This window comes from Anopheles moucheti, chromosome 2 (assembly GCF_943734755.1).
Source record: "Anopheles moucheti chromosome 2, idAnoMoucSN_F20_07, whole genome shotgun sequence".
Lineage (NCBI taxonomy): Eukaryota > Metazoa > Arthropoda > Insecta > Diptera > Culicidae > Anopheles > Anopheles moucheti.
Genome location: NC_069140.1, coordinates 55573452 through 56066178, shown reverse-complemented (window position 1 = coordinate 56066178; position 492727 = coordinate 55573452). Strand labels below are relative to the sequence as shown.

Genomic DNA, 492727 nt, shown 5'->3' with positions numbered 1-492727 from the left:
CTGCAATTAGCTTCGTGTGCTGGTTAGTTACACCCGGTAGCATCTGTGAAGCATAGAGGTAGAAAGAATAGGAAAATTAAATTTAATTTAAATTGATTAAGACACATTAAGAAACTTCCGTTAATTCGATGAACGATCTTATTTTTTTGTTAATTCTAATGTTATTTCCCACTTTTCAAATGGATACAGCAAAACGAATGATTATCATACTTTTCATTTTCCTTCAAGTTCAATTTGTAAATATTTGGAAAATTTTGTAAAGAATCAATTAAAAGTTTGCATCTTTCTATCATCAACAATTTGAAATTTATATCTCGGTCAATTGGTTTCTTGCATTTATTTTGGTCGATTCGATTGCTTCTTTCAAAAACAAATCTCTGAAGCAGCACCAATCAGATCGTCAAAAGGAAATTCGTTTGCACAAAAAAATCGCCCAACTACTATCACAATACCAGAAATGGTAAAGAAAATAAACGAACGGAAGTTAAAAAAAAGAAGTTCGCTTTTTGTATCAATTATTCGATTCTATCTTAAACCGTTTCCGTAGGGCTAACAGAAGAATTGAAAAGAAACTTTGTCCAGAATCCAAAACAGTTGACGGATGGTACGGTAGAAAGTCCCGTCGACATTGATTGAAGCAGAAACGGAAGAAAGTGCGAAGAAAAACTTAAAATTAAACCTTTTGCTGAAGGAAAGAAAAAAAAACAGTTCTTGCCAATGCCCTCGAGCTCCTTTTACATTCTCTTGGTTGGGAGTCGTTCCAGAAAGAAAAGCAATGCACCGGTGGGAAATGAACAGCTTTTAATGGCAAAAACACGCAAGTTCAGTGGCAAAGTTTTCCCAATGTCTCGTTTTCAAAATGAGCAAAAATGTACGTCTATTAAGGCAAGATGCTAGCAGCACCTGTTCAAGTGGAACCCAAATTAAATTGATTTATGTTTCTCATCAAACACGCTTATGTCACAAAATATCTCGTCCCGACGCTTTTCTCCTTTTAATTATACTTGGCAGACAACAGCTGAGAACCGAGACCAGTTCTCTAAGGCTTGCAGGCAAAGGCAAAGGCATCCCAATGGGTCGTCAATGTTTTGTCATTTTTCTGCTGCGTTTGAAGTGTCGTGCAAAGTACGGTTTGTTTTGCGAACGGTAGCGCGACCGAAGCCCATTATTAGAAATGATCCCTTTTTGGCGGTAATCCTTCATTCATCTCCATTCACAGACACTTATAGGAAGTCGACCATCGCAAAGCGTCTTTCCAGCAAGTGAAAACATTTTCATTCAACCGGGTAAAACATCATCAAACGTCGTTTTCCATTTTCCAGAAGCAAAAAAAGAAAATGGCAGCGAAACGCTGTGAACAAATTGAATTGAATTGGAGCTCGTTACGTCCGTAGTTTGCATCGTAGATTGCTTTATCCATCGTGTCTAGGCACGGCAAGGACACTTTCGGTCGAGCCACGGTACGCATTTCCGGCCTAAATTTCAATTGAAAGACGGGTGTTAAGTATTCACGCAAGCTTCTATTCCATTGCTCTCCGTGCGCTTGGAGCAGAAACTTTCTAAAAGAAAATGGCACAAAAAGTGCTTCTACGAACGGTAAAACTTTTAGTGCCGAACGAAGAACGCTGTGACTAAAATACATGTAAAGTTGGAAGAGGTTGCTCCAAAATAAGTTACTATATGCGCATCCAACGGAACTAAGGTCTAAAGCGCGCCTTTCGTCACTAATTTTTCTCTCTGTCATTACTCTGTCATTACTTAAGTAATGCATTATTGAAGTAATTTAAATGAATCGTTTATGTCGATTGAAATTAACTTTCTTTTATTATATTTTTTATATTTTATTTTCTTTTAGTATAAGTACGACCAACTCCAACTTCCATGAGTAAGTAATGAATATTGCGAAAAATTAGATTTATTCCACACACATTTTTAAAAGTGGAGTCGATAGTACACGTACAAAAATGGAACGATTTAAATCTTATTTTATCAATACATTTAATGGTTCACCTAATGACTTTTCATCGTATCATGTCGGTAAGCTGTATATAAAACATTCCAACTCAAACATGTGCTTTAGAAAATGAAATTTAATGTGATTCTTACATAAGCAGGTTGATACAACCGACCGCTCAATTCTTATGGGCTATCAAAACCCAAGAGTAATTAAAAGCTGTCCACTTTTAATGTCTTTACTACGGTTCGCGCCAGCAGTAAAGGTCCTATGGGAAAAAGGGATGATTTGAAAACTCGTAAACTGTAAGTAAAACATGGCTAAATAAAAGTGAAACATAATAGCAAGTTTGCTCGAGTTGGGCAAAGACGTCCGGGGACGCAAACAGATTGAGTGAGGTTTAGCGTGGAAATGGTATCTGCACCGAATCGAGGCACCGAAAGCTGGCAGGTGAGGCAAACACGCTGTGAAGACGCGTTGTATGGTTTGAATATTTGATGAAGCTTAAAGCCGCCTTCAACCCATTCGGGAGCTTCGCGCTTTGATCTTAGGTTATGTACCGGAAACCAACGCTGAAGTGTTTGAAATAGCTGCAAATTGTTCAAGCGAAATGTTTTACTGCAAACAGTTATGGTTTTACATTATTTGTTTTTAGTAATACATTTAACATTCAATGTGAAATTAAATTCGTTACACTAGCCAACTTTTGCCTACACTACAACAATATTGCAATGAGGATGTTTCACTATTCCTAAACTAAACAGATTTCTTCAACTATTTTCAAAACAGTATAAAGTCATCCTTTGTATATTTCCGTGTATAAATACAGTAATAGTAAGTAGCAAGTATTGATTGTTATTTTTCTTCCCTATGTCGATTCTAACGATTACTCAGCAATGGTCAATTATGAGCTGGTTTGTGTACGGTCGATGCATTTATTAGCGGAAGCAAATTGGTCGAATGATACTGTATTCCAGTACATTCTAAGGTAATGGCGTTTTTTGTTCCATTGACTGATGGTATGTGGTTCATGAATTATACGTTCAAAACTGGAAAAAAAGAATTCCAGTTAGAGTGTACTCGTCTGCATCTAATCGATTTTGTTACTTCTTAGAAGGCAATTTTCCATCGCATATAATAATATCTTTGATAGGTTAGGTTATGACATGTTCTGTTTTCTGGGAATTAAGACAAAAAATATGGAACGGTCCAGTGGTGTATTTGGTCACGACAGAACCGGTCCAAAATCCCATCCGGACCAATCCCCCGTAGGCAGGACTGATTGGTCGAAGAAAGCCAAAAGTGACAGGCCTAGATCTGTTGCAGTTGTTGTATTGGTAAGAACGAAGAAAAAAGGATGGTATTACTCGGGAAGTAAATCTATCACCTGTAATAGGTAGATTACAGAATAGTAGATACAAAATGGTATAACCGGAATAGTAACAGGTGCAGTGGAGGATCAATCCCCTTGGAGGCCCAGGGCGGAATTTTTCAAGGGGGGCCCATAATTTTGCTACGGCATTATCGGTATTAGGGAGATGTACTTTAAACATGATGTAACAACACCAGCAAAGTCTCGGAAAGAAAGCTCCCTTGCGTACATCTCAGAGTTCTGTTGCGAAGCCCTGTAAACGGGCTTAGTAAGCTACTCTATATATAAACGTTTGTATGCGCTAAGGAGAACCATAACGCCACTACTTGGACCACATTTTCTACGATTTACGTACATTTACGATTCTTGATTATTCCAACTACGATTTTTCGCCCAAGGTACAGTTTTCAATCGGTTTACTTCTACGGTAACAATCAGAGAAATTTCTTAGAAACTTGTTTCGCTCATGTTGAAGATTTAGGCGATGAACAACACAATTGTTTTCAGATTTGCGAAACCAGGAAAGCATGTTTTTTAAGAGGTGACACCTGCAGTGTGGAATAAATTTGTCCATCACTATTGCATTGCATACTATCAAACCCGTGAGAGCGATCGCTAGTGTAAGGAAGATGGATGAAACGGAAAGCATCCTTTATTTCGCTCAAACTTTCCGTCGGCTGGTACGAAATTCCATACAAAACCAGCTGTTTTCAGCTTTCCGATACCAGGAGAGCATACCACAGAAGAGGTAGCACCTAGTACAGCAATTTTGCTCGAAAACCACCGAAAAAAACTGTTTCAAAAACTACCAGTTTTCGAATGTTTAGTACCAGGAGAGCATCCACGGAAGAGGTAGCTCCTGGTACTGCGCCGTAAGGTATGCAATGTTTATACACTAACCTTGCAACCAACTTGCAATGCAAGTTTGGTGCAAGCAAGAAACTTGCAGCAAGATGGCGCCCAACTTCGTACTTGCATGCAAGCTTGCATGCAAGTTCTTGCACGCAAATTCTTGCATGCAAACTTGCATACAAGAACTTGCATGCAAACTTGCATGCAAACTTGCATACAAGAACTTGCATGCAAACTTGCATGCAAACTTGCATGCAAACTTGCATACAAACTTGCATACAAACTTGCATACAAACTTGCATGCAAGTTTGCATGCAATAATTTGCTTGCAAGAACTTGCATGCAAGTTTGCATGCAAGCTTGCATGCAAGTTTGTTGCATGCAAGTACGAAGTTGCTGGGCTATATCTTGCTGCAAGTTTCTTGCTTGCACCAAACTTGCATTGCAAGTTGGTTGCAAGGTTAGTGTATAAACATTGCATACCTTACGGCGCATTGCGTTGCAAGTTGGTTGCAAAGTTAGTGTATAAACATTGCATACCTTACGGCGCAGTACCAGGAGCTACCTCTTCCGTGCATGCTCTCCTGGTACTTTAAATTCGGAAACTGGTAGTTTTCGAAGAAAATTTTTCACGACCAACGGGAAAGTTAGTGTTTAAACATTGCATACCTTTCGGCGGTTTTCGACCAAAATTGCTGTACTAGGTGCTACCTCTTCCGTGGATGCTCTCCTGGTATTATACATTCGGAAACAGGTAGTTTTCGAAGAAATTTTTCTCGACCAACGGGAAAATTAGTGTCCTGGTCCTGGTGCAATTTCGTTTATACTTTAAAGTCACAAAGTCGATATTCTTCTCTGCATTTAATTTATCACATAGAAACAAATGTTTTATATAACCAAGGAAGATATTTTTTGATCAATTTTCTACCTTGTAAATTAATTTTTTTTGCTATAAATTAACTTTGTTGTAAAATTTTCAAAAATCGCACAATCGGCACAAATTTTTTGGGGCCCTCAACACGGCGAGGCCCTAGGCGACCGCCTACTCCGCCTACCGTTTGATCCGCCGCTGAACAGGTGGGCTGAAAATCGTTTGGCCTATGACAGTAAAACATTTTTTTTGGCTAAATTATTTTATTTAATTTAACATACATCCCTTCTTCAAGGGTGATACACCAATTATAGCGGTCTTTCAATTTTTCGATACCTTTTTTGTAGTAGTATTTGCCCCTTGCCTCCATAAAGGCCTTTGTTACGGCGATCATCTCTTCATTCCACGAAAATTTCTTCCCAGCGTGCATCCTTTTGAGATCTGAGAAATGGAAATTGTCACTGGGAGCTATATCTGGGGAATACGGTGGGTGGCGAAGCATTTCGTGGCCTAATTCATGAATTTTTGTTATTGTTTTCGCTGATTTGTGGCACGGTGCGTTGTCTTGATGAAACAAAACTATTTTTTCTTCAAATGTGGCCCTTTTTTGGGGATTCGTCCTTCAAACGCTTCAATAAATTGATATAGTATTCGCTGTTAATGGTATTTCCTTTCTCAAGACAGTCGATGAAGATTATTCCTTGTGAATACCAAAAACCTGACGCCTTGCCAACTGATTGTTGCGTTTTCCCCCGCTTTGGGGCAGGTTCATTGCGTCCAGTCCACCCAGATAACTGTCTATTGGACTTTGGAGTGTTATAGTGGAGAAAAGACTCATCCATGGTAACATATTGACGCAAAAACTCGGACTTATTTCGCTTAAACATCTCCAAACACTGCACCGAATCATCAACTTGTTGTTGTTTTCGGTCAAATATGAGCTCGCGCGGCAGTCATTTTGCACAGGGCTATCTCATATCCAAATACTCGTGAACGATATGTCCAACACGTTCCTAAGACATCTCGATCAACTTCACATTATGCTTTTAATAATTTTGTGAATTTTTTTAATGTTTTCTTCTGGGACCTTTATCGGCCGTTCACTGTGTTCACCGTCATCAGTGCTCATTTCACCACGTTTAAATTTAGCATACCAATATTTTATGGTTGATTTTGGTGGAACAGTGTCCAAAGACTCTTCATCAAGCTAATTTTTGGCTTTAACTGTATTTTTCCCCTTCAAAAACCAATATTTTATCATCACGCGAAATTCCTTCTTTTCCATGATTGCTCAAAACACAAAAGCTGTGTCACACAAAATGCTTTAGCCTAAGACTAAGTTGTTGTCCAAGTGCTGTCAAATTTGCACAGAACTCGTTTGAAGATTGGTACCAACGAAATATGATATGGATAAAAATCTTCTAGCGCGATATATGTATTAGGCCAAACAATTATCAGCCCACCTTTTAGATAATATATTACATTGGAAGGTTAAATAACACATTGCTTTACATAAACTGCATTTTTAATGATTTTATGGTATTAGTGTATTTATTTGATGAAACAGAACTTTAAAGTAAGTTGAATTGAAAATCAAACAAAAATTAGATGTGAATAATACTGTATTTGATACTGACTTTATAAACTTCTTCCACAAAGAAAAACTATTTTCCCATCTATTGTATTCTGATTTTGATGGAATGTGCATGGAGATTGCGATGGAGTGCGCTATAAAATGCATTATATTTGAAGTGCAAGGCGGTACGGAATAGGTATTACGTCCTATTTGGCTGAGCCGAAGCCGAGACTGGTTTTGCAGTGTATGTAAGCACTTGAGAGGAACAATCTTTCAGTGTGCAGTAGATTTTACCGCCGGGACATTTCTCCACAGTCGAATGCCGTAATGCTAGTTGAACAAATTCTAGGCCGAGAGATCTGCAACCAATCCTTAACCCACTTTTACCACCAATTAATTGGGCATCCGTATTATGACTGGAACCGTTCCAGACGATTCCATAAGGTCCTAATTGGATTTCAGTTTTCACAGCATTCAACTACAATGTTGACTGATGTTGATTTATTGTAAAATATTATATCAGAGGAGAGGGAGGATTAGATCTTTGTGTGCGAAAGTAGACCTATCGCCGATGCCGCCTGTTTGCTGCACCCATCGGTCGATTTTACGTAAATATTTATCGTTGATATAAATCATTCTTAATTGGTACTCCCTTTTTGTCTAACAGCATAGCACTTAAACGATCCCTTTTGAACGATGTGCCTTGACAATATTTCATTAGCGGAAAATTGAGTTAGATTCCGAAACATCCTGTGGCATCTGTTCCTTTAGAGTACTATTGTTTGTGATGTTCTCCGTCTCCAGCGCTGCCTGATAACTTGTCGGAAATGATTTTCTTGCACGAATATTAGTATGCAAACGTGGTTCGTCATATTTTCAAACATCAATCATGCTTAATCCTGCCGACCGGCTCTATTATGCTACGGAAAAATGAAAACATTTCTTTCGAACTACACTGAAATCATTATAGCAATACGGGCGTCTGTCGCTTGTTGCTAGTTCTTTGCATTAACGCTCATGGGCCGTCCTTGCAAAGAATGAAAGTATAAGGAAAGAAATCTTGAATATAAAAATTAAATTTAATGAATACAAAATTGCAGAGACCCTTTAATTTCTCTTTTGTCCCATAACCATATCTGGATCATTTCCTCTTACGAGGGTTTCTATAATGTTTCTTTTTTGCAATTTCTCCAATGGTCACAAGGAAGCGACTCGAATTCTTTTTATCCAACTGCCTTTCAGCTGAGCTATATCAGCTAATACGTGGCCTGGCAACACCCCCCAAATGGTGTTTAGCATTCGTAGAATGTTATCGTAATGCAGTACAATAAATAGACGAAAGATTGTTCAAAAACGCCCACGACGTCACTGCGGTATGAGTAATATTCGAAACGTCAACTCAAGCATAACCTTTATCAGGTTCAAATCCAGCATTTTTCTGTTCATTTAGCTGGCGTGTTGAAAGCGAATATCGTAAAGCAACCTCCGTTAGTTTATTTTCCCAAATTTTAGAGACAGATTTTCTGTGCAAAGTAGGGACAATTTGTATCTGTCGGTTGGAAAATATGTGAATCTTGTCACATCACATACCACATTTGTTGTGCTAGTGCTGTGATTCCTTTTTTTTTTTGCCAGTACCGTCGCGTACTCCGGCAGGCATCTTTCGACACTGTGTCACTGTTCATCACGACCGTCGGCCGCACTAGAACGAGTGGTAGTGGTGCGGTGTGTATGTGTGTGCTTAATTCTTTTATTTATGTATCCTGTCACTTTCAGCCTTCACGAAACGAACGAAAGCAAACCGGAATTGCCTGCAAAATCTGCAGCATCCGAGACGTGTCGAGAATATGTTGTGTGAAAATGGATGCTGTTTGAAAGGAAAAGAGGATCAAACATGGTGGTGTCCCTCTTCTTTCATGGGAAGCTTCACCTCCGGAAGCTTGAAGGTGACGGGAAAGTTTCGAGCGAATAGAATTTGTAATTCTACTCAAATTTTCAAATGAATAAAAATGCATCCCAAGTGTAGTGTGGCCCGTCTACATTGCAGCTGCAAGCTCACACGATCTCAACCAAGGCACGAACACGGCCTTCTGGTGGTAACTAATTGAAATCTATTATTAATGGTCACTCATTTTTTTTCGCAACTTGCAATAGAATTTCGTAATGGAGTCAGGTGCAACCATACGGGAAGAATTGCATGTCGCCGACCAGAACCTTAAGCGACGGGGGCGCAACATTTATCACACAACGGCTGGGAAAAGGAAGCATAATTTATCACCCATCAAACACTCACACCGCTCACCGTTCGTGGTTGTGGAGGATCAAGAGCAAATGCTGATGGCTTGCCACGAACGTCAACGTGGCAGGGTTACGATGTCGATCGTGGAATGAAAATAGAATCGAACATTTGAAACTGGAACAACAGCAGCAGATTATAGTTTCCACATGCTTACGGTACGGTACGGTATACTCTCGTCCATCCATCGTTTATTTATGGTTCCAAAGAACCGCGCCGGATGGTTGGGTTGGTAGAACAGAGCCGGCGTTCCAGTTAGATCGATTCGTAAATGCAACGGTTCGAAGTGCACGCTCTAAAACGGGATGATGAATATTTTATCATGAGAAGATACGATCATTGCGTGTTGACCTTCGGCTTATAATTCTTAATGACGAGTGTTGCTGGAATCCTGACCGGAACTATTAACAACAAAAAAAAACAATCCGATGTTCAGTACTGGATAAAGCAGTCACGGAAGGAACCACAGTGACAGGATGTAGTTTAGTTACTACACTACAAAACAATACGCCCCCCATCGTACAGATCTTTACCATTCAAGTATGGAAGGAATTCCTGAAGTAAATGGGACAATGTTCCTCAACAGGACAAAGGGTCGTTATTGAACATTGGATAACTGTTTTCGTTGTAGTGCATTCTTTATACGGCAGATGAGGTGAAACATTAGTCGTAAAACTTCTCAGATAATTTCAAATGCAATGTGGAGTAAGCCTAAACTGTCCCGGGATCGTCGGTGTTTTGAATGTTCATTTCGTAAGCCGTATGTTTGATTGTGATTTATAGTGCATAGTTTATGGGGTTTAGTCTGTTATCTTGGGTGCGGTACCATTCCCGGATTCGTTCGAAATTTCCTTGCGAAAATTTGTAAACTCCAGGAATAATTTGTGGTATTGCATTGTAGTGCCAACCTCTAACCTCCAGGGAGTTCCAAACCGGGCTTCGGATGATAGCTTTCAGAGCATGGGAGTATCTGGAAAGTTATTTTCATTGCTTTATGAACACAAGTGCGATACGCATACCACCGTCCAAAGTTACTGGATGAAATATGCTTGGGAGGATAGCTTGGAACCAGTATCTAACATTTTTGGGACGGCGTTTTGTTAACCCAAGATGCCGACAATATTCACAAAGATTCAGGTTGACTTCAGGAAGGACTTCGGTTTTTGCAAGTGCGTTGTGATGATTTCGTTTCAATATATATACCCTAAACAGTACAGTAACTATGCATGTGATTAGATTCATGCAACATCTGCAACCGATTTTAGACAATTAACAATTAATAGCGTCACCGTTCGCAGACATCTATTGGCTACACGTGCGGTATAAAACCCTATCGTCATATGGTCTCCATGTTTGTTACTATTTTACGGAGCTAGTGTTGGGGGACGCTGGGGGAAAAACATGGTTGTCCTCCCGTTCTCTACACTCCCTCCCTCTACATCGTTACGGTCAAAAGCGAAATAGCAAAACATTATCATGCAAACGGCGAGAAGACCAATTGGTACAAGATAAATAGAGAGCATTCCAAGCCAGATTGGCCATGTGTTGGAATGGTTATTCGAGAGCATTGACTAGGGGGCGTCACACTTGCCACACGTGCGAATATTACTTTGATGGGCTTTCAACGGCAACTATTACCGTACCGTGTTGTAGCGCTCTCCAAAACCGGAATGCAATTTTCGGCGGAATGCAATTCGAGCTGGTGCATAAGTTGGCGGTGGATTATTGCACCGACCGTAATTTACGCCAGCCGGTGCAAACCGTAGTCCTCAGCCGGAACACACTGCGGTCGGCTGTGGAACGGAGAGAGAGAGAGTCTGCCGCAGAGGCAACGATATCACTTTCCACAAACTGCTGGCAACAGGCTCGAAGCAGTAAAAGTGCACTCGCGACACCGGCACTAGCTTTTTTCGGTGGTTTAAATTGTGGAGGTGTTTTACTACGCACATAAATAGGACGATCTCTTGGCAGCAGCACGGTTCGGGGTTTACATTACACATTCTGAGCACCCTGGCTGTCCCACCATTGCCTAGAATGAGCTTCTTAGATAATAAATGTATGTTCTTTGTGCCAAGTTCATTTCACCTTAGACAGCCAGTGTAAAATCGGATGTGAGTGCATGTTGTAAAACTAGACTCAGCTTTAACAAAGCTATTGCATAAGCTTTCAATTTCAACAGCAAGGCGTTACCACCATTCGGAAGCCACACACCGACGATGCGAGCCCTCGTATCATATTACGACTGTGTTCACTACACGCTTCCTGCAATGGTGGGACATTCAGTTTTCGACATCACCATGGTCGCCATGCCAACAGCAATGCCCAGCCCAGTGCTAAATGATTATAGGTGTTGTGAAATTGGGTAGAAACCAGTTAACATGTCGTGTTAAACATGCGTTGATAGAGAAAAACGAAACGATTCTGTTTTAATTGCACGAAGCGAAGTGGAAATTTTATAAACTGCAGTCGCTTGTTTTCCGGGAATATTGGCGAACCGGGCAGTGGAGATGTGACATTTTTGGGTTCTCTTTATTAAACGGCACAGCTTCTGGCTGTTTTTGCAACATTTGCTTTTTTGAGGAGCGCCAATGAGTGACGAATGGAAGGAACATTGTGGGGGAATCGCGAAGGGAAATGAATCGTGAGATAAACAATAGCATTAACGAGCTCGCCTGTAACAACAATGAGAATTGCATGCATTTGCAATGTATTATAGAAGCTTAGCGCAGTAGCCATGGCGTGCTTCCTTTGTCGGCGCTGAAGATGATGTCGGTCGTTGAGTGAGAAGTAGCTATCATTGCAATTTTCCCAACCCGTTAACGTTCAAACCACCCACAGATTTGTTCGCCGCACGTGTAGGACCGCCTAGTTGTCGCCGTCACTATCAAACCCTTACGATCTGTAGTATAAAGGAGTACATCGGTGACGTGTACCTTAATGGCAATGTTACTATAGTAATTCTTCTTAAAGCTCTATAGTATATACATTACGGCTCGTCGAGCCTTTTCTAGACGCCTTTCATTGCGCACTTGCTCTCAATGATGTAGAACACACAAAACGCGTGAGTGAACGGGGCAAGAGGAAGAGTGTGTCTGTAATTATGTAACTTCTGCCTCATTACTTAGCATCTCTCGAGCGATAATGTTAGCATCAAAGGGCCAAGCTTTGGCAGCGGTTCCATGAGTGATTGTAAGGGATGAAAAGCAACATGACAACCATCGCTTCTGGTTTATACTGCAAAGCGTGTAGTGCACTGTGGGCGCTTGAGAGACATAAATATTGCACGAAATGTTCTTGACAGATGCTGTGGACAAATTATTTAACATAAATTGAGTACATAAAGTATTGCATTTTCCTAAATTTTGCTTATATACTTCAATATATTTGATTGCAATAAGGTCGTTGGGAATATAACAGAATTGGTCTGTAAAATGGTGGTAGATACATAACATAACATTAACAAATAATTATGTAAATGTTTAGACTTATGTTTCGCCAATGGATAGATAACTATAACTAAAATTATAAAATTTTGCAGAACAGTACGCGATTGGGTGTAGAATCTTAGTTCGCTAATTTGAAGTTATCAGTGACTCAAAGTTTCAAACATGATAAGGGTAAAATTGTGTCCACCGTGCTAAACCAGCAAACGCCCTTGGTTTTCCATGACCGGGTCCACACGGCTAGCGACGTTTATGCACACTACAAATTAACACGACAGATGAGGTGTCAAGCGAACCCATTCCCCAAACCAACCGTCCGTCACGCGTCATGCTCGGGCCGGAAATCCATCGGATCATCTACACACTGCACACAATTCCAAGCGACTTACCAGCAGCACGTAGTTTACTTTCAGCGTTGGCGCACTTCTGGCCGCCGCGGTGAAGATGAAGCGAAAAATAAATTCATCCCCAACGAGAAGGGGAAAGCGAACCCATCACGTCATCACGCAAGCCTGTGCGCCATCAACGCCATTCTGAGCAGGCGTTTAATTATCGTTTATTAATATGATGAAGAAAGTGGTAGTAGCTGCCGGTTGCCACGACAACACGAGAAGACGTGCTCGGATCGTAATAACTAGAAACCATCCGTCAAAAAGATCGTGATGGAGGGTCAACGCTTACGCGGTTGAAAGATTACGCTGCAGTAATCAAAATGTGTGATGAAAAACAAAAAAAAAAACCCTACACGTGATAAGTTTACGATTAGTTTTGCTTTATGTGACGCCTGCAGCGATTTCGTATGGCAGTTAAATGGCAGATTTAAGCAAACAAATCCCTCACAATCCATACTGTACCACATAGGATAGACTAATACATAGGATAGCCAGGCAATTGTTATCAGCGATGGATTTTGTTGGTAGAGACTTGATAGGTTGTGTATCGTAAAAATGGTGGTAGTAAAAATAATTTCCGATTAATGCTAGGTACTGAAATAGCACTCATATTAAACCAATGAAAGGTTCTGTTGACGGCAAAGATAACATTTATCTTTATCTTAAGATACGATAATTCAATCCCTTTTCGATTTTGGGACACATTTTTTGCACAATTAATAACAGAGCTGTGATAAAACTAAGCATAAACAAGTCTATTAATGATTTTACACTATTCCCCTTTAATTTCGCAGCACAATTTCAGTAACTCATTCCATTTGATTAATAATGGTCTAACGCCACCACTTAATTGTGTTTCCTTCCTTATTTTAACAAAAAAATATGAACGATTGAACAGAGTTTAAGCGTAATTTCCATGAGTAAAACAAATTATCCAGCGTCACGCAAAGGTTTTGTTCGGCGCCGTAATGTAGAACAGCATACACAACACAGTAATGGAGGAAATTGTTCGTTTGCTTACTAAAAGATCACTAAACACTCACAACCACACACAAATTGTCGTCCAAAAACCGGAACCCAGATAGCGCAGATGACGGTTTAAGCTTTTTGAAAATCAAATAACCACAAAGCATCGAGCGAAGGTAAAGCGACACTCGCTAGTTTATGTGCCCAAACAACCGAACAGACGAAACAGTTCTGCTGCATAAGATATGTCATCGGTGGAAGAAACTGTTTAACATGCAGACTGCAACCGAATGCAAAGTTACGGCACACCGGGGCAATATTTGCATTCGAGGGCGGTGACGGTACCGGTAATGTGGAACAAGAAGCCAAAGGGATGGTAATTTACACCAGTTGCAATAGTAGCGTTAGATGAGGCCTTCGTAAATGGCTGGATGGATAGGAAACTTCAAATACGAACAGGTTTTTTTCTCATTAGACGTACTATCTTTAATGTGTACCCTTTAGAACAACTATTGTTTGGTGTAGTGGACATGATAAGAACATACTGTTTTGCTGTTGTTATATGGCATTGTTTCTAAGGGTAACGATGGGGTGTGGTACGCTTGTATGCTTATCTAGTAGGTTATTTCTGTTGCATTTATGTAAAACTCCTCACAAACCACTTGGGACGTTACTAATTCATTTTATAGTTCTACTTTACCTAAACACACTGAACACAAAAGTCAAGCAAAAAAGTCAATAAGCAAGCTTATATCCTATTGTAGAAACACTAAGACTTTAAATTTATTTATTTATTTATTTACGGAAAATAATTTGTCTGCCCATAAGGCTTAACAAAAGCAATCTTATAGTCTAATCTTAAATCTAATAACGCGTCAGAGGAGGAGGAGGAAACAAACTAAACATAGAGATCTCACAGGCGTATATAATAGTAGATCTAATCCAGCAGCAATACAGCGCCCTTAGACAGAGAGGGTCACGAATATCAGTTGAAAGCCGACAAAAAAGTCCCAGAGCTTTGCGAGCTTTAGCCACTACACTGTCTATATGTACCTTAAAAGACAATGATTCATCAAGCCATACGCCGAGGTCTTTTACAAGAGACACTCGTTGTATGGTAGAGTTGAGAAGTGAATAGTTTGTGATTGTTTTACACCATGAACAGAAAGAGTCGAGGTAGGATTGAAGCAGACATACATCATTTGTCGATGACACAGGAAGAAACATTTTGATATCGTCGGCATACAGCAAGTGTCGGTTAGGTAAGGTAAAGCATTAATCCAAGTCATTTATAAATAGGATGAATAAAAGAGGATTAAGGACGATTCCTTGGGGCCAGACAAACACCAGACAGACCAGTAAATTCACAGGACAGAGAGCTACCAATGCGAACACTATATTTACGATCAGATAGAAAGGATGAGATCCATCTTAGCAAAGGATCTTCAAACCCAAGTTTGGTTAGTTTTGACGTTAACAGTTTGTGTGGTATGCTATCGAAAATGTATATAAATTCTGTCAACTTACCTACCAGCAACAAGGTGTGTAAAATGGAAGGATATAAAACACATAAGATTGGACGTAGTTGAACGTTTTGGCATGAAACCATTGATGATGTTGATGTTGGGTTATAATTGACGAAACTCAAGGAGTAGACAAAAGACTCGAGTACTTTAGCACACGCACTTTGGATTGAAATTCCTCTGTGGTTAGATAAGTCAGATCGATTGCCTTTTTTAAATATTGGTATAATAAATGCTGTCATCCACAGTTTAGGAAAATAACCTTGGGTGAGCGATTTGTTGAAAAGTACTGCTAGGATAGGAGAGAACACGGAACAAAAAGTTAACCTTAGCTAGTTAGTTACTCTTGCTTCATGTAATTGCAATTCTCTAAAGCAAAACCAATCCTGGGATACGATGGCAGTTCCCAAATCTTAAACCAGGTGCACGATATTGACTCTGACATATCTCTGAGGACTCTGAGGGATGTGCGCCTTGTAGAATAAGATAAGTTCCCGTCGAAAGCGTCGAAGGATGGTTACCCTCGAGTCGATACAGTTCTCTCATACCAAGTGTTTTGTGAAAAACCGGTTGAATATGCTCGGAAAAAGGAAATAGTTGTTAGCTTGTTTGAAGGAATAGCTTTCGGTTCCTGCCGAATGGGTACTGGAGGAAGGGCACCATTGCTTCACTGCACAAGGCTCCTTCGTTTCGTTTCGGCACAGTCTCGTGGTAGGGAAACGAAAAAGCAAATTGACATTACCAACTAGCTGACAAGCTGGGACATAAGTTCAGCTGCAAGACAACGCCCCAAACGAACCTTCTCCTCCCTTCCCAGAATGCCGTTTGGGAACGGAGACGCCTGCTGCTGGTTGCTGCCATGGTCATGTTGAAAGACTTTTATTTTTCTACCTCACTGATTTCGGAACTAGATGCAGTGTCGGCAACATCTGCACGGCCACCAACTCTCTGGAGGTGCCCCCCCCCCCTCTCCCCCACACAGCTTCACGTCTGTGTCAATCATTATGCAATGGTTGGGATGGCGCTTCCGGTTTTCGGTTCGGTTCGGTTCGGTACGGTTTTGTGGCTTCGGTCAAGTAGATGTGTTTCTTCACCCTTTCCTGCTGCGATGCGAACCGTTCGATGGAAGAAGTCCGATAAGAGAAGCACTTAACGCTGGGCAGGTTTGATTGGCGGTGTACGAAAAGTCAACGACAGCCACGTCAGAGAGAATGCGCTTTCGATGTGATCTCTTTTGGCATTTTCAATTTCACGATGGTTGCGCACATGGTAATAGATTATTTTTCTTGTATCAGCAAAACGGCTTCCATTTCGGTAAATGTTTGATTGACGGTTCTGATTTAGCGCAAAAGCCGATTCGTTTACTGCCTAAAGCAAATACCGTTCATGTTTGTTATTCAGCTTTAAAAGCAAACATTGTGACTAACTCTGTGGCGTTAGCTGAGAGATAAAGTTGTAACGTTGACGCAAAGAACTTCTAGTTTAAAAATCGGAAGCGGCAACAAATACTCCATATCAGCCCACATAAAACAATAACGTACCGAAACTGGAGCTTCACCCAGCGCGGCCCAGAAGAACAATTGGGCAGCGGATTGTCTACTGAAGCTCAACCGATGCCCCCATTAACCAGTGACCGATGAAGACAGCACTTGGACCTTCGTTAACTAAAACCACCCAGCGCACGGTTGAATGTGGAACAGCTCTCATTCATCAAACGAAAAAAAAAACACAAGCGGACTAAACCCGAGGGTATTGCAGCCAAAATGCAAATTCAATGTCAACATCGTTTCGTTCCGTTCGGTTGCCGATTATGGTCATTCGTAGAGTGAAATTAAAGATACATAAAGCGTTGGGAAAAGCACTCCATCAACATCGGATGTTGGACGCTGGCTGACATGGAGATCGGGGGGGGGATCGTGCTGTGATGGGCGCTAATGAAATGCCACTTTTTCGTTTACAGTTCAACCATCGAGGTGAAAAGAAATTAAAATAGCTCAAAACCGGATCTTTCGCGGATTACATTACCCATTCGGAAGGTCAAACCGTACAGGCGGAGGTGTAATAAGTGAAGATCACATCAGCAGCACCATTATAGGCTTTGGCCTGTTTATTGCAACATGGATGGAAGCTAATTGTCAGTTTTGTGACCGCACAAGGGTGAGAATTTTCTCCGCAAGAGAAAATGAGATGGGAAAGCGGAGAAACGGTCTTCACGCAAATGGCAATGATGGAATTTTTGTAACTCTAGAGCATAATGTCTCAAATTAGTATTTGAGGATGTTGTGATTTGATGCAATTTTTAAACTAAATTGATTGAAATTTTCTATAAACTCCTTTTCTGTTTGCTTTCATTTTCTGTTTTTGCTTTTTCCTGTACAAAACCCTGTTCGTTTCCTTGTTTTTTTCTTATTGTTATTTATCAAGAGAGTTATAAATCATTGACTGAAAAATTGCTAACAGAAAGATTGGTTTGAAACTAAAGTTAACAAACTACCAATAAGTTTATCAAAGATGATGCATCGAAAGACAAAATTTTCCAGTCACAGCAAGCTTACCGCAAAATGTGTGAATGGTAAAGTTAGGAACAATGTTTTTCCTTTGTACTCTGCGAAATTCCGTGACGTGCATCCTGCACACAATGCACTGCGAGTGTATTTACGACGGGAAGGGAATGAATAATAGATTGCAATTTGTGCGAGCGCGGTACGGTCAAAGATTAAAGCGGAGAAGTAACATCGTCAGGACATGATGATGAAGAAAAAAACGCAACCGAAACAAGTTACTCTCTAAACAACTACAGAATAAAAAAAAAATGCTTTTTGAGAGTTACCTTTTCGTGTGTGGTCCACATGCAACATGGCACTCGTACCACAGCTTGCAAGCGTCTGGCGTTGATGAATCATAATGTACTTTTGTTTTTTAAAATCGACTATTTTTCATTTAAGATATAGTAAGTGACGCAACGTGACAGATTATGTGGACTAACGATATGTTAGACGTCACACACACCCCGTTGCAACAATACATTAAGAGATAAGAGAGCCCAGACGATGGATGATTCAAATCTCTTGACTATTTCGTACAGTTCTGAATGTTTTCTAACGACTACGGTTCGACAAATTTCTTTTTAACGAGCAATGCTATGGGATGTTTGCATTAGCCTTGACCATTAATGGCTGTAATGATGCATGCTGCTTTTAAGTACATGCGAATGTCTCATCAATTTGAATCAATAGCATTATTGTACTACAAAATAAAGCTAATAGGGTATTTCTGCGCAGTTAAGGGATTTACAAAGCACAATCATATACCCATCAATGGGGGGAACGGGCGGAGACGAAATGACTTTCAGCGTGCAGTTACAAATATAACACAACAGCAGCCCACCCACACACACGTCATGCAGCAAGGTCAGCCAGAAATTGTGCGACATTTCATTCATTCGGTAATAGCTCCCAGTATCCTAATCGTAATGTACCATTCAGCTTAAATTACATTCCGTTCTGCTGCGAACGCACAAATGGCTTCGCACAAATCCGTCCAATCCGTGCCAATAACGAGGCGGCAGCGGCAAATGTCCGAGTGATTGTAGCCCACGGAATTAAGTGCCGGGCGTTATCGCATTAAGCTACAATTTTGGGACAGGACGAGGAAACGGGTTCGATTCGCGACAATCAAACCCGTACCCAGGGGGGGGTGGGCATAATGTTTCATTTAGCAGTGATGATGATAGATAATGACGACACGATAACAATACAGAACTGATACATCGGGTGGCGCTTGCGCCTTGTCGAGACATTTTTTGATCGAGTGGCACTGTTTCGACCCTGCAGAATTACGTGCAACGCTCTGGCTGGACAGGTGATACGGCTCTCCTAATTAAAAATAATAACCATTAAAGTTGATGTCGGTGGGGGTGAGGTTTGGTTTATTTTTAAATTGGCCACGCGCAAGATAAAAATTCATGTACAATGAAACGACTCGGACACAGTACGGAGCTTGTGAGCTTTTCGAACATTGTTATCAAAATGATCTACAAGCCAACATGGAGGGATCAAGGTCAAAAATAAGAATTACCGCTTAAAGGGGTCACAATCATTTGCAAAAACGCTTAGGCACCGGTATGTCATGATTTCATCTAGCGAAGTGCTTAATTTTGAGATGAAATGTACCGATAGCCCATTCTAGCAATAAATCTGACGTCTCACTAATTACACACCACAATTGTGGGTCGAGTGGCGCTTAAAACGTTTCTGATTTAATTAGGCGACGACGAACTCCAGCTCTGCGGTTTAATTCTCGTGCCTGTGAACAAAAGGTAAGAGGAATGGGGCAGATTGTGTCAATTCATAGTTGTGGTTAAGGTTTAATGAGCTCCGAAACTGCAACTAATTGACTGCATCCAAACTAATTCTATGGCTAGCGGGTAACTTCTACATTCATGGGCAATTGTTCGTTTTAGCACCATAAAAAAGATGTGAACCTTATCAGTCGAGGTAAACTCAAATTGTAATGCTTGACATCTTATGTTACCCCTGGAAATAAACAAACAACTGCACCAAAGAGTGGCGATCTCAAGCAAAGATAAAATTTCACCTCTCATGCAGATTTCTAGTACATCCGCTTTCTCATGTTACAATTCCAAGTGACTGCACGAACCCAAGTCAGCAGCTAAATTTGTCATCGTCCGTTTTCAACGTCGCAACGTTGCTCTGTGCCTAAAAATAGTGACACAATAGGACACGCCATATCCGCGCTGTCCCGCGATCGTCTTAATCAATTTTAGCATCCCCGACTATGATAACCAGCAGTAGATTGTTGTTAAGCGGCACATGGAAGTTGAATAAACTAGATTACGAATGCACATACCACGGTGAAGGCGAAGATCTACCCAATGGGCAACAATGTACGTCAGCAGGCCCCTGAAAGCTATCTGCGTATTATCACCAGTCCCCGTGCCCCTGGGTTGGTGCGTTGCTTCTTGTATCTTGTACGTTCTCAACAACCACGGGTCAACGGGACATGCCACTATACGCAGGTGTTCATTTTCCGTCACGTTTTAGACATTGTAATTGAGCTGAATTTCAGCGTTCTTACTTATTAAACTGCTCCATTCCACAATTAACAGGAGGCTTTCAACTTCACAACGAATGTATATCCGTACAGCAGAAGCCAACGCTGCGAGAAGGATTTAATTATGAAGTAATACAAAGAAACAGTATTTTTCCTGGTTGGAAAACATAATTAATTATTCAATGGCGTTCTAATGCCTTAAATGCTTGCAAGAAAATATTCAACGATCCTTACCATGCCCTTATCGTTTGTTTTACATGTTCTTCCGTTCGAATGACAGAATGTTCTGTGAATCGTATTAATGATAACCAATCAGTTAAAAAACGGGCCAGTACAATGTGTGGCCGTTAATGATTTTTCATCACCCAGGAAACCGCATCATGTAGGTCGAGCATCGGCAAATCTGGTAATTTATTTTCGCGTTGTTTTCCCACAATGCACGGACTCGTTCAAGTTTGTTGGGATTTATTGGACCGAGAATTGTTGGAGGCGCGGACGACACCGACCAATGAACGATTCGGAATGTGGAAATTCGATTCCGTGCACAATCGACGGGGATTTTCTCCGATGGCTTATGATGCTTCTGTCAGCCGCCAACCCCGGAAAGCCGCATTGCAATCGTACACCTTGCGCTAAATGGTTTATGGAGAAGGTGAGAGTAAACGGCAATCCCTCGGACATTGCAACCGGCACACGTACACCGGCAGGATTTACGGCCAAATTTAAACCGTATCGGTTGAAGTTTGATCTTTCGCAGATCCTGCAAACGTGCCATTCGTTCATATCTATCTTCCCTCATTTACTCCTCCTGTGCTATCGTTCTTCTCGCAACTAGTGAAACTAAATTTAGGTCACACGAATGTACCGTTGCCGAGTGTTCCATTCCTTCCTTCCGACAGGGACATGATTTCGATTCGGTTTTTTTTCTCTATTTGTTGGTTTGTGTAACCCGAGCAGAGCAAACAGTCAATCCGTACGACTACATTCCGCTTGAAGGTGATATAGCATTTATTTACGATGTAGTTTTTACATCTTCCGTAACGTGAGCATTTCATCGATCGTTCGATAATAACATTGAGGTGCATGCCGATTCTCGGTTTATAATCAAATTTACACTTCATTAAACTGCTCAACGTCCTGGCCGATTGCGATACACGTCTTTAGTGATGCAGAATGTTACATTTTGATTATAAAACTAAAAAATAAACCTGCCTATATTTCGTTAAGCTTCTCTAAAATATAACAATAGTAATTCTTCCATGAAAGTTATCTTGGTTAAAAACCAGGTTTTCACAAATAGTATTGATCGTGTATAGTAGTATCAATAGTAGTATCGTGTTTTCACTTTACGTTGACCATATACCAATGCAAACCCTTGTGATGGTGTTATGTCCGGGTGGTGAGATTAAATCATTCCGAAACGGAAAATGGAATCAATTTCACTCGCGTGACCCCTTGATACTGGATGTTTCGTTGCAACTCCAAGGAACGCTGCTCGTAATAATGGTACGAAACAAATCAATTGGTTGTGATGTTATCGCGTTTGATTTTAAATGGGATTGCTCGTGAAACGATTTGCAGCAATAAGCGTGAAGCTGCATTCGCCATCGACTCCAAACAATAACAATTACTAATAGAAACAAATTGTTTACAAAACTCAACACTCACTCAAAATAGTGTAAACACAATAAGCCAATCAACATTATTCAAGATAATGGTAACGTAGATCCAAAACTTTTCCAAGCCCATTTAATCATAACGTCTTAAATTTAACTGACGGGTGCCAACGATAGGCTCCAGATTAAAATACATTTTAAAGCTATTTAAACTACAAGCTTAATTGATTGTTGTCGCCCAATTATTCATGTCAATTTGTTTAACCGGCTTTCGCGTTAAAATGCTTTTGTAGGGGATTTAACGATGAGAGACAAGTTCATTATTTGAGCTTTGCTAAATAACTAGCTCTATGAATGATACTGATACTTTATTTGTTGATGATGATAAATGTGATAAATCTATCTTAAGAGCCATAGGGTAAGTTTATCAATAGTGGTAGTGGAGAAATAAAATACCAACCGTGCCACTAACTAATCACAAAAAGATATTTCTAGTAATATGAGATGTTTCTTGATCTTTAACGAATTGTCTAAAACACAAACGGCCTAATTATGTGTTAAAATGGTTTAATTATTCAATATTTTCAAACAGGTTGCAACATGATGTAGAATTTCTTCAGATTTCATTAGGAAAGCCATCTTTTTTATTAAGGCTATAAATGACAGGAAAATTATTAAAATCACGTGAAGTCTTCAAGAATAGGCTAGATTTTAATATGCAGAATTAATATTTGCTTTAATATATTAGATAATGTAGATTTTTGCAAAAATGCGGTTGTTGAGTGTAATTTCACAACGTTTTGTTGATTTTGTTCATAGAACTTATAGAAATATAGAAATGAAAAACAGGAATGTTCCTATAGTCAGGTCGTAGTAGAAAAATGATGTAATGGTAGTAGGCTACTTGGATTACAAAACAAACCAGTGAACTTGTGAAGCTTTACGGGAAGAAACAGTCTACCATTTCCTGCCCTTTTGAGGGATAAATCGACCTCCTTAGATGGGAAAAACTGCTTACGCTAATATGGAAGATGGAAAACGAATCTGGATTATTACCTCATTGCTCAGGGAAAAGTGTTTCTGATAAAGTGATGAACAAAAAATAGCATCACCATTGCTGGAACACCACAATAGGAACCATACCATCATTATAGGTACAATAGAAAATTTCCAAAAAATATATTTGTTTTTCCATTAAATTTACTATATTTAATGGTTGATATCGTGTTTATTTTAAAAACGAGAAAGTATTTTCTAATATATTTCGTTCCTTCTAAACACGTCCAGCATAGTTTAAATAGTTTGCGCCAATGTTGGTACATTTGCCCTACATATTTATCTTCTCTTCTTTATCGGCACAATAAGCTCGTGAGGGATAGGCTTGCCATTTCTGACTTTCTTTGACATTATTTACCCGTACTCGTAGCCGGATAGTCAGTCCTACGTACGGAAAATTGGTCCAGATGGAATTTTGAACCGGTCATGTCTTGTGAACATCGGCGCCGTTATCAATGCACCACCGGGCCCCATATTTCCCACTCAATGTTAAACCTTGGACTCGGGAATCAAATTTAGTAAGTACATTTGACATGCCTAAAAAGTGTTTCAAAATTTTAATCAGAGATATAAAATAATCATCACAATCAAATTAGCATCATTAAACCATAACATAATACCATTATAAAATAGCCAAAAACACTTGCCAAAATTCACACAATTTATCATTTATCGCATAACAGTAAGGAGTGTTATGATTGAAGGATAGAATGATTAAACGAAGGATATTCTAAACTTTGCCAAGAGAGAAAAATGGAGTTTTGTGAGAATGATTAATCAAACACAAAACCCTGAAGAAAAGAAAAAAACCGTTGCTAGCATGTCGCATGCTCACAGGCATGCAATTAATCCTGGCGAAAGCGTACATCTGCGGCAGTTTGTCGCCTTGATCAATCCTCAATACCGGCGTGGCAAGCACGGCACTAGCATGAAATCGCTTCTTGCCCGCGCCAATTAATGGTGGAACGCATTGCGGTGTTTTACGGGGTTTTTGGTTCGTCGACGTGTACGCCACCATGGCGGAGTGTTAATCGTACCGAGGCGGCCTTGCCCTTGCTGGTCCCGCGTACCGCTTGCGAGAAATAACCCTCACATCAAATTCGTACACGGCCAGATGCCCAATAGGGCGCGAGGATGCGTACTAATAAAGAATAGCTGGTGGTGGTGGGCAATTAAACAAAAACAAACTTTAATATATGGTAAACTTACCTTTGCATACCCCAAGCATACCATAACTAAACCGGGGGCGCAGCATTCTGACGGTTAAGTGAAGCGTCTGTTTTGCACGGTGTTTTTGATGTTGTGTGTACGTTTGTAGCTGTTTTACTGTCGGGACACTTTCCACACCGTCACGCACGAGGTTGAACAATATTTATATTTAAACATTACGCTTCATGTTTACACTTGCATCTGGTGAGACCTCGGACGCCGGTTCACTGTTTTCACTGATCCGCTGGAAGTGACCGCGCTGGCAACACTTTTACGCACAATCGCCCACAAAGTTGCTGTAGAGAAGCGGAGTTTAGTGGTAAAATTGCCGTATATTTTCCGCCTGCATACAATTGCCGTAACAACTTCAATATAGTCCCTTCTTCCTTCCTTTTTCCCCCTTCCAAAATGTTGGAATTCCCGTATCCCGTAGCAAACTGGAATTTCGTCTCGGTTGCGAAAGGCGAACTAGGCGGCATTACCACGTATTCCGTCCCTTTCGCCGTGCGGCAGCACAGTTTCAAGCAGGTTCCACACGCTCGTTTATTCAATCAAAGCAACATAACCCGAGTCAAGACGACGAATGACTACGACGGCGGTTACGTTGCTTCGATGAAAGTGGCTATGGAAACGAAGATTGCGTTGCTGCTGGTAGCGGCTCGCGGGCTACTCAAAATCAAACCAAGTAACGCAGTGACACCAAATAAACAACCACCGAACAACCACGGTCGGAAGGCATTGTTGGCTAGAACAGGACGGACAGAAAGGAATCACAACAACAACAACAACAAAAAATCACACGCGCACACCACTGTCCGTCTATTGCTCGGCAGCAGAGCCGCGACGAACGAATTGATTCACAGAGTAATCTTCAATTCATCAATGTTTTCGCACAAAATATTCACCTCGCTCCGTAACCAATGCCGAAGTCGATAGGCAATCGATAGCTGCAACCGTAGCAAATCTACCGCACGTCACGTTGACGCAGTCGGCTCACAGCTGGAAATGAATAGTCAATCCGCTGCTTCCCACCACGTTATACGATTCAAGATTTTTCGCACTGGTATCGCGTTTGCGTTGGAAAAATCGACCGCTCGCAGCTCGCAGCGGAAACTCTCGGGATTCAGCAGGCGAACTATGCGTCCGCTGCCACAGTCACGCATGTACTAATGGTCGAAGCTTTTGTCCGGTAGACTCAACCAGCAGCACAGCTTAGTAATAGCTCTTTCATGTGTTTGTGCTCCGGCGGGAGAGTGAGAATACAGCGCTCGTGCTCGATGACGTTGCCAGACCGACGCAAGCCCGACAGAGTACGCAGGCCCCCACCCCAGCCCGCCAGTGTCGTCGAAGTGACCCCTTCCGCCGGACCGGTATGAGAGGCTGACACTGTTGTGTTTCCCGTGCTGCTGTGAGGCAACACTGTTTAACGTCTGATGACGCTTGCGGGCAAACAAACGCACAACATAAACGATGACGTCGCGGACAAGGCCCGTGCCTTGGCGAAATTGTTTGTGGCGCCGAATTTTTTTCCAACACACCAACGATTCTTCGACTAACTCGTGTCGCAAGTGTGCCATTACACATTAATTTAAGTCCCTGCATGAAACGTTCCAACTGATTGGTAGGATCTTGGCAATATTATGATACGAAGCTAACAACGGTTTGTTTTCAAAGAGCTTGAAGTAATCAATCTATATCACAAACCGATATGCAAATTTTTGGGAATGTAATGATAACGCTTTAAAAGCCGCTTGTTGGTGTGATAAAATGTTGGAAATTCCCAGCGTTGGACCCTTATGCAATCGGCAAAGTGCGGAACACATGCACAATTATCAAAACTGCAAAAACCAACAGCTGCTGCCACCAGCACACGGAAACCGGTAGTGTTTATGAAACTGCATACATTTTATTAGTGTGTTTTGGATCCGAAACAACTTCAGCGGTTATCGTTGCTATTGCAAATGTTTTCGTTTACAAATGGTTCAGAAGAAATGAGGATTATTTTTGGGATAATTTTCCAATAAAAGACAAACAAAAGCCATCAATAGCTCAGAGATGGTATGGTCCGAATTCCATTAGATATTTGAAGATTTCTAATCCTCCCCCTCCCCATTGCTTGAAGTTGGCACATGGTCAAGCATGCGCGGAAACACTTTCATTCATAACACCTGTACAGTGGAGGCAAAAACATGCCCCAGGAATGAATATGTTGGCGATATCATTCCTGCTGGGAAGAGCAGGAACCGAGTCGTTTCGACAAAGGAGTGGTGCGCTGCACTGGTGTTGGTCCGAGCATTGTTTGGTGATGAATGAAATGACCAATCCGCTACGGGCGAATGGACGTGAGGTCTGTAGTGCTGCAAATGAAGGACTGTGGCTCGCGGGCCAGCTGTTTTGTCAAATTGGCCCGGGAGGTGAGTTTTCCGGGGCGATTCATTTTCACGCACTTGGGGAGATGTGTTGAACAGGTTCACGATGGCCATTGTGTTGGCTCGCTTATCGAATCGAATCGCTAGTGACGCCAGGGTTGGTTCCCTTTCTCGCGATTCTCGCACATAAACGCCAACACTAAAAGAGCACGACAAGGGGCGTGCGCACGATGAACAGAACGCAGCAGAAAATACGTCACCAAAGCACGGTTTTTTCGCACGATTGTTGTGATTTCTCTCGCTTGTCACACCTTTTATCGAACGACGACGACACACCGATGAAGTAACCTGCCGAGTTCCGGGTACCCGCGGATGCTGCCGGATTGTAAATGGTGCTAGCAGCCCCACACCTGCTACGATTTCCACGAATCGTGCGCGAACCGCGAAAGCCCGTGTCGCACATCTGGCACTGGCTACTGCTACCGTCTTTTTGACACTTGCTCACCAGCACACAGGCGCCTTCGCAGCGCAAAGTACACCCGACAGGCGACCGCTGCTTACGATAAGACGGCTCCGAATCGCGGGGAGACTGTGGTTTCTTTTTTAAGTCGCCAGCATGCTGCCCCGTTCGCCGCCATTGCGTACGTCGCACTCGTTCCGTTTCGCTCACGCACACGGCTGTGTATGCTTATTTTTAAACAGCTCTGCTGCGGGTGCTGCACTGTTTACATCATGCTCGGACAGGCTCTCGCTCTCGCTGTTGCACGACCACACGGTGGATTTCGCAGTTCCTCATCTGCGGTCTTAATCGCCGCTCCTATCCTTTCCATCTCGGATGCGGGCACGAAACTCTCACCGACAATGCCGTAATCATGCCACAGTGTCAGACACACCGGTAGCAGTTATAATGGTAGCTGCCCAAACAACGTCTAGTCAGCTGTGTTGTACATTAAGTATTCATATTAACTGGAATCTTATCGTTGTTCATGTTGTTGCAGTTTTTTTTTATGAACTTAACAATGTAATTAAAGTTTTAAAATGCTGTACACACAAGTAGCTACGAAGCTTTAAAATGCAACACGTGATTGATGGAGTTGCCCAGTACCTCAATAGATGATGCTTCGTTAAATCTAGTTAGTATTTACTTTTCATTTACGGTGACTTACTAGTTATGAGAATATTCACTTTAAAGAATTATTTCTCGTTCTGGTTACTTTATATCTACTTTATCGTACGTTTACAATATCTCGCGTAGCACTGTTGCTGCACGTGCGCAAAGCGGAACCACTTGCCGTCTCTTTAACCTTATGCCATGGGCGAGAAAATCACGAAGGCAAAAATGATTTTTCTTGGCGGATTTTCCTCGCCTGCTTCGCTCCGAGCTGGTAGTGGTAGTGGCAGATAATGCACGTTCTACTCGCACATTCGACCTCGTCCGTCTGACCGTTGGTCCATTTGGAAGTGTTAGTAAGATCGGAATGGTTGTTTTTTTCACTCCTTGACCATGCACTTTTATGTTGGTTCTCTCTATGCGTAAGTTTCTCTTTCTCTCTCGCTCTCTCTCTGCTTATGCTTTTCCAAATATTGAACGTTTCAGATTGATGGTGGGAGAATTAAGCGCAGCTAATAACGGTGAGATTGATCTTCTCGCGTTCGGTAGTCGGCAATTCCAATCAAAACATAAACAAATTTAAACACTTGTTCAAATGGCCTCGCCTAGCATTAGACGCTCGTTGCGAGCACACACGGTGTAGCGCAATGCATGGTAAATATGTGTAGTATTGCAACCCCCGTCAACGCCACAACGCATCGTCTGATAGCGTGTCGGGAGGCATGATAACAGACGTTGGGTTCGATTGTTTTTTGGTTGCATCTATTTGCCTGTTTGGATGATTCTTGCCACTTCAATGTGTGTGTGTGTTTTATCTGGAATGACCTCGCGCTAGGGTGCCACTGAATGAAGTTGTTGGGGGGTCACGTGAGTCAGCACACAGTCGAACTGTCTAGCGAATCGACTTAACACACAACGGAACAGACGGAACAGAAAACGATTGTCAGCGAACCAGCTGTTGGCATGTAGTTGCGATACAACTTATTCGAAAACATGTTTGGAGAAGTTAATAATCGTATTTAAGTACGAGTTTCCTTGCTATCTTACCTTATTACCTACTACAAGGTAACAGTTTTTGTTCGCGCTTTTTCGCAGTATTATCATGTTTAAACTTTAGGTAAAATGTAAGCAAAACGAATTATTCATTTAAATTTCACAATAAAGTTTGTTTCTGACGACATTACCCGACGATTAGTTTTTCTGAAGATGGAACTTATCCGGTAACTAGAGTTTTTGTTAAATATTGTTGAGTTATTGGCTCCAATGTTTGTTGATTTAAAAACCCAACGTTATTAATTTTGAAATACGAAACCAATATGTGTGAGAGTTAAAAAATACTTAAGATGAAAACACACAAAGTTCGGCAACGGGATCCTCATGGTAGAAGTTACAGAACTGTTATAAAAATAAATCAAACATATTTTTTGTGCATTGATTTTGACGCCTTAAAGCCAGTTGATGAATTTTAACGAATGAATGACATGTGCCTAAAAATGTACCAAACCCCGTAGAATAAATCAACTCTGTCGAACTATGCACCACATAATTCTTATCTATCTCTTTAATTCTTCGTATTTTGGTTTAAGGATCATTTGATTTTCTGTGTATTCAATTCTACAATGTACATAGTGTGATAAAAGGTTTAACATGGTCCACCAAAATATTTATTATTTATTCTAAAACAAGCATCCAATGTAAAGTTGTTATCAGAATTTAAGGAAAATGAAGGTAAAAATTTACTTTGTTAGTTCAATTTTAAAACGATAAATATCGCTTGTTCTCAAAAAGCGGAAAGCAACGAAACGAATGGCAGAAATGGCCAACACCAAGGAATGTACGCATAACGAGTCATCCAAACTATTGGCAACGGACTTCTGGCTAGTCAAAATATGTTTCCACTCCTTCAACTTTGTGCTTTCTCACACTTTATCTTCTGTTTGCTTTACTTCGAATGGTAAATATACATGAAATAATCACCGTTGCTTCGTTGTTGTGGTCGAAACTGAGATAATGTTGTAATCACTCACGCAGTAACTGTCTGTCTGTCTAACAGTAACTGTCTGTCTGTCTGGCTGTGCGTTTAATGCTAAAACATGTGTTTGAACAAGTTTGCTGCCTGTGCTTATTGTTACAACAAATGAAAAATTCTTATCTTAAAGATGACGCTACGAGGAACTGCAAAACGGCACGTAGAGCCGTAAAAGGTTACTGTGGTGGCTGGGACGGTCAAGCACTGCCGGTGAAATGTGCGTTGAAACGTGCTGTTTGGCTGACCGGAAAGTTCGCTGAAAAAGTTTCATTGGCTGACCAGAATTGGGCAGCAAGTTTTTTTTCTCTCCCCCGTGTTCTTGCCCCGGCTTGTACCGCCTTGCAACAATATTGCTGGTTTTGCTTCAAAGCTTCTTGAGAACATGCCACAGACATATTTCGGCTGCTATTTCACCCCGAGGAAACATCGGTTGTTGACACCAAAAATGCGGGAACGAAAGATTCGCATTTTGAGCAGTGCACTCCACAATCATCAACGATGGGAAACAGCTCCGCTATGATTTACGAGGCATTACTACGCGATGTATTCAACCAACTGTGCTGTTCGAGCATAACCGCCCCAAAAATCCAGGGGGTCAGGAGTGGGGCGATAAAGTTGGCCCGAACCAGTGGAACAGACAGACCCCCATTGGGAAGGGGGCATCAAACTTTATCGCTAGATGAAATCTTAATTGAATAACGAATGCAATCGTGAATTTGTTTACTATGGCCGACGCGCACGAATGAGTCAGTGAGTGGAGCAGGAAGAGCAGGAATGGATACGAAACCACCACCATCGGTCAAGAATCGTTTTTTCAATGGTGTTTTTTACTTCCAACTCACTCATGCCAACTCAAAGATAATTTTTTATAGAACACCCTTGCCAGTGAGCGCCATTAGAGAATCGAACAGGAAGGGCCAGTTAGAAAAAATCTTCAACCATAAACCAATGAAAATGTGCTGTACTACGCATGTTTTCCTGTCTCAGATTCTATTAATGACATGCCGATAACATCGCCCACACGAACAACATCAGTTACTTACCAAGATCAGATGCAATTAACGATAGAACGACTGGACATGGACTCAGTTTTCTCGCATGATGTTGCGACTATGAGTAGCTTGGTAACGAGCAGTAGAGTGCCACATAATTTACCAAAAGTGTGCATGATGCATAGCCCATTCCTCCGTAATTTGTCTTTTTGAGTTTAATGTACTTTATGAAGCAATAAAAAATAAAAATAAAGCACCCATCTGTATGGCTGCTAGCCCGGTATCGATAAGCCATACCTGTTATGCAACCAGCTTGATAAGCATCAAGACACTGCGCCGAGCAAAAGCAGCACAAACGAAAGTTCCAGCTGTGTAATCATGCTTCGTTGAAAAAAAAACCAACAACAACGCCTCATTCAAGGCTAAATCGAACGCGGCACTCAACCGGCAAGTGTGTCATTGAGTGTTGTGTTTTTTTTTTGTTTCTTCCAGCCCTGTGTTTTTGGCTTCCTTCCTGAGGAACTGTTATCAGCTTGTAGTAGCTAATAATCGATGATTCCAATAAGGTATAGAGCAAAACAAATGCCGGGAACAAACGCTTGTCTTGCTTGTCCGGGGACGGGTGGACGCACACGAAGAAACCGACTTAGCACGATAAGCAATCCGTTTATGGTAGCCTCATCGGCGAGAAACGTGAACGACACGTGTAGAGATGTAACAATCTAACCAATATCCCTTGCACCACCACTCGGAATTGGTCGATTCGATCAGCGTTTCAACCATGTGGAGCATGAATTACAAAGTACAGTTGTTCCTGCTTTTAGCTACACAACTAAATAAGCTCTGCTTGCGTTCGACTTTCGAACATGCATAATTGAAGTCAACTCGCTGAAGAGCTCTTCAACAATAATCCCCCGAGAAGTGTGTTCTTCAAAACGAACGGTAGCCAACAATGAATTATACGCTACGAGTGGAGCTTTAGCTGATTGCACTCGCACACTTTATCAACCGGTCTATCGGCGTGCCTATTCACGACAAAAGGGATCTATTTACTGATGCACTTTGTGGTAGACTTTTGCTCTTGGTTGATAATATTGCTTTTATGCTCGTCTTTTGTATCAACTACCTCTTATGTCTTGCGCAATACAATTGCTACTGTAAATACAAGCTTTAATTAATTCTAAAAGGATTTTAATGTTCTAAACCCTAGGACTGCTAGGACCTTTTCTTTGTTTCTTTGTGATCAGCAAAGGGACTGATTTAAACAATTATAAATATGTTTTTCCTTTTCTATTTCTCATAATTTCTCCACACCCCTAAGCTATCAGGCTAGGAGCACATTCACATTAGTTTACAAATGTTTTATTTTACGTTTCTGCACACATGAATACACGCGTTACGAAATCTTTTTTTCACGATTACATGATTATAAACGACGGTAAACGGGTGTATCGATGTAAATACGATACAGTAATACTCCACCACTTTCACGTACGATTAAAACTAACGGACGAAGATAATGTGAAACAATATACTTCCCCAATTGCATGTGCACGGGACGCATCAATTCAACGTTTAATGGAAAACTGTTCAAGATTACTGTTGCTAGCATTGGTATCTCTTAATGTTTATCAAATCCTTTCCGCGCGGTTGTACTGTCATAGCATATCTGCTTACGATATAACACATCTTAGCGGGGGCTTCTTTTTCCTAACACAAACACACAAAAGCAAACAAGTCCAATAGCGTACGTATAGAAGCACATAAAAACTAAAAAAAATAAACAGAATTCGTCCTTAATTCTGATTAAACCCTTTCGGGAGAAGTAAAACAACCGTCTTCACTGTCTGGGGAAGCAGGCTAACGTATGAGGTAGAGTAGCACCGGACAAATCGGAGCCAATGGTAGAGGCTATGCGTTTTGGAAATGGAGCGACAACATTTCCTACTTTCCACCGATCGAGGCCACCTTCTCCATTGCCTTCAGTACCGTCTCGTCGTTCGCCAGGAACCGGATGCCACCAACCATCTTCATCGACTCGTCAAAGTCGATGATGAACGGAATACTGTTCGGCAGGTTGAACTTCATGATATCTGCGTCTGAAATATCTTTGATTGATAAGTATTGTGATACGAAATGTTGGACATATTGGTAATGGTAATGGTAATGGTAAATGATCGTTGCGGAGTTAATAAAGATCATGTTTCAATTATTTCACAACAGTGCGTAGGTGCATGTTTGTGTATGTGTGTATCCATACGAAAAGGAAGAGAAAGACAAAGGTTGGAAAAGAGAATATTAGTTCCATTTTAACCATCACCAACATCCATTAAGCGTTCATTCTTAAGAATTGTAAATATATCGGACAAAGTGCTCGGTTACATATCTTATAAGCTCTCTTGAACATAATACGGTGCCGTAAGTCTAGCACCGTAATTCACCGGCCAAGTGTTCTAAGATATGTATGGAGCAAATAATTTGCAGTTAGAATATTACGATTTACCTTGAATGTGCTTTACCAACCCACGCAAGCTGGTACCATGCGCCACCACCAGCACACGCTTGCCAGCACGGACCTCCGGTATGATGGAGTCGGTCCACTCGGGCACGACCCGCTCCATGGTGGTTTCGAGTGTTTCGGTCAATGGGAAATCTTTCTCGTTGATGTGCCGCAACCGGGGATTGCTCTTGATGGCGTGATAATATGGGTTGGTCGGTTCGATGGCCGGTGGCGGCACGTCGAAGCTTCGGCGCCACACCTGCACCTGCTCCTCGCCGTAGATGTCGGCCATCTGGCGCTTGTTGAAACCGGTCAGCGCACCGTAGTGTCGTTCGTTCAGGCGCCACAGCTGCCGAACCGGAATATCGCTCAGATTCAGCTCCTTTAGGATGATGTCGAGCGTTTGGTTGGCGCGGCGCAGGCAGGAAGTGAACACGACATCGTAACACATGTTTTCTCGCTTCAGTGCGGCTGCCGACACTTCCAGGGCGTCCCATTCACCTGCAAAAAAGCAAGAACCGGAAACGGTGCGTTAGTGATTCGGTTATCTTTGCAAGGCCATTCATCGGTGCGTCTTCGCGTGGGCCGTCTGTGCTCATTGCATTGCTGCTTCCCCCTTGGCGCGATAAGCTTTCCACGAGTGGTGAGCCTGTGTGGACGGATGGACCCATTTCCACTATCGCTAGTGTCACCTTTGGCCAGTTTGGCTTCAGTTCCAAGTGGTGGTAAGAAAAGCATCACACACTGCCGTTGGAAATGTGACGAATCTTTTGCTGCTGTTCGATGCTTACAGTCACACACATATCAATACGATTCCCTCAACTGTTTCGATGTGCACATGGCAACGACACGGAGTGTAAAGCTTTTTCCGGCATCAGGTTTCCGAACTTCGGTCCGATAATGACCGCCAAAACATGGCGATCAAAATAACTGAGCGTTAAAAACAAAACAAAAAAAAACTTGTACACTCGATCCGATTGTTGTCGTCGTCGAGAATCGTCACATTGCAAAATGTTGATATCGTGGGCTTTCACCTAAAAATAGAACGTCCAACGTGATTGAACGGAATCGAATGCGACGCGTCGGGCACGCCACATTGTAGGGTGGTTTGAAAATGCAGCACCAAAATGCAATGAACACAAACTGCTGTTCAAGCATCCTACCCCAGTAGTGCGATTTTTGTTTTACCTTCCTCGCTGAGGCCCACGTCGTGCCAGCCGCAGAAAAGGTTCATCTTATTCCATTCGCTTTCGCCATGGCGAACGAAGGTAACACTGTACGTTGCTTTGTGCATGTTGCGTCTCCGCGGGATGGAACTCTTTCGCTGCACGCCGTTCCCTCGCCAAACACTTGTTGACTGTTCTCTTCCTCCTGGGTCGCTCTGGGTCGTTGTTTTGCCTTCGTTTTTTTGTCTGATTCTGGCAACAAAGCTAGAACTTTGCTACTTTGGAGTAGTCTCAACGTCGCACTGAATTCACTGCACTGTATTGCTGTCGCGTTGTGTTGGTTTGAATGGCTCGGTTTCAAACGATACCGTGGTACATATTTGTTTCACCTACGGAAGAACGGAAATGAATTAGATGGAAGCGCGTTAGAGAGGTACATAAAGTGAAGACAAGTTAGAAGAAACTACCACCACACAACACAACCAGCACGCGGTTACAGTACCAAACGCCCTTGCGCGATTGATTGGGTTTGAAGCAAGCCACGGTCCACAGTACCACGTGCCGTTTACAGAAAGGGCTCGGAGCGAACTGACGGTGTCTTCGGATGGCGATCTGATCGTGTGCTCGGTCGCGGTCGATCACGGGTGCGTCGTATGCCTTGGATATACCGATGCAGCTAGCTATGCATGTGTGCTGACCCGCACCGTACAACGACGACGACGACGATGATGATGATGATGATGACGACGATGACGACGACAGTGACGTTTGCACATACGGTTGCTATAGCGCATCATCGTCGTACCGGATCGGGGCATTTCGAATACGGACCGGAGTCGCGTCCTTGAGAGTGCCACCGAAGAACGCGGCATCGATGGTTCAAGCACCGTGTCGGACCCGTCCACTGTGAGCGAGCAAGCGAGAAAACACCAATGGTTTAACAGCCGAAACGACCATTCCTTCCCCTGATAAGACACAGCCCACAGCCTTCATCCGTGTGGCGTGGAACGGCGACTCGCACTCACACCCTTGTCCGCGTACACGTTCTTTACATCTGCCCGGGATTGTTTGCACACTGACGGTGGTTTGCTCCAGAAGCAGAATACGAGACCTCAACAGTGGAGTGCGCTTTGTCGAAGGGACCATCAGCAGCGTCCAAATGCATCTACCACTGATTGTTACCATCAGCCACAACTACCCTGGAGGAGGTTGCCACCATGTTGGAATCGGCGAAATAGAGCAGAATGTGAACGCGAATGTAGACATTCAAACGATTTTTATAAGCTTAAATGCAAGAGGCACCAGCACCAAATATTAACTTTATGGGGAAAATAACCCATGGACATAGAGACAAAAGAAAACAGGTATTAATATAGGCCATACCTTTGCGTAATATTTAAATACTTTAATCAATCGTTGTGTGAATCTTCAATAATTAGAATATTGGAAGCAACTAAACATTCCTCGACATTCCATTTTGCTTCTACCATATAAAAATGCTCGGCCTGCTATGAAGTCAGGAAGTTTCATACCTCTCTCGTTTATTCTGCTCCGTTTCCGTACGTTTTTTCGTTTATATTTTCTTCTCGAGGTAAGATCTCGATAAGAACCTTGCTGGACGAATGGTATGCGACAAAACAAAGGCAAAAAGGTAGAACAATAACCGGGTGGAAAAGAAAATACGAGAAAACGAGACACAATCCACTAAACCGAGGGCGCCGCGTATACGCTCAGACGAAACACACACAAAAAACCGGCTCTGTAAGCCTGTAAACCCCTTCAGACCCTTGCCCAGACCCAATTACTCAAGAATTCCATTCATCCTCCAACATTCGTTCGCTGCGTGACGGTTTCATCTTTGCGCTGATGAATGAAATACGGCACCGTACGAAAACGTGGTCCACATTCTCTGCATCGGTAATTTGTTTATCGCGGGTCTTCTGCGTTGGGTTCCACGGTGTGCTTTTTCCCTCTAGAAACGGGTGTACATACACCTACGGTCCCAATGCACGGGGATCGTGTGTGTTCCCGTAAGTTTTGCGTTGCGCAATTACGATGCGTTGTGGACGTTGATTTCCATTTGCCTCCAATCGGTGGTACCGTTCCAGATGTGATTGGATCCGAAGTTTATTTCTGATTCCCTAGAAGATTGCTTCAAGAGTTTTTGATAACATGCCAAATCCATGCAGCTAGAAACAAAAAAAACCATGTTGATTGGCCAGTTTTGTCAAGGTTGGAACGCTCAAATGCGTCACACCCTACTTGCTACACATGTTTCGAATGGACATCGGAGAACAAGGCGTGATTATTTATTGCGTTCAAAGGTAAGTGCATATCATATGAGTCAAACATGACGCTAGTTGAATTGTTAAGCTCACTGCATTTCGAACCCTTCACAAGGTATCACAAGCCTTGTCTACGTGATGTACTGCGTGTGCGCAAAATATTAACGGAGCAACGAGTCATCTGTTACTTCGCCGTATTTTACCGTTCATCGGTAAATTCTTATTTTTTCAATTCTTATTTAAAGCCCTACCGCCCTGCGGACCGTCGCGGTGTGGGAAAACTAGCCGAAACAACAACCCGGCAGATTTTTACATTGGCATGAAACGTATGTGATTAAGCAGTTTGCCATGAGTCGTAGGTTCAAAGAACTCTGGGCATAGCTAACCTGCCGCAAGGTTAGAGCACCGCGGAGTTTTCAATAGAAACTGTAAACTCGTCCTGGGGGTGGAAGATTAAAAACATATCCACCAGCGACTGAACGTGGATCCACGTTATCCACTCAAGGTCATTTGACGATCATCATGTTACAACGAAATGAAACCAAGCGAGGACGGAAGTTGTCGCACTTCTACGCACACTGCTGCTACTTGTGGTATTAACAGTTTCTAACATTGTTTTGATAAAACTTTCGTAAGGGAAACCAAAGTTAGGCTTCAAAGAACGTGGCCACCATCTGACACGCATGGAATGCAACGTGCACAGTTGCACAATAGTGGCCGTAGCACCGCGGTATGATTCTTTCTTCACGCGTTGGACTTACCCTCTCGGGAACACTTTCGCCGCTAGACGCACGATGGCACTGAAGCTGATAAAAGTACAACCACCTCCGGACAGGTACTGCGGGACAGCAAGATCACGACACAGTAAAAGAACCGATATTTCCTCCCGTACACCGCGGTCCACCCATAACAAAACACAGCTAATCAAGCGAATGTAAATAAACACAATGTTCAATTACAAAGCATCATTGTGTTGGTGACAGCGCACAACGGCAGTGCTGCCAGCACTCGCCGCGGAACAGTGGTTGTTCAGCTGCCATTATTACATTACATTAGCTGCAAATTAAAATTAAAAAGTATTTTTTTGGGGAAATTATTTATAACATACTATTCCGCAACGCAGGACATGGCCACTAATACATCTAACAGTATTTATTGCTAACGAACTGGTGGCTAACGAAATCAGTGCTATTCGAGAGATTCTGAAACATTATGCCGCTTCCGTTGGATAATTTAATAGGTTTAGAAAATTGATCACATTTTAATACGTTCAGGGTAACATTTTCATGCTTTGCTTTCCATTTTGTGTTCAGCAGGCAATGAAGTTTAAGCACTTGCCTACCAGTACTTTAGTCTAACATCATAACGGTCTGAACATCATCATTATTAGTGTTACGTTTACTCAGTACTCGTCATCACACCGGCTGCAGAAATATGTACAAGCAGCACACGAACTTGTTACGATTCGCAAGATTCCATGCTTTTATTTATACTGAGACCAAATTTTACATGTTGATTTGCATCACAAGGGACGCACAGTAAATCGGTAGGGCTGGGACATATTCTTGCGAACCGGCCATGTTTACGGTGTATCACTAGAACGTTCCATCGCTATGCGTTTAGTTGCCTCCCTTGTACTCACGAACGTGAGCAATGACCCAGATCGGGTAGGCAATAACACCGCCGAAGATGGCCAGGCCATGGGCGGCTTTTTCCTACGGAAGAACGAAAGTGAAGGAAAACAACACATTACGTAATGCAAATGTTAGGAATCATCCACGGAAGCGTACAACATTCCCTCGCATGTTTGCTCGACCGACAGCACGCTGAGAGAGCGGAAACATAATCACGCGGATCATCGCAACACCGGAAAATCTTTGCACGCTGATCCCGTTTTGCTAAGAACCACTTACCGCGAGGGATACGCGAACCTGGGGCAGAGTGCTCGTGACGGAGAAGTACGTCCTGCGCTGCAAGGCCTGGGCGGCGACGCTGGCCAATCGCGGTACGGTAGCGTTAGCAATCATTTTCGCAAAACTGGGCTGTAAACTCGTAGATTCGAAGACTGAAAGTGTGCCGGAAAATGTACAAAATGAATCAAAATGCAGGATAACTGACCGATGTTTTCTTACCAGCACGGAAAAAAATGATTGATTCGCAACCCGGTTAATCGAGCAACCCGGAAGAATCGGGCGAATTTTCCGATGTTTTGACAGTTGGTACACCTTAACTTATACATCTTGGTGAAATGTAATTTTTCGTCAATTTGAATGTAGCCAAACCGTTCATAAAATAAATTGTGGAAGATTAGATTTACTAATGCACTGTTTTTTAGAGATCGGAAAGCATGATTGTTTTGTACTATCGCTTCCTGACCCCTGCAAAATGCAAGCTGCGAATTGAAACAACGTGGTTTTGGATCGATTTCAAAAAGCGTTTTTATTTCTTTTCAAAAGAAATTATTTAATGTACGTACATAAACTGTTGCCCTTCGTCCTATTCGTCTGGCTTGATTTTCTTCCTTGACGTGTATGTTTAAGAAAAAATCTGGATTCGATTTTAGTTGTTGGTTCTTTCGGGTTTTACTATATATACCTAGTCGCTTTTACTTACACCTTAACAGCTCAACCACACGGTTCGAGCGAGCGTGCTTTGAGCTCCTATTTGTTGTTCCATCTAAATGGCTGCCAATTTTCCTATAATGATGTTTGCAATCGATTTTAGCGTGTGAGTGAGGATTGTATCATTTCTATTAGGTTTTGAAATTTCTTACTAGTCAACAATCAAAGAACGAAAACAGTCGAACAAATACTATCTGCGCAAAGGTTTGCTTGCTTCGTGTGAAAATGTGTATGTTGTTGTTAGTATACTGAGCTCGTTTCGGCCGGTCTATATGTTTGGTTCTTCATGTTTCCGCTTTTATACAACATTTTTCGTCGATTTGTCAAAGATTGCACACTTTGAGGAAAATGAAATACAAATATTGTTAGCGCTACCGATGCTGCGTTTCGGTTACATCTCGCAATGTGCTCTTATTTCACTAAATTGTACCGGGTTTACGAGTCCTGTTGGCTTATTCATCGATCATGTGTGAATATTTAAATGCTCCCGCGTGCTCCCTATCCCACCATGCACTGGAGATTTTTGTTTTCGTATTTTTGTGGACTGATTTCGTTCGAGTCAATCACGTGAAGTACATCTTTTGTACAACCCAATAGCCAGTGTAGTAAACGTTAGTGTGCCGGTAGTGTGGTGAGAGCGCACGGTAATGGATCGTATAGACCTAGGTAACAGACTGTCTTTGCTGCTGACTGCTTCCTGAGTTTGCATTGATTTGATAAAACAAGGATATTCGATTACGTTCGTATAGTAACGACGTTAGCTTTAGACTTCTGTTTATCATTGTTACCTCCGGAGGTTTCATTTAATTTTTGTTAAGTGTAACATGGCAGTGATGGAAAAACAATGCGAACAATGCTGCTCCGGTCACCACTATAGTCAAAGGTATATCACAAACTGGATCCTTCGCTCCTGTACTCGGTAGTACATGTCGTTCGTTGTCCTCCTGCGAAGATGCGTATCTTCTACCGTAGAAGCACAAATTCAAACATATTGTTCATAACTTTATATTCGCAACAAGATTCACCCGTTCGATTCCATTTCGTGTGCGTTTTGTTGGTGCACTTTTGAACTGCGAGTGCTCCAATTTGATTGTTCTTAACATTTTGACTTCCGATCCAATCCTCTTAGCTGTTATGTTTGCATGTTTACTTATTTGTTTTAACGTACTCACTCCAAGAGACAGAACTCAGGCCATACTAAATGTTTTCCAATGGAAACATTCATACCAGCTTGCATGTAGGTAATGTAAAAAGAAACAATCATATAACAGGTCTCGTGATGGGTACCTCTGTGTAGATCCTAGCACGATGTAATGTAACGTTTGAAGCCAAAGACATTGCATTATATTGTACCGCTCGCTCTCTCAGTGGTATCTCATTATCTTTCGCATCTTTTGGAAAGAACGTTGTTGCCGTTTTAACTTACACATCTCGCACGAATGTATGTTTTAATGGTAAGATTGGAAAACTCTGTCCACCTTCGTCCATCATTTCGATAGATAGTAAGAGAATTTTAACAAAGCTGAACTAGATTTCATTGACCTGCGGCGGAAGAGGGATTGTTTGTGGTTGTTTCGTGTTCTGCCTCTACGTTTGCTTAGCGTCGTATGTTTCGGCCCATGAGCCTCTGGGGTATTAGGGGACAGAAGTGTGCAATATCCGCGAAGTTGAATTGAGATAAAGGTACAAAATTGTGAAATACGTGGCGAATAGAGCTTATGGTTTGTCTATTTTTGTTGATATTTTTTCGATTTCATGTTTGTTCTGAGGCTCGATAGACTATTCCTTTTTCTTGCGGGACCGTTTGTAACTATACTATTAAGGATGAAAAATTGATTTGTTTTTTTTTTTGTCTTTCGGTAAGCTTTTCAACATCATTTGCATCTCACTAACTCTGTACAGTGTCTCCGTTTCTCTCACAATCGCATTAACAGGTGCATTAGCAAAATTACCTAACAGAAGAAAACACACTGCATAATGTGCGCAACGTAGCAAAGATCGCAGTTAAATTGTGCATTTTCTATTTAGCATTTAGGCTACCTCCTTCTGCCTAATTACAATGAAAGGAACGAGCAATGTAAAGCTTCGTGTTTCAATTACCAATAATAACTATTGAGATCAAATGTTCTATCGGACTGAATTAAACTACGTCTTGGCAAAGCTAAATAACTAGAGATCACTGAAGAAAACATAATTACACCTAACCTGTAGCGTACAGAGTGCGTAATATTCGTCAACCGTGCTTATAGTAGCCCTAAGCAGATTGCCTCGTCCCGTTATGCCCTCTCTAGAAGCACATTTTGTACCTTACTAAATCGCATCGTAAGATACAAGATTTTGACCCTCTGCTTTCGTTTGGCTGTTTAATGTATGTATTTGCGTGATCATCGGTTTAATCGCTTCTATCTGCTGGATTTGTTTTAATTACTTGCCTATTATGTATTGTAAAGTACGTAACTCCGTGTACTGGCCAGAATATACGACATCATTTCAATAGTAAATCGCTATCTACCTTCTGCTTCTATTGCATAAACAGTATTATAGATTCGTGATCTTGAACAAATAATTCACATATTTTCTACTAGAGAGAATTTCGCATCCTATTTCAACATGCACTTAATGGGTTTGTTAAATAAATTTAAACAAACACAATTGTGTGATTAGAATTCCGGCAGCTTTTAGATCTTATCAAACGGCCAGGAAGAAATTCAGGGATCTTCGTCTCTTTCGCAATTTCTTCATACAGGAGCGATTGATTGGATGCTCCTTCATGCCAGTCAAGGTAACAGAAAGTGGATGTGCTTTTTGTTGTGTTTCCTAGACTACAGTCTTCTTTCGGTTGCGATCCACTCAGTTTACCTGAGAGGGAAGCTAAAGAAACTTTATATATCTATGAGTTATGATCTCTTATTTATCAATTATTTGTTCTAGACTAGCGTGTGTTTGGTTGTGTTGACTAGCATAAATCTGTTCCTATCCCATAGTAGATATAGTGTGTGTGTGTGTGTTCAATGCATTCAGCTACAATTTACCGGACGCCTTCCCTACCACATTACATTACGGACCACCGTAACGGTGTATGTACGTTTAGGCTTTCTAGGTTGCAATCCAAATTCAATCGTATCTTACTAATAGTAATAATACATCATCACACTACAGTTCCGTGAAGTGTAACATGAAAATGAACGTACTACGTTGAATCGAGTCGTTAAACGGGTATGAAAGAAAAATTAACGTTGCTTCTAGATTAACGATTGCACCGTAAACGTAAACGGTTCCGGAAAGCTGCCGTTTGCCTTCCGGTGTATGACACAAGTGCTAATCCAAACTGAGTATTTTATCGCTCGACAGAAAATGGAAACCTGGTGCAACATTTGGTCTAGAGCGAATAAATTCGAGAAAAGGAACGAATATTTACATTCAACCGGCGCCGGAAATGGTCCAACCTAAACGTGAACGAACGTGACCTACAAAAGTATATTCTACATGGTTCCCACAAATGTTAAAATGAGTCAATGATGTCGAACGCGTTCGCAATGCTATTCACCTGCTCAACCACCTTCCACTTGTACTTGAGCGCCTTCTCCGTGAACGGATCGTCCGTCTGGATGTCAAGGTTTTCGATCGTGTTCGGCAGCACAAGCCGGAACGCATGCAGAAACATTCGCGGCGGTGATGTGTCGATTTTCAGACTGTACGTGTAATCCCCCACGATCACGTGACCGATCTGCGAGCAGTGCAGTCGCAATTGATGCCGTCGACCAGTGATTGGCCGTAAAAGCACTTTGGTAACGGGCTTTCCATTGTAGTAGCCTCTATCTAGCACCAGCACCTTCGTTATACTGCGACGCGGATTTTGGCATAGTTCATCCTCGAGGATGGTGCACATTTTTTTGCTTGTATCCTTGAACCGCACATCCTCGCCTGTAATATGTTACAACCAATTGTATAAAAGGGACGGAAATAAACAAGTTTCGTATTGTACCTTACCTATCGCTATATCAATCACTTCTTCGTCAAAATCAGTATGCCCGCGGAGTAAAGCTAAATAGTACTTTCTGGCCCGCTGCTCCTCGAATACCTGGCAAACCTCTTTGCACGCGTTTTTGTTCAGCGGAATGCACAGTATTCCACTGGTGGCAAAGTCCAACCGATGGGCGAAGTAGAAATCGTGTGTTAAGTTATCCTGTACGTACTCGGGAAACTGTTTCCGCATGATCGTTTGGACAGTTTTCTGAAAGAAGCAGGAGTTACACTTATCATTCTTGAACATCATCCGCACCAGCAGCCAAACAAATCACCTTTTTAGTGTCATTTGAATTGATCAGTAGATCATGCTTTTTGTTAATCACCAAAAAGTTGCCGCTAGTGTACAGCACGTCAACCGTTTCGTCCTTCTTCTTGTAATTGTTACCCTCACACAGGGACAGAATAAAGTTTACGAACCGATCGCATAAGACTAGGAAAGCTTTAATGATTTTCTCCACCAAGCCAGTGGAAAAGAACTGAACAATACGATCTACGATTTCATCTATCATTCTGAGATGTGTATATCTCCCGTTCAGTGCTCCCGATTAGCGTAGGGAATAATCAGCACAAAGCTATCGTGAATCTGGATGCTTGACTGCTGCTTCTGGATGAAGGGAAACGTCCAGTGCACCAAGGATCCTAGGCGTAGATGAGTTGGAATGAGTGAGATCGATGAGTTTGTGTCTAATGCAAGAAAGCTTCTATCTGCTCGTTATTAATTCAAGCAGCATCTCAGCGCTTGGAGCCTTGAAGGACCACATTCGAAATGTAAGCGCGATTGGCTCCTGCTGGTCGGGGATACCGTATGACACGCACTGCCGTAAATATTACGGTCCGCTTATCCAAGGAATGATTTGCAGTTGCACCACGGTATGATTTTGGCTGGGCAGTGGTAGCAATAGTACGAGCCTTGTTTTGTCCGTATTTTTTCTACTCCATTTGTGATTTTTTTTTCGGAGTCTTATTTTGCAACAACAGTGTGGCTGTTGTGACGGTGAGTTTGCTCTCGCGCAGAATAAGATTCCTTTGGTGCTGTCTACTTTCTGTAATTTTGATTCACTAAACCGACGCACGACACACCAGTGCTGCAAGAGAAGTTAGTAAATTGCAACAAATCTCCAAAATTGTTGCAAATTTCGGGACCTTGCAGCACTCCAATTCGTCTAATTGTTTTTTTTTGCTTGATTTTGGTTTCTTTGCTTTGCTTGTCAAAGCTGTCAAGCTGCCAAGATGTTTTTTATTGGAATCCTGTGGAAAAACGTTACTTGGGACTATATGCTTCGAACGTCGAGTTTCGCGCATCGAAGAAATCGGCCATGCTCGATTATCCGGCCAAAATATGCAGGGAAGAAGGCAAGTTTTGGAATGACATTCTGGTTTGTTGTGTTTTGTTGCGTGTTGCGTTTGAAGGTGTTGCGGCGTTCGAAAAAATAGGTAGTTTAGCATTGCGATATTCCCCTTTTCTCCAAAAGTGGATTATTCTTATGAGTACTAGAATTGTTATGAAACGTTTTTTCGGAATTTGATTCGCGAGGAAAAGTACAATACAAACGGTTGTGATCAGTTCAATTGTGCTGGTTTGGTATTTTCAGTAGTAAAAAGTGTGGTTGTTAACGATTATCGTAAATTTCCTGGTCACACTTGATCAGCCTTACTAACTCTTTCTTTACTATATGGAATACACTGTGTAAATAGAACACTATAACTAGTTCTTTAGTCAAAATCGACCGGTGTTTTTATTAATCAACTCGTCACACTAAAATTACAAAAACCGCGTGCTTGCGTACCTGATTCGCGGGAGTTTGTGCACTGTAGTTCGCAAAATACATTGAATGCAAATTGCAATGAAAAGCAATTGTGCGGAAAATGATATTTTCTTTCCATTGGCAGCACCCATTGTGCAGTGTTTGATGAGCATTAGAGAGTGTGTGCAAAGTGTACGAGCGTCGTCACGATAAGGACGTGGGTGCGTGCGCTGTTGCAAAGTTGATGATGTTTAGTACCTTCAGCTGGCAAAGGGTGGGCTGAAAAAAGTGTTACACGTACAACGAAAGTGTAATCCGCAACCGATTCTAATCAATGATTTGTTTTGTTGTGCAATGGCTAGAAGTGATAGCAAGAGTGTAGCGCTTACCTTGAACGCAGTTTGGCATTAATAGGTAACTGTTGTTGAACGACAAAGCTGTGGACGGTGGCAGAGGTAGAATAAGTGGTCCACGGAGAACATAACTCTTCCCGGGAAGAAGATTCTCAGAAGCATGTTTTCCGGTAGCAGTTATCGAACGTGTCCCAGCGCTCCGGTGTTGCACCTTCGACATGAACCCGTGCGGTCGAATGTTACCGTAGCGAAACAACAGTACCGGATGCCGAAGATCGAGATTGGTGAACTGAGTGGTGCAAAGGGTGCCTCAATGTTGGCCAACAGCGGAAGTTAATGCATAGGTATGTATATGTCACCTGGTGGGGAAGTGCCAGCCTTGTACTGACGATTGAATGATACACATTAGATTTCGTTTGTGACCTTCGGCTCACGATGTCGAACGGCCAGAAATTCGGGTCAGGGACAACAGCAAGCGCTGGGAAACAAATGCGGGAATAGAAAAGTGTTAAAACAAGTACCGTACTCTTCACACACGATGCGTATTGGCAAATTTATGGTAATGTTTCGTCCAATGAAACCATGGCGACCACCAAGACCCTGTGGTTTTCGTTGCTATAGAGAATTGCTTTGCGAAATAGATCAATTAATTTACCATTATTTGCTATTTTATGTGATTTACTGCCCCGCTTTGGGACTCTGATCTTCCACGCATTGGAGGTGGACGTAGATATAGTATTTGATGCAGAAAATGTATACTATCTTTCCAATGTCTTATCATGGAACACGTAATAGGATATCGTTCTCATTTCATTGTATGTAATCAGAGGATGATGCAGCATAATTTATTGTTCGTGTAATTCGTTATTCATTTACTGAGATCTGAGAGTTTGTCCACCAGGGTAATAAATATGTATTTTTATAAAGTATTGAAATTGGATTATTATATCATCTTTTTGGGTAAAACAAAAAACTGAACAGGTGTTATTTTAACCTTTACTCAAGATGATGAAATTCTATGATGAAATAGTATAGAATCTGTCAACGAGATAAAAATGCGTGAGCGTTGTGAACGTGAGGGAATGTGTTTCTTCCTAACATTTTAATTTTCCCCCTCAGTGCGGGACATAGTTTCACATACCAAAGAAAAAACTCTCGGTGCCGGCGTTACCCTAGCGGCAAGGGATTGGGGACACTACCAGATCCTGCCGGATGCCAGAACGATTATCGATTTTGTCATCAGGTTTAATGTGCCGGATAATACCAGCAGCTACGAAACCTGGAAGAGTTGAGGTATTTCATGAACCGCAAACCCTCATTGGAAATGGAAAAAATACTTGCAAAGCGAATCAAAAGTGCTGACAAAATGGTAGTCGCTGGTGAAAATCCGTCGCCATCTCAATTTCATCATCGTGGCACCGCATCATGGTGACGCAAATCTTTTGCCAGAGTAATGGGAAAATGGAACATTTGTTTGGGTCGCAACAGATCGATTTTGGCTGTTCAAACAATAACACATGCAAACTCAATTCGGGCGCTGAACTCTACAGCAATTCCTTAGACGAATGCAATTTGAAAGGTGTTACAAACTGAAGGTAAACCCCAACATTGCACACCGGTCTCGGCGGGATCGTTCTACACGAGCCGGTGTTTCCTTATTGCCCGGTGGGTAAATACATTGTAGCTTAACTCGTTTTACTAGATTTGTGTCACTTCATACGGGGCAATAAAAAACATCGCCCGTGATGTCATCTGTTGGTATGTGGGCACAAGAGAGAGAAAAGGCACGCAGAAATAAACGTAAAGCTGCAAATGGATACATTAAATATGTTTATTGGTTTTGTGCTTGACAACTATTATCGTCCCGGCTGCTATTGTTCAGAAGTATTTCACCATTTTCTAAATCATTTGGGTATGATGGGTAGTTGGAGTGTTCAAGTACAAAGATTATGATACCTTGTACGATCTATTCCTTCTTTCTTTTTTGCTGCTACTACTAACTTTTCGTTCAACCTTACGAAAAGGGGCGCAAGTCATCCTGTACGATAGCCGTCACGCAAAGCGTGCGAGAGTACATTTTCCAGCGAAGTAGAATTGTTTGCCAGCCGTCCGGGCAGGCCATGAATGAACATTGTGATGTTGCCTAAAGAGAAAGAGCATCGCGTAGCCGGAGAGCCTGTGGCATGCTGCGATAGGTTGCTGTGTGTTTATACTACGGTTGCTACAACTGACTTTTAGTATTTTTCTGCTCACGTTGCGTAAACACGTTCGGGCCCATCGGCACGCTACGCTCCTGCTTTGGGTGAGTAATCGTACGCTGGAAAGCTCTCCCTGGTTGTCCAACGCACCGCCGGCGTAGGAAAGCCAGTTGTTTGTTGACATCGCGCGGGCTAGCATCGTTACTACGTGTCTGCGTAAATAATCCGACCGGTGTTTGTTCTTCAGCACGGACGGACTGTGCCTGGGAGTGGTGCAATTTATGTTGTGGTGATTGGGATTAGTGTTGCCGTTTTTTGTTTGTGGAACAGAACTATCTGCTGATGGCAGCAGGCTCTTCTTTGCATAGGTAATCTAGTGAGCATGTAATATAACGAAAAAAATGTCCTACTTGTTTGTGTCTTTTGGGGGGCGTAATCGCGTTACGCCATTATGAATGAACCGTAGTGAAATTAGGCTTGCAGCGTAATGATTGCGTAAATTCTTTAACGAAAAAGTATTTAAATGTTAGGCACATTCCAAATTGTTATTTGGTGTTTTTTCTACAATTTGAACCGAAAGTTGACTTAAATTTAATTCTCGAATAGTATGTTGCGCTTGACAACAGTTCGTTATACAAATGTTACTATAGTAGTTGTGAGGTGCGTCAAACTATAGTGCGGACGGGTAACACAGTCTAGTCGGAAGTGTGAGGATTTACCAACACGCACGGTCTGATTGCCAAGCTGGACTGAACTAAAAATCCCATGAGTAATACAAGTAACGGATATCGTCAACCATTTAGTCCGGTCAATTCAAGGCCGACCAGAAGAAGTTATTCTGGAAAGCCTCACACCCGAGAGTCATTCAACAAACAAACGGAAAGTATCACATTTAGTGTGATTTTGCAGTTCTTTATGGATGAAACATGATAGCGGCCCACGATGCAAATAAGTGTGTTGTTTTGCAAACACAGTGTGGTTAAGCGGTGTTCCCATTCAACAACAGGGAGCATGATGATGATGATATTGCAAAAAAAAGTGTAAATCCAGGCATCAGAAGAGTTCCCTTACGGCTTGGCCTTTAAAGTGTGATTTACTTTATATTGTAACAGTTTTATTGAGGAATTAAAAATGCCCTGTGGAATGTGTCTAAATATACCAAGATGAATATATCTCAGTGATTAGAATATCAATCAACGATCGATACATTGCCCAAAGCGAAAAGCAGAGAAGGGAAATAAACTTATTCATAATTGGTCACTAATTCATAATTACGTTTATATTCTGTAAACTATCCAATACTGTTACAGCTTGCACGCAGGGTATTTGTTATGTTTTGAACATAGGAGCAGTAGTGTCAATAACTTAACTGTCGAAATGAACGATTTTATAGGAAAATAAATTAAAAATAGGGCAACCCAGAACCCAGCTATTGCTAAAACTTTCTCAATTATTGTTCGTAATGAGGTATGTTGCTGAGGCTCTTGAACCGTCGTCCTCATATCTCTATGTTGATGCAACACGTGTTCGCCCTGCGGAGATTTGTTTATTTTCTTTTTGACTTAACGACTGACACTAAGGTCACAATCCTGTCATATAATGTTCCTGACTAGAATTATATTCCACACGTTGTCAGGATAGTTGGTTGGTGCTCTTTCCACTATTCATGACCTCTCTATGTTATAGTGTGCTAGAGTCCAAGAGTTACACTAAACGTCGATGCGTGTTGTGTGCTGTAAGGTTGTAACGCAAAAAGAATAGGGAAAGAAGGTTCAATCCAATTATTTGTTTATTTTTTTGTATATCGCAAATTTTATCCCGAAAAAAATCATTTCAATTAAAAGACACTCCTCTATTTCGGTTGCTACTGACTAAGCTATTAACTTCCGACAAATTGGTCAACAATTGGTCAGACCATTGATTTCGAGTGCCGTGTCGTGTCTGACGCGCATCTGACTTGCCATGGTTGATAAGATTTAGCGAGTGCCGACTGCCGTAATGCTGGACTGCAGCACGGGAATATGGTAACGAAAATGCGGAGGGGTAGTAAGCCTTCGAACGACACATATGAGCGTTATCAGGACGCTGATAGATGGAATGCGAAACTGAAGGCTGAACATTCGATCGAACATGCATCGGACATGGTAAACTATGTTCTGACGCACACACTAAAAAAAGCCGGGCGCAAATGGGTGCGGGCAACAATTTCGTAAGCTGCAAGTATTTGGAAGGTGCTAAAAAGTGCTTGGAAGAAGAATGTGTGCATTAGAAGGCGATGCTTGATCTTAATCTTAATATGCTGTTCTATGACACTATATTTTTGGAGTTACATGGACCGGGGTGACACATGTTGTGAAATTATGTGACATTCATTGCAATTTCTCTGTATTGCATAATAATATTGAATAATTTCATCCTTTTTTAAAATTTAGTAACAAAGTGTTATTTGGTTAAGTGTTAAGTGTTATATGATCACTAGCGTATTTGGTAGCAGAATAAAGACTTATCAGAAGGCGCGGTCTGGTGATATATTGGTAGTGGCGCCGTTCTTCATGTGACAGAACCGAGGAAAAATCCTATCCGGACCAAACCCTCGTAGCAAGGACTCGATATGACCTGGCAGTTGTAACGAAATAAAAAAGACATAAGATCTTTCTTAACCTAACACCTTGAATTGATCGCTGAATGATCGATAGACATTTGTGTACGAGTGACTCCGTTCGGTGGCTACCCTCGAATGATGAATGTTCATGCATTGGGTAAAGTCGAAGGATAACTTCTTCACCTGTTGTGCCATTCTGGGCCATGGTAAAATGTCATTCATAGACCAACGATCCAGTGCTAACATTGGAGTATTTCAAGAAGGCATATAATGTGATATTTAAAGTTTGTAACTGTTGTAATATAAGAAAAACGTTTTTGCCATTTAATGCTAACTCGCTAGAGTTCATTTACCTTCAAAATGAAAATAGAACAAGTTTCAAACGGGTTTAGATATCAGACACGAACGCGAGCAGTGTGCATAAAACAGTTTATGTTTCTACTTTATTACAAGATCTATGTGATCTGACCGTTCTTACGAAAATAAAAAATAAATAAATAAAATACTGCCCATAAACTCCAAAACGCTAAGTCGATGAAAAGAAGCAACTCCCAACGCTGCCAATTACCATACCAAGAAAGTCCCAGATTTCCTCAGGTTCGGTTGAAGAAAACAAGTTTTGGACCACGGCTCAACGTCGTAAGCATTTCTTCCAGTTCTGTTGGAAAAAGTGACGCAATTTCAATGCCCGAAAGCGCAGCCAAGAGCGAGTTCTTCTGCTTGCTATTTCCATTCCGCTTTGACTGATACTGTTTTTTTGAAGGTCAACACGTCGATCGTGCATTTGCTGCTGCATGTCGTTCATTCGCTTTCGATTCAATCGCACATCGTATTGTCCTTCACAGTGTGAAGGAGTTGCTTCCGATCGGTGTTCGATGCTAATGCTATGTAAATGAAGGGAAGAAAACGTAACAAACCGGTATACCGGACCCAGCAGGACACGACAATGGGGCAAACGAAAGTGGCACTGGCCCATCCAACCAGTCCGTCGAAAGTGTAGCCGGCTTTACTGAGATCGTCTGTTGGCATCAGTTAGCGAAAGCCGGTCCGACACGCATTTGCACGAAGGTGGTTTGGAGGGTTAGTTTGCTCTGTTCGCAAATGGAACTTGGCCTAGCCTTCAAATGGGGCCACAGTATCACTTGAAGAAATCAAACATAGAAATGAATTCAGGCTAGTGTGCTTGTGTCAAATGATAAGACTGTGAGGGTGATGTGATTAGACGTGGGTGGTCACTGTGTCAGCTGTCCTCCTTCAGCTTTTCTGGAGCATGCTAAATATGCGTATGCGTGAGGGTTGTTAGTAAAGTGTCGCTAATGTTGGAAGTGAATAAATGATCGCTTAATTAGCAAAGGACAACATATTCAAATCTACCGTGTTGATGTGTTACACGGTCAGACTAATGAACTGTATGCATGTATTCTCATTTTACTATATTTAATACGTTTTGTATCCAATATGTTGTTTTTATTTTGAATAGTTTTCTGCCCTCGCTGGTAGTTTCAATTTATGATAAAATGAATCTCCTACTTAGCATGTTCATTTACCCGCACTCGCAGTAGTGATTATGGCGCCTGGTAGACGGATACAAATAGGGTTCGTTTTTTCCTCCCCCGTTTATGGAAGGAACTATTTCTCCCCACTTGTTTCTATGTTTCGCATGTGCAGGCCACATGTGCAATACATCATCTGCTGTAGCCTCCCTGAAAACGGATGATTTTTTTTCCTGCGCTATGACGACAATTCACACCTCACTATGAATGGAGCACGCTAAAATCCCGGTTTGTTTCCATATCCAGCTAGATATATCACTGCTAGTCTCAGGCTGGCCCAGTAACACGAGCAAGATCAAGCATTTTGTCTATTGCCGACTATTCTGCTTTTTTATTAAGAAGTTTCAAGAACTCCCTGTTGACGGTAAGGACCGATGGTATCCTCGGAAAGAAGTGTGGTGGCGTAGAAGTTTCTCGACTAACCGATTGCACCACTTGTGCTAAATTCGGGTGATTCACGACGATATGAATAATCGGTGCAAATTGTCTATTTATCAACTTCAAGTTAGCGGTGGTGATTTTGAAGGAAAAGAAGAGATGAAAACACCGCTTCACGATTGCTTAGCGGGTTTCGTTCCCACTTTTAACTAGCAGTTCTCACAACACTTGCCGCCATGTACCGATGCTTCATCAGTCTATCTCCGTTTTGGATGGCTAAGAATTCGTTACTATTTCGTCTGTGATGTGGAGCGAAACTAAACATATTTTGTTAGCTATGGACCGAGTTCATGTTTCAGAGTTGTGTGTGTGATTAATGAAACGATTTGTTAATGAAAAGACTCATGTTCGATCGTCTTGAAAGGTGCTTTGACACAAAAGCTAGGAGGTAACTTTGGCCACTACTGTCATTCTTACAGAAGCCTGATCTGATCTGGTTGAAATGCTAAAAAGGTCATTCCGTCGTACAGTTTTCCCCTGATATGTTATTATATGTGGAACTGGAGTAGTGATGGGAAATGATCCCAAAGTTGGGATCGGATCGTGTAAATTTACACGATACCGGGATCGGATGGGATCGAGTGATCTCTGATCTCTGGTTGGGGGGGGGGGGGGGGGGGGGGTGTTGAAGCACTTTTTCAAATGAGAGATCACTATTTCCATGCATTGGTGATCCGGGATCGCTAGAGATCACAATCCCCATACAAGGGATCACTATTTCAATGCAACGGTGATCCCGGATCGCTACGGATCAACAGCGCTATTCAACAGTAATTCCGGATCATTTGATCCCATATTATAGCATTGGATCAGATTTTTCAAGCCTGGATCGGATCGGATCAACCGATCCTCTTCCAACTTCTCATCACTGAACTGGAGCTTATCCTTATCCAAATTTTGCGGGTGAATCCATCGGTCCCTTAGGTTTCAGCTATCTCTTGTACAAATGGTGGAATAATTCTATCTTGAAGAAATGTGAAGTATAGTCTGTGCGAAATGTAAGTGGATCGAAGATCGAGTAGGACAATGTACCTGTTTGCCTGAGGCTCTCATCGTGATAGTACCTAGAGATGTGCGCACTGAATAAGAGTGAGTGAGTTGAAACCTTCGAGGGAGTCAATGAGTATAACTCCGCACGATGAGTTTTTATGACTCCTTTTACCACTCTTTTGGGTTTATACTCACGCTCACTCTTTGTGCTCACGAGTGAGTAAAAATATTTTATCACTCTCGTTTTGTTATAATCACTCTGTAGGAGTGAGTAAAATAATATTATTATTTTCAGTCTAAAACGAATAACAAAACTGAGTGATATGCTAGTCAGCACAGAGAGTGAGAGTGAGTGTAAACGCAAAAGATTGGTAAAACAATTATGCAGTTTAATATTTTTCAAATGAATCTCTAAAGAGTGAGTTAAGGTTTCAAATTCTTAAACCCACTCTTTGAGCCTGTTTCAACTCACTGAAAAGAATGATTATTTTCGTATCTTATAGGATCCACATGGGGAGTAGAGTATCAGTAGACAGATTTGACGATTGTGATTTGACTATGTGCTGCATAACCCCCTACGATCCAGAAGACTCGAAATACTCGAAAATACGACATACAACAGATATTGCACCCCCCAGTACGTGAGGTAGGCCTCTACGGACGGAGGGCGTTAATGAATACGCCATTTTCGAGCGCTCGGGTGGTACGGAATATTTTTGGGCCGTATGTGTGGGCAGGGTATGTAGAGAATGAACCACGAGCCACGGTGGCCAATGCCGGAAGAATGCCGGTTTCATATTCTATCAGAAAGGTGCTCATCAGCGACGCATGCCTGGATCAAGTGGAATAAGAGTAATAAGAAGAACTTGGCGGTATTCAACACCTTAAAATATCGAATTTATTTCCCCTCCTCTATGTAGAATAGATACACACTCAATGGAACAATATTTATATGTTTTACCTAAATTTCTTGATCAGCTTAGTGACTATTGCTTCGTTATCTGATTATCGAGCTGCGTAATCGATTTTGCTTTGCAGGAGATCCCATCACTGCTCATTATCGAAGATTTACAAGATATTCAACTGATTTTAACATGGACTTTAATGTTAACCTATTGAAGATGACTGAATATTTTGTCCAGTGTCATATGACCAATAAATTGACATGCTGCAATTCCAGATTTGGTCTACACTAGATGTTAGTACTTTTCTAGCACGGTTGTATGCACGCTATGCTAAGATGTACAAGAATGCTTGCTAGCACGCGTTATTATGTAGTTATTTCAACCAACTTGAATTGTTTGTTTACACAACAATGGTGCAGCAGCTGCACCGATCATTAGGAACCATTTTGCTGACAAACGTCAAATGGTTTAGGTTTCGGGTTGCTATGATCTTTTTCCGCCTGTTTGCTAACTTGTAATTGTATTCCAATTGTTGTGATGTGGTGACAGTCACTGTCCACTATTACACCTTGTCAGCTGTTTGTTCGGACCTGTCCTCTGAGCCCTTTTGTAGGTCTGTAGGTAGTGCGTGCTAAAGGTGTTTTTGTTTGTTTTGCAACGAAAAAGCATTACCTTGCATATTGATTGTCTCGTCAGGCGGAAGTGCAGCGTTACTGAATGCCAATTGGCGGTGTTTTAAAATGAAACTCGTAAGCAAAGCTGTGTCGTTTCGCTTTGTGCGAATTGCTAACAACGTCGCTCTCTGTTGACAAACATTTAATTTCGATGCTCACTGGCAAGGGCGGAACTGCCACCATCTCATCGTGGGTACGCAAATAATGCGCGACACGTGAGTAACGGTCAGCTGCATAATACTGCATATCATTGCATTTAAATCGTGTCGATAGTTGCGGTGTGGAGAATATATTGGTGGGTGGTGGAGAAGGCGAAAAATAAGTATGTGGAATTATTATCTTTCGGAATTGGTTCTCGGTCGTACGTCACACGCACTGCATTGCCCGCGGAAGGAATGTGGAGCTCGAGGGCGGCTCGTGATGGAACGCATTCCACGCAGCGAACCACGCGCAAACCCTTGGGTGCCTGTTGGTCCATTGAAAAAGGAATGCACCAAGTTTTGAAGGAAAAATTGGGACAGCGCTGGGGAGTTTTTTTCCATTTTTTGTACTTTGTACAAATTTGGGAAATTCCAACAGTCGAACCACCATTCCCAGCCCTTTTTTACGAAAGTCTTCCCGGAACACGGTACGGGCGGGCAGCTCAGCGGGTGGTTGGTTGGGCTTGAATCAATCGATTGGTGATGACTTCTTAATCATTTCGCTCTTACGCGATTGAGCATTTTAATGGATTCAATTAAGAGCTCAGAAACCCTCCAGTGGAGTCACGCGACGACAGGCTATGACGGCACGATGCTGATGGGGAAGAGATAGCGATAATATCGGTCATTTGAGCTCTATAAAGGGTGAGCGCCCGTTGGTGTATTGAACTTTTGTTTTATTTTTTTTAATGTGTGGCTCTGCCGATCGCGAAGTTATAATCATTTGTGTCGGACGATGCTTTTCTAGATTCAAAACCCATGTTGGTCCGCGCAACTTCCAGCTAGTGCGATTAATTGATACCATATTAAAGTGCTGTCCACACACACACAAACCACACGTTTTCATGCCTCTAATCGCTCGCATAGTTGTCAATCTGTTTTTTTTCGTTTGTTCGTCGCAGCAATTAAATGCGTCTCGCAGGCTCAAAGGCCGAGCACACATTGAATCGTTTCTTTTATCGTTTGACGGATGGCGCGGGTGGTGGATTCTTTGATCGATTCGGCCGAATTGACCGTGACAGATGGTTCTCAAGCGTAACGGTACGCTTTGGTGACATCAAGAAACAGTATTATGCTCGGTTGTGAAATCGAATCGATCCATCTCGGTAAGGCAAGACAAGCAGTAGGCATTGCCATTTTGGGCCATCATCCTTTATGACCCTCGTTAAACGATCTACGAAAAAAGTAATAGCAAAGTTTATACCTAAAGGGGAGAGCTTTAAGTATTAATAAATTATGTAATAGTTTTAAAATTGCTCTCTAATGTTAGACTACAGTAAAAGTTTGACATCAATTAATGCTTAAGTTTTTGAGGCGAGCTTTTTAAACGATGATCACAATAGAATGTGGCAGTAAGATGATAAATTCTGGTTTCCCTCGGTTCCACGGCAGTTCCACGACAATGCCGACCAATGCCTGTTCTCTGTTCGACGAACAATTCTCCAGGAAACTCTGTGTTCCGGCGAAACAGTTCTGCCCGATGATTAATTGCTTAGCGATCTTTTTAAGTAACTGGGGCTTTAAAATTATCAACACCGATAGTGTCACATCAGCTCTTTCCAAGCTCAGGCTCTCTTTCTCACCTCACCTGGACTCACCTCATGTTGTGTTCGTTCCTACCGCGGCATCTCACTCCAATGTGCGATAGCTAAGGTTTTTGAGGATACCCTTCACTCTTTTCTCCTCAACACCTACAGAGCATTTATTATTTCCTTACAACATGGATTCCTTCCTAACCGTTCTTCCGCCTCCTACCTTATGTCAATCACTTCCTTTATCTCCTCCAATTTCAGCATATCAAGCATATCAAGTAGACGCCGTCTATACTGATTTTGTATCGGCCTTCGATCACGTTCCACCATCCTTGTTCCTGGACAAACTTCTCCAGTTTGGTATTAGCCACCTTTTTGTGACGTGGTTGCGTTCTTTCTTGTGTGATCGTTCATACCGTGTCAAATACAAGAACCAATTATTAGAACCCCAAGAACCAAGCAAGGCAGTGTCCTCAGTCCTCTGTTGTTTGTTATTTTTATTAATATTAGTATTGTGCTACCCAAAGATTGTTTCCTGTGCCATGTAGATGATTTAAAAATCTTTCTTCCCGTGTATTGTCCCGTATGGATTGCGATTCTCTGCAAAGTACTCTTGATCGGTTTTCCATGTGGTGTGCTCGTAATTCCCTTACCCTATGTCTCGATTAGTGTATTGTTATCTCGTTTACCTGCTCTCAATCTACCATAACCCATTCTTATGTCCTCGACCTGCAGCCTATCAATGGTGTCTCAGTCTTTAAATACTCTGTAAAAGAATTAAATTACATTACATTTCATTGAAACTCGTAGACATGGGTATTAGAAGGTCTCCAGATCTGTAGATAGTTGGACTGCGGGAAATTTCCAGTAGTGGACGCAGATGCGAGAAAATTATGGAAGTGTATAGATCAAACCCTTACAGTAAGAATGGACAGTCCCTCTTTGTGCCACATAACCTTTGCTGGTTTTATTCGCCATTTATAACAGACTTGTAGTGGGTCAAGAAGTATGAGCCGAGCTTCATAAAGTTTATGTAGACTTTCAGATGATTCCAAGAAAGTAAGTGTACAGCATTACTCAGGAGCAACTATTCTGCAAATATCATAGTATAACGTTGGACGGTGGTCTGCATTATTGGTGGATATTAACTAAACCAAGGGTGAATATTCATATATTGAGCGAACGACGTTGTAGTACACGTACTTTCAGTAAAATTGATCAATAAAGTCCTTTAATATAAGGAGTACGTATCTTAGTAATTCATTGCAACGAATCTCCTCTCCCGCTTTCTGGTAGGTCAAAGGTCTAGTAGCTTTGTGTACAAGTTCCGCGCAGAGATCGGTTAACTTTGGAAACCCTCGCGCTGGATTCCTTTGCCTTTTAGGCCAATATAGACGTCAGGCTTTTTCTGGACTAATCAGAATTAGTTCCTGCCGGTCGTATACTGGCTATTGGCAGTCTTAAAAACAACAGATTAACGTGATCGGACGTTTTCCCTGGATTTTCTGAAGGATTAGTTCCTATCGGTGGACCTTGTCGCTCTGAATAGTTTCTTGTTTGTGAAGGCGCTCGAATTGACCGGTTCTGATGAATAGCCTTTTTTTTCGCTGCAAGTTCAGGAGAAATAGCTAATCATGGAGTGTCGATCGAATTGCTGATTGTCAGCCCAGAATTGACTCGAAGCCGTTGAGGTTTAGAGTACAAGTCAGATTTATTAACAATTTTTCCTGCTTATATACTAACAATGTGATTAGTACGCTTCCAATGTATTCCAATATTCGGCTTGTGCTGCAGTTTATTACAGTTCTACTATAGCCAGCATTCGCGTCATCAAGAATTAAGAATTATAAAATTTCTAAAACAATTAAGACAAAATATTAAATGCACAGGGTAGGAGGGCACTAACTACAATCTTATAATACATCTATTGTTTAACGAGTTTTACTGATTCCTGTTTTTTCCATTTCTCTTCAACAGATAAAACATCATCATTATGCTTGCTGCGAGACTGCCTAGCTGCTAATCTTCAACTGCCCTGCAACTGGAAAAGGACAAACCGTCTGCCTCATTGGCTCATCCCGCATGATCCGCTGTTAGTGTTCGCATTGATCGATCTGGCCATCGGCCTTAGTGGCCTACGAAGTGTTCTACCGAGCGCAAGCTGCTTAGCTGCAGTGGATGATCACCCAGCCCAGGAAGCAGCTGCGAATGTTGAATACGCTGCTTTATTCTTTGATGCGAACAGTAAACGAAAGAAGTTCATTCGCTGTGTGAGAATATTTGGCCAATGGCACAAAATCGACTGTCCGCAGTCATTCGGTGTTTAAATCGCCGATTCATTCTGTTTGCTTTGGAGTAGTTAGTTTTTCGGATTTCCTTTTCCACAACGGTTTCTAACGGTGGTTTTTGTTTTAAGTTAATTTTTCGACGCGAACCTCTTCTCTGGTTTTGTTCATGATTTGTTACGCAAAACATAAAAGCCGGTAGGACATTGTGTGTTCGAGCGTTTTGACACATTTAATCTATGTGTGATACTACCTATTATGCGGGTTTTTGTGGAGCCGAATTATTTTCATCGTTTTGCTGCTTAGTTTCTTGAATTATTGGCACGTATTTAATTGCCACAATGGACGAGAAGGAAGTTAACTTCTTGCCGAAACCGAAAATGCCGAAGGTGGGATGCTTCCGGGCGATCTGTGGTAAGTTTGCGTAATATAGTTGCCTAATTTGGAAAGTGGGCCAACGTCGTTCATACTGTGTCCATTGTGTGTGCGTTTTTGTTCAGTTTACATGTCGATTATCATTCTCATTTCGCATCCTCTCATCCAACCACTCGGCGCACGAAAGCTACTGACTAGCGGACAACGGGTCTCGTTTTTTCTGAAGAGAGGGAACAGGAAGTGATGGGAAATATAGAAACACAGAAAATCTATGAAAATCCATTTTCGCAACCGTAAAGTGTTAAAAAGAGTGTGCGGCTAAGCCAATAATAACGACATTACTTAGTGAATCTCTACCGATAAAATGGAAACAGAACGTACACGCATCCGCGACAAAGGTTAGCACGGTTTAATGTACTCAAATGAAATATAATTTAATGGTTTTATTAGAGCTTAACAGCAATACTTACTGCAGTGTGTGGCGCATGATGCGGAATATTGCGTAGAATACTAACATAAGACGAATACTAATCGAAATTACCACGGGGAATGTAACATTTGAATTTGAAGTATTTAAACTATTGGGTGCATGCATAATTTACTTCAGTAAGGTTCACACATTTCACTCACTCTACAGCCTTTATTTTAACATATTATTTTTCACAATTACACTTCTAGGTAGTATCACCGATTCGATACTTGTCGATCGCGTGACTGGGAATGTTGTGTGTCATTATTGTTGCTTGGGTTGTATTTTGATTGACTTGATCGTATCTGGTACCTTGTTGAAGAATACATAATAATCTCCATCCTCCTTTCCATCCTCACAGATCGCATTCCGGCCCGGTTGGTGCTGTACTTTCTGTCCTGGTCCGGATTTCTGGTCTCGTTCGTAATGCGAAACGATATCAACTTTGCCCTGGTGGCTATGGTACAGGATCCCAGCACGAACTCCACCGGCAACGATCACTGCAACACCGGGGCGGATGCCGTACCCTCACTGGAAGAGGGTGGCGAATACAACTACACGCTGTCGATGGCCAACGCCACCACAACCGTACTGCTGGATGGGCTTGCCTCGATCGATGACATCAAGTTCGACTGGGATTCAACCGTGCAGGCAGTCATCAAATCGTCCTTCTACTGGTGCTACGTACTGTCGCAGGTGGTTGGCGGTGTGGCCACCCAGTACTTTGGCACTAAGAACGTGTTCGGGTGGTCCCAATTCCTGACGGCCGCTTGCAGTTTGCTCATACCGCATGCAGCGGACTTGCATTACGGTGCCGTGATACTGCTGCGATCGGTGCAAGGCTTCGCCAGTGGGCTCACCTGGCCGGCCATGTACGCCATCGTCGGCTACTGGATACCACCGGTCGAGCGAAGCCGATTCATGAGCAGCTTCCAGGGCTTCAGCATCGGCATTGGGTTGACGTATCCGCTGTGCGGTTTCATCATTGCCCATTTTGGCTGGCGTCAGGTGTTCTACACGACCGGTACGATCGGCATGGTTTGGTGCGTGTTCTGGTATCTGCTCGCCTACAACACACCCCAGGAGCATCCGCGCATCACACCGGAGGAGCTGGAGTACATCGAGCTAAACGTGAGCGAGGACATTAAGAATGGGCAGGGGATGCGTGTACCGTGGCGACGCATCTTCACCTCGATGCCGGTGTGGGCGATCGGACTAACCACATTCGGGCGCATTTGGGTGCACTACACGTTCATCATGTCCGGGCCAGAGTACATGCAGAAGATCTTCTGCTTCGACATACAGCAGAACGGACTGTTGTCCGGTGCGCCATTCCTCTGCTCCTATCTGTCATCCGTGCTGTTCTGTTATATCGCGGATCTGCTGATGGATCACAAGACGCTGACACTCACCAACGTCCGCAAGCTGTTTACCGCTTTGTCACAGATCGTGCCGGGCGTGCTGGTGCTGCTGGTCGGCTACCTCGGCTACCAGATCGTAACGGTGCTGATACTGTGGTTTGTCGCCGTAACCTTCATCACGGCGTCGTATGCTGGCGCAATGGCAAACATCGTCGACATTGCCCCGAACTTGGCAGGACCAGTGTTGGCATTTGCGCAAACTATCCACATGACCGCTTCCTTCCTGCAGCCGCTCGTTACCGGCTTCATGGTGACTGATTCGGTAGGTCCAGTTCAGTCGTCAAGATGGCAAACAGTCATTAAACACGCTCTCGCATGATTCGTTTCGTTTCTCTACAGCAAAACATTAATCAGTGGTTGCACGTGTTTGGTGTATCGTCGGTGGTGGCGATCAGTACGTACCTTATCTACCAGGTGTTTGGAACGGCGGAGATACAATCTTGGAACTATCCCGTTCCCGATCCGGAAATAACGTCCTCGGATGATTCAGCCGTGATTGCCAATCAACCAATGATAAAGGTTGAACCAGGCCTCAAGTTTGACGACGACGACGACGATGACGATTGAAATGAAGGAACGGACACGCCTGTTCGATACAACACTGTATTGTGTATCTTCTGTTTTTGCACTCGTGACAACAATTAATGTTAAAGAAAATTAATGCTAAGGTGAGTAGTGAGGGGAAGTTGAAACAAAAATTCCACTTAAAATTTAATTAAAACAAATCCAGAGCGGGAGTGATGTAGTACGCTAGAAGAGGACAACATATGTGATTAATTCGATACGGAAACGAAGGAAAGGATAAAGAACGAAGGAAAGAAGGCGATTATTAAGCGATGAGTGTAAAATGAAACAGGAAATCAGGGAAAACTTAGAATGGAAACAAGTGTGTGTGTGAGAGAGAGCAAGAGCAGAGAGTGAAAGTTTGAGTCGTGTTATTGAATGGTGTGAATCACAATGTGCTACTCACAAATCCGATAAAGACTTATGTCGTCATATTGCGATCGATTACTTAGACAAAATTAATTACATTCAAGTAAAACGCAGTTTTAACGTTCGTATATTCGCATAAAAAATGGAAAGGCGTACGTACGGCGCGATCCGGTGGCGTATTGGTCCGGTCTTCACACGACAGGACCGAGGAAAAAATGCATCCGGACTAAAACCCCCGTAGCAAGGACTGACCATCCGGTTACGTGGTACAATTAAGTCGATACGGCATGGCCGGTGTAACAAAACAAAAAAAAAGGAACGAAGGGCACGCACACACGCATACCGACATTTGTGCAAAGTTTTCTCTCTTTACATTGCCAGTAGTAGAGCAGATCAGTTTATTTTGGAATACTTTTAGTTAACACTTAACAATAGCCATTCTTTTGCAAGCGGAGATCTATTGAAGGCTCTTTTTGTTGCAGTTGTTGTTTACTTTAGTCAGTTTTTATGAGCTTATGAGTTATAGTACGTGTTCTTTATATCTTTTCGCTTTTTTGCTTTTGTTTTCTTAGTTGTAGTACTTTGTTCAGTAAACAGACAGCATTATAATTATTTTTAGGTGTAGTAGGATGAGTGTACATTTACAGTAGATGATAGAAAGAAGCAACAATCGGTACGAGTACGAGCGTTAACCACTCTAAATTTGTTATCACACCATTGTGGTCGGCCATTCGTAGTCTTATTGTGGCAATTTTGCACCGACAATAAGCAGCATGCAATTCCATAATGTCGAATGCCCGAGAAATGGGGAACTATGTAGAAGCACAGCGGCATTCGCGTATGTATATTCCACACCGACCCATTACTGTTCTCTGTCCCCCTGTTATGGGAACTCTGTTAAACTATACGTGCCTATATAACAAACAAACGAGAAATTATCCCCCGTTTTAGTAGTGTGGTGAGGGATATTTTTCATCGTAGTAGAATAAGGGTGAAAAAGGTGGGAAACTTAAACCCGTTGCATTAATCTTTCCGTACTATAAAACGTAAGACTAAACTTTAAAATGAGCCAAGTTGGGGAAGTTTAGAAAACAAAGAAAACATCTTCTCATTATGGTTGATCACATTCTCAAGAACCACACGCGATACGGTGCTGCACGCGTTATTCGAGTAGAAATGAAAAAAAGATGAATAACCACACGTAAAGTTACGGCGCTTTACGGCGAGAATATGGTTTAAACAGCACACTAACCGAACCAGTTGGTACCAATTTGTGATCTCAGTCAAAAGTTTCAAACCAACATCTATCAGTCGCAAAGTAATAATAATAAAAGAAATGAAAAACATTAACATCCTTCGGATTGTTACCTTAATACCTTAGACCTTATGAATAATAGCAATAGCTATATTTAGAGTTATTGAATCATCATGCAGCAGATTGGGTACATAAAGTATGGCTAATCGTCGGTTGAAGTCGAAGCCGATTAAATGAAACACAAACATGTGAAATAAGGCATGAAAATATACAGAGAAGAGAGTTACAGATGGCAAATATAACGAATCCTTGTAAAAACATAGAGCACAGACATATTTGCATATATTGATGTTTGACATAAAGATTAGTTGGATACTAAATGACGATGACAAACGAAATAAAGAACGCGGTAGGACCTTTCGAGTAGTGATGTGCCATACGAGTTACTTAAGACCCGGCCCCGACTCGATTGTAAACGAAATAACCCACCCACTCCGGTGGGTGTATTTCGGTCAACTTTGGACTAACTCCATGATTTTTGGCGAGTGAGGGGAACCTTCGAATTTCATACGATGCCGCCTGCGTGGTTGCAAGCACCATCCCGTTAGTTAGGACATCCGCTGCCACGACGAAAAGGCAGCGAGGGGAGGTCCAGCACCAGACATACGGAAGCGGCAGCGAGAAGAGACCATGGAGCGCTGGCAACGCCAGTGGACAGCCGGCGCAGAGCAGCAGAGTTCGCCAGGTTTGAAGACAAGGAGGCTGATCCCGAACATCAGTTCATGGGTTGGCCGCAAGCACGGGGAAATAGATTTCTATCTTACCCAAGTCCTAACGGGACACGGGTTCCTGCGGAGCTACTTCGTCAATAAAGGTATCCTGGAGGGCTCGCCTAACTGTCCGGAGTGTGAGCATGACGTGGAAGATGTCGACCACGTGATGTTCCATTGTCCACGGTTCGCCCGAGCACAACATGAGATGCAGCAACAGCCGCTTGACGATGGACAACCTTGCCACGGAAATGTGTGCCAGCCGCAGTACATGGGAAGCAGTCCGGACGGCCGCAAGGACAATCTTCAAAAGCCTCCAAGTGAGGTGGAATGAGGAGAGTCCGCCGACGGCCAGAAGACGACGGCAGCAGCGACGAAGGAACGCGGATCAACGGAGGCAGCAATAGCGGCTCCCCGCCACCAACAACACCAGGACAACGGAAAACAGAAGCAGCAGCGGTAGCGACGAGTAACCAGAGCAGCAGCAGGAGCTAGGACCCACCCGAGAGTGGCGGCCACGGACGGGTGGATTCGGAACAACAGCAGCAGCAGCAGACGGAAGACACGAAGCGGCAGCAGCAGCGAGGACAACCAGGAAGGACGACGCAGCAGTGCGCAACAGCAAGGGTGCTACGCACACACGACCCCGCATGGAGTACTACGCACATCAGCGCATCGGCAGGGTTCGGATCAGGTCGAGGAGTGGTTTAGTGCGGTCGCATCGGTTGCTTGACTCGCTTCACGGGTCAAGCTTCATGATGAATCCCACATAACCCATCTCGAGGGGCGGTGTCTAGCCGCGATATGCCCCGCTAGGTGGGTACCTTTTGAAGGTTTCCTCCCCGTTAACAAAAAAAAAAAAAAAAAAAAGGGGAACCTTCGAAAATACCGTATAAATGAAAAAAACTACCGAACATTCAAATCGTGCTTGAATCCAACGTAGAATTCCCTGAAGTTTACTAATAATCTATTTTGAGCAAGTCAATTTTGTTCAAAACCCTACTCCCCAGCCCAGCCCGTAGCTTCTCCAAGACAAAACATCACAACCTCTAACGGAATCACAAAAAATGTTTCATTTTAAGTAAAGTGATTTACTTAATTCACGGAGGTCATTTAATTACCTACGGGTCGACCGGAACCCACTCGGATCGCTTACGGTTAAATCCAACCCGTGCTTTACTACTTTCGAGTGTTCGGTAGTGTAAATAGTGTCCTTTATATTTTTTCATCCCTTAAAATCCCTGCCAAATGAGGCAATGACACCATCTCTAGGAATTCGTATTTTCGTAGTCGCACGAATAATGAGTGTCCGGTACATTCCAGAGTCGACTCCGGATTAACACGAACGGAACGGAACGAAGTTTAATGAAACGAGCATATTAAGCTACAATGAAATACAAGGTTCCACCGTGAAATACAAATGTCCAGTTGACCGTTTGACTGCAGAGGGTGCCACATCGAGCGTTTACAACCGATCGAGCCGTGCACATACCAACTAAGAGGATCAACGACCAGGAGAAATGGCACTCTAAAAAGCTAACCCGGCGAACGAGGACGTGATTTTTTAGCTCCTCTTTAATAGCCAAATCGTAGGCAATCGATTCGGCAAATAAAGTGTGCTAAAATAAATCCTGTTTGTGTGTTTTATTATGTTTGTGTATTAGTGTATTAATGAATTTGAAATAATGCTGTTGCTTGTTTGAAAATTATAAAATGGCCGAAAGAAATTTCGCGGTCAAATTTCGCCAGGGGCCTCTTGTGGTAACCTTCAGGGCTTCCTCTACAGCGGAAAGGTATCCCGCTAACTTTCCCGTTGGTCGTGAAAAATTTCTTCGAAAACCGCCGAAAGGTATGCAATTTTTAAACACTAACTTTCCCGTTGGTCGTGAAAAATTTCTTCGAAAACTACCAGTTTCCGAATGTATAGTACCAGGAGAGCATCCACGGAAGAGGTAGCACCTGGTAATTTTGCCCGCCTAAAGGTATGCAATGTTTATACACTAACTTTTCATACAAACCAGCTGTTTTCAGATTTCCGATACCAGGAGAGCATGTTTTTCAAGAGGTAACACCTGGTACCAGCCGAGCAAGCACAAATCACGCGCTTCCCGGTAGTTGCAATCCCAAGTTGTTGCTTGTAAGATGTTGCATGCAAGATGTTGCGCAACATATGTCGCGCAACAAATGTTGCGCAACAAATGTTGCATGCCAGATGCTGTGCAACATATGTTGCGCAACATATGTTGTGCAACATGTGTTGTGCAACAACTGGTACTCGGCTGGTACCAGGTGTCACTTCTTGAAAAACATGCTCTCCTGGTATCGGAAATCTGAAAACAGCTGGATTGTATGGAAAGTTAGTGTTTAAACATTGCATACCTTTAGGCGGGCAAAATTACCAGGTGCTACCTCTTCCGTGGATGCTCTCCTGGTACTATACATTCGGAAACTGGTAGTTTTCAAAGAAATTTTTCTTGGTCAACGGGAAAGTTAGTGTATAAACATTGCATACCTTTCGGCGGTTTTCGAGCAAAATTGCTGTACTAGGTGTTACCTCTTCCGTGGATGCTCCCCTGGTACTATACATTCGGAAATCCTGGTGCAATTTCGTTTATACTTTAAAGTCACAAAGTCGATATTCTTCTCTGCATTTCATTTATCACATAGAAAGAAATGTTTTATATAACAAAGGAAGATATTTTTGATCAATTGTTTACCTTTTAAATATTTTTTTTGCTATAAATGAACACTGCTGTTAAATTTCCAAAAATCGCACAATCGGAACAAATTTTTTGGGGCCCCCAACACGGCGAGGCCCGAGGCGACCGCCTACTCCGCCTACCGTTTGATCCGCCGCTGCGGTGATGATCTGAACAATTCCAGTCTAACAACGATGCAAATGTTACCGAGATTATAACCAGCGGCGGATCAAACGGTAGGCGGAGTAGGCGGTCGCCTAGGGCCTCGCCGTGTTGGGGGCCCCAAACAACTTGTGCCGATTGTGCGATTTTTGGAAATTTAGAGGCAGAGTTAATTTATAGCACAAAATCTAATTTAAAAGGTAAACAATTGAACGAAAATATCCTTAGATTTTATATATCCTTGGTTAGATAATTTGTTTTTATTTGATTAGCTATATCGGCCCGGTTACACGGCTACGCAAGAGAATTATGCAGTGTATTCAAATTCCTTCTTCTTTATTGGCACGGCATCTTCAGGATGTTTAAGCCTACCATTTCTATATTTTTTTATTTTATTTACCCGTGGGATAGTCAGTGCTGGGTACGGAGATTTGGTGATCCAAATGAAATTTTTCCGTGGTCCTGTCTTGTGCAGACCGACTGCGCTACCAATACACCATCTGACCGCCCCGTGAACCCTTATATGCCCTTTTACTTTAACCTATTCATGTATTCTCTTTCTTGAACGGGATTTTTTCATCTGTTCGTAAATGATCCTACCGTAAAATGCTAGAATAGAAACCATTATTGTTTTTCCTTCCGCAATATTCGTCAGCTATTGGCATTGCGATACTCGTGGTGTGGTATTGTTTTCTCTCCCCGATTGAACCGTGAAAATGTCCTGCCTGCGTGTTTCGGAACAGTATTGTGGTGGAGTATTGTGTTTAGAATTCCGATTGCCACAATTTTTGCAAGCTTGAAAGCCGGTAATGATGTTATAACCGACACAATCTGTCAGTGTACTACGAAATAGCTTGCATTGTCATAGAATATGAATAAAATCATATTGCAATAATTAGAACTTTCTTTTCCGTTCGATATTTGATACTTCATGGTTCTTGGAATACCATTTCTGTCTTTCTTGATTATTACTTATTCGAAGCTGCATTGTAGATTCAGCTTATGTCCACCCACTTTCCAAATACTTCATCATATCCCCGTGTAGAATACTGTTTAAACTACATTGTTGTAATCTCGGTAACATTTGCATCGTTGTTAGACTGAAATTGATTTAAAATTTCCAATTCAAAATCCATACGGTTGAAGATCATCGCCGCGAAATCGTTGATCTAAATTAAAAAGAACATGAAAAAAGATACTTGAAGAAATCAATGCACACAATTGTTTTCAGATTTCCGATACCAGGAGAGCATGGTTTCCCAGAGGTAACATCTGCAGCTTGGGACAAATTTGCCCATCACAATTGCTATTACATACTATCAAACACGTGAGAACGATCGCTAATAAGTAATATCAATAAAACGGAAAGCATCCTTCATCTCGCTCAAACTTTCCGTCGGTTGGTACGAAATTCCATACAAAACCAGCTGTTTTCCGATTTCCGATACCAGGATAGCATCCACGGAAGAGGTAGCACCTTGTACAGCAATTTTGGTCGAAAACCGCCGAAAGGTATGCAATATTTAAAGACTAACTTTCCCGTTGGTCGAGTCAAATTTTGCAGCAATTTTGCCCAAAAACCGCCTAAAGGTATGCAATGATTAAACACTAATTTTCCCGTTGGTCGTGAAAAAATTCTTGGAAAACTACCAGTTTTTGAATGTATAATACCAGGAGAGCATCCGCGGAAGAGGTAGCTCCTGGTACTGCGCCGAAAGGTATGCAATCAACTTGCAATGCAATGCGCCGTAAGGTATGCAATCAACTTGCAATGCAATGCGCCGTAAGGTATGCAATGTTTATACACTAACTTTTCATACAAACCAGCTGTTTTCAGATTTCCGATACCAGGAGAGCATGTTGCTCAAGAGGTAACATCTTCCACCCCCCTTCCCCCTTCCCCTCAAAAATGGCGGCCAAGATGGTGGCCAAGATGGCGGACAAGATGGCGGACAAGATGGCAGACAATATGGCGGCCAAAATGGCGGACAAGATGGCGGGCAAGATGGCGGACAAGATGGCGGACACAAGATGGCGCACAAGACGGCGGACAAGATGGCGGCCAAGATGGCGGACAAGATGGCGTACAAGATGGCGACCAAGATGACGGCCAAGATGGCGGACAAGATGGCGGACAAGATGGCGGCCACAAGATGGCAGACAAGATGGCGGCCAAGATGACGGACAAGATGGCGGCCAAGATGGTGGCCAAGATGGCGGACACAAGATGGCGGCCAAGATGGCGGACAAGATGGCGGACACAAGATGGCGGCCAAGATGGCGGACAAGATGGCGGACAAGATGGCGGACAAGATGGCGGACACAAAATGGCGGACAACATGGCGGCCAAGATGGTGGCCAAAATGGCGGACAAGATGGCGGCCAAGATGGTGGCCAAGATGGCGGACACAAAATGGCGGACAAGATGGCGGAAAAGATGGCGAACAAGATGGAGGACAAGATGGCGGACACAAGATGGCGAACAAGATGGCGAACAAGATGGTGGCCAAAATGGCGAACAAGATGGCAGAAACAAGATGGCGGACAAGATGGCGGACAAGATAGCGGCCAAGATGGCGGCCAAGATGGTGGCCAAGATGGCGGACACAAAATGGCAGACAAGATGGCGGACAAGATGGAGAACAAGATGGCGGACACAAGATGGCGGACAAGATGGCGGACACAAGATGGCGGACAAGATGGCGGACAAGATGGAGGACAAGATGGCGGCCAAGATGGCGGACAAGATGGCGGACAAGATGGCGGACAAGATGGCAAACAAGATGGCGGACAAGATGGCGGACACAAGATGGCGGACAAGATGGGGGACAAGATGGCGGACAAGATGGCGGACAAGATGGCGAACAAGATGGCGGACAAGATGGCGGACAAGATGGCGGACAAGATGGCGGACAAGATGGTGGACAAGATGGCGGACAAGATGGCGGACACAAGACGGCGGACAAGATGACGGACAAGATGGCGGACAAGATGGCGGACACAAAATGGCGGACAAGATGGCGGACAAGATGGTGGACAAGATGGCGGACACAAGATGGCGGACAAGATGGCGGACAAGATGACGGACAAGATGGCGGACACAAGATGGCGGACAATATGGTGGCCAAGATGGCGGACAAGATGGCGGACACAAAATGGCGGACAAGATGGCGGACAAGATGGCGAACAAGATGGCGGACAAGATGGCGGATAAGATGGCGGACAAGATGGCGGACACAAGATGGCGGCCAAGATGGCGGACAAGATGGCGGACACAAAATGGCGGACAACATGGCGGCCAAGATGGTGGCCAAAATGGCGGACAAGATGGCGGCCAAGATGGTGGCCAAGATGGCGGACACAAAATGGCGGACAAGATGGCGGAAAAGATGGCGAACAAGATGGAGGACAAGATGGCGGACACAAGATGGCGAACAAGATGGCGAACAAGATGGTGGCCAAAATGGCGAACAAGATGGCAGAAACAAGATGGCGGACAAGATGGCGGACAAGATGGCGGCCAAGATGGCGGCCAAGATGGTGGCCAAGATGGCGGACAAGATGGCGGACAAGATGGCGGACAAGATGGCGGACACAAAATGGCAGATAAGATGGCGGACAAGATGGAGAACAAGATGGCGGACAAGATGGCGGACACAAGATGGCGGACAAGATGGCGGACACAAGATGGCGGACAAGATGGCGGACAAGATGGAGGACACAAGACGGCGGACAAGATGACGGACAAGATGGCGGACAAGATGACGGACAAGATGGCGGACAAGATGGCGGACAAGATGGCGGACAAGATGGCGGACAAGATGGCGGACACAAGATGGCGGACAATATGGTGGCCAAGATGGCGGACAAGATGGCGGACAAGATGGCGGACAAGATGGCGGACAAGATGGCGGACAAGATGGCGGACAAGATGGTGGACAAGATGGCGGACAAGATGGCGGACACAAGACGGCGGACAAGATGACGGAAAAGATGGCGGACAAGATGGCGGACACAAAATGGCGGACAAGATGGCGGACAAGATGGCGGACAAGATGACGGACAAGATGGCGGACACAAGATGGCGGACAATATGGTGGCCAAGATGGCGGACAAGATGGCGGACACAAAATGGCGGCCAAGATGGTGGACAAGATGGCGAAAAAGATGGCGGACAAGATGGCGGATAAGATGGCGGACACAAGATGGCGGACAAGATGGCGGACACAAGATGGCGGACAAGATGGCGGACAAGATGGCGGACACAAAATGGCGGACAAGATGGCGGCCAAGATGGCGGACAAGATGGCGGCCAAGATGGCGGACAAGATGGCGGCCAAGATGGCGGACAAGATGGCGGCCAAGATGGTGGCCAAGATGGCGGACACAAAATGGCGGACAAGATGGCGGAAAAGATGGCGAACAAGATGGAGGACAAGATGGCGGACACAAGATGGAGAACAAGATGGCGGACAAGATGGCGGACACAAGATGGCGGACAAGATGGCGGACACAAGATGGCGGACAAGATGGCGGACAAGATGGAGGACAAGATGGCGGCCAAGATGGCGGACAAGATGGCGGACACAAAATGGCGGACAAGATGGCGGACAAGATGGCAAAAAAGATGGCGGACAAGATGGCGGACACAAGATGGCGGACCAGATGGGGGACAAGATGGCGGACAAGATGGCGGACAAGATGGCGGACAAGATGGCGGACAAGATGGCGGACAAGATGGCGGACAAGATGGCGGACAAGATGGTGGACAAGATGGCGGACAAGATGGCGGACACAAGACGGCGGACAAGATGACGGACAAGATGGCGGACAAGATGGCGGACACAAAATGGCGGACAAGATGGCGGACAAGATGGCGGACAAGATGACGGACAAGATGGTGGCCAAGATGGCGGACAATATGGTGGCCAAGATGGCGGACAAGATGGCGGACACAAAATGGCGTCCAAGATGGTGGACAAGATGGCGAAAAAGATGGCGGACAAGATGGCGGATAAGATGGCGGACACAAGATGGCGGACAAGATGGCGGACAAGATGGCGGCCAAGATGGCGGACACAAAATGGCGGACAAGATGGCGGCCAAGATGGCGGACAAGATGGCGGACAAGATGGCGGACAAGATGGCGGCCAAGATGGCGGACAAGATGGCGGCCAAGATGGTGGCCAAGATGGCGGACACAAAATGGCGGACAAGATGGCGGAAAAGATGGCGAACAAGATGGAGGACAAGATGGCGGACACAAGATGGCGAACAAGATGGCGAACAAGATGGTGGCCAAAATGGCGAACAAGATGGCAGAAACAAGATGGCGGACAAGATGGCGGACAAGATGGCGGCCAAGATGGCGGCCAAGATGGTGGCCAAGATGGCGGACACAAAATGGCAGACAAGATGGCGGACAAGATGGAGAACAAGATGGCGGACAAGATGGCGGACACAAGATGGCGGACAAGATGGCGGACACAAGATGGCGGACAAGATGGCGGACAAGATGGAGGACAAGATGGCGCACAAGATGGCGCACAAGACGGCGGACAAGATGGCGGCCAAGATGGCGTACAAGATGGCGACCAAGATGACGGCCAAGATGGCGGACAAGATGGCGGCCAAGATGGCGGCCAAGATGGCGGCCACAAGATGGCAGACAAGATGGCGGCCAAGATGACGGACAAGATGGCGGCCAAGATGGTGGCCGAGATGGCGGACACAAGATGGCGGCCAAGATGGCGGACAAGACGGCGGACAAGATGACGGACAAGATGGCGGACAAGATGGCGGACACAAAATGGCGGACAAGATGGCGGACAAGATGGTGGACAAGATGGCGGACACAAGATGGCGGACAAGATGGCGGCCAAGATGGTGGCCAAGATGGCGGACACAAAATGGCGGACAAGATGGCGGAAAAGATGGCGAACAAGATGGAGGACAAGATGGCGGACACAAGATGGCGAACAGGATGGCGAACAAGATGGTGGCCAAAATGGCGAACAAGATGGCAGAAACAAGATGGCGGACAAGATGGCGGACAAGATGGCAAACAAGATGGCGGCCAAGATGGTGGCCAAGATGGCGGACACAAAATGGCAGACAAGATGGCGGACAAGATGGAGAACAAGATGGCGGACAAGATGGCGGACACAAGATGGCGGACAAGATGGCGGACACAAGATGGCGGACAAGATGGCGGACAAGATGGCGGACAAGATGGAGGACAAGATGGCGGCCAAGATGGCGGACAAGATGGCGGCCAAGATGGCGGACACAAAATGGCGGACAAGATGGCGGACAAGATGGCAAACAAGATGGCGGACAAGATGGCGGACACAAGATGGCGGACAAGATGGGGGACAAGATGGCGGACAAGATGGCGGACAAGATGGCGGACACAAGACGGCGGACAAGATGACGGACAAGATGGCGGACAAGATGGCGGACACAAAATGGCGGACAAGATGGCGGACAAGATGGTGGACAAGATGGCGGACACAAGATGGCGGACAAGATGGCGGACAAGATGACGGACAAGATGGCGGACAATATGGTGGCCAAGATGGCGGACAAGATGGCGGACACAAAATGGCGGACAAGATGGCGGACAAGATGGCGAACAAGATGGCGGACAAGATGGCGGATAAGATGGCGGACACAAGATGGCGGACAAGATGGCGGACAAGATGGCGGACAAGATGGCGGACAAGATGGGGGACACAAAATGGCGGACAAGATGGCGGCCAAGATGGCGGACAAGATGGCGGCCAAGATGGCGGACAAGATGGCGGACACAAAATGGCGGACAACATGGCGGCCAAGATGGTGGCCAAAATGGCGGACAAGATGGCGGCCAAGATGGTGGCCAAGATGGCGGACACAAAATGGCGGACAAGATGGCGGAAAAGATGGCGAACAAGATGGAGGACAAGATGGCGGACACAAGATGGCGAACAAGATGGCGAACAAGATGGTGGCCAAAATGGCGAACAAGATGGCAGAAACAAGATGGCGGACAAGATGGCGGCCAAGATGGCGGCCAAGATGGTGGCCAAGATGGCGGACACAAAATGGCAGACAAGATGGCGGACAAGATGGAGAACAAGATAGCGGACAAGATGGCGGACACAAGATGGCGGACAAGATGGCGGACACAAGATGGCGGACAAGATGGCGGACAAGATGGCGGACAAGATGGCGGCCAAGATGGCGGACAAGATGGCGGACACAAAATGGCGGACAACATGGCGGCCAAGATGGCGGACACAAAATGGCGGACAAGATGGCGGACAAGATGGCAAACAAGATGGCGGACAAGATGGCGGACACAAGATGGCGGACAAGATGGGGGACAAGATGGCGGACAAGATGGCGGACAAGATGGCGGACAAGATGGCGGACAAGATGGCGGACAAGATGGCGGACAAGATGGCGGACAAGATGGTGGACAAGATGGCGGACAAGATGGCGGACACAAGACGGCGGACAAGATGACGGACAAGATGGCGGACAAGATGGCGGACACAAAATGGCGGACAAGATGGCGGGCAAGATGGTGGAAAAGATGGCGGACACAAGATGGCGGACAAGATGGCGGACAAGATGACGGACAAGATGGCGGACACAAGATGGCGGACAATATGGTGGCCAAGATGGCGGACACAAAATGGCGGACAAGATGGCGGACAAGATGGCGGACAAGATGGCGAACAAGATGGCGGACAAGATGGCGGATAAGATGGCGGACAAGATGGCGGACACAAGATGGCGGACAAGATGGCGGACACAAAATGGCGGACAAGATGGCGGCCAAGATGGCGGACAAGATGGCGGACAAGATGGCGGACAAGATGGCGGACACAAGATGACGGACAAGATGGTGGACACAAGATGGCGGACAATATGGCGGACAAGATGGCGGCCAAGATGGCGGACACAAAATGGCGGACAAGATGGCGGACAAGATGGCGAACAAGATGGCGGACACAAGATGGCGGACAAGATGGCGGACACAAGATGGCGGACAAGATGGCGAACAAGATGGCAGAAACAAGATAGCGGACAAGATGGCGGACAAGATGGCGAACAAGATGGCGGACAAGATGGCGGATAAGATGGCGGACACAAGATGGCGGACAAGATGGCGGACACAAGATGGCGGACAAGATGGCGGACACAAAATGGCGGACAAGATGGCGGCCAAGATGGCGGCCAAGATGGTGGCCAAGATGGCGGACAAGATGGCGCACAAGATGGTGGACAAGATGGTGGACAAGATGGCGGACAAGATGGCGGACAAGATGGCGGATACAAGATGGCGGACACAAGATGGTGGACAAGATGGCGGACACAAGATGGCGGACAATATGGCGGACAAGATGGCGGACAAGATGGCGGACACAAAATGGCGAACAAGATGGCGGACAAGATGGCGGACACAAGATGGCGGACACAAGATGGTGGACAAGATGGCGGACACAAGATGGCGGACAATATGGCGGACAAGATGGCGGACACAAAATGGCGAACAAGATGGCGGACAAGATGGCGGACACAAGATGGCGGACACAAGATGGCGGCCAAGATGGCGGACACAAAATGGCGGACAAGATGGCGGACAAGATGGCAGACAAGATGGCGGCCAAGATGGCGGCCAAGATGGCGGACAAGATGGCGGACAAGATGGCGGACACAAGATGACGGACAAGATGGTGGACACAAGATGGCGGACAATATGGCGGACAAGATGGCGGCCAAGATGGCGGACAAGATGGCGGACACAAGATGGCGGACAATATGGCGGACAAGATGGCGGACAAGATGGCGGACACAAAATGGCGAACAAGATGGCGAACAAGATGGTGGCCAAAATGGCGAACAAGATGGCAGAAACAAGATGGCGGACAAGATGGCGGACAAGATGGCGGCCAAGATGGCGGCCAAGATGGTGGCCAAGATGGCGGACACAAAATGGCAGACAAGATGGCGGACAAGATGGAGAACAAGATGGCGGACAAGATGGCGGACACAAGATGGCGGACAAGATGGCGGACACAAGATGGCGGACAAGATGGCGGACAAGATGGAGGACAAGATGGCGCACAAGATGGCGCACAAGACGGCGGACAAGATGGCGGCCAAGATGGCGTACAAGATGGCGACCAAGATGACGGCCAAGATGGCGGACAAGATGGCGGCCAAGATGGCGGCCAAGATGGCGGCCACAAGATGGCAGACAAGATGGCGGCCAAGATGACGGACAAGATGGCGGCCAAGATGGTGGCCGAGATGGCGGACACAAGATGGCGGCCAAGATGGCGGACAAGATGGCGGACACAAGATGGCGGCCAAGATGGCGGACAAGATGGCGGACAAGATGGCGGACACAAAATGGCGGACAACATGGCGGCCAAGATGGCGGCCAAAATGGCGGACAAGATGGCGGCCAAGATGGTGGCCAAGATGGCGGACACAAAATGGCGGACAAGATGGCGGAAAAGATGGCGAACAAGATGGAGGACAAGATGGCGGACACAAGATGGCGAACAGGATGGCGAACAAGATGGTGGCCAAAATGGCGAACAAGATGGCAGAAACAAGATGGCGGACAAGATGGCGGACAAGATGGCAAACAAGATGGCGGCCAAGATGGTGGCCAAGATGGCGGACACAAAATGGCAGACAAGATGGCGGACAAGATGGAGAACAAGATGGCGGACAAGATGGCGGACACAAGATGGCGGACAAGATGGCGGACACAAGATGGCGGACAAGATGGCGGACAAGATGGCGGACAAGATGGAGGACAAGATGGCGGCCAAGATGGCGGACAAGATGGCGGCCAAGATGGCGGACACAAAATGGCGGACAAGATGGCGGACAAGATGGCAAACAAGATGGCGGACAAGATGGCGGACACAAGATGGCGGACAAGATGGGGGACAAGATGGCGGACAAGATGGCGGACAAGATGGCGGACACAAGACGGCGGACAAGATGACGGACAAGATGGCGGACAAGATGGCGGACACAAAATGGCGGACAAGATGGCGGACAAGATGGTGGACAAGATGGCGGACACAAGATGGCGGACAAGATGGCGGACAAGATGACGGACAAGATGGCGGACAATATGGTGGCCAAGATGGCGGACAAGATGGCGGACACAAAATGGCGGACAAGATGGCGGACAAGATGGCGAACAAGATGGCGGACAAGATGGCGGATAAGATGGCGGACACAAGATGGCGGACAAGATGGCGGACAAGATGGCGGACAAGATGGCGGACAAGATGGGGGACACAAAATGGCGGACAAGATGGCGGCCAAGATGGCGGACAAGATGGCGGCCAAGATGGCGGACAAGATGGCGGACACAAAATGGCGGACAACATGGCGGCCAAGATGGTGGCCAAAATGGCGGACAAGATGGCGGCCAAGATGGTGGCCAAGATGGCGGACACAAAATGGCGGACAAGATGGCGGAAAAGATGGCGAACAAGATGGAGGACAAGATGGCGGACACAAGATGGCGAACAAGATGGCGAACAAGATGGTGGCCAAAATGGCGAACAAGATGGCAGAAACAAGATGGCGGACAAGATGGCGGCCAAGATGGCGGCCAAGATGGTGGCCAAGATGGCGGACACAAAATGGCAGACAAGATGGCGGACAAGATGGAGAACAAGATAGCGGACAAGATGGCGGACACAAGATGGCGGACAAGATGGCGGACACAAGATGGCGGACAAGATGGCGGACAAGATGGCGGACAAGATGGCGGCCAAGATGGCGGACAAGATGGCGGACACAAAATGGCGGACAACATGGCGGCCAAGATGGCGGACACAAAATGGCGGACAAGATGGCGGACAAGATGGCAAACAAGATGGCGGACAAGATGGCGGACACAAGATGGCGGACAAGATGGGGGACAAGATGGCGGACAAGATGGCGGACAAGATGGCGGACAAGATGGCGGACAAGATGGCGGACAAGATGGCGGACAAGATGGCGGACAAGATGGTGGACAAGATGGCGGACAAGATGGCGGACACAAGACGGCGGACAAGATGACGGACAAGATGGCGGACAAGATGGCGGACACAAAATGGCGGACAAGATGGCGGGCAAGATGGTGGAAAAGATGGCGGACACAAGATGGCGGACAAGATGGCGGACAAGATGACGGACAAGATGGCGGACACAAGATGGCGGACAATATGGTGGCCAAGATGGCGGACACAAAATGGCGGACAAGATGGCGGACAAGATGGCGGACAAGATGGCGAACAAGATGGCGGACAAGATGGCGGATAAGATGGCGGACAAGATGGCGGACACAAGATGGCGGACAAGATGGCGGACACAAAATGGCGGACAAGATGGCGGACAAGATGGCGGACAAGATGGCGGACAAGATGGCGGACAAGATGGCGGACACAAGATGACGGACAAGATGGTGGACACAAGATGGCGGACAATATGGCGGACAAGATGGCGGCCAAGATGGCGGACACAAAATGGCGGACAAGATGGCGGACAAGATGGCGAACAAGATGGCGGACACAAGATGGCGGACAAGATGGCGGACACAAGATGGCGGACAAGATGGCGAACAAGATGGCAGAAACAAGATAGCGGACAAGATGGCGGACAAGATGGCGAACAAGATGGCGGACAAGATGGCGGATAAGATGGCGGACACAAGATGGCGGACAAGATGGCGGACACAAGATGGCGGACAAGATGGCGGACACAAAATGGCGGACAAGATGGCGGCCAAGATGGCGGCCAAGATGGTGGCCAAGATGGCGGACAAGATGGCGCACAAGATGGTGGACAAGATGGTGGACAAGATGGCGGACAAGATGGCGGACAAGATGGCGGATACAAGATGGCGGACACAAGATGGTGGACAAGATGGCGGACACAAGATGGCGGACAATATGGCGGACAAGATGGCGGACAAGATGGCGGACACAAAATGGCGAACAAGATGGCGGACAAGATGGCGGACACAAGATGGCGGACACAAGATGGTGGACAAGATGGCGGACACAAGATGGCGGACAATATGGCGGACAAGATGGCGGACACAAAATGGCGAACAAGATGGCGGACAAGATGGCGGACACAAGATGGCGGACACAAGATGGCGGCCAAGATGGCGGACACAAAATGGCGGACAAGATGGCGGACAAGATGGCAGACAAGATGGCGGCCAAGATGGCGGCCAAGATGGCGGACAAGATGGCGGACAAGATGGCGGACACAAGATGACGGACAAGATGGTGGACACAAGATGGCGGACAATATGGCGGACAAGATGGCGGCCAAGATGGCGGACAAGATGGCGGACACAAGATGGCGGACAATATGGCGGACAAGATGGCGGACAAGATGGCGGACACAAAATGGCGAACAAGATGGCGGACAAGATGGCGGACACAAGATGGCGGACACAAGATGGCGGCCAAGATGGCGGACACAAAATGGCGGACAAGATGGCGGACAAGATGGCGGACAAGATGGCAGTTAAGATGGCGGCCAAGATGGCGGCCAAGATGGCGGACACAAAATGGCGAACAAGATGGTGGCCAAGATGGCGGACAAGATGGCGCACAAGATGGTGGACAAGATGGTGGACAAGATGGCGGACAAGATGGCGGACAAGATGGCGGATACAAGATGGCGGACACAAGATGGTGGACAAGATGGCGGACACAAGATGGCGGACAATATGGCGGACAAGATGGCGGACAAGATGGCGGACACAAAATGGCGAACAAGATGGCGGACAAGATGGCGGACACAAGATGGCGGACACAAGATGGCGGCCAAGATGGCGGACACAAAATGGCGGACAAGATGGCGGACAAGATGGCGGACAAGATGGCAGACAAGATGGCGGCCAAGATGGCGGCCAAGATGGCGGACAAGATGGCGGACAAGATGGCGGACAAGATGGCGGACAAGATGGCGGACAAGATGGCGGACACAAGATGACGGACAAGATGGTGGACACAAGATGGCGGACAATATGGCGGACAAGATGGCGGCCAAGATGGCGGACACAAAATGGCGGACAAGATGGCGGACAAGATGGCGAACAAGATGGCGGACACAAGATGGCGGACAAGATGGCGGACACAAGATGGCGGACAAGATGGCGAACAAGATGGCAGAAACAAGATAGCGGACAAGATGGCGGACAAGATGGCGAACAAGATGGCGGACAAGATGGCGGATAAGATGGCGGACACAAGATGGCGGACAAGATGGCGGACACAAGATGGCGGACAAGATGGCGGACACAAAATGGCGGACAAGATGGCGGCCAAGATGGCGGCCAAGATGGTGGCCAAGATGGCGGACAAGATGGTGGCCAAGATGGCGGACAAGATGGCGGACAAGATGGCGGATACAAGATGGCGGATACAAGATGGCGGACACAAGATGGTGGACAAGATGGCGGACACAAGATGGCGGACAAGATGGCGGACAAGATGGCGGACACAAAATGGCGAACAAGATGGCGGACAAGATGGCGGACACAAGATGGCGGACACAAGATGGCGGACAAGATGGCGGACACAAGATGGCGGACAAGATGGCGGCAAGATGGCGGCCAAGATGGCGGACACAAAATGGCGGACAAGATGGCGGACAAGATGGCGGACAAGATGGCGGCCAAGATGGCGGCCAAGATGGCGGACAAGATGGCGGACAAGATGGCGGACAAGATGGCGGCCAAGATGGCGGCCAAGATGGTGGCCAAGATGGTGGCCAAGATGGCGGACAAGATGGCGGACAAGATGGCGGACAAGATGGCGGACAAGATGGCGGACAAGATGGCGGATACAAGATGGCGGATACAAGATGGCGGACACAAGATGGTGGACAAGATGGCGAACAAGATGGCGGACAAGATCGCGGACAAGATGGCGGCCAAGATGGTGGCCAAGATGGTGGCCAAGATGGCGGCCAAGATGGCGGACAAGATGGCGGCCAAGATGGCGGCCAAGATGGTGGCCAAGATGGCGGACACAAGATGACGGACAAGATGGCGGATACAAGATGACGGACAATATGGCGGACAAGGTGGCGGCCAAGATGGCGGACACAAAATGGCGGACAAGATGGCGGACAAGATGGCGGACAAGATGGCGGACAAGATGGCGGACAAGATGACGGACAAGATGGCGGACAAGATGGCGGACAAGATGGTTGACAAGATGACGGACAAGATGGCGGACAAGATGGCGGACAAGATGGTTGACAAGATGGCGGACACAAGATGGCGGACAATATGGCGGCCAAGATGGTGGACAAGATGGCGGACAAGATGGCGGACACAAGATGGCGGACAAGATGGCGGACAAGATGGCGGACAAGATGGTTGACAAGATGACGGACAAGATGGCGGACAAGATGGCGGACAAGATGGTTGACAAGATGGCGGACAATATGGCGGACAAGATGGCGGACAAGATGGCGAACAAGATGGCGGACAAGATCGCGGACAAGATGGCGGACACAAGATGACGGACAAGATGGCGGACACAAGATGGCGGACAAGATGGCGGACAAGATGGCGGCCAAGATGGCGGACAAGGTGGCGGACAAGATGGTGGACAAGATGGCGGACAAGATGGCGGCCAAGATAGCGAACAAGATGGCGGACAAGATGGCGGATTGCGGGGTGGTGACCCGTGAGAGCTGGGTGGTGACCCATGTTAGGTGGGTTGTGACCTGTGGGAGGTGGGTGGTGACACGTGGGTGGTGGGTGGTGACCCGTGGGAGGTGGATGGTGACCCGTGGGAGGTGAGTGGTGACCCGTGGGAGGTGGGTGGTGACCCGTGGGAGGTGGGTGGTGACTCGTGAGAGGTGGTTGGTGACCCGTGGGAGGTGGTTGGTGACCCGTGGGAGGTGGTTGGTGACCCGTTTGAGGTGGTTGGTGTCACGTGGGAGGTGGGTGGTGACTCGTGGAGGTGGTTGGTGACCCGTGGGAGGTGGGTGGTGACACTTGGGAGGTGACACGTGAGAGATGGGTGGGTGACCCGTGGGAGGTGGTTGGTGACACGTGGGAGGTGGGTGGTGACTCGTGGGAGGTGGGTGGTGACCCTTGGGAGGTGCGTGGTGATCCGTGGGAGGTGGGTTGTGATCCGTGGGATGGCGGACAAGATGGCGGACAAGATGGCGGACAAGATGGCGGCCAAGATGGCGGACAAGATGGCGGGCATGATGGCGGACAAGATGGCGGACAAGATGGCGAACAAGATGGCGCACAAGATGGCGGATGATTGGGGGGTGGTGGCTCGTGGGAGGTGGGTGGTGATCTGTGGGAGGTAAGTGGTGTCCCATGAGAGGTAAGTGGTGACACGTGGGTGGTGGGAGGTGTCAAGTGAGGGTCACGAGGTGAAGGTGACACGAGGGGTAGGTGACAGGTAGGGGAGGTGACACGAGGGGGGGAAATGACGGCTCATCGACGGCTAATGGACGGCTAATAGACGGCCAATAGACGGCTAATCGATGGCTAAAAGGCATGGAATTGGCATGGAATTGCATAAGAAGTTGCGCGCCATCTTCCGCCATCTTGCTCGGCAGGTACCAGGTGTCACCTCTTGAAAAACATGCTCTCCTGGTATCGGAAATCTGAAAACAGCTGGTTTTGTATGGAATTTCGTACCAGTCAATGGAAAGTTTGAGCGAGAGAGATAAGGGATACTTTCCATTTCGTCCATCTCACTTGCACTTGGGATTTGCAACTATCATCGGGAAGCGCCGAGAAGTGAGCGATTAAGGGAGAAGGGGGAAGAGGGGGAAAGAAGATGTAACCACTTGAAAAACATGCTCTCCTGGTATCGTAAATCTGAAAACAATTATTTGCGCGGCTATGTTATAGTGGTTTTCACAGTTGACCAGTTGATTTGGTCATTGGAAAAATTTGTCAGTATTTTGTCAACTCTCGTGGCTCTGTACCTAATGGATCAAAGAATGCTATAAAACATAATCTGCTTTGGAACACTGTGCTTTACTAGATTAGCGATCAGACTTGTAAAGAGTCGGTCTAGGTTTATGCTCCTCGCGTACGTCCTTCGATGCCAAATGTTGGACCTTGACACTCTCGGGAGCAGTGCTCTCCTTATAAATGTGACTGACGCACTAAATCCCTTATCAAATATTTCCTTCAATGTTCCTTCCCGACCCCTGCGATCTCGTGACCCGTTGTTGATTCCGATGACCTAGTGGAAGGCATTGCCTTACTCGGTGGGGACTTCAACGAGGGAAAAGAGATGAATATATTCGTATTTGAAGCGCCTGGCAAGCGCCTGGGAAAATGAGAAAACGCTCACTTCGGTGAGTTAAGTGTAGCAGTAGCCATCGCAGTAGCTCATGACACAAACCTAAACATTCCGCTCACATCCATTCACAGACGTCAGCACTATTCGATCAGTCTAGATCGTTGATTCATCTTAAGGACGTGTTGTACAACAACGCTCAACAGTGCATAATTTCACGCAAAGCAATGTTCACGGTAAAGTGAGTTAGCAAACTGGTTTAAAAAAACCACAAACCACATAAGCTTCTTTTTGTTTTGTTTCTTTCAAAACTTACCACTACCAGAAGAATGTCCCCAAAGCAGTACGACACCACCGTATAGGTAAGATACTAAATGATTTTTGTATTTTGTTCCATGTTTGTTGTTGTTGTTTTTGCAGTTGTGTTACACGCTCGATTTTTTTTGCGCTCATCATGCATCTCTCTTGCTGCAGTTTTAAAAATGATTTTGCGTTTAATCCATTTATGCCAACGCGTGTTTTTTTTCTTTTGGCGTTTAAATTCTCTTCAGCGCAATCTTCATCCCGCCCTGCGCCTGCATGCCACTTTTGCTTCGTTAATGATGAGATATGTATGTATAATTAAAAATATTGCTCTAACAATGGAGTGAGACAGTAATTGTAATTATATTCGCAACTATATATTCGGTAACTGATGCTCGTAACTAGTTCCATTGGCGTACCAATTTTTGTTTCGCTCTCGCACATCGCCATCTACTGCTGCACTTAATACACATATGTTTTGCCACTCTAGACACTTTCCTAGCATGTTGAGCTTCGCCGTGAGCTTTATTATTTAAATGTTCTTGCTTTTGGCTTTAAAAGACCATTTCCGACATCCGGTCGTATCGGTAGGCATTCGGGGTAGTTGTTAGGTTTCGTTGGGTCTTTTAAAAACATCGCAACCAAATGCAACAGAAATGAAAAATACATCCCAGCGATGATGTTCCAAATGTGTTTGATGTACAAATTTTCTTGAAAATCAAACATTATAGCAGAGAGTTTGTTTAAATACGACGTGCCTCCATGACGGCGTGGAGTAAAATGAGAAGAACCCGAATCTAGCCACAACGTAAGAAGCTGCACCGAAGCCTTCTAGCTGGAACTTGCATCTCTCGCTGTTGCCTGTTACCTTCACCTTATCCGCGCTCTAGGAGTATTGGAAGAAGTTCATGGAAAAATGACTATGGGGGAATTTATGCTACATCATCTAGTTGTTTGCCTTGCCCCCCCACAACTGTTGTTGTGCTGATAAGTGTTACTACACGTTTGCGATTAGTTTACTTCCGTTTCCGTTTCCCATTCCATTGTACACGATACACACACACACACACACGCTATCAGTTGCTACAAGTTTCCTTCTTTCGAAGAAAGTTTTCATAAAATCTCTAATGTTAACTCTATCTCCCGTATAATTCCTTTTTTTGTGTTGTTCTTGTTCCGTTTGCAATCGGTCGGCACTGTTTGTGCATTGACTTTTCTTCCGTTTCTGGTCTGTTGCGCATTCCGCCAGTCAGCTGTACCTTCATCTAAATATTGTTACTATTACGCTTTCATTTCTAAATCACTAAACTATCCAATTTGTCTATTACTTGACATACCAGCTCTTGCTTGTAATAAAAGTGCAACGAAATTGAAAATAAAAACACAATTTTGTTTAAATAAATTGTACGCATCCATATACATTTCGGTTCCAGAATTGTTGTTCCCACAGATCCATAACAGAGAATCTGGCTCCGTTTTTTCGTATTCTTAAAAATCGAACTTATTAAACTTCATTCTTTTCCCGACCTTTGCTTTTACCTTATTAAAACACAGTTTGACACAAAAGGTGCGACTGAATAACGTCCCCCCATTTGAAAAAAAAAAATGTTTAGAAAACGTTCCTGCCTTCATTTCCACAGACTTTTTCCGGCTGATTTCCGTGTGATTCATGCGGCGAAGTAATGTCGCACGCTACCTGGCGCCTTACTTGCACATCTCTCGCAGAACCACCGACGGACAATCAACTGTTCCTGTTTAACAACGTGCCGTTTTGTCTTGTCGTAGTTCTCTGTTGTTTCTTTGCTAAGGTTGTAGTGTACGTTTTCTGCTTCCTTTCCTACCTGCATATTATATTATAATATCATTTTGTTTACGTTTTTAATCATCTGTTACAATATAGTTCATAAGTATTTCTATTCCATTTATGTATGTATATATCTATATGTATGTATATATTTATAAGTATTAGTAAGCGTCATTGATTTGTTTCATCCAAATTCTCCTCCCACATATAATAGTGTAGCGATTTCACAATGCAGTGGTACTGACCTGGGCACCCCTTGGCACGTGCGGTTATAACCGGGTAACGTGTTCCATTTCAAACGTCACAACGCTTCCTTCGCCTCGGAAAAAACGGCATTTGACGGAGACAGGACAAAGGGGTTTTCCTTCTTCCGCGTTTTGGCATCGACGTAATCATTTCAATAGTAAGGTTTATGGTGAATTGGCTACTTGCTTTCAATTATATTTTTGGCACTAACATTATGTTTGGAATGTACTTTTGTTCTACTTACTGTTATGCTTGTTTAGTATAGTTGAATATTTAAATGTCTGTATAAGTAGTTTCATAACTTCTGTGTTGTGGTTGCTGTTGATTTTTTTTGTTCGTTTAGATTCAATGCAAGTTGGCTATATTGGGAGATATTTTTCATTTTCCTAATGATAAATATTAATTGTAGTTAGGTTATGTTTTAGTGATCGTGTGACCGTGCTTTAGCTACACACCTTTCCGCACCTTTTTTTTTGTTTAGAGTGATGCATAAAAAAACTAAACTGTACCCACCACATCGTCTTTTAGTACACCTACTCCCGTGGGGCGAGTTTCACCATTCCGGATTATGATTCGCTTACAAAGTGTCGTATTTGTAAGAGCACATCTCGTCTACCACACACACACACACCCAACGGCGCACAATTGTTCTTTACTGACTACTGATGTTAAAGATTGTGTTTCATATAAAAAGCTTTTAATCCATCCAACCGACCACCGGTTTTTTTTCTCCCGACGAGACACGGACGACGGGTTCGAACTATCGAGCGGAGGAGGAACGAAGTGAACAATACAAAGTTTAAACAATGATTTAAGACTAGAAAGATGTTACAGATCAAGTGCATTTTGATCGACAAGTGCAATGCGAACGACCGTTTGTGAGTGTGTGAGTGTGTATTTTTTGTTACTTTACTTCCGATTTATCGATTCTGTTCCGCTTTATAAAATATTCCACCAATGTTGCCTAGTCGATCATGAACCAGGCTCGGCCGGTGGAAAGGTACGTTTGTTGTTTGTTTTTTTTTGTTTAATGCCTTGGTTAAATGTTGTTTAGCGTTTAGAATAAAAACGTCCAAGCGTGATTGTTTCTTTATGTATTGACACGGTTTTTGCTTCCAGTGCAATCCCTTTTTCATATCATATCATATCGCACAACCCATAGAGGAGGACATTAGCATTTGTAAGGACGACGCAACCGGAGGCGCCCCGAACAAGACGGCGCACGGTGCGCTTACTTTATTTTTTCTTGGCGTATGAAAACGATATAGGAAAAAGACTTCATCGCTACGCTGGTTATCAGTTTGGGTTTGCAGGGGCACCATTTACCACTAACACAGTACTAGTTTGTTGTACACATCATCTAGACGCTATCGATTTAAAAAAAAAACCCAAGGGCGCAAGAGTTTGGTTGAAAACGTAATACAGAACAAGGTATGTAAACGTTGGAACTAACCTTCCCCACCCACAATAAATACACATCAGAAACACACAAAACGCGACTTCGATTACGACTAATTAATTTAACAGGTAAGGCGCTAGACGCGGGAAAACTATTATCAAAATAGATCTCCCTCTGCTTCATTGCGGATTGCTGCTGCTGTGCGTGTATAAAAACTAGCTTATGGGTCCCGTATGGTTTAAAAAAACGTAGGATTTGCTAACATATCACGATTACGACGACGACGACAACGACGACCAGAGCCACCAGACCGCAGGGGCATAATGTGTGTGGTTGTCTTAGGGTTGCAATAACAAATTCTACTATCTACTGTTTCTCTCTTTGTGTGTGTGTGTGTTTTGAGTTAATTTGACAAACGTTTTCCATTCATTGCTAAATTTTTTTTACACTGGTTGCGTTTGTTCGAAGCAAACGGGTCAAATGTTCACCCGGCGCATGCATATTTTCCATTGGCAGGGACAGAGACTAATTACGTACATTTGAATTCGGTTCGGTGATGAAACGTGAAACGTCCAATTGTGCAACGGTGCAAACACTTGAACCGAATGTTCCGATACGCGCACACATCTAATGATTCGATTGTTCTAAACATGCTAAACTCGGTTTATGTGTATTACCACCCTCGCCAAACTAGTATATTGTTGCTCTCATGCAGCGACAGCTAAGAAATTTTGCACTCACTGGTACCTACAAGGGTAAAACACGTTACACTATATTCGCCCCGGGTAAAATCGTACGAGGAAACTAACATCAACTATCGCTCACGGCCTGGCCAATGTGTAACACGTTGCTCGATGCTTCGATCATCCCATAGTGACATCTGGGTGCACAATTGTGCAGTACAGCCTCAGTGTAGTTTCACGTTTTGTAAATTCGATCAACGAACTAAACCACACTATCTCCGACAGGCGCTACATTCATACGTTTGCCCTCTATCTCAGAAAGTTTATATAAAACACGCACACACACACATGCACACCAATTTTCATTAGTTCAACTTGCATTATCCCGTGTGGCCCATCGTAAACAGTATCGAGAAAAGAAAACATGTAAGGAACACTACCCGTAGCTTGGGTTTAACAAAATACAATTCTCTTGCAATGATTCACGATCTTCATCTCAAAAACATGCTATATAATGATCGTACCGTAGGAACAAAGCGTTCGAACTAGTGTTGAAGCGCGCGTCAGGATGGGGAAAAAGGTATAAGACTTACTGTACCGCTGTATTAGGAATGTCTAATAGTACTGTTGATAGATTTAGGACTAGATTTTAATGTGCTAATAGGGTAAAGAATTGCTTGCTTAAATTGCTCCAAAGGTTAACCAATCGACAGGATCAGTACAACCGATGTCTCTTACATTTTTGCTAATTGATGATTAATTCCGTTTCGCCATTGCGTATTGTTGGCGTGTGTCCTCTTGTCTCTCAAAACGACCCCTTTTTTTTTGGTTATGTAGAAAAACAATTTCTACGCAAACTCCAGACCCCGGACTCCAAACTCCATACCGTCGTCATCGGTATAGCTGTCGACCACCAGCAGCGAACGTCGCCGGGCACGGCAGTCCATGAGTGCCGTCTGTGCCGGTGGGGAAGCGTTTTGTTACACGATCACCTCCATCCGATTGCCTTTGCGCGTTACGCGCGTCTGATTGTACGGATTGTCTACCAGTCCACCACACTTGAAGGTGAATATGACCGTCTGTCCACCGAAATTGGCCTCGAAACTAAAACAATACCGAAAGTCATCGTATGATCGCACTAAACAAAAGGTATGCACAGAAAAATACTTACTCGGTACTGATGGTCACTTCCGGCGATTTGGCAGTGGCATTCTGGATCACCAGGAACAATTTCGTGACTATCTCAATTGAGTGTGCAGTTTGAAACACAAAGTCGCCCTTCTTTTTACCTATTTCCGACTGAACATGGAAAAGAGAAAGTTGTTGAGTTAGCTATTTAATATGGGATAATAATTTGTTCATAGAATATTATTCTATTGTATTTTTGGTTGTACGTGTATTATGGCGTTTACTTTCTGAGGCAAAAACGAACTATCAAACAGACTAAAAGTTTCACAAGCATACTTATTATCTGATCTTCCATTAAGAGCGGATTGTGTGTAAAACACATTTTACTAGACTCGAAATGTCCCGGGAAAGTGGCTTTAAACAGGTCTTTTTTCGCTTTTCTACTACAAACAATACTACTCTAACATGTTATTTCTTTTACAAACACAACAAAGCAAAATCACTGGATTTGACAACACAATACACACAAAAATGAGTCGACAGTGGAAGCGCACATTAACTAGTGTGCTAAGGAAACAACCTAATCGCAATGTAGATGTTCAGGGCACTACAGGCAGCAACTATCCTAACACGGGCAGAGCGTCTGCTAGCTGACTTACCTGAAACAAGCATCCGGTGGGTGATTCCGATCGATCGGACATGTTCGACGAGCAATAGTTATCCTACGGGAAGAGGAGAGCCATATGGTTTTGGTGCAAGGAAAGAAAAGTGATAACGATGATCATGAATGTGGAAGGACGCCAAACAAAATGAAAAACATGTACATGAACATCGGAGTACGAGAGCTACACTCTCGCTTCGCTTTGGCCTGAAAATCACAACTCACAACCAACAATCAAACCGATCAAATGGTGCATTGGGGTGTTTTTGTTTCGTTTTTTGTTCTGTCTTTTTTGTTGTGGAAAATGTGCCGTAATTAAGCGTTCAAGTTGGATCCCTGGCAAGTTATCAAGCAAACTGTTTTGCATGATGATCATGAAACTTACTGCGCGAATGTGTATAACGGCGATGTCGTCAAAGTACGGGCTGAGGGACATGCGGTATATTTCCGACGCCGGAATACGGTACTTAATTTGCATCGTTTTCTGATCCAGCAGCAACATTGAGTTCGTTGAGATGACCAACAATATCGGAATGAACTGTACGTGCGGGATAGGAAAGAAATATATCATTTAGAAACGGGATTTGCTTTCTTCACAAACTGTTCACGCACCTTGCCACTGGTTCGTGCAATCTTATTGATGATGTCCGCAAAAACCACGTACTGATCGTTGTGCTCACAGCTCACCCGTTTCCATTGAATATTCTGCCGCAGTCGAATGTAATCGCCATGGAATGGATGGGCTACACTGCGTGGATAGGACACTTTGCGATCTTTGAATATGATGCTTGCGGTAACCTTTTCACGCATACGATTTCGAGCCGGCTGGTCAAACGATTTGCGATATTTGTAGCATCGCCAACGGTGAAAGATGGTGCGCAGCAACTGGGAGGTCTCCGTTAGGAAGGTTGGAGCTGACGGCCACTCGTGGCAGATTGGACTCATATTATCGTGTGGCAGGCGTAGCAACAGTGTCAGCAGGAATTCTCGCGTCTATGGAAAAATACGAAAAAAAGCTTTTTACAATACTCAGTTAAAGCGGAAAACGTATGCACTTACTTTAAGCAAGACAAAGAATCTTCCAATCACTTGTACCGCCCACAATGCCTGCTTTCGAAACTCTACCAAGCGTATTTTCTCTCGTTCCTAAACGGAAAATAGCAAACGGAAAGTATTGACGTGCCTACATCCCACAAGGAAATCTCTGATCTACTCACCCTCCAGGTACGCCAGTAGCTTGCAATGATTAGTTGACTATGGCGAAGCGTCACAAACCGTTTCCGTTTTGTATAGCAACGGTACGTTTTCTGAATCAGCACAGCCAACTCGTTGAGCCGTACCTTGCGAAACTCGTCCAGCTCGTACACGGTACGAGGACTGCGGATGAAAACCTTCTTACGCCCAATAGTAAACTCGGCACCGGGCAGCGGTACACTGCGTATGATCAGCGCCACGCCGTCTACAATCGTTCCAGTGAAGTGCGGCCAAGTGTACTGACACAGTAGCTTGTACCGTGCCAGGAATCGTGCGTGCACCATGTTGAAACAATGTCCGTTACGCCATAGATTTATCAACGGCATTAGACTGCATTGCGAAGAAAGGAGGACTTAGTTTGGGAACGCGCATTCGATGTATTACAAACACTTACCAAAGATAGCGCACTTGGTGCTGCACCAGCCCCAGCTCAAACATTTTCGCCTGTTTCAGCTCGTTAGGTTTGATGCAAAAAATGTAATGATTCGAACGCTGTTCAAGCAACTTTAGCAGCGTTTGAAGCGAGGTTCGTAGGTTGTTGCTTAAGCTCGATGGTTTACGATTCGAGTGACGCTTCGGGTTACCCTCCGGAAAGAGACAGGATGCGATTAGCAGATCGCTCTGAAACAGGCAGCTGCTGATGTGCCGCGGCAACAGGTCAAGGTTTTTCTCGATGAACCCGTTCGTTGTGTAGACGACGGGACCTTCAAAATGGCGTACTCTGAAGAAAGGAAAACGGATAAAGCGCATAATTTTTACGTACGGTTTTTGCTGGAAGGATACGCTCAATATTCCCTTCGAAAGTTCACTTACTGGAAACAATTGGAAGGCAGTGATGCATCGCGTGCTAGAAAGTTGGTGTGACCGGCACAGCACTGATGGAGACGTGTGAGCAAAAGCCCGTCGTTGACGACCTGTGGCTCATCGAGAAGGTGCAGAATACCGAAACAAGGCTTATCGATCAGTTCGCAGATCGGTGCGTTATCAAAATAGTCGATCCGTATCCAGTCCAACCCTTCATTGACGTACAAATCCTGCTGGTGTTTCAACACGCTCTTGATGAAATGCTGAAACATAAGAAAATGGTAAACATCGCTTAATGACCGTCTCTACTGAAGTGATTCTTCGTAAACACAAACCTGTTGCAGTCTTTCGTTGCAGTAGTTGATAGCAAACTGATCGAAAGTGTTCTTCTCAAGCGCTTCGAAACCGTAAAAATCCAACAGACCGATAGTTTTCCCTCGACTACCGACCGTACCACCCGTTTTGAGCTTCAGTGCATCGTTCACCCGTGTTACGATCCATGTGAAAAGCCGCCCGTACAGCGTGCGGCACAGTGTAAACTTGATGCGCGATGCATAGCTGGCATCGATTTCGGTTCCATCCGGTTCTAGCTGTGCCCAGTTATCGCCCAGCCGGGTTAAGCAATTGAAAAGCATTTGATTATCCAACTGTAGCAGTTGCGCAATCTCGTCCAATTCTGAAAATAATGAGACATCAACGACACATTTTTAACTCGAAATATCTCGATCATTGACCACTTACCATACTCGTTGGAGATTTCACAACCTTCGCTGCCGTCGATGTTGGTGGTTGGAATGAACGTTAAGTTGCCAAGCTTGAGAACTACGGCCAAAATGGTGAATATCGAAAAGATCTCATCTTGTCCAAAACCCAATATCTCAAGTGAACGCTTTAGAAGGATGAAAGGAAAAAAACGTATTAAAATAGCTGCAAATGATTTGGTTTGGAACTGTCCTCCCTTACCTTAGTGAAGGTAAAGTTCGTCCTATCGTCCTCATTGGCGAAGCTGTTTTTCAGCAATTCATACTTATCGATGTTTCGTTGCAATTTAAGTGATTCTATTAGAGAACAATATCGTTTCAAGTCATTAATTACTCTTCTGCTGCCATTCGCAGCACTTCAGGTACTTACTGAGCAGTTGAATGTCGGCACCGGAGAGCAATTGGTAGAAAATGTGGAAGTTCCGTTCGCCTGAAGCGTGTGTAGTGACACGAGACTGCAATAGAAAAGTATATGCAAGGATTTATAAAAAAATATTGGACAGTGAGGGGGTTTTTTGCTCGTAGATTACCTTTTCCAACATGTCTTATATGAGCGCAAGCATGACGGAAGGTTAAAGATAGAGTTAAATCTTCGAATGTTATCAGAAACAACATCTGGTGTACTTACATATTGTTAAATGTCCTCCCACTGGATCACCTTTGTAATCGAACTCAATGTCGAAGAATTTACCCTAAAAGTAGGATAAATCAATTATCAAACCATTATCCCCGTCCAATGTGGCCCTTGGAACTTACAAAGCGACTCGAGTTGGTATTCTTCACCGTGACCGCATTGCCCATTGCCTCTAGGAAGATTTCCGCTTGTGCTACACGTTCACGCATCTTTTGCAACTCTAGGTCGCGGATGTACACCTCCTTTGAGATGGATTTCAATATCTGACGACGATGGAAAGTCGATGGAGAGGTCGTTCCGTGATCGTGCGTAAGCGCGATCGACGAAGACGACTTATGAATCGATCGTGTACTGTTGTTGCTGTTCTGATGGCAGCAGCGCATCAGATTGCTGCGCTTTTGCAACGATGGCGATGGCGATGCTCCGCACATACGGTTCAAATCCGCGTGACTACTGGTGCAGTTGTGCTTGGGACACGAGCTTACGGTAGACGACTTGAGCGTCGATTTCGTTGGAAATTCGTTACCCTCCGTCGATCGGCTTATAGATTGGTTCGAGTGCTTCAAACACTTTGGCATGCTGGCCACGGGCATGAAGCCATAGTTAACCATCGCTGGAATGTTTTCCGTGCTTTTGTGGTGTGAAATAAGGTCAAACTCGACCGTTTTTTCATGTGAGCATTTTTGTTGCTGTGAAAGGAGAAAAAGCTGTGGGTAAATATCGGATTTTTGTTTTCATTTTGCACTATTTTTGCACACTAGTCGTAGGAGATACATACTCTCGATGAGTTGTACTTCATGATGCTATCCAGTCGACCACCGGACGGTGCGGCACTTTCAAACGATGACCCAACGCGACTGATTGTAGAATGTTTCGGTGTCGATTGTCTCGAATTTGGATTTGAACCCCGTAGCGAAAATATTGGCGCACGGCTGCGTCGCATTTCGGAAAGTTGGGTCAGAAAGTGTACTATCATGTGCGAGGATTCGGTTTTGCCCGACCCACATTCGCCCGCCATTATGATGCACTGGTCTTCGTTGTAGTTCAGCAGAAACTGGTGGGCCGAATTTGCCAAAGCAAATCTGTTACAAGAGACCATAGAGATTATGCGCTGAGCTAGCCAAGGGTGGTTTGAGGTGAATTATTTATGCACTTACATATGCGGTGGTAGCTGGAAAAGGCTTTTCGTGGCGTACTTGCGAACCTGATCCGGGTTGTATATTTGCAGTGGTTTGTATGGGTTCAGGGCAACCAGAAACGTTCCTATGTAGGTCTGCAACAAGGATTACAGGATTAAATGGCACGATCTGTTCCGACCATATAGTGGGCGCATTGCTTACATAGATCAAATCCCGTTTGTAGCGCTGGTGAAGGTTATTGATGAAGCTCTCCTCGGAGAGATTCTCCAGCAGGACCGAATCCCAGCTGCCAATTTCCTGCTCCATGTTGGGCATTTTCCCCGTATCCGTTTTAACGCTTTTCCGCATTAGGTACAATTCCTTGTGAAAATTGAAGCTGGACTGAAAAACAACCGACGACAAGGCCACTAAACTGGACCACTAATCGTTACCGAGAGGATGCATCGGTCTCTATCTTTCACGGGCAACATCCATCGTAGCAAGCCAAGGGCGCCGATTACATGATGCACATTAATTCGTTTTCCATGCCCCTTTTTTCGTAACACGAGCTGTCATAGGCGTTGCTGGTGTTGCCTTTTTCTTTGAAGCAAAGAACAACCAATACAGCTTCCTCCTTTGGGGAATGGTTTCACTTATTTTAAATTACACTTCTACCAGCGATTCAACAAGACGTATTTCACAATCACATTTTCCCACGCTTATTGCACTGGCTTTTGTTATCCACGAGTAACACTTTTAAGGAAAACAGCTCTTACAATACAGCTTCCATTGATGGCATCACACTTTTCGTTTGATTATTTCACTAGCAAACCCACAGGAAACCCGTAAACAATAACAGAATACACACGGATACACATTAAACAGTAAGTTGGCAACTTTGGCGAAGGCAATTTTACATTCTGCACGGAACCCGCAGAATGGTGAACGAAAACGAGCAAGTTGGAAAACCCTCACACGGTCCAACTTTTTTTCTTCACTTCTACTTCTCCATGCATTCGAAATTTTCCTCCCCACACTATTGACACTTTTCCGATTCAGATAACGTGCAGTACTAGATCGTTGATAAGGCGACTGGGAAGAGCAGGATTCGAAAATTTGCATGTTTGCATTGGTCAACTTGAGGTGAATTCAACTGATGTACAGGTGCAGCAGTGATAATGATGACTATCTTTTACCAATTTTTAACAAAACTCATTTTAAAAACTAAATTTTGCGCCTTTTTCGCACAAAATTAAATTCAGTGGAAGAAGTACAGCTTGTATCTATGTACCTTGGGCGTGGCAAACGTCATAACAAACCGTGCTCACTTTCGTCGCACCAAAGGGGAAAAACACGCATAAAACGTTGAGCAATGTTGTCCAGCATGAATTCGGTAGGAAACTATCGCTTTTATAGTGTAATTGTATGAAATTGGCTCATACCGATCGTTTATTTTAGGTTTCCAGATTCGTATTAACCAGACGATGCGTACATACAACAGCATTCGCCGCGAAATCACAGTCGGGCCGCTACAAGATTTCGCCAAAAGGCGACCGTCCTCTTACGTATGAAATGGCAAATCCACCACACCAAATAGCGCATCGGAAAGCATGGAACTCCTGGAATACATGTAAGACGCGTTGGGAATAGTTATGTTTTCATCAATTACTAGCATTTCGTTAATGGTTATTATACCTCCTTGCAGCCAATCTCGAGGGTGAGTTACGTCCTTCCCAAACCATGCTGGAAGACGATTTCATTCGCCGGTTCATGGCCGGTACTTGGCACGGTATGGTACTGTCGGAAGTGATCATCAAACGGCAACATAATCACGTTCGCATAGCAGCGATCATCAGCCGGTCGATTCCGGCAAGAAAAATGTACTTTCTAATCGGATACTGCGAGGAGCTGCTGGCATACTGGTTACAATGTCCAGTTACCCTCGAGCTGCAAACCACTGAGGATAAAAAAGATGTCATCTTTAAGTACATTTAGTTCACCGCTTGGTACGGGCGAACGTTTGCAATAGGAGCTAGTTTGTATATAGAAGAAACAAAAAACATAAATAACCTTGCAAAATGAACAACCGCACAACAATACGTATTTTTTCATTTACTCATTTATTATTCTTCCTTTGTCGTTCTTCGTTTCATTTCCTCCAGGGGAGTTTATGTTTTCGTTTGGGTCGTTCGTCCACTTTCACCCTCTTTTGTTTTTTGCTTTATTTACTCCGCCATTTGTCCTTGTGTGTGTTTTTGCCAGATATTCATGATCATACGAGGCAATTACACTGTAAATTTAACTTATTGCAATGGTCATTACAAATCGAATACAGTGCATTGATCGCCCTTTGCAGTGTCCGAGTGTTTCTGCACCGGACGAACGTGCGTGTGAGATGTGTGATCTATTTAAAATGAGTTAAAACATAAATCATTATTATGAGGGAAGGGTGTTGCGTTTTGACCATTTGAGAACAGAAAAGGATAAACTTCTTGAGCTATAGAAAAACTCAAAACCAATTCAAATTTTGAAGATCCTACCTTCTCAGAAGCATATTACATGTACACCCCAATTCAGTAAAAATTGTTCTGCTTTTGATGAGCGACAGGAAAAAGAAAATGATTGTATGATGTGTTACTAATGCAATATCCTTTCCATTACGCCGATTGTTACTTTTCGTTTAGCTGTCACGGTTTGGTGTGCATAATCTATACATACGATTGCACTGTTTGCTGAATAAAACCGCACACAATCCCGTTGTGTTGCGATCGTATGAAGGTGTGCGCTTATATTTCATTTGTTCCTTAGAGGCATCGAAAAAGTTGTTCGCAATGTGAGGCATCCCCTTTTCTGTGCTTTTGCATCGTACCTCTTTATGTATAGCCACTTTGTTAGAATGATCTTTCGCGCTGCACAACGGTCAATTGCGTGCAGAATGTCATGCGCAATGGCGCCATGAAGCAGCACGGTAGCATGTAGTCGTTGACCAATCTAAATGGTCGTACAAAATATTCTCCGACACAGTCGCGTTTGTATTTGACTCAGTGAGTGTGGATGTATTAATAATCGTAATCTAAAATCCGGATCAATGAATTATCATCTTTCTAGGAGTACGTTTATCAGCACGACAGTTTTATCCGTTTGCTCAATGATCGGTTCGTAATCGGCTTGCGATGTTCGGTTTATTATGATTTTGCGTATCCTGTACAAATGCGATTGAATATACAGGTACGATATAAACTTCCTTTCGCACTCGTAGTTGCCAAAACGTTCCTAACAGACGCACTATCCGTTTCTTCTGATCAACATATGCTCAGATATGATGTAATGACGCTTATAGGAATTTTGACCACTGTTCACCCCTACTACATTTACGTTGAGCATCTTAACTGATTGCCTCTTCGAATGTTTTACTGTAACAGGTATTTCACGGTAAGATCGCTAGTCACTGTGCCGGAGTTCAAGTAGCTGCTTACTAATTTGACGAGCAAATTTTCGCAACGATCGCCATCACTGTTACGCATATCGTTTTGTAAGATGCACCATTTAAAAATTGTCATTCACGAGCTGTTTTGAAAATGTGTGTAGGCTTAGTGACTCTGGTTGTCTTTTTGTTTGGCTGACAAAGACATTGGGGATTTCTATACTTATACATTTTGTTAGGAGTGTATCGATTTGCATGGATCCTTCCACTGTCACACACGAATTACCATTCCATGTTTTCTAACTGCTTTTGCTTTTGTACTCTTATTGTTGTTAAGTGGCGTTCTTCATAACACTATTCGTCGATACATACTCAAATTATGTCCGGTTAACAGCACACATCGCGTTTTGTTGGCAAATTGAAATCGGGATGCGTGTTTTCCAGTGTTGATAAAATTCTCCACCAATCAGCTTAGTTGTCGTTGATTGATTTACTGTTTCATACACACATTTGAAACGCTTTTTTTCGACAGAAAACGTACTTCTGGGTATGAGGTGGGCACAAATTTTGCATTCCGTTTGCATGATGTTTATCTGTCCTCTTCAAGGATTTGCACATTTGCTAATTTTTTGTTTTCGTTTTTATTTGTGTTAGTTTTATTACTTCTATAATCCAGCCTTAAAACGATACGGATACACCTTCCTTTAATTTCTATTGCCTCCAAAGTTTCTCTTCCTATATAGTATCCGTAACAACCTTCCATTCTGCGCGGTCACTTGTCTCCAGTTTTCTTCCCATTTACATATGGTCGCATGTTTTTTTTCGGTTTTAATGTTCTTTGTTTCACTGTTCATATTAGCAGAGCCACAAACTTTGCTAAAGGCGTACACAAGTTCTATAACGGTTCATTTTCCTTTTCAGATTATTTTTCATACGTGATTTCAAGAACGGAAGTGTTATTGCATAAACTACTTAAACACACAAATTCAGGACACAGAAAAAAAAAACCTACATAATAGTAGCACAATCTCTTTGTTCGTGTAAAATAGAATTAACATGATACAAAATCACCAGATGAAAAAGTGTAACGAAAAATGCATTATGACTCATTTCGAAACCTATCTGCGGTTCGGGTCGGAGTTTGTTGTGAGTGTGTGTAGTATCTTAAAGTAAACAAAAGATAAAGCTTTTTCCCAATTAGAACTTACAATCTTGGCTAACCAAATAAAAAATAATCCTTCATCGAATAACTACCAAAAAGCAAAGCTTTGAAAAGCAATCAAACAAAAATGTTCTCTCGTTTACATTTTGCCCATGTTTAGTTGTACAATACAGAAGTTCGTTTTGGTTCTTGTCTCGGCTTTAAGCGGTAAAATTGACTAAAGCAGGAAGGGGGAACATATTGTACAATTAGCAAAAATATACACACTTAATGGATGGGAAATGGAATTAAAAATAAATGAAACAAAGCAACTATAGATCATCAAGAGGATCGACTTGTTTTTAGCTAAAACTAGCAAATAGTTGATAGGATAAAAACAAAAGGCAAACGGAAAAGGAAGAGACAGCGCCAATGCCGTGACGTAAAACCGTCCGGAAATGCTGCTATCCCATTGACATGCCATGCGCGGTGCGCTTCATTTCGGTTAAAGCTGAGATTCGAACCGTTTCGTGAAAGTGTTTCCCATTTACTCCTTTTCTTAATTACGTCATTCTGTACAATAGGACTTTGATTTTTCATTGTGTTCACTGTCTTGTCACCATGAATGCACTTTTTCACAGGCCCCCAACGAAGGCCCTTCTTGTATAGGATCTGGTAGCTATGCTATGTGTACAAACGTTTTCCATGATTTCAGTGACACAGATGCTAATGCATTTTTGTTTTGATCTTGTGGGTAAGGTTTTAGCAGCAACAGTTTTGTTGTAGATGTTGTTTTCTGGTTCATGTGTTGTCCCTTGCATTTTGGTTTTATGCTGTTCAGTGTCCTTTTTTACTTGACCTTGGTTGCCTATTGCGTGCAATTTTATTACTTTACTTGCATGCTTTCATTAATCTTTACTGTTCTGTTATTGCGGCATTGCGGTGTTACGTTGAATTTGCGTTTTCGTTTGTTTTCATCTACCCGACCGATTGTTGTATGTCATTTTTTTCCGATCGATGTCGCTATTTCAGAAAACGAATCATTGCTCAATCTGGAGTTCGTGTGTGTGTGCGTGTGCATGCATGAGTGGCTGCTTATTATACAATTATTTAATGTCATTCTCCTCAATGGCCTCGGCAATTGCTTGGCCGGCGATCTTAAGACAGCGCGTTACACTGGGCAGCGATTACAAGGTGATGATCAATGTCTCCGCATTTCTCCGATGTGTACAACGATGATTTCGATGTGGGAAACACTGTCCTGGTGCTGGTATCTGCTGCTACTGACAAGTGCAGTTTCCCATTCCTCCGCACTGCCAGGGTGATGATGCTCTAGTAATGTGCCATTTACATGCTTTTAGTCTGGCGTGGTGCTGTGTTGCTTAAATGTCCGCCCGCTAACAATGACGATGTTTACGTACAAGAGAGTACCAAGATGTTTTTTTCAGCTGGTGATTGAATTTGGTGGTGGTGGTGGTGGTGGTATGTTCGCGGCGGAGGTCATATTATGCAGTCAGTTTTGCACGGTGTCAATCTGCCTACTGGCTATTACATTGCTAGCAGGTGTTTATTGCTACCTTCGACCGATCAGCCCATTCGGTTGGGCACCCGTCGTTGGCATATGGATTAACTCGAGCTCGACTAGCAGCGGGAAGTGATCGGACGGTATGTGCGGATGGGGGCAACCGACCACCTTGTTCTCCCGCAACCAGTCGGACGAGATTGGACCGAGCAGCCCGAGCGGCACCATGCCCTGCTTCGAGTAGAATATGTAATCGATAATACCTTTAAATTCGAATGTATAATTTGTATATGGCATTATATCTTCACTGTACGCTGACGCTAGTTTAAAGGAATGAGTAAATTCATTTGGTGTATCACAATTTGATATACGCTGCAGGCAGGATTTGTAGCCCAGCTCCTTGAAATCTTGATGGTCCATTGATACACGCCCGGCACTTAGAAATTCAATCACACCCGAGTCTGGAAGCGAGTTAAAGTCACCACACAGCACCAGTTGCACGTTATTTACATCGAACTTGTGTCCCGGCCGGAAGCTCAGCCCTGCTTCGTCCAATATTGTCTTGAGCTCGTTGCTCAGCATCATCGTTTGGATGAGCTTCACGTCGCAGAACTCCGGATCCCAGTGGATGTGCGCCGTGCACACCAGGATCGGCTGCGAAATCTGGGCCGCCTCCGGGGAAACACTCTCCCATGCACTTTCCTTCACCTTTAGTAGTGCCGCTAGTCCGATGTTGTCCTTCGGCATCACGCGATTGAGCATGTTGTCCGAACCTTCGGCGTTAGCCATTGCCAACTGATTGAATTCGACCAGATGCTCCTTGATTAGCGTAAACCTGTAAAACGGAAATCATAATTAATATTTTTGTTGACGATGGAACCAGTAACAAACAAACGGTTCCGGATTTGTTTCACATTTTTGCACTCACTTTGCAGAACGGAAAAAGATCGCGCATCCATCGACGTACTTTCGGTCCGCTTCCGACATTGTTTTAGCGCGTGATTTGGGTGAAAAGATGCCTTCGTAGCCATCGTTCTTAAGCTCCGGCTTGAAGAAGTTAAAGAATTGGTCGGTTTCCACCTCTTGCAGACTGATGATGTCCGCCGCGTAATGTCGTATTTCGTCAAGAATGGCCTAAAATCGGGTACGTACCGGACCCCCAACCGGAAGGTTCAGACAAACACAAATTAACAATATTGCCTCTGAGCGGTTGCCGCCGCCATTGTGTCACCTCGTGGCACATTACCTTTTTCCTGTATTCCCAGCTTAGTGCCCAGCTGGGACAGTAGCCGTACATCTGTCTCGTCGCGTACTTATCGCACAACACGTTGTAGCACATGACCGTGAATATACCTGTGACAATAGAGCAAAGGGGGGTTATTTACATGCTGTGGTGCACACATTTACTAATAACATCACTTACATGCACCACGGTTGCGATTGGGTCTCGCTAGTGGGATCCAGGGTCGCTGTGGTGGCGGAGCAACCGTAACTGAAATGATAGAATGCACACACAAAAAAAAAAACGACATTAAAATCTTTACTCCACTAGACCGTATCCCTCGTTAGTGTATAATTCAGAACAAACAGTGGTATATTTTAGCAACTATGTTCCTTGGTTCCATGTCAACAGGGACAGAATCGTCACTAACGTTTCGATAGGCACGGAAGTTTAACGCTCCGACGGCTAGCAGCCACCGTACAAAGTATATTGTGATTGATACCGAGAAACGCACCTGGACTACTAGACTTATCCATATTCGTTCGCACACGAATGTAGCCGCCACGAACAGGCGAATTATGATCGCAACGTGCTAACGTGTAAATATGAAATAAATGAACGATTTGTTTCGCTACGTGCTAATTGGACGATTGATCGTCCCCGGTGTGCGATCGTGTCGAGCATTTGCCGGCTGTTGCCGATGTCCCGAAACATTAATCGTATCGATTAATTTTGATCGCAATCTTCGCATTTTTCTTGTGTGCGGAAAAGTGAGAACGCGTGAAAACGCAACCGAAAACTGCATGGGGACAATGGAGTCGCATTTCGAAGCATGGAGTAGCAATTTGGCCAGGGCGTGTACAAACAAAACCGCTTTCCGGGGACTGTGTGTGCAAGAATTCTTCGCCTTTCGGTACCAGCACACCTTCGAAAAACGAGGAAATCGGGCGGAAAATAAGTTGTTAAAATAATAGGCACATGGGTGGTGGGCGTTGGGAGGCAATCGGCATTAAGGTTTTATATGCCTCTTCACGCCCTTCTGCATATCTTATACACCAAAGGTGCGAAAGGGAAAATAAGCGGGGAATGGTGTAAACTACCACAAGCGAACTTTCCCGATGAGAATCGTTTCCCGGAAACGAAACAATAACTTCATGGTACTTTTGAGATGTGGTGGGCAGCTAAATAATCTTTCCCCGGGAATGGAAACTGCGTAGGGTGTTATGGCGGGATTGGCGGGTTCTATGCGAAATACGCGATGATGGGTTAGAGACGGCAGGGTACGAGAACCGTTGCCGTCTATCCGTTTCGATGACATTTCTTTGTCTTCTTCAGCGTGGCTGGTAAAGAACGGCACAGCGCACCCTTTTGCCCGAAGAATGGCGTGTGACACAAGCAGCCAACAACCCGTCAACCCACGATTAGCTCCAGTAACACACTTTTCTATGTCAAGGGTGGTGATTTGTGTTCATAGCACATTTCGCTCATTTTTGCTACTCCGTATCCGGCCCAAACTATGCACCGAATAATATAAAAATGTGCTATTTGCAAGGTATTGTAGAAAAGATCACATTACCAATCGTTTTCAGTGTCTAATTCGATTGGGACAAAATATATCATCGAAGAGATCATTGGAAATGGAGGAAACAATTTAAAGATGATCTATGTATACAGATTATTAAAAGAATTCCTTATCGCGCACACTGTCCATGGATGCAATAAAATTCACCCACTATTGCTTGTCAACAGCCTGTTTATGCAAATGCAACATCTGGTAGCGAATATGTTTACCACATTTTATAGTTACAAAACATTGTAAATCCACATCGTTTAAAGTTGCCATCGTGAAGTGCAAATTGCCATTTTCTTGTCCCAGCAGCTACGGGCGAAAGATAATTTATCGATAGGATTTTGTTAAGGAGTTTAAAGGCCCTTGCCCATTTCACAATGACTGTGTAAATGCGTTTGCTTCGGGCATCGTGTGCGGTGCTGCAATTGATGGCTTCTGATTTTATCAGCTTCATGGCTGCATGGTGCTGTGATTTTCTGTACGGAAAGCCTTCCAGCTAAGGATATAAATCTTACTACCTAACTACACACACCCAAGATAGGGCGATCGCTCAAGATCCCCAAGCAAAGGCACGGCAGGTGTGATAAAAAAGAAGTCCAGAAGTCTGTTGTTTTAGCTACAGTGTGTGATAGCCACGATTCGGTTAACCGTGGGGCGCGATAGTAGCGTTTGAATTGGTGGGGAGAACGAAAAAACGAAACGCATGCAAACACGTAGTACACACTTTACTCGATCCATTCGCTAGGAAGGTAAGCAACGCGATAGTTTTGTTACAAATCTGTGCGGACTATAATGGAAGAAGCGATTGGCGGCTTCTCCGTACGGCCCCCACCGTATCGTATAATACAATGGGCACTACCCCCGTAAAGATCTTTCCGCTGGCAGAAATCGAACCTTGGGGTCAAGCAATTAGCTCTTGAAGCTTGCCGCCGGTAGCTGAGGAGAACCACCCAACATTCATCCCGCCAGAACTGGGTCAAACCACACTAATAACCCTTAGCCCAATAAATCAACTGAAAGATGCATCTAGATAGGCGACAAAACGGAAATAGTAGCGTGTAGAAATGGGTTAAGTTTGCTTTACGTTTGCTGAAAATCTGAACAAGCACCAGGAAGCACACTCCGTGTGGCAGCCACAATAACCACAAGGAATCGGCAACCGTGTGTTGGCGGTACCAGCATCTTTCAGAAGCGGGCAATTGAACACAAAAAAAACATCAACAACAAATTGCCAAGATTAGCCTCAGTGCGAACAAGTTGCCACAGTGGGCCACAGTGGGCCACGTGGAGTAAGTATTGGATAATGCCGTTACATAGCTCCGTGTCGCGGTTTTGTGCAAACAGCGCTATGACACAGCGAAAGGTTAGTGAATTGCTTTTCGCCAAGATAAGCTGCGGCAGTGCCCCGTGGGACGACGAATCCGGCAACGACCGGAAAGTTTAAGAGTGTCATTTGTCGCTCGGGATCATGTTTGTTCCGTCCGTCCGTCCTGCGTGACAAGTAGCTTGTTTTCTTGTTTTTTTATTTCACCTTCTTTCCAAGCTTTGTTTGTTTACAAAACGGGCTGAAAACTGTAAGACTTACATCAAAGTAAACTCTGCCAGCTTTTCCTTTTCATGAGCGCAAAAAAGCTTTGCGGTTGGTTGAGTGGATGGTGGAAATGAAATACAAAAAGAAAACGAAACGATATTAGACTTTAATTGGAAAGCAGAGTGCCCTGCATTAGAGTTGGAAGCCTGTCCTCTAGATACTCTGTTGCCCTAGCCCTAGCTGGTTTGGCACACCCCTGCTGGCAAGCCTGCCGTGGTAGGTACTCCATCACGCTCTGGTCGTGGGGGCACACCGCACCTACGAGAAAGCTTGCAAAACCCAGAAGCCTGACGGATAACATCATTGCGCTTGTTGGTAATTAACGTGATGCTTCTGCTTAGCGAACCAATCAGATAAATAAATAAATCTGCTTTGGGGAGTGAGCTGGGGCAATTGAAACAAAAATTGTTCATAAAACCAACCAACAGCATTCGATGGCACAGCGCACTATCCTCGCCCGTCCGCAGTAACCCTTCCAACAAGAATATGGAGAAGAAACGAGGTGTGACCATGCGGTGTGCTCTTGTTACATGTTGAAATGAACCCCCACCTAAAGAGGTGAATTGCAATACATGCAACATTTGATATGACTAAGGGCGTGCAGTAATGAGTCGAACCGTACCTAATAAAAGCCGAGCATCCTTTTTTGTTGCTGCGATCGTACAACGCTTTAAGCACGGAAGAAGCAGACCAGGAACGCAACAAAAAATCCAGCGACTAAAGAAAGACTTAGGCGTGAAACAGATAGCGGTTGCCATTGCTGTCGCTAGGTAGCAAATGTTCGGTTCCGGGGACAAGACAACCTAGGCTGCGGAATTTTTATAGGAGTGGTCGAATGCAAAGGCAAATGTAAGGGTGTAATGTAACTTCATGTTTCTAAATACTTGCAATTTGCACTGCACTGCTTAAACAACAATCAACCAGAATGATAGTTTCGAACTGGAAATGCGAATGATCATGTATTGTGTCGCCAGTAACAAAGTAACAGTAACATTACGAAAAAACATGTTATATCAAATTAATTCTATAGTAAATATAATTGATGATAATATTGATTCCAGTTCCTCATAAAATAGTTACAATGTTAACTAAAAGCTGTTAAAAAAAGACATACACAGGAAATCCTTTTTGTTTCCATTAACTTCAACGCGATCACTCCTCTGAAAAGGGCAATTGGAGATGCTTTACAAGACGAGGCAAGCAATTGGACACTTTCCCTTCCGTGGCGAGTATTACGATCCACTTGTCGGGTTGATGCGATTTTTTAAATGTACATACACACACATTAACTGGCTTTTTAATTTTTTTTTCAATGCGTACCAAGGGTATGTAAATAATCGGATCTTTTCAACGTCAACGATACTACTAGAATGGTTTATAGCTTAATTTATGGTGGACATGAAATGAATCACTGCTGTGAGCCATACTGTTCTTCCCACCAGCCATCGTTGAGTGCATTCGCGTATTGCCCATTATTCGCACCTTTAAGTGCACGATTTCACGCCCGATGGTGATGCATTCCCGATCCTGCTGCTGGGTGGCATTCCTGGTCAAATAGAGTGTGCCTGGGTAATGTGGTTTGGATTGTCTGTGCTGATCGCGTTCCAGGCGATGCAGCTGCACTTCGAAGGATGGGTTCAACTGATTCTACAATTCCAACGGGCAATGACGGCTAAAGAGCCGAAGCAACTAGACGGTGCGCGTGGGATGAACGTACGATGTTTAATTCTCTTAAGTGTCGTTGGATATAGTTTGTTCACTTTTTTTATGGAAAGTTATTGTAATAGTAACATACTTTATTTTCCTGTCCCGCGCGGGTTATTTTCATGTCGAAGAGTGGGAAAATATAACCGACCGTTACGTTGAGGCATTAGAACTGAAACACTGCTTTTATGGTACCACAAAGTTGTGATTGTTTATTGCCAACAAGCGGTGTTGTCACTCCTGACTTATAGAACTAACTTATAGGACTATGAGAAGAGAATATAAACATGGATATCGCGACATGAATATACAATTTAAACATTTACAGTCCCAATCGAAAGAGTTGTATTTTTCGAATAAACCTATAACAGTATTTGGATCATTATCACTACACGGACGACTGGTTGGATTAGTTTTTAAAGTCCTAGCTTAGGCATCTTAAAGTACGATCAAGTATATTGAAATTGACCTTGGTTCCAGAGAACCAATATCTCCTACATTATTTAAGTGATTTTAGACCAAAAGTTAAATACCGAGAGCGGTAGCTGGCCAATTAAAATACATTCTACTTCTATGACCTGTAAGATATGTTATTCTGCAAACTTATCGTTTTCCTTCCATTCTTGGACAATTCCTACGCCATGCTTTGAGGTCATCTGCCTCCAGCATAATTAAAACCTTTAGCATTCTATTAATTTTGAAGGCTCATAGGCATCAGAATGTTCAGACTTTCCCCAGTATAACTGCCTTCTTAATTTTTCTTCCTAATGTCTGCTCAATGTTTGTTTGAAAAACGGAAAAATATCATTTTCCTCAGTATATCATGTTTCTAAATATATTCTAATAAATTTTTCTAATACTGTTTCTCAAAACTTTAAAAACAAAACGGAAACGTTGTGAAATAAAGGTATGAGTGATCAAAAAGCTGACAACATGAACGTCAAAATATGAAATACGTTTCATTTTCTATCTCTAGCATGGTCATGCATGTTCATTTAGCATACAATCTTAGCCTCTTCAGCATCACTACTGCTCGCCGCCGTTGCACCGAGAGTAAAATCTGCTTGGGAAAATCTACACCTTTCCCAAGCCCACAACAACAAACGGCGGCGCGCACTCGCCGGATTTGCTCGAAAACTGCACCGGAGTGAAAATAAGGCCAGCGAAAATGATCCGCAAAATCGCGTATCCGATTATTCGTTTATTTATTTATGTACTTGCTTGTTGATCGCTCATTTTACCATTTTCCAACTGGCTGATTGGCTCGGTGAAAGCCAGAAAGGCGAAAGGAGAAAATACAAAAAAAGACAAAAGCCGTGCTAACACGTTACACATTTTGATTTTAGCACGATGATTATGATGCGAAGGTGTCACTCGGCGAAGTTTTGCCAAGTGCCAACCACAGGTCACTCTCTTTCCCCTTTTTTTAGTATCTCGTTTACTTAGACTGGAAAGCAGGACACCGCCAAGGCTACCTAGAGGAAACTGGACCGTTGTATTTAGTTGTGGAGATGACAAATGCATCGTCCGAGGCAAAGATCTAAACAAAAATCTCGACACATCTGCGCAGACATTAAATGCGGCTGTGATGATGCTGCTCTAGGCGCAACCTCTACAATTCTAACGTCAACATCAGCTTCGCCAACAAGCTGAGACAGGTGGTATAAGGCTTGCAGCAGTAGAGATTGATCGATGGAAAGAGCGGAGTAGCAAAAGCAAAAAAAAAATACACCAAGCTGACAAGGCACAATGGCGTCAAATTGGCAAAAGGCTTGGCGAAGTAAATGAATTCATAAAGGAAGAAAATTTCATTATGCCGCACTCCATTATGCCTTCTCTCGCTGAACCAACCCTTCAGGGGCCAATTCAGGTGTAAACTGCGATCGCAACATGGAGCGAACAAAACTTAGCCCTCAAATAGCGAATAGACCTGCCGACTGGTGATGCTTAGCAACATCGCAGAAAATTATGATGTTTGCATATTCTTTTAATCTTCATCTCTATGCTCCGCTACGCGCCCACAACCACACGCCACGATGAGAGGGCTCACTCGCGCGCTCTGTTGTCGTCGTGTTTCTAAAGCAGCACAAGTGAAATCAATCTAAACCGTAGAAAGCGCGGCCAGATGGCAGCGGTACCGGATGTGTTGCTGTGGTCCCAGATGTGTTTGTGCCCTCCGAGAGTGGCATTAATAAGGAAAGGAAGATATGCTCACCTCGAGGCCACGGTTGACCTCCGCACCCGTAGCACCGAGTTTCTCAGTGCAGCCCCAGCTTAACTTTTCTTCAAGTATGTCGCGCCGCTCCTGGCTAAACATCATCATCGCGCGCCATCAGCGAGAAGTAATGAGAAATTTTCCCTTTTCTTTTGGCCTTTGCAGAACAATTTAGAGGGCTACACGATTGTACACGACAAACATGCCTCATGCGTTATTGGTTGATACAAATATTGGCCACTGCTCGATCGATCTAGTTAAATCATATGCCCATTTGGTTTAGTGCGATTGTCTTGTGTAATACTTTGCTTTGAATGGCACCCGTCTACAGTTATTTATGCAGAAAAGGAATTAAGCAGTGGTTTGCTAATTGGTCGGAATTTAAATCAGCTTCCAAACTCTTTTTTGCTAAAAGTGGTACACATCCCGCAAGAGATACAAGGTTAAATTCAACTGATCATTGATTATGTTACTGCTGCAAATTGGCAACCATGTGCACATTTACGGAGCTACTAACAGGCAGTTTCTGCTTGAAACTTCGGATCACTAGATTATCTGTGGGTGATCAATCCATCTTTGTGGTAGTAGCTTTTAGTACAAATTTGGATCGGTTGTTTAAGGTTCGCAGCGCTGCAACTTAGTAAATTTCGCGCGTAAATTGCCGTTGTGGAATCACGACTAACAAGCACAGTCTCCAGTTCAAACAAGCTCTCGATCCAGTGCCGATCAGTGCTAGTTAAAAGGTTTTACCCTTCGCTATTTACAACAAAGAGCACCAGCGATAGAATTAAAACATATCCAAGCAACCGGACGACGCTACTGGAATCGATTTACACGTTTTTAGATGCATTATGGCAGTTGCGTCGCGTTCTCGAAGGTTACTTCGACCGGTTGCTTAATAGCAACGCGAACTGCAGTGATTCGAAGCGGCATGACAGCAATGAGCTTGTTTGTTTTCTGTCAAATTCTTCAAATACAGAGGGGATTGAAAATTGCTTATTCTAACGGTCAATAAACACCTCGCACTTAGTACAGTGTATGATGGAATATACAAACAAACTTCGGACACATCACTTGTTAGAGCGAGATCAGGCTTCGATCCATCGATCAAACGTATCCATCGTGTTCCTTTATTAGCCGCCCCAAGATTAATTGAATCTGACAGGATGTTGTTTTTTTTGTGTTGCATTTTTGCTTGTTTATTTTGGCAGATTGTAAGAACGCGATAAGTTTATGGTGTACAAATGCTTCACAATTTACCTCCAGTCGCATTTCTGCACCATTCCCGTGTGTGGAGGAGATATAATATATTTAATTCAATGTCGCATCACCTGTGCCTTACCGCGAAGTTAACTAACAGCTATGACAGGCCGATCAATCGCTGAATTAGCAGGGCGCACAGGTGAGAAACGATTGCTAATACTTGCATATTGCACATTTACGCTATCTCGGCGGCATGCGATGATGATGGTTTAATATAGGGGAAAAACTGAAACTTAATATAGGGGAAAGCTGGGTTTGAACAACAATCGTGATATTTGTTTAAATATGTACACATTGCTAGTTGATCGTTGATCGACAAAAGACGCAGATCACGAAACGATAGAATTAACGAGTGCAACTGTATAAATTGTGTTAGGAAATATTCCACGGTTTGCGGGCACATTCATTTATTTTGATCGTGAATGATGTTTCGTCTAGCGGTACAACTTCAAGAGGGCCATTTCTGCCTTTCCTTGACTTTATTTTCCCATATCCGGATATTCATTCCTGCGTACGAGGGATTGATCCGGAAGGGATTTTGGAACGGTCCTGTCGTGTGAAGTCCGGAGTCGCACCAATACATCCCTCCGCCCCATGTTCCGAAGAAACATTATGCATTATTTGGGACAATTGTGAACATGAAAATCGCAACAAAATTATGTTTACAGGAAATTGAAACATTGAAACATCACAAAATAACACAAGTGAATGTTGTATGGCACTACTTTTCTTAGGAACCTACTGTCGACACTTAATTAACGGACGAGATAAGAAATATAAAAAAGCAATCAAAATCGTACAATGTTGCACGATTAATTATACCACCAATCTTAAGGTCTGTGCCTCTGTAAGGTGTCGGCTTTCGGCTTATGAAAATCCTATTTTAAGAACGGTCCCAAAATGACACTGTTGACACCTCAACGATAGCATCTTTTGCAAAATTGGAAATAAATGGAAATTCAACAGACGTTTACACTGGTTCACTGTCAATAATGGTGAACCTAAGCAGTAGTTTCATTCTAGACCGAGAAAAGCTTTTATTGCGCCGCTGAATTTAACAGATGTTTCGACCCTTATCTGTTTTTGTATTTGATCGAGTATCTCATAAATCTTTCCACCAACTAGATTTACATGTGCCATTCGCGTCGCTTGCTGGTGCGGCTTCATGATCTGTCCATCGCAGACCAGCAGCTGAATAAAAAACCGAATTAAAGCTTTATCCACCTCACGAAGTTGAATAAAACACGTAAGAACTTCTATAAAAAAGATAGTTTAAAGAAAGGATGGCTGTGAACCTTTGGCCAAAGCCATCAAACCTCAAAGCTGTCGAATGGATCACGACATCATTAGATTCGAATGTATCTTTCGACCATAAGGGATAAAAGTTTATTCGACCTTACGTTACCCAGCCTTAGCCATTGTACCGCGCCCTGTTTCACTGTTTTGTAGCACCCGTTAAGTTTTTATGCCAGGCTCTTTTTAAATTTGCCGAAATAGATTCTTTGATACTTATTTCTTTGCCTTCGCGTTCATCACTCAAAGCAAGATTAGATCGTAAATCGTAAAGTTCTGACAGGAGAACAACCAGATTTTAGACGTAGACGCGCTTGGAGCCACAGTTTAGGGCTCGTCGTTACACTAGAACCCAAGCGAAAAAGTTCTACCGAAGACATTTCAATTGGAATTCATAGAAAACAAATTAGCCCTGCGGCATTTTTGTTGTCGGGGGACGTTTTTCTGACTAATTCCTGCTTAACAATCGTTCAATGTTAAATCGATGTCCGTTATTATGACCTAATGTTGGCAAAACACCGAAAGGCTTTATAGGACCGTACGACGAGTTTGTTTCCGGAGGCCCTCTCAGCATCGCATCGTTTCTTACTGCGCTATATTCTTCCTTTCATTTGTCCCTTTCCTGTTTCCATCCATTATCGTTTATCTCGTGCGACTTCTTCGTCTCGTTGTTTCGGTAATTAATTTAAAGCTTGTAGGATTAGTTTTATGCCTCCATGAGGTCTCGTTTAAATTTCTCTCAAACTGGCACTGAGATCTGCGTGTAAGTGTTTATGGCTATATTTCTAAGACATTCGCAATGTCCGGCCGTTGAACTGTGACCACATTCTGTATTCCGCTGGATGCAGGATTATTTTGAAACGTATACGATTCTGCCCGAGAGCGATTCCCCGGAGATCCTGTTTGACGCATAGGAATGAGATCGGAAAGCACTCGCCAAATGTTACGAACTGGAGGGTATAAATAAGCGAATAAAAACAGTGCGCGTTGGACAATTTCAAACAGCGCAAAGAGCTGCTTAAATATGGATGACCGCCGTTCGTTCTGCTGACAAGCGTCCGTCAACGAGTTCACGATTCCATTTCGGCAACGTTTTTGTCTCGTATCTGCTTTCCTTCTTTTTCGGAGAAAAATGTTAGGATTAGTGTCACCTTTTGACATTTTTTTTTTCACAAAACAACACCGCGGCACAGTTGCTAAGGCTTCAACTATGCACAGCTTTTAGTCAGACAGCAGAAAAGCAACGCATGAACAAACATGCATAAATGGCTGTTTATTTTAACTGATAATGCCTGATATGATCAGTGCAATTGTAGTGATACTCTCTGAGAAATAGATTTCAAATTCTTCCTCCAAACGATCGTAGAAACATAACACCGCATGTGCTACTAACAAACACAAGCCTAAATCAATCAACGTGAGGTCTACATACAATTTCACTCTTGTATCTGTGAATGATTAAAAGGCGTTTGTTTCGCAAACCACAAAAAACAACAGAACGTGACATGAATCAAAATTAATAAGCTCCATGTTTGTCATTCACACACAAGTACATAATGCCGGCCACCCAATAGTGCATAATATTGCAATACTACCCCCAATAAATCAATCGCATCATAAAAAGTGTACCAATCAAAGGGTAGCGTGAGAGAAAATAAAAACAAATGGGCCGAATGTGAAGAAGAAAAGGATCAATATTTTATGCAAATAAACTTTTTTTTAAACAGAAAAAAAATAACAGAAAAAATTGTGCAATCATTCTTACATAGTACACAACTACCCTGGGGACTCGGGATTGATTGATGGCGGCAAAACTTGATGGCAAGTTTTCTAGCTCTCGTTTGCGAGGTGAATAATGACGTGCAGCATGCAATTGATGATTCAACTAATCGTCGGCACCGGGCTCATCACCGAACGTTGGCGCGGCGTTCGCGGGGCTTCGAGCAGTCAACATTGGCAACAAGACATGTTACACACCAAACGACGACGATGTTAAGTATCGAACTGGGGGAATGATGAACCCGCCGAACACCTATCTCCATTTCGGAGCTTGCGGGCATGATTGCGAGCGATTACAGTAATTGAGAGTCAATTACGCTGATGATGCTTACCCTCGGTTGAAGTTTTCTGAGTGAATTAAACACACAACACGCATGCGAACTGACGACGCCGTACCTGCCCGCGTGAGATCGAGACGTTTTTATTACACGAACCCAAAATGCAGATCATTTTTATTTTGGCAATTTATTTTGTTCTTGTTTTTCTTTGTTTGTTTCTGTTGCAAAAATCAATTTTTGGACAAATTAACCCTACATTATGAGGTAAATGGCAATCCGGTCGATTTTACAGCGTTCTCTTTAATAAGCGTGCTTGTTATTAATTTAATTGCAAGCGTTAACTTGTTTTTTCAAGTAACCGTCTCTTTTACTTGATGAAGTTTAGGCCTTGCTATATCTACATCATTCAATTAATAATTTAAAGAAACACTTGAACGCAAACCTGCACAGGAAGTAACGTTATTGCAAATCAAACGCTATCAGAATAGTAATAAAACATATTATGTATTATTTGTCACAGTACCAACAATGTAACAAAACAAATGCACTAAACTTGCACTGTTTGCTGCTTTGCTCGGTTTGCCTTTACGAATGATTTGATCCGTCTACATTTTTATTACACTTTATTACATCCATCACAGGCGGTGAAGAGATTATTTTTTATTGTCCATTGTTTAGCCGTGTATGTAAATGCAGCGGGCGCGATCCCAAAAACAGAAACATATCGTTGAGCCCATAAACAATTGATGTGGAACGAAACAGTATCCGACTGCGCCATCCACAACCGATGCGTTCGGAAACGAAGCGGATTTAATTTATGATCAAGGCGTGCCCTCTTACCATAGAAAGACTCGACTGCGTTCCGATTACGCATACAGTGACATGTTTCATCTCTCCTCTTCTGTGTTCTGGCCGAATGCGAAAAAAACACGACTAAGGGGGAACGCGATCGGGAGCACCCTGGACAAGCACACAGTTTGACCTGACGGCGTTCGTCGCCTATCGCACCGTTGACATCTCTTCGATCCACATAAAAACCACATCCAATTCGATGCGTTATTCATCATCATCATTTGCTATCGAGCCTTTTCATCGCAAGCTGTTTATAGGTTAGGTAAGGTTTGGTTTGGTGCGGGATAAGAAAAAAAAAGGCTTCGCCATAGCGAAATTCTAGAAAGGTTATTTGAAGTCGATCAAATGGCAACGCAACACCGCGTTTTCGTTCTACCAACGAGCATCACAGCGAGAAGGGAGGAGATCGTTATTCCTTGATAACGCTAGAAGCGCAAAAAGGCGGTTCAAACATTGTTGCGCTCTCTGCTCGGGGTATTTTCTCAGCAAACATTCTTCGCTTCATTCCGATCATTCGTCATTTTCGTGTTTGTTTTTTTGTTCTCTACGGTGCAGAAAGGCAGGCACGCAGCAGCGAATAGTATGTTTTAATTGATACTACAATTATTCTTCAGCTTGTCAGAACACGGGTTCCTAAACAGCTTCTGCACAATGTCGCCCCTTATCAGATACGAAAGGCAACATTTTGTTTACACTGAAGAGAGACATAATGCTAAAGCCATGTAAAATGGAATTGAAGGATAAGGGTATGCAATTCAACAGATAACATCAAGAGAAATTCAAAAGAGCTAGTTTTTGTAAGTTTGTCTCCCGTTTTATGCACAGTGAGCAGTGAATCGAAGAGGAACACACAGTGATGCAATAAAACAAACCATGCTGATAAAGATATTTTACGACACCCCCTCTTACCCCATGCACTACTAATGGACATTCTTAGTGGCGCAAAATGATCATAAAAATAATGATGACAGTTTTGATATGTCACCTTGCTATTGGAAAAGGGCAGAGAGGGAGATGTGTAAGTGTACGCGTACGTACCCCGACGTATAGCAGTTCACCTTTCTCGCATCCATATCGTATGTCACATAGCGGCTACGGTTCGCTGCAACATTAATTGAATGATCCCCATTCCAGCCACCCGCTCCAGCGGTTATACGCGCGCACAGGCAGCCGAATGGAAATGCTGCATCTAATGGAACACAGTATGCATATACTCGATCGCGTAACTACAAAACGGTGACATTTAGCTACGGTCAGCAGAAATGAAACACCTGTGAAAAGATTTTGCGGTATGCTTCCAGCTGCAGCCGCGTACCACCACCACGGCGTACGCAGGACAAACGCCAAGGACAAACAACTTTCACGCACTGTTCTTCAATATCCCCATATCCCGCATGGGCCGTGTGGGTTGCCGCACACCTTCATGGAAGGTATCACACCTCTCACACCTCTCGTAGTGCAAAAACGCAAAGGGATCTGCCGACATGGGGGACACAAAAGGCTGCACTCGGTACCGTTAGGAATGTGCAATTATGTGACGTTGCGTTCCGTGAGAATGCTGCTTTGCGAATGAATCGATCAAATGAAGGTTACCAAAGTAGGGTGAAACCAGGGTGAGACATGGCGCTGTTTTATGGAAGAAATCAATTAAACATTAATGCTTTTATTTACAACGTCCCTATGGAATTGACTGCAAATGGCATTTAAATGTATGTAAATATTCGTACCATTGGTTTTACAGGTTATATTTTGCGAAAGTCGCAATTGTTTTCTTTTCTTAAAAATCATTTTAAATAATATCGCGATTTTGTGATTTTGTGAATATTTTCAAAAAAAAATCTCTTTATAACATAGTTAAGCTCATTATCATTCTTTAATTCATAGTTAACGAAAAACATAGTTTATCACTACATGAACACAGTCGAGGCAAGATACAATTGAAAATGAATCTAAGCAGGCTTAATAATTGGATAAACAACCAGAAAATATCGCCTTCGCGCAATACCGTGTGTAATTGTGTGAACTTAGCAGGAAGGAAACAAAAAAAAAACATCTTACAAACATGCAAGTCACCGATGTAACGTATCCGTGTGTGACTCTTTAACGTACATTCTACAACCCACACATAACGCATTAGGAGTGAACAACAAAAAAAAACAGCAAGCGCATCAATTCAGAACATTTCAATGTCACAATGGGAACAATTGAATCTTTAACCTCATCGAATCAGTGCGGTACAACATACACATGGTTGTTAAAAATAACCACACAAGAAAACAATAATCAGTGAGCAGCAACCTGCAGCAGAACAGCAAAAACTATTATTGTCTACAAAACAAAAAACCAACATCATCAAAAACAGCAAAAAAGAACACTCCACATATGCTTAAGAAGCTCAATGAAAAGGGCCCAAGTGAGCTGTCGCCTGTCGGAGTCGTTGTGGGGGAGAAACTGTGAAACTCACGCGCGCACAATCGTTCAATTGAATGTTGTGAAAGAAATAATAAACCCCGAGCAGTGCGGGCCGTTTTATGACCGAATATATGCCTCAACAAACGTAAGTTTGAATGAGATGATGTTGAGACAGATTTCATCTTGAAAACCCACATCGTCTATCGATGACCACCACACACGTGACAGCAAAGGATCTGACAGCGTATTCAAAGAATGAGAATGGTTTTTATTTTCGCAAAGGCTCAAGCTGGTCTGGGTATGGAGGGATCGATTGCAGTAATTTGTATCGAGTTCAAAAAAAACAACTCCAAACCATCCTCCTACTCTATCACTCATGCATATAAAACAGATAAAACTTTACGACTCATCAGTCAGTGTCAGTTTTGGGGCCTTTCAAGCATCATTCAATGCTTAATGTGTCCTGACGTGGGATTAATATTTTTCAATCAATGAATAACGCTGTTTGTTCGCGTTGAGCCCGCGTGATGCATTTGAATTTTGGAAGATTTTTTTTGTTTATTTCTGTGCGTTAAAAGTAGATGCGAGAAGCAACACTTAAATCACATCGATCAACTGCAAGACATAAGTGTGCACGGCCAACTAAAAACGTTTGTAATTGATTGAATACTTTGCAAGGTACACACACACATACACAAGATGCATCACTTGTGCGGTTCTACAGACACACACACATGGATGCTGAGAGTTCAACGCACTTTCCAGCTGATCTTGCCGATTTGACAGATCAAGTAATGGCGGCGAGTTAATATAAAACGTCGGGTTTATTGGTAAAGATAACATCCGAATCGGTTCGCATACGGACGATCGTAACCGTATGGACGATCGCTTGCCTAGCAAAGTCACTTACGCCATTAACGCTACTTGCTATGACATAAAAACATAAGCCGATCAATTATAAACATTACGCATCCTGCATGGTCATAGAAGAGAAAAACAAAGCCGATTTTAATTGATACTGAACGCACTTTAAATAAAAATTTTATTTCATCGTAAAAGTTGGTAATATGCAATAATTATCATCTGTTGCATTAATCATTAATTCATAATAAAGTAAAAAAAATATGTCACATAAATTTAAGGGAAAAATTGCTCATCTGTTTTAAACAATTATAAACAAGTTGTTTTTCGATTCACTTTACAGCAACTGGAGCGTCAACTTTCTCCAAATCGAAGCCTAATTCATTTGTCCGATACGACAACATCCCAATCTGAATGGATAACATGATTAATGACTGGACGATCATTTCTATACCCGTGATTAGCCAAAATTTAAACGGCATTAAATGCTTCGGCAAGCTCATTTTGCACATTTGCCTACGTGGAAGTGGAACGAAACACATTTTTCATTTGATCACCAGTCGAACTTAGGGAAGATCGAGAATCGAAATTCCGTTCCTTTTAAAGGGTGCTTTCCAGGCGACACCAAAACGCTTGTAATAGCTTCGATTTGTCTGTGATTAGCTCGTAAACGGGTATGTCTGACGGGGGGTCAGGCAAAGGAGCAAAAAATATGAGAATGAATTTAACAAAAAAATATACATACACATAAATCTATGTCCCAACATGGCTAAATTGTGCGCGATCGCGATTTGTCAGCTCGACGGTCGCGATTACGTTCCACGTACGGCGGGCAGAAGGTGATAGCGCCTAGTGACAGCCAACGCCACCTAGCGGTCTAGCGCTTTTGCTGCAAATTAACACATTCTTCTGCGTGTGACCTGCCCCCGGAAAAGAAGCAGCAGAAAGGTACCGCGTTGTGGGAAAGGATGGTAGGAGCTGGCCCAAAAGGATCGCGGTTAATATGTACGAATCGTGAAACAATAAATCATTACAATTAGCCCCCGCTGAGCGATACTCCCAAATACGCAACCAGTTTAGGTTGCGGGGCAAGGGAAAGTCTCAGTTGGGATCGTCGTTCGAAGAAAAACCGCGAATCAACGCTGAAGGATAGGAAAAGAGGAGCAACAAATTTTACAAATAAAAAAAAACCCGGAGATACAAAAGGAGGAAATACACACAAAACACTCCCAAAATGAACGCCGAGCATATCAAATGATCTTCGTAAGCCTGTTTGACAGCAATAAATGGTTTCGTGTTTCATGCCAGGCCTTCGTTCAATCTTCAATGGAGCAAACCATGATGCATAAAAGGACGATGATGAATTTGTGAACATAGTTTAAAGGGTTTCAAAAAAGAGGCTCGATATATTGTTTAAAGCGGTTGAAGAAGATTATTAAAATACACTTCATTGCTTATATTCGTTACAAAACATTATAGGATGCTATAGATAGGCAAACATGATAATACTTTATTACTTTATTATTACAGCAAAGCATTGTAGCAGAGCTTTTATTATATTTTTGGGTAAAAATCCAGACAATGCGACAAGGTATCAATCAAACGAATCGATTAGAATTCTGTCGAACGCTCGAAGGGAACTGCTTTCGAAATTACCAACAAGAACAACATACAACAAGTCCCTTAGCAATGTGCGAGAACATGTTGTTTATTGTTTGTTTCTGCACCTTTTTTAGCAGTTACTATTGCCAGCACATATTTTACAATCATTATCCAACCATTCCATCATTTTATCGATAACATATGAAAACATATCCACCGATCGATACCAGCAGACCAGTCCAATCAAGAATGAGGCTTAATGTAGCCGTCGTAGATGGTTTTCTGTAAGAGAAGCGTTGATGAATTATGCATGAGGATATGAAGCTAAGTTAAGAAACGACATAACAACAACAAGAAGTTTCACTAGCAGCAAATAGTTTTGCCATATAAGTAAACTTATTCTCCGATTATCGCACTTTATACAACTATCACTTTTCCTTACATTTGTAGTAAATCAATCTTGTAATGACTGCCGATGTCTAGCAGGCAAGTCCAACCATTTCCGCTTCTTTGAAGCCTTGTAATAGCAGCGCACTAATCGCGTCCAAGGCAATGAACGGCAAAGAGCGAAAGTGCTTCGTGTACATGACAGTAACACTGTGCACACCAAGGCGAGCTGTAGCCCCGTTTCTTGACAAGAAAATGAGCGCCATTGTTCTTAGGGGTACACTCAAATTAAATCGTCGTACTCGTTTGTTACCTTCGGGTTCGACAATTTCATTGCACACCCGCAACATTGCCACCCTTTTCCACCGGGCGGCCCCCCCCCGTCTCGGGCCACAAAAAAAGGAAGTATTAAAAGCAGGAAGAGTGGAAACAACTTTCGTTGTTTCGGAACATGACAGTGAAAGAAATAACCGGCGGGCACACATTTTTCAGACATTTCGAGCAACAGCCGCTCTACATCACTCACATCTTCATCGCTAAACAAACCAAAGAACACACATAAAAAGGAAAGCCAAGATACTCATACACACACACACAAACAAAATTACAATAGCCAATACTCATCTAGTTCTCCACCCCAGATACATAATTTGGTTCGCAAATGTTTGCCGCCTCCGTCATCCATAAGACACAGAGAGTGGGGGACTGATCTCGCCCGTCTGCGAGAAGTTCCCAACGATCATCCCCGTGCAGCAGCAGCAGCACACCCTCGCGATCGGGCATTTTGTCTGTCTTTTCCGACAAAAAAGCGTGCTAGTTGTTTTCGCTAAAGTCCAAATCCAACAACGCCCCACCCGGGTGCCAAGGCGTTGGGAGATTGCTGAACGAAAATGAACGGAAATTGTGCGGGAAATTCGAACCAATTTCCCTCGAACGAGCACGCTGGAACGAATGCTAACAAGGGGTGGAAGGAAGGGTGGAATCTCCGCGGGGCGAGTGTAAATAGTGTTTGTTTTTACTTTTCATGCCCGTTTTACTTTCGTGCTCCCTTCACTTTAAGTACGTATTGATCCCCGGCAAAAGGGATGCAATTTCACTCTTTACCTCTTCTTCTGCGTAATTTTTTTTTCTCACCATTTTTCCGAAAAGTCGGGCAACGAAAACGAAAAGAATTCCCCCACCCACTACTTGCTTTTCTTTTCGCGAAAAAAGGAGAAAAGTGTCTCGAAGCGGGGAAACAAAAAATCGACCACAATGAATGAAAGATCATCAAGACCGAAAAAAAAACAAGATTCACCACTGTCGCACGTTTTGGCGATCTTGCGCTCTGTCTGTTATTTCGCGTTTTAACTTGTGCCGCCATTGAGCGAAATGCCAAACAGAAACCGTTCCTTCTCTCGTACACGAAAGTACAATGTGAACGATTTTTGTTTGTTGTTTTCAATTTCATGCCATTTTACGCGGTTCGATTTTCCATCATCCGCAGCATAGCATTTTTTTAGGTCCTCCCCGTCAGTAGATCGAAACGTGAAATTGTCAATTGTGTGCCACAAGCAAACATGTTGCTTGCTTTTTCAATGCCGTTCTGGATCGTGCACGTCAAACGGGGTGTCTTTACGATCGGCGCGGATGTTTTTGTGTTGTTGTTGTCCATTTTCCTCTCTGCCACACAAGAATACCTTGGTGGAGGCAGGCGAAGGTGTCGGAATTGCGGAATTGTGCCCTGCAGGCGCGACATTCGGGCGATTGAAACCGACGTTTCGGAAAGTGATGAGTTGTTGAAATTCGCAAAAGGAAAGAAACACGAGCAGAAAAGATCTTTCAGACGAAGACGAATCGTGCACATAATACGAAATTTTATGCTCCTGAAGGTGAGAGAGAGAGAGGGGAAGGCATAGCGTGGACGGGGGAAACCATTTTTCAACACCTTGTTTAGAATTCTGGGAACAAGAGTATTATGGGCCGAAAACTGAAACTTCTTCTAAGAAGACCACTCCATTGCCACCGCAACCTACCATTTTGGGGATGGTTTAATTTTTCTCTTCGGTTTCCTATTTCAAGCCATCAACGATAAGAAAGGGAATGCCGACATGTTCGTTGTTTGATACCCGTAAGAAGCGAGCGACAAATATTATTCGCCACAGCATGGGCAGAAGATTTTCAATCAAACTGATTACTGAAAACCATCGCTCGCTTTATAGCAGAGGAGTAAGGGCTTGGATTTACCGAGGGATCACGATCTTTCTTCCAGTTGATGTACAAGATCATCTTCAGACGATGGCTAAAGCAGGTACTTGAGAGCATACAACACGTCAATTGGCACTTTGTTGCTCGCCAAATTAGTCGTTGTTGATGCTTTACCCTTCGGTCTTCTTACCACCCAGCAGTGTTTGCATATAATTGGCTACGCTTTCATATGCTGCCGTGAGTGACAAGAAAGATGGCTATCTAGTTCTAACCACATTCTTTTGCCAGCGACTCAACTACGTAAGCAGCGGCAAGCGCATCAAGTGCGCAGCACGGTACTTTAGCGGTCGTTTTACCTAAGGGCACGGGGAGGCCAGTATCGTATGTGAAGATCCTATCTGAAAAGCAGGCATTCATGTAAACATCTTAATAAAATCTCATAAACTCACTACGCATGCGCAGCTAAACGCGGTCCAAGCAGTCCACTATTCAATGAAGAGCGGTGATGAACGTACCAAATGTTCGTCCGTTTTACCAGCCGTGAAACGGTGGTGCAATTCATCAATTCGTTTGGCCGGCCTGTGGTTCGTAATTGCCAGGACTAGTCCACAATTAAAGACGGTGGAAAAATGCTTGCACGATGATGCGTTTCGTAATTTTACTTTCCATATTTATTCGTCTCTTGCGGAGTTGCTGTAGCTCGTTCCGTTGCCTAGCGACAGACGGGAGGCCTTTTCACTTGCGCTACAAATAATCCCGGACGCAATCTCGCGAAGCATCGCATTCGCGAAGCATTCTAATGTCTTTTCCTTTGTTTTTCAAATAAAACCGCACGAAAGAACCATTCTATGTGCGGGTTCTTCTTCCAGCCCTTGAGTGTTTGTGATTTATGGCGGCATGGTTCCATTTTCTTAACATTTTATTGTATATATCTTTCGACGACCGTCGTCGGGGAAGTGGAATGTTCGTTTTATTATTGTTGTCTTCTTCTCCCGCGGGTGAATCTTTCGGGTCGTTATTTTTTATCTCCAAACCTTAGAAAAATGCTTTTGACAACAGCAGATGAACTAAGACACAAAAGTAATGTCCTCCAGCCACAGACCGAAGGACATTGGAATTTAAATTCCGACAATTTGCATAATGTTTTGAGCAGAGTATAGCGTCTCACTTCGCTGGTTGTGCTTGCGAGATGAGATGGTTGGTACAGTAATACTCGTTATTTGCAGATCAGAGATTTCTTATCCGAAAAATGAACGTGTCATACCCTCACGTACGTCTATCGTAATGCCGAGAACGTTTTTACCAGCAATATCGAATCTCATGTCAAATTCTGGTAGAACATTTTGTGTGAATCACTGCATGGTCACTGAGGATTGGCTCCGATGGGATTTTGGAGCTGTCCTGTCCTGTCACACACAAAGTATTACACAAAATAATTTGAATGACATTAAACCTTATAGAAAAAAATCAATATGTAAATTATAACTAACATATGCACAGCTAAAAAAAACATCATGCCACGCCATTTTCGCCAAGATCACAAATAATCAAGATAATCCTTTTAGTGACGCAAAATAGATAATTATAACGATAAACTGGCCACAACATTCGACCAGCACCAACACGAAGTTATGTGGTATTAAAAACAAATTAACATAGTTGCTTCTAGTTATCGTTGAGCCCTGCCCTGCCCTGCCCAACCGCCCTTTAGCTAGACCATTCTAATTTCAGTTACCATGCGGCTACGAAATAGACAAGCAAGTTTAAAGAGCAAAAAGGCTGCCGTCCTTTCTACGCCCCAGTTATGTTTGGTAGGAAGCGATAGCGCAGAAAAGATGCAAAGGTACCCCCGATATGATAAATCATTTCTGTATCAAAGCGCTTCTAATTGAAAATTCACGACGCAAAACTGTGTGTGCCTGTTGATTGATTATCCTGGGGATTCCCCGCAGCACGGTCCTCAGCAAACCAAAAGGAGGATTCAGGAAATAGAATCGCACTCCCGCCCTAAATGGGGGTATACTTGGAGATGACCTGCCAAAAAAAAACGAAAACTAAACTATAAAAGAGATGTCAAAATGGACCCCAGTGATCATCAATTACTCTTCACTAGCGTACTTTCTTTGCATTTTCCGTTCCCTACAAGTAGAGATTAATGATCCACACCCAGAAGTCGTGAAATTGCAAATAGATGTGTAGACACGATGATCACTTCCAACGATTTCAGGAAGCAATGTATGTGTATTTTTTGTATCTCCTTTTAAAGGGTCAAACTTAAGTTGTTAGGATTAGGTGGATTCAACGCAACGTATTGCATAGATGCCATTTTCGGAGATCGAACCAAAATGTGATTTGGTGTATTTCTGTGTCATTCATTGTGTGCCACTGGTGTCATAGGTTTACAGGAATGCTGATTTAAAGCGCACTCATTCAAGTAGTGCAATAGTTTTGCAAGTCCGTGCAGGTATACAGTAGTGGTTAACCATGGAACTGGAACGTCGAAAAATTAATTGTGCACACCCACTTAGAAAATCTAACTTGGTCCAGGAGAAAAATTGTCAAATTTCCTGAAATTCGCCACTTCTACAGTTGGATGTGTATTAGAACGGTTTCGGGAGTGTCACAGTACTACTAGAAAGGTTCAACAAAATCATCGATCAGAAACAGTGGATCGTAAGCCGAACGGGAAGGTGTTGAAGACGCTAAAAGCTTACCCGGGACGTTCCGAAGGGGATGTTGCAAAAATAAATACGGTGCCAGCATAAGTAGCGTCAAAAGAATCCGGTTAAGAGCAGGCTACCGCTCTTTAATGCATCAAACAACCCAACAGAACCCCGAAGCAAAATTTAATCGCAAAAACACGCGCCCAAAAATTGAATGACCAGATTTTGACGAGGTACACGGGTTGCATTCTCATGGATGACGAAACGTACATGAAAATGGATTTCAGACAGGTTACTGGCCAAAAATTGTATGTTGCCACAGCTCGGGGTGATATCCCCGATAAATATTAGTTCGTTTTTGCCGACAAATTTGCTCACAAATTGATGATATGGCAAGCCATTTGCAGCTGTGGCCTCAAGACACGGGTTTTCATAACCAATAAATATATGAATTCAACAGTTTACGAAGAGCAGTGTCTGGAACAGTGTGTTTTCCCTTTCATCAAGGCTCAAAATAAGCCAATAAAGTTCTGGCCAGATTTGGCAAGCTGTCACTACAGCCGGGATGTAGTACAATGGTGCACCAATAACAACGTGAACGTCATCGACAAGCATTTGAACCCACCGAACTGTCCAGAATTCCGGCCGATAGAACAATATTGGGCGATATTGAAAAGAAAATTGAAAAAGACAGGCAAAACCACCAAAACAGCCTCCCAATCGGAAGTTGCTAAATCGGTTGTGCTAAAGTCCGTGATTTCATCCGTACATCAAAATTATAAATTTTTGTTCGTTTTAGTAAAAAAAAAAAAACAATTAAAAAACCTTTCATTTGATATGGAAATTATACTTCTATTCCATATTACCATTCTTTAATGGGGTCCTTTTACAGCTTGTGATGTGTGACCGAATTCTAAATGAATAAGAGAATTTAGCACTTTATACGAATTTTATGGACAACTGAAACTAGAGGTTTTCTAAGGGAAAGAATCATAACAAAGAAGGCATGCTTCTTACATTATAAAAGTATTATTATTCCTTCGCAAAGTTACATTACTATCGACAGCATCTAGTCTACAAGTCCGACAGGAAAAATGTACACAAATATTACAAACTGCTTTATGACCAAGAAGAGCATAAGTGGATCTTTATATGTTTCGATCTCCGGGGCCGCACGAGTTTCATTTTATGATGTTTGAATCAGTGCTTGTAGCCATTATCCAAGCGGAAAGGAAGAGACCGAGGGTAATCTGATGTGCTTACCGCTATTCATAAGCAGTTACATACCATGGCATCAAAGATCAGAGTTTTTATGCGAGAGTCAGCAGCATAACTGGACGGAATGAAAACAATAACGACTGACAACTGAGACAGCCTACCGGACGGAAATAAGCCTACAATTTCTTCAGTAATATACAATTGTCACCGAAGCTTGGCATGTGGAATTACGTCCACGGATGTTGTAACAAATAACATCATGATACGTAACATTAAAACGTGTCCGGTGTAACTTGGTATGATAACTTCCTACCCGTAGCAGATATCTATTTTAAACCGATAGAAGAATTTGTTTATTTGTTGTACTGTACCAATCACTAAAGATCACGACAAATGAAAGCGAATCCATTTTTTTTTCAATAAAAATTGTATGTACACAAATTAGAATTATGTACATTTTTGTTCACGAAGAACAATGTGGCCGATGATTTAATATTAAATATAAAATGAAACCCACTATTTTTGATCTAAAATCATAAACATTGTAGGTGCTGTATTAATGTACTGCTATGCATTGATGCCGAAAACCTTAGTTGCATTGTAATATGCAAATCTTCTCTATTCCATCGGGTATTCGTCGGCGTTAACAGAGCAATTAATTTTTGTTACTTACAAATTGTAGTTAAGGTTCATCCCTTATAATTGTGAAATGGCAATATAAATACCTGCAATAAAAAAGAAGAAAAACAAGATTAATGACGTTAACTTTGCATAATATATAACTTTATTTGAAAAATTCAAATCAATAAATCTATTCTGACGATAGTACATTTCATTCGTATTAAAAAAAATGCAAACCAAATTTACGATCCGTTCATCTCAATTTGTCAACGTTCGTCTTTCGTCGCAAGGTTTCCTTTAACCATTAACACCATGACATGTCAATCACACCCAGGCGGGTAATATCGAAAACAAAAGAACATATGAATCACCCAAACGAGTGCGTTTTACCGTCAGAACAATCGCCACCGGCCAAGTGCGAACTAATTTTCAGTCCGTCCATAAATTAGATAAGTAAATTCACGACAAATCTCAGCAGCTTCTGGGCGCACTTTTTGTTTCTTCTGTTGAGCCTGTTTTGTTCGCCGGTGGTTAGCGGTTATGCTTCCCTAATAAACACTGTATGAATCAGCGCAAACTGCTAAACTGTGTGCCCGCGCCCATTGTTACCGGTGAGCAAAACGGGGAAACCACAATCCACTCCCGGTGAGCAACCTTAAATCCTTCTTTATGCGCCGCTGTCGCCGGTTTGTCGGAAATCTATTAGCAAAGCGCCTAAAAGCCATCAAATTAGCACATTTCGCACGCACGGCAAACATCACTAAACCCCCAAAGCTACACCCGAACAATCCGAGAACTTTTTCTTAAATGTGTTAATGTGAGGAATATGAAGAATTTCGTATTGTTTCCCTATGTACCCCCAATTATTGCAACGTAAAAACCAAGCACTAATTTTTGGAAATGGCTATTCTTTTGAGACTGTTCAATACATGTACGAGTTAAATAAACAATTAACACCTACCATCGCTAGAGCATTCTCATTTCTCCACCAAACTTTGGAACCAAATAAATATAAGGTACTTCTCTTTCCTCGAACCGAAATTATGCCTTTAAAGAGACTTCATCATTAAAATATACCAGTTATATATTTTCTTTTCTTTTCCTATATGCCATGGGCGTATTGTTCTAGGTCCTCTCAGTCGTGTTTCCATTTTGCGTGCTCATTTGCTCATTCCTCCTCCTTGCTACTACCATTGTTAGCTTTATCGACATGGAATTATTTTTTGGCGCTTCAAAAACCCGAGCGCGATCGGTAGTACGGCGCTGTCCGCTATATGCAAACGGAATACAAATTACCGAATTAGCTAGCACCCCGGGCGCCACGGTCATGGACGAGAAAACGACAATACTATCTGCACTTGAAGTCATGTTCCACCCGAAGGCATTGAAGTTACCGATTAAAACCACTACAAATTCTCCTACGGACTGTGGTAGCAGATATAATAGAAATTTAAGCTGGTTATAATACAGACAAAAGCGAGCATTGTGCCAACACGGGCAAAAGAGCAACGAATTCAGCGTATGCAAAGTTGATACAGTATTTCGCATAGTTCACACAAACCGGCCGCGTCTGATGCCTTTTTGTCAATAAGCTTAAAAACATTCGTTGCAACAGGTTTTGCACAGGTTGTAAAATGTCGTTCACATCGTTTTAGGCCCACCAAGGTTTGACCTTGCCACGATAACGATATGCAAATAACGATGGTTGCATAGTTGGGATGACACTAACTATACATACTATGCAAATGCAAAGAATAATTATTAATTTGTTCAGACTTTTTTTTTTAAATTCAAATTGTTGACTCATCGACGCACCTCATTTATAGTGTTCGCTAAACATTTGTGTAACAAGCAGCAATTTAAGCCCTCGACAATATTTAACCATTGACTACTGAGACCCACTGTTACTGTGCTATCTAAAATGTCGAATGCAATAACTAATAATAATTTATTAATAATTAAGCTTATTATACGATCACAAACATATATATATATTTGGCAAAGTTATGAAAAATTGTACGTAATGTTCATCAACGTATAAGTAAATGATAGAAATAAAAATATATATCGCTATATGTTCTCTGTCCGCTTAATGCACCACATGAGCATCATATCACATCAGCTATATGGGATTGAAATTGTATAGATAAACAGACAGAAGTTTGAAAAATCTTTAGCTCCTCTCTATCATACTGCTTTGAGGTACTCTACTGGCGCCTATATCACCAGCCCCACGCTATCGCTGATCTGCGTAAGTGGACAGCTCCCTTTCTCACATATCATTCTACAGAGACTAGTCGGAACTGCTGCTCGCCTCCTGGAAAAAGATATCAAAGCTGACGCCTTTATAAAAAGAACTGAGGATGTTGACAAACCACCGGATGCCCTGCATAAAAAACAAACAAGAAATGGGATACGGCAATTGGATCAACAAAGCCCTAAAATAGATTGGTCGATGATGAATCAAACAACAAAAGGTATCAGACCTGTTATCGGAAGCCAATACTTCGCCAATCTTGCTGGAAGAAAGACATCAAAGTCATCATCAAATATACACGGATGGATCTGTCTCCAATATTGGTGCAGGATGCGGCATAATCTCGACAAACGACAGATCAAGCCCTATCAAGCTCCCGGACCATACCATCATTTTCTGGGCAGAAGCGATCGCCACCGATCGCGCAACTTCCACCAAACCTAACGTTATTTGTACCGATAGCGCTAGTGTCTTGGCCGCCCTAGAAGGGGACAAATCAAAGAACCCGTACATTCAAATTCTGGAAAATGTGGGGTTAACTACTCAAATCACCTTTTGCTGGATACCAGGCCATTGCGGGATTAAAGGAAATACAACAGCAGACTGCGCAACCAATGAAGGTAGAGAACTAACTTCGGGACTCTCTCCAGGCCGGATTTGAACACATGGGCAAAAAATATCACTACTGACGCACTGCCACCGATTAATGAAAACAGATCCTGCTAGATGTAAATACTGTGGGGAAATCGTACCAGACAGGCATATCCATGCTGACTGCATAGGATACGTCAAAGAAAGGAAAAACAATAATTTAGATTGTAATTTTGATAGTACTAGCTAATCGGCCCGGTTACAGGGCTATGCAACAGAATTCCGTTGTGTGCGTGAACTCAAAAATGTTCAAAAAGAGGTTTTCATCCCAATTGGTGGACGTTGATTTTATTTCATTCAGTTTAATAATTTGTCAAATTTCACATCTTTGGGGGGGGGGGGGGAATCTGTTTGAATATCTTGTGAAGAATCCTGCTAGAAAACGCGTCAATACTCAAGGACAACTATTAAAAACATTCTCAAATGGCGCGTCTGTGGACGTCGATACGTGCAAAAAACTTCCATTTGATAGAATCATAGTATACATGGAAAAATAAATTGTTGGCGAGGAGATCATAGAAGGCGTTGAAAGATAGCAGTTTAAAGAAGAGCTGTGAAATCAAAACGCTCCACTCAAAAAAATGATCCATGGGTGTTGGAAATAATGTTACCATGGAAACGTTATGCGTCGCCTCCAACTAAAATTTGAATTTAGTAGTATATTAGCAAACCAGGATACAAACGGAATCAACATTTTAAATTTTATTAAGAAAATTAAATTATGGAATGAATTGTAAAGAGCAAAGGAAATTGGGGAACTGAGGGAATGTATATGTATTTCACATTAGATGTAAAGCAAAGAGGCGAATGTCAGCCAATTGGTGGCACAAAGCCTCTATAAAATGATTTAAAAAAAGAAAAAATATCACATCAGCATCAGCAAATAAAATAGTCCATATAGATTATCATCTCCAGAATCAAGATGCAAGCTCACTGGACACTGAGAAAATACATCGTCTGCCATCTACCCTATCCGGTCAAATGACAGACTTCTCTCGGCTTAACCAGAATACACGACAAATCTAGGCGAAACAGTCAGTAGGGTAATTAGGTAACTTGTGTTTGTTGTGCCCCCCCCTGTCCAGTTGTTAACCTTTTATTCAATTTGACGCGCATCATTGACGCGGAAGCGATGGAGGAAGCCGTACGAATCAAGGTTAGGAAAAATGCAATAGCTCGGATACGATATCGCTTGTAGTTGCATCTGGGCGGTCCGTTAGGCTCACGAGATTCTCGGTCGGGAACCAACCACATTTTTACTTGTCCTGTGACCTTGTCTCAGTGAACAAAACAAGAAACCTAATCTGTTGTATTTGGGTGATTGGTTGCTACAAGTCAAGGGAGAAGAGAAACACATTTACATCACGATCAATTTACTACGCAACGTGTTTCCTCTTGACGATATCCCAAATGTCTCCCAAAACTTTTCAATGTTTTGACAACCGACTAATGCCGTCAAGTGACCTACCCATATCCATCATAGGCTTCGGTTCCTCTCTCCGGGAAACGACCTGGAAACTAGTTCAATTTGAATGTTGATCTGAGCACAATTCACACTGCCACAGAGCGGATATTATCTCAACTTTGATGGATGAATGGTAAAATGGCCATATCTGGCTGTACCAAGATGGAAAAGGTAGCCAGGCCATACATGGCCGATGGTTTTAAGCTTACCAACAACAACACACATATGACGCACGGGAAGTGGACAACGGCATGGGGGCACAATCAAAACGCCACACAACAATACGCAATATGTGTCATTTCTGACTTGACGAGTCCCACTGACAGCTTCTTTTCATACAGGTTTTCCATTTCGCTGGAATCTACTGATAATCGTTTCCTTTGGAATTTCCTGCTCACGCTGTTATGCGCATACGCACGGATGTTTTGTCGGAGGTTTATAGGTCTGTGACACAAATGTGATCGAAATATGATCAGTGATACACAATTGTTAAGTGTTACCATAACGAAAAGCATTTACCATTCCTACGGTAGACTGTTTGGAAGATAAGCATGAGAGTGAAAAATCCCTTACAGTTTGAACTTTAAAGTCTAATTTTACCCAGCCAGGAACGCCTGTTTAACGCCCACAGTCTGAAGAATTTTTGAAACATTCTCTTCACGCTTCACAATTTATCAGCAATTTAGCAGTAACGAAAAAAAAAACAAACCATCACAAATACTTTCCTCTGTACTCCTGCTAAAGTTATACAAATTCACCGTTTCATCGTTTGATCTGAAGCGCTGAGGTGACATGGGTAACGAATCATACGAAACGACGCGCTAAAAATAAAACAAAAATGTATTCTACCGCACGATGAAATTACAAAGATGCAGTTGTCCGAAATATGGCTGCACAAAGTGGAACAGAAGAACTACGGAGCGTGCAGGCACCAGTGTCTTTTGAATGAAAACTCGTGGGTGACTGAACACATGCAAATGTACCGCACCCGGCCCAAGATAGCGCGCGATGGCATCATTGTACATTTGTCTTTCCAATGCAACACAGCAAAAAAGAAATGACCCACGGGATGCTGCACTACGCTGCGTGCATACGAATGATTTCACCGATCGAGGCTGATCGTGGTGGAGACGGTGGAAAGGGGGACACACGAAACGTTATGACTTACCCATTGAAGTGAACACAAAAAAAACTCCTTTGGGCACACAACTGGGCCTGGCAAGGCCTGTACACATTTAACCTGCGCCATATCACAGAGGTGATGATGTTAACGAACTCGTATACATTTTGTCGCCCAGTTTCATCACAACGCACCACCGAGCGCGCAAGAAGATGATGATCATGATCGCCGTTTCTCGGCTATAAATTATAAAGCTCTTTAACCCCCGCGTGTGAAACGCGTAGGAACGGAGTTTCTTTTGCATTTAATTCACGATGTACAGAGAGGTTAAAGAATGGACGCTGTGTTTTTATTTCTGCTTTACGTTTGCTATTTTCTAACTTAGCTTCGAATTAAAAGTGTACGGTACATGTCACCTGAGTCATCTCGAAAAGCTTCAAGGCATGATTAGTAGAACACTAAACGACGATAGATCAGTGCAAAGGGCTTCGTTGTGTTAGTAAGAAAAGGAAATTTGAAATTTCTTTCCGCTGCCACGACCCATACGGTACCCCACATGCTCTTGGGTCACACTTATTTTTTTGAGAACTTAAACCTTAAAAAACGAAAACCCAAAACTCCTCTTACTCCAACTCCTTCCCGTTTTGGGAGATTGTTGGAACACAAAAAAGTGCGTGTGGAGAAAGGGGTGAAAGCGTTAAGCTGTTGCTCATAATAATTTTAATTTTGTTCCAAACCTCGACAAACAAGTACGTTCCTTACTAACACTCGAAAGCGGTAAGGAGCACCGTCGGTACTTACTACATTTTGTTTACGTATAGTGCTATCGATGCACAATGATCGTGTGATTTCATGCTGCATTGTTGGTTGCCGATTGGCGCCCATCTGACACCAAACTATCGACGCGCGCACTCAATAATTCTACGTGCGTTTTTGGTCTGACCCGATGCGATGTATGTTGCTTAGACTGTTCCGCCCTCTCCGCCTCCTCCCTCCCTTTAAGCTATTGTCTATGAGCTCCGTAACATTACATAGTACACCGCCATTGTAACGTTTGAGTGTCGTGCGGTTGGGACGAGGAAAAGTCTTTTTATTCAAAATTTACCCATAACAAGTCGATAGACACACTACTATGCTGCGTACATTTCTTTTGCATTTCTTGTTATGCCATGAGTCATGCGTACGTCTGCGCATAATAATACATAAACAGTGGCACGCGTAAGTTTCGTACCTCAATCGAGCTTGTGTATTATGGTAGGTGGATTATGTAGGCCTAGTAAATTAATTTAGGAACACATATATTTATAAAGGTGATTGTCCACGTTGCAATTATATTTTAAGTATCGTGATAAATTAAGTTCTTCCAATGTTTAAACCCAAACAGAATGAGATACTATTTAAGACTAAATGAATCTTCAAAAAGAAAAGTAAAACAAACATGTTTAGTAAATAACAAAGAAAGCATTATTGCATCTCTTCCAGATATTGGATATGCGACCGACCATGAGACGACTGGAGCGTTTAACAAAGCTCACTTAATCAGCACTTGAGGTGTATAAGTGTACCACACCATCCATTTCTTCACGATGATTCAAAAGCTCACTCAGCGGCATGAAAGAAGCAGTTGAAAATGTTGAGGGAAAAAAGGAATGCCCAAAGCAACAAAACCCAACAAAAATGTTGCAGATCATTGTACATTTAGAACGGCTGCCCTATGTTTGAATGGAGTTCCCTTTCTTATAGAAACTTTCAAGCCATAACATTACTACAATGCGCGGCACAAATGCATCATAATATTGCCCCCCTCTGGTGAAGCATCGTCAATTAACAAAAGTTCAGTCGAACATTTGCATATCTACCATAATTGTCATGACAGAAACAGATAATTTAAATGAGGCAGGCCTTTTTGTTTCGTAGCAAATTCTCATGGCACTTCATGTCATATGCTAAAGAATTGAATTTCCTAATGAGACTAAAGAGTGACGACAATAGACAATGGACATTTGTATGACAGAGCTTTTGCTTTCATTAATTGTTGTAAATCTGTTTGTAAACAGTTTAAATACAAAAACGGAAATACAAATCGTTACCATTTTTCAATACACACCGCGCCATTTGAACCTTACATGTAACAGAACCCCTATAGCTATGTAATCTTCGGCAAACGGTGCATTTGACCAGGTTCTAGATTAGTTGTTTAGATTAATTGACTCCAATTAGCCCGTCCAGGGCAAGTAAGCCGGAAAGCCCGATTGCTCTAATCCAAGGAAAGCCCCGTCGCTTTTTTTTTCTGCAGCAGTTACACACCCTAACCGAAGCCACTGGCACAGTAAGCTGCCAGATTCTAATCTACGCATCCTACCCACAGAAGGCGGACTATTAAATCATATCGTTCGGCAGCGGAATGAACTCATCAACAGTAATGCACCAGATATGGAGCAAACCGGACTACTTGATTTGAAAAAATAAGGCATCAAGCAAAATAAAACGAATATGAAAAAACACATCATCAAACCATCGGCAAACTAATCACCGTCTTTCGACAACGGTCAAAATCACCTGCATTAGAGAGGCTTTCTCGATTTCCATAACCATAACCTTCGCCGCCCACCACGTGCCTGTTCCGGCCGGAACGTCCGCGGGGAAGGGAAAAAGGCGAACCAAAAGCACAAGAAAAAAACACATCCACGGTAATGGACGGCTGCCGTTTGCTGAATTCAATTAATACACTTTCCACGGAACGGTGGACATGAACGTTGCGTTACGACATAGCGCACCCAACTGGGAGCTGGACAGGCGAAAAACTAGGGAGCACCGAAATCTGGCACAGTCTAACAGTAGTTGCAACCTGCTGATCTACACCCGAACCTCCCCCTCACATATATCGTAGCTCTGTGCTCCGCGCAAACGTCACGCAACGAATCGCGCTCAGCTCAACGAAAGGGGAATTCGCGTAGCCTAATATTTTAAAGATCTACCGAACTACTGTTATTGGGTTGAAAAGGGGGGGGGGCGATGGACGGTTAGGTTTTCATCGCGCGCATCGATAGCCATATCACATTTAGCCCGTTCATTACAAAATCGCAGACTTCTTTAGACATTCGAAAGACGCTCAAAGCTATTGCAAACGACACCATTGACACCGGACCGGAAGCATTGGTGTCTGTTGCTGTTTGACCTAAATCACGCTTCGTAGGTAAAGGACTGTTGTAAAACTGCACGCTACCCAGTCGTCCAGTCGTCTTCAAAATAGGCAATTGTAACGACTGTTAGCCATCAATAAATGAAGCGCAGCTTCAAGAGCAGCAAAAAATACGTCCGAAATAATTCCGGAAGCACCAAACCCGTTCCGACAAATGAGAAGTGATTTATGGGCGAGCAAGAAACATTAGATATCTTTACGATTTCGTGTTTCGTTTCAAGAAGTCACTGGCGTGGCTGCACATAACCGTTAGCGGGGTGATTGAGGGAACCAAGATAGTTGTTTGTTGTTTTATTTGCTCCCAGCTGGATTTCGGATAACCTTTATGAGCTCAAGTCGGTAAACGATTGCAAAAAAAGCGGCTCGAAAGATCATATAGATTAGCACACGATGAGGAGCCACCACTCGTACCGCGTAGAGACAGATATCACGACTTTTGGACACTTGGGGAGCTTCCAAAGCTTGACCAGATTTCAAACCCAGCATTAACCACAATGCTATTCTCGATACCCCCAACACAGACATAGTAGCAGTACGCGGAAATGACGCAACATAACTGCAAGCACAGCCCCGTGGCGAAGATCATTCTTATTTTCAGTGAGCAGAAGATCGCTGCAAATGTCACGATCAACGTTAAATGTCAAACCGAGCAATGCAGCACTGTGGTAGTGTGTACTTGCGAAAACGTCGGGGTCTGCAACCTATGGGATGATTTGTTTTCAAATTATCGTTGATCATTTGTCTGCTATTGCACTTTTCTTACCACACACAAATCGGGCACTATGTAACTAATGCATTAAGGCGCCGATTTGTTTGTTCCAACAAACGTTGGATTGAGTCTACTGATCTTATTATTTTGCGTTCCAAACAACGTAAAAAAACCAAAACATACAAATTTCATACGCAATTTACTTCAATCATAAACAAATAGTGTCCATAAAAAGGATTTTATTTATAATCAATTACACTAACAAAGCTTCGCCCATAATGAGTTATGACACACTGTGCGCGTATGCTGGGTTTGACATTAATATTCTTTCCAACAAATTGATAACACTACGCTAATCCAGGATCATCCAAATCAAAGCCGATCTTAATTGCTCTAATCTATCCCGACTTACCAAATTTCACTCCCAGCATTGCCAACCCCGCCTCTATCACGATATAAAGCAGGGGTCTTTCCCATATCATTCCACAACCTTTTTGGTTGCTTAGCACACCACAGCAGTCAGCGTTAAAGCGTTCCGATCGATCCGCCAGCACTGATCTTGCTTTCCATTCGATGTGTGGTTCCATTAATAACGAAGAAAGTATGAATCCAATCAACGATCACTGGGAATGTCATGGATCGCACAAAAAAAATCTATCAAATCGTGAACAACGGTGCGCTTTCACGCGGGCCGCGATTTACATCTCGTTGGGTCCCCCTCTACCCGTGTGCCGAGGGTGGTAAGAGAACTCGGCGCTTAAATGCTATTTCTCCATCATCGAGAGCATCGATCACACGGAGAAACCTCATTTCAGTTCAAACCACCACTGGACATAATCCAAAGATTATTAGAAATGAAATCACCCTCTAGCCCCAGGGCCGCCAGGGCAGCCAGGAAATGCCATGCCAGCTATCCTGTCTCCCCAAACGACAAACGATAATTTCGGGTGAAAGTGAACCGAGAGATGCTGGCGGTCGGTCGGTCAGCACTCATCACTCGATTGCAGTATGCAAATGCTCATTTTCGTGTGCACCGGAAAATACATCGGACATCGCGGGGTCTATTGTACCATTTCCCTACGATTGGAAGAAAATACAAACCGGGGGGGAGGAGGTGGAAAACAAATAACACAAAACTTCTAAATAATACCTCATCCGCCCGGACCGGTTATAATGGGTGGCTGGTTAAAATAAACGCTCCCCGAGCATGGCATCAATCTTCCGTACATCATACCGAACCCAACAACTTTGATGCCCTCCGGTGGGATCAAAAACAAAGGCGCAGGTCTCCACTAATGCCATCCGTACAACGGAGTGCTTCATGAGGGCACGCACTCAACCCTGTCACAGGCATGTTTTGCTCGGCGGTTGTGGGTTTCGAATGCCACCAAACCGCCGGAGCTGATGCTTTTGACGCCCCAAATAAATTCGTTTTATTTGAGTGAGGAAAGTTGAAAGTTTGAAGGGCGCCATTATAAACAGTGCATCCGCCGGTGCCATGCAGAGACCACAACTTCTTCTACTCGACTGTAAATAGGATGCAGTATCATAACCGGGGCATAGTTTAATTGATTCCTTTCTACAGGGCTCCGTTATAAGAAAAAAAACCGCTTGTACTCATAGGAAACCTTTGAAGGAGTCATTAAAGATTCCGACAAGAAATAAGGCAGAAGATTTTTTTTACGATCGAATGCGTTTGGATACACTGTGCATAAAAAATAAGATACAATGAAAATAGTTGGTAGAGTGATTAAACATAAATCCTCATGGACATTATAACCCAGCTCAAACTCTCAAAACAAATATCGTTACTTTAGCATGCTGCGTATAAAGGTAGTGCGTAAGAATTTTATTATTAAGTGAGTTTTATTATTACTGTTTCACAAGGGAATAGGTTAGCATTAAGTATATAAGAGAGAACAAAACTGTAGGAAATAAGTGATCAAACAGAATTATTGATTGAATCGATTTTATAACCTGACGACGAGGATAGAACGTTCGGATGGGTTCGAGAATATGGGTTCGAGCCAAGGTCTGTGTAGGATAGAGGTCGAGTAATTTAAAGCAATTTAACAAGTAGCCAAAAGTTCGTTACACGTGATTTGACGTTTGGACGCCTGTTACCGTATGATCAACCCTTGGTTTCAGAACACTAATAGGTGATGACCACACACCACTTTATAAAACCATCAACAGTTTGCTGTTTTAACTAAAGGCATTGAAAACGAAGGAAAACTTTAACGGCCAAGCTAATTGTGAAACTTAGCTCTCTCTGTCGAACCTCTGTCTTGGCTGTTACTCGACCTCTATCCTATACAGACCTTGGGTTCGAGCAAGAAAAACTAATATAATTGTTATGACAAAAGGTGTTCATTCTGATTATTACATTTTACATAATCTAGTTGTCTTAGGTATTTTCATTCCACAGTTCCAGAGCACTATTCTGCCTTATCGCACTAGTAACTTTGTTTCCTTGATGGTGTGAGGCACAATTTAACCTTTACCAACAAAATTAACTAAGTGAATCATCAAGAATATCAGTTCCAAATACACCCACCACCACCAAACTGATGCACATCTCTTGCCGTCAACAGAACAATAGGAGTCAATTTCATCGCTTTTGAAAGTTCATTGATCACCATCTATGCCACAAACACGGCTTACCATCGACGATGTGAATCCATCATCATGACATTCTATTTTTTCGATTCCCTTTTCAACAATTTCGTACACTTAGTATTGCGATCACAGCGATAGATAGAGATTTTCAATGTGGACAATTGCTGGATGCAGCGCCTTATGCAAGTAGAGATGAGATATTTATTTCATTTACAATAATTGGCTCTCTAATGATCGGGCGATTTGATGTTAAAATATAACACTACAAAACTTAAAAATCATGATGATGTGAGTTGTGAAAGGAGCTGTTGACGGGCTGACATAAATCGATTTTGGTGCACAATTTTGCTCTCGAATGACAATAATGTTCGATGGTTCGATAAAAGTCTCTCAAGAATTCCGACGGTCTGACGGTGTATTGGTATTAACGATTTGATTGATTTTTACCAAACCAACACAAAATTCCAATGAACAATATTCAACTCTTCTGTCGATCTGTTATTATGCGTTTGTCATAAAGCCCGTCTTGTCATAAAGCCCGGAGTGAAGCTGAATGTTTTCTTCTAGATATTCTTTATCTGCTTTACCTTTAACGCAATGGATTGATATTGAAATCTTCCATTAGCCCGCTATAAAGAATATGGCTACACTGCGGAGAAAGACTTGTTCAGCGCCAGAGCAACAAGCGACGAACCTTTCTCTGGACACAAACGAACGAAAGAGAACTATAGAATATTCCTTACATACACCTAGATATTATCGTTTGGCCCATCTGCCGCCATCCACGCTGTAAAGTAGCTTAAAAAGAGATGTTAACAAACTCTCTGACATGAGATTTCGTCCGGCTGGAAGACGCGGGGGATTTAATTTTCTTGCGTTACTGTATACAAGCTTTATCCTAGGTTCGACACAGCAGAAAACGCAAATAGAAACCAGTTCCAGACGAGATCCTTTTCCGTTTTGATCCTCCACATACGCCCACAAAGCTTCATTTTAGACTTCTTCAGGGAATTTTCCCTCGCTTTCATCTTCGTTCATTTCAATTCAACCGACTAGCGCATTGCGTTCAAGATAAAATAGAATTAAAAGCTGAAGAAAAATGAATTTTCATTACGTTGCAAACGGGCCGTCGTAGTGAAACCATCAGAGGGGGCGGTACTTTGCAATGCATATGCAACGCGAAAGGTATGCATTTGCCGGTACTGTCGTCACAAATGGATAGAAATAATTATCATTGAATATGGCACTGCTGCACCATTGCCAATTGCAACCCACATCAACCCGACATCCCGACATCAGGGCTCATTACAACGCCTGAAGGTTTGTTTCAATCACACCGGTGCCATGTAAGCAAACAGCAAACTTCTCTCACGGACAAGCGAACACAGCCCTTGATTCCCTGCTTCACGGCATTCCTCTAGATTTTGGTGTAGGTCGCATTAAAAAAGATCGTAGTCGACGAGCAGGCAGTTGCAACATGTAAGATGTGTTCTAGGCGATCATGTCAACGACCCCTGCTGCTGCATGTACCCCCCCTTATTCCGTGCGAACAGAAGATCCGGGTGAATGTCTGCATCTATTTAGTCTAATCCTATCACCTGTCCACACCATACGCGCACACGCGATTTATGTAGCCATCGACGGGTCGCGATTACCATTCAATAGCTCAAGCTACGCGTGAAAAGCATTGCCAAAGGAACATAAGTTTTCCTACCCCTGCACGTCCTTTCACAATCAATCGTTCTACATCGAATGGAAAAAATGGATTATGTGTTAATGAACTATTGTTAATATGTGTTATTTAGTAGAATTTGCGGCACGCGGAGATGATGTTAGCGCGAGGTGTTTAATATAAAGTATTTAAATATTTTCCAAAGTTCTCGAAGATCAGCGTCATTCAGGGCACTTGTGAGAGTTCTTACGTATTTAATGTAACTATATTTATTATAAAAATGAAATAAAATTGATTCGGCCGAGTACACTCGGGAAAAGATGCCTTTTTACTGTTCAGAGAAGGAATTGTCTTCAAACCAATTGTATTTTAACAGTAGGACTACAAAAGATTAAAAAAAAACATGACCTACTGGACATTGTTCTTTAAAAATACAACATATTCTAAAATATTACTTTTTTCGTTTAATATTGTAGCGTTTTTATTTTGTATTACCACACCACCACTTGATACAAAAGCTTCCAAAAGTATGATTTTTGATTGACCTAAGTTGTTTAACTAAATGTACACACTTTTTTATTGCTCCTATATATTTTAAAACACTTTTTCTTCCTCTCTATCGACACAACAACCTCATGCGATTTCGTACTGCCATTGTAAGCTTTCTTTGACTTTATTCACCCCGTCGCTGGAACCTATCGTGTGGAGACCGGGGCCGCCACCAATGCACCACCACGCATAATGCGCGTAGTTTAAAGTTTTTGCATAAAATTTAAATATTGGTTTTCCCAACCACTTTACAAATCAAGCTCACTACGTATCAAAAGGTACGAAGAAAAAAAAAACGTCTAACTTCCGCCTTCTCAACGGGTAGCCCAAAACCATAATGAAAGTCGCAATTTAGATTATCATCAAATGCAAGATCGTGGTGAAATGATGCGCTAGCAAAGCGTGGATATAATAAAAATGTCATCCTAAGCAACCAATCTCCCAATTGTAGTTTCGACTAAGCGCACCAGGAAGCTGCCCGTGTTCCACGCACTCTGACGGATGGGAATTTAAAAAGAAACCGAATCAGGACCGAAACCGCTCTACTCATGGTGAAAGGCAACAATACACATCTTCACAATGACCCGCCGCCGGGCGCGGATGCTGCCGGTGTGCTTTGGGTGACGAGCAGCAATAGCAACCACACGTCAAAGGCAATTAATCATCTACCATAAGCCGTACCACCGTACGTCGTTAGGCAGCGGTACAGTTGATGCGGTGAATTGAAGCGAAGCTTGAAAAGCACACCACACACTGCATCAACGAAATCGTACACTTTCTTGCCTTAGCTGTGTGGTGGTACGACGGTTCTACCAGCTAGCGTTTCCCGGTGCTACTATTGAATGCTTCAAGTAAAACAGGGTACGAATTGTTCTCATCCGCCCGACGGCAGCGGGATAGCGGGTGCCTCTGCCGGGCAGATGATCCAAATAGCCGTTCTTTACATCGCCATGGAAAGCGAAATGTCGAAATGATGGAAAGGGAAACCGCGAATTGTTCGCCGTCGCTAATAATGCTAAAGTAGCGGAAAAACTTCCCGCCCCACCCCGCCCCACCCCATTATTGCAGCCTCCTCATTCCGTGGGGGAATCCGAAGGGGAGAATCAAAAGAAACGCATCACCACCCGTAGCTACACCGCAAAACTCAAGAAACGGCCGGATAAAGGGTTGACACCTTCTTCGCTACCTCCCTGGGGTGGTGTTTTTGTTTTTGCCATCGGTTGTCTGCAAGGGGGGTGAGCCGTTGAACCCCAATACCGGAGCAGGGAAGGAGGTTTGCACTGGGTCACTAGATAACGAGGTCAATGGCTTGCAAGTCTTGGCGGGAGGGTGAAAAATTGTAGAACATAACCGACCGAGGGTCCCAAACAACGCACCACAACCACCAGCAGAAGATGAAAAATACGAAGTGGAGCTTTCGAAACTCGGAGGCTAGCACCCTCTAACCACCTTCCATCCCAAATGCTAACGACATAAATCGACGTTGATAATAGCTGGCGAAAGGGTTCATAACTTAGTGCTTTTCTCGTTTCCTTCCCGAATGTAGCATTTCTTTCCACGATGGGAAAAACGGTTCCGTCTCTTTCAACCATTGGGTGCAAAAAAATTATCACCACATCGATCATCGGAAGCATCATCCCGAGCGCAGTGCAGCGCTGCGCGAAAAGCTGCTGAAATGATTTCCGTCCCCTTCTCTAAATCGCAACCGCAGTCGCTAAGGTACCTTCCTTTACGCTTTGCCACCCGCGCAATACACACGTTCGTCCACCTTTGACACGATCCCGACAGAAGCTCTGAGAGAATGATGCGGTGATACCGAACTACTACTACGGTAGTTGCGGTGCAGTGTACAACACCATGGGGAGGGGGAGGCGTAGTGGAGGAAACAAGGCTATTGTGATCCATTGCTACCAATCCGAGCAGGCCGCCTCTGGTGCGGTTGCAACATTGCGACAGCAGCAATCGAGCCGACTGAACGAGCCCGAGATGCACAGACAGATGCAGCGCGCGTTATAAAAATGAACGGTTTATGCTGCGCTGTCACAACGTTATGACAAATGGTGCGGGTCGATTATTGCGAAAAGTGAAACAAGCGACCGGCGGATCGACCGATTGTAGATCGGAAAGGGATGATCGAAGCGAGTGAAACTAGCGGCTTTGCATTCATAGTTTTAAACGTGATAGATCATCCGAGGCCACTTAAAGACACACTGTTGCAACCCGGCAACATGGTAGGCTATGATGTTTTTTTTTTCATTCCGTTAGCGCTCAATATAGTCTTGCAGTGTTCAGAATAACTGAACGTGATTTATATTGTTGTAATTCAGTTGTAATTTAATGCAATTTGGGTATAAAAATGGATGTCACAATTAGTATATATCCATCGTCTACACACGATGGGACCAGTCCAAAATCTAATCCGGATCAACGCAGAATTGACTATCCAGCTAAGTTTAAATAAAGTGAAAAAAAGCTAGAAATGACCTTGTTCGATCCCGATTAATCAGACGTTTGGGCAAGCGTCTGACGTGAAAAGTTAATTGGGTCATGAGCGAACGTGACATTGGAAGTGCCCAGTGAGATCCCCAAAAACACATGTAAATAAAAATGAGATCCTCACCAGAGGATATAAAAGAAGCCTAACTTTGTGGCTCATCAGTTCGAACCAGCTCTTTGTTCTTACACATCTTGGTCTGCAGACAAGACAACCCCTCTTTTCAGAGCCCAGAATATTGTGAAAGATATAAATATCGTCAACCCCCAACAACACAACGTAGGACATCCCCCGGCCGGAACAGACCTATTGAGATTATTGAGCCGCTAAAGACACATAAAAAGGTATCTTAAAGCTATAGCTTCATTTTAATGCTTCTCACTATAAAGCTCAATTATATTTCCATCACTCATCAAAGGAAGCTGGTTAAGCTCCATGGATACGTGTCTACGCCATGTCATCACCCTTGAATACCCATATTTTTTGCTGTTCAAATACAGTTTCATACTCTTTTCGCTGTGATACAGTAGTGCAGGTCAAAAGTGTTTCGAACCAGTTTAGGTGTGCTCAGGACTTGGTGAAAACATTAAAATCAACCGCGTCAGCCGCACTACACACACCTCCTTGCTTTCTTGCGCACTTGCTCTGTCCCCGACGTGCATCTTCAATACCGTACGAATACCGGTAGCGGAAATTTTCTCTACCGGATACGAACCAGTTATGCAGCGGTGGGTCTATAATTCAAGTGTGAGTTAACATGCCATCGGTAAGGCCCGATACATTACATTCTGCAGAATTTATTATCAACATCACCAGGCAACCTGTTCGACCTACCCCCGATGCATCTTTGCACACTTCCTGTAGATGCGCAAGGGGGAAAAAAATGTCACGTAGGATAAACTGATCAAAGTGAAAATGGTCGCGACTAGAGAGATCGAGAGTGAAGCTGACCGTCGTCGGTCCCCTTTTTTATAGAACTGGAGTCCCTTTCACTGGCATGCGTTTTTTTTTTGTTCCCTCGCTGAAGCTACCTTACCTCGACGATACCTAGGCGGGCAATTTTCCTCTTGCAAAAACCGTCATTCATCGCCTTTCTTTTATCCTCTTTGCGCAAATGTGAAAGTTTTTGGCTTATCTTATGTTTCCTCCCGCTGCGTTCGCTAATTACAAGTTTTATCGCATGTGCGAAAGCGTTGGGGAAGGGAAAGAAGGCATTGGGGGTTCCTCACCGGGAGAAAGACATGGAAGAGGCAAAGCAGATAGCTGCTCAAGACACAACATCTAAACCGAACCGAACCGTCTCGCGCCGTCCGGTTTTGGCCAGAGAGTGTCAGACCACCACCCATCACACCCAACACAGTCAATCCAATCGATCTTCTCGATCACGTATCATGTACCCGCAACCTGGTGGTATGTGATCTACTAAACCGATATCGATTAATTACAGTGAGGTGGCCATAGTCATAGCCCGCGGGCAGCCACAATACAAGATCGCACCTCGTTCGGACAGGAAAATGTAGCCGACAGTAGACCATTCTTCGGAACAGTTTCTCATCTGTATAGCGGGGTGCACGATGTGTTCACGTCGGTTTCAAATAAGATATATCTCCCAAAAAACGCGTAAATTTGCTGTATCAGGAGCATGTTAAAACAAAACGTCCGATTGGATTAGCGTCACATTTTTCAAACAGAATAATCTTCAACCTGGATACCGAGGTATACAAATTAATTAATCCAAAATTCTCAAGAGTTATTATTGATGAGCCAAAAAATGCTTTTCCAGCAGCTCAAAAGTTTACTCACCACTTGCTTAATATGGCGGATGTAAGTACGGGACGACTTAAGCGAACCACTTTCTCGCGATTTCATTTCTACTGCAAAAGCAACGACTGAGAAACAGGAGTCTACTATAGGTCGTGATCAGCCGGTCAGCCTTGGATTATACACATTAGCGTCCGACGCCGTGTGATTAAACGCGTCATTGGAAGGTACGTGGTACCATAACTCAACAACCAAGTCTAGTTGTCAAGATATTTTGAGCATCACTTCCTGGCTTGGTGAAAAAGCTGGCGATTTATCGACGTTTGAGTAACAGACTGCGCACACTTATTACCTACGACTAGTGAGGATGCAAGAGGTTAGAACCGAGGATACCATAAAAGGACAATCGCGAGACTTGGAATAAACGTTGAAGGACGAGCAAGTAGGCGCCATCGACGCGTAATGGAGCGAGCGCGTGTTGATAGTTCCAATGTCGTCCGAGAAATGAGTTCCATCGGTGTGGGATTGGAGATGTTCGTGACACTTAACGATGTCAAGGGATGGAAAGATTACAGTCAGTGCTGGAGTTCATTAATAAAAGACATTCCCATTGTACGATGAAAATTCTGTTCTAGTACTGAACAGTCGGGGACAGTCTATTTGTCAACCAGCTCATTCCTTTACAGCAATAACACAATATAAATCGTTGTAAAACAAAATGTTTTCTTGTTTTAAAAACGAACGATGATAATGAGAGAAGCATGAAGTATAACATGGCCGAGCCTGAAGGACAAAACATTCAGATAATTCTTTCAGTCGCCGCTAGTTCAACCTAAGGGCGGAGGAGAATTACGCATCCGCCTATACACAAAGCGTTAGCGGCAAAACTAACAACCAATTCATTGCAGATCGATTAGCACTGTTGAACTAAAGGGTTTTGCGGGCATTTCAAGACGTTCCGCCAACCTGACTACCAATAGCACCGATCCTCCCTAAGGGCCGGCCTGCGGGGAACCATCTATTTGCGCACGATTTGGTTCGCGCGTGTGTTTCGCACAACGTGCCTCCCAGTGTTGAAGGGGAAATGAAGGGTACTCCCCCGGGGTGCCCGGGGTGGTGGTTTGCTGCTGAGCGGTGCTAAACGATCGCGAAAAAGATCGGCCAGCGCAAGGTGCCGAACCGTGTTCGAGCAAGGAGGCGCTGAGGAGGTCACTGGAACCGGTTTGGTCGGTCCGGATCAGCTTCACGTGGCTGCCGGATGGATGGGAACAGATATAGGTGAAACCGTAATTTCAAGCATGAATTCGCTACACTTCAACTCCCTGGTTTGCTTCCTATCCCCGGTCTCAGCTTGCTTGCTTTTCAACTATTCAGAGACCGGAGACATGCCGTAAGGGACTGTGCCGCACCTAGTCCTACGACATCGGTGGAGCCAACAAACAAGCTGATCTTTAGCAGTTTGCTTACCACCTTACTCTTCACCATACAAATTACTTCACCTTACCCATTAGTGTTCTTCAAAAAAAAGCTCAACGTATGGGGCTAACTTCAGAATTGCCAGATCGTGAATGATTTTTTCAAGCCAAACGAGCGCATGTTGATATTTTCCGAAGAACAACTTCAAGTTGTTGTGCACTACACACAACTCACATCATGGGAATTTTGTACTCCCCGCCAGGGTGGTTTCTTCTCCAGGAAATTCCAACCAACACGCTATGCGACAAACCTGTTTCAGTATAGGGTCTAACTCCAATGCAATGCAATCGAAAGTAAAAGGGAATCGATCATAGAAACGCAGCGTCAGTCCGCTTTGGACACCTTCTTTACTGCTTCTAGTGCCCTACCGAAACCAAATTGCGAAACTAATCGAACAGCGGTAGAGATGAACGACTATGGACGAGTCATTTCAATATAGCCTAAAGCCAATGTTGCAACTATTACAACTGCACTAGAAGCAGCATGAAAGGTGTAGCATCGCCCAAAGCACGTTTTCCTGCTCTTTGGGAATTTATTCACACAGGCCTTAGAATGGAACGATTGGCTTACTCACAGGACTCTTACGTAAACCATGTATGCTGGACAGGCATCGTCATTTCAACTTCCCCGCTATTTCATAATGTTAAACCCACCCTGGCTTTAGTCTTGATTTATCACTAGTCAAACGACGGGAAATAGCTTACGGGAATTTTCCCCAACATTAGGCACTCAAGGAAGAACAAAAAAAACTCCACAAACAAACGGTTGTCTGTAAAATCTATTTTTCATTCGTTTTTAGTTGCTTCCATTAAAATGCACGTACTCATTCATACAAGCTGTACTAGAGCGATCTTTCAGCCGTTCCCATAGACTAGATACCAAAGATGGGAACACAACCCACACACCGGACACAAAGCACAAAACTAAAGCGTGAATCTTCTGTCATCAGTTTTATCCATAATCGTATGCACAAATAATCGCTAAATAATATGGCGGAAAGGCGGCAGTTGCTACGACTTCCAGCACAGCTAATAGCCTTTTGAATGGCATTAGTTTAGTCAGGGTTTGCTTTCATCTGTTATATTGGGTAAGCAAATTAAACGTCCATTTTCTGGTGCTATAGACCATTCGCCAAGCAACAATGGCGTTAACTTAATACTTCCGTCCCTGGGCAGTACAGAGGCACGGACACGAGTTCGTACAACTATTTTTCAGTGAACCCACAGAGGCGCTGGTTCATTATCATACTACAACGTTATGGCTGTCACGTTAGCGGCGGCACTGGACACGATGAAATATTTTCTTGGACTACACAAACTTCCGGCTTTGCTCGTACAATTTTCTATTGCCGTTATCGTGATCTATTCTCCGCTTTTCTCGCTTTTCCGTGGTTCTTCTTCTCGTGTATCTTTTCCTTCTTTTCCTATCTCGCTGTTGTCCGAGATCCTTATCGTTTAGTTAAATTTACTTAGTTTCTGCAACAGAATGAAAAATAAATGAAACAAATGACGTGCTACATCAAAACCATTCTCAAAGGTCTGTCAGCTGTCAGTTACATTACCTCTACCATGTCTTTTCATGGCAGGGAAAGCACGTAGCTAAAAGAACAAAGTAACCTACGATAGTTTTTAAACTCCAGAAAACAATAAATCAAAACACTCGAAACAATGCTGTACCGAATGACTGTGGTTGCTTTGATGCACATTTGCTATTGCTAGCATATAATCTTTAAAAAAAGTCGCAAAAGTCAACCTGTCAAATGGTGAAACAAGAATTGTTGCATTCAAACCGATTCTCTCGGGTGAAGAACTTCAATCTAATATTTACACCTCATTCGCCGGCGTCAAAGCTATATTTGTTGAGCTTTTACGTTAAAAGATGCAGAAATCCCCAAGGGTTCGAAAATACGCAGCTCGCTGTAGGTGTGGCGGGAAAAAAGTGAAAATTAATTCAATCACACACCGGGGAAGAATGAGGAATGCTCATCAGCAGGAAAATGGAAATGACTGACAGGAAGCGAAGTATTAATATTTACCCACAACAACGTCGGTAGTAAATCACACCTTTCTAACCAATTGTCGTTTTATTGCCTAAGCAAAGGAAAAAAGGGTATTAAAACACCTTCCATTTTGATGATTTATGCAGCTGGGATGATCGCATAAGAGAATTCGAATAGAAAATTATGTTTCGATTCTTTGTAGAGGTGAAAAGAAATTGTACTCTTGCTATGTGCATAGAAATTTCATTATTTGCTTATTGTTGTACAACATTTTTATTTTCCATATGTTTAAATCAACGCAATAATGCTTTTTGTTGAATTCGGGATTTGTTAAAAAACGATTTAAGGCTCACGGTATTACTATACTTAGGCATTTTATCAATGATTCGTAGAACATCACATTTATAATTAAGCGTAATAGAAAATGTCTTGATAAAAACTAATACCGGATGGGTCTAAAACTGTTTGCGGCTTATATTAGATGGGTTTAGCTAATTTCTTACACTTTTACATTAAAAACTTATTGATTTCTCCTGCAAAAGGGTATTTGAATTCCAAAACAATTATTCAACATTGTTATGGATACCGTCTTAAATTTTTAGCTTCCAACTTATAAACCCAACATATTCCGCTGACAAAAACATATTAATACTATCGTTGTATATTCGCACTCATATGGTTTAAATCAAAATGAAGACAGGAAATGACAAATCAAAATTTAAGCGACTCCTGAATTCTACATCATCTACTTCAGCTTATACGCCTATACTGTCAATTAGATTACATTTCATGGTTAATGCCTGCCAGGATAAGTCAACCATGATGCCTGTGTACTCAGAACCCAAAACCCATGCGCTCCCAGTTTTTACGTAAAATCTAATTACCAAGTGACAGGTTGGAGTGATCGTTTAATGGCTTACCCGGCGGTGGCGACCTCAAGCAAAACAATAGCCAAACACCTTCGGCCTCTGATCGCAAAGCCGCCCCACCCGGTCTACCGTTCCTTGCTCACGAATTTGACCATCCAAGGAAGGAAGTGTTCGTTTTCGTCTTTTATCGCTGTAGTTGCAGCAACCTGGACGACGTCGATATTCCCTCCACCCTCCTCGGTCACGGTCGTTATATTTTCAGCTTCAATAGATTAGCGCTGGATGATATTTCAGTTTCGATACTCCGTTGTCAGATCGTTGTATCGATATCGTTCAATCTTGGGCGCTCGAAGTGACCAACCAGGATCGCTAAGCTTACAGCCACGCAAGTGTACGATGGAGCTGATTTTCGTTCCATCGGACAATCATTTCCTGTACCTTTAACATAGCACTGTGGTGGATCATGCGTTGAACAATCTGATCCTTTGCGATCGTTGCGTTGACCTTCGAGAAAGGTTTTAGGCGATCGTCGTTACGGCGAGGATACGTTCAAGCCGGAGTTCCATTGAAACATAGATCATGATTCGCATGTAAACCAACGACATACAGAAGTAAGAAAAGGAGCGAATACAACAGGCCTCTCTGCTCTCATTCCTTTTTGAGCTACTTGAAATTGAATGGCGTCAGGCAAGCGCAAAACTCTAAATGCGATATGCGATGTGACCTGAATCGATAATTAATGTTTGCTCGCCGGATTGGACACAGCTTTAGATTCGTTCGCTTCAGCCCGAGGCCCGAAGAAGGAACGGACCGGTACTAAAGATTGATTTGTGCTAACCTTGAACCATACTGGCCCCATCACAATACAGCAAGGGGAAACAAGCAAACAAGTGCTGCGGTTATCGTTAGACCAAGTGTGTAAGACACATTGTCCAATGAGGAGCGCTTTGGTTCGGCCCCGTAACCAGAACAAACACACTACCCTTAATGATCACCACTCCGGTGGATCGCGTCGGAGTTAATGACTCCTTCGATGGCGTGCATGGCATCCCAGGAAAGACGGTTTCCCTCGTCATATGAAATAATGGTTATTGATTCTAAGGCTACCATTGCCGGCTAATGCATGCTATGTTCCCGCAAGGAACAAGATTTAAACAATTCCAAAACTGAACCGACCAACCGCGAATACTTGCGTGTCCAGACTCCTGATTCGAAAGAAGCTGGAAGGCACATTTTGAATCAATTAGAACTTCCTCTTTCGTTCGCCAAATGTTTCTACTGATAATGACCAACCAAATGCCACGGCCAAAGGGAATTAATTTTCTCTTTCTAACCGAAGATCAAAGTCATGGAGCATAACAATCCGAAATGATGCTTTATCTTATGTATTTTCTATGTATACAGCGTGCTTGAGATACGGTGACTTTGCAATTCATTTACAATACAGTCGAACATTTTATTAAAATTGTATAAAAATTGCACATAATGAAATGCAGAACATTTTAGGTATCTGTGAGCCGTCCCCAAACACATTAACCAATATATGCTTCTTGAACTGACAACCGCATGCTACGATTGGTTTATTTTTTGTACATGAAATACGTAGAATCAAAGCTACGTACACTTACAGCGCACGATACCGTTGGAAGAAGCGCAGCTAACGGATGCCAGTTGTCAGTTTTACGATACCTCCAAATATAATAATAACCCACACACAGACTTTAAACCCACAACAGCATGCAAGCACAGATATGTTGCAGTTGTTAATCCTATTCCGCCATGAGAGGGAGAAAAAAACTGAAAACCCTTCGTTTTGGGTCCGAAAGTCTGACAGCCTCACCCACCCAACACTTCCCTCTACCATCAACCTCCGGTGCTTCATCTTCCCAAATCGTTTGCTGCCTTCGAAGGGCTTCTCCCGTTTGCTGTCGGGCTGGATTCCGTGAAGCTCAGAGCAAAGCACTGCCCATGCACCCTGAGAGGTGCCCTTGAAGCATTCGTATTCATGCTCGTCATGATCACCCACCCGTGGGGATGGTGGTTGGGACAGTCGAGGAGACCCCGGTCCAAAAACGCTTGCGTGCAGCAATGATACACGGCAACTGTTCTTTCAGGTTCTTCAGCTTCGCTTTGCTGCTGGTATAGCCATTTTATGCACATTTTTACGCTTCGCCGGATTTCGGCAGGATACGAGGTTCGAATTGCCATGGTACGGGATGGAGCTCTAGCACTGCTGAAGCCACAAGGGCTGAAGAAGCAGGACGGTTGGAGTTCAAAAGAACGCCAACAATGCTCCACCGTATCGTGGGGTCTTGTAAGCTTTTTTAGGGTGCTTCAAGCATAAACAAAAGGGCAAAGTGAGAGAACAGCTTTAACCGAAAAAGAAGCTACACACAGCCCTTGAAGTACGTGAAATTAAAAATACATAAAATATGAGCTGTAACCAAACCCCCGACCCGAAAACATCTTCTCAAAACCTGATTCCACCGCCGAGACGTAGACAACGGACAAACTGAAATTTTGCAGAACCTCGAACTGTTGTGTGCTGAAGCAGCATGTTTCACAATCAACATTGATCAGACCTAGTTTCCTTGATTCCTTCGAAGGTAGTGTTTTCATTTTATTATTACTTTCATGTCTTTCCCTTTGACGTTAGTTTCATTCGTATCTTTCTTGGTTAAGAAGAATGTCGAATAATATGAAAATCGTTGGATACTCACAAAAAATGTTTTCCTGGAGAAAATATCGATTAAAGCGGGAACTTCTATCAGAAGTTAGAAAAACGCCAATATTGGGAATATTTAAAACTATGCACATTGCAGAATACATAATTTTTCTTCTTTCAATGACAAATAATGACGTTTCTACAAGACTTTCGATACCCTAGAGTTTGCGGTGAATACTAGTAGAAAAATACTTAACTTTTTAGATTTAAAAATTCTGCAATTTATGACAAATTGACGACCGTTTCAAATTGGATATGCGATTTTCGATCAGAGTTTTTCCCATAAAACAAAGAGAGTCCAATTTAAAAGTTAAGACCTATGCCAAATACTACTAAATTGGGCAAAGTATCTTCTCATTATTTATCGGCACAACAACCAAGAGCTGAATAGGGTCCGATGGTGTGAATATCGGCGTCGCTACCATCATGTCATCGAGCCGCCCAAAGAAAATCTGTTGAAAATTTCAAATCATTCGTTTCACAGCTCTGCGAGATAGTTTGGCTGCCGATTTATAATACTTGAAACTTGAGTATTGTGCGTTTTTTTTACGGCGTATTAACTCAGTCGGCCAGCAATACGGCCTAGCCGTTCTTGAAGAAATAAAAAATAAAAATTCAGTCGGCTGCAAATTTTACTAGATATTCCGGAAACCCTAAACCCTTGAGAAAGTACAAGAATATTTTTGATTTTTTTCGAACATGCTCACTGCAAATCAACCAAGTCATATTTACTTACAATAAATTAACTTAAAATAAAAAAAACTCACACATCATTAAAATGTATGGTAAAATGTATACTTTTTGAATAACTATATAAAATCAATTTGAATATTGCCGAATGTTTGTCAATGCAATGGCAATGTTAGTGTAAATAAACACTAAACATAATATAGCAAATCTCATATCATTTATCATATATAGTACCCCAATGTATGCCAAAACAAAATATAAAAAAATGCACAATACACCTCACTAACGTCGTTAGATTAGTAATTTAGCTCTAGGTTTTTAAATATTTATTCGTGCTGCTATCGTAAACACCCATTTCGTCTCTTTTCGCATCGGTTAAAAAGTGAAACAAGTCCAAACGCACAGTACGCACCTACTACGGATGAGGTTGAGTGGAAACAATGGACCGCAACATAAATACGTTGGCTGGCTGGAAAAAGAAAGCACCTCTACTACTCCCTCCAGCGCATCTATCTGTTCCAACAGTGAGCCAATGGAGGAAAAAGATCCTCAGGATCAGGATCCTCAGGAGGACCGCAACATAAATACGTTGGCTGGCTGGAAAAAGAAAGCACCTCTACTACTCCCTCCAGCGCATCTATCTGTTCCAACAGTGAGCCAATGGAGGAAAAAGATCCTCACACCCGCCCCCCCGATAGGAAACGCGAAGAAAACGATCCCATTGTTTGCGTTCGCGTACGCAATTGAACTGATTTGTTTCTGTTTCTTTTCGTTAGCAGTCGCTATCGTCCGGCATTGGCTGCCGAAACCGCCTTATGAGAAGCTGTCGAAAAGAGGCATTGCCACCCTTTAGCAAGCATATGTTAATGTAACGAAGGAAACACAAAACACGCGTTCTCCAGCATCGGGGGAAAGATGTTTGCGATAGTTTCGGGGCGCTTCCTTCCGCAGATAACTACACCACTTGCGTGTACTGACACAGTGTGCGGCGTAAAGAAATGGAAATTATAAAAAGTGAAACTTCGTTCACACATTTCATTATCTAAATCGGTTCGGACCGGTATGCCGGTCGTCCCGACTGTACTAGACGTTCGGTTCCCCGAGCCAGACGCTTCTTGGACGTGTGCGCCACACCATTTGCTTCCTTTCTCTCATTATTTGCCCTTTTTGCCCGCTATCATCGAACAACAGCACACTCCCTTCGCTCTACTACCATGATCTACATTTTATCATCGTTTTTTTCCGCAACATTTCAAACACTTCAATTAAATGGCTCTCGGAGGTTTTTATGGCTGTCTGCAACAGGGGTGTGTGTGTGTGTCTGCTTGTCTGCAGTAGCACTACACAGCGGTACTATCGCTAGGAGAGACTATTTCCCGCACGTCGATGTTAAACTTCCATCGGCTACTGACACGAGGGAAGCCAGTCGATGATTTGCACCTCTCGTCATTTTTGCATCGCTTTGTCTGCGCCTGATAACTAGAGCTAAATATTGGGGGCAGTATGGCGCAAAACTTGGGCGATCGATATTGTATAAGGCGCAAAAGTGGAACTTTCATTAAACCAATGCGTTCAGTATTGCAGAAAAGAAAGAACACTGTAATTAACATCTTCACAATGCAAAGGCACGGAAAATTATCAGTGCCATAATAAATTAGGATTTATAATATGTCTAAAGTATCTTCTCCTAGAAGGTGTTCGGTAAGCGGAACAGGAAACAACACTGAAACCTATCGAACAAATATTACACCACGATCAGTGATCGGAAATACGTCTAACCGTAGATCCGGTTCCATTTTCTGCATATCTTACCTTCGCATAGCTCCCCCGATAGCTTCAATTACGGAATGGTTATGCTCTCACCCTGTGTACGGCAGTTCACAGCCGTTTCTCTATCGGGATCGATCATACTCCACCAACAACTGTACCGGGAAAACATCGAAGGAAATGAACGCGCACAGCCCAACCAACAAATGAAGCAAATGAAAACCAAATTTCCTTCGATAGTTAGTCTGCTAATTTATCGTTTAAATACTGACACACTTTCCTTTGGTGCACCTTTTCTAGCGGCATGCTTCGGCATCATCTTTTCCACTAAAATTTGTACATTTTTAATCAAAAACCTTCAGCACGGGATAACATTTGCTGGAGTCTAATTAGAGAGCGAAAGGAGGAAAGTTTGTTTTACCCACCGCGATCGCGATCGCGAAGCGGGTTGTTTTAACGAACCTAAAACTCTTTCATTAGCATTCTATTGCAACACTTAACCATTGACTAAAATTGGCAATAAGTGACACTCGTAGACAGTGCGTCTTTTTTGTGTTAAAATGTGTTAACATTTTGTGACACTATACAAGAATAAGCTTATTAAATAAACTAATAAGTTCTATAAAAATATTTATCCTAGTAGTGAATCACTTAATCTATAACAGGTGGGCTGATAATTATTTGGCCTAACACATTTATCGTGCTAGAAGATTTTTATCCATACCATATTTCGTTTGTACCAACCTTCAAACGAATTCTGTCCAAATTTGACAGCACTGGGGCCATAACCTAATGAGCTAGAGCATTTTGTGTGACGCAACTTTTGTGTTTTGCGTAATCATGGAAAAGAAGGAATTTCGCGTGATGATAAAATAATAGTTTTTGAAGGGGAAACATATAATTAAAGCCAAAAATTGGCTTGATGAAGAGTCTTCGGACACTGCTCTACCAAAATCAACCATCAGATATTGGTATGCTAAATTTATAAGTGGTAAAATAAGCACTGAAGATGGTGAACACAGTGGACGCCGAAAAGAGGTGGTTGCTAAGGGAAACATTAAAATAAATCACAAAATTATTAAGAACACCCATAATCTGAAGCTGATCGAGATAGCTGACACCCTAAAGATGTCTAAGGAACGTGTTGGACATATCGTTCACGAGTATTTGGATATAAGAAAGCTTTGTGCAAAATGGCTGCCGCGCGAGCTCACATTTGACCAAAAACAACAAAGAGTTGATGATTCGGAGCAGTGTTTGGAGCTGTTTGAGCGAAATAAATCCGAGTTTTTGCGTCAGTATGTTACCATGGATAAGTGTTGGCTTCTCCACTTCACTCCACAGTCCAATAGACAATCATTCGAGTGGATAGGACGCGAAGAACCTGCTCCAAAGCGGGGGAAAACGCAACAATCAGCTGGTAAGGTTATGGCGTCATTTTTTTGGGATTTGCGAGGAGTAATCTTCATCGACTATCTTGAGAAAGGAAAAACAATTAACAGCGACTGATACATCAAATTTTTGGAGCGATTGAAGGACGAAATCGCCAAAAACGGCCACATTTGAAGAAAAAAAAGTTTTGTTTCGTCAAGACAACGCACCGTGCCACAAATCAGTGAAAACAATGGTAAAAATTCATGAATTAGGCCACGAAATGCTTCGCCACCCACCGTATTTCGTAGATCTGGCTCCCAATGACTAACTCCATTTCTCAGATCCCAAAAGGATGTCCTCTGAGAAGAAATTTTCGTCGGATAAAGAGGTGTTCGCCGAAACTGAGGCCTTTTTTGAGGCAAAGGACAAATACTACTACAAAAAGGGTATCGAAAAATTTAAAGACCGCCAAAATCGGTGTATCGCCCTTGAAGGGACGTATGTTGAATACAAAAAAATAATTTGGGCAAAAAAAAGTGTTTTACTGTCATAGGCCAAACAATTATCAGCCCACCTGTTATAGTGGGATAAAAATGCTACATTTTACTGCACAGTGCTGAACGGTTTTTCACTCACAGTTTTTCGACTTCATAAAAACATCATAAGCCTACCAAAAGAGAAGCTCTCCTGAACCGCACGATTCGCCGGTTAAGATTAATGTAGGTCACATTCTGGGACGCAAAAAATCTCCCTGACTGTAATTGCCAACTTTGGCAGCTTTTTTGGTTGCCTGTATCCAAAAAGGTGCCATTCAATGTGGTGTCGGTGGTTTAGTGCTTTGGACGGTCCTTTTAAAGTATAGCCCTGTGGCAACGTACGGAACACAACGGCTTGAAATCGCTTCGTTTTATGTACCTTCGCCAAAAATTACTTCCTTCCCAGTAACGGACACAAATTTCGTACGCTCACCGATATGACAGCAGATGGAATTAAAAATATAAAAAATAAACAACCCTTTTTTGCGGATTCTGCTTCACGGTTTCTGTGGTGTCTCACGGGGCGTACGGTAAATTCTACGAATTTTCGTTTTTTGTTTGTTCCCCTGACCAGTGGTTCATTTTTTGCCATCACCAAAGCGAAGATAAGCCCTTTTTTGATGTCATTTTCGTCTCCGTCTCATTCCACATATGTTACCCTGTTCCACAGTACAGTACCACGATCAGACACAACTAGCAATATGAGTATAAGAGTTGCTTCTCTTATCGAGGAAACCTAATGCGTGTCCGGAAGGACTCACTAGCATTATGCCCCGCATAATAACGATATCCACCTCTTCCTCTACCCGCCATTATTGTTTCAACTCGTAAAATTACCTCCGAAACTTCCAAACCACACTGGGCGAGCCCAAAATTGGGTCAAGAGGATTGGGTGCCTCAGCGCGTGTGGGCTTACCTTCCGGACGGATCGATTGAAACATATGCGCAGCAGACCCCTTTCACGACCACCAGACGTCGTTAGTTCGAGCAACATATCACGATCCCCCTCCAGGAAAGGGACAATTCACTCAAATGCTTGCATGCCGCTTCGTTGCAGTGCGGGAGCGTTCCTGCCCCAATCCTAACAAAGATCCCCTTTAATTTCCCTGCCCAATCCTGAGGGCGCGGATTGTGCTCGAAATACGAAACATGGCCAAGCACGGACATGACGGACAATCGAGTTATTCGTGCGGTAACGTACTGTGGCAACGGGTGCAGCATCGTTGATGCTAAGAAGTATAGAGTTGGATGGCTAATAACAAAAAAAAATCACGCACAGATCGTAAGATCCTACCAGAATGCTTAGCTGCGTACGACGTTCGTCACTACGCTTTTGATATGTCGCAATATGTTATGGAATGTTTTAATTGTTTAATAACTAAAGCAGTTTCTTACAAACATTTGTAACCGTGCTAATTGTACAATTATATTTCATGGTTATTTGAAATTTTAATCTGAAGTTTTGAAGCTTTTTTTACTTTATTTTGTGTTCTACTTTCATCCCCTACTTTTGGGGCACAAGGGATGTAGTTTTGTTCTTACTTAAACTGACTTCCTTCTGCCGTTTAGTTCGTCCACTTTTGGGCCATAATTTCAGCGAAAAGGGAAACAAACAGCGCACCCTACTACTGCACTTCATTCGGAGCGCATGTTTTTCAAGCAAACCGCCCAGCTGCAGCGGCTATTCGCGAAATGATTGTTTTGAAAGTGCACTTGGACATGAAATGGAGTTATTCATTTCAGTGCAAATGTTGGTGTCTCGCTCTGCCACACTTTTATACCGCACTAACACCGCACACACTTCCATGGCGGGTAAACACGATCACCGAATATACGGACACACAACAGTACACAAGGAAAGCAGGCTCGGAGATGTCGAAATCGTGAGCTGAGGTTTACCTAATGACCATAATCACGATCCAAGTCACGCTTTTACTTTGATGCATTTTGGATGTTGTCCATGAGTGTTTCGCGTTTTCCGCGATTCGAGGGAGGTAGTATGCATTTGATGCACCGATTCACCTTGGTGATGCAGCCGGTATTGATTGTACGTGTGGGCGGATGGCTGATAGCAAACTTCGGGGAGGGGTAGGTTCGAAAATCGAACCATATTGGCAGCAAGCCAATCCCCCCCCGGGGCTCTTCTGCTTTAAATGCTCGGTGCGATTGAATCGTCCAGCAACAACACACCAAGGATCTCGTCTATTTTTTTTTGTTTTCGTGTTTTAAATTCATATCAGATTTGCTAAGGTGAAAATTACGATCAATCGTTGCAGTTATACCCTCGGCGGAATCGGCTGATTGGTCGGTCTTCGGTGGTCTTTATGATCGAGCTTTTCGCCTTTCGTTTTACTTTTCACCCCTTCGGCGGTCCCTGCGATCGGCGTGCAGCAAAACGTTACCCCTTCGCAAATCTCTTTTGATTGTGAAACAATCGAGCGCACGCGGGAGGACAACCGATCAGTAACAACATATTTCTCTTTCGGTGCAATCCGATGCGCCCTGCCCACTACTTGCGACTTAACTTGTCCGACAGGCTAATGTGTTAATGATAAGCTAAGAAGGATCCAGTTGTTTCGTTCGAAATCGATAATTTGCCCCTTCAAAAGTGGTAGAAAATCGACCTACGATCCCCAGGTTGGCGGCAATCGTTCTTTCCACTTTCAACAGGTTAAACGGAATGACCGGAGGGTTCACACTCCTAAGTCAAGCAATTTTCTCCTTTGCATTACAGTAGAGATTGGAAAAAAGGGCAAGTAAAAAATGTACACTACTTACTATCCATACGATAGGTCATCTTTATGATTTGTATATCTCACCTGAAAGTAAACATGAGAAGAAAGGAGAGTTTAGATATATTCAAGAATTATTTTGTTTGTTATTATTAAAGAATAAACAAATTTAATACATAGTCTATAACAGTTGACATTTCAGTTTATGTTAAGCTATCTTTCAAATAGTTTCCTTACAAAAACTAGAACGAGAATACGCATCGGAAAACTACACATAACTCACAAACGTTTTCCCACCGCGCAGGTTTTCGATTGCTCCAGTTCTTTTTGGGTTAATGTGTTTGCACGGTTGATAAAATATGCGAAACAGTGCAGGAAAAGCGCATTTAATGCTTACATCATACTGCGGGTAGCTACAAACATACGCCTATCGTTTGACTAACACATCGTATTCCAGAACAAACAACAACAGCTGGTAAAGGGAAATGGAAATAAATTCGTCAAAAAATAGGTTCCCTCTTATTTACATTTCAATGAATTCGAAGCAGGTCAAACTGAACCATCAGGTGGGTTCATGGTGGTTGTGGCATAAACATGAGTATCATTCTTGTAAGTGTGGAAGCAAATACTCTCATTAACTGTTTAATTATTTTTTTATTCAAAAAACCATTTCATTACTATATAATACATCATAATCAATAACCAAGAAGAATTTTCATCAAATATATCAAATGGTTCTTTCTCATGGCGCTCGTTGAAAATAAATGTGACACACAGTGGGTCATCAAAACGAACAATCTATCGAATCGCTTGACATAAAATGCCTTAAACAGCTTATGTTTATACGATTAGTTTAATTTCTTCAATGAATATATAACGAACGCGATGTATGTCGATAACCGTGCTTGGGCGTGTCTGAGAGACTATTCCAAAGGATGAGCACTAAGGAACATTTTAATTGATGGCGAAATGCAATAAAAACATGAACATCTCGAACCGGCGAAATCCCACCCGTTGAGAGCGCACACACATGGGAACGAATGAATAGATTTTCGAAAACAGTTGCAAAAACGAGCTGCTCGGCAGATTTACTTTTTCTCAAGCCATAACCACGCGGTACTGAGAAGATGTGGGCCACAAACTGCAACCGAGACACACTATGGGTATTTATTGTACGTCCCTACCAGCCGGTTGCCTAATTGGCAATCTTGCGCCGGTATTTATTGACAGATTGACACCGAAAATGTATAAACGGTGTGTGTATGTGCGTCTGGACAGGATGTTATACTGACCGAATTTTGAGGCAACGCCTTCGATCATTTATGACATTGCTGACCAAATTGGGCAGAGACTGGCATTAGTGTTACTTATTTCGGACGAAATCGATTTAAGGGCATCGGTGCCAAATTTTTAGCTTTCCGAACTGAACAAAACATGTCAATAAATCGAATAATTTTGAAAAATTCGTACCTATCGGGCCTGACCCAGTCACTTATGAACAGTTTTACAACTTGATAGAACGTGTAGGGTTCAATCGGTAATTTTCTGATAAATTGGTGTTTAATATTGAACAAGTGTGCGAGTTAAGGTTTATAAAATCAATTATTAGACAACACACTTCCTTCTTTCGATGATTTTTTTTTCAAGTTAACTAAACCGTATCTGTACTTCCAGGTTAATTTTACTCTATACATAATTAACCTTAGCAACAAGGTCTATTTTCAATTAGTTGTTAAAAATTAAAGAATAGTAGAATGGGAAAATATTCGTACGAAGCACAGAACGTATCAAATTTAATTCAATTTCACACAGAACTTTGTACAGCTCCTATAGGAAACACTTTATTAATGTTTCACATCCATTAGCAGCACTGAACTACTTAAAACCGAAATCCCCACCCTCGCGAGAATTTAAATAATTAGCAAAAAATTACACTAAAATGTTTAATTTTGTTCACCTATTTTAAATGTTAAAGGAACTCGATAATTCAAAGTCTCAAAGCATAAATATTTGCTCATGAAAATACGTGGTCCTTTGTGAAATACCGGTCGTTCGGTAATAAATAAATAATAATAAAATAATAAATAAAATAATAAAATAAATAAATAATTCGAATGCTTTGCTTAGAACGAGATAACCTTTGGTACATATAAAATACAATTTCTTTGTTTGGACAGCGAGCAACAAAATGAATGCGTAGTATTTAATTGTGCAGTTTATTGCATGGTGCGTAACCGCCAAAATTATGCTATGACTAACAGCAAGATAAAGCAATTATCCCGTATCACTTACGTCTTGTACCTATGTTTTTTTTTAATTCGCCAAAAAATGATTCAATCACTTTAATAACCGGTTCAACCTTTACTTTACTTTCGCTGGTCGCTACACCAAATCGAGTGGGTTTCCCCAAAATGGACCCAATCCTTCCGCCAAATGTCAAGCAGCGAAGCGCGAAGCTTTAAGCCGGATTCGTTGCCACTCGTCTCAAATGCAAGTGTCAAGTCACGAGCGTAGAGACCACGAAAGTGAAAGTAAGCAATAGCTGCATCACGACCACGGCTCAAGCAGACGAAGCAATGAAGATACTGTTTCCCCCCTCCTCCCACTGCCCTGCCCTGTAAGGAGGCTGATCCATGATCCATGGTCCACCGTAAGGTATATACACCACCGTAGAGCGACTAGTTCATTGTCCGCTAATGCCTTCTCGTGACCATCGCAGTACGCGAATGGGATGGTTTAGGTGATTCTCTACCAGGAATCAACGCACATTTACTCAAACGTCGAGAAAGGTTAACAGCTGCCGTATAGGAAACGCTTTCGTTTTCCTTCACGAAAATGCATTCACCGGTGCTCGTTGGCACGAGATGATCAATGCAACTCAAGTCTTTTTGTAAAAAAAAAAGTTACAAACAAGGTTTAACATTACGTAGAATTGTTTTATTCTATATTACCTAAATTCCATTTACGTTTATGTTTAGAAAATGTATGATAATTTTTGTTTCAACAATGCAAGAGCAATATCAAATTAAATATATATTGTTTTGGAGAACATTCATACCGATTTCGCTTTAATGCTTACAGAAACGTTAGCATCTGAGGCACCTTCATCTAACGTGTCAAAAACATCGTGCATAATACAGACGGGAAAGAGAATTTTATTAAGAACCAATTAAACATTCAACATTCCTATTAACGAAAACCATCATTATGCATAACTTTCATAAGAGCAGGGATTATGAAAATCACACCCTTAGCTGGCATGGTTTTGGTACATCACAATGGCTGTATAATTAGCATGTGTGTTTGCACGATTTATTTTTCTCCCTCCTGACCCAAACATCCCCTGCCTGATTGGTTGGCCCTTCCCTCCAGTGGCCCAAACGCTTCAGAAAGAAAGTGAAGTCGATTTTGCTTGTAACAACCAACCAGTTTTTGCATGGACAGACAGACGGATGCAAACGCATTGATGGTTTGTTTTCGCTTCTGGTAATTTTTAAAACACTTCTTATGTTGCCCTTATTACCCATCGACCACACGTACGCGATCCACGATCGTAGGGCGATCGTATTACGCTGCGCGTCTTGTCGGGGCACCGCACATCTCGCAGGAGAAGAAGGACGGAAGTTATGTTCCGGTTAGTTGATGGCAAGAGAAAAAAACAAACAAACCCTAAAAGCAAAACAACCAAGCCTCTTGAGTGATCTGAAGCATGTTAAAACCTTTCACACACACACACACACTGGATGGTACTTTAATAAGGGAGACGCGATCCTCTTTTACATCATGGGTTCCGCATCTTTCTCTTGCTATCCATCGCTATTTGTTGCAAATGCGCCCAAGCCAGAAACCGGACTTGGCAGCAACATCCCCGACATAGGAATAAATATCGTACCATCAACTCCATGCTTTCTTCTCCCTTTTTTAACACCGCTGACATTGAGGTCTTTTGCCGAGCGAGTAAACACACCACTTCCGCATGACTTGAGCAAAAGCATTCCGGAAGCGTTCAATTTCCATTTCTGCACTGTTGGGATGGGATAAAGAAGCGGGGAAGAAAACACGTACAAACAACACCGATCTGGCTGCCAAAAAAAGGGGTGAGTAAAAACAGAAAATTAAATAGGAAATAATGAGTGTCCTCGAGACGAGAGGTAAACCAGAAATTATTCCGAAGAAAACAATCGCATCCATTAAGGCCCTTTTGCTTTTTGGGTTTTAAACCCGGAGGAGGGAAAATGCACTTTTATGGAAAATCTCATAATTCTTCTCTAATTGGGAAAGAGTACGGTTCATTTTTTTTTCAACCATCACAGTGAACAGTCACACATTGCCATAGCCGTAAGACTACACACTTTACCTTTCGGTTTTTAAACCGATAAACAAATGATGCGAAAACAGGAATCAGTGCCACCGAAAAGTTTCACCATTGGACAACACGATTATCGACGAACGAAGGCGGGGGGCTAGTGTTTGCATGGAAACTTGAAATCTATTAAGCAAATAATTGTTTTCTTTTCACACGAAGCTTTTGGGATCATCATTTTTTAACCGAAACATAACCGAATAACAATATTCCCACACATCTCAAAACATTGCCCGTTGAAACCGTTGAACTTTTTTTTTACATCAATCCATTAGGCGAATTTTGTAGTACTACAAAAACGTAGACTAATAAAAACCAAAAAAAGGAAAAATCATGACATTCTATAATGTTGCTGTAACATTTAATATGTAAATATTAATGAGAGAACTATAATAAAACTATAAAAACAATTAAAATATCGCGAGATTCACGTTACTACGTACTAAGCTATTCAAGCAATAAAAAAGGCGACACTTGGCGATGAAGTAGTTGTAGTCAGATAAAAAAAAGCCAACATACTTTTACCCACACATCCACGACGATCAACGACTTTACACACATTGCACATTTCCTCCCTGGCAATGATGACATTACCGAGGGATCGTACTGATGAGCCCAGTTCCCACTGAGATTTTCACCTTGTGGCAGTAACGCAGCTCTGCTCTTAAGCGTGTAATGCAATCTTCCCCCCCCCCCCCCCCCCCCCCCCCCCAAATGTCACCCAAAGCGTGTGACGAGCGGTGATGATCGTGATGGCGCGCGTTACCGACCCGGGGTGAACCCCGGAGTTGCTTAACGATTTTCGGCCCATGCCATCATACGCTGTCACTCAATTATCCGTCTGTCGGTCTGTGTTTGTTTTCCATGTTGCCCCTGAAAACCCGTGACAGGAAAGATCGACCCTGTTTTGTTCCACATCTCACGAATTCTGCATCAACATTTCAGCTTGAGAGCGAAACGGCAGGTAGGATTCTTGGCTGATTAAACAGCGTCTTCTTTTTTCGCGGATGTTGCTTCACGTCGGATGAATCTGTCGTTCCCCAGTGACTTACTTTCGACAGGTCAGATAAGATGTGGCAGCTAGAGTTAAGTGACATTTTCGGGTTCGCGATCGTTAAAAAGAAGTCTCTCACTCCTTGGGCAGATCGGATCTTTGTACCGTAATCTCTCGGTTGATGATATCTTGATTTCTTCCAGAAGAAGAGATACAAACAATTTGTCGTAGTCGTTTTGTCTGTCCGTCTGTCTTTGGAACTACCTGAGCGAAGAGCATAGAAGAAAGTGTTTTAAACATTTTCCAGCAATACCATTAGCAGCAGCCAAATAAAACGCCAAGTAAAAGTAACCTAAACAAACACATTTTAAAGGCTTTCTCATTAAGTGATGAAAGGGGCAAACAGTTATCACGTTCACACGTTCGTCAACGACTCATACTCATTTGTGATGGTTATTTTTTTTAAACATTTGTATTTGTATGAAGAAATCTAAATACTGTTTAATATTCAAGTTTTAGAAAAGATCATCAAATTAACTAAAAAAAATATCCGTCAATCAGTCACTTTTTTTTTCGTTTTAATCTCCACGATTTTTATGTATATTTTTACATGTTAATCAATCTCTATACTGCATTTATAGAATATTTGGTTCAAAAATGGAACGATGCATTTAAATGTTGCCTTGATGAATGTTCAAAATTAAAAAAACACACAGGTTTGTTACAGACTGAAAGCACAAATCAAGCTCCAATTATCGCTAGGTCTCCTTGAATGAAACATAACCAGCGTTTCTGAAACAGAAGATGAGATGATGATGAAAAAATGATGCAAACGAGTACGCCACAATTGATCAATTGCATGAAGCAACAGAACGCTGCAAATTACAGGCAGTCCCACAAAATGAACACCACAGTATCGGGGGTCCACTCTTTCGAACACTAACTGTACTCCGAAAACTGTGGCTTATTAAAATGCGATTGCAATCCATCCACCCCCATGCCTCTCGCGGCTCAGTCCTTTCTGCTTCACTCCAAATCGTGAAACATGGCGAAAAGAAGAGACACCTTTCAATTTTCTAACCTTGCTCTGCATTTTCTTCGCTCTAAAAATAAGCATCCGAATCGATGGCCACAAGCTGGAAAATACCCGGTGAAAAACAAAAAATGTGAGCAAGAGAAGGAGAGAAAGAGAAAGAGAGAGATATTTTGAGGGAAAGAGACGCTATCATGAAATAATGCTGAAATGCTCCGCATTATTCCTTCTCAACCATTCGATCTACTTTAACTGAGTCGAATTTTTGTTTGAATTTCCATTTCACCCACTCACTGGTAGGGAAATCAATCCATCCGCCGTCCGGTGGAAAACCACACCAACGGAAAACCGGAACAGTGCCCAAGGAAAGTCTACATTTAATCGAAAAGGAAAGCGCTTCAAGCAACACCACCTATTCCAATGCGATCGAAACTTTTTACCCATCGATCACGAATTTATGATCGAGTCGTGGCCATGGTAGGACAAGTGAAGCGATCGGGAAGACGTGAGAAGATGTAATGGTTGGAAATTAAATCAAACCGCTCAGATGCTATCATCGAAAAACTTCATTTTAATTCCTGACCGCTCTTGCCACGAGCAATTGGTTCAAAATGTAGAAAAGCAAAAGTGTATGCATTTCGAAAGCCGCAAAGGCAAAGAAAAAATGTATATTTCTATTTCTTTCCCTTCTTTTAGTTTTCTGTCCATCGAACTCATTTTCACCCGAACCGACGAATTGGTGAGGATGCGAAAAACGCACCAATTTTATACACCCCTTAAACAGACCGAGTACTCGGCCGCCGGATCTTGAAGAAATTGTCCATAAATAACGCACGAAACCCTCAGGGCCAAGCGGAGGATGATCAAGCCTCCGTATCGAGTCATGTGGCAAGCGCGAAAGGTAGGAGAAATCATCGAAAGTGAAACTAGCACCGGTAGGTGATGAAGTAGTCGCGCCGATTGCCGATTCGACCCACCCCCGAGGAGCGCGACCGGATGTACAACAAAAAAAAAAACCCCCGGACGGCGAACGAGACGCAATGGAGAGACGACGACATGCAGAAGAAAGTGTCGCGATACGCCAGACGCAACTCGAGAGCTGATGACGACGACTTCGGACTATATACGGTCGGCCGGTGTTGGAGAGCAACACACCGAGGCAACCGAGCCTTCGACCGATGTTTCCTGGCTGAAAAGTGAAAGTTGTTCGACGACCAAAGGCGGAACAACGGTGCGGGGTTTCAGAAGCCTACAACCGGATCATTAGGCCCTTTTTTGCTGTGTTTTCTTTTTTTTCCCCCAAGCCTCATTCGACCAAACTCCTGCACGGAATCGTCACTGCACTCAAAGGCCATTCAACTTCCCGCATGGAGCTCTCCAAGGGAGCAACTATTTATAGACGAATTGATGCACATTTTAACAACTCGTTTTTACTTTTTTTTTTGCTTTAAAGTGTGGGTTTTCTGTTTTACTTCATTGCCTAACTTCCAAAATGTTTATCCCTAAACCTTAGCCTTCACAAAGACTATATTATACAAATACGGTCAATAATAGAACGAGACCAGTATGGACGATCGCAAAACATCGCAGCAACATTGATTGAGCTGATCACATAATTACACTAATCCCTATAAAACAAACACCATTGAAATGGAAGTACGGAATACTTAACAGTTGATTTCGAAACTTTAATCGTAAGAAAACATTATCTATCGGTATTCAAAAAAAGATCTATCCTCAAAATGAACAAAATAGTCACTCATTGACTGAGCCGTGTGGAGTTGATATTTAAACTTCATGAAATTTGTTTCGAACAAAAACTCCTTTGGTCTATTCACTATGAACTATTGTATGGTCGATCATTCAGCATGCTGAACATTCTACTCGTGTACTACCGTGAAGTATAGGTTAACCTAGTTCTGAAGCCAATACAGCTCTGTGCCATCACGATCGACATCATCACGATCAAGATCATCAGCGAACATAGATCCATTCTATTTTGTTTAACTCGTGTCTGGTCCTTCAAAACAATGCTCCCTCGTTGACGTTGCGGTGCATAGCATTCGTGAATAAACTACTGAAAATACAGGAACAGGAATTGGTTTCCAATCATACGAAAAAAGATTGCTACCATCTAAAAGCCTGTTGTTATTGTACTCCAAAACTGACGCTATTGCACATGTGGTTCCGCCGCGCGAAAGTTTCTTTCCCAACAAAGTTGTTGGGATGTAATCAAACAAACTTGATCTGCGCAATGTGTTTTTGAGTAATAAATCATTAAACGCTTAGCACAATATTCTTCCATTTTCCCAGCGTTACCACGATGCAGGCAAGTGCACACTTAAAAAGATGATTTTAAATACATAAAAGATAAATTATGATACTTTTTGTACCTTCTACGTACAGCAGCCAATAATGAATTATGTGCTAAACGAGCAAAACAAACGTAAACGTAACCTACAAAACTTGGCTTAGGAATACGCGGATCGCTTCGCTTGTGAAATGAATTCCGTCAAAATGTACATTGCCGCAAAATTTACAAAGCAATAAGCTTATAATTTTATGATCTTTCTTTCCATAGATCATTTTAAAACCATGCCTTGCAAAAGCAATAGCAGCGCAAATGATCAAAATTATTTTACAGGTTTTCCTGGGCGATGCCTTCACTATTGCATCACTACTGCGCATCGTCATCCGGCTTCAAGGCACTCACAAACTAAATTTTATGTGGTCCGCCGCTGGTATGAAACGGCCGCCGGTCATATTTTTTCCCGACAGTTGTGCCATGTTTTCTTTACAAACCCGAGAACACCCAATAAGCAGCACGGCCAGATGCTACAACAGGTGCATAGAGTTCAGCTGATTTATGACCGACAAAGGATAAACGAGAAAATGCTTTCCAATCATATACTTTAGATGGTTCTCTTTATTCTGTTCGAGTTAAACACTAGCATAAAGCTTGTAACATGCAAAATCTAGCTAACAAGTAAAGCTATTCCTGCACCCAAACAAACCGAACACCATAATTTAATGTTAATATAAAATGTCAAACGGAACTCTCATCTCCCCATACTCGCATACTTTCGCCTTTCACCAACCATTTGTCAAACAAAGACATTACACTCTAAACAACCCTGCAGAAAAAACAACAAATCAACAATTAACAACAAACGACTAATGATTCGGCTCGTCGAGTAAATGGAAATATGCAAAAACCCACCAACGCGACAGCTAATTATAATGTTTCTGTTTTTGTTCGTGCGGGGTCGGTGGGTGGTGCGTGCATGTCAGTGTCAAATTATGCGGTACGAGCGAGTATGCGTCCAGTCACGTTTTCGTGAAAGCAAGAATAGTGAGTGAAACAAAGAGCCGAAGAAACAACCAATTACAAACTCTCACTTAACCTTCGGTAGCATAAATGAGTGAAAGGGTGAAAAGAGAGAGAAAAAACACAACATTTAAATGAATCACGCTCAGCAACGCAGTGGCGGTGGGTGGCAACCCACTGTGCGTGAACAGTGGAAATTGAAAAATCAAAGTGGTAAATGGGAAAAATTTTGACGTTTGCTCCAAATTTTAGCTAGCTTACTGAAAATGAATCTTTTTCTATCCTCGACCGCTAACCCAACCACGGGCATTAGGCCAATAGCGTATTTGCTGCCCGATAGATCCTTAACAAATGTAACGTCAGACGTCAGAGCTACAGAGACCCCCCCCCCCCCAGAGCGCTGTGAGGTTAATAATCAGTGTAAATTAATTGAATTAGCATTGAATCGGAATTGTTTGCCGGTTCCGAAACCCTATCCCGGAAACGACCCATTCACTGACTTTTCTCGGGCATTTTCCTGGTTGGAAAAGTTGGCCCCTTCATCATCAACGCCTTTTTCATACTTTTCCCGCGTTTTCAGACAGACAGGCTGCTGGTGGTTGCTGGTTGTAAACGAATGCGCCTTGCGAAACTCTAGAAGAAGCAACCCCTATTGATAACGCGTGCAAATCCAGCAGCTACAAGTTAACAAGCGCAAGAATTGAAGGAAAAAAAAGAAAGCCAGCCCATCCACCACCACCGCACCACGGTTTTCTGCATTTCTTTTCTCTCACATTGCGACATTGCGCCTAAGTACTATCAGTCATGGGATACGAGAAAGTCAAAGAAATAACAAAAAAAAAACACCTTGATAGTGCACAGACAGCGATGAGAAAATAGCTGCTAACGATCCAGTTTGTGAACGCATCACACGCTTTTCTTTTCACTTTCTGTTTGTTAAAGAGGCAAGAATGAGAGCGGAAACGAACAGGCACACGCGGGGAAAGATGTGAAAAAAGAAAAGAGCGAAAATAAGTGAATCGGAGAAATTGTCTTGCAAAAAAAAGAAAAAACCACCCCAAAACCACCAAAACAACAACAAGGAGCCAAAGCCACTCCCAACACACTGATCGTGGATATCAATCCGGTGGCATTACTCAACCTGTTTCGAGCGTTAAAATATATGGACGGTCGGTCGTGTCTTGCCATGCATTCAAATCACTCACGCATTGGATATTGTTGAAAGAGAAAGTCAATAAGTTGGTTACCCATGGCCGGTGGGAGTTTCCGGTGGGCATCCTATCGGTGCATCTTTCTCGAGCGCATCTTTCTCTTCTTTGCGTACGGTATTGACATCTTTCGTATTGGGTTTCAGTATCGAGTCAAAAAGCATCACACATTCAACGCGATCCCGGAACCCGAACTCGAGATGCCACTGGTGAAACATGATTTGACGATTTCTTTCGCCCTCGAACGATTCATAGAAATTCTGGCCGATGATGATGATTCTTGCTGCCATAGATAGCTTTCCAATGAAAACGATACTTACAAATTCTTACCGAACCGGTTGCGTTTTATGACCATTTGTGAAGACCTTGAACCGCACAGCCGTAGAAAGGATTATATTTATGGCCATTTTAAAGCCAAATGATAATGTTATGCTCGTACAGAAAGCGAATGTTGAATAATCGCAACAAAACACGTCATTCCTTGCATAAATTAGCGATTCGAATTCTTTTTTCGATCCTAACTTTTACGTATACCTTATTATTGGGGCTGCCCATTATGGAGAGCAAGCAAAGACATGGAATCAAGAAGAGCAGCAAATATTTTAAAGGAAAAAATTAAAAATTAATTTAACGCGTATTATGAACACTAATCATGTTGTCCCATCTAATATACAAGAAAACGTTTCTTTCAATGTGCGCTACAAACATAAGAACGGAGAAGGATTAAGCATTTCAAGGTATGATTTTATTTCGGTATATTATAGCATTTGCTTACACACAACTGCATGCGCATACCAGCATTTTGCATTTGTTAAAACCTATTTATAATTAACCGCGTAGCTTTTATTGACATATTAAAAAAATACTTACACAAACGCAAAAATAATAATAAAACGTATCCTCGCTATTCAGCTCTGGTTACTTCATCGATTTTACATAATTCAACAGCGTGCTACACAAAAAGGTAGTAATAATTTCCAATAACTTTACCAATAGACATTAAAGCAACACAGTAAAGCAGATTACAATACAATATAAAAACACCTCTCATTCATTAGTCGGTTGTATTTAAAACAATACGTTAAAAAGTAATAGTATTTACTCGCTCACTGTTTCTTTATCGCTCTCCTGAAGTAATATAAGACATATTTTATGTAATATAAAACTAACCGTCCTTAACAAAACTACATACAATTGGTTGAAGGCGCGCAATGGTGATCACTAAATCATATTTTTTGTAAAGCACTTTTAACCACTTTTCGCTTTGTGTTATTTACTTTACTCTCGTTATCCGATCTCTAGAGACCTAATCCGTTCGCCATTAATGGTCAACGGACGAACACATTAATTAAGTCACCAAATTCCTTCGCTCCTTCGCGGACACAAGAAGCCTGATCGCTATCACTGCACTTCATTTTTGCGATCGTGTTTTGTTCTGCCGGGCCAACTTTCTCTTATTTTTCTGACTAATGTTAATATGGACCTTTGCCACCTCTACACCTTTAGCACGCGGTGCCATCGTTTCCTCAGTGTGCCCTGTTCCGAAATGAGTACTACCGGATCAGATAACAATAACAGCGTAACACAATGTCTGAGGGCGCGGGCAGGGTTATATTGGGTGATTGGAAATTATGGAAATTTCCCGATCCGGACGGCAGCTAATTTAGACCACATTGCTCGCGTTTCAAAAGATCCGGTGGAAAACGGGAAACTAAGTGAACAAAGTGTAATGGTTCGCTCGCTTATTTTCCTCGCTTCTGTCTCTATCCGTAAAGCCGATTATGATCGATCAGTTCAGCAGCTTGCCGTGCTCCAGACACTTTTCTTTGCCCTGACGCTCTGAACCGAGAGGTAGCACTACATTTTGTGCATGTATGTGTTTGTGAACATTAGGGGAACATTGCATATATATATATATAAAAAAAGTAACATTTAACGAACCTTAACCTATAATACCACTAATTAATCCTACCCGTAAACGCTACGTTCATTTCCACGCGTCACCACACATCACACACACATTGCCGGAGCGTGGGGGGAAATGAAGAGAAAAGGGAGCAAATGATTCGGCGCAAATGGAAACACATGGTGTAGCACACCTTGCCCTGTGGGAAACGATGGAACGCTTTTCTGGCCATTGCTTGAGATGTATTTTGATATTGTATAATGTTTGTGCCCTTTAAAAAGCTTCCCTCCCACCACCATCCCCGTTTTGACCCAGAATTAGTAATATAAAAGTGATAGCTATAATAACGACTAATTTCTGTCGTATCAGAATTGGTGTAACATAGAAGTTTTACGTAATATACGTGTATTGATCATATGGGTTTTTAAAGATCACTCAATCTACCAAACTCTCCCAAACATCCTGTTATTTGCTTTTGTTTGACGAATTCAAGCATCCGCCGTTGATATCGATCGATCAAATCAACGCCCTCATATGAAAGTGGCACACGATCGAATGATGAAGATATACCATCCTCCCAAAAGCGTCAAAATTAGAGTTACCTTTCGCTAGGGAAGTAACAGATACAATCTAGCGCTCAATGTGTTAAATTCACAACGCAAAAAAAAGGTTTTAGCTTATGTAAAACGGCACCGATTGTACGGCCGATTGTATCTCGATCGTATAAACATTTGTAGCGTTTCAATTTCACTTTATCATCTTTATTGCTATTACGGAATATATGTAAGAATTTCCAATGTGTTTTGAGATTTTAAACGTTCTAACACTGGCAATAACTTCCCATAGAAAACGGACTACTCCACAGGAAATGCATAGCTGGGGAATATTAAATAAATATTCCTGCTGCCCATAAAATACTGAAAGCTACACGCATCAGAAACCTCGAAAATGTATTACGGAATTAAAATGAATTCTTCATTCGAACGGAACCAGAATTTGCAATTGTTATGCCACACCAAGTTGACCGAACTACAATTGCCACCAAACGCTAATAAACAATTCTCAGTTGCAGTTTTAGAATGCTGCATTACAATGTTTTATTCACAATGTTACGTATATGTGATGACGTTGTTGAAATCCAAAACCGTTTCTGATTTATCGCATGAAACAGGGAAAATGATGCTTTTCTCTTTAGCATCTCAATGGTAAGTTTAAGCAATACGCAATTCGCTCGTTCTTTATGGAATAATTAACCGATAGTTTTTAAAACACAATTGCTCGGAAACGATAATAAATCATACAACACGCTATGTGCTTCTTGCAAACAGTGTACATATGCTTACTGCAAATATTTATTCTTCCGAACAAAAGCTTATGATTAAATATTTGTGCAACAAGAAACAAAACCAGTAAGTTTTATTGCTTTTTTTCTGTATAAATTGTTTCAATTTGTGCTAATGAATTCAGTCTATCGCATAAAAAATAATAAAAAAGAGAACAAGCGCTCCATTCCAGTTAGCCCAATGCTCCAGTCCGAAGCATTTCATCTCCACGGGATCCAAAATCAGAACCATCGGAGATCGGTAATGATCGGTCTGCCGCCCCGTTCATGCAAATGTTTGGGAAAGTGTTGTGCACAGACAATCGGGGAATTCACGTTTAGGTTACCCGGTTACATAACCGCTAACAGTACACCCGCAATAGATGATTTCACACTTCCAAACTTTGGGTCCTACAAACGCGTGGCGTGTAGTTTAAACTTGTTTTTCATACCATCACTCACCATCAATATATGGGCAAAGCAATTAGATTAGCTAGCAGCGAATCTAATTTTCCGTTCAAACTCCCTCAACCCCCATTTTTTTTTGCTAGAAACCATTAGAGGGGCTCCAAACCAAAACGGACGTACGAGTTTCATCATCGCATTCGTGGAACAAAACAAAAAAGCATTATTGCCCATCGACACAATGAACATTGTGCGGTTACGTGCCGTGTGACTCACAGGCGCAACCCCAGAACACAAATGCGGCTTAGCTTAGTAAGAGTGGAAAAAAGAGCTCGCTCAAAAGAGAAACAAAACGGTGTATGTAACTCTTTTTTTTAGGCTCAGGAGACTGAAGCTGTGACCCAAAAAGATAATTCTTTTTTTTAAGGAATGCATTAAAAATTGGCAAATGATTTGATTTTGAGACTATAAAACAACAAACGAGTTGAAGAAGAAATTATTAAAGGCGCCCACCATTCCGCTAAACTTTAGGGACAATTCCTTAAACATGTTTATGGTTATTGTCATGGTACTCACAAAAAATGGGGTAAAAACAACTTAAAAACACCCGTTTGTTTGTCACTACATTGTCTTTTACTATTTGTGCATATAATATGGTAATATTTTAAAGCATCCACCCTAAGGCTGAGGCAAAACCACGCTCTACACCCTTCGACCATTAAAAGCCAAGCAATCGAAAACAGCAATTGCGTAGAGACCTCTGCAATCGTCTCACAACACATACATAAATCCTACGCAAGTAACGAAGCTTTAAAGCATAAATAAATACAATTACCGCTAATCAGCTAAACATTAATTGAATTATGAAAACGAAACGAAACAAAGCGGGGAGCACAAAAATGAGGACGAAGCCCAGCAAACGTCATGATCGGATCGGAGCGTAGATTGGCGGGACCTATCGTTCGTTGGCGGCAACCGGGCACCTCATTTAGCAACCACAACCGCCCGCCCGGCGGCACATTAAATGCATTTTACAACAGCAACGTTGCGCCGACACTGTGTTGTTCCGTGGTGTGCCCGTTTGCCGGCAGTAAGTAGCCAACCACCGCAACATCACCACCATCGTCAGCAGCACAGCAGCAGCTTCACGACGTACAACACACCAGCAGTCATGCAAATAAATGCATAATAATTTGCCACTTGCCAGCCAAGCCACCGTAGTGAGAGGCCCTCCCGCCGAGCCAGCGGTGCCGGTTCGCGTGCAATGCACCAAAGAAGACCACTGAAACGCTGGATTCTCGATGCGCTAATAATGCGGGCGACGGCATAAGCGCGATGCTAGGCAATGGAGGCAAATCGAAACCAAGCCCTCCGCCACCAACATGGCACGCAGAAGTGTAAATGTGCAATAAACAGCGGCAATAAACCGTCGTTTGGCAAAGCACCTCATTTTACGGGCTAGTCTCGTATCGGCACAACCTAACGCGCTAGAGCTAAACATCATATTTTATTTCTTATGATGATCGTTAACCACCCCTCCCCACTGTGCATTGCGCTTGAAATAGCTTCCAATAGCTGGAAGCGGGCAGCCGCTATTGCGGCAATCTCCAATTTACCTTGAAAACTTTTCATTTCTGTCGTCATTCTATCGAACGATTGAGATAAAAAAGACTTCTACTACTGGGTGGTGGTGTCTGCAAGACTTTTCTTTTCACCAGCTACACCGTACGACTAAATTGCATTGCACAACAGTGACCCCAGCGATCGCCGCACGGCGACGATGATGACGAGACGTTATACAGCGTGATAAGCGTGACAATTCGTTTGCAACTGCAACTATTTTTGCCACTCCACCACCACCAACCCTACCAGAGGCCCGCACTAATAGGAAATGGTTTGACTATGGCCATGACTTTTTCTCCAAATTTCACACGCATTATCGCAGACACTGGCATTCAAAAAGCCGGGTTCTTTATGTACACAGCGTTTTCCACGTGCAATTACGCGGTGTGTCGCTGAATGGACAATGTTTCGCTTTACGCAACATACGTTCCCCCCTGCGTTCTAAACTCCCTTTCCGACGGATTCGCATTTTTGTCCGTCCTCTTGTGTACGCCAACGCCAAATTCTACCCACTCACAACCGCACAGCCGTACACGCAAAGAACAGCCATAAATTAATGGCCGCCGGGGGCATTATGTACAGAATCGCGGATCATTAAAAGGCAATTTTGCCACACATTCACCGAAATGTTGCCCTGTACACACGTCCAACGTTTCGCTCGATTTGCGCAATGACCTACCGCCGGTTAGAAGAATCTGTGCGCGCCCTTTTTTCCCATTGCGCTATCATCCATTCAAGGTACGCAAGTTCGAAAGACTTCAATGCGAACGCAAGCGACAAACCCGCTCGGCAGTTTAATGGTGAGCGATAGGTGAGGGGGAACAGCGCAAAACCGCCTTCCTATCGATCGAGTAGTTCTTCGCTATCTTCGGCAGGTGCGTTGAATGTCCGTCGAACATCGAAAATGTTGGCCGGTTTCGATGTAGAATAAAATTACTCCACTCGTTAACAGCAACATCGTTCATTCTTGTTTTGTTCTCAAGCAATGTACACACTTTCGTACCGCCGAACGGAAATGATACAACTTACAGCGAGCAGCACAGCCGATTCTTACCGCTGCTTCAGTGGTGAAAACAACATTTTAACATCGCAACATCATGCGTGGCTTCCTTTCGTGGCTTTCGTACTACTTGGTAACGGCTTGGTGGTTTGGGTGCTGTTTTGATTGATGGTCATGGTGATGATCGTGATATGCCAGAAAAGTGCGGACAGTGAAGGAGAACAAAAAAAGTTATATTTTCCCAACTAGCCTATTTCTCTGATTTCCCTTTCTCTATCATTTTCTATTATCCGTACGCTTCTATTCTTCTCCGTCTCGATCGTCTTTCTTTTGTGCTTCGTAAACTTCTACTCAAAAGCACTACAGATCGGGTGAAGACTTTCGATTTTTACTGGAAATCTTTCCCCTATCATCCACCACCACCCCCCGTTCGTGTACCCCAATCTCGTCGTCGTCGGGCAATTAAATGCGTCATTCTCTTCGGCTTCTACCATCTTTGCAGCAGCAGAAGAATCCATTGCACACGTCTAGGGTTTGTGTTGACTCACGAAACAGTCGAGGTGAGTGAGACTACGCGCGCTCGCGCGGAGGTGATAATTTTGATTGATAAGTGTTATTACGCGCCATTACTGCGCTTTACGCGGAGAAGCTGTACATCTTTGCTAGCGGACGCAGGATGAACCAAGCCCTAAGAGCCCGACGAGTGAAACAGGGGGATTAATTTCTTAAGTGCTGTTCAAACGTCGAGAGCGGAATGGTATGTGCGGCCTTTTTTTGTGGTGTTGGTTTGTTGAAGCAGTTGTAGGGAGTGGCATTTATTTAGTTTTACATGCGTCCGATGAGTTCACATCTTTCTTCACTTTACCACCGCGCTAGGCGATTGGTTAGTGTATGGACGAAACCGACTACTCCGGATCGATTTGACTTGGAGAGCTTGTTTATCAGTATGCATGAGTGTGTTTATGCTGTTGATTACAATTCGCGCAGTAGACACTAACTACCTAACACGTGTAAAAACAACAAGACGAGATATGATCAAACATACGACTGCAGTAAACAAATCTTACACAACGCTAACTGGTTCTAGCAATAACGCTGAAGGCAACATAACAAGATGAACGTAAAATTACATTCTTTCAGTCTAGCAACAACCAATTGAGATTTAAAAATAGCGAAAGTCACTCAAAGTCACACATTCCGCAGCCAAAACAACATACTATCCTTCAAGCTCTTCGGGCTGCGTCAGTGAAAATGGATAGAAATGGAGGCAAATGGACGCCCGGGACGAGTTTCGACTAACGACCAAAATGCAAAAATTACACCAAACAACCTTCGCATGCTTCCCAGTCGAAATCCTATTCGCGCGATCGAGGCTGTGGGGTGGCCGTTTCTGCCCGCAGGGACACCGCTGAATTGGATCTGTTCGACCGAACAGATATAAAAGCCACCGACTACCTTTGGCAGGTTTTGCGCGTTCGAAAGAGGCGCCCCAAAAACCAGTATCGATGAGCAGCAACAAGTGCTCCGGCACGGCTCAAGGCTAGCTACTAAATCCACCAACCGTTCCAGCGTGCCTGCTTGGCCCTGTATGCCTGCTGGTTTTGGCCGGTTTTGCGACAAACTAGCCAGCCGAGACTGCTCGCCTCAAGGACAAACCGTTGCCGCATGCTTGCGGATAGCAGACCCCGGGGTGAGGCAAATGACATCGACCACACGAGAGCATAGCGAAGTTTATGATGCCATCAGCATTAGCATAAACCATCCATTTTTTCGGTCCGAATCACAAATTGTTTGCAGAGCTCACCGACGCCGGACACAGTCACAGACAACAAATAGCAACTATACGAATCCTGAATTGTGGTTCCCACCCTAAAAATGCCGCAGGGAAACGTAAGCATACAAAAGAAACTGATTTCAAATTCTAGACAAAGTGCAAAATTGGAGATTTTTAAAACTAAACTCTCAACTAAATATTTAAATCAAAAAACTTTGATTATCCCAGCCAGTGTGTTGGTTGTATTGCTGGTTTTCTTGGCAGTTCGTTAAAACAAAAATATTTCGTTTTTGAATACATATTTAGCAGTAATTTATACATCCTCACGGTTTACCACCCATTAACTTTACACTTCCTTAAGTCTCATTACTTTCACTTTTTAATAAACTTATTTTTTATTACTACAGACCAGACAAACAAACAATGTATTACCATAGACACATCGTTTCGTCATCAATCCATCCAACTTGAACGGAGCATTCTGCAAATTGCACGTTATTGAACAAATACGCGTTGCAATCATCATCAAGTGCATCCAACCCTCGAAATAGTGTTTATCGATTGGAACGAATTTAAGTTCGGGCTCTCCGAATTGTTTCTTCGCTACAAACCAAAGAAATTGGTAATTGTCGTTGGGGACCTCTCGCGCCGAAATGAAAATCGAATTCTTAACGACCAGAAGACCCGAAGACTGTGCGCCCCGTTGCTGTGCTACCACACACCACGATCGTGCCCTAATCACGTCACGGAAACACATCATTACCGTTCCATTGCCGCCCTATAAAACCATTCCTGCAGGCTGAATGCATTCAAATGCACTTTCGATTCGAACAGTGAGCAAGGGGGCGACGTGTGGCGGCGTCACTTGTGAGGCAAATTGCTTTTTGTCAAAACACCTTCTTTTATGCTTCTTTTACACGATTGCCGTTCGTATCCCAAATTAAAATACGACGGCGACGAAACATCCAATTTGGCTGTTGTATCGGGAGAGCGAAACTGCATCACCAAATTCGCCCGCCGTGCAATTATCATTTGCCAGCGATAATGGCAATCAACCCTTTCCCCGGTGTTGCTGTAGATTTCGTTTAGCCTTATATCGCAATTTCCTTTTTGGCTAGAACGTTCTGATCTTTCGTTGCCTTCTCATAACTTTTCCGTTCGCGAAGAATTAAAGAAAGAAAAACAGAACTCGCATACACACATGCAGAGAGCAATAACATAGCGCATTGCTGAAGGAGAAAACACCATCCACGATGCTGCTTCTTTACATTATCGTTACATTATCTCATTCAATTGTAAGACAGAAAATTGTTAACAGAATGGCAAAATTAAATGTTTGGCCCCGTAGCCTCCGGCGCAGAAAGGAGAACAGAATCAAAGTGTAAAGGACCATTTCGGCTTTAATATTCTGCCCGTTCGTATGCAGCTGGCCCAGGGAGAAGGAAAAAGCAATCATTCCTTTTTGGCTTCTCGTCGGCAATCTCACTAAACTAAGGCAAGTTGTTAGTGGATGGATCATTTAAACTAAAAAATACGATGCCAGTATGACAATGACGCAAAGCGGGTAAAAAACGAACCGAAATGTTTGCAGTTAAACAAAACGGACCGATAGCGCAATGAATGACTAAAAAAAAAACATGAGAAATACACAATTACACCGAAGCAATAAATTTCCAATCGAGATGTTTTCGGTAAATTAAACCAAACATCCAGTGCATTTCGGTGCACCGCACCTCGAAGGGGTAAAAACAACGTACGGAAAATGCAACGCGAACACATGTTTCGCCCATCTTTCCTCAAGGAAAAACAGGTATTCCTCATTCAAGTACCAAACCAAGGCACAAAAAAAAACCAGAAACCATACATAAACTCAAATTGGTTGCAAGGATCAACATGTTTTCTTTTTTTTTTAAATAAACCCCAGGGCAACAAAAACAGGTTTCCGGAGCGTGCAAGACAAGGTTTCAAGAGTGGCGGAGGTCAACCGAATGGCAGCATTATTGTCATTCTTGCTATGCTCAAGTTTTAGCACATTAGTCAATCTTCATTTTCTGGCCATTGTTATAACAAATTCGATGCGCCTAAAGGACAACCCGGTCGACCTCCAACGAACATTAATTTGTAATGCTTATTTCTTCCAGGTGGAATAAAGGTGGCATCAAATAATATGTTGTACAGGTATGGAAAGAACATTTTATCCAATGCACAGATAAAGAGAAGGTATTACAAAGGCGCAAATAAATTTAAGTAAAAATTTACTAATAATGCTTAGTGAGTTTACACAACTTTCACTCGTCAACGGAACTATTTACGCTATTGGTGTCTCCAATTAAACGAGGTACTGAAACCGTTTTTCTTTTTCTATTTCTTTTCACACACGCAAAGTGTGAACAGAAAATTAGGGATGAACGCAGAAATAACCAACCCAAGACGTATCGAAGCTTACCGATCTTTGCGCTGACTGCTTCAACGCCGACACATTTAGTAATTGGAGAGCGAAAACGCATCATCCGATATGAAAACGATGGCAGCTTTTAGCTCACCTTGACACTGGGCAGAAACGTGGTGGAGAGGTGTACACTCACTGCACACCACACTCCATATGCCCCGTGAAGCGACAACAGCCTGCCAACACCTGCACCGTGCCGCCGACTCGGTGGTGTCTCCGGTGGTAAGCATCAACAGCTTTCTGGGGCAGTGAATGACAATTAAATATCATTACAGCCTGGTGGCGCGCGAAAGTCGGTACACGTGCTCAATAATTTGCCCTTCTGGCTGCTTTCCCAGCACCACCATCCTTCGCCCCGCAGACACCAGCGAACCAGAATCGAACTTTCAGAATGTATGCTTTTTTTCTCATTGCAAAATAACGGTCTCCTGTCGATATTGCTTGACGGTATGAGACCGTTGTCGATTGAGCTGTTTTTGAGCTGTCTGCGGTCGATCGTATGGGTCACGTTCGTCGTCTGCGCGCGCATTGATGTCTCCCCAACAACCAATCGTATTCCGTACCACCAAAACTGATGTCATATACAGTATGACGTTAAGGTTTTAATAAAAATTTGACCGCTTCAAATGATTATGCTATCGCTCAGCAATTCCAACCTGTCTATAACGTAAAAAAAAACTCAAGTGGAAAGTAAATCGGTCGCCAACAGGCACAACACCAACAGGTTGAATTTTTAATTCTCCGCACTAAACTTGCTTCCGGTCTAACCGACTTGTTTACGGCTGGCAGGCCAGACATAATCAATGCCATCGTATCAGTAACAATCCCAAAACCTTCACGTTCGCTTAACCAACCAATTGACTTGAATTTCACCCAGCTCTGCACATTGGGAACAACACAGCGTCGGCTGCATTTCACTGCTGGCATGATCGTTGGCCGCCAATAACAACAACAGCAACAACCACTAACAGAGCAGCTCCTGACGCTTGCAGGGACGGTGGTGGCTAACGAACAACGCACACAAATGCATAAAATCGTTACGCTTTCTGCCTTCAACACGGTTCCAAATGCCATGCTTGCCATGTGCTCGAGAGGATTGCTCGAAAAACGTAAAGCGAACCCAAGCATACCACGTGCAGATGATGGCTGCGTAACAAAAGTAATTCAACAGAAGCATTCCGAAAAACGTTTATAGTCCCTTAAGAAATTAAGGTGAGATCGCACTAGTTTATTGGTGGGTTCTAATTAATTGCTTAAGCTAGATCGATGAATTAATTAGCAGCCGCCTTTGCTTTACCCAAAGCGTTCTGAAGGCATTTTATTTAGTGAGTTCGCTTTTCTATCCTGAACTCATTAAAATATTTTAATTGATGTGTACTTTGCCTTTCCAGCATTTAACCATACACATCTTCCGACAAAATTCTAACCCATTAGTCATGTTTATGATTGAATGGGGTAGAGAAAATGATTTGCACCAAAGAAAATGCTATCAATCGAACCTTCTAAACAATTCGTTAATAAGAAATTCAATTCAACATGTTCTATTAATCGTTTAAGGAAGGTTTTTTTGTTCTGTGATGTGATTCACTTAGCAATGCAATCACCAAAATACGATCACCGGATACGATCAGCGACGTTCCTCTGCTTTTGAAATTTTGTTGTCAACTAGTTCCAAGATTTGGACGTCTACAACGATCTCCAATATCGTTTCAAACATATACAAAACTAAAATGAGTTACGATAACTTTACGAGCATTAAAACTTCTAGGGTAGACCGATGCAAAACACATATTTAAATTTTTGAAATATCGATGATCTCTTGGACAAACAGGGATGATGAAACCGAACAAAAACACAAACTTAGTTCAGACCTCGTCGTGGAAGATTTTTTTTCTGTGCTCACCAAAAATGAAATCCATTGTTTTTCGGACAAAATTAATGCTCCAAAAAAAACAACTTGCAACAACACCACAGACAGGCTTGCTCTTTTGCCTCAAAACTAAATGTAGCTTCTAAGTGAACAACATTTTAGGAATATCGATTTGACACAATAGCATAATCATGTGTAAGACTGCCAACACAATCGTCTCAACTCCCTACTCTTAACAATTTGGTTTAATAATAAATGCATTATCATCCGCCTTCGTGTGCTTGTGCTTAAACTGCAAACCAAAAATCCAATCGAAAACACAAAGAACCATAAAAGAAGAATGCTCCATCATTCCTACAGGACGGGGCTGGGAGTCGAAATCATTAGATAGGCAAAGCACATCGCACCACTACCAAATATTTCAGAACACGACGCGTGCGCATACGGTTGAACCGGGCGATGAGACTTCACCACCAAACATACCGCCATCACAAATCAGGTCACAAGCGACACAATTCATACTGTGTATTGCGTCTATATAGGATCGGGGCATCCGTGGGCAATACATTAGGTGTGATGGACTGTTTTCAAGCAGCACCCTACCGAGCAGTTTTTCTTCAAAAAAGCAACCAACTGATTACAAACACCACACAAACAAACTCCAGTGCACCTTTTTTGGGAAGCTTTGGGTAAAGAACGCAATGAAGACCCGGCAAGTAAACTAAAGCATCATTTTGTAGAAAGAAAGGAAAACAGATCCAGTCCAGTTTCCCAAAAAAAAAAACACCGCATTGCTGGGCCTCTGAATCGAAAACAAACAAAGCAAACCCACCACCACAATGCCCATGCCGGTGGACAAGAAAAACCACACACGACAAGGAAATGAGATTAATGCCCCCTTCCAAGATAATTGTCATTCATATCAAACTGTCGGTCATAAAAGTTAATGCTTCGGGTAACCAAGGTTTGTTGCTTTGCATGTTGAAAACGTAGGTTCATGTAACGACAAGAGGTGCCTGCTGCTTGACCCAGAGAGGCACCTTTGATTTAGACAGATTGGTAATAAGCGAGGGCACAAAGTAGAAGACAACATATTGCCCCAAAAATCGTCACGTCTTTCCTGTGTTCTTCTACGGACTTGTCCACCTTGTCGGTCCTATCCCACCACCTTTAGGACTGGCGAACGACGGGCGAGCCTACCGCTATGCTTTAAAATATTTATGTCTGCTTTCCGTCTTTCTACACAGTAAAGAACAAAAAACGAACGTGACATCGCTTATCTGGTCAGAATATTTGGGCGATACATTAGATGAAACATCACACAGCATACACTTAAAGAAAAAGCGACCAATTCTATTAAGCATGAAGATTAAGAATAAAAAACAAATTAAAATGAACCCAGTAGATAGCTGAAACAAACAAACAAACAGTTTCAAAAGATCCCATAAATTTAATCACTTGGTGCGGTTTGGTGCGAGATTCATTTTTCAATGTCATAGAGAAAGATACGAACTAATTTAAATATATGCATATTTGTGCGATGGAAGCACAAAATTCACGAAATGATATTTATGTGTTTTTTGGATTGCTTTACGTAAGAATCACATTAGTTTTTATAGAAAAAAGGCCCAATTTCCCAATCAATTATCATAATACATCTCAAGAAACTCTCGGCCGCCATCTCCTTCTTGCGTTTCTTTATCTGTGCAAAGAAAGGTGTTATTCATTCACATCTTTCTACGACAATACGTGCGCCCGAATCATTTGCTCCACAGTTTACACCGTTTAGCCGTACTGCGCACACTTCTTCAGGAACTCTAAACGTCTCCCTTAAGCGACTTACTTCTTGATGCGTCCGTCACGCTTTAAAAACACGTATTTTACAGAACTGTACAAACACGTAACATTCAAACTACTTTTCTGCCGGACGTAATTGCTTATGATCGCCACCGCTCCAGAACGTATCGAAGCAATTCAGCATATCACCAGCGGTCGATGGCTGTCGGTGAAGCTGATGATGTTCCAGAGGCTGCTGCTCGCCACCGAACAGGCAACTACTGCCACCGATACCGGTCGTATTGCCGATCCATCTACTGCTTCCAGGTGGCACACTCGTCGTTTGTTGATTCACCGAAAACAAACTGCCGACGACGGATATTGGCCGCAAACTAAGCGGGTTCCGCTTTGCACACTCAACGATATCACGCTCTTGCAACACGTCATCGCCACCCACTGCCACACAGCCACCATTTGCAACGGGCACTACACCATCTGCTTCCATACTTTCACCACATTTGGGGCTAGCAATGCTTCTTTTGCAGGACACCATTTGATAAGCATTCGTGGCAGAACTCTTTTTCGACATCACACTAGCACGCATATCACTTTCATCCATCACAAGACACTCATCATCGCCAGCGTCAAACAGACGATCACTACTACCGATCAACAGTCGCCCAACACTGCCCTTTCCACCGAACATATTATTGCGCGACATTTCGTCGAAGCTCACGAAGACATCGGACGGCAGTGACAGTGACGCGGAGTCACCACCGATCAAGCTTCCCATGCCACTACTGTTATCACTGGTACTGCTACTGCTGCTGCAACTTCCACTGCGAGGCGCCATTACAGCGGCCCCTTCCTTCTGGATCCTGGACGTTTCGTGATTCGAGTCCACTTCGCCAACAAGATCGAGCGTTTCGTGTAGCTTTTTGGTAAGCTCACTCATCAGCAACAGCTCATCATTATTTGTTTTGCGCGAGCAGGACGAAATCTTTGAAGATGATGCAACCGGACGTCCAACGATCGCACCAAGCCAGGGAAAGTCACGGTAATGTTCAGCGAAGGTTTTATTTCCATTCTGCGCCGAAGACAGCAGACTATCACTTTCTTCGCCTTCAGCAGCAACGCAATCGCTTCGTTCTTGGTGTTCTTCTTCCTCTTCGTCGTCTTCCTCTTCCTCCTCCGTTGAACATAGACCAGGAAGTCGGCTAAGCAACAGATCACAACCGGAATCCGATCCAGAATCACTAAAGCTGCCCTTACGCGAAAGGCATCCATCCGGAGTCTCGCCTAGGTTCAGTGTCGCAAATGAGACGGAATCTGCCGAGGTGCTCCAGGTGCCACGCAAAGCCGTACCACTGTTCCTATTGCTACCGATCACACCAACATTCTTTTTGCGACCTTCGGACTCGAACCCATCCCCCGCCGAACAGGAGGAGTGACGTAGCATCGGGAAGGCCCAGATACGACCGAACGGATCGCACAATCGACAACTGCAGTTCGAACTGGCGGCCGAGGGACTTGAAGGTTCCGGTAGTGTGGAAACGAGTGTAGAATGAGTCGATGAGTTGGAGACTTGCGCTGACGTGGGCTCTTCCAATACTGTGTTCATATCCGACGTAGGGAAGAAGAGCCCGGAGGATGGTACAGCAGGTTCCGGGCGATGAGTGAGATTACTGGAATCGTTAGATTCACTTCCAGCACCATGATTGTTGACACTGCCGAAAGCGGTATTGAGCAGCTGTGGCAGGAATTGATCCACAGTCTGCTGTTGCTGCGGAGGAAATTGAGCGTGCGTTACATACTGCGGCTGATGATGCTGCTGCTGAACGAGCAGCTGACGGTGCGGATCTAGTTGACTTGGCAGCTTTTGTTGCTGGGCGTGCAGCAACCGCTGGTGTTCGAGCTGTTGCTGCTGCTGCAGCTGATGCTGATGTTGCTGTAACTGCAACAACATGCTATGCAGCTGTGTGTATTGCTGCTGTGGCGGAGGCTGTTGCTGCTGCTGCTGCTGAGCAACGGGCTGATATCTTGCAGCAGGAACATTACTACTAGCGAGGAACTTTGCCAGTTCCACAGTTAACCGTTCTGGGAACAGCACGGACGGATTGTGTGACGCAATGTAGCTGAGTTCGTTCAAAATGTCTCGCACGTTTGACACAGCGCCGAGCGGATCCACCGATGTCGTACCACAATGCAGCGGCGATTGTTGATGCTGCAGCAGCATATTGTGCACCGTGTGCACATTGCCACTGCCACCCACATTGAGCAGATGCGATTCCAGACCGTTGCTCGCCCTATCACACATTTCAGTATCAGTTCCATTCCCTGCTGGCATAGCGCCACCGATAGTAGACTGAGCGTTTGGCTTACGGTCCTTCTTTCTCCGCTTGCGAGGTTTTATGATGCGCGGAAGGCACATTTCCGTCGATGCTGACGATGTCGTCGACGACGTCGAGGAGGTTGATGATGCGGACGACGAAACCGATGAAGACATCGCTGAGCCGGACATAACTGTCGATGGACTGTTGGTGTTGCCGTTCGGAGGGATCAAATCGAGCGATGCTGCGGCTTCGTACGATTTTATTACACCGCCACCAGATTGCCCAGCACCAGCACCGACAATCGTCGAATGCGCATCCAGCTGCCGGCGCTGGGCCGGATGTGGCAGCTGTGTGGGGGATCGTGTTGAATAATTTGTCGAACTTTCCGGTTGAATTTGGGCGCTGGCAGCAGCAGTGACAGCTTTCGCACTACCAACACCACTTCCTGTCGTCTGATGAGCGGCACCCGATGATGATTTATGGTTGCGATGGTGGCCGTGGTGGTAACGGTTGGAATTGGAAAGAATTAACGGTGCTCCATGGGCGTGCAGGGCCAAACGGGTGAGGTTCGCATTTTCATCAAACTCCGTCCCGGAAGCTGTCCCCTTGCTAAGGTTATAATGTTGCTGTTGCTGAGTAAGATGATGCTGATATGCGTAGTGGTTGCCATTGTTGGCCACACCACTTCCGGTGAAATGTTTCCGATGCCGCCTGTTACCACTTGCGGTCGATATCAAGGGAACACCGGTCCATCCGTTAGTACCGACCGATCCACCCCCACCATAGCATCCCACCATATAGTTCGATGATGCGGCAGCATGGTTTCCTGCGGGTCCCGGCTGATGTGCAAGTGGTGTTGCAGCTACCGAAGGATTCGGATGCTGCACCGGATGGTTATGCGCTGGTAATGCTATAAATTGGTTCTGTGACTGTTGCTGCTGCTGTTGCTGCTGCTGCTGCTGCTGCTGAAGATGGTTATGGGCGTGATGCTGATGATGGGAATGTATGCTTGGGGTTTGATGGTAATAGCCAGCAGCTACTGCTGACGCTGCCACTGAGGACGTTCCGGGTTGCAGATGCTGAGAGTGCACCGAATGATGATGCGGAGGCGGAGGCTGCTGATGCACTACATAACGATTAACGTATCGTTCCATACAGCTGTTGCTGTTGCTCCCAGTCGACGGTACGAGACTGCTGTTCATCGTTTACACCGTACATTCATGGATTGAAACCAGCGGCACACGCGGTCATTGTCGAAAACGTTTGCTTGCGAAAATACAAACTACAAACTAGTACTATCACACATCGATCACGTCTCACACTGTTTATGTTATCACTGTCAAGGTTAGGAGCACAAAATGTGGCAAATTTGCGTTCACCGCAAACGTAAGGCACAAGATGCAGAAATGTTGAAACCACACACACGGTAACAATTCGAAACACCGCTACGACGACCGCTACAGCAACAACCCACCACGCGCTTCGAATGCCGGCAAACGAATGAAACGCATCTCTACTGGGGAGCACGCGGCGTGGTTTTTGTGGGCACTCACTCCATCTCGCGCTCTCTGCTGCTCAATGAAACCGCGTGTTCGAACGCAGCTCGCAGCTTTTTATCAAACGGGAAACCCGGTGCCGGGAAAGCCATCCTGTTAAATGGTGCTGGCAAGCAATGGAAGGAACGGAACATAATTTAGGTTCGAATTGATGTTTGTAAATAGTGTTGTTTAGAATTCTCGGTTCCATTTCTCTGGAGTTCCCATACAACATCCTTCATTTTGCATCGCTTTCTCGACTACATGACCAAATTACTCTTCATACTTAGGCAAAATTGCCCCCAATCGCACAACGCAACGCATTCTGAAATGGATAAAATTGTACCAACATCAGTTTGAAGCAAATGTTTTGCGTAGCCTGAAATGAACACTCCACCGTGTGAGCGTGGGCACTCAGGCGCTGAGAGCACGGTCACTCATGGCTAACAGTTGCGAGAGAATGAATCCGCGAGCACGTACCGAATGAAAACAAAAGCAAGCGCCGAAGCTGGCACGAAGCGAAAGATTGGCCCATTTTGGACCGAACAGCGAGCCGAATAGCAGAATTGTTGGGTCCATCGGGAATGGGGAGAGGGGGGAATAACGACGAAGGGGTCGGTCGCTCTCTCGCACAACGGCTGCGCTTCCACCACAGCTGTTTTGTGGAAGTGAATAGAAACGCACTATTTTTCACTTTATTTGATGCACTTTTTCTAGTACGTCAATTGTAATTTTGCTTTTATTTTGTTTATTTTTATATTTTCATTTTTTTTTTCAGAGGTACCAGGAGGGTGTCCCGCAATTTTTTGACAGTTTCCCAATGTTTTTTGACTGCGTTTTTTTACTCAAGGCGAGTGTTTTTGTAATTCATTTTGTAATGATGATTACTGTACAACATTTTCAAAATAATATTTGTAACATGTACACTCATAATTCGTGTTTTCAACATAATATTAATACGCCTGGCCAGAGGCACTCCGTAGGCTGATTTTTTCAGTCAGAAGTTCGCTCCAAAATATGTGTAGGAAACCGTCAAAAAACCTTTGGGCGGTTTTAAAAAATATAGTCAATACACGAGTTACGCGGGTCTCGAGATACGCGAATTAAAGTAAAATTGACATTTCACGGAGTTTTGTATGCAGAAATCAATTACGCGTAGAATTTAAGCTTCCATGCTCAGAGAGAACATTTAGCATCACTTTCCTATTTTATGCACTTTTGATATAGCAACACAACACTATGCCAAGTCGCAAAAGAGCAGGAAGGGGGGCTTCTTACTCTGACTTTACCTGCACAACTGGGAGTTGCGGGGTAAAAACTGCTCCCTGGATGTGTCCCGGTTACTTTCTTCGCGTCCCCCAAACATATATGTGCCATCTCGTTTTTGCATTAGCGATTGATATGCCCTCTCACATCCCCACACACGATTCCCAACGAACGATCTCTTGCCGTGGGATTATATAAGAAAATTCACTGCGATGGAGCAGTCTCCCCCCGGACGCCAATCGACAATTCAGAAGGGAAACCCCAGGAGAAAGGGCCCAAGAGGAAGGCCCAAGAGGTGATGATCGCGTCCACATTCGAAAGTGAGCCTCCTGGCATTCTCCCCTTTCATCATTTTCCCGTCACTTATGTGGCGATGGGACTCCAGGCGAATCTCGCGGGGGGGCTGGCAGTTCACACGCGTCGCGATCAAACTTCTTTTTTCCATAGGGTTGCCGCCGCCGCCGCCGCAAGCCACAACACAATCAGTCGATTGTTCAATTATGCTGCCGCGCACAGTTGACGGTTACATGGTGGAGCCGGTGGAGCGTAGGAAAAAGCTGCGGCTTTTGTGTGGGGATGGGATGGATGATAATGTTGAGGATGTTGAGGTTCCGATCATTGTTTGCACTGTCAAGCACGCGAGCGAGTTTGCGTCTTTTGGCTTTAACAAGCCTCATTGATAACCAGAAGGGGAATCTTCATTTTTCCTTCCAACTCAGTTTCCCTTTTTCTAGTGCAGAAATGTTGGTCGCCTTATAACACTTTCTCTTCATTTTCTGCAACTTGCGTTGACTGTTTCACAAAACGGGTGATCTCATCAAGTGCAATAATTAAACAAAAAGAGTATTCCATTTATAGTTGTAGGTGTTGTAGGCTGGAAAAATGGCTGTAATAATGGTGAAGAATGAAGGATCACCTTCAGCTACCTTCAAGTTGCTCAACAACCACACGACAGACGATTGGGAGAAAAACTAATGTAAACTGCTGATTTACACAGTTTTCAATATTTTTTAAACGTTTTCCTACTGGTTGACACTGTAATCTTTTGAATTTTTTTTCTACTGCTTCTTTCTATTTATTAACTGTATTTTCTCTGGCGCTAGAATCCAATCCAAAAGAAAGTTATTAAATATCTCCATCATTGAACCTTTTGAGACAGTAAGCAGGATTTAAATCGCTTGCTACGTCAAATATTTATAAAGATGGAAATTCCTTAAACAGAAGCCATGGGAATAGTCATCGTTACGCGAAAATTAATCCGCATTTGACATTGTTTCCAGACAGAAAAGTAACCCAAATATCGACTCAAATTCAGCAGAGTAGTGTACGAGAGATTAAAAACAAAATTATTTTTAATGCTTACCAAATCCGGAACCTTTTTTTCACTTTGGTTTCAGTTTTTTTTTCGGTAATGGTCTCTGTACTACAGTCACTACATGACGAACTGTTAGTAGATCGAGGCGGAATAGCGCAACATATCACCTACCTGGAATAAAGAGAAATGAGAAAGAAAACGCAGAATGAAAAATTATGAACTCAATGAAATTCAACCCACATAGCAAAAAAAAAACCGGTGACACAAGAAAGCTGGAAACGAATGGCGCAAATTATTTAATTGATTTTGCAATTTCATTCTTTGGTTACACTTTCGAATCGGAAAAAAGTATGCCTTTCGGTGGTAAGTTTTTCCTGCCGTGGCTACCGTGCAACAAAACCCGTCGAGCCGCTAGCAAGCAAATTTGAAAATCCGTGACGGAAGCCACCATTTACCGGCGACACAACACAACACTCCTCCCCTTCTGCGTAATCTGCACCGGACGCGAATCGATTATATTGAATATTTGCTCGGCTCGGCGAGAAGCAGGTTGGAAAAGTGATTGATGATTGTTGTGCCATAACCAACACAAGCACAGCAAAATAAAAGAAGCTAAGCTAAAATGGTCCATTGCGTTCATTACAAATAAAAAACAACACCAGCAGCATCCCAAATATATGTATTTCCTTCTTCCTGGACAGCTCTGGGAGGGGTAGTGCAGCAAAAATCAATTTCATCTCAACCCACCCTAAAGCCACCATCATAACGCTGCAAAGCACGCTTTCTACTGCACCATCCCTTTCACAACGCTCACAAGTCAGCTGAACAGGGGGTTTGAAAAATCAATAAAATCATCTGTTCCGGTAATTTAGGAATTAAAGTATCGACCACCCGCCCAGACCTCACACTCTGTGTGCTTTTCTTTACGAAATGCCATCCAGCAAATGACACACCCAGTGGCCACACGTTTGTACTAAGTTTGAGAAAAATCACACTTAATTACTCGTCACCTAAATATTGTGCTTTGAAGGATTAAAGTATTCTTGTAGCATCCCATATTCTAAGCTTTCGATTGTGATTGCGGTTATCGCCGTAATAAATCCATCCATCTTGGTATCTAACCCATTAACACTAAGCACAACAATTTGCTGATCACGTTGCGATCGTTTGCCAAAAAATGTAAATGCTACCGACAAGTCGGCATGTGCCGGCTGAGTTCATCAGCTGAACATGTACACTACACTATATCTCCACAAGAGAAAGTAAAGGTAGCCATACTTTTACGTTTACGCTAATGTTGGCTAGAAGTACAATTCAAAATGACTTTTAAATTAAATTAAATGATGAAATGTATTCAAACGTGCCGCTAATCAAGCGTACATGATCATTAATCCATTACATAGCGATCAGGTTAGGAGATCATGTAAATTATTAATCCAAAATATTATTAAAGCCCACTTACTTAAAACAACGCATTAACTTGTTTGGAGCACATAACTTTTCCATTTTCATGCATTTTCATTCACATATTCGCTATTTACACAATTGGATGATTAAGTTTCTGCATTGAGCTAAATGCTATTCGAGTTTCTAATCATTCTTTTAAACAAATGGGAAATCGCGTCACAATAATAACAATAATAAATATCTTACATATGAACTTAAATTTTAGAAAAAAAACAACGTAACAGATCATAACATACATAATTTAATCTTAATTCAATCATATCTTAATACTTTGATATTGCGACAATGAGCCGTCTTACGTATAAAAAATAAAAAAAAAACATAATACGTTAATTATTTTAAAAAAGAATAAAATAAAATACAGATTTAGACACTTTTTAAAAAATATTGATGGAAAAAAAGAGTTTAATTAATTTTTCAAGTTTTCAAACTTTAAAACTCACCTTCCCTTGCCATGGGCTACCAAATTGATCAAATTTTATCTAATGAACAAGAAAAAATACCATTTTTGGACATTTATGTAAATGGTGTTTCTCTTTTTCCCTATTATATATAGACAAGGCGCCGTAGCTTTAGATAGTGCACGGATTTGCACTTTCGCGCGAAACTTTCTTTACCATGACCCGTAGACCCGTGGCGCTACGTGTCGCTTCGTACACTGGACACGGTGGGTGCTTGTCGGTGGGGCCGACTCAAAACTGGAAATGTTCGTGGTTTAATGCAGCACAGCGCACCCAGCACCACCATCCGGGTTGTATAGATACGCGAATGGTTGAATATAGCGAGACCACAACAAACTCTACAGTCTGGCTGGGGCCAACGTGCAGTTTCACTTTCATTTCTACGCCGGCGGAGTGAGTCGAAATTTAATATCCTAGACGGAAAGCTAAACCTGGCACGTATTCGAGTTTTTTTCTCTCTCGCTTACTAGGCAAATGGCAAACCGATTGTTAAAACAAAAACAAAAATAAATTATATGCTCATACATTCAATACTAAACAGACCTGTTTGTTAAAAGATGGTTGTTTTTTTTAATAAGCCCTTCTCATATGATTTTCAGTCGGTGTGTTTTGCATAAAATTATAACCTGATGCAATAGTGAAGGAATGTTTTGACCTGTCTTTATTGCAATGCAATACTCTGTTAAGTCTGGTTAGCGTATTTTGTCCGAATGGGATTTTGTTTCTGTCCTGTTTCAACATGTAATAGAAATTGATTAACAAATAATTACAGTTTATAAAAATTCAGCGTATTAAAATTTAAAAAACAGTTCTTTCCTTCATTTATCACAGCCTTGAACCTGCAAGGATAGCAATTAGTTGCAATACAATGATCAAGTGATGCGATTTTTATGATCTGCTATGATCTGATTTTTATGAAGCAATACAAAAATGTATTGTAGATCTATATACAATCTTCTAGAGCGAGATGTAGAGACACGTACGTACTTCATAACAACTACCTTGCATCAACGAAACTGGTCATTAGCTATAAAAGCATATCGAACGAATCAATATTACGTTTCCAACCAATTTTCTGACACATACATACTTGTTGTCAAAATGGATGTATGTTATATTTTTTGTATTTGGAATTTTCTAAATCATCCTGATGGAAGGTTAAATTCAATGTACTAGTCTTTGTACAAACATAATAGCCAAGCTATCATTTTTAGTAATAGTACAAACCGAAGATTGAAAGTGAAGATGCAATAGGCCTCCACCACTTAGCAAACCAAAGCATATACTTTTGGACATCATAATCTTCACAAACTGCCCGTTGCCATTACCACTGCCCAACTAGAAACGGAAGTATGGTCTCATAATTTTAGGCTCTCCCGTACCAATAAAGAACCACCCATGGTTATGTTTATTGTGTCTCAATAACAACGTTTTGCCATACAGACGGGGAGGCTCTCGTTACGATTAAAATGCCGGTTAAATCACGAACACATCGTTCCGCAACTATGTCTGTCTCATCCAAGGTCCCAAAAGACACTTTCGTCCTCCGTCTTGTGATGCGGGTTGAAAATTAAACATCGCAACTACTTATTATGTTTCATCGACGGTACGTTTGGGCAACACGATCTGATGAACAGAGTCGTAACTGAATATTACATGGACACGCAGACCGAGACATCGTTCGATTAGTCTTCGGTTCATGTAGAATGTTAAAAAAATAACAGATTCTTTCGCCTCTGTTAATATAAAACACAGCTTCATGAGAATGACAATTTACTTCCTAAACGCATAACGAGTCACTTTGATTCTAAAAACTTACTTCACTCGACTCCCTAATATCGTTCAATCGTTTGTTACACCCGTCTACAGTAGGGGATGAATGAGAACAAAAAAAACTAAATTTACAACACATTTTTAAACTCAATTTAAAACACTTTCTTACATTCTGGGTCAGTCTGTTTTGTTCGGGTAGCTAATATTGTATTCAAAATAGTGTCTTAAATTGTTAATCTATCTTATCATCGCGGGAAGCGGACCGCTTGTGCCATAACATGTTTTATATCGAGCTTCATATAGCATACGTTGCTGTCTAGCCGATTGCCTAACAGTGAAGGTGCGTCGATTGTCCCCAGCATCAAACCCGCAACGAAGCAGGTTTGGACATTTCTTCGTCTAGTTCCTAAGATCTCTAGACCCTGCGAGTTGGCAGCGCGAAGTAAGGCGTCAGGCTGTTTTTATCATGCCAATTAACCGGACGAATCGCATATCAAGTAAACTTTCTTAAAACAGCCTCGATTCTACGGATACAGTTGTCTGTTTATGGACAGCGAAATGTTGATCGGTACTCTAGTACCGGTCTAATTAACCCACAGAGCAAAGATTTTAAACACAGTGGATCGTCAAAATCCGTTGTCATTTTTCATATCATTCCCAGAGTTCTATTCGCGTGTCCTATTACGTTCTCATATATCCTATACGTCCTCCAGGGGCGGTCAGTGGTGTATTAGTAGCAGCGATTGTCTTTACACGACAGGGCCGGTCCAAAATCACATCCGTACCAGTCCCCAGTAGCAAGGACTTGACTATATAAGGCTACGTGGAAAAATTAAGTCTAATAAACCAGAATTGGCAGGCACATGACTCCAAGAAGAAAGAGATTACGTCTTCATATTATATTCCAAAATCTAACTTCCAATCTTTCGATTCCGATGCTACCGATACAGGACATATTTTTAAAATACCATTGTAGTGGAAAAACTTGTTTTTATGAAAAATAACAAAATTTCAGTCACGCGTATTAGTACTCCAAAGAAGTGCATTAAGTGAAAATAAAAACTTCCATAAGGAAATTCATAAAATCGAATTACAATTCTTTGATTATTTTGTTGAATCAACTAAAGCGCAAATTAAAATGAAATTCTATTTCAATATTTTTAAACCAAAATATTTGCATGTTATAAATTACTACTACGTCAAATGTATGCTTTTAAAGTAGACGCTTTTATTGGCTCAATTGGCCCCCCATGCGATAAATTATACCAATGTAAATAAGCATACCCAGACATCAGCACAGACAATGCACATCGAAGATTGCACATCGACCAGTGGTTTATCGGAACGATGCGATAGAATGAATGATTGGTTCACAAAGGAATAACATTCGCGTAACTGGCAAGCCACATCAACAGCGTTGCCTTAATTGGTACACATACTATACCTACATTCATACATGTGGAGTCTTTCGAATTCCAATTGATTCTATGCTATGAACCAGCGTCAAACATTTTGGTTAACAATTCTGTATAATCCCTTTCAGCAAAACAATACTAGCAAAAGCCAATTCGATATTTGAGTAAAAGAACAATCGTTTTTAGCACGTATACCTAATAATCACGGACATGAAATCAAATGATTGTAATACATAAAAGCATAATAGTACATAAGTACATCAGTAAAAACTTTCAACTGCACATTTTGTATATTTGTTCAACACGTAACTCATATTTTGTTAACATCTCATTACATTTATGATTTATGATAAAATGAAGAATGTCATGAAACAGGTCCTTAATAATGCTTATCAGTGTACTAACTTCCCTTCATGATAATCTCTATCGGTAAGCATACCATATAAAGGCTCTAGCGATGAGTTAATGTCCGTTAGCAATACACTTCCTAATGTTATTTAACTACAATGTTATTTAAAATAGCGCTTGAAACATTCCTGGACCATAACAAAACATTCGAATTGGGATTATTCGAATTAGTTGGTATTCACCGCTTCAAATATGAGTTAATGGAAGAAAGCAAACGAACTTGCTTAATATGCTTTATATCCTCAACTGTTATATATTCAACGTTAACTCGCGGCCCGTTTGTTTCCTAGTTAAATGGAATACTTCGAACCGATACACTTTGTTTATCGAATATTTTTAAGGGCTTGAGATTTATTTTATTCATGACGAACGACCAAGCCAGGGCCTTAAGATGCTCTGTAAAATTTACACGCACCCTTACATTTTAAAAATGTTCGTCAACTGTTTCTGTTTTTCTATTTTCCATGATTATCCCTTCAATTGTCCTTGAGTCCAGATGAGACTCTTTACACCTTAATGGCATTGGCTGGCACATACTGATAAGGGTTAACATCAATTTTATCAAATTTTTCACCAAACTGCGCTGAATGCGCAAAACTTCTTTTATTGTGCGAGTTTGTTAAAATTTAGAGTCTTGCTCAATTCAATCTTGGCCTTGTTATGTTAAACTCTTGTTTTTTTTTTATCTTAGTGTTCGCAAGTATGTTAAAACCCCGAATGCACTGATAAAAAATGTTCTGGTGCTGTGAACGTGTCTCATACTGAACAAAGACCGAACGTGTTTCACTTTCGCTGTTGTTGATAAACATTGTAATCGGATTGTATCACAAAACTTCATTAAAATTTCTTTTGTGAATACCAATAACACAAACCGCATTAATTGTCATTCAAAACCCATTTGAACTAACTTAACGAAATGTTGAAACGAGTAAATCGCAAAATACAGAATAAAATCTCAATATGAATTTGAGATATTTCAGAGCAGCTTCGTTCATGTTAATCATGCGTTATAGATTATTAAGTATGAATTGGAGTCTAAAGCGTTGTATTCATACAAATCAATCCCAAAACCGATTCACCCATTTGGTAGATTTTTACGCTTCGCAACTTACAAAAAATCAATCTATAGATTAAGCGCCGCATTACCCAAATTTGAGATGTTGCTCTATGGAATTCGCCTTGAACGTTTTTGACACGACGCTGAACGTGTTAAACATTCACAATAGCAACAAGTTGACATAGCGATTTATTACCAAATCTTGCCTGCCTTAACTGTCTCATTAGATTTTACTAACTTAGATTAGAGTAATTTTACTATGTAGCGGGGTATTCAGAACTTGCTACCTATCATGGAGCGACTGGCACCTGTTTCACCAGCCCCTTTGTCCATAATAACCTTCATAGCAAAGTGCATTTACGATTTCATATTACTGTAACGCCTTCCTATTATTTCCTCGTCAAAGGTACAGCTTTCTATTGGTTTACTTCTCCGGTAACAATCGGCGAACTTTCATAGAAGCCTGAATCGTTCAAGTTTGTTTTAGGCGATGAACAAAAACCGTTGATTTCTGTGGTGAGCTTTTAATTATTATTGACCTTTTTCTACAATCACCATCAACAATCTACCAACCATGTCTTATTTCATGTTTCGATCCAGCACGTGAATTTCTATCGTACGCTTGGTTTCCGCGTAACACGTAACGCGTAACGCGTCAAGAAGTGCAGAAATGGCCGAGTTTCTTGCAAATTATGAATGTCTTCAGTTATCGTGAAGATACTTGCGGTCACTTCGTCACATTCACACTTCCATATTTACTACAGTATCTAACACACTATGGCGGTCCTCATATTCAGGCACAATCTGGCAAGTCAGTAGCAAATTATAAGGAAACAACACCACAAAGCATTCATATTGCCCATATTGTTTTTGGAAAACTGCTATGATGGATCCGCTACCTAGTACACCAAAACGATTTCAACAAGTCTAGCAGTAGGATGATTTTCGACAAGAACAAAAAAGAATCATATCTTGATGAAGGTTAAAGGTTGGAAGGTTGGTTGGTGGTTGGAAGTTATGAAGGTTGGATGCACCGAGAAGTTTGAGTACACGGCACAGTTCACTTGCGTAGCCGTATAACCGGGCCGATATAGCTAGTTCTAACAAAATTAATAAGTAGCTAATCCTTGGTGAAGGTCGATGCCACATCAATATCGTGCATAATTATTCCTTTGTTTATTTTTCATTCCATACGTTTGTAGATCAATGGAGTGCAGAAGTGATTTCGAAAATGCCCAGACTCAAAATTGCAGAAAATTTTAACATATTGCACAAATAATATTGTTTGTACTATCACCCAGTAGTGGTTTAATGCCCAAGTAGAAAAGGGCATGCCACATTGACTTACCTGACAGATTGTCCAACATGTACATCAGCAATTTGGACGTCCCGTTCGGTTCGTTGTAGATCGAAAGCACATCCTTGCCGAGCGGATTTCCGTGAATTCCAAGCACATGCAGGTTGAACAGCTTACCAAGCTCGTACGGAAGCACTCGCAGGTAATTATTGTTCAACAGTAATTCCCTAAAAGAGATAATATGAAGGATCAGTATGACAACTTCCAGTTAGCTGTTGATCTAGTACACTTACCGTAGTTGTATCAGCTCACCCAGCTCAGCCGGCAAGCTGCGCAGCTTGTTTGCGGACAGATCGAGCGTCCGGAGGTTGGCCAGCTGACCGATCTGGTGCGGCAAGCGAGTCAGACAGTTATCGTTTAGGAAGAGTGCCGTAAGGTGCTCGAACTTCCAGAGCGTCGGGCTAAGATTGCGCACACTGCCCGTTATCTCGATGCCATGCCAACACGTCTTCTTCCCGGCGGCAATGTCTTCGGCGGTCAGAAATGTTTGCTGCCTCCGGGGGTTGTTGCTTTCGTACTTGTCTTTATTGCGTGACATCCTGACGCCCTGTCCGCTTCTTCTTCTCCGGCAGTTGCTTCTGATGTACTGGCAGATGATGTTTCCTACGGTAAAAACATCACAGAAAGTAAAGTTATTAGTATTCGAGAAAAAAAATCACAAAACAGTAAGTAAGGCAAAGAGTTTACAATACGGCAAAACAGTTTATAGCTGCTGCTCACCTGCATCTACTTCCGGGAGAACTCGTGGGAAGTAGTTATGCTCTGATACGCTTTTAAAATATCGTTTCACACTCGAAATATACTATTTCTTTCGTTATTTCAATTTTGTAACTTTTTGTTCAACTACACACACACACCGCACATAAACACATAGCACACACGCGCGCGCACAAACAATTGCGAAATTTAGACACTTCGATACATAAAGAGAGTGACAGAGAGAAGAGAAGGCAAAATATTATCACTGTAATTGCACATGCACTCCCTACAAATCTAATGAAACGCACTTCTAAATTTTCAATTTTTCCACTATACTCCTGCATTCAAGCTGTACACAAAGAAAACTAGCTTCCAGTGAAACACAACTATTCACCTGCGACCAAAACCTAATGCGCGTTCATACACACGTCTGAACCGTACACAAAAGCACCGTGGGAAAGAAAAACTGTTCTCACAAACAACACCACATTTCCCTCGGGAAGAAGAAACGCGCGCGCGATAATGCAATGATATGATAAATTTGTAATGTAGTACTTCCTAAAAGCGCAACACATATTTCTTCGCAGCACCACAATTCAGTACTATTGATAGCACGCATTCAATACAACAAACGGTACGCCGTGAAGCGCAATGTAATCGCGCGGAAGGAACGCAACCCGGAGGACCTCTGACCCCCTTGTGTCCTTCCGCTGTCGTAAACGCATGCACATCACGCGCCTCCAGCTTTCCCACTTCCTCAGCATCGTAGAACAACGGCTGAACGGAGCTAACAATGGCCAACCTGCCAACCTTCAGCACTTTTCGTCGTCTCAAGTCGTTGGTGGAATAACAGTGGTAAAGATGCGACTGTGGGAAAATTGTTTATACTGAAGCGTTGCGATCTGTCCCTTTTGATTTCCGTCTAACCTCCCTTCGTACGCGCAACACAGCGAAGCAGTGCGAAATGGCATACAATTTTTAGCAAAGTAATACACCGTGTCCCTACCACAGCAACAGCCAGCCAGGACGGGCGTATGTAAGGCAAGGGCGATGACCGGAAGATCCAAAATGAGAATGATCTCAGAAGCGCTTTTTCCAGCGGCCGCAAGCCTACCTCCGCTGGCTTGATTGAGGCTCTGGAAAGAGGCTCTCAAGATTGCTCCTAATTTTCCTCACCCGCTTGCCCTATAACTACGCACACGCACTACACAAACCCGTTCCTATCAGTTACGTCGCACGCGTAAATAACATTGAGCAGCAACACCCTACCCGTCCGGTATTTCGATACGAAAAGAACGAGACCGAAAACTCAGGCGTCGGATTTCTTTTCGCAAATTTTAGTCGGGAAATTTACAACACACGAAAATGTACAGTAAAGATTTGCGTATAAAAATGACATTGGTTCTAAGATGGCAGCTGTCAAAACTGCTACCCTCACCGTTTCGATCAGCTTCTCACTTTTTCCCATGGTCGAGCGGTTTCGTCTCACTTGTCGAGTGGTTTTCGAGAAACGGTCAAGGTGTACACATACCGATTGCGGCTTGTCATCCCGTGTCGGTGTTTTGTTGTTTAGCGAGTCGCCTTATCATCGTTTCGTGAGCGTATAAAACGGTGAATTAAGCACGAAATCGGATTATTTCGACGGCTTCGCGATTGAGAATCAAGTCCCCGTCAGCGCGGACAAAGGTAAATATACTACATTGGACATCCGCGGAGGACCATCGACGAAACACATCTTCCTGGGGTCCTTCTAGAAGGCTAGAATCGCCAAATAAATAGCCATTGCTAATCCTGGTTCTACTATACTCGAAAGGCCACATATATTCCATTCATCTCGAGTACCACCGAACAAAACATACAGATGGACGTAAAGATTAGCGCCAACAGTAGAACAGCATGCATTGCTCATGGGTTCCTGCTGCTGCTTCTAGTTCGACACAGCACGCAACAGGGCGATTTCAATGATTACATGAAACGAGAGCATTCCCTTTTTAAACCGTATCAAGGTAAGGTCTTCATCCGGCACGTTTTCTTTGTTTCGTTAATCTTCACACGACGACGAAGTTGATAAGTGTCCAACAAGCACATCATCACGCACGCTATGTTTTTGTTATCTGCTTCCAGGATCGGGCATGACAATACCGTACTGGGATTTCATAGGCACCACATTTGTCACGAACTCCTACGTCCGGCTGACGCCAGATCTGCAATCGAAGAATGGAGCAATTTGGAATCATGTGGTGAGTGAATTTGTATTACGCAAACGAGACGAAGCTGTTTACCCTTCGATACGCTAATCTTCACATTCACAGCCTTGCACATCGATTAATTGGGAAATGCAGGTGAACTTCAAGGTGCACGGTAAAGGTAAAGATCTTTACGGTGACGGCTTTGCGTTCTGGTACGCTCGCGATCGACTTCAATCGGGCGCAGTATTCGGCAGCAAGGACAATTTTATGGGTTTGGCCATCATTCTGGATACGTACAGTAATCACAATGGTCCCCATAATCATCAACACCCGTACATTAGCGCCATGGTGAACAATGGTAGTCTGTCGTATGATCACGATCGTGATGGTACACACACACAGGTGGCAGGCTGTGAAGCAAAGTTCCGAAACGTGGAGTTCGACACGCAGATCAGCATACGGTATGAAAACGACGTACTGACCGTATTTACCGATTTGGAGAACAAGGCGACATGGAAGGAATGTTTCCGGGTGGAAGGTATTAAACTGCCCACCGGATACTTTTTCGGTGCATCAGCCACAACCGGTGATTTATCCGATAACCACGATATTATTTCGATCAAGTTTTACGAACTAGAAGCACCGTCACTACTTGCGGAAGATCGTCGTCAGATCGTTCCTTCGGCGGCCAGCTTTGAAGCACCGCGCGAACATAAAGACGACCCAAAACCGGGCATGTCGAATGTAAAAATATTCTTCCTGATTCTTCTATCGATGCTGATTGTCGTGGTACTAGTAGTGATCGGAATTATGTTTTACCAGAAACATCAAGAGAACGCTCGCAAGCGATTCTACTAAATGGTGAACCTTTCGCTTCGTGGTTCTATATACCGAGTATGGTTCGAATCTAATCCCTTCTCGAAAACCAACCGTAACTGAATCACACGGTACAAGTGATGAATACGCAACAAGTACCAAACGAATAGGGATTTTTAGCGAAATCCTTGTACACACATCTCAATAGAACGATACAACTTGTGAGGAATTAATTTACAAAAAACGGACTAGCAGAAATGGACCATCGTTAGTTAGGAAGCGCTTGCATGTAACAAAAACGAACAAACATAACTATCCTAAAGCACTACTCCCATTACTACTCTTCATCACCATGACTGCAAGGGAAGGCATATCTCTTCTGTTGTAAATCTTTTTTTTTCGCCACCCAACAATGGTCATTCATGGAATATGCTACAAGCCAATCTTTAGGTTAATCTCGCACGGATAAATTGCAACATACGAACAAATTCCCAGACGCTGTAAGGAATAACCTTCTTCGTAATCGTAAACCTTCCATGGGTGGACAGCATCAGGTATAGTGGATTTCATTAGGTCCCGGTTGAATTGGATGTACGAATTACATGGTGGATTTCAGTTTATATATGATATTTAGCCTGTGTTCCTACTAAAGCACAGAATTTGTGGTTTTATGGGTAAGGAAGTGTGTGTAGATGAAAATTGTCCATTGCGATAAATCGAATGACGAATACAGTATGAGTGAAAGACAAAATCCTAGTACCATTCCTAATGCATTCTCTTTTTTCAAACAGCTCAAGCTTTTTATTTTATTGTAATAGTTATAAAAAAGGTAAAAGAATAGATTTGCAATAGTTCTATTGGTACAAAACACACTTAAAGAAAAAATGGAAACTTGCCACTCAATTCTCAAGATAATCGATACAACATCTTCCGCTGCAAACGATGCTGCAACTCCCCGCGGCGTATCAAAGTGTGGATCACCTTTCGTACTGCCGCTTCCGAGTACTTTTGGCGCGCAAAGTCCTGAATAATGCTTTGCTCAGACACCTGCGAACCGATGGCAAATCGACGCTTCAGCTGCTTCTCGATGCGATTCAAAATTTCGGTATCCTCCTCACTAGTAAATCCTTCCGCACCGGCAAGCGAGCCACTGCTGGCGGCAGTCATCGTCGATACGGCAAAGAGCCGCAACGCTTCGCTTACATGCGTCTCGGTGGCAAAGGGTTGCAGCTGCATCTTAGCCAAAGATTCCGAGATGCGTATGATGGCCTCCAATTGACGCACCGTGATCGGAATCGACAGACGCTTGTCTGTTGCTCGTTCATGCTCGCCGACACCGGCACGCAGTCGCACATACTGACTCTTGAGCTTCTCCGCCGCTGCTTCATTCAGCCGAGGACCACAGTGCGTGCGACAGTAGTGAATGTACTTCTTCAGCATAGCCAACGGAATCTCACCCTCCTTCGGTTCTGCGGTTGCCTTCGATGCATTCATGTGAACGCTCATGACATGTTTTGCCAGCGTGATATCACGACGCTGATCGTGCTCGTCCTTCACGATGAAGATCATGTCAAATCGAGACAAAATAGTGGGCATAAAATCGATATTCTCATCACCCTTTGTGTCATCCCAACGACCGAAAATAGAATTTGCAGCTGCCAGGACCGAGCAGCGTGAGTTCAGCGTGGTCGTAATTCCTGCCTTTGCGATCGAAATTGTTTGCTGCTCCATCGCTTCGTGAATGGCGACACGATCATCTTCCTTCATTTTGTCGAACTCATCGATACAAACGACACCGCCGTCGGCTAGCACCATTGCGCCACCCTCCATGATAAAGTTGCGTGTAGCCGGATCGCGTATGACCGAGGCAGTTAAACCAGCCGCACTGGAGCCCTTGCCCGAAGTATACACCGCGATCGGTGCAACTTTTTCGACGAACTTTAGCAATTGCGATTTGGCCGTACCTGGATCGCCCAGCAGAAGAATGTTAATGTCCCCACGACGTGTCAATCCGTCTGGCATTCGTTTGCGAGATCCTCCAAACAGCATACACGTGATCGCTTTCTTAATATCCTGCGAACCGAAAATACTCGGCGCCAAGCTGTCCGCCAGGGTGTCATAAACGTTGGGATTTGCAGCCAGCTTCCGGAACGTCGACTCTTCCTCCGTTGTGATGTTGTTGAAGCGCGAGATAGCTCCCATACCCTCCGTGTCCACCCTTATGCCTATCACGCGCATGTACGGAGCGCGTACACCGATAATAGCTTTTTCTCGACCATCACGCTTACCCTGTCGAGCGATTTTACGGATCGAAAATATGCCATGAATCAACACTCGGTTACCCGGTACAACGCGCTCGCACAGGCTGCGATCACAGAATAGCTGCATATGACGAGGGATTTCTCCCTGCGGTATAAAATCAGGCAACTCCTGAAGCTTCAACACCTGAAAATCAACGCAACGACATTTGTCTGGCATGATAAAGTACGGATCGAGCGGGCACTTCGGCCGACCCGCCTGTTCGGTGTTGCATTTCCTGGGTAGTTGGTATCCTTCCAAGCCCGGATTAACAGGCAAATTGGGGATGACATTGTTGCAGGTACGACACTGGATCGAAATGCGAGTGGCTTTCGCCTTGATGCCGGAGGCTGCAATAATGATTCCGGCAACCTTCACAAGCTTAGACACACAATCTGACTTCAAATCACGGATGTTGGTGGGATTCGCACCAGAACCGAGCAGCACCTGAATATCGTGCACCACCTCCTCGCCCTCAGGTCTGGGAGACGTGATCTCGTCAGCCACTTCCCTAGCAGCTTCTTCGAATATTTGCAGATGTTCGGTTGGCTGCTTATACAGTTTATCGGCTAGCGATTCATCAAACCCAGCCAGATCCTCGATCTCTACCTCCAGATAGTAGCGTCCCAACAGGTAGTTACGTTTCAATGTATCTCTGCAATGCATAACAATTACGGATGAGCTTCTTAAGCCTTACAGCATACAGACCTCAGAAAGGATACCTACCGGTATTTGTACGAGAAATTAGCTTCACAAAACGTTCGGATAAACTCGCGGTATTGTTTCTTCACCAGTTGCAGATTGATTTGGTTCGCGTTCTGCTGCTGATCACCGTCGAAGTTATCCGAGAAGAAAACACCAACATCATCAAATCCGTCCATGTTTCGAAGCTTATGGGTTTAGATCTGATAAAATATAACAATTTCGTTTGATAATAACCACAACTGGCAACGGAGAACCAACAATTACACTTTGATGAGAATGAAGCCACACAATTTGCGCGCGCAATTCGTTGACATTCGGAACGTCAAACGAATTGCTCGTGCTCCGTCTAATTGTGTTGCGCTCTCGCTCTTCCAACTCGTCCTAACTATGGGCAACACAGCTAGAAAACTTTTTTGACCACACGGGCAGCAGCAGCGTTGAAAAACGACAACAAAATTGACAAATAATCAAACTAATCCCACACGCATATCACAACATAACTAGAAATCAACAATACAACCGTAAAATAAAAAAAACCTTTTGGAGGTTGCTTGTGCAAAAGCTGCAGTGCTCAAAAGAAACGCTACAATTCGTTTATTCAACAATTCCATACAGACATACTGTTCTGCTTTGCTCACCAGCTGTTTCGGTTATCCTACATTTGGTGGTAAATTTCCGGCTCCGCCTACATCCGGCAGTTGCAAACAATGGCCAGCTGGGCAAATCGGCCTCCTATCGAAAGCAACGGTGGTCCGTCCTCGTCGCGCAAGAAATGGAACCTTGAAGGTAAGATTGTATCGAACCGCTTGATGATCTCACCATCGTCCGGCTTTTTCCTTTTTTGCTGGCCTTGAAACTCACGTCATTTTGGTCTCTGGTTGCTATGTTTTTAGATAAAAAATCGTTGCGGAATCTAAAATACCACTTTGCCGAAGATGGCTGCTCGGAAGTTCAGTTTACATTGGCCAAACAGTTGTTGGAAGAAAATGCTGAAACGGATCCAGCACACAACCACGCACAAGGCGTACACTGGTTGCTACGCGCCGCTCAGCAAGGACATGAAGCATCGATCGAACTGTTACGAGAATGCTATGAAACTGGCCGCGGCATTACAGAGGCAAACGAGGAAGACGTTCGAACCATTTTGGCTATGAGTCCGGGGGAGCGGTCTGCACGCCGCGCTGCACAAGAACTGTTTGCAAGCCTTTCGAACGGTGAAGAATACGTTACAGCCGCACAGCTGGAGAAGCGTATGCGTGAAATTTATAAAATGGATAAAAAGCGTAACCGAACCCAACCAGACGGTGCCGAGGCGGAAGGAAGCATGGAGCACAGTTTGGGTGGTGGTCCATCCGATGGTGGAAGATCTCATGATGGCGATTCATCCATTGGTAGCCCCAATGGTGGCTCCCATCGGTTAAATCGTAGCTCCACCGTGAACCACATTTCGGAAGCGCACCTCTTGGCAGCCGCTGTCAATTACTCGAACGGACATCTACCAGCTGTGAGTAATGCGCTAATGCTGTCGGTACCGGATCCACACAGTTTGAACCACGTGCCGTGTTTTCATCGTCCGTTTTTCCATCCCTTCATGTTTTTCCAACTACTGTACCATCGGTTCGTATCGCTGTTGTCCACGTTTCCCGGTTCGAACGGTGGCAGCTGGATGCAGCTGTGCCTTATCCTTATCACTTACTGGTACTTTGCGAGCGATAATCTCGTATCTTTTTTGCCGGTCGGTGGATACTATTTAAGCCTCGCCGTAATGGTACTGTGCAGCTTTCGAATGCTCAAATCCAAGCATGACTTCATCGACTTTCGCATGTGGTCTGGACTATTTCTGCGGTACGGCGACGAGCATCTTAATACGGACGATTCGGAAAACCAATACCTACGCAACAACCTCAAACCGTACTTCTATTTCTTTGCGGCTTTCTTTATCAACATGGTGCTGCAGCCGAATATTAACGACCAGTGGCTACCGTTTTCCGAGATTACCGTGCTCGCCTTTGCACTTACCTTCCTGACGATGTTTGCCTTCATTTACACTTCGAGCAACTCCTTTCCGGACTATTTGATCCTTTTCTCGTTCGGATTGAACGTGCTTGCCAAGTACCCGTACGAAATGGATGACGTCGTCACGACTGGTTGGAGATTTTTGGATCTGAAAGTACCAGGCTTTTCCACGTTCGTCATCGGGAATGGAATTGAGTTTTGTTTGAATTGCCGCGCGATGCTCTATCTCATGATTCCGGGTTTTCTGATGTACATTGCGCGGCGTAACGACTGGCGGGGCATCTACCAGTATCTTATCCCTCACTGCGTAACACTCGCGTGGTTGCAGATCTGCATCATTAGCTCCCAGTCAGCTACAATGTTTGGATTGGTGAGAGGCGCACTCGGACTGTCGGGATTGCTATTGTTCCTTCCGCTCTTCGGCATCGTAACACTGCTTATTCCGGTATTCGCCGTCATCGAGTGGCTCTCGCTGACGGATTCTACTGTGCGGCTCTGGTCATCGGTTGCGGCTGCTATGACGGCAATAGCCATCTCCGGATACATGGCTAGCTCACGGCGAACGGAAAGATACATAACGTTTCTGCAGATCGCGATTTGCGTAATCGGGACCGTTTTTCTTACGCTGCCCCATATGATGTCCAACTTTGAGACGATTAGTATGAATGAAAATCGCCTGTTCGAATCGACTGCATCTGACTCGCTCGGCGATCACCGTGACCAAACAAGTGGCCGTGATGCACTGCCGTCTAGTCTGAGCTGGGATCTGTACTACAAGTTCTGTCACCAGCCAGCCTGGGATACCGAGAATAAAGTGAAAACGCAACTTCGCTGCACCAACTTGGATGGTACATTCGTCCGCTGGGAAGGAACGGTGGTGGATATGGCTATCTCGAGTCGACGGAACCTCCGAGCACAACTGATCGAAGGATATCTGCCAAAGTTTCTAGCTGATCGTATCAACTGTATCTATGGCGAACCTATCGAACCGGATTGCGGCAATTTGAATGGATCGGTGGAGGGTGAATGTGAAAATTTAAAACATTTCATGCAACGACAGCGCACATGTCATCTTAACAAATGGAACACGTGAGTAAAAGTGTGCACTTTTTAGCGTCGACGAATTACCATTTAACCAATCTTTTTTTTCAGCTACGAATATGAACTGAAGATACGAATGTCAAATGGACTCCTAACGAAGCCTGTGGAAGTCATACTGAAAGCACAACACGCTTTCGGCAACTTCACTCAAAGCCTTAACTATTCCGATCGCGTATGGTTTGTGGGTGTGTTGAGGGACTCTGCCCAACCTGGACAACCCTCCACCGGCACCACTGATCAAACGCATTGGGACACAGTAAGTGGTGGATTTAGTTTGAACCTGGGAGGACCTACAGGCAGCTTCGGTGTGAACACTATGCGTTTGGGGCGCAAGAACCCATTGATCGAGCTTCATTCGATTGGCTGCCGACAGTGCCGTAATCCTGATCTGTCGACTGTCCATCTCAACGAGGGTCTAAAGGTAAATGGTCGAATGCGGGATCTACTGCGCGGTGTAAAGTATTTGCTGAACGTTATATTCAACCCACTGGTGATCTTCAAGTAAGCACCCGTGCTGGCTCCCCATTAGACGTATTACTTCGTAATCGATGCTGGTCATACTCCGTGTTACTCGCTAGTCTTCTGTTGGCAAAAGCTAATATTCTCGGTTCGCAGTTTGGACCTAAGGGTAAAATTAAAATTTTCTGCATTATGTATTCGATTATTCAAGGTTTAATTGATCAAAATCTTTTCAAATGAGCATTGGCTAACGATGACGACAACTGTTTGTTCTTTCCTTCATGTTTACAGAACAATTTTACGTTAATAATAATACAAGTTCACACTTTCTTTTGAATTTATGAATTAACTCTAGCACCTAATTAATTAATAAATCATATACGAGTTGTTGAATCAATTGCCGTTATATAAATGGCCAGCTTCTTGCAAAGAAATATTTTTCGTTAATGTTTTAACTACTCTTTAAGTGGACAATAATATTACCTAGTTATAAAACGCTAGGACGAACAAAAGCTACTACACTTATATAAAGTTGTTTAAACTAAGAGATGCAAGATAAATAAAAATATATAGATACAAGTACGAATTATCGAAACATTATCGGATGTGTCAGATATAGCTGATCTTACTTATTAAGCCGTAGGATTTCTATAGAACCGCACTCGATCGTGCGCTATTGTCTGCCAATCCATTATCCCGGCCTTTTTGGCGGATTCATCAACGCAATCACTCTAACTCAATTTGGGCCTACTACGCATCCTCTGTCCATGAGGGCAACCTAAAAGGACTTTACGGGGGATGTGGTTCCAGTGTCATTCTCATGGCGTGACCAGCCCATCAGAGCCTGGTGAGTCTAATGATCTGTACGACAGTAAGTTCACTACACAGCTTACAGAACTCATCATTGTAGCGACATCTCCATTGTCCTTCCACACATACCAAAAATCCTTCTCAGTATCTTTATCTCGAACGCGGCGAAGAGGGTTTCGTCAGTTTTGGACCATGTCCATGTCAGCTGATCAGGCGTCTGTAGAATATATTTTGTTCCTTCTAGCAGACAGAGTGTCAAACAATAGTTCAAGCTCTGGTTACCCGACAACCAACGTGACCATAAATTGCAGCATAATCACTCTTCTATTGGATTGTGATTCTATGCATTTCCTTATCTTCAATAGCATCGTCGTTCCTCCCAACTATCCAGACCTTCAACACCACTGAAGGCCCCCAACGTTTGGTTGAACTGAGAAAAAATCGAAAATTTAAAAGACACGATCGTCTCTTATTTTATTTACGTCATTCGTAGATTAGCGATATGCGATGTGATTTTTCAATTACAGCAGACCTAACCCATCTTCTATTTTTTTAAATCAACGGAATTCATGTTATACGCATATTATATTATATATTATACTATCGATGGTTGTTCAGCAAAGAAAATCAGCATTGTAAAGTAAAAAAAGACATTAACACGTCAATCGGTTTATCGATCAATTCGGTACCGACTGTTTCGTGGTTTCATCTCTTTTCATACCCGAATACGGACAGAACGTTGCGAGGCAACGAGTACAGGGAAACGATTTTTCTTTCCCACTCAGCCCGATTTAGCGATGAAAGAATTATTGGAGAGAGGTACCATTTTTAAATCAGGAAGGATACGGTATGCGCAAATATTCGATCTATTTTCAACACAGATCTGGTACGAATCGGCACTTATTTGGGCAGAAATAGCGTCAATTTAAATTATGCACAAGTGAAGAACTCTATTTTTTCACGATTTTCTTTGTAACAAATTCTAAAAGAATAAACTATTCACACGAAATTCGCTTTGACAATTAAACTGTGTGTCGTGGGTGTATTCTGGTAGAAAACTATTAATCAATATTGCAAAGAAGGTGCGTGGAGGTTGTCGAAGATGAATATTACTACTACGACTACCTCCATATGCTTTTCATTCTTCGAATTCGGATTTTCCAATACCGGTACCCATCAACCAATGTTGGAGTCATGGATTTAAAGTCATTCTAAGAAACTCACATGTTAAAGTTGTAGACATTCATTGATATTCATCTCGTTCGTTGATATACTTCGTCCATGGCCGACTATGGCCGTCGCAAGTCGGTGAATTCTCCTTTCTAGCTTGCTAGAAAACATACTGATTGTTAGAAAGATACTCAGAAGAATTTTGGCGTACAAATATGAACCCACCATTGCTCTACTATCGTGCAGTATCGTCAGGCTTTTGTCCAAATCCAAAACGGTACAAAATCTCATTACGGCCATTCCCCAATCGCAGGAACTGACTGTACTACTACGTGATAAAAATAAGCCGGATGATTGGTCTAATCATAGCCAAGTTTGGTCACCACGACATTGAAGAAATTTGGACTTCTTGAGATTTACAACACTCAAGGCCAGGATAGTCAATAGTTTAACGTTGTTGTCGTTGTTCATCAGAGTCGTTGTTGTTTAAAGTAATTAATCAAATTGCATTACATTAGTACGAAACATACTTACTGCATATATCAAGTCTCAAGATATTGAAGCTTCAGATTGTTTGATAAATTTAAACCAACACAATGTTTAAAATGTATTATGATCTATTTTTTATTAACAAATTTCACATCATTGCGCAATGCTGTTGCGTAGTATAACTCATACACGGTTTGCACCCGCTTTTGCTCTATCCTCACTCGTATATATTGTCACGAAGAAACGTATTACTATATCACTATTCGAAAAAGAGAAGTAACGCACGACTAAACAAATACTTTTACTATAGTTCTCCTAGCTTGTCGCTTTACGTTATATGATACTAAGGTAGCATTCAAACCATCCAGCAGAGAATACGGATTCCACAACCCTAAACAGATCGAGGATCGAGTTTTTCATCTGGTCTGGTGGATCTGGTTCGTGTCAAAGTGCTGAACGCACTCAACACGTGTGGTTGTGGTTTGAATTTTGGGGTGGCTGCGTTGTATGTGCGTAAGCACCGCCAGGGAGCTAATTACTTTCACTTTTACCCAGCTCTGACGTACCTTCGGGAAGGCGTGCAAACCAGGGAAAGCATTCAAGAAGGCTGCGGGGAAGTTGCGTTGAAGGAAAAAGCTGTGGTCCAAATTAGACCATTTTCAAGTAGCATATGATTTCAGTCGATTTCTTTTTCTTTTGTTCTCACGAACTCTTCATCCACTGCACTGCCCTTCTTGGTACATGTATTACAATATTCAACCATTGCGAACAACATTTTGTGGACTGTTCGACTCTCCATGTCTCTCGTCTCATTAACTTTTCCATGATGCGGTACGCAGCGAACCAACTAGAACGATGATTTATGCTGTGTTATTATTCCCCCCTTCACAGAAAAAGAGGTGGAAGTTGCAAAAAATGGTACAAAAATACAAAAACAAAACATCTCTCGTCAACGTGGCATGGCAGGGGAAAGTGATGGACGATGATCATACATCGGGCGATCGACATTACGTGCGTGTTTCGATTACCTTTTACAGTGTGTATGCTTTTTTTTTAAATATTCTGATTCGGTTGCACTCACTTTGTTCGTTGATCTTCAAAGTTCATATTTACCAAAACCAAAACAAACAGCTACTAAGAGAGAATGTGTGTGAGGTTTGAACCTGAACATGAAGCTGAAATGATCGATTCATCGATCAATGCCGCTGTGGAATGCGTTACGGATATAGCAACGCAACACCACCGTAAACATCGCACCACAGTGCAGACATACACACTCGCTTCCATTGGGTCAACCTTACCAAATAGACAAGAATTTAGTGGCAAATCTTCCCAACGGACATAAAGGAAGCTCATCCAATTTTATCCCACTGTCGGGCTGTAAAAGAGGGGGGAAAACCCAGCAGACACAGCACCACATAAGTCACACAGCAGGATCTTCCGATTGCCGACGTTCATGTACAAACATGCGAATTGTTCTAAAGCAGAACGAACATATGGAACAAATTTTACCACACGAAAATTTATCTCCCGATGCGGGTGTGTACTTTTTCCGATCTTGAAAACGGAGAAAACGATCTTCATAGCAATAGCAAAAGCAGATGTGATGTGAATCTGGTTGTAATCCTTTCGCACAGTTGCGTTTTTCATTGCTGTTTGTTTTTAAAAACCTCAATTTGATACATTCCTTTACACTCTTTCATTACGTTCAAACTGTTTAAAAAAAACAACCACAGACACACACACACACAAAGCCGATCGGACACACGCACGCACGCGCAACGCATTTTCTTCTCTTTCCGCTGGATTGCATCGATCCCTGTCCGGCAGCATTCCCCGTTTCCACAGCCAACTGCTGTTCGCCGCTCTATTTATCCTTCTTAATCGATTTCAGCTCCTTTCTCGTCTTGAATCCCCGGAAGCTGGCCTGTATCTTGGTCGCTGCCTCGGTGGCCATCTTTTGCTTCTTGCGCACCAGAAAACCGCGTACGTTTGCCTGTATCTTGGTGGCCGATTTGTCCTCCACCGTGCCGGACGATGGCGCACCGGATGCTCCAGCACCGGCACCTACGCCACCGGCCGTGTTGGAGACCGCACCCTGGCCGCGCATCTGCTTACGCACGCGATACCCGCGGAATCCGGCCTGGATTTTTGTGGCCGCATCGTCCTCCGACTGGGAGGAGTTCGGTGAGCTCGGATGAATGTGCATCGTTTTTCCGATCGTTGGTTCGAGGGACTGTTGCGCTTGAAGCTGTGCCGTTGCCGTGTGTATCGGGGAACCGGTTCCAGTGGTTTCGGAGAGTCTGGATCACTTTTCTCACCGTACTACGATCGCGTGCCCTGTCTGCACACGCATACGAGAGCGCAGGTTGCGCTGCTTGGGGGCTCTTTTTCCCGCGAACGACAAGCAGAAGGAGGAGTGGCTCGTGTGTTCTGGTTTTCCCTGGTGTTGAGTTGGGGGTTTAACTTTCACTCACGCGTCCCCGGAGGTTAAGAATTCACGCACACCGTATTTTTGCTGTATTCTTCTATTGTTCAACCAAAGCGGTCACCGCCGATATGTGAGTGGTTCTTTTTTCACAGCAGCTGGATGTATACGGTCACGCTCACAAAGCGGGACCCAGTCAAGCGGGATGCGCAGATCACCTGTGTACGTCAAGTCTAGGGAACGGTTTCTTTAAAACTGAGCGAGAGCGCGTACCGCGAATGGAATCGTGGCCGTGTTCGGATGCGTACAAACTCATCCACCGCGGTGTGTTTTGTGCGGTCGGTAACGAACAGAAAGAAACACAAGCAGCTAGGCCTTGGGGGGAAGAAAAGAGATATCGCGATAAATAGTGGGAGGCCAAGCGAGAGTGGCCACGGACAGATCTATTCCGAACACGAGAGACACCGAGCGAACATGCCGGAGAGTTGTGCCGCTGACAGATTAATGAGCTTTTTTTCGTGGGAGATGCTGTCCGTGGACAGTGGTGGTGTTATATGGAAGTGATGCAGATCGCTTTAAAAAAAGTACAATAATATACAAAATCCCCATCATTATGCTAACCCACTGAACCCAAAGAAGTATGGGACGAGGAAAAGCTAAGCATGGTTGAAAACGTTTCAAAACGAAGACCTGGTTCCATCGCTTAATTTACCGTTCGTCGCTGTATTTCATATTTTTTAACAAACAAACATAACAAACAACAACCCGCCCGCGACAACACATTCCGTCATGCGTCATGATGCAAGTAGTCAATCCCACGCGGGGCCTGGGCGTCGATCTGTGGTGTGCTGGTGCTGGATCGAATCTGAGCGATGATCGTGAGCGGTGCACCAAACGCACGGAGAGGTATTTAAATTTGTATGTAAATATTGCATGGTGGATTAGTTTAAGAGAATTTAAAACCCGTAAAACTTTGCTATTCGTGCACCACATAGCAGCATGGTTAAGATACATTTCCATTGAACAACCTTGACAGTTGAACGTTGATGAACGTTTTATCTTCGCTTTCAGTGCTGTGCACCTAATGCTAATCATCCCGCTGTGCCTAGAAGGTCAGAAGCCGATAGTTTTGATGGTTGGCTTAAGGTACACCCCAGATGGTACCGTTTTCGAGGCAACCCCGATCACATGCATAGAGTGAGGAGTTCATGGGCACATTTAGACACTGTTTCACGCAGCTCTGCGCGTTGTCTATTCTTTTTTCCTCTATGCATTTGCATTCAGATGTAGCGCCAGCGGTTCACAAAGCAACATCCCGCAGGAGAAGACGGGAAAATTCAATCGTTTGGGAAAACTACTGCCATGTAGCGAGAAGCGAGAGCGAAAAAGTGTGAGAGAGCGAGAGAAGGTGTAGTTAAACATATGCAACAAACATCAAGCTTCAGACGGTAGACGACGGTAGACGCCATGACGCGGGAAGCTATGCATACAGCAACAACAACCAGTGGTACCATGATGCTCGATCCACACAGCATCGGATGGTTCTCCTATGACTGCACGCTGTAACGTGCGTTCGATACCTTCCTTCCGTACCGCAACTGTTTGCACTGGTTCCTGCGATGCACAAATCAATAGAACCCGTTGAGTGTCGAAAGATGATGATCATTTTGTTACTAGTTCGTTTCGTTTCGTTTCGTGACATCATCATCCCACTGGGGAACACACACACACACACAAACACAAAACGTAACAAACAATTCACAAAACAATCCAACAAAACTGACCAAAAAGAAACACAACCACACACACATTTACATCGGCGTGATTGACCATTGTTGGTCAGGGTCAGGCATCGGTGTGTGCGACGTTTCGATGGTGTCCAATAAATGTGTAGGCTTTTGGTGTGTTTCTACTTTTGGCGAGTGTATTTTTTTTTTGTGTACTGCAATGCTCAATGATTGATTAACGAGTTAACTCTATTTATGGTATGGCTCGTCTGTAGTTTCCCGTGCACAACATAACCACATTGTTTAACAGCTTTTAGGTGTGAATGTTTAAGCCACCCCAAAAAAAACAGTAAATGTGTTGTAAAGCTATTGTAAAATAGGTTCATAACATTGTGTAGTTAATTAACTTATGTTCATTGTGCCCGTTGAATTGATGAAATCCCATCGAGAATATTGGGCTTTCAGAGGGGAAATTTTATACAGCTCGCAGTAGGCGGCTAAAATGACAAGATTGACTGTTTATTGCTTTTTTTTTTCAAGCAAACGTTCAAACAGCACTTATCATTTTCATTCATTCGATGCAATTCCGCCGGACATCTCCGCCGTCCCATCTCTTACAAACCACTGGCATCGAGTGGCAGTTCCGGTGAGCCACGTGCATTGCAGTTGGAAACGAAAAATCAAACTCAGCGCCCTCTCTCAGCAACAGTGAGCAGAAGGAAAGTATATGCATTCCATTCGTCATCCGAGTGGTCAGCTGAGCTTCACTGCATATTCAATCATTTACATTCTTCCCTTCCATTGCAGTTGCTGCTACAATCACAACGTTCCCGCGGTCAGTGTGCAATGTGTGGGAAATGGGAATTGGTCGCTTTTGTTACACCTTAAATCCATTCCGTACGAAACCGTCTGTTACCGGTCCGGTGCTGAAGTAAGCTTTTCATCTCCAATTGGAACTAAACCCCAGCGCACAAGACGTAAATGTACGCCATTGCGCGAGAGGTGTGCCGATGGTCCGATTCTTAAGTGATACTGATTAGAGCGGACGGACTTTATTTTTGTTCCATCCGTGCCTTTATTGGCTGGTACGTACGCCCGCTCCCCGAGTACGTTCTATTGGAAGGCAATGTCGCCGCACGTTGGTGGCGTTGAAAGCTGATGCTGAAATGATGCCGTAGCGTCGTCACCCGGTTCGTCGTCAATGATCGGTTGACCTCAGTATTTGTTTTTCAATTTCAACTTGCTTCAATTTTCTTTCATCCCAGCTGCCAATACTTTTTGAATGCCTGGTTGATAGTTTTATTTTTAACACTTACCGGAATTAAACTGTCGTCCGCTGCCTGTTGCACAATTACATTCGTTCAATCACGACTACATCATGGTCCACCCTCGACACTACCCCAGGACCACCAAACGAGCTTAATTTATTGTTACGACAACGTTCGTTAATTCGATCGAACGCAGATTGAGTGACGCGTCCGATTTATTAAGATAATTCCACTGATTCTTGCTTAGAACCCGACTCGGTGATTGTCACCGGGGATGCATCAGCCATTGCATAATTCAATCACCGTTGAAGGTTTTGCTTTGCGAGCTTGTTAAGCCAGTTTAATAAATTAATTTAAACAAAAAAAAACAATCGTACCGTCGTATGCGCTACGTGAGATCACGCGATGAGTTCTCGGAACGAGATACAATAGAACAGTACATTGCAGGGGCCGGCAACGTCCGGCACGTGGACAAAATTCGGCACACAAGTATAATTTATCCGGCAGGTGTGTGTTTTTTTTACAGTTTACCTGAAACTGATAATTTATCAGTGATAAATATTCTATTAGGAAATTGTTTCTTATCCTTTAATCCAGTTCTTCATAACATATTATAAAAGGGATCAGATAACAAGATTTAAGAATATTCTCATTTTCTTTAAATGGTTGCAACCAGAAAATAAATGGTTGAAACCACTGGCCGTGTTTAAAAATTTAAGAGCAATCAAATTGGCGCGCTAAATGAAGTAAAATCAAGAAAATTTTAAAAACGACCGTGACACACTTGAGCAAGTTGTTTTAACCAATTACTTCCCAGCATATGACATTTTTTTTCGCAAAAATATGGCTAATTGTTAGCGGCGCAGGTTTTTACACGACAGGACCGGTCCAAAATCCCATCCAGACCAGGACAGGTTATCCAGCTACGGGTATTTAAAAGCCATAAGACGCTGAAAATGGCAGGCCTGAAACCTCTTGAGGCCGATAACGAAGAAATATTTCATTAAATTAATAGTATCCAGCATGTGTTAACTGGTATCATAAGATAATTTTAGAGTGCTTTTTAGCGTCAGTAACAGTGTCAGGAAATTTGTTTTGTAGTGCGTAAAGTTCGAGTAAAATCGAGTCAAAAACCTAAGCCTTAAAAATGATTGCATATCAATCGATCGATTAAATTAGTGATGAAATTATGAAGAGGTTATTTTTTAACGAAATTCGAAGGGAAATAATGAAAAATGAGAACATTGAACAGTTATCTCGAGTCCTGCGGATGGGCAATTGAAAATAATGTCCTACCGTCCCGTTTGGGTCATTTCTAAAAGGATTACAAAATGAAGGATCTAAAAGGATTAAGATTTCACATCCCAGGGGAATTAATGGGTTTAAGTACGAGGGGATACGATTTTGCAGTTCTAAACACTGTTTGTTTACATGTGATTAACATCCGACATTGCGTCAGCTTTTCACACGAGACAGGATCGGGGCCAAATCTCATCGGAACCGTGACTGATCGATGACGATGATACCTTTCCTGCAGATTCAACATTTTCTTAACACATTTAATGAACGTTTCGAAGCTTTCATTACATATAATGTAATATTGATAACAAAAGATATAATCTTACACAACCGAAATACTACGCCTCAAATTATTTACATACCACCATATAATGAAATGAAATCAACTAGATTCGCGAGGACACAAGCAGAGTGAAGAATTGTATTACTTTACCACCATGCGGAAATAAAAACGGCTCAACACGGACAAGCGCTACGGCGACGGCATTGCATTTTCCGTTCTCGTTCGTCATACACCCATCATACAGCACTGCCCGGGGAGGATCAGGGCCGGGTGCTGCGGCATTTTTATTAGATTTGACTGTGTTTTTTTTTTTGTATTTGCTCTACGCTCAAATTGTTTTAATGTGTTACTGCCTTGAGCAAAACAGTGCCCGCTTCCAAATTATATCACAGTGCGAAAATAGACCTCCATCGTGCGTGATGATATCGTCCGTATCTGTGGCCGTTCTGTCGTTAAGCAGAACAATCACGACGAACGGGAGTGGACTGAAGACTGTATGCTTTAAACTGCATATAAAAATTCCATCCACACATTCCACGTGCGTGCCATGTTTTGGTGAGTTCGCGCGGGTATGGTACGGGGAAGGAAGGTCATCCATCTTTACAACTAATTACGACTCACTTACTATGGCATGCCACGACTCTGGACGAGTTTGAGCGATCGTGTTGTCAAATGTATGATCGGTCACGACGCGAGGAAGTGGAATAAAGGTTACGCTTCTTCCCAATAGATCGTGTCGTAGAACCAAACGGTAACATTCTTGCTGGGAAACTATAAATACAACTACTAAACATTCTTAAGCAAAACCCCATATGTTTTTGCTACACACCGGCACCAGCCGCACCAAAGATCTCGTATGTCAATGTTTTGCCGGTTCTTTTCTAAGTCATTGCGCCCACTTGCGCTTCCTGTGTCTCTTCCCTGTGTGTCATCAGCTCTAAACAAGGTCAACCGGCTTGAGTGGGCCACTAAATCTCGCGAAATGCATAACCACCACCGAAATGCTCCTCCACCGCTGGGGTTGGGACAGCGGCACTTTACGGGGCATTTCACACCGTCATATAATCATCATCGTCGTCAACATTGGCTGTCAGTTTTTTAGCTCACCCGTCGACGTCCCCCGTACCGACCGCCGCATCGTGTCGTAAATTTTCCCAACCATTACCCGCTAACCGCTATTTCATTTTCGACACTATGGACCTGCAACGAGTAATAGTTTATTGCCACCATTTCTTCTAGCCCTTGCCAACAAACATTCGGGCAGGGCCCCCCCCTCCCCGTCCGCACAGCGGTAAAGATAGAACTGCATATTGGGCCGAGTGGTTTGGTCATACTTGAACTTTTGTGAAATATGACTGACCGGAATGGTTTGGTCGGTTGCAAACGGGGGTTGCACTACCCTTCGGAGTCTGGCGTACACACCGGAAATCAAGTGCACTTGCCTGCGCTATTGAACCGAAGAATGAATGCGGTGTGGATTTATGGTTATCTGTGAGCTGTGTAATGGACCGATCGTACAAATGAAGTTGATCGTAGGATTAATTCGTTGAAGAGCACTGATATTTGTTTTTTTTTTAAACGAGATCAACGGCTAGGCACTACACACTGATATTTGAATTAGAAATTGATGTATAAGGAATCAGGTTCTTTTATTCCAACATACTGGGTGTTCAATAATTAGATAATAATTTTGGCTTCTTGTTTTTGCTTTTGGAAGCTATATTCTTTATATAGAATAATTACAATATATCTTTAGAAATTCAAATCATTAGAGCTTCACATGTTGCTCGAGACAGAAGCGAGCGGAACACAAGTCTTTTATGGGAATGCTGTCCAAGATTTGAAAATTATCGGCTTGGACTGGTCCAAATCGATGTCCATTGATGTATTTATTGAGAATCGACTTCATACAGAAACAAACAAAAAGTCGATTCGATTCAAATCCGGAGATGAAAATGTTACCCAAAATCGTTCCGATCCGAGGCCCAACTGCCATATATTCTGGTGCACCGCTGGAACCTGCTGGAACTCGTAGTGCTCATCTTCATAGCGTTTTTGGAGACTGGAACCAACAACCTGCACCAAAAACTAAGTGTTAAAGTACGCCACGTTGAGTTTGGCGTAATGTTTCAAAGAATACGCGGAAGTGTTCGCCGTTTGGAGTCTGACCCCCAAATCATCATGGACGATGCATTTGGCATGTGTGGAATGTGCGTATTGGATTTACGAATTCTATACCCATGTTGGAGGTCATGAACACCTAGTCATGTCGCACATCATCTACCTGTTGCAGCACGAACAGTATCTCGTCCAAAAAAATGAATTCTCAACCCCTAGAGCCTACAGGAAAAGAACACCTGACGACACCAGGCACATTTTTAAGGAAATATATTTAGTTGAAACAATATCGGAACGGAATGTGAACATGGGACAAAATAATGGCGCGTACTTGACGCTGCAAATGTGTATTTGAACTTATTGAACACCCTGTAAACGGGGACTAATGTGCCGAAATTCGTTGGAATGGCAGAAGGAAAAATTCATTCATACACTTCTACGGAGTGTACTTATTCACTCATGAATTTCCGCTCCAATAAATGCAGTGCATGTTTACACGGTACGCGTGCACGATCCAATCGCATAACATCACTATTATGCTCTCACAATTCGCCAAAGAATGTACAACAAATTACATCCCCACCCCCAGTGTATGGAGAATCTGTTTCCTCGACAACGAAACATTTTCCCGCCATTCTGCCAGTAGGAAGGGCAAGGGCAGAAGACGATGGCCGATGGCGATGATCTCCAACGCTAGATGATCGCCGCGTATTTGCAACTATTAATAGCCGATGTTCGATTCGGACGGCGGGCATGATGGGACACTCTCGCGGGCACCTCACCTCACTGACCACTGCCCGGATCCGGCCATACCGATATCGATCATGCACATTCGGCCCCTAATGGACATGCGGGCCGGGTAGGGATGACACTAGCTCCGGCAGGAAATGAAGTTGTTTTTAGTGGATTGACACCGCACGGTAACTGCGCCATTAACCGCTAACCCCTAACGGTAACGCCGGCCAGAGTTACGACGATCTCTCGTACGCAAACACCACCGTGACATTTTCCGTAGGTGCCAAGGTCGATCCGGCTCACGATGGCATAGGTATCGGTACCGCCAGTGCTGGAGATGGGAATATGCATTTCATTTGTGCCTTCACTGCACCGCCTACTTTTCCCAGTGTATAAAAACTGTCATTTCCTCAAAACACGTTCCTTGCTTGTGCTCGATCCCCACCGGTTTCTCCCGGCTGGGTCAATGGTTAGAGGTGTCTCAAAAATGGACCAACTGACAACCGACGCAGCAGCTTGCCATCCAATTGAGCTTTGACGTCAGCATCAGTGGACAGTACAGTGTGTGTCTGTGTGTGTGTGTGTGTAAAGTCAAACGTTCCGTATGTGCGACGTCCGGTGTGATGCTCGTATGTTAAATGAGGAATTTAAGCCATTGCTCTTTTGTTTTTGCTTTCTTTTCCCGCGCTCGTCCAACGCGAGATCGCGTGCGTACTTTGTATTCGTAATCATCGCATCGACGGAAGGTCTGGTAACCGTAGCTACCCCCTTACCCCGAACAAAACCCCACGCTCTCGTGTCACTTGCTTCCAATTAACCTTTTCCCACTTGCCTCACCGCATTCGTCCATCGTGTGGAACGCGTTGGATAATGCCGCCCATTCCGTCGTTATGACGCATCCTGGCGTGCGTGGTAGTTGCTCCTTGCGCGGGTCGGAAAATAAAAGCGATAGACAGATTCGTAAGATTTGACACCTCCCCAAGTAGAGACGTTTCCTCGAGGGTCAAAATTACCACCCGGCCACAAGTTCCTGTAACAAAAGCGCAGTACAGAGACAAGCGAAGGAACTAACCAAGGAGGGGGTCCAGTTCGTCACTTACTTTGTTCGTTGCTAACTGACCCATTTCACACAATGCCTCTGCGTATGAGGAAGTGGTTCAAAAATTCAACAAATAAGCAGGGTCGGAGCTAAAACAAAGGTACTACGCCATGCATTATTCAGATAACGTACTTAATGAGATGGAAAAGAAAACATTCAAACAGCTTTTAAAATTGTACCAAAAGCTCATAAACTTTAGACGACCAAATGTTTAACACCCTCATGGTAGAAATGAAGGCATAAACCAATTAACACTTATGTAATGCATCGGTGCGTGGAGTCACGGTACAAAAGTGGCCACTAAACTATACAAAACCGTGCGTGTACACATACGGCCCACAGTGTGGCGCTTTGCTTCGCACGCTCAATCGTCTTATCAGCGATGGGTAATTTGTGTCACCGTGCAAACACTCACGAAGCTGACGAAGAAGGACAACTATCAGCGGTCGGGAGCTGTAAGATAAAAGAAATACCTTCAAGAAACCCACCCCAATCTGTTGAACGACATGGGAAATAAAAGATTCACCACCCTTCCCTGTACTCCCTGTCATTGGCCTTCACTATCGTTCCATTTGGGACACTTGGATGGTCGGTGCGCAGAAAGAAATACCCAAATTCGAAATTTAGGTCACTGCCAATATGGTTCCTTGCCATAAATTCCAAAACGTTTGGTCTGAAATATGTTAATGACTTTCATACTTATCTAACTTAACTTTCGCGATTGATTGTCATACTTGCAAAAAAAAAGAAATGTTTCCGCACTACACATTACATGCTCGTCGGGCCATACATTGCCTCAAGAAGCATTACAATTTATTTCTTCAGTAATTCATTCTGTTACATTTGTGGAACAATCGAATTTTATGTATCTACAGCATTATAATAATGGTTTGTCATGTCAAGCACATGCAGCAATATATCATGCAACTTCCCCGACCGTGCTGGCCGTTACTGGCCAGATTTTACGCTCGATAAGCTAAAATAATGATGCATTACGTAGGCTAGGGCTAGACTCTAGGCCAGTGTGTGTGACGATATTTTCTATGCGGGCATGATCACTGCGAATGGCAAGCGACGCTATGTGCGATGGAAGTGTCCACGAAGCAACAAACAAACAAAAAATCGATACAGTGCGCTCACCCACGGAAACCGGGCGGAAACTAAAGATTACGAGAAAACACTGTAATTGTAATGTGCTAAACGTGTCATTAGCCTGTAGCAGAGTATATATTTTGTTAGCATCGTTGTTTTTTTGTTTTCAATAACTGTTCCCTGGGAAACCGTGACCCTACGGTACAATAATTAGAAATCTGGTTTCCATTTTCAGCTCCTAAAAATGACAATCCTATTTTCGCTTGCCGTTGGTGTTCAGCATGCCCGCGCTGCTGATCCGTTTGCGCATATGCTTCGGTAGTACCCGGATGACGGACGAATCGATCTGTACCGGCATCGTGCGCTGCCGCGCAATCAGCAGCAGATTTTGCACGTCCAGCGGCGCGAATGTTGTCCGACTGGTGACCATCCGGGGCACTTGTTCACGCCCGGCTACCACCGCCGTTGGGCTACTTTTCGGTTCTGAAAGATAGAGAAAGCGCACGGAAGGGGAAGATCGAGCGTGGGAGTAAGCCGGGAGGAAGAGGAAAACAGAGAGAGAGAGAGAGAAAAAACGCTCAGATATCACACGAAGATGGCCGCAATGGAAGAAGCAGTAGTAGGTGGTAGTGGTGCTGCTCTGGTAGTATTTTCCCCCTCAGTGCGATGTTATCTAGGCACGGATCTTGAAATTCCTACTAACTTGATCGTGATGAGCTACGAGCGTCCTTCTGTTCCGGTTCGTCGCTCGAGCTTCTGTCGGTTGTATCGGGTCCCGCTGGCTTCTCATCCGACGAAGGACTTTCGCCGGATCCACTAGCCGGCGTCGAATCCTTAACAATCGGACTGTTCAACGAAGGCTTTCGATCGGTCGATGCGTTTGCCGACTTGCCGGAGTCATCATCCGGCGTTGAGTTACGCTGCATTGCCACACCACGGGTGAGTGTCATCCGCCGTGCCACCGTGTCATACTCGTCAATGTTCAAGCTGTACATCGGCCGTTTCCCGGTCGCCCCCAGACCAACCTTCCCGCCCGTCGTTGTATCGCTTTCCTCGCCACCGTCACCCGCTGCCGGATCCGAAGCCTCGGTTCGCCGCTGATCCAACTTGATCTGGATCACGTTAGCGGCATACTCTTCGCCACTTTCCGCGGACTGGTCCTCGGTGAAGGTGCGCATCGTGCTGTGATAATCACGCAGCAATTTCTTCTTATGCGTCCGGTAAGATCGTTGGATCTTGGTGGCCGCTTCTGCCATCGCTTCGTCCTGTTTGTGCTGCTCCTCACGCTCTATAAACTCGTCCAACGATTGATCGATGGCGGCATTGCCGAATGACGCGTACGGTATGTTGGAGGACGTGTTCTGGGAGTGCTTTCTCAGGTAGCTTCGTCGTCCTGCCTGCTGAATGGTCGCCTGCGACGCAATTGTTGACTCCGTGTCTGTAGAAGCAATCGTTTCCAGTGCCGTTCGCACGTTATTCTCGTCGACAGACTCCACGGAGGAGCGTGTGCCATCGGGACAATCTGAATCGGCCACCGATACGGATGAGGCAAGAATTTTATTTTTTATATGCCCTATATAATACCCATCGAATTGGTCTTCCTCCTCAACGTAGCTAGGATCCTCCGGACGGGTTTCGACGAGCTCGTCTTCCATCGCAGCCTCATATCGCTGGAGTCCCGACATCTCGGTCATACATCTACGCATCATCGGGCGCTTCGATGTACCCTCGTTCGGAACCTCTGGATCGACCTTCTCCACTACCGCGCCGCTGTGTAGCTGTTCCTGGTACTGTTTTGAGCGCATCGACACCATGACCATAGGATTGAACTCATCCTTCTGTTCTTCCGCATCCAGTGAGGCACGGTCCTGACCGATCGAAAGAGGATCGTGCTGTTCGCCCCCATCACTTGGCATTGAGGCTGTGATCGGAGCTCCAGTGATGGGGTTTTCATCTAAAAAATCATCAGTAAACGTTCGTTTTGTGTGTTCCGCTTCCGGAATGGGTTGTGGCTCTTCCTTTACCACTACGTCCTGATCATCGTCTTCGGTCGTTTGTTGCTGGGTACCTGCCATACCCTTAGGACTCTCCTCTTCGGTGCCCACAGTATCGCCTTCAGGTTCCTGATTTTCAAGTTCACTTTTCTTCAGTGTATAAAACAAAGCTTCAGCCGAATCCTTGCTCAGCTGACTCAAATCGACTTTCTTTATCTCTTCCAGCTCTTCGACTTGCTTCTCACTGCTATCATCCTTTTCGAGACGAACCGACTTCGAGGGTGATATTTCACGCTTTACACATGGTTCTTCGACTACTTCCTCCAGACTTTCCGTCTGTTTCAGTTCCTCATCTGCCAATGCCGAAGGATCAACCGGAGCAGCTAATGTGTCGTCTTTCGGTTCAATCGCACCATCACTTGGCGATTCATTCACTACCGTTTGATCCAAGTCCGATGATTGGTCGTTTTGCGGTACAGACTTATCTAAACTTTCTTCGAGATTAGTAACGGGTGGAATAACTGCACCCTCGCCGGATTTTTCTTCTATTGGGGCACTAGGTAGAATGTCGTTCTTTTCGTCCACTTTAAGTTCATTTGAATCATCCACTGTATCTGCTACGTCTTTGTTGAAGTTACCAGAATTGTTGTCACCTTCGGGTGCGTCCTCAGCACATGCCGGATCATTTTTATCATCTTGCAGTAGTTTCTGCATTTCGTCAATCACTACATTTTCTAGGGTAGGATTTGTCTCCGTACTTAAACCTTGGACCGTTGGTTCATTTGATTCCGGATTCTCACCCACTTTAGTATCATCTTCCACTTTCACTTCATCGGATCCCTTGGGTGGTATTTCATGCTTTTGAACTACTATGTCGTCTTGTTCTGTGACAGGAACCACGTTAAGCTGGGTATTATCTTCATCCCCCTGCTCAGCGTTTGCATTCAAACTATCTTCAGAGGGCTCCACTGGATTAATGGAAATACTTTGTTCAGCGCTCGCAATTACGGCATCATTTGCTGAGCTGCTTAATGCCGCCTCAACGTGAGCTACATCTTCAAGAGATTGATCCTTTGTTAGCAAATCATTTTGACCTGTTTCATTATTATTTTCATTTACCTCAGTGTCGTTGCTTTGCGAATCAGATTTTTCGACTTTGTCCTCATGGTCCGATTTTAAATCATCACTTGCACCAACGTTTGATTCTAGGTTTTCTTTTTGTGGCTCTTCGTCTCGATCGTCAACTCGAGGATCAACTATCGGATCAGTAGAAAGTTCACTACTTTTTACATCCGTAGGAACGGTTTCTTCCGATGTGCCTGCCGGTTCAACAAAATCAATATTTTCTCTACTTGGTTCCACTGTTACATCGTTACTAACTGGTTCAGGTGTAGTATTGGTTTCACTTGTTTCATTAATATTTTGTGGTTCACTTTGAGTCAATGCTTCGTCTGCTTTTTTATCTTTCTCATCTTTTGTGTCTTCTGCAACGGAAACATCTTCTAGTGCAGCGTTTGTCTGTTCTTCCGTTTCCGCAAATGTTTCTTCATCTGCAACGGATGTGGATTCGGATGGTGCAACTTCCGATGGTTTATCTGTAGCATCCTTAGCTACTGTATCATTATCATTCAATGAATCTCCGTTATCGGGTGAGTTGGGAACGGTAACATCAATCTGCTTGGAAGCTTCATTGCCTTCATCTTTTACAACTTCATCGTTTAAGCCAATCTCATTCGGTTGGTCGGTTACATTGATTTCGTCGACCTTTATTGCCTCCTGTACCTCCAGCTCAACATTTTGTTCCACATTTTCATTATCAACTGGAGCAAGCAATGCGTTTTCATTTTCGTAATTTCCTTCAGCTGATTCATCCTGTTCAAATCCCATTCTGCTCGAAATAGTAGGAGCATCTTCAGGTGTTTCAACGACGGCCAGTTCATTTTGCTTTTCCAATAAAGTTTCCGCTTCATTACTAGCTGGTTCACTGGGTACATGCTCTTGTTCTACACTTTTGTTGGGAGAGGAAGACCCCGGTTCGGCAGCATTTGTAATTTCAGAGGAAACAATCGGATCTTCACCCTTTCCTTCGTCCACTTCAGTATTGGAAACAGCATCTGCAGGCACATCTTTGTCCTCGCTTAGATTATCTGTTTCAGATTTTGATTGATCTACACTAGCTTCATCTGCAGGTTCATTACTGGAACTAACGGCTTCTTCTGCATCCTTTAAAGGCTGAATATTATCCAGATCCTCCGGTTCTTTGTTTTCCATCCCATCAACACCAGCTTCGACGACACTTTGCTCTGCTATCGGCGACGAAGAAGTATTTTCTTCAACTTCAATTTGCAACTGCTCCTCAGACGCTTTCTGCACTTCATTTTCGTTGCTGTTTTTCTCCGGGTTCTCTATTACTGGCGCTTGCTCTACCTCAGCCACATCATTATCAGTCTCCCCTATGATCTGTGGTCCCTCTGGAATATCTTCTCCTTCAAGTGCACTGAGAACCGTCGTTTCATTCCCAACTGTGCCCACGTCACGTGTGGTTTCGGGTTCGGGTTGATCTTCCGAGTGTTTTTCCAATAAATCATCAACATTTGCATGCATGAAACATGTTTCCATATCCTGCAAGGCCACCGCCGCACCCGACTCTGCGTCGACGGCCACCGTACGTTCAGTAATTTCCGCAGTACTAGGAGCCGTTCCGACATCGTCCCCATTATCGGCCAACTCGTCACCCGTGTCTTTTCCATCATTACCATCCGAATTTAGTATCAACCCATCGTCCAAAATGCTGGACACGGCCTGTTCCGCTTCGACCGATTGTGCACTTACTACCCGCACCGGAGATGGAACCGCCTCTGGTGGATTGTAATGCACCTTCACAATCTCCTGCTCTACAACCGGCACGGGCGCGCTATCCTCGGACAGGGATTTCAATTTTGGTGGCTCTCCCTCATCACTAACGGACGGGTTACCCACCATCGTAGCTGGATTTTCCCTCTCTCTCGACGACGGTTTACGCGCGCGACGTCGCTTTCGACCCCGTATCTTGGACTCACTACCTCCACTGCCACTTTCATCGCCATCGCCACCGATACCATCACTAAGCGAAGGGTCTTTCGTCAAGCCCAGCTTTTCGCGGGTCTTTTCCTTGTAGTCCGCGTACACCTGATACGCGTTGAACGTTTGGTAGCCTTGGTCCAGGTGGCCATCACGCTCACGGATCAAATTTTCAAAGTATTCTGCCGCATGCACGTACAGATTTTCCGGATTTTCCTTTATCACACTCTTTGCCAATCCGCGCATCAGCTCGGGTAGACCGTCCGGAATTTTGGGCGCTGATATTGGCATTCTGATCAAGGCGCCTTTACTTGCACTTGTCGCTTTGGTACACCGGCACCACGTCGGATGGACGACTACAACGTTCTTTTTCGCTCACTGAAGATGATCTGACTGGTCCGGCAAGCATTAACAGCTAGCTAAGTTCAACAGCAAGTAGTCCTGGACTGCGAACAAAATCGCGCCACCAAACCAATCGATAATGGGTGAATGCTATTATGGCAGTCTTGCTTCTTATTCTACAGAGAATCGTGTTTTCTCCGTTCGCAAGGTTACGACCTGCAGTACGGCTTTACTACTAATGACACACGAGCTATACATAGGACCATAGAACTACCAAATTCCGGCCGTTTTAAGGGTTAAGTGCGGGTTGCCCTAGCAACCCCGATAGGACAAACAAAACGCTACGCAGCCAAAACTTCTGCGACGAATCAAGAGTTCTTGCCGTGGAAATTGTATTAAAAGGAAGACGAAACAACTAATTGAGAGGTCAACGCTCAAGACAAACGCTCTACGCCACCAACAATAACAGTCTTAAATTAATTTCGATTCAAGTTTAACCCCCTAGAGCTATGGGTTGGTACGATTTTCCGGTGCTTGAGCAGGAAAAAATAATCGCATTCGGTAAACAATTTAAGTGGCAAAAAATACCCTCAAAGTACTAAGAATATTCGTTTTGTGGTTCGTACAATTTTCCTATAATTTCCTAAAACATTTTACACAGCCAATTCTTTAGTTTTTGCGCAATGCATAGAACGGAATTGCATTAGAATAACATTGGCTAAAGATATTGACCTGGGCACGTTGCCAACCGTTGGCAACTAATTTAGCAGAGAGACGCATAACCAAACCGGTAGCTAAAATATCTTAATGTCGCTATGTGCAATGATTCATTGCCGGTCAATAAATAATAATCAAAAATACGTGGAAATTTTACTTAATCTACTGTAGGCTTTAAATTTGTTAAAAAATCTCTTCCTAGACAAAATCAAAGTTGCATATTTGTTATATCAAATAGAAAAAAGTAATTATTTAATTACACATTAGCGTAACATTAGTCCAAATCCAGTTTTCCTTTTGGGCTCCAGACACGGTAACAGTTCAGCGGTAGAAAGATTTCAAGGACACTGTACGCCAATCAAAAGTCGTTGAACTGGGGTGGATTCAAATTTTATGATTAATCCAGCACGCCACGCCTTAAGGCACGTCATCCTAAGACAAGGAACCAAACAAACGATACCCTTGAACTTTGACCGTCCCGATGTCAATTTGGCTGGGACGGAGGCTTCATGGTATCGCCGGTAGCGATAAAATCCCGTCGCCATATGATTAACACTTCTTTGTTGCCCGACAGAACTAAACACAGCAAAAAATGATTTACTGTTTTCTTTTGTAGCTATGTACATAAACTTTATTTCATTTTCCAGGTGCTAAAAACAATCGGTGGAACTGGCATTTTCCAAGGAAGGTTCAACGATGTTTTACAATAATTGTTGGTTTAGCTCGCTAAACTGTTGTAAGAACTCCTGTTCCAATGGATGCAGATTCCTATTGGGAATGATGAGCGAGTGTAACGGTGGTCCAAGATCGAAATCCTTCATTTCTCTCAGAGAACAGGCTGCAATTTGCTGCGTTTCATGACCCACACGGGCGAGCCCAACTACCAGCGAATTTTCATTAAGCCCATGCTCTTTCTGGAGACGTTTATTATCTGCCTCACTGGGCGACTTGTTGGCGACAATCGCTAGCAACTGTTCGGCCGCTTCACTTACCGACATAAAGCGGGGAGGCATGTATTCGCGTTTTTTCTTCATCAACGACTCCAACGTTGGTTCTTTAACTTTTATATCCAAAAGACATAATGTGTGCAGTCCGTGTTGCAGATTTGCTACGATTTTATCGTAAAAGCTATCCGGTTTCCAGCTATCATCCCAGTAGGGAATGGAAACCGTTTCGCCGAAATGATACAGTTGTAACCCGCAGCATCCAATCGCATTCATAATCGACGCATTGTGAACAATGGAAGTTTTTATGCCTTTCTCCTTAGCTCGAAGGATCAGATCAGTGTGAGTGGTGGCCCCAAACGGATCTCCAACGACCAAGAAAGCTATCGATTGAATGTCGGCAGCTTCCAAAATTTCATCCGCCCGTTGTTCGACCATTTCTCGATCGGCAAGAATAAGTTTTCTGCCATAGAATTCTTCCTGCAACAAAAGTCCATTGATAGTGCTTGATTGATTTCATCTATTTTCGTTTTAAATATCCAGCTTCTCCCTACCAATTTCTCCTGTCCACAGCATAAAATCGATGTGTACGATTCTAGATAAACGCGTTCACACTGTTTGATGATGTTCAACCCTTTCACAGTGATGTCCTCCGGATCACCAAGACCCAGACCAATAATGTAAAACATCTTAAAAGATTAAGGTAAGAAATTACCAGTATGTTATTTAGCTGCTTGCTTGAGTCGCTTGCCGGCAACCTAACCAAAACACGCACACATGTTCCAATGACAGCTGCGCACGTAAACAAACTCGTAACTGTCACTCGTGGCATTTCAATAAAATGCATTTCAGTGGTTGTAAATCCAGCTTCTCATAACTAATTAGAATCGGCGAGGACACTTTGACCTATTTAGCAAATAAATACAAATAATTCCACTTGTCGCTAAGACCTCTTTCACATTTACTGTGATGTAGACGTCTTGTAATGATAAAATAATGATCCAAATTTATTGCCTTCACTCTGCATTATGTTGTTGCTGCTTGCTGCTTGCGGGCCACTGATCAGATTCCACTTCGAAGGTGAATGTGCGCTTGATCAAGCGACGAACCTGAAAACCTGTTCGATCGAAAATGTACAACGCATTCTAATTCCAGTTCAATTAAATAAACACACCCGTGAACGATCGCTATTCTTTGTCTGGTGTTTTCGTATTGGCATGGGCATTGCATTTCAATTATGACCGATAAAAGAAAAGAGGTCACGAAAAAGGTAACAAATCCAGATGCGAAACATTGCATCGCTTTCAAGTAGAAAATTGTTCAACCTACTTTTTAAAAAAAATACATCAAATTTCTCTACATTATTTTTCAGCCTGATGATAGAACCAGCACCGAGGATGGTAACAAATCTCGATGTTCAAAATCTTCGGCATCGGTGCATAATAAGCGCGTTGAAGAAGAGCGAGCAAGCTTTTTCGATCTGCGCACAACGACGGGACAGATCTTGTTCATCACGGTGACTGTCGCTGCTGTAACGCTAGTGCAGTGTCTTCCGAAAGATGCGTTGAAGTCTGTACTTAACCTTCAATTACCAACGCAACAATGTGAGCCCGAGGTACAGTTTGTGGAGAAGAAAATTGTTTCCCACGAGACACGCCCAAAGTATTGGGTGTTTGGCAGGAACCCTACTGGAGGTCACCTGTTGCATGTGCACAATGTACTGCAACGAATCGGTGTGGAACAGACCGGCAACGATACAACCGATTGGGATCTACTGTGGGCACATGATTATCCTTTTCGTAAGGTAAACCTGCAGCATATGAAGCGTCATCAACTGGTAAATCATTTTCCAGGTTCCGGTTACATAACGAATAAGGTGGATCTTTCCACCACTCGGCTGCAGTACATTCCCGCTGCATTTAAACTGCCAGCTGAATCGACCCAGTTTCGAGAATACGCGGCAGCAAATCCGGGCAAGCAATTTGTCCAGAAAAATAATCAACATCGCCACATACAAATTAAGGGAATCGATGAGATCGATTTCAGCAGTAATGATACTTTTATCCAGGAATTTATCGACGACCCACTGCTGGTCGATGGGTACAAATTTGATATAGGCGTGTACACTGTGATAACGTCGCTTGATCCGCTGCGAGTGTACATCTATAAGGGAGATATTTTATTCCGCTACTGCCCCGTGCCCTACTACCCATTCAATGCTTCAGACGTGGACAAGTATATCGTGGGAGACGATTACCTGCCGACCTGGGAGGTACCTTCCCTGAGCCAGTACTACACAAAGTACGGATTCGGAATGAAGGATTCCTTTGATGCATACATCAGAAGCATGGGACGCGAGCCCAGCACGATCTGGGAGCAAGTGGAAGATGCTATACGATTATTGATTCTCAAGAAAGAGCCGTTACTTGCGGGTCTGCTATCCCGTTATGCCAACAAGCGAAATTTTTTCGAAATGATGCGTTTCGACTTGGTTGTTGACAATCAGCTAAAGGTGTACCTGATGGAAGCAAACATGAGCCCAAACCTTTCGTCCGCCCACTTCAAACCGAACCGGCTTCTGTACGAGCAAGTGATTTACCATCTGTTTCAGCTCGTCGGTGTGGGATCGAGCATAAGGCGAAATTCGTTGCGCAAGCAACAACCAGATACGGAAGCAATGCTGACATCGTTTAAAAATCTAGCAACCGCTGCTAATCAATGCGCTGAACCGCCCTGTACTGAATCTTGCGCTCCAGTTGAATGCCAGCTCTGCAGCACCTGTCTGGAGGAAACCGATCTGGACGATCTGAAACGCGCTTATCGTGAGCACATGAGTCGTGGCGATATGAAGCGGATTTTTCCAGTGCCAAAATCTGACCTACATAGGGTTAGCTACGAATCGCTTTCCGCGAAGAATCAGTTTATGTCGAGGTGGTTTGAGGAAAAGTGCAAAATAGATCAATCCTACTGTTAGTTTGGCCAATGTGTTACAACAAACTATGGTGCTGTTTGGATGATCGTTGCTAGATCCTTAGGAATATTTATAAGTTATTATTTTTTACTTACATGTTTTAGCGCAGCGAAATACTTCATCGTTGAGTACTGGATGTAGGAAAACATTTCGCCTTGAGGTTTGATTGCCAAGATTTCAGGAATAATACATTTTTTAACCAATTACTTTAACCATTCAATTTCATTTTTCCCGATACAATATTCTCACGAAAAGGTAAACATTCGAATTCCTTGCGGGACGTTTATGTCAAAAGCAGAAACGTCAAACGGTGCCCTTTGGTACAGCCTAGTTTCGCATCTTTTTACTCAAAATTATCCCACTTTCTTGTGTGGCATCGGTGCATCGGCAGAGCTAAGAAAAACAATATATTTTGTATTGCATTAATATACAATGGGCGATCGCAACCATGATCCGGGTATTATGGATAAATCGATGCGTTCGGTGTTCGTGGGCAACATACCGTATGATGCCACCGAGGAGGCATTGAAAGAAATTTTTTGTGAGGTTGGTCTGGTGCTATCCATGAAGTAAGTAAAGATGCCAATAAATTTTCTGCAATGTTGTGGGTATATTCTCTTACATTTTACTATTTTGTCCTAGATTGGTGTATGATCGTGAAACTGGTAAACCAAAAGGCTATGGTTTTTGCGAGTATAAAGATAAAGAGACGGCTCTCAGTGCTATGCGTAACCTCAATGGGTACGTGTTCGGTGGAAGGCCACTTCGCGTGGACAATGCGTGCACGGAAAAGTCGCGCATGGAAATGGCTGCACTGCTGCATGTTACTCGTGCCGAAAGTCCGTACGGCGACCACTGCTCGCCGCAACATGCCCCGGAGGTCATCACGAAACATGTTAGCAGCATGCCACCGGAACGGTTACACGAGCTAATGATGCAGATGAAACAGTTGGTTCAGACAAACCTGTTCGAGGCGCGCCACCTGTTGGTACAAAACCCTCAGCTAGCTTACGCACTGCTTCAAGTACAAGTGCTCACCAAGGCGATTGATCCAGCAGCGGCTTATTCGTTTCTGTATAAATCACAATCAGCTCCCAACTTTAACGAGCAATTCCAACAAAACCAACCTCAAGGCGGAATGCAGGGAAATTCGGCACAATTCATGCCACCGTTCGGTGCCAATGGGAATGCCGAAAACTTTCGTCCAAATGTGGATCCTAGGCTCGGACGGCAGGGCGCATCGGGTGCAAATGATTATGATCATCGGAATCGATTTGCAGCTGGTGGCCAGGCGGCACAAAGACCTACGCCGCTTCCTCAGAATGCAGCACCATTTCCAACCGATCCTCGGCAGCGGCCTGTCGATCCACGTATGGGGAAGGATCCTCGTCTAATGAATGCCACCGGTGGTCATTTTGCACCCAATGCAAATCAACCAGGTGGCGGTGTTGGAAGACCGATGGTCCCACCACCCAGTGACGCATCGTTGTCAGCAGCATCATCCGGGCTGAATTTGGATCCACTTCCAAGTGATGCCACCGATCAAGAAAAGGCCGCACTTATCATGCAAGTGCTTCAGCTGTCAGATGAACAGATTAACCTATTGCCCCCGGAGCAGCGCAATAGTATTCTGGTTCTAAAGGAACAAATAGTTCGAAGTACCCAAATACGATAAATTGTTGAGATATTTTGGAGAGCCGGACCAACGGAGAAAAGTTGACAGAGAATAATTTTCAATTGTCCACAATCATGAAGAATAAAATAAATCCAACCATTCGGAATATTTTAACATTGTGAATTTAAAAATAATTTTGTGATATGGAAAAGAAAAGCAAAAAAGGAAACTTAGCAGTAAAACGTAGGTAGTGTATTTATAGCGTAAATTTTGCCCTCCCTCCAGCTTGGCCGTGTGGCCTAATGGAGAAGGCGTCGGACTTCGGATCCGAAGATTGCAGGTTCGAGTCCTGTCACGGTCGCTCGTGAGACAGATTTTTTGTTTGCCTGTCGGCTGTTCGTCGGTGGTTCGTCTGTTGAGTACATACACACACCTGTACCAACATGCATGCACGTTTCTAGTATGTTCTCTTTCTCTCCATGGCAACGGGGGTTATTATTTATGTTTGTGCTATTTTCCTCAATCTTTTTCATTTTCTCAAACTTATTGGGCAAGGTGTGAGCATAAAACGATCCACTACTTTTTCTGTACTGTACTTTTGCCCAGTGAAATGGCAAAGGCAACCACCATCAAAGAAGCACTCAAACGCTTGGAAGACCGTACAAAAACTAATTCTTGTGATGAAAAAGAGATTGATCTCTGTTTCCAGTGGCCACCCATAGAAAAAATGGATACTACATTCTCGACACTGACCGCTTGCCAGTGAGTATTGCATCTTTCTTGAGAAAAACGGATAAAGCATATAAAGGACCATCGGTTTATGTTTTTCCTAGCAAACTATCACTTTCAACAAACATGATCGATAAAATTTATGGTTTAAGCGGCATGAAGAACCTGCGGGTGCTATCTTTAGGACGCAATTACATCAAAGCTATTTCCGGACTAGAAGGAGTTAGTGACACGCTGGAAGAACTCTGGATTAGTTATAATCTAGTGGAGAAACTGAAAGGCATTAGTGTTCTGAAAAAGCTGAAGGTCCTCTACATGAGCAACAACTTGGTCAAAGATTGGGTGGAATTCAACCGGCTAGCTGATTTGCCCATGTTAGAAGATTTACTTTTTGCTGGAAATCCACTGGTTGAATCAATGGAAGAGAGTATCTGGCGTGCGGAGGCCAGCAAACGGTTGCTGCCGCTGAAGAAGCTGGACGGTGAAACGGTTATCCGAGAAGACGCTGATACGCAGAACCAACAAGGGACGGGACCGGTGGAGAAATAAAAAGATTGATATTTATTGTATCAATATACACATACAATTTGTCGACCATTTACCCATCGTTTATTTCGATAAGAATTGTATGCTCAACAATCACCCTTTCCCGCGTTATCAGTCGATTCTTCGCCATAATTTTCCGTTTTCATGTCGTTCAAACCCAATTCTTCGTTCTGTTCGTACGAGCGATGGTAACGAATTATCCTTAAAGCCGTATCGGGTGTACCATCATCATTCAGCGACTGTACATAGCTGTTACCGGTTGGATCATCCATCACTATCGTTAGCTGTTTACTGCCTGCGATTGCAGCGTCTAGCTGACCGAAAAACTTATCCATTCGATCCTTCGTTTCCACATCATTGGAATCCATGAACATCCCCGTACTTTCCACCAACTGCTCGCGCATGGCTGTCAGCAAGCCTTCGATCGTGGTAAACCTTCCCCCGAGGGCACCGGCACCGACCTCGCATTCTAACTCACGAATATGCAAACTGCAAGATTCCGATTTCAATACGTCCCGCGCAAAATCGATCTTACCCCGTACGGTTACTTCTATTTTTACTCCCAGCTCCTCGATGCCACCACCCGGTTTGACTTCGTTCGTACGCAGACCACAATTATCGCACACCGTGGCCATAATCACTACTTCTTTAAAATGAGGAATTGTGGTAACTTTCATGTTGGTGTCACACGCAGCAGCACATTCGGGACAATCGGTCTGGAACTGCAATACCTCTCCCTGAAGCTCCTCCAGCGGCCAGGCACCTTCGCGAATCGGTTTTAGTAGACTGTCCACCTCTTCTGCTACGGTTTCTAGCTTAACCGCTTCTTCAACCGCATTTTTCGGTTCCTCTGAAACTTCGTCGTGCGTAAAAATACCCAATAAATGATTTTGTTCCTTCGTCCGTTGAAAGTGCGATATCGTAATAGCTGGATCCTTGTGCGGTGCGTTTAGATTCTCGACAAAACTGTTTCCGGAAATGTCTGTTATCGTCAGCGTGAAGGGTCGTTCCAATTCCTTCACTGTCTGCAAATTTGTTATAAAGGTATCGATCTGCTCCGCTGCTTGCGGATGCTGTATCCGACGAACGGGTTGATCCTGATCCAAGCCACGTATGACGCGATCAATAATACCCTCCACTGTGGTGACCTCGCCCTTCTGCGATTGGGCCGGGATTTCGAAATCAAGTTCTTCTATACGAATGCTGGAGAAATCTGACTTCACCACGCGTCTATTTAGATCACGGGCAGTCACAATCGTAGTTTGAATTTCGACACCCTTCGGGGCTATCTCACCACCCGGCTGAATTTCATTGTTCTCGTAGCCACAATGGTCACAGGAAAACGACATAATGACTACTTCTTTGTAGAACGGAATTTGAGTAAGCAACAATCGAGTGATACCCTGCAATAAGAAACGCAAAATATTCACATAATCAGTGTCCTGGTATACGGGGAACCTTAACCCAACTTTCATGTTCGTGCTCCCGGTTCACTTACATTTTCTTGGCAGCTCATACACATCGATTCAACTTCTGTGGCACTTAGTTCTGGTTCTTCTTCAACGTTTAGTTTCGGAAAAATGCCGCTCTGCTCTGCTATTGTTTCCATGTTGCGGCTTTTCTGAGTTTAGATTAGATTTGACGAAAGTAGTGAACTAACTTTGCGAATGATCGTCCCTTTTCCAGAGCACACGACCAGCAATTGCTTGAATGGAATGAACAAAAAAAAACAAACAAAAGCATGCTGACACCGATACTGACGTTTTCTCTAATCATCATGACAAGGTTTATATATTGACGAACGGGTTGTGAATCCAATAGGCTTTTCGATAACAGCTCATTTGAACACAATTTATCTGAAATGTTGTGCATTGAAATATCGATGAAATCCAACAATGTTTTAATTGTTGTAGCATTTTGTAGGCTGTTAACAAAACAAACTGTTTGGTATTAAAAAATGGCATTCATTTTATTTCGCATACGTTTCCACAGCAAACTTTGCAACTTTGGTACCATTTGCTTCCCGTACGTGCTATTGAATCCTTTGGCTCCCATAGGTAGTTGATAAATTAATGTAAAACCACAAGCACTTTCCATCAAAGCAACTTATCGTTTTTTTTTTCTTTTGCGCAATCGTCCTTTCGCGACGAGCGCCATAGTAACTTGCGTACGATAGTAGTTCGAGTAGTAGCAGTAGTAGTAGATGACAATCTAGAGGCAAGCATATACCCAATCAGCTTGACTATGCCCGTTTCCCGATGGCACAATGGCATCTATTCGCTAGCGACCATGTCTTTCTCTACAAATATCGCTCGGCAGGACAAGCTAGACGAATTTCACCAACTGAAGTGTACCATTGCTGCATCCAGCATACACACACGTTTTATCGGCTCCAATGGCAATGGAATTAATACAGACACCACTAGTACCAAGTACAGCTTCGCCATTCAGCTTTGGTTCCTTTGCATCCAGGTCTAACCACTGTTTAATTGTTCCATCGTAGCCTGCAGTGTACAGGTAGTCATCCTTCGCAACCATGGCGTTAATAATCATGCTATGCGCACTCTGCAATAAACCAAGCACAATTCAATCGAATTTTTGTTTTTTAACTTCTATCTTTTTCTTTGGTTGCAAACCTCTTTGGTCCATATGACGGGGTATTGCTCCTTTTTGCTATTTCTTATCATAGCAACACCCAGTCCATCTCGCGTTAGGATAGCAACATTGTTGTAAACGCCATCTTCGGTACACACTCCACAAAGCCGTACTGGACACCGGCCCGGGATAGACGCTTTTGTCATAAATCGACCCGAAGCGGAACCTTCGATAATTTCAGTCACAGTGAGATCGTTATCCCGAATAGAGTAAATTATGTTGTTTTGTATGGCCATCGAGCGTACCTGCTCGACAACGTTAAACTTATACTTGATACGTTGATCGATCCACATCGTTATAATGCCCTTATCATCGCCACTGTATAGATTATCCTTGGGATCTACGAACAAACATTCAATCTCATCGTTGCATTTCAGGAGTTCCTTGCACTCATCGCTGGTGAGCGGGTTCGTAAGGCATTTGATCGTTCCATCACAACTACTCGTATAAAGCTGTCCTTTCGAGTCGACTACCATGGCATAAATATAACCCTCATGAGGAGTAAGCTCCCTAACCAATCGTAAATCGGTAGTCCATACCTAAAATATCAAGCAAACATATAATTCACAAACGTAATGCATCCCCTATACCCGATCGGTGTGAATAGGAAATGATTTGATTTTAATACAATTATGTATATGTTGATCCACGGTGCATGATCGACTACAGGGGATAACATACATTCGAAAGATAGGCGCTATCTCCAAAATCAAAAGATGCCATATCAGTTTGTACCATCATTTGACTTGGCATCTTTTACTTTCGAGATGACGACGATCGGAAGTGTAAGTCAGATCGAAATGAGAAACTAAATTTAGATCGTCCCACTGCCTATTCTAGAATACTCTTTTTCTAGATGCCAGCGTTACGAAAACATCCCGTTTATGGGAAAAAGGCACCCAGTACCTTCATATTTACCTTCACTTTTCCATCTCCTCCCGCACTGAAGACGTGATCATTGTGGAAAACAACAGCCGTCGTATCACTGCTGTGTTTATCGCTATCCGCTGAGACGTTCTCCACTGTTGCGGGCATTTTTTGTACACTTTCAGCACCGCGCAATGTAATGTTGTAAACAAAAAAAAACTTGAACCTGATGTTGCCGAAATTCACGTAATCTCGATTAAACGAACTGGACCGATAATAGGACGTTTAAGCGTGCGGGCAGGGATGTGATAATTATATCAACAATCACTGTTATCTTCACACGGCAAAACAGATGCGGCACTCGCCAATATTGCAGATGGACCGACTGCAATTCGACAACTGTGTCGGAAAACACACACCAGAAGTGCCAAAGGGTGAGGTGCGAATGTTTTGAACGAAATGTGCTGTCAGCTGTCAAATTTGTCGAATCGCCTTCCAACGTCACAACAATTGAACACGGCACAAATCAGCTGTCCCAGTCAAGCTCGGTAAACATAAATAAAGTGTCCCCGGTGGCAAGCAAATTTCCTTCCCAAGGCCACGGCAACTTTGAGTCCGAAGGCAAGGATGTAATCAGTTGTGCTTCGAAGCAATAAGAAAATTGGCTCTTTTTAGCTCCAGATAAGTTCCCATCATCGTTGCATGTGTGTCGTGTGTCATTTGTTACGTGTTTAGTTGAAAATAGGCATACATTTAATTCACTATGGGTCGTAATGTTCTAGTAAGCAGCTTGCAGAATGCGTCCTTCAGCATCATTTTCCAGGTATTGCGAAAGATATTCTACACTTTTTTGTTTCAAAGCAAGTGCGGATACATTACCTCCTTTCAGATTTTATGTCGATGTATAACATTTGCCATCAACGCATTCATTGTGCGGAACGTTGGGCGGGAAGTGCTGGGAATCACGAACGTTCGGTTACTACTGCTAGAGAGTACTCTGCTTTTCCTTTCGAAAGAGGCAATCATCCGATCCGCTCTCAGTTCGAGCCATAACAAGCAATGCAGTTGGGCACAACTTATAAACCAGCTATGGATAACGTAAGTTCTCGTTCGTTTTCTTACGAATAGCACATCAATTGTCTACAATGCATGTCCATTTTCTCTGCTTTGATTTCAGCGTTCCCGTGTGTTTTATGCTTGCCATCCCTTGCTTATACATTTGGCTTAACTGGCTTTCGGCAGTTGATGCTATCTATGCCGAACAGTATCGGTTCGGTTGCTTCGCGATTGCCTTTTCTTGTATCATCGAAATGACGGCAGAAGCACCAATTTTTGTGGGACAGGTGTTTTGTTTTGTGAAGCTTAAAGTCATTCTCGATACCGGACATATCTTCATACGATCGTTCATTTTCATCTTGATTGTGCTGATGAACAAAGACGTTACAATCTACGCTTTTGGAATCGCACAAATCACCAGTGCGTGCACAATCATCGTCGGAAACTATGCGTTCTACTATTTCTACATACCGAAATTGCTACGCTACCGTAAAGAACTAAAAAAGGTGGATGATAAGTATGTGCTGCGTGATCGGTATGGACAGCACTTTGAAAATATGGACGATTTCCCGTTTGTTTCCATCAAACAAATGCTACCGGGAGTGTTACCCAATTCCGTAAGTATACAATCCGTAGAAATGGCCACGTGTTCACTTTTAATCTTACAAACATGTACATGTCCACTTTCCAGAACTCCATTTTCAATTCCGATCTGCAAACGCTGGTACTTAGCTTTGCAAAGCAAGGCATCCTAAAGCAGGTGTTGACTGAGGGTGAAAAGTATGTGATGTCTGTCAGCCCGGTGCTGACATTTAGCGAGCAGGCAACATATGATGTCGTTAACAACATGGGTAGCCTAGCTGCTCGGTTCATCTTCCGTCCAATAGAAGACAGCAGCTACTTTTATTTCACCCAAACTATTGCACGCGATATGACACTAGTGGAACAGAAGCGTGAAATGGTGCAGGAAGCATCGGACGTTCTTGCGTACGTTATGAAAACGGTGACCTCAATCGGTCTGCTAGCATTCGTTTTTGCGCAAAGCTATTCCGGGACGGTATTGCTACTGTATGGTGGAGCAGATTTTGTCGAAGGTGGGCTTCCCGAGCTATTGCTCCGATGGCACAGTCTTGCAATCGTTCTACTTGCCCCGAACGGTATTTCCGAGGGGTATATGTTTGCGACGAACACATCGAAACAAATCGATACGTACAACTACTACATGGCTTTCTTCTCCGTCACATTTCTGTTGCTGTCCTACCAGCTTACTAACTGGTTCGGACCGGTCGGATTTATATTGGCAAATTGCTGCAACATGAGCTTCCGTATCAGTTATAGCGTCTTCTATATTAACAAGCACTTCCGGACGGTGGGAATGATACCGTTACGAAAATCTTTGCCGGGGCCGATGTACCTCAGCGTATTGATTGTATGCGGCATTATCTGCAAGATATCCGAATCGTATTTTGGGGAACGATCAATTCTATGGCATCTGTTGATTGGTGCTGTCTGCACGGGATTGGCCGTTGGCACATGGAGCTTTGAAAATCGTGAACTATTGCGCACGGGATTGGCACGATATCGCACGCGAAAGCAGAGTCTGACACCGAACGAAACTCACGCGAATTGATTCTCTTTAATTTGTCAACATTGAATCCGTACCAAAGACAGCGTAGGTGCATAGCATTCGCCTACGATAACAATTTTGTTAAACCATTTTTTGTATGTTTTGCTAATGCCATTGGCAGAAAACATATAACGAAGCTCTCCAAATTTGCCTGCTCCTCTTTTGTGCACAACGAACAACAAATGCGGTACCATTATAGATACTGTAAATTAGTAAAGAATAAAAGTCTACTAGTAGGTACGCAGCATTTTTCGGATTTTGCGAAACGAGAAAGAAAGAATAACTGCATGACAAAAGGGATACATTTGTAGCTTAATTATTGGTGTGTAATCCATTAGTGTTTAAATCAATGTTATGCAGAATCTAGCTTCTAGGTAAATTTAAAAGTTACCCTCAAGTTTCTCCAGGTTCATTTTATGTTCTACGTTCAATCTTCCTCTTCTACTATGCCTTCACCGGCGTATATTTGCAGTTTGCCGCATTTTCAGGGATGTAGCAAACCTACAGAAAAGAAAAATATACAGAAAATCAACAGAACTACCAAAATTTGCATGCCATTTACCAAAGGATGAAACGTGAAAGAAACAGAAGACCGATGTACACATATTACGTCGGTTCGCAGATTCCAACTGCTTAACAGATTGGACATATATCATCAATGATCTGGCAGGCCTGTGCCAAAAAGCCACGATGGTGTTCTATTGAATTTCATAATATAACAGACGTTGAGGGTGAAAATGAATGCACGCAGAACGCTCTCATATGTAATCAAATGAGATGCGATCGCATGAAAAATTCCAGCTGACATTGACCAAATTTATATTCCACTTGTTGTACACGGTAGGAACCAGCCACCGACACGACGAAGAAAAGCGTTTCGCGATGCACTGTCACATTTACATCAGCGCCATGCATCAACGCTTTCCCACCCATTTAAAATGGGCAAATTTATAGCAAAATGATCAAAATATGATGAAAAAATTTATGCGGCACGCAGCTGAATCCAAACGACAAATACGAGGCAGTATCGGCGAAGGGAACGTAAGAGAGACTGTGACTGACTGCCCTCACACTGCCGGCTAAACAACTGACTGATGTGATTGATGACGTGACTCTAGTAAAACATATTGCCCGTGCTACCGGCAGCCGTACCATAAGGGCTAGATCGGCTGCCACCGTACGGGTTGGTCGTCGTTGTTGTGGAGGTTGCCGTGGCTGCACCAGGAACGGAAACGTTGCTCATCATTGCCGAGGTGGATGGGACATGCTGCATCAAATGCGAGCCGCTTCCGATGCCAGTTCCACTGTGGCCACCGGTGGTGGAAGTAATAACTGACGGATGGGTTACCTTGTTCTGTTTCAGGCACCATTCGACAAAGTCATCGATTAGCACCGGCCAAGCTCCTTCGGCATCGTAGTTGGACATGCTATCGTCAATGTAGGTGGCAAAATCTAGTAACAAATTCCACGTATCTTTCGGAATTGATCGCTTATGGTTTTCCTGTAATGTTAAACACAAAAGATAATAATATAAGATGCTAATCGTTCCGTGTACGCTTCAAGCTTCGTCCCGATGCTCAGTACATACCACCAGAAACTTGCACCACAAATCTAGAAATTTGAACCGATCCTTAAGTACAATATTCCAGTACGCGATGGCCATTTCTAGATCGAGTCCCTTCTGGCCCGGGTCCTTTGCGTAATTGAAGGTGAATTGATAGAAATCTTTGAACCGTCCCGGGTCCTTCAGCTCCTGCTCGAGGCGCGGTAACTTTTCCTTTAGCTTCTCTATGCTATCAACACCAAGATCGTAAAACCCGTTGATGAACTCGTGCCGAGCGAACTCACACTGTGCTTCCGCCTTGAAGCGCCAAGCTATGATCAGCACCAGCTTGGACTCCGGATTCAGATGCAGATCCTCTAGAAATCGTTCCACTCCGTCCGAGTTGATTTTGTTCGGGTCCGATGGATCACGATACACGCTAAACAACTGTTCGATTTTCTTCTTGTCCAGTTCGCGATAGTACAGGTCAGGGTTTTGGAAGTATGTATCGCAGGACAAGTCGAGCTTCCATTCATTATCCTGTAAGCATCGGATGGCCGTCTGCTCTCCCGTGTGTGTGAGTGAAATGAATTTGTTTACCTTTACCTTCTGGTTGAGCTTTAGTTTGTTCTGTAAAGCGAAAATAACGCATAAGTGGTAATAGTCGCACTTTCGCACACTTGTCACACTTGAGAAAAGGGTAAATCATTATATTTTTCGCAACACGGAAAACATACAGTGACAACATTATCGAAAACATGGGTTTCATGTTGTTCTGCCCTGTGCCGTTCGTCGTAGGTAAACGGCGATCTCCATAAACTTACCATAGCTTTCTTTCAGAAGATCGAAGTTCAACGTGCACACAGTATAAATGGGTTTAATAAAATTTGAACTATGTTTCGTAGTTTTTAATATTTTCTTTACACGAACGTAATGTAAACATTAAGCCAAATTGAACTATCTGGTGACAGCTGAAAAAACGACCACCTAAAGGTGCGCATACACGACTACCCAAATAGATCCACAACTTACGCACGAATTTGACACGTAATCGATCAGTTGAAGTTATTTGAGTAACGTTGTTTTATGTTTAACAAGCACTAACCTCATATAGCACATAATAAGCAACACATATTAACTAGTTACCCAATGCAAAGAGTCGTTTATGAGCTTTAAATGAAATTGATCCGTTTGAAAATCGATAATATGCGTACAATGGCTGAACAGAGCCTGCATTTGACAGAGTTGTCAGTGCTTGTCGATATCGCGACCGTATGTCCTTACCTGAATGTTTTTCCAATTTCGAGTCGTCCAGTTCCAAACTTTTGGTAGAAAGTGCGAGTTTTCAATGTTTGTCGTATATTTCAGTAGAAAAGTGCACTGTGATTGATGTGTAATTATAAAACCGAAACACCTAGCGGGCACTGGTAGTCTGTAGAGAATGGTTCTAAATTTCGCGCTCATTGTTCCAGCAGTTTATTGTAATCCCGTTGCGTTGTTGCCGTGGGTAGAAGTGTGTAAATGATTGAACAGTTGCAAATCGTAAGCATAGCAAAGATTCAATCCGTAATCTGCTAGGTTAAAGAGTGAAAAAAAAACCTGCACGCAAGTGCATTTGAGTGAGCGTGAGCAATAGAAACGTAAGCAAAGCGCATAGACAGTGGCGAATGTTGGAGCGAACACGCTGCAAAATGTGAAGTTTCGTGACACAAACGCACAGCGATTGCTCTGATTCGTCGTTTGGATGTTTGTCCGATTATTGTTATGTATCTAGTGTTTGTGCAGTTGATTTGCTGTGATTTTGGTTTGATGTTCGATTAAGCAAAGGTAGCAAAAGTGTGTGGAATAATACGTGTCTAGTGTTTACAAGTAGGGCGCTATATCGATCATCTGATTTGCTGAGCTTGATCTTGAATCTAATCTGAGCATGATTTCTGCCTCAGTGTGTACATGTGAGGGGGCTGGAATGTGAAGAATTAATCCGTCGAAAAGAAAAAAATAACAACACCGTCAGTATGTTTAATTAACTCATGCACGTCCAGAGCGAATTTTGTAAGGAAAAGTGCTTCCAGTGGACCATCGAACAGAAACCACTAATAAATCGTGAATATTTATCGTGTACCGTGAGCACGGGCTAGTGACATGGTTCCTGCCTCTGCTGCAGCACAATAGCATGGAGTGTGGAGCATAGGCCAAACGGTAAGTAGCACGCAAACCTATGCCAATAACTACTTCCTTTACAATGTCCGCACGCATTTCCGTAAAAAACGGTGGAAGTGCGAGTAATGGTGTTGTCCGAATCCAGCATTTCCCTCCGCGAATATTTCGGGATTGAAAGGGTGCGACTTCTTTGTTTTCACCCCTGGCGCTCTGTTGGTTGTACATTGGTGCTCTGGTGAATATGTGTATCGCCACACATACACATACACAGTGGACAGCATCAGATGTTTGAACTAAACATGATGGGAAAAGTAGGCTAAATACTGCATTCTTGCCGAACATTGAACAAGTGCCGAGACTGTTACTCCCTTCTCGTATGGCAGCGGGATATTACTATCCAAGTAAACACAACCTGTACCACGGGAATGGTTTTCCAGCATTCACTCATTTCATGCCGTGTGCAAATAGTTCTTTTCGCCGCCGAAAGGCAATATCCTCGCCATAATTGTCGATTTTCTTACTTGGCAGCTAAGAGGAATCGATGAAATTTCGTAGCCAAATATGTGGCTATAGAAATAGTTGAAGAAAGCGAGAGGAAAGCGTTAAAATGAGTTGATTTTCCTTTTCGATTAATGTACCGATTGCCTTGAAGATTATTGAAAATAGAAATGATCGAAAAGAAAAATGAAAATGTGTAAGCTGGAGTTTCGTGGTAGTTGATGATAAAATTGATGTTAATGTTCGTTGTAGCATAACTGATCCTAAATGATTTAAAAACATATTTTGTAGACACAGTGCATAATTAGTTGATGTTAGAATGCCTCATTTTATCGGTCTAGTTTGCATAAACCGATCTATAATTCGTTCAGTGCAATATTGTGTACTATTTCACGTGTTTTACTATTTATTATTTTAAAGTTATTTTCTGAAGAAAAGGAATAAAAGAAATTGCTGTTCGAAAGTGAAATGCTCGGTTATGTTTCACGTTTTCTCTATCATATCAATGCAATATTTTCCCGCTTCCCTTTCCATGGTTAGGTTTCACTTTTTATTTCGAACCTTGAAAAAGCATTGACGCATCAAAAAGATGCGTTTTAATAGCTGTATGAGCTGTAAAATATGTATGTACATGTACATGTACATGTAAATATGTAATATGTGTGAGTTTAAAAACAATTTCTTCTCAAAAATGTAACGCAAGCAAACACCAATGGGTAAACTAAGAGGGAATTGAACAAATATTTGTTAAGTTTAAACTAATAAGGATAATAACTTCTTTTAGAAAATTAACAATAATTAGCTAGTCTACAAAGACATTTTAATGCATTACATGCCGGGTGTACAAAGTTTTAATCCAAATGGCATGACACCTCACAGTCTTTCTAGAAATGACCCAAAATAGGGGCCAGAAAATGTTTTTATTTGGCCATCTTCAGGAACTTATGATATCTGAGAAACAAAAATTATTTTCTTTCATATAAAATTGTTACTTTTTCTCTATTTTCTTTGTGTTTTGTTCTCAAATATGTTATTAAGCTTGTCTATTATCATTTTAACACAAATCTGGAAAAATTTGGACACTACGAAACACTACTCAAATGACCAAAATTAACCAATTAATTACAAAATTTTCGAAATTGTACATTAAATAGCAAGGATACTTCCAAGTACCTTTCCAAACATCCATCACAACTTTTGGAGGGATGGATTTCCTTTCAAGTGGTAATCTTTTCCACTTCCGGCTGCTTTTTTTTCGTGGCGCAGTTAATTCCTTTAAATTATATCCTAACCATGACCGGCCGCTTCATTGCAGAATAATTTTCTGTTGCCTTCAAACAAACCTTTTTCATTTAGATCTGTGTTACATCCGCGCGCATGGCTACAAATCCTACGTAATCCGTTATCCGCTAGTGATACGCTGCGTTGGTCTTTTCATTTATTTGACAATTATGATGGCGATATATAAAAAGAATTTTATGGAATCATGCATCCCCATTCATGCTCATGGTCGGGAGCTGCATCTTATCGTACTGTGTTTTTTGTCTATGTTGTGTTGTTGTGTTGTAATGTTTGAAATTAGTCACAAGTTATAACAAAACTATTGAATGAAACTGAAGCGAAACTTAACATAACAATTTGCCAACTTTTATCTGCAAGCAATGCTGTTTTTGGGCCACTTTTGGGAAGCTGCGAATTTAAGGTTCGCAATCAGTCAGCGTCTCGTTGAAACGATTTGCACAAATTCGGAATGCTAATGATGTTCATCCGTTCGTCCATTCTGGTACTAGGCACCGCGGGTTAGGTATTATGACTGGCCAAGAATCACGGGGAATCGGTTTGAAAGCGGACGATACACTTTCCTTCTTGTGGTTTAACTTGTGTGTTTTTTTTTCTCTCTTTTTAAACATTCCTTTCATTGTCGAACGTCCCTGACCAAGATGACCCCGTGACCTTCCGCAGCGGATGCATCAAGTTGGATCGTTTTTTGGCTTTGAAAATGCTTCAAACAATGTTTTGGAATTTCTTTCTCTCTTTCTTACGTTTTTCCTCCTTTCGTGTCTACCATTGTCTATATCGTGTTGACTAACTGCTCAATTGGCCGCAGTATTATTTAATGCTACTGGAAGAGAAACTAAACCAGAAAGAGAATAGGGCCATTTGAGAAGCGTAAGCGTTTGCTGGGTAAGTGAGAGCACATTAACGGAAAAATGGCCCAAACTACCAATGACTTTGATTTTATCACCCAAATCATTTTAAAACAATATATTTGCTTTTCTGTAACGTACATATTTAGTTTTGACGTTACGTTAGCGTTTTATGTGACCTTGGAAACGGGAGAACATAACCGAAGCTGAACTTGAGACGAAACCCTGTACGACGTGCAAATCTGTGAAAGATGATCAAATTGGTAGTAACATGAGAGAAATGAATACACAATGAGGTGTTAACACAAAGAGAAAGTGATCGTCACAGACCACGTTAAATGTTGATCTTTGGGACGTCGCAATGTTTGAATGATAAATTGGTTCAACGATTATTTTTTGTTAAATTATTTCAAAAAACGGCATGTTATACATCAAAACAGTCAACGAAATATGTTAAATGCCTAACATTATTAACTAAAATTCTTTACTTTATTAAAAAAAAAAGAATACGATATGAGAGGGTTAGAGTTATGAAGTTTTTTGTTGTTGTATCGTTTTTTATTGCAAATAGCAGAGCTAATATGTGTCTTAATTTAAACCATTTTTACTACATCACTTAAAGAAGTTTAAAAAAAATCTCCGGTTTAAAAAAATACACATCTCATGTTGTTTCAACGTAATTATATCCATTGGATTAGAGTTTATTTTAATTGTAACAAAATTCTTTGCTTAAAGAAATAAATTTCTTTCTACTACTTTGTACGAGTGTCAACCTGACCAGGAAAGAGAAATAGCTTTCAGAAAAGCTTTCATTTATCGTATGCTCTCGTACAGCTATTGTATTGTCAGGATGATGATGGAAAGAATGCAGCTACCTTCTGGTAATTTTGTTCCGAAACTCGTTCCGTTCCTGCTGTGGAACAAATGAACCTAACTGCAAAAAAAAAACACAAATTAGGTTTATAGGTTAAAGGTCAGGAGCAAATGCTTGCAAATACGGCAAAGAGCAGTAATAAATGTAATAAATTAAAAAAATAAAAGGTTTACAGCACCATGCGTTTTTATCGTCTTGCGAAGATTATAAACTTAACGTTTACTTCTGTTACTCTTGTTCGAAGTTGCAATGGAATGTAAGCAACACTCAAACTGACAATGTTGTGCCCACTTTTGATCAGTGATCTTATGCAAAATCGTAACATTTTTTTTTAGAGAATTTCGGATAATATTGTATTCCATTCTTATGGGCGATGGATGGAAACTTTAACAAAATCCGCTTATAATACATTACCAGGGCCGTTAATGGTTGTAGTTGCGATCCGTTCGAATATTACACCCTTTTATCTTTTACCTTCTTTTTATGACATTTTTTGACAAGATCTCTCGATCATGACATAACGATCATTTCCTCACTGCTGCAGTTTCTTTGTTTCAATTTCATCTTCTGTGTAATGATGTTTTCAAATAATAACAAATTTGAATTCAAAACTTTGTGTGACCCCAAAACTGTTAATGAATTATTATTAACATGTTTAATAATGGTAACAAATATGTGAATATTTTATAGTACAGAATTATTTTTATTTTTTCGTGAGATTATATTCAATGAGCCCTCGTTCCGTTCCTTTACGAAAAGAATCCTTAACGGTTCGAAAAAAAGGAACTTTCCCATAACTATTTTTTACTCTTTTTCTTAGCATTGCCGTCATAATACAAGGTGATGTTGTGTATTATCAAAGAACGTTAATAGCAATGGAGTTTGTTTTATTTCTTCATTAGTTAGCCCAATCTCACCTCTTGTGTGTATTTTAAAACCCAGTATGATCTGAAAAAATGTTCCTTAAAACAATCAACATCAATTGTAAGGCCCATTTTCCCATTTGAACGACGTGCGATAATGAAAAATCACTTCAACGTGAAACTTCACCGTCGTGTTGGATACCTTCTGACCCAGTACCAGTTCCAATTTCGTTCCAATTTGTGATCATATTATACGCTTGTAGCTCTATTGGAGAAAATTATTATTTTCAATTACAATAGCAAAGCAAAGGGATACTCACGTTGCAGCGCTTTCGTTACGTTACGTTTGGTTCGTCATATCAAACGGACAACATAAAAATCTGAAGTTATTGTGTGCGGACATTAAATATTCTATTCTGGCCAAAAATTTGCCTGGCCGGCCTCTATTAGCGAGGCAACAGTGTCGCGAAAAAACCGATTCAAATGAGGTTATAGTAAAACATAACGTAGTGGTGGTGAACGTTTTGGTCCCGGGTCCTTATTCGAGGCGGGGAATCGTGCGTGGTCAGACACAATACCTAACGCTTCGTAATTCGTAGGCCATGCCTTCTTTGGATGCTACGAACACCGAATGGCACGCACGTTTGTCGTACCCGCATAACGAATGCAGGAACAGAGCGATGGGCTTGAGAATTAATTAACGGGATTATTTAATTCTGGAATTTTCAAACTCACCTCAACATTAAGCGAGAATTGTTTATTTAGGTTACCGATGGTGTTTGTGTATAACTAAATAGGCGTGAATATAGAAATGTGCTACAAAAGAATGCAATGCGGAAAGTTATGGTTGTGAATTTCCCTTATTTTCACTAATAGACCACAAATAGAACAATATCAGCGAGAATTATGTTACGAAGCGAAAAGAAGCCAAAAGAAGGTAACATTAAATTACGTTACAGAGATTTCAATAAGAATTTTGTTTTAAGTTGGCTGGATGGGGACAATACCGGATTCCATATCCGATCCATATTGTTCCCTCCATAGCGAGAACTGACTATTCTGCTACATGGTAAAATCATGTCTATAATAAGTCTATCACGGCTGGCAATAATTTCGTTTTCTAGAAAAACTTATCGTATTTATTGATATCGTATACGTATACGGTTTTATGTACCGTATCGTATTTATTGATTGATAAATATGACTCTTATTTTTTAATTGTAATGTTGCAAAAGTTGCAAAGTAGAAGTAGCAAAAGATATATTAACCGATATGCATAAGATATGCGATGAAATGTAGCTAATCAGAACGTAACAAGTTTATAAAATTGTTGCACAAATATTTTTAATTAGAACGTATACAATTTAAATACAACTCAGCAAAATTGTTTCCTATAATAAAACTTCAGAAAAAATGATTTTGCAGTAATCAAATCTAAGTTAAATTATCGCAAATTTACTAACCGTTACAATACAGAAATATGCATATACAAAATAACAATATAACCTAAACTATATAACTTCATCCAGAGTGGTTTGAACTCAGACTGAATCCATGATTTGGAACCATCAATAGACAATTTATTAAAAAAATGAAGGTAGTTGTCTAACCCACGTGCCATATGTTTGTAAAACGTTTTCATGTAATAGACTATGATTTCTTACCTTGTTCTATTGCATTTGTCTACCTTTAGAGTAACAACAAATACCTTTCACTAAATAGATCGATGCTGCCGTAAAGTGAAGACTTCTTTTCCTCAAGCATTGATCTAGAGATGATAAAATAAATTTTTGAAAAATTCCTCAACGCTCGTACTTTGCTGATCAGCTGGCGTGGTTCGACTCTATTACCAATGTTTTTATTTATGCAAATCGGCCGTGTCGTATAGTTAAAATATATTGTACTCTTAATCTAAAGTCGAATTCTGCTTAGTTTGGAGATACCTCCTTCTACGACCAGGTGATGAATTGGTTCCATGAAAGGTGAAGAATTGGTTGAAAATACCTGTCTTTGTCACATACAAACATTTGTTTTTAATTTATTTTAATGTATGTATGTGCAGAGAAGGAAGTCAGCTCGGTGATTTTGAGGTATAAACGAAATTGCACCAGGATTCGACTATTACGCGGAAATTCGAGATGCGTGGATTTTTTCCGGATTAAAGCGGGCCGCTATAATAGCGTATCTCGGAGACTGCCTGTACTTGCTACAAGAGAGCGATACGGTGGAGATGTGATACCCGGCATGTCGTATGATAAACCGGAACCGATACCAGCATCGGTGTTTTAAACTAAAAATAGAAGTCAATTAACTGCTTTAAACCATGTTTCATCTATGAAAATACGTTTCTTTTTTTCTGCGTGTTACTTTATTTCATAAGAAAAATATTGGCATAATTATATAAGATATTGGGTAAACTGTTTTTTTTTCTTTTAAATGAAAGAAGCAATAAATAAAGAGCAGCGAAGCAGATTAACTCTGAAACTATGAACGAACGCGGATTCGATATACGCGGATATTGGCGGGATTGTAGCGGTCCGCTATAATAGCGTATCACGGGGACTGCTGGCTCGTGATAAAAGAAAAAAATAGTTGAATAACATCAACTACTACTCGCGCAGGCATCATCAACCCCGGACTGCGAGAGTTCGACAACCTCTTTGGTGAATAGATGATATTTTTCCAAGCAATTGCGCGTCCTTTCTGGAAACACCGCAATGGGCCTACCGTCGCGACTAGAGACATTCTATGGTTAGCTGCCAGAACAACAATGGGTGGATTTAAAAGGAAAGCGGCATCATCTGCCCTCGACGAGACACTTCCGTCCCTTCCACTTAACGGCAGCTACGCAAGCTACTACCACACACCTTTAGCTTTTAATGTGTGTTGGCTCTGTCACTATCGGTTGTTTCCGTCGGTTGCTGCATGGTGTGCACGGCAGCCACGGGCGGCGGGTAAAGGCTTCTGGTTTTGTTTTATTTCCCACCAGCACTATTTCCGGGCGTAATCTAGTCAGATATGCCTGCGACTAACTCTTTTCAATGGTACACTCACTTTAAATTCTCCACTGCAATTGTTATGGGAAAACGAGTTGCAGGAAAAGCGGAGAAGCAACAGATAAATAAACAGTTCTTTTCCCTGGAGTTTCTTTTATTCGGAGCAGACCTCCGGTGCGCGGATCGCGTTCTTCCTGCAGCGCAACATAGCTGAATTGTGTTCGGCATTGTTTGCGAAAACTATTCATGTTGGGTGTTGGGCCAATTCTCTTTTTGGTGTTACATGCAGACATGTTTTTCCTTCCTGTCCATTTCTATTGTAGGAAAGCTTCAACAGCTTGTTCATTCTTAACTGTAGTCACTCTATATTTGCACAGTATCAAGGGTGCTGCAATAGCTAAATTTGTTCAACTCGTTAAATTACTCTTAAATCATAAACCTTCAATGCTTGCATCTTTGCACTCAACGCAATACAATAATTGATCGATTGCTTTTTAGAGGAAAGTAGTGCAATGTGCTACGTGCATCGTTGGAATGAGAAACAAGTGTACAGTTTTGCTCTACCACTTTATGGGATGAGCTTGTATGACGGGTTGTATACGTGTGGATTTGACCCATTTAATTCTTCTTTATTGGCGTAGGTTCCATGAATAGCTTTACTTATCCTTTTGCAAGAGTGAGCATACAGCGTTAGCGGCCACTGCCAGCGTCCAAGATGAAATCGTTTTGTACAATTTGACGTTCTGGAAAGTTGACCGGTGTGTTTGTCGGATGTAAAGTGAATAGCACCAAACCTACTTGAATATGCATTCTTTCTGTGTCGCATCCCAGATTGAGTGGCTCGAAATCATTCATTCCGCTAGCAGCTGTTTACACACCGGTTGACTGGATTTCTCATTTAATTTTTGAGTTTATCAACTGAGGAAGCAAGCAGCTCCCACATTGCACAAGACGGCTCTCCGGTGATTTTACCGCTGCTACAGCAGCAACTGGTGTGGTCATAATCATGCTGAAAAGGAAACTGAGTGTATATGTGTATGAAACTTTGTTTTTCTCCATTTTCCACCATCGGCTGACCTAATTTTACGCGGGGAACATCGTCTTGCAACAGTGGAACGGCAATGGAAGCGCACTCCAATGCTGGAGTGGGTATGAGAATTCCATATGCTTTTCGATTATGGTACGAAAATTCTCCTGGGTTTTTTTTCAGTTTTTCTTAGCACATAGACAGTGAAGCCTTTTAAGGCAACTAATTAATAGAAACATATGAACGAGAGCATGGCTTTTCATTTCCGGTGAAGCGAAGCGGGTTGTTTTTTCCTATATGAAATAGGATTTTCACCAGTTACGATTGTAATCATTATCAATTTTCTTAACGCACAAATCATGATCAATTTTCGTTATCATTTTCCTACATCAAACTTCTGCTTATTAAACTGAAATCGATTGAAATCGAAATCTCAATCAGATCATTAGAAGATGTAACAACTAAAAACCATCTCTAAAAACTTTAATTATCATTTGCTTTTACTAAGTAAATCATTCTATCTGATTTAGTGTGTCAAAATTGGTTTAATAGTTGCCGCATAGGGTATAGCCGAATTAATTCTTCATAAATAAACATATTACTAAAGACGAATTACTGATATCATTTCGTCGCTTTCATAATCATCAAATAGGTGTTGCTACATCTTTCGCCCATAGTATTTATCATTTTGATCAATTCGTTCTTACAAATTGTCTCCTTTTTTGGGTGGCGTATTTAAAGAGTGTAATACTTTTTCAATGCAAATGCTTTTCCAAATTACTTATCTACCTATCCGAAGGTACAACAACAACCGCTTCGTGGTCTTGGTCTGCTGCAGATGTCCTCTAAACTGTTCACGCTCTAGTGCCGTCGTCTACCATTTCAATATCCCGGCTGTTTTGGCAGACGCATCAACACCCTTACTCTATCGCAATTTAGACCTAAAACGCCTCGGGCGAATGTGAACGAACTAAAAGAATTTTACGGATTCTGTTGTCGGGTGTTATTTTCATGACACTACACATTGTCTACTCCATTGTCACATACACATACGGACCCAAAAATCTAACTGAGCATCTTTCTCTCGAACCTCATTAAGAGGGTTTTGTGTGTTTTGGGCAAAGTGCATGTATCAGAAGCGTGTTTGAGTACGGACAATCTGCTTTAGCATTGCTGAAGCCTGTTTTTCAACAAACTGACACATTTTTTTAAGTGACACAGTTGAATTAAGTTGTCGATCAACCAAATACCCTAATGCAACATTTTAATTAGCGGCTGGGATAATTCCGAAATGTCCTTTGTAGGTGGTACATTATTTGAGTTTCTGTTAATTGTTCTTTTAAAATTACAAATTAACCGAACTGTATCAATTCCTGTTTTAGCAGATGCAAGCTCTGTAGACCCCATTTAATACTATCACCAGCACCAATAACGAGCATTTCTTTCTTTTTCTCTTCACTTCGGAAAAGCAGTACCCACCAACACAATACACACAGATGTTCACATTTTCACGTTCCTCGAGTTGCCTTATAACTGAGCGAGGATGAATGGTTTATTTCTTTCCAGTAGCCGCAACATGCTGCGCAGTCTCCTCTTCCTTTGCGATCGTCTGTAGAAGCTCCTGACGTTTGGTCGCAATGCGTTCCTCGCGACGACGACGGGCCTCACGAACCTTGGTACGCTTGGCTTCGGCCTGGTCGCTCAGCATCTTGGTACGAGCCTTCTCAGCCTTTCGCTTGTGGATGTGCTCGATCAGAATACGCTTGTTCTTGAACACGTTACCCTTTGCACGCATGTACAGGTCGTGGTACAGGTGACGGTCGATTTTCTTCGCCTCACGGTACTTTTTCAGCAGGCGACGCAGCACACGCATGCGGTTCATCCACAACAGCTTCTGCGGCATACGGGCATTGGCCGTACCCTTTCGCTTACCATAACCGCAGTGACGGCCCTTGCGACGAGCGATCGTGTTTTTGCGCACACGGTAACGCGAGTGTACCACCACGGGCTTCTTGATGATCAAACCATCCTTGATTAGCTTGCGAATGTTTTGTCCTGAAAATATCGAATGGAAGTAGAGTTATCATCACACGGTTCAGCAGCACCAAGGTTGTTGAGTTCAGTTCAGTCGCTACTTACGGGAATTGGTGTTTCCGATTTCATTGATTTCATTAGGATCCAACCACACCTTCTTCTTGCCGCATCGCATAACCGAGGCTGCCAGCCTCTTCTGAAGCTTGAGGGAACTGTAAAAACACACAGAAACATAATCTCGTTAATAGGAATGTTCGTTGGTTCCCCGCGGCTTCCGGCATTTGCAAAAATATTCATCTTTGCCACGTCCATGATACATTGAAAACACTCAAGTGACGAAGAGCCGATTGGATAAAATTCTCGAATCGAAACGATAAAACACTTATCCGCTATCGTTATCCTCTATTTGATAGACCGACATTTTTGTGCCCATGTTTTGAGCAAACAATCACCGGCAGGCTCATGCTACTGTCCGTCGCTGCCAATTGCAACACACTCGCAATACACCGGACGGTGAATCGATACAAAGACAGACGCGCCACATACACATGTGATTCCAGCTAATTTTGCGACACTTTCTTCGGTGCTTTTCGAGCTGCTCTTTATCCATTTTCTGGCTCCATCGGTTCTCGGTCACTTGAGCTTTGTTTTGCACCGGATAGTTTATGGAAAAATCGAATTTTCGCCTATTTTTTGGCAACTTGCGCACCTCATGCTGCTGGTTGTTTCCTCGGATCGAATAGAAAGAGAGTTGCAGAACGCAGAGCGGAAGCTCTTCTGTCATCGGCCCAGCGCCATCTGCCGGGAACGCTGGCTGTCAATGTCACGAGGGGTACGAAAGTCGTTACGCGTATTGGGCGAATGAAACTGAACAAAAAACTGCGTGTTATTTTCAGTTTTGCTTGCATAATTCATTACAATGATACGAAACGTGTACTTTCAATGATTGGGTATTATTTTTGACCTCGAAAAATGATGAGATGTTACTAGAATAAAATTGGTTTGCCTGTTATACCAGTTGCGATTGTTTGGATTTGTATTAGGTATTGCTCCCCTACCCCTCGGATTTATCGTATTTTTTTTTGCAGTCAGCTGTCAAGTCGTTGATTTTCTTGTTGGAAGGAAATGTAACAAAATCAATGGGAAATATCCGATTTAGCAGGTGATTATCAGTGAATAATAAAAGCAATAGTTCTTACACATTTCCATTGCAAGTGATTACGGTTTTTAAGAAGTTGAGCTGCAGCCTAAAGAATCTTTATTGGTATTGCTACTAAAGAATCTTTTCGACCTAAATCATTTTTGTTTTATGTACATACGCAGATATGCAGATAACGCAGCTGTTCCCTCATCCAAACAAGTAAATCCTTTTTGTTTGTACGCGGGAAAATGGTCCGTAGTTTACTTCTGGTGCTTCTGAAGTAACTTCTGTGATCGCGTTTTAAAGCATTGCCTTTGTACGAAAAGGTTCCCTTGTTAATATGGCCTTAAACAGATTTGCTTGTGAGCCGTTGTGAATAAAAAAGTGATAATAATAATGCTGATTGTTATTAAATAATTGTGACTTTACAACACTGGGAAGATCACAAACAGCAAGGTGTTAAGTATGATACTCTAATTCTTAATGCCATTAATACATACCATAAAAAATGTTATCAATTAAGCGATGTAAATAGTTAATTGTCGCTGCTAGCTCAAAAAGGCAACCAAAACATATTACCCCATAGCAAACCATGCACATCGGTATAGTGGGTCACCCAAGGTCATTCAAAGCGTTTTTTATGTTTAAAATGCGTGTATCCGTACTGTAGAATATTGCGTGCAAACTGCAGAAAACAATGCATCAATAGTTAGATCACCACCAAACGCTAATGCAATCCCCTTTCCCTTCACTACTTAAGATGGACATGATAGAGTGTTGGGCCGCAGGCAGGAATGTCTGCTGCAATATCGGTGTCATGCTTCTGGAGTGTCTTTTAGGAAGGTTTTGAAAAATGTACTCTCCGTTGCATTATTTAAGATTATTTCTGTTTGTATGTATATTATATCACCACACTCCACCGTGCAAATGGGGCAATCAGTACGTAGTCTATCAAAACTATGACTTTTGTAATTTAAACAAAATAAAGAATCCATAAGTATTCAATTTGATTTAATATAATTTAAATTAATATTCTGTTTAATCGTCTCTTTCTAGGTTCCTGCAGCTCATAAATGACGATGATTAGGGGATCTTTATAGGATCAACTCCATTGCAGATGAAATTAGTTGCGGAATCGCTGCAATCATTACTACAAAGTACAAATGTCTGCCATCCGTCAATGTGACGATTGCCGTTACTATCGCTACTGCCGCCGTCATCCACATGGCCAGAGCCAGCTTACCATAGTATTGTAGCATACATTCCAAACCAGCACAATTTATGAAACCGAGTCCATCGATCATCATCAGCACGGTTGAAGTTCTCTGTACTCATCTGCGAATAGTAAGTACACAACGTTTGTTTAGGTTGATTGTTAGAAAATACGAAGTGAGAACACGCCAACTCGAAAAAAGATGGTCCTCGATACGGTACGCAACAGTGACAGCTCGACGGCAGCAGCTGCCTTTCGCGGAACTTCAAATAGTGGTACAAGTGGACCGGTGTTAGTGAGGCCAACCTCTCTTCAACCTCCCGAAAAAGAGCCGGTAAATTTTCAGATTAATCTGATTGGCGCCCCACCAGAAGTAGAACAACTGATCGAACACATTAAATCCGTTGCTGAGCAGTTTCTGTATCACTGGAAAACATTTCCCATCAGTGAGTATTCACAGCAAACGCATGTAAAGACCGACTTAGATTAGACTAACGTTTCACATATCTCTCTTCTGGTATAGATTTACCTACCCCCCTTTCGAACAGTCCCGGTGGAGGTGTCGGCAATGGTGGGGGAGGAACAGCTGCCACAGGGGGTGGTGGAGGACAGAGCGTTACCTCGCTTTCAGTTGCAGGAAGTGGCGGAGGAAGCAATACCAATATACAACACAGCACTGTCGCTACTAGCGGAAATCGAAAAGCTCGCCCAATCAACCTCCGGGATTTATTCATTGCGCCTCCGTTTGACGAGCTGGACGCAGTTGCCGCAGATGGTTCCGGAGAGCCACGTCTGTTGACCAATGCTCAGTTACGTTCATTGCGTGAACGTGGGTTAGTATCCATCCTAGTTTGATAGATTTACGAGAATACTTGCTTAAATTTTTTACGCCTCCCATTATTTGTGCTTTTGGTTCCACAGTTTTTGTCTATAACTCAAAGTTTCTAGTGCGTTATTTATTTTTATTCTTTTTTTGCGTCATTCGAATTACAATCTACCTTTTCAGTTGTAAAGCGCAATTTCAATTCAATTCAGTGGCCGCAGAACAAGTGATAAACAGATTTGCCGATTGGTTGTTGGTTACCCGTAAACACGTCTATGTTTTATGAAATTTTATTTGCGTTAGTTTGTTTTTTGTTTTCTCTATTAAAATGTCTTGCATAAATAGTTGCAGTTTTTTCAGAGAAGTATTAACATTCATCTGGCCATATAGAGTTTATGTTTAATTGTTTAAACGGACCACGAACACTTTCACATGAGCTCCAAATTTCCATACATGTATTCCATCCAAACCATACAACATGTGTCTCCCATCGTGTAATCATGGAACTAAACAGCACCAAAACTGTTTGTAAATATTTTCATTGAAAGCTTGCAAAAGGACAAATTTGGGAAACCGAAGAAATTGAATTGCGAACAATTGGAAACGATTCAGTTCACTGGGTAAATGAAGTCGTAATAATAATGTTGTTTTCTCCCTCCGTTTCATCTATAGTATGTTTTTCGTACAAATTCTTCCCGTATAATCGTGCGATGTTTAGTTTTCCTTTAAAAAAAACAGACTATCAATTTGATTGTGATTACCATGCTAAAAAAAGTGTATGTAATAATTTGTATAGGAGCATTCTAAGTCGATCGTATATGTTTAGCCATCAATTTTCGAATAATCCGATTTGGCTAACCGCTTGGTTGTTATTGTCTGATATGTTACTAGATGTACCGAAGAGTAGGACTAGTTGTGTGAAGTATTTATATTCTTGTTGAATACTGATAAATGATCTACTATATTTCCTTCAACTTATGTTTGTGGAAAAGTGCAGCAATGTGAAATCGCCCATCTAATGCATCTTCCTGTTGTAATCGCTTCACTGTAGATGAGTTGTATATCTGTTGGTGAATATAAGGAATCATTTGACACCGTAGATAATTAGTCTTCGCTTTTATATATTTTCATTAGTTATGCCTTTATGCTCTTGTTTCTTTGTAATGTACGAAAAAAACACTCGATAAAATGGGTTTCTCTACCTATTACTTTTAACCAGGGGACTTCAGAAAACGAACATGAAACGCTCCAATTATCAAACATCAAACATCACATTTCATTAGCAGTGTGTCTTCCTTGTAGCAATAATGTGTTTGTAGCAGAAAACAAGCTCAATCTGTTTTAGTCAATAGAATATGCGGCGTTTGCAATATAGTTAAATTATGTGTGTGTGTGTTCAACGATTGTTGCATGTGTATTTTTTCCATATGCATTTTATCTGTCTAATTGATAGTAATAATAATAGCCTTACAATTTTGAATTACTCTATTTACAGGGTATTTGAGGTGCCAAGCTTGAACTTTCCGGGACAGGTTCATCGATGGCAATTGTCACAGTTTCTGCAAAAAGGTTCCGAGCGAACACGGGATTCGCTGCTGAGCGATCTGGCATTATCCGCTCGTTTTATCGTCATCACTGCCAAGGGACGCTTGACCGGCCATTTCTTTTCCGTTGCCCATGCTTTTCGAGCATTGCTGCAGGGATTCATCAAGCTAGTGGACATGATTGTCGGTAAGTAGTTGGCATTTAGTGATACACTGTTTGTATGAGGATTGTAATGTTCGTTAATGCATTTATGGATTATATTGTTTCATATATTCTTTTCTTATTCAACAGGTGTTCCCTCGTTGCTAGCGCAAAACTTAGATAACAAAATTAAAGAAGAACGTTGTCGATTTTTGGTAGCAGAACTAGTTTGTAGGGTAATTATCTTACGATGCTTTAGTGACGAACGCTTTAATGATTTCTGCTGCAATAATTAATTATTTCTATCTCTCTATTTGTTAGAGTGAGTACGAAGACTGCCTAGATTCGTTGTGTAGTTACGTGCGCCATCAGCTACGCCGAGCCACCATGGAAAAGTTTGATGTGAACTGCAACCAAGCGCAACCGATTCCTTATCTATATGTAACCCCTAAAGGGCAAGACATCGATTTGCGGCTTTTTTCCAAGGATACCATGCGTCGAGCTTTACCAATACTTGTGGGCATCCTAGAGAAGGAAACGCGCGGTTGGTTTCTGCACTTTCGTGAACGTTTAATTGCGGAACTGCGTGAACGAAAAATGACCGACGCCGAAATTGAGGAAGAAGTAAACGACGCCGTTATGAAGGAATATCTGCAACGCGTATATACGTCTATTCTCTCGAATGTTGAACTTACCGAATTGGGAGAAAACATACCCCAGCTGCTTGTGCAGCAGGCTCAATCGGTGGTCATAATGCACAAGTAAGTATTAGGTAGAGGGGCGTTGCAACTTGCATGATATATATATTTTTTTGTTCGTGCAACTGCAGAGCGGTGGATAAAATACAAAAAGAACTGAAGAAATCTCGGGAGGAAATGGAACAAACGCTCCAAGAGCAGCATCCCGTACTATCGCGGGTCTATCCCTGGCTACGAGCAAAATTAAATGCTGGTGAGCAAGCCAAGCTGTCCAAAATCACCTGGGGTGCCCATGAAGAAGCATTGCGTGCAGCACAGAGGCTCAATTTACATCAGACGGTGTATTTTCTCAATCGTGATCTAGCGTTCATGAAGGAGGTAAACAATCCGTTTCACAGATTCATGTAGAGAGTCGTTAGTAAAGCTTTCAAATATTTAATTTTCGATTTTTCTAATTTTGCAGCGTGAGCCAGTGTTACTAAAGGAACTGAAAAATGCGAAAACACCGACACGCAACTTTCAGTGGGCGTGTCGCATCTGGTCTCCCAAGTCGTGGATAATTCGGCGCAGCTTCCAGGGACACTCAGAAGTGGTGCCGACCGTGATCTGCCAGCAGGCCACTTCAATTGTCACGCCACGCTCTGACCCGAGTCAGCCAGTATTCTTGGTCGAGAAGGAGTTGATACGCTCGACAAGTACCCGGTGGCCGATGTGGCGCTTGCTGAATTTATTTCAACGCACCTGGACCTGGACATGGAATATTATGTTCTTGCTCGGTGTCATCGTACCATGGTGCAGCCCGCTCGGGTTGCGCGCTCTATTCTGCAAAAAACCGTTCATGGCCGATCTGGAGTTGTCGCAAGTCAACGGTACACTGTTTCCACGCAAAACCAGTATCACACAGACGATGTTTTCGCGCCTGATGGAACTGTGGCGCCACATTTCGAAAGCTCGGACACATTTCGAAACCGAACCGGACACGGGTTTCATAGGAAAGGGCATGACGCGCCACTTGAATCGCTTGTACAACTACTTCATAAAGGGCTTTCTGGGAACGTTAGTGATTTTGGTACTGTTTCCGCTGCTATGCTTCGCCGTTAGCGCATCAAGTCTTGCGTTAGCCGTCATGGCACCGCTCTGGATGCCGTTTATCACAGTTACACTGCACCTGTACATGATGCTGATCTACGATTTGGACTGCCCCGACGAGAGCCGGCGCAATCGATATTGTATTTTTCTCGAAGCAGTTGGCTGGAACATAGGCATTCAGGGACTACTTCAACCGCTTGCAGCCGTACTGGTAGCATCGGTAATTTGTCCGTTAGTAGCGGTGCTGGTGTTCTTCGTTGGCATTGTACGGTACTGGGTGCGTCTGTTTTGGGATGCGGCTACATTTCACTTGTTCATCAAAAAATGTGGACGCGTGCCGGCTAGTGACAGCTTTGCCGTTCGACGGATAGCGGGGCCAGGTTTGGCGTTGGATTATTACTTTTCGATCAAACCAGAACAAGCACTCGCGGCATTCGAAGCTAAGATGGAGCTAGATGAGCTGCAAGTAAGTAGAACAATAGATGCGACTGTTATCGATATGACGATTATTGGTTGGCTGTTCCCTATTCTTGTCAGGCATATCAACACTCCATGGAGACTATCATATGTCAGCCGCAGAAGGACTTTAGCCAGTTTGTGGAAGCATGCTTTGGACCGTTCTCGGCACAGCTGTCAAAAAGTGTTGGTCCATATCGTCAGCTGGAGCGCGAAGGTCAAGATTTGATGACATCACTGCATGAAAAGCTAGAAAAAAGGCGACGTGACTTACAGACGGGACTAACGACTGCGGTGAAATCGCGCATCAAGCTCAACACAATGGAACTGAAGATCGTAATTCAACAGTCAGCGTATATGCTAGAAAAATTCTACCCATCGCATGTGATTGCCCGACTGTCGATCAGTGAGGAGGAGTTCTGGGATGCAAAGGGTCTTTCGGTGGGTGATTGGGCCGGTTTGGCGGGTATGCTGTACGCTGATATTTTCAGCCTAGACTTCCTGACACCACTGTCCGACACCGACACACAGTTCAAACTAGAACCACATGCACAGCTCGATTTAAATCGGTACAACGAGATGGTACAAAACACTAGCGACATCATGGGTATTAATGGGCCTGATTTGTTGGGCAACGTTTATGCACCGCGTGGTAACATTCAGGTTCATTCGCCATACTTGGAGGTTTCCGCATTCAATCCACGTTCTCGTGTAATGATTAATTCACGACGAGCGGAAAAACGCAAGTAAGTAATATGTGTTTTTTTTTTGTTATGAAAGAGTTCCATATTGTTTATATCATCACTTATACGGTCAAATACCTCTCTGCTCATTCACAGCGACACATCGTCTTCCGGATTAACAGCACCGCGAGTTAGAGCACGTCGTTCCCCAATGCCATCGCCGAAACAAAAAACTCAAAGCTGGAAACCATGGAAACGAAAACAGCAACCAAAGCACGCAGCCGACAAGATGCTGATTCCGCTACCTATCCCGCACCCGGTGCATATTGCCATATCAATTTACAATCGTGACTCGGACCAACCGATCCCGATTGAGTCGGAACTTTGTTGGGAGATACTGCGCTCGATCGAAGAATGCCAGGGTGATCAGGAGGCAATCGTGCGCTTCCGGGAGCTGGGTGATCGTATCGATGGCCACAATCACCACCATCATTCGCATCCTAACCGGTCAGTAGGCATCAGTGTTGACGGGCTGGCCGCCATCGATAGCAGTATTGATTCGCTCGACTCACAGAACTCGTCGAACTCGGGGACTAAGGACAGTATGGATATGATTGCGGGTGCTACGGAAACGCTACCGTGCACTAACCGCGAAGTAACGATCATGATGCCCTCACAAGCTCTTGGAGTGGATGACGAAGACGACGTTACGAACGACGGTAATGGTCGTGGACGTGGTGATGTTGGTATCGACATCAATCAACACGGTACCACCACCAATACGACCGTAGTCATAATGCCATCGGCAAATGGTTCCGGTAGCGTCACGACGACAACGGTAGCTACAGTTGGGGGAGGTGCCGGTGGTGCTATAACACCGTCGTCTAACACCACAGCGCCGACACATTTTCATTGGACGCTTCGGAATTGGGGCGGTGGAAATGGACAGTCAGGAGCGCAGGGTAACCGTCGGAGGAATACTAGCTACACGTATAGCAGCACCACCACTACCAGTGGAGGAGTAGCAGGCCAGTTAAATAGTGGCAGTGCCACAAATTCGGCCAACGATAGCCAACTAGATCAGATTCGTGTTGATCTGGCTAGCCCAGAGGATATTTCGCTCGATACAGACAGTTCTCGTGCGATGTTCACTGCTGCCTACGGCACTTCTGTTTGAACATGCTTTGTTTTCAATTGCAAGGCAAGAGAAGAATCCATGAAAATAGCATTGATTTGATGAATTTCTTATATTTGCCCACCTCTGGCAAAGAAAAACGAAATTCATGTATAGTGGGGGAAAATGAAATGGGGAGCAGTGACAGCATTTTAATCATTGCTGCACAAATTCCTTCGCCTTTTCTTATTACTGCGAAATAAGAATGCTGGGCAACGTACGTAAAATTTTGTTTTTTTTTTAATTAACGTTATTTTTAATTTTATTTACATCACCTTCACCAACAAACGCTCTCTAACGCATGCTATTTGTTCCTGTATGCTGTACTATAGAATCACACCCAGTGTCGATGCAGGTATACTGTTGCATATGTTTTTTTCCTCAATATAGCTACCATTAAGTGTATCTAGTCGCATTAATTTACATTCTTTTGCTTTTGTTACGTTGTGATTTGTTTTACCGCAGTTGATGCTACTCATCTGGTCCATGTTTTTTTAGTTTTTTAAAGTTCGTCATTACCTAATTTGACGTTAACAGGACGTCTTTTGCATTTTCCTTACCCGCTAAGGAACGATAGATGCTAAATCGTAGTAACGAACGGCTCGAATCATAATGGTGGTAGCAAACCAAAATAATGTATTCTTTAAACGATATATCGATCGAAGCGAATAATCGATTCCTTCACTCCCGGTTGCTTATGTAACTAACGCGTAGAGAGCTGCAATCCGGCTGCTTCCAATTGAGCAATTGGATACACACAACCAGTTGACTACAGTTTGAATAGCATGACATTTGTTCAATTTAACCGTTTCTTAACGAAAGTAAGCCACATACCGAAGGAGCAGCGCAAGAAAAGGGTAGAGTTTTAGATCATCGGATATATTTTTGCACTATTTTTCGCTCTTCCCTTCTCTTTCGCCTCGGCTTTCTGATGTTAATCGTAAATATATACCAAATTAAAATACTTACCACCCGGTAGCATCTAATGGGTAACGTATTGTTGTTATTAGAACGTGAAAAGCATACATTTTATATATATAATTAATAGCATGTCCTCTCAGCCGATAAAGCATGAAAATTAATATGATTTGGAACAACATTCACTAACACTTGCCAAGAAAAGAAAAACAACAATAAGCGATCTAAACATTAGTAAATTGCGAAAGCAAATTGTCTTGTCGAACAAGAATAGTAGCCGAGATTGACGCATTAAAACTATGTAGTCTGTATTACACCGGAACGCTGAGCTCTCTAATTTGAACAATTCCATTCTACAATTCTACATTAAGCTACATATTACAGGGTAAACAAAAGGCACAATACGATAGTAAACAAAACGTAAAATAGATATTACAGTTCGGAAAGACACACTCCGACCAAAGGAATAATTTATATCATAGTTTTTGCGGACTCTCGAACTAACCTGTACTCAAACATGGATACTGTAATTTTCTGATCCTTTACCTTTTCCCTACTGTATGCTAAACACACCCTTTTGCTCCGTGGATTCGAAAGGATCCTTTACATTTTTGTCTATTCCGTTTTATTTAACGTTAAAGTTATATTCCAAATGTTGTGATATTTTCAGCTCGGAGATTTTTTTTTTATATTTGGATCATTCCAAAAGCAAACACAGAGTAAATCTTCCATCAACTTTTACCTAATCTATCTTATGACTGTCGATAATTGCATTTTTGTTTGCAACACTGTGACATTAGTGCACACATTGCTTAGTACTCTTTATTACTAAGTGACTCTGTTAGATCTGCCTACTCAAGATTTTGATCTGCGTACTCAAGAATTTCGAACGAAATGTTAATCGCATTTAAGCAAATTTGAAACAAACCAAAGAAAACTGTAACATCTCAGTTCTTGTCTTTAATTGTTCCATTTCTTTGAGCAGCTATGTTTAAAAACCAAGCGCAATTTACATAATTGCTAACGAATGCAATTCGCCAATTTGGAACAAAATGTCGAACAAACAAATGTTTTTATGGTCTCTTTCTCTCTCTCTAAATATCCTGATACGTATTGTTTGGGGTTTAAGTGTAAAGTAATCACTTACTAAATTATTAACACTGGTGTTATTTTTTTTTTTTTGATAACCGCAGCACCATGAAAATAATTCTTTCATTGTTGTGTAATTTTAACCAAGTATGTATGTGTGTTAATTTTTTTAAATTGCTTTTTGCCTGCCCCAGTGTTATCAGTGTCTGTGAATAGTAAGTCTAACCAAGGAATGCTAAAACCCTCTCGATCATGTTAAATTAATTTCGGAGATGGTTGGTGGTAACGAATACATCGTTAACGCTACAAAAAACGTGAATCGTATTTGAATTTCTACCGGGTTTACTTCGATTAAAGAAATATAAATGGATGGACACCGTAAGGTGTGATCCATCAGATATGTAGCAGCACCGAAAAGGAATAGTGAACAGATCGTGGACATGGGTAATGAATCGATATTTTGAAATAAGTCGAAAAAACACTGTATGTGTGGGTATCAATTTATTCGTGGTATTACAATCAAGGATCTGTTCCAAAGTAAAATAGGGAAATATTAAAGCAGAAAACCAGTAAGAGAATGAATTAACATAAGTACCATAAATATAATGAAATTATTGAAAACCCATATGGTTAGTAAAGAACGATTAATTTAAGTTATATAAATATTTCCAAACACAGCCGAAAGAAATTTGTTTGAAAATTATAGTTTTTTTTACTCTGCCGGCTCTTTCTCAAATCGCTAACCGGTCAAACAAACATACACATTACATTGCTCGTTTTGATGACGAAATAATCGATACTTTGGTAAAGTCTTTTTAATATGTATTTATGTGTTTTCTTCCTGCGCGATGTGATGCTTCTTGTGCTGATGCCGTTTCAATGAGCTTTTACTAACATATGATCCGTTGCATACGTTGCACAAGTACCTATCTTCCCGGTGGCACGCTGCTACATGCTCGTTTAGATGCGACCGCTGCAAGTAGCTCTTACCACACTCGCCACAAACGAAAGCACGCTCTTGGCGATGCCGAGATCGTTGATGCTTGTTAAGATGATCTTTAGTGGCGAACGATTCGTTGCACTCGGTACAACGGAAATTTTTTCTCTTGCTATGCACATTTCGAATGTGGGCGTTCAGGTTCGAGTTGGCTGTAAACCTTTTCTCACAGTACAAACACGCAAACGCCTTATTGCCCGTGTGTCGCTTTAGATGATACTTCAAACCGGAGGTAGAGCTAAATCGACGATCGCAAAGCATACAGTAGATCACGTCCTGCTTCGCATCCGGTGCTGCCATGTTAGACCGATGTGTGCGTTGATGGGAGTCCAAATCAGAGCTCGATGTCGTTTGGAAGTGACAACATGTACATTGCTGCAGTTCGGCCTCCTCGATACCGTCCTCTATTCGATCTACTGCAGACGACTGCTCTTGTTGGGGACGACGATCGGAAAAACGACATCTGTGCTTTTCAAGATTATGCTTCCGTTGAAAGGTTCGGTCGCACAAATTGCAGATGAAAGTGCAGCCACTATCTTCCTCGTGCATCGAGTAGCCCCTGGATTTGCATTGTACGAGTGACAGAGCTTCTTCCATTTCGCGAAATCGAACATTGTCTTTCAGATGTTCCCGACGATGTGTTCGATAGTCTGATAAGCGAGTAAAACTACCTCCACAATCGTTACACACCAGGCTGGCAACGTCATGGTCCTCGGCAAGATGAACAGTTAGATGGTTCTGCTTCTCAAACCCTCGTTGACATTGTGGGCATGAGTACATGCACGGTTCTTGCTCCGTGCTGCTTTCGATTCCCTTCAAATAGATATCGTAATCATCGATCAAATACTCCTCCCCGTTTTCGATGTACTTGTTCCAGATTTCGTCATTTTCGAATGCCTCATCAAGAAAGTCTTCTAGAATCATCCTTTGATCGATTCGTGGTTCCAACGGTCGGGCAAATTCCTTTTTTTCATGCGCACTTCTGATCAAACTAAAATGGTGTAAAAATTGCTCCTGTTCTTTACCAATCATATCCGTGTCCGGTAGCTCGAGCTCTTTCCCGAACAAGGTATCATTCAATAGTGTGCCGTATGAATCCTTCTCGTGAACGTTCCCATCGTCCTCGCGATGGTCTTTGTGTAGATGATCCGTTAGCATTTCGTAGGACTCGTAGGAATAACTATCATGCCCGCAGTGACCACAGACATACGGATTCGATTTCTGCTGGTGTGCTGTACGTAGATGCCGGTTGAGACACTTGTTCAGCCTTTCTTTTCTGTTACAAAACCGACAAACGAACAGTCGATCAGAATGGGCGGTGCGCACATGTTCTAACAGTTTCGTTTCTCCGATCCAACCGCTGCTACAGAAGCCGCACACTTGATCTTTGTGATGTCTCATGTGGTTTAGATAGTTGGTTTTAGTGATGAACTGTCGTTCGCAAATGTGGCAGCAGTACGTTTCGTGAGCATCGTGATAAATTTTACTGTGTTGAAGCATGCCCCGATTGGTTTTGAACGATTTTTTACAAGCTTGACAATAGTAGAAGTGAAGATTTGACTGCGGATGGTGTATTTTTGAATGCTTTTCCAATTCCAGCTTGGTAGCAAACGAAGCATCGCAGATGGAACACTTTACACTGATGGTCTCTTCTGCGGGTGTCTGTTCGTTGGTAAAATTATTTCCATCTGTCGTTGTAGTTAGTAATATTGCGTAGTAGAAATGGTAGCTATATTCCAACCGTTCCAGACACAACAAACATATACCATCGTTGGTTTTGATACTCCAACCCTGAAAGAGAATCACTACCATGAAAGGCTTTTACAATAGCAGTAAAAACTCGTACGCTTTACCTGGGGAAGCTGAAAAATGTCGATCATTTCGCGAACTAGAACAGATTTTCCCAACACCATCACGCTAGTTTCAAATTCTCTCAAATCTTCGCAGAGTTCATTACAGCAACCGCATCGAAATACACCATGTAGCTGCTCCATGTTGATGGTTGAATACTCTGGCCAATGCGCGAAAAGTTTAACAACGACCCACAAACAACTGGTTCAGTATGGCAACACAATTCAGTAAAAAAGTCTGCCCAGTACAACAAGCACGGCTTGTTACAACAGACTGATAATAAAAACAATTGAGAAAACGAATTGATTTGACAGCCGGACTTGTTTTGGTAGGTGCTGTGCCACACTACTACAAACACATCCAGCTCGCAGTCATTGACAGCTGACGTTCGTGTCAAAGGTTTTGGGAAGTGGATGAGGTGCTTTTCCATAAGTTAATACATATTTCCATCTAATGCTAAGGCAAACGTGATACACCTTATCATTTAAAAACAGTGCCGCAGAGTACGGTGAGCAAATCGAAACACTCCTTGGGACATAGCACATCCTAATCGGTACCGTCTTCTACCAACAGCTAGTTCAACACAAGCCGTCTGCAACCTCACAACATTTCGTAGGTAAATTCGCGTCGAACAGTGGTGAAATGTTTCTGGTCGCCCTAACCGGTGGTATCGCGTCAGGAAAGAGCACCGTAACGAAGATATTTCGGGACAACGGCGTTCCGGTGATCGATGCCGATGCGATCGCACGCCAAGGTATGTTTTTACAGAACGGAATGCAACGGACAGTTGACATCCGCGTCACTAGGTTAGCGTACAGCGTGGGGGTTGATGGGCGTTTCGTTTAGCATATCAGTTGCATAAGCAAATAACCATTCCCTTCCAGAGTTTGTCCACATTTTGTCCATCCTGACCCGATAGTTCAAGACTGGATTCTGATGTTTTTTTTTAACATTTCATTCTTTCTTTCACTTTTAGTCGTTGAGCCGGGTCGACCAGCATGGCATAAAATTAAGGCTACGTTTGGTGAGGATATCTTTCACGCTGGTACCGGTGAGCTAAACCGGGAAGCACTGGGACGCATCATATTCGATGACGTAGAGAAACGTAAATTATTGAACGAAATTACGCATCCCGAAATTCATCGAACCATCTACAAGGAGGTGATCAAGTGCTTCTTTCTAGGACATAGTTTTGTAGTACTCGATCTTCCGCTCTTGTTCGAAATTCGAGTGATGCTTAACTACATACATAAAATCATAACCGTAACATGGTGAGTAATGGGACTGCATACCTTAAATGCTGGATGTGGATCAAATGTGCGCTTTTGATATTTGTAGCGAGGAAGATATTCAAGTCACTAGGCTGATGGACCGCAGCCAATATACAGAGGCAGAGGCAAAGAAGCGTATCAAAGCACAGATGTCACTAGAGTTAAAGTGCGAGCAATCACATTTTGTCATCGAAAACTCAGGTATGTATGAAGCAAACATCGAGAGTAGATTCAGTAATTGCTGAATTGTAGGAATTTTATTAACAACATACTTGTGTTTTGCAGGTACCCTGAAGGATACGGAAGAGCAAACGTTAAAAATCCTTGCTGTTTTACAAGACAGTAACCAGCACTGGAAAATACGTGGCGTTCTGTTTGCTACGGCAGCCTTGCTCTTTTCCAGCATCGCTTTGTTGCTGAACTATAAGTATAAGTGGTTCAACTCAAACTAATTACCCAGTGGATCCATTTACGATTTCGGTCGTAAACTCAGCCTTTCTCCTAATGGCATTCTTTTTCATTAAATGTGTGCCCACCAAATTCGTTATTGTTGTGTCCTGTTATCTACCGATGCAGAGTTTTACTTTTATCAGACATCACTTTCCAACGGTTCTCAGTGCGTGTATATAATTGATCGCCTCCAGATGTATAGAAATGTAACAAATTCAATAGAGTAATAGGTATGCACGTGGCTTCCCTAAGCAGATAAACAGACATTTAAGGGCATTTGCTAATCAAATAGTGATGAACTGAAATCTATTGTGTTCGTGTGCGCGGGTACAGGTGGTGTGATGTTTCTGCGTGTGTAATGCAAGCTTTATAAGCACGTTTTTCCTATGTATCGTTCTGACGATAATAACAAATATAGAATGGAAGAAACTGTGAAAGATTAAAGATTGTTGTTTTAGAGAAACTTTAAAAAGCACAGAAAGAAACTATTCAAAGCATTCCTGCCTGAAACACTCGTTTTGCTATCGTTCTTCGAAAACGTTGTTAATTGTTCTGCTAGTGTTTTTTCCATGATTCATGATCTTTAAACGGTTTATGGACTTTTAGGTGCGACTCAATTGCATGATGGTAGCGGCGTCGGTCTGTTTAAGGACCGGACCAAAATTCGGAAGAATTCGGAAGAATCCCCAAGGTAGCAAGGGCTGACTATCTGACTACGTGGTAAAATAAGGTCTAGTAAGCCAGTAATGGCAGGCATGACCTAGTAGGCCGTTACGCCAGGAATAGAGAGATCTTTAAACATGAAACAATACATAGTTACAGTTCAACGAGACAAAAACAAAAAAGATGGTTGCACCAATATCAGTTCTGCTAACAAATCCTGTCGTACGCACAAATATGTGATGGAACCATTGAAGTCGTCTAAAATTTTATCTTCTTTTTGGGTTCAAAGTTGACACCGAAAACCGACATTGATGGTGAGACTAAGCATTTAGGGTGTCGGGCTGCCAACCGGTCTGTCTACAGTCTGAGTAAGCTTCTCTATTTAAAACACCTGTCGCAACGAACAATGCTGGGACTATATACAACTTATGTAGTTCCAATACTCACATACACCTCTGAGACATGGACTTTATCCAAAACTGAGGAAACCCTCTTAGTCCTCAGAAGGATTTTTGGCTCCCTATGTGTGGAAGGACAATGGAGAACAATGAAGGACAATGAACCGCTACAATGACGAACTCTATGAGAGATATACGTTGAACTCACTATCGTACAGCGGACTGATGGGCTGATCACGTCATTAAAATGACACCCAGCTCGTAAAGTAATTTTGGGAAGCGTGGTAGGCCATAATTAAGATGGAGCGATGGTGTTGATGTGTCCGCCAAAAATGCCAGGATAAATTAATTGGCTGACAACAGCGCTAGTAGCGGATTCCTGCAGTTGATCAAGACCACGAAGCAGTTGTTTCGCCTGATAAATATGTAAATAGTTACAGTAAGGCAAATAAGATTTAAAAAAATATATATTACACACATTATATGCATTACAGCTTCTCTTTAGCAATTTATCCTTTCTCCGCATTGCCATAAAACCAACAGGCACTGTGCTTCTCTCTGTTCCGGTCTTTTTCTGCAAGATTTGCTGTTTTTTTAACTTAAATAAATCAGCAACCGTCGATGGGACCAAAGCCTCTTCAAGACATCATCACCATCATCATCAACAACAACTTTCGCGAGAAAGGTGATCGCGAAACGTCTATCAACGTCACTATGGGAAGAGCTGCTGGAAGATGAAATTTCCAGAAAAACGATACCCCCTTTCCTTGCAAAAGTTACCCCTATCAAGCGGTTGAAACCGGGGAATCTTCACGCCATTCTTCCTTCTCGTTTATTTCGCGATCGCACCTCTTTTTCCGCCTGCCCGCTTTCACGCCCTTCTGCCCTTCCTTCGCTTAATAATAATAATAACATCTGTTTAGTGTTTATTTACCTCACAGCGTTTACCACCACAGCCATAGCCGACCACCTGCACACAACCGTACAGCGCGGTTTCCCGGTATGCGTATGCGCTTCTACGTACACTCGGCTCAGCATCGGATTCGTGCGCAGCGCAGAACAGTTACCGTGGCGTTGCGGAACTTATAAATACAGGTGCACCGGTACGATCAGTCGTTTGTTTCTTGGAAGCCGTGCTGTTGTGCGGAGCAAGTGCGCTGCAAGGGAAACCTTTTCCGGAGTCAAACTGCCTGTTGGGCATTATTCCGTTCTAAAGAGTGTGTGTGTGCGCGCGAAATTGTTCTAATAGATTTCTGTGAAAAGTGACCATATTGCAACGTGCAGTGCTGTTGAAATTCTGCAGAATGGGACGGTCCCACTTTCGAACGAATTGGAGTTCCTTCTTCGGCCTGCTGTTGCTTGCTTTTGTTGCCAGTTCGGTGACCTGTTTCGAGTAATGATCTTTTTCTTCATTAACCCATCCCATAGTACCGTTAGTTCCGGCCATCCTTAAAACCTTAAAACCCGACCCGAGCAGTGCGCTCGATCACTCGTCCTTTTCCTTGTACAGGGCCCCATTTACGCATGCGAATTTCTTTTTCCCGAGCTGTAATCGTTAACGATTGTTTGAGCTATTGAACAATTATATGCACTCGATCGTGATCTGGTGTCACAACGCAGCATCAGCACGCTTACTTCTCGCGTTAGATTTAATTATTGCATATTCAACACCGTTCGACTGGTTTGCAGTAATTGTTGTGCACCAAACGATTGTCTGCCCTCTGTTTGTAAGCCGGCAGATAATATACGTTTCTAGAAGTTTCCCATTCCCGTTTCCTATACGTGAACGGACCATCTTCCCATGCGAGAACGCGCTATGGTCAGGGACGTATTAATATTATTGCTGTTAGTGTTCCTTTTCCTCAATTGGCACTCGGCTAGCGCTTGGCCATGTGCAATCAGAGAGCCGTGTCTCACCCATAACCGTCGAAATATGTTGAAGGGTTGATTATTCAATAATGGCCGTTGTCAGATAAGAACGAGTTAGAAATGAATATGGTCGACAACTACCGATCCCCGTGCGCAGTGTTGAAGTGAAACCGGAATTGATGAAACTGGTATAGGATTGTGGGGAAAGCCCGAAATGTGTGCAATTTCAACGAATTTCATCGAATCGTTCTGTGCCAGATACTACTTTCTCCCTCAGCCTATGCCCGTAGGATACGCAAGCAAAACTACCTCACCGTTCTGCTAATGGGATGCGCGAGGAGCGTGCTGTTAATTATCAGATTTAAATGAAACACAGTATAAGAACATAGACTGTGTTGCCGTCGATCGATTTAAGGGTTTTAATATAATCCATTTTGAGGCTCATCAACCGTAGTTTGTAGCTACCCATTTATTAACACCCTAACATTCACCGCTGCAATACATCACTTTCCTTTTTATGTGATTAATCCCGACTGCAGTGATCCGTCCAACGGGTTGCTGCTCCGTTAATTGTTTAATTTTGAAAATGGTTTCGGTTTTTGTTTTCGTTTCATCTAACCACCAACCAACAACCCACACACCTACGAAACCTACGCGAAACGTTATCTACTGTTATTACGCCCGGTGGTTGTCCGTATCGCTACAAAATCCATAACCTGTGCCTGCGGGTTCGGAAACAATGGTGATCTTAACATGGACCGATGCACCACACAACCAAATAAACTTTCACACACAAACACACACACGCACACACATACACCAACAATCATTGGATGTGGTTTTGGTGGTTTTGTTGGCCTTCCGCGGCTTGTGGACTTCTGTGCACCTTGTAACTACCAAAAAGTACCCTTGGCGATGAAGTCATCCGGCTGGCTGGTCTCGGCGAAGAGGATTTGGCCGAGTGGCCGGCCCAGTTTCACGAACCCGTTGCCACCGCCGATGTGAACCCTTTCCTCTGGATGCTACACCATTTAGAAGAGCCTGACAGTTTCAATGCCCATCACCATTCCAGAGTGCCGGAACCGGTCGGAGTATTCGCCGGATCGGATCGGGAAACCGCAACGATCGGTGCCCAGGATCGTGAGTCATTGGGTAAGTTTAAAAATCGATGAATGAAATGTTGCAAAAATGAAACATGCAGAGTAATATAGGTTCCACCAGTAAGTACCGTATGGGAAATTGATTGTACGATTCATGTAGCGATGATTTGTAGAGATTAATGGTATAGTTCATAAATGCAACGTTGCGCTCTTCTGGGTGCTGCAGCATAGTCGCTTACAAGCTGAATTATGATCTTTCGAGAGATCTCTGTTTGGAGTGCATAAATTGCAACATGATTTGTAGCGATGTTGTACTTGTACTTTGACTTCATCAAGCCCGTCTCATACTTGTCGGATCGATACCTGATTAATTTATGAGAATTCTTCAAAAGATCTGGCTCTGAGCATCGTTCACTGATCGTGTTTCGTTCTCATTTCGTTCGTACAGAAACGGATGCTGAAACGTTCGTCGATCAGTTGGGCCAGAATCCGGACGACAGACAACCTCCACCATCGCCTGTGCATCGTCCCGGGTTAACTCCTCCGTATCGCCCACCGGCCAAGGGGCAACACCCCGATGTGGAAGCGCTAGATGATGGCCACCGGCCACCGTTCGATACGAGCTCGTTGTTCCAGCATCACTTCAACACGTTCTTCAACACGCCGCTCGAGTCGGGTTTCTTCGGATCGGCCGGTCTGCCCAGCTTTGGATTCTTCGATGCCAACCGACCGTGGTGGAAAGGGTAAGTCCATCATCGGACGGTGACATCACGTCCATCACAACGATGCTATCTCTTCGGCAAACAAATGCCGAATTAAACGTAACACAACGGGGGTGTAGTAGTATAAGAGATGGAACGGATAATGTGGTACAAAATTGTCGCATGGTTAGTAAACCTCATCGTGCGCGATGCACTAATAATTTGCATCTGCTGCTAGCGCTTACCCATTGCAGAGACGACTTTCGTTCGCGACGCATTCTAAAATTGTGTGGTGTCACACAGAGTTATGCCACCTGCCAGCTGCCCCGCTGAGTATAGTGCGATCTGCCTCACACGATCAACTTTCGTGCGGCCGACATGAAACGAACATGAAATGCAAACACATGTTCCGGGCGTGTACACACATCGGCCATTAAACCATCCGTCGTCATTGCATGTTGCATTTTTACACCTTCTTTTCTATTGGTTTTCTAGAACACCGATGATCCGTTCCGGGAGGGCATAAAACCCGTGTTTTCGAATGAGGAGAAAATGTAATATGCTGGTATAGGACTAAAGTCAAACATACCACTAGACTGTTTGTGCTTGTGGCGGACTGTACGATCACCACCACACCACAAGGATTTGCATACGAAAAGCGAGTGACGAGAGCATGTTAGGCAGCGTCTTTTATGTGTATTTTTCACCTATTCTGCATCTTATCTCTTGCTGATCTTGAAGGAATAGCTGCTGCTAGAGAAAGCATTGAACAACTTTACAAATGTTAATGTAAACTCCAGCCTTTAGGGCTTTTGTGCTAGTTTCTTGTGTACGAACAAAAAGCACCAAAACCTATCGAATATTGTCGCTTTACATAAAATCACATTACCGGCTATAGTGCCACACAACTGACGACGTACCTAGGATGACTAATGTCTAGACTGACCCACATTTTATGATAGCTCACCATGAACGGAGGTAGCGCGAAGCAGTAGAAAGTGAACTTGCGGAGGGATCTATTTCTCTACGTCTATTATACCCGACCGGACTCTCATAACCGGATGTAGTAGAGTGACTTATACCGGAACCCATTAACCCTGCTGGAAACACAGTTTGATCGTCTCCTTCCTCTTGAAACAATACCACTCGAACGCTTAACGTCGAGGTTCAGCTTTACCTGATTTTGGAGTTTGGTTTAAGAGGAAGAGAAATTCGCCCATTCCTATCGAGTGCGCGGTGGCACTATTCCAAGTTTGAGTTAAATCAATTTTGGCACAAGCGTGCGTACTGCGCCCTCACCTCTCTACCGCCCGGAACCCATTGTGCGTTCTTGTTGGACTTCCTATTGTGCGCAAAGGTTTTATTTTGTGAGCCCGTGAGAAGGTCGTTGGGTGCGCGGGTTTAGTTTGTCGTGGGACATACATAAAGTGATCTTTTTTTTTCGACTAAAGCAGCTCGCTGCAGAAACTTCTGCGCTAGTCTATGGGGCCACGCGTTGCCGTTGTTCTGTGTGAAATTAACCTTTGTACGCTGGGCAAGGCAAAAAAAAACTGATCTGTTTCATATATACATTGTTATGATGATGGGAGCTGTTGATGCCTGAAACAGTCCCCGGGGGTTGGTACCTGAAAACATGTCCGGCCGGGGGTGTCGGTTAATGTTTACGGGACCGTAATTAGATATTACATGCGTATAACACTGTTTCGTCTCCAGCTTTCACAAACAAATCATTGCGTGTAATGCACGATTTTACGATCGCGCTTTGCGATAGACATGCTCCCTGGCGTGTGGATGATATAAAATCGGACGGTGTTGTAAGTGTGCTGCGCTTTTACGCTATTTCGCACATGGAGTATTGCTCGTCGAACAAGTAATAGCTTCTAACATGTGTTTCCATTCCAGTACATGTTGCTGCTGAGTTTTGTAGCTGCAGTTCTGATGAGCGATGAATACATAATATTTTTGCATTAAATATGATCTAGAACCTCTCGCAATCTGGGTGCAGTTATATGCGTTTTTTTTATTCTAATGCAGTTTGATCACTAAATGAGCAGTTCCACAAACAGATCGAGGAACCAATGACTTAAAGCAGCTACATGAACTAAGTGGGCGATGAAAAGTTTTTCTATTCTAAGCTATCCTCCCAGGGACTGCTAGAACAACATCGAAGGTCCCATCCGAGCACTTATACAAGCACTTATCAGACCATAAATTCCTACCAAGTCCTCGTTATTGAAGTCAAGGCTTCATGCGATAGAATAGATTAAAGGCAATCCTGGCGAAATGGCCTAAGACTGGCAAAAATTATACTGACCAACGGTCATATTCCAGGAGAATTGAAATTACTCAAGGTCCTTTTATTATTACCACGGAATCACCAGGGATGTGGGTTCACCTGTGTTTTCTTCAGCCTCAGGAACCTCAAAAAGTAGCTAATCCAGAATAATGGTGTGTATAACAGGTTGGCTGATAAGTCCCCGGTCTAACAAAGAAAAACACATTTTTTACATAGTTCATACATAGTACATACAACATAGTTCCCTTCAAGAGCGATACAACGATTATAACGACCTTCCAATTTTTTGATACCATTTTGGTAGTACTCCTTCGGTTTTGCCTCAAAATAGGCCTCAGTTTCGGCGACCACCTCTTCATTGCAGCCAATATTTTTCCCTGCGAGCATCCTTTTGAGGTCTGAGAACAAGAAAAAGTCGCTGGGGGCCAGATCTGGAGAATACGGTGGGTGGGGAAGCAATTCGAAGCCCAATTCATGAATTTTTGCCATCCGCTCAGAATCATCAACACGTTGGTGTTTTTGGTCAAATGTGAGCTCGCGCGACACCCATTTTGCACAGAGCTTCCGCATATCCAAATATTGATGAATGATATGACCAACACGTTCCTTTGATATCTTTAAGGCCTCTGCTATCTCGATCAACTTCATTTTACGGTCATTCAAAATCATTTTGTGGATTTTTTTTATGTTTTCGTCGGTAACCACCTCTTTCGGGCGTCCACTGCGTTCACCGTCCTCCGTGCTCATTTCACCACGCTTGAATTTTGCATACCAATCAATTATTGTTGATTTCCCTGGGGCAGAGTCCGGAAACTCATTATCAAGCCAAGTTTTTGCTTCCACTGTATTTTTTCCCTTCAGAAAACAGTATTTTATCAAACCACGAAATTCCTTTTTTTCCATTTTTTTCACAATAACAAAAGTTGCTTGACAAAAGACGTTCTGTCTCACAAACTAATTGACAAACAGACGTCAAATTTTGACACGAATCATTTGAAGGATGGTGCTATATAAAAATAATATGCACTTAATACTAGCGGCGCCATCTATGTGTCAGACCGGGAACTTATCAGCCAACCTGTTATATTTAAAGGATATGTAAGCAACTCCTAAGCTAATTCGATAACAACAACAAATAAGATATCAGTATTACACCTGTTAAATGCCAAATAATATAGATAATGGAATAAATCTGCATAACATCCTGTTAGGTTTAGGAACGGTTTTTTGTGAAAAATTAGCTTAACTCTCCCTTTTGGCTGACTTTAGATTTGTTGAGACTTACTTACTGTTGCAGTGACTATTGCGTGTGCAATAGAAGCTTTAAAAGGTTAATAACATGCAATGATAATACGGCAAAAGCCGTATGGAAGAAATATATAAAATGCAATGCATTGCCAAGCTTTTCCGCGCTGTGTCGACGGGTAATTTATCATCAGAACCATTGCGATGTCTATTGCATTGCAAACGGAGAATGTTCGTCGAGGTTATGTGCGCAAATCACGTTGACCGCCGGGGAAATCGCAGGGGAACATCTTCGCACAGTTTCAATACCCGATCACACTGTTACCGTCGTCTCGTGCAAGATGGAGTGTGTGATGTCTTTACTGTACGTACCCTCTGGTTCTGTGATCGAGGTCATCGCAGCTTGCCCATCCGCAGTGTTCGGTTAAGTGACCGGCACATTCTTCTTCTAGAGATGACCGCTTATCATTTGGTTTGCTTACGCGTTGCTGTTACCACTGCGACCTGACTGAGTGGCAACGATCTAACTTATTTCGTTGGAGAACCAAAAAAGAGGACAGTAGAGGAGAGGAGGTGCCTGCTCACGATCTCAGAGCGTGCTGCGCCCTCCAAAGATGCTCATAATCGTATTCGCGACGCAAATGCAGACTGACGATGATTTACGGCGAGAATTGGCTTGAATTTCATTAGTTTTAATGCAATGTCCGTGAATTATTCACACAGAAAAGCCAACCGCAGGAAAGAGTCTCGGTCATTGTTACTCTGGACACTGTGGCCAATCAGATGTCGTTGCCGGTGGTGATACAAATTTGTTTCGTGCAGGAACTCTGCTGGTATCCATTGTTTTTATTTCTTTTAATGAGTTTTTTTTTTGCGCGTTAAGGATCACAAGCACAGACATCACACAGACGATCATGGGTGTACTTTTGTAAAACAATACTAAATGAATAAGACCGTCGTCTGGGAATGCAGTAAAAATTGTATTCAAGTCCCCACAACGATTTTTATTCATCTAAATCTTGGCGCATAGAATCGTTCCAGCAACGAAGAACGTTCGTGGCTAGCTAATCATCCTTGAATTCTAACAGCTTCATTCGGTGGAACCTTAGCCAACCATTCTAAGTCGATTTGAATTAGTTTTGTTGTCCGGAACGAATGTTTTTCAGAGCAAACCTGTCAAGACCAGTGCCTGGTTAGATCTATAACCGCAACGTGGTATTGAATTTCCCTGACCGAAAAGTCTCTCCGCGCTTTGCCTTCGACACGAGGAATACGTTATCGTTTGGTTGGCAATGAAAATGAATAGATATTTTCCCACGATAACTAAGTGGCAAGGCAGAGCGCTGTCAATGCTTTTTACGCCATTTTACCGATGGAATATAGAGTTTGCGAACGACATAGCGCTGTGCTTTTGCGTAGCGATCATCTTTTTTTCTTCAATTATTCATTGTTAGCAATAAAACTGGGAAATCAGCTGATAGTTAAGCATTATTTATGGTAACTCGTATGTAAATTAATTTGTATCAGGCCAAATGTAACGAAGAAGGTCTTTTGTTTTATTTGTATGTGTGTGTCTTTGCATGTATACTAAATTCGGGCAACGAAATGCCAACGCCAATGCTTACATGGATGAAAAACGTTCTAGTGAAAGTGGGTTCATTTATGCAAGTACCAGCACTTGCTGCATGCTTTTACAAATATTTTTCTTTTTTAAAAGGGCTATTTCACGAATGTTATTTAAAAAGAGCTTCCCTTGTCATCCTTGATACTATGCGTAGGGAAATAAAAGAAATGATATTTAACTTTTTTTACAGAGAAAATGTTTGTACGGAACGCGAAGAAAAGGAGGAAGATATCGCTTCGCCCGACAACGAGGAAGTTTCGGTTAACGGAGGTGGTGCCAGTGGTGGTGGTAGCAGCAACGGTGGTTTTAGTTTCCATGGTTTCAGCACGTTCAACCTAAACGTGCAATCTTGTGCTGAAAAGCAGCATAAATATATCTGCACCTCCATGTAAGGCAGCGATTTTGTAGTTTGTAGTAGAAAATAAGACGTACTAGCAGTGTTTTCATTTGCGCTTCCATTTACTCTTCTGCCCAGTAAAAACGTTAATGGACGCAAACGTACGGAAAAAATTACACGCCAGTGCTGTCACGGTTTCGGCCGGCCACGCAATGGACCACCAAACGCGCACTGCCAAAAGTTGGATTTGTACTCGATGGAGGAAACGGTCGAACGGCTTGGTGCGAAGGAATTCATCTCAACGCTGAAGAAAAGCGGTCTGGAAGCTACATTGGAGAACGATGTGACGCTGTTCGTTGTGCCGGACAGTGCCTACACTAGTTTTGCCGAGCAGATGTGGGAAAACGTTAGTAATGATTGGACAACAGTATAATCCCAACTATCGTTATAACTCATGTTCTTTAATTTTACTGTGAGCAGAACCTGGTTGCCTTTGATCCGACGGCACGAGCCAAACGTGCGATTGATTTTGCCAGCATGACTGCCCGGGACATGATTCTGGGTCATACGGTGAATGGATCGTACTATATTGAAGATATTAGCAACGAGCAGCTGCTTAAGACGGATCTGCCTGGAGCGAACATTCGTGTCAACATCTATCCACGTGGACCGATGACACAGGCCCGGGACCAATCGTACGCTGAGCATCCGTATCGTTACACTGCAAATTGTGCGCCACTGCTGAAACTGAACCGTGTCGCCGATAGGGGCATTGTGCACGTTGTGGATCGTGTACTGGTACCGGCCCGCAACACGCTCATGGACATAATCGAAGTTCGCGACGATATGACGCTAATGCGCACATTCCTGGAGATGACCGGACTGGATAAGATGCTGCGCGAACAGGGTGACGACAAGCACTACACCATTTTTGCCCCCAACGATGATGCCTTCCTGAAGCTGGATAAAGATATCCGCCGCAAGCTGAAGGCGGGCAATGGCTGCGCCATGAGTAAGTGTTTTTTTCCCAAATTATTTGCGTAGCCTTTTCGCGATAGCAATTATTTACGGGTGTAAACGGATTGATTGTTCAGATATCGATGACTAATGGTTTAGTACCGCGCTGTACTGGTGTTCTAACAATGCTAACGAATTTATGTAGTCTCTCATCATTCACAATTACGGTGCGTATTGTGTGTGGTGGTACTGCTCCCGGTACGTGACCGGAATGATCGTAAAGAAGAACATTCGGACATGTGGCATGACTTGATTGTAGACTACTGAAAAGCTTTGAAGGAACAATAAACCGGTGCGCGTCAGAATCTGGTACAAATGGGCAATTGTTACCAATTGCATAAATCATCCACACCAGATCCACCCGTGACGACGGTATCGGATTGACAATGGTAACTTTCGTTACGCAGCGTTGAATCGCGCATATATGATTAATTAAATTTAATAGGTTTCAAGAAAAGGTAACTAATATGTTATTGGAGTATTTATATTAGGTCTGTTAATGTAGCGTACTATTTTACGTTAATCGGTAAATATCACAAGCATGATGAAAATGATCTTACCGAAACGTGTTCACTTTGCCGTTCTCGATATCGGGCGCTTGTTTTGCTATAGGATGAAACGTGCGAAACGCTTCATTAGCACCTTTGCCAAGGACGTTGCATCGTTAATGTTCGCTTTGGCATGCAAATGACGCGTTGTCTCGTCGTGGAGACTTGTCCAAAAAATTTGGTGGAGTCATTCATATACCAATTTGTTTTATCGTTTCCCCCACAATGCCCCCCCCCCCCCCTCCCTTCCAACCTGCTGATTCGCAAAAAAGTTTTATAAGTTTTACAATAGCTAACTACTATTATTTTCTTTTGTATTCTTCAAACCGATAGACATACTAAAGAACCATATACTGGACATAACATTCTGCTCACTCGCTGCCGTTAATGGTGTTAAGACGTCCACATACAACATGCTGAATGAGAAGCTTGAATTTGAGTACGCCATGGTGGGTAAGACGCGCACTCCCAACACTGACGTTGCAACGGGCGAGATCGAAGACGAAGGGAAAAAGACGCAACGTATCCGCATCAACGGTGTGGCAACGATTGAGGAACGTGACGTGATTGCCAGTAATGGTGTGCTGCATGTGATTGATAGCGTTCTCCCGACGGAAAGCGGTATGCCGATTTCGAACACATTGGCCAATCATAATTTAACCATATTCAAGCAACTGATCACCGACGCCGGTCTGGAGGAAGAGTTTGATGCATTGTCCAACCGAACGTTCTTCATTCCAACTGATCAAGCGTTCGAGCAGACGGACGCGGGCCGTTACTGGATCCGTCAGCTGAAAGAGCATCCGGAAAACCTTCGTGGAAATACGGATCTGAAAGAGTTTCTCGAGTATCATGTGGCGGAACCGTTGATTAAAACGTGTGCCTTGGAAGAAACAAGCGTACCAACGAAGGCTGGTCAAAACATTCGCGTCAACTTGTACACTACGGTAAGCGTACGCTAGAGGAAACAAGCGTAAACATATATTTCATCATGAATGGTGTATAATGAACCTATTTGTTATCATTTATTTATCCCGCAGAATCCCGTATTTACGACGGTTATGAATCGAGCCACAGTCAACTGTGCCCGGCTGGTACGTTTCGATGAGGAAACATGCGGTTCGGTGGTGCACGAAATCGACAAAGTATTGGATATCCCTAAAACGGTAAGCTGTGACGGTAAAGAAGAATTCTCGTGGCTTAGGAGAAATTATTAACTTGGCACTTGACTCATTTTAGAACTTGATGCAAGCGCTTACTGTCAACCCAGAGTACAGCATGTTCCAGCGCTTGGTTAGTCTCACCAATCTTACCGAGCTGCTGACATCTCCCGATTCCGGACTAACGCTGCTAGTGCCTAAGAATGACGTCTTTCTCGAGGTTGATTCGTGGTACCAAGAAACACTTCAAAACCAAGACGAGCTAGAACGCATCATACGTGCACACATACTACCGAACGTTATTTGTTGCACCGGAATCGTTCCATCCGAATGGCCATTCGTGCGTACCACCGAAACGATCAGCGGACAGCAATTGAAGCTTAATCGTAACCGTCGACCACAGGTACAGAATGCCGGAATCACCAAGTGCGATGTGGTGGCCACCAATGGCATCATTCATGAGATTAACGATGTGATCAACGTGCAGCCACAGCGCACTAGTGCCTCCGGTGCTGGTTCTGGCAACCCATTCGAAAGCTTCGGTAGCCTTGCTCGTCCGCTTCCGTTTTGGTTTAAGTGAGCGCCGTGTTGCTTTCGATCCAATTTTTTGTTCTTTTCGGATTAGCCTCTTTTGGTAAAAGGGCTTGATTTAAAAAAAGTGCGTAAGATTGGTAGGATGATGCATCCGGAGAAAGCAGTGTAATATTAGCTCGTTAGTTATTTGAACGAGTTCGCGAGAGCTTTGGTGCGCCGAACCCGATGAGGTAATAGTTTTATGGTATCTTTAACATTATTGTATTTATAAAACGAGGAATAAACAACAAATGGTGTTTATAGACCTATACACGAGAGATGCGTGTGTGTATGTCGCGCTGTTGGATTATGGTATGGTTTTTCCATGATCACGGTATGTTTTTACTAATTCGACGACATGGCCTGTTGCGTAAGTCCTCTAAACTGCTCACGGAGGATCGAGATGCCGAATATTTTTACAAATTCCCGGACTTTCTGCGGACGCATCTAATTGGGGCTACCCTAATTGCTCTGCTACGTAATTGCTACTCTTACAAAAAGAAACAGTTAAAAAAAACTCTCCACTATACCACAATGCCCTCCGATGTGTGCAACTGGAGATTTTATAACGAGCCCAATAAAATGACTACCCATTGAAGCTGGTCAGCTTCCGTTCAGTTTTTCCGTAACGCTTCGCATGGTCGCTGCCATGAGTCAATTGAAAGCTGCATATTGGAGAAAGTAATCAATGCCGACTCGTACATCGAAAGAATTGGAGCTGATTATACCAAAACTACAAACATAACCCTTCCTGATATCGTTAAACTTCCTCGATCCACCCTTCGACCCTGGCATCAAACCCCTCCCAAAATAGACTATAACTATCACCACATCAACACAGATGCCGATCCAACTTCCTGCCAAACCAATCAAGACCTAAAGACCTAAACCCCATTACAGCTCCGATCTCAAAACAGGACTTCTTTGCCATCGCTGAAAGCACTATTTTGGAACCTGGACCCAATAAAAACAGTACCCATCTCCGATTCATTAATTTATAAACCATCAGCATGGAATGCTATCCAGGCTTACAATAGGACACTCCAAGCTAACACATAGCCACCTTCTTGAACGTAACAGCCCTCCTCTCTGCACCTAATGCGGCATTTTCATCACAATAAACCATAGATTAATTGACTCCCTGGGCTTCTCTAGTGAGAGAAACCTTCGTAATATCAGCAACAATATTTATACTTTTCTATCAAATAATATTCAAATGGAACATAACTTAATAAAATGTTTATAGCTCACATATCTTTATAGGCATATTTAATGTTTTTTTCATCTTTCAGCTTGCGACAATTTTCAGGAATATAAGAATAAAGCATTCATCATGGCTCAAAGTCTCTATAAAATAATCACAAGAACAACAATATATCGTCCTGCACTCCGACTCCGGGAACTCCGGGAAGTTCCGTCCAATCATCGATCGAAGTCCATGTGGTAAAGTTGGTAGAAAACGTGTGCATTGTACCCAGCAACCAGGAAGGGTCAGTCAAAGTAGAATCGAACTTCGGTTCGAATAACTTAAAACGGTATAAAAAGAAAGATTGCTTAGAAACCGTTTGGTTCAATCCGATTCGTTCTCTACTGGCCAATAGTTATGAAATTAACTAATTTTCCGTACTGATTGTACTTTTTACAGTCGTTACATTACTGTTCCGGTCCGGATTTCGACATATATTTTATTTGAGAAGGATAATTTAACTATGGAAGAGAAATAACGACAATGGTTGTATGTAAATGGTATGATTTATTCTGTTAATTGCCTATCTAAAATGTAATGTCTGGTAAATTGAACGAACTATAACAAAAACGAAAGTCTGTGTGGAATACAAAAAGTTGCAGTATCTTTATCATCAGTTCTGTGGTCATGAGACTACCAGATCCCAAGTACTACGCGGGGAACTGACGCAAAGGTCTAGTCCCACCGTAGATCCCTTACGCACATCTTTCACAGTTAAACAGCTGCCGGAAGCAATATTGTAGATCGGTGTACCGGACTGGAAAAGATATAATAATGAGTATGAATGTTGACCATCGACTGTTCAGGTCATATCCATTTATATCACTTACCGTTTTCCGATGTTTCCACGCTTGATCACCACCCATTTCGTGACATTTATTCAACTTCGGCTGCCCCTTGGTTGCACTAGAAGGTGCGTCCAAACACAGCAGCTGGCCCAACACAAGCTCTGACTTTTCGGTTTCGTACCAAATCTGCTGCTTAACGCGCAAACATGGCTGTAACGCCAGACCGGAACCCTTCTTCCAGAGGCTTTTCTCGCTGTCCCGTTCTGTCGAGAGGCATAACGTACTGTTCGACAGGCGTATCTGAAAACTTGCCACGTAATTTCGCTTGCGCGAATGCCATGGTTCAAATTTGGGCTGGGTAGCGTCACCGGTCGCATCAACAGCCTTTTCTCCTGGTACTCGCAGTTGCGGATAGATATTGTCTAAATACCATCGAAACGGTTTGCACCCGAGACGTTCGCGTAACTGTTGCCGCTCGCTCACGTTACCGTACGGAACATGGCGTGCCTGTGGTTGCTGCTCGAAGAAGAATCGAATGTAATCATCCATCCAGACATGCGCTAATCGAAGAGAGTTTCGTATCATTGTATCTTGTCCGTCCGGAGAGCCGTACGGACGGCGTTTGCGAAATACGTGACCAATACGGGAACAGGGCAGTAGCTCAATCGAGCCACCGCATTGCCAGGTACGAAAAGAAATCTCCAAATTTTCACCCCCCCACACGTCCATGCCCATGTCGTACTCGCCAAGCTCCTTAAAGTATGTCCGATCAATGGCGAACAGGCCACCGGCCATTGTGGGCGAGTTGAATGGACCGATAAAATCAGTGTCCCGCTCGAGACTACCTTTCGGCAGGTTATCCCACTTGAAGTGTAAACCCCAGTTGAATCCGCCCCGTACAAGCGGACTGGCCGTGTACACGAATGTGTCCGAGTTAATGATGTCGATAACGGGCATTGCCAGGATTGTACGATCGTGCTTGATCCTTGCCAGCAGTGGTTCGATCCAATTAACGTTCACTTCGATATGGCTGTCCAGGAAGATTAGCACCTGCCCGCTGACATTACGAGCACCGTAAACACGAGACCGCATCAACCCTTCACGATTGGTGTTCCGCAGGAGACGCAATTTATGTGTACCCAGTTGCTTCAGTTCATCCTCTAGCCGTCCCCCAACAGTTAGATCCTCGAAGTCGCTACAATCATCCACGAGAATTAACTCCTTTAACAGGTATGCGGGTGTTCGCTTAAGCACCGATTGAATGGAGCGTACCAGTGTTTCGAGATGTTCGTTGTAGAAACACATCACGACGGATGCGACTGGAAGCACCTTATCGTAAACTTGCGCTTGACAGAGTTTATGCCGTGTATCCGGTATCGGTCGGAACGGACCCAGTTTGTTACTGACTAGCACATTAAACGCGTGCTTCCTGTAACCGATGTCACGTATAAACTGCTCCTCCGAGTTTTGAACCATGCCGAACTCATCTGTCCCATTTGGAAGCATGGGTTGCAGCTGGTCAAACAACCGATGGCTGATGCGCCGTTTTTCCTTCTCATGCATAAATCGAGCATATTTTTCCTTGAACAGGCTGCTGCTCTTTTCTCCTAGCTTGGATGACTTTAGTCGCAGTCTTTCGTCCGAAGCCCCAAAGAGGCTGTTCTGATATCGTCGGGACTCTTCTCCTAACACGGCCGCGGAAGTTGGTGTTTTTGCCAATCGAATCTCACCACCTACTGCCCCGTTGGTTGTTGGCGTGTTGCTCAGGTTCCAGTACAGATACAGGCTGATGGACCACGTTAACGAGGCGGCCATAACACCCCACAGGAACGATTTACTGGTCATTTTGGAGATTCTTTGCGGATCGGGAGCAGAAAATCGAAATCGAAAGTTCAATGCAAAGTGATTAGCAACAGGTGGCGTAGCATATATGCAAGGAAAGTAGGAGGGGAACAGCTTATCTTACCTTTTCTTGTTGTTGGTCTTTTCATTCATGGCTACATGCTGCTTCGCAGCCGGATTTCAGATCACCTAGCAAATTAACATATTACTAATGAGATTCGACGCGAACCGTGATTCTGTTGCAGAAGTTGATGTCGTGAATATTTTTTCTTGCACACTGTGTTGACATAGCGAAAGCGTTCAGAACAGGTAGGCCGAGGTCTCGTACCGACCAACTTTACAATTGCGTATTTTGGCGCTAATAGAAGGCAAGATGAATAAATGCACAAATTGGGAAAACAATTCGTCGTGCTAAATAAATAGATCATTACACGTAGAAGAGCTTGGTAGTGCTTCAATCATGTGTAGCAGATTGGTAATAAGCAACAGCTACCTATAGAAGCGATAGGCTGATCAAACAGCAACCGATGAACAGGAATGTGGAAATTCGTGAAATTCCCAAATTTCAATTATGTATATACCTTGGGATTTTTCTTCACGTCAAAATCGACCTCACGAATATCAACCGAAGTGAATGGCAGCAAATAGCCTAGTGGAATAACCGCACCAAACGCTTTCATTTTTACCTTTCGATCATATTCCACCATTCTGTGGTCAATTTTAAAAGTAAATAGTATTGTCTGTGAATAAGGGAAAATGGGGGTACCGAAGTTTTTTCGCTATATGAGCGAACGATATCCTTGTTTATCTGAGCTGCTGCGTGAAAATCAGGTAAGTTTTGCTCGCGTGTGCGTACCTGCATGTGTATGTGTACGTGAATCGTATTGATGGTGAAATTGCTAACTTCCTATCTCTTTGTCTCCCTTGCTGCTTATTGCCCCTTGGCGAAATAGGTGCCAGAATTCGACAACCTCTATCTGGACATGAACGGCATCATCCACAACTGTTCGCACCCCAATGATGCAGACATCAACTTCCGCATACAGGAGGAAGGCATATTTGAGGCTATATTTCATTATGTAGAGTTTTTATTTAAGCTCATTCGACCACAAAAAGTGTTCTTCATTGCCGTTGACGGTGTGGCACCGCGCGCCAAAATGAATCAACAGCGTGGTCGGCGTTTCCGTTCAGCGCTTGAAGCGCACGAACTGTTGGAAAGAGCAAAGGCAAACGGAGATCCGATTCCTTCGGATAGTCCGTTCGATAGCAATTGCATAACGCCGGGGACACCGTTTATGGTGCGCCTACAGAAAGCGCTGGAACATTTTATTCAAGTGAAAATAGCTACCGATCGTCTTTGGAAGGCATGCACTGTCATTCTCAGTGGTCATGAGGTGAAACGTCTATTGATATACTATTTACGCCTTTCATCCATTTAAGCATTAAATTGAACCTTTCGTTTCTTCGATTTTAGACCCCGGGCGAAGGAGAACACAAGATAATGGAGTATATCAGGCACGCGAAAGCTCAGCCCGGGTTTAACCCAAACTTACGCCATTGTTTATATGGCTTAGATGCTGATCTGATTATGTTGGGACTGTGCACACATGAACGCTACTTCTCGCTCTTGCGGGAGGAAGTAAAATTTGGTAAAACGGACAAAAAGGAGACAGTCCTTAAGGACATACGGTTCTATTTGTTGCATCTGACGCTGTTGAGCGAGTATTTGGTGCAGGAATTCGCAACCATTCGTGACCGGCTACGGTTTCCGTTCGACGTAAACAAGCTCATCGATGACTGGGTATTGATGGGTTACTTGGTTGGGAATGATTTCATTCCTCATATGCCTCATCTGCACATCAACGAAAATGCACTTCCTATTCTGTACAGTGCGTACAAGGATGTATTACCCGAGATGGACGGATACATTAACGAGGGAGGAATACTAAACTTGCCCCGGCTACAGATGTTAATGAGGCATCTAGCGCATATAGACCGGAAAATATTTCATGAACGTTACACCGAGCTGAAATATTTGGAGGAAAAGTGTGGTAAAAATAATGTATGTTCAACTCACTTTGCTTATTCAGCTATTCCAGTTGGTTAAAACGAATTTACATATTTCTCCTTTGAACGTTTAGTTAGAAGCCTTTGATGTGAATGCGGATGAGGTTATTGCCTCGAGTGAAATGGACAAAGATTTGGTGGCACTTATCATGTCTTCGGAAATGTTGGACTCTGATGGAGAAGATAATGAAGCACCGGTAACGCTGGATGACATCGAGAACGACCCTGAATTGTTTGAGAAGGAGTTCCAGAGCTACAAGCGAAATTATTATATGACGAAGATGGGATACGCGGATTTTACTGAGTATGTCGTAGTGTTGGAGAGCTTTTCTTAGAGTAGAGCCCCGTTCAACGTATGTTTCTGTAACAATCGTTCTACCTTTGTACTCTTCTTCACCCCACAGGGAGGTTCGAGCGGAACAAACGGAATGCTATATCCGAGCTCTGCAATGGACGCTGCATTATTACTATCGAGGTGTGGTATCATGGTCGTGGTATTACCCACATCATTATGCACCGTTTATCAGCGATGTGGATAATTTCGCCGATCTAAAGCTGGAGTATGAAACGGCGCGACCATTCTTGCCTTTCCAGCAGCTACTGAGTGTGCTTCCCGCAGCCAGTAGACAACATTTGCCGTCGGCCTATCACGATCTCATGATCAACGCCAACAGCCCTGTATATGACTTCTATCCAACGGATTTCAGAACCGATTTGAACGGAAAGCAACAGGCGTGGGAAGCGGTCGTGTTGATTCCGTTTATAGATGAAAAGCGTTTGTTAAAAGCCATGGGTCCGTGCGATGCGTTTTTAACCGATGAGGAGAAACAACGGAACGTGCATGGGCCGATGCTAAAATATCAATACGATGCCAAACAAACGGCTCCACTTGAGGCAAAGTATGGATTTTCGCGTATCGAGGAGCTGTCGGTCAGACGGAGCGAAATATGGCGCGATAACCTACACGTGCCCCATAACAAGCTGGTGCTCGGCCCTTCGCAAGGTGCCGTGCTGCACGGTTATGCTAAGGGATTTCCCACGTTTAAGCATTTGCCGCATCATGTGAGTATTTGCTGTGGCCGATTCTTGTGGTTATAGATTTCATTTTCATTTTCATTTATGTTTTTATCACATATTGCAGGGTGAATTGAGGAGTTTGCATGTAAAAATATTCAATTTTGCTAGTAAAAACGACAGCATAGTGGTAGTGTTGGATCCACCGAACGACCAAATATCAGAATTAGACACTGCGGAACTGGCCAAGAATTTATTAGGCAAAATTGTGCATGTTAGCTGGCCCCACCTAATGGAAGCCATTGTGGTACGGGTGTCGGATCGAATGAAAACGTACGAACGGAACTGCGAACCATTGCAGACGGATGAAAGATCGTTCAAAATGTCGTGTCTTTCAATTACCGAACAGTATGTGAACCAAATGCTCCAAACGTAGTAGGCACACAGTCACTGAAAACACAATTATATTCACAGCAACAACAACCGTCTCGCGATAGATGTCGGCACGATCGAACGGCTGGTACATGTTAGAATTGCCGTCGGTACAGAATATGTTTTGCAGAATTATGGGTTCGTATTGAAAAAATTGTGGCACAACGTTACCATGGCGTATCCGGCACAGGTAAGATCATTGTGTAATTTTCTAATTGTGCGAACGTCCACTACATTGGTTCTTTTCACTTTCAGACGGTTGTTTATGATCTGCAAGACGTAATGAAGAAAGAGAAAGCATATCTAGAAATGCATGAAATGTTTCCACAGGAATGTGTGACATTCCTGCGAGCGACTGAATTCTATGGCAGTATGGGTCACGTGATGGACGTTTCAGCCACAACGAAGCGTGTGCAGGCAAAGTTTCTGGTTTTCGAGGAGCCGGATCTGAGCAAGGTGTTTTATGTGCACCGTCAGTCGTTGCAGGCGTACCGCAATGCCAATGATACAGCCGCTATGCTTGGTATTTCGGTAGGATTGCTGTTACAGTTGACCGGATCATTGCTGGTTGCGCCCGGTGGACACCGTGCGCTAAATGTAGGTGACAAAACGATCAATATAGGATTGCGGCTTAGAATGATGTCGAAGGACGAAGAAACGGTTGGCTACTGTCGGAAAGTTAACAAAATGTGGCTGTTTTCGGAGAAAACTGTCAAGCTAATCGAAAAGTATCTCGAGCAGGTTCCTGATTTGACTGAAAAGTTCAAACGCATGGGCAAAACAAACATTTATTTCGAGACGGATTTGTTTGGCGAAGGGAACGAAGGTAAACTGAAGGAATTGAACAACTGGCTTAACTTACAAGACCACATAAATGCCGAACGACGGAGCTGTGGCATCATGTCACTGGAACAGAATGCAATCCAAAAGCTGGATGAACTCATCGATAAGTATGGGGCTATGCACCAACCCAAAGTGCAGACAATGTTCGTGGATCCAAAGGATTTATATCGGCCCGGTATGAAAAATGCGAAAGTGATTGACCCGTCGGCTACTTTTGAGCTGCTAGATCGCGTTATCGTGGTACAAGACAAAGAGGATGTCCCGGTTGGAGCACGGGGTACCATCATTGGTATACACCGTGTGTCGGATCCTAATCCGGTGCGCCGAGAAGCTATCGGACAGGACGATATTAATTTGGAGATTTTGTTGGACAAACCTTTTGCTAAGGGTGCATGTATTTCTAATGTTCCCGGTACTGAGAAGCGTGTAATGCGCCTCGCGCAAGGTGCAGTAATGAACATTTCTTATGGTAAAGCATCGGCAGGATATCGGTATAAGGTACCATGTGACACAAGCCTCAGCGATGAGCAAGATACAGCAACAACTGCGGTATTAGATGGCGGTGTCAAATCTAACGCAACGGCAGATTCAATCCAGAGGCGTTTAAATGAGCGTATCGGCAAGCGTACTAACGTTTGGAACAGCAATAATGCATTTGTTGGAACATCGATGGATCGACAGACGCATCGGGATTCCACGCAGACTAAGGAATCTGACCAACAGAGAAAGATAGAGTTCGAACGTTTGTGGAGGAAACTGAAAGAATCGCCGAATGAAACGGGAACTCTGTTCGATGATACCGATATTGAAAGCTTTGTTCAAACACCTCGCCAGCGATTCGGTCATCAGAATAATGAATCGGTGCCAAATCGAATGTCAACCGAAAAAGTGTCTTGTAGAACGAAGAACGATGCCGTTCCGAAGAATGGTTCTAATGTTGTTGAAACTAATGTAGATAATATGGCCGGTTATTTGAAACAAATGCTACGCATTGATGATGGAAGTGTCCAGGATAAAAAGATAAGTCAGCCAACAAGCATGGCAGTGCCCGCCCCAACCAGTCTCCCAAAACCACCCATTCAATGGCAGATGATGTCCGCTGCGAAAAGTTGCTCCGAGAACTCCTCGACTGTTCCGTTTACAACGCACGTGAACATACCGCAACAGCATATGCTTCCAATGGTACAAACGCCACAAGTGCAACCGGGGTTTAGAGCTATGATGGGTCCTCCAACGCATGCATATAATCAGCAGCATCAACATTTGCCGTATGCGCCGATGCATATGCAACCGGCATTCGCTTCGCCAGGGATGAACATGCATCAACCGTTTGGTGGGTTTCAACAACCGACGATGGTACCACCGTTCGCTCAGCGTATGTCCATCCGGCCTCCGATTCCTATTCCGGCCACTGCTACAGCAATGTTGCAACAACAGCCACAGCCACAACAAGTACAAGAGCAGCAGCATAGACATCAACAATATCCTCCTAGTTGGGGTCCAAAAGGACCACAGCATTTGAGTTATAACCAAAACAATCCTGCCGGAAAAGGTGCTTTTGTGCCTTTGCAGGCTATGAAAAAGACTGTTAAAAACAAATCTTTTAATAGTGATAATTCGTCTGCTCATAATAGTATGGTTGGAAACGATGTCAAGCACCAAGCTACGGTGGTGCCTACAACGTCGATGCCAGCTACAACCACAGGTAGCAATAGCTTCAATGAGAAAAATGCTCGCCGTAGGCAAGAGGTCGAACAGAAGCAGGCGGAGGTTAAGCAAGGATTCGCCAGCTTTCTGCACAAAAATAAGCACAACGGTGCTACGTTCATTAGAAAACCGCCTTCATCCGACACAAAGGATAGAGACGAGAAGAATGGAAACGTTGCTGTCGTGAAGGTAAGGCGAACATTTGTGATCGCTCCATTAGATAAAAAAAGTAATGCTGTTTTATTTTCTATTTCAATCGTAACAATTTTAGAACGTCAAATCTAGACCGAAGACTCGCATAGCTGCACGGTTTGGATTAACTCCCGATGGATAAGTGATGCTGTGAATAATGACGGATTTGTACTTTGCCAATAAGGCGAAATACCAAAAACCAAAATGATGGTTTATGATTCAATTAGTTTAACAACATAAGCTTCGACTGTTTTACGATAAATTTAATTGCTACCAGTAGACGAGCTCGACGTCCTACTCGCATCATAAACAACGGCAGCTAATGCTAATGCTACTTTACGATACCATCACGATCCAAAACGAATGTAAATAGGTATAAATTTAAAATTTACTCCAACAAATGAACAATTGTTCAGATTACGTACAAATGGTTGTGTAGTTAATGATTGCTTGAAGAACTTAAGTTTGAGTTACCCTCATCAAAGTTAGAACAATAAATTTGTACTAGACCCCAGTAAATATAATCGGGAGATATTTTAATGTATATATTTAATTATTTATGTGTCTAAAGCTCCGAAAGGAAAATGCGCGCTAACTACAGTATTGCAGTAGGATTCCTCACCAGAGGGCGGCTGCATACAACGTCGGCATAGCAATCTAAACATAAACAACCAGACCAACTGACAGCAGTTGTCAGTTGTATCGGTTGCGCTTTGTTCAGTGCGAAATTAAGTGCCTTCATCGTAGGAAAACAGCTAAAAGGCGTATTTTGTGTAAAATAGAACAATAGTATTTCAAATATACCCAAAGTGTACTTTTCGGCGTTGCATTATATGAGGCTGAACATGGTGTTGCAAAACCGACATAAATGGATTTCCTCCTGGGGCTTTGCGATTTCACTGCTGTTTCTGAACGTTGTCCTTTGCGATGAGCCCAGCAAATTGCAACGAAAAGTAGGGCGTTCTGAACATTTATCAAACTGATCTTGGGTGCAGTTAGTCTCGATCGTCGTGAGTCACCTGCTAACATGTTGTATTCTCTTATTTCCAGCTGACAGCAACATTGAATCCGGGATGCAGAGATATCTGCGAAAATAATAAAGCTATCACATTGGTGCATATTGCGGCCGCATCCGACACGGACACGATCCATTACGTGTGGGATTTTACGGGTAAACCAACCATTATGGTAGCATTAACGAGCAAACAGGCCGAATTTCACATCGATTGGCCTAGATTGATTGACAGCAAACCGGGTTCTGCTTACTTTACCGAAGTTCCACAATACACCTTTATGGCGATTATCAACCGGGTAGGTGGACAATAGCAGAGGGCGGTCGCAGATTGTGTGACCCTGGGATAGCCCGGCAACTATGTTATCCTCCTATGACTAATTGGTTATGTTTTTGTTACTGTTTTCACGTGTATAGATTTTCCAGTACGATGACGCTCATGATCGTGCGATGTTGGACGATGATGCGAATGTATTTGTGTACGATCCGCATAATTTCACGTGGAACCGCAGCCTGCTGTGGTCGAACGAACAGGACGCTATGATGGCAATCAATGCGGGTGATGATTTTCTTTTCAAGGTAAGAGCTTCCTGTTACCCACTCCTACCTTAGTTCGCGGTCGTTTGTTTATTGATTTTCTATTCACCTGCTAGTTTATTTGTTGTATTGATTGCGCTGATAAATATGCATAAGTGTAGTTTTTCGTTTGCGTCCGGTGTATCGCAATGTATGTGTAGTTTATCTCGCGAGTGCATCAAAAGTACTAACCGTTAACCGATTTGTTTTCTCTTCGTTTAGTTAAATGCATACTCAACGAAAGACCACGGCATGGACTTTCCGCATTTGCTGCACACGTCGAACTCTACCCAGATAGACATAGTGTTTAACAACATAACGAACCGTTACGCCAATCCACGCTTTGCGATCGAGCTACTATTTGTCGTGTCGGAACAAGCCGTCGTCGGGTCGGAATTCGAGGTTACGAAGCGTAAAACGCTGGATGACGAACATACGCCCGGTATTTTCGAAATCGTCGACGTACTGTCACCGGGCGCTTTCACCTTCTCGGCCGGTGGGTTCATTGAATACCGACCCGTGTCATACACTCACCCCGAACGTGATGTGGCCACATCGACAGAAACGCGTCAAAGTCAGCCGGTTACTGTACGGTCACCATCGGCAGCACTGCAAACCACGCTGGCCTACGCGCTGTACGGTACGAAGCTGGACAGCTACCTGGTGCAGGGCATGAATGTTTCATTCGGCGTGAGCGAGGATGGGTTCTACCGCAAAACGAACTACACCACCATGACGTTCCAGGTCGGTTACGGTATGCCACCGGTAGAGGAGTTGTCCGCATTCGTGCTGATTGTGGCTGGTATCGGTATCGGGGTACCGTTGGTCGTGTTGGTCGTGAGCATCATTTATGTTTGCGTCAAGAAACTTCGCAATCGGGACCGATTTCAGCAACAGCGACTGTAATGGTCCTATGGTGAGACGGGCGAATTTATGCTAAAAAGATCTCTCATTCCTTGATGCTTGCTTCTCCGAGCCAGCAACTAGCAACGCACACACGGACACAAACCCGTGGCACTGTAGCTGTACGGCGTGTGGTAATAGCGAATTTTATTAAACCGAACCCTTTCATAGAGTGTTGTATAGCTGTGTTATTAAAATAAAATTGTCTAATTTTATAGCAAAACTAGGCCTCATCAAAGGTATGGCGGCAGGAAATATTTGATTGTTGATTTTCCGAACTCCGCCCGTGATGCGACTATTGACCGAGCTCACTAATTCCGAGTTTAATGATAGATTTAGCAAAGATTGCGTCTCATATCCGCTAACGCTAACACCGTTCGTCGTACAATGAGCAGTGGCGCTCCGAGGGCATGGTGCGTCTTGTTAAAAGATGTCGTTTCATTCATGGCTATAAAATCAACTATGCAAATGGTGCGGACAAGCAGTGTATGTTTTGTGATTGCACTCGAGACAGATACTAATTGCTTCCCACTTTTCAAACGAAGTCTAATGTCTTCATTCGGGCTTATACTGTTGCTGATTAGCATCATGCTAATTAATTGCAGCTCAAGTGTGAGTACACGCAGTACTAGGGCGAACACTGTATTGTGCGTTGCTGTATTTCAAATTTATTACTGAATATTTGTTTATCCGTTGCATTGCCACCAGAAAGGTACAATGGATCAAATGGCAAAAACCAGTGCCATGATGCGATCGGTGTGCATCGGAAAACACAAGGCGGAAGAAGGCTTGGTCGATGGGCTTGGACGTGGTGAATTTGTCGACACGAAGGAACTCAAGTGCTACGCAAACTGCGTGTTGGAAATGATGCAAGCGGTAACATGCAATTAATCAAACGTATCTGTTCTGATCCCTATTTTGCCTAAAACTACCCGGTATCGTTGTAGATGAAAAAAGGAAAAATCCATGCCGATAGCGCCATCAAGCAGATTGATTTGCTTATACCGTCCGAGATTGCCGAACCGACCATAAGGGCATTCGATGGTTGCCGTGATTCAGGTTAGTGATATTAGTGATCTTTTAGCATCGTTAAGAAATTTAACAAAAAATAGATGGTTTACTTTTTCGAACACAGCAAATGGAATTAAAAATTCGTGCGAGGCTGCATATGCACTGCTAAAGTGTCTACATGCCAAAAACCCAAAATATTTCTTTGCCTAACTTCTACATGCACGAGGCCATGCCGATTGCTTACGCGGGATTGGTAGTTAGCATTAAAACAACAAATAAAGAATACAGCAGCACACAGGGAAGTTCCGTTTATTCGCTCAGGTTTCTTATCATACAAACCCTCGGAAGTTTAGTGGGAAGAAAGTAGTGAGAAATATTGTGCTGTAGATGCACCGGCTATGGGAAAACGAACTTGGGATTGTTTTTGTAAAAGCACTGTAAAAGTATCGATGCCGCCTCACAATGATCTTTAACGCCTTGAGCTGAAATGGGAACAGAATGCAACTACTGTTAAAATTGCTCGCCAGTGTGTGGGCGATACGTGTTTCAACTTACCTGCCGTTTTACAAGCTTCTAGCCCGGCCCGAAATGCCGGTTTCATATCGTCCGGCAGCATGGTGTCGATTTGTTTGAGCGATTTTTCATAGTTCACCTTCCCTTTGCGGGCCACCTGCATAATGTCCAGCAGGCAACTAACGTAGCATTTAAAGTCTTTCGTATCAGCGAAAACACCACGGTTCACATCATCTGCTACAGCTAAGACAAAAAGGGAAAGAACATTGCTTTGGGTTTGATTTGGGTTACAGCTATACTGCGTGTAGTACCGTCCGATATTTTATGCTTCGGTTGGCAGACTTGCCGGAACGTCTTGGCCGTCTTTTCTAACTGTTCCTGGCTGATGGTCTACAGGGGTAGAAAAGGTCATGGTAATTGTCAATGCTCTTTACTGCATTTGCTGTAAAATTTAAAATAATGGTCTATATGTGTACAAGGGGTAGAAAGGGCCATGGTAATTGTCAATGATCTTTACTGCAATTGCTGTAAAATTTAAAATAACTCTAATGAAATGAGTTGTGCGAAATTAAAAATTCTCCGTGTGCGACCACAGACCCGATTAAATTGGTCCGTATATGATGATGTGAATAATTTATGTTACCAGCGAATCTGAACTACTAATATTTACCCAACCTCGTTGGATAAGAAAGGCTTTGCAATTGAGGCTATGTTTCTGATTGCAGCCAATTACGAATGCAATACGGACACTGACTTCGAGTTGTCAAGCCTTCTAATGATGTTATTAGCTATGATACGCACAATTATCAGCGATCGAATTACGGTGTACATAAAAATATGAAATCAGAGAAAAGGGAACGAATTTAAGTTCTGCACACGACATGGACGGTACAACTCCGACACTCTCTGCGCTAATGCAGTTTTTGATCTTCAACTACTATACGCCATACTACAGCTTCTGTACGGTGGGTCGAGATTTTCTCAGCGACTTAGCAGTGAGCAGAATTTTGCTGTCCGTCAACGATCGATTCGACTCCAATTTGCTGCTCGCCATCGACAATGGTTGCCAAGCATTCGTGGTCGATGAACCGGGCATTGAGAGATTTCTACACCTCTACATCCCCGTACACGATGTGGCCCGGCAGCGATCGTTGGATAAAAGCTTGATACTGCTAATAACGCAACAAAATCAAACGCTGGTGTTTGATCGATTACGTACGATGGATGTTTTTCGTGGTATGATTCCAATACATTTGCATGGGAGTCTCTTTCATCGAGTATGCAATGGAATGGCTACAATTTTTGCTTGTATTGTTACACAAACAGAACTACCGAACGTGCTGCTAATCGTGTACGATGAACAGAAGCTTCCTACGAATCTCTACACAACGGCCGTCAGTAGCACGGATGTGCTTGACCGGAAGGTGAACATTACGTTGAAACAGCTTCCGATAGAATGGAACAACTGGAGAAATTTCACCTTTTTCCCAGATAAAACCAGCGATCTGAAGGGCTATGTATTGCGGACGTCCGTGGTCAATTATTTGCCGTTTACGAGTTACGAAGTGTTGGTATGTATGACTTTGGTATGTAAATGGTGATCACCGGTACATAATGTCTACGTACGAACAGGCGAACGAGGCCGGTAATGCTTTCGATTCGGTAACGGGCAAACGATCGATGTGGTTGGATGGGACGGAATTACAAATGCTGGTATCCTTTTGCGAACGTCGCAATTGTAACATTCTGGTTTCACCAGGTAGGTAGTTTCTCACGAAGGCAGTGAGTTATTGATCAATTTGATGTTGTTGACGTTGTTTCGTACTTTTGCAGAAGATGAAGATATGTGGGGCGACGTGTATCCGAATGGTACTGGCAACGGGTTGATGGGCAGCGTAGTCCAACGCCGAACCGATATTGCGTTTGGAGCATTCTATCTCTGGCTCGCGCCCTACAATTTCTCAACCTACACGGCCACCATTAGTCGATCCATGCTGACCATGCTCGTACCGAAGCCGAAGGTGCTTCCCTTCTGGCGAACACCCTTTCTAACGTTCTCGCTGCCACTGTGGATAACCGTGTTGGTTACACTACTTGCCGGTATTCTAGCAACATGGTTCGCCGGGACAGTGCGGCACCGTTTGCTGCTACATTCCGTCGATACCGATCGGGCGGCGATCGACTTGATCGCAGAACAACTTACGCTGAGCGATTCCGTGCTTATGATGGTAGGATTCTTCGTTGCCCAATCGTCGTCCATTCGAAATGATCTTTGGTCGTGTGTTTTCTTGTTTGCCTCCCTACTGTTGGCCGGGTTTATGGTGAGCAATCTGTACAGTGCAGGTTTGGCTAGCATTATGACGGTTCCGCAGTACGAAAAATCAATCGACACCGTGAAGGATTTCGCTGCATCTGGGATGCCATGGTATGGCCCCACGCCCTACTGTTTGGATGAGATTTGGAATGCTAGCGAAGTAAGTTTATTATGTAGTCGGTTTCTGCAGATGCTAATGAATGTTTTCTGTATTTCACCATGTCCCTACAGCCTCACTTGCAGCAAATTATTAAAACCTTCTCTTCAGTCGGGCCGGAAGAGATGAAAAGGCTTGCGCATGTGGGTGGCGGTGGTTTCACTATCGAACAGGCACAGCACGGTAACTTTGCACCAAATAACTTTCTTGATCGGGAATCTTCGACGACTTTCCAACCGTTGAAGGACTACATCTATACGCAAAACTGTGCGGCCCTGATAACCAATACTAATCCTTTGCTTTCGAATCTTAACGAGTACATTTTACGGGTACAGCAGTCTGGATTACTGTACCATCTCGGCACCCAGACCGCCATTCGGTATCTTCCGACGGACGTGATGCAAAACATCGAACAATCCAGGATTCATCAGCACAATGAAGGTGCGGTAACGTTGGAAATTGGCCATTTTTTGGGAGCATTCTTCATACTGTGCTATGGGCTATTGTGTGCAGGGATTGTGTTTATAGGAGAAATATGGGGCACAGTGATCATACAACGAATGAATGAGATGATCATGTGAAATGTAACATACATAACTCCCTATTGAACATTATAGTGAATATTGCTTACATGCGCTTGTTGCGTTTGCAATGAAAGCCATACAATGCTCCACACAGCTAACGCTGTCATTGTTCCCGTGAAGGACATTTTTTTCTCAAAGTTTATCACCAACAGTTATGACATGATTTCCTTGCAGTACACGAGATGTTACGCACATACGATCAATACGGCTTGAAGTACACTTAACACTAATCTATCACCAACGTTCGCGTATTTTGTATTTTATCGTATTGTGGTCCGAAGCACACTGAGGGCGTTATGTTGTTGAAAAGAGCATTTTAAACTATCGAGCGGAAACATTTCTTTCGGTTTTAAAACGTTCAAGTGAAACGTGGGACTTAACACTTCATCGATAAAAATTGCAGTGTTGCAAATGGCAATTAAATGATCGCAAGTATTAGGCATGAAGCTTCACTCGTTGATATTTCGTATCAGCGAAAACACCACGGTTCACATCAATTGCTATAGCTAAGACAAAAGGGAAAGAACATTGCGTTGGGTTTGATTTGGGTTACAGCTATATTGCGTGTAGTACCGTCCGATATTTTATGCTTCGGTTGGCAGACTTGCCGGAACGTCTTGGCCGTCTTTTCTAACTGTTCCTGGCTGATGGTCTATATGTGTACAAGGGGTAGAAAAGGTCATGGTAATTGTCAATGATCTTTACTGCAATTGCTGTAAAATTTAAAATAATGGTCTACGTGTGTACGAGGGGTAGAAAGGGCCATGGTAATTGTCAATGATCTTTACTGCAATTGCTGTAAAATTTAAAATAACTCTAATGAAATGAGTTGTGCGAAATTAAAAATTCTCGGTGTGTGACCACAGACCCGATGAACTTGGTCCGTATATGATGATGTGAATAATTTATGTTACCAGCGAATCTGAACTACTAATATTTACCCAACCTCGTTGGATAAGAAAGGCTTTGCAATTGAGGCTATGTTTCTGATTGCAGCCAATTACGAATGCAATACGGACACTGACTTCGAGTTGTCAAGCCCTCTAATGATGTTATTAGCTATGATACGCACAATTATCAGCGATCGAATTACGGTGTACATAAAAATATGAAATCAGAGAAAAGGGAACGAATTTAAGTTCTGCACACGACATGGACGGTACAACTCCGACACTCTCTGCGCTAATGCAGTTTTTGATCTTCAACTACTATACGCCATACTACAGCTTCTGTACGGTGGGTCGAGATTTTCTCAGCGACTTAGCAGTGAGCAGAATTTTGCTGTCCGTCAACGATCGATTCGACTCCAATTTGCTGCTCGCCATCGACAATGGTTGCCAAGCATTCGTGGTCGATGAACCGGGCATTGAGAGATTTCTACACCTCTACATCCCCGTACACGATGTGGCCCGGCAGCGATCGTTGGATAAAAGCTTGATACTGCTAATAACGCAACAAAATCAAACGCTGGTGTTTGATCGATTACGTACGATGGATGTTTTTCGTGGTATGATTCCAATACATTTGCATGGGAGTCTCTTTCATCGAGTATGCAATGGAATGGCTACAATTTTTGCTTGTATTGTTACACAAACAGAACTACCGAACGTGCTGCTAATCGTGTACGATGAACAGGAGCTTCCTACGAATCTCTACACAACGGCCGTCAGTATCACGGATGTGCTTGACCGGAAGGTGAACATTACGTTGAAACAGCTTCCGATAGAATGGAACAACTGGAGAAATTTCACCTTTTTCCCAGATAAAACCAGCGATCTGAAGGGCTATGTATTGCGGACGTCCGTGGTCAATTATTTGCCGTTTACGAGTTACGAAGTATTGGTATGTATGACGTTGGTACGTAAATGGTGATCACCGGTACATAATGTCTGCATACGAACAGGCGAACGAGGCCGGTAATGCTTTCGATTCGGTAACGGGCAAACGATCGATGTGGTTGGATGGGACGGAATTACAAATGCTGGTATCCTTTTGCGAACGTCGCAATTGTAACATTCTGGCTTCACCAGGTAGGTAATTTCTCACGAAGGCAGTGAGTTATTGATCAATTTGATGTTGTTGACGTTGTTTCGTACTTTTGCAGAAGATGAAGATATGTGGGGCGACGTGTATCCGAATGGTACTGGCAACGGGTTGATGGGCAGCGTAGTCCAACGCCGAACCGATATTGCGTTTGGAGCATTCTATCTCTGGCTCGCCCCCTACAATTTCTCAACCTACACGGCCAGCATTAGTCGATCTGGTGTGACCGTGCTCGTACCGAAGCCGAAGGTGCTTCCCTTCTGGCGAACACCCTTTCTAACGTTCTCGGTGCCACTGTGGATAGCCGTGTTTGTTACACTACTTGCCGGTATTGTAGCAACATGGTTTGCCGGGACAGTGCGGCACCGTTTGCTGCTACATTCCGTCGATACCGATAGGGGGCCGATCGACTTGATCGCAGAACAACTTACGCTGAGCGATTCCGTGCTTATGATGGTAGGATTCTTCGTTGCCCAATCGTCGTCCATTCGAAATGATCTTTGGTCGTGTGTTTTCTTGTTTGCCTCCCTACTGTTGGCCGGGTTTATGGTGAGCAATCTGTACAGTGCAGGTTTGGCTAGCATTATGACGGTTCCGCAGTACGAAAAATCAATCGACACCGTGAAGGATTTCGCTGCATCTGGGATGCCATGGTATGGCCCCACGCCCTACTGTTTGGATGAGATTTGGAATGCTAGCGAAGTAAGTTTATTATGTAGTCGGTTTCTGCAGATGCTAATGAATGTTTTCTGTATTTCACCATGTCCCTACAGCCTCACTTGCAGCAAATTATTAAAACCTTCTCTTCAGTCGGGCCGGAAGGGATGAAAAGGCTTGCGCATGTGGGTGGCAGTGGTTTCATTATCGAACAGGCACAGCACGGTAACTTTGCACCAAATAACTTTCTTGATCGGGAATCTTCGACGACTTTCCAACCGTTGAAGGACTACATCTATACGCAAAACTGTGCGGCCCTGATAACCAATACTAATCCGTTGCTGTCGAATCTTAACGAGTACATTTTACGGGTACAGCAGTCTGGATTACTGTACCATCTCGGCACCCAGACCGCCATTCGGTATCTTCCGACGGACGTGATGCAAAACATCGAACAATCCAGGATTCATCAGCACAATGAAGGTGCGGTAACGTTGGAAATTGGCCATTTTTTGGGAGCATTCTTCATACTGTGCTATGGGCTATTGTGTGCAGGGATTGTGTTTATAGGAGAAATATGGGGCACAGTGATCATACAACGAATGAATGAGATGATCATGTGAAATGTAACATACATAACTCCCTATTGAACATTATAGTGAATATTGCTTACATGCGCTTGTTGCGTTTGCAATGAAAGCCATACAATGCTCCACACAGCTAACGTTCCCGTGAAGGACATTTTTTTCTCAAAGTTTATCACCAACAGTTATGACATGATTTCCTTGCAGTACACGAGATGTTACGCACATACGATCAATACGGCTTGAAGTACACTTAACACTAATCTATCACCAACGTTCGCGTTTTTTGTATTTTATCGTATTGTGGTCCGAAGCACACTGAGGACGTTATGTTGTTGAAAAGAACATTTTAAACTATCGAGCGGAAACATTTCTTTCGGTTTTAAAACGTTCAAGGGAAACGTGGGACTTAACACTTCATCGATAAAAATTGCAGTGTTGCAAATGGCAATTAAATGATCGCAAGTATTAGGCACTCGTTGATATCTTAATCACTTCGTTAAAGTATGACTAGACATAATCGACTTAACGATGGTGGGCATTCTAAAGTGTAATTAATTCTATATGATGCGGGGATTTAATCTCCGGATGTAGTTAAATTTCAACCATCTGTGAGTCAATTTCCTAAGCGACGACAGTATGCTTAGAGTTTCGATAAAGATAATCTTCTCATTTAGAAACAAACTTAGATCCTGTGACGTTATTTGGTGGTTGCACAATAAAGCAAATAGTATTTTATTTTCTGATACCATTGTTTGAGCTGATATTAAAAATGTACAATTTCTGATTCTTTTTTCAACTGTGTAGGCAATTTAACAACATACATTTATTTGATGTATGGCTTTTTTTAGATAGATCCTTGAAGGGTTTGCTTCCTTTTTCCATTTGCATTCCATTAAATTATTTACTTTTACCAATGGCAACTCTTTCGGTTCCGATGTTGTCGCTGTCCAAACCAACCACTATGTCTTCCTTTCCCAGAGTTCCGGGTCCAGCTGGACCTGCGATCGAAATCGCAACGTGGCGTGGTGCACCAATGGCACCTGGTACACTCTTTCTTCCATAATTACTCTTTGCATCCGATTTGCTGTAAATAGTTCCATACGATTGAAAGTCGTACCGTCGGTCATCATTGGCAATGCACTTTTTGTAAGTTCTCCGATGCTCACCCACTAAACTGGGTGAACATTGAGCGCTATCCTTTTTGTTACCACCGGTAGGTACAGCGTCTTCTACGGTGCTAACACTTGTGTCGTCATCGCCTTCATCATTTCCGTTATCATTATCGTCCTGATTGTTATCCTCGTCTTCATCATCTTCTTGGCAGGTTGGTTGCATTGTTCCTCTATCGGGATTGTTCAGTGGACATCATTTATCCCACAGACCGATTTCTTTCATTTTAGTTTGAAAGTACCGTTCGAGAGTGTTGGCACAGCTATTCACAGTTAAACAGAGAGTGTTTAAAATAAAACAAAGGTTGAAAAGAGATTGTTTGCTGCACCAGCTTACCGATAGTATTCCGTTTCTGGTGAGTTGTAGAGTCGACAATTAGTAAAAATTCGGGCCATATCAGCCATGAACAACCGTCTGGTGACGTAATACCTGTAAAAAAATGCAAATGTAATTGGATTAGTAACCTCATTTGTGCTTATTTAATGTAATTAACTTACTTGTTTTTCAAACGTTCCGTCATGGTTTTGAGATCCATTGGATATTTAATGTGATCATAATAGTCCGGTACTTCCACTTGATTGACCGGTTTCAAGAAAGGCCACGCAGCTGTATGCTGCCGAACGGCAAGTAACACTCCACTCAGCGAGTTGGCTAATTTATCCGGGTCAGCCGATTCCTCTAGTGGGCGAGCAGTTCGCTGTGCTCGGAAAGTCGGTCGCCATCCTACTTCCCGCAGACCGGGTATCGATTCTATCGGTATACTTCGGACACCTTCCTTGAAACAGGTCAACCCTGGATGCACCTTTTGTACTTCTTGCTGACGCTGGGTGATGAGTTCCTTCACGATCTCTTTTTGCTTTCGTATAACAGAACTGAACTGTGTGTAGATCAAACTGGGATGGAGCTCACAGTGCATAAGCGTCGCACCTTCATACTCTTTGATGAATCCTGTCAGTAAACAGTAAATAGTAAACAGAGATAGTTAAGCTTTAAGTTAAATAATATCAGTAACCATGTACGTACCAGCATAAACATGGCGTGCTACTTTTATGTCTTTGGAAAATCCCTGCTTCTTGAAGTATCCGATCGCAAACTCGTCGGCGTATGTGAGAAAATGTTTTATGCCCCGTTGAGTACTATAATCTTTCAGATGATTCATAAGATGGGTACCATATCCCTTAACCTGTTCACTGCTAGTAACGGCACAGAAAACGATTTCTGTAAAGCCTTGCGATACGAATGTCCGGAAGCAGATTCCTCCTATCGGACGACCCTCTTTTATCAAGGCCAGTGTTTTGTGTTTCCTAGGAAATGATAAAGAAAAAATCCCTTTTAATAAAAAGAAAGTAAAAAGACAATAGCAATGCAAACATACGGATCGAACACTAGTTGGCTGATGTACTCTCTAGGCATTCCAGGCAGCTGATGAGCGAAAACGCTGTGCAATCCAAGTAACCAGAGCATCGATTGCTTCGTCACAGCCTTGGTAAGTGAATTTCCAACAACGTGAAACTCGATTTCCCGTCGATTCTCTTCCGCCTTAGCGGCTTCATCGCGTGGGGCATTTGGAGGAAAAACTACCTCGGCCCGGCTGGAATAGTTCGAGTCGTTGATACGCTTCAAAGCCCGGGCCACCACGTCGTCGGAAAGATCTTCACAGTCCGATTCCTTTTTGTAGCGCTTAGCTTCACCCAGTTTCTTACCAGTTCCAGCCAAAGATGATGGTCCTTCATGCTGGCGTTTGGCTTTGTGCAGCAAGAGTGAAGCTGAGGGTTTAAAGTTCTGAGACCAGATGGGAGAATCTTCGTTCACCACCTCCTGCTTGAGTGCCTCGAGGAATTTGGGTAACTGTGTCAGCATAATTCGCTTTTCCGGAGGCATACGGTCACGTTCAATTTTACAACGCATCAGCAGCTGCTGATACACGTACTGGTAGACGGCTTTCAACAGTGTACGACCGAAAACGATTGACGTTTCAAAGTGACGAAGGGAACTACAGAAAGCCGGTACATGGCAAAACACCAACCAACGTGTGTAGTTAATCTTATAATTCGAAACGTCTTCTTGATTAACTAAATCCTGCCGTGCGCTCGGAGCTTCAAAGTTCCAATGATTCAGACAATGGAGAAACGTTTTGGCTACATCTGTCATCGAATCCAGTTCAGCTTGATGTAGGTGGCCATATCTGATAAATGAGAAAGAGGTTGAAAAGAGGTTAAATTACCCAACATGCCCAAGTCAGTACAGAGCTCGCCTACTTGTGAAGTACGAAGTTGGTGACAGCTTTCGAAATCGACGGTTGTTCGAACGGAGGATCTCCTAATGGGCCTCTGATAACTGCCTGCGTTCGCGTCAAAATGCATTGTCGCAGCAAACGGAATAGGTAAGCATAAACCTTCTTCGTATCAGTATCCGACTCACGGAGCATGCTCATGTACAGATTTTCCACATCAACTATAGCTCCCAGCAGCTCGTTCATCTGTTCCTCGGTGATATCTCCCAAGTGCTGAATGTGTGTCTCTAGGCTATGTTTGCAGTTCGGATTTCGACACTCCTCTGCGAAATCGGGACAATAATCCACCTCGACGTCTTTGTGGCGATTTTCTTCCGGTGTTTTCCAACCACTGCAGCGGCATTCATTTGCTTGGCAAGAAGAGTACATCGAAAGCTTCGTAAGCTTTTGATTCCTTGGTAGCTGGTAAACCTAGGTACGAAGCGTTGCGGGATAATAGGTAGAACAATCGACAAAAGTTTAAACGGTCTGCATATCTGCATGAAAGATCCACCCATACCTTCTGTTTGCGGAGCATAATCCTTTCGATACTATCCTGCCGAGTGGTTTCCTGCGATCCACCACTATTGCCGCCATGGTTTGCATCAGGCTTCTCTTGCTTTACTTCACCGTTTTGGTTTTTTTGATTCTCACTCATGCTCATCTGTTGTATTGTAGCAGAGAATTTAGAAATACTTTTTTTCTTACCAAAAATCGATAATTATGGGAATATAGCGATTTGTTTTGCTTTGCTATTTGTGTGCAGCTGCTTGACAGCCAAGCGGCGATCAATGTTGCCTAAGATGTGCAGAATGATGATGTGCCACTGTGACAAAATTAATAAAAAAGAAATGGAAAGTGCTACAAATATCAGCTCAAAATGCAGTATTTATTAAAAATATACTCGTACACGTCGTGATATTTTTCGTTTTTTTTTTCAATTCGATATGAGAAAATGTGTTGCAGAAAACATGAAGCGCTGTAATTCATCTAAACCTTGGTGTTATTGTTGTGACAGATGATACGAACGCCTCGTACGTTCGATAGATAATTGTTCATGTTTTGTAAAGTTTTTTGCGTAGTGGCAAGTAAAGTTCATCTCATTAATTCCTCACTTCGATCGAACTTCGTTTTGTGTAAGCATATTAGCAGCAAGGTAAAGATCATGCAAGAATCATACCCAGTAATAGCCAAAGTTCCCACTCACATACTTACCTGGGGTAAGTGGATTGAGGAATCACTTGGCGACCAGAGGGAAATCGTGCTATGCATTACCGGCAATCCTGGCCTGCCTGGCTTTTACACCAAGTTCCTTTCCACTGTATTTGAGTGTTTGAACAAAGAGTTACCAGTGTGGGTAATAGGTAAGCGAAATGTGTTTAGCTCAAAAATTACTTAAAGAATGATATCCAATCTAATGGAGCGCATGTAATCCCTGCTAGGTCAAGCGGGACACGATGAAGCTGACGAAAGTCCCTACAAGAAGCCAGTACCTGCCCTGAACGGGAACGAGAACATGTACAACTTAAAGGGGCAGTTGCAGCATAAAATTGAATTCATTAGAAAATATGTTCCAGAGGATGTCAAAATTCATCTGATTGGTCACTCTATCGGAGCCTACATGGCGTTGGAACTGCTGAAAATTCCCGACATAAGTAATCGCATTAAACATTGCTACTTTCTATTCCCCACCCTGGAACGGATGGCTGGTTCTAGGAATGGATTTATAGTGACCAGAATCATCAATCCAATGTGGTTCGTGTTGCAATGGTTCTATCGAATGTTCAACCTGTTGCCACTATTCATTCGTACGTGGATTATCTATACGTACTATCTGGTGGACGGAATTCCAAAGTATTTCCTCGGCACTGGTTTGAAGTATATGAACCCAAATGTCATTGATAAAATATGGTTTCTCGCTATGGACGAAATGAAGAATGTGAATGAGCTGGATGTAGATACTCTAACGAAGAATAGGCAACGTATCAAGCTGTACTATGGATCCAGAGACGGATGGGTACCGGTGAAATACTATCACGAGTTAAAACAACGCATCCCAGATGTGGATGCCGAGCTTTGTACTAGAAAGTATGAGCATGCCTTTGTTTTACGTTCAGCGGAACAGATGGGCTTTTATGTCGGCGAATGGATCTTGAAAAACCGTGCCTAGAAGGTGATATTTATGGGTGATACAACGTGGCTAGTATAAAGATAATAACCTTAGCACACAACGTGTTTTAACAACTAGCATGTAAATGTTGAAAGAAATTGGAAATATTCTCACTGAACCTCGGTGTTTATGGAAAGTAGTATTAGAAAATCAACCGTTACTTTGACAAAAAATAGCAAAAGTCAAACAGGTAGAAGAAAATAAAAAAGCTTTCCCATACCGGGAATCGAACCCGGGCCTTCTGGGTGAAAGCCAGATATCCTAGCCACTAGACCATATGGGACAATTAGGAGAGGGATGCTACAAAAATATCTGATGAAACTGGAATAACCTTCTACGACATGCTGGCTCCATTCTACTGATAAGGTGTTTTTTGTGCTTCTAAACTATATGTGCTTAATCCTGATTTTGATGAGATGAAAATCGTATTGTTGTATTTGTTGAATTAACTACTGCTTACAAGGTCAGCTAGGTCAGCTGTTGAAGGATTTTTTGCGGAACTATTGCTCCGGCGTACACTTTACTCAATGTACGATAGCAGGATCATGCGCACTTTGCCATTGCTCGCTGCAGCTCGCGGAATGCTCCGAGAAAGTCGGTAGTATCGAGGAAACCTTCCAGATAGGTGCACTAGCACGACCGACGGCAAGGACTGCGAGAACGTTTCAATGTCTGTTGGTGGAAAGGTTTTGTCAACATTTAATCGAAACTGATAGGTGGTGATGTTCGTATTTTTTTTGGCAAAAGTGTAGTGTGGAATCAAGTATTGTTTCCTTTTGGCTTTATCTCTCTATTTTATCGGACTGTTAACATTCGACCATGTACAATGAGTTCTATATCTAAGTGAAAATGCGTGATTACGTGTTGTAATCAATTGCCCAACCAGGCCATACCAGAGAAAGTGTTCTGTAATCAAAACAAACAACAGTTCATACCTAGTGAAATAAGTGAAACAAATTTCGATACATCAGTAGGTTAAAAGGTGTGTTTCTACGGGATTGATAATCGGTAAATCGCATGACCAGCTACATTTTCAATGTGTCCAACTTTGGTGACACTTGCCGCTGCCTCCTACTCTCTATCGCTCTGCAAGCGACTATACAGGCGGAAAGCAGTATGTTACGCTACTGCCTTTCCGAATTGCTTCTATTTTTGAACAAAATAGAAGCGAAAGATTTAATAAATATTAAGCCGTTTTGTTCTTTTCGTTTTGAGTGGGAAGCATTTATTATTGATCGCTGGCCTGGTAACTTTATTGAAAAAGAGGGACGTACTGCTGATGGACCAGTTTTCGAAAATTGTCTTAAAATACTTTTTTTCCTTCTCGAATCGTGCTGTACACTGTACATTTAATGTCACGCCAATGTTACGGTGTAACGTACCAAAAGTAGAACTTTAACGGTAATTGTCATCTGATTATCGTGTGTGAAACGAAATTGAAAGGTTGTAAACATACCCGTATTCTTCCTGTAGAGAGTTTGAAAACGGGAGGATGGCATTTAGTAGCTGCTCAACAAGTTCAACTTGAGTAAAGGCTCAAGCCCTTCAACAATTGAAGTAGTGGAAATATAGACTGCACTGGAGACAGCTTAATTGGAATGATATTGAAAGATACTCCACCATTCAATGCGGCGTGTCAGCACGCGTCAATATAATCATGCCAAATAAAACACTTCATTGGTTCGATTGGTTCCGGTTGATTCAAACCTTATCGATAAAACTAGTATCACTGGCAGTACTCGTCACCGGGGCACGATTGCACAACCCCGTTAGGTGCATTATGTGTCGCAACTAGGTATTTATGTGATGCAGTTTCGATTTGTTGAACTGGCGGCAAAAATAGTGGCGTTTCTGTAGAGCAAATTTTGTACTACATGCCGGATTTTTCGCTGATTCTTCCATGCAGTGAACATCGGTCCGTTCAAGTGTGCGAGAGCTATAAACACCGGTACACAAAGCTGTTTGCACTGTAGTCGCACACACACACACACACTACCATAATGAACGGTCGCCGGTGCAATAATTCACTGTCTCGATGCGTTTTCCCGTTCAGGGTCAGTCGAAGCTCAGGGAATGAAGCTGTGTGTTACCGGCACGAGATTTCTGTAAGGGGTAATAATTGTGTCATATTTCTAGCATACTTCTGTGCTGAAAAAATCTGAAAATGTTCTCAATGCTTTTGAGTTGATAGTGAAACCGCGAACTCACGGTGGAATTGTTAAAATGCTTGATCGGGGGAATGGTTTCTTTTTTCACAAATTCTGTTGTTCACTGGGAGGCACATTGAGTCTTTCAATACGTAGCATCAGGTGAAACTATCATTAGCACTACGCGTGTGGTAGCATCCCCAATGTTACGACAAACCGCCAACAGATTAGGTGCATTAGGTGATCGACTTCACTGCAAGTGCATCGATCGCCAGAATTGATCGCAGCTTACGAGCATCACGATCGGCACGGCCGACATGTCTACCCACTTCCCGTCCCCGAATTGTCTGCTTATTTATAGCATGTTCCACCTGCCGGCTGGGTGGCAGCAATCCGGCCACCGACTGCATCCTACTCCGGGGGTCTACCCGATGGTTGGTTCGGTATGATATAATAACCTGCACGCCACAGTACGCTGCTGTACCGCATGTACCCCCGTACATAGAGGCGTACAGTTGGACATTTGCCTGCTGAAAAAGGGCTGATGAAACGACAAATGGCGACGCGATGGAGCGCAAAACCGTTTCCGCACAGATGATTCCGCGGGCACGCTTACCAACACAAAGGCAAGAATTTCGATGCGAACAGACGCCGATGGCAAGTGACGGAGCAAGCTGTAAAGTGGGAGGGAGACGAGGAGGGGGGATATCGAAGCCAGCGATGATATATCCGTTCACTTGCTCACCGGACGTCGCAGCCTCAAGTCGTGTTGATCGTTCGTTAGCGGGGTTGCACAAAGCATTCTTGTGAAGGGCATTTGCGAGCTTACCGAGGCATAGACTGCTACTGTTGTGTACGCTGCAATCGCGGCATACAGCGGAACCAGTCACTGCGAAAGCCAGCAGCATCCACCATCGAAGTATCGCCCGTCAACACTGGTCAAGGTAAAGGGGGCAATCCATGTCCAGCATGGAGCACTGCCAGCAGCAGCAGCTCTCGCATCCCTTGAAGTGCCTCCGTAATGTGCCATAGTAGTGATCATGATCTTTCTAATTCATGTGTGATTAAACCGTTCCATCCGTTATATAATCGGAAACTCCGCACCTCAGATCACCACATGTGGGCCGGTGCCCTTTCGCATGCCGCGTGAGTGTAAAATGCGAGGATAAAGCAGGACAATAAGGTTCCAAAACGCTCAACAATTCAAAGTTTGAGGGGCGGTGCTGTCTGAAATTGTCGGAATCGATATCTACACCAGCCCCTAGTGCGTTCCTTTTAAACATCGAATAAAACAATAAAGGTGTTGCGACACTTTTTACCCTTCGCGAGTGATGTGTGCGATCCTTTTAGGCGCTGCCGACCCTTTACATAATCGAGGCATCGCGCAAGATAATTGAATGCGATCAAACGAACTAAACTCCTAGTCCCCCACAGTGAACAAAATGCACGATCTCCCTTTCATTCGGTGCATGTATTAATAGAACGGAATGTAAAGTTTTCTACCATGACCAGGTTTGATATTCCGTCTTAATTAGCTAACGATCGGACACAACGATTATGTGACTGTGTGACAGTGCGAGACGGTGTGGGAAGAACATTGCTATTATTTGTTGGTGTCTCTGATCCGTTCGGAGCACGCTTCGAGTTAAGGAACGTTCCCTGTCCCTGTGCACAGATATTCACAGCTTAATAATTCGCCTAAGAATGGAGCTAAATGTGATCTGTTCGATCAGCTGTGCAGGAATACGTTTGTCGGTGCGTTTCGTCCCGTGGCCGTGGAGGAGGTTTAAACACAGGACACGATCATGCACCACCCCGCTGTTGTGATCACGTGATTTCACGATGCTTCTGAGGTGTGCACATGGTGGTTAGTTCAAAGTGTGATTATGAATTGCAATGCATCGCATGTAATGTTGATGTAGCAACGAATGGTGGGACCTTACGCTGCGGCCATTGCCACAAAACATTGTCGTTAGACTTCTTTGATGAGTCACCGGCGTCAGTAGCGTGCTTTGCGATGATGTCACTGAAGCGAAGGTTACAGCAAATGTTTCGCACGCATCGCTACATTCGCAGTACATTAATGCTTCTCAGCAACGCTCTACGCTCAAAAAGGGCGAGCGATCTGTGCCGGTCTGGCGTGGCATTGCTCGTTGTTTATGTTCCACCCAAACAGTCCACGATTGATCGTCAAAAACGTGTTTCGGTTTGCATTTTCGCCCATACATAATAGTGCGATGGAGAACGTCTTCAAGGCCAAACAACAAATCTCGTTCTTGTCTTTGGGTCTGGTTCGCATATGAGATCACGCTGCTGCTGTGATGTTTTAGTTGTGTTTACCCCTCCCTGCTTGCTTGATATCTCCTTTATTTGACCTCTGCACACATGAAAGTTTGCTTTACGGGGTGGTCTATCATTATAGCAACCCTTGAGGATACACCGGCACGGTCATCGGCTTATCACGTGTAGCTGAAATCATTCACTTGCAAAAACCCGTGAAATGCCGTGAAAAGACACTCCATCGCTTCCGAGCACAAGCTAAAGTTGCCCGTTATGTAGTATTGCGTTCACCTGCGTATCGGTATTTATCTCCAAGATGACGCCACGCAGCAATAAAACGTGTAATAAATAGCGTGTGTTCTTCCGTATTCAACACTATTGTGAGGGTACTTGTTATGGTCAATAAAAAAAGAAACACATGCACAGTCGTTCGTATACTCTTCCCGATTAATTACACCACATGCATTGGTTTTTCGATTATTTCTTCGCATCCATCACCTGTTTGTGGAGAGCGATGTCGAAGTCAACTGTTGTAGTAGAATCACACTAATACGACAATCGCGCCTCGGTCATTCTGAACGAGGTTTACGGAATGAAGTTCAAGTGCATCCGCCAGATCGCTGAAGGGAAGTGGTTTGTTTGCTGATGGGGAGTGGAATTTGCATCCCCAATGCGATGTAATGGAAGGCAATTCATTATCAGCCCTATCTACAGTGTAGCACGTGCCTCAGTTTAAAGATGATGGGTTGAGTAGGTGCACCCTTAAATGCACAAACATATCAGTGAAACTATTTGAGCAACGTTTGTGTTTGTGTATTCGTTTATATACATACATATAATATTTCCTCAAAAATCACCTGTTTTTAATTATTACCTTCTGGAGCATAAATATTTAGTCTTGCCAACAAGCTAAGGTCGTCAATTTCTCTTCTGTACAGCTTTCCTACGAACACAGATTGCACTACTTTCCGTCTATGGTCAAGTGATTGTAAACCTAATAATAGACAACGTGTGCGGTCTTGACGGCTGTTCTAGTGCTGTGCTTAATGAATCTTTTGAGAGGAGTCAGTCATATGAATCATTAGTGAAATGAACATACAAATCAGGCATAGACTCTCAAACGAATTCTCGTAACTGTGGCGGCTCATGCCCCTTTGGTAGACTTAGGCTCATAGGTGGAGGTCTTAAATCCCGACCGACAGCCAAAGGACACTATTGAACTCTAAAATAATACATACAAGGCTAACATACCAAGGGTTGACACACACTGGATCATTGAATTCTTTGACCTGATCACAAATGACTGGCAGTTGGTTGCAGTGGACATTAAATGTTAACTTATTGTTTGTGATAACTCCGAATTGACGAACCTCAGAATCCAACGGAATGTACTTATACGTCATTATAGAAAGACCAATTATTAATTGAATGGATTATTTTTCCTTTCAGCAGTCTTTCGCACGCACCTGCTAATCAGCAATGGCATCGAGACTACGAAAATTCGGCGTGACAGCAGCCGGTATAGCGATAGGCGCTGCTCTGTCCACCTATGCCCTACAGCACAAAGATACGCCTCAGTATCAGGTAAGATCACGTAGCTGGCAAAATAAATAACATTTCTACACTGACAGTTTCATATGGTTCGTTCTTCGTTAGGTTCAAATGGAGGAAATGCAACGTGTTCGGCGTAAGCGTACACTGCCGCCACGATCAGAACAGATCCGGGCGCTGCAGAGTGGTGAAGAGTACGATGTGCTGATCATCGGTGGCGGAGCCACTGGTGCTGGCTGTGCGCTGGATTCGGTCACCCGAGGTCTTAAAACGGCGCTGGTTGAAGCGGATGACTTCGCTAGTGGCACCTCGTCCCGATCTACCAAGCTCATCCACGGTGGCGTACGATACCTGCAGAAAGCAATTCTCGGCGTAAGAAGACTATAGTCACTCGTTTAGTTGGTTGTGTGATATTGGAATACTCGTTTTTTTTTGCGCTATACAGCTGGATATCGAGCAGTATCGTATGGTCAAAGAGGCATTACACGAGCGTGCTTCAATGTTGCGGTCGGCACCACATCTGACGCGACCTCTGCCGATCATGCTACCCGTTTACACGTTAGTGTTGTTGCCCTGACATTGGTGCATACTGTATCAAGATGCTAATGCCAGTCGCACTGGTTTGGTTCTCGTTTTAGCTGGTGGCAGATCCCGTACTTCTGGGTCGGTATCAAGGCGTACGATTTCGTTGCGGGCGATCGTAATGTGAAAAGTTCGTACTATCTATCGAGGGCTGACGCGCTCGAGCTCTTCCCCATGTTGCGCGGTGATAAACTGTGCGGAGCTATCGTGTATTACGACGGGCAGCAGGACGATGCGCGTATGAACTTGGCCATCGCACTGACCGCGGCCCGCCACGGCGCCTCAATCACGAATCACGTCGAGGTGTTGGAGCTGTTGAGGAAAAAGGGCACCGACGGCAAGGATGTGCTGTGTGGAGCTAAGGTTCGCGACAACATAAGCAAAAAAGAATGGACGATTAATGCAAAGTGTGTCATTAATGCGACCGGTCCGTTCACGGATTCCATCCGCAAGATGGATAACCCGACGGTGAAGGAAATCTGCTGCCCCAGCTCCGGTGTGCATATCGTACTGCCCGGCTACTACAGCCCGCAGCAGATGGGTCTGCTCGATCCGGATACTTCTGATGGACGTGTGATCTTCTTCCTGCCCTGGCTAAACGGCACAATCGCAGGCACGACCGATTCGCCGTGCGATGTAACGCGCACTCCAACCCCCACCGAGGACGAAATTCAGTTCATCCTGAGCGAAATCAAGAACTATCTCAACAAGGACGTAGATGTGCGCCGCGGTGATGTGCTATCGGCATGGAGTGGCATCCGACCGCTCGTATCCGACCCGAACAAGGAAGATACTCAATCGCTGGCCCGTAACCATATCGTGCACGTAAGCGATTCCAAGCTGGTCACGATCGCAGGCGGTAAGTGGACGACCTTCCGTGCCATGGCGGAGCATACGATCGATGCCGCGATTAAGGCGTGCAATCTTAAGCCCGAGCGCGGCTGTGTCACTGATGGGCTGTGGATTGAGGGGGCCCAAGGGTGGACACCGACCATGTACATTCGTCTGGTACAGGATCTGGGGCTGGAAGTGGAGGTGGCCAAACATCTCGCCATATCTTACGGCGATCGTGCGTTTGCCGTTGCCAAGCTGGCTACACTGACTGGCAAGCGGTGGCCTATCATTGGTAAGAAGCTGCATCCAGAGTTTCCGTACATCGATGCAGAGGTGCGTTACGGTATTCGCGAGTATGCGTGCACTTGTGTGGACATGATCTCGCGCCGACTGCGGTTGTCGTTCTTGAACGTGCAGGCCGCGCTGGAAGCGCTTCCCATGATTGCGGACATCATGGCAGAGGAACTGAAATGGTCGAAGGACGAAAAGGAACGCCAGATAAAGAGTTGCGAACACTTCTTGCAAACGCAGATGGGTCACCAGGCTAACCGCACTCTGAAGGAGAAGGTACCGATCAATCTAGGCAAGCAAGAGGTGGACATGTACGTGAAGCGCTTCGAGACTATCGATAAGGAGAAGAAGGGTTACGTGTCGATTACCGACATTAAGCGTGCCATGAAGTCGTTCGGAGACGCAGAAGTTAGCGGCGAAGAGCTGCACGACATTCTGAAGGAAATTGATACCAACATGAACGGACAGGTCGAGTTAGAGGAGTACCTACAGGTATGATACTTCCAGAAAGTAGGGAATCCCAATAGCGTTTCTAATGGTTCTAATGGTTTTTCGTGATCTTAGATGATGTCAGCAATCAAATCCGGCAACGTGTCGCACTCACGGTTTGCGGCGGTCGCGGAACAGGAGGAAATCCGCAAGGAACAGGAACGTCTACGAAAGCAGATCACCATCGAACGTTCTGGAGGTGGCTTATAAGCGTCCGGTCAGGACAAACCGGTGGCCCAAAAGCAGCTGGCCTCAGCAATTGCCGAGGCCAGCGGATGTGTTTGGAACACCTTGGTTTCCTGCCAACTCTCTCACGAAGGTAATGCCGTTAGAACATGGGAACACACTAACGGGGGTCTTTCCCTCCTCTTTCTCTCTCTCTCTGTTTTGTTTACAGCCACTAGTCAACGAAAGTGAAACTAAAATTATACGTATTTGTGTCCTCGAAACGGCGCCACTAAAGCATGTACTACTACCCACACCACCAACATTTACCCAAAGCACATTTGCCAGCCCTTTTGTGCATACGTGAGGTTGCAAACCAAAGCACTTAAAACAAAAAACCTCATTAAGAAACCTTTCCCTTGTTGTTAACATGACTGCGGATTATTTGTGCAATCACATTTGCGCAATGGTCTGCAGTCGCCTGTCAATTTGTACATGATTCCTGGATTGTACCGTTCGTACAAACAGTGAACTTATCGCAGAAAGTGTTATTCTAATCGTTCAAGCGTGCAGCTACCAAAAAACGACATAATTTATTCTACTTAGTAAGAACATACTGATGTACATATACATTCGTTTTAAGTCACTGTGGCGTTCTAACTATGAACAACGTACGCGCATCACCTCGCTCGGATGTCGTTTAGTGTGTGTGGATATTTTTTGTAACACCAAAACCAAAACTTAACCCTCCGAGAGAGAATCTCGTACAAAAGACAACGCCTAGAATACCGTGAAGCCTTCGACGCTAGTATGTTTTTTTTTATGTACTTACAATGACACACACCACAAATGATCGGCTTTTATCACCATTGATACAAACAGGACTCATGTTTTGCACACGCGGATTCGTAAGAGTTCAAAGCCATGTGCCATAGGTAAATTGATTCAGTTACTTAAAGCCTTTTTCTTTAATTTACGGTGAAATAAATCGCTGAAAATCATCGCATCTGCAAAACAAACAAACTTTATAAAATTAAAGTGATTTTTTATGATTGGACAAAGGATGTTTGTTTGTCAGATGTTTAAATTTATCATTACAATGATGTGTTGCCAAAATTTCAATGCAATACTTCAATATTTGCCACGAATTGGATATCATGCTTATAGTTACACATTCGTTTTTGTTTTTGTGTGCTTAACCGTTCATATGTACCTTTGTTTTAATCGTTTTGAATGCATTGTAATTTCCATAATGTGTTATTGTATTTCTCACCCACATATCCATAACTTGTTGAACTCACTATACTATACAAGCAGTGTATGAGTTTTGTTTTACTATTTGTAGCCAGTTGTGTTGGGTTTTCATTTGGTTCGATTGTTCTATTCCGCATTTAGATTGCAAAACAATGCTAATTCTCATTTTCTTTTTTCTCTTTACCTTCCTCTGCCTCCTGTTGAAAATGGATTCTTTTAGCAACCTTAAATCAAGAACGCAGCCGCTACTTGTGAGATTGGATTTTCTATACACGCTTGCAGAAATGGACGAGTTCCTCGATCTGAGCATCATCAACAACAACAACAACAACACAAACACTACTCATCCTGTATGTCCATCCGTTCTGATTGATCGGTAAATTGCTGTTAGGGTAGGATATGAAACACGTACATGGAACGTTGAACCACTTTCGATCTTTTTCATCAAATTTTATTGTTTGAATCATACGACAAATTCGTAATCACATTACATTATCGCTTGGCGTTGAAGTCATCATCGAAGGTCATTGAATTATTGCTTACATCGATTAAAGCGGTTGTTGAAAACGAAGTAAATGTATCGTCCGTTAAAAACTGTACTTTAAAAACGTGTTTAAAGTGCACTTTTTGGTTTACAGTTTATGTTTGGTTACGTTTGAAGAAGAATTTTAATATTAATAGCTAAGATATAATTGAACGAAATATCGAAATAAAAGTTACGCGTAATAAATCTCAATCTGAGACCATTTAAGTTCTCACTTTGTAGCACGTGGTAGGAAAATGGTTGAGAAATAAAATATACCTGTATAACTGTATGTATAAGCGTCTCTTCCAACTCTTCGTCGATTTCAACTTTACGATGCCCGATTACCTTTAGATTACCCCACTAGTAAGAATGACAATGAACAACGTCACATGCCAGGTGCTGGTGGATGGAAAACTCTCAGGACCCTTTGCTACCACCAAGGGTCTGCGTTAAGCCTGTACGAACATCCCGCCCAGCTGCACCAAAAAGGATATAGCCACGGATCGTAGCACCGCCCTGGGAGTGACTATTTACGCGGACCAGGTTACGACCGTAAAGTCGAACTACGGTTGCCCAGAGGCGGTCGCGACGGAGGAGGTGCTGCAGACGCAGCACGTCCTCGGGTTAAGTCGGTGCTGCAGACTCCGAATGGTGGAGATGAAGCGCCAGTGCTAGCGCGGCCTTCGGAAATGCCTCGTCTGCAAGGGCCCGGATGCAATCGGGCACTCGTTCGGCCAGCGCAACTGCCGCGAAGTGGGAGGAGGGGTCATCAGACGGCCCTGCAATGGTTAAGGTACTCCAGCAGAACCTCAACCACAGCCAGCTGGCCCAGGACATGCTACTGCAAACGGCCCGATCGGAAGGCTGCGACATAGTGCTGATCTGAGTGCCATACCGGATCCTCGAGAACAACGGCCATTGGGTTGCGGACCCTACAGGCAAGGTGGCAGCAGTATCGACAGGAAGGTACCCCATGCAACGCATCATCAAGAATCGACGGGATCGCTTCGTGGTGGTCGAGATGGTTGGCATCGTTTTCTGCTCCGTGTACCTACCTACCACCAGCAGGTCCCGATTTGACTGCAGAGGATTTCCGGCGCAAATGGACAGAGATTGCGTCGGAGATACCGCGGAACTGGGACACCGCGGTCCAACATGGAGCGGTCACAGTGGTCGCAGCTCCAGCCGTCGCAGGTGGGAGACAACGACTGGCGCGTCTGAGACGAAAATCCGAGCGACCTCAACACCATCAGGTTCACGGTCGAGCGGACGACGGCACAGCGGAACCTGGGACAGAGGGAGCAGCAAACGGTGGAGCAGTGGAGGATCAATTCCCTTGGAGGCCCAGGGCGGAATTTTTTAAGGGGGCCCATAATTTTGCTACGGCATTATCGGTGTTAGGGAGATGTACTTCAAACATGATGTAACAACACCGGCAAAGTCTCGGAAAGAAAGCTCCCTTGCGTACATCTCAGAGTTCTGTTGCGTAGCCCTGTAAACGGGCCTAGTAAGCTAGTCTCTATATATAAACGTTTGAATGCGCTAAGGAGAACCATAACACCACTACTTGGATCGCCATTAGCTGGTACGAAATTCCACACAAAACCAGCTGTTTTCAGATTGCCGATACCAGGAGAGCATCCACAGAAGAGGTAGCACCTAGTACAGCAATTTTGGTCGAAAACCGCCGAAAGGTATGCAATGTTTAAACACTAACTTTCCCGTCGGTGGACAAATTTTTTTTCGAAAACTACCAGTTTCTGAATGTATAGTACCAGGAGAGCATCCACGGAAGAGGTAGCTCCTGGTACTGCGCCGTAAGGTATGCAATGTTTATACACTAACTTTGCAACCAACTTGCAATGCGCCGTCAGGTATGCAATATTTATACACTAACCTTGCAACCAACTTGCAATGCAAGTTTGGTGCAAGCAAGAAACTTGCAGCAAGATGGCGTGCAAGATGGCGCCCAACTTCGTACTTGCATGCAACAAACTTGCATGCAAGCTTGCATGCAAACTTGCATGCAAGTTCTTGCAAGCAAATTCTTGCATGCAAACTTGCGTGCAAGTTCTTGCATGCAAACTTGCATACAAACTTGGATACAAACTTGCATGCAAACTTGCATACAAACTTGCATACAAACTTGCATGCAAGAACTTGCATGCAAGAATTTGCTTGCAAGAACTTGCATGCAAGTTTGCATGCAAGCTTGCATGCAAGTTTGTTGCATGCAAGTACGAAGTTGGTCGCCATCTTGCGCGCCATCTTGCTGCAAGTTTCTTGCATGCACCAAACTTACATTGCAAGTTGGTTGCAAGGTTAGTGTATAAATATTGCATACCTTACGGCGCATACCTAGTGTATAAACATTGCATACCTTACGGCGCAGTACCAGGAGCTACCTCTTCCGTGCATGCTCTCCTGGTACTTTAAATTCGGAAACTGGTAGTTTTCGAAGAAATTTTTCACGACCAACGGGAAAGTTAGTGTTTAAACATTGCATACTTTTCGGCGGTTTTCGAACAAAATTGCTGTACTAGGTGCTATCTCTTCCGTGGATGCTCTCCTGGTACTATACATTCGGAAACAGGTAGTTTTTTTTCGAAGAAATTTTTCTCGACCAACGGGAAAATTAGTGTCCTGGTACTGGTGCAATTTCGTTTATACTTTAAAGTCACAAAGTCGATATTCTTCTCTGCATTTAATTTATCACATAGAAACAAATGTTTTATATAACCAGAGAAGATATTTTTGATCAATTTTCTACCTTGTAAATTAATTTTTTTTGCTATAAATTAACTTTGTTGTAAAATTTTCAAAAATCGCACAATCGGCACAAATTTTTTGGGGCCCCCAACACGGCGAGGCCCTAGACGACCGCCTACTCCGCCTACCGTTTGATCCGCCGCTGCGGTGGAGTGTAGATTGGCGACCCGATTCTTCAACAAGAACCTCTTCGTTGAAGTCATGGGCTCGCTGGACATCCACAATCACACTCTCTTGGCGGACGAGCTGACGCAGGCCATGACAACCACCTGCGACGCGACGATTCCGAGATCGCCTGCGGCCCGAGGAGGACGACGATCGGTGTACTGGTGGAACGAGGCGATTGCCCAGCTACGTCGCAACTACATCGGGATGTGGAGACGGCTCAGGAGAGCATGGACGAACGATCAGCGAGAGGAACGACGGCTGGCATGTACAGCAGCCAGAGCAGCATTGGAGCAAGCGGTCAAGCGAAGCAAGAGGGAGATCGGCGAACAGCTACCTGAACAGCTGGGGCCCCACGGATTCGGACCGGGCTACAAGCTCAGGAAGCAACAGTGGACTGGAGCGCGCGTACCGATGGAACGGGACCCAGCGAAATTTCAGCATATCGTCAGCGAACTTTTTCCGGAGCGGTCGGCCATGGGGTGGCCCGCAGCGGCCAGATTGTCGGACGAGGACATCGACCGGGATTCCGTCACCGAGGGGGAGCTGTTGAGCATTTCAAAATCGCTCAACCCGCAGCGAGTCCCGGGCGACGACAACATCCAGACGGCCTTTCCCGGTGTCTTCAGGAGAACGTTCCAGCACTACATCCGGATAGGCTACTTCCCGGACGAATGGAAGAGGCAACGGTTAGTGCTATTCTCTAAGACGGGGAAAACTCCTGGGGAACCGTCGTCGTACCGGCCAATCTGCCTACTGAGCGTCCTCGGGTAAGTACTGGAGCGACTCATTCAGCGCAGACTCACGGAGCATCTTGATGCGACGAGTGGTCTGTCTGACGCCCAGTACGGATTTCGAAAGGGACGCTAGACGCTTCGCCGAATAGACGCCATCAATAGGGTGCTCGCCAATGGAAAGGTTGCACTCGACAAGAAGCGCAAGGACGACCGACTGTGTGCGATGGTGACAATTGACGTGAAGAACGACGTACAACACGGCCAACTGGACAGCGATCGGAGAGGCTCTGCAGCGAAGGAACACGACACCGTACCTCCTGGCGATGCTGCGGAACTACTTCGAGAATCGCACGCTCCACCACGAGACGGGCGAAGGATTCGTCTCGCTACCAGTGTCGGCGGGCGTGCCTCGGTGTTCGGTTCTAGGGCCAACACTGTGGAACGTCATGTACGACGACCTTCTCCGCCTGGAGCTGTTCGGGACGCGTGCGGACATCATCGGGTTTGCTGACGAAGTGACGTTCACCCTCCTTGGACGGGACAAGCAGGACATCAGCGCTCTTGCTACGAGGAACCTGGAGACGATCGAGCGTTGGATGGGAGGAGTGAGATTGCAGCTGGCCCAAGTGGAGGATCAATCCGCTTGGAGGCCCAGGGCAGAATTATAGTTGGGGCCTCTAATTTTAAAAACTATGAAGGAGGGGGGGGGGGGCATTGAGGATCTTTAAATGAGACAAAGCGAAAAGCGCAGTAAGAAGGGGTCTACTTCGCCTGCCGTTTAATCCGCCGCTGGGCCGCCCCTAATCATCTTCTTCAAATGGTCCGCTAGGGCCATCATAAGTAAGGCCTTCGAATAAGTAAAAATCAAGAAAGTCTGAAATGGTATTCAAAGAACCATGAGGTTGTAATATCAAATGGAAAAGAGAGTTCTAATGATTGCAATATGATTTCATTCATATTCTACGACAATGCAAGCTATGTAATATTACACTGACAGTTTTTGTCGGTTATAACATCATTACCGGCTTTCAAGCTTGCAAAAATTGTGGCAATCGGAATTCTAAACACAATACTCCACCACAATACTGTTTCGAAACACGCAGGCTGGACATTTTCACGGTTCAATCGGTGAGAGAAAACAATACCAAACCACGAGTATCGCAAAGGCAATTGCTGGCGAATATTGCGGAAGTGAAAACAAGCATGGTTTCTATTCTAGGATCTAACGGTAGGATCATTTACGAACAGATGAAAAAAATCCCGTTCAAAAAATAAAATACGTGAATAGGTTGAAGTAAAAGGGCATTTAAGGGTTCGTGGGGCGGCCAGATGGTGTATTGGTAGCGCAGTCGGTCTGCACAAGACAGGACCACGGAAAAATTTCATTTGGGCCACCAAACCTCCGTACGCAGCACTGACTACCCTACGGGTAAATAAAGTAAAAAAATATATAAATGGTAGGCATAAACATCCTGAGGATGTCGTGCCGATAAAGAAGGAGTTTGAGTATACTGCATAGCTACTCTTGCGTAGCCGTGTGTGTAACCGGGCCGATATAGCTAGTCAAATAGAAACAAATGTTTTATATAACCAAGGAAGATATTTTCGATAAATTTTTTACCTTTTTAATTAGATTTTGTGCTATAGCACAATTTATAAATTAACTCTGCTGTTAATTCGCGGTCAAATTTCGCCAGGAGCCTCTTGTGGTACCCTTCGGGGCCCCCTCTTTCCTAAGGAAAGGGGGCCTATGTATACACCTTTTACTATTACACAAATTTTTTGGGGCCTCCGACAGACGACCGCCTACACCGCCTACCGTTTGATCCGCCGCTGGCTGGCCCATCATAAGACCGGCTACGTGATCTTTTGCACCCATCACACCCCGCAGATAGGCCAACTACAGGCGAGGACACACACGATCGAATCCACGAAGACGCTCAAATACCTTGGGGTTACCTCGACATCTAGAGGAGGTTTGGAGCAAGGCGGCTCGTATCACGAATGCCTTGACCGCCCTGATGCCAAACAAGTGTGGTCCAAAAAGCAGCAGAAGGAGACCCCTGGTCAAAGTCGGGAATAGCATTGTCCGCTACGCTGCGCCAGCGTGGGACGGAAGCTTCTACAGAGGGACATTCACCGCACCAAAGTCCAAAGGACGCATCGCACCGGAGTGCTTCGAGTGACCAGCGCCGTCCAAACGGTCTCATTCAACGCCGCCTGCGTTGCAAGCAGGGGAGGTCCAGCACCAGACATACAGAAGCGGCAGCGGAGACCATGGAGCGCGGGCAACGCCAGTGGACAGCCGGCGCAGAGCAGCAGAGTTCGCCAGGTTTGAAGGCAAGGAGGCTAATCCCGGAAGAAATAGATTTCCATCTTACCCAAGTCCTAACGGGGCATGGGTTCCTGCGGAGCTACTTCGTCAACAAAGGTATTCTGGAGGGCTCGCCTAACTGCCCGGTGTGTGAACATGACGTGGAAGATGTCGACCACGTGATGTTCCACTGTCCACGGTTCGCGCGAGCACAACACGAGAAGCAGCAGCAGAGCCACACCCGCTTGACGATGGACAACCTTGCCACGGAAATGTGTGCCAGCCGCAGTACATGGGAAGTGGAATGAGGAGAGTCCGCCGACGGCCAGAAGACGACGGCAGCAGCGACGAAGGAATGCGGATCAACGGGGACAGCAATAGCGGCTCCCCGCCAACAACCAACCAACCAACCAACCACCAACCAATAACACCAGGACAACGGAACACAGCAGCGGCAGAAGCTAGGCCCCACCCGGGAGTGGCGGCTACGAACGGGTGGATTCGGAACTGCAGCAGCAGACGGAAGGCACGAAGCGGCTGCAGCAGCGATCAACAAGGACGACGCAGCAGTGCGCAACGGCAAGGGTGCAACGCACACACGACCCCGCATGGAGTACTACGCACATCAGCGCATCGGCAGGGTTCGGATCAGGTCCAGGAGTGGTTTAGTGCGGTCGCATCGGCTGCTTGACTCACTTCTCGGGTCAAGCTTCATGATGAATCCCACATAACCCATCTCGAGGGGCGGTGTCTAGCCGCGATAAGCCCCTCTAGGTGGGTTCCTTTTGAAGGTTCCCTCCCCGTTATCAAAAAAAGGCTTGCGTTAAGGAGATGAGCTAGGATGTCTACTCTTCCACCTAGCGCTAGAGAGGGCCATCCGCGACTCGGAGGTGGAAACTTTGGGGAACATCTTCTATAAGTAAATCCATATCCTGGTATACGATGATGATATAGACATCATTGGTTTACGTCTCGGTTACGTGGATGCTTACGAAATAATTGAGCAGGTGGCGGAACCTCGAATTGGAGATTAACGAGGCAAAAATCAAATTCATGATGGCACCACCAGCAGCCACGTTAAATAAAACCTAGTTTACGCAGGGGTGACGTACAAATAGGTGAGTGCACTTTCGAAGCCGTCCAAAATTTCACCCTTCCTGTGTCAAAAGTCAGCACCGACAATAACATGATGTTCGAGGAAACATCTATACTCATAACACCTGTTGCGACGAACGACGCTGGGACTATATAGTTCGAATACTCATATACACCACTGAGCCATGTACTTAGTCCATGTGTCCTATGTGTGGCAGGAAAATGAATGAGCCACTACCATGACGAACTCCATGAGCAGTACGGCAAACTTACAAAGGAAGTGGGTAGGCCCAAATTTGAGCTGAAGTGATGACGTTGATGCGTCCGCCAGAAAGGTCGGTGTAGGAATTTCAATAGTTTTAAAAACAGAGTCAGGTTTGTGAAGAGAAGAATCCAATATATGTCAACAGGAATAGGAAAGTTTATAACAAGAAAGATTTTCATCAAAGCAGCCAAATAGCAAACGAAGAGCTCGAGAAGAACACATTGTAAGAGATTGATGACAAGAGATTAATTAAAACACAGAAGAAATCAACGGAAGGAGTTTGGATTTTTATTATAAAACAGAACACAACGTAGGGTATTTCACGCTAACAGTCGGGATAACGGATTGGCAGACGACGGCGCTAGACTTTGTGCGATTTAGAGGAATCCTGGATTGACCAAAATTGATTTAACGCCGGATAAGTAAGTATGTAAACGCGTAGATTGAAGCATCTGAGGCCACGTTTTGACTAGTACTTAGAGTGTTTTTTTCCTAAAGGTGGTGCATTATTTGTATGTATGTTCATATTATTGATCTATCCACGTACATGCATCTGGACATTTCCATCCATGGGTATTGCACAATGCGCTATTCAAGACAGGGTAATTGGGTGGAATTTGAGAAGCTGCTGGGGTTGGTCTGCTCCTAGTTCGTCGCATTTCAGCGAATCCACTGAAGGCTAGCTTGCTAGCCAAACTGGTCAATTATGAAGTAGTTGAACCACTAAAATATAATATTCATATTCATAGAATTATCTCTGAGCTATGCGAGTCGATGGCTCGTGATTGGAATCTTAGTGTCATTTATACCATACACAGGAAGGCAGAAAAAGCTTTAATGTAGGACAGAGGTGTAACGGTATCAAAATACCGCACCAGAAGTTTTCTCAAATTCTACAAGGTCGATTCGTCCCATTCGTAGAGGAGATACCTGGAAACTATCACAGAGGATCCTGAATTGGAAAATCCATTACTGCAGAGGCGGATCATCCATAGAGCGAACTAAGCGACTGCGGGAACCCAGAGAAATTGAAAGAATCTGGATGATTTAACGCCAAACGAAGCAGGGCCGATTGGGTTCCCATCATCAAGAGAGTCAAGCCCCAAAGTAAGTCAACATCAGTAGCGCAAAGAGGTCAGGCTATAATAGTCAACTCATAGTGCACTGGTGGAGCTCCCAACTAACTTTCTGCTTAGGACCTTCAAGGAACTTCATCCGCCTCTGAACGGACGAGCCTCGTTTGTCTTTGTTGGGCTCGTCCGCTTGGATAGAAGAGGCGTTGTAGGCGTCAATGAAATGATGGCGCTGATGCCAATATATTTGTGGTTTCTGGAATATGTGTTGTGGATGTGTTGATTCAACTTTACTGGACATCAATTGAGCATCATTACTTGACAACAACATTAACGAAGAGCAATGAGCAAAACTTTTTAAGTATATTTATATAAACTATAAGTTCATAAGGACGTTTAGAATTGTGGGATTAATTCAGGCTATACGCAAACTGATCCTTTTCGATTCGTTAGTAAAAATTGCCATAGATATCAAGACATCCATCATATGTCTATGCAACTGGAAATTTTAACTTTAATATTATAATGCCTCGGTATTGCAGAGTGAGCGTGCACACCCTCTTTTTTCCAATAAACGCCAGATCAATCTCTATGGTGGGGTCCTACGTTTCCCGGACACGGGAAAAGGATGGATGTCGTGGGGAATTGAGCAACTGAAACGCAGCATTCCCTTTCTTCGATTCGGGAAGTGCGGTCCCTCCTAATCGTACCTGGGCTAGCAGCATTTTAGGGCAGTGGTCACATTTGTTTAATGTGCCATGGCACTGCAAACTGGAGTGAAAGAGAAGCTGATTTTGTTAACAAAAAAAGGAAGGAATGGGCATGTGCGAGCTGTTCCGGCACAGAGTCCCCCATGAGCAAAACGAGTACATGAACTGAAAATGTTCGTTCTCGTCGTTAGTTCAGCAAAATGCAAACTGATGTTTCCCTCCGATCACAATACTTTTCTCACAGGGTACGGTCTTCCCTTCGCCGGAAGGTGGTCCTCGGCACGCACAACGACCGTCTATGTTACGCACACAAGTGTACCATCGAATCGCGAGCATATCCGCAAGGCCTCCTAGTTTTCAGTGTTCGATTCTAACGCTGTGCTGTGCTTGCCTGCCTGCCTTCCTGTCTACGGGTACGACTTCAGCAAGCCCAAAAAAGGGCCAAAGTACAGCCAGCAGAGTGAGCGTTGCGTTCCAAGCCAAATATAAAAAGGGGCAGATGCAACGCTCCCAAACATTACAACGTTGCCGCTGTTCACGGGAATTTATGTTGGCCCGTAAAGCAGCACATTTCCCTACCCTGTCATACTTGTGCGTTATACAGTGGAAAGGAAGAAATGCAGCATGTGCGCGGTTTCTTTTGGTCGAACATCCTTTGGGACAGACACTCCTGCAGTTTCTACGAGCAGGCAGGCGATCAGCATCGAATCATATTCTCTTTTACAATTCCAACGACACTCTTCCCTGTTCTGTCTGTCAGCTATTGTCCGCCCAGAAGATTTTTTTGGCAATCGTCAGCGTAACGCCCGCTTGCGAGCACGTGGTCTTCCGCAGATGAGTAACATTGCATGAGGGGATGTTCTTACACCAAGGGTCCTCCTGGTGTGTCTGGGACAGGATCTGCATTCCCGAACATAAAACAAGTACTTGATGTTGATAAATCTACGCAAACGGAATTCAATTCAATCTACAATGCTCCTCAAAGTAAGTAAATCCTTTGTACGGCGATCAGTACGTTTGTCGAAATATGTTAATTTTTCATTTCTATAAACCAAATATGAACAAGTACAGGTCCTAATGTTTTTCAATCAAAATGAATAGGTGCAAAATGTATATCTTGAAGGGGTCAGGACAAGGGGCGTGGCACCGGTCACTGCGCCACGCCAAACAATCTTTTCCCGAGTTACGCGTATAATGTGTGCCAGAGCAAATAGCGTAACTCGAATTCCCTTAAGAAATCGTTTATATTTAGTATGCAAAAATCGATAACTTCTTTTCACGCATAATTTGCATAATAATTTATATGTTTACATTTATTTCGACAATTAGGTAAGTTTTTTTTACCAAAATTTATGTTTATAATTTAAAAACGTAACGTAATTTTGGGAAAATTTGAAAATTGACTAATAAAAAATTCCACATACAAAATTACTCGAACTTTCAAAATTTTGAGTTTCGCGTATCTCGAATTTGTGTAACTCTAGTGTCGCTTAACTTGGGAAAATGACTGCAATTTAGATTAGAGCCACTTTATATTTAACGCATTGAAATTGGTATTTTATTGTATTCGGTAAAGTGGGAAAAATTGTACTTTAAAATACGTCAATCCCAACTTTCAGCCGTTGCAAGCCAATATTAGACCAATGTATCAGAGCACCTGTAAATAGAGTTAGTAATCCCACCATTGTTTGACATTACAATATCCTTTCAGCTATTTACTTTATTGTAGTAGAACGAACAATCATTAACCTAATTAATGAATAATGTATTGAAAATGTAAGAGAATACTGTAGCGCGTTTCCGAAAGTTGGAAATTAGGACTCCAGTCTTTGAAAAACTACACTCCAGTGAAAGAATTCTGTCGAAGTAACTAGAAGTAATATGGGTGGTTCTCCAATAAATGCTTAAATGGATCTGATGTTGAAAATGCGTAACTACATGTAGTTCGGAGAGAAGTGGACGAGAGAGTTGATGACATTCATAATATAACAGGTCCACCGGTATTCTTCAAAGAAATGTTCGACCACTGAAATGTTGCTCGACAGCTGATATGTTGGACTGGAAGGAGCATTCTTTAACATGGGTCCAGTGTCGGGCTCTGTCGTCATGATGCAACGGCTGATTGTACACATTTACACAATTTGCACTTTAATGTTAAAAGCTCCACATTTGCGTACGAAAGCATAGATTGGAATGAGCCATGGAGGACCGCAGTAATCCGGAATTAATACATGTGTCTGTTGTACAATGAATGAAGCTCATACAAGGTGGAGTGCCAAGCATACTGTTAGAATCTCACGTGACTGAAGCAAGGGATCTAAAGGGTCTCTGATGATCAGTGCAAAAAAATCGAAGTAACTGCTTGGTGGCGATTCTGTACGTGATAAGGTTTTACAGGAAGTCAAAGTATCAGTTGACGACGATCATTTTGAAATGGACGAGGTGCACTATCTCGGCACGACCGTAACTTGCGTACTATTGGCATTTCTTCTTTTTTGAGGAACTACCATTTTGGAGATCTTGGAATTCAATGGCCATTTATAATAGCTGAATATTAAGTCATTTATTCATAGCTGAAGAGTAACGTTATGATTCAGTCTTATCAGAAACCGGTCCCGCTACAAATGCGTCACTATCTAATTTCACAAACTGTCACCATTCAAAAACTCTTATCCTGTCATCTTCAACAAAACTCAAGTAACGCGAATATTGCCCGTCTTGGATTATGTTGAAGCGATGTTATTGTCTTACGATTGTCCAGTGTAGGAGTAGAATTAATCACAAACTAGTTGGAGTATTTGGCAGATAGAAGTAGAACTTTTTGAGCTGCTGTTAACATCTAGTAAGTTCAATCAACAGTTGGGTGGCCATCTTCAAGACGTTATAATTGGCCATTATCGAAGTAATTTTGAAGTAAAGTGGATGAATTGTTGTTATCACGCTTCGTAGCCAGTTTCGTCTGGGTTTGATTGAAAATTAAGACATCTACTTGTTCACATTTCAGAGCGGATTTACGATTTTTTTTATTTCGATGGAAAGGTACATCATGATACGGTACTGCAACGATGGTCCAATGTCTGGATGATCATCATGACTGTTTACGGTTTATGGAAATGAAAAATTAACATATTTCGACAAACGTACTGATCGCCGTACAAAGGATTTACTTACTTTGAGGAGCATTGTAGATTGAATTGAATTCCGTTTGCGTAGATTTATCAAAATCAAGTACTTGTTTTATGTTCGGGAAAGATCCTGTCCCAGACACACCAGGAGGACCCTTGGTGTAAGAACATCCCCTCATGCAATTTTACTCATCTGCGGAAGACCACGTGCTCGCAAGCGGGCGTTACGCTGACGATTGCCAAAAAAATCTTCTGGGCGGAAAATAGCTGACAGACAGAACAGGGAAGAGTGTCGTTGGAATTGTAAAAGAGAATATGATTCGATGCTGATCGCCTGCCTGCTCGTAGAAACTGCAGGAGTGTCTGTCCCAAAGGATGTTCGACCAAAAGAAACCGCGCACATGCTGCATTTCTTCCTTTCCACTGTATAACGCACAAGTATGACAGGGTAGGGAAATGTGCTGCTTTACGGGCCAACATAAATTCCCGTGAACAGCGGCAACGTTGTAATGTTTGGGAGCGTTGCATCTGCCCCTTTTTATATTTGGCTTGGAACGCAACGCTCACTCTGCTGGCTGTACTTTGGCCCTTTTTTGGGCTTGCTGAAGTCGTACCCGTAGACAGGAAGGCAGGCAGGCAAGCACAGCACAGCGTTAGAATCGAACACTGAAAACTAGGAGGCCTTGCGGATATGCTCGCGATTCGATGGTACACTTGTGTGCGTAACATAGACGGTCGTTGTGCGTGCCGAGGACCACCTTCCGGCGAAGGGAAGACCGTACCCTGTGAGAAAAGTATTGTGATCGGAGGGAAACATCAGTTTGCATTTTGCTGAACTAACGACGAGAACGAACATTTTCAGTTCATGTACTCGTTTTGCTCATGGGGGACTCTGTGCCGGAACAGCTCGCACATGCCCATTCCTTCCTTTTTTTGTTAACAAAATCAGCTTCTCTTTCACTCCAGTTTGCAGTGCCATGGCACATTAAACAAATGTGACCACTGCCCTAAAATGCTGCTAGCCCAGGTACGATTAGGAGGGACCGCACTTCCCGAATCGAAGAAAGGGAATGCTGTGTTTCAGTTGCTCAATTCCCCACGACATCCATCCTTTTCCCGTGTCCGGGAAACGTAGGACCCCACCATAGAGATTGATCTGGCGTTTATTGGAAAAAGAGGGTGTGCACCCTTACTAGCAGTTTATTTATAACAAAAATAGTAGCATTGCCCGCTAGCATGAGCATAACATGTGCATCACAATACAAATTCGGTGCTTGTAAAACATGCACTCGTAGCGAGAGCGAGATAAACATATGATTTGTCCTTTTCTGTCGTTTCCGTGACTTTATTATCCAAGAAAACATAAAATGTATAAACCGCGTGATGGTGTGCGTGCAATCGTGCTTTAGGGTGGGTTGTATGCAAGTGTAGCATTTATTCGGTGTTTAGCATTCGAGGCGGGTGCGTGTGTGACCCCGTCATCTTTTCCATTTGGAGCGAAGTGACACATCAAACACAAAGTCACTAGAATTGTTTGGTATAAGAATATAAGTGAATCAGTTCAGTGGTTAAAATCACTCACAAACATTCAGTGCACGGTTTTATTGCATGGGAAAGAGGTTTTAAAATCAGAAATGCGGCAGCCGTGTTCTGTTCAAGTGACGGGGTGCATTCGCTGAAGTGCTAAAGAGCATTGTATAAACGCTTGTTTTGTTGGTGTGCGTAGACACACAAAATGCAAAGCCTTTAGAAAGTGTAGCTGTCAATGAAACAAGAAAAGTTGGGTTCCGCTCTGGTACAAACAGTGCGAAGACCAAACAAATTTCCGAAGTGAAAGATGATTAAATTACTGAACCAAATGAAAAACATCAACAATCGTACAGTGGTATAAATAAGTTCAAATAATGTGCGGTGGGTGATTGCAGTTCCTCTGGCCAAATTGTGCACCGAGGGTATTGTGGAAGAAATGTGTGGTTTCATTTGTTACCAAAGGGTGCAGAAAAAGTTGGGTGATTGCGACTCGTTAACCCGCTAGCGGGAGTGTACAAAATGACGAAAAAAGCTAAAATCAAGAAAGAACTAAGTGAGCAAAATATGGTGGACGCGGTTAGTAAAACCGAAAGTGAATCAGCAAAGGTACGCGCCATTCGAATATGTTTTGTACGGTAGTGTATTGTAGCATCTAGCTTCTAGCTCACCCATAACACTATATGATGGGCCAAACAGACGTGTAGAGCAGAGAAATCATCAGCGTCGGTTATGATGGCGTTTGCTTAGCAAAGCAGAATTGCGATGCTTTCTTAAAAGTGTCTCTTCAGTAGCTATCTAGTGTTCGTCATGTAGTACCAAAGGCAACGTTTACCATGACGTTTTCATGGCAACGGATACATGATGAGATTCGGGTCGAGGATTTTAATAAGTGTGTTCTTTCATCCGTTTTCCTATTGGTTTTGCAAACAGAACTCCTGAATAGTGTACAGTTACCTTCCCATCTTCGATCAGATTGATTTCTTCAAAAAGATTATGCCATCTATAAATGATAATGATAAGCTGATCTCCCAATGTTTCGCTTTTTTTTCTGATTGTATGGAACATAAGCAGAATTCCACCAAATATACATTCCACTGTATCGTTGACGTTTCCCAGCACAACGCCATACGCAATTTTGCCTAACGCACACATCGATAACTGTGTACGCAGGAACGTGAAAATAAGCTGTATTGTATTCTTTTTCCTCCTCCTTTCGCAAACAATGCTTGGAATGGTTTGAAGCGAATGAAGAAAGGTGATCTCTCGTTTCGGTATCCCAGAGGCTTTGTTCAACACATGTGCGCATGAACGACACGCACACTGTAACACGCTAATACTATCATCCTTACGATGAAAACAAACGTTTCTTCCTCTTTCCCCTTGTCGCTTATCTCGTTGCCGCCGCGATAAGATTTGTTTATGTTTGATCGTCTATTCTTCGTGGCTCCGTTCTGGATGTAAATTGTATTATTTTATACATAAAAGAGTGATAGATGAGTCTTCTATGCTCGCAATTTTATTGTCAACTAAACATTACAACCGTGCATCAGTAAAAAATATGCCTTTGTTATCCTTTGCAGTGATTTACGCTGGACTCGGTCTTAATTACCCTATAATAAAGGAATAGACAAAATTAAAAAACCAAACTCGAGATAGCAGTAACGCACTTAATCACAATTATGATGAAAGTTTCCAAAGTACGACAGCGCCGAAAAGTGTAGAAGGAAGCGATATGGATACAGGCCAGGGTGCATTAGCACCTGGGCAGGAAATACGAATCGTCAGTGCCTCAGTGGTGGCACATTTACAAGCCCAAGGATTACAGGTCCGTTACTGAACAAGGTCTTATTTCCTTCAATAACCCATTCATCACTTTTCACCATCTTCAGTTGACTTAATTTAGATTTATTTTGGTGTGTTTGCTTAACGTTTGATGTTGATCATTACGTTTTATCGAGTGTACACATTGATTTTCAGTACAATCATACACAGCTAACCAACCTCACCAACCTATTCTCAACTAGAACAACTAATGCAGCAGAGGATTATTTTCTTGTTTCCTATGGCTCTTTTTTTTGTTTCGTGATTTTTTTATATTTTATTCGCTAACATATCCCAATGTTTGAGGGTCTTTCATATCTTTTGTTTTGTTCACTGACAATTTTATTTATTGGGCGAAATTTGTTTCAATTGATCCTTTGCAAATTTCGATTTTCGTTACCTTCGCACATTTACTCATCCGCTAACTATAACCCGCACCTGTCGCATTGTGGGTTCATTTGGTATGGTTTATGTTTTCAATTATTTTTTTTTTATGTTTGTAATATTTAAAAAGCTGTACATATTCGATGCAGTTTATGTTTCGAATTGTAAATAAAATAATAAAAAACTAAAAATTATCATAAAGATATTATAACCCTACTATTTTTAACACCAAAGGGCAATGAACTTAATGCAGCAATTATGGCTGCATCGCAGCCCCAAAGTGCTGCTCAGCATCAAGTTCAACAACAACTGCAAGCTCAACATCAGCAACAGCAGCAGCAGCAGCATCAGCAGCAGCAGCAGCAGCAACAGCAGCAGCAACAGCAGCAGCAGCAGCAGCAGCATCATCAGCAGCAGCAGCAGCAACAACAACAGACAGCGGTACAACAACAGGCAGTTGCCCAGCAGCAGCATGCAGCAGCACAGCAGCAAGCAGCAGCACAGCAGCAAGCAGCAGCGCAACAGCAAGCAGCAGCACAACAGCAAGCTCAGCAACAGGCAGCGGCTGTCGCGCAGCAACATCAACAGGTTCATGCTGCTGCACAATTACAGGCACAGATACAACAAGTTTCTGCGCAGACACAACCTCAGGTTTGGCTTTTACAATTCAAATTTGCTGTGCATTGAAATGAGTTTAATCCATATCTCTTCTTTTGCATTCTAACAGGTTATCACTTTACAACAGCTTCAAAATTTTCTCCCTCAACATCAACTGAATACTCTCACAACAGCCGATGGCACACCAGTGCAGATGGCTGCAACGGCAGCACCGGGTACAGCTGGAGCGACACCGGTCGGTACACCGGTTAAAACGTTCGTTACCTCCTCGCCACAGATGACAGGACATCCGCAAATTGTCAGTTTGCAAAGCCTGCCGCAACAGTTCTTGCAAGGAGGAAGTCAGCTGATACAAAACCAGAACGGGCTTTTTCAAATGATTCAACCTGTACAAACAATCAGCCTCGATGGGCAGGAAGCGCTGTATGTACCGGCCGGGTTCCATGCACAACAAGCGCAGCAGCAGCAACAACAACAGCAGCAGCAACAACAGCAGCAGCAACAGCAGCAGCAGCAGCAGCAACAAATGTTAGCTGGCGCTCAGGCAGTACAGATTAACGGACAGCCGGCATATATAACCCCTTCTGGACAAATTATTCGTGCACCAAACGGTGTTGTGCCAGGAAATTTCCTTCAGAGCATGTCTCAGGCAGTGCAATTACCAGCCGGTAAGTTTTAAGGATCGAAAACAACATAATATGGGTGTCGTACATAGGTGGTGTGGTTAATTTGGATATAGAAACACAACAGTGTGTTCATAGCTGCTTTTGATTGTTCGTTATCCCATTATAAAGCACTTCTAGTACAATGTGACAGAGTTTGCCAAATAACAAAATATTCCACGCACTTTTTTCCACTGCACATTTTGCACATATTTAATTCATCAGAAGTGTTGCTTTTTGTGTAACTAAAAACATTTTAGTTTTTGAACGGGGCAGAGTGCGTATTCCAAATGAAGGTGGAAATTCTCAATATATAAAATCAAGTTATGTAAATTTGTTCATCTATGTATATCTGTTCATTTAATCATACCGCATCTCATACCTTATCCTGTCAACCACATTTGGCTTCAAATTTGCTTTATTTTCATCCAGCTGGTCAGGCTACGCTAACCATTCCGGGCACTAATATAACCATACCCTTGGGAATGTCAAATGCCCCTAATATACTACATCAAGTACCACAACAACAACAGCAGCAGCAGGTTCAACAGCAAGTCCAACAACAGCAGCAGCAGCAACAGCAGCAACAGCAGCAACAACAGCAACAGCAGCACCAGCAGCAACAGCAGCAGCAACAGCAACAACAACAAACTCATCAGCCGACACAACAACAGTCACATCAAGCAGTTCAGCAACAAATCGCACAAAATCAACAACAACAGCAAATAGTTACTCCACAACAGGCAGTCATTGCGCAGCAGCAACAGCAAACTGCTTCTGCGGCTAATCCGCAAATGCAGCAGCTTCAACAAGCAACATTCACAATACCGGGCACGAATATTCAGGTGCCAGCGTCCACAATGGCTGCTCTAAACCAACTGCCGGGGAATATAACAACAATTAAGTTAGAAGGAGGTAAATTCCCAGGCTGTCGTAAACCTACCGGAATAAGTTGAATCATGTTAAAAGTTTAGTTATTTCGCCTTTATTTGATATTGCTTGAAAAAAACATGGTTTTGGTGTTGGGGTGGTACTAACAGTTGTGTAGGGTGTAAGATAATTTTATACCAAAGTATGAAGATGGTACTACAGTTTGATTTATTTTACCTTATTTTATTTTAGGCCAAAACGTACAAGTACGACCAGCAGGCGCCACACTTCCTCAAGTAGTTCAATTTCCGATGCAACAAACTATCCCAGTACAGATGCCAATATCAACAGCGAACGGTCAGACCGTGTACCAAACGGTTCACGTTCCTGTGCAAACATTCGGCTCTTTGGTACAGCCACAGATGCAGGTGATTCCGCAGATCCCGCAAATGGCCAACATCATCACCCCGAGTGGACAAATTCAACAAATTCAACTAACATCATTGAATCCGTTGGCTGGCCTGCAAACAGCTTCGATGCATCCCAACATTATCCTTCAGCAGCCACAGACGGCCACTCAACAAATCCAGAACGGTCCAAACGGTCCGGTGGTTGTGAGCACGGCACAAGCTGCAGCAGGGCAGGATCCTGCTGCTAACCATTCTCAGCAGCAGCAACAGCAACAAGCTCAACAACAACAAGCACAGCAGCATGTAGTGTCCCAGCAAATGGTGGCAGCGGCTGCAGCAGCAGCGTCAGGAAGCAGTCACCATCCATCAGGCGGGCAGCAAACGCAACAACAGCAGCAACAAATAATCGGTGGACTGTCGCAACCGATAACGATCACCCCTGCACCTGGCGGTCCTCAGATCGGTCAGCCGATTACGCTGCAGCAGTTACGTCAACATATGCCGGGTCTTGCAGGATTGCAAGCGATTCCCGTGCAAAACATACCCGGTATTGGAAACGTTCAAGTTATACCGACAAATTTCATGCAACCGGTTCAACCGCAAACAGCAGCGTCGCAGCCTCAGTTGAACCCGGTCACTCAAGTAGGGCAGCATACACAACTACAGCAACAGCTAAATCTGCAACAGCAGCATCAGCAGCAGCAACGTGCTATAGTCGCGGCCCTTCAGCAGGCAACGGCGCGTCCACCATCAAGTACAAAGCAGGAACCAAACGAACCCGTTAAGAGCTTTGTAAAGCAGGAACCCATGGCCACACAGTCGGCGACTGCGAGTACTGGAACGACTTTAGCCTCCAGTACTCTCTTCACGTCAGCCGCTGGAGCTCCTGCCCAGATAGTGGAAGTTCACAGTGGTGTCAGCTTGGCATCATTGGGAGTGTCTAACAATACTACTGCCGTCGCCACTACGACCACGACGACTACAACATCCTCCCAGTCCAATAGTGCAAAGCGAGATTCTGTAGTCGGATCTCCTAATCAAACCACCGGTAATGTTAACAACAGTGTCGGTACCAGTGTTGTTACGGAAGTAGTAGGTAAACCAGGAGGTGTAGCAGCAGGAGTGGGAGCGGTGACAGGAGTACATACGTCCGTAGATATTGAACCTGGTGTGGATGCTGAAGAAATGGGAGAAATAGTAGCACCCGTTGGCACAACGTTAATCTCGTCGGAGAAGCGACGGCGCCATACGCTACCGAAGTTAGGCTCAGCCACTCACACTATGAACGGAACAATACGGCAACGCGTTCGCCGGGTGGCATGTACATGTCCCAACTGTGAAGTAAAGACAAGTGGTCCTCCAGATCGCAAGAAGCAACACATATGCCATGTTAGCGGTTGCAATAAGGTATACGGTAAAACGTCTCACCTGCGAGCGCATCTACGGTGGCATACGGGTAAGTTGCGTTGTCCTGCATACAGTTTGCCACTCATACCAACTAATACCACCGTTTTAAATTATTGTAGGAGAACGGCCCTTCATATGTAGCTGGGGCACTTGCGGAAAACGATTTACGCGTTCGGATGAACTGCAGCGACATCGCAGGACACATACGGGTGAGAAGAGGTTTGAATGCAATGAGTGTAACAAGAAGTTCATGCGAAGTGATCACCTCTCGAAGCATATACGAACACACAGCAAACTAAAACGCGATCATGTAAGTTACAATTTAGAATGCTTCTTTTTACAATAGGTTGAACTTCATGTATTTTTTTTTTTCACAATATCATATTTTGATGAACTATTATTGCTCCGTTTTCAACCCTTTAGATAGAACTGAGTTTTAGTAGATAATCGTTTTTCGTTTATTGTGATGCATTGGTATTATTCTTTCGTAAGTATAATGTGTCGGTGTTGGAAATTGGAAATATTTCAATTCACTTGTGTATGGATAATATCGCTATTGTTGCTAATGTTGGTTTGTAAATAGTAGAGAAAGAATGCAGTAGTGGAACAAATGTCATCGTGCATTAGTTGAAGTGCTTTACATTCTCATAATAGTCGCACATTTCGAAGGTTTTAGGTTTTTTGTAGGTGTAGAATGCAAACATTTATTAGTTTCCAAATTTGGAACGAAAGTAAAATGATTGCGCCTCAGTGGAACGCTGAAGAATTCTTTATTTACATGCTATGCTATGTTAGGGAGAGATCAGCAAAGGACACTAGATAAAAGGATTCGATGTGGTTAAGTTTCGAATTGAAGACAGGTGTAGCACCAATTAGGCTTTCATCTTTCTTTGGTTATACTTATCGCTTATACTACATTGCGTACTGTACCCTAGTGTATGTAGTAGTTATTTACTGTACCTTTTTATTTTCTTATACTCCATTTCCGCTATTCTTAATGCGCTTAATCATACTATACCTTCTGCCGTAACGGTGTACGTTGCTGGATGGGCGCGAATTTTGTGTTGGATTGCTTATGTTTTTGCACGATGTATGATTTCGACGTTGGGCTCGGATTAGGGTTCGGATGGTTTCGATAAATCTGGCGATGAGCTTGACTACGAGGAGGAAGAAATTCGTGAAATTGACGACACTGACTACAAAATGGATGATGATGACGATCTGGACCAGGATAGACAATCACATAACTCTTCCTCGGCTGCTGCCTATGACGCTGACCTCAAGGTAAACAAAAAACAAAGCAGCCTGGTATTAATAATGTTATCTAACGAGCAGTGAAATCGAAACCATCAACGATACCACTCAATGTTTCTATAGAAAGAGTGTCATTGTTTGAAAAAGTAGTAAAATATAGCCAACATAAGTGTTTGTATGATATTATCTTTTCAATCAGAATTTGTTTATTGAGAGAATTACTAATGTAAATGAAAAAAAAAAACATCAATATTGTGATACAAAAGATTTCATAATTATTTTGTTTTCCATTTACAGGATGACATGGGATCTAACCACTCTGGATCGTCCGATAGCAATGATAGTTCTGACCAGAAAATGATGATTACCATTGGTGCCGACGAGGCGGAACAAGCGTATGATTCGAATTAGTGTGTTTGTACAATAATTGTGTTTTGTATAGGTCGAATTTAACTTGTTCATCGCCGCATCACCCCAATTTGGATCGATTGGATGGAAATCGCCTTGAACGTTTTTGACACGGCACTGAACGTATTAAGCACAGTCGCGGTTTTATGCCATGGCGTTTTCTGTTGTTGCTCTTCAACTTCTGAGGTTTTAGTCTGCCATCTCCGACATTGTTCGACCTCTTACAGGAGAACGGTCCGAATAGGATTTAACTAGACCATTGGACTACGACATAGAACTAGAATAAAATGATTTTTAATCCGTTTTAGCTGTAAACTGATGGAATAGGTATATAATTTTACGGCCGAAGAAGAATCACTTTAACACATTGCTATACAAATTGTAGCTGCTTACAAAGTCTACTCATACAGGGTTTAGATGAATGAAATCTGAATCCTCACATTGATGATGGGTCGATTGACTTATAATAAGTCTAGGAAATCAGCCGTTAAAAGTCAGTCATGAAAAAGTAGATCGCTATGTCAAATAATACTTTGCAACTTTACTGTGTATATGCATCGTTTAAAGTAATGGCCTACTGAATTCAATCCACTCTGCAAGATATGACAAATAATTGGTATGTCAGAACATAGTTCACCTTCCACCAGAAAGGGGACATGTCAGCAACTGTTTCAGCACGTGAAGTTCATTGGCTGGATTGTGAAGTCATTGTAAGTTCGATGCGTTCAGCTGTTACGAGTGGGCTATAACAGAAACTGTGCACTTTTACCGATTAAATAACGAGGCGCGAATTTGCACGTTTTATTATACAACGAAATCATTCATTATTTTATCTGCAAAATGTGTATCAGTTCATGAAGCACTAAACAGACGAAATGCAAACAGTGTAAGATTGTACGCGTGACTCCTGCATACAGAAAGTCTTCTTTTAGAGTAACTCCATATTTAATAACTCAATGATAGACAATATTTGGTAATACTGGGCGTTGTTTTTTCTTTGGGTAACGTTTTGATCATATCTAGACAAAAACTAGAAATCTGCTTTCCTTTCAAAAATATAGATATGATGGTTATGGTAGCATTTGGTAAAATTTTATTCATTTTTTAAATGTGTTTTCCTGCGGGAAGAACATTTTCTTTTCGTTATGGCACCAACATGAACGTTGAAGTTATAATCCTACCACAGATCAAGGTGCTAATGGATTAGGCACACCGTAACCGGCAAAAACATGATTGCTTAGATTGTCATTATTTAATGTAAATGAGAGCGTTAATTAAAAATGTAATTAATATTTTAATTACCTTACACATCGAAAAACACTAAACGTTCTTCCTTTAAATCCTCTGTTTCAATAGAGTTACGGTACTTTTTAGTAATTTATTGCTGTAAATGTTGAACAGCGTTAATAAGGCTTCAATATCGCTGTAAATGTAGGAAGTCACGCCCATCAGTTTTATTTATGTTTGCCAGAACAATGATGCTGTAAATGAAACGCATAGAATATTGTTTTGTTTCCGTCGTCAGGTTCTTATTGCCAAAATACATTGGATGAAAATTATCTGAATTGTAAATATAATCAAAGCTATAGCGCGGCCAATATTGTAGGAAAAATATGATAAGGTTAAGGTAGTGTAAAACTGTGCATCGTGCAACGCAAAATATTGAATAAAACTCACCGTAATTTCATGTGTGAGTATACGTTGTTGTTTTTTTGTGTGTGCACAACTCGCAGTTCTAGCCGCGCATGCTGCGTACATGTGGTGCATTGCCGGATTACAGCTATGCGCCGCAGGAATATATCACACTGATCAGCCAATATTTGCTCACGCTTCCGCAGCACCTCGAACCGCTGCTATTGTCACCGGCTGGCGTACTAAAAGCTGTGTTAGAAGTGGCCGACCACAGGTACGCTTCGAACCGACCCTGTGCCGATGTTTTCCTCGCCCTCGTCGTGGAAGAATCCGAAGCATTGTACGTTGAACAGATCGAAAACATCTGCTCACTGAGTGCATCTGGGGCGAAACAATTGGCTACTGATATTGGTAAGATTTCTCACACCTAAACTGTTTGGTTGGGGATTGACTGTCGTTAACATGGTTATTTTGCATGTTTAGAGTACTTTGGCAGCGTGCTGGAAGAGATGGGCCAATCTATGGGATCTAACCTGCAACAAACGGTAAAGCTTCTGCGAGCGCCATTGGAATCCTATGCGTCAATAGCAACTGGTTGCGTACCCGAATTAGTTGCCGCCATACGCCAAAAGCGTAATTTAGTATCCTATTAAACGACAAAATGGCGAAATTTCGATTAACCACCATTACATTATTTCGAAATGTGTGCAGATTGAGCATCGTTTGTTTTAGCAACAAAATAGATAGTCGTGGTGGAGCGTGATCTCGTACACTAATCAGCTACAAAGAGAGAATATTCGTTACCATAATTCCATATGCCAATTATTGGCTATTGCAAAATGATGACGAGTTTACAATTCAGTCTTCCGATGCACTGATTTATATTTCGAGAATAACCCTTATTGGATTCATTCATTACTATTTGATTTGTTACTATCCGATGCTTCCGAGTGGTCAGATCCTGAGTCGTTCTGTAAAGAAAAGAAAAACATGCTGCATATGTAAAGCATATTGGACCTTTTGAAACCTAAAGTTGAAACGCAGCAAAAAAAATAATAAAAAAGGCTCATTCACGATGTAACTACCCGCTAAGCTATGTTTGCCACGGCTAGGTTGTGATAAGCAATCAACTAAATGTAAAGGAATACCTGTAATAAAGTACATCGAGCTTAGAATTACAACTTACTTTATCGCGTTTTACTTTGTTGTGCATGTTTTCCATATGCTTCTGGAGATGGTCCTTTCGTGCGAACTTTTTTTCGCATTGATTGCATTTGTGTGGTTTCTCGCCAGTATGCAATAGCATATGCCGCACCAGTTCTTCTTTACGCGTAAATCGTTTTCCACATTTGGCCCAGCTACACGTATATGGTCGTTCCCCTGCAAAAAGTTACATTCGTTTTGCGGTGGATTAAGTAAACTGTAAACCACGTAACCATAACCCCTTAACTTACCCATATGCGACCGTATATGAACTCGTAGATTAAACGGTGTACGGAACACCCTTTTGCAGTCGCTAACATGGCATATGTGTTGATTCTTTCGATCCTCACCCGTATCTACTTCACAGTAGTAACATGTACATTTTCTTCGGGGAACTCTTACCCGTGCTTCTATGTCCTTGCTGCGAATGCTTGATGTTGCTTCATCTTCCATTTGCTTTGCTTCTGCATCGCTACTTTCTTCTGTTGCAGGAGTTTCTTCAGTTATCGAGTATTCCTCTTTGACTATTTCATCTGGAACAACATTCACATAATTGTTGCAATCACCAGTAGTTTCGAGTGAAGAATAAATTATGGGTTTTATGTTTATACCGTCCATTTTGCAAATTGTTGTGGTTGTCAGCAACTCAGCGTCAAGCAATAAAGAGTGAAATCCAGGAAAACTTCCTGGATTATGAATTACATGCAGAAAAGCCGATTATTTAAGACACGGCATCGCAGCTTTCGCGCGCGTCTGTTGAAGGTGTTTGATTGTCAACAATCCAACTAACCAATCAATATGCTTTCTCGTTCTCCCAACTTAATCCCAATGTCAAAGAGAGAAGAAACGTCAAATCTCACTTTTAAAAACCAAGATGCATATATTCGTGATGTTCCAAAGACAAGTTGTACGTCAAAAAAATTGATTTGAATTACGACAGATGTTTTAGCGTGTTTACTTGTTTTTCTAGAGCACATTATGTACATATACCACAATACGTTTGTTCCTTTCGTTTATCGTTTTCGACAAATCCCAAAGCAACGCAATAAATTTTCAAAGTTTTCAGTATTTAACTTCATCTGATGTACGCACACGATATCATAGCTCAGTTCAGTTCAGTATCAGTTTCCAGGTTCAGGTTAGAATCCACCGAAAAACGAATGTAATGCTGGGCCATTTGTGGAAAACGGTTTCAAAAGGTTCAATATGCTTTACATATGCAGCATGTTTTTCTTTCCTTTACAGAACGACTCAGGATCTGACCACTCGGAAGCATCGGATAGTAACAAATCAAATAGTAATGAATGAATCCAATAAGGGTTATTCTCGAAATATAAATCAGTGCATCGGAAGACTGAATTGTAAACTCGTCATCATTTAGCAATAGCCAATAATTGGCATATGGAATTATGGTAACGAATATTCTCTCTTTGTAGCTGATAAGTGTACGAGATCACGTTCCACCACGACTATCTATTTTGTTGCTGAAACAAACGATGCTCAATCTGCACACATTTCGAAATAATCTCTCTTCTTCTTGGCCCGCTCACAGTTGAGCACGTCGTGCTGACATGGCCAGGTCACCAATCCGTTCCCAGGAAACTCGGTCCAAGGCTGCATTTCTCCACCCCCGGCTGCACCCGATCTCCGACAGGTCTTGCTCCACTTGATCCAGCCAACGAACTCGCTGCGCTCCTCTGCGCCTCGTGCCAAACGGGTCACTGGCGAGCACCTTCCTGGTGGGGCATGAGTCCGGCATCCTCATCACGTGCCCCAGCCATCGTATCCTTCCGGCCTTAGCCACCGTTAGGATGTCTGCTCCGCCAAACAGCTCAGCTAGCTCGTGGTTCATTCTCCTTCTCCACACTCTCTGCTCAAAAATACCGCCAAATATAGTCCGTAGTACCCGCCGCTCGAAAATGGCGAGAGCGTTGGCGTCCTCCGCCCGTATTGTCCACGACTCATGGCCATAGAGGACTACCGGACGTATCAGTGTGCGGTATATCGTGCATTTCGTGTGTTGCTGGAGCCTTCTGGATCGCAGGAGTTTGTGCAGCCTGTAGTATGCACGATTTCCCTGAACAATGCTGCTTAAGTTGTTGTCCAAAGTTACGATTGTGCCAAGGTAGCAGAACTCCTCTACCACCCCGAGATCGTCGCCGTCAACTGATACTCTGCTTCCGAGTCGGGTTCTATCACCATCAGAGCCCCCGGCAAGCAGGTACTTTGTTTTCGTCGCATTGATCCTCAATCCAATCCTAGCGGCCTCGCGTTTCAGTAGGGTGTACGCCTCGCACACCGCCGCAGATGTCCGTCCGATGATGTCGATATCATCCGCGAAGCCTAGGAATTGGAGAGATCGGGTAAAAATCGTGGCCCTGATGTCGATGTTGAACAGCAAACAGGAGAGTCTGTCTCTTTGCCTCAGACCCCGGTGAGATTCGAACGATTCCGACAGCATGTTCGACACCCTCATCTTGCACTGCACCCCATCCATAGTGGCCCTCAACAGCCGTACCAGCTTCCCAGGGAATCCGTACAGCTGCATGGTGTTCCATAGCTCTGTCCGATCTATGGTACCGTAGGCCGCCTTGAAGTCTATGAACAGGTGGTGCGTAGGAATCTGGTGCTCTCGGCACTTCTGGAGGATCTGCCGAAGAGTCGGTGGTCGATTTGTCTCCAACAAACCCAGCCTGGTAGTTTCCGACGATATCTGTAGCAAGGGGCACAAGTCTGCAGAAGAGTATGCGGGACAGGATTTTATAGGCGGCATTAAGGACTGTGATGGCTCGGAAGTTAGCACAGTCTAATCTGTCGCCCTTTTTGTAGACTGGGTGTATGACACCCAGTTTCCACTCGTCCGGTAGTTCTTCCTGGTCCCAAATCCTTAGAGTCAGCCTATGCATGATAACGGCAAGCCTCTCCGGCCCCATCTTGAACAGTTCTGCCACCAGTCCATCGCTGCCAGCTGACTTATTACATGTCAACTGTTTGACGGCGCTGATGACTTCGCCCAAGGATGGCGGGGACACTTCGTCTTCATCATGTTGGCTGCCATACTGCTGCTCAATTCTGCTTCCTGTGCCTCGTCCTGTGTTTGCTGTATCTGCTCCGTTCAGGTGTCCGTCGAAGTAGCACTTCCACCTGTCGATCACCTCTCGCTCGTCCGACAGGATATCTCCCTTCACGTTGCGGCACATTGCGATCATGGGAGTAAAACCGCTTCGTGCCGCATTCAACATCCTGTAAAACTGGCGAGTTTCCCCCGACTGAGATAGCTGCTGCATCAGTTGCTCGTCCGACTCTTCAAAGCTGCGCTTCTTCTCCTGAAAGAGTCGGGTCTGCTGTCTTCTCAGTCGTTTGTAGTTTTCCACGTTCTGCCGGGTCTCGCGCTGGAGCATTCGGGTACGCGCCGCATTCTTCTCGGATAGTGCTCGCCTGCACTCATCATCAAACCATTCCTTCCTCTGGTTACGTGTTACGCGGCCAATTGTTCGCTCGGCCGTGCTGCTGATGGCTTGCCCCACAATACGCCAGTGGTTGTTGAGGGATTTCGCCTCGGTAGTGGTGTCCTCCGGCAGCGCTTCCTCGAGCGCGATCGCGAGATCTCTCGCCACATCAGCTTGCCTCAGCCGATCTGTGTTGAGCCTTGGGGTTGGCTGATATCGCAGCTTATTGGCTACGCTCAGTTTCTGGCGTAACTTGACCATAACCAGGAAATGGTCTGAGTCGACGTTTGCTCCTCTATATGTCCGTATGTCGATAATATCCGAGAAGTGCCTTCCATCAATGAGAACGTGGTCAATCTGGGAATATGTCTGCTGTGGTGATCTCCAGGTGTAGCTGAAGCGAGGTGCGTGCTGGAAAAAGGTGCTGCGAATGGTCATGTGCTTGGAGGAGGCGAAGTTTACAAGGCGAAGCCGGTTGTCGTTCGTGAGCTGGTGGGTGCTGGAACTTCCAATTGTGGGTTTATATACCTCCTCCCGTCCGACCTGAGCGTTAAAATCTCCGATGACAATCTTGACGTCGTGTTGTGGACAGCGGTCGTACTCCCTCTCCAGCTGCGTATAAAAGTTCTCCTTATCGTCATCGGCGCTTCCAAGGTGCGGACTATGCGCATTAATAATGCTCAAATTGAAGAACCTCCCCCGGATCCTCAACCTGCACATCCTTTCATTGATCGGCCACCATCCGATCACTCGCTTTCGCAAATCACTTATGACCAGGAACGCCGTAACGAGCTCATGCTTTTCCCCACCACTTTGGTAGGTCATGCAATCACTGCGATAGGGGCGCTCCGTAACTCCTTTCCATCGCACCTCTTGAAGTGCTACAATTCCAAAGCCGCGGGCCCTCACCTCGTCCGCAAGAATGCGGGTACTTCCGGGTGCCGTAAGGGATCGGTAGTTCCATGTTCCAAGTTTCCAATCGTTAGTCCTATTTCATAGCGTGGATCGATTTCCGTTATTCCGATTCGAATCTTCTTGATGGTCTTTCGTTGCGGTGGTATTGGGGGTGGCTTGTAAGGCCTCTCCCCTGTCTCCTCCTGTCTCGTCGGAGGGCCTACGCTTCGCAATTGTTTAAAGTCCCGTACGAAGCCAGGGCAGAACAGAGAGCCAGCCGCCCCTAACATGGAGAAAAGACGCCAAAGTCTGCAACAGCAGCATCAGCAGCAGCAACGTGCTATAGTCGCGGCCCTTCAGCAGGCAACGGCGCGTCCACCATCAAGTACAAAGCAGGAACCAAACGAACCCGTTAAGAGCTTTGTAAAGCAGGAACCCATGGCCACACAGTCGGCGACTGCGAGTACTGGAACGACTTTAGCCTCCAGTACCCTCTTCACGTCAGCCGCTGGAGCTCCTGCCCAGATAGTGGAAGTTCACAGTGGTGTCAGCTTGGCATCATTGGGAGTGTCTAACAATACTACTGCCGTCGCCACTACGACCACGACGACAACAACATCCTCCCAGTCCAATAGTGCAAAGCGAGATTCTGTAGTCGGATCTCCTAATCAAACCACCGGTAATGTTAACAACAGTGTCGGTACCAGTGTTGTTACGGAAGTAGTAGGTAAACCAGAAGGTGTAGCAGCAGGAGTGGGAGCGGTGACAGGAGTACATACGTCCGTAGATATTGAACCTGGTGTGGATGCTGAAGAAATGGGAGAAATAGTAGCACCCGTTGGCACAACGTTAATCTCGTCGGAGAAGCGACGGCGCCATACGCTACCGAAGTTAGGCTCAGCCACTCACACTATGAACGGAACAATACGGCAACGCGTTCGCCGGGTGGCATGTACATGTCCCAACTGTGAAGTAAAGACAAGTGGTCCTCCAGATCGCAAGAAGCAACACATATGCCATGTTAGCGGTTGCAATAAGGTATACGGTAAAACGTCTCACCTGCGAGCGCATCTACGGTGGCATACGGGTAAGTTGCGTTGTCCTGCATACAGTTTGCAACTTATACCAACTAATACCACCGTTTTAAATTATTGCTACACGTATATGGTATATGGTCGTTCCCCTGCAAAAAGTTACATTCGTTTTTCGGTGGATTCTGACCTGAACCTGGAAACTGATACTGAACTGAACTGAGCTATGATATCGTGTGCGTACATCAGATGAAGTTAAATACTGAAAACTTTGAAAATTTATTGCGTTGCTTTGGGATTTGTCGAAAACGATAAACGAAAGGAACAAACGTATTGTGGTATATGTACATAATGTGCTCTAGAAAAACAAGTAAACACGCTAAAACATCTGTCGTAATTCGAATCAATTTTTTTGTCGTACAACTTGTCGTTGGAACATCACGAATATATGCATCTTGGTTTTTAAAAGTGAGTTTTGACGTTTCTTCTCTCTTTGACATTGGGATTAAGTTGGGAGAACGAGAAAGCATATTGATTGGTTAGTTGGATTGTTGACAATCAAACACCTTCAACAGACGCGCGCGAAAGCTGCGATGCCGTGTCTTAAATAATCGGCTTTTCTGCATGTAATTCATAATCCAGGAAGTCTTCCTGGATTTCACTCTTTATTGCTTGACGCTGAGTTGCTGACAACCACAACAATTTGCAAAATGGACGGTATAAACATAAAACCCATAATTTATTCTTCACTCGAAACTACTGGTGATTGCAACAATAATGTGAATGATGTTACAGATGAAATAGTCAAAGAGGAATACTCGATAACTGAAGAAACTCCTGCAACAGAAGAAAGTAGCGATGCAGAAGCAAAGCAAATGGAAGATGAAGCAACATCAAGCACTCGCAGCAAGGACATAGAAGCACGGGTAAGAGTTCCCCGAAGAAAATGTACATGTTACTACTGTGAAGTAGATACGGGTGAGGATCGGAAGAATCAACACATATGCCATGTTAGCGACTGCAAAAGGGTGTTCCGTAAACCGTGGAGTCTACGAGTTCATATACGGTCGCATATGGGTAAGTTAAGGGGTTATGGGTGTTACGTGGTTTACAGTTTACCTAATCCACCGCAAAACGAATGTAACTTTTTGCAGGGGAACGACCATATACGTGTAGCTGGACCAATTGTGGAACACGATTTACGCGTAAAGAACAAATGGTGCGGCATATGCTATTGCATACTGGTGAGAAACCACACAAATGTAATCAATGTGAAAAAAAGTTCGGACGAAAGGACCATCTCCAGAAGCATATGGAAAACATGCACAACAAAGTAAAACGCGATAAAGTAAGTTGTAATTCTAACCTCGTTGCACTTTATTACAGGTATTCCTTTACATTTAGTTGACTGCTTATCACAACCTAGCCGTGGCAAACATAGCTTAGCGGGTAGTTACGTCGTGAATGAGCCTTTTTTATTATTTTTTTTGCTGCGTTTCAACTTTAGGTTTCAAAAGGTTCAATATGCTTTACGTATGCAGCATGTTTTTCTTTTCTTTACAGAACGACTCAGGATCTGACCACTCGGAAGCATCGGATAGTAACAAATCAAATAGTAATGAATGAATTCAATAAGGGTTATGCTCGAAATATAAATCAGTGCATCGGAAGACTGAATTGTAAACTCGTCATCATTTTGCAATAGCCAATAATTGGCATATGGAATTATGGTAACGAATATTCTCTCTTTGTAGCTGATAAGTGTACGAGATCACGCTCCACCACGACTATCTATTTTGTTGCTGAAACAAACGATGCTCAGCAGAACTCCTCTACCACCCCGAGATCGTCGCCGTCAACTGATACTCTGCTTCCGAGTCGGGTTCTATCACGATTAGAGCCCCCGGCAAGCAGGTACTTTGTTTTCGTCGCATTGATCCTCAATCCAATCCTAGCGGCCTCGCGTTTCAGTCGGGTGTACGCCTCGCACACCGCCGCAGATGTCCGTCCGATGATGTCGATATCATCCGCGAAGCCTAGGAATTGGAGAGATCGGGTAAAAATCGTGGCCCTGATGTCGAAGCCCGCGCTTCGCATGACACCTTCCAGATCGATGTTGAACAGCAAACAGGAGAATCCGTCTCCTTGCCTCAGACCCCGGTGAGATTCGAACGATTCCGACAGCATGTTCGACACCCTCATCTTGCACTGCACCCCATCCATAGTGGCCCTCAACAGCCGTACCAGCTTCCCAGGGAATCCGTACAGCTGCATGGTGTTCCATAGCTCTGTCCGATCTATGGTACCGTAGGCCGCCTTGAAGTCTATGAACAGGTGGTGCGTAGGAATCTGGTGCTCTCGGCACTTCTGGAGGATCTGCCGAAGAGTCGGTGTTCGATTTGTCTCCAACAAACCCAGCCTGGTAGTTTCCGAAGAAATCTGTAGCAAGGGGCACAAGTCTGCAGAAGAGTATGCGGGACAGGATTTTATAGGCGGCATTGAGGACTGTGATGGCTCGGAAGTTAGCACAGTCTAATCTGTCGCCCTTTTTGTAGACTGGGTGTATGACACCCAGTTTCCACTCGTCCGGTAGTTCTTCCTGGTCCCAAATCCTTAGAGTCAGCCTATGCATGATAACGGCAAGCCTCTCCGGCCCCATCTTGAACAGTTCTGCCACCAGTCCATCGCTGCCAGCTGACTTATTACATGTCAACTGTTTGACGGCGCTGATGACTTCGTACAAGGATGGCGGGGACACTTCGTCTTCATCATGTTGGCTGCCATTCTGCTGCTCAATTCTGCTTCCTGTGCCTCGTCCTGTGTTTGCTGTATCTGCTCCGTTCAGGTGTCCGTCGAAGTAGCACTTCCACCTGTCGATCACCTCTCGCTCGTCCGACAGGATATCTCCCTTCACGTTGCGGCACATTGCGATCATGGGAGTAAAACCGCTTCGTGCCGCATTCAACATCCTGTAAAACTGGCGAGTTTCCCCCGACTGAGATAGCTGCTGCATCAGTTGCTCGTCCGACTCTTCAAAGCTGCGCTTCTTCTCTTGAAAGAGTCGGGTCTGCTGTCTTCTCAGTCGTTTGTAGTTTTCCACGTTCTGCCGGGTCTCGCGCTGGAGCATTCGGGTACGCGCCGCATTCTTCTCGGATAGTGCTCGCCTGCACTCATCATCAAACCATTCCTTCCTCTGGTTACGTGTTACGCGGCCAATTGTTCGCTCGGCCGTGCTGCTGATGGCTTGCCCCACAATACGCCAGTGGTTGTTGAGGGATTTCGCCTCGGTAGTGGTGTCCTCCGGCAGCGCTTCCCCGAGCGCGATCGCGAGATCTCTCGCCACATCAGCTTGCCTCAGCCGATCTGTGTTGAGCCTTGGGGTTGGCTGATATCGCAGCTTATTGGCTACGCTCAGTTTCTGGCGTAACTTGACCATAACCAGGAAATGGTCTGAGTCGACGTTTGCTCCTCTATATGTCCGTATGTCGATAATATCCGAGAAGTGCCTTCCATCAATGAGAACGTGGTCAATCTGGGAATATGTCTGCTGTGGTGATCTCCAGGTGTAGCTGAAGCGAGGTGCGTGCTGGAAAAAGGTGCTGCGAATGGTCATGTGCTTGGAGGAGGCGAAGTTTACAAGGCGAAGCCGGTTGTCGTTCGTGAGCTGGTGGGTGCTGGAACTTCCAATTGTGGGTTTATATACCTCCTCCCGTCCGACCTGAGCGTTAAAATCTCCGATGACAATCTTGACGTCGTGTTGTGGACAGCGGTCGTACTCCCTCTCCAGCTGCGTATAAAAGTTCTCCTTATCGTCATCGGTGCTTCCAAGGTGCGGACTATGCGCATTAATAATGCTCAAATTGAAGAACCTCCCCCGGATCCTCAAACTGCACATCCTTTAATTGATCGGCCACCATCCGATCACTCGCTTTCGCATCTCACTTATGACCAGGAACGCCGTAACGAGCTCATGCTTTTCCCCACCACTTTGGTAGGTCATGCAATCACTGCGATAGGGGCGCTCCGTAACTCCTTTCCATCGCACCTCTTGAAGTGCTACAATTCCAAAGCCGCGGGCCCTCACCTCGTCCGCAAGAATGCGGGTACTTCCGGGTGCCGTAAGGGATCGGTAGTTCCATGTTCCAAGTTTCCAATCGTTAGTCCTATTTCATAGCGTGGATCGATTTCCGTTATTCCGATTCGAATCTTCTTGATGGTCTTTCGTTGCGGTGGTATTGGGGGTGGCTTGTAAGGCCTCTCCCCTGTCTCCTCCTGTCTCGTCGGAGGGCCTACGCTTCGCAATTGTTTAAAGTCCCGTACGAAGCCAGGGCAGAACAGAGAGCCAGCCGCCCCTAACATGGAGAAAAGACGCCAAAGTCTGCAACAGCAGCATCAGCAGCAGCAACGTGCTATAGTCGCGGCCCTTCAACAGGCAACGGCGCGTCCACCATCAAGTACAAAGCAGGAACCAAACGAACCCGTTAAGAGCTTTGTAAAGCAGGAACCCATGGCCACACAGTCGGCGACTGCGAGTACTGGAACGACTTTAGCCTCCAGTACCCTCTTCACGTCAGCCGCTGGAGCTCCTGCCCAGATAGTGGAAGTTCACAGTGGTGTCAGCTTGGCATCATTGGGAGTGTCTAACAATACTACTGCCGTCGCCACTACGACCACGACGACAAGAACATCCTCCCAGTCCAATAGTGCAAAGCGAGATTCTGTAGTCGGATCTCCTAATCAAACCACCGGTAATGTTAACAACAGTGTCGGTACCAGTGTTGTTACGGAAGTAGTAGGTAAACCAGGAGGTGTAGCAGCAGGAGTGGGAGCGGTGACAGGAGTACATACGTCCGTAGATATTGAACCTGGTGTGGATGCTGAAGAAATGGGAGAAATAGTAGCACCCGTTGGCACAACGTTAATCTCGTCGGAGAAGCGACGGCGCCATACGCTACCGAAGTTAGGCTCAGCCACTCACACTATGAACGGAACAATACGGCAACGCGTTCGCCGGGTGGCATGTACATGTCCCAACTGTGAAGTAAAGACAAGTGGTCCTCCAGATCGCAAGAAGCAACACATATGCCATGTTAGCGGTTGCAATAAGGTATACGGTAAAACGTCTCACCTGCGAGCGCATCTACGGTGGCATACGGGTAAGTTGCGTTGTCCTGCATACAGTTTGCAACTTATACCAACTAATACCACCGTTTTAAATTATTGCTACACGTATATGGTATATGGTCGTTCCCCTGCAAAAAGTTACATTCGTTTTTCGGTGGATTCTGACCTGAACCTGGAAACTGATACTGAACTGAACTGAGCTATGATATCGTGTGCGTACATCAGATGAAGTTAAATACTGAAAACTTTGAAAATTTATTGCGTTGCTTTGGGATTTGTCGAAAACGATAAACGAAAGGAACAAACGTATTGTGGTATATGTACATAATGTGCTCTAGAAAAACAAGTAAACACGCTAAAACATCTGTCGTAATTCGAATTAATTTTTTTGTCGTACAATCAGTCGTACAACTTGTCGTTGGAACATCACGAATATGTGCATCTTGGTTTTTAAAAGTGAGATTTGACGTTTCTTCTCTCTTTGACATTGGGATTAAGTTGGGAGAACGAGAAAGCATATTGATTGGTTAGTTGGATTGTTGACAACCAAACACCTTCAACAGACGCGCGCGTAAGCTGCGATGCCGTGTCTTAAATAATCGGCTTTTCTGCATGTAATTCATAATCCAGGAAGTCTTCCTGGATTTCACTCTTTATTGCTTGACGCTGAGTTGCTGACAACCACAACAATTTGCAAAATGGACGGTATAAACATAAAACCCATAATTTATTCTTCACTCGAAACTACTGGTGATTGCAACAATTATGTGAATGTTGTTACAGATGAAATAGTCAAAGAGGAATACTCGATAACTGAAGAAACTCCTGCAACAGAAGAAAGTAGCGATGCAGAAGCAAAGCAAATGGAAGATGAAGCAACATCAAGCACTCGCAGCAAGGACATAGAAGCACGGGTAAGAGTTCCCCGAAGAAAATGTACATGTTACTACTGTGAAGTAGATACGGGTGAGGATCGGACGAATCAACACATATGCCATGTTAGCGACTGCAAAAGGGTGTTCCGTAAACCGTGGAGTCTACGAGTTCATATACGGTCGCATATGGGTAAGTTAAGGGGTTATGGGTGTTACGTGGTTTACAGTTTACTTAATCCACCGCAAAACGAATGTAACTTTTTGCAGGGGAACGACCATATACGTGTAGCTGGGCCAATTGTGGAACACGATTTACGCGTAAAGAACAAATGGTGCGGCATATGCTATTGCATACTGGTGAGAAACCACACAAATGCAATCAATGTGAAAAAAAGTTCGGACGAAAGGACTATCTCCAGAAGCATATGGAAAACGTGCACAACAAAGTAAAACGCGATAAAGTAAGTTGTAATTCTAACCTCGTTGCACTTTATTACAGGTATTCCTTTACATTTAGTTGATTGCTTATCACAACCTAGCCGTGGCAAACATAGCTTACCGGGTAGTTACATCGTGAATGAGCCTTTTTTATTATTTTTTTTGCTGTGTTTCAACTTAAGGTTTCAAAAGGTCCAATATGCTTTAAATATGCAACATGTTTTTCTTTTCTTTACAGAACGACTCAGGATCTGACCACTCGGAAGCATCGGATAGTAACAAATCAAATAGTAATGAATGAATCCAATAAGGGTTATTCTCGAAATATAAATCAGTGCATCGGAAGACTGAATTGTAAACTCGTCATCATTTTGCAATAGCCAATAATTGGCATATGGAATTATGGTAACGAATATTCTCTCTTTGTAGCTGATTAGTGTACGAGATCACGCTCCACCACGACTATCTATTTTGTTGCTAAAACAAACGATGCTCAATCTGCACACATTTCGAAATAATGTAATGGTGGTTAATCGAAATTTCGCCATTTTGTCGTTTAATAGGATACTAAATTACGCTTTTGGCGTATGGCGGCAACTAATTCGGGTACGCAACCAGTTGCTATTGACGCATAGGATTCCAATGGCGCTCGCAGAAGCTTTACCGTTTGTTGCAGGTTAGATCCCATAGATTGGCCCATCTCTTCCAGCACGCTGCCAAAGTACTCTAAACATGCAAAATAACCATGTTAACGACAGTCAATCCCCAACCGAACAGTCTAGGTGTGAGAAATCTTACCTATATCAGTAGCCAATTGTTTCGCCCCAGATGCACTCAGTGAGCAGATGTTTTCGATCTGTTCAACGTACAATGCTTCGGATTCTTCCACGACGAGGGCGAGGAAAACATCGGCACAGGGTCGGTTCGAAGCGTACCTGTGGTCGGCCACTTCTAACACAGCTTTTAGTACGCCCGCCGGTGACAATAGCAGCGGTTCGAGGTGCTGCGGAAGCGTGAGCAAATATTGGCTGATCAGTGTGATATATTCCTGCGGCGCATAGCTGTAATCCGGCAACGCATCCATCGCAGTCGACCCGATCGTTGTACCAACCGAACTAGTAGAGACGGGTTCAATTTGCTTGAAGTGTTTTGTGATGGGTGAGAATGCAATCTGCAGCATCGTATCGTGAATATCCTCACATGTACGCTTCATGCGCGGATGAAATTCGTTGAAAAATTCACGATTAGGGTCACCAGATGCCTGGAATGTTGTAACTAGCTTACGCATTTCGTTAACTTCACCTTTCGTTTGCAAGCGATACTCAAACCGGGCCCGTGTCGGGTTTACGCTTATCTGGGATTGCTTCGTTTGGACGTTTTCAATGAATGTTTGTTCGAGTTCATGTACGGCCTGTCGGAATGTCCCAAGGTATTGTAGCAAAACCACACTCAGTTGCAAGAGGTTCCAGTCCGTTTGACTCGGTTGACTGGCTGCAAGCTGCTTCTGCACCTTGTGGTATTGGTCTAGGTAGGACAGAAGGTAGCTCTGCAGAACGCTTCCAGTAGACAGCAGGGCACAGTTTTGTGTGATGTCTTGGCAGCGTGTCATTGCTTCCGTGGCCCAACGTACGATCTTCGCGTTAGCACTTTCCAGGTTGTGCACGCTGTCAGCAGGAGCGGTACCAACAATCGTCAGGCTTTGCAAAGCCGCCTCCAGTTGGGCGTTTTCCAGTGTAGGATACTCCTTCAAGAAGATGCCAAAGTACACAAACAGCGAACTGGCCAGGCGATCGAGGATGATCTCATCCTCACATCGAATATCGTGCTGTGGTCCGCCGTGTACCCATCCTTCGATCAGCGCGCCCATCGAAACGTTCACTTTGGAAAATTGTGTCAACGTCCAGAACTTATCACTGGCCCGCTTGAGTGCACTTCGTACGATACTCTCACGCGTCGGCTCGAGGTTTTCCAAAGCTTCTGCTACCGCCAACACACAGTCGTTGGCATCACCGAAACACTGGCAGCACCAGCGCAAATGATTCTTTAGCAGCTCCAGTAAATTGTCATAAAATTCCTTCAATACATCCGATCCTCCGCTTTCGCTGCCCTCGATCGCACTAGCCCATTGTTCCTGCACGAAGGTTTTCAGCACGGTTCGGTAGTACTGTTTCAACTGTGCTAACCGATCGATTCCTTCGAAAATACCAACATAACGGCGACAGGCTGCAGTATCCATCGAACGTAGTGCTACCACTACTGAGGGACTTACGAGAGCTTCAAGACGGTTCTTAAAATACTCGACTTGGTTCTCTCGTTCCGCATGGCCATGCAACGCTATCTGTGCTGCAAGTGATTTTTGCAATGACAGCAGCTTTCCGCTGGACGCCTCGATGTCGGACTTCTCCAGCATGTCTTCCAGCTCTCCCGCCAACTTTCCCCATCCATCTGCCTCCTGCAGACATTGTTTGGAGCTTTGCAGCCGCTGTTTGATGCTGTCTAATCGTTCAAGACTAACCATACAGTCGCCGGTTTCGGTCTGCAGGTGTGCAATATCGCGCTGCACCTGATTCATGCGCTGCTTCAGCAAGCCCGACTCAATCTGCAGCATGCTTGCATCGCTAATCACCTTTGGGATGTTCTTCAACACTTGACCACCCGTTTGCTCGAGAGCAACATTAATCTGCTGAACGTACAGTTGCATCTTGGAGACGAGCGACGAAACGAATGCTTCCTTACCGGTGGACCCAGAGGCTGTCCTTTGTGACCGGTCGTACGACGTATTGATCCAATCGCTGACATCGAAATCTTCACCAGAAAACGCACTTACATCCTGTCGATTTAGAACGGTACGAAAATGACCTCGACGAAAACTCTTCCTTCGCATTCCTCCGCAAAAACTTACCATTGTTGTGTATCCGCACAGTTTTCGTATTTATTTTTCTTAATACTGGTAAATTTGGTTCGTAGCGTGGAACCGGCCAAGCTTCGATGTGAGCCCAAATAGGTGGAATTTAACCGATATACTGTTCTTTTACTTTCATTCGCCCCACGGCAGTAACAAAACACAGCGAATCAAAACAAATACGATTAGGCGTATACGTGGAAAAAGTGTCACTCATTCACGCGCGTATACACAACTGCATTCCATTGCACGCGTGTAGTACGTCGGGTTGAGTACTTCCGTTGATATCGAACACGTGATTGACCATTTTTGATGAAAAAGATGAAGTTTGTTTTGAAATTTTTTAGGTAGTACAGGCAGTCCGCGAGATACCCCGCTATAGCCCGGAAAAAATGCTCGTAAGTTGAATCCTGGTGCAATTTCGTTTATACTTCAAAATCACAGAGTGAACTTCCTTCTCTGCACTTAATTTATTGCAGGCGATTTTTAGAAAGATTGCATTAAAATAAGTTAGAAAGAAAATTATATGAATGTGAAGTATTAAAAATATTTATACGACAAAAAAAGGTATTTCGACCAATTTAGCATCATTTTGCATAGATTTAGTGCTATAAACTAGCTCATCTGTCAAATTTCCAAAAACCACTTATCTCCGAATCCATGTATAAGAGGAACCGCGTATCTCGGGGACTGTTTGTTTAGTGTAAATTATGTGTGAAAACATGCTTTGCTAATTCTTCTACTACACAACTGCTATCAGTTAGAAGTTATACAATTTTCTTTCATTTTTCATTCGCCATCAATTAACCTCGACTCAATTTGAATTGTTTCAAGTCACTGTTTTATTTGAATGTGACCTGTTTTGTGCATGTTTTACGTTAACTCTTTGTAGATAGCTGGATACCCCATCGGTTTTATACAAGCGCATAAGGATAGTTGTAGCTGTAAGCTGCACAAAAAAGACAATTGGTTAAGTATCTTCCTATGCAGAATTGCAACGCCAGTACCTACCTAGACTAGGATATGCGTAAGTGGTGTAGGGAGCCAATACACTGCTGTACGGAGAAATGTATGGGTATGGGTAGGGGTAAGTTGCATAGCCCAACGGAGCTGCAGCGAGAAGCTGTGCCTTGGGATCTGGCTTTGGTTCCGGTGCCGGTGCTGCCAGGGTACACACTACCAAAGCCAAGATAACAGCAATCTGCAATGGAACATCACATGAAATCATTGTTGCCTGTTGCTTCTAGAGCGTCGCAGTTTGTTCAAGCACCAAAAAGGGTAACACTTACCGCAAACTTAAGAGCCATTGTTGTTCAGAAAATGCAACTCGAGCTACTGCAACTCTGCCGTTTCCACGTTCCAGAGCGTAATGATGTGGAATTCGGTAGTTCATAGTTCTTTTATACGGTGTACGTTTACTATCCCATTCTATTTGACTCCGTTCGTCGCTCTAGGGAAGCGATATTTGGATCACCCATTCCTGTCACGTCCGATTGGGGTACGTCAATTTTTAGCGCAATATGATCATCGGTGTCACTCCCGGTTGACGATGCAATGGTGATCGGAACGAAATGAGCCATTGATTCCTAACGGCGGTCCAGTTGGATCCCCAGCATTGAAAAAAACGAAGTAAATTTTTTGGTAGTGCCCATGAATCGTGATTAAAACTCAACGGCGCAAGGGAATCGTGCTTGGGATTCGTGCAAAGTGTGATCCAGTATGTGGGACACAAGCGATGCATATTGAAAGAGGTTTCACTTTTGTTCAAACATTGAACATTCTCGTAATTAATGGATTGCATAATTCAGAATAAAATACACGAGCTTCTTGTTTCTTTGGATATGGAGCAGCTAAAATTCCGAGTAACAGTGCGATACTAGTAAGTAATGTTAGACAATGTGAACTTGAGAGTTTGTGACTCCAAAGCAGCATGTGCCATATCCGCCATGCGCCAACCACCATCAGCACGAATGTGCACGTACCGTTGCACATATTAGGAGACTCCATACAGTGAAGGTTGTACGTGTATTTTGGAAAAACGACCTTGAGCATTATTGAATAATTTGAAATAGTTTGGAAGAGTATTGATCAAAGTTAGCTGTGTATGGGTAAACTTGAATTGTTTTATCTTTAATTTTCGGCCAAGTTTTAGATGCAAGGGGTTTAAAATCATAAATTAAACGCGTTGTTAATATTTGATATTCCCATCACGCACGTAAATAAGCAGTAGCATTGGGATGACCTAAACAATCATCCTTTGGTTCAGTGAATCAAATAAAAACAAACTAAAAAAAAATAATAATTTTCTCAGCTACGTAATGTATCGGTTTGGTTTATACCCATGTAAACTGCGTCGATGTACTGATAGTCATACAGATTTTCATGTCTTGTTTTGAAATAATATGTATACAAATGAAATTGTGTGCTGTTAATTATATGGTGGCTGGCATACAGCATCTGGCGTTATGCTTGCTAAAAATTAAAAAAAGTGCAAAAATTTAAAAACTAAAAAAAAACGTATTTTTTGAAAGTACAGCGCCATCTTTATGTCAGTACAGCGGTAACAAATAGCGCCAATGCGGACGGTAGCTCAAATACAAGGGGTAATTTGTAATGCACAGTGGGAACTCAGCTGCAACGGAAAACGCACATCAATGTGGCATTGTAAATAGCATTTAATTCATTATTTATGGATAAACTAGTGTAGGTCTACGAATGGTATTATTGCAAATAGTTGGTCAATGAAACCGGATGTTTCCACAGTATTTGTTACGACGTAGATAACACAATTTATCACATTTAGTTTCAAATTACGTGGGTTCCCGCTTTATTGCAGGGCGATGAAATATGGGCTTGTCGATTCGCACTCATGGCCAAAACTATGAACTATGGGACACAGATGCGGTGGACACACGGTGCCAGTAAATATGCCACAAACACGCACACTACTAGCATTTCTCCTGGAGCTCGGACGTGTTTCGTGCGCGCTCCAGTACAAGCTCTTGTCGCGTGAGTTTTGTGAATGTGAATTCATCCAAAACAGGTTGATCTTTGATCGGAGTGAAATGTAGGTTCGCGTACAAGCCCTATCTTTCCAAAAGTGCTGTGCTGGAAGTGTAATTTTCACCACCATTGTTTGTTGGAATTTGTGTCCGTTCGGTGTGGTTTGGAAGGGACAGATCGCTCCCTGTTACTCGATCAATGCACGAAGTGTAATTGTGATGTTTGATAGCACAGACGAATTAATGTAACAGCATTATTCGGCGCCATATTATCACGCATGCAGGTTCGCTGGCTGGGTTTCTGTATAGTGGCATTCTTCCCAGTATCAGCATTGGCGATCGCGTTCCAGACGGCGTCGCGTGGCAACGCAGGATGAGATTCTGTGCGGTTTCGAACGTGTAGCAATCGTGTATCGCGGCGAAAGTTGAACCAACTGAATACTGTATGTTGCCGGATTTAGCACAAAGTCCTTCCAATATGCTGTGCTACCACATTGCACGGATATAAACGAATATTCCTCATGTTTGATCCTCCTTCGGAAAGGCTTTGGTTGGTGTGTTTTTAGGAATCCGTTCATTTCATAGTGTGTGTATGTTGTGTGTGCGTGCGATCTCGAAAAGTATTTTCTTGTGCGCACCCGCGCGCATGTGTGTGTGTGTATACGTGGTGATTATTTTTTGGTTCCTGTTTGAGACTTGGGAGCCCCCAAGACCAATTTGATTTCAACCGGAGAAGAACGAAACAGAACTGCAATCAGATTAGATACATCGCTAGTTTTGAGGGATGTAGGTTACAGGCGTTTACGATATGATTTGATGATACTTTATCGCAGCATTAACACACCAAAAACATAGGCTACGTGGGATTGCAAGCGATGCATAGTGTTTTCAAACGATCATTCCGGCATGATGTTCTTCCGCGGATCTGCTTAGATTTGTTGTGTTGTATGATTAATTTACCGTTTTAGGTGTTCGGGTGGCATTGTGTACAGTAAATAAACGAAGGAAATTTTAACCCAACAAAGTACGGTTGCAGTACGGTGCAGTACGGAGTTCGTCGATTGATGCGTTGTTAGTTCGGTTTGATTTGTTGAATAATTGTTTTATCTAAAAGCGTAAAAAGCGCTGAAGTCGTGTGCAGTAGTGAATGTCGTGTGCTGCAAAACACAAATTTTGCGCAGCCAAAGAAAGTTCGAAAGCTGCGGAAGAGATCTTCCTGTCCATTTACAAAGTGTCGCATCTGAGCGCTGATTGCATTACTGTTTGCAGTTACCGGTAAACCGCAAATCTGGATTACGGATACGGAGACGATATCAAAGGTAAGATGGCAGGATAGGAACAGGGTTCGATGTAGAACTGCTGAGAACGTTGGATGTTGATCTACAATTAACTGTTGATGCGTAATGGATGCTAACGCAGAACACCTATTCCATGTAATTCCGTTAACAATCGTACGCTAGTGAGGATACATATTTTTACCTACATATCCCATACCAGCAAATACCTCAGAAACGTGATCCAATATTCTCTTGCGCTTCGCTTACGCATCCACTTTATACGCAAATACGCAACGTCGCGAATCTGGACTCGAATAGTGTTATGCTTTTTACTCGAACGCACTCTGAGCTCCAACTGGTACTTTTCGTAGGGTTGGTTGAAAGTAAAGTTTCTTCATCTCGTATTCCTGCCTGGTGTTTGTACGTACATTTTTGCCTTCTACTTTCTACAGCATCGGATACTTGGAGAAGTGTACGCATTTTTCGGCGCTCTACTCCTCAAACGCGCCATCGAGTTGGACCGGGTGTTTTGAGTTCTGTTGGTCTGCCTATATATATTCATCTCCCTCTCGCTTTCGACTTCTTTTCTCCAGAATTCTGAACGCTGTTTTCGTTTTATTGAAGTAAAGAAAACTCGTTCCTTCGTCGTCCCTGCGCGCGCGGGTTTGCTTACGTATTGCTTTGCGTAAGCAGCGTAAAGGACGGGATCGTTTCGGTCGAAGCAACGCCGAAGGATGATGGTTAACCAAAAATGAAGTAAAAACGTTAGTTGAAAACAACAAGAATCTCAACACACGGACTGCTACGACCTGGGACGTTTTTTTCTTTCTCTCTCTATCGTGGTGTCTCTTTCGTTGGGTTTCCTTCTCTTTTGCGCCATTGTGGTGTTGTTGACTCAGAAGAAAATGTTGAGTAACCATTCTGAACCATGCCGGTTCCAACCCGGTCGCAGTACCAAAACGAAGAAGGAAAAAAAAATAAACACAACTGTCGGAAGGAAGGAAGAGCGGTGGACCGTTTTATGGCTCGCGGTTTTAGTTTGCTGGTGTGCGCTGGTTTCTGTTATTCTTTTATTTACACCACCAAGCACCACCGGCTCCAACCAAAGGCCAACTCTTCTCCTCCAAAGTCGTCAAAAAATGGCCCGTTCTGTTTCGGTGCTATAGCAGCGCGAGCTGCTGGATCGAGGTTCTCGAGGCAAATCGTCATCCCCGTTCACGAATGTGAGTTTGGCGCCGAATGTGTGTACCTTCGCCCTGTGTGTTGGTGTTACGCAAACTCGTTCTTCCACTTCCTTGGCGTTGCTGTCGTTTCCTTACGCGCTTATGTCACCTTGATTTTCGGCAGCGGCCGCTTGCGTCTGGAATCTGCGAGAATGCCCGCTGTTTTCTTCTTCAAGTTTTATTCTTCTTCCGTGCTGCGTTCCCTCTTCATCTTCCCTTTCGGTGCGGAGTAGGTGATTCGGTTGATTGCGTTCGATACGGCGACTCTCGGATGTATGTTACGAAAGAAACCTGTTTGTTGTTGTTCAATACAGTAAGGGTACGTGGAATATCATGGTTTAAAAGGGATTGATTTTTCTAACTTCTTGAAATGCGCTACATCGATTCGGTGGAGTGCAACTTGGCTCCTGTTGTTGTGGGATGTTATTCTTAACGCTAAACAAAATTAGGCAACGGTTAATGTGTGTTTGCTGCTGTCAGCTACATTTTGGATCGTCCTTTCGTTCTTTTCCAATGTTACGCTCCAACTTTACGCTTTCGCGCTTATCCAGCGTAAAGACTGTACGAAAACCTTCTGCGCTGGTGTAAGCGACGAACCTTCGGTTGTTAAGATAGCGTCATGTTACGTCGGCTTAGCTATCATTAACAATGTCTCTCGTTTGCCCTGCTGTTGTTGAGGAATTCGAGATCATTTTCGGCAAATTCTCCAGCTGTGTGGGTGGGTTGCGTTGAACATTGCTGTGCTATCGGAATTGGGACCAAAAGCGACCAAAAGTATGCCCAAGATGCTTATCGCTGAACACGGTGGCTAATGTTGAGTCGGACGGAAGCTTCCTGTAAAGAGGATAATAAAGAGATAAATCGTTCAGCAAATTACGGCAGCTAAGGTTGTATGGTAGGCGGAAGTGGTGGGCCATACACTTCTCATGTGTATGGGATTTGTATCAGTTCAATCGTTTACTCATCCATAATCTATGTTAAAGGTTTTGATAGATAATTAATGTGTAATAGAATCGCAATTGTGGCTTTTATATGTTCTTATTTGACTAGTTTGACTATACATAGTTTTTGAGTGAAGAAAAGGGTAAATAAAAAATAGATTAAAAAAAACAATTGTTGTAAAAGAATGGTTATGAGAGAGATGATCTGGAAAAGTATGTTGATCAGCTTGTGGTGACACTTGCACATCTTTACCACACCATTATGCGGTTCTCGCTTTACGTACAATAATGCATCGTTTAATCATTTGAATAGACAAACGGCGCACAGTAATTTCCACCAACATGCAACTATGCGTTTCGCTTTCCCTCGTGTTACTGTCGGAAAAACCGCGAACGGTGGCAAAACCGTGAACACAATGCTTCGACAAACCTCACGTCGGTACAAGAAACCGGGTTTACGCCACTGGAGTCTTTAGGCTTTTGTGGTTCATTTTTATATCTAGTTAATAAACTACCCCTTCCGTTCGGAGCGAGCGGAATCGGCGGCAATCTGGCACAGCAACCCCGCGTAAAGCACCAACGACCCGCGAATTTGCACAGGGCCGTGTGGAAGGCTTCGTTGTTTACTGCCAAGGCAGCACACCAGTTTCAGGTGCAAACGTTCGCGCCCGACAGTCGCAAGAAATCCTACACATGGATGTGCAACTGCAGATGGATGCAGCGCTCAAAATCCCGACTGCGATCGCCCACACGATCCAGAAAGCTTGCTGCGTGCGAGTCAAAATTGTACACTCACGATTTTATTGCCTCGCCCGTAATCGTTTTCTTTCCATTTGTGTGTTTGAGCGGTGGGTTTTGCTTATGTTTGTGAGAAGATTATGTTTTGTTAGCCAAAGGTTCGTTTCTTGCTGCCGTTCTGCCGTGAAGTCTTTCGTTTGCAGTCAGCACGAACGAGTGGCGCATACGAATTCATTGTCAATTTCTTTGTAAAACCCCCAAATATTATGTGTGGCCTGGGAAAGACTCGTCGGTATTCCGGTACTGCATCGTCGTTGGTCGTTGATTCGGCCGCGTGATTGTAGAACGCATGCTTCATCCCTGCATTACCCCACATTGCGAACGGATGGACTGGTTCTTGTGTTTGAGGCGTGTGTAAGTGTTTGTGGATGTGATTTGTGGTATATAAAAGTAGCTTACCCACCGTTACAGTGAATTCATTCTGTTGACCTACTTGTTACTCATTAACCTCATCCGCTTCCCAACAGTTCGTCCCAATTCTGATTGAAATCAGCATTATTCTTTACATGTGATTTCATGTATTAAAGTATATTCTTCTTCACGCATTTGTTGAAGTCATATGTAAACGGTTGTTGTATTGCCTGCTAAAAATACTACCGCAGCTACTAAACACAACAAAACGTTGTGTGATACGCTCACGTCCATAGTGCGCCATGCCTGTTGCCTTGGTGACAATGTGGTATGTTTTTTTCTGTTGCTGTATGCGAATTCTAACAGCTACACAATGCCGCTAACACCGCAATGACCTATCATTAACAATATAAAAATCGCTCTTTTACCTCGTAGCGAATTAAAAGCGTTTCGGTCACCAACATTCGCTATGATTCAGTGTGATGAGTTGGTTTTTGTTGTATGTGAGTAAGAGAGTGTCATGCTTGCTGACCGCTGAAGAGGCGCTCGATTGGAGTCGACTGTCCGTTGGTCAACAACGGTTGAAAATCTCATTAAAATCCCCGGTGCTGCGCATAACCCAGCCGGAGCAATTCGTCACGCCACGGTTGTCGGTTTTTGTGCGTTTTTCTGCAGGGCGGCGATGCCACAACGGACAATACGCGTTGCGTCGCCATCCCGTGTCGCAAAACGTGGCTGTGACCCCCGTTCTTTTCGTGTGTGTGTGTGTGTGGTTTGGGTGACTCTGCTCCATACGTAAAACGTTGAAAACACGAGCGAAAAAATAGCGTTGAATTGGCCTTTCTAAGGATGGGAAAACTTCGTTTAATGATGTTCTCTTCTGACATTACGCAAAAAAATTAGTCTCGTTTTGGCGTTTTCCACCGGGTTGGAAAACGTTCATTATAGTTTAGCACAAAATTCATTTACTTTTTTGGCACCAATCACACGGTACCATTGTTAACGGTAGTGTTCTGTTAATTTGCTGCGATCACCGAATGTTGGGAGAGAAAGAAACAATCTCGCGACGAGTAGTCCCCGGTTACATCTGTTCAGCTGGAATAAATTAGGTGGATGAATTAATTGTTGCGTGTTTAAATGGTTAAATTTATGAAACAATCGGTTTTGCTCATGGGTATAACAGAACGCTGTTCTTGTGATGAATCTCTAAGGGGAATTCCTTCGTCATTTTTACGTCACATTGGATAACTTTTTGAAGTAATATCTCTCGTACCAATATACCCAATATATCTTAAAGGTTCCAGATATCCAGATCCCAGTATAATTTTAGCTCAATAGCACCAAGAGCTTATTGCGACACTAAGATTCCTATTCTCTTATTCTATTATATGAATACTTTCAAACTCCTAACTCCAGTAAACTTCCAATCTACCCTATTTTTTGTGTTTGCTGTAGCTGTTGCTAACGCACCAAAGGGGTGGTCTATTTTGAAGAAGTCGTTATAATCATTTATTTACAGTTCAAATAACACTTTACCAAATGTGTATGAAAGCAAATCAGAAGTAAAACAAAAAAAAAAGAAGTAAACCTCAAAATAGTGACCGACTCGTCCTTACTTTTCCACGCTTCCTGTGCTACTGCCGATTCACTTTCTATGACGTTCCAATACTTGACAGCTGTCATTTTAAGATTTCAATTTTCAGGGATGCCAGCAGCGCTAACAGTAGCATTATGCAAAAAGAATGTGGAAAATGTGTTTGAAAAACAGGCCATGGGTTTCACGGTTGGAATTCGTTTTAGGAGTGCATTATCGACTATTTGAATCAACTTAAAAGATGAACTCTCAACTCTGCAGGCACCATCATCATCATCATCATCATCTGCAGTGCGGCAGGCACGCGGGGGGGGGGGGGGGGGGGGTTTAAAGGAAAACCAGTCCGTTTCATCTCTGGCGCAGCAACCTGTCCAGATTATGCCCAGAGGTGAAAGCTGATACAATTACCAGATTTGTCATCGATCAACCATCCGGCCAGTCGGCCGGTAGTCGGTTTGGCAGGGTGCAGCAAATTGGTGCCCGAAAGATGGCCTTCCTGGGTGTGTACGGCCGTGTGTGCAGCGTTTTGTGCGATGCTGCTGCCACAATGGTGTGGCCGAAGCCGTCGACGAAAAGGGAAAGTTCAATATTTCGTATCAGCTTGCCCGGCGTGTGACGCTTATGCACTGCGCAGCGTTCTTCTTCTTGTTGATCGTCCGATGGGGTGAGGGATGGCAGTTTTATCGGGTGTTGTGTCACACGAACGAGTTGACACTAGCCTGGAGTGACATTTCCTTCCATCCATTTCGGGGCAACAAAAGCGCTTCTCGATCGCAGTGCAACTTTTTCGTTCGTTCTCTCTGCGTCTATGTTTCATCTGTTTTAATTAAGCGCTCCTGCCCGAGGAGAAACTTTTTGGAGCCGCAGCCTGTGTCGTGTCTGTGTGGCGCCGTTCGTTCCTTTTCCTATCCATGGGTCGCATGTTTGGTGGCGTGTGTTTTCGCTAATCTTTGCGATGGTTCAAATTAGCCCGCCGTGTGTCAGTCTTGTAGTTTGCCCAGATTGATCTTTCGGCTGTGTTTATTTAGCTCTAAAGACTATCAAAGATGTCAACGTTGGCTGATGTATCCAAAAATGGTATCACTTTGTACCGCGGCCAAGCCATTCTCACCTCACCGTCCAACAAACCAACCTGTCAAGTTGGTCAGCGGTTTTTGCATAAATTGATTGTGAAAGTAGAGAGATGCGCAAGCAAACGGGGCGCCGGTCGCGGGAATTTTCAAGACCATTTCCAGTGACAGTGATAGACAGTCGGATCATCGGGCTTTTGATGCTTTGTCTGTAAATCCTTGCAGATGTTTATTTCACCTACGGATACACTAAACAATGTTGTAGCTACCATCGTTACGCCGCTGCGTGCTACTAACTACTTCATGTGCACATCATGCCCCAAATGATGGTTTTTACCGGAGAGTCTGTGCCTGGTTTTACTGAACGATTTGGATGGAGAGTCTTGAATCGGTTTTGCTCAACGTGGGTATTAGCATGTACTCAATATTTATGACCGAATGGAAATGTTCCGCATGAACGAATGCACATTCTAACAGGTGAAAGATGCTTTTGCAGGATCGAACAATCGAATCGGCTCGGCTTGGCATGGAAACACTATTTCTATTTATGCAAATTGGTGAGAGGTTTTGCCGTACAATGCTACCCATATTTCTACTGTTCGAAGCGGGTACTGATCTCTTCCAAAGCGTCCTTTCGCTTCTATTGGTTTGTTGTAGGAACCAACAGAGCTTTCTTCAATGCTGCGGGGTTTGAGCATTTTTATTTTCGAACATTCAAATGGAAAATAGTTTCATTCGGGGCTTTGATGTAAAATCCCTTCACATACTGCTACCGTTGATGTTCCCCCTTATCGAGCTGAACCATAAGGTGACACTGCTGTTTAATCAAAGTGTGGTGATGAGGTAAACGAATAGCTGCGTCGGGCCAGCTTATCACTAATATTTACATTCCATTCTGTGCACCATGTGCATCAAGCGTGTGCAGTGCGGTAGTCGCATTTTGTTTCCTGGCAGCCAGACTGAATAGATTGCGAAAAGAAGCGTTGGTTGGTAGATAAACGTATATTTGATAAAAGCTCTCATAAACGTTATCCGAATCCGTTGCTTGTGCATCGAATCGTTATATGTACCGTATTTTAGCGTGTATAACGGCCCCCTTTTAGGTAAAAAATGATCAAAGTTTAATTCAGGGGGTCGTTATACAAGGAGAGTAACATTTCCGTTCTAGCTTTATGGATTACAGGTCGTTTTGTTGAAATAAAAGGATGGATGGATAAGACAGACAAGGATGAATCTGTGGTTTAAAATCTGTTGTGTGGAACAAGAGACCTGGAGCTTGTAACGGTTTAACTCTAGCAACTAGTAATATAAACGTAAACATAACGTAACTGTCAGTCCAGCAAAAATTTGACAGTGCAGTGACAGACGAAAATAGAAGGAGTGGACCAAGGTCTGTGTAGGATAGAGGTCGAGTAATATAGAGCAATTTGACAAGTAGCCAAAAGTTCGTTACTCGTGATTTGACGTTTGGACGCCCTTTTCCATTCAAATGTTTTGTGTGTAGTTGTGTTGATTAATCGGGATATAGTAAACAAGTAGGCTAGACGCAAGGAATCTTACACGGGCGACGAAATGTCAAATGAAATCCAAAATGGCGAACCTCTATCTTGGCTATTACTCGACCTCTATCCTACACAGACCTTGGAGTGGACGCACAGCGACATCTACCACAGACGAATTCACGTGATCTTTTATTAATGCGCAAAGAAACCAGAGAGTATCGCATTAAGCTCTTATGAAAAATCAGCAATGCTAGTACTGGATGCATTTAGAGGTCATCTACCAACAGAAAACAAATTGTTGCTCAAGCAAAACGTTTCTGGAAGTCATTCCTGGAGGTCTAACCAGTTAGCTGCAACCACAACCGTTTAAGGGTATGATAAGAGAAGAATGGAGTTAGTGGGTAAAAGGGGCTGATTCGCATCTGACTCCTTTAGGAAGAATAAGAACAACCCACCATTCCAGCGATCTGATAATGGGTCATTACTGCATAGTCAGGAGTCAACATTGCTTCGCTGACAAATCCTTTAAAAAATGCGAAATTAGTAACAATCTTGATGGGACTGAGGATCATGCAATTTATGAAGAATGAAAATGTGTTTGAAAGCATCAGTGAGGACGATATGAAAGAGTAGTATGAATTGTATTGTTCAAAATTAATTGTAACAATAAAATTGTTCCAATTGTTTAAAAAAAGAAATAAAATCTTTTTTTCCTAAAATCTTGGATAATTCATCTAGGGGGTCGTTATAAACGTTACAATACGGTATGATAGTGTTGATTTTTTTTGTATTGATAATCTTTCCCGCCACGCTGTGCTCTACAAGATACGGATGTACTGGTGTTATGGATTATATTTACCTTATGTACCGAACTGGTAGAATAGTTACAAGTTGCGCAGGCCTAATAAATTTCAATTCGCTATTGTTGAGTCGTAGCATTTAATACCTTAAATGATGTACAACATTTTTTCCCAGAGTTCGAGTTGTATAGCGAAACCTTCAACGATACTTTTCAGTGCATTCGTTGGTGAATCATTAAATAATGAAAGCTAATCGTTCTTTTGGCTTCGAATATTTATTTCCCTCATATTATCATTATCCACACAGCAGAGTTTGCAATGAATAGGGAAAGCGATAGCGTACGACTAGTATTACACAAGTACAAAAAAAACACCACAAAAACCTCAAACACAGCCATTGGCAACATCGGCTGCCAGCGCTCCTAGGGCTTCGTAGTGCTTTTTCCCACCCCTTTCGACATTGTGTCACTGCGCCAGGGGCCGGGTCGTTGATGTTTCACTTTCTCCGCATGCGAATGGGGGGCGGGTGGTGTCAGTTTAGCTCGAGCTGGGGTTAGTTTTTCCGGAAAAAAGTGACGAACGCAACAGTTCGGACGAACCCAATGGTAGCCCTTGACGGAAAGGAAGCACTTCGGCAGTTCCATCAAACTATTGACCACACCGTTGGACGCGATGCCAAATGAAATTAGCTTTCCATCACAGCCCCCAATCCGGGCCCCTAATGGTGTTTTCACGTTTCCTCGTCGAAGGGCCTGCATTGTATTGTCGGTCGGTTGACTATCGAATGTCTCAGCCAGTGGGTCGATATATTATTCATATCCTTCGCCCTACGCTGGCGGTGTGTGGTGTATAGGGCAAGCGAATGGTTGGAATTGAAGTCATCATCATCGCTACGAGTTTGTGATTAGTTGATTGTGTGCATACATCGCGATTGTTCGGTGGTGCCTTTGGAACCGGGCACAACATTTGAGCCCATTCATGGTGCATCGAGTTACAGCGATGAAATCGGTACAACGCTGTTTCTATTTCTTCCGAGTCGGTTTTGAAATCCACATCTGCTAGACGTTTCTCGATGACGGGACGTCCGGACATGGATGTCGTTCGGCTCCATGGCGGCTCGTGGTTACTGGTCGGAAACGGAACAGGTATTCTACGGTGTCGGCTGAAAGCGGGCACGGCATGGGGGAGGAAAAAAAAGCCGGGCGCAACACGAGTGGCTTCTTCCGTTGGGTTTCTCGGGAATGTGTTTGTGTGGCGGCTGTTCACTTGTCATCAATCGGCGTTCTCAATTGTGGGACCCCCCTTCTGCGTGATGTGAATCCGCTGGCCATGAACAGGCGAGGAAAACGGAAGACCGAACTCATTTGTCTGCGGTCATCCCGTTGGGAATGATAGATGAATTGCAGTTGCCAGATGAATAGCGTTGGCCTCATTCGGAGAGTTCGTGTTGACTGCGCTGAAGTTGACGGCGAAACTTGGCCGCGCCGCTAGACTTCCTGCTGCAGACGAACGTAAAATTTCGATGAACAAAAAAGTAAAACCCGCCGGAAGAATGTTGGCCGGCGAAATGTTAAGTGGCACAGTTTAGCGTGAAATTTCAAGACAGAGAAACCATTTCCAATTGTCAAAGTAGAGCATAAAAGCTGTTAAATATAATACTGAGAATGTAGTGTTTTTGTAAATTCTACCAAACAAGATAAAAGAAGAGAATTCCATCCTGGGTTTCGTCATTCTCAAAACATTCATCTGTTGGTGGATCTAATGGCCAATAGCCAGTGCTATTGGACGTCATTGACATAAAGCACTGGAGGTGATTACATAGCTGACTCATTCTGATGCAAACAGGAGATTCATAATGTGGCTTTGCTAGTGTGTCCTATGGGCAGCAAATAGTTTCACTCATCGTTTGTGACTTCATCGGAAGCCCCGTCGTGCCACGTCTAATGTAAAAATTCCGAGAGTCATCACGCGCGCCTTTTGTTTTTGTTTTTTTCGGGTTGCACATCCTCATACAGCGTTATAACGCAAGCTCTTTATTTTCCCAATAGCCGTCGGTTTTGCGTACATGAAGTTTTTGTCACTGAGCTTTTGTGGATGAGTTTTGAATTCATCAACAGTCGGTCGACCTAAAAGCTGCAATACTACGTACGTGTGAGCGCAGAGATGGGAGCGTTTGCGTTTGGGAAAAGAAAGATTGCAATGCAAGAAGCTGAATGGCGCGAAGTACGCGCGAGCTACGTGACGATTGAACGTTGCTTTCAGCGGACTAAGAACAAAGCAAATTATGAAGTGGAAGGGTGTCATAAGATGGCATACTTTGTACTGCATTTTGACGCTTCCTGTACAGCGGGCGCCATAAATGGGGTTATTGGGACAAAATGTGAGCTCTCTTAGGGCCGCCTACAAGCGTACTGTAAGAGTTGAACTCAATTGCAAATAAATTAATGGTGAAGCACGCAAGCACAAGTGTCTTGCGCATGGTGTCTTTCAGCTTCTTCCCAGGCACCTTAAACTAGACTGCAGCAAACCGATAGATCACTGCTGTCTGCTTAATCGCAGCGAAGCGGCGATCATCCATGTCCGATTGTCATGGCCTGAAAGACGATCTACGAAAAACGTTAAATACACGACAAACAAGACAAGCCTGGGGAATTTCGACGCGAACGAAAGGATGGTGGAGACGGTATCATAACTCCGACAGAGCCTCATAAAACTAATACCGAAAGTAGCTGCTCCAAGCTGGCACTGCTGCTGCTGCTGCTGCATGAAACCCCATCACCGAAGAAAGCATCGTTCCCGTGAAATAAGCCCCCTCGGGTGATCATCTTTTTCTCGTACCCAAAACACTAGAAAGCCGCGACGGAGAGGATACCGCGCGCACCGCCGGTTTGGTTTCGATGTTCGGGGCAATGTAAACTTTCTTGTTGTTTCATCGGTTTTTCGCCTTTCTTCCCGTGCGCCCGTGCGATCTCATCGTCGTCGTCGTCGTCGTTTGCTTTATTTTATTATGATTTCTAATGCTCGATGCCTCTAAATGCTGCGTTTTATTCACGCAAAGCGCAGCCACACTTGCCGCGCTTAATCACTGCGGCTATGCCATTGTGCGTGGAAACTGGTTTCATCTTTTCACTTGTTTTTCCATTCCGATTACCCCGGCCATTCCATTCCCGACCCCCACCTTCTCCCCCCTTGTTGCCTGGTCGGGTTCTCGGGCCTGTTTTTCCACTGATGGTGGGAGAAGCGGGTTCCGCTATCGGATTGTTTTCTGGCCTGAACATTGAATGCGCAAACGGTGGTTGTTGGTATTGTTTGGTGCTCGTTGTGAACCACTTGTAGTGAGGTAGTGAGAAACAGTGGAACACAGGGTTCGAGCAGTGGCAAGATGGGCGGGGGTGCATTTGCTGGTCGAAACAAGAAGGCTTATCAAGACATGACTGAAGGTAATTTAGTGCTTCGTTATGTTAAGGCTGGAAATGGAATGTTTTATCAATACGCGTTTGTCGTCTCTTTTTGGGTTTGATTTTGCACTTTATTTGAATTTTGAATTTGAATTTGAAAAGCATGATCCAACTCACTCTGGTTACAGGTGCAATTTTTCTAGAATTTATCAGCTAGCTGTAATCATCGATGGAATGTGGAATGTGCTCGCACGTCATAAATCATGCATTATGGAACATTATGGACAATTAATAAAACCATGTAATCTCTCCCAGCGGGGTAACATTCTTGATTGCATTTTTTTTCGTGCATAGATTTGCTTAAAAATGGCCGCCTTGCGTTGAGAAAAAGAGGGGCACCGCATCGATTGCAATTATTGCAACTGCTATTGTTTAGCATCGTAGCAGCCACATTAGCAGACCCAACTACCGAGGTGTGTAACGATGGGAATGAGAGTGTGACCGTGAATATAAACAGTGGAGAAGCAGGATGAAATTTGAATAAATATGAGCCTGTGGAAAAGCAAAAACGTTACAATTAGCAAAATCATCTCGATTCTGGCGAATCGGAATTCGTGACCATGATCATCAGAGGAGAGGAGGGGGGGATAATGAGTGTGGATTTGTGTTTTCTTCAACGCAAGTGTAGCATCTTCGTCGGCACACGTGTTTGCATCGAGTATAGTATCGTGCTGCAGGGTCGAACGGATTGCATGCCGCAAATTATTCGAAATGTTATAGTTGGATGGATTCAATTTTTGATAACCGATTGTGTTGTATTGTATGGTAGATGTTTCAACTTGTCACAGCACCCAGTAGAAGAGTATGGAGGTGCGCGGAACTCGCTGATAGAAAGTGAGGCGTTTACGAGCCGCTTCTTTTATTGTATCAGGTGAAAATTTGATGCTCGTCATGCCGTTGCCGGTGCATTAGCAATAGTTTGACGCTTGTATTTCGTTTGCTGTTGCATCCTTATACGTTGCAGTTAATAGTACCTATCGATCCAATTAAATTGAACCATACGAAGAATGGTACGGAATTGAGCTTCATCGCGCTTTAGTTGGTCGCTGGTGGAGCTGGTGTGTGAATGATTGGGCTCGGCAATCAATCTGCCAACCTTCTTTTTTTTTGACACACTGAGGTGAAAGTGAGCAATAGTGGAGCCTTAAAACAATGGTAGGATTAATTGCAACGCCAGATGTCATTGTACACGGAGTTGAAAAGAGAGCGAGATTTTAGGAGTGACTGGCTGGTTTTCGTGGTGCACTAAATCCAAGCTCTAATTGGTCTGCGGTCTAATTGATTGTCTATTAACTGCTAACTTTCGTTGAATTTTCACTGTTGTTTAATGAAATTCCAATGTTCCATCGTGTATCAAAGATTTCGTCAAGCTGTGTTGTTGATGGAATCTTCCCCATACTGACACGGTAAAAATAAGTCGAGCAATTCTTTATTATTATTTAAATCCATACAAATAGTACAGACTAGCAGTGGTAGAATAGTCCGGACTAGGTTATCCCAAGCATGATTATGCAGCTAATTTAACTCGCAGATGAGATGGGCGGCCCGGTGGCATGATGGTAGCGGCTTCGGTCTACAAACGAACGGCCTGGACCAAAATCCCATCCGGACCAATTCGTCGTAGCAAGGACTTCATTATCCAACTACGTGGTAAAATTAAGTCTAGTAGGCCAGAAATGGCAGGCGTGTGTGAGATCTAGTAGGTCGTTACTACGCCAAGAAAAGAGAGAGAAGGAGAGAGACAAATCACAGATGTCATCTCAAGCCTGAAAACGATTTTAGAATCAAAGTAGGTAAAGAGTAGTTATAAAGAGAAACAAAATGTCCCATTCTTGACATATATTTGTTTCAACAATCCTAATCCTAATGTGTTACCAATTTTAAGATTTTTTTTTTCTGCTGAATTAATCAGTGAGTTTTCAGTGAAGAATTCGTCAAATAGTTTAAGGTCTACCTTCGCAATAATTCGATATTACAGCAATTGACTCCAGGTAAAGAAACAAAAAGTAACTACTGCTGGAGGAGAAGTAAAAATTCCTGTCTCTAAAACTCGTTTGTATGCAGAAACCATTAAGTGTGATGTTGTCCAAATGTGGTGGAGGTCGTTGGTTGGATGGGTAAATTAGGCGGTTCCTGGTATAGTTTCCAACGGATGGTCAACAAGTTCACCATGACGGTTTGTTTGGATCGTACAGTGGACCCGACACCCTAAATCGATCTTAATTGACTCAACCAATTAGCTTCAATGTTTTATTCAACATTCAGCCGGCTTGCTGTTAAGAGGTTACATTCGAGGTTCCGTTTCGCGAGTCAACATTCCTTTACAGACGTTTTCGAGTTCCCCGTCTTGTTCTTCAATGTTCTTTGGTTATGGTTATGTCGCAGCATGTTTGTTTGATGCAGTATGCTCTAGGGAATCCAGCAAATCGTCACAGGCGCTCGTGAACTGGCTGTTGCTTTAAATTTAGAATAAAGTTTAATCCGGTCCAAAGCGATCATCTACAATCGGGGCGCAAAAATTCCTCGCAAGGAAGGGGAAAATTTGTGTTTCGCCAGGAGAGTCTAAACGAGTCTTTTTGCCTACGATGGCCCCACATTACGACGCGCATTGGACTGCCCTTCTCGGGCCGTTAGTTGGTGGGACGGTAGTACGGCAGCAGACGAAATACAGTTCCATACTAAGTAACTGTGCTTTTGGTGCAAGCGCATCGCATCTCGGCAGGGTTCACATGCCACATAACCCGCCAGACGAGTCTGGATGACACTTGCATCAGAGATAAGCAACGATCCGCGCACTTTGGAAGTAAGCCATTCGTGAATCGTGAAAGCATTTCTTTGCGTGGTGCGTCTGGTAAAATGCCAGATAGGGGACTGGATGGAGGTGTCATAAAAAGATGTTAATTGTGTGGAATTTCTCCCGGTCTTGGATGCAGCGTTTGTGCTGCTGTTGCGGTGCTGAGGAGTTTGGGATGCCGGTTATAATTAGATCACAGCCCTACATATGGCCAGTTCTTCCCGTGGGTCGCATTTCCACGCTTCTTCGGGCCCAAGAAGAAAGGCGTGTTACATGCGACAAGTTTGTTTACGCAGAGGCTGGGCACGCAAAAGGGTGATACCCTTTGTGTCGATTGACGTGATCATTTCGGAGTATTTGTTTGCTGCCGATAAAACATTGTAACATTGCGTTGTGGTTCAATGTCTTTACAGTGCATGCTCGAATGCGTTCATGTTAATCGGCAATCGTTGATTTGCTGTTCTGTGTGGCTGGGTCTTTGCACAAAGAGGGTTGGGTCGTACGTGCACTACGGCGTGTTGGCCGCCTGCTCCCGAAGACAATTAGAGTGGAAGTCAATTAATTTAAATTGTATCTTATGGAAACGGGTGGCTTCTGGTCGCTGGGCCACTATGAATCTTTCAAAACTGCAGCTGATGGTGGCCTGATGGAACGAGAGCGGGTGGACATTACCAACACCCTCATACTGATCCGGTTTTCGGTATCAGAATCTAGAACTGTCAGAAACACTCCGTCTGTTTCGCTGTTGGACATGGCGGTGTGGTGGTTGAGGTTGGATCGTAAACTGCTGACGCTGATTGCCGCTGGCATACATGGCCCATATGACCAGCCGGTTCGCCATTAGCGGTGGTTGGCCATTAGCATGAGGTGTGTTGCAGCAGGAGCGCTGTTTAATGATCCCTTCACACTCCGCGCACTGTTGATTAATGGCTTGCGATAGGCTATGAATCCCTGCGCCGTGCGGATAAAAGCGAGAGCGCGCACGCGGCCAGTTGTGTTCGACTCTATCGATGCTGGAGTCCGTCGAGGGAAGGTGAAGTTCAGTTTATCACTCAAGTACCGCTTACGATAAAGTAGCGCTAGGCTGGATTGTTTGTTATAAAAGTGTGCCAACTCGCAAATCCGCTCCTAGGGTCGTTAAATACTGAAGCATCTCGTAACCATCCATGACAGACAGTTCGCTAAATGCATTTGTTGACGAGGTCCTTCTCGGAGGTGCAATCGATTTGGTGTTTCTTTTGCCATGGAACGACGCTGGTCAGTTCTTCGATGTGTTTTATGTGTGCATATTGACATGTCGCACACGCACAGACATTATTGGGCCCGATACTTGCGAGTGATAATAGCGCATTCCGTTGATAAACCGCAATAATGAATCCTGAGGTCAAGATTGTTTACTCGACGGCTAATTGCGGACATTTGCTAGCTAATCGCTTTACATTTCTCGGTCTCGGTGGCCATTGAGGTAGTTTGAGTTTGATCCAACAACTGGCAGTATTACTTGTAATGAGATATTTGTTAATTCGTCCTCTCCAAAAACGATTACTTCGATAGGGAAGGAGAATATGTAGATGGCCAACCGAATTGAGGCCATGTTCTAAGTGACATGTTTAATTTTTCATTGAAATGTTTTCTACGTCCTCTAAATAATCATTTGATAACAAGTTTGTCATGTTCGATGTGTCGATTTCAAGATTCTTATCATGCTCCTCGAACATACAATGAAGTTCGCAGAGTTCTGAATTGTAGCACTTGTTTCAATCAGCTTGATTGACACCTCTCACTAAAACGTTATCGTTCTTTTCTTTCGCAGGTAAGAAGATACCACTAGTGACGTGCAACATTTTTGGTGTGGAACCAATTTGAACATTGCGCCCAACAGGCGGATGTCAGGCTTTATCAGAACCTGCTGCAACGATACTATACGATTGTCAATGTACGTCATCCGATATCGTTCGATGACGTGGAAGATCAATCGTGGGCTGTAGGAAGATAAAAGCACAAGCATTGAATGTAAGTAAAGAAATTGCTATCGATTGCGTTACACAGCCAATAGATGGCGCCAGTTTACAGCTGAACATATCCTAACATTTTTTGGACAACAATTTTAGGTTGTGAGTTCTACGAGCAGAACCGAATCAAGCAGTGTGTGTAAAAACTATTCCACAACTGTCGCCATCGCTAGAACTCCTCAATTCATGGCCGGAAACGCTAATGCCTTATTGTTTATTAAACATCACCAATTGATGGCGTCCAATTGAAAGTGCATGAACAATTATTGATAAAGAAGAGTGTCCTTAAGTGCAAATGGTCTGTGGGCAGCAAGTATCTATCGGTGCAGTACTCTCGTACTGTGTACACTCTCGTGATGGTTGGAACGGTTAGGAATTGGCATCTGCGTCTCCGGAGTGGATATTAAGTAGTAAGCCATTGAAATTTATTTATGAGTCAGTTTGTCGTACGTAAATTCCACTCAAGAGATCCACTGCGGCCATCAGACCGGGCCGCGGTAGTGGATTTCGCAATCGGAAGGTGGGGTTAGACCGTCGTCATTGGCGCGAGCAATTGGCACAAATTAAGCAGAGATGATCGCTGGTATGCTGTGTAGATACGTCCTGTAAAATCCCCCCCACATGGGTTTGGAAGTTTTAAGTGCGCGAAGCGAATGCACTTGACTACTGTATTCTCCATTTGAGAAGTATTCCACCGTTCGGTGTACTTGGCAGCAGGTGCACATTTACGTTCACTTACGTTCACTCACCGGAGTTTCCCACCCATCTCCAGAGTTCGGTGAACCCCCTGCTCCAAACAGTTTTACAAGCGGACGATCGAGTGGTTTATTTGAATTTAATTTCCTTTTTCAATGTTTTCGCAAGAACGGCTCCGGTTGGGTGGTGGTGGTTCGTGTTTTAGGTGGTTTGTCTACTTGGCCACAAATATTTTCCCATCCGCGGTGGAACCCGATGCCCGTCGATGGGAAGATAAGAGCGGCTCCGGTATGCGCTCCAGAGAATGCGGGCCGGCACTGCTACCACATCATATGCTACCCGGCCGAAGCATGTTAGTAGGTCGTGACTGGCGTGAAATAGCTTCAGTATGACATCACGCTTTTCTGGTTTGTTAGCCTGGGTTGTGAGAAGCGAGGGAAAATGTCGGTAGTGCATGATCTCCGTAACACGCGATGTCCTCCGCGATGTGTCCAGCTCTAGCGGCGTTTCGTTTGTAAGCTTGGTGTTACCGTCACATCGCAGCAGCAGACGTACAAACGGTGTGACTTGTGTGGTTTTTGCTCATCGAGCGGATGGTATTGCGTTTTTTTTTCGCCCGTAGTAAGCCAATCGCATCCATTCAATCGCTCCGAGACACTGGGACACTGGCCAATCGTTGGTGAAGAGGCACTTAAACTCGTGGGGCTGTAATTAATAATTCATTTACAGTTATTACTCCACTGGAAGGCGGATTAGTGAGGCACAGCCATCGGAAGGATGTTGGATGAAGGACGCCAAAGCAACTCCGAATGTGAGAGTAACAGAGCGGGAAAGAGCGGGAGCCACACGAAAGGTCGTATGGTGGCAGCAAACACCAACCCCTGTAAGCGCGAAAAATAAAAAAAAATCATTCGCGTGCCTTTGCTGGCATTCAATGCAGAAGAGTGCATCTGATGCATCGGCGAGGCACACACCCAGGCGGTTTGTGTTACGGCGATCGCGAAGTGAAGGTCGGGTCGCCGGTGGATTGGGAACTGCGGTGACCGGAACGGAAATCAGAGCAAATGGAAAAGACCGGTTTTGTGGTGGGTGAATGGGACCCGGTTTCTATGTTGGCCGGTAAACTTCAAAACCACCCGTTTGTTGCACAGTGTTTGCTTCCTTCGTAAACATCGCACAGCAACACATACCACGGCTACCGACGTCATCGGTTGCTGCGCCGTGTTTAGCGGGTTTGCCTCTGTGAGCGTTGACCGATATCGGACGAATTGCATGCATTTTACATTACCGTACGGTGATGGGATAAGATCAATGGGAAACATATGGCCAGTGACCAATAGATCGGTAGAACGAATGTCGAATGTTCAAGGTCAAATTGCCTCCCAATTCTGGTGTAAAATTGAAATGAGGAATTTGATGAATTATTTTAAAAGTATGCCTCAGTAGCAATTATAATCGCCATTGATTCAAGATCTAACGATCTTATTATTATTCTATTGTTTATAGATAAATTGTGCACTACGGCAATAGCGTTGAATGTTTAATTAATTGTTTAAAATACACAACCATTTAATTGTCACATTCAAAGGTTACAATGCAATCTGTAAACTTTATTACTTCGTCGCAGTAAAACTATGAACACGAATGGTTCTTGTTGAGCGTATCAACTTGCTGGCGGAGTCGAATAACACAATCATGTTTGTCTGGACACGTTTTATCCCTGATCGGTATGAAGAGCTACACGAGATTGAGTTACAATTCGCAACCTTAAATGTCATTGTCACAGTGCAACAGCGAGTGAAACTAAGCAGCACAAAGCTGATAATGTTGGCCATTGCTATTTTATTTGAAGGCTTATGAAGGGCGTTTTATAGCAGTTAACCATGCTTGTTTCGTGGTAGTTGTCTTCAGGCATGTATCAGGAAAAAATACACTCCCTGGGTTTTGTTCGAAATGTAACTTAATGCCCCAAATATATATGCGCATTGGTTGAAAAGAAAGATATCGAATCCACATGGCAGCTGCTATTCTATTTCGTAATGTAATGTTACGCTTGTTCATAGAAAGAGGTCTGTAACACACACACGATACAAACAGCCGGTGTGAAACCATTTGGAGTGCGTATTAAGACGGTTGTTTTCACATTTCTTACAGTGACAGTTTCACATATTAACTACATCTGTCTGCTATATCTGTTTGCAATGTGGCCATATATTTCAAGTCGAAGGCGTCATGTCAAGATCGAGATCGGTCATCACATCACACCTCTGTGAACATTTCCATGGGTGTGTTGCTTTTTACGACTGGAAATTAGATACGGGAGATGAGTTGAGTGTGTAAAAGAAAGTGCACCAGCGAAGAGATGGCAAATGTCTTCCACACTGGTGGCTTTCTGTGGTTGTAAAATTGTGTGCGTATGTGTGAATTGCTTTATGTTTTCTTTAACGCTGTCAATATGCTTTTAGAGAGATAACAGTCATAGAAGAAAACTCTTGTTGAATTCCTCAGACTACTATTCACTAATAATATTGCACGATGTTTACGTGGTCTCTATATACTGTAATATATACTGAAATTGGTTAAATGACTGAAGAATCCCTATCCCTGATTTCTCACGGGATTTGATATATAAAAATACTGCATCGTTTGATATGTATAGTGTTTAAGTAATGTTTGATCAAATCTAGCATTGTGCAATCCTAAATATTGATTGTTTTATCATTAAATAACAAGCATCTGAACTATATATGTATTGCAATTGAATTCCGTTATTGCACTAACTCCATACATCGAACGAACCCGCAATAATAAAATAACAAAAAGAGAATACATAAATTATTTCTTGACAAAAGTCTGACGCTATTGTGACAGCGAGTGCATCGATCCGTGCATCAGTGGAAGTCGCATCGCAGCACGAAAGCAAATTGTTGTTTTTAAAATGCCAGCGCAAAGCAATCGCCCATTCTGCACTCGCCAGCCATAACAAAATGCATCGCTGCCCGGATCGTACGTACGTAATTAGCTCGTTAGAGCACGTCCAGTAAGTGAGGTTAGGTTACGGCTTTTCTTTAGATGGAGTGTGGTCGTGCAGGAAACAAAGGGAAACAAGGCAGCATATACCGCTACAGCGCACGGCCGGTGCCATTGCGCAGGAGTGCACGAGTGCATTTGTCACTGATGCGTTACAAAGGGCAAGGTCACGCGGAATGCATCGCGTCACGTCCAGACGGTAGACGAATACCTTTGTATGTCTGTATTGGTTAGGTTCGATGCGATTCCAGCAGATGGGTTGCATCTTTCTAGTGAAGTTGTAGCTGGTAGGCAAATAGTAAAGTTTGGATATGATCACAAGGAGTAGCACGCAGCTGAAGAGATCGTTGTAATTACAATATTCCTTTTTTGATGGAGTTTATTTATTAAATCCCTAATATAGTAAGGAGATGCTGATTTTTTTTTAAAATTCATACGATGAAATAACATATCAGCAAAAATACACTGCTGCCTTCTGGCAGCAGTTGTTGAATCAGTTGCCATACAATCCTAATCTTGAGTGAAATTCAACACTTAATCAAACACTAATGACCACCATCTCTAGCAACTTACGTTGAAGTATTGTTGCAAGGAGTACAAGAGGCCCTCTTCTAGGGAATATAAACGGTAATAGAAAACGAAGAAACATGGTTGGAGGAGGCAGTGCTGTTGACGTCAATCGATGCAGATTAATGCACTCTCCTTGTCGCGTACCGAGGAATCCCATCTTTCTAGCCAATAAACAGATGAAGGATAAACGTAAATTCCGCAAAAGATCTACAGCACCTCAGCTTCATTGAGCGTGCTTTCCTTGTTGGTCTGTGGCAGTTTTCTAAAGGAAGGGTTGCACTGTTGGTGACGGTACCCGCATCGCTGTGCTAGATTTGTACAATCATCCGTAGGCAGATGTTACCGTGGTCGAACCCCCGGATGACCGCTGTGGCGTCCCACACCACTAGCAGTAACATATATGGGCAAACGAAACTGCGATCGCTTGGAATTGATTTGGAAATCGGATGGTGAATCGGAGCTTCAGCTGAGTATTTAAGATGGCTTTGTGACAGCAGACCATCTGCGGGGTTGATTTGCAAAGCAGTCATTAATTTTCTTTTGCTAAACTTTATCTACAAGTTGGTGTAAAATCACAATATGTAGCGAAAATTAAAAGTCAACATTTTGCATTCATTCTGGTTCGAATAAGATCATAATATATTAGACAGTTTTTGGTTCTTATATACTGCTTGATATTCACGGGTTTGTTGTTAAAAATATTCAACTAAAAAGATTTTTAACCACACATTAAAAATATATGCATCCTTCATGTCATCAATGGATTAGGTACGATCGCTTGCGAAATTCATCTTTTATGTCTCCAAGGCAAGAATTTTTCCTTCTTGAACCAGGCCTTTTTGCCCGGTAACGCCGAGTTAATGCGTATTTTTAGTTCCGACCCCTTGGGTCGGGAATCACAGTTTCGCTGACAGCTGTCGCCAGAAACGTAACGTAACTTGTTTAACTTCGTCAAATACCACACACGGAGGAGTAGTAAAACTCGTGTGGCAATTGACTGTTGGCATTTGCGTTGCCAACGCTTACTGTGTTTCCTGCCGGCTGCAGTTGACTTTCTGTTGAACTAATCTCTTTCCATTGGTCGGTATTTTGCGTTTTCTCCCCTCGTTGTACATTTGCTTCCTTAGAGACGATGCTCAAGACGATGATCAGCCTGCTGCGATGATGAGAGCGTTCTTCCGTCGTTAGGGTGAGGGTTGCACGTGTTATTCAGTCTAATGTTTACTTATTCCTTTTGACGGTTATGGTTTAGGCGGGTACAGGGATTGTCTGTGTTTGAAGTTATGTTTTGAGCGCCTGATGCACAGAATTTATTTCGCCCGCTGGTGCTGGTTTCGCTAAGATCGCCGTTCCTTCCAATGGAACTGCCTTTCAAGAAGCCTGTGTTGGGAATGGTGTTGATGGGTGTGTTGCCTGGCTCTTGAGCAAATGTGTCCATTAAGGCACGGTAACAACGTGTTTTACTGTTTTATATTTCAGTGTATGTGTTCTGGACTAGCAAGGCAGCTGAAATGATGGACCGTGCAGTCCGAGAATGGCACACCCATATTTCGGCAAACAAGGCATAGTTTGTTGTGACAAGCAAAAGTAATGTAATACAACAATTTGAGCGCTCCCGACGCGTGTTACCAGAAAATACGGTTATGTGACATGTGGACATTATGTGGACGTGAAACATGCTTAAGAAAATACTCGTTTAATATTTTCGTTTAAGTCTTCAAAACATTTCGACGCCAAGAATTTTATTTTCTTGTAGGCAGAATAAAAAACCCCTTTTAGAAAAACACATTCACGTACCAGACACATTCACGTCTTTCCACCCTATGCATCAGTTGAAGTCTTTTGTTTGAATTAGTGCTATCGGCCAGTGGTGTGTGCTGCTGTTGTTTTTAGTCTTCAACGTCCATTTCCTCTAAACGTTCGTTAGCTAAAACAAGCGGAAATAGAAAAACTAAACGCGATCGGGGTCGGAAAAACAAAACGCCCGTTGTTGTTGCATTGCAATGTTTGGATAATGTTGTGTTGTTAGTATTGGGCGATGTTTTTGGCTCTAGCTTCTGTTTTCCTTTAAGTTCTCCAGTTCACATCAACAGACACGTTGATCAACGTTTTGGCTCAAGCATTCAGGTTTCAGGCAGTTTCAGGAGGTGCATTTAAACCTTCTATGGCGGAGGAAATTGATTCAAGAAATTAGTATATCCCGGAAGCAAAAAAGCACGCTAGGTTGGTTGCTCCATTTCAACATAATTGCAGCAATTCATAGATGTTAACGTGCAAAATTTATGTTGGTTGTTTGTGTAGATGAAGTGATGAGAAGTTATTTCATTTTTGAAAATGTCTTGCTTCTTCAAAATAGTATAGCAACAGAATGAATTTATTATGGCGCCATACTGAGCGCGTGTCAGCAACCAACAAGCAGATTAGATTATGTACGACCATGTTTGTATGATTATAAAATGTATTATCTCAAGCAATAAATTGTACCGAGTGTGTGTTGGAGATACATCTCAATGACACGATCCGTGTTAGAAAACTATAAAATAAGTTTCTAGTTGGTTTGGAAGCAAGTCAATGTATAAATTTCAAAACAGTTTATTAGCGCAACTACAGATATGTTTGAGAATCATTTCATCCATGAATACATGAATGTACTGAATTGGAGTCTTTGTGTCGTTTGACCACACTAATAACGGAAGAAACGGAACAAACACATTTGTTTCTAATGAGTGAGTTTCGGGACTATTCGAAAGAATCGAAACCCAATCGCTCAGCGCGAACAACACGCCGTTTGTTGTGTTCCGCAGCCTGCTGGAAACTATGCGAAACTGCCGAATAGAAGGTTGAGACGCGTGTACAATTCTGCTTTGAAATTCAAGGTCATTTCGGCACCAAACCCGGGGCCGCCGGACGTAGCAGGGTTGAAGTATAATGATGACGAATTTGTGTGAGCTCACCGAAAAACATCCACACATTCTCGCCATAATCTCGACGCGTTCCATTTGCTGGAGAAGGGACAGAGCATCTGGCAAGCATATGTTGTTGCTGAACGTATGTGGTGAAGCGCTAGGCTGTTATGGTGAAGAACTTTGAAACGCAAGCATTAAACTTGAGTTAAAGAAAGTCGATACTGCTCGTTATTACTGGCTCGTGTAAATGTACAGGCACAGAAAGTGTCCCGAAACACCATTGGTTTTTAGGTGGATTCAAGTGGGGCAGTTATTGGAATGACTGACTGAGTTCTGTAGTTAATAAAATAGGTACTATTCAGGAAACATTATTCCTTAAAACGCTTGAATCTGCCTTAAAATATCTAAAATAGTTTCGCTTACAACTTTCACATTTGTGTCAATGTGTTGCATTTTTCATTGGCTTTAGTATCGTTATTAAAAATTGTCACTATTTGATCACAACATAAAGTCACATTCTGCATACAATGGATGGACATAATGCGTGCCCGGCATTGCGCTGGAGGCAAACAAAAGCAGCAATATACTTAGCATAAAGATGAAGAGTAAAACTTCTCCGAAAGATGTTTGGTAAAATGTGGGAGCTTACGTTACCATTGTTGGCAGCTTTGGGTTGCAGATATTTGTAGATCTATATCATTCTCTTTTTTTGTTAATAGGCATAGTCAATGTTGAATGCGATCGAGTAGATAGACAGGGATAGACGGTCATTTTAGATTTTAGAAAGAAACAAAAAAGGAAAATAAACAAAACTTTCGGAGGTTAAAATCATTTACCTTCCTCTTTAAATTATGTATTAGACCAAACAGACAACTTAGATCTCGAAGTAACGATTGCAGGCAATAATTATCATCAAAACAAAAGAACCCGTTTACCATAATGTAATACTAATGATCAATAGCGTTAGATAAATTTGTACTCTACCGTCTGGTGTAGTTCAGTAATGTTAACGTTTCATAGTAAATATTTTGGTTTCCAGGTAACCCATTTTACATTTAATGTGTTAAAAAATGTTGAACAACACAAAATGGTTATCTGTGCTTTTCACTGTCATTGCAAAGTAAAGTAGATATTAAAAGATATTCAACCTTAATTATATAACATTATGATGGATTGTTTGAGCAATTGAGTATTGGTTTGCTTGGCAATTATTCATTCTAATGTGCAATTGAGTCAACGTGTTTGGCAATTCCTCAAAATATGATAAATGGAAGTGTATTCAAACTGTTTCACGAGATAAGGCATCATTCATAATTGATTGAACATTTTAAGATTGATTAGCTGATATATGCATAGTTGACAAATTTACGTTATTTGAAATAAAAACGAATTAAATAAATGCTCATTCTTCTTCTCCTCTGGTCTGATTTGGAAGTGATTAGGTACCATGTGGGGTGGGCAAATATTCAAATATTGAAATAGTTAGATATGGATAGTGTTACTATCAGTAACTGACAATAAATTATATAAACACAGCTGTTAGTGGCACATTCTTCTAGTACACACAAACAACAAGTTTGGTTGATCGCTTATCTGATTCGTTGGTTAATCGCTAAATAACCATCGTCTCGATCCGATTCTGACATCATCGACTTACGCGAACGCTGACCGTTGGACGGACTTTGTTCTGAATATTGAGTTCCTTCGGTAACGTTCTGTTATAACGTGCGGATGACAGTGTACGTAAGAACTTTGGGTTTTATGACGAATGTAAATAAGAAACGCAACCGATTCAATAATCGTTACGGCTGATTTCAAAACGCTGTCGTTTGTCCACATGTATAACCGTTTTGGTCAGTTTACTTAGCGAGGTTAACGCTCTCGGGTTGGACATACGCACTGGAGTGGACAGTAAACATGAATAAGCAAACCTGACTGATTTATAACTTTTTCAGTAGATTGACCACTTGCGACACCAACAGTGTTGTGAGGAAAGATAAAATAGTGTCGAAAATCCGCCTTTTATGGCAAATAGCAGAATAGGTCTGAGGTGATCTCATGCGTAGAATGATATCCAATATCTATTTATAGCGAATGAATTTTGGGTTACATAAAGCGTTGGACAATTTATTATCGCATCTGACACGATACTTTGTACCCTATTAGGTCATGCCTTATTTTCACTACACAAAAAGACAGTCCTTGTCAGATTTCGTTGCAGTTCTGTCGTGTGAACGCTGGGGCCACTACTATTGACTTACTACGACGTTTGTGTCTGCTGCCCTATTTTTCTCCGTAACATCACTTTATTCGATTAGAGCTATTACAGTTATCAGAGATACAGCATACATATAAATCATCATATCTCGTTTGGAAAAAAACCCTTGCTTAATAGGAGTAAAGATCTGATTAAATAATATGAAAAAAAAACGAACCACCAGTAAATAGTAGACTTTTGAGATGTTTGTAGAATGTGCAGTAATATGAGACTTTCGGGCCATTTTATGTGAACTACGATAAGAATAAGTTGAGTTGCCGATTAGACGCTAATAAATTATAGTTTAGTGGTTTGGTTCCGGCATTTAGCGAGTTGCTACTCATAAAGAAGGTGTAATATCCCCAGTATACAGCAGCAGTAGCGATACTCACTAGAAGAAATAGTCGATCGTTAAGTATGCAAGCGCACGTTTTAACATCGTTTTGACCGTGCCGTTTGCATGCCGTGCTGTACGTGTAGTTGAAGGTGCGACGCCGTCTTGTCCACGTTGTTTCCCGAGCAGGGTTTTATCTGCAGCCTTCGTAGGACGTCTTCTTGTAGGTGTGAGTGCTGATAAGCGCACCCCAAACCCGAAGATATCATGTGTACGATGTTTTCGCGCACAGCGTTACTCACAGTCGCGTAGTGTTTTTCAAGCAGACAGGAGAGTTTATCTGAACATTCATAAGCAAAACTACAGAAGTGCAAATTGAGCAGTTGAAATACACAAAAAATCTAGCGTGTCTAGTGCAAAGCGGAAGTGAACTAAGTTGTGCTAGTTGACAGTTGCCTGAAGATCGTTTTTTGACACACTGGAAACAATTTACCGTATCGCACATCATGTCTCAATATCGATATGAGTATATATCGTACAGAACATCTGGTAAGTGAGCAAAGTGAGGATGGGAATGAGTTTAGAAACAGTTGGACAAAGCTTTCACGGGCACGAATTTGATAAGAACTTTGGTAAACCATTTTGAAAACACAATTATTGTGGAGGAAATGTTTTTGAAAGAAAACTGTAGAAAAAGGAGTAAAGAAACACACATTTGATAGAACGATCTCGACTCTTGGTGTGCGCGAATGACATCATGTTTCCTGCGATGACCAACAGCAGATGAGTCAATTAGCGTTATCACACCTTGCAGCGCAAAGATGTTCTTGTATCTGGTGTGTGTAGTAAGGTAAAACAAACAAACAAAAAGTCGTATCGGACCTGGGAATGCGGAATGTGATAAAAAGGTAGCCCAACCTTTCAATGTGCATAACACTTCGATGTCGTGCGGCCGACATTGACCAAGTGCTGGTGTGGCCAAGGTGGCTCTATTTTTGTAGCCGTTATCTGTGTGATACAAGTTTGCGTATGAACGTGATTACCTTGAGCGTTCTAGGGCTACCGGAGCAGGAATGCGATGCGCGTAAAATTTTCGACCTGAGTCTAAGGCAAATTAGGCAGCAGAGGGGAAAATGTTTAAACATTCGGAGCAGTATTCCACAATCCGTTATCTTCAACAAATTTGGTTAGGATCTGTGGTAACTCGCAGCGAAATTGGAATTCCGCAAGCTGGCAGGGAGTGGAAGCTTAAAACGATGATCCAACGCTCTTATCTCGGCGAGCGGCCGACGCATATCTTGAGTTTGCCAACAAATTTGCGATCCAAATAATCCTTTTGAATAGAAATGCAAACTGCACAGTGTCAAATCCTCAGATAATTGAATTCCAATACACTTTATTCCATTCGGTCAAACCCACCTTTCGTAGGTTCAAAGTAAACGCTAGTCGCTCCAGCCGCTACCATCGATAACGATGGCTCCCTTATCTCGGAGCTTACTTACTCGGTTGATAGCATTGGTCCGTTTACGCGATGAATGTCACACGCGCTCCCTCCCGATCGTCACAGCTGTTAAGTATTGCGCCTTTCACATCTATGAAATCTACAATCACATCTCCCATTTTGCATAGCGGAATAGTACTAACTGGTCCGCGGTATTTCAAAGCGAGGCGGAAGTTCAATAGGGCATGTGAAATTGTGGTCGGTAATATGCCACTGATGACACTCTGGTGGTGGTGGCCCCTCGATCAAGCAAACATTGGCGATAAGTAAAGTTTGTTTGCTAAACGGACGGTGGTATAATTATAATCGCTCGCAAATCGGGCAACGATCGATCGGCAAACTTGTGCGATGTTGATAACTCATCCGGCGCATTCACAGGAATGTTTATGTTATTTATACGATGCCATAAAAACGCTCACATAACTAATATTCGGTCGGTTTCTTCTTTTCCATTTCACACTAGGTTCCAATTATGAACCAGGCGGCTATGCGCTCCAGGTACAGCAGCGCACCAACATGACGCAACGGGAAGGCATTCACAAGTTCGAGAATGAGCGTATTAAAACGCTGCAGGAAGAACGTTTACACATCCAGAAGAAAACGTTTACAAAATGGATGAACTCGTTTCTGGTAAAGGTAAGTATCGTTAACACACCGTATTTGAATAATTTGGTTGTGACAGGTCCCAAAATTCCATCCCCAATACGCAGGGCTGGATATCTAGTTGTCATAGCAACCCAGCAATGACAGCCATAGACATCTTGAGACTGATGTGCTGCTAAAGAAGAAGAAGATGCACAAATTGACATTTCAGTGACAGATAAGGGATGCCGGGGAGAAACAAAGTGTCTGGCAATTTTGGGCTCGATAAAATAATAATGTAGCAAATTTTCAACAAAAGAAACTGTATCTAATCTGACCGCGCATTTAGGAAAAAAAGAGAAAGTAATGGGTTTTCATTTTACTTATTTTGCTGTCCACATTTCACGCGACGCAGTAGGCATGCTTTAGTCGCTAATTGCACTATGAGCTGCATGTCTCAGGCGTGGGTGCGCTCTCTCACGAATGCGTCATTGTTTGTTTATTAAATGTATCCGCATGGGGAACGGCGGAACGGATTACTCGGCCAACTGTAGAAGCCGCCTGAGACCGCTCGTTGGTACCAACAAACAAATGGGTCAGATCTCGGAAGGTGACAACATGCTACTCCCACCGCTCCCGGCTAGGTTAGTGGGCCACATCGTGCGAATATTTAGCCTTTTCAGTGGAAAAAAGTAATTGTTCCGTTTTATTACTATTGTTGTGCCCGCGCAACACTTGACTGCTGGAATATGACATTTTATTGCGCGGCACTGAAGGCATGCGAGCGCCGGTTGGTGGCTACCTCTGGTTGTAAAGTTGCACTTATGGTGGTAATAGCCGTGCAAAAAATAGATCCATCTTACACACCGAGTGGGTGTAAAGACTAACCCTGAACCAAGCAATGGATGTAGTTTGAGCAAGAAAAGTAAAAACATTTGCCTCCCTCGGTGGCGCCTTCCACTGGGAATGAGTCATGTTCTTCGCCTCCTCCGTCAGGAGCAGTCTACCATGAAGCAACAGGGAAATGAAAGAGTCTAACCGCGATGCCCGCTCCGCAGAATGGTGCGAATGCGTGTTCTACATTCAACTCCAAATGACCATGCTAATGAGCTAACGGATTTTACGTTCCTCCTTTCCTAGCCGAGCCATTCTCGCCATTCTTCCGGAACCGGAATCGGTTGCGCGAGTCCATCGCTCACATTCTCGCATCCCGCGGAGTGTTGCTAATGAGGAATGAAAATCAGTATCGCGCCTCCCATGCGTCTCGGGTGTTATTTATTGGTCCGTAGGCTTTGCGATGGTGACGAAACAAATTATCGCCAGCGGGGGACTGCAGGGATCGGTATACGACCATCCCCAAACCATCGGGTGTCGTTTTTGTGTGTGTACCTGTTTCACGATGGGTCATGTTTGCCGAGATCATAAATCATGATCAAATTTTATCGCCGCTGCTGGCTGATGTATATTTGTGCGTGTTTTTGCCAAACCTTTTACTTACTACGTTCATTTCCAACCTAATGTCAAAAGAGCATTTGAAAAGCCCGCTTAGGAGTGAATGAAGTTAAGTTCACCCTCGAAATTAGAAGCAGGTAACTAACATTTTTCCCTCTCCCCAGTATCATAGCTCTTTTCACCATTTCCATGTTGGGGTCCGTGTTCTGTTTTGCTTGACGTTTGATTGGAGAACCACTAACACCTTTCGTTTCGATCTTCTCACCTTTTCCACAGGCCAAGATGGAGGTCGACGACCTGTTCATCGATCTGGCAGACGGTATCAAGCTTCTGAAGTTGCTGGAAATCATCTCCGGCGAGAAGCTGGGCAAGCCGAACAGTGGCCGCATGCGTGTACATAAGATAGAGAACGTTAACAAAAGTTTGGCCTTTCTGCACACGAAGGTAAGTTTCGAAAAACAAAAAAAGGCGTTCACATTATTAATGAAACAAAAACGTTGCTGTTTTTAAATTCGTTTCGCATTTAACACCATCTATATCGTGAATGCTTGTTTTTGTTTATTTGTTTGACTTGTATCATTTAATATGTTTTTCGCAACGTATAGTATAGTTAAAAACAAGTGTGTGTCTACAGCAGGTGCGTGATGGTTGAACGAAGATTTAGGACAGAAACAACAACAACAAGCGTGTCAATTTACCGTTTTGTGGTGCTTTTTGCCCCTTCACGTCACGGTGGACCGTGGATAAATTGACAAACAATGGTTTGAAAATGATTTATTACGCGCTTTTGGTGGGCTACCGAATTTGTAATTTAATCATTTCCGTGCAACAACACCTATGTTGATGCAACGACTCTTCATGTGGTGACTGAACCTTCCTTGACCACTGCGTACCAGAATTACTCAACCTTGACCTAGGTAATGGCTTTATATCTCGGACACAGCGCGGACATTGAGTAATTGTTTAGCAGAAATGAAATTGTTTGGTGAATCACATCACTTGGGTGATTGATTGTTATTGTTACTAACATACTAGAAAATCCGGCAGATCAACGGCCGGATCAATCGGCTTTGATTAGGTCTGCTGGTGTCCATTGTCCAAAGCGTTGTACTAACAAATATAAACAAAGATAGATATCGGTGGATTCAGATTTATAAAACCAAGCTATGGAAAGGATGCTTTATCGATCGTATGGTCATGACATCTCTATTTTAAAAACACACTTTCATCACTGCTATAGCAAATTTCAAATTGTTGAGTCATGTTACGGTATTAACAATTAATACGGTCACAAATACACCATTGAGAGCCATCATTTTCGGGTCAATCCCTGGTGTTGATTTAATCAAAGTTCTCGTTTTAATCGCCCCAACAACTTGACTGAATCAGATGAACACCGAACAAATGAACAAGCGTTCATTAGTGGGTTCATTCCAGGATATTCACTGCTCGTACCTACCTGGTACTCCTAACCAGAGTGAAATGTCTGCTCGTTTTGCAAAAAAATAAACGATAGTCACGCGTTTTATTGAAACTTTGCTATAACGCTCAACATGATGCAAAGAGCCGTTGTATCACGAAACAAACGTAATGTGTTACAAGGTGCGGTTGGTGGACGGCTCGATGGATTTCACCCGATCAACATCGAGATCCAGTTATGAATACTTAAGTGGTTTTTAACAAAATCGCTTAGTCTCGGTTATTGGCGATAGATCACGTTCCCGAAGCATTTAGTTTCGGGTTCCGTTTTACGAACCCTGGGAAGGGTGACACGAACCATACTGAATAATGTATTAGATAGTGTGTGAAATAACAGTGTGTGCGCTACTCGATGAACACAGTTTTCTGACGTCATTTTAGATATAAATGTGATATTTTACTACGGAATGACCGTTGGCGGGACGACACATTTGAAATAGATCACACTCATGCATGATTAAAGTAAGTAAATGCATAAGTAAATGAAGTTTTCCATTGATTTTAAAAGCGTGTGTCAAGTCAATCAAAGTTGGGAAATTGTTGCTCTTATTTATACTCCCAATACTGTCAATTGTGTGTTAGTAGTATTAGCTACATAACCTCAGTGCCATTTGCACTTTCTGTTTTGTTTTACGTCCGGTGCAATTCAAGAGTTCCCTCGAGCCATGGCTAGCGGCGAATTGATGCACAGCTGATTTCGCTTTCAAGCCCATACGGTAATAGAGGTTTCAGTGCAATTTATTAGCCACTCGATTCTAGTGGCAGTTGAAAAACAGCCCAAACAATCACTACTACGCCTTCAAGGTTGCAATTTTGCGGCCTTCCGGTAACTGATAGTGCGAACCGCTCAAGCTTAACGCAATTCGAAAGAGCCAGGGTGTTAACGTACGGAGTGTTCCGATGGACTTTGTCGGGCCCATGTCCATCCATGGATTCCACTGATGGCGACTAAAGTGAGCAATTTGTTAGCCAAAGTGTGGTGGCTCCTACATCGGTTAGTTGAATTTTTCGCTATGCGCTACGCATGTGCTGTGTGCACTGAAACTTTGCTGGATCATTGAATACCGCTTAAAACGCTGGCCGTTCACCACTGGACTTAACGTTCAGGGGATCGAAAGGGGGATATAACTTTCCCACCTGCCAGGGGCGAAACGCGGAAGTGCGCTCAATGTCTCAATGAGACACATTGCTTTGTGTTTTTTTTAGTGTGTGAGTTACGTATATTTGTTATGGAGGTGTTTTGTTGCCAAAAATGGAAAACGGAGCTGCAAAGGGAGTACACTACGCCCTGCATAAAATAGAGGCAGCAAAGACAGCAAACTCCAGTGGCGACTAACGTCAACATACCGCTTTTGGTTGTTTTGGCGTAAAAAGAATTTGAAAGTTAGTGTCTTTGGTAAGCTGCTTCGGGTCCGCCGGATCAGTACTGTTGGGCAATTTCTTGATCTTCGCCGACGGGCAAACTTTCGGGTCGAGTTGCGGGCCTCAACTTAGGGTTAATGCAATTATGGTCACGTATTTCTCCGCCAACCTTGAGCCGCCGGTTCACCAGCGTGATAGGAATGCTTTACCATTTGTGCAAAATAGTGCTATTAACTCAAGTTAGTACAATTGTCTTGCAGGATGTACCCTTTAAAGGGACAAATTCCTAAGCGACACATTTGTTTTGTGAGCTGCCCAAAATCACCCTAATATATCGCTTCCGCACTTGACCGAAGCCATTACTCACTTTCCCCTTGGGCGGACTTTGAGTTTGGGTACGATAGTGGCAATGTGTGTTGTTTGCAGGGTTTGGTTGTTGCGCTTTTTGGTGACCTCGGTGGTGGTGGTTTCGCGATGGATATTGTTGTCAAACGCTTTCTCACAGTGTGTGATTTGCATTTTATCCATTCCAAATTGAATTAGCGATTCGGAGCAGGCCGGGGAAACGGCCACTGCCAGACGGCACCACCACTAACCATCTGCACGTTTTGCGATGACGGAAGCACGTTTATGAATGTGCGCTATGCATATACACTGTAACGAACGAAAGACGGGTAAAGGTATAGCGGTGTGAACGGACTTTTGCCTTAATCCAATGATTGGTAGCCCGGTCTAACTCGATGGCTCGATGGTCGTATGTTAATAAAGGAAAGATCTATAAAAACGTGCCTTTAGCACACGATGTCGGTTGATCATGAATTTATGAAGCTCTCCCGTACGGCGTATTGTTTTCGATCGTACCACTCAAACGTGTGTGTATGTGTGTTAATAGACAATAGATCACAAAGAGAATGGCTAATTTCGAAATGCGTGCTATCTCTTATCCATGTGAAATGAACATAAAATTTCACGTTTTCTCAGTGTTTTTTTTTGCTGCTGGCTGGAAAATTGATCTTAAAACTAATAAACAATTTGTACGCCATTTGCTCAAATCGAATCAATTACTGCTGTTAATTGCACTATAATACTATTTACATCGTTCGATAGTTGTAAAAACTGCTTGATGAAGAATGATTGGCATCCATTTCCCGCCGATGTGTGTTTGCTTTACCGTGCGATTCGGCCGGCACCATTCGGTTGTGTTGAAGCATCTTTTTGTACACGATAACGCTACCTTACAGCCTTTTTCATTAAAGAGCACCCGGCAAGACTATGCGAGACATGTGCACAGGTGATGTATGCGGTAAATTACCACCTTCCTTCCAGTGCAGGAGCAGGTCAGAACCTTCGAAGAACAGTATGGAATCGGACGTGTTGGACGAGCAACACTTTCTGTGCCGACCGGCCAACAGACAGAATGGTTTTTCGCCGACCGGCAGAAGAATGAAGCTAATTCAATTAGTTTGCTCGAATTACATCAACTCCACGGAACAGTTAACAACCGTGAATTTGAGAGAGATAAAAAACGCACTCCCATCAGAGCGGTTCCGTAGTTAGGAGTGTCTAACGGATGTTGAAGCAAGTTTTTCAGGGCTTCGTTTTAGACCATTTTGAAGTAGCTGCTAGCCCCAAAACGAGGCAAGGCGTGTGTGTTGGGTTTGTTGGGTGAGGGTATGAGAGCTGATTAGTTTTTCATTGGATAGTTTTGTGTATCTAGCGAGGCCTGATTTGACTGAACGATCAATTCGGAAGATCGAAACCAGCGGCCGTTATGAGAAATGGCGCCATTAACCCCGTCGATTGTCTTCCAGATCCGCGTTAATCATCAACTGTTTTTTTCCCTCGCTTATTTCTCACTTTTCTATCCTACATTCCTGTCGTTTTAGGTTCGCTTGGAGTCGATCGGTGCGGAAGACATTGTAGACCATAATCCCCGCCTTATTCTCGGCCTGATTTGGACGATCATTCTTCGTTTCCAGATTCAGGAGATCGAAATCGATGTGGTAAGTGTGCATGGTGTGTGTGCGCGTGTGGACGTGTAGTGGAACTAGGAATCTTTTTTTTTTTACTGAACATTGATCGATAAACTTGCATTATGCTAATAACATCGGCAATTTATTAACGGCTATCATCATCAGTCCAGTTTATGATTCTGATCGCACTAAGGTGATCATTTTGTGAAGAGAAGATTAAAGATTGTTGGCAGCTTGTAAGAACTATCAGGTTTTACACGAGAGCCAGAGTATTAAGAAGGTTTAATTTTGTCATTCAAACAAATGTGTAACACTTAATTCGTGGAGTAAGTTCGGTTCAATACGACTTCCTGCAGTTAGATTTTCACATAGATATCTCGTACCTTCAAAATGCAGCTTGACTATTACGCACTAAAAAACCATTTATTGTTATGTTTGCAGGACGAAGAAAATGAATCGTCGGAAAAGAAATCCGCCAAAGATGCATTATTGCTGTGGTGCCAGCGAAAGACCCACGGATATCAGCATGTACACATTACCGATTTTACCAACTCGTGGCGTTCCGGCCTTGGCTTCAATGCGCTTATTCATTCGCACCGCCCAGATTTGTTCGATTACAACAGCCTCATGCCTGGGCGAAACATTGAAAACCTTAACCATGCGTTCGATGTGGCGGAACGAGAGCTCGGCATACCCCAGCTGCTGGACGCGGAAGATATTGACACGGCCCGGCCGGATGAAAAATCCATCCTCACGTACGTTGCCTCATACTATCACACTTTCGCCCGGATGAAAAGCGAACAAAAGGGCGGAAAACGTATTGCTAACATTGTCAACAAGCTGATGGATGCGGATAAGAAAAAAATGCAGTTCGAGCACCTGATAACGAATCTGCTGAGCTGGATACGGGCCAAGACGGTAGAGCTAGAGAAGCGGAACTTTCCCAACTCTGTCGAGGGTATCCAGGGCGAGCTGTTAGCGTTCAAGGAATATCGTACGGTAGAAAAACCACCCAAATACAAGGAACGTAGCGAAATTGAAGCCCTCTACTTTCACGTGAATACACTTCTCAAATCACTGAATCAACCACATTACACGCCACAGGATGGTAAGATGATAAACGACATCGAAAAAGCCTGGCAGCGTTTGGAAAATGCTGAGCACAACAGAGAGGTGGCACTGCGTGACGAACTCTTACGGCAAGAGAAGTTGGAACAGTTGAACTTCAAGTTCGAGAAGAAATCCGTACTGCGCGAAGGATACTTGAATGAGATGATACAAGTACTGACGGATCCACGGTATGGTCCTGCTTTGCGGCAGGTGGATGCCACCGTCAAGAAACATGAAGCCATCTCGGCCGACATTCTGGCACGCGCAGATCGGTTCAATGATCTTACCGACATGAGCAACGAATTGCACGAGGAGAACTATCACGGAAAGGATCGTGTTAAGAAGCGCGAGACGGAGGTGATTACGAAGTGGAAGGAATTGCTGGAATTACTGGAAAACCATAAGCTGAAGTTGTCTCAAATGAGTTCATTGATGAATCTTTTGCGAGAAATTGACGCAACGATGACTACAATAAGGGCGCTTCAGACGCAGTTTGCTTCCGAAGATGTAGGACCGCACCTGCTGGGAGTGGAAGAATTACTGCAGGCTCATTCCTTGCTTGAGCTACAGGTTACTACGCTCGGCGAAACGCAACGTCGCTACGTTCGTCAAGGTGAGGCATTCAAAAGAGGGGATTACAAGGACACCAGTCAACTGGACGGCAAACTCGCCGAACTGGCCAAGTTGTATCAGGAATTGCAAGCGATGAGTGCAGCACGTCGGGCGCGGCTGGACGAGGCTCGGGATTTCTATCAGTTCGTGGAGGATCACGAGAACGAAGAGGGTTGGCTCGTGGATAAGCAGCGGATATGTAAAGCAGGCATCACGGCGAAGGATCTGCGTGCCGTCATGTCCCTCCAGCAGAAGCATAAAGCGCTGGAAGATGAGATGAAAGTGCGAAAACCAAAATCCAACCAGATCACGGAAGCAGGAAAGAAATTGATTGCGGATAAACACTCGCGGATGTCTGAAGTGCAAGGAAAAATCGATTCCCTTCAAGAGCACTGGAAAGCCTTGGAGGATTTGGTGGATCTACGGAAGCGACAGCTTGAAGACGCAGCCGAAGCTTATCAGTACTATGCCGATGCAAATGAGGCAGATTCGTGGTTAAACGAAAAAATGGCACTAGTTGCTTCGGATGATTTTGGCGTCGACGAACCGTCGGCCCAAGCGCTCCTGCAGCGCCATCGGGATTTACAAGGGGAACTGAATGCTTATTCGGGAGACATACTGAATTTGAATCAGCAGGCAGAAAAACTGATCAAAGCAGGAATTTGTACGCTAGACCTATCAGCGGATCCGGAACCCGTGCATGAATTGGAACAGGAAGAGTGGGTTAATGAAACCCGCCTGGTTCCCAAGGAAGTGTGGGAAGACGAACCAGTCGAGCGGCTTGAACATCGCACTGTCACGGAGAACAAATTGCTGCCCCACGTACAAGCCTTGTATCGGTTCGAGGGTCAAAACATGAAAGTAGCCAAAGGTGATGTAATGATTCTGCAGAACAAAAACAATGTTGACTGGTGGAACGTTCGTAAGCTCGACGGTACGGAAGGTTTTGTTCCGGCGAATTATGTGAAAGAAATAGAGCCTCGACCCGTGCCCTGCTTAGTCCGCAAAGCAGAGAAGGTAAAGGTGATGCAAAAGGTGAAGAAAACTATCCTGGTGAAGGAAGTGATACAGGTGAAGCGCGTGCGACCGGCAAAGGTAAGCCAGATGAAGCCGCTGGTGAAACGTCGTGCCAGAGGCGATGATCTAACAGCCCTCGATAGCAACGACAGTGTCGATAAGCGCCAAAAACATATCAATGGCACGTACGATCAGCTGCAGGATCTTGCAGAAAGGCGACGAGCCTTATTGGAAGATTCAATATGCCTGTTCCGCTTTTATCGCGAGTGCGATGATTTCGAAAAATGGATAAAGGATAAGGAAAAAATGCTCCGTACCGACGATCCGAAGGGTAGCGTAGAAACCGCCAGACGCCAGTTTGAAACATTTGTGAATGATCTTTCCGCGTCTTCAAAGCGCGTTGAAGCGATCGATTCCGATGTGGAAGATTTTGTGCGCCAGGGCCACTCACAGCTGGATAAGGTGAAAGCCCGTCAACGACAGATTCACCAGATGTGGGAACATCTGAACTACCTGAAGGGACAGAAGGAAAAGAGCCTCGAAGGTGCGTCCAGCGTGGAGCTATTCTATCGAACGTGCGAAGAAGCGATCGATTGGATGAACGAAAAGATGACGCAGCTCGATACGGCGGAGGTTGGACCGGATCTGAAAACTGTGCAAGCACTGCAGCGTCGCCATGAAAATCTAGAACGCGAATTAGCCCCGGTGAAGGAGAAGGTGAACCGAGTGAATTTGCTTGGTAACACCGTAAAAAATTCGTACCCATCCGAGCGCGATAATGTTAGTGAGAAACAGCGTGAAATTCAGAACCTGTGGCAAAAGGTGCAGGAAAAAGCAAAAGAAAGACGGTCGCGATTGGAGAATGCTGTTGGACAGCAAATATTCAATAACAGCACAAAGGCATTACTCAGTTGGATCGCGGAGTGCAATAACCAGCTGAACGCAGAAGAAACAGCGCGTGATGTTGAAACGGCAGAAAAGTTGCTAAAGAAACACAAGGATTTGGGCGAGGACATAAACGCACACGATGATGAGTTTGTACAGCTAGCCAAGCTTGGGCAGCAAATTTTGGAGCGTAATCCTGCGTTAACCGAAGATCCTGATATGGCGAACAAGATGGCAAAACTGGAGGCCGAGCGTCAGAGGCTGCATGGTGCCTGGCTGGCGAAGGAGAAGAAATTACAGCAATGCATTGAGCTGCAAATATTTAATCGCGAGGCCGACAAAATTGATGCGACCACGAAAAGTCATGAGGCGTATCTGGAGTATGACGATTTGGGTGACTCGCTTGACGATGTAGAGGCCATTATGAAGCGACACATTGATTTCGAAAATTCTCTCGGGGCACAGGATAAGATTCTGAAAAACTTTTCCGAGGGCGCAGATCGGTTGATTCGCAATAATCATTACGACGCCAAGTACATTGATGAGCGTCGTGTTCAAGTATTGGCCCGCCGCGAACGGGTCAAGGAGTTGGCACAAAAGCGTCGCAACGCACTGCAAGCTTCCAAGGATTTCCAGAAGTTTTCGTCCGATGTGGATGATTTAAATAGATGGCTGGCGGATAAGACAAAAATTGCAAGCGATGAAAGTTATAAGGATCTTTCGAACCTTCCGCGCAAACTTCAGAAACATAAGGCTTTCGAGAGGGAATTGCGAGCCAACGAAGGTCAGTTGCGCATGGTCAACAAGGAGGGCGAATCGTTGATCAAGACAAACAACCGTGCGGGTGAAGTGAGTGATACGCTTGCGACTATCAATCAGAAATGGAAGGATCTAGTAGCGACGTCGCTGGAGAAAGGCCGACGACTAGAGCAGGCTGCGCTACAACGAGAACACAATCGCTACATTGAAGACTCGAAGAGTAAGTTCGATGAGCTGGATCATGCGCTACAAAGCAAGCAAGTGGGTAACGATTTGCGCAGCTGCAAGGAGCTAATGAACAAACACCAAGTCCTGGAGAATGACATTGCACTCTGGGAGCAAAAGGTAGCGGAACTGGTCACCACTGGTGAAGAGATGGCACACGAGGGTCACTTCGATGCTAACAATATTCAGAACGAGACCAAAAAGTTGCAAGCTCAATTCGCTGGGTTAAAGGATCCAGCCCGGCAGCGTCGGGATGCGCTTGATGAAAGCTTACGCTTCCACAAGTTCGTCTTCGAACTGGATACTGAGCTTCAATGGATCAATGAGCACCTTCCGGCAGCGAAATCGGAAGTAATCGGTCAAAATTTGCATCAAGCGCAAAGTCTTTCGAAGAAACACAAAAAACTGGAAGCTGAAATAGAAGGTCATCAGCCAATGATAAACAAAACATTGACTTCTGCCGAAAATCTGATCAACCAAAATCATCCGGAGCGAGTGAAAGTGAAAGAACTCTGTAACACGCTTGAGAAAGCATGGGCCGATCTTCAAGATCAATCAGCGGAGCGATCGCGTAAACTGGAATTATCTCTCAAGGCGCAACAGTATTTGTCCGAGGCGGGAGAAATCGAAACATGGTTGGGTGAGCGCAATAACGTCCTGCGTTCGTCGGATTACGGCCGGGATCGAGACTCAGCTACGAAGCTGCTAACCAAGCACAAGGTAATCGAATTGGAGCTGGACACTTATTCCGGCATCGTATCCGAGATGGGTCATACGGCATCAGCCATGATTGCAGCCAAACATCCGGACAGTAAGGTAATCGGGACAAAGCAGCAGCTGATTGAGAAGATGCTTAAATCCCTGCAAAGACTTGCTGGCCAGAGACAGCTGCGCCTAATGGAAAGTCTGTATCGTCACGAATATTTTGTGGAGTCTGCCGAATTAGAGCAGTGGATCAAAGAACAGGAACAAGCTGTCAATTCGGAAGACTACGGTCATGATTATGAACATTTGTTGGTAAGTTTAGTAAATTTGAAATTAACCACTAATACATTCGATAACATATTTCTGCACCTGCCTTACCTTAGATTCTTCAAAACAAATTTGATGACCTTAAACATCGGATCGAAGTTGGAGCGGAGCGTTTCAACCAGTGTGAAAATTTCGCAAAGAAACTTATCGGTGGAGATAGTCCGTATGTATCGGAAATAGAAAAACGGCAAGAACTATTGAGGTAAGTCGCGACCAATTCGACAAATTAAGATCCTAAATATTTAAACCGATTTGATCTGTACAGCTCCAAAATTAACCTGAACTATTTATCTTCCTTTGTATTTACTCTCCTACTTTCGGTATTTATGTATTTCCTTTGCATGCCATCTCTCCTACCTCCGCGCTTCTATCGCCTCCTTCGTTCCTCTGTTTGTAATAAAACCAACATAAATACAATAAAAAATTGATGATCGATGGTTGATTGTTCCCTAAAGATCATTATCTGAAGCACAGTTGGATGTCGTCGATTTATATAATAACTTACGGTAAAATATCTTGCATTCCCTTTACGTGTACGCTAGACACTGGTTAGCTTAAATGTTATGTGGCTAATGCGTGTTTCAATGTTTCCGTCGAAATATATTTAATTTTCAACCCTTAATATTTGTATGCAACGTCGGGTTTCATCTGTGTTTCACAAAAGCTAACAAATGTGCTTTATTTCATCTTCTTTTTCGTGTCTTAGTTACAAGTGAACCACTACACATTGTTCCACAAACGATCCCATTCATCGTTATCATACGTAAATAGATAACAACAGTAGAATCATTCGTATATAGATAGCGTGTATGCTATGTTGTTCAGTGTCAAAATGAGTGGAAACTATGCCCTTTTACTAATGATTTGTAAATATTCCAACAGTATTGCTTGGCAACATCTCCTTGAACAATTGGATGCACGTGAAAAGAAACTTCACGCTGCTGGTGAAATACACAGGTTCCATCGTGATGCAGCTGAAGCATTGTTCCGTATTCAGGTAAGTTAGTTGCTTTGAATTGAATTGGTAATTCATAGTTATGCATGATCCTAGTGCTTGGTATTTACGCAAATTCACGTATGATTCTCATTTTGCAGGATAAAAATGCAGCCCTGTCAAGTGAGTTAGGAAAGGATTTGAATTCCGCTCTCGCACTAGCCCGCAAACATGAAGCGTTTGAAAACGAGTTGGTACCGCTGGAAGCTCAGCTGCAGGTGCTGGTTGACGATTCATTGCGCTTGCAAACAAAATACCCGGGAGACAACGCTAAGGCAATCGCTGCCGAACAGGAAAATGTAATCCAGTACTGGAATTTGTTGAAAGAAAAATCAGCCCTGCGAAACGATCAACTGCACGCAAGCTGTGATCTACAGCACTTCCTAACGCAGGTGCGCGATCTGATGTCGTGGGCCACCAACTTGCGGGCTGCATTGCAAGCCGAGGAACATGTCAGTGATGCGGCTGGTGCGACTGCTCTCAAGATTCAGCATGATGCCATTTACGGCGAAATCGAAGCCCGCGAGCAAACATTCCGCGAGCTAAACGAGCTCAGCGATTCCATGGTCCAGACGGGACACTATGCGGCCACAGAGGTAGAGGAGAAGTGTTCAGCACTGCTAGACGAGCGAGCAAAGCTACATTCAGCTTACAACAAGAAGAAAATTTTGCTTGAACAAAAGATAGATCTTTTCTGCTTTATGCGTGATGCAAAGGTGATCGATAATATTTCCAGTGGCCAAGAGGCTACACTGTCCAGCTCCGACTTTGGCCAGACGGTTGAGGTGGTGCAGGATCAGGTGAAGCGTCATGAAGCATTCGAGAAGCTGATCCAAACACAGGATGAAAAGGTAGCGATACTACAAGATCATGGACGTAAGCTAGTTGAACAGAATCACTATGACAGTGAAAACATCCGTCGTCGTTTGCGGGAGATTGTCGAAAGACGTCAAAAAGTGAAGGATCTGTGCGCGCTGCGACGTCAGAAGTTGGCGAATGCGCTCCTTTATGCGCAATTCATTCGCGACTGTGCTGAGGCCGGAGCTTGGATCAATGAAAAGCAGAAAAAGTTGGAAGCGGACGCGCACAGTTATACCGGTGCCAGTAACATGGAAGATAAGGTGAAAAAGTTGAAGAAACTGCAGGCATTCGATGCGGAAGTAAACGCGAACGAGGGGCGCATACGCGAGGTGCGTGATAAGGGAGAAAAGTTGATCGGCAAAAAGCACGAATGTGCTGGGGAGATCCAGGACGAGCTAGTGAAGTTGATGCAATCTTGGAACGTGCTGTTGAACGAGCTGGCCTCTAGAAGCAGAGGCTTGAAGGAGGCACAAGATATTTTGGAATTCAACACACAACTCGACAAACTGGAGGCCTGGATCCGCGACAAGGAGATGATGATAAATGCCGGTGAGACGGGTCGCGATTTAGAGCACTGCAATGCATTGCGGCGAAAGCTGGATGATGTTGATAGTGATATGCGGGTGGATGATCAGCGCATTAAAAATATAAACCAATTGGCCGATAAGCTGGTGAGCCAGGACAAGGTGGAAGGAAAGAACGTACAGCAGCGTAGAGAAAACTTCAACAACAAATGGAAGTCGCTGCAAGGTGCGCTGAGTCGCTATCGCGATCTGCTTGCTGGTGCGTATGAAATACACGTGTTCAATCGTGACGTCGACGATACAGCGGAACGTATTGCCGAGAAGATGCTTGCCATGAGCGTGGACGATACGGGACGCGACCTAATTGCCGTTGAAGCCCTCAAACGCAAACAGGAAGCCATCGAACGGGACATGACGGCGGTCGAACAAAAGATTCGTGAACATGAAACCAGTGCTGCATCGCTGGCCGACAAGTACCCTGACAATGCGATCAACATTGTGGAGAAACTGGACGAGCTTAAGAAACAGTGGAACGAGCTACAGAACGCGAGCGTGAAACGCGCAGAGTTGCTCAAGCAAGGTTACACTGCCCACAAATTCACCGCAAACGTGAAGGAGCTTGAACTTTGGGCCAATGAAATGATTAAGCGAATGGACTCCGCCACTAACCCGGCAACTATTGCTGACTGTGAGGCACAGATTCAGTTGCACAACGAGCGTAAGGCTGAAATCGATGGGCGAGATCTCGTGTTCCGCGACTTGAAGGAGCACGGTGATCGTTTGGTGGCAGAAAACCGCGAACGCTCAGTACGTAACGATCATGTCGAAAAGGCGTTGCGCAATTTGGAAGATCTAAACAAACATCTGCATGACTCCTGGAAAGGACGTTTCCGTGGTCTCAAGGAAGCTCATCAGCTGCAGCTGTTCAAGGAGCAGGCCGATCAGATCGTGGAATGGTTAACGAACAAGGAAGCGTTCCTGAACAATGACGATCTTGGCGAGTCGTTCACGGCTGTGGAAGCGCTGATAAAGAAGCATGAAGCTTTCGAAAAACTACTGCACTCCAATCGCATCGGTGAACTGGAACGATTTGCGGAGGAAATTTTGGCCGAAAGTCCGTTTGAAGCGGATGTGATCAAGCAGCGTCTGTATGCGGTAATCAGTCGCAAGGATAAACTTCTAGCATCGGCCGAATATAGAAAGCACAAGCTTCACGAAAGCTTGCAACTGCAACAATTCTTACGATCGTTGTATGAGGTCGAAAAGTGGACGAATCAGAAAATGCAGATCGCGCTGGATGAGAACTACCGAGAGCCGAGTAATTTGCAGAGCAAAATCCAGAAGCATGCCGCTTTCGACGCGGAATTGCTTGCCAATTCTGGTCGTGTGACGGCCGTTATCGAGGAAGGGGAGTCCCTGATCAACGCCGAACACTACGCTGGCAGTTTAGTGCAGGAACAACTGGACATCGTGGAAAATGAGTGGCAGAAGCTACGCGAAGCATCTCGAGAGAAAAAGGAGCGCCTGGCGGAAGCCTACGAAGCGTTGCTGTTCCAACGTAGTTTGGAAGATTTCAACAATTGGATGGACGAAGTTGAGCAACAATTATCGTCGGAAGATTACGGTCGCGACCTAGCGTCCGTACACAATCTGCTGAAGAAGCACGACATGCTCGAGGCAGATGTAGCCCATCACGCGGACACATGTGAGCAGATCAAAGGCACCGACGCAAAGATGCTGTCCTCGGACCATTTCTTGAAGGACGAGCTGCACGAGAGTGCCATGCTCACAATTAAGCGTTACCATTCGCTACACGAGCCAACTACAATACGGCGGGACAATTTGGAAGATTCTCTACAGCTGCACCAATTCTTGCGCGATGCTGAAGATGAGCTGTTGTGGCTGAACGAGAAAGAACCACAGGCAGCGTCGAAGGATCTGGGCAGCAGCCTAACAGCGGTGCAAAGTTTGCAGAAGAAACATCAAGCACTCGAGGCAGAGATTCTGATCCAGGAACCCATCATATCAGCTTTGGTGCAGCGCGGGCAGCAAATGATCCGAGACAATCATTACGCCGTGGAGCAAATTGAGCGACAGTGTGGTCAGCTTCAGAACAAGTTGGTAAACTTGCGGAACCTAACAAACGTGCGACGGCTTCGTCTGCTAGACGCCGTCGAGAGCCAACAGTTTTATGCTGAGGCAAATGAGGCCGAATTTTGGTTACGCGAGAAGAAGCCAATTATTTCGTCGCAGGATTACGGCAAGGATGAAGATTCGGTCAGTTCATTGCAGAAGAAGCTCGATGGACTTCAGCGTGAACTGGGTGCATTCAAGCCGACAGTAGAAAAGATTGAAAAACTGTCCAGCGGCCTTCAGACTCGTGGTCACTTCGATAGTGAGAAAATCAGGAGCAAAAACGATAAAATTCAGTACCAGTTCCAGGAGCTTAACCGGTTAGCGGCGGAACGTGAAAAGAAGCTCGCCGAAATGAAGAAGTTGTACGAGTTTGTACGTGAGATCGATGATCTGCAGGAGTGGATCGAGGTGCAGATGACAACAGCTGGTTCGGAGGAATACGGTACGGACGTGGAACACGTCGAACAGCTAACGGCTCAGTTCGAATCGTTCGTGTCAAATTTGAATGCGAACGAATCCCGGGTAACGGCTTGCGTTGCCAAGGGCGAAGCACTGCTTAACGATGGCAATCCCAACAAGGACACAATTAAGGCAAAACGAGACGAAACGAAACAGCTGTGGGAAGAGCTGAAGGATTTGGTGGTTGCACGGCAAGAGGCTCTGGCCGGAGCCCGGCAGGTACACGTGTTTGATAGAACGGCTGATGAGACGATTGCTTGGATCAACGAGAAAATATCCTCTGTCCTGTCGGAAGATTACGGACACGATCTGGAGACAATCCAGTCATTGGTACGCACACACGAAGCTTTCGAGGCAGAACTGGGCGCTATCAAGGAGCAGCTCGAGTCGGTAGTGAACGAAGCACAAAAGTTGGCTGAAACGTATCCCGACGCAAAGGAACACATCGAGGTGAAGCGTGATGAAACGATAGAAGTATGGTCCGAGTTGAAAGAAAGGACAATCCAACGCAAGGAGAAGCTCATGCAAGCCGAGCAGTTACAAGCGTATTTCGATGAGTACCGTGATCTGATGGCGTGCATCAACGAGATGTTGGCAAAGATCACCGCACCGGACCTAGCGAACGATGTTGCCGGTGCCGAAGCATTGATCGTCAAGATCAAAGAACATCGTACCGAGGTGGAGGCGAGAAAGGAAGCATTCGAGGTATTTAGCCGGACTGGACGAAAACTGATCCAAGACAAACATTTCCTGGCGAATGAAGTGCAGGAAAAGATCGCCGTGCTCGAGCAGCGCAAGCGTCTGCTCGATAATACTATTGTGCAGCGCTTGGAGATGTACGAGCTTAACTTGGATACGCAACGTTTCCTGAAGGAAGCGGAAGACATGGAGCAATGGATTATAAGCCGCCAGATGCAACTGAAGGAAACGAAATTAGGTGACTCGATCGCCCAGGTCGAAGATCTGTTACGCAAGCATGAAGACTTTGAGAAAACGGTAGCTGCCCAGGAGGAGAAGCTATTGGCTCTAAAACGCATCACACTGCTTGAGCAGACATTCAAGAAACAGCTTGAAGCAGAACAGGCCGCTCGGATCGCCGAAAAGGAGCGAATTGAACGTGAACGTCATGAAGCTCTTAAGCAGAAGGAGGTGCAACGAATCACGGAAGAACGGCGGCGCCGGGAACCGGTCTCGATCAATGGTTACAACGACGGCGGGTTAAATTCGGTCTCTGGCATGGGCAGCTCGTCTGGCCATTTGTCACCCGGTAGCGCTGGCATGATGGTCGATCGCAATGACTCCGCGGCCTCGGCTGGTGCGTTGAACACATCGAGCAACGCCGTGCCTATCACCGTTAGCCACGCCGACCAAACGAGTCCGGTGCAGAAATCGAATTCGTTTGCGACGATGCTGCAGGAACGTTTGCGTCGTGGATCCGATAGCAACATCAAGCGTGCGGAAAGCATGAAAATGGGCCTGAAGCCAGTAAAACGCGCGCCCTCATTCACCACACGTCGCCGTGCGCAGAGCTTCCGCAAGAATCAACGTACCGGAGGAGCGGGATCTGAATCGGACGCTTCCCTTCTGCCACCGGTAGAAGTACAGGGAATGTTGGAGCGTAAGCACGAGCTTCAATCTGGGGGCAAAAAGGCACCGGTGCGATCGTGGAAACCGTACTACACGGTGTTGTGCGGTCAACTGTTGTGCTTCTTCAAGGATGCCGAAGACTTCGCAATGCAAAAGGCGGCCACAGCACCGGTGAACATTCTGAACGCCAGATGCGAAAGAGCGGAAAACTACACCAAGAAGAAGAACGTGTTCCGACTGGTGTTGCTCGATGGGTCAGAGTTCCTTTTCATGACCAACTCGAAGGAATCGCTAAGCGAGTGGGTGAACAAACTTGCCTTCCATGCTGCGTTGCCACCGAATTTACAACTGATGAGTTACGACGAGTCAGTGAAGGTATGTTGTGAGGCGTGATGTCCTAGTTTACTTACATGTACATTGAAATTGTTCCTCATTTTAATACCTACAGCAAAACAATAGCGCGCCGGACATGAAATCAATCAGCTCCACCCAATCTCCGACGCCCGAGCGGAGCGACGCCGCATCATCGATAAGTTCGCGAACTTCCTCCCCAGATAGTCAGCGCCGGGACTCGCGGACCTCACTAAACAGTGCCAAATCAGGATCGGGAAGTAACGGTAGCTTCCACACTCCCCAGACCAACTTCCTACAGAAGCAGAAAGAATTACGCGAGCAGGAACTTCAGGTAGGTGGAACCGTGATCGGGACGTGTGATGAAGTTTTTTTTAACAGTTTTTTTTCTATTAACTGGCTCTGTAACAGCACCAGCGTATGTCAACCGGTCAAATGCAGCAGCACAACAACTTGCCGTCGCCAACCTCGCCAGGACCGATGCCGGAAGTGTTTGGTTTGGCTGACAAACCACCAATTCCACCACGTGGCATGCCTCCACCGGTTCCTCAACGCCAGTCTAGTACGGACAACGTGTTGAACAACAACAATGGTTCCGTACAGATGCGCTCTAAACCTGGTTCTAGCAATAGTCCGAATGGAAGTGGTAAGCATATTGGTTAACGGTAACCTGCTGCTCATCTGACAACGGAGCACTAATTTGTTGCATGTTTTTAGACTACGATAATGCCAACCTGGCGGGTGTAAATCGGCCGTATTCCTTGCAACCGGGCGCAATGCATAATAAGTCGCAATCGGGACCACAAAATGGCAATGCCGCTGGAGAAGACGTGTGGTTACGAAACAGTGAAATGAGAACATCAGGTAGGTGCTAGTCTTTCTATTGTTCTATGGGGCATACGAAGATCAAGCGAAGATCCAACGACATTAGAAATTGAATTTGCTGGCAAGAGTTTGTAATGGGCAATTGTTACAATTCTTGTGGGAATCTTATGCCAAATAGGTAGCCGCATTTTTGTTTAGTTTCGTTTTGTTTGATTCGCTCGTGCAGCTGTTGGGTTGTTAAGGTTCGTCACATACACACACCGAAGCTCTTTCAATTTCACTTTTCTCCCTCTTACACGCTCTCTAATTATTCGTAATTAGAGTAGTAATTAGTATTATTCTGCACTAAGTGAATGTTTCATGTTATATGTCGCTAATTTATGTGTCTTACCCCTTCCAAACATACACTTTTGTATACCTACCCTGAATCCTTGCAAAATCCTTGAAAATGTTCCCATGAAAATGTGATCGCGCGACCGGCTGTCTTTTCCCGATGAATGCTACGAAAATGTTCAGTTCCGCCGCTCCCGGCCACATCGCCGCCGTTGAGCACATTTACACCGTTGAAGCCACCGTCCGGTTATCAGCATCCGGTACAACACTACCAACAAACGCCATCATCTACAGGGACCTCCACCTTCCAACCTCACCCAAATCACCACATGCCTCAGCAGCAACATCAAAAGCAACAGATTGATCAGTTCATACGACGGGAGCATCAGTCGGGTAATAATTCGGCCACGCAACGTGGCTCTACGGCTGGATCGGCCGCAAACAATGGCACCTCCCGTACGACATGGCACCATCCGATGGTTCCTACGCAATCAACCGGTAATGGAACCGGCGGCTCCGCCAATGATCATCTGGCTTACCACAACAATGGTAACGGAAAGCACAACCATCATCACCATCCACACCATCATCACGTGCAGGGAAACATGGTGGTTCAGTCGGCGCATATGGGCAACAGCAGCAGCAGCAGCAGCAACACGTTCGGCAACAGCATCAACCTGGATGGCTTCAGCACCGGTACTGCAGCAAATGCATCTCACCAAATCATCCTCATTTTCACGACTGGTTTTCGCTCTTCTCACAATAATCTTATTCTGACTCTTATTCCTAACCCCTGGCTGTACGTTCTCGGGCGATGGTTTTTCCTTCGAAGTGGTCACAATTCTGTTCGGTTGTAAATCATTTTGTGGTTGAAATGTTGTTAAATACTCTTTCTGTTTCTGTTTCGTTGCATTTTTGGTTTTGGGTTGGTTGATTGTTTTTTTGTTAATTCACTTATTTCGATTAGTTGTTCTGCAAAGTCTTATTCACATCCCATATTACAGTTTAAAAACTTTTATGACCATTTACTAAGTCAAATTCCTTCTAGTTAAAAATTTAAAATGCTGATTGAACTGAGTTATTTACTGGTACATCCAAAGTAGGACTAATTTCGACTAGTGCACCGCTTAATGGAGGTCGATGTTGTTATTCAGATATAGGTAGCAAGCGGATTGTATTGGAAAGTTCCGCAAGCAATGAAGCGAATAAAATTGAATCGAACTGCTTGGAATCGTTGACATTGGTAAACGGTGTAACTCGGTGGCTGTGGTCGGTGGTGGTGCATCGTTCAATAATTACTCCAAACTGTATACTGTACCAGAACAAACTGAAACTGATGCGTTTTTTTGAATTCCTCTTTCAGGCTGGGGTCAGGCAAGATTTGACAATACCCGACCGACATCTTTGCCTCCGGCGGCTAGCAACAACAGCGCCAACGCTGGCAGCACGAGTGGCACGATGGTGGTGGGTCAGGACTTTGGCCAGCTCGTTACCGGTGGCGTCGGTCGTCATCAATCGGCCGAAAGTTCTAGTGAAAGTGAGGCCAGCTTCATCAAGGGCGGCAAGGAGTCAAGCGGCAAAGACAAGAAGGGCGTTTTCAGAATATTTTCAAAGAAGAAGTCGAAAAACTCGAGCTAAACGTGCATATACATCCGGTATTGGCAACGAATGCAACGAAATACAATTTGCTATCGCCGTATCCATCTTTTTCAACTAACATTCTGAAGACATTTAATTGCAGGTGTGCGTCGCAAATGAATCGTGTTTTTTTTCTTCTGTTTGGTTTTAAGTCTTAACTGCAATATCGTTTTACCTATGCCGATTGTGTAATGGATACTAATCGGTCTAATATATTATTGTCCCGCGATATCTTTTCATGGTAGGAATACAAATATATACATATGTTTTTACTTTAACGCACTCTTCTGGCGCACTATCCGCTTTCAAGTGTGTGTGTTTGTCTAGTTTTGTCGCGTACGTGTTTTGTATTGTATAAGGTGTAAAGGTATGCAGCTAATAGAGGAAACGTATCCAATAAAAATAAACAATAAGGTTAAATAAGCGAAGAAATTAGAAAGGAAAAAAAAAACACAAAAAATATAACAAACACAAACACAGTAGGCAGCGTTTTTTACATTGGTTAGATGTTAGTTAGATATAAGCTCTGTTGTTATTCGCACGTCCAAGTAAGCCTAAAGCTAGTGGAAAAGTCTTTAATAATTAGTATAAAAATTATATTGTCATTTTTTTTAGAAGTAGCTTCTAAACGTATATTTCACCAGGTCATTAGAGTGTTTTGTACGAATAAACAGTAAAATAACAATAAATTAACAAGTGTTGCTTTGTGCAAATATTTGGTTACAAGAGCTTCGAGATGAACTGAAAATTTGCAGTAAGCAGTGACTTCATTAGGAAGTAGTATGTGAAGATCTCCACGGCTAACGCATGTTCTGCCACCACTGTCCTCATGTTACCTGCTGAAGGAAGAATTCTAAAACAAAAACAGAAATTGTTAAATTCTAGTTCTGAGCAATGTTGTTGTGAATTAGTCCGGTCCACCCTCTAACAAACCAAATCTAGCATACGATTACAACTCAAGTGTGCTTCGCGTGGCAACCGCGTATTCAAAATGCGTCAAACATAAATATCATACAGTGATTGATATAGCATAAATTGCATATTTTATTTTATTAACAACCGTTCAATCTTACATAAAGTACTACGGGCTACGATTCATCATCGGTTCCAAATTCCTTCCAACGCGGATCGGTCGGATCGCTCATATCGCAATCGATCCAACCCTTTTCCTCCAGGTACGGTGTACATTGCTCCGGAATGCGTAGAAAACGTCGAATCTTGCTGCGGAACTGTCGCCACGTTTCCTGCTCGTAGTTGGTTCGATCCCTTGCCATCGCCCCATAGTTGAATCCATGCCGATCGATCATAGCCGTGATGATCCGAACCATCGATCTAGCCATTCGGAACCGTGTGCCGACGAATTCGTTTGCATCTTCCTCCAGCTGTTCAGCGACGTGCTGCTTCGGTGCAGCACGCGTCTTACGTGCCCCAGATTTCACCTTCTGCCCGGACAGCATCTTTTCCATGTCCTGCATTTGTTTTTTAACATTTGGAATTGGAATAGCACGGTTCACATCGTACGCGAGACCCATATCGCGGATATTTCTAGCCGGACGCTTTTTATCATCATAAGCAGCTCGAATTTCGGCACTGAAACCAATGAAATGCAACGCATTACCATCACGCAGTATCTGTTGGAGAATATTTACCTCGCACCCATGGCTTACCTTCTGATGTTTCCATTGCGACGATTTTTCTGTGACAAACGCTTCCTATTGCGAGAGTAATCATATTTCTGGGCTTTTTTCGTCTTTCTCAATCTACGCACCATGGTGGAGGTTTAAAAGTGGATGTTCACCAAGCCTGGACACAAAGAAAGAGTGAGTTATTCGCAAATTCACATCGAAAACAAATCTTTGGCTAAAATTCTGATTTAGAAAGCATCGTGCGAGGCCTTTGCCTTATAAGATTTAACACGCATTCGACGTTTTTTACACTATCGCTTCACATTTTGTAAATTGAGCTTACCTGAGTAATATTATTTGAATGGAACTTTATTTCTACCTAGTACAGCCCGTACAGCCGGCGTAGATAAACAACGTTGTTTTGAAAGCCATGCGGTAAATATTGCCAACCAGTGACAGTTGCAGAGCACATTGTCTAGAATGTAGAGTTGACCGATCCACAATAGCACAGTGGGACTGCAACACTAACTGATTTTGAATTAACCGTTATCTTTGTGACACATTTTTTTCAACCATCATGTCTACTGTTTGCATTGAATCCCATTTAACCGTAGGGTTGTCAAACAAATTTACACACGTAAGTTGGCAACCGGCATACCCGGGTATTCCAGACGGGTTTACGTATACAATTAACGGTTTTCGTAGGTAAACAATGCTTTCTATACATTTATATTGTTGCAAATATTTGAAAATCGGAATGTTAAATGTATATAGAACAAAAATGCAAAATTATATACATTTTTTAAATGACATAAATTATAATATAGAAAAGAAACAAGTAATCATTCGTATATTCGGAATGAATCTTTCGGGGTTCATTCGTAATTAATGAAAAAATATAAAAATTAAAAATGTAAATATAAAAATTATATTCAAATTTACTCGCAATAATATACTGCTTGGAGAAATAACCATTATGGACGTATGGTTCGCCTCTGAGTTAAAAGGGTGATAATGGAATTTAATGTACGCTTCACAAGGTTTTGAAGAAGGTTGGACGGAGCTTATCTTGCAGGGTACTTTGCTGCATGTTGTTCGTAGATGCAGTGGAGGATCAATCCACTGGAGGAATTACAGTTGGGGCCTCTAATTTTAAAAACGATGCAGGAGAGAAGGGGAACATTGAGGGGACTTGAAATGAGACAAGGCGAAAAGCGCAGTAAGAAGGGGCCTACTCCGCCTACCGTTTGATCCGCCGCTGGGCCGTCCCTAACCATGTTTTTCAATGGCCAGGGCCATCACCATCTTTGAATACAATATCGGAACCGGCTATATCACCACCAACACCAGTTACCACTGTACCTGCACTCTTCTAAATGGAGCTACAATCATACGTGCGCCAACTTCGAGAAGCTGCACATGGTGGAATTTACAGCTACAGCATCCAACCCAAGTAGCCTGAAACGTTTGAAATCGAACCATAGCGCTGCTAGAGGGCTGCTTAGTGAAAAAGCGAACCGTGTGTGAACCTTGGGGTTGCTTAAACCGCACGCAGCGCACGATGGAACTATTGAGTTCCAAAGTAGTCGGTTAAAGGTTCCCGACGGAACTATGCGGTTCTTTTGGAAGCACACGGTACTCGATGGAACTTTGTTTACAATTTGATAGCTCTACTGTCAAATGACGGCTCCGCAAACGACGCCATCCGTTTCGGGAAGTTGTAAGTGAAAATAAAATGGTTTTAATCCGCGTAAAGGTGTATTAAATCAACGTGCTGGATTCCAATTCGCATCTGATTCATGCGTACGATTAAGGATGAGGGTCCTCCTTATGTACTCCAGTCATCATATCCTTGCGATCGCGAGGTTATCTGCTCCTGAAACATAGTTCGTAGCGCATACTCTTCTGTGATTAAGGCTCACAAACTACGGCAAAGTTCGTAGCACCCGCCGATTGAAAGTGGTAATAAGTGGCATTCGTTTGTTTTGTGTTATTGTATAATAAAAGTCAACGATACATAAAAATATATATACAATTATTTTGCAATAATTTAATAAAAATCCGATACCTAAATAGACAAAACATAAAAAGGAATGTAAACGAAAATGTTATTTTTTTCATTTAGATTGGTATCATTTATATATGTATTTTGTAGGGTGTGACGTAATAAAACTAAATGGCCGAATTAATAAAGTAGTTGTTCTGCTGTCTCTGAAAACCCCTAGGTTCGAATCTCAGAAAATGATAATTAATAAATAAGAAAAAAGAAACATAAAGCCATAAATATGAACAGCTCCTCCACCGTGTAGTCAGGCATTCACATTTTTTGACGTTTTGGCCGAGAGCTGCTTAAAGGTTGCTTAAAAGTTCGCGGAACTTCAAGGCTGGTTATCTACTGCAAACGACCTATTGAAAGATCGATCTTTAGCGTTGCCAAATTGGCTGCTTAAGCAAATCTGGCTACTTGGGAAGGAGCACTTTGCCATCGAATTGGTTCGCTCGCTGTGCTTCCGGGATATTCGCAATGCAACACTCTGTTATACTTCTTCGATCTAGACTTAACTTAACAAAACATTCAAGCACCAGTACCCAAGTAGCCTGAAACGTTTGAAATCGAACCATAGCGCTGCTAGAGGGCTGCTTAGTGAAAAAGCGAACCGTGTGTGAACCTTGGGGTTGCTTAAACCGCACGCAGCGCACGATGGAACTATTGAGTTCCAAAGTAGTCGGTTAAAGGTTCCCGACGGAACTATGCGGTTCTTTTGGAAGCACACGGTACTCGATGGAACTTTGTTTACAATTTGATAGCTCTACTGTCAAATGACGGCTCCGCAAACGACGCCATCCGTTTCGGGAAGTTGTAAGTGAAAATAAAATGGTTTTAATCCGCGTAAAGGTGTATTAAATCAACGTGCTGGATTCCAATTCGCATCTGATTCATGCGTACGATTAAGGATGAGGGTCCTCCTTATGTACTCCAGTCATCATATCCTTGCGATCGCGAGGTTATCTGCTCCTGAAACATAGTTCGTAGCGCATACTCTTCTGTGATTAAGGCTCACAAACTACGGCAAAGTTCGTAGCACCCGCCGATTGAAAGTGGTAATAAGTGGCATTCGTTTGTTTTGTGTTATTGTATAATAAAAGTCAACGATACATAAAAATATATATACAATTATTTTGCAATAATTTAATAAAAATCCGATACCTAAATAGACAAAACATAAAAAGGAATGTAAACGAAAATGTTATTTTTTTCATTTAGATTGGTATCATTTATATATGTATTTTGTAGGGTGTGACGTAATAAAACTAAATGGCCGAATTAATAAAGTAGTTGTTCTGCTGTCTCTGAAAACCCCTAGGTTCGAATCTCAGAAAATGATAATTAATAAATAAGAAAAAAGAAACATAAAGCCATAAATATGAACAGCTCCTCCACCGTGTAGTCAGGCATTCACATTTTTTGACGTTTTGGCCGAGAGCTGCTTAAAGGTTGCTTAAAAGTTCGCGGAACTTCAAGGCTGGTTATCTACTGCAAACGACCTATTGAAAGATCGATCTTTAGCGTTGCCAAATTGGCTGCTTAAGCAAATCTGGCTACTTGGGTAGTTGGTGGTGGACTTAATCGATATTGTCTGTCCTGCAGCGAGTATTTATCACACGCAATCTCCTAACTCGGATGTTCAGTCATACGTATGAACGCATGTCTGTTCGCGATGAGCTGCGCCGTTGCCTCCTTTCACGTATTCCAGGTATTGACCAGTTCCGGAACTACGCACCGACTGCAGGTGAGATGGGTCATGTGTGTTTGTGACGATATCACCGGTAGCGCGGAATATACACGGGAGATTGTGCTGCAACATCGTGCTACAGGATCCTTAAGGCCAGTGTATGAGACCAACCCGATGATGCGTCCACTACAGTACCCAATTCTGTTTCCACGGGGTGAAGCCGGTTGGACTCATGTTATGTTTAAGATACGTCGCCGAGGAAGACAGCCGAGACCAACGAGCACGGGGACAAACACAGATAGTGGTGACGTCATCAATGAGAATGATCCCCAGATGGAGCCGAATGCAGAGGAAAATTCATCCAATCAAATTACTCCACGTAAATATGCCGCGTATATATTGCATATCCTGGCGGGAGATCGCTCATTCTCTGATGCATTGTGAGGGGTAATCACCTGTCATACATTTTGCAATACAGAATGAGCGAAGTACTAAATTGTGAATTTCGATTTTTTTGTTTATTTATTATTTAGTGGATTGTTTAACATGCTAGGTCAAGTTTTTGTGTTGAAAGACTACCTCCATGATCATTCGCTCACGTCGATGTTTTAGGCGATGAACATAAATTAATGGTCGATTTCTGTGGTGAGCTTCTACTTACTGAACTATTTCAACAATTGATTATGTTTTATAGCATTCTTTGATCCATTAGGTGCAGGGCCACGAGAGTTGACAAAATGCTGACAAATTTGTCCAATGACCAAATCAACTGGTCTACTGTGAAAACCAGTATACCATAGCCGCGCACACAATTGTTTTCAGATTTACGATACCAGGAGAGCATGTTTTTCAAGTGGTGACAACTGCAGCTTGGGACAAATTTGCCCATCACTATTGCTATTGCATACTATCAAATACGTGAGATCGCCAATGCAAGTGGGATGGATGAAATGGGAAGTATCTCTCATCTCTCTCGCACAAACTTTGCATCGACTGGTACGAAATTCCATACAAAACCAGCTGTTTTCAGATTTCCGATACCAAGAAAGCATATTTTTCCAGAGGTGACATCTTCTTTCCTCTCCCCCCCCTTCCCCCTTCATCGCTAACTTCCCGGCGCTTCCCGATGATAGTTGCTCATCAAGGGTCACCACCCACCTCCCACGGGTCACCGCCCACCTCCCACGGGTCACCACCCACCTCCCAAGGGTCACCACTCACCTCAAACAGGTCACCTCCCACGGGTGACTACCCACCACACACGGGTCACCACCCACCTCCCAAGGGTCACCACTCACCTCCCACGGGTCACCACCAACCTCTCACGGGTCACCACCCCGCAAATGTCCGCCATCCTGTCCGCCATCTTGGACGCCATCTTGGTCCGCTATCTTGGTCGCCATCTTGTCCACCATCTCGGTCCGCCATCTTGTCCGCCATCTTGGTCCGCCATCTTGTCCGCCATCGTGGTCGCCATCTTGTCCACCATCTTGGTCCGCCATGTTGTCCGCCATCTTGGTCCGCCATCTTGTCCGCCATCTTGGTCCGCCATCTTGTCCGCCATCTTGGTCCGCCATCTTATCCACCATCTTGTCCGCCATCTTGTCTGCCATCTTGTCCACCATCTTAGTCGCCATCTTGTCCGCCATCTTGTCCGCCATGTTGGACGCCATCTTGGTCCGCCATCTTGGTCGCCATCTTGTCCACCATCTCGGTCCGCCATCTCGGTCCGCCATCTTGGCCCGCCATCTTGGTCCGCCATCTTGTCCGCCATCTTGGACGCCATCTTGGTCCACCATCTCGGTCCGCCATCTTGGTCCGCCAGCTTGTGCGCCATCTTGGTCGCCATCTTGGTCCGCCATGTTGTCCGCAATGTTGTCCGCCATCTTGTCCGCCATCTTGTCCGCCATGTTGTCCGCCATCTTGGTCCGCCATCTTGGCCGCCATCTTGGTCGCCATCTTGGTCGCCATCTTGTCCACCATCTCGGTCCGCCATCTCGGTCCGCCATCTTGGCCCGCCATCTTGTCCGCCATCTTGTCCGCCATCTTGGACGCCATCTTGGTCCACCATCTCGGTCCGCCATCTTGTCAGCCATTTTGTGCGCCATCTTGTCCGCCATCTTGTCCGCCATCTTGTCCGCCATCTTGTCCGCCATCTTGTCCGCCATCTTGTGCGCCATCTTGTCCACCATCTTGTCCGCCATCTTGGTCGCCATCTTGGACGCCATCTTGGTCCGCTATCTTGGTCGCCATCTTGTCCACCATCTCGGTCCGCCATCTTGTCCGCCATCTTGTCCGCCATGTTGGACGCCATCTTGTCCGCCATCTTGGTCGCCATCTTGTCCACCATCTCGGTCCGCCATCTCGGTCCGCCATCTTGGCCCGCCATCTTGGTCCGCCAGCTTGTGCGCCATCTTGGTCGCCATCTTGTCCGCCATCTTGGTCCGCCATCTTGGTCCGCCTTCTTGTCCGCCATCTTGGACGCCATCTTATCCGCCTTCTTGTCCGCCATCTTGTCTGCCATCTTGTCCGCCATCTTGGTCCGCCATCTTGTCCGCCATCTTGGTCGCCATCTTGGTCCGCCATCTTGTCCGCCATCTTGGCCGCCATCTTGGTCCGCCATCTTATCCGCCTTCTTGTCCGCCATCTTGTCCGCCATCTTGGTCCGCCATCTTGTCCACCATCTCGGTCCGCCATCTTGTCAGCCATTTTGTGCGCCATCTTGTCCGCCATCTTGTCCGCCATCTTGTCCGCCATCTTGTCCGCCATCTTGTCCGCCATCTTGTGCGCCATCTTGTCCACCATCTTGTCCGCCATCTTGTCCGCCATCTTGGTCTGCCATCTTATCCGCCATGTTGTCCGCCATCTTGTCCGCCATCTTGTCCACCATCTTGTCCGCCATCTTGTCCGCCATCTTGTCCGCCATCTTGTCCGCCATCTTGTCCGCCATCTTGTCCGCCATGTTGTCCGCCATCTTGTCCGCCATCTTGTCCGCCATCTTATCCACCATCTTGGTCCGCCATCTTGTCCGCCGTCTTATCCGCCATCTTGTCTGCCATCTTGTCCGCCATCTTGGTCCGCCATCTTGGTCCGCCTTCTTGTCCGCCATCTTGGACGCCATCTTATCCGCCTTCTTGTCCGCCATCTTGTCTGCCATCTTGTCCGCCATCTTGGTCCGCCATCTTGTCCGCCATCTTGGTCGCCATCTTGGTCCGCCATCTTGTCCGCCATCTTGGCCGCCATCTTGGTCCGCCATCTTATCCGCCTTCTTGTCCGCCATCTTGTCTGCCATCTTGGTCCGCCATCTTGTCCGCCATCGTGGTCGCCATCTTGTCCACCATCTTGGTCCGCCATGTTGTCCGCCATCTTGGTCCGCCATCTTGTCCGCCATCTTGGTCCGCCATCTTGTCCGCCATCTTGGTCCGCCATCTTATCCACCATCTTGTCCGCCATCTTGTCTGCCATCTTGTCCACCATCTTAGTCGCCATCTTGTCCGCCATCTTGTCCGCCATGTTGGACGCCATCTTGGTCCGCCATCTTGGCCGCCATCTTGGTCGCCATCTTGTCCACCATCTCGGTCCGCCATCTCGGTCCGCCATCTTGGCCCGCCATCTTGGTCCGCCATCTTGTCCGCCATCTTGGACGCCATCTTGGTCCACCATCTCGGTCCGCCATCTTGGTCCGCCAGCTTGTGCGCCATCTTGGTCGCCATCTTGTCCGCCATCTTGTCCGCCATCTTGGCCGCCATCTTGTCCGCCATCTTGTCCGCCATCTTGGTCCGCCATCTTGGTCCGCCATCTTGTCCGCCATCTTGTCCGCCATCTTGTCCGCCATCTTGGTCCGCCATCTTGTCCGCCATCTTGTTCGCCATCTTGGTCCGCCATCTTGGCCGCCATCTTGGATGCCATCTTGTCCGCCATCTTGTCCGCCATCTTGGCCGCCATCTTGGTCACCATCTTGTCCGCCATCTTGTCCACCATTTTGGTCCGCCATCTTGTCCGCCATCTTGGCCGCCATCTTGTCCGCCATCTTGGTCCGCCATCTTGGTCCGCCATCTTGTCCGCCATCTTGTCCGCCATCTTGGCCGCCATCTTGTCCGCCATCTTGGCCGCCATCTTGTCCGCCATCTTGTCCGCCATCTTGTCCGCCATCTTGTCCGCCATCTTGTCCGCCATCTTGTCCGCCATCTTGTCCGCCATCTTGTCCGCCATCTTGGTCCGCCATCTTGGTCCGCCATCTTGGTCCGCCATCTTGTCCGCCATCTTGGTCCGCCATCTTGGCCGCCATCTTGGTCGCCATCTTGTTGCGTCCAGCAACGATGCCCTTTTCGTCGATTAAGAAAGCTAGAAGTTTCTTTAATATCTAGCTTTATTTTAAAACATTAAAAAAATCAATTCTGCTTTCTGCGATAAAAAGAGGCCTGGTGCCTCTTTGCACGCACTTTTATCCTTTTTCTTTCCTCCCGATAGCGGTCATTACTCCTTCCTAGATTCATCCGAACCTCCGAAGGATCGAGCGGTTCGGATGAACGGCCCTAAGCCTGACCGACGTATCGTTTCGCCCTCTCTCTCGACAGTCTTTTTCGCCCCGCTGTCTGCTGTCAAACGAGGACCGCTGTTAATAAACAACACTGGCCCCCGGTGTTTGACCACGTTAAACACCTCCGTGCGGTTCAACGTTAATAGTTGCGATTTTTACAGCAGGTCGTTCCAAAATCTTCCGGTTTCCTAACTGCACATGCACTCGACGAACTACGCCGTCTTTCGATGGTATTAGCTTGACGATTCTTCCTTTGGGCCAACATCCTCTTGGTAGAGCGTCATCCACCACTAGCACTAGGTCTCCTTCCATCAGAGGTGGTTGAGGCTGAAACCATTTGCTGCGACGAGTAAGCGTAGGCAAGTATGAGGCTACCCACCGTCGCCAAAACTGATCCGTATAAAGTTGTGATGTTTTCCAGCTGTTTTTTAATGCTGCGGAAGAGTCGTCAAACTTATTTATTGCTTTTGCCCCAGAAGATGATCCCAGTAGAAAATGATTGGGTGTTAGTGGAGCTTCTTCTTCATTATCAACTGATACGTGTGTTAGTGGACGCGTGTTGACTATGTGTTCGACCTCGATCAACCAGTTGGCGAAAATAGCGTCTGTTGGTGTTCTCGTAAACTGCATACTGGAAAGAGTGCGTTTTACAGATTGTACCAATCTCTCCCATGCACCGCCGAAGTGTGGAGCTCCAGGAGGGTTGTATCTCCACTTCGTATCGGGAAGATATACTGCATCAATCAGCTCTTCGTAGTCAATTTGCTTAGCAGCGTCCTTCAACTCACGATCAGCGCCGATGAAATTTGTTCCTCGGTCCGTCACGATTTCGATCGGAGTACCTCTGCGCGCGATGAAATTGCGTAGTGCGATGATGCAGGCGCTCGTATTCAAACTATAGGCTACCTCTATATGTATTGCTCGAATTGTTAGGCACGTAAACAGTACGCCCCAGCGTTTCTCTTGTCTACGTCCGTTAGCAACCAAAAAGGGGCCAAAGTAATCAATTCCGGTATAGGAAAACGGTCTGGTGAACGGTGACAATCGTGCTAGAGGCAACTCATTCATTACGGGCGATCTTGGGAACGCTTGTCGAATCCTGCATATAAAGCAATTGCTTCTCACTCTGTGACACGCGCTTCTTAATGCAGGTATGTCAAACCGCTGCCGCACTTCGTTCATGACCGTTTGATGATTTTGGTGTTTATATTTCCAGTGAAATTCTGCTACCACCAGATCAGTCACCCAGGACCTTTTTGGAAGAATTATCGGCCTCTTTGTATCGTCACCTACATAACGACAGGCATCGATTCTTCCACGTACACGTAAAATATCGTTTTCGTCGATGTAAGCGCTGCGTCTAAAAAGAGGATCATGTTTATTAATGCTCTTTTTATTTTGGTTCGTACCTGACTTTTCTTCCAGAAGGCGCTGGTATTCTTCTGGGAATTCCGTTTTTTGTACTTCTGTAAATATGGACCGCTCAGCTTGTTGAAGTTCCTTCACCGTGAGATGTCCGTACTGCCGTTCTGTTGTATGCGACCGGGCATTGTTGATGAATCTCCATAAGTAAGCGATGGCGCGATGCAAACGTTTCCAGTGAGAGAATCGCTCGAAAGCGATTATCGGCGTTATTTCGACATGATGTGATACGGTTGGTCGTATTTCTTCGTCCGTCCTCATAGGCTCAACAGGCTCCAGCTTCCACTCGTTCTCTGATTGTTGCAAGAAAGCTGGCCCTTTAAACCAGCTTCCACTGATGATGTGTCGGTTAAGGTTGTGCCATTTTGTTCCCTCATCGGCAACGTTGTTTTTTGTCGGTACCCAGTGCCATTCATTCACGGTCGAGCTCTCGAGAATTTCAGCTACTCGATGTGCTACGTAGATGCTGTATCTTCGATGATCAGCGTTGAGCCAACACAATACGTCTTTGGAGTCCGTCCACAAGAAGCGACGATCGATTTTCATTCGATGTGCTGTTTCGATGGCCGTCATCAGCCTTACCCCTAGTACGGCTGCCTGCAGCTCTAACCGCGGAATCGATGTATATTTCAACGGAGCCACTCTAGTTTTAGCGCCGATTAAAACAACTTCACGTTCTCTTTCTGACTGGAAACGAAAGTATCCAACGGCTGCAAATCCGTCTTTCCCGGCGTCTACGAAGATGTGAAGCTGAATCTTGCAATCATCGATTCTAATTGCGGTACGATAACAGCGCGGAATCTTGACCGATTGTAGCTGAGGTATACATGCTAACCATTTCTCCCATTTGTTTTGTAGACTAGCAGGAATTGGATCGTCCCACCCGATACCGGATCGCCAAATTTCCTGCAGCAGAACCTTAAGGAAGAACAAAAAGCCTGCAATCAGACCTAAGGGATCATATATTGTCATGAGTGTGCTTAAAACTTGTCGTTTAGTCGGCGTTGTTATCCCTTGCAGGATCTGTAGATCTTTTACTGGCACTCTGAATTGAAATGTATCTTCGTGCGAGTTCCACCACATTCCTAGAACCTTTTGTGCGCTCGCAGCTGGATCGAGGTTCATATCCTTTTCCGTATTATCGCTACCACCCACTGCTCGTAATACCTCGGTATGAGTTGCCATCCAATGGTGCAGTTTAAAACCTCCTTGAGAATGAATATATTTAACCTCTTGTGCGAGCTTTACTGCTTCCGGAACACTTTCTACGCTCGTAAGCATGTCGTCGACGTAATGATGATACTTTATGCACTCGACGGCTGATGGGAAACGATCTACGAAGCGATCAGCGTTCATATTCTTGACGAATTGTGCACAGCTTGGTGAACAGGCTGACCCAAAGGTCATTCTTATCATCACATATTCATCAGGATCGGATTGTAGAGGGTCAATTTTCCATAGGAATCTTTGACTGTTCTGATCCTCCTCGTTAATAACGATCTGGTGATACATTTCTTGAATATCAGCCGCTATCGCTACGCGAAATTCTCGAAATCTGCTGAGTACGGTCGGGAGGGGAGATAGCAGATCAGGTCCGGCCAGCAACATGGAATTAAGAGACGTTCCGTTTACCGCCGCTGCTGCATCCCACACCACTCGCACTTTATTTGGCTTATTTGGATTGAATACCGGGAAGATCGGTAGGTACCATTTTCTAGGATGTTTTTCAATACACTCCTTTTTAGATAGTTTTTTTACATAGCCCTTGTTGATGTGTTCATTCAATACCTGTTCCATCTTTTTTCGGAGATTTTCGTCTTTTGCCATCCGTCGTTCTAAACACTCCAAACGTCGTAAAGCCATCGATCGGTTATTGGGCAATTTCACGTCGTCATACCGCCACAATAAACCGGTGACATAGCGCTCTCCCTGCAATTCGGTGTTAGTTCGAAGCAGCATACTTGCTCGTTCATCGTCATTAGAAAGTCTTCTTATCTTGCCCATGCATCGCGGTTCTTCTAATGCAAAGCTACCTTTTAGTGCTTGATCAACCTTGATTTCTATGTCCTGGCACTCACAAAGCTGAGCTCTATGAAAAGCTACAACGCTGGTATTGCGCATTGAAGATGAATCGCAACCTGAGACTACCCATCCCAACCGTGTCTTTGTAGCAACTGGTTCATTTACCTGGCCTTCAATTGTCTTCAACGGTACGGTGAGGTGATAGTTGTTCATGCCGATTAGAATGCGTGGAGGAGTAGCTGCGTACTGGGCTAACGGGATGGGAGCTAGGTGACGATATTTCTTTCTCAGGACTTCCATTGTTACACGTTGAGCAGGTAGTCCAAGACATTTAACCGTGCGAACATTTGAAGCTTCGTAGTTCGGTTCACCGCCAATGGACGTTCCAACTATGCTAACGCTCACCTGTTTCGAGTCTCGTTCTGTGCGATGCTGCCCTCCGGTCCATTTCAAACACAGGGGTCGGTTTGGTCCTTCCAGTCCCAGCTCGTCCACCAAAGATTGCTCAACAAGCGACACTGATGCGCCCTCATCGAGAAAGGCAACGGTTTTGACCGTCTTTCCTCCAGTACGGAGCTCAACCGGGATGTATCTCAGCATAATGTTTTCCTCCGTGGCTGTAGAGTGAGAGAAATTAGCTTCCGGCTTTCCCTTACCTGCTTTATTGTGAAGTGAAGGGTGATGCTTTGTCGTGCATCCTTCTCTGCCGCATGCACTAGTGTCCTTGCAGGGGGCACGGTGTTTTTTCAAACAGCGTTTGCACAAGTAGCGACTTTTAACGATGTCCCAGCGATCAGCGACACTCATCTGCCAATATGCGTCGCACTCGTGTAGGTGAGAGCATCCTTCGTCACATGCGCACTTTGCTTCCGTGTTGTTCTGCGAGTGATCATTGTTAGTATGTGCGTGAACATACTTACTGCTACGTTGTTCGGGCTGCGCTGCAGGGTTCGTCACAGACTGGGCTGCGCGTTTTATGTTTTGCATCCACTTTCCAAATTCGACTAAATTGACCTTCGGCAGGTTAATGCTGTGTAAACCCCACATCAGCTTGATCATCGGAGGAAGACAGCAAACCAACTCATCTAAAAGGGGGCCATCATATCGATCCTCGACCCCGTTGTTCCTTACTGTAGCACACATCTCGTCCACGGATACGGCGAACTGGATTAACGACTCTAGCTTTTCAACTTTCGGTGGCACTTGACGTCGTATTTGGCTTAACAGCGTTTTCACTATGATCTCCGGACGGCCAAACGAATTTTTTAACTCTTCCATTACCTCCTTCAGGTTTCCTGAATTTCTAACCCGGCCTTGAACCGCCTTAAGCGCTTCTCCTTTAAGTGCTTGTTGCAGCCTCACAATATTCTCTCCATCGGTATATCCGCACAGCTCTGTTGTCTCGTAGAATTGATTTGCAAATGCACACCACTCCTCGGGTTTACCGGAAAACGCTGGTAACTTGGAACTAACAGAACGTCTCGCTAATACCTGACTTTCGTCTAGAGCGAAGGATGTTGCAGCGGACCTGTTTTCGCGTCTTGACCCTTGCGAATCTTCTCTGTTGATGCGTTGGGCAAATTTTTCTAACACTGACTCGAGTCGATGTATGACGTCATGCTCCGGCCTACGCGGTTCGCGGGCCGCGTCTATTTCCTCCATCATACGATGGAAGCTTCTACTTATCTCATCCCATATGAGATTTGCATTATGGACGGGCGATGTGATCGATGTATCGGAGGGACGATTCGGTAGATTGGAAATTACTTCCGTCGATCTAGCTCTCGTGAATGGTTCCCGATTCACCTGGTTCGTATCCGCCATTTCACTAACGCCTGGCTCGGTTACAATGGGTGTTGCTCGATGCAGCGTAGACGAAGCGGGGGGCGGCGTTCCGGGCGCGCACATAAGGCATGTCCAATCCCTACTGTACACAGTTTCATCTTCGTTCACACAATTCAGATGAAACATCCGTTCGCATCGATCGCATTCCACTGCATTATCCGTATCTGCACCATTGCACACACCACACACTTTGCCTTCCATTGTCCAGTCGTAAGAGAGTTCTTGTTGCACTTCACGCTGATGCTGCGGTTTCGCTAAACGTTGCGGTTTCGCTTGCGTACCAACCGTGAAACTAGCAATTGAATTTTTTAAACTGTTGCGTCCAGCAACGATGCCCTTTTCGTCGATTAAGAAAGCTAGAAGTTTCTTTAATATCTAGCTTTATTTTAAAACATTAAAAAATTCAATTCTGCTTTCTGCGATAAAAAGAGGCCTGGTGCCTCTTTGCACGCACTTTTATCCTTTTTCTTTCCTCCCGATAGCGGTCATTACTCCTTCCTAGATTCATCCGAACCTCCGAAGGATCGAGCGGTTCGGATGAACGGCCCTAAGCCTGACCGACGTATCGTTTCGCCCTCTCTCTCGACAGTCTTTTTCGCCCCGCTGTCTGCTGTCAAACGAGGACCGCTGTTAATAAACAACACCATCTTGTCCGCCATCTTGGACGCCAGCTTGGTCCACCATCTTGGCCGCCATTTTGGCCGTCATCTTGTCCGCCATCTTGTCCGCCATCTTGTCCGCCATCTTGTCCGCCATCTTGTCCGCCATCTTGTCCGCCATCTTGTCCGCCATCTTGGTCCACCATCTTGTCCGCCATCTTGGTCCAGCATCTTGTCCGCCAACGTGTCCGCCATCTTGTCCGCCATCTTGTCCGCCATCTTGGTCCGCCATCTTGGACGCCATCTTGGTCCACCATCTTGTCCGCCATCTTGGCCGCCATCTTGTCCGCCATCTTGTCCGCCATCTTGTCCAGCATCTTGTCCGCCATCTTGGTCCGCCATCTTGGTCGCCATCTTGTCCGCCATCTTGGTCCGTCATCTTGGCCGCCATGTTGGTTGCCATCTTGTCCGCCATCTTGGTCCGCCATCTTGTCCGCCATCTTGGTCGCCATCTTGTCCGCCATCTTGTCCACCATCGTGGTCGCCATCTTGTCCGCCATCGTGGTCCGCCATCTTGTCCGCCATCGTGTCCGCCATCTTGTCCGCCATCTTGTCCGCCATCTTGTCCGCCATCTTGTCCGCCATCTTGTCCGCCATCTTGGTTCGCCATCTTGGTCACCATCTTGTCCGCCATCTTGGACGCCATCTTGGTCCGCCATCTTGTCCGCCATCTTGTCCGCCATCTTTGCCGCCATTTTGGATGCCATCTTGGATGCCATCTTGGTCCACCATCTTGTCCGCCATCTTGGACGCCATCTTGTCCGCCATCTTGTCCGCCATCGTGGTCCGCCATCTTGTCCGCCATCTTGTCCGCCATCTTGGATGCCATCTTGGTCCGCCATCTTGTCCGCCATCTTGGCCGCCATCTTGTCCGCCATCTTTGCCGCCATCTTGGATGCCATCTTGTCCGCCATGTTGTTCGCCATCTTGGACGCCATCTTGGACGCCATCTTGTCCGCCATCTTGGCCGCCATCTTGGCCGCCATCTTGGTCGCCATCTTGTCCGCCGTCTTGGACGCCATCTTTTCCGCTATCTTGTCCAGCATCTTGTCCGCCATCTTGGCCGCCATCTTGTCCGCCATCGTGTCCGCCATCTTGGTTCGCCATCTTGTCCGCCATCTTGTCCGCCATCTTGTCCGCCATTTTGGTCGCCATCTTGTCCGCCATCCTGTCCACCATCTTAGTCGCCATCTTGTCCGCCATCGTGGTCCGCCATCTTGTCCGCCATCTTGTCCGCCATCTTGTCCGCCATCTTGGCCGCCATCTTGGCCGCCATCTTGTCCGCCATCTTGTCCGCCATCTTGTCCGCCATCTTGGTCCGCCATCTTGGTCACCATCTTGTCCGCCATCTTGGACGCCATCTTGGTCCGCCATCTTGGTCCGCCATCTTGTCTGCCATCTTCTCCGCCATCTTTGCTGCCATTTTGGATGCCATCTTGGTCCACAATCTTTTCCGCCATCTTGGACGCCATCTTGTCCGCCATCTTGTCCGCCATCTTGGTCACCATCTTGTCCGCCATCTTGGACGCCATCTTGGTCCGCCATCTTGTCCGCCATCTTGGCCGCCATCTTGTCCGCCATCTTGTCCGGCATCTTGGATGCCATCTTGGTCCACCATCTTTTCCGCCATCTTGGACGCCATCTTGTCCGCCATCTTGTCCGCCATCTTGGTCCGCCATCTTGTCCGCCATCTTTTCCGCCATCTTGTCCTTCATCTTGTCCGCCATCTTGGTCCGCCATCTTGTCCGCCATCTTGTCCACCATCTTTGCCACCATCTTGTCCGCCATCTTGTCCGCCATCTTGTCCGCCATCTTGTCCGCCATCTTGGTCCGCCATCTTGTCCGCCATCTTGGTACGCCATCTTGTCCGCCATCTTGGTCGCCATCTTGTCCGCCATCTTGTCCACCATCGTGGTCGCCATCTTGTCCACCATCTTGTCCGCCATCTTGTCCGCCATCTTGGTCCGTCATCTTGTCCGCCATCTTGTCCGCCATGTTGGTCCACCATTTTGGCCGCCATCTTGGCCGCCATCTTGGCCGCCATCTTGGCCGCCATCTTGTCCGCCATCTTGGCCGCCATCTTGTCCACCATCTTGTCCGCCATCTTGTCCGCCATCTTGTCCGCCATCTTGGCCGCCATCTTGTCCGCCATCTTGGTCCACCATCTTGGCCGCCATCTTGGCCGCAATCTTGGCCCGCCATCATGGCCGCCATGTTGGTCGCCATCTTGTCCGCCATCTTGTCCGCCATCTTGGTCCGCCATCTTGTCCGCCATCTTGGTCCGCCATCTTGGCCGCCATCTTGGTCGCCATCTTGTCCGTCATCTTGGACGCCATCTTGGTCCGCCATCTTGTCCGCCATCTTGTCCGCCATCTTGGTCACCATCTTGTCCGCCATCTTGGTCCGCCATCTTGTCCGCCATCTTGTCCGCCATCTTGTCCGCCATCTTGTCCGCCATCTTGTGCGCCATCTTGTCCGCCATCTTGGTCCAGCATCTTGTCCGCCATCTCGGTCCGCCATCTTGTCAGCCATTTTGTGCGCCATCTTGTCCGCCATCTTGTCCGCCATCTTGTCCGCCATCTTGTCCGCCATCTTGTCCGCCATCTTGTGCGCCATCTTGTCCACCATCTTGTCCGCCATCTTGCGCGCCATCTTGTCCGCCATCTTGTCCGCCATGTTGTCCACCATTTTGTCCACCATCTTGTCCGCCATCTTGTCCGCCATCTTGTCCGCCATCTTGCGCGTCATCTTGTCTGCCATGTTGTTCGCCATCTTGGCCGCCATCTTGGCCGCCATCTTGTCCGCCATCTTGTCCGCCATCTTGTCCGCCATCTTGTCCGCCATCTTGGCCGCCATCTTGTCCACCATCTTGTCCGCTATCTTGTCCGCCAGCTTGTGCGCCATCTTGTCCGCCATCTTGTCCGCCATCTTGTCCGCCATCTTGGTCCGCCATCTTGGTCCGCCATCTTGTCCGCCTTCTTGTCCGCCATCTTGTCTGCCATCTTGTCCACCATCTTGGTCCGCCATGTTGGTCGCCATCTTGGTCCGCCATCTTGTCCGCCATCTTGGCCGCCATCTTGGTCGCCATCTTGTCCGCCATCTTGGACGCCATCTTGGTCGCCATCTTGGACGCCATCTTGGTCCGCTATCTTGGTCGCCATCTTGTCCACCATCTCGGTCCGCCATCTTGTCCGCCATCTTGGTCCGCCATCTTGTCCGCCATCGTGGTCGCCATCTTGTCCACCATCTTGGTCCGCCATGTTGTCCGCCATCTTGGTCCGCCATCTTGGACGACATCTTGGTCCGCCATCTTGTCCGCCATCTTGGTCCGCCATCTTATCCACCATCTTGTCCGCCATCTTGTCTGCCATCTTGTCCACCATCTTAGTCGCCATCTTGTCCGCCATCTTGTCCGCCATGTTGGACGCCATCTTGGTCCGCCATCTTGGTCGCCATCTTGTCCACCATCTCGGTCCGCCATCTCGGTCCGCCATCTTGGCCCGCCATCTTGGTCCGCCATCTTGTCCGCCATCTTGGACGCCATCTTGGTCCACCATCTCGGTCCGCCATCTTGGTCCGCCAGCTTGTGCGCCATCTTGGTCGCCATCTTGGTCCGCCATGTTGTCCGCAATGTTGTCCGCCATCTTGTCCGCCATCTTGTCCGCCATGTTGTCCGCCATCTTGGTCCGCCATCTTGGCCGCCATCTTGGTCGCCATCTTGGTCGCCATCTTGTCCACCATCTCGGTCCGCCATCTCGGTCCGCCATCTTGGCCCGCCATCTTGTCCGCCATCTTGTCCACCATCTTGGACGCCATCTTGGTCCACCATCTCGGTCCGCTATCTTGTCAGCCATTTTGTGCGCCATCTTGTCCGCCATCTTGTCCGCCATCTTGTCCGCCATCTTGTCCGCCATCTTGTCCGCCATCTTGTGCGCCATCTTGTCCACCATCTTGTCCGCCATCTTGTCCGCCATCTTGGTCTGCCATCTTATCCGCCATGTTGTCCGCCATCTTGTCCGCCATCTTGTCCACCATCTTGTCCGCCATCTTGTCCGCCATCTTGTCCGCCATCTTGTCCGCCATCTTGTCCGCCATCTTGGCCGCCATCTTGGTCGCCATCTTGTCCGCCATCTTGGACGCCATCTTGGTCGCCATCTTGGACGCCATCTTGGTCCGCTATCTTGGTCGCCATCTTGTCCACCATCTCGGTCCGCCATCTTGTCCGCCATCTTGTCCGCCATGTTGGACGCCATCTTGGTCCGCCATCTTGGCCGCCATCTTGGTCGCCATCTTGTCCACCATCTCGGTCCGCCATCTCGGTCCGCCATCTTGGCCCGCCATCTTGGTCCGCCATCTTGTCCGCCATCTTGGACGCCATCTTGGTCCACCATCTCGGTCCGCCATCTTGGTCCGCCAGCTTGTGCGCCATCTTGGTCGCCATCTTGTCCGCCATCTTGTCCGCCATCTTGGTCCGCCTTCTTGTCCGCCATCTTGGACGCCATCTTATCCGCCTTCTTGTCCGCCATCTTGTCTGCCATCTTGTCCGCCATCTTGGTCCGCCATCTTGTCCGCCATCTTGGTCGCCATCTTGGTCCGCCATCTTGTCCGCCATCTTGGCCGCCATCTTGGTCCGCCATCTTATCCGCCTTCTTGTCCGCCATCTTGTCCGCCATCTTGGTCCGCCATCTTGTCCACCATCTCGGTCCGCCATCTTGTCAGCCATTTTGTGCGCCATCTTGTCCGCCATCTTGTCCGCCATCTTGTCCGCCATCTTGTCCGCCATCTTGTGCGCCATCTTGTCCACCATCTTGTCCGCCATCTTGTCCGCCATCTTGGTCTGCCATCTTATCCGCCATGTTGTCCGCCATCTTGTCCGCCATCTTGTCCACCATCTTGTCCGCCATCTTGTCCGCCATCTTGTCCGCCATCTTGTCCGCCATCTTGTCCGCCATCTTGTCCGCCATGTTGTCCGCCATCTTGTCCGCCATCTTGTCCGCCATCTTGTCCACCATCTTGGTCCGCCATCTTGTCCGCCGTCTTATCCGCCATCTTGTCTGCCATCTTGTCCGCCATCTTGGTCCGCCATCTTGGTCCGCCTTCTTGTCCGCCATCTTGGACGCCATCTTATCCGCCTTCTTGTCCGCCATCTTGTCTGCCATCTTGTCCGCCATCTTGGTCCGCCATCTTGTCCGCCATCTTGGTCGCCATCTTGGTCCGCCATCTTGTCCGCCATCTTGGCCGCCATCTTGGTCCGCCATCTTATCCGCCTTCTTGTCCGCCATCTTGTCTGCCATCTTGGTCCGCCATCTTGTCCGCCATCGTGGTCGCCATCTTGTCCACCATCTTGGTCCGCCATGTTGTCCGCCATCTTGGTCCGCCATCTTGTCCGCCATCTTGGTCCGCCATCTTGTCCGCCATCTTGGTCCGCCATCTTATCCACCATCTTGTCCGCCATCTTGTCTGCCATCTTGTCCACCATCTTAGTCGCCATCTTGTCCGCCATCTTGTCCGCCATGTTGGACGCCATCTTGGTCCGCCATCTTGGCCGCCATCTTGGTCGCCATCTTGTCCACCATCTCGGTCCGCCATCTCGGTCCGCCATCTTGGCCCGCCATCTTGGTCCGCCATCTTGTCCGCCATCTTGGACGCCATCTTGGTCCACCATCTCGGTCCGCCATCTTGGTCCGCCAGCTTGTGCGCCATCTTGGTCGCCATCTTGTCCGCCATCTTGTCCGCCATCTTGTCCGCCATCTTGGCCGCCATCTTGTCCGCCATCTTGTCCGCCATCTTGTCCGCCATCTTGGTCCGCCATCTTGTCCGCCATCTTGTCCGCCATCTTGTCCGCCATCTTGGTCCGCCATCTTGTCCGCCATCTTGTTCGCCATCTTGGTCCGCCATCTTGGCCGCCATCTTGGATGCCATCTTGTCCGCCATCTTGTCCGCCATCTTGGCCGCCATCTTGGTCACCATCTTGTCCGCCATCTTGTCCACCATTTTGGTCCGCCATCTTGTCCGCCATCTTGGCCGCCATCTTGTCCGCCATCTTGGCCGCCATCTTGTCCGCCATCTTGGCCGCCATCTTGTCCGCCATCTTGTCCGCCATCTTGGTCCGCCATCTTGTCCGCCATCTTGGTCCGCCATCTTGGCCGCCATCTTGTCCGCCATCTTGGTCCGCCATCTTGGTTCGCCATCTTGGTCACCATCTTGTCCGCCATCTTGGACGCCATCTTGGTCCGCCATCTTGTCCGCCATCTTGGCCGCCATCTTGTCCGCCATCTTGTCCGCCATCTTTGCCGCCATTTTGGATGCCATCTTGGTCCACCATCTTGTCCGCCATCTTGGACGCCATCTTGTCCGCCATCTTGTCCGCCATCGTGGTCCGCCATCTTGTCCGCCATCTTGTCCGCCATCTTGGATGCCATCTTGGTCCGCCATCTTGTCCGCCATCTTGGCCGCCATCTTGTCCGCCATCTTGTCCGCCATCTTGGTCCGCCATCTTGGACGCCATCTTGGTCCACCATCTTGTCCGCCATCTTGGCCGCCATCTTGTCCGCCATCTTGTCCGCCATCTTGTCCAGCATCTTGTCCGCCATCTTGGTCCGCCATCTTGGTCGCCATCTTGTCCGCCATCTTGGTCCGTCATCTTGGCCGCCATGTTGGTTGCCATCTTGTCCGCCATCTTGTCCGCCATCTTGGTCCGCCATCTTGTCCACCATCTTGGTCGCCATCTTGTCCGCCATCTTGTCCACCATCGTGGTCGCCATCTTGTCCGCCATCGTGGTCCGCCATCTTGTCCGCCATCGTGTCCGCCATCTTGTCCGCCATCTTGTCCGCCATCTTGTCCGCCATCTTGTCCGCCATCTTGTCCGCCATCTTGGTTCGCCATCTTGGTCACCATCTTGTCCGCCATCTTGGACGCCATCTTGGTCCGCCATCTTGTCCGCCATCTTGTCCGCCATCTTTGCCGCCATTTTGGATGCCATCTTGGATGCCATCTTGGTCCACCATCTTGTCCGCCATCTTGGACGCCATCTTGTCCGCCATCTTGTCCGCCATCGTGGTCCGCCATCTTGTCCGCCATCTTGTCCGCCATCTTGGATGCCATCTTGGTCCGCCATCTTGTCCGCCATCTTGGCCGCCATCTTGTCCGCCATCTTGGTCCGCCATCTTGGATGCCATCTTGTCCGCCATGTTGTTCGCCATCTTGGACGCCATCTTGGACGCCATCTTGTCCGCCATCTTGGCCGCCATCTTGGCCGCCATCTTGGTCGCCATCTTGTCCGCCGTCTTGGACGCCATCTTTTCCGCTATCTTGTCCAGCATCTTGTCCGCCATCTTGGCCGCCATCTTGTCCGCCATCGTGTCCGCCATCTTGGTCCGCCATCTTGTCCGCCATCTTGTCCGCCATCTTGTCCGCCATTTTGGTCGCCATCTTGTCCGCCATCCTGTCCACCATCTTAGTCGCCATCTTGTCCGCCATCGTGGTCCGCCATCTTGTCCGCTATCTTGTCCGCCATCTTGTCCGCCATCTTGGCCGCCATCTTGGCCGCCATCTTGTCCGCCATCTTGTCCGCCATCTTGTCCGCCATCTTGGTCCGCCATCTTGGTCACCATCTTGTCCGCCATCTTGGACGCCATCTTGGTCCGCCATCTTGGTCCGCCATCTTGTCTGCCATCTTCTCCGCCATCTTTGCTGCCATTTTGGATGCCATCTTGGTCCACAATCTTTTCCGCCATCTTGGACGCCATCTTGGCCGCCATCTTGTCCGCCATCTTGGTCACCATCTTGTCCGCCATCTTGGACGCCATCTTGGTCCGCCATCTTGTCCGCCATCTTGGCCGCCATCTTGTCCGCCATCTTGTCCGCCATCTTGGATGCCATCTTGGTCCACCATCTTTTCCGCCATCTTGTCCGCCATCTTGTCCGCCATCTTGGTCCGCCATCTTGTCCGCCATCTTTTCCGCCATCTTGTCCTTCATCTTGTCCGCCATCTTGGTCCGCCATCTTGTCCGCCATCTTGTCCACCATCTTTGCCACCATCTTGTCCGCCATCTTGTCCGCCATCTTGTCCGCCATCTTGTCCGCCATCTTGGTCCGCCATCTTGTCCGCCATCTTGGTACGCCATCTTGTCCGCCATCTTGGTCGCCATCTTGTCCGCCATCTTGTCCACCATCGTGGTCGCCATCTTGTCCACCATCTTGTCCGCCATCTTGTCCGCCATCTTGGTCCGCCATCTTGTCCGCCATCTTGGTACGCCATCTTGTCCGCCATCTTGGTCGCCATCTTGTCCGCCATCTTGTCCACCATCGTGGTCGCCATCTTGTCCACCATCTTGTCCACCATCTTGTCCGCCATCTTGTCCGCCATCTTGTCCGCCATCTTGGCCGCCATCTTGTCCGCCATCTTGGTCCACCATCTTGGCCGCCATCTTGGCCGCAATCTTGGCCCGCCATCATGGCCGCCATGTTGGTCGCCATCTTGTCCGCCATCTTGTCCGCCATCTTGGTCCGCCATCTTGTCCGCCATCTTGGTCCGCCATCTTGGCCGCCATCTTGGTCGCCATCTTGTCCGTCATCTTGGACGCCATCTTGGTCCGCCATCTTGTCCGCCATCTTGTCCGCCATCTTGGTCACCATCTTGTCCGCCATCTTGGTCCGCCATCTTGTCCGCCATCTTGTCCGCCATCTGGTCCGCCATCTTGGCCGCCATTTTGTCCGCCATTTTGTGTCCGCCATCTTGTCTGCCATCTTGTCCGCCATCTTGGTCCGCCATCTTGGTCCGCCATCTTGGCCGCCATGTTGTCCGCCATCTTGGCCGCCATCTTGTCCGCCATCTTGGCCGCCATCTTGTGGCCGCCATCTTGGCCGCCATCTTGTCCGCCATCTTGTCCGCCATCTTGGTCCGCCATCTTGTCCGCCATCTTGGTCCGCCATCTTGGCCGCCATCTTGTCCGCCATCTTGGTCCGCCATCTTGGTTCGCCATCTTGGTCACCATCTTGTCCGCCATCTTGGACGCCATCTTGGTCCGCCATCTTGTCCGCCATCTTGGCCGCCATCTTGTCCGCCATCTTTGCCGCCATTTTGGATGCCATCTTGGTCCACCATCTTGTCCGCCATCTTGGACGCCATCTTGTCCGCCATCTTGTCCGCCATCGTGGTCCGCCATCTTGTCCGCCATCTTGTCCGCCATCTTGGATGCCATCTTGGTCCGCCATCTTGTCCGCCATCTTGGCCGCCATCTTGTCCGCCATCTTTGCCGCCATCTTGGATGCCATCTTGTCCGCCATGTTGTTCGCCATCTTGGACGCCATCTTGGACGCCATCTTGTCCGCCATCTTGGCCGCCATCTTGGCCGCCATCTTGGTCGCCATCTTGTCCGCCGTCTTGGACGCCATCTTTTCCGCTATCTTGTCCAGCATCTTGTCCGCCATCTTGGCCGCCATCTTGTCCGCCATCGTGTCCGCCATCTTGGTCCGCCATCTTGTCCGCCATCTTGTCCGCCATCTTGTCCGCCATCTTGGTCCGCCATCTTGTCCGCCATCCTGTCCACCATCTTAGTCGCCATCTTGTCCGCCATCGTGGTCCGCCATCTTGTCCGCCATCTTGTCCGCCATCTTGTCCGCCATCTTGGCCGCCATCTTGGCCGCCATCTTGTCCGCCATCTTGTCCGCCATCTTGTCCGCCATCTTGGTCCACCATCTTTTCCGCCATCTTGTCCGCCATCTTGGACGCCATCTTGGTCCGCCATCTTGTCTGCCATCTTCTCCGCCATCTTTGCTGCCATTTTGGATGCCATCTTGGTCCACCATCTTTTCCGCCATCTTGGACGACATCTTGTCCGCCATCTTGTCCGCCATCTTGGTCACCATCTTGTCCGCCATCTTGTCCGCCATCTTGTCCACCATCTTTGCCACCATCTTGTCCGCCATCTTGTCCGCCATCTTTGCTGCCATTTTGGATGCCATCTTGTCCACCATCTTTTCCGCCATCTTGGACGACATCTTGTCCGCCATCTTGTCCGCCATCTTGGTCACCATCTTGTCCGCCATCTTGGACGCCATCTTGTCCGCCATCTTGGTACGCCATCTTGTCCGCCATCTTGGTCGCCATCTTGTCCGCCATCTTGTCCACCATCGTGGTCGCCATCTTGTCCGCCATCTTGTCCTTCATCTTGTCCGCCATCTTGGTCCGCCATCTTGTCCGCCATCTTGTCCACCATCTTTGCCACCATCTTGTCCGCCATCTTGTCCGCCATCTTTGCTGCCATTTTGGATGCCATCTTGGTCCACCATCTTTTCCGCCATCTTGGACGACATCTTGGCCGCCATCTTGTCCGCCATCTTGTCCGCCATCTTGTCCGCCATCTTGGTCCGCCATCTTGGTCACCATCTTGTCCGCCATCTTGGACGCCATCTTGGTCCGCCATCTTGTCTGCCATCTTCTCCGCCATCTTTGCTGCCATTTTGGATGCCATCTTGGTCCACCATCTTTTCCGCCATCTTGGACGACATCTTGTCCGCCATCTTGTCCGCCATCTTGGTCACCATCTTGTCCGCCATCTTGGTCCGCCATCTTGTCTGCCATCTTCTCCGCCATCTTTGCTGCCATTTTGGATGCCATCTTGGTCCACCATCTTTTCCGCCATCTTGGACGACATCTTGTCCGCCATCGTGTCCGCCATCTTGGTCACCATCTTGTCCGCCATCTTGGACGCCATCTTGTCCGCCATCTTGGTACGCCATCTTGTCCGCCATCTTGGTCGCCATCTTGTCCGCCATCTTGTCCACCATCGTGGTCGCCATCTTGTCCACCATCTTGTCCGCCATCTTGTCCGCCATCTTGGTCCGTCATCTTGTCCGCCATCTTGTCCGCCATGTTGGTCCACCATTTTGGCCGCCATCTTGGCCGCCATCTTGGCCGCCATCTTGGCCGCCATCTTGTCCGCCATCTTGGCCGCCATCTTGTCCACCATCTTGTCCGCCATCTTGTCCGCCATCTTGTCCGCCATCTTGGCCGCCATCTTGTCCGCCATCTTGGTCCACCATCTTGGCCGCCATCTTGGCCGCAATCTTGGCCCGCCATCATGGCCGCCATGTTGGTCGCCATCTTGTCCGCCATCTTGTCCGCCATCTTGTCCGCCATCTTGTCCGCCATCTTGGTCCGCCATCTTGGCCGCCATCTTGGTCGCCATCTTGTCCGTCATCTTGGACGCCATCTTGGTCCGCCATCTTGTCCGCCATCTTGTCCGCCATCTTGGTCACCATCTTGTCCGCCATCTTGGTCCGCCATCTTGTCCGCCATCTTGTCCGCCATCTGGTCCGCCATCTTGGCCGCCATTTTGTCCGCCATCTTGGCCGCCATTTTGTGTCCGCCATCTTGTCCGCCATCTTGTCCGCCATCTTGGCCGCCATGTTGTCCGCCATCTTGGCCGCCATCTTGTCCGCCATCTTGGCCGCCATCTTGTGGCCGCCATCTTGGCCGCCATCTTGTCCGCCATCTTGGTCCGCCATCTTGTCCGCCATCTTGGTCCGCCATCTTGGCCGCCATCTTGTCCGCCATCTTGTCCGGCATCTTGGATGCCATCTTGGTCCACCATCTTTTCCGCCATCTTGTCCGCCATCTTGTCCGCCATCTTGTCCGCCATCTTGGTCCGCCATCTTGTCCGCCATCTTGTCCGCCATCTGGTCCGCCATGTTGTCCGCCATTTTGTCCGCCATCTTGGCCGCCATTTTGTGTCCGCCATCTTGTCCGCCATCTTGTCCGCCATCTTGGCCGCCATCTTGGCCGCCATCTTGTGGCCGCCATCTTGGCCGCCATCTTGTCCGCCATCTTGTGCGCCATCTTGGGGGGAAGGGGGGCAGGGGGATGGAAGATGTCACCTCCTGAGGTACATGCTCTCCTGGTATCGGAAATTTGAAAACAGCTGGTTTGTATGAAAAGTTAGTGTATAAACATTGCATACCTTACGGCGGAAAATTGGTTGCATAGTTAGTGTTTAAACATTGCATACCTTACGGCGGAAAATTGGTTGCTAAGTCAGTGTATAAACATTGCATACCTTACGGCGCAATACCAGGAGCTACCTCTTCCGTGGATGCTCTCCTGGTACCATACATTCAAAAACTGGTAGTTTTCGAAGAAATTTTACACGACCAACGGGAAAGTTAGTGTTTAAATATTGCATACCTTTCGGCGGTTTTTGACCAAACTTGCTGTACAAGGCGCTGTACTTCTTCCGTGGATGCTTTCCTGGTATCGGAAATCGGAAAACAGCTGGTTTTGTATGAAATTTCGTACCAACCGACGGAAAGTTTGAGCGAGATGAAGGATGCTTTCCGTTTTATTGATATAACTTACTAGCGACAATTGTGTGCGCGGCAACGGTATAGTGGTTTTCACAGTTGACCAGTTGATTTGGTCATTGGACAAATTTGTCAACTCTCGTGGCCCTGCACATATTAATGTGAATTTCGATCGTTCGCTTGATTTTTGCGTATTAAGTTTGATGCTCCAAGTTTAGATCGGTTGTCCGTGCGTCAAGAAATCCAAAAATTTCTGGGCCGATCTCTTCGGTCATTGTGAGAACACTTGCGATCATTTCGTCACATTTATACTTGCACATATACATTAGTATAAAACACACTATGTGCTCCTCATGCACAATTTGATAGTCAGTAGCAAATTATAGGTTTACAACACCACAAAGCACTCACTAATGTTTCTCAAACATACTGAGTTTTCAATGCAAAAAAAACGAGACCGCTTTCAGCACGCACGACAATGTTTTAGCAATACTACTATGATAGGTTCTTCACTGAAAACATCGTTTTTATATCAATGCATACTTGAAGTATCTTTTTTCGTGTTCTTTTTTTAATTTAGATCAACGATTTCTCGGTGATGATCTTCAACCGTATCGATTTAGAATTGGAAATTTTAGAACAATTTCAGTCTAACAACGATGCAAATTTTACCGAGATTACAACAATGTAGTTTGAACAGTATTCTACAAGAGGATATGATGAAGTGTTTGGACAGTTTGGGATGGATGGACATAAGCTGGACCTTCAATCCAGCTTCGATTAAGTTAAAGTCAAGAAAGACAGAAATGGTATTCCAAGAACCATGAGGTATCAAATATCAAGCGGAAAAAAGAGTTCTAATGATTGCAATATGATTTTATTCATATTCTATGACAAAACTAGCTATGTCGTAGTACACTGACAGATTGTGTCGGTTATAATATCATTACCGGCTTGCAAACTTGCAGAAATTATGACAATCGAAATACTAAACACAATACTCCACCACAATACTGTTTCGAAACACGCAGGCTGGACATTTTCACGGTTCACTCGGTGAGAGAAAACAATACCAAACCACGAGAATCGCAATGGTAATTGCTGGCGAATATTGCGGAAGTGAAAACAAGAATGGTTTCTATTCTAGCATCTAACGGTAGGATCATTTACGAACAGATAAAAAAATCCCGAAAATAGAATACGTGAATAGGTTGAAGTAAAAGAGCATATACGTGTTCACGGGGCGGCCAGATAGTGTATTGGTAGCGCAGCCGGTCTGCACAAGACAGGACCACGGAAAAATCATTCATGTGGACCACCAAATCTCCGTACCCAGCACTGACTATCCCACGGGTAAATAAAGTAAAAAGTAAAGTCAGAAATGGTAGGCTTCAACATCCTGAGGATGCCGTGCCGATAAAGAAGGAGTTTGAGTACACTGCATAGCTACTCTTACGTAGCCGTGTTACCGGGCCGATATAGCTAATCAAAGAAAAAAAAATTATCTAACCAAGGATATATAAAATCTAAGGATATTTTCGATCAATTTTCTATCTTTTTAATTAGATTTTGTGCTATAAATTAACTCTGCTGCTAAATTTCGAAAAATCGCACAATCGGCACAAGTTGTTTGGGGCCCCCAACACGGCGAGGCCATAGGCGACCGCCTACTCCGCCTACCGTTTGATCCGCCGCTGCGTAGATGGAAAAATTGAGAAACACAATTGCAACGTAAAAAGACTTTCTTGTACAATTATATTTTCAATTTTAAAAAATGTATTTATATATAATTTATGTTTCTAGACTTTTTGTTGCTTCCAAAATAGCCAAACACCTTCAATATTAACACAATATTATATTTGAAAAAAAAAAACAACCATTGACACTGTTTTTCTTTTATAATTTTAAACGAGTTGAGGAAAACTATTTATGAATTTAAAAAGATACATTTTTTTCTTAATTTTCACTAAAATATTTCATCCGATTTGGATCACGCATTAAAAAGTTATTTAATTTTAAAGTTGGCCGTTAACGGTTCGATGGCAGAGTCGCGCTTCATTTTTCCTGCAATGCAGGATATGGCGCGACGTCGCGCTAGCGTGAAATCTGACAGCGTTCACGCTCGATCACGCCTGTTTCTACGTACGTCTGAACACCGCTATAGATTTATAGATATAATGTATATAATATATAATATAATAATTGTATGGCTATATAGATTGGTATCATTTATATATGTATTTTGTAGGGTGTAACGTAATAAAACTAAAAGGCCGAATTAGTAAAATAGTTATTCTGTTGTATTACCCGGGCAAAATTACCAGGTGCTACCTCTTCCGTGGATGCTCTCCTGGTACTATACATTCGGAAACTGGTAGTTTTCGAAGAAATTTTTCACTACCAACGGGAAAGTTAGGCAGCTGCAAAGAGCCAAACAAGCACGACAAACACGACACTGTTCGAGAGGTGCACTCTCAACAGTCGTGGCGAACTGTCACTCTACCAAACAAACCACAGTGAACGAAAACCGGGTTATTTTTTTAATTTTTTTGGTTTCGATACTCTCAGTATGTTTGTGACAAAGAGGATCCTTGTACATGCAAGCTTGCAAGTTTGCACATTTCATCCCGAAAATCGAAAATGTAACAGGATCGAAGAACACGCCAGAAGGTAACATTTTATAAATTTTCGAACCAACTTCAGCATGTTTATCACCCGTGATCGAACACTTTGATCGGACGGAAACTTTATCCCGAAAATCGAAAAAGTAACAGAAGCAAAAAACTCGCCTGGAGGACAAGATAGAGCTTGACAAATTTGTAATTTTTGGCGAGTTTTCTGTCTCGATCGACACGGAAAAAGCATCCTCCTGCGTTGGATGCTCTCCTGGTATCAGAGCTTGACATACTGGTCATTTTTGGCGAGTTTTCTGTCTCGATCAACACGGAAAAAGCATCCTTCTTCGTTGGATGCTCTCCTGGTATCAGAGTTTAACAAGCTGGTCATTTTTGGCGAGTTTTCTGTCTCGATCAACACGGGAAAAGCATCCTCCTGCGTTGGATGCTCTCCTGGAATCAGAGTTTGACAAATTGGTCATTTTTGGCGAGTTTTCTATCTCGATCGACACGGAAAAAGCATCCTCCTGCGTTGGATGCTCTCCTGGTATCAGAGTTTGACAAACTGGTCATTTTTGGCGAGTTTTCTGTCTCGATAAACACGGAAAAAGCATCCTCCTTCGTTGGATGCTCTCCTGGTATCAGAGCATGACAAACTGGTCATTTTTGGCGAGTTTTCTGTCTCGATCGACACGGAAAAAGCATCCTCCTGCGTTGGATGCTCTCCTGGTATCAGAGCTTGACAAATTGGTCATTTTTGGCGAGTTTTCTATCTCGATTGACACGGAAAAAGCATCCTCCTTCGTTGGATGCTCTCTTGGTATCAGAGCTTGACAAACTGGTCATTTTTGGCGAGTTTTCTGTCTCGATCGACATGGAAAAAGCATCCTCCTTCGTTGGATATTCTCCTGGTATCAGAGCTTGACAAATTGGTCATTTTTGGCGAGTTTTCTGTCTCGATCGACACGGAAAAAGCATCCTCCTGTGTTGGATGCTCTCCTGGTATCAGAGCTTGACAAACTGGTCATTTTTGGCGAGTTTTCTGTCTCGATCAAAACGGAAAAAGCATCCTCCTTCGTTGGATGCTCTCCTGGTATCAGAGTTTAACAAGCTGGTCATTTTTGGCGAGTTTTCTATCTCGATCAAAACGGAAAAAGCATCCTCCTTCGTTGGATGCTCTCCTGGTATCAGAGCTTGACAAATTGGTCATTTTTGGCGAGTTTTCTGTCTCGATCAAAACGGAAAAAGCATCCTCCTGTGTTGGATGCTCTCCTGGTATCAGAGCTTGACAAACTGGTCATTTTTGGCGAGTTTTCTGTCTCGATCGACACGGAAAAAGCATCCTCCTTCGTTGGATGCTCTCCTGGTAACAGAGCTTGACAAATTGGTCGTTTTTGTCGAGTTTTCTGTATCCATCAACACGGAAAAAGCATCCTCCTGTGTTGGATGCTCTCCTGGTATCAGAGTTTGACAAACTGGTCATTTTTGGCGAGTTTTCTGTCTCGATAAACACGGAAAAAGCATCCTCCTTCGTTGGATGCTCTCCTGGTATCAGAGCATGACAAACTGGTCATTTTTGGCGAGTTTTCTGTCTCGATCGACACGGAAAAAGCATCCTCCTGCGTTGGATGCTCTCCTGGTATCAGAGCTTGACAAATTGGTCATTTTTGGCGAGTTTTCTATCTCGATTGACACGGAAAAAGCATCCTCCTTCGTTGGATGCTCTCCTGGAATCAGAGCTTGACAAACTGGTCATTTTTGGCGAGTTTTCTGTCTCGATTGACACGGAAAAAGCATCCTCCTTCGTTGGATGCTCTCCTGGAATCAGAGCTTGACAAACTGGTCATTTTTGGCGAGTTTTCTGTCTCGATCGACACGGAAAAAGCATCCTCCTTCGTAGGATGCTCTCCTGGTATCAGAGCTTGACAAACTGGTCATGTTTGGCGAGTTTTCTATCTCGATTGACACGGAAAAAGCATCCTCCTTCGTTGGATGCTCTCCTGGAATCAGAGCTTGACAAACTGGTCATTTTTGGCGAGTTTTCTGTTTCGATCGACACGGAAAAAGCATCCTCCTTCGTTGGATGCCCTCCTGGTATCAGAGCTTGACAAACTGGTCATTTTTGGCGAGTTTTCTGTCTCGATAAACACGGAAAAAGCATCCTCCTTCGTTGGATGCTCTCTTGGTATCAGAGCTTGACAAACTGGTCATTTTTGGCGAGTTTTCTGTCTCGATCGACATGGAAAAAGCATCCTCCTTCGTTGGATATTCTCCTGGTATCAGAGCTTGACAAATTGGTCATTTTTGGCGAGTTTTCTGTCTCGATCGACACGGAAAAAGCATCCTCCTGTGTTGGATGCTCTCCTGGTATCAGAGCTTGACAAACTGGTCATTTTTGGCGAGTTTTCTGTCTCGATCAAAACGGAAAAAGCATCCTCCTTCGTTGGATGCTCTCCTGGTATCAGAGTTTAACAAGCTGGTCATTTTTGGCGAGTTTTCTATCTCGATCAAAACGGAAAAAGCATCCTCCTTCGTTGGATGCTCTCCTGGTATCAGAGCTTGACAAATTGGTCATTTTTGGCGAGTTTTCTGTCTCGATCAAAACGAAAAAAGCATCCTCCTGTGTTGGATGCTCTCCTGGTATCAGAGCTTGACAAACTGGTCATTTTTGGCGAGTTTTCTGTCTCGATCGACACGGAAAAAGCATCCTCCTTCGTTGGATGCTCTCCTGGTAACAGAGCTTGACAAATTGGTCGTTTTTGTCGAGTTTTCTGTATCCATCAACACGGAAAAAGCATCCTCCTTCGTTGGATGCTCTCCTGGTATCAGAGCTTGACAAACTGGTCATTTTTGGCGAGTTTTCTGTCTCGATCGACACGGAAAAGCATCTTCCTGTGTTGGATGCTCTCCTGGTATCAGAGCTTGACAAACTGGTCATTTTTGGCGAGTTTTCTGTCTCGATCGACACGGAAAAAGCATCCTCCTTCGTTGGATGCTCTCCTGGTATCAGAGTTTAACAAGCTGGTCATTTTTGGCGAGTTTTCTGTCTCGATCAAAACGGAAAAAGCATCCTCCTTCGTTGGATGCTCTCCTGGTATCAGAGCGTGACAAATTGGTCATGTTTGCGAATTTTCTGTCTCGATTGACACGGAAAAAGCATCCTCCTTCGTTGGATGCTCTCCTGGAATCAGAGCTTGACAAACTGGTAATTTTTGGCAAGTTTTCTGTCTCGATCGACACGGAAAAAGCATCCTCCTTCGTTGGATGCTCTCCTGGTATCAGAGCTTGACAAATTGGTCGTTTTTGTCGAGTTTTCTGTATCCATCAACACGGAAAAAGCATCCTCCTTCGTTGGATGCTCTCCTGGTATCAGAGTTTGACAAGCTGGTCATTTTTGGCGAGTTTTCTGTCTCGATAAACACGGAAAGGCATTCTCCTGTGTTGGATGCTCTCCTGGAATCAGAGCTTGACAAACTTGTCATTTTTGGCGAGTTTTCTGTCTCGATCGACACGGAAAAAGCATCATCCTTCGTTGGATGCTCTCCTGGTATCAGAGCTTGACAAACTGGTCTGTTTGGCGAGTTTTCTGTCTCGATCGACACGGAAAAAGCATCCTCCTTCGTTGGATGCTCTCCTGGAATCAGAGCTTGACAAACTGGTCATTTTTGGCGAGTTTTCTGTCTCGATCGACACGGAAAAAGCATCCTCCTTCGTTGGATGCTCTCCTGGTATCAGAGTTTGACAAACTGGTCATTTTTGGCGAGTTTTCTGTCTCGATAAACACGGAAAAAGCATCCTCCTTCGTTGGATGCCCTCCTGGTATCAGAGTTTAACAAGCTGGTCATTTTTGGCGAGTTGTCTGTCTCGATCAACACGGAAAAAGCATCCTCCTTCGTTGGATGCTTTCCTGGTATCAGAGTTTGACAAACTGGTCATTTTTGGCGAGTTTTCTATTTCGATCAAAACGGAAAAAGCATCCTCCTTCGTTGGATGCTCTCCTGGTATCAGAGCTTGACAAATTGGTCATTTTTGGCGAGTTTTCTGTCTCGATCAAAACGGAAAAAGCATCCTCCTGTGTTGGATGCTCTCCTGGTATCAGAGTTTGACAAATTGGTCATTTTTGGCGAGTTTTCTGTCTGGATTCACATGCAAAAAGCATCCTCCTGCGTTGGATGCTCTCCTGGTATCAGAGTTTAACAAGCTGGTCATTTTTGGCGAGTTTTCTGTCTCGATCAACACGGAAAAAGCATCCTCCTTCGTTGGATGCTCTCCTGGTATCAGAGCTTGACAAATTGGTCATGTTTGGCGAGTTTTCTGTCTCGATCGACACGGAAAAAGCATCCTCCTTCGTTGGATGCTCTCCTGGTATCAGAGTTTAACAAGCTGGTCATTTTTGTCGAGTTTTCTGTATCCATCAACACGGAAAAAGCATCCTCCTTCGTTGGATGCTCTCCTGGTATCAGAGCTTGACAAACTGGTCATTTTTGGCGAGTTTTCTGTCTCGATCGACACGGAAAAGCATCTTCCTGTGTTGGATGCTCTCCTGGTATCAGAGCTTGACAAACTGGTCATTTTTGGCGAGTTTTCTGTCTCGATCGACACGGAAAAAGCATCCTCCTTCGTTGGATGCTCTCCTGGTATCAGAGTTTAACAAGCTGGTCATTTTTGGCGAGTTTTCTGTCTCGATCAACACGGAAAAAGCATCCTCCTTCGTTGGATGCTCTCCTGGTATCAGAGCTTGACAAATTGGTCATGTTTGGCGAGTTTTCTGTCTCGATTGACACGGAAAAAGCATCCTCCTTCGTTGGATGCTCTCCTGGAATCAGAGCTTGACAAACTGGTAATTTTTGGCAAGTTTTCTGTCTCGATCGACACGGAAAAAGCATCCTCCTTCGTTGGATGCTCTCCTGTTATCAGAGCTTGACAAATTGGTCGTCTTTGTCGAGTTTTCTATCTCGATCAACACGGAAAAAGCATCCTCCTTCGTTGGATGCTCTCCTGGTATCAGAGTTTGACAAATTGGTCATTTTTGGCGAGTTTTCTGTCTCGATAAACACGGAAAGGCATTCTCCTGTGTTGGATGCTCTCCTGGAATCAGAGCTTGACAAACTTGTCATTTTTGGCGAGTTTTCTGTCTCGATCGACACGGAAAAAGCATTATCCTTCGTTGGATGCTCTCCTGGTATCAGAGCTTGACAAACTGGTCTGTTTGGCGAGTTTTCTGTCTCGATCGAAACGGAAAAAGCATCCTCCTGCGTTGGATGCTCTCCTGGTATCAGAGTTTGACAAACTGGTCATTTTTGGCGAGTTTTCTGTCTCGATCGACACGGAAAAAGCATCCTCCTTCGTTGGATGCTCTACTGGTATCAGAGTTTGACAAATTGGTCATTTTTGGCGAGTTTTCTATCTCAATTGACACGGAAAAAGCATCCTCCTTCGTTGGATGCTCTCCTGGTATCAGAGTTTAACAAGCTGGTCATTTTTGTCGAGTTTTCTGTCTCGATAAACACGGAAAAAGCATCCTCCTTCGTTGGATGCCCTCCTGGTATCAGAGTTTAACAAGCTGGTCATTTTTGGCGAGTTGTCTGTCTCGATCAACACGGAAAAAGCATCCTCCTTCGTTGGATGCTCTCCTGGTATCAGAGTTTGACAAACTGGTCATTTTTGGCGAGTTTTCTATTTCGATTGACACGGAAAAAGCATCCTCCTTCGTTGGATGCTCTCCTGGTATCAGAGTTGGACAAGCTGGTCATTTTTGGCGAGTTTTCTGTCTCGATCGACACGGAAAAAGCATCCTCCTTCGTTGGATGCTCTCCTGGTATCAGAGCTTGACAAACTAGTAATTTTTGGCGAGTTGTCTGTCTCGATCAATACGGAAAAAGCATCCTCCTTCGTTGGATGCTCTCCTGGTATCAGAGCTTGACAAACTGGTCATTTTTGGCGAGTTTTCTATCTCAATTGACACGGAAAAAGCATCCTCCTTCGTTGGATGCTCTCCTGGAATCAGAGCTTGACAAACTGGTCATTTTTGGCGAGTTTTCTGTCTCGATCGACACGGAAAAAGCATCCTCCTTCGTTGGATGCTCTCCTGGTATCAGAGTTTAACAAGCTGGTCATTTTTGGCGAGTTTTCTGTCTCGATAAACACGGAAAAAGCATCCTCCTTCGTTGGATGCCCTCCTGGTATCAGAGTTTAACAAGCTGGTCATTTTTGGCGAGTTGTCTGTCTCGATCAACACGGAAAAAGCATCCTCCTTCGTTGGATGCTCTCCTGGTATCAGAGTTTGACAAACTGGTCATTTTTGGCGAGTTTTCTATTTCGATTGACACGGAAAAAGCATCCTCCTTCGTTGGATGCTCTCCTGGTATCAGAGCTTGACAAACTGGTCATTTTTGGCGAGTTTTCTGTCTCGATCGACACGGAAAAAGCATCCTCCTTCGTTGGATGCTCTCCTGGTATCAGAGTTTAACAAGCTGGTCATTTTTGGCGAGTTTTCTGTCTCGATAAACACGGAAAAAGCATCCTCCTTCGTTGGATGCCCTCCTGGTATCAGAGTTTAACAAGCTGGTCATTTTTGGCGAGTTGTCTGTCTCGATCAACACGGAAAAAGCATCCTCCTTCGTTGGATGCTCTCCTGGTATCAGAGCTTGACAAACTGGTCATTTTTGGCGAGTTTTCTGTCTCGATCGACACGGAAAAAGCATCCTCCTTCGTTGGATGCTCTCCTGGTATCAGAGTTTAACAAGCTGGTCATTTTTGGCGAGTTTTCTGTCTCGATAAACACGGAAAAAGCATCCTCCTTCGTTGGATGCCCTCCTGGTATCAGAGTTTAACAAGCTGGTCATTTTTGGCGAGTTTTCTGTCTCAATTGACACGGAAAAAGCATCCTCCTGCGTTGGATGCTCTCCTGGTATCAGAGCTTGACAAACTGGTCATTTTTGGCGAGTTTTCTGTCTCGATTGACACGAAAAAAGCATCCTCCTGCGTTGGATGCTCTCCTGGTATCAGAGTTTGACAAACTGGTCATTTTTGGCGAGTTTTCTATTTCGATTGACACGGAAAAAGCATCCTCCTTCGTTGGATGCTCTCCTGGTATCAGAGTTTGACAAACTGGTCATTTTTGGCGAGTTTTCTATCTCAATTGACACGGAACAAGCATCCTCCTTCGTTGGATGCTCTCCTGGAATCAGAGCTTGACAAGCTGGTCATTTTTGGCGAGTTTTCTGTCTCGATCAACACGGAAAAAGCATCCTCCTTCGTTGGATGCCCTCCTGGTATCAGAGTTTAACAAGCTGGTCATTTTTGGCGAGTTTTCTGTCTCAATTGACACGGAAAAAGCATCCTCCTTCGTTGGATGCTCTGCTGGTATCAGAGTTTGACAAACTGGTCATTTTTGGCAAGTTTTCTGTCTCGATCAACACGGAAAAAGCATCCTCCTTCGTTGGATGCTGTCCTGGTATCAGAGTTTGACAAATTGGTCATTTTTGGCGAGTTTTCTATCTCAATTGACACGGAAAAAGCATCCTCCTTCGTTGGATGCTCTCCTGGTATCAGAGTTTAACAAGCTGGTCATTTTTGGCGAGTTTTCTGTCTCGATAAACACGGAAAAAGCATCCTCCTTCGTTGGATGCTCTCCTGGTATCAGAGTTTAACAAGCTGGTCATTTTTGGCGAGTTGTCTGTCTCGATCAACACGGAAAAAGCATCCTCCTTCGTTGGATGCTCTCCTGGTATCAGAGTTTGACAAACTGGTCATTTTTGGCGAGTTTTCTATTTCGATTGACACGGAAAAAGCATCCTCCTTCGTTGGATGCTCTCCTGGTATCAGAGCTTGACAAACTGGTCATTTTTGGCGAGTTTTCTGTCTGGATTCACATGCAAAAAGCATCCTCCTTCGTTGGATGCCCTCCTGGTATCAGAGTTTAACAAGCTGGTCATTTTTGGCGAGTTTTCTGTCTCAATTGACACGGAAAAAGCATCCTCCTTCGTTGGATGCTCTGCTGGTATCAGAGCTTGACAAACTGGTCATTTTTGGCGAGTTTTCTGTCTCGATCAACACGGAAAAAGCATCCTCCTTCGTTGGATGCTGTCCTGGTATCAGAGTTTGACAAATTGGTCATTTTTGGCGAGTTTTCTGTCTGGATTCACATGCAAAAAGCATCCTCCTGCGTTGGATGCTCTCCTGGTATCAGAGTTTAACAAACTGGTCATTTTTGGCGAGTTTTCTGTCTCGATCAACACGGAGAAAGCATCCTCCTTCGTTGGATGCTCTCCTGGTATCAGAGCTTGACAAACTGGTAATTTTTGGCGAGTTTTCTGTCTCGTTAAACACGGAAAAAGCATCCTCCTGCGTTGGATGCTCTCCTGGTATCAGAGTTTAACAAACTGGTCATTTTTGGCGAGTTTTCTGTCTCGATCAACACGGAAAAAGCATCCTCCTTCGTTGGATGCTCTCCTGGTATCAGAGCTAGACAAACTGGTCATTTTTGGCGAGTTTTCTGTCTGGATTCACATGCAAAAAGCATCCTCCTTCGTTGGATGCCCTCCTGGTATCAGAGCTTGACAAACTGGTCATTTTTGGCGAGTTTTCTGTCTCGATCGACACGGAAAAAGCATCCTCCTTCGTTGGATGCTCTCCTGGTATCAGAGCTTGACAAATTGGTCATTTTTGGCGAGTTTTCTGTCTCGATCGACACGGAAAAAGCATCCTCCTGTGTTGGATGCTCTCCTGGTATCAGAGCTTGACAAACTGGTCATTTTTGGCGAGTTTTCTGTCTCGATCGACACGGAAAAAGCATCCTCCTTCGTTGGATGCTCTCCTGGTATCAGAGCTTGACAAATTGGTCGTTTTTGTCGAGTTTTCTGTATCCATCAACACGGAAAAAGCATCCTCCTTCGTTGGATGCTCTCCTGGTATCAGAGCTTGACAAACTGGTCATTTTTGGCGAGTTTTCTGTCTCGATCGACACGGAAAAGCATCTTCCTGTGTTGGATGCTCTCCTGGTATCAGAGCTTGACAAACTGGTCATTTTTGGCGAGTTTTCTGTCTCGATCGACACGGAAAAAGCATCCTCCTTCGTTGGATGCTCTCCTGGTATCAGAGTTTAACAAGCTGGTCATTTTTGGCGAGTTTTCTGTCTCGATAAACACGGAAAAAGCATCCTCCTTCGTTGGATGCCCTCCTGGTATCAGAGTTTAACAAGCTGGTCATTTTTGGCGAGTTTTCTGTCTCAATTGACACGGAAAAAGCATCCTCCTGCGTTGGATGCTCTCCTGGTATCAGAGCTTGACAAACTGGTCATTTTTGGCGAGTTTTCTGTCTCGATTGACACGAAAAAAGCATCCTCCTGCGTTGGATGCTCTCCTGGTATCAGAGTTTGACAAACTGGTCATTTTTGGCGAGTTTTCTATTTCGATTGACACGGAAAAAGCATCCTCCTTCGTTGGATGCTCTCCTGGTATCAGAGTTTGACAAACTGGTCATTTTTGGCGAGTTTTCTATCTCAATTGACACGGAACAAGCATCCTCCTTCGTTGGATGCTCTCCTGGAATCAGAGCTTGACAAGCTGGTCATTTTTGGCGAGTTTTCTGTCTCGATCAACACGGAAAAAGCATCCTCCTTCGTTGGATGCCCTCCTGGTATCAGAGTTTAACAAGCTGGTCATTTTTGGCGAGTTTTCTGTCTCAATTGACACGGAAAAAGCATCCTCCTTCGTTGGATGCTCTGCTGGTATCAGAGTTTGACAAACTGGTCATTTTTGGCGAGTTTTCTGTCTCGATCAACACGGAAAAAGCATCCTCCTTCGTTGGATGCTGTCCTGGTATCAGAGTTTGACAAATTGGTCATTTTTGGCGAGTTTTCTATCTCAATTGACACGGAAAAAGCATCCTCCTTCGTTGGATGCTCTCCTGGTATCAGAGTTTAACAAGCTGGTCATTTTTGGCGAGTTTTCTGTCTCGATAAACACGGAAAAAGCATCCTCCTTCGTTGGATGCTCTCCTGGTATCAGAGTTTAACAAGCTGGTCATTTTTGGCGAGTTGTCTGTCTCGATCAACACGGAAAAAGCATCCTCCTTCGTTGGATGCTCTCCTGGTATCAGAGTTTGACAAACTGGTCATTTTTGGCGAGTTTTCTATTTCGATTGACACGGAAAAAGCATCCTCCTTCGTTGGATGCTCTCCTGGTATCAGAGCTTGACAAACTGGTCATTTTTGGCGAGTTTTCTGTCTGGATTCACATGCAAAAAGCATCCTCCTTCGTTGGATGCCCTCCTGATATCAGAGTTTAACAAGCTGGTCATTTTTGGCGAGTTTTCTGTCTCAATTGACACGGAAAAAGCATCCTCCTTCGTTGGATGCTCTGCTGGTATCAGAGCTTGACAAACTGGTCATTTTTGGCGAGTTTTCTGTCTCGATCAACACGGAAAAAGCATCCTCCTTCGTTGGATGCTGTCCTGGTATCAGAATTTGACAAATTGGTCATTTTTGGCGAGTTTTCTGTCTGGATTCACATGCAAAAAGCATCCTCCTGCGTTGGATGCTCTCCTGGTATCAGAGTTTAACAAACTGGTCATTTTTGGCGAGTTTTCTGTCTCGATCAACACGGAGAAAGCATCCTCCTTCGTTGGATGCTCTCCTGGTATCAGAGCTTGACAAACTGGTAATTTTTGGCGAGTTTTCTGTCTCGATAAACACGGAAAAAGCATCCTCCTGCGTTGGATGCTCTCCTGGTATCAGAGTTTAACAAACTGGTCATTTTTGGCGAGTTTTCTGTCTCGATCAACACGGAAAAAGCATCCTCCTTCGTTGGATGCTCTCCTGGTATCAGAGCTAGACAAACTGGTCATTTTTGGCGAGTTTTCTGTCTGGATTCACATGCAAAAAGCATCCTCCTTCGTTGGATGCCCTCCTGGTATCAGAGCTTGACAAACTGGTCATTTTTGGCGAGTTTTCTGTCTCGATCGACACGGAAAAAGCATCCTCCTTCGTTGGATGCTCTCCTGGTATCAGAGCTTGACAAATTGGTCATTTTTGGCGAGTTTTCTGTCTCGATCAAAACGGAAAAAGCATCCTCCTGTGTTGGATGCTCTCCTGGTATCAGAGCTTGACAAACTGGTCATTTTTGGCGAGTTTTCTGTCTCGATCGACACGGAAAAAGCATCCTCCTTCGTTGGATGCTCTCCTGGTATCAGAGTTTGACAAATTGGTCGTTTTTGTCGAGTTTTCTGTATCCATCAACACGGAAAAAGCATCCTCCTTCGTTGGATGCTCTCCTGGTATCAGAGCTTGACAAACTGGTCATTTTTGGCGAGTTTTCTGTCTCGATCGACACGGAAAAGCATCTTCCTGTGTTGGATGCTCTCCTGGTATCAGAGCTTGACAAACTGGTCATTTTTGGCGAGTTTTCTGTCTCGATCGACACGGAAAAAGCATCCTCCTTCGTTGGATGCTCTCCTGGTATCAGAGTTTAACAAGCTGGTCATTTTTGGCGAGTTTTCTGTCTCGATCAAAACGGAAAAAGCATCCTCCTTCGTTGGATGCTCTCCTGGTATCAGAGCTTGACAAATTGGTCATGTTTGGCGAGTTTTCTGTCTCGATTGACACGGAAAAAGCATCCTCCTTCGTTGGATGCTCTCCTGGAATCAGAGCTTGACAAACTGGTAATTTTTGGCAAGTTTTCTGTCTCGATCGACACGGAAAAAGCATCATCCTTCGTTGGATGCTCTCCTGGTATCAGAGCTTGACAAACTGGTCTGTTTGGCGAGTTTTCTGTCTCGATCGACACGGAAAAAGCATCCTCCTTCGTTGGATGCTCTCCTGGTATCAGAGCTTGACAAACTGGTCATTTTTGGCGAGTTTTCTGTCTCGATCGACACGGAAAAAGCATCCTCCTTCGTTGGATGCTCTCCTGGTATCAGAGTTTGACAAACTGGTCATTTTTGGCGAGTTTTCTGTCTCGATAAACACGGAAAAAGCATCCTCCTTCGTTGGATGCCCTCCTGGTATCAGAGTTTAACAAGCTGGTCATTTTTGGCGAGTTGTCTGTCTCGATCAACACGGAAAAAGCATCCTCCTTCGTTGGATGCTCTCCTGGTATCAGAGTTTGACAAACTGGTCATTTTTGGCGAGTTTTCTATCTCGATCAAAACGGAAAAAGCATCCTCCTTCGTTGGATGCTCTCCTGGTATCAGAGCTTGACAAACTGGTCATTTTTGGCGAGTTTTCTGTCTCGATCGACACGGAAAAAGCATCCTCCTGCGTTGGATGCTCTCCTGGTATCAGAGTTTAACAAACTGGTCATTTTTGGCGAGTTTTCTGTCTGGATTCACATGCAAAAAGCATCCTCCTGCGTTGGATGCTCTCCTGGTAACAGAGCTTGACAATTTGGTCGTTTTTGTCGAGTTTTCTGTATCCATCAACACGGAAAAAGCATCCTCCTTCGTTGGATGCTCTCCTGGTATCAGAGTTTGACAAGCTGGTCATTTTTGGCGAGTTTTCTGTCTCGATAAACACGGAAAGGCATTCTCCTGTGTTGGATGCTCTCCTGGTATCAGAGCTTGACAAACTGGTCATTTTTGGCGAGTTTTCTGTCTCGATCGACACGGAAAAAGCATCCTCCTTCGTTGGATGCTCTCCTGGAATCAGAGCTTGACAAACTGGTCATTTTTGGCGAGTTTTCTGTCTCGATCGACACGGAAAAAGCATCCTCCTTCGTTGGATGCTCTCCTGGTATCAGAGTTTGACAAACTGGTCATTTTTGGCGAGTTTTCTGTCTCGATAAACACGGAAAAAGCATCCTCCTTCGTTGGATGCCCTCCTGGTATCAGAGTTTAACAAGCTGGTCATTTTTGGCGAGTTGTCTGTCTCGATCAACACGGAAAAAGCATCCTCCTTCGTTGGATGCTCTCCTGGTATCAGAGTTTGACAAACTGGTCATTTTTGGCGAGTTTTCTATCTCGATCAAAACGGAAAAAGCATCATCCTTCGTTGGATGCTCTCCTGGTATCAGAGCTTGACAAACTGGTCATTTTTGGCGAGTTTTCTGTCTCGATCAAAACGGAAAAAGCATCCTCCTGTGTTGGATGCTCTCCTGGTATCAGAGTTTGACAAATTGGTCATTTTTGGCGAGTTTTCTGTCTGGATTCACATGCAAAAAGCATCCTCCTGCGTTGGATGCTCTCCTGGTATCAGAGCTTGACAAATTGGTCGTTTTTGTCGAGTTTTCTGTATCCATCAACACGGAAAAAGCATCCTCCTTCGTTGGATGCTCTCCTGGTATCAGAGTTTGACAAACTGGTCATTTTTGGCGAGTTTTCTGTCTCGATAAACACGGAAAAAGCATCCTCCTTCGTTGGATGCCCTCCTGGTATCAGAGTTTAACAAGCTGGTCATTTTTGGCGAGTTGTCTGTCTCGATCAACACGGAAAAAGCATCCTCCTTCGTTGGATGCTCTCCTGGTATCAGAGTTTGACAAACTGGTCATTTTTGGCGAGTTTTCTATCTCGATCAAAACGGAAAAAGCATCCTCCTTCGTTGGATGCTCTCCTGGTATCAGAGCTTGACAAATTGGTCATTTTTGGCGAGTTTTCTGTCTCGATCAAAACGGAAAAAGCATCCTCCTGTGTTGAATGCTCTCCTGGTATCAGAGTTTGACAAATTGGTCATTTTTGGCGAGTTTTCTGTCTGGATTCACATGCAAAAAGCATCCTCCTGCGTTGGATGCTCTCCTGTTATCAGAGCTTGACAAATTGGTCGTTTTTGTCGAGTTTTCTGTATCCATCAACACGGAAAAAGCATCCTCCTTCGTTGGATGCTCTCCTGGTATCAGAGTTTGACAAGCTGGTCATTTTTGGCGAGTTTTCTGTCTCGATAAACACGGAAAGGCATTCTCCTGTGTTGGATGCTCTCCTGGAATCAGAGCTTGACAAACTTGTCATTTTTGGCGAGTTTTCTGTCTCGATCGACACGGAAAAAGCATCATCCTTCGTTGGATGCTCTCCTGGTATCAGAGCTTGACAAACTGGTCTGTTTGGCGAGTTTTCTGTCTCGATCGACACGGAAAAAGCATCCTCCTTCGTTGGATGCTCTCCTGGAATCAGAGCTTGACAAACTGGTCATTTTTGGCGAGTTTTCTGTCTCGATCGACACGGAAAAAGCATCCTCCTTCGTTGGATGCTCTCCTGGTATCAGAGTTTGACAAACTGGTCATTTTTGGCGAGTTTTCTGTCTCGATAAACACGGAAAAAGCATCCTCCTTCGTTGGATGCCCTCCTGGTATCAGAGTTTAACAAGCTGGTCATTTTTGGCGAGTTGTCTGTCTCGATCAACACGGAAAAAGCATCCTCCTTCGTTGGATGCTCTCCTGGTATCAGAGTTTGACAAACTGGTCATTTTTGGCGAGTTTTCTATCTCGATCAAAACGGAAAAAGCATCCTCCTTCGTTGGATGCTCTCCTGGTATCAGAGCTTGACAAATTGGTCATTTTTGGCGAGTTTTCTGTCTCGATCGACACGGAAAAAGCATCCTCCTGTGTTGGATGCTCTCCTGGTATCAGAGTTTGACAAATTGGTCATTTTTGGCGAGTTTTCTGTCTGGATTCACATGCAAAAAGCATCCTCCTGCGTTGGATGCTCTCCTGGTAACAGAGCTTGACAAATTGGTCGTTTTTGTCGAGTTTTCTGTATCCATCAACACGGAAAAAGCATCCTCCTTCGTTGGATGCTCTCCTGGTATCAGAGCTTGACAAACTGGTCATTTTTGGCGAGTTTTCTGTCTCGATAAACACGGAAAAAGCATCCTCCTGTGTTGGATGCTCTCCTGGTATCAGAGCTTGACAAACTGGTCATTTTTGGCGAGTTTTCTGTCTCGATCGACACGGAAAAAGCATCCTCCTTCGTTGGATGCTCTCCTGGTATCAGAGTTTAACAAACTGGTCATTTTTGGCGAGTTTTCTGTCTCGATCAAAACGGAAAAAGCATCCTCCTTCGTTGGATGCTCTCCTGGTATCAGAGCTTGACAAATTGGTCATGTTTGGCGAGTTTTCTGTCTCGATTGACACGGAAAAAGCATCCTCCTTCGTTGGATGCTCTCCTGGAATCAGAGCTTGACAAACTGGTAATTTTTGGCAAGTTTTCTGTCTCGATCGACACGGAAAAAGCATCCTCCTTCGTTGGATGCTCTCCTGGTATCAGAGCGTGACAAACTGGTCATTTTTGGCGAGTTTTCTGTCTCGATCGACACGGAAAAAGCATCCTCCTGCGTTCGATGCTCTCCTGGTATCAGAGCTTGACAAACTGGTCATTTTTGGCGAGTTTTCTATCTCGATCAACACGGAAAAAGCATCCTCCTTCGTTGGATGCTCTCCTGGTATCAGAGCTTGACAAACTGGTCATTTTTGGCGAGTTTTCTGTCTCGATAAACACGGAAAAAGCATCCTCCTTCGTTGGATGCTCTCCTGGTATCAGAGCTTGACAAACTGGTCATTTTTGGCGAGTTTTCTGTCTCGATCGACACGCAAAAAGCATCCTCCTTCGTTGGATGCTCTCCTGGTATCAGAGCTTGACAAACTGGTCATTTTTGGCGAGTTTTCTATCTCGATTGACATGGAAAAAGCATCTTCCTTCGTTGGATGCTCTCCTGGTATCAGAGCTTGACAAACTGGTCATTTTTGGCGAGTTTTCTGTCTCGATCGACACGGAAAAAGCATCCTCCTTCGTTGGATGCTCTACTGGTATCAGAGTTTAACAAGCTGGTCATTTTTGGCGAGTTTTCTATCTCAATTGACACGGAAAAAGCATCCTCCTTCGTTGGATGCTCTCCTGGAATCAGAGTTTGACAAATTGGTCATTTTTGGCGAGTTTTCTGTCTCGATTGACACGGAAAAAGCATCCTCCTTCGTTGGATGCTCTCCTGGTATCAGAGTTGGACAAGCTGGTCATTTTTGGCGAGTTTTCTGTCTCGATCGACACGGAAAAAGCATCCTCCTTCGTTGGATGCTCTCCTGGTATCAGAGTTTGACAAACTGGTCATTTTTGGCGAGTTTTCTATTTCGATTGACACGGAAAAAGCATCCTCCTTCGTTGGATGCTCTCCTGGTATCAGAGTTGGACAAGCTGGTCATTTTTGGCGAGTTTTCTGTCTCGATCGACACGGAAAAAGCATCCTCCTTCGTTGGATGCTCTCCTGGTATCAGAAGCTTGACAAACTAGTAATTTTTGGCGAGTTTTCTGTCTCGATCAACACGGAAAAAGCATCCTCCTTCGTTGGATGCTCTCCTGGTATCAGAGTTTGACAAACTGGTCATTTTTGGCGAGTTTTCTATCTCAATTGACACGGAAAAAGCATCCTCCTTCGTTGGATGCTCTCCTGGAATCAGAGCTTAACAAACTGGTCATTTTTGGCGAGTTTTCTGTCTCGATCGACACGGAAAAAGCATCCTCCTTCGTTGGATGCTCTCCTGGTATCAGAGTTTAACAAGCTGGTCATTTTTGGCGAGTTTTCTGTCTCGATAAACACGGAAAAAGCATCCTCCTTCGTTGGATGCCCTCCTGGTATCAGAGTTTAACAAGCTGGTCATTTTTGGCGAGTTGTCTGTCTCGATCAACACGGAAAAAGCATCCTCCTTCGTTGGATGCTCTCCTGGTATCAGAGTTTGACAAACTGGTCATTTTTGGCGAGTTTTCTGTCTCGATAAACACGGAAAAAGCATCCCCCTTCGTTGGATGCTCTCCTGGTATCAGAGTTTAACAAGCTGGTCATTTTTGGCGAGTTTTCTGTCTCGATAAACACGGAAAAAGCATCCTCCTTCGTTGGATGCCCTCCTGGTATCAGAGTTTAACAAGCTGGTCATTTTTGGCGAGTTTTCTGTCTCAATTGACACGGAAAAAGCATCCTCCTGCGTTGGATGCTCTCCTGGTATCAGAGCTTGACAAACTGGTCATTTTTGGCGAGTTTTCTGTCTCGATCGACACGAAAAAAGCATCCTCCTGCGTTGGATGCTCTCCTGGTATCAGAGTTTGACAAACTGGTCATTTTTGGCGAATTTTCTGTCTGGATTCACATGCAAAAAGCATCCTCCTGCGTTGGATGCTCTCCTGGTATCAGAGTTTAACAAGCTGGTCTGTTTGGCGAGTTTTCTGTCTCGATCAACACGGAGAAAGCATCCTCCTTCGTTGGATGCTCTCCTGGTATCAGAGCTTGACAAACTGGTAATTTTTGGCGAGTTTTCTGTCTCGATAAACACGGAAAAAGCATCCTCCTGCGTTGAATGCTCTCCTGGAATCAGAGTTTAACAAACTGGTCATTTTTGGCGAGTTTTCTGTCTCGATCAACACGGAAAAAGCATCCTCCTTCGTTGGATGCTCTCCTGGTATCAGAGCTAGACAAACTGGTCATTTTTGGCGAGTTTTCTGTCTCGATTGACACGGAAAAAGCATCCTCCATCGTTGGATGCCCTCCTGGTATCAGAGCTTGACAAACTGGTCATTTTTGGCGAGTTTTCTGTCTCGATCGACACGGAAAAAGCATCCTCCTTCGTTGGATGCTCTCCTGGTATCAGAGTTTAACAAGCTGGTCATTTTTGGCGAGTTTTCTATCTCAATTGACACGGAAAAAGCATCCTCCTTCGTTGGATGCCCTCCTGGTATCAGAGCTTGACAAACTGGTCATTTTTGGCGAGTTTTCTGTCTCGATCGACACGGAAAAAGCATCCTCTTTCGTTGGATGCTCTCCTGGTATCAGAGTTTAACAAACTGGTCATTTTTGGCGAGTTTTCTGTCTCGATCAACACGGAAAAAGCATCCTCCTTCGTTGGATGCTCTCCTGGTATCAGAGCTTGACAAACTGGTCATTTTTGGCGAGTTTTCTGTCTCGATAAACACGGAAAAAGCATCCTCCTTCGTTGGATGCCCTCCTGGTATCAGAGTTTAACAAGCTGGTCATTTTTGGCGAGTTTTATGTCTCAATTGACACGGAAAAAGCATCCTCCTTCGTTGGATGCTCTCCTGGTATCAGAGTTTAACAAGCTGGTCATTTTTGGCGAGTTTTCTGTCTCGATCAACACGGAAAAAGCATCCTCCTTCGTTGGATGCTCTCCTGGTATCAGAGTTTGACAAACTGGTCATTTTTGGCGAGTTTTCTGTCTCGATAAACACGGAAAAAGCATCCTCCTTCGTTGGATGCCCTCCTGGTATCAGAGTTTAACAAACTGGTAATTTTTGGCGAGTTTTCTGTCTCGATCGACACGGAAAAAGCATCCTCCTTCGTTGGATGCTGTCCTGGTATCAGAGTTTGACAAATTGGTCATTTTTGGCGAGTTTTCTGTCTGGATTCACATGCAAAAAGCATCCTCCTGCGTTGGATGCTCTCCTGGTATCAGAGTTTGACAAACTGGTCATTTTTGGCGAGTTTTCTGTCTCGATCAACACGGAAAAAGCATCCTCCTTCGTTGGATGCTCTCCTGGTATCAGAGCTAGACAAACTGGTCATTTTTGGCGAGTTTTCTGTCTGGATTCACATGCAAAAAGCATCCTCCTTCGTTGGATGCCCTCCTGGTATCAGAGCTTGACAAACTGGTCATTTTTGGCGAGTTTTCTGTCTCGATCGACACGGAAAAAGCATCCTCCTTCGTTGGATGCTCTCCTGGTATCAGAGTTTAACAAGCTGGTCATTTTTGGCGAGTTTTCTATCTCAATTGACACGGAAAAAGCATCCTCCTTCGTTGGATGCTCTCCTGGTATCAGAGCTTGGCAAACTGGTCATTTTTGGCGAGTTTTCTGTCTCGATCGACACGGAAAAAGCATCCTCCTGCGTTGGATGCTCTCCTGGTATCAGAGTTTAACAAGCTGGTCATTTTTGGCGAGTTTTCTGTCTCGATCAACACGGAAAAAGCATCCTCCTTCGTTGGATGCTCTCCTGGTATCAGAGCTTGACAAACTGGTCATTTTTGGCGAGTTTTCTGTCTCGATAAACACGGAAAAAGCATCCTCCTGCGTTGGATGCTCTCCTGGTATCAGAGTTTGACAAACTGGTCATTTTTGGCGAGTTTTCTGTCTCGATCAACACGGAAAAAGCATCCTCCTTCGTTGGATGCTCTCCTGGTATCAGAGCATGACAAACTGGTCATTTTTGGCGAGTTTTCTGTCTGGATTCACATGCAAAAAGCATCCTCCTTCGTTGGATGCCCTCCTGGTATCAGAGTTTGACAAATTGGTCATTTTTGGCGAGTTTTCTATCTCGATTGACACGGAAAAAGCATCCTCCTTCGTTGGATGCTCTCCTGGTATCAGAGTTTAACAAACTGGTAATTTTTGGCGAGTTTTCTGTCTCGATAAACACGGAAAAAGCATCCTCCTGCGTTGGATGCTCTCCTGGTATCAGAGTTTGACAAACTGGTCATTTTTGGCGAGTTTTCTGTCTCGATCAACACGGAAAAAGCATCCTCCTTCGTTGGATGCTCTCCTGGTATCAGAGCTAGACAAACTGGTCATTTTTGGCGAGTTTTCAGTCTGGATTCACATGCAAAAAGCATCCTCCTTCGTTGGATGCTCTCCTGGTATCAGAGCTAGACAAACTGGTCATTTTTGGCGAGTTTTCTGTCTCGATCAACACGGAAAAAGCATCCTCCTTCGTTGGATGCTCTCCTGGTATCAGAGCTAGACAAACTGGTCATTTTTGGCGAGTTTTCTGTCTCGATCAACACGGAAAAAGCATCCTCCTTCGTTGGATGCTCTCCTGGTATCAGAGCTAGACAAACTGGTCATTTTTGGCGAGTTTTCTGTCTGGATTCACATGCAAAAAGCATCCTCCTTCGTTGGATGCCCTCCTGGTATCAGAGTTTGACAAATTGGTCATTTTTGGCGAGTTTTCTATCTCGATTGACACGGAAAAAGCATCCTCCTTCGTTGGATGCTCTCCTGGTATCAGAGTTTAACAAACTGGTCATTTTTGGCGAGTTTTCTGTCTCGATCAACACGGAAAAAGCATCCTTCTTCGTTGGATGCTCTCCTGGTATCAGAGTTTAACAAGCTGGTCATTTTTGGCGAGTTTTCTGTCTCGATCAACACGGAAAAAGCATCCTCCTTCGTTGGATGCCCTCCTGGTATCAGAGCTTGACAAACTGGTAATTTTTGGCGAGTTTTCTGTCTCGATCGACACGGAAAAAGCATCCTCCTTCGTTGGATGCTCTCCTGGTATCAGAGTTTAACAAGCTGGTCATTTTTGGCGAGTTTTCTATCTCGATCAAAACGGAAAAAGCATCCTCCTTCGTTGGATGCTCTCCTGGTATCAGAGCTTGACAAATTGGTCATTTTTGGCGAGTTTTCTGTCTCGATCAAAACGGAAAAAGCATCCTCCTGTGTTGGATGCTCTCCTGGTATCAGAGCTTGACAAATTGGTCATGTTTGGCGAGTTTTCTGTCTCGATTGACACGGAAAAAGCATCCTCCTTCGTTGGATGCTCTCCTGGAATCAGAGCTTGACAAACTGGTAATTTTTGGCAAGTTTTCTGTCTCGATCGACACGGAAAAAGCATCCTCCTTCGTTGGATGCTCTCTTGTTATCAGAGCTTGACAAATTGGTCGTTTTTGTCGAGTTTTCTGTATCCATCAACACGGAAAAAGCATCCTCCTTCGTTGGATGCTCTCCTGGTATCAGAGTTTGACAAATTGGTCATTTTTGGCGAGTTTTCTGTCTCGATCGACACGGAAAAAGCATCATCCTTCGTTGGATGCTCTCCTGGTATCAGAGTTTAACAAACTGGTCATTTTTGGCGAGGTTTCTGTCTCGATCGACACGGAAAAAGCATCCTCCTGTGTTGGATGCTCTCCTGGTATCAGAGTTTAACAAGCTGGTCATTTTTGGCGAGTTTTCTGTCTCGATAAACACGGAAAAAGCATCCTCCTTCGTTGGATGCCCTCCTGGTATCAGAGTTTAACAAGCTGGTCTGTTTGGCGAGTTTTCTATCTCGATTGACACGGAAAAAGCATCATCCTTCGTTGGATGCTCTCCTGGTATCAGAGTTTAACAAACTGGTCATTTTTGGCGAGTTTTCTGTCTCGATCGACACGGAAAAAGCATCCTCCTTCGTTGGATGCTCTCCTGGTATCAGAGTTTAACAAACTGGTCATTTTTGGCGAGGTTTCTGTCTCGATCGACACGGAAAAAGCATCCTCCTTCGTTGGATGCTCTACTGGTATCAGAGTTTAACAAACTGGTCATTTTTGTCGAGTTTTCTATCTCATTGACACGGAAAAAGCATCCTCCTTCGTTGGATGCTCTCCTGGAATCAGAGCTTGACAAACTGGTCATTTTTGGCGAGTTTTCTGTCTCGATCGACACGGAATAAGCATCCTCCTTCGTTGGATGCTCTCCTGGTATCAGAGTTTAACAAGCTGGTCATTTTTGGCGAGTTTTCTGTCTCGATAAACACGGAAAAAGCATCCTCCTTCGTTGGATGCCCTCCTGGTATCAGAGTTTAACAAGCTGGTCATTTTTGGCGAGTTGTCTGTCTCGATCAACACGGAAAAAGCATCCTCCTTCGTTGGATGCTCTCCTGGTATCAGAGTTTGACAAACTGGTCATTTTTGGCGAGTTTTCTATTTCGATTGACACGGAAAAAGCATCCTCCTTCGTTGGATGCTCTCCTGGTATCAGAGTTTGACAAACTGGTCATTTTTGGCGAGTTTTCTGTCTGGACTCACATGCAAAAAGCATCCTCCTGCGTTGGATGCTCTCCTGGTAACAGAGCTTGACCAATTGGTCGTTTTTGTCGAGTTTTCTGTATCCATCAACACGGAAAAAGCATCCTCCTTCGTTGGATGCTCTCCTGGTATCAGAGCTTGACAAACTGGTCATTTTTGGCGAGTTTTCTGTCTCGATCGACACGGAAAAGCATCTTCCTGTGTTGGATGCTCTCCTGGTATCAGAGCTTGACAAACTGGTCATTTTTGGCGAGTTTTCTGTCTCGATCGACACGGAAAAAGCATCCTCCTTCGTTGGATGCTCTCCTGGTATCAGAGTTTAACAAGCTGGTCATTTTTGGTGAGTTTTCTGTCTCGATCAAAACGTAAAAAGCATCCTCCTTCGTTGGATGCTCTCCTGGTATCAGAGTTTGACAAATTGGTCATTTTTGGCGAGTTTTCTGTCTCGATAAACACGGAAAAAGCATCCTCCTGTGTTGGATGCCCTCCTGGAATCAGAGCTTGACAAACTTGTCATTTTTGGCGAGTTTTCTGTCTCGATCGACACGGAAAAAGCATCATCCTTCGTTGGATGCTCTCCTGGTATCAGAGCTTGACAAACTGGTCTGTTTGGCGAGTTTTCTGTATCCATCAACACGGAAAAAGCATCCTCCTTCGTTGGATGCTCTCCTGGTATCAGAGTTTGACAAATTGGTCATTTTTGGCGAGTTTTTTGTCTCGATAAACACGGAAAGGCATTCTCCTGTGTTGGATGCTCTCCTGGAATCAGAGTTTGACAAACTGGTCATTTTTGGCGAGTTTTCTGTCTCGATCGACACGGAAAAAGCATCCTCCTTCGTTGGATGCTCTACTGGTATCAGAGTTTAACAAGCTGGTCATTTTTGGCGAGTTTTCTATCTCAATTGACACGGAAAAAGCATCCTCCTTCGTTGGATGCTCTCCTGGAATCAGAGCTTGACAAACTGGTCATTTTTGGCGAGTTTTCTGTCTCGATCGACACGGAAAAAGCATCCTCCTGTGTTGGATGCCCTCCTGGAATCAGAGCTTGACAAACTTGTCATTTTTGGCGAGTTTTCTGTCTCGATCGACACGGAAAAAGCATCATCCTTCGTTGGATGCTCTCCTGGTATCAGAGCTTGACAAACTGGTCATTTTTGGCGAGTTTTCTGTCTCGATCGAAACGGAAAAAGCATCCTCCTGCGTTGGATGCTCTCCTGGTATCAGAGTTTGACAAACTGGTCATTTTTGGCGAGTTTTCTGTCTCGATCGACACGGAAAAAGCATCCTCCTTCGTTGGATGCTCTCCTGGTATCAGAGTTTGACAAATTGGTCATTTTTGGCGAGTTTTTTGTCTCGATAAACACGGAAAGGCATTCTCCTGTGTTGGATGCTCTCCTGGAATCAGAGTTTGACAAACTGGTCATTTTTGGCGAGTTTTCTGTCTCGATCAAAACGGAAAAAGCATCCTCCTTCGTTGGATGCTCTCCTGGTATCAGAGTTTGACAAATTGGTCATTTTTGGCGAGTTTTCTGTCTCGATAAACACGGAAAAAGCATCCTCCTGTGTTGGATGCCCTCCTGGAATCAGAGCTTGACAAACTTGTCATTTTTGGCGAGTTTTCTGTCTCGATCGACACGGAAAAAGCATCCTCCTGTGTTGGATGCCCTCCTGGAATCAGAGCTTGACAAACTTGTCATTTTTGGCGAGTTTTCTGTCTCGATCGACACGGAAAAAGCATCATCCTTCGTTGGATGCTCTCCTGGTATCAGAGCTTGACAAACTGGTCATTTTTGGCGAGTTTTCTGTCTCGATCGAAACGGAAAAAGCATCCTCCTGCGTTGGATGCTCTCCTGGTATCAGAGTTTGACAAACTGGTCATTTTTGGCGAGTTTTCTGTCTCGATCGACACGGAAAAAGCATCCTCCTTCGTTGGATGCCCTCCTGGTATCAGAGTTTAACAAGCTGGTCATTTTTGGCGAGTTTTATGTCTCAATTGACACGGAAAAAGCATCCTCCTTCGTTGGATGCTCTCCTGGAATCAGAGCTTGACAAACTGGTCATTTTTGGCGAGTTTTCTGTCTCGATCGACACGGAAAAAGCATCCTCCTTCGTTGGATGCTCTCCCGGTATCAGAGTTTAACAAGCTGGTCATTTTTGGCGAGTTTTCTGTCTCGATAAACACGGAAAAAGCATCCTCCTTCGTTGGATGCCCTCCTGGTATCAGAGTTTAACAAGCTGGTCATTTTTGGCGAGTTGTCTGTCTCGATCAACACGGAAAAAGCATCCTCCTGCGTTGGATGCTCTCCTGGTATCAGAGTTTAACAAACTGGTCATTTTTGGCGAGTTTTCTGTCTCGATCAACACGGAAAAAGCATCCTCCTTCGTTGGATGCTCTCCTGGTATCAGAGCTTGACAAGCTGGTCATTTTTGGCGAGTTTTCTGTATCCATCAACACGGAAAAAGCATCCTCCTTCGTTGGATGCTCTCCTGGTATCAGAGCTAGACAAACTGGTCATTTTTGGCGAGTTTCCTGTCTGGATTCACATGCAAAAAGCATCCTCCTTCGTTGGATGCCCTCCTGGTATCAGAGTTTGACAAATTGGTCATTTTTGGCGAGTTTTCTGTCTCGATAAACACGGAAAAAGCATCCTCCTTCGTTGGATGCTCTCCTGGTATCAGAGCTTGACAAACTGGTCATTTTTGGCGAGTTTTCTGTCTCGATCGACACGGAAAAAGCATCCTCCTTCGTTGGAGGCTCTCCTGGTATCAGAGTTTAACAAACTGGTCATTTTTGGCGAGTTTTCTGTCTCGATCAACGCGGAAAAAGCATCCACCTTCGTTGGATGCTCTCCTGGTATCAGAGCTTGACAAACTGGTCATTTTTGGCGAGTTTTCTGTCTCGATCGACACGGAAAAAGCATCCTCCTTCGTTGGATGCCCTCCTGGTATCAGAGCTTGACAAACTGGTCATTTTTGGCGAGTTTTCTGTCTCGATCAACACGGAAAAAGCATCCTCCTTCGTTGGATGCTCTCCTGGTATCAGAGCTAGACAAACTGGTCATTTTTGGCGAGTTTTCTGTCTGGATTCACATGCAAAAAGCATCCTCCTTCGTTGGATGCCCTCCTGGTATCAGAGTTTGACAAATTGGTCATTTTTGGCGAGTTTTCTATCTCGATCGACACGGAAAAAGCATCCTCCTTCGTTGGATGCCCTCCTGGTATCAGAGCTTGACAAACTGGTCATTTTTGGCGAGTTTTCTGTCTCGATCGACACGGAAAAGCATCCTCCTTCGTTGGATGCTCTCCTGGTATCAGAGTTTAACAAACTGGTCATTTTTGGCGAGTTTTCTGTCTCGATCAACACGGAAAAAGCATCCTCCTTCGTTGGATGCTCTCCTGGTATCAGAGCTTGACAAACTGGTCATTTTTGGCGAGTTTTCTGTCTCGATCGACACGGAAAAAGCATCCTCCTTCGTTGGATGCCCTCCTGGTATCAGAGCTTGACAAACTGGTCATTTTTGGCGAGTTTTCTGTCTCGATCGACACGGAAAAAGCATCCTCCTTCGTTGGATGCTCTCCTGGTATCAGAGTTTAACAAGCTGGTCATTTTTGGCGAGTTTTCTATCTCGATCAAAACGGAAAAAGCATCCTCCTTCGTTGGATGCTCTCCTGGTATCAGAGCTTGACAAACTGGTCATTTTTGGCGAGTTTTCTGTCTCGATCGACACGAAAAAAGCATCCTCCTTCGTTGGATGCTCTCCTGGTATCAGAGCTTGACAAACTGGTCATTTTTGGCGAGTTTTCTGTCTCGATCGACACGGAAAAAGCATCCTCCTTCGTTGGATGCTCTCCTGGTATCAGAGTTTAACAAGCTGGTCATTTTTGGCGAGTTTTCTATCTCGATCAAAACGGAAAAAGCATCCTCCTTCGTTGGATGCTCTCCTGGTATCAGAGTTTGACAAATTGGTCATTTTTGGCGAGTTTTCTGTCTCGATCGACACGGAAAAAGCATCCTCCTTCGTTGGATGCTCTCCTGGAATCAGAGTTTAACAAGCTGGTCATTTTTGGCGAGTTTTCTGTCTTGATAAACACGGAAAGGCATTCTCCTGTGTTGGATGCTCTCCTGGAATCAGAGCTTGACAAACTTGTCATTTTTGGCGAGTTTTCTGTCTCGATCGACATGGAAAAAGCATCATCCTTCGTTGGATGCTCTCCTGGTATCAGAGCTTGACAAACTGGTCTGTTTGGCGAGTTTTCTATCTCGATCGAAACGGAAAAAGCATCCTCCTTCGTTGGATGCTCTCCTGGTATCAGAGCTTGACAAACTGGTCATTTTTGGCGAGTTTTCTATCTCGATTGACACGGAAAAAGCATCATCCTTCGTTGGATGCTCTCCTGGTATCAGAGTTTAACAAACTGGTCATTTTTGGCGAGTTTTCTGTCTCGATCGACACGGAAAAAGCATCCTCCTTCGTTGGATGCTCTCCTGGTATCAGAGTTTAACAAACTGGTCATTTTTGGCGAGGTTTCTGTCTCGATCGACACGGAAAAAGCATCATCCTTCGTTGGATGCTCTACTGGTATCAGAGTTTAACAAACTGGTCATTTTTGTCGAGTTTTCTATCTCATTGACACGGAAAAAGCATCCTCCTTCGTTGGATGCTCTCCTGGAATCAGAGCTTGACAAACTGGTCATTTTTGGCGAGTTTTCTGTCTCGATCGACACGGAAAAAGCATCCTCCTTCGTTGGATGCTCTCCTGGTATCAGAGTTTAACAAGCTGGTCATTTTTGGCGAGTTTTCTGTCTCGATAAACACGGAAAAAGCATCCTCCTTCGTTGGATGCCCTCCTGGTATCAGAGTTTAACAAGCTGGTCATTTTTGGCGAGTTGTCTGTCTCGATCAACACGGAAAAAGCATCCTCCTTCGTTGGATGCTCTCCTGGTATCAGAGTTTGACAAACTGGTCATTTTTGGCGAGTTTTCTATTTCGATTGACACGGAAAAAGCATCCTCCTTCGTTGGATGCTCTCCTGGTATCAGAGTTTGACAAACTGGTCATTTTTGGCGAGTTTTCTGTCTCGATCAACACGGAAAAAGCATCCTCCTTCGTTGGATGCTGTCCTGGTATCAGAGTTTGACAAACTGGTCATTTTTGGCGAGTTTTCTGTCTGGACTCACATGCAAAAAGCATCCTCCTGCGTTGGATGCTCTCCTGGTAACAGAGCTTGACCAATTGGTCGTTTTTGTCGAGTTTTCTGTATCCATCAACACGGAAAAAGCATCCTCCTTCGTTGGATGCTCTCCTGGTATCAGAGCTTGACAAACTGGTCATTTTTGGCGAGTTTTCTGTCTCGATCGACACGGAAAAGCATCTTCCTGTGTTGGATGCTCTCCTGGTATCAGAGCTTGACAAACTGGTCATTTTTGGCGAGTTTTCTGTCTCGATCGACACGGAAAAAGCATCCTCCTTCGTTGGATGCTCTCCTGGTATCAGAGTTTAACAAGCTGGTCATTTTTGGTGAGTTTTCTGTCTCGATCAAAACGGAAAAAGCATCCTCCTTCGTTGGATGCTCTCCTGGTATCAGAGTTTGACAAATTGGTCATTTTTGGCGAGTTTTCTGTCTCGATAAACACGGAAAGGCATTCTCCTGTGTTGGATGCCCTCCTGGAATCAGAGCTTGACAAACTTGTCATTTTTGGCGAGTTTTCTGTCTCGATCGACACGGAAAAAGCATCATCCTTCGTTGGATGCTCTCCTGGTATCAGAGCTTGACAAACTGGTCTGTTTGGCGAGTTTTCTGTATCCATCAACACGGAAAAAGCATCCTCCTTCGTTGGATGCTCTCCTGGTATCAGAGTTTGACAAATTGGTCATTTTTGGCGAGTTTTTTGTCTCGATAAACACGGAAAGGCATTCTCCTGTGTTGGATGCTCTCCTGGAATCAGAGCTTGACAAACTTGTCATTTTTGGCGAGTTTTCTGTCTCGATCGACACGGAAAAAGCATCATCCTTCGTTGGATGCTCTCCTGGTATCAGAGCTTGACAAACTGGTCTGTTTGGCGAGTTTTCTGTCTCGATCGAAACGGAAAAAGCATCCTCCTGCGTTGGATGCTCTCCTGGTATCAGAGTTTGACAAACTGGTCATTTTTGGCGAGTTTTCTGTCTCGATCGACACGGAAAAAGCATCCTCCTTCGTTGGATGCTCTACTGGTATCAGAGTTTAACAAGCTGGTCATTTTTGGCGAGTTTTCTATCTCAATTGACACGGAAAAAGCATCCTCCTTCGTTGGATGCTCTCCTGAAATCAGAGCTTGACAAACTGGTCATTTTTGGCGAGTTTTCTGTCTCGATCGACACGGAAAAAGCATCCTCCTTCGTTGGATGCTCTCCTGGTATCAGAGTTTAACAAGCTGGTCATTTTTGGCGAGTTTTCTGTCTCGATCGACACGGAAAAAGCATCCTCCTTCGTTGGATGCCCTCCTGGTATCAGAGTTTAACAAGCTGGTCATTTTTGGCGAGTTGTCTGTCTCGATCAACACGGAAAAAGCATCCTCCTGCGTTGGATGCTCTCCTGGTATCAGAGTTTAACAAACTGGTCATTTTTGGCGAGTTTTCTGTCTCGATCAACACGGAAAAAGCATCCTCCTTCGTTGGATGCTCTCCTGGTATCAGAGCTTGACAAGCTGGTCATTTTTGGCGAGTTTTCTGTCTCGATCAACACGGAAAAAGCATCCTCCTTCGTTGGATGCTCTCCTGGTATCAGAGCTAGACAAACTGGTCATTTTTGGCGAGTTTTCTGTCTGGATTCACATGCAAAAAGCATCCTCCTTCGTTGGATGCCCTCCTGGTATCAGAGTTTGACAAATTGGTCATTTTTGGCGAGTTTTCTATCTCGATCGACACGGAAAAAGCATCCTCCTTCGTTGGATGCCCTCCTGGTATCAGAGCTTGACAAACTGGTCATTTTTGGCGAGTTTTCTGTCTCGATCGACACGGAAAAAGCATCCTCCTTCGTTGGAGGCTCTCCTGGTATCAGAGTTTAACAAACTGGTCATTTTTGGCGAGTTTTCTGTCTCGATCAACACGGAAAAAGCATCCACCTTCGTTGGATGCTCTCCTGGTATCAGAGCTTGACAAACTGGTCATTTTTGGCGAGTTTTCTGTCTCGATCGACACGGAAAAAGCATCCTCCTTCGTTGGATGCCCTCCTGGTATCAGAGCTTGACAAACTGGTCATTTTTGGCGAGTTTTCTGTCTCGATCAACACGGAAAAAGCATCATCCTTCGTTGGATGCTCTCCTGGTATCAGAGCTAGACAAACTGGTCATTTTTGGCGAGTTTTCTGTCTGGATTCACATGCAAAAAGCATCCTCCTTCGTTGGATGCCCTCCTGGTATCAGAGTTTGACAAATTGGTCATTTTTGGCGAGTTTTCTATCTCGATCGACACGGAAAAAGCATCCTCCTTCGTTGGATGCTCTCCTGGTATCAGAGCTTGACAAACTGGTCATTTTTGGCGAGTTTTCTGTCTCGATCGACACGGAAAAAGCATCCTCCTTCGTTGGATGCCCTCCTGGTATCAGAGCTTGACAAACTGGTCATTTTTGGCGAATTTTCTGTCTCGATCGACACGGAAAAAGCATCCTCCTTCGTTGGATGCTCTCCTGGTATCAGAGTTTAACAAGCTGGTCATTTTTGGCGAGTTTTCTATCTCGATCAAAACGGAAAAAGCATCCTCCTTCGTTGGATGCTCTCCTGGTATCAGAGTTTGACAAATTGGTCATTTTTGGCGAGTTTTCTGTCTCGATTGACACGAAAAAAGCATCCTCCTTCGTTGGATGCTCTCCTGGTATCAGAGCTTGACAAACTGGTCATTTTTGGCGAGTTTTCTGTCTCGATCGACACGGAAAAAGCATCCTCCTTCGTTGGATGCTCTCCTGGTATCAGAGTTTAACAAGCTGGTCATTTTTGGCGAGTTTTCTATCTCGATCAAAACGGAAAAAGCATCCTCCTTCGTTGGATGCTCTCCTGGTATCAGAGTTTGACAAATTGGTCATTTTTGGCGAGTTTTCTGTCTCGATCGACACGGAAAAAGCATCCTCCTTCGTTGGATGCTCTCCTGGAATCAGAGTTTAACAAGCTGGTCATTTTTGGCGAGTTTTCTGTCTTGATAAACACGGAAAGGCATTCTCCTGTGTTGGATGCTCTCCTGGAATCAGAGCTTGACAAACTTGTCATTTTTGGCGAGTTTTCTGTCTCGATCGACATGGAAAAAGCATCATCCTTCGTTGGATGCTCTCCTGGTATCAGAGCTTGACAAACTGGTCTGTTTGGCGAGTTTCCTATCTCGATCGAAACGGAAAAAGCATCCTCCTGCGTTGGATGCTCTCCTGGTATCAGAGCTTGACAAACTGGTCATTTTTGGCGAGTTTTCTATCTCGATTGACACGGAAAAAGCATCATCCTTCGTTGGATGCTCTCCTGGTATCAGAGCTTGACAAACTGGTCATTTTTGGCGAGTTTTCTGTCTGGATTCACATGCAAAAAGCATCCTCCTTCGTTGGATGCTCTACTGGTATCAGAGTTTAACAAGCTGGTCATTTTTGGCGAGTTTTCTATCTCAATTGACACGGAAAAAGCATCCTCCTTCGTTGGATGCTCTCCTGGAATCAGAGTTTAACAAATTGGTCATTTTTGGCGAGTTGTCTGTCTCGATTGACACGGAAAAAGCATCCTCCTTCGTTGGATGCCCTCCTGGTATCAGAGTTTAACAAACTGGTCATTTTTGGCGAGTTGTCTGTCTCGATCAACACGGAAAAAGCATCCTCCTTCGTTGGATGCTCTCCTGGTATCAGAGTTTGACAAATTGGTCATTTTTGGCGAGTTTTTTGTCTCGATCAACACGGAAAAAGTATCCTCCTTCGTTGGATGCTCTCCTGGTATCAGAGCTTGACAAACTGGTCATTTTTGGCGAGTTTTCTATCTCGATTGACACGGAAAAAGCATCATCCTTCGTTGGATGCTCTCCTGGTATCAGAGCTTGACAAACTGGTCATTTTTGGCGAGTTTTCTGTCTGGATTCACATGCAAAAAGCATCCTCCTTCGTTGGATGCTCTCCTGGTATCAGAGCTTGACAAACTGGTCATTTTTGGCGAATTTTCTGTCTCGATCGACACGGAAAAAGCATCCTCCTGCGTTGGATGCTCTCCTGGTATCAGAGTTTAACAAACTGGTCATTTTTGGCGAGTTTTCTGTCTCGATCAACACGGAAAAAGCATCCTCCTTCGTTGGATGCTCTCCTGGTATCAGAGTTTAACAAGCTGGTCATTTTTGGCGAGTTTTCTATCTTGATTGACACGGAAAAAGCATCCTCCTTCGTTGGATGCTCTCCTGGTATCAGAGCTTGACAAACTGGTCATTTTTGGCGAGTTTTCTGTCTGGATTCACATGCAAAAAGCATCATCCTTCGTTGGATGCTCTCCTGGTATCAGAGCTTGACAAACTGGTCATTTTTGGCGAGTTTTCTGTCTCGATCGACACGGAAAAAGCATCCTCCTTCGTTGGATGCTCTACTGGTATCAGAGTTTAACAAGCTGGTCATTTTTGGCGAGTTTTCTATCTCGATCAAAACGGAAAAAGCATCCTCCTTCGTTGGATGCTCTCCTGGTATCAGAGCTTGACAAATTGGTCATTTTTGGCGAGTTTTCTGTCTCGATCAAAACGGAAAAAGCATCCTCCTGTGTTGGATGCTCTCCTGGTATCAGAGCTTGACAAATTGGTCATGTTTGGCGAGTTTTCTGTCTCGATTGACACGGAAAAAGCATCCTCCTTCGTTGGATGCTCTCCTGGAATCAGAGCTTGACAAACTGGTCATTTTTGGCAAGTTTTCTGTCTCGATCGACACGGAAAAAGCATCCTCCTTCGTTGGATGCTCTCCTGTTATCAGAGCTTGACAAATTGGTCGTTTTTGTCGAGTTTTCTGTATCCATCAACACGGAAAAAGCATCCTCCTTCGTTGGATGCTCTCCTGGTATCAGAGTTTGACAAATTGGTCATTTTTGGCGAGTTTTCAGTCTCGATCGACACGGAAAAAGCATCATCCTTCGTTGGATGCTCTCCTGGTATCAGAGTTTAACAAACTGGTCATTTTAAGCGAGGTTTCTGTCTCGATCGACACGGAAAAAGCATCCTCCTGTGTTGGATGCTCTCCTGGTATCAGAGTTTAACAAGCTGGTCATTTTTGGCGAGTTTTCTGTCTCGATAAACACGGAAAAAGCATCCTCCTTCGTCGGATGCCCTCCTGGTATCAGAGTTTAACAAGCTGGTCTGTTTGGCGAGTTTTCTATCTCGATTGACACGGAAAAAGCATCATCCTTCGTTGGATGCTCTCCTGGTATCAGAGTTTAACAAACTGGTCATTTTTGGCGAGTTTTCTGTCTCGATCGACACGGAAAAAGCATCCTCCTTCGTTGGATGCTCTCCTGGTATCAGAGTTTAACAAACTGGTCATTTTTGGCGAGGTTTCTGTCTCGATCGACACGGAAAAAGCATCCTCCTTCGTTGGATGCTCTACTGGTATCAGAGTTTAACAAACTGGTCATTTTTGGCGAGTTTTCTATCTCATTGACACGGAAAAAGCATCCTCCTTCGTTGGATGCTCTCCTGGAATCAGAGCTTGACAAACTGGTCATTTTTGGCGAGTTTTCTGTCTCGATCGACACGGAAAAAGCATCCTCCTTCGTTGGATGCTCTCCTGGTATCAGAGTTTAACAAGCTGGTCATTTTTGGCGAGTTTTCTGTCTCGATAAACACGGAAAAAGCATCCTCCTTCGTTGGATGCCCTCCTGGTATCAGAGTTTAACAAGCTGGTCATTTTTGGCGAGTTTTCTATCTCGATCAACACGGAAAAAGCATCCTCCTTCGTTGGATGCTCTCCTGGTATCAGAGTTTGACAAACTGGTCATTTTTGGCGAGTTTTCTATTTCGATTGACACGGAAAAAGCATCCTCCTTCGTTGGATGCTCTCCTGGTATCAGAGTTTGACAAACTGGTCATTTTTGGCGAGTTTTCTGTCTCGATCAACACGGAAAAAGCATCCTCCTTCGTTGGATGCTGTCCTGGTATCAGAGTTTGACAAATTGGTCATTTTTGGCGAGTTTTCTGTCTGGACTCACATGCAAAAAGCATCCTCCTGCGTTGGATGCTCTCCTGGTAACAGAGCTTGACCAATTGGTCGTTTTTGTCGAGTTTTCTGTATCCATCAACACGGAAAAAGCATCCTCCTTCGTTGGATGCTCTCCTGGCATCAGAGCTTGACAAACTGGTCATTTTTGGCGAGTTTTCTGTCTCGATCGACACGGAAAAAGCATCCTCCTTCGTTGGATGCTCTCCTGGTATCAGAGCTTGACAAACTGGTCATTTTTGGCGAGTTTTCTGTCTCGATCGACATGGAAAAAGCATCCTCCTTCGTTGGATGCTCTCCTGGTATCAGAGTTTAACAAGCTGGTCATTTTTGGTGAGTTTTCTGTCTCGATCAAAACGGAAAAAGCATCCTCCTTCGTTGGATGCTCTCCTGGTATCAGAGTTTGACAAATTGGTCATTTTTGGCGAGTTTTCTGTCTCGATAAACACGGAAAGGCATTCTCCTGTGTTGGATGCTCTCCTGGAATCAGAGCTTGACAAACTTGTCATTTTTGGCGAGTTTTCTGTCTCGATCGACACGGAAAAAGCATCATCCTTCGTTGGATGCTCTCCTGGTATCAGAGCTTGACAAACTGGTCTGTTTGGCGAGTTTTCTGTCTCGATCGAAACGGAAAAAGCATCCTCCTTCGTTGGATGCCCTCCTGGTATCAGAGTTTGACAAACTGGTCATTTTTGGCGAGTTTTCTGTCTCGATCGACACGGAAAAAGCATCCTCCTTCGTTGGATGCTCTACTGGTATCAGAGTTTAACAAGCTGGTCATTTTTGGCGAGTTTTCTATCTCAATTGACACGGAAAAAGCATCCTCCTTCGTTGGATGCTCTCCTGGAATCAGAGCTTGACAAACTGGTCATTTTTGGCGAGTTTTCTGTCTCGATCGACACGGAAAAAGCATCCTCCTTCGTTGGATGCTCTCCTGGTATCAGAGTTTAACAAGCTGGTCATTTTTGGCGAGTTTTCTGTCTCGATAAACACGGAAAAAGCATCCTCCTTCGTTGGATGCCCTCCTGGTATCAGAGTTTAACAAGCTGGTCATTTTTGGCGAGTTGTCTGTCTCGATCAACACGGAAAAAGCATCCTCCTGCGTTGGATGCTCTCCTGGTATCAGAGTTTAACAAACTGGTCATTTTTGGCGAGTTTTCTGTCTCGATCAACACGGAAAAAGCATCCTCCTTCGTTGGATGCTCTCCTGGTATCAGAGCTTGACAAACTGGTCATTTTTGGCGAGTTTTCTGTCTCGATCAACACGGAAAAAGCATCCTCCTTCGTTGGATGCTCTCCTGGTATCAGAGCTAGACAAACTGGTCATTTTTGGCGAGTTTTCTGTCTGGATTCACATGCAAAAAGCATCCTCCTTCGTTGGATGCTCTCCTGGTATCAGAGTTTGACAAATTGGTCATTTTTGGCGAGTTTTCTATCTCGATCGACACGGAAAAAGCATCCTCCTTCGTTGGATGCCCTCCTGGTATCAGAGCTTGACAAACTGGTCATTTTTGGCGAGTTTTCTGTCTCGATCGACACGGAAAAAGCATCCTCCTTCGTTGGAGGCTCTCCTGGTATCAGAGTTTAACAAACTGGTCATTTTTGGCGAGTTTTCTGTCTCGATCAACACGGAAAAAGCATCCACCTTCGTTGGATGCTCTCCTGGTATCAGAGCTTGACAAACTGGTCATTTTTGGCGAGTTTTCTGTCTCGATCGACACGGAAAAAGCATCCTCCTTCGTTGGATGCCCTCCTGGTATCAGAGCTTGACAAACTGGTCATTTTTGGCGAGTTTTCTGTCTCGATCAACACGGAAAAAGCATCCTCCTTCGTTGGATGCTCTCCTGGTATCAGAGCTAGACAAACTGGTCATTTTTGGCGAGTTTTCTGTCTGGATTCACATGCAAAAAGCATCCTCCTTCGTTGGATGCCCTCCTGGTATCAGAGTTTGACAAATTGGTCATTTTTGGCGAGTTTTCTATCTCGATCGACACGGAAAAAGCATCATCCTTCGTTGGATGCTCTCCTGGTATCAGAGCTTGACAAACTGGTCTGTTTGTCGAGTTTTCTGTCTCGATCGAAACGGAAAAAGCATCCTCCTTCGTTGGATGCTCTCCTGGTATCAGAGTTTGACAAACTGGTCATTTTTGGCGAGTTTTCTGTCTCGATCGACACGGAAAAAGCATCCTCCTTCGTTGGATGCTCTACTGGTATCAGAGTTTAACAAGCTGGTCATTTTTGGCGAGTTTTCTATCTCAATTGACACGGAAAAAGCATCCTCCTTCGTTGGAGGCTCTCCTGGTATCAGAGTTTAACAAACTGGTCATTTTTGGCGAGTTTTCTGTCTCGATCAACACGGAAAAAGCATCCACCTTCGTTGGATGCTCTCCTGGTATCAGAGCTTGACAAACTGGTCATTTTTGGCGAGTTTTCTGTCTCGATCGACACGGAAAAAGCATCCTCCTTCGTTGGATGCCCTCCTGGTATCAGAGCTTGACAAACTGGTCATTTTTGGCGAGTTTTCTGTCTCGATCGACACGGAAAAAGCATCCTCCTTCGTTGGATGCCCTCCTGGTATCAGAGCTTGACAAACTTGTCATTTTTGGCGAGTTTTCTGTCTCGATCGACACGGAAAAAGCATCATCCTTCGTTGGATGCTCTCCTGGTATCAGAGCTTGACAAACTGGTCTGTTTGGCGAGTTTTCTGTCTCGATCGAAACGGAAAAAGCATCCTCCTTCGTTGGATGCTCTCCTGGTATCAGAGTTTGACAAACTGGTCATTTTTGGCGAGTTTTCTGTCTCGATCGACACGGAAAAAGCATCCTCCTTCGTTGGATGCTCTACTGGTATCAGAGTTTAACAAGCTGGTCATTTTTGGCGAGTTTTCTATCTCAATTGACACGGAAAAAGCATCCTCCTTCGTTGGATGCTCTCCTGGAATCAGAGCTTGACAAACTGGTCATTTTTGGCGAGTTTTCTGTCTCGATCGACACGGAAAAAGCATCCTCCTTCGTTGGATGCTCTCCTGGTATCAGAGTTTAACAAGCTGGTCATTTTTGGCGAGTTTTCTGTCTCGATAAACACGGAAAAAGCATCCTCCTTCGTTGGATGCCCTCCTGGTATCAGAGTTTAACAAGCTGGTCATTTTTGGCGAGTTGTCTGTCTCGATCAACACGGAAAAAGCATCCTCCTGCGTTGGATGCTCTCCTGGTATCAGAGTTTAACAAACTGGTCATTTTTGGCGAGTTTTCTGTCTCGATCAACACGGAAAAAGCATCCTCCTTCGTTGGATGCTCTCCTGGTATCAGAGCTTGACAAACTGGTCATTTTTGGCGAGTTTTCTGTCTCGATCAACACGGAAAAAGCATCCTCCTTCGTTGGATGCTCTCCTGGTATCAGAGCTAGACAAACTGGTCATTTTTGGCGAGTTTTCTGTCTGGATTCACATGCAAAAAGCATCCTCCTTCGTTGGATGCTCTCCTGGTATCAGAGTTTGACAAATTGGTCATTTTTGGCGAGTTTTCTGTCTCGATCGACACGGAAAAAGCATCCTCCTTCGTTGGATGCCCTCCTGGTATCAGAGCTTGACAAACTGGTCATTTTTGGCGAGTTTTCTGTCTCGATCGACACGGAAAAAGCATCCTCCTTCGTTGGAGGCTCTCCTGGTATCAGAGTTTAACAAACTGGTCATTTTTGGCGAGTTCTCTGTCTCGATCAACACGGAAAAAGCATCCACCTTCGTTGGATGCTCTCCTGGTATCAGAGCTTGACAAACTGGTCATTTTTGGCGAGTTTTCTGTCTCGATCGACACGGAAAAAGCATCCTCCTTCGTTGGATGCCCTCCTGGTATCAGAGCTTGACAAACTGGTCATTTTTGGCGAGTTTTCTGTCTCGATCAACACGGAAAAAGCATCCTCCTTCGTTGGATGCTCTCCTGGTATCAGAGCTAGACAAACTGGTCATTTTTGGCGAGTTTTCTGTCTGGATTCACATGCAAAAAGCATCCTCCTTCGTTGGATGCCCTCCTGGTATCAGAGTTTGACAAATTGGTCATTTTTGGCGAGTTTTCTATCTCGATCGACACGGAAAAAGCATCCTCCTTCGTTGGATGCCCTCCTGGTATCAGAGCTTGACAAACTGGTCATTTTTGGCGAGTTTTCTGTCTCGATCGACACGGAAAAAGCATCCTCCTTCGTTGGATGCTCTCCTGGTATCAGAGTTTAACAAACTGGTCATTTTTGGCGAGTTTTCTGTCTCGATAAACACGGAAAAAGCATCCTCCTTCGTTGGATGCTCTCCTGGTATCAGAGCTTGACAAACTGGTCATTTTTGGCGAGTTTTCTGTCTCGATCGACACGGAAAAAGCATCCTCCTTCGTTGGATGCCCTCCTGGTATCAGAGCTTGACAAACTGGTCATTTTTGGCGAGTTTTCTGTCTCGATCGACACGGAAAAAGCATCCTCCTTCGTTGGATGCTCTCCTGGTATCAGAGTTTAACAAGCTGGTCATTTTTGGCGAGTTTTCTGTCTCGATCAACACGGAAAAAGCATCCTCCGTCGTTGGATGCTCTCCTGGTATCAGAGTTTGACAAATTGGTCATTTTTGGCGAGTTTTCTGTCTCGATTGACACGAAAAAAGCATCCTCCTTCGTTGGATGCTCTCCTGGTATCAGAGCTTGACAAACTGGTCATTTTTGGCGAGTTTTCTGTCTCGATCGACACGGAAAAAGCATCCTCCTTCGTTGGATGCTCTCCTGGTATCAGAGTTTAACAAGCTGGTCATTTTTGGCGAGTTTTCTATCTCGATCAAAACGGAAAAAGCATCCTCCTTCGTTGGATGCTCTCCTGGTATCAGAGTTTGACAAATTGGTCATTTTTGGCGAGTTTTCTGTCTCGATCGACACGGAAAAAGCATCCTCCTTCGTTGGATGCTCTCCTGGAATCAGAGTTTAACAAGCTGGTCATTTTTGGCGAGTTTTCTGTCTTGATAAACACGGAAAGGCATTCTCCTGTGTTGGATGCTCTCCTGGAATCAGAGCTTGACAAACTTGTCATTTTTGGCGAGTTTTCTGTCTCGATCGACATGGAAAAAGCATCATCCTTCGTTGGATGCTCTCCTGGTATCAGAGCTTGACAAACTGGTCTGTTTGGCGAGTTTTCTATCTCGATCGAAACGGAAAAAGCATCCTCCTGCGTTGGATGCTCTCCTGGTATCAGAGCTTGACAAACTGGTCATTTTTGGCGAGTTTTCTGTCTCGATCGACACGGAAAAAGCATCCTCCTTCGTTGGATGTTCTACTGGTATCAGAGTTTAACAAGCTGGTCATTTTTGGCGAGTTTTCTATCTCAATTGACACGGAAAAAGCATCCTCCTTCGTTGGATGCTCTCCTGGTATCAGAGTTTGACAAATTGGTCATTTTTGGCGAGTTTTCTGTCTCGATTGACACGGAAAAAGCATCCTCCTTCGTTGGATGCCCTCCTGGTATCAGAGTTTAACAAACTGGTCATTTTTGGCGAGTTGTCTGTCTCGATCAACACGGAAAAAGCATCCTCCTTCGTTGGATGCTCTCCTGGTATCAGAGTTTGACAAATTGGTCATTTTTGGCGAGTTTTTTGTCTCGATCAACACGGAAAAAGCATCCTCCTTCGTTGGATGCTCTCCTGGTATCAGAGCTTGACAAACTGGTCATTTTTGGCGAGTTTTCTATCTCGATTGACACGGAAAAAGCATCCTCCTTCGTTGGATGCTCTCCTGGTATCAGAGCTTGACAAACTGGTCATTTTTGGCGAGTTTTCTGTCTGGATTCACATGCAAAAAGCATCCTCCTTCGTTGGATGCTCTCCTGGTATCAGAGCTTGACAAACTGGTCATTTTTGGCGAGTTTTCTGTCTCGATCGACACGGAAAAAGCATCCTCCTGCGTTGGATGCTCTCCTGGTATCAGAGTTTAACAAACTGGTCATTTTTGGCGAGTTGTCTGTCTCGATCAACACGGAAAAAGCATCCTCCTTCGTTGGATGCTCTCCTGGTATCAGAGTTTAACAAGCTGGTCATTTTTGGCGAGTTTTCTATCTTGATCGACACGGAAAAAGCATCCTCCTTCGTTGGATGCTCTCCTGGTATCAGAGCTTGACAAACTGGTCATTTTTGGCGAGTTTTCTGTCTGGATTCACATGCAAAAAGCATCATCCTTCGTTGGATGCTCTACTGGTATCAGAGCTTGACAAACTGGTCATTTTTGGCGAGTTTTCTGTCTCGATCGACACGGAAAAAGCATCCTCCTTCGTTGGATGCTCTCCTGGTATCAGAGTTTAACAAGCTGGTCATTTTTGGCGAGTTTTCTTTCTCAATTGACACGGAAAAAGCATCCTCCTTCGTTGGATGCTCTCCTGGAATCAGAGTTTGACAAATTGGTCATTTTTGGCGAGTTTTCTATCTCGATTGACACGGAAAAAGCATCCTCCTTCGTTGGATGCTCTCCTGGAATCAGAGTTTGACAAATTGGTCATTTTTGGCGAGTTTTCTATCTCGATTGACACGGAAAAAGCATCCTCCTTCGTTGGATGCTCTCCTGGTATCAGAGTTTGACAAACTGGTCATTTTTGGCGAGTTTTCTATCTCGATTGACACGGAAAAAGCATTCTCCTTCGTTGGATGCTCTCCTGGTATCAGAGTTTAACAAGCTGGTCATTTTTGGCGAGTTTTCTATCTCAATTGACACGGAAAAAGCATCCTCCTTCGTTGGATGCCCTCCTGGTATCAGAGTTTAACAAACTGGTCATTTTTGGCGAGTTGTCTGTCTCGATCAACACGGAAAAAGCATCCTCCTTCGTTGGATGCTCTCCTGGTATCAGAGTTTGACAAATTGGTCATTTTTGGCGAGTTTTTTGTCTCGATCAACACGGAAAAAGCATCCTCCTTCGTTGGATGCTCTCCTGGTATCAGAGTTTGACAAATTGGTCATTTTTGGCGAGTTTTCTATCTCGATTGACACGGAAAAAGCATCCTCCTTCGTTGGATGCCCTCCTGGTATCAGAGCTTGACAAACTGGTCATTTTTGGCGAGTTTCCTGTCTCAATTGACACGGAAAAAGCATCCTCCTTCGTTGGATGCTCTCCTGGTATCAGAGCTTGACAAACTGGTCATTTTTGGCGAGTTTTCTGTCTGGATTCACATGCAAAAAGCATCCTCCTTCGTTGGATGCTCTCCTGGTATCAGAGCTTGACAAACTGGTCATTTTTGGCGAGTTTTCTGTCTCGATCGACACGGAAAAAGCATCCTCCTTCGTTGGATGCTCTCCTGGTATCAGAGTTTAACAAGCTGGTCATTTTTGGCGAGTTTTCTATCTCAATTGACACGGAAAAAGCATCCTCCTTCGTTGGATGCTCTCCTGGTATCAGAGTTTGACAAACTGGTCATTTTTGGCGAGTTTTCTGTCTCGATCGACACGGAAAAAGCATCCTCCTGCGTTGGATGCTCTCCTGGTATCAGAGTTTAACAAACTGGTCATTTTTGGCGAGTTTTCTGTCTCGATCAACACGGAAAAAGCATCCTCCTTCGTTGGATGCTCTCCTGGTATCAGAGTTTAACAAGCTGGTCATTTTTGGCGAGTTTTCTATCTCGATTGACACGGAAAAAGCATCCTCCTTCGTTGGATGCTCTCCTGGTATCAGAGTTTAACAAACTGGTCATTTTTGGCGAGTTTTCTGTCTGGATTCACATGCAAAAAGCATCCTCCTTCGTTGGATGCTCTTCTGGTATCAGAGCTTGACAAACTGGTCATTTTTGGCGAGTTTTCTGTCTCGATCGACACGGAAAAAGCATCCTCCTTCGTTGGATGCTCTCCTGGTATCAGAGTTTAACAAGCTGGTCATTTTTGGCGAGTTTGCTATCTCAATTGACACGGAAAAAGCATCCTCCTTCGTTGGATGCCCTCCTGGTATCAGAGTTTAACAAACTGGTCATTTTTGGCGAGTTGTCTGTTTCGATCAACACGGAAAAAGCATCCTCCTTCGTTGGATGCTCTCCTGGAATCAGAGTTTAACAAATTGGTCATTTTTTGCGAGTTTTCTATCTCGATTGACACGGAAAAAGCATCCTCCTTCGTTGGATGCTCTCCTGGTATCAGAGTTTGACAAACTGGTCATTTTTGGCGAGGTTTCTATCTCGATTGACACGGAAAAAGCATCCTCCTTCGTTGGATGCTCTCCTGGTATCAGAGTTTAACAAGCTGGTCATTTTTGGCGAGTTTTCTGTCTCAATTGACACGGAAAAAGCATCCTCCTTCGTTGGATGCCCTCCTGGTATCAGAGTTTAACAAACTGGTCATTTTTGGCGAGTTGTCTGTCTCGATCAACACGGAAAAAGCATCCTCCTTCGTTGGATGCTCTCCTGGAATCAGAGTTTGACAAATTGGTCATTTTTGGCGAGTTTTCTATCTCGATTGACACGGAAAAAGCATCCTCCTTCGTTGGATGCTCTCCTGGTATCAGAGTTTGACAAACTGGTCATTTTTGGCGAGTTTTCTATCTCGATTGACACGGAAAAAGCATCCTCCTTCGTTGGATGCTCTCCTGGTATCAGAGTTTAACAAGCTGGTCATTTTTGGCGAGTTTTCTGTCTCAATTGACACGGAAAAAGCATCCTCCTTCGTTGGATGCTCTCCTGGTATCAGAGTTTAACAAGCTGGTCATTTTTGGCGAGTTTTCTGTCTCAATTGACACGGAAAAAGCATCCTCCTTCGTTGGATGCTCTCCTGGTATCAGAGCTTGACAAACTGGTCATTTTTGGCGAGTTTTCTGTCTGGATTCACATGCAAAAAGCATCCTCCTTCGTTGGATGCTCTCCTGGTATCAGAGCTTGACAAACTGGTCATTTTTGGCGAGTTTTCTGTCTCGATCGACACGGAAAAAGCATCCTCCTTCGTTGGATGCTCTCCTGGTATCAGAGTTTAACAAGCTGGTCATTTTTGGCGAGTTTTCTATCTCAATTGACACGGAAAAAGCATCCTCCTTCGTTGGATGCTCTCCTGGTATCAGAGCTTGACAAACTGGTCATTTTTGGCGAGTTTTCTGTCTGGATTCACATGCAAAAAGCATCCTCCTTCGTTGGATGCTCTCCTGGTATCAGAGCTTGACAAACTGGTCATTTTTGGCGAGTTTTCTGTCTCGATCGACACGGAAAAAGCATCCTCCTTCGTTGGATGCTCTCCTGGTATCAGAGTTTAACAAGCTGGTCATTTTTGGCGAGTTTTCTATCTCAATTGACACGGAAAAAGCATCCTCCTTCGTTGGATGCTCTCCTGGTATCAGAGCTTGACAAACTGGTCATTTTTGGCGAGTTTTCTGTCTGGATTCACATGCAAAAAGCATCCTCCTTCGTTGGATGCTCTCCTGGTATCAGAGCTTGACAAACTGGTCATTTTTGGCGAGTTTTCTATCTCAATTGACACGGAAAAAGCATCCTCCTTCGTTGGATGCTCTCCTGGTATCAGAGCTTGACAAACTGGTCATTTTTGGCGAGTTTTCTGTCTGGATTCACATGCAAAAAGCATCCTCCTTCGTTGGATGCTCTCCTGGTATCAGAGCTTGACAAACTGGTCATTTTTGGCGAGTTTTCTGTCTCGATCGACACGGAAAAAGCATCCTCCTTCGTTGGATGCTCTCCTGGTATCAGAGTTTAACAAGCTGGTCATTTTTGGCGAGTTTTCTATCTCGATTGACACGGAAAAAGCATCCTCCTTCGTTGGATGCTCTCCTGGTATCAGAGTTTAACAAGCTGGTCATTTTTGGCGAGTTTTCTATCTCAATTGAAACGGAAAAAGCATCCTCCTGTGTTGGATGCTCTCCTGGTATCAGAGCTTGACAAACTGGTCATTTTTGGCGAGTTTTCTGTCTGGATTCACATGCAAAAAGCATCCTCCTTCGTTGGATGCTCTCCTGGTATCAGAGCTTGACAAACTGGTCATTTTTGGCGAGTTTTCTGTCTCGATCGACACGGAAAAAGCATTCTCCTTCGTTGGATGCTCTCCTGGTATCAGAGTTTAACAAGCTGGTCATTTTTGGCGAGTTTTCTATCTCAATTGACACGGAAAAAGCATCCTCCTGCGTTGGATGCTCTCCTGGTATCAGAGTTTAACAAACTGGTCATTTTTGGCGAGTTTTCTGTCTCGATCAACACGGAAAAAGCATCCTCCTTCGTTGGATGCTCTCCTGGTATCAGAGCTTGACAAACTGGTCATTTTTGGCGAGTTTTCTGTCTGGATTCACATGCAAAAAGCATTCTCCTTCGTTGGATGCTCTCCTGGTATCAGAGCTTGACAAACTGGTCATTTTTGGCGAGTTTTCTATCTCGATTGACACGGAAAAAGCATCCTCCTTCGTTGGATGCTCTCCTGGTATCAGAGTTTAACAAGCTGGTCATTTTTGGCGAGTTTTCTGTCTCGATCGACACGGAAAAAGCATCCTCCTGCGTTGGATGCTCTCCTGGTATCAGAGTTTAACAAACTGGTCATTTTTGGCGAGTTTTCTGTCTCGATCAACACGGAAAAAGCATCCTCCTTCGTTGGATGCTCTCCTGGTATCAGAGTTTAACAAGCTGGTCATTTTTGGCGAGTTTTCTATCTCGATTGACACGGAAAAAGCATCCTCCTTCGTTGGATGCTCTCCTGGTATCAGAGTTTAACAAGCTGGTCATTTTTGGCGAGTTTTCTATCTCAATTGACACGGAAAAAGCATCCTCCTTCGTTGGATGCTCTCCTGGTATCAGAGCTTGACAAACTGGTCATTTTTGGCGAGTTTTCTGTCTGGATTCACATGCAAAAAGCATCCTCCTTCGTTGGATGCTCTCCTGGTATCAGAGCTTGACAAACTGGTCATTTTTGGCGAGTTTCTGTCTCGATCGACACGGAAAAAGCATCCTCCTTCGTTGGATGCTCTCCTGGTATCAGAGTTTAACAAGCTGGTCATTTTTGGCGAGTTTTCTATCTCAATTGACACGGAAAAAGCATCCTCCTTCGTTGGATGCTCTCCTGGTATCAGAGCTTGACAAACTGGTCATTTTTGGCGAGTTTTCTGTCTGGATTCACATGCAAAAAGCATCCTCCTTCGTTGGATGCTCTCCTGGTATCAGAGTTTAACAAGCTGGTCATTTTTGGCGAGTTTTCTATCTCGATTGACACGGAAAAAGCATCCTCCTTCGTTGGATGCTCTCCTGGTATCAGAGTTTAACAAGCTGGTCATTTTTGGCGAGTTTTCTATCTCAATTGACACGGAAAAAGCATCCTCCTTCGTTGGATGCTCTCCTGGTATCAGAGCTTGACAAACTGGTCATTTTTGGCGAGTTTTCTGTCTGGATTCACATGCAAAAAGCATCCTCCTTCGTTGGATGCTCTCCTGGTATCAGAGCTTGACAAACTGGTCATTTTTGGCGAGTTTTCTGTCTCGATCGACACGGAAAAAGCATTCTCCTTCGTTGGATGCTCTCCTGGTATCAGAGTTTAACAAGCTGGTCATTTTTGGCGAGTTTTCTATCTCAATTGACACGGAAAAAGCATCCTCCTTCGTTGGATGCTCTCCTGGTATCAGAGCTTGACAAACTGGTCATTTTTGGCGAGTTTTCTGTCTGGATTCACATGCAAAAAGCATCCTCCTTCGTTGGATGCTCTCCTGGTATCAGAGCTTGACAAACTGGTCATTTTTGGCGAGTTTTCTGTCTCGATCGACACGGAAAAAGCATCCTCCTTCGTTGGATGCTCTCCTGGTATCAGAGTTTAACAAGCTGGTCATTTTTGGCGAGTTTTCTATCTCAATTGACACGGAAAAAGCATCCTCCTTCGTTGGATGCCCTCCTGGTATCAGAGCTTGACAAACTGGTCATTTTTGGCGAGTTTTCTGTCTCGATCGACACGGAAAAAGCATCCTCCTGCGTTGGATGCTCTCCTGGTATCAGAGTTTAACAAACTGGTCATTTTTGGCGAGTTTTCTGTCTCGATCAACACGGAAAAAGCATCCTCCTTCGTTGGATGCTCTCCTGGTATCAGAGTTTAACAAGCTGGTCATTTTTGGCGAGTTTTCTATCTCGATTGACACGGAAAAAGCATCCTCCTTCGTTGGATGCTCTCCTGGTATCAGAGTTTAACAAGCTGGTCATTTTTGGCGAGTTTTCTATCTCAATTGACACGGAAAAAGCATCCTCCTTCGTTGGATGCTCTCCTGGTATCAGAGCTTGACAAACTGGTCATTTTTGGCGAGTTTTCTGTCTCGATCAACACGGGAAAAGCATCCTCCTTCGTTGGATGCTCTCCTGGTATCAGAGCTTGACAAACTGGTCATTTTTGGCGAGTTTTCTGTCTCGATCGACACGGAAAAAGCATCCTCCTTCGTTGGATGCTCTCCTGGTATCAGAGTTTAACAAGCTGGTCATTTTTGGCGAGTTTTCTGTCTCAATTGACACGGAAAAAGCATCCTCCTTCGTTGGATGCTCTCCTGGTATCAGAGCTTGACAAACTGGTCATTTTTGGCGAGTTTTCTGTCTGGATTCACATGCAAAAAGCATCCTCCTTCGTTGGATGCTCTCCTGGTATCAGAGCTTGACAAACTGGTCATTTTTGGCGAGTTTTCTGTCTCGATCGACACGGAAAAAGCATCCTCCTTCGTTGGATGCTCTCTTGGTATCAGAGTTTAACAAGCTGGTCATTTTTGGCGAGTTTTCTATCTCAATTGACACGGAAAAAGCATCCTCCTTCGTTGGATGCCCTCCTGGTATCAGAGCTTGACAAACTGGTCATTTTTGGCGAGTTTTCTGTCTCGATCGACACGGAAAAAGCATCCTCCTGCGTTGGATGCTCTCCTGGTATCAGAGTTTAACAAACTGGTCATTTTTGGCGAGTTGTCTGTCTCGATCAACACGGAAAAAGCATCCTCCTTCGTTGGATGCTCTCCTGGTATCAGAGTTTAACAAGCTGGTCATTTTTGGCGAGTTTTCTATCTCGATTGACACGGAAAAAGCATCCTCCTTCGTTGGATGCTCTCCTGGTATCAGAGTTTAACAAGCTGGTCATTTTTGGCGAGTTTTCTATCTCAATTGACACGGAAAAAGCATCCTCCTTCGTTGGATGCTCTCCTGGTATCAGAGCTTGACAAACTGGTCATTTTTGGCGAGTTTTCTGTCTGGATTCACATGCAAAAAGCATCCTCCTTCGTTGGATGCTCTCCTGGTATCAGAGCTTGACAAACTGGTCATTTTTGGCGAGTTTTCTGTCTCGATCGACACGGAAAAAGCATCCTCCTTCGTTGGATGCTCTCCTGGTATCAGAGTTTAACAAGCTGGTCATTTTTGGCGAGTTTTCTATCTCAATTGACACGGAAAAAGCATCCTCCTTCGTTGGATGCTCTCCTGGTATCAGAGCTTGACAAACTGGTCATTTTTGGCGAGTTTTCTGTCTGGATTCACATGCAAAAAGCATCCTCCTTCGTTGGATGCTCTCCTGGTATCAGAGCTTGACAAACTGGTCATTTTTGGCGAGTTTTCTGTCTCGGTCGACACGGAAAAAGCATCCTCCTGCGTTGGATGCTCTCCTGGTATCAGAGTTTAACAAACTGGTCATTTTTGGCGAGTTTTCTGTCTCGATCAACACGGAAAAAGCATCCTCCTTCGTTGGATGCTCTCCTGGTATCAGAGTTTAACAAGCTGGTCATTTTTGGCGAGTTTTCTATCTCGATTGACACGGAAAAAGCATCCTCCTTCGTTGGATGCTCTCCTGGTATCAGAGTTTAACAAGCTGGTCATTTTTGGCGAGTTTTCTATCTCAATTGACACGGAAAAAGCATCCTCCTTCGTTGGATGCTCTCCTGGTATCAGAGCTTGACAAACTGGTCATTTTTGGCGAGTTTTCTGTCTCGATCGACATGCAAAAAGCATCCTCCTTCGTTGGATGCTCTCCTGGTATCAGAGTTTAACAAGCTGGTCATTTTTGGCGAGTTTTCTATCTCGATTGACACGGAAAAAGCATCCTCCTTCGTTGGATGCTCTCCTGGTATCAGAGTTTAACAAGCTGGTCATTTTTGGCGAGTTTTCTATCTCGATTGACACGGAAAAAGCATCCTCCTTCGTTGGATGCTCTCCTGGTATCAGAGTTTAACAAACTGGTCATTTTTGGCGAGTTTTCTGTCTGGATTCACATGCAAAAAGCATCCTCCTTCGTTGGATGCTCTTCTGGTATCAGAGCTTGACAAACTGGTCATTTTTGGCGAGTTTTCTGTCTCGATCGACACGGAAAAAGCATCCTCCTTCGTTGGATGCTCTCCTGGTATCAGAGTTTAACAAGCTGGTCATTTTTGGCGAGTTTGCTATCTCAATTGACA

General features: G+C 44.1%; 44 protein-coding genes, 2 non-coding genes and 1 pseudogene across 62 annotated transcripts; 24 read left to right on the top strand and 23 right to left on the bottom strand.

Annotated features, from left to right (window-relative positions):
* Positions 1–32057: 32057 nt before the first annotated feature.
* Positions 32058–37534, bottom strand: LOC128310685 (2,3-bisphosphoglycerate-dependent phosphoglycerate mutase-like). 2 transcript variants are annotated; one of them, XM_053047383.1, is made up of 4 exons: positions 37413–37534; positions 34389–34755; positions 33204–33701; positions 32058–32808 (listed from the first exon to the last, which is right to left on the bottom strand). In XM_053047383.1, the coding sequence occupies exons 2-4, from the start codon at positions 34492–34494 to the stop codon at positions 32645–32647; spliced, it is 768 nt and encodes a 255-aa protein (XP_052903343.1). In that variant the 5' UTR covers positions 34495–34755; positions 37413–37534; the 3' UTR covers positions 32058–32644. The 2 variants fall into 2 exon arrangements, with proteins under 2 accessions (XP_052903343.1, XP_052903344.1); XM_053047384.1 differs by having other exon boundaries at positions 32058–32799.
* Positions 37535–38119: 585 nt separating this feature from the next.
* LOC128298274 (uncharacterized) lies at positions 38120–38801 on the bottom strand. Its single transcript, XM_053034020.1, has 3 exons — positions 38784–38801; positions 38565–38716; positions 38120–38366 (listed from the first exon to the last, which is right to left on the bottom strand). The coding sequence occupies exons 2-3, from the start codon at positions 38676–38678 to the stop codon at positions 38271–38273; spliced, it is 210 nt and encodes a 69-aa protein (XP_052889980.1). The 5' UTR covers positions 38679–38716; positions 38784–38801; the 3' UTR covers positions 38120–38270.
* A 2242-nt stretch (positions 38802–41043) lies between these two features.
* On the bottom strand, positions 41044–44438 carry LOC128304880 (RNA pseudouridylate synthase domain-containing protein 1-like). Its single transcript, XM_053042127.1, has 3 exons — positions 43574–44438; positions 43263–43506; positions 41044–43196 (listed from the first exon to the last, which is right to left on the bottom strand). Exons 1-3 carry the CDS (start codon positions 43808–43810, stop codon positions 42775–42777), a joined length of 903 nt encoding a protein of 300 aa, XP_052898087.1. The 5' UTR covers positions 43811–44438; the 3' UTR covers positions 41044–42774.
* Positions 44439–45299: 861 nt separating this feature from the next.
* LOC128309344 (vesicular glutamate transporter 3) lies at positions 45300–63765 on the top strand. Of its 5 annotated transcripts, XM_053045704.1 has the most exons (5): positions 47796–47965; positions 58469–59190; positions 59339–59549; positions 59982–61303; positions 61381–63765. In XM_053045704.1, exons 3-5 carry the CDS (start codon positions 59516–59518, stop codon positions 61606–61608), a joined length of 1584 nt encoding a protein of 527 aa, XP_052901664.1. In that variant the 5' UTR covers positions 47796–47965; positions 58469–59190; positions 59339–59515; the 3' UTR covers positions 61609–63765. The 5 variants fall into 5 exon arrangements, with proteins under 5 accessions (XP_052901662.1, XP_052901663.1, XP_052901664.1 ...); XM_053045702.1 differs by lacking the exons at positions 47796–47965; positions 59339–59549 and adding an exon at positions 45300–45743; XM_053045703.1 differs by lacking the exons at positions 47796–47965; positions 59339–59549 and adding an exon at positions 47681–47701.
* Positions 63766–88054: 24289 nt separating this feature from the next.
* On the bottom strand, positions 88055–94316 carry LOC128310882 (unconventional myosin-Ib). The gene is made up of 19 exons (XM_053047624.1): positions 94197–94316; positions 94014–94129; positions 93635–93938; positions 92979–93545; positions 92851–92914; positions 92753–92766; positions 92593–92677; positions 92425–92519; positions 92203–92350; positions 91797–92137; positions 91471–91724; positions 91052–91378; positions 90621–90987; positions 90463–90549; positions 90016–90396; positions 89789–89941; positions 89402–89464; positions 88786–88913; positions 88055–88718 (listed from the first exon to the last, which is right to left on the bottom strand). The coding sequence occupies exons 1-19, from the start codon at positions 94308–94310 to the stop codon at positions 88595–88597; spliced, it is 3732 nt and encodes a 1243-aa protein (XP_052903584.1). The 5' UTR covers positions 94311–94316; the 3' UTR covers positions 88055–88594.
* Positions 94317–95298: 982 nt separating this feature from the next.
* Positions 95299–96060, top strand: LOC128297991 (28S ribosomal protein S24, mitochondrial). The gene is made up of 3 exons (XM_053033713.1): positions 95299–95367; positions 95433–95604; positions 95680–96060. The coding sequence occupies exons 1-3, from the start codon at positions 95347–95349 to the stop codon at positions 95967–95969; spliced, it is 483 nt and encodes a 160-aa protein (XP_052889673.1). The 5' UTR covers positions 95299–95346; the 3' UTR covers positions 95970–96060.
* A 1902-nt stretch (positions 96061–97962) lies between these two features.
* LOC128307427 (CCR4-NOT transcription complex subunit 6-like) lies at positions 97963–199936 on the bottom strand. Its single transcript, XM_053045263.1, has 8 exons — positions 199852–199936; positions 198604–198796; positions 198117–198486; positions 197875–198050; positions 101485–101553; positions 101308–101414; positions 100990–101195; positions 97963–100896 (listed from the first exon to the last, which is right to left on the bottom strand). Exons 3-8 carry the CDS (start codon positions 198419–198421, stop codon positions 100113–100115), a joined length of 1647 nt encoding a protein of 548 aa, XP_052901223.1. The 5' UTR covers positions 198422–198486; positions 198604–198796; positions 199852–199936; the 3' UTR covers positions 97963–100112.
* A 461-nt stretch (positions 199937–200397) lies between these two features.
* On the top strand, positions 200398–202356 carry LOC128304151 (vesicular integral-membrane protein VIP36). Its single transcript, XM_053041303.1, has 3 exons — positions 200398–200588; positions 200707–200822; positions 200895–202356. Exons 1-3 carry the CDS (start codon positions 200444–200446, stop codon positions 201627–201629), a joined length of 996 nt encoding a protein of 331 aa, XP_052897263.1. The 5' UTR covers positions 200398–200443; the 3' UTR covers positions 201630–202356.
* An 82-nt stretch (positions 202357–202438) lies between these two features.
* LOC128304143 (DNA replication licensing factor Mcm5) lies at positions 202439–204792 on the bottom strand. Its single transcript, XM_053041290.1, has 2 exons — positions 204612–204792; positions 202439–204540 (listed from the first exon to the last, which is right to left on the bottom strand). Exons 1-2 carry the CDS (start codon positions 204764–204766, stop codon positions 202494–202496), a joined length of 2202 nt encoding a protein of 733 aa, XP_052897250.1. The 5' UTR covers positions 204767–204792; the 3' UTR covers positions 202439–202493.
* Positions 204793–205293: 501 nt separating this feature from the next.
* On the top strand, positions 205294–208726 carry LOC128297049 (wolframin). Its single transcript, XM_053032603.1, has 3 exons — positions 205294–205376; positions 205484–207695; positions 207759–208726. The coding sequence occupies exons 1-3, from the start codon at positions 205298–205300 to the stop codon at positions 208210–208212; spliced, it is 2745 nt and encodes a 914-aa protein (XP_052888563.1). The 5' UTR covers positions 205294–205297; the 3' UTR covers positions 208213–208726.
* Positions 208727–210751: 2025 nt separating this feature from the next.
* Positions 210752–213291, bottom strand: LOC128309371 (IQ domain-containing protein N). The gene has a single exon (XM_053045740.1). It carries the CDS (start codon positions 212842–212844, stop codon positions 212503–212505), a length of 342 nt encoding a protein of 113 aa, XP_052901700.1. The 5' UTR covers positions 212845–213291; the 3' UTR covers positions 210752–212502.
* Positions 213292–222809: 9518 nt separating this feature from the next.
* Positions 222810–228029, bottom strand: LOC128310708 (uncharacterized). Its single transcript, XM_053047411.1, has 2 exons — positions 223388–228029; positions 222810–223167 (listed from the first exon to the last, which is right to left on the bottom strand). Exons 1-2 carry the CDS (start codon positions 228027–228029, stop codon positions 222938–222940), a joined length of 4872 nt encoding a protein of 1623 aa, XP_052903371.1. The 3' UTR covers positions 222810–222937.
* Positions 228030–229411: 1382 nt separating this feature from the next.
* On the bottom strand, positions 229412–232938 carry LOC128310710 (diphthine methyl ester synthase). 2 transcript variants are annotated; one of them, XM_053047414.1, is made up of 2 exons: positions 232808–232938; positions 229412–230221 (listed from the first exon to the last, which is right to left on the bottom strand). In XM_053047414.1, the coding sequence occupies exons 1-2, from the start codon at positions 232859–232861 to the stop codon at positions 229499–229501; spliced, it is 777 nt and encodes a 258-aa protein (XP_052903374.1). In that variant the 5' UTR covers positions 232862–232938; the 3' UTR covers positions 229412–229498. The 2 variants fall into 2 exon arrangements, with proteins under 2 accessions (XP_052903374.1, XP_052903373.1); XM_053047413.1 differs by lacking the exon at positions 232808–232938 and adding an exon at positions 230296–230513.
* On the top strand, positions 230979–232918 carry LOC128310709 (probable tubulin polyglutamylase ttll-15). Its single transcript, XM_053047412.1, has 2 exons — positions 230979–231011; positions 231114–232918. Exons 1-2 carry the CDS (start codon positions 230979–230981, stop codon positions 232713–232715), a joined length of 1635 nt encoding a protein of 544 aa, XP_052903372.1. The 3' UTR covers positions 232716–232918.
* A 143-nt stretch (positions 232939–233081) lies between the features above and the next one.
* Positions 233082–234478, top strand: LOC128296936 (cleavage stimulation factor subunit 2 tau variant-like). The gene is made up of 2 exons (XM_053032468.1): positions 233082–233281; positions 233355–234478. The coding sequence occupies exons 1-2, from the start codon at positions 233145–233147 to the stop codon at positions 234385–234387; spliced, it is 1170 nt and encodes a 389-aa protein (XP_052888428.1). The 5' UTR covers positions 233082–233144; the 3' UTR covers positions 234388–234478.
* A 137-nt stretch (positions 234479–234615) lies between these two features.
* Trnar-ucg (transfer RNA arginine (anticodon UCG)) lies at positions 234616–234688 on the top strand. Its single transcript has one exon. It is a non-coding gene; the product is annotated as a tRNA-Arg (tRNA).
* A 249-nt stretch (positions 234689–234937) lies between these two features.
* LOC128310380 (dynein axonemal light chain 1) lies at positions 234938–235605 on the top strand. Its single transcript, XM_053047005.1, has 2 exons — positions 234938–235089; positions 235161–235605. The coding sequence occupies exons 1-2, from the start codon at positions 234938–234940 to the stop codon at positions 235603–235605; spliced, it is 597 nt and encodes a 198-aa protein (XP_052902965.1).
* On the bottom strand, positions 235595–237300 carry LOC128310378 (zinc finger protein ZPR1). 2 transcript variants are annotated; one of them, XM_053047004.1, is made up of 3 exons: positions 237101–237300; positions 236460–237005; positions 235595–236396 (listed from the first exon to the last, which is right to left on the bottom strand). In XM_053047004.1, exons 1-3 carry the CDS (start codon positions 237209–237211, stop codon positions 235689–235691), a joined length of 1365 nt encoding a protein of 454 aa, XP_052902964.1. In that variant the 5' UTR covers positions 237212–237300; the 3' UTR covers positions 235595–235688. The 2 variants fall into 2 exon arrangements, with proteins under 2 accessions (XP_052902964.1, XP_052902963.1); XM_053047003.1 differs by having other exon boundaries at positions 235595–237005.
* Positions 237301–237567: 267 nt separating this feature from the next.
* On the bottom strand, positions 237568–239507 carry LOC128297200 (uncharacterized). Its single transcript, XM_053032800.1, has 3 exons — positions 239176–239507; positions 238239–238796; positions 237568–238167 (listed from the first exon to the last, which is right to left on the bottom strand). The coding sequence occupies exons 1-3, from the start codon at positions 239290–239292 to the stop codon at positions 237928–237930; spliced, it is 915 nt and encodes a 304-aa protein (XP_052888760.1). The 5' UTR covers positions 239293–239507; the 3' UTR covers positions 237568–237927.
* A 176-nt stretch (positions 239508–239683) lies between these two features.
* On the top strand, positions 239684–242033 carry LOC128296958 (protein RFT1 homolog). Its single transcript, XM_053032499.1, has 4 exons — positions 239684–239947; positions 240014–240222; positions 240302–240797; positions 240872–242033. The coding sequence occupies exons 1-4, from the start codon at positions 239888–239890 to the stop codon at positions 241808–241810; spliced, it is 1704 nt and encodes a 567-aa protein (XP_052888459.1). The 5' UTR covers positions 239684–239887; the 3' UTR covers positions 241811–242033.
* Positions 242034–242107: 74 nt separating this feature from the next.
* Positions 242108–244313, bottom strand: LOC128310530 (DCN1-like protein 1). The gene is made up of 3 exons (XM_053047190.1): positions 244175–244313; positions 243396–243980; positions 242108–243308 (listed from the first exon to the last, which is right to left on the bottom strand). The coding sequence occupies exons 1-3, from the start codon at positions 244175–244177 to the stop codon at positions 242922–242924; spliced, it is 975 nt and encodes a 324-aa protein (XP_052903150.1). The 5' UTR covers positions 244178–244313; the 3' UTR covers positions 242108–242921.
* A 753-nt stretch (positions 244314–245066) lies between these two features.
* Positions 245067–265688, top strand: LOC128299312 (uncharacterized). 2 transcript variants are annotated; one of them, XM_053035233.1, is made up of 11 exons: positions 245067–245549; positions 258147–258749; positions 258827–259136; positions 259675–259746; positions 260622–260857; positions 260963–261048; positions 261134–261573; positions 261642–261888; positions 261974–263065; positions 263137–263801; positions 263895–265688. In XM_053035233.1, exons 2-11 carry the CDS (start codon positions 258506–258508, stop codon positions 264913–264915), a joined length of 4413 nt encoding a protein of 1470 aa, XP_052891193.1. In that variant the 5' UTR covers positions 245067–245549; positions 258147–258505; the 3' UTR covers positions 264916–265688. The 2 variants fall into 2 exon arrangements, with proteins under 2 accessions (XP_052891193.1, XP_052891194.1); XM_053035234.1 differs by lacking the exons at positions 245067–245549; positions 259675–259746 and adding an exon at positions 257049–257111.
* Positions 255415–256704, bottom strand: LOC128299313 (60S ribosomal protein L19). The gene is made up of 3 exons (XM_053035235.1): positions 256659–256704; positions 256055–256161; positions 255415–255970 (listed from the first exon to the last, which is right to left on the bottom strand). The coding sequence occupies exons 1-3, from the start codon at positions 256661–256663 to the stop codon at positions 255468–255470; spliced, it is 615 nt and encodes a 204-aa protein (XP_052891195.1). The 5' UTR covers positions 256664–256704; the 3' UTR covers positions 255415–255467.
* Positions 265689–267703: 2015 nt separating the features above from the next.
* Positions 267704–269910, bottom strand: LOC128297307 (gastrula zinc finger protein xFG20-1-like). 2 transcript variants are annotated; one of them, XM_053032931.1, is made up of 3 exons: positions 269770–269910; positions 268288–269707; positions 267704–268209 (listed from the first exon to the last, which is right to left on the bottom strand). In XM_053032931.1, the coding sequence occupies exons 1-3, from the start codon at positions 269908–269910 to the stop codon at positions 267746–267748; spliced, it is 2025 nt and encodes a 674-aa protein (XP_052888891.1). In that variant the 3' UTR covers positions 267704–267745. The 2 variants fall into 2 exon arrangements, with proteins under 2 accessions (XP_052888891.1, XP_052888890.1); XM_053032930.1 differs by having other exon boundaries at positions 267704–269707.
* Positions 269911–270147: 237 nt separating this feature from the next.
* Positions 270148–271916, top strand: LOC128297531 (dephospho-CoA kinase domain-containing protein). Its single transcript, XM_053033197.1, has 5 exons — positions 270148–270275; positions 270341–270521; positions 270744–271038; positions 271106–271239; positions 271324–271916. The coding sequence occupies exons 2-5, from the start codon at positions 270410–270412 to the stop codon at positions 271488–271490; spliced, it is 708 nt and encodes a 235-aa protein (XP_052889157.1). The 5' UTR covers positions 270148–270275; positions 270341–270409; the 3' UTR covers positions 271491–271916.
* Positions 271917–273688: 1772 nt separating this feature from the next.
* Positions 273689–285295, top strand: LOC128299667 (transforming growth factor-beta-induced protein ig-h3). Its single transcript, XM_053035689.1, has 9 exons — positions 273689–273942; positions 275323–275570; positions 275967–276261; positions 281575–281772; positions 281860–282127; positions 282202–282733; positions 283620–284233; positions 284327–284452; positions 284526–285295. Exons 1-9 carry the CDS (start codon positions 273854–273856, stop codon positions 285024–285026), a joined length of 2871 nt encoding a protein of 956 aa, XP_052891649.1. The 5' UTR covers positions 273689–273853; the 3' UTR covers positions 285027–285295.
* Positions 285296–286758: 1463 nt separating this feature from the next.
* LOC128310519 (polypeptide N-acetylgalactosaminyltransferase 35A) lies at positions 286759–289158 on the bottom strand. The gene is made up of 3 exons (XM_053047176.1): positions 289020–289158; positions 287096–288908; positions 286759–287022 (listed from the first exon to the last, which is right to left on the bottom strand). The coding sequence occupies exons 1-3, from the start codon at positions 289046–289048 to the stop codon at positions 286891–286893; spliced, it is 1974 nt and encodes a 657-aa protein (XP_052903136.1). The 5' UTR covers positions 289049–289158; the 3' UTR covers positions 286759–286890.
* Positions 289159–289651: 493 nt separating this feature from the next.
* On the top strand, positions 289652–295672 carry LOC128301973 (5'-3' exoribonuclease 1). The gene is made up of 9 exons (XM_053038666.1): positions 289652–289726; positions 289849–290289; positions 290370–290957; positions 291037–291266; positions 291367–292024; positions 292104–292384; positions 292451–292598; positions 292664–295147; positions 295230–295672. Exons 1-9 carry the CDS (start codon positions 289652–289654, stop codon positions 295290–295292), a joined length of 4968 nt encoding a protein of 1655 aa, XP_052894626.1. The 3' UTR covers positions 295293–295672.
* A 212-nt stretch (positions 295673–295884) lies between these two features.
* LOC128297721 (glycosylated lysosomal membrane protein B-like) lies at positions 295885–297868 on the top strand. The gene is made up of 4 exons (XM_053033411.1): positions 295885–296103; positions 296201–296461; positions 296580–296741; positions 296961–297868. Exons 1-4 carry the CDS (start codon positions 295984–295986, stop codon positions 297642–297644), a joined length of 1227 nt encoding a protein of 408 aa, XP_052889371.1. The 5' UTR covers positions 295885–295983; the 3' UTR covers positions 297645–297868.
* Positions 297869–298190: 322 nt separating this feature from the next.
* On the top strand, positions 298191–298862 carry LOC128298396 (general odorant-binding protein 72-like). The gene is made up of 4 exons (XM_053034147.1): positions 298191–298253; positions 298350–298517; positions 298589–298700; positions 298777–298862. Exons 1-4 carry the CDS (start codon positions 298191–298193, stop codon positions 298860–298862), a joined length of 429 nt encoding a protein of 142 aa, XP_052890107.1.
* Positions 298863–298954: 92 nt separating this feature from the next.
* Positions 298955–300306, bottom strand: LOC128298395 (general odorant-binding protein 72). 2 transcript variants are annotated; one of them, XM_053034145.1, is made up of 4 exons: positions 299967–300301; positions 299477–299555; positions 299208–299408; positions 298955–299134 (listed from the first exon to the last, which is right to left on the bottom strand). In XM_053034145.1, exons 1-4 carry the CDS (start codon positions 299994–299996, stop codon positions 299049–299051), a joined length of 396 nt encoding a protein of 131 aa, XP_052890105.1. In that variant the 5' UTR covers positions 299997–300301; the 3' UTR covers positions 298955–299048. The 2 variants fall into 2 exon arrangements, with proteins under 2 accessions (XP_052890105.1, XP_052890106.1); XM_053034146.1 differs by lacking the exon at positions 299477–299555 and having other exon boundaries at positions 299967–300306.
* Positions 300047–305639, top strand: LOC128310427 (uncharacterized). Its single transcript, XM_053047071.1, has 10 exons — positions 300047–300401; positions 300492–300751; positions 300798–300924; positions 300999–301639; positions 301711–302213; positions 303339–303727; positions 303818–304077; positions 304124–304250; positions 304325–304965; positions 305037–305639. Exons 1-10 carry the CDS (start codon positions 300047–300049, stop codon positions 305541–305543), a joined length of 3810 nt encoding a protein of 1269 aa, XP_052903031.1. The 3' UTR covers positions 305544–305639.
* A 577-nt stretch (positions 305640–306216) lies between these two features.
* LOC128298394 (histone acetyltransferase KAT2A) lies at positions 306217–309624 on the bottom strand. Its single transcript, XM_053034144.1, has 7 exons — positions 309470–309624; positions 308936–309381; positions 308053–308862; positions 307701–307981; positions 307175–307625; positions 307014–307106; positions 306217–306939 (listed from the first exon to the last, which is right to left on the bottom strand). The coding sequence occupies exons 1-7, from the start codon at positions 309611–309613 to the stop codon at positions 306873–306875; spliced, it is 2292 nt and encodes a 763-aa protein (XP_052890104.1). The 5' UTR covers positions 309614–309624; the 3' UTR covers positions 306217–306872.
* Positions 309625–309973: 349 nt separating this feature from the next.
* On the top strand, positions 309974–311169 carry LOC128297432 (lipid droplet-associated hydrolase). The gene is made up of 2 exons (XM_053033068.1): positions 309974–310313; positions 310392–311169. The coding sequence occupies exons 1-2, from the start codon at positions 310007–310009 to the stop codon at positions 311117–311119; spliced, it is 1035 nt and encodes a 344-aa protein (XP_052889028.1). The 5' UTR covers positions 309974–310006; the 3' UTR covers positions 311120–311169.
* Positions 311170–311330: 161 nt separating this feature from the next.
* Trnae-uuc (transfer RNA glutamic acid (anticodon UUC)) lies at positions 311331–311402 on the bottom strand. Its single transcript has one exon. It is a non-coding gene; the product is annotated as a tRNA-Glu (tRNA).
* Positions 311403–314016: 2614 nt separating this feature from the next.
* On the top strand, positions 314017–321453 carry LOC128310087 (glycerol-3-phosphate dehydrogenase, mitochondrial). Of its 3 annotated transcripts, none has more exons than XM_053046635.1 (8): positions 314017–314210; positions 316999–317130; positions 317203–317469; positions 317543–317655; positions 317736–319296; positions 319369–319492; positions 319691–320393; positions 320933–321453. In XM_053046635.1, the coding sequence occupies exons 2-7, from the start codon at positions 317026–317028 to the stop codon at positions 319708–319710; spliced, it is 2190 nt and encodes a 729-aa protein (XP_052902595.1). In that variant the 5' UTR covers positions 314017–314210; positions 316999–317025; the 3' UTR covers positions 319711–320393; positions 320933–321453. The 3 variants fall into 3 exon arrangements, with proteins under 3 accessions (XP_052902595.1, XP_052902596.1, XP_052902597.1); XM_053046636.1 differs by having other exon boundaries at positions 316996–317130; XM_053046637.1 differs by lacking the exon at positions 319691–320393 and having other exon boundaries at positions 319369–319612.
* Positions 321454–325355: 3902 nt separating this feature from the next.
* LOC128298640 (uncharacterized) lies at positions 325356–327406 on the top strand. The gene is made up of 3 exons (XM_053034410.1): positions 325356–325524; positions 326745–326799; positions 327304–327406. Exons 1-3 carry the CDS (start codon positions 325356–325358, stop codon positions 327404–327406), a joined length of 327 nt encoding a protein of 108 aa, XP_052890370.1.
* Positions 327407–336753: 9347 nt separating this feature from the next.
* On the top strand, positions 336754–344535 carry LOC128296729 (transcription factor Sp4-like). The gene is made up of 8 exons (XM_053032209.1): positions 336754–336846; positions 337461–337877; positions 337954–338512; positions 338939–339421; positions 339629–341242; positions 341313–341503; positions 342313–342477; positions 342745–344535. Exons 1-8 carry the CDS (start codon positions 336754–336756, stop codon positions 342856–342858), a joined length of 3636 nt encoding a protein of 1211 aa, XP_052888169.1. The 3' UTR covers positions 342859–344535.
* A 431-nt stretch (positions 344536–344966) lies between these two features.
* LOC128298169 (specificity protein transcription factor 2-like) lies at positions 344967–346359 on the bottom strand. Of its 2 annotated transcripts, XR_008287260.1 has the most exons (5): positions 346302–346359; positions 345942–346223; positions 345674–345867; positions 345292–345458; positions 344967–345133 (listed from the first exon to the last, which is right to left on the bottom strand). XR_008287260.1 is itself a non-coding variant. In XM_053033911.1 (4 exons), the coding sequence occupies exons 1-4, from the start codon at positions 346306–346308 to the stop codon at positions 345396–345398; spliced, it is 546 nt and encodes a 181-aa protein (XP_052889871.1). In that variant the 5' UTR covers positions 346309–346359; the 3' UTR covers positions 344967–345395. The 2 variants fall into 2 exon arrangements, 1 of the variants encoding a protein (XP_052889871.1); XM_053033911.1 differs by having other exon boundaries at positions 344967–345458.
* A 1292-nt stretch (positions 346360–347651) lies between these two features.
* On the bottom strand, positions 347652–349859 carry LOC128310418 (uncharacterized). The gene is made up of 4 exons (XM_053047061.1): positions 348522–349859; positions 348121–348403; positions 347804–348033; positions 347652–347747 (listed from the first exon to the last, which is right to left on the bottom strand). The coding sequence occupies exons 1-4, from the start codon at positions 349857–349859 to the stop codon at positions 347652–347654; spliced, it is 1947 nt and encodes a 648-aa protein (XP_052903021.1).
* A 584-nt stretch (positions 349860–350443) lies between these two features.
* LOC128297671 (specificity protein transcription factor 2-like) lies at positions 350444–353190 on the top strand. Of its 2 annotated transcripts, XM_053033354.1 has the most exons (4): positions 351628–351781; positions 351860–352141; positions 352219–352412; positions 352628–353173. In XM_053033354.1, the coding sequence occupies exons 1-4, from the start codon at positions 351775–351777 to the stop codon at positions 352688–352690; spliced, it is 546 nt and encodes a 181-aa protein (XP_052889314.1). In that variant the 5' UTR covers positions 351628–351774; the 3' UTR covers positions 352691–353173. The 2 variants fall into 2 exon arrangements, with proteins under 2 accessions (XP_052889311.1, XP_052889314.1); XM_053033351.1 differs by lacking the exons at positions 351628–351781; positions 351860–352141 and adding an exon at positions 350444–351120 and having other exon boundaries at positions 352628–353190.
* LOC128310408 (uncharacterized) lies at positions 352883–354959 on the bottom strand. Its single transcript, XM_053047049.1, has 2 exons — positions 353622–354959; positions 352883–353503 (listed from the first exon to the last, which is right to left on the bottom strand). The coding sequence occupies exons 1-2, from the start codon at positions 354957–354959 to the stop codon at positions 352883–352885; spliced, it is 1959 nt and encodes a 652-aa protein (XP_052903009.1).
* An 805-nt stretch (positions 354960–355764) lies between these two features.
* LOC128309453 (transcription factor Sp4-like) lies at positions 355765–358146 on the top strand. 3 transcript variants are annotated; one of them, XR_008288855.1, is made up of 5 exons: positions 356739–356893; positions 356972–357253; positions 357331–357524; positions 357740–357906; positions 358065–358146. XR_008288855.1 is itself a non-coding variant. In XM_053045849.1 (4 exons), the coding sequence occupies exons 1-4, from the start codon at positions 356887–356889 to the stop codon at positions 357800–357802; spliced, it is 546 nt and encodes a 181-aa protein (XP_052901809.1). In that variant the 5' UTR covers positions 356739–356886; the 3' UTR covers positions 357803–357913. The 3 variants fall into 3 exon arrangements, 2 of the variants coding, with proteins under 2 accessions (XP_052901810.1, XP_052901809.1); XM_053045849.1 differs by lacking the exon at positions 358065–358146 and having other exon boundaries at positions 357740–357913; XM_053045850.1 differs by lacking the exons at positions 356739–356893; positions 356972–357253; positions 358065–358146 and adding an exon at positions 355765–356220 and having other exon boundaries at positions 357740–357881.
* LOC128309452 (conserved oligomeric Golgi complex subunit 7) lies at positions 357999–360541 on the bottom strand. The gene is made up of 3 exons (XM_053045848.1): positions 360404–360541; positions 358300–360331; positions 357999–358227 (listed from the first exon to the last, which is right to left on the bottom strand). The coding sequence occupies exons 1-3, from the start codon at positions 360404–360406 to the stop codon at positions 358058–358060; spliced, it is 2205 nt and encodes a 734-aa protein (XP_052901808.1). The 5' UTR covers positions 360407–360541; the 3' UTR covers positions 357999–358057.
* A 32494-nt stretch (positions 360542–393035) lies between these two features.
* Positions 393036–415394, top strand: LOC128299322 (spectrin beta chain, non-erythrocytic 1). The gene is made up of 11 exons (XM_053035244.1): positions 393036–393155; positions 394830–394997; positions 399281–399397; positions 399809–404992; positions 405064–405209; positions 405890–406004; positions 406103–411943; positions 412017–412253; positions 412331–412565; positions 412637–412783; positions 414441–415394. The coding sequence occupies exons 1-11, from the start codon at positions 393036–393038 to the stop codon at positions 414713–414715; spliced, it is 12585 nt and encodes a 4194-aa protein (XP_052891204.1). The 3' UTR covers positions 414716–415394.
* A 347-nt stretch (positions 415395–415741) lies between these two features.
* Positions 415742–416763, bottom strand: LOC128298062 (nucleolar protein 16). Its single transcript, XM_053033795.1, has 3 exons — positions 416684–416763; positions 416383–416518; positions 415742–416305 (listed from the first exon to the last, which is right to left on the bottom strand). The coding sequence occupies exons 2-3, from the start codon at positions 416484–416486 to the stop codon at positions 415804–415806; spliced, it is 606 nt and encodes a 201-aa protein (XP_052889755.1). The 5' UTR covers positions 416487–416518; positions 416684–416763; the 3' UTR covers positions 415742–415803.
* Positions 416764–421015: 4252 nt separating this feature from the next.
* Positions 421016–425617, top strand: LOC128310401 (uncharacterized; annotated as a pseudogene).
* Positions 425618–492727: the final 67110 nt, after the last annotated feature.

What these genes read in the sequence shown, in the direction of transcription:
- LOC128298274 (XM_053034020.1), bottom strand. Translation starts at nt 38,678, where the DNA reads ATGATTGCTAACGCTACCGTACCGCGATTGGCCAGCGTCGCCGCCCAG. An exon ending in AGGTTCGCGTATCCCTCGCG is followed by an intron (nt 38,367 to 38,564) that starts GTAAGTGGTTCT and finishes GTTCTTCCGTAG; the next exon opens with GAAAAAGCCGCCCATGGCCT.
- LOC128304880 (XM_053042127.1), bottom strand. Translation starts at nt 43,810, where the DNA reads ATGATAGATGAAATCGTAGATCGTATTGTTCAGTTCTTTTCCACTGGC. An exon ending in ATTCAAATGACACTAAAAAG is followed by an intron (nt 43,507 to 43,573) that starts GTGATTTGTTTG and finishes TGCTTCTTTCAG; the next exon opens with AAAACTGTCCAAACGATCAT. An exon ending in AGTGATTGATATAGCGATAG is followed by an intron (nt 43,197 to 43,262) that starts GTAAGGTACAAT and finishes AACATATTACAG; the next exon opens with GCGAGGATGTGCGGTTCAAG.
- LOC128310380 (XM_053047005.1), top strand. Translation starts at nt 234,938, where the DNA reads ATGGCAAAGGCAACCACCATCAAAGAAGCACTCAAACGCTTGGAAGAC. An exon ending in TCGACACTGACCGCTTGCCA is followed by an intron (nt 235,090 to 235,160) that starts GTGAGTATTGCA and finishes TGTTTTTCCTAG; the next exon opens with CAAACTATCACTTTCAACAA.
- LOC128297531 (XM_053033197.1), top strand. Translation starts at nt 270,410, where the DNA reads ATGTTTCTGGTCGCCCTAACCGGTGGTATCGCGTCAGGAAAGAGCACC. An exon ending in CGATGCGATCGCACGCCAAG is followed by an intron (nt 270,522 to 270,743) that starts GTATGTTTTTAC and finishes TTTCACTTTTAG; the next exon opens with TCGTTGAGCCGGGTCGACCA. An exon ending in AAAATCATAACCGTAACATG is followed by an intron (nt 271,039 to 271,105) that starts GTGAGTAATGGG and finishes TGATATTTGTAG; the next exon opens with CGAGGAAGATATTCAAGTCA.
- LOC128310087 (XM_053046635.1), top strand. Translation starts at nt 317,026, where the DNA reads ATGGCATCGAGACTACGAAAATTCGGCGTGACAGCAGCCGGTATAGCG. An exon ending in AAGATACGCCTCAGTATCAG is followed by an intron (nt 317,131 to 317,202) that starts GTAAGATCACGT and finishes GTTCTTCGTTAG; the next exon opens with GTTCAAATGGAGGAAATGCA. An exon ending in TGCAGAAAGCAATTCTCGGC is followed by an intron (nt 317,470 to 317,542) that starts GTAAGAAGACTA and finishes TGCGCTATACAG; the next exon opens with CTGGATATCGAGCAGTATCG.
- LOC128296729 (XM_053032209.1), top strand. Translation starts at nt 336,754, where the DNA reads ATGGATACAGGCCAGGGTGCATTAGCACCTGGGCAGGAAATACGAATC. An exon ending in GGCAGTGCAATTACCAGCCG is followed by an intron (nt 338,513 to 338,938) that starts GTAAGTTTTAAG and finishes ATTTTCATCCAG; the next exon opens with CTGGTCAGGCTACGCTAACC. An exon ending in GCAAACTAAAACGCGATCAT is followed by an intron (nt 341,504 to 342,312) that starts GTAAGTTACAAT and finishes GGCTCGGATTAG; the next exon opens with GGTTCGGATGGTTTCGATAA.
- LOC128310418 (XM_053047061.1), bottom strand. Translation starts at nt 349,859, where the DNA reads ATGTGCAGGTTGAGGATCCGGGGGAGGTTCTTCAATTTGAGCATTATT. An exon ending in ATCGTTCGAATCTCACCGGG is followed by an intron (nt 348,034 to 348,120) that starts GTCTGAGGCAAA and finishes TCCAATTCCTAG; the next exon opens with GCTTCGCGGATGATATCGAC. An exon ending in TCTGCTACCTTGGCACAATC is followed by an intron (nt 347,748 to 347,803) that starts GTAACTTTGGAC and finishes TGCATACTACAG; the next exon opens with GCTGCACAAACTCCTGCGAT.
- LOC128310408 (XM_053047049.1), bottom strand. Translation starts at nt 354,959, where the DNA reads ATGTGCAGTTTGAGGATCCGGGGGAGGTTCTTCAATTTGAGCATTATT. An exon ending in AACTGGGTGTCATACACCCA is followed by an intron (nt 353,504 to 353,621) that starts GTCTACAAAAAG and finishes CCCTTGCTACAG; the next exon opens with ATTTCTTCGGAAACTACCAG.
- LOC128307427 (XM_053045263.1), bottom strand. Translation starts at nt 198,421, where the DNA reads ATGTCACGCAATAAAGACAAGTACGAAAGCAACAACCCCCGGAGGCAG. An exon ending in CATGTTGGACAATCTGTCAG is followed by an intron (nt 101,554 to 197,874) that starts GTAAGTCAATGT and finishes CTATCATTTCAG; the next exon opens with TTACGGTTGCTCCGCCACCA. An exon ending in GCTGGGAATACAGGAAAAAG is followed by an intron (nt 101,196 to 101,307) that starts GTAATGTGCCAC and finishes ACCCGATTTTAG; the next exon opens with GCCATTCTTGACGAAATACG.
- LOC128297049 (XM_053032603.1), top strand. Translation starts at nt 205,298, where the DNA reads ATGGCCAGCTGGGCAAATCGGCCTCCTATCGAAAGCAACGGTGGTCCG. An exon ending in CAAGAAATGGAACCTTGAAG is followed by an intron (nt 205,377 to 205,483) that starts GTAAGATTGTAT and finishes CTATGTTTTTAG; the next exon opens with ATAAAAAATCGTTGCGGAAT. An exon ending in CATCTTAACAAATGGAACAC is followed by an intron (nt 207,696 to 207,758) that starts GTGAGTAAAAGT and finishes CTTTTTTTTCAG; the next exon opens with CTACGAATATGAACTGAAGA.
- LOC128301973 (XM_053038666.1), top strand. Translation starts at nt 289,652, where the DNA reads ATGGGGGTACCGAAGTTTTTTCGCTATATGAGCGAACGATATCCTTGT. An exon ending in AAAAGTGTGGTAAAAATAAT is followed by an intron (nt 290,958 to 291,036) that starts GTATGTTCAACT and finishes TTGAACGTTTAG; the next exon opens with TTAGAAGCCTTTGATGTGAA. An exon ending in GAAACGTTGCTGTCGTGAAG is followed by an intron (nt 295,148 to 295,229) that starts GTAAGGCGAACA and finishes TAACAATTTTAG; the next exon opens with AACGTCAAATCTAGACCGAA.
- LOC128309344 (XM_053045702.1), top strand. Translation starts at nt 59,118, where the DNA reads ATGGACGAGAAGGAAGTTAACTTCTTGCCGAAACCGAAAATGCCGAAG. An exon ending in ATGCTTCCGGGCGATCTGTG is followed by an intron (nt 59,191 to 59,981) that starts GTAAGTTTGCGT and finishes CCATCCTCACAG; the next exon opens with ATCGCATTCCGGCCCGGTTG. An exon ending in GCTTCATGGTGACTGATTCG is followed by an intron (nt 61,304 to 61,380) that starts GTAGGTCCAGTT and finishes GTTTCTCTACAG; the next exon opens with CAAAACATTAATCAGTGGTT.
- LOC128297721 (XM_053033411.1), top strand. Translation starts at nt 295,984, where the DNA reads ATGAGGCTGAACATGGTGTTGCAAAACCGACATAAATGGATTTCCTCC. An exon ending in TTATGGCGATTATCAACCGG is followed by an intron (nt 296,462 to 296,579) that starts GTAGGTGGACAA and finishes TCACGTGTATAG; the next exon opens with ATTTTCCAGTACGATGACGC. An exon ending in GTGATGATTTTCTTTTCAAG is followed by an intron (nt 296,742 to 296,960) that starts GTAAGAGCTTCC and finishes CTCTTCGTTTAG; the next exon opens with TTAAATGCATACTCAACGAA.
- LOC128310378 (XM_053047003.1), bottom strand. Translation starts at nt 237,211, where the DNA reads ATGGAAACAATAGCAGAGCAGAGCGGCATTTTTCCGAAACTAAACGTT. An exon ending in GTATGAGCTGCCAAGAAAAT is followed by an intron (nt 237,006 to 237,100) that starts GTAAGTGAACCG and finishes TTCTTATTGCAG; the next exon opens with GGTATCACTCGATTGTTGCT.
- LOC128310710 (XM_053047413.1), bottom strand. Translation starts at nt 230,430, where the DNA reads ATGTTTTACATTATTGGTCTGGGTCTTGGTGATCCGGAGGACATCACT. An exon ending in GCTGTGGACAGGAGAAATTG is followed by an intron (nt 230,222 to 230,295) that starts GTAGGGAGAAGC and finishes CTTTTGTTGCAG; the next exon opens with GAAGAATTCTATGGCAGAAA.
- LOC128310685 (XM_053047383.1), bottom strand. Translation starts at nt 34,494, where the DNA reads ATGCACAAAGCAACGTACAGTGTTACCTTCGTTCGCCATGGCGAAAGC. An exon ending in CGTGGGCCTCAGCGAGGAAG is followed by an intron (nt 33,702 to 34,388) that starts GTAAAACAAAAA and finishes GCTTTTTTGCAG; the next exon opens with GTGAATGGGACGCCCTGGAA. An exon ending in GTTGGTAAAGCACATTCAAG is followed by an intron (nt 32,809 to 33,203) that starts GTAAATCGTAAT and finishes TATCAATCAAAG; the next exon opens with ATATTTCAGACGCAGATATC.
- LOC128299322 (XM_053035244.1), top strand. Translation starts at nt 393,036, where the DNA reads ATGACGCAACGGGAAGGCATTCACAAGTTCGAGAATGAGCGTATTAAA. An exon ending in TGAACTCGTTTCTGGTAAAG is followed by an intron (nt 393,156 to 394,829) that starts GTAAGTATCGTT and finishes CCTTTTCCACAG; the next exon opens with GCCAAGATGGAGGTCGACGA. An exon ending in CAGTGAAATGAGAACATCAG is followed by an intron (nt 412,784 to 414,440) that starts GTAGGTGCTAGT and finishes TTCCTCTTTCAG; the next exon opens with GCTGGGGTCAGGCAAGATTT.
- LOC128310519 (XM_053047176.1), bottom strand. Translation starts at nt 289,048, where the DNA reads ATGAATGAAAAGACCAACAACAAGAAAAG. An exon ending in AAGACCAACAACAAGAAAAG is followed by an intron (nt 288,909 to 289,019) that starts GTAAGATAAGCT and finishes CGATCCGCAAAG; the next exon opens with AATCTCCAAAATGACCAGTA. An exon ending in CGTGGAAACATCGGAAAACG is followed by an intron (nt 287,023 to 287,095) that starts GTAAGTGATATA and finishes TATCTTTTCCAG; the next exon opens with TCCGGTACACCGATCTACAA.
- LOC128309371 (XM_053045740.1), bottom strand. Translation starts at nt 212,844, where the DNA reads ATGCACATTCATCCGAGCTCACCGAACTCCTCCCAGTCGGAGGACGAT.
- LOC128296958 (XM_053032499.1), top strand. Translation starts at nt 239,888, where the DNA reads ATGGGTCGTAATGTTCTAGTAAGCAGCTTGCAGAATGCGTCCTTCAGC. An exon ending in CCTTCAGCATCATTTTCCAG is followed by an intron (nt 239,948 to 240,013) that starts GTATTGCGAAAG and finishes ACCTCCTTTCAG; the next exon opens with ATTTTATGTCGATGTATAAC. An exon ending in ATAAACCAGCTATGGATAAC is followed by an intron (nt 240,223 to 240,301) that starts GTAAGTTCTCGT and finishes CTTTGATTTCAG; the next exon opens with CGTTCCCGTGTGTTTTATGC.
- LOC128310708 (XM_053047411.1), bottom strand. Translation starts at nt 228,029, where the DNA reads ATGCCAATATCAGCGCCCAAAATTCCGGACGGTCTACCCGAGCTGATG. An exon ending in TCGTAGCTCATCACGATCAA is followed by an intron (nt 223,168 to 223,387) that starts GTTAGTAGGAAT and finishes TCTATCTTTCAG; the next exon opens with AACCGAAAAGTAGCCCAACG.
- LOC128310530 (XM_053047190.1), bottom strand. An exon ending in TGTGGTGCAAGTTTCTGGTG is followed by an intron (nt 243,309 to 243,395) that starts GTATGTACTGAG and finishes TTAACATTACAG; the next exon opens with GAAAACCATAAGCGATCAAT.
- LOC128309452 (XM_053045848.1), bottom strand. An exon ending in ACAATTGGCTACTGATATAG is followed by an intron (nt 358,228 to 358,299) that starts GTAAGATTTCTC and finishes TTGCATGTTTAG; the next exon opens with AGTACTTTGGCAGCGTGCTG.
- LOC128297432 (XM_053033068.1), top strand. Translation starts at nt 310,007, where the DNA reads ATGTTTTGTAAAGTTTTTTGCGTAGTGGCAAGTAAAGTTCATCTCATT. An exon ending in GTTACCAGTGTGGGTAATAG is followed by an intron (nt 310,314 to 310,391) that starts GTAAGCGAAATG and finishes AATCCCTGCTAG; the next exon opens with GTCAAGCGGGACACGATGAA.
- LOC128298394 (XM_053034144.1), bottom strand. Translation starts at nt 309,613, where the DNA reads ATGAGCATGAGTGAGAATCAAAAAAACCAAAACGGTGAAGTAAAGCAA. An exon ending in AGCCAACTAGTGTTCGATCC is followed by an intron (nt 307,982 to 308,052) that starts GTATGTTTGCAT and finishes ATCATTTCCTAG; the next exon opens with GAAACACAAAACACTGGCCT. An exon ending in CCAGAAACGGAATACTATCG is followed by an intron (nt 306,940 to 307,013) that starts GTAAGCTGGTGC and finishes AACTGTGAATAG; the next exon opens with CTGTGCCAACACTCTCGAAC.
- LOC128310709 (XM_053047412.1), top strand. Translation starts at nt 230,979, where the DNA reads ATGACCGATAAAAGAAAAGAGGTCACGAAAAAG. An exon ending in GAAAAGAGGTCACGAAAAAG is followed by an intron (nt 231,012 to 231,113) that starts GTAACAAATCCA and finishes ATTATTTTTCAG; the next exon opens with CCTGATGATAGAACCAGCAC.
- LOC128296936 (XM_053032468.1), top strand. Translation starts at nt 233,145, where the DNA reads ATGGGCGATCGCAACCATGATCCGGGTATTATGGATAAATCGATGCGT. An exon ending in GGTCTGGTGCTATCCATGAA is followed by an intron (nt 233,282 to 233,354) that starts GTAAGTAAAGAT and finishes ATTTTGTCCTAG; the next exon opens with ATTGGTGTATGATCGTGAAA.
- LOC128298062 (XM_053033795.1), bottom strand. Translation starts at nt 416,486, where the DNA reads ATGGTGCGTAGATTGAGAAAGACGAAAAAAGCCCAGAAATATGATTAC. An exon ending in CGCAATGGAAACATCAGAAG is followed by an intron (nt 416,306 to 416,382) that starts GTAAGCCATGGG and finishes CATTGGTTTCAG; the next exon opens with TGCCGAAATTCGAGCTGCTT.
- LOC128299312 (XM_053035233.1), top strand. Translation starts at nt 258,506, where the DNA reads ATGGTCCTCGATACGGTACGCAACAGTGACAGCTCGACGGCAGCAGCT. An exon ending in CGTTCATTGCGTGAACGTGG is followed by an intron (nt 259,137 to 259,674) that starts GTTAGTATCCAT and finishes TTTCATTGAAAG; the next exon opens with CTTGCAAAAGGACAAATTTG. An exon ending in CGACGAGCGGAAAAACGCAA is followed by an intron (nt 263,802 to 263,894) that starts GTAAGTAATATG and finishes GCTCATTCACAG; the next exon opens with CGACACATCGTCTTCCGGAT.
- LOC128297307 (XM_053032930.1), bottom strand. Translation starts at nt 269,910, where the DNA reads ATGGAGCAGCTACATGGTGTATTTCGATGCGGTTGCTGTAATGAACTC. An exon ending in ACATTTTTCAGCTTCCCCAG is followed by an intron (nt 269,708 to 269,769) that starts GTAAAGCGTACG and finishes ATTCTCTTTCAG; the next exon opens with GGTTGGAGTATCAAAACCAA.
- LOC128297671 (XM_053033351.1), top strand. Translation starts at nt 350,472, where the DNA reads ATGGCCACACAGTCGGCGACTGCGAGTACTGGAACGACTTTAGCCTCC. An exon ending in GCATCTACGGTGGCATACGG is followed by an intron (nt 351,121 to 352,218) that starts GTAAGTTGCGTT and finishes AACTTTTTGCAG; the next exon opens with GGGAACGACCATATACGTGT. An exon ending in ACAAAGTAAAACGCGATAAA is followed by an intron (nt 352,413 to 352,627) that starts GTAAGTTGTAAT and finishes TTTTCTTTACAG; the next exon opens with AACGACTCAGGATCTGACCA.
- LOC128298395 (XM_053034145.1), bottom strand. Translation starts at nt 299,996, where the DNA reads ATGTACACCGTAATTCGATCGCTGATAATT. An exon ending in GAAGCATAAAATATCGGACG is followed by an intron (nt 299,409 to 299,476) that starts GTACTACACGCA and finishes TTTTTGTCTTAG; the next exon opens with CTGTAGCAGATGATGTGAAC. An exon ending in AGAAGCTTGTAAAACGGCAG is followed by an intron (nt 299,135 to 299,207) that starts GTAAGTTGAAAC and finishes TTCCCATTTCAG; the next exon opens with CTCAAGGCGTTAAAGATCAT.
- LOC128299667 (XM_053035689.1), top strand. Translation starts at nt 273,854, where the DNA reads ATGGGACGGTCCCACTTTCGAACGAATTGGAGTTCCTTCTTCGGCCTG. An exon ending in CCAGGATCGTGAGTCATTGG is followed by an intron (nt 275,571 to 275,966) that starts GTAAGTTTAAAA and finishes TCGTTCGTACAG; the next exon opens with AAACGGATGCTGAAACGTTC. An exon ending in AAATATATCTGCACCTCCAT is followed by an intron (nt 281,773 to 281,859) that starts GTAAGGCAGCGA and finishes TCTTCTGCCCAG; the next exon opens with TAAAAACGTTAATGGACGCA.
- LOC128310882 (XM_053047624.1), bottom strand. Translation starts at nt 94,310, where the DNA reads ATGCCCAACATGGAGCAGGAAATTGGCAGCTGGGATTCGGTCCTGCTG. An exon ending in GCAACGAAAGACTGCAACAG is followed by an intron (nt 91,725 to 91,796) that starts GTTTGTGTTTAC and finishes CTTATGTTTCAG; the next exon opens with CATTTCATCAAGAGCGTGTT. An exon ending in GATTCTTTGTCTTGCTTAAA is followed by an intron (nt 90,397 to 90,462) that starts GTAAGTGCATAC and finishes ATTTTTCCATAG; the next exon opens with ACGCGAGAATTCCTGCTGAC.
- LOC128310427 (XM_053047071.1), top strand. Translation starts at nt 300,047, where the DNA reads ATGGACGGTACAACTCCGACACTCTCTGCGCTAATGCAGTTTTTGATC. An exon ending in AGATTTGGAATGCTAGCGAA is followed by an intron (nt 301,640 to 301,710) that starts GTAAGTTTATTA and finishes ATGTCCCTACAG; the next exon opens with CCTCACTTGCAGCAAATTAT. An exon ending in TACGATGGATGTTTTTCGTG is followed by an intron (nt 303,728 to 303,817) that starts GTATGATTCCAA and finishes TTACACAAACAG; the next exon opens with AACTACCGAACGTGCTGCTA.
- LOC128298396 (XM_053034147.1), top strand. Translation starts at nt 298,191, where the DNA reads ATGTCTTCATTCGGGCTTATACTGTTGCTGATTAGCATCATGCTAATT. An exon ending in TAATTAATTGCAGCTCAAGT is followed by an intron (nt 298,254 to 298,349) that starts GTGAGTACACGC and finishes CATTGCCACCAG; the next exon opens with AAAGGTACAATGGATCAAAT. An exon ending in TGTTGGAAATGATGCAAGCG is followed by an intron (nt 298,518 to 298,588) that starts GTAACATGCAAT and finishes GTATCGTTGTAG; the next exon opens with ATGAAAAAAGGAAAAATCCA.
- LOC128299313 (XM_053035235.1), bottom strand. An exon ending in AATCGGAAACACCAATTCCC is followed by an intron (nt 255,971 to 256,054) that starts GTAAGTAGCGAC and finishes CGATATTTTCAG; the next exon opens with GACAAAACATTCGCAAGCTA.
- LOC128309453 (XM_053045849.1), top strand. An exon ending in TCATATACGGTCGCATATGG is followed by an intron (nt 357,254 to 357,330) that starts GTAAGTTAAGGG and finishes AACTTTTTGCAG; the next exon opens with GGGAACGACCATATACGTGT. An exon ending in ACAAAGTAAAACGCGATAAA is followed by an intron (nt 357,525 to 357,739) that starts GTAAGTTGTAAT and finishes TTTTCTTTACAG; the next exon opens with AACGACTCAGGATCTGACCA.
- LOC128297200 (XM_053032800.1), bottom strand. Translation starts at nt 239,292, where the DNA reads ATGCCCGCAACAGTGGAGAACGTCTCAGCGGATAGCGATAAACACAGC. An exon ending in GAGGAGATGGAAAAGTGAAG is followed by an intron (nt 238,797 to 239,175) that starts GTAAATATGAAG and finishes TTGATATTTTAG; the next exon opens with GTATGGACTACCGATTTACG. An exon ending in CCGTCATATGGACCAAAGAG is followed by an intron (nt 238,168 to 238,238) that starts GTTTGCAACCAA and finishes GGTTTATTGCAG; the next exon opens with AGTGCGCATAGCATGATTAT.
- LOC128304151 (XM_053041303.1), top strand. Translation starts at nt 200,444, where the DNA reads ATGGACGTAAAGATTAGCGCCAACAGTAGAACAGCATGCATTGCTCAT. An exon ending in CCTTTTTAAACCGTATCAAG is followed by an intron (nt 200,589 to 200,706) that starts GTAAGGTCTTCA and finishes ATCTGCTTCCAG; the next exon opens with GATCGGGCATGACAATACCG. An exon ending in GAGCAATTTGGAATCATGTG is followed by an intron (nt 200,823 to 200,894) that starts GTGAGTGAATTT and finishes TCACATTCACAG; the next exon opens with CCTTGCACATCGATTAATTG.
- LOC128298640 (XM_053034410.1), top strand. Translation starts at nt 325,356, where the DNA reads ATGTACGACGACCTTCTCCGCCTGGAGCTGTTCGGGACGCGTGCGGAC. An exon ending in GATGGGAGGAGTGAGATTGC is followed by an intron (nt 325,525 to 326,744) that starts AGCTGGCCCAAG and finishes TGATCCGCCGCT; the next exon opens with GGCTGGCCCATCATAAGACC. An exon ending in TGCACCCATCACACCCCGCA is followed by an intron (nt 326,800 to 327,303) that starts GATAGGCCAACT and finishes CAAGTCCTAACG; the next exon opens with GGGCATGGGTTCCTGCGGAG.
- LOC128297991 (XM_053033713.1), top strand. Translation starts at nt 95,347, where the DNA reads ATGTTGTCCAGCATGAATTCG. An exon ending in TGTTGTCCAGCATGAATTCG is followed by an intron (nt 95,368 to 95,432) that starts GTAGGAAACTAT and finishes CGTTTATTTTAG; the next exon opens with GTTTCCAGATTCGTATTAAC. An exon ending in ATGGAACTCCTGGAATACAT is followed by an intron (nt 95,605 to 95,679) that starts GTAAGACGCGTT and finishes ACCTCCTTGCAG; the next exon opens with CCAATCTCGAGGGTGAGTTA.
- LOC128298169 (XM_053033911.1), bottom strand. An exon ending in TCATATACGGTCGCATATGG is followed by an intron (nt 345,868 to 345,941) that starts GTAAGTTAAGGG and finishes AACTTTTTGCAG; the next exon opens with GGGAACGACCATATACGTGT. An exon ending in ACAAAGTAAAACGCGATAAA is followed by an intron (nt 345,459 to 345,673) that starts GTAAGTTGTAAT and finishes TTTTCTTTACAG; the next exon opens with AACGACTCAGGATCTGACCA.
- LOC128304143 (XM_053041290.1), bottom strand. Translation starts at nt 204,766, where the DNA reads ATGGACGGATTTGATGATGTTGGTGTTTTCTTCTCGGATAACTTCGAC. An exon ending in AATTTCTCGTACAAATACCG is followed by an intron (nt 204,541 to 204,611) that starts GTAGGTATCCTT and finishes TATGCATTGCAG; the next exon opens with AGATACATTGAAACGTAACT.